At 42.4% G+C, this 576,716-nt stretch overlaps 6 protein-coding genes and 2 long non-coding RNA genes across 21 annotated transcripts; 4 read left to right on the forward strand and 4 right to left on the reverse strand.

Annotated features, from left to right (window-relative positions):
• Positions 1–357: 357 nt before the first annotated feature.
• Positions 358–45,241, reverse strand: CACNG4 (calcium voltage-gated channel auxiliary subunit gamma 4). The gene is made up of 4 exons (XM_026099115.2): positions 44,906–45,241; positions 12,110–12,193; positions 6,093–6,233; positions 358–4,802 (listed from the first exon to the last, which is right to left on the reverse strand). The coding sequence occupies exons 1-4, from the start codon at positions 45,126–45,128 to the stop codon at positions 4,264–4,266; spliced, it is 987 nt and encodes a 328-aa protein (XP_025954900.2). The 5' UTR covers positions 45,129–45,241; the 3' UTR covers positions 358–4,263.
• A 31,504-nt stretch (positions 45,242–76,745) lies between these two features.
• Positions 76,746–98,462, reverse strand: CACNG5 (calcium voltage-gated channel auxiliary subunit gamma 5). 4 transcript variants are annotated; one of them, XM_064522753.1, is made up of 10 exons: positions 98,307–98,462; positions 96,937–97,111; positions 92,529–92,674; positions 91,785–92,015; positions 90,372–90,455; positions 82,636–82,871; positions 81,408–81,494; positions 80,532–80,672; positions 79,134–79,279; positions 76,746–78,801 (listed from the first exon to the last, which is right to left on the reverse strand). In XM_064522753.1, the coding sequence occupies exons 6-10, from the start codon at positions 82,841–82,843 to the stop codon at positions 78,544–78,546; spliced, it is 840 nt and encodes a 279-aa protein (XP_064378823.1). In that variant the 5' UTR covers positions 82,844–82,871; positions 90,372–90,455; positions 91,785–92,015; positions 92,529–92,674; positions 96,937–97,111; positions 98,307–98,462; the 3' UTR covers positions 76,746–78,543. The 4 variants fall into 4 exon arrangements, with proteins under 4 accessions (XP_064378823.1, XP_064378824.1, XP_064378825.1 ...); XM_064522754.1 differs by lacking the exon at positions 92,529–92,674; XM_064522755.1 differs by lacking the exons at positions 96,937–97,111; positions 98,307–98,462 and adding an exon at positions 94,032–96,753.
• Positions 98,463–106,307: 7,845 nt separating this feature from the next.
• PRKCA (protein kinase C alpha) lies at positions 106,308–268,873 on the reverse strand. Its single transcript, XM_064522756.1, has 17 exons — positions 268,448–268,873; positions 265,170–265,201; positions 206,161–206,243; positions 166,882–166,993; positions 166,061–166,189; positions 154,960–155,116; positions 154,711–154,845; positions 153,847–153,943; positions 134,395–134,538; positions 133,473–133,646; positions 130,717–130,808; positions 129,359–129,421; positions 128,689–128,827; positions 123,020–123,100; positions 121,205–121,312; positions 118,977–119,117; positions 106,308–113,893 (listed from the first exon to the last, which is right to left on the reverse strand). The coding sequence occupies exons 1-17, from the start codon at positions 268,618–268,620 to the stop codon at positions 113,729–113,731; spliced, it is 2,025 nt and encodes a 674-aa protein (XP_064378826.1). The 5' UTR covers positions 268,621–268,873; the 3' UTR covers positions 106,308–113,728.
• A 2,281-nt stretch (positions 268,874–271,154) lies between these two features.
• On the forward strand, positions 271,155–278,559 carry LOC112982452 (uncharacterized). Its single transcript, XR_003258983.2, has 4 exons — positions 271,155–271,303; positions 275,303–275,427; positions 278,053–278,127; positions 278,467–278,559. It is a non-coding gene; the product is annotated as an uncharacterized LOC112982452 (long non-coding RNA).
• A 4,359-nt stretch (positions 278,560–282,918) lies between these two features.
• On the forward strand, positions 282,919–291,300 carry APOH (apolipoprotein H). Its single transcript, XM_026099156.2, has 8 exons — positions 282,919–283,075; positions 284,243–284,419; positions 285,284–285,380; positions 287,630–287,706; positions 288,302–288,490; positions 289,063–289,242; positions 289,942–290,139; positions 291,015–291,300. The coding sequence occupies exons 1-8, from the start codon at positions 283,012–283,014 to the stop codon at positions 291,083–291,085; spliced, it is 1,053 nt and encodes a 350-aa protein (XP_025954941.1). The 5' UTR covers positions 282,919–283,011; the 3' UTR covers positions 291,086–291,300.
• Positions 291,301–295,114: 3,814 nt separating this feature from the next.
• CEP112 (centrosomal protein 112) lies at positions 295,115–477,346 on the forward strand. 9 transcript variants are annotated; one of them, XM_064522758.1, is made up of 27 exons: positions 295,115–295,315; positions 296,368–296,488; positions 298,225–298,415; positions 299,217–299,383; positions 304,853–304,949; positions 307,372–307,446; positions 319,965–320,012; positions 320,162–320,239; positions 333,047–333,133; positions 336,032–336,131; positions 337,337–337,455; positions 339,911–340,054; positions 341,891–342,045; positions 342,369–342,498; positions 343,521–343,613; positions 344,615–344,674; positions 348,838–348,917; positions 367,603–367,738; positions 372,355–372,462; positions 382,962–383,144; positions 411,422–411,652; positions 427,452–427,514; positions 431,342–431,491; positions 457,207–457,296; positions 472,925–473,026; positions 475,446–475,510; positions 476,910–477,346. In XM_064522758.1, exons 2-27 carry the CDS (start codon positions 296,389–296,391, stop codon positions 476,911–476,913), a joined length of 2,856 nt encoding a protein of 951 aa, XP_064378828.1. In that variant the 5' UTR covers positions 295,115–295,315; positions 296,368–296,388; the 3' UTR covers positions 476,914–477,346. The 9 variants fall into 9 exon arrangements, with proteins under 9 accessions (XP_064378828.1, XP_064378827.1, XP_064378831.1 ...); XM_064522757.1 differs by having other exon boundaries at positions 295,115–295,279; XM_064522759.1 differs by lacking the exon at positions 295,115–295,315 and adding an exon at positions 295,420–295,535.
• On the reverse strand, positions 433,490–453,338 carry LOC112982484 (uncharacterized). Of its 2 annotated transcripts, none has more exons than XR_010392183.1 (3): positions 453,019–453,338; positions 442,875–442,969; positions 433,490–436,048 (listed from the first exon to the last, which is right to left on the reverse strand). It is a non-coding gene; the product is annotated as an uncharacterized LOC112982484 (long non-coding RNA). The 2 variants fall into 2 exon arrangements; XR_003258987.2 differs by lacking the exon at positions 433,490–436,048 and adding an exon at positions 436,238–436,939.
• Positions 477,347–502,911: 25,565 nt separating the features above from the next.
• AXIN2 (axin 2) lies at positions 502,912–528,248 on the forward strand. Of its 2 annotated transcripts, none has more exons than XM_064522765.1 (11): positions 502,912–503,167; positions 504,132–505,058; positions 511,108–511,248; positions 515,894–515,996; positions 517,995–518,135; positions 518,359–518,870; positions 519,085–519,267; positions 519,552–519,782; positions 520,641–520,736; positions 522,043–522,210; positions 526,500–528,248. In XM_064522765.1, the coding sequence occupies exons 2-11, from the start codon at positions 504,235–504,237 to the stop codon at positions 526,624–526,626; spliced, it is 2,526 nt and encodes an 841-aa protein (XP_064378835.1). In that variant the 5' UTR covers positions 502,912–503,167; positions 504,132–504,234; the 3' UTR covers positions 526,627–528,248. The 2 variants fall into 2 exon arrangements, with proteins under 2 accessions (XP_064378835.1, XP_064378836.1); XM_064522766.1 differs by having other exon boundaries at positions 519,088–519,267.
• The last annotated feature ends 48,468 nt before the right edge of the window (positions 528,249–576,716 follow it).

Consider the following 576,716-nt stretch of genomic DNA (forward strand, 5'->3'; position numbering starts at 1 on the left):
AACTATGTGGCATGTTAGCACGTCATCACAACTGCCACATTGCTTTCCAGTGAAACGGTCACAAATGAGCATTTCCTTTGTGGGCTGGGTTTAAGCTCGAAAAGCTTTCAGAAACCAGGAAGCTTTTCCATTAGTTTCCTACCCAAATGCCTGGAAATGTTGTGAAGATACTTTGTCTTGGAGATTCTTGGTCTGTGGGATACCACAAGAATATATTTTTCTCTCATATCCTGGCTTCCGATAACATTCCCAGCTGCAATCAAAATAGGTAGAAAAGCGAAAGAATAAACACAGAAATCTCAGCTCAGAGAATCTGGAAGTTAAAATCTATATACCTTTTTCCACACAAAAAAAGAATACATTTAAAATGGTTTATTTAAAAATTAAGGATTAAGTACATTATACACACTTGTGATTATACTGGTAGAACTGAAGCACAGTGGAAATAGCATTTTAGAACTGCAGACAGAAATGTAACCTCAAGGGACATGGTATATTAGCCCTTGTGGAAATGTGATACATAAAGAAAGAAAAGGAAATATAAAAATAGTTTATTGTTAGAAACATGGGCATATGAAGCAATTTCTCATTTTACTACTATTCTTTATAAGAAACCAGGAAGAGAGAGCTTACAATACACCTGAAACTTTGTTTCTCAGCAAATCAAATCTGATCCAATAGCATTTCTTTTTAGGTCTGCTATTATAGAGAATTATAGTATATTATAAGATAATATCAAAAGACGGATTACTGTTAATGATATGATGATGATATCTGTGGGCCTTATTCAGAAAGTGGGGCTAATTCGTATTAGATGCTGTCCAGAGAGGAACAAAGAGATGTGGAGGAACAGATGATTTTTGTTTTTAACTATCACTGTGTGGTTTCAAAGTCCAAGAATAATGTAATTTATTTCAGATAGACTATCCACAGAGAAAGACACTGTTCATGTGTAGGAATGCAAATTTTTCAGTTTTGTCAGAATCAAAGTTTTCCACAGGAAAAGACTGATTTTTGGAGGAGTTTTTTCACTGGAAATCTCAAATGAAACTACATTTTTTGCTTTGGTTGAACAAAACAGTGCACTGTAATTTGACAAAGACCATGACTTACGGAGCTTTAAATCACAGTCTCTCATTCTCCTACAGAGAGACCAAAGTCCAGGTCCCTGTTATCTCCTAGTGCCTTTGTTCCCTGTCCAGACTGTGTATCGCACCATGAAGAACAGTTCCCTGCTTAATTCGATTTTTCAAATGTGCCTATTCAAGAATGAGCAAATGCTCTGGCTCAGACCGAAGCAGGGCAATGTGTCCGTATCTCAACATCTTGCACTCGGAGAGCAGAGAGCTGGGGAAATCAGAACAAACTCTAGGGGAAGAGGATCTGAACGAAAACGGCCGCGTGGTCAGCTGGCTCAGCAGCTAAGAGGAACAGCCTAAAACATTTGGTAAGAAGTTTTGCGGACGTAGTGTAAAAGTATTGTCCAAACGTCCCCCACATGCCTCTGCAGGTCTGACCAGTGCTTTAGAGTAGCCTCAGACTTTGGCTGGAATCAGATTGTTGGTTTTAAACACATTTGCTGGAAAATGATGATTAAAAGACAAAACCAAAGAGCAAACCAAACCTCACACTGTCACCTTTCAGTTCAATGTACATGAGTTTAAAAGACAGCCTACATCTAACTCCTGGTTTTAAAGGGAATGATTTTATTCTTAATTACAGTAAACACAGATGAGGACTTATTTCTAACTATTAGTTTATTAACACAGTGGGAAACAAATAGTTTTGGGAAATTGCACTTGAAAAATACATTGACTATAATTAGATGTAAATTAATTAGCACTTAGTATGACACACTAATGAGACAGAAGGTTTTTTCAATTGCAAACTTCTACTTCTATCATAGCTAATCAAAGTATTTTAATATTACGAAGTCTCAAAAAGTAGGAAATAATTTATTGTTTCAAAGCATAAAGATTTTTTGTAAAAAAAACCTTTTGTCAAGAACTTTAATAATTTTAGAACTTTTTTATGTTGTCCTAGCTGAAAAGCAGGTAAAAAAAAGTTTTCTTGTCTGCCTCTTTTTTCAATTTTTTTAAAAACCTTGTGTAATACCTTTCTGCCTACTGTCTTGATATAGGAAGTAGCACAACCTTATCCACCTTTAAATAATTCCCATCACTCCATTTATTTTAGCTCTCAGAATTCAGAGGTTTGAAAAAGGATCCCAGCAGAGTTTTAACCTGAATGGAAATTCTTAAACAGGGATGAAAGCTCCAGTCCACCTTCATTCGATTGCTTGCCCTAATAATGATGTGTCTACCTGCTAGGCTGAAGGCTAAACAGAGCATAGATGTGACTAGGAGAAGACTTTCTTTTAAAATTGAGAACTGAGTCTTGGTTCTTTCAGGGAGAGAGGCCTAAGCAGGATTTGCTAGGGGTTTTTTTCAACTTGCCTTTTGGGATGTTAAGGCAGCTCCTGCAGGGTTTCACTGGAGGACTTCGTTCCACTAGCTGAAAGCCTTGTATCCAAAATATCAGAGTCACTGACAGTGTGGGCATTAAGTATAAATTAAAAGATTAAAGAGGTTTTAACAATTTGGCTGAGGTCTCCCACCATCAGTGAATCAATCTTTCCAAATCATGTTTTTTTCTTGTCACCACTTCTTTAGTCTTCTGGTATGAAAGATTTTTCAGGGCAAAGAAGACCTGGTATGTTCAAAGGAATCTAAAGGAATTAGCTGCTCCTCTCTCATTGCACCTAATTCATCCGGGGGCACCTAATTCTCGTAAGGCTTGGTCGAGCGGTCACTGAAAGCAAAGGGACGGCTATCAGAGTAAATTACTTTTGAATCAGACCCTTGAGCTTTGAGAATCCAAGCCTAAATGTAAAAATAAAAGTAGAAATTTAAAAGAAAAAAAATTCAGACCTTTTTAGAAACCTTGTACAGAAGCAAAATGGGTACAAATTAGCCCCCCGCCCTTACATGATGCATAGAGTTTTTTGTGGGCTCTCTGCACATAAGTAGATTCATCATTACAAAATAAATTAAATTAGGTTGAACCATCGTTTCCATCTAAAAGCAACTATACCTTGCACCATGCGGCACTTATTCATAATAAAAAGAGTTTAATAAATATCTCATAAACGGTGATTATTTTTTGTTCTAGTTTAAAAAATACAAAGTTGTCATCCATTATGTTAACGCTCAGTTCCCATTGCTGCAGGAAGATTTGCTAGTCCAAACATATTAGCTTTTCATTTTCTTACACACATTGCTTAGATATCTTAGTTTCCTTTAGCGTTAGTGTTGCACTTGTGAAGCAGGAAGGAAAACAGGAATGCAATCGCATGGAACCAGCGGTTTCACCCGCGCTGGCCACCCCGGCCCAGCTCTGCTTCTTGCTCTCGCAATAAGTAGTCTATAGGGGCCTGCTCCTGACAGCACTCAGCACCTTGCAGGATCAGGCACTAGGGCTAGTCGTAATGAGAATTCAAGTTTTCTAAATGTTAGGCAAGAAATGATATTTGCAATATGCTCAAGTCCCACCTACTTTCATCCTTCCCTTTCTGGGTGTTTTCAGATGCACCCACCCTCTTTCCCCCCCCTTCATCTGCATTGCCTGGAGGGACGCCTTACACCCACTGCACATGGCTATGCCTAAGAGCAGAAGGAGAAGACTCCCTGAAGACTGCCCCATCAGGGAGTCATGTAACACTCAGTACATGGGTGCCCTACAGTTTCAGTAGCACAGGCCAATTTCAGCCATATTTTTCTTTTCTTTCTCTTTTCTTTTTTTAAAGAGGCAAAGCTTCTCCTGTGTCAAAGGAAAGTGGATCACTTGAGGAGTAGTTCATATTCATCCTTGGGCTTGGTTATAAATTACATTTGCAAGTTTATAGTATGGGATCTCAATTTTAGAAAAAAAAGGCATACAGCAATTCTTCTGTAATCCTTTAAAACACACCGGTGGCAAGTCTTTCGCAGTTTCACTGAGACATTGTACACACTACAAAAGTGCAGGAACATGAACTGCCTTCATCTCGTGACACCAAGAACTGAAAGAAACAAACTCCAAATAGCTTCGAAAAAAGCTATGAGCATGTAATATCTTTTGTAGGTCCAGAGGATCTCCACTTGCTACTTCAACACATGCCACAATTAAAGAGGTGAGAGGGTATTTTAACATTGCTCCTTCTCTTTCATGACAGATCCATTATGTTTTGATATCTCTTCAAAAAGCATAAGGAAGCAAGGTATTTCAAACAGGTGTCGTTCTCCTGTTGACCATGTTGACATGGAGTCCTTCCTTAAACTCCTTCTGAAGGAAGTTATGAACCTGCAGAAAGCTGGCTTCTTGGTCTGCATTGTAGCTGGCAGCAGTTGTAACCTTCAAGGGCTCTCTGGAAAGAGTGTACATGGAAATTTCGTTCATGGGAATGGTACTTGCTATCTTCATGCCAACCGGAGAAATGTCTCTAGAAGGGGAAGGTTCTGTAGATCGAGAACTGGATCTGGACCTCCGCCTCCTGTATCTATAACTTGGCATCCTCGCATAAGGAGAACTGGAAGAAGTCTTAAGGAATTCCCTCTTGGTCTTAAACCGCAGCTCTTTGTTCTTCTCAATATAAATGTTCACAGCCAGAACGCCTATGGTTTCAGCCACGATAAAAGACAAGGCTCCAAAATAAAAAGACCAACCATAGTTGTAATGGTTCTTTTTGTCCTCATCTCGCTTGTCGCTTGGGTCACCTGCATTGCTTGATATGTAGACAATGATCCCTATGATATTACTTAGTCCTGGAGAGAGAAACATAGATCAGTTATGTGGCTGGGAAGGCAAAAGTCAAACTATGTCGCTTTCTGGACCTGAATGGTTCTAAAATGATGACCAGGAAATGTAATTCAATTTATTTATTCTTTCATTTAGCTAAAGATTTAATTTATTTATTGAAAATAAAAAAGCAGGCCCACATCTGAACACCAGCCGTGTCCTTATACACATGGTCACAGTGGTTTGCGGTTGCCTGCAAAGATCCCAAAGGATTCAGCAGAGCAGGATCTGTCCCTGTCCCTTTGTTGCCATGGTGGGAAAGAAGTCGCAAATGGGAACTTGCTAAAATTGTTAGTGGGGTTCTAACATTCAGAATAATAATAAAAATACATTTTGAGCTCAGGGCTATGGCTGTTCACCTTGATCAACATAAGTTCTCTTTTACCCTCCTGACTTTTCATCTGAATGCAGCGTGCTTAATCTGGGCTTTGGGGAAAGGTATTAACAATGTGGCTGACTCTCCGAGATGTTTCTAGTGTGAAAAACATGCTCACATATCACAGGTGAAATTTTTCTCCCATCATATAGGAGAAAAAAAAAGCCCTGGCTGTAGGAGGCACCTGATTCAGTTTTTAATACCTTTTAGGTAGTGTAAAAACTGCATGTTACCTACCCTAACTTCCTGAAATTTTATTTCCAGGAAAGCTAAAAGCTTTTCTAGAATTTGCTTATTTTATAGCTTCAAAAACATATCTTTATCTTAAGAAATTTGCCTACTGTGACATTGCTAGGGCCCTCAATCCAGGTTAGAGTACAGGGAGAGAAATACCAACAAGCTTTTCAATGGGAAACATAAGCTTGAAGCTTTGCATCAGGTCTGAATGCTAAATATGACTTGCTTGCCTCGCGCTTGCTTTCATCAGGAGCGAGTAAGGCAAACAGCAGTTCCTCCTTTGGATATAAACATATTGGTGGCATAAACATATCAACAGTGTAAAGCTGTTTACAGGATTCAGTGATGCCAACCTGCAATAAAAAAGCACTGAAGGAATTTAAACTGTGGGAAGGAAATTCAAGAAACAGAAGCAGCCTGGGACATGAGGTAGCACCTTTCTCCCGTGCCTCTCAAATGGGCTCAGAGCACTAGTTGTCACTAAGAGCTTTTAGAAAGCCTGGCCTTGCTGTGGCCCAGATAGGTAATTCCGGGTGGCCTTGCTGCGGGAGGAACCGCTGCTCTGCCAAGCCTTGGCTGCACTTTTGCATTTTCAATTTAGCAAGGCAGCGCTTCTCAGGACTCGATTTCAGGGAGAACATACCTGCTGCAACAAAAAGAATCCCAGCGCTGAGAATAATGTTGTTTTTGCTGTTGTAAATCCTTCCTGCTCCAACACAAAGTCCTCCCAGCAGCAGTAATATTGTGCTTAGGATGGGGAACACGCTGGAGGCACGGACAATGCCTGGAGGGGACATAAGAAGAGAAACAAGACAGATAATAATCATTTCAGATGCCTCCTCAGGTGCTAGTGTGGGGATTACAAGGCAAATTCTCCAAAGGTAACCCTTGGCTTTTGCTGGCATTATCGCTGGGTCTGCATTTATGGGCAGCTTTTTAGAGCCAAGGCTGCGAAGGGGTAGTTAATGTGATAGGGACAAAGCAGCTGTGGCCGTACTCGCTTCTTGTTTGAGAGGCTTAAATCTGTGGTGCTTTCTCCTAGGAGGCCTGGCGTTACCACCGCAATCGGACGCCACATTTCTGACAAAGCACGAGCGAGAGGGCAGCGCGCGTCGTCACGCCGGGAGCCGCGCTGAAAAATTCAGGAGGTGACCCTGAACCATGCAGTGCTTTGGGGACGGCTTTAGCAGATGGGGATATGCACAAGGTGAGCAAATTGTAGCTTATAAAGTCTAGCATTCATGTTACCGGCTAGCACAGCTAATAGTGCTTTTTCTCTCATTGAATATTAAGGATATTGAGAGCTCTAGGATTTCTGCGGAAGACATTTTAACAAGTGTATCTCAGATGTTTGTGTTCAGTTTCCTGACAGCTAAGTGGAATCATTTAAAATTCTGTATGTTTCAGGCCATTCGTCAACATGGACTATAAAATCCCTGAAAAAAAAAATCAAAATACTACTTCAAGCCAGTTTTCGAAACTGGGTCACGAACAGGCTAAGAAGCAATCAAAAGGGAAGCGGAAAGGAGGAAATGAAAGGATGGAGGAAAAATAGGCAGAAGAGAGAAAATGTGTTGTAAAAGCAAACGGGGTAAACTTGGTAGTTCCTGCAAGGAATATCGAGGAACAAAGTTATATTGTTATATTTATGGAGAGGATTCTTTGCAGAAGGGGAGATAAAATGCAGAACACCGTCGTGGAAAACCAGGCTTGCCCCAAAAACCGAGGGGGCAGGTGGGTGGGAGGGAGGAAGGTGGTGCTGGGGATGCTGCAGGGTGCTGGAGGCAGAAGCTCGTCCCCAGCGATGCCTCGGTGGGGGAAGCACCCCGGGACATGCGGAGGGCAGGTGACCCCCAGGGCCGAGAGCACGGAGAGCAGAAAACTGCCATCTGGCCCAATTTGCTGATACGGAGCCGTTAATGGCACAGTCTCTCCTGGGTGCCGTCTTCCTGTGCGACAGGCACAGCGAGCGGTGCCTGCTTCTCACGGAGAAATGGCCAGATGTTATAGCTGATGTTTTCTCATTTTACTTTCGATGGCAGTGGTTTCCCCAGTTTAGTGGATTGCTTTCTAACCCAGCTATTTACCAGAGCTCGGCCCGATTCCTTCGGTAACTGGGGGCAAAACACCCACGGATTGCAAGAGGGACAGGAGTGGGCATTTAATAACAGCATTGCACCCAGGCCCCATCAGGCTGGTGTAAACACACAAAAAAAGCCAGTCCTTGCTGAGAAGCCTTTGCTTGTATTGATCTGCTACAGGGAGAAAAGCACGTCTCCTGCCATAGCTGGTAACTTTGCTACATGGGTCCCTTTGCAGATGGGGCGTTTTCGAAGCAGCTCTAAAATCGATTCAAACAATCTGGTGCATTACTATTCAGGCAGTGTCTTGCAATAATTGGCAAGTCCAAGTAACGAGGGTGCAAGGTCACTAATCAAAGCAGGGCGAGTGCTGAGAGAGCATTCTGTTGTCCTGGGTATAACCCAGCATGAGCGCCAAGAAGTAACGGTGCCTTGACTCTTGGGTCGGGTTTTAGAGATAGTTTTTAGGAAAAGATTCAGCCTTCCACTCTGAGGATATTACATTTGTGCACTCAGACACTAAGACACCCCAAATCACTGGCTGCTTATTAGTGACCCGAAAAAGCAGCACAGGCTTAAAAACCAGAGTGGCCTAGCCTTCTGTTTTTTGTTTTTTATATTTCATATTCATGCTGTTTATAATGGTTTCAATTAAATTAAAAAGCTTTCCTAAAATGCTTTGGTGGTGTTATTAGAAGGAACTTGCTAGACATGCCAAATACACAGTGCCGGTTGTTCTACTTCTAGTAATAAACTCCAGAGATAATTTTTCTTTATTAGGTAATTAATGTGAAGAGAGACAAAACATATGGTATTGTCCTCCCATACAACAGTGTGGGGCTTTTTCCTAAAATGGGTACTTTTAGTTCAGGAATGTAAAAGGAAGCTCATATGTAACATGTAGAATTTACATATGTCTCCTGATACTGGTAATAAAATGACAGCATATCAAAAAATATTAAGAGACTCTGGTTTCTGCTTTCTCCCCTACTTTTTTTTCTTGTTTACCATCCTGTCTGTTTGCATAGACTGTTGTGCACCACGATCTATTCTGACACCTCCTTTCGCGAAGAAACTGCAGCGTGCTGTGCTGCTCCTCCCCACGGGACTGAGCGCTCCGGCTTTCTGCTCTGGCTTTTATTCTCTTCTGCAAGGCAGAAGGTAAGCACGGTCGTACGGGCTGGGCTTTTAAAACATGGATGCTACAGAGCACCGGGAAGAGGTGCACAGAACTGTAGAGATGCACACGAAACCCGGGGTCCTGCTCCTCCTCTTTACGGCTGTACTTCTGTGCCACACCAGACCCCCAATGTCCTCACACAACTCTTGGGGCTCTGAGTGAGCAATGGCAAGAAGAGCAGCTTAAATCTTACGTACCACAAAGGGAGATAGACACATGCTTCGATGTGGTGCTGCATAGGGACAGCTTAATTTCTGTGCGGTTGCAGAAATGCGGGAGAGAGGAGCCCCTGCCCCACGCCGTGTGTGTGCACGGGGGGTAGGTGGCAGCCCCCGGGCTGGGATGGCTTTCTGTGCATGCAGCCTGCGGGGGGGTAATAGCTCTGCCCCTTGCGGGGCTCTGTACAGACACGTGAAGGGGATTTTTTTAAAGATACACGTGGAGTGGGGTGTGTTGTCATCGGGGAAGACTGACTAGAAGGGGTCTTGTTTAAGCTTCTTTGCACATATTAGCAGTCACTGTGGCTGTCATTCGCTTGATTTTCCAGGAAGGAGCCTGAATGACAAATGGGAAAATCCAGACTCTTGCTCCCACCCTGACCAAAGCCCCCTAAAATCATTTTTTCACTGATTTCAATAGGGTTTGAACCACAGCTTGATTCTACTAACACTCTGTAACATTTACATTTAGCTGATGTCCATATTAGATTGGTAATTGTGGAGCAGGCTGGAACGTCGAAAACGCTGCTCTTTCAGGAGCACAACAGGCACAAAATGCGGCTGTGGTGCCCTCCCCTCCACAGGTCAGAATCTGCCTGCACAGAAACTACAGCTTTTCCCTTTGCCTGACTTAGACGAAAAATGATAAGGGCTACCCCCAACACATCCCTTCAAAAGACTTGTGCCAAGAAATGGGTAAAAAGCATGATAGATGATATGGAGAGAGCAGATTGCCAAGGTGTTGCAGAGAGGGCAAAAATGGGGAGCAGCGTCTCAGATCTCCTTTTAAACAGGTTGAAAACACTCAATGTTTGTGTCTAGCTAGACAGTCGTTCGGTTCCCATTACAGATGTGTATGAGCTCTTTACTGCTGGAGTTAGAGACACAACCTTTCAGTAATCTCTGCTGTCAGCTGCATGCATTTTAAGTAGAACTGTGTTTTTTCTTGTAAAAGTTAAAGAAGGAGAGTCCTGTTTTCTATACAGACTATGAGAGGATAAGCTACCCTTTGTGGTGGGGAGCAGCTGAATTCTGATTTTGCAGAACTCATAAAGGCTTGGACCAACTTATTTTTCAGGTCTGGACTTAGTCACTTTTGAAAACAGGGTTTAGGATCATGAGTCACAAGGATACTTACAAACGATTTACCCCCGGCACTTAGATAGCACAAATCTCTTGTCTTACTGAGGAGCTGTACACTGTTTTCCCCAGTTTTCCATTTTCTCCAAATAAAGAAGGCATAATACACTTTTATCAAGATCCTGCTTAATTGCTCTTTCATTTACTAATGATATTTCTTTCCTAAAGCTGACTTGGTATCAATTTAACATTAGTTCCAAGGCTTTGCATGAAAGATAAATGCAGCCATGCTCACACTCTGCTATTTTGCCTTAGACTGAGCGCTGAAATCATGTCACACAAGCACTATGACTGATCTAAATTGACAAGAGTAAAGATGAAAAAATATCTAGGTTTTCTGGTAACTATACCTTTCTAAGAGATTTTTTTTCTTTCTGTCTTAGCAAACAGAAGCTGTTTCCCAGAAATGAGCAGAAGGACAGAGTGGTTTCCTAAGTGTTTTTTCAGGTAATTAATAGGAGCATAATTAAAGAGCATTTCGACTTGCTGTATACATGAGCCAGCAGCCTCATTCATTGCTCCCTGAAGCTTTCCCAACACTTTGTGAGCTGCAGTTTCTTTCCCTTGTAAAGGGCATTTCTTTTAGCTTTGGTGGTCAGCTCTTTCGTACAAAAGCAACAACTAGGTAAGGAATCCATTGTGGAAGGGGAAATCTAACTCAAATTTGGCAGGTTTCATGAAGTTTTACACTCAGGTTCTAAGATTTTGTATGAACTGAATGAACAGTCATCAGGAGGAAAAAGAAACAATCAATCACCCTTATTTGAAGGGTCAGGCTGGTAGCTGACATGGTGTGAGGTCTGACACACCACTGCAGAGCAGCAATGGCCAACTGTCCATGCAGGGGAAATCATAACCCACATTCATGCCGAAACCTTGCTGCTACCTGCAGGAATCTCAGCTTCCTTCCCAAAAAGCAGTAATTTCACTGCATGGGAAGGTAGCTCAGCAGCTGCAAAGGATGAGGCTTGTTTCTCCTCCAAAGTGATGCACTTCAGCTCCCTCTTGGAGGAAGATGGCCAAAGTTTCTGGTCTCCTTCCATGGTTTCCCCTTAAAATAGCAATCATCACTAATCTCCACAGGGTGTTGGCAGCCTGGGTGGGTTAATGTGCATTATAAGGTGCAGTAGCGAGCATGGATTATTTCGGTAGGCAGGGACATGCTGCTTTCTTGGTGGGAGGGCCTCACTCTGCTTAGCCCCAGCTGAAGCAGGGTGTGATGGAAAAAAATAGTGAGAACAAGAGTATCCACTGTGCATTTTTACTTCTGCAATTGCAAGCACCAGCAGGCAGTTAGCTGGGCTGTCAGCAGGAACTTGGAGCATTTCATGTATTCAGGGAAGACATGGCCAGTTCACATGCCTGGCCCCTATAGGGGAAGGGAGACTGGAGAACATGATACAACTTTCGTAAGAGGCATAAGAGGCTCTGCAAAGAAGAAGGGCATAATCTGTCCATTGTGGCCATAGTGGATAGGACAAGAAGTAATACATTTAAATTGCCTAAAGGTTGGGTTTAAGCATTCCTAATGGGCTGGTTAGTGCTGGGAGTCTCTGTCCTTGGACCAGATAAATGTCCCTCGGAGATGACAAGGATAGCTGACACGGCCTTGGAGGAGGGGATTATACTAGAAGATTCCTTGATGCACCCTCCCAGAAATTTAGGCTTCACTGCCTGTTATTAACTCACTCCTCACACTCCTTTTTGATACACTAATCAGATAAATATTCTCTCTGTAAAATATTCTCTATGATCAATGATCTGGGAATGATAGTTGTAGGGTTTTTTTGGAAAATTTCCATATATGTTTTAGAGGATGGGCACCAGAATCGTGTGAGTTTCCCTGACTGAAGAAAGGATCATGGCTTGTGTTGTCTGTAGTCCAAACTGGATCTACATTATCACTGCTCTTTGCACCCGGTTTGGGCTGCTGTCTTGTAATGAGTAAGACTTGGGTTTGACTTTACAGAAGAGATACCCAGGAAAGTCTCTCTGTCTACCTCTGTTAAGCCTGTGTATTAGGTATTACTTTTCAACTTACGGAGAAGATATTCTGAGCTGTCATGGTCATAGTCATTGTCTTCAGGGAAATGGTTGATTCGGAAGCAATGTCCTTTGTAGATTCCTAAATGAAAACAAAGCAAACATAATACATACATAACAGAACCATATAAATGAGCTTCTGCTAGCTCTCCTTCATTTCCTTTTCCTCCCAGGTTGTTTACGTAAATTATTCTCCTGTAGGGTTGGTCACCAATTTTTTTATGCCATCAAGAAACCACCTCTTAGGTCATGAATCTTAGGCAGTTTGGATGGAAGCCTCTCCCTAGGGAGGGAGAGCCAGGACTCCTGGATTCTTTTTCTTAACAGTGCCACTAATACCATTGTCTTCAGTTTTTTCTCTCTCTGTGCTTTACTTTATCAGTATCGTGCTTATCTCACAAGGTTACTGAGTTTGCAAAGCTGTGCTTTTTGTTCCTACAGTGACTGTTGCTATGGGTCCCTGCTCTGTGGATGGGGCTCCTGGATGTTACTACGGTAAACCTGAGTGACTATATAGTGCTTAACATCCCTCCTTTCTCATTCCCAGCGAAGTGTTGGGTTCCCTTATTGGAGCTGGTGAATGTTGTGCTGTTTGAGGCTTCTTCCATTACTCTCCAGGTTTGGAAAACAAGTCCATAAATATCTTCTTGCTCTAATTTAAACCCATAAGTCCCCCTCAAGGTTGGTTCAGTTTTTAATGGGCATATTTGTTCAGTTAACCAGAAGCTTGTGCAGTAAGTCAGGGCGCAAGCAAAGCCTGGGTGCCAGCCGGGACACATTGGTACCCTTACAGAAACACTGCATTTCTCATTATACATCTTCCACTTTCTCCACTGCTACATCCTCCTCTCTATTCTATCTTCCATCTCTCTCTGCAATTCTTCCTTTTCACCTCCTCTTTTTGTTCAGTTTCTCTTATATTGAAGCTGAACACAACAACGTTCGGGAAGCTGAATGCTACCTCTACCTCAAGGGGTGACACCAGAATCGGTTAGATGAGACCCTCACCCGACTGAACAGTTTGAGGTTCAGCACATTGTCGATCTGGGTAAAGGCTTACATTAATATTCTGTATTATATTATATCATGATTATACATAGCCACATCTAGTCTTAGCTGCAATGCGATAGCTGAGACCACTGTTGCACAGCGAGCTACACGGGGACACAAGGATTTTTCCCCAGAGAGCTTTCTGTGGGAGCGAAGCCCTGAGGTGTGATTCTGCCTTGATGCTTTCATTATTCATTAACCAGTGCTTTCGTGCTCAGGAACATATATCACCCAGGATGAGCTCTCTTCTGCACAGGAGTATTTGGTGCTTACAGTTCTAGCTGACAGAAGGATTTAAAAATCATCAGTTAATACTACTTTAACAGAAGCACAGCTGCAGTCTGTAGGATATAGCTGTGGATTTATTTTACTATCTATTACCATTGATTACAAAGATCTTCTCAGAAGCATTCGTAATCCAGAAGATTTCAATTGCGCCCAGTGAGTGTCAACTACAGGTCTGCTACTACAGTGCATTTAATTCTCCCAGTAAATGATGTATCTACTCTAATTATGATAACAGCTCAGGCTTTCTCTGCACAGCATTTCAAAGACTGTGAAAAACAAGCAAGTGGCTCTTGTAGCATGTGGAAATGACACACCTGTACTGTCTGCAAGGCAGATAAGAGCACTTAAGCTGGGAACTGGTGCTGCTAAGCATATTTGCCCCAGCAGTCCTTTGTTTGCCATCAGCTGCTTTGTTGTTCCTTATGGCTCTGCAGCAGGGCAATCCAAAATGCAGATTTTAAAGATTCCAGCGCTTATTTTTATGGCAGTTCATACAATGAAAGTAAATCTCTCCCAGCATAACTGGGCCTCTGAGACTGGGGTGGTCATTTCTTTGGACCTCTTCATCGTGGTGTGCCAATTTAAAGGAACTATAGAGTATCATTTTTTTCCCTCCTATTCATTAAAGAAAAATCTAAAGAGTTTTCTTAACCTAATTTCCTGTGGAAATGGACTTTTCAATGACACTGTGCTTGTGTGGATATAGGTGGGGCAGGCTGTCAGTCTGTATGGCCTTCTCCAATAACATTTAAGGTAGTTGGCTGATTTTATCACAATTTGATAGAAAAATAGAAGTATAACAGCTAACTGAGATCTCACAAATTTCATGAAAACATCCAGTTGCAAAAAGGAGAGAGGGCTCTCCACCTAAGACTGCTTTGCAAACTTGCACATTATTAGATATCAGAGCACGGGCATGGACAAGAGCCCAAATAAATGTCCCACTTCCAGAAAACCAATTAAGAGACGAAAAGCGCAAGGCTGAAATGTTCCCCAAGCCTCTTGTGTTTGCAGTACTGACGGATCAATGGATGGTTTTGGTTTCTGTAAAATAACCTTGTGTTATTAGACTCCTGAATGAAATGGGCCCCTTAGCAAAACTTTTTCTTCCGATGAGGCCATGAAGCCAGGAGCCCTTCCGCTGGAGGACTGAACAGATCAGCAGGACAGCATGGGACTCTGATAGCAGGGTCCAGGCTTTTCCTGTCTTTTGGCTAAAGACCTTAATTTCCAGGTGCTTTATACCTGGAGCCTTTCACATGAACGTATACTATCAAGTCTACATGAAAGTATGCTATCAAGTCTAGTAGATGTGAAAAGAGAGGATAATTAGAAATAGCCCCAGCTGAAAATTTGAGAGAAGCTCAAGACTCCCTTTCTGCTTCCAGTTTTTAGGGGTAATGAGACTGGCCATTCTGGCCAACTTTTTACAGAGATAGCAAATGGCTGTGAAATGCGGACCTGTATCAAAGACTGGGAATCCAAAATTTTCTTCCAAATATTTTTCCTGTGGTTCAGGTCATGGATATTGGTTCAGGGTCATCTCTAGCATTTATGGCTTTTAATAGCTAATAACAGCAACAGACTGGATAATTTTCTTTCATAAACTTAACAGGTGCTGTATAACTCAGTGGCAGCTTATTGAAATGTCAGCGAAGCTTGAAGTTGCTATCAAGAGCTCTAGTGATCTACTGGGCTGAGGTCTCTGTCGATCCACAATGTATCAAAAATAAAGTTTTGCTAGGAAAAGTAACACACACCTTTTTCCATATAGATGAACTTTGAAACTCAGATTTGGGAAAAATGAAGACTAGCTAGGCTGGAAGCTATTCAAGGAGTGCTTGGCTATGAAAGCATCCCTTTGCTTACCAGCCTACAGCAAACAACACCAAAACAGAGCTTTGGTAAAATACCCAGCTCCATGCCATAGCATGTAAAGTAATAGAAAAGGGATAAAAGCCATGAGATACAGGAGGTGACAGAAAAGGGAATGCCTCTTATTAGCATTCAATAACAAATATTCTCCAGGATCTGCCCAAGGCCAGCAGTCCTTAAAGCTCTTCTGAAAGGCTCCAGGCTGTGTACAGATGTGGCTACTGCTCCACGCTCAGGAAAGGCCCCCGTGGACCCACCACATCAGGGCATGATGTGGAAGAGATTTTTTTCGTTGTTTGAGTACGGCGGTAGTCCCTTATACAGTTCGGAGAGGAAGATGGAATATTTAACTTCTACTTCTGTATACACTAGAGAGAGATAAATAAACTGCAATCACTGCCTAACAGATACTAAAATATTGAAAAGCACTTCTGGATACCTCAGGAGAGTAAGATCTAATATCCCAATGAGATGCCATAAGTACTACTCCTTTTTTTGAATGATTACTTGTATGTTTTAAATGTCTTTAGAAATGCAAATACTAAAATGCATTTTTCCCCATAATAATTTCATTTTGAATTTTGAGCAAGGACTTCAGGATTTAGGTTAGTGATAATGAAGAGGCAAATTTGCTAATGTGGTGCTGATATTGTGAGAAAATAAATTGTTCTGTTGGTCACCATGCTCTTGGTTGGTACTTAGAAACTAAAAATGGTTTGTTAGTCTGTGCTTTCCTCTGTCTGAGTTCAAACCTGTCACCTGCAAGGTTAGCACTTCCCAACCTCACTAAGTGTTGTTCAGATAACTATAATTAGAGTGTGACATACTCAGATAATGTGGTAAGGGGAGGAATGTAGTGGCTAAGTCAACAGTAAGCTTTGTTTTTGGGTTTGAGGTATGAAAGAACATAGGGTTTTCAACAGTAAATCAGGTTAGTGATCCCAGCTTCTGGTGACATGCCACCTCCTCCTCGCTCTTGCTCAGATAATCCTTTAATAATCATACCTGTCCCCCTAGCAGGATTGTTGACTGTGGCTATATTTTGTGACCAGTGAGAACGGGTTAATGCTGTAGGATACAAGTTCTGCTAAACCCTGTTTGTGAACATGCATTATGCAAGTATATCATTTCTGGCCAGACCATCAGGCCATTTCTTTCCAACAGCTATTTCCCATGGTTAGTATTTATCAGTGACAGCGTTCCCCGATGCACTGGAAGCGTTTTCACAAATGTTTTCAGCACTGGAAGATAAGAGCCCTTCAATGTTTGATAATATTTTTCAAGGCAAGCCTTACTTTTGTTTCCTCCCTCCTCCCCGTAATACTGCAAAATACATACAACAAGATCTTTCCATAACATTAGTGTTCTGTTGTCATTTAAAATAGGTTTCCACCATGCAAGATGCTAGCAGCTTTACAGCAGAGGACCTTGTCTGCGGGGTACTTCTGTCAATAGCAATTTTTGTCTGTCTGCTCTGAGCATGAGCTTACAGAAGGCGATATTTGATAGCAGTGGGAGACACATAAGGATAGATGGTTCTAGCTGCTCTCCCTCATTCCCCATCAACAGCTTCTGCAGAGCTACTGCTCGATTAACTGTTTCACCTACCAGCCTTCTCTCCTGCCCTCACTGGTGAGACTATGCAGCAAAATGCCAGTTTTCGAACTCGTTTGAGAAGCCTTTCTTGTTTTCTCACGGGGTGCTAAACATTCGCTACCTCCTTGGATCCCCAACCAACACAACACAGTCTTGCACTGAACAGCTACAGATACTCAGTGCACACATGTGCACACTACTTATAGAGTTAAGCAAAGTTTTCTCTGTAGGGGCGTCTGTGCATGGAGTGAATGCTATGAATGTCAGCTTCGGCAGCGCTCCCACGGCTGCACCCATTACCTGCAGGTAGGTAAATACCTGAACAGTGTTCTGGCCTAAAATCACGCTGACCAGCTGGTTTCTTTTTGGCAGATGTGGGTCTTCTGGGAAGATTTGAAGATAAATAAGGAACAGATTTTTAAAGGTCATTTTACAGCATGTCCAGATACAAGAGATACAAGTTGTGAGGACCTGACAGTATATTAAAAATAAGGCAATTAGTAAGGAAACAGGGGAGAGTGAGCCCACTGCTTCTGTGTGCTGCATCTATTCTGTTATTGAATTCTGTGCTTCAGCTCTGGAGCAAAGCAGGAGCATGATTTGTTGCCAGCACTTGAATGCCTGACTGTTTAAATGACAACTTTGCTGAATTTATCAGCACCGAGAAGACTGACTAATAGATAACATCACAGACAACAAGAGAAGTGCTGCATTCAGAGAAGGGCTGTTTTAACAGAAGCTGCCTGAACACGGTGGCCATCTAACCAAACCCATATGCGGACTGAATTTCCTTAATGGCAGAGTTTTGCATTTCCCTTTGACAAAAATGAAGCATCTCTATTTATAGTGAGTGAGAGTGTGTCAGAGCTGGACTCTGTCGGGGGAGCAGAGAAACGGTTATATATTTTTTTCCTTAGGAAGATTTCTCTGCTGACAAGTTCTGAAATCTTCTGCAGTATGATTTGAGCTATAGTGAGCAAAGGAGATCAGACATGCCAAAAAATGTTTCTCTCCACAAAATTCATAGTGCAGTCTATGTGTACACTGTGTTCTTGTCTTTGTTTTTTCACCAGTAAAATTACACTATCTCAGTGGATTGACACAACAGCAAATGAAGCCACTAACGTAACTTTTTTCCCCTTCATTCTTCTTGTCATAAAATAACGTTTGAAAAGAGGAATGGGTGATGTGCCTACCATCCACGTTTACTTCCAAAATTTGCTATATGGTGCTGATGGTCAAGTGCAGGGTACTGCGGTTCTGAAGTCGGCACTCGGACCACAGGGAACAGAATTAGATTTTTTTTCTCTAACTTGGCACTTTCTACATTAATTTGTCCAGAGTTCAATTACTTCTTTCCTGCTGAGAATTTCATAGACCGGTACTTAAGTTGCTCAGACAAGCACAGATCCTGCGAGCCTCTCCTAGAAGATTTCTAATGGTGTCATTACGGAGGAAATCATGCACTATTGGATGCAGGCGGTGCGTAAAACACACCGCATGCGAATTTGCTACCCCACATTGCTGCTGTAACGCTGCCTTCATTGTCGAGGCGAGCGGAGCCAGCAGAGCAAGAAACCTCGGGAGGTTAAGTACACATTTATCGGGTGTCTGGCTTTGAGAGCAGTTTGGCTGTTGCGAGATCTTTGTGAAGCTTGAAACTTCACCGTATAGATTGTTTTTGGAAGTCACTGCTGAGACAGACGCTGTCTGACACCCCTTGAGTCCTGACAGTCAGGCAAATTTTTGCCATATGACAGTGTGTTCGCATTTTTGTTCCATCCTGAGAGTCAGTTCGATGAAGTGCACTGCTCGTGCATGGGGTTGTTGTCATACCCCTAGGTATGAACGCTTAGGAAACGCTTAGGATGGCGAAAGATTAGGAGCACGGTCCCATAACCGTGAACTAGCAAGGTACCATACGTGAGCTGACCAGCAGTAGCTGTGCACGCCATACTCGGACTGCAACAAATTCAACTCAGCTGAGTCTTTAAAGGATTTTTATCCCGAATCTTAACCATCTTTCTCTACAAATGCCAGGACAGAGGAAAGATAATACTGTATTTATCCTCCTAAAGTCCTGCCTTTCTTCTTCTGTCTTTCATTCCACAACTTTGAGAAGTCTCTTATTTCTAATAGGAAGGGATACAACTGCTTGCTTTAAAGGAGCAGAGCTGCGGGCCAGATTCTGGTTTCAATTGTGTGGGTTCAAATCTGGTCCCACCCAGTCACAGTGACACCAGCAGCTGGTCTTCTCCCTTTGTTTGCTCTCACTCTACCTCCTGGACAAAAAAAGAAAAAAAATCCTTATTTTAAAAAGTTGAAATGTATGAAATTTGCCCCACTTTCTTCTGTAGGAACTGTCAGCTCTTAGAAACCCTTTGGGTTCTTCTTTTGATCTATTTTCAATTGTCTGGTGGGCAAAGTAAAACTCCTCCTCAAGTCTCTTATTTTCTTATCTTCTGCTGCGACAAGACTTTCCCCCTTCCGCAGTCCCCTCTCTCCCTGCACTGCCTGCAGACCCCTGGCCGCCTCGTGCTTTTCATCCGTCCCCTTGGTGCCAAGTGAATAATTACCAGCCGCTTTTGACTCCTGTTCCGTCTTGCTCCTCTTTAAAGGTCTGAGATGCAAAACACCTTCCTGGTGCGTTTAACACCTCGCTGGGGCTCTGACTCCGCGGCGGAGCCCGACGCACCGCGCTCCTGCCGCACACGCGGGGCGCAGCTGTCAGCTTCGCCCAGCCCACGCGGTTGCAAATTAGCTGATGTTGGCAGGGGACTGTGCTCTGCTTTTACACAGGCCTTTATTCTTAGCTGTCTCCGTTCCCCTCCAGTCTGGCAAAAGCACGCTTTCTCTAGGAACAGTTCTCAGTTTAGCTTGTCATCGACATGCTCAGTCCCACCAGCTTGATCCTCCAATTAACCTTACTCCACTTTTTCTCTTATCTTCTTATACCAATTAATGCTCCCATCTGTATTTATCATCCACTTTGTATGAGAGAAAAGGCTGTTTTATACCACCGTTCTCAAGTATTTATTGTAGGACATTATAGTCTTTCACCAACTCGTCTGCACTTTGATAGGGTCTGATCTTGTTTCCTTTTACTGTGTGCACTGTCTCCTTGCTGCTCCTCTATAAAGTCTATCTGAACCCCTGTTTGCTGGACTAGCTCCCAGCTTCTCCTGCCCCGTGTCCCTGGCCCACAGCATTAAAGGCATGTTGCTATATTCCTTGCATTACTTTTTTCTATAGCGTAGAGCTCGCACGCCGCATTTCTGCAGAGCTGTCTCCGCTGACTTGAGTGCTGATTTCACAGCCATAAATAGCCACCGGCGAGGTTCCTGCTTGGGCAGTTTGACCTTCATGTCACTGACCCACCCTTTTCTCTTCTACTGCTCTTGAATTTCCCGTGGCTCAGATATGACATCTTAACTGACCTCCACCAGACATCTATGGACACTCGCCATCGTCCCAGGAGCTTGGCCAGGTAGGAGAAGGAGATACGTAGCCCATCTGGGTGTTGCAGTCTGCTGTTGAATGCTGACTTCTAGTTCTGGCGTGAACTATTTTACTCATCAAGCAAATTTTACTTTGTCATTCAGCAATTCAGGACGTAACACCCTGAATACTTGTGTGTATACAGCCTATTAAAGCATATCCAAATTGTCAATTACTTGCACCAGAAGGCATTCGGGGAAGTGCCTACAGCGGCTCAGTTAGTTTTCATTCACATGGGTATATGCAGGATCAGCAGCCGATCTTCTGTTTTCGGCTGGGCGAATATCATCAAAGATGTTGTGCATTTGTGTTTCTGTGTAAGAACCGAACAGATGCAGGAAAGATGCCTTGCCAAAAACTTCCTTAAAACACTATGACGGCCTTTTGTTCCATATAAGGTTTTATTTGAGACCTTGAGTCATGTTAGAAAATCCATGGCAGTGGAGCTCATTTCCTGAAGATTCACCTCACCTGCACATGTGGGAGCTAATAAAGCACATCACAGCGTCTGGCTGCTGTCCTTTAAATTCTCTTCAGTCATTACACAACTGCTGCCAAAAGTACTAAGTGTCCTTGTGCCACCACAGTGAATATCAATATTATCAGGGAAATGTAGGACAGCAGCAAAGGAGATAAGATTTGATTGTACGTTATACTTTGTTTTCAGCCACTTATTTTCCATTTATTTTCCATTTCCATTTTCCAAGTGTACTGTAGCCACTGCTCAGGCATCGCCAGTCGTCCCTTTGGGCTTTGCTGACAGCCTTCTTACAGCTATCTGCAATTTGCTCCTTATTAACAATATCCTCTTGTGCTTATTCTTGGATGTCAAATTTGGGGAAATTTGGGGGATTCTGTGGCTTATTTTAATCTTTGTTGCCTCTTTTTACTGAACATATTGAGGGAATGAATCTGTGTTTTCTAAGAAGAAGCACTGACGTACTTCCAGCCCTGATGTTCGGTTTGCATTTTGTAAATCGTTTGCACGGGGAAACAGGGGCAATTCCTCACCCTGAGTACGTCTTGTGATTTGTGGGCAATGTTGGTTGCATTGCTTGAGGAACTTTTCAAAATCAGAGCTAAGTTAGCCCTGAGACGTAAAGCATTCCCATGCCTGGCTGAATCCCAAGAGACTGTCAACATTTCTAGCTGTCGTGGGGTTGTTAACTCACTTTTCTGTGTGTGCTTTTCTATATACCACAATGGCCCACACTTTCTGTATTCTGCCTTCACACTTCATCTCATCCTGCATCTCGTGGCATTCCTTTATCCCGGCAGCCCAGAAGTTTGTCTCACCACTCATTTCCATATTTTGCTCCTCTGCAGCTTTGCCAAAGCTCTTTCTGTTCATATAAGCTCGCATAATCGTTCTCTTTCTTTTAAAATGTTAGAGCTTTTTAGTTGGGTTTTCTACCTTAGCTAAAATTGGTCTCACACTTGAATAGTTAGTTTTGGATTCACAGGTGAACATCTTCATCTGTCATAGCTTCAAACTGAAAGCCAGTCTCCAGAGAGTTTCCTGCTCTTCGTTACATTCTGGTCCAAAAATGCCTTAATTTAACGAGGTACTTAGTACCCAACAGTGCTTTTGGCACAATGTGTCTCAGACTAACGTGTTATTCATGACAACTGTAACCACACAGCTGGACCACCTTAGAGAGCAACGGGAAATAAGCAGTGGTGGCCCATATGCTAGCTAGGATTCAGATGGAGGTTGATTTGGACCAAAACCCACTGTTTTTCCAACATTCATGACCCTGGCATACATTCACCAATACTAAGACTGCTCCTTCAGGCAGACTGCTGCCAGTCCATCAATCATTACAAGAGGGATGAAATGCCAAACTTTACGGGATGCAACTTTGAGAACAGATAGTCATTTTGTCTGAAGAAGTGTTCATATGCTGCAAAATGACAAATTGTGTTTATTTTCACATTGTCAAACTGTGCTTTTGTTCCTGTGCTGGCACAATTGGAATCAAGTTTCCCTTAAGGGATAGTTTGGTTTTTATCCATCTGGTTTCCCTTACTTCAGTAAGTCATCAGTTCTCCCTCATTAACATGGTGATCAACCAGGACTTGATGGGTTCACCTCTTATGATCGCAGCATGTCTATAAAGCCTATATCATGGCTCATCACTACCTGGGGAAGAAATTTAAGGAAATGGACATTAATGTCTCTTCAGAGTCCCTAGTGGTTTTATAATTTAAGATGTAGACATGAGCACATCTGGGGAATGGAGACTGTTCTTGAACTAATGTTCTTGAAACACACCCAGCATAATGTGTGATGCTGTGATCCCTGTATCTTCTACCACCTCAGCTTTCCTACACATCCATCCTTGAACTATTGTCTTCTCACTCTTAATTTCTGCTTTTAGACTCTCTTCAATCTTCATTTTTAAGGTTCCTGAAATGCCTTCATTTCAAACAGGCAGGATAGCTGTGGTTTGCAATTGCCATATAGCAGTCTGGAATTTAAGAAACAGCCCTCCAGGATGAGGAGCCCTGTAGCCCTTGGGGATGTTTGTGGCAGCATGCAAAGAACACACGACATCTTCTACAACAGACTAAGCAAGAACCTCCAGAGCTAGTCAGTAGAAAAAATGGCTCATATTACTGATACTCCTTGTGTGATCTCTCAACGTAGCAGAAGCTTACAAGGCACCATGTAATAATTTCTCTGCATAAAACAAATTATTGTCTGCTCTAATAGCAATGAACATCTCTAACCTGACATCTAGGACTGAGCTCTTTCTTCACAAACCTTCTTTTGGTTTTTATCTGCTCAGCTCCCTGTGCAGGTCAGTCATGCACCCCCAAGTTTTTCTCATGAAAAAAGAGAGGAGTTAGATTGGAGAGCTGTGATATAGGAGCTCAGTAGTTAACCGATAATATACAGGATATTTGGACACTGGGAATCATGTCGAATTTCCATGTCTCTTCAATTCATGTTGATCCATCACAGGATGATGGCATTTAAAGAAAAATGGACTGGATATTGAAGAAGCAATAGGGAAATTTCACTCCATAAATCATTTTAATTGAAGGAAATGCTTGCAATACGTCTGGCTTCATAACGCAGTGACCTTGAGTTGGGTCTGCACTCATTCTGGAGCATGTCTTCCTCATTCCTATGCCAGCTTGTTGGGTTATACATAGAAGAAAAATCTCTAGAGATTGATCATGCACAATCAGTGATGCAGGACTGAACCAGGACAGATGACAACAGGGAATCCAAAGGTTAGGAGAAAGGGGGTGTAATTGGCAGACCCTGAGGATGGCTGAATTGGGGAAATGCAAGTCAAGTTTCAAAGCCATCTGCACAATGTATTAGCACAAAGGACAATCCACTAAGAGAGATTACAGCAATGCCTCCAAGAGACTGTGCTGTCTAGCAGACTACTCAGGGCTGATAACCAACCCTGTGATGACATAACTGGGCGTCTGGCTACAAAGAATAGGTTCCAGTGTGAAAAAATAAAAGGCAGAAAAATGTTTCTGCAAGAAAATATAAAGGAAAAGTGACGGACTTCAGCTGGAACCAGAGTTACTACTGTTCCAGTTAACTGCTGATTAGCTGTAGCCCATGCAGCCCCTCAGGTGCCGTTCCCAGCGGGCAGAAGACCTGCGCTGGAGGCTGGTTGCAGAAGGAGGGAGTCTCCTGCGCCGGGGGCGTTCAGAGCTGGCGCGGGACCGATGGGGAGCCCCGGAGCCCGGGACAGTCCCGGCCCCGGCCCCGGCTGGGCAGCAGGAGGGGGCAGCAGGGGAGGTCGGTGGCAAATGGCACAGCGGATGGGGCGTGCTGCTCGCTAGGGAGGGACTTTGAGAGTGGGAAGACGACAATTAGCAGCTCTGGGGGAGGAAGAGAGAGGGAGCGAGTTGAAAAAGGAGGAGGAAAAGGAGCGCTTCAAGGCAGAGGGGGAAGGAAACTGGAGGTGGTTCACAGGGGAGGAGGGAAGGAAACATGGAAGAAGGTGGGAGGGAGAGAGCGAGCTGAGGAGGAAGAGCTGGGGAGGGTGGGCCGTGGGTGGCCGCGGGGAGGAGAGCGCTGCGAGAGGCTGGGGAGGAGAAAGGGAGCCTGACAGATTGGCAGTGCCTGTGGAGACGGGCACCAGATGGCTACGCCGGGTCTCTGCCGAGCATCCGTCTTTGCTTTCCCTGCACTCGCATCCCCGCTCCGCTCCGTGTGCGCAGGCTCCTCTCCCGTACCGGGAAAGAGTCAGTGCTAGTACTAACGACAGCAGGCAAGGCGATGGATAAAGCAGCTGCCTGATGAAAATTAAGAGCCTGACACTTATCATCCCCAGATTGATTTAAATAGCTGAAGTTAACAAATGAATTAATACATCGAAAGGGAGACAGCTACCAAATAGCTCTGCTTAAATGAACACAAGCAGAGGAGATTTCATCTGGATCCCACACCTGAAACTTTCTATTTTCTAATGCAAACTAAACAGTGACAAATAAAAATGAGACTGCAAAAGCAGCATGAGCTCTTTAAGCTTTAATTATTCATCAGAACTGTTTTCTTCTCTACTGAGATTCAGAGCAACACATTTAAGCAGGTTACGCTAAGGTTTATGGAAGATGTAACTTGCTTGTTACACCGGCTAATAAATACAACTAAGCACAATGGTCCGACAGTATTTGTAGAAATAGCATTTGGGAGAATGTGTTTAATGAATCAGAAGTGCCTAATCTATTCAGTCTTGAAAAGCAAAGCATATCATGCAAAATTACAGTGCACTAAAGCACAGACGCATAAATATTTTATTGATGGATTCTGAGGTTACTTTCTTCCCTCTGTCGGTATTTCAGAATTGCATTTTTACTACGAAATGTCCCTACCTGCAGGAGGGAAGGACAATGCTGGTGGAAGCTTTGGGCAACCCAGTCTGTGATCTCAATCCTGCATTGAAATAGCGCATCTCAGCGCCCCAGTCCTTTTCAGCACCACACGTCTCCCATTGCAACCAAAAAGGCTTCCTGCTTTTTGCCGGCATAGGATGGTGGGGCAGTGACAGGAGAGGTCAACGGCTGGGGGAAGACATCCCCAAGCAATTTTCCTTTTGCTGGGAAGACATAAGGAAAGGTAGGTCCCCATGTGCCTGGCTGCTGAGCTGGTTATGCCACCGACTGCCTCCCACACCCTCCTCTTCAAGCCTCTGTCTCCCCAGCACCTTACAAGCATTGCATTTCCATCAGCAGGCACCTGTGTGGGGTAGATGGGTCGTGCTTACACATTACAGGGGGTTTGTGGCTTGTCCTACATCTCACAGGGCGACTCTTCAATCACCCTTGGTGGTTGCAGCGCGGCACCTGCGCGGCTCGGCGGCTGGCCTTCTGCAACGCTCGGCATCGCAGGCACCGTCTTTCCTCCCGGGTTGTGAAAGCAGGAGAGGGCCAGGTTGCTGACACTGGGAGCGACCTCCGGACAGGCCAGCTTGTGCAGCACCGCCAGAGCTGCCTACCTGGGACCGCTGCCATGCAGAAGGAGAGATTTACAGCACCTTTCCCCTCCAGGCACTTTATCTGGCGTGATACAGCGCTTGCAGTGCCTCTCGCATTTCCAGGTATTGCAAACCCCCTGTCTTGCGCAGAAGCTGGAGCGGGGGCCGGTGCTGAGCCCCGCGGCCGCCCGCGCCGGAGCAGCCGCCCGCCCTGTGCCCCGCGACTGTCCTGGCAGCCGGGCTGCCTGGTGCAGGCAGCGGAAGGGCAGCTTTCCAAAATCCCGCTTCTCTTAACGGGGCCACATTCTGCTACTTACTCAATCTTTACAACTCAGTGAGATGCTGCCAATATATTTTTGCCAAGGAGCTGAGGCAAAAATATGTCTCCTCTTCCCACTCCGTCAGCCTGTGAAAAATCTCAGTCGTGTGCAAAGCGGCCCCGTGTATTTGTGCGTATCGGGGCAGCGGGGAATAAGAGTTTCTGCTAATTTCTTCTCCAACTGAAAATCTGCCTTGTAGCGAGGAAGCGCTGTTTTTACCGTGTATAAATTTGGGTAGAAAAGCTTTGTGCTGTGCAGAAATGGGAGTTCATGCAGGGGACAGGCTGGAGCTCTGCTCCCCGTAAGCAAAGCCTTTAACTGCTCTGCGTCTCGGGTTCTCCTCTGTGCAATGGAGGCAACGATGGCTTAGACAGCATTTGGAGATTTACGGCTTGAAAAGCCCTATATTAGCAAAGTTGCTTATTAATGGACAAGGAAAAGAAGCACAATCCTTCTAAGGTGAGGATCTCCCTGTTTAAAAAGTGCTTGAAACTCCCCAAGGGCCAGAGAAACTCCAGGTGTTTAATGTGTTAACTTGAATTATCTGTTAATTAAATAAGACTCCCCCATGCAGCCCTGGGCTGGGATTCCAGCTCTGCTCTGAACGGGCTGGGTACTTGGTGCAGAGCGGGTGCGGTGTTTTTTTTTTTAAAGCTTCACAGCAACTTTGCAAACTACATGTTCCAAAAAGGTGTATTTCTCTCTCTTGCTTTCCCTAGACCTTGCATGACTTCAAGACATGAAATGTTAATGAAAGTTTGCCAGGCTTCCAGGTCTCTGAAATGGAAGTTAAAAATCCTGCACCATAGGATGGCTCTAAAAATATTCAGGCATGTCGAAATATCAGGCGGTTCCAACAGCTCTCTTGCACACAATGCCACAGATGCATCAGGCCTTTAGCTCCTAAACATTAGCTGTTAAGAAAGTTTTCCTAGTGATCACAAATCCCTAATACTCTGCAGACGGGGTTCATTAGGTTATGCACCTGCACATAGCTACCGGAGAGTGAGGATCTGCTGGTGTCATTTAACTTCAACCTTTTTATCCTTTCTGTCCCGCAGCCTCTCTCCTGTGCCGCTGTCCTGAGGATTCCCAAGGTGATGAACATCCCCAGGATGAACGTGGCCCGAAACACCAGCCCTGCAGGTTTTCAGACGCGCGCTGAGGCCTGACACCATCCCGCCCAGCATCGGGGCCTAGCTCCTGGGTCCTGCTCTTCGGCGTCTTTTACTGCCCGGGGACGCAGGGGTTCTGCTTGTACGGTGGTTTCTGCTTTTTAGGCATGACGACACCTAAGTCCCGCTGTGAATCTGGTCCTAAGAGCTCCTGAACGGCAGAGTCACGTTGTCACGCGACGTGAACGCGTTTCTGCTTGCAGGCTACACGTGCCCCAAGCAACCCGAACTTCAGCTTCCCGCTAACTGGCAAATTACTCAATATGCCAGGTGTAACTGCATTGACTGCTGAAGGGTTCCTGAAGAAATACAGTTGTCTCCTTGCAGTTTTAAGGTGTTTTTTTCTAAGAGTGTTCTGGGAGCTGGTTTTCCAGTATCGCAGACACCTTCTGCGCCGAGAAGCGCAACGCACATTCTCCCCGTGAAACAAATGAGGCTCCCGAATGCGATGATTTGGATCGTGACTTCGAGCACAATCTTGAATAAGAAGCGGTGTCTAAAACGTTCCCATCACCGGAGAAGCCACTGGAGGCTTTGTGACTCAGAGCACCTCTGAGTCATGCATCACGATGCTCCCGGCTCTCGGGGGACAGCAGCTTGCTGCTAGCCTGTATCCGCCATGGATTACGGCTTTCCCTCCCGGGCTTAGCCATTAGCGAGGTGTTCGGACCCCAAAACCCTGGACATCCCGTCGATCTGTGTCAATGGAAGGAAACCGCATGCAAAGAACGTGACCTTATCCTGCAGCACCAGATCTAAGGGCTGGATTTTTGGCTCAGGTGTGTGCAAAAAGTTTATTATTCCCAGTAATGGGCAGGCTGCCTGGCCACACTCTAGCCCTATGTAAGTACATTATGAGTCAGACTCAGATTGCTATTTTTGAGCTAGCGAGTAGAAATAATTCATGCACATGTGAGTTAAAATTCTGCTTAAAAATTACTCTGTCTTTGAAGGTTAAAACTTGTGAGATTTATAGTATTTGCTATCGAGTTTCATTTTACTAGGTTTTTTCCAGCTGTTACTGTAAGCATAGACCCTCATCCTGCAAGCCTTTCTGCACTCTAAGGATCTTCTCTCATGCAAATATCTCCATTTCTAGAGCTGGTAGAACCAGTTGCATACGTAAGTTTTATGAAGACTTTGCGCCTTACACCGGACCAAAGTCTTGCGCCAAACACTGAGATGCATGATATTTCTTAAGCAAAAGCTCAAGCAATAAACCTTCTTCTTTTAGGGATTTTTGAAACCAATTTCTGAATATTGAATTAATTTGTCTGCCAGTATGAACTGAGGTTTTGGAAAGGTAAAAGGTGCAGGCTTGCGTGTGTTAGCTTTGTGAGCAAAAGCACAAAAAGAAAACACTTTTTCATCAATATGAGCTTCTGTAAATTGTATTCTATTCTTAGGAGAGAAAACATAATGTAAAAAAAAAATCTAATAATTTAAACCTTTTGCAGGAAAAGAGGCAGAAGCAATGGGAACCTCTGAAATGATAAATGTATGAATTTATTCCACTGCCACTGTGGGGTTTTAAATTAGTTTTATTTTTCTTTTATTTCTTGTTGTTGACAAGTTGGATCCCGTTGCTATCCAGTTGTAATGCTTAGAGATAAGAAAATCTTGAAGGTCAAAAATGCTGCTCTTCGTTATTCCTGTGTAAGGTAATCTTACTGTGTTTGTGGCAACGCGGAGCGATCTCACGTCACTGTGGGTACCTGAATCGTGCCAAAGTAATGGCAAAATCCACCATTCCCATCCCCTCCCTTTAAGTTGTTGCAATGAAAAAAATAGGCATCTGTAAGAAAAGCTTCACGTATGACGCAAATGTTGGCCTGGAGGAAATAAAGACAGTGCATTGCGCTGGTGGTCTCACATACAGCCCCCCACCACCACTCACGGGTGATGAACTAGTCTGTAGTTGACTCTGTTACCAACGAGCATTTTGCCACTAACGCTCCAAAATGCAGACGGAGGCGAACGTAGGGGTGGGTGTTACAACGTCTACGCGCAGACGCGGCTTTCCTTGACAGTTTTGTAACATCCAAAAGAAAGAAAAGAGAATGAAGAGGAAGCAAAGCGTACAGGCCTTGATCGCGACAGGCCCCCAGCTCTTTGACTGCCAGCTTTTCGCTGTGCTACAGCATGAAACCATGGGTCTCCGCTAAATCATGCTCTGAGTAACCGTGGATGGATCACGTACGTGCAAGACCTGGAACAAGAGTTTCTCGCGGCTGACAGCACAGTTGTGGATCAAGACATGCCTTTTCCTTATTGCTGGGAGGGGCTGAAGTCTGAAGTTGGGTCTCTGTGTTGAAAGTCTTAATGCAATCTTGTTTTAAGAGAAAAAAAAAAAAAAAACCCCACACAACAAGAAAAGAGTACTATCCAGGAATGGGATCGAGTAGTGCAAGCTGCCCGTTTTTCCGATAGCAGGATTTCCTTTTTACTAAAACACCTCTGACTCCAGCAGTATGTGTCAACCAGCTAAACCAGAGATTTCAGCTACAAGGTTTGGACCTGTGTTTTCTGGGAACAGGACCGTAGAGGGGAAATAGGGGGAACCAGCTTGTCCGTACCGCCTTGCTGTGGCAGCAGGACTGTCTTTGCACTTCACTGTCGTACAACCAATTGTCAGACTAAGATCCTTTCTTTTACATAGTCGGGGGCTTAATTCAGCCTGGAATAAACGGGCAGTTAACAATGGGCCAAACTCAGCTTGGATGTTGCTCTAGTTAATTAGGAAGAGCCGCATCAGGGCTAAAATTGACACCCAGCGTTGAAGTGACTGCCTTTAGAGGCAGGGAAGAAAACCCTTGCTTAGCTCACTGCATCCAGCTCTTCAAATGCAAATTAACCTGTCAACATCTGCATGTAGCCACAAAGAGTAGCTGCAACAAGGAGCTCTAAACATCCAAAAGGAGGTCTGAAAATGTTTCCTTCCAAATAGCTATTTTCTAAAATAATTTCTAGTAAATAAGAATACATTTGAAGTGGTAAACTGAGCATCTGCTACATGAAACGAATGGAGGACAGCATGTGAAAAGAAACATATGTCAAGTGTGCACTTCAGATGCATTGACTACTTGCCTCCAAAAAAGTGAATTTAACCAGACTTGCAGCAAACACGGAGCAGAAATTACCTCTGCAGCCACAAGAGCAGCCCTGAATAACTGTAAAAATTAAGCTCAGCCATACCTTTTCCTCCCCGTAGTTGGAGAGAACAGTTCCCTGTATTTAGCTGATTCATGGAGTCTTTTGCTGCGAGAAGCCCTCGGCATGCCAAGCCCAGATGGCTTTTGTTTGGAGCAAACACTGTCTCCTTACTAGTGCATTAGCAGAGCTAACCAAGGCACTGCTGGAGCCAAATCATACCAGATCTGGTTCATAGGAGAGACGATACAAAAAATACCCCTGTGCTTTTCTAGAGGATCTTGTATGCCAGCGACGTCCTTGCTGTGATGGATTCGGCAACGCGTAGAGCAGGAAATGAGCTCCATCGCTGGAAGGGAATTGCTTGTGAATCAATTCCTTTCCCGAATACACTGCAGCTCAGGTAAATTGTATTTCAGTATTTTGTTTAGCTCGTTATCCTCAGACAAGACGTTTATTGACTTAAGTGAAGATCTTACTTACGTAACAAGTACAGAATAAGGCTCCTTTAGCATGAAAGAGAAGGAAAGGTTGGATTTCAGATCTAAAAGCGCAACTTTTCTTTACGAGAAAGGAATATTTTGCTCTTGCTTTCGGCGTGAGCCGGCCATAAGACAAGGCGATAGCTCTGCCCACCTTCTGATCGTCTCTTCTCTGTTGGGGGACTAATCTCCCACGAAGCCGGGTACCCAGTACCGACTGCCAGCCCGCGGAGGCCCGGCTTCGTTGCAGGCAGGCAGCTCTGGCCTCGGGTGCAGGCACCTCCTAAGCCTTTCTCACTGAAACGAAAACAAGCCGCCAGCGGCTTCCGTGGCTGCTACAACACTGCTGTGCTGTAGTGTGATTAAAGAGGAGTGAAAATCCCATCCCCATACGCAGCAGCTCGACACTGGAGCAAGCTCGGGCCAGCGCTGTCGCTCATCTGCGGGCGTTCGGCCTGCACCAGGACTGGGAAAATAGTAAAGATCTTAGACTCGGGTGACAGCGTCAGGCTGTGGCCTTTCCGCCCTGGCGTAACTTGGCATCGGTACTAACAACTACAAAGCGAGGGACGGGCAGAGCAGACGAAAGAGAAAATCCTCTAGAAAACACAAGAACCTGCCAGACACAACTGCCGGTCCCTGAGACAACTTCCGAAATCAGATGCCCTCCCGCCCCTTATCAGTGGCTTCTCCTCTTTGCTCGCTTTAAGCTTCAGTACTTCTTCCCTGACGGGCGAAGTGCAATTACCGCAGCGAGCCGCCCCCGCGCTCGCAGCCGGGTGAACTGCCAGGGCGCAGCGGGGGCTTTAATCCCCTCGGCCCGCGACGCGGCACGGCGAGCGCTATCGAGCCCGCGTCCACCATGGCAACAGCCCGGGGCCTCCAGGAATGAGCTTTCCGCCGTGCCCCTGGGCCTGGCTTCGACATCTTCCTTGTTCCGCAGCCAAAGACATAAATAAAATTCCAAGGGTCGCGTAAAGGCAGGAAACGCTGTAGAAAAGGGCTGCCCGATAGTTAATTTAGGAAGGGAGATAGCATTAAAAGCGTATGAACGTGGCTGCATATTGATGCTGTATAAATATTTAAAGGGATGCCTCGTCTAAGGGCAGCATTCCAAGCTACACCTAAAATAACGCGCGCGAATGGAAATTAAAAGAATATTTCACCATTCAGATCTGTTTAAGCTGCCTTTGAAATGTGTGGGGTTTTTTTGTTTTTTTGTTTTACCCCAGCCACTGAACATTAGTATGAGAAAAGATATCAGACAAAATTCATTTTTGGTGTAATTCTACCCAAGTCAGCAGACTTCAACTGAAGATGATTTTTTCTGGCCTTTTAAATAGAGTGTAATTTTCTCCGTGGGTAGTTATTAAATGCTGTCGAGAGGGAGATTGCGGCTGCTGTTGGAAAGGCATTCGGGAGAGGTCATTCTATCCCATGTGAATAACACCAGTGAAAAAAACGGGAGGTTTGCAGTTTTTACAAGTCGAAAAGTCCCTTAGGGCTCTAACTACACCACACATCGCTGCCTGACCCAAAGCTAAGAGCACACGTCTATTCTGAGTTAAGATATTCCAGCTTGACAGCCACTCCTACATTACACGAATTCTCCCTTTAGAAATCTCTTAAAGCACTGGAGGGGGCATTGCAGAAGATGTCCATCGGGACGTTTGGTCCCATCTCCATCAGGGAGGACGTATTCCCCGAGTGTAATCTGGGAGTCTCAGCTGCTCTACGTTGACATTTTGGACCTGGCTAGGGTTTGTACCCCGTTCACCAGCCGTCCTAAGCACTAGTCGAGAGACACGTTCCCTACCCTCCCTTCGGACTCCGTGATTGCTGGGGTCCCGTCTGCACGTGGGCCATCAGGAAGGGTGCGGGGAGCGCCCAGCCTAGTGCTGCAGGCACACCTTCATGACACGACAGACGTTTTCAGGCTGAGGACGTTTTAGACTGAAAGGTTCCCAATTTCTTGGCATAGAAGCACCCCGAGATCACTGCACGGGAGGGTGTCACTGCTGCCCAGCAGCAGGATGGCCAGGCGACACCTCCTCTCCAAAGGGAACTCAAGGATCTGGATCCTAGGTGGATGGCAGTGCCCCTGGCATGGAGCTGAGCCCGGTACCCAAACTGAGGAGCAGGAGCCAAGACACAGCGCCGTGCTTAACCCTACTCTAGGGTAACGTAGGCAGGTCTCCACCCAGCCCAAAGTTCTCCAGACTTGCTCTTTCAAGGCACCTGAGCTTTCTTCTCACCACTGTCCAGCCCAGTACTCCAGCTTGCCCTGGCAGGAATCAGCAGCTCCATTTTTAGGCAGTGCAGCACCTCACTTTGTCTGGATCTCGCCAGACGTAAATCCAAATCTTGGCTAAATGTTGGGGCCAAACTCAGAGAACTGTTTGACCATTTTACAAAAAGCCTAACTAGAAGAGAGAAGACTCATGGGATGAAAACAGGGGAACACACGAGAGCTCATAATTAACATAACATGCCACAGATGAAATTAAAATGTAAATTAGTATCTCTAAACAAAGTGGTTAAGCTCAATCCTTTGGGACAGTTAAACATGAAATGGGCAAAGGCTGTATCAGAGGATCTGTTCGTACACTTGTAGCACTTTGCGCTAGATTGTAGGTATTTTCCTTCTCCGGCAGCCACAACGCCGAGCTCCAGGAAAGGATGTGTCTGTGCGATGCAGCGCAGCTCAGCAATAATTACCCGTTGTGCCGGGTGATGAGCTGCCCTTTTGGTTCTTCAGTAGCCCATGCACCTGGACTTGAACGAACACCGAAGAATATGCACAGAAAACATTTTTATGTAAGAGGAGGTGAACATCGCTAAAAATCAGAGAGCCTTTGTATGGCATGCCAAACTGCTGAAGCGAAAAAATGTCTTCAGTGAAAGGGCTCAGATGTGAGCATGTTTCAGTGCACAGCTCCAGGAAAAACTCTGATAATAAATGTGAGCTTGTTATCGTTGCTTTTCAGTGGGAAGTAAAGCCGGAAGCAGGGTCGTGCCGGCTAATTGAAGCTTACATTTTCATTCAAGCACTGCATTTTAATTATAAACTGGTGACACAAGTGTCACTTAGTTCTTATCCTGTTTTAAGTGCGCGTATATATAAAAATATTTTCAGTTATTAATTTATTCTTGTGATCATGTTCATTATCCTATATTATGTCTACCAGGCACGTGTCTAATAACATGTTTGATACATGCTAATTCTTATGCCTCTTTTAATACAGGGCTTACACACACATTTGAGGCTGAACAGCGTGCCAGTTGGCCACCAAACCAGGTGCACATTAATGCTATAAAATCAGCATCAGTGACAGCGTACCCATATTCTGGCCAGCTGCAACCACTTGCACAGCCCTCCCAGGGCAGAGTATTCATGCCAGGAAAAGGGGTAACCGGTGGGAACTGCTGCATTCGAAGATGTAACCCATAGACCTGGACAACGAGGTCTTGGCTTCCCAGGTCTGGGCCCCGATTGAGAAGCCCCCGTTCGTCCTCTGCATAACCTCTGCATCCGAGCAGCTCCTCTGCTTCTGCAAGGTCAAGCACGTGTTGACTCCTCGCAGGACGAAGGCCCGGGGTAAGATTTAGAATTCAGGTGGAAAATTTCTGGCCCGTATTTCCTTCTCTGCAGGGTTTTACTGCTGCGTCCCAAGACTGTCTCCAGCTAGAACGCTGACATTTTTATACAGAAATGTAAATAAAATGAGTAAAAGGTCATTGGGAATTGGCTACCAAGAGACACAAAAAGTCATTAAAATCAGAACAAGACTACAAATAAAAACGAGGGGAATATTCCTAGGAAACAAGTTATGAGGGTAATCTCTTTCAAAACCATTGAATGGAATGAGGTAGCTATTTTTTTTTCCTCTTAATTTACTATCCACCTATAAAGTGGATTCTATTTCACTAGCGCTATCATAGTGGGACATTGCAAATGAATCGTTTGACTGGCTATAATTAGAAGTTATACTCTGAATGCAGCAGCTTGTATTACTCTTAAATACTATATACTTGATTCCAGAGCTTGCACCTTTAAGGATCTCAAAGCATCTCCAAAACTGTCTGCATTTGCCGGTGCTGAAGTCAAGGACAGCAATATAGCAAAATGTGCACAGCGAAGGAGAAATGCTCACCAGCCACTGAAGAAAACCTTCGGTCTACTGAGAAGAACCACAGGACGTTTAATGTCATGATTAGCAGATAGAGGCATAGTCTCAGACAAATATTCTGGAAACACCTAAGTAACTCAGAAAAACAAATTCTCTTGGCTCCCAATGCAACATAAGCTTCAAAGACATAAATCATTTCTGGAAATACATTTAGAGTTCACAAACCCCACTCTGAAAAGATCACCCATCATCTCAAAGGATCTTTTGTTGACGGGCATCAATGTCTTTTAGCAGTAAACAGAGCTAGGCGGATGCGCGCCAGCACTGATCCAAATCCAGGCTGGTCACATCCAAGCAGCGCTAAGGCCAAGGCCAATAAACTCAGCCTCTCGCCAGGTTTTTTAGCCGGCTGCATATACGTGGAGTGGCGTTTGGATGGGGACTGATGTGTCCTACCAGGCGGTTGGAAGTATGAGCTTGGGTCTGTCTGCAAAGAGACACCCCAAAGTCTTGCAACGGCAACAACTCGCTCTGCTGCCTGTCTGCAGGATAAGGTTGAGCACCTAACTGGCTAGGATCAGAAACCACAGTTTTTACGAAGACATTTCCAAACTGCTACTTAGATCCCTGAGCTGGTTTATCATATCCAGGGTAGCTCTGCTTGATACTGACATTTTCCAGCAGTTCTCATAATAAAACCCAATTTCAATTCTTTATATTGTTGTCAAGCTCTTACTGTACAGAACAGACAGTTGCAAGCTGGATGGATGGGTGTCAAGTTGGCAGATGGGAGCAGGGGAGTTTAAGTTTGGGAGGAAACGGAAGAGTCTAGGAGCACAAGACCACTCTCCCTCTACATCTTGCAATAGAAACCAAATTTCTGAAGTTTGGGGATTTCATGATTGCCAACAAATAACACACAGGCAGTGTTTCCTATTCTCCATCAACAGAGACATATTCCGACAATAACAGTTATTTTAGGCAATATTTTGGGCTATTTACAGGGTTTCAACCCTGTTCATGAGTTATGGGTATAAGTGTAACGCCGCATAATGCAAATTTCTGTTTCACCAGTTTGCTAAAAACAAACAAACATGCAAAGAAACCAACTCTAGCCAAATTTGCATTTAAAAAGTATGTAAGTATGCAAAAGAACATTGTTATGGTTTACCTCAGACTAGATGATCCACTGGGCAAAGACAATTAAAGCACACTATTGCCATTAGCGAATGATGTACAGGGGAATATTACTAACCTTCATGTCTGGCTACCTTCGAAAACTCAGTCTAAACAATTGCAAGGTCTTTCAGCTCCAACGAGTCTGCTATCTCATTAGCCTGTGGGTATCTCAATGCTGGGAGCTGAGCTTTAAAAAAAATACCGTGGCGATTCTTACAAAGAATTATCCACAGTGTGTTGATAATAGCAATCACTGATATTCAGTGAGCCATAAGAAAGATATATGCAGCTGTAAGATAGGTATATGCAATAAGTTGTATTTGAGATTTGATTACATTTAGGCAATGTACCTCTGGCATTATTCTATTTCAAGTTATAATTGTGACATGTCATGGTTTCTATTTAATGCCTTACAGCAACAATACATAAACTATGCCTCTGGGAAGCAAATAAGACACAACAACAACCCCAGAGCTATTGAATACTGTATTTGTGGACAAGATAAAATGTTCAATCATCCATATTCTATCCCAAATTGTATCATTTAAAATGTATAAATGGGAGAAAACTGATCTGAGACCTCTGGTAGAAAATTGGCAGTGACTTAAAAACAGTTATTAACTAAATCTGAAAAAAAGTTGGAACATAAATGAGGATGGTAACTCCTCACTGAACTGGGTACCTCTTCCCGTTGAATGGGAGATGCTTGTTGCTTCTGAGCATCTCTGAAACATTTGGCATTATCAAGCTAATGGGATTGGCTAAGCGAGATGCTTTCAAAGGGCATAACTGAATGGCACAATTCCAAAACAGCAATTAAAAGGAGGAATGCTTGAAAAAGAACAATGAAGAGGTTAATTTGTATCAGGGCCTGGCAATCTGCACAGGAAACACTATAATTGCATGTAGCACTTCTCTTTTGGCCACCTCTGCTTCTCTTTTGTCCACCTCTCCCTATCACGACAGCATGTTTATAATCCGTTGTCCCTATATATATGAAGTGAATGATAGATATGAAGACGAAAAGTGACTCATTTCTGCTGAAGAAGAATTTACAGTACTCTTTGCAAAATAAACAGGAGCCCAGATAAACACACAAGAAACAAAGTAAAACGGATAGGAGAAAGAGAGCACAAGTCTCTCATCCTTTGACAAGTGTATGGTTATATATTTTTGGATGGCAGGAGGGCACAGAGATGCTTGAGAGTTAAGAGGAGAAATAAAAAACCCTGGATTTCTACCTGGGGCAGTACCTACCAGTTTTCTAAAGAAAGCCTCTTGCATAGTGTTGAAAAGGTAATTTAGAAGGTACCTTTTTAACAGAAGGGAAGTTATAATGTTTCAGGGCGGGAGGAAAAGGGAATGAGACCAAAGATGTTCAGACTACAACATACCATGAGAAGGAAGAGGAAGAAGGGCTGGACTATCTGCCAGGCTAAATCAAGGACAGCTTCGACGATTTGACGGAATTTGACCCACAGCATGCAACAACTGGCAAGAAGGCCCCCAGATGTGAAGGGAGATGGAGCTAAAGTCTGCCTAGGCCAGGCCATCCATCCTGCAGGCAGTTTGCCCTGAGGCTTGCTATTTCGAGAGATTAGAGAGGCCACATATCATTAATATTATAATAAATCCCAAGATAGAAGAAGTCAGAGTCTCACAGTTTGCTCTGGTCCCCAGCACCTCTTTTGCCATGCGCCCTCCCACACATGGCAAAAATATGCATTTACACATGCAGAACATCTTTCTGAAAGGCAAAAATATAAACCAAAGCCCAGGGAAAAGCCACCTTCCACTCTAAAACTCTTAGGGTAAAATGAACAGATCTACCTCAGGAATGCAGACGAACAAATAAAAGGAGTAACCATCTGGAAAGAGAAGAGAGAAGACAAAATGCACTGTAATTTAACTGATCAAAATACGCCGAAGAACTCAGACACCTTAGTGCAAGGCAGAAAGTACAGAGAAGCCCTGCATGGCACTAGAGCTGTCTACCGAAAACATCCTTTTGTTCTGAAGTCATAAATGTGTATCACTCTCACAGACATATGGGCAGTTGTGCATTTATCCTGTTTATTTTACTACTCCTTTGCATCCTGCCTTGCCATCTGTTGGGAAGAATTTGGATGCTGAACCATAAGACAGCAATATAATAAATACCAGTAAACAGAAATCTAAATTGACGATAACCACAAAGTAATGATTTGAAGCAGGACCAGTTTTTCAGTACAACAACAATGTTGGAAAGTACGATTTATTCCATGAGACGATTCTTGGCTCAGAAAAGAAGGACTAGCAGGAAAAGGTCCAGTGGAAGGGACAGATCTATGATCCCTTCACTTATATTGGCTTCATATTGGCATAATTCCACTGACTTCCTAGAAAGCAGTTTAAATTTATGGGAGTGGAGAATCAGACTTAATCCTGTCCCTCAAGGAAAACATGCTTAAATACAAAATTTTATAAAACATAAGCAAAATGCTTCAAAAACAGTTAAACTCGTGTTCATACAAGTTAACTGAGCTGGGCAGTCCTATTGCTGCGTCCCAGTTTCTCCACATTTTCTTTTCCCTTTTATTATTACTACAGAGGAAAGCAGATGGGAAGGAAGCACAGTTATCCCCGCTGTTCAGGGACAGAAAGATAAAGGAACTTGCCCAACATCACGCGGGAAATCTAGCAAAGCCCAGACCTACAGCCCGTCCTCCTCCATCTCCACCTCCATCTCCATCGTGAGATGCAGAAGTCACCGCTCCGCTCCGACCCACCAAACCACACAGACCCCTGCTGAATAGCTGCACGCTTAGCAGTATTACACCAGACTTCACATTACACCTTCACATTACATTTTGGGTCAAAAGAATTAACAAGGGACGTGAACACACTGGCCTCACCTGATTTTTCCCCTGTTATCGTTCTGTTTCCGTAAAGGTGCACATGGCTCCGAATGAGGGCACCAGCCACGCGCTCCTCCTCCTCTAACCTTTAAGGGTGGCTCACGTGTGCTGCACCTGGCAAGGCTCTGGCCAAAGTTAGGGGCTCGACAGCATGAGCTGAGCAGAGCTCGCGCAGACTAGCAGAGAAGGTGAGACATAACTACTGTGCTGAAATTTTACACTAACGAAAATACCTCGTCGTATTTGCCTGCTTTACTGCGGAGAGGGTGAGAAGGCAGGGCAAGCCCTGAAGAGGTGCAACGGCTACCAGCTCCTGCCGGTATCTAAAAAAGGCCATAAAAGGTGCAGCAGAGGGGTCAGCCAGACGAGGCCGTGGCAGCTGGAAGGAGCCCAAGGGCTGCATTACTTCACGAAGGTCACTTAGGACCCCAAAATGTGACACAGAGTACCACAAATGCCATCTGCCAACCATCCACAATACGCAGTACGACTACATACAGAATAAAAAGTTACTACAGCCCAGCCCAGCCACAGCTATCCTACTTGTATAACCCATCGCATCCTCGACTCCTGCCACATGACATTTGTGAAACACTTAGGTAAAATGAGTATTATCCACATTATATCTTGCGCAGACGAAAAAGCTTTACAGCTGGATTACAAATACGCTTTCATTGGTCTATAGCCTTCAGGGAGTATCAGTAATGCACCGAACGTCTCTGGGTTCCAAGTTTTGCGCTGGGATATCTGACATGCTGAGAGCCATGGAGGGGGGAAAAAACCCAGCATATGCAGCCTGATGGCTCCCTACTGGCTATACAGTAGATCAAGTTCAAGAGAGCAAATTAATTCATTAAAGCAACATATATTCAGTCAATTAGCTTCAGATCCATGTTTCATATAACATCACAGGAAGAATGGATGCTTTGTTAAATCAATACAGTCATTGCAGAGCCTCTGTTAGGAGCATTCAAAGAGGTGCATTTACGAGATCCACGCTTTTTTTAGAAGAGAATAGATCTATCTCTTAGCCCACCTTATGCTGACAGCTCCCCCAACACAAAAATTCTTGATATTTTAAAATATGCTACGTAGTGGACATGATTTTGAACGCTGCTTCCCTAAAGGTTGCTCCAACCTCAGAACCTCTGTCTGGCAAACAGAATGCTCCAGAAAGGAAAATAAAGCTAAAAAGGCTGTCAAAAATCACTCCCCCAGCTTCTGACAAAACCCCACTGCTCCAAACACCGACACAAAGACGACGTCTGAGCTGCGAGCATTGCACTGAGCAGCGATCAGTACAGCACCAGCACTTTCGCAACAGCACGTGTTTCACAAGCGAAATGGAGATGGGAAAGAAGGTATGGAAAGACAACGAAAACACGGGCTGAATTTCAGGAAAGTCTTTCTCAAATGTGTTTGAATTTCTTTTGAAAGATTTGTGGATAAGAGTTCACCCTTCAGGGCCTACGATACACACACAAGATATATATATCTTATCCAAGAAATAGGTTATGGCAGTCACAGAATGAGTTTTTCCTAGCAGAGACGCTTGTTTGTGTATTCTCCGCATGCAGCTACCTCGTTCATAGCGCAAACCCAGGCTCACATGCCTGTAAAGACCGAGATGACCTACTGCCTCGTCTTCTAATCCACCTCCTTGCACCAGTGGATATAATCTCCAAGGCAGGCCATGCCTCATATTAAAGTGATAAAACATTTGCTGTTAAGCAAACAAAAATTTGGCAACAGCATTTGAAAAGTCTGCATTGTATTTAGCTTATTACAAATAGCGGTGGTGCTAGGACTTCGTAGCATTGCTCCAAGAATACTAAAGAATACTCATTCTTTTTGGAATTTGCAGCACTGATGGATGGCAGCCTTCTTTTATTTGCTTGCCTCAAACATTTGTATAAGCATTTTTATTTTGTTTTCAAAAGTATCCATGGAAGCAGAGCATGCGCATGCCGCGATACCCATGTTTGCGCGCATTCATCCAAGCCAGGAGACTTGCGAATAATTGTGCAAATGTGCATTTGTGCAAGTTTTTGAGTCATAAATCATTTACTCCGTCCTTCCTCCCGATGAGAAATGTTTCGGTTACCCAGTCAGGAAGGACAAATGGTGCCACGTGAATTAAATAACCACCTGCACCACTTGCAAAGTAATCGACAAACAGGGAATATTGAAAGCAGCAGACACAACAGGTTCAAAGGGATTCGTATGCTGAAGTGTTTAATAAAATACTCTTTGAATAAATTTAAACCGCAAGTACATTGCTTGATTTCATACTGGTGTCACAGGGCCTGCAGAGCTCTCCGTTGTGAGCAGCCCTATTAACTTCAGCATGGTTGTTCTTGAAGACGAAGCAGTTTCAGTGGATAAAGTGGTGTTTTAAAAATTACTTTTTTTTAGGTAAATATTTGGCACATCTGTTTAACAGCAGTTTCTCCTTAGGAGTAAGATTCTGTAAGGCTTACAGAGCTGGACATTTACCATCTACATTACTGCACATTTACCCTGGGAACGGGGGCTGCTAAAAAGTTACAGTGGCTAATCTGTCTTTATCAGGTTAGTCTGAGCACAGGGGACTATTCCTAAGAGCACTATTCTCTGCAAGACTCTGCTCTTCGGCCCCTTGACGCCGATCCGCAGCGAGGGACGACGACCACAGCCCGGCTGTGGACGCGGGACATCACAGCTGCCACTTGAAACGGGGCCGATTTGCTCTTTCTATTGCTCTGCCTTTTCAAGCGAGGCCGGGACGGCTGCGTGCACCGGGACGTCACGAGAAACTTCTCACGCGTCTCGTGGTACTTTGGTTTTAGCTGCCAGAACCGCAGGCGCCGTGGATCCGCCGTGGCCCCCAGACCACAGCAGCCCTCGCCGGAGGCTCCGGGCCACCGCGGCCCCGGCACAGAGGCACGACCCAGCAGCACCTGCCTCTGGTACGGGCACATCCACCCGCAGCTTGCTTCAAGCTGTCTGCTCCCTAAGGCAATCGCCTTAGAGCGAGGCTTTAAACTGCTGTTTAAAACCACCTAAGACCCAAGGAGCCGCCCACCTCCACCTTGACAGACACCGGGATTCTGCGGGCGAGCGCTTGACTGATGTGTCATTAATGCTGCTTCTGGAGTGACTAAGCTCCATAGTAGTATTGACTAGTAGTACCGAAACACGGTTTCGTCCCCAAGATAACCGCAGCCCCAAACAAAGAGAATATGCTGGATCCTTAACTGTCTCACTCCAGTTATCATTGCAGTGCTAATTGGTCGTAAAGCGTTACCTCCAAGAAGAAAACCAGGAAAACACTGAGAAATGCCTAATAATTCACTCAGGAAGCCTCCCTTTGCCATCCTGTTCCAGCAGATTTGTTTGAAATCTTGGAATCTGGGGATACCGAACAGGTGACGTCTCAAAATCAAGAATAATGATTTTTATTGATATACTTTAGAAACATTTCAATGGAAAATTTCAGCTGACCTGAAATTTACTCAGTGCAATGCTTTATTCATGTCGATGGCAATTTAAGAGGCTGCTCAAGAAATTTCCAGCTTTTGCACATTTGCGTCTTAGGTCTGTCTGTTTTGAGATAAGAGTTAAGACCGTAACAATAAATGAAGTAGGCTTTTATAATTACTATGCCAAACCACAGAAAGAGTTCTAAAAATAGGTTTCAAGCCAGACTATTAAAACTGTATATAAAAATTTGTAACTCGAATTATTTTCTTGCTGTATATCTCACCAGAGTGGCAAGTATTACGGTGTGGTTTCATTAAAAGAACCATCCATTCAGGATGACTGACATTCGGAACAAACAGGGGGTTGTTTTTTTAAATTTTCTCCTAGAAATGATTTCATTATTTGATAAAACAAAGCAACCTTTCAGTGTTGAAATCAAAGTGCCAGGATATGGTTTAAAGCATTAGTATTTTCATGTGTCTACATATTTTATTTTATAAAGACAGAGCACACCGAAAATTTAAGAATGTAGTTTCTTTTTCTCATATCCGTGAATGAGGACAGTTTTCTCAAATCATTCCTTCTTAGCATATATTCGACAAACAACTTTAAAATTTTTAACGTGAATTTTGAGGCGACCCAGCTGCTGAGCCGCAGCTGCTTGGCGGTCGCACGCACGCTTCGTGCTCCCCGACCTGATGGAGGTTCAAGTCCCACCGCACACAACTGCTATGTGCAACTTCTCCACAAATACCGGCTGGAAAGACTTTACTGACATCTTTCTTTTTTATATATGTATAAAGTTCTGCCCTAAGCCCAGCTGAAATTCAGGGAAAAATTCCACCAGTTCTAGTTAAAGCTGAACCGTGTGAGATTCCTAGGAGACCAAGCAGAAAACCCGACTTTGTGAAACTTGGGGATTTCTCCTAGGTCCGACAGGCCTAGTCTAGCAGAACATGCTCAGCAACTCCTGGAGGACGCAAACTAAACACTGAGGACAGAGCCTGGAGACACCAGAACAAGCCTAGCCCAGACCACGAGATTCGGTCCGAGCGGAGGACGCTCAGCATCTCCCAGGAAACTCCGCAGCCGTCAAAAATCAACCTACATTTTCCAGGTGCCATAAAAAGCCCTGACCAAGAGTTAGGTTTCCTTTAGGAGTTATAAAGCTAAGCATCACTCCTGCCAGGAAACCTCCCATTTCAGCAGTCCTTTCTCTCTCTTTCTGTCTAAAAATATTTTCTCGTCCGACAGCCGTTCTGTGCACGCATACTACCACTTGGTAGCAAACACGGTATTTTAAGGGAAAGAGCGCTGTTACGCTGTAGCCTTAAATTGTTAGGAAGAAGACAAGATCTGAAGAGACGTGAGGACGCGGTGCTTCTAGGATACCACAGCCTTTTCTGGAGAGAGGAAAAACACCCAGCTCGGGGTGCAAACGCCGGTCCCCGAACCGCAGCCGGGCTCGCCGGGGCCGAGCTGCCTGTCGGCTGGACCAGCCCGGAGACCGGGGTCGCCAAGTTCAGGTGCACCAAGTCGCGATGACGGAATCAGGGGCACTGAGGATGCTCCGCCGAGGGCAGCAGTGTGGGGGAAAAAGGGGGGGGAACATATTTCCCCCCCCCCCCAGCCGAGCAGCAGCTCAGCAGGCGGCTTTCCTCGGGCTCTGCCTTGCAGCCGGCACCGCGGAGCCTCCGCACCGGCGCTGAGGGAGCGGCAGAGGTTGCGGCCCTGCGCGCCGCGCTGCCAGATGTTGCCGCCCCGCGCGCGCGCGCGCTGCCAGATGTTGCCGCCGCCCGGGGCTCGCTGCACCGCTGCCCCAGCCCCGGCCCCGCGCGTCGCCGCTCCCCGCCCGGGGTCCGGCCGCCCTCGGACACCGGAGCCGGCGCCTCTCCGCCCCACCGGCTCCGCTCCGCGGCGGGGGAACGCGGGCCGCCCCGCACCGCGCTCGAGCGGCCCCGGAGCCTCCGGCACCCCCCGCGCCCCGGGGCCCCGGCCGGGCTCGGCAGCCCGCGGTCCGGTTCCCATAGCAATGCCGGAGATGCCGGTTGCCACGGCAACACCATCCTCCTCCTCCTCCTCCTCCTCCTCCTCCTCCTCGCCGGCCGTGCCGGAGCCGCGGCACCGGCTGCGGCGGGCTGCGCTCCCCTCCGCTCCGCTCCGCTCCCCTCCGCTCCCCTCCGCTCCCCCCGGCGCGGCGCGGCCAAGTTTCCCCGCCCGGCGCCGCCGCGGCCGGTACCTTCGAGGCAGCAGATGCGCCAGAGCCCCGAGTGCGTGAGGTCGCCCCGCGCCCGCCGCGGCGGCCCCTGCGCCTCGTCGGCCGTGAGGTTGGTGCCGTTGCAGATGTGGGCGCTGGAGTAGAGCCAGTAGTCGGTGCCGATGGCGATGGCCATGAGGCTGAAGGCGGCGAAGGCGCCCACCGTGGTCAGCAGCATCTGGACGCCGCGGTCACACCACACCATGGTGCTTCATAGTCCCCCCGCGCGGGCGCGGGGGCCGCAACGACACCGCCCGGCCGCGCCGCCGCCGCCGCCCGCGGGAGGGAGCCGAGTCACGGGGCGGGGGGCGGAGGCGGGGGGGGGGGGGTTCCGCCGCCGCCGCCGCCGCCGCCGCCGCCGCGGGGCCGGGCTCCGCCGCCGGCCGCGCCCCGCTCCGCCCCGCGCCGCCCCCGCGCAGCCTCCGCGCCGCCACCTGTTGGCGCAGCGGCAGCGCGCGGAGCCCGGCGCCGCGGTGCCCCAGGGGTTGCGGGCGGAGAACGGGGGGGGGTCCGCCCCCGCCGCCCCCCCCCCCAGCGCCCCCGGCCCTTCGCCCAGGCCGCCGCCGAGCCCCCCGCGGGCGCTGCGCGGGTCCGTCGCGCCTTGGTGCTGCCGCGCGGGCACGTGCGCCCGAGCGCGGGTGCCAGGGACGGGGGGGCCCCGGGGGTGTCCGCGCCGTCACCGCTCCGTGGAGGTCCAGCCGTCACCCCCCCCCCCCCGCAGCCTTACGCGGTGGTTCCTTATGGAAGAAGGCTGTGGGCGAGGATTCGGTCTGCTGGGCTTCTTTTGTTTGGGAAGAGAGGGAGAGGAACCAGCACCTTGGGAATATTTCCTGATGGAAAACCATCCGCGTTGTGGCCGCGCTCTCCCTTCCTTCCACCCCGGCTCCCACCACCGCGCGGTAACGAGTCGGCCGTGCGCGGCCTCGTCTGAGTGACGAGCCAGACGAACGGGAACCTGGCTGATCTGCGCCCGCGTTGGCGCGGCCCGAGCGCGGCAGCTCACCGCGACTGCGGGCGTGAAATCGGCAGTGGGAGGACAAGAGCTGCCAACCTGGAGAAAGGCAGCCTTCTCCCCGCCGGCGCAGGCAGGGCTGCAGGCGCTCTGCCGGCTCCGTTGCTCGGCATCCCAACGCAGACGCCCGCTTCGCTTGCTGGTCCTTTTCCTAAAAACAATGAGAGCAAAAAAAGCAAATGCAAATTAAAAGCTGATCTGTATTCCACAAAAACCTTGGCTTCTGCACGGTGCTCGGACCTGAAGCCTGTAAACACAGAAGCGTCCCAAAGTTGGATGCTAGATTTAAGTATATAAATTCTGCTTTACTTTTCAGTTGTAGCTTATAGATCCAGCAGCGCCTCTGCAAAATCACCCTCTAAATTAATGTCTCCATTAGGGATGGAGGAATGAAGCCAGGTAAACGCTAAAGCAGAGTGAAGCCTCATTCAGGAAAACTGAATTGAGCATTTAAGTTTAATGAGGTTCAACAAACTTCTCATTTAAAATATATGTTTGTACCTCTGGGCTTTGGGGGTTTGGACAGAGTGGGAAAATGAGCTACTGAAACAGCAGGAGAGAAGCTATTTCCATAGGTTTTTAAACCTATCGAGTCTTCATTAATATTATTTATTTGCATTACTGGGTTGCCTCGGAGAGCTGCTCGCGGGCCGGCGTTGCGCAGCGAGCGCGGGGGAACGCGTCGGGCGAGCCGCAGCCGGGGCAGCCGTCCCGCGTGGCGCGGACACGGCCTCTTCCAGTGCTCCCAGTCCGGACGCGCAACAGGAGGAGCAGAGAGGCGAGGTGAGGCCGGCGGTTCGTGCAGCCGGTGTCCTCGGGCGCGCGGAGCACAGCAGCCGCAGGCACCCCGCTCCCACGGCCCCGGGACGGGAAGCCCTGCGGCACCTCTCCCGCTTAGCCCGATGGTGCAAGACCGCAGCTGGTGCATTAACAGGGTTCACTAATAAAATCCCACGTCCAAAACCCCACATTTAATATCCTCCCCCCACCTCCACCCCCCCGGGATTTTGCAGGGAAAACAGCCGTTTCTGCTGGTCTGTGAGAAACAACTCGGACTCACAAAGGGTTACAGAGAAGCATCCAAGGCAGACAATCATTTTCTGCCCAAGCTCTCTTTTTTAGTTTAAAAACGTTCTCTATTCTTTTGAAATGCATGAAGTAGATTGTGGGAGAGCTAATGTTATATTCCACTACTGAAAGCTGGTGGAGTATTTTACATTGATGTCTGGCTCTAGTGATTTTCTAAGGATTTTGAATTCATTAAATTCAACCATTGAATAATCTGCATTCGTGGCGGAAGGAAGGCAAAAGTGCTTATGCTCCTCAATAGCAAAAAAGCATGTAGTCTTTTCTTAAGTGCAAAAGCTGTCTGACCCATTATATGTAGTAAGGTTGCCCATTAGGAAACCTTTGATTTGTGGACTCGCTTATGATACAGCCTTATAATATTGTCATTGACTTTAGCAATAAAACAGCCTTTGCAGGGTGTTTTGCACTGCAGTAGCATCCCACATCCGCAATCAGAATTAAGACCCGATTGTTCAGAGCTCTGACCAGATACAGAGGCTCACAGCAATCGGAGGAGAGCGCCTGCATCTTTACGCTCTGATTTAGCGTGCCAGACTATGCAAGGCAAGGGCAGGTGTCCAAAGCCTTTTTTTTCTTTCTTTCTTTTTTTTTTTTTTAAAACCCACACACTGGAGAAGCAGAAACTCGAAACGGAATTGTTTCGATTCCTTGATGTTGCTGTTCAAAGCTTTAAATGTAATCCTGTGCCTGATCATTTTATTTCTGAACTGAATAATGATGGTTACTTTGGAGATAAAACTTTGGTTTCAGCTGAATTTAGTCAGAGCTGTCACTAACAGAGTCTTGCCCCAGAGACACCACCGGTATCAGGAGAATAGCAAGAACTGCAAGATTTTACCATTTAGGATTGCTGCTTCTGTTGTTTAGTGTCAAATGCATTGACACAGCATTTACTTTTGCATTAAGCTTTTTTTCAATCTAACATCTAGAAAAATATCAGTAGAATTTTGCTAGAAGAAACTGTTGGAAATTGTTCAAGAAAAATTCAAGAAAGTTCTTTCTCAGAATGAAAATAATCAATTAAATGGAGCTTTTGATGCAGACACAGTCTAACCAGCATCAAAGCCTCAAATAGCTATTTCATTCTCCCTCGTCCTTTCTCAGTTTCTTAGCTCTATGCATGTGAGAATGAGTTTTAACATCTAGGAATGTCCTGAAGCTATAAGTACATCAGTATAATTGACTGTTGTCATCTCCTATGGGTCTTGATATCTTTCCTATCTAATTTGATGCTAATAGTAGGAAATAAATCATCCTTAATCATTTCATTCAGATTATGCTGCATATGAAGAACCAGAGAAGTATTTTGTATAGTTTATGCAGCGTCAGATGGCTTCCTCTTCACACAGAGTGACAGTGGGATTCAGTTCAACTTAAAATTTTAGCAGTAGAGCTTCACAGGTACAGAGATCTCCGATCTGAGCACGAAACCTCGCAGGCATAAGGAACATGGCAGAAGGTATCAGTTGTGTCACAGGTTGTATGCAAGTAGGAGGAATATTAAGGTTATTTATGAAACACTATTCTCCTGTGCTTTGGTTCAAATCATGGCAGTGTGCTACCTACTGCATTATGCTAGCAGACCTTTGTGAAGCTGGGTCCAAATGACCTGCCAAGCTCACAGAGAAAGTCTGTGGCAAAACAAAGGCTGAACTTGCTTCTCCCGAGGCCCAGTACAACGCCTGACCCACAGACCCCTCTCTCTATTCCTTGTATCATTATTCATCATGTATTTTAAGGATGTTGTGTCTTTCATCTCGGAGGACCCAGCTCTGCTTGGAGGATCCACTGCTGCTAGCCTGGAAAGCTTGGCAGAGAAGTCACCACCAGATTTCACAGCAGCTTAGTCTAGAAAAAGGTGAACGTGAATGATGTGTTCGAGGAGTTAAAAGGCAGAATTTCTGCTTTTGTCCCATAAAAGCTCATCTGAAGTCTGCATGACTGGTTTCAGATCGTCCTTCAGAGCTGAAGAAACCGTCACCTTAAAGGAAAAATATTGTCATGCACTTGCCATTTGATGGGCACCAGTTTGGCCTTGATTCTATTACTCCTTTCAATATATTAAATATTCTTTGGCTTAGTCATGGGAAGCAAAGCAACACAACTGCTTTCTAATAAATAAAATGTGCTCAGAATCAACTCTGAAGCTTTCAAGATAACTCCATTTCAAGCTTGCCAAGAAGCCAGATGCTGCTATTGGAAAAGTAGCTGCCATGGTTTGTCATCTGAGCCTAGAAATTGATATCCAAGAATGATACGATGAGACAGACTTGATGACAGCCCTGCTCTTTCTATAAATAATTTGAAGAAAACATTTTTCTTTTCAAAAAAAGTGAAAGATGTCTCTGCTAGAGACTTGCACAGCAAACCAGAAAATTAAAAAGGATAGACATGCTGTGTTTGAATAGGGCCATCAAAAGAAGACACAATATACACAATTTATATAAAAATATACAGAATTCCATATTTTACACTGGATTGGCTATGTTTTTCCCACGATACCTATAGTTATGAAAGTCATCATCTTTTTGACGATGAAGAAATGGCATATTATTCATTTGATCATGTCAAATGTCAAAGCAAATTACCAATGCTTATCCTTCAAATACTCATCCTTCCTGGTAAGATATTAAATATCAGCAGAATTCACTTTCAGCTACAGAATGAACTAATATTGCCCACATCTCACAAATCTAAAGTTCACTGCGCCTGTTATCCATCATGCAAGTTCATCTCTCAAGTCCTACCTCTTGTCCATGTACAGTACTAAAGCCTGGAAAATTCATTACAGTGTTAAATGTCACATTAAGGCTTTTCTGGAGTATGAGTTAAAACTGTGGCTGGGATTTGCTCGTGAGATGTTCAGAGAGGAACTAAAAAGGGACCAGGAGAAAGAACAAGGGGTTAATAGGACTAGAGCCTTAATTTTGCAGTGTATTTCAAAGGACTTAGAGACGCGGTGTCCTGATGAGACGCTACGGGAAGTTTCTCGCACAACAGACCCGCGTGAAGCGCGGTGAAAAGCTCATTATCTTTCTGACGACGGAGAAATGGATGCGCTGACGGAGGTTTAACCCAGACAGGGCACTACTGGAACGAGCTGCGTTCATTCTCCGGGCAACGTCCAGAGGGAAATGGGAATGACTGGTTGTCCTTCCTTGGGAATACACTGGAATACGGTACGCTGAGGAAGGAAAAACCTGCCTTTTGGGCTTTGCATTCACCCATGCTCAGCTGGCTCTGCGCAATATTTATGCACCTGTAAACACCCCAGCAACAGCCTATTTATACTATACAAATAAACACACGCGCAGATACTCCACACAAACGCACACGAGCTTCAGACAGATGAAAAGATGAAATAGGAGGCGGGATGCCATCGTGATTGATTACACCTCTGAGGTGCCGCTTAGAGCACGCGTGTGCGTCCGCACACCCCGCTGATCACTGCCAGGACTCCAGAGAACCGATTTCTAATCACTTCGCACACAAAGAAACATTAGCGTCTGTAACGTCCAAAAAAAAAAAAAGAAAAAAAATCCCGTTCCGAACAAATGTTCCTTCTCCTCGGACCTAAGGGAGAGCGCGCGGTAGCAGAGCACAGCGCAGAACAGCACGGCGCAGCTTGCTGAAGTCACACGAAGTGTAAAATGAGGCAATCTGTCGGAGAGCTTATTGTCTCCGAAAACAATGCATCACCGGGCAGCCAGCGGACGGAGGAGAACGACTCCCGACCGATGAAAAGGAAATTGCTTGCTGCACTTAGATTGCGTTCTAACCTGAAAAGAAGGTCTTCAGAGGAAACACGTTAGAAGGCAGATTAAGAGCGACAGATTTTTAGGATAAGTCTTAAATATTTAGATCAATCATGATAACATTCCACACCAAATTTATCTCCTAATCTGCCTAAAGTACCTTCCTGAGATCAAGATCGACATCTGAGTAATTCTGAGTTGATAATACAGCATTTGAGCAGGAATTCTGCTGCCCAGTAAAAGCATTTTCTTATTAGAATTTCAGCCAACTATTCCTCGGAGATGTGTTCTCCAGGGAAGACGCTCCTGCAGCTCACTTTGAGAAGTTTATAAACGCTCCGTCTATTAAGAAAGGAAATTGGAAGGTAAAATTAAAGCTAGCTGTTATTTCTAAGAGGTTAATGATCAAACAAACATCCAAAAGAACAAGGCTTATCTGATCTTCCCTGTGCTCCAGTTCCTCTACTTCTGCAAAAGAGACCAGGAAACCCTTTGAGATCAACCTGCCGCAGCATCAGGAGCCGCAGTCTCTGGTGTTGAGACCACGTTACCAAGAATGGTCTGCACGTTCACACCACGCGTTCAATGTTTGTTGACTGCATGCTACAAAAAATCAAAAAAAAAAAAAAAAACCAAACATAACAAAAAACTGCTAGTGGCAAGAATAAATGAAATTCTTCGAATCTTGAGAGCGCTGGATTAACGTTTTCTTTGAAGGAGAAGAAAAGGAAAGTGGAAGAAGGTATGCATGACTTACCAAGTCAAACCACACTCTGCCCCAAACTCCGTAACCTATGGATCCAAAGAGCTGTGTTTTCCACGGAGTCTCATTCTGGAGAGAGAATTCACACAGATAATCAAAGTGCTACCGCGATACTCCTAACTCCACAGGACGGAGATCATCAAGTCGAGAGGCTTTGAACCTCTCTCAGTGAAGGGCTTCTCATTTCATTACTCTTCTCCATATTCAGTGCAATTAGTTTTTCAGAGAGCGAGACTAGCCAGTAAGGGAGGGACAGCAGGTGAAAACACAAGTGGAAGTTTTGCCGTTGTCTTCAGCAGGAAGAGCAGCACGCCTTTAAAAACACTCCTACTTCATGAGCTCATTAAGATGGACTAAAGGCTTTGACTCTTCCAGCAACTTTTGCTTTCAATTCTAAATTCTGGCTGTTCTGGCTGATTTCAGTAAAAAGCTAAGTTGACAAGTGTTTTGATGCTTGTCAGTGCTGCAACCTCTTACTCTTTGGGAGACTCGCAGCAGTCAGACTTGCAGCACTGGACCCAAAGGTTGCCTATGAAACTATCGATAGCCTTCAGCACAGAAGAAAATTGAATCAACTTGAATCACCGGGTTGAACAGAACGAAGGTTCACGTATGCTGATAGAAAGAGACTGTGAGCAAGAGAAGCTGAAACACGCTGTCGTACCCAGAGTCGTAAAACAAAGATATGCAACAAATCGAAGACCTTCTGGTACCGGGGAAAGCCTACGAGAGAGAACAGGGATGCAGCTGGTCAGAATATGATCACACAATTAGCCCAATTTTTCTTGACAATTCTTGCTAGACTAAAAACGATTTATGTTACCCAGGTCCTACAAATTGCAATTCTAGTGCCATTATGTATAGTCTGCATACCTAATACCTCCCTGCTCAAATAGATGTGGCGTCCTTCACCATAACGTTTTGCTGCCTGCTCTAAGCAGCTGCCGCATCCTACGCCCGAGCCGGGTGCACTTCCCTGTGCAGGGGGTTGTCAGCCCCCTTGCAGAACACCTAGGCCTCAATTAGCAAAGCTGTTTAGGCTCCTAGTCCTTAAGGACAGGGAGCCTAAACAGGACCCGGGCACTTAAGCACCTCTGTAGTTCTGACCCCTTAAGATCATGGGGTAGTATGGATATGCAATATACTTAATGATGTGTAAGCAATTAAATGCAGAAAAAACTAAACCATTATGAGTCTCCTGGATAAGGAAAACATAGTGCAAGAAGTCTGCGTATTAGTATTCTGATTTTGTCCGAATTTCACTTTATACATACATTCTGAGTTATGGAAAGGATTTTTTTTCTTTTTGCACAATTTATTCCTTTATGAACAGAGTAAACAGCATTAACTTTGAGTTCTGTGTGTTTGAACGCATCAGTCTTTTTATTTATAGTATAATGATGAATAAAAGATACTTTCGATAGTTGACTTGCTGCCTCATAAATATACTGTTTTACTTAACGGAGTCTTGGGGGAAGCAGCAGAGCCTAGACACTAGGAAGAGGAGCGTGGTATAATGCCTAGAGAAACAGATACGGAAGATGCACCTCATCCCCTCTTAGGGAAGATGTGCAGGGAGCAGCAGAAGCCCTTTAAGTTTGCTATTTTGCGATAGCAGCAACGAGGAGGAGAGGAGGACCAGCAGCAGCACTAGCGACAAGACCCTGACACGCTTTTTACAGGAGCTCTAGGTATGGCCAGCAGAACCCCACACCACCTTGCCGTATACGTTTTAGCCAAACCATCATTCATGCTATGACTTTTTAAAGCTACGTTGGCACCTCTGTGAAGTGTTTTGTTTAGGCCGTGTAATTGGTAAGTGGGATATTGATTTTATCTCTCCTCACGCCTCAGCTGCTGCCCGTCCACTTAAGGCCAGGCACGCACATTCGGCACGCGCCTATCCCATGGCGAAACCGTGAAGTAAACTCTGGGACAAAGACAGTATCTTCCATTAACAGAAGTTTCTGGTGCCCCCCTGCTCTTCCAAGGAGCCAGTGGTGCCCGATGTAGGGCAGAACTTGAGGGGACCCAACTGGCCCAGCAAGGGCCGCGTGTCCCGCCGATGCCGAGCCCGACGCCGAGCAGCTCCGCAACGGAAGCGGCACCAAGTTCAAGCCACGTGGTGACCATTTGTTCACATCTTCTGGGCGGCAGCACCTACACGTTACATTTAAGTGCTTCTACCCTGGCGATGTGGATGTGAATTCTTTTGACAAACTGCTCTACCGTAGGCCTTCAGCGGCAATCTCTAAATGTAGAAAGATTAGTAAGAGGAAGCTAGAGCAGCCAGTCCATCCCAAATATGAAGCAAATCAAAATAATGCAGAAGGAAAACGCCAAGCTGCCTGCAGCTGAAGTTGTCAGCAGATAAACTGGAGACACCTTGGAAGAATAAGCAGATCACAAACCAAAACGCCGTTCTCCGTTAGCCCCCAGGAACCTCTTTTCAGAAAAATGATTAGCGCAGGTAGGAAACCTCTGCACAAATTCACGCAGAGAACTGCGGTTGGAGCAGACAACGCCAAACACAACATGCTGCTGAAGTGAGAAAGTCTTCTGCTGCCGAGCCCCCGCTTTAGCTTCCTCTTCCCGGGCGGTGAAGGCACCGGCGCCCGGCACGGGTGAGCCGGGAGATGCCTGCAGAAGCGCACGGCCGCGGTTGCTGCTGCTCCGGCACGTCGACGCTCTCCAGGGCTTTTGAAGAGCACTCGGGAAAGGGGAGCTTCTGCCTGCCAGCACAAGTGTCATCAGCCTGAGAAGAGAGCTTTTGGAGAGAGACGACAAACTGCAGCAGCAGGAGCTGGGACAAGCCTTGACAAAATATTTAACATGGAGAAAAAGAGAGCTTGCCAATTGCTGGAGTCTTCCTAATTCAGGTTATTAGATCGTTACTGCCACTACTATTAAAAAGAGACTGTTTTCTCAGCGATCTACACGAAGAAGGGATGGAATACACCTACAGGTTTCCAATGTGCTTTTAATTTTACTAATGGAGAGGAAAACCTTCCTCTCATGAGACTCGGTGAAATAATTATTTATCTCAATTAACAAAATAAGTAAAGTGCTACTTATTTTGTGAGCTATCCAGTAAATATACACCTAGGAAATTCCCTAGATAAATCTCTAGATATTGTTTTAGGTTCATCACATGCACGTTGATCCAACTAGATTTTTTTTTTTTTAAACTTATCTATGGGGAAACGATAAAAATAAGGCTGAATTTTCAGAAAAACTAGAAGTGATTAGCTTTCCACTGAGCTCCACATAGCAATGGTATTCTGTGAATAATTCTATTATAATTTACTTAGTGGAATGAGAAAATAACAATAGCTATTCTGGTTGAGAGTTTAAATAACCTCTTTTTTAGTAGCAGACACCCATTACAAGGTCGACATCTACTGTCATACATCACAGTTAGGCTCATTAAAATTGTCACGTTAAAATCTTTAAAAAGAGAGAAAAAACCATGCTTTCAACTGGGTGATTTTGTTTTGTTTTGGCAGGAAGCAACTACTTTCCTTGAAATTTGTGCATGTTCTTAGAAGACCTTGGAAACCCAAAATATGAACATCTGATCTTTCCCCCACCCCATCCACCAAAAATGCCCTTTTTGGCATTACTTAGGTGAATCTTATCAGATCATAGCAAATAAAAGTTTGGGGTTTTGCCAGAATTTTAACCTTTTCCACAGGAAGTCATTCCAACCAGACCAGTATTAATACAACAGTTTCTAGATAGCAAAGAAAAAAATACAGTGTCTTAACTGAAAAAGCTGCCAGATGTTGACTTCTTACCCATAACTGCGATGCTGCTAACGTCTCTATAAAAAGGAGCATTCCAGTCTTACAAGCGTTAAAATGGAAAATAAATAGAAGTGGTGAATACGGCACGCCGCAGATTACACGCGGCGGATCAGAAATTCAAATCCCCTCTCGGAGGGACCATTCCAGGGGTAATGGGAAGATGCACAAGCTTTTCAATCTCCCGAATCATTCCCTCGCGGAGCGTCGTAAAGGCAGACGAACCAAACGGGGCGGCATGGGCGGAAAGGAGTATTTAATGGGTATTGGCTGATGCAAGACTCTCGCGTACGCTCGGAGCTGCGGGCTTGCAGAAGAAAGTGCCAGAAGCCCTTCCGATTGGAAACGAGCTCATTACGTGTTGCGGATTTTCTTGTTGTTTCGATGAGCCACGCTGTTTTATTTACGACGCTTTGCGTGGTTTTGCAGCCTTACAGAGGTGGGAACCGCGGAGCTGCGAAGGACCCAGCAATGCCAACCGGGGGTTTTAAGCCTAGCAAATACCTCGGTAGACCTCAGGTTTTTGGTAACAGGCAAGTGGTCCAATGCAGACCCCCATGGTGACCTTTTAAAGGACACTAAAATACTGCACGCAGAGGGAACTGAGGGTACCCAGGGCATTTGCTGCTCTGTGAGAGCAGACCAACACCGTGTGGGGTGGCAGCTATTGTGCCATCGCGGGTGGGTTGTGGCTACAGGACCCAGTGGCCCCCTCCACCTTTGGGTGAGCAGGAGGCTGAAGACAGGAGGTTTCGGTTACTAAATGCCTAAGCAAAGATAGTTTCAGTATTATACAGAAATCGCCTTGCTGAGAGTGGCAGGAGAGCCATTCCCAGGCCAAGGAGTCACCTCTGTGCCGAGTGCGCACACGCACCGGGGCTTGCAGCAGCGGGGCACCGGCCTTCCCCGCTCCGGGCGCGCGCTCAGCGCTTCCTCCAGGATCAGCCCCATCCAGGACGGAGAGCAAACAGCATCCTGCTTCACTGGAGGAGGAAGGAGATTTTAGTCATTTGCTAAAAGCTCAATTAGCAATGTTGTAATTGCAACAGTTGAGATAGCCAGAAAATACATTCGATATTTCACTTTTTCTCCCTGCAGCTTTTAAGAAGCTTTTTCCTCAGTGGGGGAGAGAACTAGCAATGCCTTCAATGGCAGAATGAAATTCAAAGCCCAGATCTTTCTGCTTCTTCCTTTAAGCCATTCTATTCCCCTTTGTGTTCTTCCTGCTTACACACATCTGTCTTCTTCAAAGCTTAACCATCTCTGACACACCTGACCTTTCCATTAGAGTGCAACGCTAGATGTGAAGGAAAAAACCTTTACCTACAGTAATTCTTTGTTTTGCTAGTCCCACGCCTGGAAATTTTCCTGCTGTAGGAAGTAAAATGGTGAGCAACCTCTTATGAAAATGGAGCTGTCATCCCTCCGCGTGGAAATAACAGTTTATCTTTATTTTGCCAAATAGACACAACTGTTGGTTATTAGAGTTTTTTAAAAACGCTACAAGAAGAATTAATACAATATTGTCTCAGAAATATCAAGAGTTCAGAACTTAGTCTGACAAGACCTAGGAGATCTTAGATATTCTGTTAAACTTTGTGGTGGTTATGTTCTGTTAATGCCGGAGATCTATTTAAAGAATCAATTAAAGCTTTTTTCCATATTCAATTAATAACTGTTACACCTATTCAACAGCCATTACTCTGATCAGGCCCATTAAATTCATGTGAGTGAGGATAGTTTCAGGTACCCACACATGCAAAACTCCTTCACTTTTATCCAGAAGGTCTGATGAACTCACTGTGTTAGATCAGCACACTGCTGTATTTTTGGCTGGAATTTATGCCAGCACCCTCTCCGCAGCTTGGTGGATAAGGCTGTATTTTGCACACAATAGAGCACATACAGCTCTGATTCAGAAGTTTTCAAGAATAATTTCTATGGAAACTTATTCCACAGATGGAGAGAATTTAAGGCTGAGGGGAATTACTGCTAATAGAGTCTGACCTCAGCAGGCTCCAACGCAGGCTAGCGTTTCACTCGGTAATATTTGCATCAAGCCCATATCTCGTAGCTGTGCTAGAACATATCAATTCATCATTTAAAGAAATCCCTACACCCATTAGTAAATTATTTTAATGGTTAATTATTATGAGCGTAAGAAGGATGTGGTTATCCCCAGCGTGGGTCTCCACAGGCGCCGGCAGCCCGTGGACTCACCACCGCTTTACGGGGGTACCAAGGCCACCTCCGCTCACACTGTCACCCCATGGCTGGTCTTCCTGGCTTCGGATGAGGAGGCTACGCAACCCCAGGAGCCGGTGCCAGGCGCTGCGCCGTTGCTAAGCGAGTTGCTAAGTAAATTTGTCAATACCAATTAATCCTGGAGGCTACTCCTCCGACACACGACCACGGCCAGGACGTTCTGCAACCGCAACGTGATTAATGACCCGACTCCAGCGTCGGAAGCGACCGGCGCTTCCGCTCCGTGCTGCCAACGTGGACGGAAAGCCACGGCGCGAGCCCGTCCCTGCCGGGTGGGGGTCTGCAGCCGTCCGCAGCAGCTGGACGACCAAGGATAAGCAACAACACCCGGAGCTGCTCTGTACACCTAAAATATTTTTCTTTGACAGAATACAATGAGAAATGTAGATCAATTTATAATTTTGTTATTATTTACTGCAATTTCTCTAACTGAGGAGTGGCCTTTCCAGCACGGGGGTTAGCTGGGAAGGAAGAGAAGCATTTGCCATTCAAGTTTCTCAAAGAAACCCCAATAGTTTGATTCACTTCTCCTCCCACCCCAGTTTATTTTCCATCTCAAAGAAATGAAAATTATTAGTTAGCTGAATTTCAAATTCATTCTTTTATGGGTGAATAATGCTTATTTTTCAACTGGCATTTTGTCTCCTCTGCACCCTCAGCTCTCCCACCCACCCCACCATCTTTCCCCATCTTTCTTCCTCATGGGGTTAAGCTTGGTTTTCAGGTTAGCGGAAAACATCTGAGGGCCGTTACCGCTCCAGGGCCTAGCGGGCACCTCAGTTCAGGCTGTCGGAGGTGAAGCCTGCCTTTCTCCAGCGGTATTCCCAGGAAAGCAGCAGTGTGCCACAGCCTCCACCGCCAAAACCAACCATCCTTACCCTCTGGGTTCACGCCACGGGCACAGCACCAATAGCTGTAGCCGAGGAGCAAGATGTGGCCAGTAAAATGATGCAAGACTAAGTGAAATAATGCAGAAAGGGGAAAAAACCTACAAACATTCATATTAATCTGGGGAGCCTTTTTTTTTTTTTTTTAATTGAGTGGAGGGTTCTTTTTCAAGGGTTTTGCCAATGATTAAAACAAAAGGTAAACCCAAAAGCCCTACCCAAAAGCTTTTTGTTCTGGAGGCAGGAGGTTAGGAGAGTAATGTCAGATCCCACAAGCAATTTGCAGAGCTCTCCTCCAAGCACAGTCTGGCACTTAACTCCCTGCCTCGCTTAAAACATCATCTCTGTTCCTGGATAACCCCCAAACCCACGGTGACTAATGAATAAGAAAACAACGAGGTTGTTGTTTCACTTCCCATTTCCAACACTCACTCTGCATTAGCTTCCATCATTTCACACGGCGCTTGATGTAACGCGATGTGGCAGAACATCCCCTGATCCAGAAGCGAACCCTGATGCGGTGCAGGATGGATGCCTCGCACTGAAACTGCTCCCTCCTCGTGTTTACCACCAGAAAGTGTGGATCAAAGGTAGTGACAGGCTGTTAAATAAATAGAAGCAATATTTATGCGTTGTTTTTCTACAGCTTGCATTCTTTTTATGCAGCTCTCTGAGCAGAGTGTCTTGTTGACAAATATATAAACTCCATTACCAATTAATGATTTTAGCCCTCTGTCTAATACTCTCTTTACTCCCCAGTGCCAGCTGTACACATTAGCCTGGGTAACAGTCAGAGATAATTGTATTTTGTTTATTTGTTTTTGGGAGCAGTGGTATTCTCTGACAGGCAAATCCTAGTCCTTCGCAGAGATGCGACTCTGCTTTCAAATTTAGTCTGCCATGAGGAGAGCTGGAGAAACACACGCTGCATTCGCTCAAGGTAGAACTTCACCCCTCTTTCGTGCTTATTTTTTCCTCCCTCCCAGAAAAAGGCACTTTTCCTAGCACCTAGGGTGTTTGGCAGACCTCGCGCTCCTCAGAGCAGGATCTCTGCAGACTCTTTATTTGTTTAGTCCCTATCTAAAGCCCCTCTCTTATTACATACTGCAGTCTAAAGCAAGACCTCTTTCTTTATACTACGTGTCAGGCCCAGCACACTGTACAAACGGTCAGGATCACACATATCGGAATGGTCTCAGGGTACAAATACATGCTTGAAGAACTATTTCACTAGTAGTGTTTTCAATAGTGGTCATTAACTTTTGGGTACCTGAAATCGTGAGGCAGCTGAAGAGGCTCAGTTTTTGAGGACCGAGTGCCCTGGCCCTTCGCAAGCAGGAAACTCAGAAGTCAGACACCCTTACGATCCAGGTAAATTAATGCCTGGTGCCCTGCAAGCCCTGTGTGGAAGAAAAACATTGGATTAACACTGTAAGCGCAGGCAGAGGCGGCACCACATGAACACATTAACAAGGCTGCAAAATAAAGCAAGGGGGAAGCTTCCTACAGCCCCTGCTTTCTGCTAGCGGAGACAGAGTCTTTCCGAACAGCCGTGACCATCCTACGTGTTAACTGAGGAGACACGAGACACAGTTGGCAAGGCACATTAGCGTCTTCCGCTCTGATAATTAGTTTAGTGAAAAATTATTACATTATCGGTTTGGTTTCACTGGAGACCAATTGCAGTCTTAAAGGAGAAGGGGAAAAAAAGCTCACATTAGGTGCTTTTAATAAGACAATAAACTTAATAGTGTTCCCAAACAAGGTTTAAAAACCATTCAGCACATGACTAATTAGCACAAATCAGGTTGGAGGCCAAATGCATTATTTAGTAATGGAATTAAATTTGCTTAGAAAGAAAAAAAGTCCATTAAAATCCACAGAATGTGCAAGTGTCAAGGCAATATACATAAAACATACAATAGAAGTGCTAACATTGCACTAGAATGTGGTTCAGGTTTTAGCAAATGTGCCCCAAATAGCATGGTCAATGCTGGAGATCTACTTCAGCTATGTAGGGAAGAAAAAAGTCATAGCAAAGCCATACTGTACAGCAGGTGTTCATCTAGCAGATGGGCTGAAATCAGTTATCGGCACTGATTGCTGTACTATCGGTTAAGAAGTCCAAAATCTTCCAAGTTACCCTCAGATTGTCCATGTTTGCATCTGAAAGTGTCACTGGAGATGGTTTTCCCATTACAGAGCTATGGGGAAACCCTTCTACAAGACCAACTTGTTTCCTGGAATGTGACACTAAACTATTTTCTTACAGGCTGTATTTTTCTTAGCATCGTAGATACCTATCATCTGGCTAAAATATCTGTTAGTACAAAAGATTCAGGAAAAAAAATAGACTAGGCTTAGCAGCCTCCAGCAAAGCTAAGAGAATGCACTTGACAAAACTTGCGCTATGTAATGAAATTCCTAGGAAGTCATTCAATATTTAAAAACTAGGACAAATTGTGCTGTAAGAAGCAGAATACGTAAACATGGCAAGGAGCTTCATCTTAAGTTCTGGCTTCAGAAGGGTTCCTGCCAGCTGTGAGTGGTGCAAGCGAAACCCATGCCCACCAGCACAAGGACTCACCTGGCTCTGTATAAGGCTATATAGAAACGTCCCTCAACCAGACCCACGTGTAGGATGTTCTCTGGCAGGAGGTGGGGGGATCTGCTGCTCACAGACCACAGAGCACAGTGGTAGAGGAGAAATCCCATCTGTGTCCTTGGTGACCGGCTTGCTTGTTAGTACATTCGGGCTCTTTGTTATATGGCAGTTTCTTTAGAGATGACACGGATTTCAGTGCCAGACTACCAGCTCACGAACACACTAGTGATTTGCCAGTTCACCCTGGGGTAATCCGCTGCATGCTGCGACGCATGTGCCATCCCCGTCTCCGTAGTACAAATGGGACTCCAGCAATTGTCGTAATAGTCAGCCAGCAAACGAAAAAGAAAATAAAAGCAAGAAACAAGGCAGGTCACTCGGCTCCAAGGCTGGCGTTTCAGGGGAGAAGAAAGGAGGGCTGGTCTCTGGTGTAGGAGTACCAGGCTTTCCAAATCAGCCCCATGCACCTCTCAGCCTTGTGGCATCTCTCATAAATGTGCCGCTCCGGGGCTACCTGAGACTCACTTTTTCTTTGCAAACCAGCAGCAGGCGTGGGAGCTAGAATGAGGCGTCTGGCTCTCCCAAAGCTTTGCAGGCTCCCAAGATGAATACTTGCTGCAGGGCGAGTTAGGTTTCCAGGATCTGGACATACGACTTGCTGCCTCTCCTGGGTAGCAGAGCCGATTTCCCCAGCGAAGCAGGGATATTGACTTGCTTTCACCCGCTTTGCTTTCCATCCCTACACAGACAGCAGAGGAGGAAGGGTTAAGACATTACCTGGCGATCAGGAGCAGCTCTCCCCGTGGGCATGCACTTTGCTCACCTGGGGGATGCTGCCTGCACAAAACGTACGTGCAAAACGGAGAATGGCTCTGCCCTGATACCGAACTCCAGCAATACTGAGCTCAGGTCAGGCCGTCAGCCCCTTATTTGCAACCTGCAGTCAGTCATACTAATTCATCACCTCACTGGGGCTCAGAGGTGCGGTCCCAGCACCGCACAGACGGCCAAGCAATAGCAGCCTGGTTTCACCACCTCTGCATGCCCCGAGCAGGAACCACACGTGCCGGAGGCAGCAGGAAGGAAGCCTTCATCTGCTCTCTGCCCCTTCTTTCCCTGCTCCGAGCCTCCTTGGCCGCACGCGGGAGGGAACCGTAATGCCCTCCCGCAGCGCCGGGAGCTCCCCAGGTCTCGTCCCCGGGACGGGACGGGCCCAGCGCTGGGGGCAAGTCGGCGCGGCTGGAGACACTGCTGCCTTGGCTGCTGCTTGGGCTGCCGGGCTTCCTCCCCGCGTCCTGCTGCCACGGCGGACGGGAAAGGGCTCATTTCCATGAGGAGCTTTGCTCGAACAAGGGTTGAATAGAGAACAGGCAGGAGCTCTGCTGAGAGTGTTTTGCTCCAAGTTCGCAGCCACGCATCTAGGACAGGGATCTTTTATTGTAAGGTCTGAATAAAGTCTACGCACAGAGCAGCCTGACAGTCCTGAAAGAAGCCAGCGATCTCAGGAAAATGGGTTTGTAGGTGACACAAAGCTCTCTAGCAGCTTCACTCCAAGGCCTCCGTGCCTCTTACTGTTTTCAAAACCTCTTTTCTCCTCGGGGGTCACAAAGGAGGCTGCGTTTCCTGGAACGCATCTTTGGCGAGGTTTGGGACTCGAGGAAAGCCACGACATCAGCCAAGGCCCTGCCACGACCGCTTGTAAAACCAGGGATATCAGCTCTCCGCAGCGAGTTAATCCTCTTTTCAGCAGCCCTTCGGGAGCAGCATGGGAACCGCTGGGGCTGGCAAGCAGCTGTGGGTGATCCCAGAGGAACCAGGGCCATGGAAGCATTGCACCGAAGGAGCCGGTCCGACTCTTCTACCAGCCAGCTTGTTTAAACAGGGCCTTGGATATTGGACTGGAAGCGAGTTTGCAGTCTGAAAAACATTTCTGCATGAAGTGCTTCTGCACCCCTTTTCCCTGAAAGTTGCTGCAATGGCTTCAAGCAGACATCACTTAGCTAACGACTGCTGCACACCGGAACAACCGGAGTATTTAACTGGGGAGAAAGTTAGACATTTCACCATCATCTTTAGTAAAACACAGAAACCTGTGAAGGATTACCGAGATATTATTGCCAACTTCAATTGAAATGGGACATTACTTGCCTCATTAATTTTTCAGAGGTGTTTGAATGCACTATGGCAAAAATGTTACTCAGAAACAAATTCAGGTAGAAGAAAGAACAAGTTTCATTAAATAATGAACACGCACCACACTAAGTCATCCTGAGAGTCAGCCCAATAGTGTCAAAGACAAAAAACCCTGGTGTTCTACTTACAAGGCAAAATTACCTATTCATTTAGGGAAAAGTAATCATGCCCAGTTAGACACACCAGACAAGCATATGAAAAGAAAAACGGCTTTGAAGCAGCTCCTGATAGCAAGCCTAGACAGCTTGAGAAGAAAACTCTGCAAGCCAGGTCTCTTGCTCTCCCTCTTTTTTCCTTTCTAAAGTATACATTAAGAAGTCCATTAAAGCAGCGGTGTGAATTGGCAATTCTATTCTTCTTGTTGCATAACATTTTTGAATCTTTAAAGGAACGTTAATGCAATACAGCTCATTTTCCCAGTATCCACCCACCTTAGTGGAAAACAAGTCCCAGCTGAAAGCATTCCTTATAAACTGGATATCAGCAGGGAATTGAGTAGAAGATACACCCTGACTGCTGCCCAGTTTGGCTCCAGATCTGGAGCCAGGAATTAGTCTCTTGGGATTAGCTCTGTCTGGAGGGCAGGGCTTTGAGACAATCCCACCATTTGGCGATGGGCAACCATGCAGCTTGACAACTAGGTGAAAACTTAGATTCCCAACTGCAACACGAGCTTTGCTGCAGCAGAAGATATATAGTGGAATTAGAAGTGTGGTTTATGCACTGAGGAAACCACCACCCACCTGGTTACAGTATTTGAGAGCTGAAAGAACTCATTAGTATCTTTAATCAAAGTATTTCTCACCAGGACTGTAATTATTTTCCATGGGCCACATCCTCCACCCTGCTCCTGACCTGTGCAGTTTGGTCTTCAGCTCTTCCTCCATGTGCAGTGAGCTAAACATCCTCACCAGACACACATTTGATTACCTTCTTAGGAAGGAGCAAGCTTAAAAATAAATAAAACAAATAAAATCCCCCAAAGGCAAAAAATTCCTCCACCCTCCCCCAAAACAACCCCCCCCCAAACTACCACACACAACTCCCAGAGCTCTCCTGCTCCCCAGGCCAAGCCCCATTACCCCAACATCAAAAGCACCTTTTCTGGGTGATGGCAGGAGCACAGGAGCTTGGTCCTTGAAGCCAGCAGCAAGCAGCTTCCCTCTCACTTCAGGGGGGAATTGAATTAAATTAATTTTCCACACAATAACCCCCTGCCCCCCCACCAGGCCCACCCACACAGGGACAGAGGTCCAGTGTGCCCAGACCAACCCCACCAGCCAAGACCTCAGGACACACCACTCACCAGCCCTATTTATTTATTTTTTTCCCCAAAAGAAGAAGGTAAGTTTAACCGTGTAGCCTCAAAATCACAGCCCCCACCAGCCCCCCCCAACTGCCTGCAACAGGAGGCCAGAGCCAAGGCCCACAGCCGCTTCACTGAGAAGAACCAGGCTTTCAAACAAGGGGGGAGGGATTATTTGGGAGAAATTTCTGTGAAAAAGCACCAGCACTAAACCACAGAAACAACAACCTACCACAACAACCCATCAAGCCAAAGCCCTCACAGCTCCCACCACACAGGTGCTTTATATCCCCTCTTGCCCCAGCACCTTTTAAAGGGGACAAAACCCACCAGAGCCATTAAAAATAAATAAATAAATAAATAAATAAATAAAAATTAAATAAATAAATTTAAAAAAAGCAAATCCCACTGCATCATTTCTGGGGGTGGTGGCCCCGCAGCCCATGCAGGCCCTGGTGCAGGGCATCACGCTGACACCGCTAACGAGGCTGCTTCGTTAGTGGCCGGGTGCCCCAGGGCCCTGTGCTGGCGACGTGGCAGCAACGTGTCCTCTGCTACGTAAAAAGGCAAAACCGGGAGCCTTGGCCCCACGGACCCGCAGAGAAGAGGTTTCTTCTCTCCCGCGCTAGGAAATTACGCTGTGCGGTACAGAGGGGTTGCAAAAAATAAAGGTGTTTTCCCCATTAGAAACCTGACTGTTGCAAGGGCGCTTCAGGGTAAGTCGCACTGCTGTGTTTTCAGGTGTGTAATCAACCCCTGCATGAGTGCGTTAGGAGAAGAAAACAATCACGGAGGGAAACTGTCCAAACGGAAAGGCTTTGCTGCGTGCCCCAGGGGAAAGCAGCATCTCCCAAACTCTGGAGGAGCACCAGGGAAGCCCGCGCCGCTCGCACAAGCCCCAGGGGAAAGCAGCATCTCCCAAACTCTGGAGGAGCACCAGGGAAGCCCGCGCCGCTCGCACAAGCTCCAGGGGAAAGCAGCATCTCCCAAACTCTGGAGGAGCACCAGGGAAGCCCGCGCCGCTCGCACAAGCCCCAGGGGAAAGCAGCATCTCCCAAACTTTGGAGGAGCACCAGGGAAGCCCGCGCCGCTCGCACAAGCTCCAGGGGAAAGCAGCATCTCCCAAACGCTGGAGGAGCACCAGGGAAGCCCGTGCCGCTCGCACAAGCTCCAGGGGAAATCAGCATCTCCCAAACTTTGGAGGAGCACCAGGGAAGCCCGCGCCGCTCGCACAAGCTCCAGGGGAAATCAGCATCTCCCAAACTTTGGAGGAGCACCAGGGAAGCCCGCGCCGCTCGCACAAGCTCGCCTGCCACCTTCTGTTCCTGCAAGGCTATAACTTGCCTCCGGAGTCCTTTCCCCCTGCTCCTTTGTGCCCGTGCGGAGGTCCGCTGGCTGGGGACCGAGCAGAGGCGATTTGCCGCCTAGATGCTGGTTCCCGTCTCCCAAACCCCCTCCTACGCCCGAGCCAGCGGCGCAACTACAGCGAGGAAGGACGTTAAGCGGCAAAGGCATTTGCATTTCAGTGATTTAGGGACAGAACCGGACGGGCACACGATGGGTGTCGGGGCTGTGGCTTCGAGCACACGTACTGGGAGGCATTTTACCCCGGGGATGGTGGATGATGGAGGCAATTTCCATCCACAGAGGGCCCAGGCGGGTTCTGCATTACGCCCGTTGCAAGGCAATGCAAAACGACAGCTGCGTGCGGCTGCACGGCTAGAAACCCGCGTGCCCCGAGCCACACTGATGAATCACAACGTTATCTTCATGATGGGCTTCGTTAAGCGGGCAGATACTCCAAACGAGCGCACACGGGAATGCTGTTTCACCTTTGCCGGTGGGATGCAAGCTTTAGAGAAGGAAGATGGGTCTGCAGAGCTTATCCTCCGGGGAGCGAGCCCGTGGGAGCGGATGCAGGCGGAGGAAGATGAAAACAGAGTGGCATTTGCTGCGTCCTCAGACTTGTCACTGAAGGATAATTGAGAAAAATAATCAAGAACAACGACTGTTGAACAATGGCAGCAAATTGGGTTGATACTCCAAATGGTCCTCAATTACTCTGTAGAAATGCTAATTGCAATAGTTCCTTTCCACGACTCAGTCAGCACAAATCTCAAAACCCGGAGACAGTTTTTCTTTTTTGGCAAGCCATCTGTCAAGCTAATACATCTTGTTGCTGAGAGCTGATGCCTGGTTTCTCCTTTGTCACCATTACAAAGAGAAAGTGCCATGCGTCTCCCAACCCAAACCCAAGTCTCCGCCACGGCACATGATTTCCGCACAGCAAACAGCAGCGTGCCCGATAGCCCGAGACCTGCCGCGTGCTGCTAAGCGGTGGAAGGGGGTTACCAATAGCCAGGTGCCATCCTGGAGCAGGGCTGTGCGTATTGCAAAGTTGCTCTAAAAAGGAGTAGAAAATAGGGCCATCAGCTGATTTTTCTCTTTCCTGGGGATTGATTTATCCTGATACACGCGGTTGGATATCAAGATGCATTAATGATTCATTCCCTTTAATAATACAAGCAGATAATGGATTCAGTTCCATGAGATAGGCTCGTTTAATAAAATCATTTTCATTTGTTTTCTTTTCAAAATAATAAAAAGAAAACTCAAGGGGATCCCAGGTCTCTGCACTTCCTCGCAAACACCCTCCGAGCTCTCCCCTCTGGGCCTCGGCGAGTCGTGCTCTGCAGAAGAGCCGCGAGGTACGTCCCGCGGGCCCCATCCTGCTGCTGGAGCCGCGAGGATGTGCCCACCAGGTCGTCGGACATGACGGAGGAACTTTCTGTCCCGTCTCCCCTGCCTCCAAGCTTTTCCAGACAAGTTGGCCGGGTCATTTCCTTGTCCCAAGCTTTAAGCCAGTGGAACACATCTTTCGCTAGCCAGTGTTGCGGCCTGCGTGATGCAAAACAGGTTTCGTTAGGGCAATATTTATTTTTAAGGGCGTCAGTTCTGTACACGCCGAGGTATTCGATTCATATCAACAAAAATCCACGTGCTGTGTGTGGATATATCCCCAAGGTAGCTCCAGAGGCTGCGCAAATCAAAGTTCGGCTGCCAGAAATCACACTGAGGAGGTGACACATCTCTTTGCCCAGAATAAAAACTGCTCCATTATATGAAAAAAAGCACTTGTCCCTGGAGCTATCTACCCAGCGAAGAACAGGCCATTCCCTTTGGCAGGTTCTTTCTCCTTTTGGGCTTTTCCTCCCATTCTGCTCCCCTGTATCCAACACCATACAGACCAAGTATCCTGAATGTCTAAGCGAGCAAAGGCAGAAGTACGGCACCCTTTCTCCTGAATGTCATAAAAACAGTTATTCTACAAAGCAGAAAGTCTGGGTACGCTGGAGTCTTCAGTAATCGCATATGACAAAATCTGGCAGCTGGAGTCTGGCACCTGCAATCAGGATGTCATCAAGGATTTCCCGCTGGACCATGTCCCCGTAGCTACTGAGGAGTAAAAAATTCAGAACAGAATCAATTATTCAGCTCTCAAATGCCCTCCCTGGTGCGTGGGGTAGGAGAGGTGGGAAGACGTGCTGGAGCTGAAGCAGCACGTGAAGTGGATCCTTAGGCTTGCAGGCATGTTTTTACCTGGATATTTGCTGCTACATTTTTGCCTCTGTTTTTCAGAAAGTTCCTGGTCATCTTTTCCACCACCCCGAGGCAGGACACACTGCTCTCCCCACTATCTCCTGCTCTGCCACGCTGGTTTAACTGGTGCTTTTGCTTCTGTGTTTTCCACTTTAAGGTGCTGCATTTCCTCCGTCACGGTACTACTTAGGTAGCGCTTTAGAGGTCCTTCATTCTGCCCTAAGACCTTTCATGTAACAGTCCCATTCACAGCATGTCTGGTAAGAATTCACGACTTTCAGCTGGTCTCTTTCCACCCTGGTTTCCTAAGAGAAGGGGGGTTATGCTATCACCCTGCAGGGCTGATTCTCTGTGAGTTTGTGTACGTGCAACTTCGTGTGAGTGCTGGTTGATCGGTCTTAAAACGGAGCAGGAGCATCTGCTAGAGATTCGCTGTGATGTGTTCACAGTCCAGGGCAAAGCCGGACACACTGCAGGAGCGGTGACCGGTCTCAGCACTACGTACCCCCTCCTTCGGTCAGTGCTTGGTCCCCAAAACGATAACAGACTTCTCGTGACATAAATCTCGGGTGGGAACTGCTCTGTTATCGATAGCAGGTCTTGCACAGATCTTTCATATTCAACTTCAACTATTAGAAGAAAGTGCTTTCTGCAGGAGGGGCTTTTCAAACTTTTCAAATAAAATCCGGCTGAATGCCAGCTTAAGGCATCTCATCAGCCGATTCTCAGAAAGCCCTTGCGAAGCTACATCGTGTTCCCGCATCCCTAGAAATTCCCGCTGGGGTACGCAAAGGAGATCGCCGCCGGCAGCCGCTGCCCTCGTCCCGGCACGCGGGGCATCCCGGAGCCCCTTCTCGCCCGGGGTCCTGCTCCACGTCGCTGGAGAGGAGGAAAATCATTTCAGAGTGTCTAAGCACATCTCCAGCCTTCGCCGGCTGCTGTTTCGCCCTCGGTGCAGGAGAGGGTGCCACGAAACAAGCGCTGGCTCTGAGCCCGACGAGCGGAAAATGGGAGTCCCAGCTCTTCAAAGAGTCATTTTCTGCTAAGGTACGGAAGGAAAAAAAAGTCTGCCTGTAACGAAGTGTTTTAGCGTTCCCATAACGAGCAGCTCAGTGCGGCACCTGCTCTGTGCAACCTGTTCTGCAATATTTTTAACTCAAAAAAGGAAGGTAAAAGTGTTTGTAAAACCGTATTTCAAATCATTTCGCTTTCCTCTCTTCTGTCTGGAATTAATGATGAACTTTACAACCGGTTGTTTCCTCCATAAGGGAAGAGCAGATTGGGGTTCTCAGGCAGCTGCTGTTTAACTACCAGTTCCCTGACTGGGCAAACTGGGGCTCCAGGGGCTGCAAAGAGGGATTTGGCACGTCACCTGCCCCAAGGGCCCCCTGGTCACGCTGCCACTGGGGCGTCCTGCCGTCCTGGATCACCCAGGAGTTTTGCCACCACGCTTAGGTGCTCAGTATCCAAGTGCCCCGATGCAGCTTGTGTGCTGCAGCCTTCGTGCTCTGCAGCCGGAGGAGGAGGAGGAGGAGGAGGAGGAGTTTTGCCACCTTGCACTGCACCTCCCCATGCGGGACAAGATCCTGGGCGCCAGCAAGGAACCCTTTGGGGTGCTGAGGCCGTGGAAAGGGCCTGGGGATGCCAACGTGCTCAAACAGGCCCTGACCATTGCAAGGTTTAATTATTACCCCGAGCTGAATTAAACCTAATTTGTTTTCAGACATCTTTCCTGACATCTTACCATAAAAGAAAAGCCCCAAACCAACAGAGAACCTCAAGCAAATGCGACAGGCTGATAGATCTGTCTCCACAGCGCTTCAAGCATTTAGTCTTCCAAACATCTTGTTTTCTGTACTGCTCCGGCACGGGAAGAGAGGGACAGCTGCCTTTCACTGGCTGTAAAAGGCTGTTGTTAACAGAAAGAATAATTCTACCCTCAAAAAGGGGAGGGGAAAAAAAAGAGATAATCAAACAAATCAAAAACCCAGCCCATGAAAGTTAAACGAAGTCACCGAGGACAGAGCAGGTCCTAACACCTGGCTGAAGAGAGGCAATAGGGAGTTTCTGCCTTGGCGTTAGCAGGCTCATCCCAGCCGCCGCTGCAATCCGCAGCCCCCGAGACAGCCCCGGTGTCCCGCCGGCGGCCGGTTCGGAAAGCAGCCCCAGTTATCACCGCACTCGGTAACCCACAGGCCCGCGCCGGGGAGCCGACGTCTTGCTAAGAGCAACCCAGTGCTAATTACCATGCGGGCCAAGAGAAACAGTCACTCTCCAGAAAAACGTTATTAATTATTCTTACGCATGCCGAGGGCAGCATGTTTCATCCAAAGTTCCCGACGCAGCAACGCGCCAATCAGCAATATCATCTCTGTTTCATAAACAGGGACACGGAGACAGCCCAGTGATGGGCTTGCAGGCTCCGTTTCCCATCTGGTCTAATTTGCCCCAAATATATTATTGGACCTATTTAAAGTGTCGATGTTGCTCCTGAACACGCTCGCACACCCACGTGCTCTCACCTGCTGCCTACGCCCTGGCAGAGGGGCCGGCCAGCAGCTTTGCCCTCGTCCTTCAATGCCTTATTTCCCCCTCTCGCATGAAGCGAAATTCCTGGCTTGCTCAAGAGCCCTTTTGGGAACAAAAATTGGTAACACAAGCTTGGAAAAATGCAAATATGCCAGAAGTGATAGAGGGTGAAAAAATTAAAAAAAAAAAAGAAAGGAAAAAGAAAAAGAAAAGAAAAAGCCCCCAGGAGTGTGTAGGTGGCAGTGTTATAATCTCAGGCTGTCATCAGTTTAACGTTATTAAACAACTTCTTAAAATAGCAGCCATAATTATTCCTATACAAAGCTCAATCTGGAGAGTTTTAAGTGCTTTGGTTTCTCTCCTCCTTCAGTCTGCTTTACTGGTCCCGGTGCTCATCAGCGCCAGACTGACAGCGCTTTCCTGAGCGAAACACCACGTTTTGCTCCCCTTCGCGGAGGTTTCGGGGCGGCTGGAGCGGTTGGGGGGGCCGGGCTGCAGGGCTCATCCAGCCACGGAGGCTGTCAAAATTGTTAACATCGGGCTGGAGGAACCGGACGGAGGTGAGCTGCTGACCCACAGAAAGAACAGCAGCCCTGGAAAAATAAAGACAAAAAAATCCCCCCCTGCAACTGTTTTGCAGGTGCTTTGGGCCCCCCCGTCTGTGGGCAGAGCAGACGGGGAAAGCGCCTGCCCAACAGCTATGCTTTGCCCCCCAGGTAGCCCGGGAATCATCCCCCGCTCCTCGCCCAGCTGCGCTAGGCTTGTATCTCTTGACATGAGCGTGGTTTTTGTTGCATTTTTAATTGTAAAAATGAATTTACATGAATAAAATACGGCTCACTTGAGGATATGACCTACTTTTTATGGAAAGATAAAACAACCTTAGGTTTATATTTTCACTGCATTTGTTTCAACTCTTCTACGCCAGCCAGAGATGTTGAAGCAGATCAATAGGAAACCCACGACTGCCAGGTTGCTTTTTTTCTGTAAATAATGACATTCTGATGGAAACAAATGCAAGCTGCTACATCTTGATGGAGCCTTTAACCTTCAGATGTGGCAGAGCAGTTTTGACAGTGTGTAATTTATATTGAACAAGGTAATTTGATGAGGGTTTAAATGCGTTCTCTCTTGTACTGCAAGAGAGACCTCCTCTGCTTTTCTAAATTACCAATAGTAACACTAAATAATAGATATTCCTATTGTCCTGGACCAATGCAGGTCATTCCGAAATCCATAAAGTGCTCCAAGAACCTGCAGTTCTGGGGTGCATGGGAAGCGGTGGCCAGGGTGCTGCTGCGCCCGTCGAGCCTCGCGCCTCTGCTCCAGGCGAGATAAAATGCAGGAGTTAGTTGGCTGCAACGTGTTACAGTGTTCTGGCTCCAGCTCTCCTCCCTCATTGCTGCGGCCCCGCTGGAAGCGCCTGCAGCCCTTTAACAAGCTCACGTATTTTTTTGCATTTCTCCCTTCACTACCTGGCTGGAAGAGAATAGTCCTTATCGCACAGAGGACAGTCTCCTTGCACAGCGTTTCTCCTTCGATAACTGGCATGACGGGAACACTGTTAATAATTCCTCCCATTTCCTCGCATTTACGAGGATATTTTCTTCGGATAAAGGATGGAGTGAAATTCTCCGCACGTTGTTCCCCCATGCTCAGCTTATCCTCGGTCACTTAGAGCAGCCTTTGATGATTCTGGCTGGGGAAAAATTAAGCCAGTATTAAAGCCCACATTCTGCACCCAGCTATGCTTATCCCAAATGCCATTTACTTATTAAATATAAAGAAACAAGCAGAATCTGACCCTTACTGATATGACAACATGTCACACTTAAGACACCAATTTCCTTGCTCATGTGTGTGACACCAATAGCTTCAGAAACATCCCATTTCCCCCACCGAAATCAGATCAAGCTCTCCTCCAGATAAGCTGAATGACATTTCGGTACTTACTCAAATTAACTCTTACTAATTAAATCACACCTTCCTGCTTTCTCCACCGATTCTTCCCCCTCGCGTTGCGGCAGGCGGCTGGCGTGTGTCAAAACGCGGGGCGGATATGAGGCTCTCGAGGTTACATTTTCTTGAATTGACACCTCATTAAAGAAATTATCATGATGGCAAAATAAGACATTTATGGGCACCTGTCCCTGCTCTCCCCTCATCTGTGCACTTCACTTCTTCTATTACAGAAGCCCAGTATGAGGGGCCTTGAAGCATATACATTAGGACGGCTCTTGTTGAGCAGAGCACTTAGTGTGGGCTTAATTCTGGTACCGACACAGATCCTGCTGGAGCCCAAGGAGCCACAACTTTGCTGATTAGGAACAGAGAACCCAACCGCAGGGCTGGGGATTTGTCTAGATGCCCTTTTACAGCTGCTTGACTGCAGTTAGGCCTGGTTAGGGTAATAAGGGCTTTGTTCCAGAACGATCAATTTAAGCAAAAAATCAAATAAGCCTGGCCCGAACTGACGTGGTGGCTCGTACAGCCCTCTGAACAGGCGTAACTACATCAGCCGAGGTTTACACCGCTGCAAGTCCGAGTGTGCGCAAGTCAAACACCTTTTCTGCACCCTGCTCACACATGGTTTTCCTCTTAGAAAAATGAACTCACGCTGCCCTAACATTAAAGATTAAAAGCAGCTGCATCTCATTGCAGCCAAAAGATTTATCGGGCGCTCGCGTCAAGAATGATGGCTTATTGGGGAATAACCTTGAACGCTGGCACCGCGTATTTCCAAGGCATATTAATCACCGTTTATGTGTGAATAATTTTGCTTTCACTGGAAAGGGAGAGCAAGGTGAGGTTTAGGGATTTCTGAGGTGGTTTGATTAAAAACGCCAGACCGAGCCTGGTGAACGCTGCGCTACAAATCACTTGGAGCTCGAGAGCAGCCAGTTAGAGCCGACATATTCTTTAAATACAGCCCCTGGGATAGGAGCCTGGCAACACAGTCAAGTGGGGCTAGTCTTTTGATCGAAATGCTGCTTTCCTATATTAGAAATAAGGAGAAAAAGAAAAAAGAAGGAAAAAGAAAGCATGTTTCTTTTCTTACAAAATTCATTAGAAGAAAGTGAATTGGTCAGAGACTCAGAAAAGACAAACTGGTGTGAAAACAGGCAAGAAAGAGAGGAGGGGAGGAGGCTTATACGGTGATACCTGCTCTGATCTACCGCCGAGATTGCCGCCAGGCCGCCAGACGGGAGCACTGGGAGCATCCGCCTGCGGCACGGCTGGCTGCGAGCCCTGCTGCCCAGAGGCCGGGGCGATGGGCACCCTCACACCACACACATGATAGCACCCTTGCTAAAACGCAACTCTTGACTGCTGCAGATCAAAGGCCGTCCCGAGTGACTTTTTTTCCTCCTTAAACAGCTGTATCCAGGGGCCTGCTTTACCATTAAGGATATGCATGCCCCAAGGAATTCACCACAGCCATCGCCAGCCCTGCTGCAACCGCTGGCCACGGAGGCCACACAACGCAAAATATCAGATATACAAAAACCTCCCAGACGGATAAAGCGAAGAGGCAGCCTCTCCCTTTCCGTAAGCTACTGTAGCCATGGGAACAGTTTGCAATTTGGGAATGGTCTGCAATCTGAAATCCTCACGACGGCGATAGGTAGAAACCCCACGGCGCGCTCAGGAAAGGTCGGATGAGTAACGCGCACCTCAAGCGCGCAGGACTGGTGCCGGCAGCAGCGGGAGCCGCTCGCAGCCGGCGGTGCTGGGGACCACTCTGCCCCCGCCACGGGCTCTGCCATGCACCAGCCGGCTGCGGTTCAGCTCGTTTGCAGAAAGAAAAAATAAAGTAGTGCTGTGGTTCTCAGGGCAGTAGAGATTACTGAACAGCTCAGCCCATGCAACAAGGGACTCTGCAGCAGGGAAGAGAAAAACCCACCAGAAGGCCCTAAAAACAGATGAGGAAAGTGGGGAGGAAATGGTGTTTCTTATAGGTAGGCGTGAATGTTAGTCTTTCACGGGCAGTGAACCTAGAAAAAAAAAATCTCAGGTGGAAAGAAAGAAAAAACAAAAAAACCCTCACAACTAATTCTCATTAGTGGAGGAATATTTCCTGCGGGTGAACATTTTGCCTGCGTACAAAGCGCTCCTCACCGCTGAAGGGCTGCCATCCGCACGGCTAACAAGTGAACGGCGTGGAAGAATAAGCTTATTTAATGTCTTAGCATACCTTGAATAGCCCATAGGGTCTGACATGTCAGGGAAAATTAATATACAGCCCCAGCAAAGAGTATTAATAAGGCAACATAAAGACTTTCAAGCCTTCTAGAGACCACTGAGCTGCATGCAACGAGCCCGTGATGGCTTTGCACCCGGCCGCAGTGAGCTGCTGCTGAGGCCCCGCTGCCGAGCGGCTGCCGCCCCGCGGGCATCGCTGCCTCGCTTTCCCTCCCCGGTGCGGAGGGCCTGCAGCAAGGGACGCGTGAGGACAGCCAGGTCTCCAGAGGGCTGCAGCCCCCGTTTTGGCTGTGGCCACGTTGGGAAGGGCTGGAGCCAGGGGCTGCCCCAGGCTCCTTTGGCCTGACTGCTCTCTGCTGACCCTCGGTGCCTCCACGTTCAATAAGGTTTCCCGGGATGCTCCTACCTGGCGAGTTGAGCCACCCCCCTTTCCATGACGCCTGGACCCCACTGCAGTTTGGGATCACCTGCTGGAACAGATGCTCAGGGGTTCCCTGGGAACGACTCCGAGCTCCACTTCGTGACCAGGCTCCTCAGGATCTTCTCAGGCTGGAGTTGCAATCGCCTCCCACGTGCTGTTTTTTCAGTTACCGTCTATCCCTCCCCGTGTCATGAACTCCATATGTCACCCAGCCTGCTGAGCTGCATTGCTGAATGTTGAGTGGGAGGCTGATGGCAGGTGAAAGAAAAAGCTTTAGCCTGGTGTAGTATTTAGAAGTGTCAGCGAGCACAGTGAAATTTAGGTATATATCAGGCAGCTTTGAACTTTTTTAACCCTTACTCCCAGTAATTTGCTCTAAGCGTTATAGTTCAAGTGCATGTGGATGTGTGCACCAAGGGTCCCAACACCAACTACTCATTCATGCAAAACGTGAGATATTCTGCTTGTAAGAGTGCAAACAATTTTCTACGTAGTGTTGTCCAAGCAATTATCTTTCTAACAGCCGGCAGAGAGGCCTGACGTCCCATTTGAGGTGCACGAATGGAGCTGGGGAGTTTAAGGCTTTAAATCTTGTAGGCATTAAACCTCTACCTTTCAGCAGTCCTGCACTTACGGAGGGTTGTGCTCCCTGAGTAAACGTGTGAACTCCTGGTCTCACAAATGGAGCCACATGACGATGAGCTCTCCTGTGAATTAGAATAATTTAGTTTTCTAATTTGTCCCTAGACTCTGCTAAATCTGCTGGGGGCTTGAGAAAGGCGTGAAGTTTTCTTTGTCTTCTGTTTATGCGGGCAAGTATTTAAGTTATAAAACAAAAAATTCTGTATCTAAACAGCACAAAGGAAAATTCCACCCTGGGATGGAGATGTCTTAGGTGGCACAGGATAAACTGCACTGAACAGCTCCTCCATGCTAGAGACCACAGCCATGTGGGACAACCCTCATGGTTTTTTGAGCATCAAAATTATTCTGGTTCTTGGCAATACCCAAGGTCTCCCTTCCAAGAGTAACTCCAAGAAGACAAGAGGAAGATGCAAAGGCAACGGCTTTGAGCCACCAAAACCACTAACATCAAACTAGGTCGAAACAATCCTTCCTAGCAGGATTGCAAACCCCCCACTCAGCATGCCGGCTGGAGCCTGGCTGGCTGCTGCGGAAGGGCTGGTAGCTGGCTGTAAACTCCTGTAAGGCCAAAAGCTCTTGAGGTCACATTTCGGGATCCACTGGCTGATTTTAACCAATGTCAGCCCTGCTAGGACACCATTTGCATGACACTGGACAGGGAGTTCGGAGCCCGTGAATTAAAAGGCTGGGCTTTACCTTTAGCTGGGGTGAACAGATGAAGAACAACAAGTCTGAACACCGGACGGTATGGCTGTTTTTTCTTTAATGCTTGACCATTCCTAGAAGCTGACCTACGTACAAACTGTCTTTTAGAATGAGAAACAGATGCTTGAGGGAAATACAAAAATTACAGGTAAATACAACTGTACGTACAAAAAAGATGCCCTAGTTTTAAAACTTAGCAAATTAAGGAGTAAATGACACTAAATATACATTACTTTCCTTATTTGAAGGAACTGGACAAGAAATAATCTTGTACGAGAGTCGTCTGGCATATACACATATAGTGAGGTCCCATATGACCCTGTGGCGTCACAGTCAACACAGATAGCGGGTGCTGCTCCAGGACTTGGACCCTAGTTTGGAGTAGTTAATAAATAATAAACAAATAATAATGAAGCAGCACAACATTCATTACATATTATGTTACAAATGAGGTCAAAAGTGCATATATTCTATTTGTTTAAATTACAATAAGATGAAACAAGCCCAAGTGTACCAAGAATCCTGGAGGGTTTTGTTTTGCACAAATGACAATTTCAAAAAGGTTTGAAGTAACAGGAACAGAAATAAAAGAACAAAAGCTTTTTGACAAAGCTTTCTTCTGCAAGGTGACGAGCCTGCACTTTCCAAACGAGTGCATGAGGGAGCATTACCTTTTTGTTCCCCAATCTTCATTTACAATTAGATTGATACTCGCACCCCGGCAGCTTTTGGTCCTCTAAGACCAAAATGCATCATATGAAATATTTAAAATTAAAAACTCAAAACAGAAAAAAAGTAGTATGAAATGCAACTAAAATACCATATTCTGCAAAAATAATATATGAGCCAATTACTTTGCTACAGTGGACTAGCTTCATTAATTTCAGCTATGCCACTTTAAACCAGTTTGGGATCTTGGCTTTAAATAATTTGCACTTCTGTCTGGGCCATACTCAGGTAGCCGTAATTCCACCTAACTCCTATGCCTAGGATTTCCAATGGGAAGCTTTTAGGTAGTTTTCAGCTGCACTGAAATTCTCCCAGTTGCTCTTCAGACCTCCAGACTATCGGACTATGGAGTAAGTCTGGGTGTCTGAATCACCCCGAACAGTAAAGGCATCCCTGGGCTGAGGTGCACGGGGGTCTAACTTGCAATGTTTAAGGAACAGTTTGCAAATGGCCCTAGAGAAACAACAACCTAACTCTCTCTCATTGAGAACTAGTTGAGCTAGTTCCTGTTACTGCCTGATTAAAAGTAATACCCAGCAAAGAGAGATATCAATCAGTAAATAACAAATCAAGTTATAATTTCTATTTTTCTAATGGTGACTGTTACTTGTAAATTTACACAAATTCTGTAGTCCAACTCGCCTTTAGGACAGTAAATCTATGATTAAAGGATACAACCAATCAAATGCACAAACTTTTGCAGCCTACCTAAACCAAAAAATACACTTTCTTCTTGTTCTTTGTTCTATTTGATTATCTTTTCTCTACTATCGAGCCCAGCCCTGGATTTATTCCACATGCAGAAGTACCGCTTGCTCAACGGCACGTTGTGTGTGTGTGGAAGAGCTGAAAGAACAGGGCTTCAGAGAGACTTTAGCTTTACGGGGAAGAATTAAAAAAAAAAAAAAAAAAGGAAAAAGAAAAAAAGAAAGGAAAATATCCCAATTGTCTTGGTTATATTATCAGTTACATAACCAATTTCTACTGTTATATTTATGATTCTATAAATAGAGAATTGCCCTGAAAGAGTGGCCTACAAAATGACAAACGGAGTCAGGACACCGCAACTGTGCCCTCTTCATCGCAGGGAGGTGAGGAGGCGTGTGGCGCTCAGCACGGGGACGAGGACATCTGGTCGTATTCGGGGCACTTGAGCAGGGCTGGGTAGTTACTGTTCATCTGCAGGGATGCCTCGCTGGAGATGTCCGAAGGGCTGCGTCCACGCACCCACGCATCCGGGTGCAAGAACTGCCCGGAGTAATCGGAGCAGTTGCTCAGACGGGGACGGTAGAAGCTGGGGTGAGGGCGGTAAATGTCCTCGGCAGTGTATCTTTTCATGAACAAGTAGACGGACATCACGCCGGCGCTCTGGAGAGGAGAGAGAGACAGGACACCTAGGCAAGCCCTTTCTCTTCCCTATGCTCCTGGGACCCTACAATAAATACTGTGGACAACATCTCCTCCTCCTTTTGATTCAAGCACTCGTCAGATGATCGGCCCCATGAGCGCTCCAGGCTTGGGTTTCTCTGTCACCTCACAACATGTGCCTCCCACCATGCTATATATTGCTCATCTGACCTCAGGGTCTGCCTTTAAAACCCATCACTGTCCTCTTTCTGCTTACAGCCTCTAGTGCCCAGCACCTGAGAATAGAATACGCTCATTACAGGCATGTCACAGAGCTCACAGCTGGCCAGTACCTCCGTGAGAAGGAAAGAGATAGCAGAGAAAGCAAATGACCATCCGTATTTGTAATTGAAGAAAGATTCAGAGTCCTTGGTCCTGTTCAGCATCTCGTCATTAATGCTGGAGATGTACAGAACCAGCCCCACCACCAGCGACAGACCTGAGGAGACACGAGGGAGAAAGGCAGCAGGAAACGCGTTAGGTGCAAAGAGGTTCATGAAGCACCTCCTTAAGACAAAACTTGCAGGTGAAACCGCAAACAGGCAGGCTGCGCTTGAAATGCCTGGGGAAACAGGCTGCTCCCTACTGAACTAAGCCAGGGCATTTAAATCATTTCAGTCGAACCATTATGTTCTTAAGCAAGTTCCTCTGAACTGTGCATGGTGTAGGAGCCTGCTTCAAAGCTCAGCTGTCACAGCTATTTGTTTAACGCTATGATAACACCATGAATAAAACATTCACTTGTCTGATGCAGACATATCCTGGCTGATTATTTTGAGGTTTCAGATCTCTCCTGTGACCGACTTACCGTGAGAAGTGTCCTCTCCCCACCCTGCACTCACAGGAGCTGCTCCTGGGGGAATAACTGCGGGGGCTTTTCCTCCTGCCTCCCTGCGGCACGGCTGCCTCGGGTGAGTCTTGCTGGCAGGCAAGCACTGGTAACCGCAAACCAGCGCAGCTGGGGGTCACGTCTGGAGCCCCCCAGGCACCAGCTCAAGTGAGCAGCCGAGACAGTGGGCAACGAGAGCGCTGAAAAGTATCAAAATGAACGTCCCCTATGGTCAAGAATTTGCTGCTTCTTTCTAATTAGATATAGCACGCAGGATGTGATATTAATATTGATTTTTGTTTTGTCCAGCAGGGCTTGCATCCCTGAGGTCAGTGCTCACCAGCCTGTCACATCTGCTAGCCCCGGTCGCCTCATCGTGGTGCCCGGGTAGGGGCAGGCACTTCAGCTTGGGGGAAAGAAGATTTTGAGAAATGCCTAAGTACCCTCCCCCCCTCCAAAAACAGTCCAAAAGAGAAACATTTTCACATGAATGGCCCCAAACTCACAATGCCATTTTTTCGGTATTGCTGGCAGCCTCCTCCCCGTGTGCCATTACATTGCTGCTCTCAGTGGCGAATTCTGCCTATAAAACTACTGCGTGAACCTGGCTCAGATTTCGGTTGTGCCATGTGGGCTATTTTACCTGTGGCACCAGTTTTACCTGTGGACTAGATTAAATTGAAACATAATATTCATATTCATAATATATTCACGTTCATGAATTATAATATTTAAAAATATATAGTTCATGGCAAACAGTCAAATGATTGGGGTTTCACGACCCTCCACCAGGCCACAGAAAAGCTTGCGGTAAAACCTGACAGACGCATGATCAAGGGGAATTTTTGCTGACAAAACTCACCAGACAGGATGAAGAATATTCCAGACACGAAGGCGAGTATGGTCCTGTGAGGCCGAATGTGGCCGATGTTGCTCAGTATAAAACCAATGAACATGAAAAAGAGGCTGACCAAAGGGAAAGGGGTAGCAGAACGAATCATCTCTGGTTGGGAAAGGAGCAGAAGAAAGTGCAATAGGTTAATCCTGCCCCTGGCTGGACGGATGGCTCCACCTTGTCCCTCCTCGCTCCCGCTCCTCCTGCATGGCCCCCGGCCCTTGCAAGGGTCCCCCTCTCCTCAGGCATCTTTGCTAACCAGGCGGCTGAAGCAGCAATTCGGCGGAAACATCCGTTCATGTTTGTATTTCCGAGGGTTTCCATGTGGAGCATTACACAGGGGGAAAAAAACCCCACCCATCAGAACCTGTGTTTTTCTCCAGTATCGCTGCAAAATTGTTTACTCAAGACTTTTACTTATTAAATCAAAAATGACTACAGAATTTATAGTCAGAGCTGTGATGCTCCATCTTTAACTCATCCCACTGGGTAATGTGTAAAATTGACCGCTGCAGAAGAAATACTGCTGCAAATTACTGAGAGGAGAATATAAAGCCAAATGCTTCCATAAACCTAAAGCGCTGAACAGGCTGTGAAAGGAAATTGTACTGTTTACAGCCTCTGCGAGCTTCCTGCCATTAGAAAAAGATGCACCCAAAAATTTAGGAGCACATCAGATGATTCACACAGTAAAAGACATGGTTGCATCCTGGTGTGGCAGCACCCCCAGTGAAGCAGGAGTGTCCTCAGCGAGGACACAGAGGGGATTTCTTAGGGGGGTCCCTAGTGACCCGTTGTGCTTTGCAGGCTGCAAAGAATAGGACCCCGCAAAACATCACCTACTCAGGACATTGATTGTCGATTCAGACGTCAGCTGGACGTTCATGGGCATGACGTATTCTATAGTGAAGCACCGGCCACGCTCTTCACCTGCAGGAAAGAGAGACTGATTCAAGCCTGCAGTTTAGTTGCAGTTTTTTATTTGGGGGTGTGTTTGTGAAAAACGTCTTTAAAATTAATTTCAGTGCATGCATAAAAGCAATTTTGCTCTTTCGTGCTGCTTCTATCTTGAGTGTTAGTATCTGGTGCTGAAGAATGTATCTGTTAACTACAATCTCACTGAGAGATCAGCTTCCTGCCTTTCAAAATGTCCCTGCTGAAAGAGCGATAGCTGGCTGAACAGACGCGAAGGAGGCCAGCGTTTTGCTCAGAAACATATCAGCTCTATCAGTACAGTGCTGGTCATTCAGTGCATTTTTGTGGGAATACTGAAGAAGAAAAATAACAGGTTCCAAGATGGGAACAGCAGGTAAAATCCTCATTCTCAAACTGCTCTTTCCAATGAATTTAGCACGAGCAATTGCTCCTTCAAATCAGAGAGCTCCAAATCTCACTGTGCTTGCTGGGGTCTCTCAGGACTGTACAACGGTAAGGTGGCTAGCGAGTGGTGGGGTGACAGGCCCTTTCCATGTGGGACAGATATTTAACATGTGACACAGAACGTGGGATTACAAAAAAAGGATTCCCTGAAACACAAAAGCACAAACTCGGAAGCCAGAAGATTTAAGGTCATATCAGGAGAGGTCTCAGTCCCTCTCTCCTAGGGCTTTTTCAAAGCAGTGTTTCAAACTTGACAACACTTTGAAACTGTCAGTGCGAAATCCCCATTTATATGGGTTTTGTTAAACTTTCTCCCCTCGGCCAAATCGCTTCATCAAAATCAGCATGAACAGAGGAAACATTTCAGCTGACCTGAATCTAAATTTTCCAGGGACAAAAACATTTGGTGCCAGTGCCCAAGGGGGACCACGGGTCCTGGCCCATGGAGGCAGCTCCGGCAGGGGCCACAGCGGCAGGAAGGAACCAGACTCATGCCTGCACATGAAGCAAAACATATCCATTTGACTGATGAAGCCAGCACGGGGCAGTTACATGCCTTGCCAGTGGCTGGGCGGGAGTCTGGAAGCACAGTTGGGCCCAGCCTCTAAAAACCCTGTCTGCCCGTGCCCTTTTCTGCAGAAAACACGACAAAAACCTCAGCAGTGAGAACTTCTCCATAGGAAGGTCATACCTGCCAAAAAGCAGACCCTCCAGAGCCCCGAGTGCAGCGACATCTTGATCTCCGTCGTCTGGTTTTGGGGCTGGACGGTGCCTTCCTCCAGGTAGAGCCAGTAGTCGGTGCTGACGGAGATGCCGAGGAGGCCCAGGCCGCAGACGGCGAAGACGCTGCTGAGCAGGGTGAGAGCCTTCCTGCCGCACGTGCTCATGCCGAGGCGCATGGGGGGCCGCGGCGCCAGGACGGGGTGGCTGGGGAGCACAGGGGACAGCAGCTCAGCGGCCACTGCCGGCTGCACCTCAACTATTCGCAACTTTGCTTTCTTGAGGAAACGCCAGCGTCAAAAGCTTTGCCTCCCCCCCGCAATTGCTTATTTAGGTCAAGCTGAAATAAGCCATTAAAAAAATCACAGCATGCCCTGACAGATGGAGAATTTGAACCAAATCCTACCTGACTGCCGCCCTGCTTCGGCCAAGCGCTCACGGACTTGCTGAACGTGCTGCAGAGCACGTGAGAGCCAGCCCTGGAGACACAGAGACGCGTCCTGGCCGCCGAGCCGTTTATCTGCTCTGCTTTCATTTGCTTTATGTGAATGCCTACTGCTCCATCCAAATCCAATACTTCGTCTAGCTAAGGATTTAGCCAGCCAGCTAACCTCAGTATCTGGCTTCCTCAGCGTCCTTTAGCATCTAACGCTCGGGTGAGGTCAGCAGCGCCAGCGGTATCTCCTTGCTACAGGAGGGCACCGAGGTATGAGGACGCCGAGCTCCCAGATCTGCAGAAACATGCAGGCACCAGCAGGCAGCAAGCACCAAAACGTTTTCGATGCAGGCGGTGACATGCCCACAGCTACGCAGACCCCTGAGTTTCCCAGACGTGAAACCAGTGCTGTAACTGGGGCTGGGGAGCTATGGCTAGGGGACGACTGCGATACGCTCGTCCCACTCGCCACAGCTCTTGTCATCGGCACCTCCCACATGGTGCTGCCTTCTTGCACTTCTAGGATAAGAGACAGGACGAGAGGCAACGGGCACAAACTGAAACACAGGAACTTCCATCCGAACGTGAGGAAAAACTTCTTTACCGTGAGGGGGACAGAGCACTGGAACAGGCTGCCCAGAGAGGTTGGGGAGTCTCCTTCTCCGGAGATATTCAGAACCTGCCTGGGTGCGATCCTGTGCAATGTGCTCTGGGTGACCCTCCTTGAGCAGGGGGCTTGGACTAGATGGTCTCCAGAGGTCCCTTCCAACCTCAACCCTTCTGTGATTCTGTGATACATTTACCCATGGGAAGTTCTCAGTTATTAAGACATTCCTGTTTTTCCAAAAGCATGCTACATTTATACATACTAAATGACATCAGCAAGCAAATGAAAGGGGAGCAGCCTGTGACACACTGGTCTCCCTTTCTTGCTCTTTCTTGCGCTTGCTGGAGCACAGCCACGCTGGGCTGCAAGCACCAGCATCAGCTGAACACAGGAACTAAACTGGTCCAACCTGAGCTAGTACTTCAGTGGGAGACTGGGGAATGTGGGCCAAAGAGCTGCGGTCAGGCTCTAGGCAAATATTATAGACGGAAATGCAAAAACACCCTCACACCCCATGTTGATTATGGATGGAACTTCTTTTGTTTTTCTCTTTCATTATTGCTAATTTGTAGAAGCTAGCAGTTCTGCAGTCTGCTAGCAGACTGATAAAGTCTTACCAGAAATCACAATTCTAGTGCAGCAGGGAAAAAGAACAACTAATACGGGGGGAAAAAATGTCATGGAAATGACAGATGAGAGGAATAAGAGCAAGAAGAACAAGATATGAGAGAGATGGGGTGTTCTGATGAGTGGGAATGAGGCAGATAGCTCTGTTGACTGCTTTTATAAAGACGGTATGAATCACAGATAAATGCCATATCATGTATATATTCCAAGGTACATTTTGCTGTTGTTCAGCATTGCAGACAATGAGGGGAAAAAAATATTCCTGCTAGACAACAAAGCTACCAAATTTAACACAGTAGCAGCAAGATGTATCTTCCTTGGCCTTCTTTTTAAATTACACAGACCTTGTTCATGCTGTGTGAAGTTTCAAGGGACAAGAAATGGGAGATGACGGAGGACTGGGCTCCAAGCATGACACAATATTTAGCTACTGTGGCAAACTGTGTGATAAGGAAGGCAGAATCATCCTAAACAAACAGATGTAATGACTTCGTTTCATTTTAAACATCTATTCCCAAAATAATGACAGATAAACATTAGAGGGGTGGCACATACGTCACACATCCCTCTGGATGTCAGCTTATGAACTTACACAGGAATAACTCCATCATGTCTATATTCACATCCTGTATTTGTTATTTCAGCACATGCTGGTGAACGGGCACTTTGGAATAAAGGTTTTGCTTCTGGTATTGCTGCAGTGAAAGATGATGAGATTTAGCAGTTAGATCAGGGAATGTGACTCCTGCCTGGTCCAGATGACTGGGCCTTGCTGTTCTGGAATGTTTCTGGGGGGACACAGATTTTTTTCTTCCACCTCTGATGCAAATATATTAATACTTGCTTACAGAGACTCTCAGAGATGCCAAAAATCCTCATAGTGTGCACTTCTACACTTGAAAGCCTCCAAAGCAAAACTTCCACCATAGTTTCCTCATGATTAATATAAGCAGATGATACTCTGATAGTTATTTCTTGCCACTGAACAGCTTGCAATTCAAGCTCTTTCAAAGGAGCTCTCTTCTCTTGCAATGTACATCCCTGAGATACCTATAAAACCAATGCATGCAACTAAGCTCCCCTACAGTCCTATCTTAGAATGATCTTACAGCAGGTTTCATACAAGAATAATATGAGGGAAACATGTAGTTACTGCAGAGTCCAAATAACTGCATTTACTGAACAGATGCAACACACAAAGCCTATCTGCACCTTCATCTTGCTGCTCTGCGTAGAGTCAGAGATAAAAGGCAGTGAATGCTACCAGAAGACTCGCAAATTATTTAGAGAGACACACACACACATGCACACACTTCTTATCCCATACTACACTGAGTACAAAGCAGTCAAGTACATCTTGCTAGGAAGCAGATGTACTTGCACCTTCCAATGCTGCAACAGCTATGACTTCTCTTCCATATGAGATTAAGGATTTGGCTCTTCCTATTTTCACACTGAGCGGAGTTTTCGCAGAAGGTACCGACCTACAGGGAAAGGAGTGCTGTCACTTACAGACAGCCCAAGCAAATGCTCCAGCTCATGCTGCTGCAAGCTTTACACTGCTGGCTTTGCTAGGGAGTGTTATTTTTATGTTTTTATTTAATGGTTCCTTCAGGTCAAGAAAACCAGGACATTAGGTATTCCCAGCAGTGATTGGGCGTATTTGCGTTCTGTCCACAGAGGGGGGATAGGAAAGAGAGGGTGCTGTTCTCAGGCAAGTGCAGGGTAGAGGGTGAAACAGGACCATGGGTGCTCCTATTTACCTAGGAGCATCAGTCACCATGTGAGATTATCATGTCTAAGCCAGGTACACGCTGCTGAGAGGATGAATAGCAAGACACACAGAAGATATTCCCCAATTTTTTTTTTTTTTTTTTTTTTTTTAGGAATTGTTAGGCAGCAGCTAAAGAGTGGTAGTAAGCTAAAGTAAGCTGAAGAGTGGTAGTTACAAGGCAGAGAAGCACCTCCAAAGGCAGCGCTATATTTTGACAGTCCAGTAACAATGCTGAATTGTTTTAATATGTGGGAAGGGAATAAAATCATATTTACCTTTACAGAGAACATGCTGTTTCCCAGCCCTTTAAAGATCCCCTTCGATCCTGCAACATGACCAGGCAAAGCACAGATCCTCTGACTCATCAGTTCCTCCCCCTAACCCACTCAGCCATATTTTCTGTTGCCACAACTAAATGAACAGTGTTTACTACAGAACATTTCATCTCTGTTGGCATTTCGGTGCCAAAACGGTAAAAGGAGCTCAAATCAATTCTTGGCTCATGTATCATCAACAAAATTCTTTACTGCACATTTTTTGTTAATAAGGAGCCAAAAATCAACGTAGGGAGTATGCAAAAGTCCAGATAAAGCCATTCAGCAGGAAATAGCTAAGCATGTGATTCCCTGTGGTCTGTTGTTTGTCAACACCCAGGGCTTAGAAAAATATCCTGGTTTGGCATAATTTATATTGGTCACTGGGGCAACTCTAGCAGCAGGAAAAAAAGGGGTCAGGCATCAAAATCACACCTTCCAGTTGTCTCATTTCTTTTCTCTCTCACACTTTAATTTCCATGTAATCACTTATTACTGCTGTGCTGGAAAATAAAATCCAGTCTGACAAAGCGGGGGACGGGGATGCAGGGAAGATGCACAGCAGCTACTCAGAACAAAGCTTTTCTGAAGTCCAGTGCCTTAAGAATCAGCAGGGCTACTAAGAGAAAGAGTTTTCAAGGACATAAACAGGAGTTGGCTTGATTTACAGCAGAGATTTAGCCCCCAGTAAACGTTATAAATTGTGTTATGCTTCATACAGCTAAAAAAGTGAGGCTGTCCGGTTTCCAACAGTATCTGTATGACAAATTAAACAAATATAGCCCCAAAGAATTCCAAGAAATAGGACCTTAGAACTGTTCCTGTTCCTTCAATCACACCGTGCCTTTTGGTAGCAGTCCAGGGAATAATAAAGGCAGTTTGCAATGTAATCTGCAGTCCTCATAATGAATTTCTTTTTGTCTCAGAGCCATAGCTCTGACGGGAATTGTACATGCACCTCTCTAGGACCGACATGTTCAGAAACTGAAATGAATATTGGCCTTGCTACCAAGCCAGTTCACCCAGATCCAGGAGTGACTTAGAGTCTGCGCTCACTGCTCCACGGTCACAACAAGAAAGTACTATCCTGGTCTGATTTTTGAGCCCACACCTCCGTGACCTAACGCAGAGCACAAGCCGCTGCTCCAGGCTGTGTGGACGGGCTGTGAAAAATAAATGTGTCACTGGCGGAGCAGGATGAGTTGTATCAATATATCACAGCTCCCGAGCTGTGGGAAACAACATTCCTTTTTACCCAGTGTAAGAGTAGAAAGAGCAGGGCTAAGCCAAACAGAGGAGGCAGCTATTGATTTTTGTGTTGCTAGAGCACCACTGCCAATTTCCTGACGTTTGCGATGAGGGGAAGCACAGCCAAGGTTATCAGAGCAGACGGGAGGGAACGTTTCATTTGTGGAGGGCTGCTGGGATCCAGAACAAACGCCGCGGCCTGCCTCTGCGATTTTGAAAGCACGGTCCCTGCTGCAAAGCGAAGGCACAAGCAAATCACAGCTGAGCCACGGAACTGAGGCAGTGGAAGAGACTAGGGAGAACATAAAGAAAGAGAAATGACAAACGGTGAAAAGGGGATATGAAACCTACTGAGCAAAATATCAGAGGTACAAAGAGCATCAGGGAACTGGGTAAGAGCCAGCGAATGCAAGAAGAGAGAACGAGCTGTGATGGAGCTAAACTGAAAGGATGAGTTCCCACTAAGCTACGACAAAAAAATTGGGCTAGCTAAAAATAAAGGGCCTTCAAGCAGCACGATTGCTTTCTCAGGACAATGCAGGCCACATGTGTGGGCAAAAATAGATAGGTCAAGGAGAGCAGCTCTTTCAGAAGTAAACTTTCTTAGCTGTGAGGGTTTGGGCAACAGGACCAGGCCCTGGGGCTCGCTGGAGGCCGTGCCCCAATTTGTTAGTGTGCTTTAAGGGTGAGGACACCCCTTTACACAGTGCAACGCCAAGCTGACCCCCACTTGGGCTAATCGGGACAACTACGGACCATAGCTACACTGTGACAGCTGGTTTTCAGGTGCACCGCACACCTGCAACGCAGCAAGAGCCAGAGATCCTCAAAATTTCTGCAAATCCAGCCTGTGCAAAGGGGAGGGAAGGGTTAGGTATTTCGCATCCTGAAGAGAGTAACACCTCAAAGCCTGGAATTGGGCAACCAGACCCAGCTTGGCTCAGGGAGGCTAAAAAACCATGAGACGCGGGAAGTGGGTCGGAGCCCAGCAGCCTGCTGAGGCTGATGGACAGCGAGGAGCCAACGCTGCCAGGACACGAAGAGCAGCTCAGCCCTCTGCCACACGCACACGGGCTCTCCGAGCGAGCGTCACGTGCCCGTTGAACTGAATGGCTGCCGTTACAGTCACTAATAACCAAAATGAGATAGCAAGACCAGCACGAAATGGAATAGCCACTACCACTGAGCTTAAGAAGCACCCAACAGGAGCAAACGCTTTGCTACTGGAACAGGCTGTGCAAGACGAAGCTTTCTGGCCAGTCAGTGTCAGCTTTGCTCTGACTCTCTGACTAATGCTCCATTGATTTATAGAGAGGTTTTTATCTCAAAGGATCTTGGCGTGAGGGGGCATGCAGCAACACCACTTTATCTGCAGCTGGGAATACGCAGCTCAGCGCAAGTGAGGATGAGGGGAAGATCTTATGTGAAGTGTCCACAACTCCATCTGTAGACCCTGGAAGCTGCAGATGGCCAGAAGCAACTCTGCAAATCCAGCCTCAAAAACTCAGTGATTTGGAAAGCTGTGTAAAATATTTTTGATGCTGGAGTTACTGCTCGGGAAGCAAAGAAAAAGTGTATTACAGGCAGGAAAAAACCCCAGCATGCAACTGCCCTTTTTCCGTACAATAACTGAAGGAAAGTCAGGATGGCTGAAGAGGAAAGCAACGTCTCCCTGAACTCTAACAGAAAGGGAAACGGAGGAAGACCGAATGGAGAGATCTGCCCTATGCCACGTGGCTATAGTGGCCGGTTCATCCAAGTCCTGGTGGGAACAACGTGCCCACGAGCCCTGTCCGGGCCGCGGGGCCCCACAAGGACACATTTTCCATGGGAAGATGGAAATACATACAGCAGCATTACAGAGCTGCGTTAATGCCACAGAGAAATTCCTCAGTTCAGTTTCTGAGAGAGAAATTATATACTGGAAAAATTAAGTATAAAAATAAATCTTTTTGATGTGGAGGAGGTTTAGCCTGATACTAAGAAATGAAACGGTCTATATCATAGCCATTTGAACAAGACCTAGTAACTGCTGCTACCAGCAGCCATAAACTTCAAAGGAATCAATACAGAACTTGAAATCTTCCCGCTGGCTGCTAACAGCAGCTCTGTACTGCAAGGCCAACACAAAAACTAGCATTATAGGCATTAGGGAAACAGCAGCACTGAGTCAGTCAAGAACACCAGGCTTGCAGGCTCTCGAGAGAGAGTTTTTTTTTTTTAAATATAAGGCTAGTTGTGAATCATTTAAACCTAAATTAAGCAACAGCAATGATAATCCTATTAATTTCTTTCTGGTGATCAGACACAAGAAGCAGTCAGAATTATTCCACCTGGAAAATAATTAGAAGAAACAATGTGTGACCGGAGCACTGTAATGTTCACCAGTAACACATTTAACGCGTGGGATTACTTAGTATTTTTCTTTTAAACTTGACACTCAACTTCTTTGAGAAATTCCCCTTTTCCCTCACACTTCCCATGCTTCATTTCTTGTCCAAGTTATTTTTTTTCATGCTTGATCAAAATCAGTCATTTTACTGCAATGCAAGAACAAAGAAAATTCTGTATGGAAAGCATCATATTTTTCTGTGGAATCCCCAGAGTACTCAGCGAACTCCCCAAGGCTGATCCATGGCTGCTCTCCCCTCTCGTCCTTACCATGCCTCGGCCCTTTTGCTGCACGCTACTCAAAACTTGCCTTTTTTGTCTGGTCTAGGTTTGCAAGAGTGGTTGTGTCACGGAGGAACCAAGCACATCTTCAGCTGCAGATTGCAAGGCATTGCTGCTCCATTACAGGTGCAAGAACAAAGTACAGGGAGAGAAAATGATATTTCCAAGGTCAAAGGAGCAGCAATTTCGATTTATTTCCCAACCCCAGTCCTTCAGCCAGACCCTTTCAGGAAAGGGATGCCCCCGTCATGCAGTCCACCCCACTGCAGCCACCGAAAGGACAGGCTCCGGTCCAGCTTTTGATAACACCAGCAACCTCTAACAAGTAAAATAATCAGCTGAACCGAACCAAACAACTGATGACCGCGTTCCAGCTCACAGTCTCCAGCACAGCTCATGCACATACAACTAGTGCTCACTCACATGGTCTTTCTGGATCCACAAATATCCCCCCCAAAACCTCTTGTTAAACATATCTTTCCTACTGATCAAGTGTCTCATTGCTGCTTGGCGCTTCAAGGCTCTTACCTCTTTTAACCCCAGCTGAAGTAATGCTTTGGCAATCAGAAAACCTGCGATGCTCACTTTGAAGGTCAACAAACCTGGGTTCTGGCAGACTGACCAAGAGGCAAGTTTTGCAGCGCAAAAATCGCCTCAGTCAAAGCCCTGGCTGCTGGCTGCTTCCAGGAGGAGCCGGGAGGGGGGCAGTCGCCGGCGTACGAAGGGCCCAGACTGCGTGAGACCACCGGACCGCAGGAGACCACCGGGACCGCACGAGGCTGCCCAGCCTCAGCTCTCCACCTCTGAGCGACTAATGCGAGGGGTACACCGGGCTGGGAGAACAGGCGACAGGCTGATGGCAGGCAGGCCATCACATCCACACTCCAACAGACTGTAACGCTGCGGTTTTGCAAAAAAGCATGATGCAAAATGCATTTCTCAAGAGGGAAGAAGCAGCTAAAGTCTTGAGCTCACAATACTGCCCATGCACATGAAGTCCAGTTCTCCAGATATAAAATACATATACATTCAAAATTTACATCATCAACAGGGTGAGACTTTTGCTTTGTGCAGTCCTTTCCCAATGCCCTTTCACCCTCTGTGTGTAAAGCAGACGTCTGATATTCATCTACATGCAATATGCTAGACTGTTCCCAGTAAGGGACGTGACTCAAACTGCAGGTTTTAATATACTACCAAGAGCTACAAAGGAAGAATAACAGGAAATATTAAGCACTGTAAAGCAAATCAGCTGGGAGCTTTGCTATAAGATCTGCAGAAATCTCACTGCTCTGTGCTATGCAAAATGGTGCTTCCCCATTAACCTCTGTACGCTGTAATTTACTGGCTGCACTTTACAGCCTAAATACATAAACCCCAGTAACCCAATGATCCAGTGACCCTCTTCTGGCTTCAGCGTAGTGTGCCGCCCTCGGCTCACCTTGTCTGACGCACATGAAACTGGTGAAATCCCAGCAGCACGGATAAATGAAGGCAACTTAACCTCCCTGAATATGCAGGAACTGGAGGAAAGCAGAAGAGCAGCTGGCTCAGTAGCAGATATGCATCCAGATCACATCGGGACTGAGTCTGGTTTGGTCTAGCGGAACATTAGATCTTCAACAGTTGCTTTTTGTTCACTTCCAAATGCTGTTTAAGATGGCACAAAGTCCTGCAATGGTTTGAATTCTGTTATATATTGAAAAGGGGAAAATAAATCTCTTCTTTGCATACTGACAGCTTTTCAAGGTCTCTATGTCCTTCCTGCAGCAGGGCAGGACATAATGTGACTGAAGATCCCAGACACCTTTTCCGTATCTGGCCATGCAGGATATTTAGGTTGTTTTAAACTGATGTGGCTATGAACAGAAACCACATATGCAGTGTAAGCCTTTCCCTCAGTCCCGCAGGAGCCATGAATTATGAACACCAATGCAAGAAATTTCTCTGGGCTATAAACTTTTACTGCTACAGAAGGTCTAAGAACAAGCCCCAGTTACACGCCCTGGTTTCAGAAGATGTAACTGCTATTGTGAGGATGTTCAACGGAAAGGACTCATCTCTTTGCCAGCACCGTTTCCTTCTTTTTCCTTTAATGCTCAATGCATGACAGCTCAAGTTAAATTAAGCAGTGTTGGGAGGAAAAAAATAGCATCAAGAGCCAGTTAAAAATACTCCACCTCACCCTTCTCTCCAGCTTTGCATGTCCCCTGCAGCACACGAACCCCAGGCACCCGCGCAACGGGACGCAGGGAGGGTCCTCCGTGTCCACCAGAAGAGCTCTCCTCCCGCTCAGCGCTTTGGTGGAGCTCTTCTTGGAAGTGCTGACAGCTGTAGTATTTTTATGAATACGTGTGATAAATGACAGAAAGCAAGAAATCCCCTGAACACTGTTTTTGCCTCTGAACAACAAATCCTGCAGACTAACAGCACACTGTGCAGTCTGCATGTGTGCAGATCGCGGCCCGGGAGGCCTTTAACCACTCTGCGCTATTAAAGACAATTGCTAGCATGGAGCAGATGCCTTGTTATTCAGCGAAGAGAAGATTGCCTTCCCCTTCCCCACTTAGAAGCCAGCTTTACTGCAAGGCCGCTGAGTACCGCAACAATGGCATATTGAAACTGGAGAAGGGCTGTATTACCCACACTTCAGACAAGCATCTAAACAACTCAAGGGTCATTAGCTGCTTCCATTACAACGAAATGGCCAAATCCAACCGCTCTCTCTCTTGGCTTTGCTTAAGCAGCTTGGGACACAGCTTCTAACCTCACAAGAACGTTGCCTTTGTGCATAAGCTCTTGAGATCTGCCACTGAGCATCCACAGAAGCTTGGGCTGATCTTTGCTTTACGGCACTTGTTAGCTTTAATAGTCAGGACATGTGATTTTAAAGCATATAACAAGCATTTTTCACTGCATTTTTGAGATACTAAACTTTGTATTGCCCAAGATTTTAGCAAGACTCATTGCCAGTTCAAGGATTTAACTGTTAATATCCCAGCAGATGGGATAGGAAAAAACCATGCACAATGTACAACAGACTGTTGCTATTCCCAAGGAATCCAGCAATTTAAAAGAGCATGGCTTAGCCTTCTGCCTGCCTGCACTGACCCTCTTCCCTTTTTGAGCCCCTCCAAACTTTCCTCTGCTTGATTTACATACAGAGTAAGTTCTCTGGAGCCCAGACTGACTGTTCAGCCACTGATACAGTAAGACCCGGCCAGGTCCTTTGCAAACAGCGGGCAACAAAGATTGAAACCCTGCAAGTTCCCATGCCTCCAAGCGATCCCCACACAAGCCGTCTAGGACTTGAACAGGAGCAGCGCAGCTTTCTGCCGAGCCCAGCACGACCTCCTGAGCACATCCGTTCCCCTGCTCAGCATGGGAAGTGTGGCCGCATCCTGGAAAAGTCTGCAGAGAGGAGGTAAAGAGTCTACCTGGCCTCACACCTTCTTCATCCTTCCCCCAGGCTGGCACCAATGATGAACCCTGGCCTGAGCATAGTGTTCTTTACCTATGCTCTTCTCCTATTCATGCGGTCCCTTTACAGCATCGCTTGTTCCTGCAGCAACCACCCAACAGCACCTCTCCTACCGCTTATATAATAACCTGATGTTTTCTGCTCTGTTTGGTTGGTAAGATGTTTTACAGTAAGAACATACTATTAGTCAGAACATATGACACTGACCCAGAGATACTGCTTTCCTCTTCAGCCATCCCGGCTTTCCTTCAGTTATTGTATGGAAAAAAAGGGCAGTTTCGTGCTGATTTCTTTCCTGCCTCTGGTACACCTTTTCCATGCTTTAGGAGAGATCTGCTGCTTCCAAAGCAGTAACTCCAGCATGAAAAATATTTTACACAGCTCTCCAAATCACCTAGTTCTTGAGGCTGGATTTGTGGAGTTGCTTCTGGCCGTCTGCAGCATCCGGGATCTCCCAACAGTATCCAAGCGAAACAGTCATTTTCTATCAGATGCGAAGTCAGTGCACCCCTGAATGTCACCGGAGAGACACAAGCACTGAGCCTCCCTGCCAGCAAGAATTAGGGGAAAGGAGACACAGAGGCAGGAGATGGGAACCTGGTAATGGCAAGGAATGAAAGCGGAGCCACAGCTCAGTTCAGGTATTTTGACAATGTCACAGACTGGGCTTTCTGTCTCTGTAAAAGAAATGGCATACACCTACACTCAGTGAGGCTCATCCGAAGGTTAAAGAGCACAGAGGAAGAAAGAGCAGCAGCCAGTCCTACCACAGTTGCTGATACAGCTTTACCCAGACCCCACCGAAGTGCTGGGAAGATCTCGCAGCTCATGGGCTTTGAGCCATGACTTTAGCTGTGGCACAAACAGCATGCTCGCGGCCCGTCCCACTGTGAGAGCGAGCGCAGAGGGTGCAACAAGATCTCCTATTTCGCCTCGTGCCTCAGCCAGTCCTCCCGCAGCACCTGCTTGCCTCTCCTTCCGATCCTCACGTGCACCCGCAGTCGTCTCTCCCCCGGCTCTGGTATACGACAGTGGTTGACTTCAGCATTGCCTCAGGTAGGTCCCGGATAGTCAAAAATTATCTCTTCCCAAGATGAATAATATCTCAATCTCTGAGCTGCTAATCCTTACAAACAGATGACTTAATTTTTGCGTGGGACAGCATCCAGTGGCTTTGTCCTGAAAAATGAAAGACTAGAAAAACTTTCTACATGAATGGATAAGCAATGGTTGATGTTTCTGGCTTTTTTTCCCCTCTCTGTTTACTATATCTCTGCTTGGTGAAGCTTCAACTACTCTTAGTCCAAGACGTGCCTGTATAAACCATCTGTTTTCCTGCTTAGGTTGACATTATGGTATTAACTACTTCTGCTGAGTTTGGGTTCTGCTTTACACCATTTAATAACTGGAATCAGGGGGACACAGGTGCTTGTCTGGGAGACCTGCTGCAATCCCATGCTCCGGCCCCCTCTGCAGCACACAGTACACCGCACTTCTCAGAGGGGAGTGAGGGGCCACAGGTATTCACAGCCAGAGCTGGTGCAGAGAAAAGGGAAACCTCTTTTAATCAAACATTTAATGTCTCCTGAGAAGAAAAGAAATCTGGGGCACGGTGCTGCTCACTTGTAGGGCTGCAAAAGTGAGTGAGGACCTTCCTGTTCTCCACTGCGACCCTGACAGATCTGAGCCTCTGATCCCTGCGGAAGGGGGTGTCACCCAGGAGCACTGGACATGCACTGAATGGGAAAATGAATTATCTGCAAGTTGTCTTGGGTCAGTGGGTGCCATCTGCTATACGCTCAAAAAATCCCCCGTCAGTGCAGCTGTAAGCACCACTCCAGCGAGGTTTTTCACTGACGAGCAATGATGCCTCCCTCAGTAACGAAGGAAAAGCTGGAAGTCCCATCTTGCAAAGGGACTGGACACAAACTCCATTGATCTGTAGTATCACATTTTCCAAGTTTGATGACGCATTACTGTGGTCCTATGATAAATCCCATTTTCTCAGTAAGTATTTTAGTATAAACGTCAGAAGTATGTGGCTGTACAACAATAGAATTGGTGTAAGTGACTGTGATTCCAAATCCTGGTTTTAGAGCGCAATTGGAAGCCAAGCCCTGACGACATGCAGTGAGATTAAGACTCCCAGGTAACTTTTTGAAACTAGGACCTATACTCACTTACCTAGTTATTTTAAAAGTGCAACCTTAAACCCAAAGCTTTAAGTCTTCCCAGTTTGACACAAGAAGAAACTGCTGGCGCTCACTCTGAACACTTGCATAGATCCTAGCTTGCTGATCCAGTTAAACTCTCTGTAGGATTGTGCATCATTTCCCTTTCTTATCTTATTCCCTTCCCTCTCCAGAACTGAAGCTGAAGTTGCAAATGTTGTGGTACGGACTCTGCCAGATGGGGATTCATTCAGCTCAATGAATATATTCAACAGCTACAATAACGCAACAAGAAATTGGAGAATTAAACATAGAGAAACACTTCTGTCTCCCGGACACCGCGCTTTACAGCTGCACATCAGCCCCCGCAGGGCCGAGCGCGGGGTGCTCAGGGAGTGGGCTCATTCCTTCCGCCGCTCCGCTGTCGACCCCCCGGGGAGCCCCTGCTCGGGAAGACGTCCTCCCCCCGCAGCGGGGGTCCACGAGAGGAAGCGGGCTTTGCAGAGCGGGCCGGCCCCACAGAGCACGCGGTAGCTGTGGGAAAGCTGCTCTCTGGGTCCCAACCAAGGCTAAGGAGCGACAGCGGAGCGCCACAGCTCAAAGCGAGTCTCCTGCTGTCTGTTTTCTCACATGGCTCAAGACGTGACAGACTGAAACGGTCCCCCTAAAACACAGCAGCACGTCAGCCTCCGAGGGGAGCCCAAGCATACAGCACTTGGGAAATCAGAAGGCAACTGAGACGAACAAGGCTAATGCGGCAATGCTCCTCCGGCAAAGCCGTCTGCCCAGGGTCGGACCAGCAGCGCCCTCTGCTACCTTCACAGTTGGAACTCAAAATACCCTTTTTTTAGCATTCTTGCTGAAATAGGGCTACTTCCAGTGAATGCAACTCCCTCGCTGCCCTGCCCCAAAGGCTTACCTGCGCCATGCAGCCCACCTACCTCGGGGAGTGCCTCCTCTTCCTCGCCTCCTCCGCCTCCGAGTTCAGGGAGTTTGCAGGGAACGGCAGTGCCACGGGTGGGACCAGGGCGCTGGCCACTCCGGACGGGCCTCCTGCTCCTCGGCCGACACCGGCTCCGGGCGCGGGGTGACAACACCCCTACGACTGCTTTGCGCCTGCAAGATGCAATGGTAAAAGCTGCAAAGAAGCATCACGCTTGAGGGGCTGATAAAGTTTTGCAAAATGCCGAGCAATTAATCAACAGCCAAACTGCGTGTCAGAAATCCTCCCAGCCCGCTGCCGCGGTGGCTGAAATAACACATTTCGTGTTTCACCACCTCTCAGAGGATGTGAAGAACTAGTGTGTGCAGAAGTGAAGGCAGGCGCCACGTCGCCGTTCACTTGTTCATATGGCAACACATGATCCAGCTTTTTTATTTATTTATTTATTTTACTTCATTTAACAACCAGGTCAGGTCTTTCCCATATTGCCTCTCTTGAATTCACACTACCCTCTCTAAGAGATTTACTACGCTGGAAGACATCAGCAGCCCCTTACTTCCCATGGATTTTGTATTTTGTGAAAAATGCACTTCCTTCTCCCAGCTCAACGTGCAAGAGCCGCTGGTGAGGACGGGGATGCTCACGGTGCCAGAGACACGGCCTGCTGCGGTTTTGATCGGCTTCGCCAAGAAAAGGCCCTGGGACGAAGGGTTCAACGTGCAGTTTACCATGTGCCAGAGGCAGCCCCGGGCTGTCGGAGCTCGTGTCGCTCCACCTGTGCTGGCAGAGCGGTGGCAATACGGCCGGCCAGGACATGCACACCTCCCGGGTTAACGCAAACCAGCTGGGTTAACACAAACTGGCCAAGTTAACACAGACCGGCCTCGTTAATGCAAACTGGCTGGACCATGCAAACTGCCCGGGTTAACAAAAACCAGCTGGGACACGCAAACCGGCCAAGTTAACGCAAACCGGCCAAGTTAATGCAAACCGGCCAAGTTAACGCAAACCGGCCAGGACACACGAGCCAGCCGGGTTAACGCAAACCGGCCAGGTTAATGCCAACCTGACGCGTTAACACAAACCGGCTGGGACGCTCAAACCAGCTGGGTTAACACAGACTGGCCAGGACACGCAAACCGGCCAGGTTAACGCAAACCGCCCAGGTTAACGCACCCCCCTGCGAGGGGCCCGGCCTCGCCGCGCAGCTCCGCCGGCCCCGCCAGGGCACAGCTCAGCGCCGGGCTCCCGCACCCGCCGCGCGGAGCCGCCAGCGAAAGCCCCCGGCCGCCGCCCCGCGCCGGCCCCAACCGCCCCGAACCGCCCCGAACCGCCCCGCGCCGGCCGCCGCCGCCCCGCCGCACTCACCGGGCGCCGCCGCCGCGACGCGGCCGCTGCCTCGGGGACGCGGCGCGGAGGGTCGGGGGAGCCCGGCAGGCGAGGGCATCGCCCGGCGGGGACAGCCCACTGCCGCCATCCCTCCCTCCCTGCCTTCTCCGCGCCCCTTCCCTCCCTCCCGCCCCCCTCTCCGCCCCCCGGCCCGCCTCCCTGCCGCCCTCCCCCTTCCCTCCCTCCCTCCCGCCCTCCCTGCGCGGCGGCGGCGGCCGCTGCCCCCGGGAGCAGCCGGGCAGAGCCAGGGCTGAGGCGAGGGGGACGGAGCGGCTCCCTAACCGCTGCCGTGCGGTTCAGCCGAAACACGCAGAAGATGAGAGCGGAGCCAGGGACGGGGGCGCAGCTGCGCCGGGTGCTGCTGGGTCGCTCCTCGGGTGCGGGGGGAGGAGAAGAGGTCAGGAGCGACGGGGCTCCCGGAGCGCAAGCGGCTCCCCCAGGCCGGGAAGACGTTGCCCCAGCGGCAGGGCCACCGCCAAGGCTGCCTGCAGCAGCTTGCGGCCGCAGCCCGCAAAGCTGGGATTTGTATTGCGATTCCTGCAGCGAGGGCTCGTTCTTCGAGCGGGCTTTGCCCGTCCCAGGCCGCGTCTCCCCTCGCTCCTCGCGCAAAGGCCAGGGCGTGCGGTCGAACAGCGGCAAGCGGTGCCGGACAGCGGGTGGTGGCGGTCGTGGCTGGCACTGCCGGGGCTCCCCAGCAGGGAAGTAGCAAGAGCAATTCCTCAGTTACTGGACAAGAGCAAGCGACTGGGCGGAGTCCAAAAAATCCAGTCTGCAATAAATACTGGATCACACTTTGTGCACACCTTTAGCCACGCATTGTCTTTACCCCCAAAATGCTTCACCGATTCCCAGTGTTTGGTCTAAGAAGTGCCAGCATCTCTGCCCGAGATGTCTTCGGTTAGCAGAACTCGAATATCCCGCACTGATAGTTCAAAATAAGCGGAGACACCAGATGTGGAGGAGGTGCTGGTCGGATGCCTTGTCTGAAGTCGGAGCCATGCGCTCTGGCTTGCTGAGCTCCGTTTTGGTTTACAGCAGTACTAAAAGGCGATGCAGGTGTGTGAGCTTTTATTTTTGCAGCCGTGGGGTGGTGGAGCCTAGCACGGGACACCGCCAGCGAGACCCAGGCGGGTGGAAACCTGCCTCCCGGTTGGGCCGCAGCTGGCAGCCGCAGCACACGGGGTTGTTTGTCATTTGCAGGGCTGTGCCTGCATGTTCTTCCACACAAAATTACAGTGAAACTTGAATTGCAGCAAATTGTTTGTTTTCCTGAGCTAGTATCTCAGACCCCAAAGGAAGAATTGCCTGGCATTGCAAAGATGCGTCTTTCAGCACATCCTTCCTTGCAGGTGGATGTGTCAAAACAAACCTAAAATGTATTTAACCTCCCTCAAACACTGCTCATTTGCATCAAGAACTAAAAGGGGCAAATCCATCCGGTGATGGACAGCAAGGAGAGAGCAGGGGTTCAGTCGGCAGCGTGGGATTAGCACTGGGAAGGGGCAAAAAGGCAACGCTCTCCGGTGGCCCCTGTCCCCCGCCACCACCAAGGCGGAGGCTTTCTGGGGTGGAGCTCACCTTCAGTACATCACCAGTACGGTCAAAAAGCTGCAACAGGCAGGTTACACCTAGATTTGCATCATGTTTCCATCATGGCTACAGTAGTTTAATCTAGTAGTTGGCTGAAGTTCATCATTTTTATTATCTCTGTATTACTAAAAAAAAAAAAAGAAAACCAGACCAGATCTTCATTTGTCTCCAGAACGGCAATCTGCCGTACTAGCTGCCTACATACTGCGCAGGATTATTTGACTCCACCATGAAGAAGTGCTGTGGTGTGTACAGACAGTGACATAATTAACCATTACAGTGTAAGAGGCCCCCAGCAGCCATGCATATAATCAATTAGAAATACACATTTTGGGCTTCGCTCCTTCTCTCTCCGTTTTTATTTTCCGCGCAAATGTGTTTAAGCTAAAAGAAAACGCCAGGGTGGATTTTACACTGCCGCTCGTCTCGTGCAGCAGCTTCCGCCATTGCAAAGCGCCTTCGCGCTGGCGCCGGCAGCGTCTCCGCTCCGCTCCCCGCAGGCCCGGGGGCAGAGGGCGCGGGCAGGGCTCCGAGCCGGGCCGGTCGGGCCGTGCGACGCTGCTCACGCGCCCTGCGCTGCCGATGCTGGCGGAGCTCCACGGCCACGCGAGGAGTCGTTCGTGAACGCGCCCCGAGCGAGCCGAGCGCCTCGCCGGGAGCGTGCCGGCACGGACTCTTCCCAACGTCGTGGTGCTGAGCTCCAGATGTCGGCCCTGGAGCCTCCCTGTGATGTCTCCCGAGAGCTCGGCAAGCCCCAGCCCGCAGGAGCGCGGCCGAGTTTTCCTGTCTTCTTTCCTTCCCCGTCACAGCAGCCTCCCTGCCAGTTACAAAAACAGTGAGGACAGAATCGACGGGAGCCCTTTCCCCCAGGCAGGGGGTCAGAGCAGCAGGCCCCGGCAGTGGCTGGCACCCTGCATCTCCTCTGCATCCCTGCTGCCCTCCCGAATTTTGGGCAGTGCTTTGCCAGTCCCTGCATCAGCTGTGTGTTTGCTTTATCACCGCCTGGTGCCATCTCAGCGTTTCCAGGGCCGTCTCGCTGACCTCCACGCTCGTGACGCTCCTGCTTTCACTGCCCCCTCCCTGCCGCGCTCCCCCCGGGCAGGTGAGGCTCTTCCCCTGCAGCCACACGCGGGGCTGATGGAGCCGGGGGGGATTTTGCAGCTTGCGTAGCATCAAGCAGCTGTGAATATCTCTGCAGGGTTAAGTTTGCCTCGGCAGGAGCACCTCTGCCAACCCTCGCACCCGTGGAGCAGCGCTTCGTACCGCATTGAAACCAGCCTGAAAGTGTGAAATTTCACAGACGTCGGAGCTGGTGTCCTTTGCCGTGGGCCCAGAGGCAGAACAGTGAGCGGGGATTTAAGCTTTGATAATGGCCCAGACTAACAGCAATTCTTCATAGCGGCTCTGGCCGGGCTGCTAACGGCAGCAGCGGAGCAGTGAGGCACCGCGCGCTGCCGTGTCCCGTAGCGGGGTGCGTTAGTGGGAGGGGTTTTAAAACCCCAGGAGGGGTTTTAACCTGTGTAAGAAAAAACGAACATCTCTCAGCAGAAATAAAAAAAATGGGTGTTGAACCTTTTATTTAATGCAATGGATAAAGACACTTTCTGCAGTAGGGAAGAGGTAGGTACCTGAGGGCTGCCAAAATACCTCAAAGAGCTGCCATGATGAACCTCTCTGCAGCAGGGATCGTCCGTGAGCGTCCCTTACGGCCGGGGGGCTGCGGCGGGTGCGTTCGGCCGCTCTGTGCCATGCTGCAGCGTTGCCCGCGCACCCGAGCCGAAAACCAAAGGCCTTTCCCAAATAAAAGAGGGCACCTGGGGCTGTGGGACGGCTGCTGAAACGAGGGTGCGGAGCGGGCAGCGGCTGGCTGCGTGCTGTGCGTTCAGCAGCCCCTGCAGTGCTCTGTAGCAGAAGACACGAGGGCAGGAAGACGGGGGATTTAAATGGACGCAAAGCTCTTGTTTCTGCTAGCCGGTTCTGACTGCATTGCAGATTACCCAGGCGTGGTAACACGGGTGCCTCGGAGGGCCCTCCTCCTCCTCCTCACAAGGGTTTGATTCATGCAGGTGACATCCTGGGGGAACCCTTTTCCCGGTCTGCTTTTCTTTGCCGGCAGAGGTAACCTTGAAGGCACTTAGGCCGTTACACGGTGAACGTGCCTGATCCTGCCGACCTGACCAACATACTGATGGGCACAGCATTTATAGGCGACCACAGGTCTGTCTCCCCCCTGCTCCCGCTCGTTTGCTCCCTGCTCGATTACTCAGAGGGTCTTAGGAAGGAGAAGTCTGTACCAGCAGAAAATATCCTAGTATAGCGCTTGCAGGTAGATGCAATGAACTGGCAAAGCAACGACGAAGCTCCTGCAGCTCGTGTAGGAGGTGACTGATGCTCCATGCCAGCTGCCTCGGCACTAGCTATTTTTTGACATTTTGCAGGCAGCATGGCAGAGGTAAGGTTTGGGGAGCAGCCGGAGCCGGAGGCGGCAAGCCGCAGCCGTCGCGCGGCGGGGACACGCTGCCTGAGGGGCTCTTCGGGGCCACCAAGGGATTAACTTCCCCGAGCTGCTGGATCCTGAAGCGAAGCCCAGCCTGCTCTTTCTCTTTGCACATCACTGCCTCGAGCCTCTGCTCAGCCCCTGGCAGCGGCTCAGGAGGAAGTGCAAGGAGAGGTGCAACGTTATTTTTATCTCTGCACCCACATGCTGTGTGAAAGCTTCAAAAAAAAGCGCAGAGCCTTTCAGAGACGGCCTCACCGGAAGGCTCTGACTCACGGAATAACAAAAGCGCACGTGTGAACGGAAGTTATATACTTTATTTAAAATAAAACACACTCTGCCATCATATGGGTTCTAAATTGAGCTAATGAAAGCCGAGGAAGCGCCAATTAAGGATTTGCGCCCTGGCAGCTCCGTGAATTGCTTCTTTCAGCTGGTGAAAGCTTGTGCCCCGCTGCCGGCGCCAGCCCACGCGGCCCGTGCAGCCCCACGCGGGACAGCGGGGAGCTCTGAGAGGGGATTAAGCGCCCGGGACCCACTGCCATGCCGTGCGGGTGGGCAGGACCCCGCCACGAAAAAAACCTGGCATTCAGGTTGCTCTCACTGTTACCGTTTTCTCTTAATGCTGAAACGAACTCAACGGGGAGGGCTGGGAACCGGGGTTTGGTTTCCTCGCCTTCTGCGGGGGCTAAGGGCAGGACGAGCCGGTGAGCGCGGGCTCCCCTCGGCACCCTCCAGCGCTGAGCACCGCTTCGGTCTGCGTGTGCTGCCGAGAAACGGGCTGCTTGCAGCATGAAAAATGACTCTGGCCACAGCAATCAGATTTAAAAGGTCATGTTTTGGACAGCAGTTTAGATGACATTAATTATTAAAGCTTCATAACACTTGTGTTAAGGGTAATAGTTTTCCATGTGATTTATACAGCACTGAAATTCATTACCAATCTTTTAATGATGTTAGGTTCAATGAGGCACAAAAACGCTCAATGACTTATCTCAAAAGGCCTAGGAACAGATCCAAGGAGCCTCTGGATGTGCTCATCGGCGGCCTGAGCCCTTTCCTTCCTTCTGCCCTTGCACTCGTTGCCTGTTGCTTTTATAAACATTTCTGATGGATTTTTCCTGAAATTTCACCTAATCAGTGTCTCAGACACGGCTGCACTCGTATGAGGAACGAATCAGTCCTGGTAAAAGACTGTTTCTGGAGGTGTCACTGAAAACGCTGAAGCTTTAATGAATCTGAATATAGCTTGAAGAGTGTTTTATGTGGGGTGTGTTTTATAACACACACAAGAGAGCGAGGCCGGGGTGGAAAACCGTAACGTGGGTGAGGACAAAACCGTCGATCGCGCAGAAATGGCGAGCACCGGAAAGCCCTCCTGTTTCCCAGCGCCGCCGGAGCAGCTCGATCGCGGCCTCCTTGGCGGGGAGCGCGGGGGCCGGGGCTGGGCCGGCAACCCCCGGCACCCCCGAGCCACCTCGCCTCTGCGTCTCCCTCTCCATCTCAGTCTGGATTCCTGGCAGTTTGCTATGATTTTTTTTAGCAGACTCCGTTTTTTCTGTTCAACCTGATGCGGGAAGCATCAGCTGGTGTGCACAGCCTGCGAAGACCCACCTCCTTTCAAAAATAGTCTTAATGGGAAGTTTGCAGTAAACCAAAGACTTGCTGGTTAACACCGCCCGTCTGTCCTTCACGTCAAGCGGCAGAGACAGGCCCTCCGTTGCGGGTGTTGTAAGGTACAGCCACACCTGTCAAACACTTCAAACGACACTAAAAAGCCCACCACCAGCACAGCAAACAGCCGTACCTCCATTTTCTCTTCAGAGCAGCTGAATTTTTTTGCTCCGGGCTGAGCTTTTGTGCTGTGAGAGGGGGTCTGATCCCGCAGAGGGAGGTGGGACTCGTGGCAGGCGAGTGACTCACAGGCTGTGCAGCCCAGGCGGCAGGGACGGAGCTGGCTGATGTCTGCGGCCGCGTCAGGTGAGAATAGGGTTTAAAACACTTCTGAGCAACTTCCATCCCGTTTTTTTTTTTTTTCCTCACTCAGGTATTGCACTTGAAATTGGTTTGGGTTTTTTTTCCCCCTTCATCAGCCTGTGCGACAACATCTCCTTTAGGTGGCCCGTCGGGAGCTGAGTCAGGGACCGGGAATGAACGCTGGAAGCGGCAGCTGGTGCCTGACACCGTCATCCCTGCAGCGAACGCGGCAGATCCCTTGAGACGGAGATGGCGTTGACTCACTTCCCAATGAGAGCTGCCGTATTTTACCTTCCTCCTTTGGGAAAAGCAGAAAAAAAAGCAACAACCCCACCCTTGCAGGTAGCTGCGGTGGGCCTGGACTCAGAGCGGGCTGTTCGCCCCGTTGGCTCCCCCGTTTCTCTGGGTTTTGTCGCGCTTTGGGAAGGCGACAGGTTCATGACACCGTCTGGGAAGACATTCCTGGTCGAAGGCTTCCTGCTCTCCCCCTCGCCGATTTGCCTGCGCTTTGCCGTGCGCGGGGTCGGCTTTCCGCAGGCTCATCCGGCCAAGCGAGCCGCAGCCAGGGCTGCCTGCACCCGGGCGCCTGGGGGCTGTAATTACCTGCCGGTAATTAACGCAACCATCGTTTCGTGTACCCTGGGTGTTCTCGGAGGAGGTGATTGTGTTTGCTGCTCAGGTACCAGTTCTGTAAAAATACCCTGAGCTTTCTAAGCCGAACACCCAGCTCCCTCGAGAGCGGGAGCGGCGGGCACGCTTCGTGCGGGAGGCAGGAGGAACGCCTGGCCGCGGCGGGACCGGCGCTTAGAGGCTTGGACTCTGAAATCTTGTTTTCAAGATTAGGAAGCCCATCCCGCCTCGGGCAGGCCGAAGCGCTCGGCCTCAACGCCGAAGCGGCCTCGGCCCCGCGCGGTTGCCCAGGCCTGCTGCTCGCACACCCGCCTTCCCCGGCGGCCTGAAAATGCTGCCTCCTCGAATAAACAGTTACGAATTTCAGCCAGTCCTTTGGGCAAATTTAGCCAGATTTTTCTGCAAATTAAAACAACCCAAGTAATGAATTAGCATGAGATTCAATGCATTTTGGAGAGCAGCAGAATGTGTCTGTCCAGATGTCACAATATTTGTACATCGCTTTCGGGGTTTTGCAAACAGATCTACAGCAGGCGAAACGAGGAGCAGGGGAGCCCGGGCTAGGGGAGGCACTGTCCTCATCTAGGAGTGATAAAAGAGGTGTTTCAGAGCAAAACCAGGCCCCTGACCATCCATATTTATCAGAAAACAAAGCCTCTTCCCCAGCAGAAGTGGCGGAAGGCAGAATGCCAAATCGGAATATAAGCTTCCCTGTCGGAAACCGCAAGCAGCCGAGCTTGCAATGAAAGAAAACGCTGTTTGACTGAAACCGCTCCTCTAGTGTGAAAACTGGGCCTGCCTGATGTTTCTGAAACTTTCCCTCCAAGTTTTGCAGGTGTCTGGATTTCCTCAGCCTCCCCAGTGTGGCGGGGTTTCGGGGAAGGGAGGCTGCCCTCGGCCCTTTGCAGCAGCCGGGGCTGAGTTTGGCACTCATCAAAACCTTTCTTTAAAGGAATGCACAGGGAATGTCTTCCAGGAATGATTCCACACCTAATCTTCTTTGTATAATTACATAGCTTGCCATAGGTTTGCAGATTGATCTTACATACAAATCTTTTCCCCCATTAAGCATCTTTTTCTCACACTTTATCAACAGGAATTAAAAAAGACCCAGGTTAAAACTCCATGTGCAACCACTTGAAATCGGGGAGAAGCGAGGTCTGGGCTTGGGCCATCTCTGCGGCAACCTCAGGAGCCTCAAAGCCGGGGAAGTGCCGCCCCGTCGCTGCCTCTGCGGGTGCGTTTTGACATGACGTTTCCTAAAGCCACACCAAACTCCCACAAAGTAATGATCAGTGTTTTTATTCATACACACTTGCTTGGAAACTACAATTAATATTTAACAAAAGCATTTCATGCAAACAGAGATTGAAGATATTGAGAATTAAGAAAAAAACCAATGCAGTAATTTATACATCAGTCTTGCCCGCTGTATTTCCAATGGTTTTTTGAAAAGTGAATGGCCTTTCCACATTTTCTGGTAGCATCTTGCAGATAAATGATAAGAAAATAATGTTCTCCTCTTCATAAATACAAAACTGAAGTCTTAAAATCATATTCAAAAGTATGAACGAGTTCAAGGTGGTATTACTCCTTGTTTGAGAAAAGATAAAACTAACATAACATACAACAATTTTAAATGTTTCAGGTGTATTCTGTATTATCTTGCAAAATCACATTTTGGGAATTGCACTAAAACTTTTTAAGAGAGGCAACAGAGTACTTCATTTTGTTAAAATTATTTTTCTTGCATTAATAGTACTTGAAAGACTAAATGAAATGCTTTGTGGGGAATAATCCACAGATTCAGTCTGTACCATCATGGCAAGAGTGTGTGTTTCTGCCCCAAGTCAGCAAGTTCCCTTGACCTCTGTGGGATTTGAGGTGGTGCTGCTTAAAGGTAAGACAAACTTACATGCTTTGCTAAACGGGAATGGACTCAGGCACATACTTAGTATTTTGCTGCACTGGGGCTTATAGGCTTAGTGCTGCCAGACGCCGGCACCCCCAGGCTTGGTTCAGTGAAGCAGTCAAGCACATACGAGCCCGAAGCGTTCAGCGGTTCCACTGAATTCCTTCAAAGGCCAAGACCAGAGCGCTCCCGCCTCTGGAAGGACTGAGCCATCACCTAACTGAAGTAAGTAATATTGCCTCTGAGTAACTGGTGCACTGATTCAACCAGTTCTTAGGAAGAGGTTGATAAAGATCAACCCTAATTTTACTTTTTATTAAAATGTTTCTTTCACCTATGTATGACTATAAAAAGAACGTAACATTCGCTGCAGATTTTCCAATATATCCTGCAGGAAGGAACAGATGCTTGGCCAGATCTGCTTCCATTGGAAACAGGGTCTGCAGACGGCTCCCATCCCCAGCCTGCGCGGATGCGGACCGCAGCCAGCAGCAGAAGGGCCCATGTTTGGTAGCTGCAGCACGGTGCTGCTCTCTGACAGCTCGACTTACTACCAGCAAGTCAGCGAGGCTTCCCTGTTAAAACCAGCTGGCGATCCAGTACTGTAACTGCAATGGAAGCAGGTTAGGGCCAATTCTCGGTTTTTATTATTATTACTCTTCCTGCACTTCACTGTTTAAAATTATTAATAGTCTGTTGATTTTTTTGGTCAACCAACATCAACAGAAGAAAAAAACATAGCTTCTATGGTGATTTTCTGTTACACTTGAATTACGGTGTCACACATAAGCAAAAGAAAAGATGAAGATAAATGACACAGGAATAAGAGAAAACTATCCACTGAATAAAATTGTCATGGATGGACCAGCTGCATAAAGAATATCACTTGTCCTTTAAAAGAAGTCAGTATAAACATTACTAAAAAACAGCTGTATTGACTTTGTTTAGCTATAGGGAATCACACCCTACAAGAATCAATTCTGCTAAGACTTCCATTTACATGGAGTTCCTTAATTGCACATAGAAATCTCAGTAATTGGAAAAGAGGTAAGAGCATCTGACCTCTACACAATCAGCAAGCACCACTTCACACTGCGACCTGGCTCCAGTTATCAAAAGCTAAGCTGTACTCCAGATTCTGTAAGAATGGTTTAAATGGTTTCAGTAGAATTACTAAAGTTATATAAAAAAGTAGAAATACCATGGTATATCCAGTAACACCATGTGAGTTGAATAAGCTGATTTAATATTAAAAATTATAATAATACTTACACAACACTTTTCAGGTTAAAAGTGCATTAGAAACATTAACTAAGAAGTCCTCACACCTCCTTGTGAGGTAAGTAGGTAAGTAAGTATTATTATCCCCATTTTACAGATGAGGTAACTGAGGCAGAGAGATTAAGTAACTTGCCCAGGGCCACTGAGGGCGTCAGTGGCAAGTCTGGGATCCGAGCCCGCACTGTCCGCTCCCAGGCCTGTGCTCCGAGCGCTGGAGCAACCCTCCCTCTCTCGCAGGGTTTTCCTATGCACAGGAGGGCTTTAGTGCATGCTTATTATTCATTATAAGGCTATTTAATTACCGATCATTACTGGCACAGTTATTGGTTGGTATGAAATCATACATGTTTATGGAGTCAGTTCTTATTTAACCCTTCATTTAACTATTTCAGATCACATCTAAGAGTATGGCGCTGAGGAAAAAAGTGCTTTAGCTTTTATACTTCTTTTACTACTTTGTAGCTCAGTGTCTGCCTATGGAACAGCACACAGATAACACATTTCCTACAGCTGACACTCAGACTTATAAAGAAACAAAACCTACGGACAATAATTTATGCTAATGACTAAAAGAACTCAAAATCACATTAAATGTTTCCAGGAGTTCTGTGGCAGCTCAGAAAGCCTACTGTAAACGCAACACTGTAAGTATTCCTTCTACTAATATCAAAGACTTACTATTCGTTTTTCCAATGATTTTGTTTAATAAGGAGGATCTTCTTCCTCTGCTCACTGTGTGCATCTCCTACATTTAACTGGGATTACACCTGGATGCACTGAATGAGAAAATACATATTGCAAGCGGTGTAGTTCAATCCTGCACCTTGGACACGCTATTTTTGCTGCGAGAAAACAAGTTCCTCTCTTGCTTGCCCTTGTTAATTTTACAAGAGCTCAGCGTTATGCAGTTGAATTCACCCTGAAAGACAGGACAGATTGCAAAGGCAACTTTTATACACGATGAGTTTCTTTTAAACTAACAGCTGATTTCCAGAACAACTTTGAGATTGCAAAAGAAAATTCAATTATACTTCAGTAAAGTATGAAGGACCAGAAAGCAAAATTGCATTTCTCCTCCAAATTGGGTTAAGTTGGAGTATTTTGTTATAGGAATGTACTCTCTGCTCCTCATGCACGTGCAATCCTCGTTTAGAGCAACGAGACTAGGCAGCAGGTAACGGGCTGCACTGTAACCCCTGCTCGCTTCCCAGCTCCCACGGCCCGCTGTGGCGACCCGAGCGGGGATAAACGCTCCCAAAATTGTGCCCTGATAATGAATCATTGTGCCTAGGAACCAGTTAAGTCTCATTTAATCCATGAAAACGGTGGGGAAGTTGTAAGTGTCCTTTTAACTGTCCTTATATGTGTCCTTTGCAGGAAACAGACCCACTCCATTAAAAGAAAGGAAAGAAATTATGGATTGCACAGCTCACTTTGTAACGCAGCTGTCCTTTTATTTCAGCCTGGGAAACAGAAGAGCTTTCTCTCTACAAAGTGAGAGGAGTTTCTAACAAATCATGAAATGACACATCACTTGTATCTTAAAAACAACACAGCAAGTAGCTTAAAAGAAAAGCAGTATTGAGAAGGGTTTGGGGGGGTTGTTTTTAAAATTTGAGGGAAACCAGAACACTGTTTAATTCCACAAGATCTTAGGTTAGCTATATGAATACAAAACTTTTTCTAAACAATTCAAATCCTAAATCTAAACTTTTAGCAAACTGTTTAAGTCCTCTTGAGTGTTTGTTTCCCCCCAAGTCAGTTAGTACAAATGCACTGACACCTAAAATTTTTGAGCATCATCTCTGCATCCCGATAGCTGCAGAGGTGCCAGGTGCTTGGTTCTGCTTTGGAAGGGAAGGGAGTGCACTCATGAGCCAAAAGCACTTCAGACTTGAGCGTATGTGGGATGGTACAACACAGTTCCCTAAACTTTCATCCCAGCTTCAGTGCAAAATAATTTTCAATTTTACTTTTAGCAATCTTTGTAAAACTGTGGGTGTTAGGATTACTGTTGCTATTGAACATAACTGAAAGAAAAGCAGTTCCAATGCCTCCTTCTCTGTTAAGAAATGTTCTCTAGAAAGCCAGATCTGTGAAAAATCTTATATAGGTAACTTCTGTATTACAAAATTACGAACATGCTTGCTGGATACTTAAGGATTTACTTGCTACTATACATTTCTGCGCGATAAACAAACCACCAGTGCACTTCTGAATTCTCTTTAAAGGGCTGGTCCAAGTGGCAGCGGTCACATGCAAGCTAGTGCGTTAGGCAAAGAGTAACGCAAATATTCACTCCCATTTGACCTGCTTTATGCAATCTTGTCTTGTTCTTGCAGGATCAATGAGTTCACAGTACCTTTTAGTAAGCCTTACACACACCTACAGAAGAAGACATGAGATGTCCCAAGCACAGGAATTTGAGGTAACAATATTAAAGAGCGATTCCTGCCTCGACCTTAGAAAACCCGCAGAACAAACACAAGTGCCGAAGAGCTAATTGTGAGAAGTAGCCACAGAACGAGCAGCTCTGTTCAGACGTCAGACCAGCTCTTTAACGTTACGCGCCAGTATGAACAGTACAGCCTGTTCCAGGTGCGTCAACACCAACCACCTAGAACTGGACTTTGCTTTACAATTCCTATCTCATCATCAGAACCAGAAGGGCTCGTGCCACCTGCCCGCTTTCTCTCCTGCTTCCTTCAGGATTGGTTTAGCTCTACCCCAGACTTACTTCTGAAACTCGTGCTCTGCTGTTTCTCCCTGCATTTTCCTTTTCAAAAGTCTCCACTTCACATTCTTAAAACACATATAATGCCTTTAAGATTTACTTACTAACTTGAGAGCCCCTTATTTATTAAAAATCTGAGCCTAAGTAATCTGTAGAATCTATTATATCCTATAGTATGATACCCTGATATTCCTAAACTATGGCAGGCTAGTAATATTTAGAAAAAGGTAAAAAGTCATGAAATGCTGTACACGTCCACATGCTTTATGGTGAATACCCACAACTTTAAAGGTATATAATATACAAACAAGAAAAGTAACTCCCAGACTTGGCTGATATTTGACACAGACTTTTTAAAAATTTTACCCCTAAAATTTTTTAAAAAATTTTGAGTTGTTTATTTAGGCAACAATATGAGTACTTGCTTGTTGGTAAACACGCCTTATAAGCAATTGTGTTTTTCTCATGCCCTAGAACGGTCTGTTTTATTCCTACGAACCTGCACTAAAATCGGATCACTCTGACCCACGGAGATGCTCCTGACGCAGAGCCGTGGCTGCAACAGGACTATCGCTGGGTGAAAGTCAAACCTCTGGAGTGTTGCAAATCACAGGTCCTATGCACCAAAAATATGGCTTCTGAGGGCGCTGCAGGTGCGAAAGCGCTGCACGGCCGCCGTGAGCACCCAAAGGCAGTCCCCCCGCGGCCACGGCGGTCGCTCCCGTGAGCCAGCACCGCTCGCGTGACCGCGACTTCGCAGGATGGGACCTTCCTAACAGAATCTTTGGCACAGGTTCGATGTTTTATTATAACAAAAGGTGTTTAGAAAGTAGCCCCTCCCCCCTGGTTACAGATTCTAGTACAAATTTAAGTCTTTTATGGCAAATATCTTACTTGGAATATGTTTACATGCTGGAAAGACTGCAATCAGTCTGCATGCAGCAACAGAGACGTCATGCTTCTGGCATTGCCATGCACATTGGACAGACAAGAAGTGCCCGTGGCCGCTAACATTAACAAGGCAGAAGGGAAAGAAAAGGAAAATGCACTGACTACTATTTTACATGCTGTAACAAAACCAAAATATGCACAAAAATATTTACTGGTATTTGAATTAGTATCTTCTGGTAAGTTGTAAGAGGAAGTATCAAACTTTTTAAAAGTGATAGGAGAGGAGAAGACTGCGTTGATTACAGGGTTCGTCATTGCAAATAAAGTCTATTTCCTTCTCTGTAAGCAATAAGCAGATGTGAAATGATAGCCTAATTGAAACTTGTATAAAACCTGCAGGTAGCAATTATTGTTTAAAAGTAGATCTACAGTTAAAAAAACCAGATTATACCATAAGCCATTAACAATATCCAAAAACTAAAATAAAAACCAAAACAATAGCAATAAAACATTTAGCTAAACTAAATAATAATATCATTCAGAACAAGAACTTTCACAAATAAAGCACAATTTGTTTTATAAAATTTTTATAATACTCTTTATGCTTGATACGATTATGTCAATAATATAGATCTGCTTATTATTAACCCTTATTATTAAGAGTTATTACTAAACATGCAAAATTCATTGCATGAAGCATATGTAAAATGTATTAAATTCCCTTCTATCAGTAAAACAACTGTTAGGTGCTTCTTCTTTCAGGCTTCATTATTCAACAGCCCCAAGTGTTCTAAATTAAAATTGATTATTTTAGGACTAATTCTCACCTGATTTTCATGAGTTATTCTGGAGAAATCAGGAAGTCACTTGGGGCTGCATTTTTTGTTAATTTGCTATATATAATGCCTTCTTTTGTTTGCTGCCCTATATTTGCAGCCTATAAATAAAACCATGTAAATAAGATTTAAGAGTTTACAGTTTTGTTTTACATTCCAGGTTAACAAATTTCATAGTAAAATATTGGTATTAGTAGAACTGGTTAACAGTAAACTTGAGGAGTGGTGTAAATTAAATTAACTGAACAAACAATGGCACCCTGGATCACAGAATAATCTCATGGAGATTAAAATTCACAAAAATATTATTATAATTATTACTATTATTATTATTAAAGACAAAATTTCACCCTTGAGTTTATCATGTGCTACTTAGCAAAGATCCTAGTGATCTGGCCACTGCTGAAGTTAGTTTAAATTTGGTGTTGCTTACAGGATTAGGTGTTGCCTCAGGGGCTACCTTGATTTTTTTCCCCCTCACCGCCACCTCCACCCACGGGCTTGTTCCTGTCGTATTTTTAAGCAGCTACTTCCAGCGCTTTTTCGCAATGCCCTCTCCTCACCAGTGACGCCTCCGCTGCGGTCGCTTGTGCTCTTGCTCTCTCGAAGTCCCCGGGAAGACCGGGAGGAGCAGCGCTCCCTCCGGGCCCCGCGCTCCTATCTCACGGCATCCGTGTTTAAGGACTAAATATTCAAGGTGGTGGGGTTTTTTTTTTAGATCAATGTTATATTATTTCTAACATAGTAGAGTGGAAAAGGGAGTAAAAGGATAGTGGAAGTTACAAAAATACATAACGTACCAAAAAAGGGTAAACTTTAGACGAGTCAGTGGTGACTTCTAGCAGAATAACTGGGCACTGTATACTACTTTATCTCCCGTTAACACAACATCTCAGTTGCAAAGCCGAAATCCTGAATTAGTGGCCTTTCCCCCATCTTAGGCTTCCTAACCCCACAATTTTCAGGCCCAAACGGAATCAACAAGGCAAAGGCCTAAAAATTCTAGGGTTAAGGACCGTTCCCCATTGTGCAATTTGTTCCTATGTTGCTGTTTCATGCTACATTTTGTAAAAGGGGGTGTACAAACTGGGGGTTGACATAAGAGAATCCTTCGAAATCCGTTTGGTCTATGTTAGCGATGACCAGCTGATCCGGAGGGGTTAACACTGGCTGTCCTCGCGTGAAGAATTTATCGAAGTTCTCAGCACCTTTGCCACACTGTAAGAGAAAAAGAAAAAAAAGGCTGAAAAAAATCAGCAATACATCAGCAGTTTGATCTTTCTGCAAATTTCTCAGCATAAATGTACGATTTCCCCCCATTTTTTACAAATATTTAGGACACTGTCTTCTTTTCTGAGATTTTAACAAAAAGAAGTCAAGCAAACACCGAAATTCTAATACATGAATTCGGATGAAAAGCTGAGTCGGATTATTTTCCATCCATCAGCTTGAGGTAAGAAGGTAAAGAGGCTTCGCTGTTCAGAGCTACTGAGATAAAGAAATGAGACAATGTTTTTATGGACATGTATTGGCAAGGAATACTTTATCTGTCAAACTGTTTGATCCTTCTGAATACCTTTAGTTGCAAAATTAACTGTTTGAGTTAACTTTGTTTCCTTCACAATCCACACAAAGTTTAACATAATTCATTTATATGCTTTGATTCTTCACTGTGTAAGCATATACAACTCCCATTAATCCATAAACTTTAACAGAGCTACACTGGCCTAACATTAACATAGGAGAGCAACGAGGCAGGTTTTATTAATGGAAATATTTTGTGTCCTAAAAATACAAGCTAAAGTGGCATATAATGCTTGGAAGATTATGAACAGGTTGATATATATATGCATATGTGCACAAGTATGTGTGTATATAATCATTATTATTGAAATTATAACACATTATAATGCAATTGTCAATTCCCAAATCCATCCAACGCTTAGTTCCTTGGGACGCTTATTCCAGATTGCACTTCAGTCCCACTCGGAATTAAGGGAAACAAAATAAAATCGTGTGGGGCATGGAAAAGCTGGGTCGCCTCGCAGATAGCGTCAGTGTAGGAAGTTGTAAGCACGGCTGGACAGTTTTATACGTTTGGAGTGGAGGCACTGGGACAAAATCGACCCTCTGGAGAAAGCCAGGCACAGGAAAGAGCAGCGCAGTCCTCGGCACGCTTGTGGGAACGTGGATCCACAGGCAGGCGCGGGCATCGCTGCCGACCGCCCTCCACACATTATCCCGGGGCTGTGCGGGAACAGCGGTGCCAGGATCCCTGCCTTCGGAAGCTAATCCTGCTGTAACCCCCAGGCCACCACGCAGTCTCCCTGATGTCCACCACCTCCACACAGTGATAAGGGAGTTGCTCCTCTTGGCTCAGGAGCTAAACCACCAAATTTCCAGCAAGGCCCAGTTGCCCAGCCAGGGAGGAACCCGGGGCAGGGAACGCATCCTGGTGATGGGTCCACGACACAGCACGTGCTATCACTCGTTTCTTCCTTTCTTTCTTGTCTTAAGAGACATGTCATCTCATGGAGCCCAGCTGAGAAGTGTGGCTACATACAGAGCTACACGCTGAACACAAGTCATTCAGAACGTAAAACAGAAGAAACCAGGTTTGCAAGAAGGATAGTTTGAGTAATGCAGAAAACACTTGAAAGGCAGGAAAGTATGATTAGAGGCAAGTAAAAAAAGGATGAAGGTGGGAGCAGAACAAAATTAGCTTGGGTAGAAAGAGTGCGTATTTGGGGAAACCTGATCCTTGAATATTAGGGAAAGGTCTAAAGGAAAAATCTATTTATTTCAAAACTATCTGCTATAATAGATCATAGAACAAAGTGTGATTATACGATAAAGGCGGTGAATGTTTCTTCCCATTGTACGTGACTCTTCCCTCTCTATCCATCTCTAAAGGATAGCTGCCCTGTTAAACATTCGTGTTAGCGAACAGGTCTGCAGTCAGATTTAAAGGGCAACGTTGCATTACGCTACTATCTTCAGACCTAGAGGATAACTCGGTAAGGGCAGAAGATGGCTGGTAGAAAAGGCCAATATTAACCATTGATTTTTATGAACTAATTTAACACGAACAAGAAAGGGGGATTTATAGGAGAAAAACCGAAGAGGGCCCATTAAGGGAATTCAGGTGGTGAGATGGGTGTAGCTCATAGGCTATCTTAAAAACAGCTCAGTTAAAGTTTCCAGTCTTGTTGCAAAGCACCTGGCATATTCTGCATTTGGACACGCCATCCAATGTGAGCTGCAACGAACTTTTGCTGCCTTGGGCACGAGTTGTTTTATACTTCAATGAAAAAGGCATGCTCGGGTCTGCGACCGCGGCGCTCACGAAAGGCCACTTGTTCAGTGTTGGAAAACACAAGCAGAGGGACACTCCAACGGGTTAAAGGCTAATGTTAGTTTGCTTTTGTCACCCAGGGTGCTCACCGGATACCTTGCTGCCCACTGAAGCCAATGCATTTTGGTACCGAACCTCTGGAGAACAAGAACGGACAGAGTTGAACTTTGACATAGGGTAAAACTCTTCATCGTTCGAATGAAAGTTGATGTATTTCCAAATTAACAGTCAAATTTGTTTAGAGGCAATACAGTCAATTCAAAGCAGCAACGAAAGGGGTATTTTTACTGGGAAGACTTCTTACTAAAAAGATGTTTTACAAACATGTCTCATGCTTCCACAAAATTATGCCCAGGTTGTTTTTTTCTGCAAGTGGAAGCTCAAATGAGCCATATACGAAAACCACAGTGTTTGACTCCATTAGATCTCACTCCTGCTTACAGCAGTAGAGCTGAAAAATAGCTCCTGTGAAATATAGGGATTTTTCATGTGAACGTAATCATTTATCAATAATTTTGCATCTTCAGTTATGTATTTTTCTTCATTTTAACATTGTTATTGTGAGTGTTAATGCAGTATTAAAGCAAAACTGAAAATAGGTGACTCCTACAATTCTTACACTTACAAATACGAGTAAAATGACCTTTTTACAAGATAAGCAATCAATGGCTATAGCCTGTGAAATGTCAATCTGGAAGGGAACAGGTTATTTATAGAGCATTTGTGCTTTATTTGTTGTGAAAGATGTGTCTCAGATTGTGAACTTTTAAGCAAATTGCATGCAAATCTCTTTTAATAGTTTATTGTGTAATGTCCTTATTAGCACGCTACTGCTTGGCCAGTACGGTGTATGTACTCAGCACCTTCTACGCGTCAAGCTGAATACTGCGGTGTGCAGATTGCACAGTGTAAGGCCAAACACCATCTTTAACTCAACAATGTAACTTGTAACTGTAAGTACAGTTTTGCAAGTATTTCCACACTAAAAATCTGAAACGAACTGTTTAGCTGTTGTTTGTAGCACGTAAGATACCCCACAACACTGGCTCTATACCACAGAAGGTAACTCTTGGTAAAATTTTCCATATCTAACTTAGGTGTTTATATGCTCCTAAGATTAATAAAGCATTTGAGATAGTTAAACCTAGGTGGAAGTTAAAGTACTTAGATACCTCATGCTTAAGTCCACTGGGACTTAAGGATTAGTCCTGCAGCAACATACTCCCTAGAGCAGATACACCTACCAAGCTTTTCTGAAAGAAAACAAACCAAACCCAATAGCTATGTCCACCTCTACAAACAGATTACTGTTCTTGTGCTTTTTGCTTTCAAAAATCGATATAAATAAAATCAACAATCACAATATGTTGCTAAACTAGTTATACAAAGGGTATGAAAATATCAGGCTTGGGTTTTAAACGATTTTTGTTTGAGAAAGTTAGGCCTCATCCGAATGCTTGGACTCCCTTAGCATATTTTATTAGCAGCCTGTATAAACAAAACAAGTCATGATTAGCCACAGCGAACCAGCGCAGCTGTTCTGCGTGGGGGCCATAATGTGCAATCAAAGGTGTTATGATGGATCCAGGCTATATTTCAAGCTTTTAGTATCTGTGTGCTGATGTCACTTTTAAGCACTCATAAATAATAAAATTTACAGCTGAGAAGGTAGATGTGCTTTACTATCAGCTTTAATTTTGCCACAAAAAGTATGCAATGAAAATTTTACATAAAACATTGTGTAAAGAAGTGCAGCTCTCCTGAGTGACAGCTCTTGGGAAAGGCCAGCTGAGGTAACATTATCATCTACGTTTCTCTATGTATTTATACAGTCTTGTGCACAAAATTCATACCATATGAAAAGGCTGAATTTCTGTAGCACAAAACCCTCTTCTTGGTACACATCCCCCCTCTTGTTGATGTTAACAAGAGTCATCTGTACACAAAAAGCAATGAATATATTCTGCCAGTGGGTAGTGTCCTCCCTCTGTTCATTAATTTGCGATACCACTCTACCATGTCTGCATCGATAAATAAATGAGTGCACAGACCAGTGCCTCTACACCTGCAATATTACAGCTTTGCAGTTGAAGCAAAAAAAGCCTTATAGCAGAAAGATTCAGTGCTAGGGCATAACAATTTGCAGCTGCTCCTGAAGCTTTTATTCTTCCATCCAAATATTTTTCTTTGCATGTCCATAAAGTATGGTACATGCTGAAAGCAACTCTGTATCAACAAGGACAGTTCTTCAAATTATCTTATACAAACAGTTCTCGCGGTAAGGGCATCTTTTCACTTGTTTGGATTTCTAAAATATTCCTATGGATACATATGTGCAAAAGACTAATAAACATTAAAAACAAATCAGATTGAATTGCAGGAGGTGTAAGTGCCACTGCAGGAAATTGTATGTATCTTTTCTTTGAAAATGGATGGAGAAAAAAAATCTGTATTTTTCCTGCAAGCTCAGCAGATTGGGGTTCTTTCACTCTAAGACGGGAAATAGAAAACCCTTGTGCAATGTAGTGCACCGTGGAGGAAATCTACCCTAGTAATTTAAACACCATTAGTAGTCATCTACTAAAGGTAGATGACATCTACACTGTGCAGAGGAGACAGCTGGAAACTTAATTTGTTATGTGCCCGAGGTGGTTGACGAGAATATGCCGTTCTTCCCCGCGCTCAGCGCCTTACGCAGTGCATCGATGCCCGCTCAGGAGGCACAACACAGCGAGGCATTTTGACAAGGAGCAAACTACCCCGGGTTGTGCTACCCATTGCAAAAGCATTAATGGATTTACAGACTGGCCTGCCATAATCAAAATGCCTGATTTTAGAAGTGTCCCGGATCTGCAGCACCACCAAGCCAGCTTTAATCTCACCCCACGGAAAAGCCTGACTGCAGACAACACACACAGCCGGGGGAATATTTTGCACCTCACTCACCACTTTAGGCTTGAAAGGTGGCTGAATCTCTCTGTTTTCCAGCTTCTCCCAGTCAATTCTCCTGAAGAAAGCATGTTCCCTGATGTCTCTTTCACCTTCAAGGCCGCAGCCAAGGCGTTTTGCAGGATGTTTAGTCATTAGCTATCAAGGAAGAAAACACCAAATGAGTAAGTGTAACGCTGCAGCGACAGCGTGACAGACCTTGCCACAGATTGCAAAGTTACTGTTCCTCTCCTTGAGATGCAAATTGGTAATAAAATTGTTATGAAAAGCTAAAATTCTTTTTTTGAAGACTAATTTTATTGTTTGATCACTGCATGTCAGCCGCAAAAGCAGAGGCTGCCCTGCGGCGGTCTTCTCCTCAGGCAAAGGCGATGGCGTTCGCGTGCCGCACACGCGGGGCTCACCCTGCTCTGCTGCAGACCCGCTCCTGCACTTCACCTTTGGTCTCCAGTTCAGTCTCACACATCTCCAGAGCAGCTTCTGCCCTGTCTCTACAATCAATTCTACTGTCAATCTACAATCAATTAAACTTAGTAAATTCCATTATACTAAAGCTGTATGAAGTACAACCTTCCTTTAATCTTTCTGGGCATGTTCAGGACATCTCATTACAGAGCCTACAATTTCTTGGCACCCAGCTGACAATATCTAATCTGCGTTTCCTCTCTCGCATCCTTAAAGCCATCATGGTCAGTACTAAACCCAGCTGCATAGATAAAGCCCACTTGGAGGGGGAAAAAAAAGGAGCATCTGCATTGCATACTTTGAAGCAGTCACGAGCTCCCTAATTAACGAGCTCCTCAGAGTATCGGCTGTCAATTGCTATCTGCATTAGGAACTGAGTAATGTAGCCTTCAGCTCTCTGTTCCAGCATTGTGGGGACTTTTCAAAGCTCTCTTACATGTTATACAAGATTTATATGTTGTTAGGAGTGATACCTTAACACATCTTTTTAAAAGCTTGGCTGTACTGCTTTAGTCTCTTAGCCTCCCTCCAAATGTTCAGTTGATGACATTCCAAGTTTGAAACTAAAATAAAAAAGATTGCTAAGCAGATGGGAGGAAGTAGATAGTGCACTGGGATAGGACCACATCGGTCTTCAATTTAATAACAACTCTGGCTAATTTTGTTAACTTTTCTAAAACACTTGCTTTGACAGCAGGTGATACAGGAAAGCATGAATAATGGTTCTAGCAGTATTAATTGCGTTCCAGACTTACTGTGTTTGCCAAAACCAGCAAACTGTGAATCAGTGGAATAGCAGGGTCTATATATGGTATATATAGGGTGTATATATATGGAATATATGGTTTTCACAACAAAGCATACAATCTGTGTGTACATTACAAAAATATATCACGTTTCATTTTTGTTGGCCAGAACCAGCATGGGGATTACATTGGGATAAACTCCAAAATTAGAGTGATCTTGTCTTTTGTTGGTCTAAATAGCTTTTTCTTGACGATTTTTCTTTAAAGGATTAATACCCAGGTTATGCACAATACTTCTACACAGCTGCAAGCAAAAGCAAGAAAGTAAACACCAACATAATTGATGCTGTAAGTGCACTGATATTTTCTCACCGTAAGACATCAAAGTAATACTTTATAGATCGTGTTTTGGAAAAGCTGCAGAACCGAGATACTCCAGGGATTCATATAGAGTATGGATTCTTTTTTTCTGAGCTAATCCCCTGAAGTCAAATCTATTCTATTCCTTGAAAAAAAACTAAATTAACTTAGAATCAGAGATGAATTTTAGGTCACACAGGTTACAACTGGGTGAGGGTTTCCCCACAATTTCCATGTGTTTACACTGAAGATTTTCACATAGCTTCATCTTTGCCTACATTATAAAATGATTTTTATTAACTATTTTAGCCTGCTACCACGATGAGGCACACAGGCAGGGCTCTGGCCTGCAGCCCGTTCGCTTGAGTGTCTAGGATCTGGTGTGCTGAGAAATCTCGTCACACCATCACCCTGCTTCCAAATTCTGCTTTAGATTTGGCGGCCTCTGATTCTGGCACTTGTTCCTACCGTAAAACAAGCATGCCAAAGAGGGAACAGTTAAATACTTATCCGTGACAAGAAATGATGACCGCCGTATCACAACATAGCTTAATACAGCCTGACAGAAGTTGCACTTAGAAATATTACGTCCGACATGTTTTGCCAAAAAGATTACCAAAAAGAAACCTTGTGATGAAAAAACATCTTTCTCACCCCCTTGCAGATAGAGACAGCTTCTTTGGACAGCGATTTTGGATAGGAAACATTATGCTCCATTATGGACTGGAAAAGTTCATCTTCGTCTTCTCCATCAAATGGAGGCTGTTAAAAATAAATTGCAGGTGAATTACCATTATTATTCTTTAATTCTCCACTTTTTATGCAATGGCATGATAACACTTCGGCCATCTCGGGTCAGGGCAAAGGTCCGTCTAGCCCAGCAACCTGCCTCCAGCAGCAGGCAATCACGGATGCCCACGAGGACGGGAACGCAGCAGTGGAACCTGCCCACTATCCCAGCAATGCCAAATTTCCAGCCACCGGCAGCTTGGGGGTCTTAGCTCAGGGTTTAGCAGTCTTTCACAGAAACTGAGGAGCAAAGTCCACTTCTGTCCTCACCAGGGCAGCCAGGTTAATGAAAAGTGTGCAGGATTATCTTTAATGAGTTTATGATATTTTTTAACTCGCTTTTAAAGTTACTGTGCACCAGACAGCCAAATATACTTAAAATGGTAAAGTTTGGGGATTGTAACTTTCAGTGATCTTGTAATAAGGTATATCCATTCCTCATGTAATCCCAGTTAAGCTCCAGTTCGTTTTATAAGACATGGCTGTGGACACTGCTTCTGTGAAGGGGGGGCTGTGTTACAAGAAAGGGCTGTACTTTATCTCTAAATACAGGTGATGAGCAGAGTGCCCCGGGTAAATTCCCAGGATATCACGTATGGGACTGTTTAAGTCCCTAAGCTATTGGTAAATCTCATTTTCGCAAAAGCACACAGATGCCTAATATTTGCAGCATACACTGTAAATTTTAACAACTTCAATTGCTAAAAACCTTTAAAAAGTCAAATTCAATTTAGTAGAGAAACTATTACACACATTCGTTAAAAATGTATATTTTAAGCTTCGTTTGAAATGCATGCTTCTAGCTAGCACTCATTGCAAGCCACTTGCATAAATCTTCCTCAGCTCAAGACAGTAATAGAATTCCTTAAAGTTGGGTGATTTAGTTCAACACAGCGTTGCTTTTCTATTTCAGTGACTCAGAGAGCAGCATCTCATTAACCGTGCAGAAAAAGGGGGCTGTAACTGAGTGTATTTCAAGTCGCAAGACCCATACTTTACCCCTAGGACGTACGATACAAAAAGTGTATTCTGGTGATTTAACTGCAATGCAGAGTATATAAACAGTCTTATTATATCCTGTGGTTTCAAACAACTGAATGGTATTTCTCCCCTTTGACATGCATTTTCCTGTTGAAGGGTCTCCCATTCAATTTTGAAGATGGCTATTTGTATTATTATTTCAGAATAAAGAAGCCACACTCAAAAGCAGTGCCTGATTGTGGGGGTGCACTATAAAGAGCTTATAGCCGAAATATATTCTCAGTGGAGGCAGAGACAGTCAAGGGCACACAGAGATAATATTAGCAGGAAAGGCCACAAGCTTGTCCCCTGCGGCTCTAGCGCTTTAGCAAGCTTTCTGCGGCCGTCACAGCAAAGCTGGCTTTCAGCAGGGGATGCAGAAGAGGGCAGGAGCGGAGCTCTGCAGACGCCCCTGGGGAGCCCGAGCAGCGGGGCACGCGGCAGGTAGGCAGGGGATGGACTCACTGAGAGAGAAGTCAACCTCAGCATGGGGCAAGAGACTCGCCGTAGAGGGCATTAGGCCATGAGTCCTCTTGAATACGAGCAAAAGCAGCTTGTATGTGATGTTTGGAGAAATGGGAAAGGTGAGATAATTGCAACGCTGGGCTTTGAAACAGAGTACGTTGTGCGAGACAGGAGCAGCAACGCCGCGGCTCTTACCTGACCAGCTAACATCTCATAGAGCAGCACTCCGTACGCCCACCAATCCACCGACTTCCCATAGGGCTGGTAAGCAATAATCTGGGTAATCACAAAAAAAACCCAATGTTAACTGAGATCCAGTCTTGTGACACATGAGATAAATTCTGACCTACAAACATATTTGCTTGCAAAGGCCCAGAAAGCCAATATTGCAACCCTCGCTCCAGCTGGTCATTGACTGGATGTCAGTGAGGTTTCCGCATGGCACAGGACATTTCTCCCAGAGTTTTACGGGGGGATTTACAACGCACGTGCAGCTTATTAGGATTAGTAACTGGAGCTACAGCAGAGGAGGCACCCAGCTTCCACTGGTTTCAGTGGGAGTTGGACCGTTCTGCAAGCGTTCGTATACACCCACCGGCATCTTTTGCTACCCAGTATCTTGGGAAATTTGGCTCTTGGGAAATCTAGGGTTGTACATTTGAGGGCAAAGAAGGAAGTACAGCAGCACAATGTAGAAGACAAGGCAAAAGCCTTACCCATTTGTGTCAAAACTTCGAATCATGAGACTTGCTTAATTTAGAGATTATCAATAATTAAGAGTTCTTTTCAATATTTATGTTTTTGTCCTACTCTGAAAGGAACCAAAATTTAAGAGAAGAGCAAAGCCCTGAAAATCTTAGTTGTATTTTCCCAAGTTACATTACTAAGCTACTCTTAGTATGAAACGAGATACCAGCTACACTGAAAAGAAAGGGGTTTCTGCTGTTCAGACTAATAGAAATGTCAAGCATTTTGCATCCTCTGGGTTCACGTCTGACTCGGATACAGGCACGAACTGAACGCTGCCGCAGTGAGGGGCTGCACGGGCAACCAGCCCGCGAGTGCCCTCGCGCTGCACCTCCCGTAACCGAGGCCTCTTCAGGGATCAGCGCTCATTTATGGGAGAGGGGCAGCGGGTGTGCTGAAAGCAGTCTGGAGGAAGTTTTCTGTCATTTTTCCTCTCAATAAATGAACGCGGTGATGCTGCCTGGGCTGGCAGAGATGCGGGCCGGGCTGCCGTCTCCCCTCACGCTGGGGAAGGCGGTGTCCGAGCATCTGCAAGTTCTTCACGGGGACGATAACAGCGCGTGAATTAAAAGGTACCGTAGTATTTCTTAGCACAGAATTTCAAAATCGATCACACTTCAACATGTATCACATAACCGGAGGCAGCAGCAAGTTTCGCAGGGGAAAGGTCCTACAGAAAGGCAATCTTCACTCACTGTCTTTTAGCAGTAATCACAGATATTTGGCTTTATACTAGTATTTAGGACACTCATTTCATATTACAGCAGTTGATGTACTTGGTTACTCTGCCTGTAATTATTATTCACCAGTAAGTTCCCAGAGGTCCCTTTGGAGTTAACGCTGCTACTTTAAAGACCAAACGCTTTCAAAATTTTGTCCAGAAAAAAGACACACAGAAAATGTTAAAGCACTTCATTCTCATCCCTTCCCCACGGTCCCTCCTCGCCCTATAGGAAGGCACGTTTTCATCAAAAAAGAAATGGATGTTTTTCAGAAGGTCATTAAATGGTAAGGGTACATTTGGTACAGTCAGTGCACTTCCATGTGAGTGGTCACTGCAGGAACAATTTACTTCAATTAGCAAATGAGAAAAAGATTCGTAACGCCAGGAGAGACAAGGCTGCCACGAAGCCCACACCGCAGCTCTCCAGCTGGCAAACGTCTGTCTGGGAGGCGACAATGCACTTCCCTTCCTATTCCGAAAGAGTTTGACGGGAGGATTAAGGAGAGGAAATCTTTTTAATATGATAATGCAATGTCATAAAATGAAAGCCGTAACAAAGCACCGACTTAATGATACTGTTTGTTTAACCAGCAACAGGCAGGCCGAGATTGGGCTGCTCTCGAAATAGCATCCTCATCAGCAAATGCAATCTGCCCCAATTAAATCTGCCTTTGTGGGAGAATATCAAGCAGAATCAGCGAGAGAAACAGAATTAACATGAACAAAGCTCCTGCATTTAACCTAACATATGGTCAGACTTAGGAGAACGTTGTAAAAACGCTGCCCTGTGTCACTGGCTGCAATGTTTATGTGATGCCACGTGTCAACATCAAGGGAAGAGAGCGACAAGGGGCCCGATGCCTGCTCCCACGGGGCGACCGGTCACACGACGCCCGCGCGGGATTTCGGAAATACGTGTGGACATCAAGCCCCACCGGCAGTGCTAGGGTCCCGCTTCGGAAAAGTCCCCCTGGAAATGCAATGAACCGTTTTCGCCGAACCTCTCACAACGCAGGAAAAGGTGGTACTTTGCTTTCAACGCATGCTTCTGAACGCTATCAGGTTGTTCCTTTAATCCTGATTAAATCTGTCCGTGTGACCAGCAGAGCGGGCAGTTGATGGGACCCTTCCCTTCCCCTCCACATCACGAATTCACACGATTGCCTTTTTCATCTCCTTTTGCATTTCAAATCCCCACTTTGCCCACCTATAGCTGTATTTTTAGAGCTCTGCCTTTTTGGATTCTGCGGCTCGGAGCGATCAGGAGGAGCTCGGAGGAGCTTCTCGCGTCCAGCCAACCTGGCAGAGGAATGCTGATCGCTGCTTCTCTTTTTTCATTTTGCCTCCAAGGAAGGCACAGTTCAGAGCAGGACACAGAGATTAATACTAGCAATTTGTAGGAAAGTTTAGATCATTGCAGCTTGGAGCTGGTGGCCGGTTGGGATGAAAGGATTATATCCCAGAGGCAAGAGACAAAGTCCTTCATGAGCATATCTTATGTCTACTGAAAAAGTTAAAACACAGTTATTAAAAGAAATAAATATAACTGGCATAAGAAACACTCAAAGGTGCACTTTCCAAACCTTTGTAATATCTACAGCCTTCCATAATCGTGGCAAATGTAAGGTTAGAATTAAGGCTTTGAGGAGACTAGACGGAGGGGAAGGGAAAGGAGGTTTTGATGTGAATTCTTCCGACACTCAGTGTTCGCGCAGCCGCGAGCTGCTGCCGCTGGGTTCGGTGCTGTGCCGCGGGGAGCAGCCTGCGCCAGCAGATCCGCTGCCAGGGATCCTCCGGGCATCCAGCCCCTCCGGCTCCCTGGACTGGCCAAGGAGATGCAAAGTATTAACCGATTTCAAGGATATTATACCGCTAGGACCGTAAATACTTATGTCCAAGTTCAGCACCCCAATGAATATTCCTTACTAGCTACTCGCTCCCTCCATGGGACAGATGTGGTCAAGCCCGCGGTGCCACCGGCTTAACCTCTGTGCCCTGCTCAAATACCATACGACAGGAAAAAAAGGTAATTCCAGTGTGTTATACACCTAAGCAATAAAAAATGCTAACTTTTACATTAAGGAAGGAAAGCAATATTTTACAGTGTTGCTGATCCAGAACTGTGGTTGTGCCCGGAGGTGGCTGCGAAGGAGATCTGGTGGGAGCGGGGACGGCGAGGCTCCTCCACACCCTGCCATACTCCCCATTTCCCTAACACTTGGCAAAAGAGCTAATTCTCTGTTTTTGAGAAACAGAGTTTTTTTGTTGTTTTTGCCGTTTTTTGCCATGTTGTTTTTGCCAGGACTACTCTATTCTAGGTCCTTTACTCACAATCAGCTCCTTTACCCCCACGCAGCAGGGACCGGTGCCATGCAAGCGCCTCCTCCTTATAATCTATTACAAATTCGAGCCCACAAAAATATGCTGAAACACTCCTTCAGGCAAAACATGTTCCTTACTCTGAAGTTTATCATACAGCCTAATTTAGTAATTCGTCAGTCACAGTAATGTCTTCAGAAACTAAAGCAAATCATCCGTCTAAATAAAAGAAAATCTGTCTGTAAGATAATATAAACAAAGACTAATTTCCTCCCGGTTACCAAATGTTTCGGTAAAAGGTTTATTTCTTTCCATGAAATTTCCAAATAAAGTGAGATAAATCATTCCAGCACTGACCCACACTGACCATTCTGGGCACTGAGGACACAATCTTGGATGTGCAGTGGCACAAGCCTATTGCCACAGAAAGCTCACTTTTTAATTTGTTCTAATGGCCTCATTTAGGTTTTGACAGGGAAAAACGCAATATTGCCCTGGGTGTGCTGATATCCTGTTGCAAGCAACAGCAATTTGTGAAAAACGCAGGCTCTTTTAATATGCAATATTTCATTCTGGAAAGCATGAATTAGCAACCGAAAAAAAAAACCCTATTTTTCATTCCAGTTTCACAGAGATGACAAAATTCGCCTCAGACACTAATTTGCCTGTCCAGGTATAAATCTCCTATATTCCAACACGCACTCGGCTCCAGCCGGAAGCGTTCCAGGTGGAGATGCCTCTCGCCCAGCGCTGCGCGAAACACGGCACCTCTCGGATAAGCATCCAGCCTCTTGCACTCAAGCGGCAGCCAAGCGAACCAAGACGCTTGAAAGCTCGGTATACACAAACACCAAATTTCAATACTTATATATCTGTATCATTGCCAGACAACCACATGCTCTTATTTTTCATGTTTTATACCTAAACTATTGAAATACAAAATATAAATCATATCCAGACAAAAAATCCTAACTCTAAGCTCCTATTTCTTGATCAGAGTGATTTCAAGACAACTGTTTCTCATAATCAAATGTACATTTTGGACACACCACCATTAGGCTTGTGTTTGAATCTTATTTTCAGTATTTTGGTTGTTTGAATGCAGGACAGGTGAATGCACTGAGAAGCATATGTTTGCAGCCTCAAGAATGTGGCTACAATTGGGTGAAAGAAGTTTATTTTGAAAGAAATGTAGATTGTAGTTGTTTTGGATGTTATTTTTGTGTGAAATTTTCCTGATTTTGAATTAACGTGGGGCCCTAACTGGTGTGAGAAGCAAGATACTGCTTGAGGAGTTACTTGTTTGGGGTATTGGTAAGTCACAGAAGACTCAGGTGAAATTATGGATTTATTATGTCAAGTCCTGATCTTATAGCTTAGTTTAGGCTTTCAATGATTGGAGCTTTCATAATATCAAAAGCAGTAGCTCATGAAAACTGTGCACCACTTCTAAGGTATGGCCTGGAAAAGCCTACAGTAGTTCTGCAGGGAAGCTGGTGAAAAACTTCAAGGCCTGATTAGTCCCTTCTGAAAAATCAATGACAGACTTGTCATTTCCAGAAAATGCTGCATAATCCTGTATATATACATGTATATGTATACATGTATATACGGCTGTGTGAACCCGTAGAGAGATGCATTAAAGAAGCTATGTTTCCTCCCAATAACCAGTATCTTTGCCGACCTCATCAACAACCTCAGCAACAGCTGTTAACGCTCTCCGACTTCACAAATGAAAGCACAAAGCCTTGTACATTAATGCTTCCAGGTTATAAATGTGAAATCACAAGGTGGTGATCCTGTTTATTTAGTCTTTTGCTAGTACGAACAAAACTTTAAAATTTGATCTCATAAAAAAGTTTTTCAATCAGCTAGATATTCTTTAAAATAGAGCAGTATTACTGATAATACTGTATTAATTCGCAAATGTATTTAATATACCTGTGGAAGCACAAATGGTACCATCCACAAAGCATCCAGGTTTACAGCTATCAAAATTTGGTGGGGGCATGAAACGTGTATTGACAATTTTCATCTGAGAGACTACATGGTTCTTGAAAAGGTCCATATTTACCTCTGGCGCAATGTAGTCTGGAGTGCCGCAGAAGGTCCTGGTTGTTACTCCATCCAACATATGTTCTTTGCACATTCCAAAATCAGCAATTTTAATGTGTCCTTCTGAATCCAACATCACATTGTCTAATTTCAGATCTCTATGAAGAATCACAGTAATTTAATGTTAATGTTTAGGATCAAAGCAGGGCCAACTTATCTCCTTCCGAGTGTGGGTGAGGAACCTGCGCAGCTCTTTGGGGGGTGCACATGCACTGCAGCCTGCAGCCTGCAGGGACCCCAGCACCTCCCTGCAGCCACGGGAGTTCCTAAGAATGACCACGAGCCCTGAAACTGGAGAATTAATGAGGAGATGGCAGTATACGAATACAAGCACACTGACATCAAGATTCGGAACATGTATAATTATAAAGAGTGACGCATGAATGCACAAGATAATGTTTTACAATTTCAGGAGCTTTCAGTCAAGTACGGCAGAGCACGGACACCAGGAGAGCAGCTCAGTAAAGCAGTGGATGTGGTTTACACTGCATCAACAACACAACAAAAAAAACACGACAACAATTGCTTTTTATAAAACGTTTTTATAGATGCTCTGAAAAGTCAAGGAAATTGATCCTTTTAGGACTTCAAAAATAGTTTAGCAATGACCTGCATCAGATTATACTCACCTATAAATAATCCCTCTATTATGGAGAAAGAATAGCCCAACGGAGATCTCAGCTGCATAGAACCTGCATGAAAAAAATAACCATCAGATTTCTTATTTGACAAAATATTTTAGGAGTGCATCATGGCACAGAATGATAACATTAGCGTATAAAATTTACGTTATAGACAGATGGCATAAAAGACACCTTACTGCAATTTGACTCTAACAGATACATTTCATTTAGAGTATTTGATGATAAAATAATGCAGAAAATACAGTGGAAATTCCTCCCTAGACCAGAAAAACCTTGGTGCAGCTGGAGCATAGCATGTTTACTGCACTGATCTGACTGTGGCTGGATAGGTCATTATCTTTAATCACGTATCAATACTGAATTCATGATGCAGCTCAATTTACATTGCAGTTCATATGGTATTAAATCATTTATAGAAATAGTATTCCTTTATACGGTCTGTTAATGGATTAATTACATAAACCTAATTAAAATTACTACCATATAAAATATAATTGCTGGATGTAGTTAAAGGATATATAATATTGATGGATGTTTGAAGCCAGCTACTGTGGAGCTGTGCAAATTATAAGCAAGAAGATTACTCAAAGACACAATTAATTTTTAGCCTAGCAGAAGGAAAAGGAAAGCTTAGCTCTGACACTGGGGATCAGAGCTGTCCATGAACGCGTGCTCTGCAATATCTGCCACCGGCAGGAGTTGTCACAGAGCATCTTAGTTGCCAATGGATCTGCGGCAAGTTACACTAGCTAGTAATCAAAAGTGTTCTCGCATGAGCTAATTTTTATTTAGCACTTGCTGAAATTTTTTTTTACACCACAAATATTTACAGTTAGAAGCCCTCTCATTTAAACAAGCTGTATATGATTATTTAGGAAAATGAGAAATTATTTTATCTCGTATAAACTACAATTTATATTGTAATGCTGAGTCTATTTCTACTGTCTTTCCCTGTAACACTACTTCAGACTGAAATGTTCTACCCACTTTTTTTAGAAGCACTTTAAAAAGCAACACAAGAGCACCAAGTAACATTTTAAAATTCCTCTGGCCTCGTTTAAGTTCTTATCACTTTTAAAGCATGCATTGCATAGATTTGTTCTTGCTGTATTTTTTTTTTTAAACAAAAAGGCTTAGCTACCTTTGTCATATGTTTGCAAACAATGTTTTCAAAATAAACGTCAGCTTTTGGGTCTTAAAAAAACACAACCAAAAAAGTCAGCTTGGACTTCAGTTTTAACCTAGGAAGATTCTACTAGTTAGTGTGATCAAGAAATCTAATCCTCTTCCAGTGTAAGATTAAGATGATGACACGATTTAAATATGTAACGGTAAACACTCACACTGCTTGTGGCTCCTTAAATTTTCCTACTTGCTGAATGTGATACATGAGATCACCACCATTCACATACTCCATAACAAAATACAGGCGGTCCTAGGAGAAAGCATTAAAGAAGCACATGAATACATTAGACGTAATATTACATATGCATTCATCAGCAAAAAAGTCACTGTTATACTATTAGAAAGCTTTTAAGATTATTGGGATTGGTTGTACATTCTGGCAAAACCGGTAGGTCAGGAAATGGAAGTGAAATGTTTTGTAAAGCCTGCAAGAGCAAAAGCCTGGCGAGGGCTGTCTAGGTTGGCCAATTTTCGCGAAGCAGCTTTGCATATTATTTGTCTACAGTGTTCCCAGAATTGTTCATATACAGTCCTGTCTGAAAAATCCCTCTCTCTCAAAATAAATGTGAAAAAAATTTAAAGATGGTTGAAAATTCTTGCCTTGAGGCCACTTCCAATCCTTCAAGTTTTACTTAGGAAGATGGACATATTTTTTGATTATTAAAAGAAGGCAATAAGAAAAGTATTGATAGGGTTTACAAAAATAACAGATTACGAGTCTTAAACTTTGTAAACTCCAGTTTTCAGATGGCAAAAACTGAGCTGTTCCAAGTGACTTAAGTAAAAAGACACCATCTACACTCTGCAAACAACTTGCATCTTTTATTTAAGTGGCTGATTTTGGATGCCTAATTTGAAAAATCTGGTGGGCAACATTATGGTAAGCTTATTTTCTGCAGTTATAATACAATCCAGATAGCGTACAAGATGCATTACTAGTCTTTCCAATTACAGAAGACACATTTTTGGCTTCCTCTCAATTGCCTTTATTTATTTTGGCTAGGATCATTATCCTGAAGTATATTTCAATAAAGTTCTGCTCCAGTCTTCAGATGGCAGAGAGACTCATTACTAAGATGCTTTAGTTTAACCTCTCCTCCCTCTCCTTCCTTCGGGAGCATTGATTGGAAAAACAAAAAAAGTCTCTAATCATCCAGTAACTAAGATTGCAGAACATTTACATAAATTTAAATGCTGTGATTTCAACAGACCAGCCATGGGCAAAATGATTAATTGGCTGGATCACAACTATAAAGTTTAATTTTTCTATGAATTGTCTATTATAAAATAATTGATGGCAACAGAAGCGTGGAAGGAAAAAGAGCAGCTAAAAAACATTAACGAAAATTCGTCAAGTTTTTCTATAGCCACACAGTTGATGCCTTTTCTTCTCTTTCTCATCCAATTTCTCATTTTTATAGCTAATACTAATCCTCCAGAATGTTTCACAGCGCCAAGTGCAAATTACTGAACACTTAGAAAAACACAAAGTAAATGAGGCAAAGGTGTCTGTTAATAATTCATCTGTATGTGAACATCCAAAAAAATTATTAATGTGAATACAGGAAACACTAGATGTTTGTACTTTAAGATTTTACATTTAAAGGAAGTTGCTGCCCAAAAGAAAGATTAAACAAAGTGTTTTTTCCTTTACTGATGACACTAATTTTTTGTTATTATTAACGAAGTTATATAAAAATATACATAATTGGAGGGAGATGGGAGGGAGAAGCCTGTTTCTTATTAGAAGCTCTCACTTTATTAGAGTAATCTTCACATTGTAAGTAGAGGCAGGAAAAATATTTTAGAAAGCAAAAAATTTCCAAGTGCATTAGTTCCCGCATTCATGTTTTATTGCGATTCATTATGTCCTCAAATCTCTCGCATTCAGGCCATTTTCTGTTCAGGGATTTGCAGCCATCATACGGAGTTTGAAAATGCCTCTACCAGCACAACCCTCTTGAAACGGTCACAGGATGGCGTGCTTTATTTGTGGAATATTACAATGTTATTACTTCAAATGAACTGCCTGCCGGTTTTTCTTTGATTAAAAAAAGTATTAACAATTCAATAGGTAAGATAAATGGAATAGTAATAACTGGAAAAACAGCAACATATATCTTCTCGCTAGCCCTCAGCTACAACTCTTCATTTCTGGGTTTTGTCATCAGATGATGACAAAGGTGAGACAAGAAGAGCCTTGCTTTCTTGTGAGTAAAGAGCTACAGGTATCTTGGAACATTAGGAGACAGTTTGCAAGTGTCTGCACGTTCACACCAAAACCCCAAAGCACCCTGAGAACCACCTGCCTCCCACGGAGCTTTCCACGTGACCGAAAATATGGTTGAACTGCATCGTCCAGGCAAGGACACTGCCGGGGACTGTGAGATTCCTCAGGCAGGCAGTCTCTGAGCAATTGCAATAATACGGGGAAACGTCCATTTCACGTATTTATGGGGAAGGAAATGCTTTCCGCCTTGCCAGGGGTGCCAGAAAACTAAATTAAATCCATCAGTGTTGATTCATGACTAATCACCTCATTATATAATAAGAGCCATTAAGACTTTACAAATGCTACCCTCAAATCCTTAAAGGTATTTAGGAACCTCTGGGAGTCTGGGCCTAAGGCTCTGAGTTAGCAAAGCACATTTATTATTAAATATATGATTTATCACATTGGCCTGCTTGAATCGCTGTATGAAGAAAAATCTTTAAACCTAAGGTTTTAGGTTTAAAATGTAAGCATGTTTAATGGCTAAAGACAATTGCATAGGTTATCTCCTTCACTGTTTCCTATGTGCAGAAGCCCTATGATATATAGGTCGGATAATAATAAATGCTACTGAAATGGTAAAATCCACAACGATATAGTATGGAAAACATCAAGGCGGCAAGAAAGACAGAGCTCACGTACAACTGTTTGGAAACAAGAGTGAAGCTGTGTTAGAAAAGGTGGCTTATCCTGCAGCGCTAGGACTCGTTTTTCAACCATTGTACATTCAACATCGTCATCCTGGATCACCACGTCTTTTTTCAGTATTTTGACTGCATAGAGCTCCTCCGTCCCCTTCCTGTCTGCCAGCATCACCTGCACAAAGACAAACAGTGAAAATCCTCCTAGCTGCCAGGGAAGGAAGGTGACTCACATGCCCAAGGACTGGTACAAATGGCAACCCAGCTTTTCCTTTTATCGGTACAGGCTAACTTGATCGAAGCTCCAAAAATATCGTTACTCACCCGTTGCAATGAGCTGTACCAGTCATCTCAAACAGAAGCTTCCCTGTGAGACCTGGGCCAGCCCCTGGGAATCGCAGGCATATTGCCCAAGGGCTGATAAAATGCTAAGCCCCAGGTGAGTTCTTCAATAAAGGGCACTTTACAACACAACTGGTTGTTAAAACAGGCGGAAAAATAGCAGTCCTTTCTTTTGACTAACAGATTTCGAATCAGCTTTTTCCCAATATCCAATCTCACCAACAACGGTGGCTTCTGGAACTGGGAGAGTGACCTAGGCAGTGACACCAAAACCCTAGATTTAAGTTACTTGAAACTGCCTAGAAGTGAGGATGTGAAAGTCAGAAACTGCTTTTTACATCCTGCGAGCGATGCGGAGCGGTGTCCCCCAGCAGAGCACCCGTCCCAACCGCAGTCTGCTAGCTGCTGGGCCCCCCCCCCACTCTGCCTTGCAGAAAAACCCTCCCTCAAAACCGCACATCCTCTTCACGCTGAATTTTGCTTCTTCCAACGAGCATCATTCATGCATTGCTTCCCAAGGAAAAAATAAAAAACAGAAAAAAGAAGGAAACGCGAGTGGAACACTCATCCCGAATTCTTACTTTTCCAAAGCTCCCCTTCCCGAGGACCATGAGGAAGTTGAAATCTGTCAGCTTCACCCTGTCCAGGTTGTTGGACGGCACGCTTGACACCCTGTCTTCTGTTGGAGTAATGACTTTGTTACCGGCCGGCCCCAGTTTGGCTTTCTGAAGAACACACACACACACACGGACACACACAGAAACAGGGCGGTAAGAAGAGCGGCCGGTTTCTCAGCGGAGCGGAGCATCGGGGGAACGTTACGGCTGTGGGTGACCGTATCGGAGGCGGCATTCGCAGGAGAAAGGCTGCATAACAAACTTTGCAGACACAAGTTCAGAGACTCATTCCAACAATACTTTTGACAGTGTTGAGTGAATTAAAGTGGACAACTGTGTTCGTGTGTAACCAGATAAAAGCGGATATGCTTATCTGGTTAGCAGAGCAAAACCAAAGCAAAAACCAAAGCCAAAAAAAAAACAAATCACTTATTTTCATGCCAACAGCAGGCTTATCTGGTGTTTTTGTTTTGAAATACAAGAAGTGCTCTTTAAAAATGTCATGCTATAATCTACATGGTACTTCAGGAAATAAACAGTATCTTCAATACATTCTCTTTTAAAATGTTATATATAAAGTCAGTCTGCATAGCAAGAGTTAGGAAATCTCTGACATGCATTAGGAAAAACAACCTCCATTAAAATAAAAACAACATATGGGAATTAATGCAGATGAATATGGCCACTTTCAAACTAGCATTACAATCAACTTTGATTTTCAATCAAGCGTTGATCTGGAGAAGGGAGGAAGGGAAATATTACATACAAAAGTTCTGTCTTGGCAAGACAGTCTGGTTTGCAGAAGGTTGCAACAGTCTCAGTATTTCATACAAGACACCACATAATTGCTCAAGTAAGTTGCATTTCAAATCTCAAAGTTAACAGAAGAGAAAAAAGTAAGACTCACCGAAAGATAATGCAGGCTACAATGTAATATCCCTTTTTTTCCTCAAACTTATCCCATAATATCAGCAGAAGCAAAGCCAAGGTTTAATAGTAGCATTACTTTGGGATATAAGTGCTTTTTCCCAAATATCTATTACATTGGCCTGGCAAATAATCTCTCATATGTTTAATTTGCTTTGTGCCTTTGACATATGCTTGACATTTAAAGATAAGTGCTTTTCTCGCTACAACGCAAAAGGACAGTAGTTGCGTATTATCATCATTTTACAGATAAAAAATTAAAGTATAGAAACTAAAGTTTAGTCAAAATCACCTTAAAAGCTTGGCCTAGAATACTCCTTTGGCAGCTCCACTGGAGGCTGGAAGATAAAATCTTTTCTCTCCCTTGGCAAGTTTAAAAACTGCAGACTGCAAGGGACTGCTTGATCCACGGGGATACGAATTTTGACTGTTTTGATTATTTTTTTGTTTGTAACTCAGCTTAAAACATGGCATTTCTTCCATTGCTCTTATCACGTGCTCGGATGGAAGCAGCTCTCGGCGATGCCAGCCAGGATCGCGTCCCGCACAGGACGTCGGGACGAGGCCGCTCTGTGGGGCCCGGACCCGCGGCAGACCCCGCCGCCGGCACAGACCCCCGTGTCCTCGGGGCGCGCGAGGCTGGCGCAAAGCTCCCTTCCCGGCCACGGCGCCGGACTGGGCCTTACGCGAAACAAGAAACCCGAAAACCTGACTTTGTACCAGAAGAGGAGAAGGTTTAACCAAGCGGCTTCTCTGGTCATGCCTGTGATTTTCTCGCGTACTGGGTCTCAGATAAAAGCTCACGGTCTTGCTATGCAAGAAGTGATCTCAATATTGACCTTTCCACCAAGTAAGGGAGATTCCAATCAGACATCAGATGGACAATGCTAGTTTTCCTTTATACTATACTATATATATTACTATATATATTATTATGTATACTATGTTACTGTGCTTTTATACTTTAAACCCCACTGGGTAGGTGGTTGGCAGTGTTTCAAAAATACATCACTCGAAACCACAAATGGATGCGGTTCCAAGGCGTTTTCTGGTCCTTCGGGTGCAAGTCAGCATCGGGCACAGGGAGCCACACGCAGCGGGGCGCGCGGAGGCCGGGCGAGCGGGGGGCCGCTCTGCCACCGAGGGCCGCGGCCGTGCGCGGGCGGCTGTGCCCTCTGCCGGCTGCCGGTGCGGAGACACCGGCCTGGCGCCGTGCAAAGCGCCTGGAGGGTGAAACCGCCAGGATCAGGAGGCGGCATCTTAACCTGATACTTAAGACCAAGCCAAGGCCTCGCTGCGCCTTCCCAAGGGAGCGTTTAGATTCAATGAGCCACGGAGACATGCTCCTCCTGCTTCTATCTCTTTTTTAACAGAAGTGCCTCTCATTTTCAGAATCTTGTTTTCCAAGTAGTTGCTATGAAGGACTGTTCTGCTTCTGTATTTGTATAGCGTAGGCGATGGCTAGACCAGGCATGAGTTACCCAGACTGCCCTTGAGACGCGGGGAGCCGGCCATCCTGCTCACCCCATCGCCATGCCTGGCTACGCTGGGCTCCTCCGGGCCCCGGGAAGGGCTCTGGCAGCGACATGACAATGAAGGCACGCGGCCCCGTCGGCACGGCCTGACGCCCCCACCGAAACTGCGATAACCGCGTCCCAGGCTGCCGACCCCTCGCTGATGAGCACGTTCCTCACCTGAACGCCTCTGACTGCTTTTTGGCTAAAGCTGCGAGGGAAAGTACAGCGTAAATCTCAAAGCTGGTAAAGAAGTACCAGGAGAAAAATAAGGAAACGATAATCGTCCCAAAGGAAGTATTTCACAGGTGATGCACTGAGCACCTCCCACGTCACTCCTGCAGTGTGCTTCAGCGACGGCTGAGTGCTCTGTCTTCTCTCAGCACCAGTCACAAAAGTTTCCAGAGCTACTGGAAAAAGATTAAGCTATTTGCACAGAGGCAAAATGGAGCAATCGTGTTGAAGACATTACAGATGCTAACGGCACCATGAAGTTTTGGATGGGACAGTAAGACCTCGTTGGAAAATAAGCCCTGAAAGATCCAGTACCTTTTACCTGCTCTCAAGAATTAACTACTGTGTGTGTATATATATACACACACATATATATATATACATATTATTCATTTCATCCTTAAGTATAAACCTAAACCAAAACATCTCTTACAAGCTTGAAGCTTGAGGGATGCTTCTATACCCAGCAGAACTTTGTGACTCATCCTTAATAATGCTTCATGTTGATGTACTAAAGGAAAGCCTTAAACTTTGCTTTTTTCAATAAAAGCACAGCTCTGATTTTGTCAACAGCTATGTCAGGAGCTTCTTGGCAAAGCTAAAGGTTATCTGCACAACTCTGGCTTCCCTTGCAATGGCTGCTACAGACAACCTAGCAACTTCTTCAGTGCGGTGAATGACAATTGCCGCAGAATCAGTAAATACTGTTGAACTGAGTCGGAAGAGGCAATGGGTCATTTATTACAGAATAAATGGAATCATCCCTTATTGCCCCCTCGTGGTAATTTCAAAACTACAAACTCTGTAATCGCAGGTGAGAAACACTAATGAGCATTACGAAACGGTTTTGATGAAGGACCGTCTTGCTCAGTCAGACGATACACGGCCAATTTCTTTGGCAAAAACTGAAAGCCTTCCTTTTCTTAAAGCTGCAGATTTTAAGTATTGTGACACTTACCCTCCTCCTGTCCAAAAAAAGGGTATGCAGATCTTAGGATCAGTAAAAATAAGATAACTTAAAACTGAAAAAAAAGATAACTGAAAACATTTTTGCCTCCAAAATACACTAGGTGCTCTTAACCCCCAATAGGCTACGTCCCAGAAGCCGACTGCTCCTCTGCGAATCCGGTGCGCAAGGACTTTGAACAAAAAAGGAGCAAAAGGATTGCATGGTAGCATTCCCCAGATATTTATTTCTAATGCTACAGTCGAGTGTCTTGAACTTCCAACTCAAAAACTTTGTCAGAGGAGGAAAATTCAACCCAGAATAAGGGGAAGACAGGAGAACTATTCAGAAACTCAACTAATGATTTCTGGTTATGACTAAAGGATTAGGCAAGTCACTTATGTTTCTTTAAATTCTGAAACTATTTTATGTGAAACATCAGAAAGTCCACGAAGTGAACACACGTTGTGCCTTATTTGCTTACAGGTTAAGTAAAGATTTGGGAAAAGCGCATCCCAAAATGTTTAAGGAAATTTAAGAGCTGGCTGGAATTCACTTCAGCATCTAGGTATGACTTTAACTCACCCTCTAGTTGAGTATTTTGTTGGAAAAGCCCATTGGAATTGTTGATTATACACAATGTGATGACTATACACTTATAAATTTTCTTTACATACAGAAAGAATGAGCAAATCTCAGAACCTAGAGCTCTGCAAAAGCTGGCCTAGTTATAATTCTCATTTAAAAAAAAAATCTATTACGCTATTGTATTGGTTTCTGGAGCCAATATACAGAATCAAAATGTTTTTGAGTATTAATCCATACAGAGATACAGTTATATGGACCCATTTATGAGACCCAGACTTCTCTAATTACACACTGTAATATGTACTACATATTTTTGTACTCTTCAAAGAATATTCATTGTGTTAATTAGATTACTGCTTACAAGAGAAGGATAATTGTTGCTAATAATTTTACATTAGAGGTACAACCAATCAAATAATTGCTCTTTCCTTATATCAGCAGTATTTGCTGATGTTCACATTTTTTGATATTAGCTTCCACAAGTAATCACACAGCTATAGCATAAAGAGGTAATCAAGTAATTACACTGATTCCAAAAGCTATTTATACAGATACATAAAAATATACAACCTACATATATCCCTTGAAAAATAAAAATTACCTACTTCTAAATGATTCTAAACAATTTGTGTTATTTTATCTGGAAATGACTCATTTACTTTGTTAGGGCCACTCAAGTCCATAAGACCTCTGCTTTTGCAGCCACATACTGCGGGAAGCTCGCTCGCCTCTGCACCTGCTAACAACACTTGCAGATGAAGTCCTGGAAGATTTTTAACCCCTGTGAAGCAAATCAGATTCATGCATGTGCATATAGATTAAGAAATTTCAAAAGATTACTGCAAATTGCACTCTATAGCATAAAATTGAATTGCTTCTCTCAATCCAGAAATGTTAATTTCTTGCTCCAATACAGATGGGAAATAATTTGCTGATAAGATACTTTGCTAGAAAAAACACACTTCCCCAGCTTTTTGCATACCTTAAGCTGCAGGGGCATTGGTCTTTTTCATGTAAGCTATAATTTTTATCTCATACTTCAGATGGGGAATGACAAATGAAAATTGTTGCTAGAATAGAGTCAAGAGACTGTAGAGGAGCACAATAAAAATAAATAGACTAAAGAAAATATTACACTACTGATGCCTTTTAATTTGCATAAATGAGGTGTAAAAGCACTCAGCATTACTCTGACTGTTACCTTTGCACCCCAGGATCGGCCGTGGTGAATAGCTTTACTGCTTATTAGAAGGGAAGAAAATCTGCGGGAGGCCTCTGCTCCGTGAAGGCCAGCTCGAGCGCTTGGGATGCTCCCTGCACCGGCCTCGAGCTCCTGCTCCCCGCAGACAGTGCTGCCAAACGGTGCCCAGAGCTTCGGGATCTTGTACCGGCCCATCGTGCCCTCTTCAAGCTCTGGTCTTACAAACAACCCGAGAAACCTATTTCCTCGGGTTTGTTTTCTAAACAAACCCAAGGCAGGTATCTTGATGGGAGCAGACTGGTTTTCTTACAGTTGGATATGGCTAGAAAAAGGAATGATATGGCCAAAAGCTTCCCGGGAGAGGAAAACCTGACCGGAGGAAGAAGCAGCTAACCAGAAACAGCCCACTGGTTGCTATCTTAGTGGAAGGCACATTCAGTAGAAAGCAGTTCTAATACAGTTACTAAAATACTCTGTACCATCTTCTGACCTATTCATCCTTACAGCATCCTATGCATCACATTTCAAAGCATTTTATACATTATATACAGTAGGGTTTTGTACAATATCAGGAATGTCACAGCTTGCTTAAATTTGCCCACTTTTCGACTCCCTCAATATACTGTACACTATTTTTATGTCTTCTACAATGAAGAACTACTTTGGTTTTAAGAAAGACAGTATTCTGCCTCTTCCTAGCATGACTAAAGTTGCAAGTAGCAGAATCCTGCTTGAATCCACCCATTTTTATTTACTGACATTAAAACTTGCTGACATTAACCATGGCATTCCAGACACTGGATTCATTTTAAATTTACATTTGGACAGCTCGGATTAATATCTCTGATAAAAAAAACAATACTGTCACAACAAAGCCAGCTTGCAGCAAACAAACCAGGGAAATAGCATGTTAAAGATAAATTAGTCTGTGCTGGTAGCAGAAGAGTTAATCTTAAAAGAAAACAAGACATGCACATCATCTTACTTCCTTTGGTTTGGACGCACCTTATCTCGGCCAGTTCTTTTACCCTGAAAAAGGGTAAAAGGTGAGACACACCTTTTTACCATAGGTGAGACACACTTTATATATTCAGCCCAATATCCTAAATGCGTTTCTTTATGGAATGTTATAAAACAAAAATTATAGCAAGTTACACTGTGTTATACTGGAGAGTTTTATGGACTTCTGTATGTGTTTTTTTGAAAAAGGTATCTCAGGCTTTCAATTGTTTTTCAAAAATGTAAGTGTAATAACTGTCCTTTTAATTATATATATAAAAAATGGCCTTCTCCAAAACCTAATAGGTAAGTGTGAAGGAAAGAAGAAAAGGAAGTGATTTAGGGGATACTAGTCCCTCATTGCACCCAATTTTGAACTGCAGTAAATGTGCTTTTTGAGTCTTTTTAGAACTTTTTAAATACCTTCTGTTTTTTACTGTGAAGACAATTTAACAGAACAAAACAAGAAACATGAACCTTGCTTTTTTCTGCCTTCTAGGAAATATCTATATCTATATCTATCTATATATATCTATAGTCCAGAAATATAGGAATTACACAGCAAAACCATGAAATCAGTCATTTTTCCCATTAGCAGATAAGGAAATAAAACCGGTGAAGAACGCGACAAAACGCACACGGTTTGCATTCCTGCCCTCAATCTGTGCGGAGCAACACGCGACGTGGTTATTGCACTCGCGCGTTAACACCTGGCCTCTCCCTCCCTCCCCAGCTCTTCCCCGCTGCTGGTTGCACCATTTAGCTGCAAAAACTGGACTCTGAAACTGCCTGGCCTCCTGCCACCCCGTCCATCCTCCGGCACAACCGCACACAGGAAAAACCCACATCGTTTCCCACGAGAAGTTGTTGGAAGTGCCGCAGGCCCGTGCACCAGGGACACGCGGCTCCCTGGGGAACGTCCTTCTCCGCTGCCCAGGCAGGGTCCCCTGGGCAAGCTCAGAGATGCCCGGTGGGGAGATCCATCGCTTGCACATTGTCAAGAGCAGAAAAAGGCAAATGCGAAAATATTTTACAACAACGGCACGCTCACGGGCAGAGGTGCGTGCATGTACCATGCACATGACCCGTTAGTAGCGGCACATTTCTTGGCACACGTTGCCTGTGATTTATTGGCTCGGCTGGCACGTCCCAGGAACGAAACCCATCACTTTGCTCCTCACAGCGGAGCCTCCCCGAGCCCGACATCCCCGCTTCGCGCTGAAGCCCAGCGCTGTCTCGCTTCTCCCCTGGCCGATTCCACCCAGCCCAGCTTGCTCTGCCCGTGCAGTCGCACGCGGCTACAAACAGCAAATGAATAATGTAACAGCAGAGAGCAGCGCTGCCTCCAGTCTCCGTTAGAAAAAATCACCATTTGGATGGGAAGGAGGGTCGGAGGTCTATGGACCAGCAGAGCAGGCTAGCTGCAGGCCCCATGGGGGGCCCAAGACTCTTCTCAAGTTGGGCAGAGGAACCCTTCCACGGCCCGATGCCTCTGCGAAGCCCTGCCTGCATTGACCTCCCAATAAATTGGGGCAAACTGGCATCTCGCCCTGGTATTTCCTCCATCCAGCCCCTTCGGAGGCTGAGCCACCCCGAGCTCAGCCCGAGCAGCCGCGTCCCACTCGGGATGCTGGCCCCGCTGCCCGGCTCGCTCACCGCGACGCTCACAACATCTCCTTCTCCCACGGCAGCAACACCCAAGTTTCACCCTACAGCCCAGGTTTCCACTGCAAGAGCGAGGTAACGCTCAGCTACGGCCGCCTTTACCTGGCCTCTGCGCAAGACGGGCCGGACCAGCTCAGCGCTTCCAGCACTGGCAGACCAGGGAAACTCCTGCCAGGCGGAAAAAAGGAGAAACTGAAGTAATTTGTCAGTCTCGAGGAAGGACAGAAAGCTTGAGCCGGTTTTCGAGCCCTGCCAGCTCAGCGGGGATTCGGCTCGACCCAACAGGCCGAGCCATTAGCGAACCCTTAATAAAATAAACAAATCCAATAAATTTCAAGTCAAAATCTGCGGGGAAAAACCTGTTCACTGCAACACTCTTCATCACTGTGGCAGCTTGTTTCTTATATTATTGCATTTCCAATTCCATGTAATTACAGCTGCTGTGAAGAACTATCAATTTCCTAATTTATATGACTTAATTATCAGGACGCTGATAATTCGAAACGAGAAGAGTATTTTTAAGCCCCAGCAAGACCTAACACTTTACCACACTGAGTTTGCAGCTTAATACCATAACCCAACGCCAGCTTTAATTCATTAGCAGTGAGTTGCGTAGCCATGGAAACGGGAGAGGAGAGATGGAGTCGGAGCGCAGCCGGAGGGGCCCGAAGCGCCCAGCAGCCCCCGGCGCAGCGCGGACGGCCCAGGCGCCTCCCTGCCCGTATTCAAAAAATGAAGTAAAATGTCCTGTAATAACACCCACTTGGCTCCAAACTGCAAACACAAAAGTCCTTCCAGACAAAGGTAAGGTAAATAGCTAAAAAAAAACCTCTTTTCATTGCTGTTGGCAGTAAAAAAGGCACAAAGGAAAATAGGATGTTTCACATAAATATAAATGGGGAGGGTGGTGAAACTCTGAGAATTAAGTATGGGCTATTTTATTTGGCTTTAGTATTACTTTCCTCTCATTTCCTCCCCTATTCCCTGAAACTTCTGTCATATGTACCCTTTTAGTTAGCAATAGTACACTTAGTTACAGGACTTGCATGAAAAAAAATTTGTGCCACGCGCAAAAAGCGTTAAAAATGGCTTTTTGCTGAAAGCAGAGGAAAGCCGGGCTCGCGGCTGCCCAGGACTCACGGGACAGCTTTCCTTAGCGATGCCCAGCTCTCCATGGAGGCCCACTCGCCCACCTGCCCTATCACACGGCCACAAACGGCTAAATATTTGGATTGGGGGAAAAAAAAAAAAGATCAGTGCCAGTTAATAAAGGGGTTGTGTGAAAAACTTATTCCTGAATGTTATCAAAATATCTAAATATATACATACAAGCCATTTGTGTTATCTCATTCCTTTCAGGACTGTTCCAAAAGACAGCTTTTACTTTATTTGGTATTTTTGTATTCTTTACTGCCCCCGTGTGGCTTATAACCAAGAGGAAAAAATTATTTTCTCAAGCTCGATGTGATATTAAATACATAATGTCTATTTAGGATATAGGCAATAAAAGAATAGTAAGGGGGAGTGAAGTAGTTTAATATATTGCACAGCATCTGAACAGGGCTGCTAATTTTGGGAGGGAGTTAACGTCACGTGCACTACTTCTGAAATTTATTTTACTTTTTCCTTGTTGTCTAGAAGTCAAAACCATATAAAGAGGTTGAGTAAATGATTTCTAAAATATCCCCCAATTTTCTGGGCTTAATATAAAGGTAGGTATAGCAAATGTACATAATAGAGCCAAATGCTTATGTTCCATGTGCAAAGGCACATATCAATCCTAAAAATATGGGTTTCGGGGGACATCACCCTGGACGACGGACCTCTCACTGTGAGCACTGAAGTCCAGGAAGGGAAGAGTTTGCAGTTACCCACTTGGCACTGTCAACATGTTTAATCTGTTTAATAATCTTGTAGCCACCTGAGTCTACTTTGTTTCCTGCCTTTATTGCCAAACACTCCATCCCCTGCGACAGAGAAGTGGCTAATTAGATGAAACGTAATTAAAGTGGCTGCCTAGGAACAATATTCAGGAATTCTTGCAGAAATCTCCTGTGAAAGTGGTAGTAAAAGAAGTAAATATAATTATACTACTGGGTTTACCATCAATACTAGAGCAGCAAATCCCTGCATGTCAGTGAGCTGCTTTTATATATACTCCTCCACTTTTTATTTGTGCAAATTGTTGCTAATTTGCAATAACAAAAAATATAGGGTGTAGCGTTTGCTTTAAGCATAAAACTTATCACTATTAGGCATTTCCAATATGCACAAAATACAAAACTGCTTTCTAAAATAACGCTGAAAGACTTCAGTTCTACCTGATCTATGTGCAAATCCTGGGATCCCTTCACACACCACAGGCATGAGAAGCTGCAGATTGGGACTGGTTTTAAAACACTGGGATTCTGTATCCAGGTGTTAACATGCAAAGCAATTGCTTAACACACACAGACAAACACGCACGCACACACAGAGAAACACAAAGATGAATGCGTTTTCTGCATGATGTTGTCAAAATAAAAACCTGTTTAAATATACATGTTGCTGAGGGGAGCAGCATAATGCACATTTCCTAAGCTGCTTTTAAGATTCTCCCCAGTATCTGATAATTTTCTAAACAGAAAGATTTATGCTGACAGACCTGCTCCACAGCATTCTCAAATTTCTTATGATTTTCTGAAATGGTGTTTGTACATTTTATTTATTACCAGAAGTGCTACATTATCCGCAGGAACACAGCCTTCCTCGTTCATCTGCTCCTGCTGTTTCCTTTCAACTCCAATCTCGTAAACTTGGGAACGCAGCCTCCCCAGCAGTCCCACATAAACTGATTACTTACAAAATTATTTGCAAAGACATGCTAGCGTCAGTGGTGATTAGCTCGCAGGATGCAGCATGCAGCGACGCTCCTGAGCCCGGGTTAGTGATGCTAAGTCACTGTCGGCAGCGAGCACAACAGGGCTTCGTAATAATGTAGAGAGAAAAGAAAGGCAGCAATCAAGGAAGTATTTTCTTCCATGAAAAACTGTAATTCTTGAGTCTCATCTTGGCATCGGAACAGAGCTCCAACTTTAAGGGAACTTAGGGCCACAATTCACAAGGACTGAGGATGAATTTTGCCTATGAAGCAGGAGCTGTATTCCATGGTTCAGCTCTTTTTTTTAGGTGGAGTTATCTGATGACAACAAAAATGGACCGAGGACTTTTGTCCCCGTGCTAGCTGTCTATACTTCTAACTCTGAAAATATATTTACAGCTTAGAGCAGTGCAATTCAAGGTCCAGGTTTCACCCGTTCAGTGACAATACATTTCAGATGCTACTTTGTATTTATCCCAGATACCTTATCTCAGGTAGCTTTTGTTATATGTCTGCCTGATGTGTAAAGAGGCTTCGTAATACCCTGTTGCTGAGATTTACGACTTGTTTTTCTATCGTGCTTGCACACTGGTAAGGTGGGTACTAATTGCAATTATTGCAAAATAAGTAGTCTAATGCATACATAAAACTGCATAACTGAACTCTATCTGTAGAAACTGAAACTCTATCTGTAGACTGTTCTGGACAAAATGGTATAAAAAATATTTAAACAAAGATGCTTTTAACATCCTTGAGTTAAACAAGTTCCAATGAAACCAGCAAGTAATTCTATTTTCAAACAAGAAGAGGTGTAAATCATAGTGAAAGGATAGCCCTCTTCCGTAGGTGCTTTTCTGAGGTAAAAACAGTAGATAAGTGATCAAGGTTAAGAAAAAGTCACTGATTGCATAACAAATCCCATGATTATTGCACTAGGAAATATTTAGCAATGAAAAATGATCTTATTCTCCTTTTTTGGGGTACAGCATTAAATTTGGTAAATTCATGCATTAATAACATGGACACCTTTTCAAAAAAAAATGTTGATTTTTAAATGCAGTATTTTAAGTTCTGGGCTATAACATTTACACTGCCCTCAAACAACATAAACAGTAAAAATACTACTCTAATATAATGGCCCTAATAACCTTAGATATATTCTTAAAACAGTTTACAGCACAGGAGTTTCAAATTTTTTTGGCCAAAAATGTAACTTAACCAATGTATGAGACTGAAAGTACGATTTATGTCAGTAATCTTTGCCCTAATAAAGCGAGAACATTTGTCAGAGGTACACTACATGCAAATTAAAAGTCGCAATATATATTCTCAATGCTTATATTTCTCTTTTATGGAAATAATTGAGTGAGGTAGAGTGTTAGTGAACTAATTAAAATGGAAAGTAAATAGGTGAATTAGTGTTTCAGGTATCAAAGCAACTGTGCATACGGGTAATACACCCTATGGTATAGTATAGCCCAGTTTACATATACAAGTATATGCATGTAGTATATTATACCATAATACATGCATGCTATGCATTACACAAGTTTATCTATTTAAATATACAGTGGACATAAGTATTATCTGATCCGCAGAACTTGTGTACAAGTCGACAAGTGTCTTCAACTCAAGGATGCACTATTCCCGTTCTCCATGAGAAGGCAGCACTCATTTCACTCGGCCCTTGACAAGGGAAGGCCCGCTGCATCTGCTGAGGGTCGGCGGCCACTTTTTTGTAAGTAAACTTTCAATCCTGGGAATACTTTGCCGCAAATTACAACAGATGCTTCCTTCGAATTATTTTTATCCGTTTAAACAAGCTTTAACTAGGGAATAAAACAAGTGCATCCTTAAAGCATGGTGAGAATGAAGTTGAGCTTAATACACTTCAAACATTCATAGAGAAGGTTTTGTGAAGAGAGACATGTACGAGAGCACTAAGGAGAAAACTACCTTGAGGCAGTGGGCATTTACAGGACAGCCCTGGAAGAGACAGGAGAGGGAGAAAAACTGCTTCGTTAGTAAAGGGCTTGCAAAGCACAGCAACGACAATTAATAGCAGAAGAAAAGCAAAGACATAGCAGCGACAACACAGAAATGGATACACCCCCTCTGCGCAGAAAAACGGAGAAAAAGCAACCCTGGCATTAACCACTCCACCAACGAGGTGCACAGCATAGCAGAGCACAGGGCAGTACTGGGCTTCCCAGCGTCTGCCATGCAATTCTCACCTCAATCTCGTACATACGCACGTTTCATGCATGAAACGATCCTAACGTCATTAAACCACTGGAATGCATGAAGCCACACGTATGTATAAATGCTGGTGGGCTGGGGTTGCAACGGCAAATGAATACTGCAGCTGTGTGACAAACAAGGTCTTTTCTGCCTTAAGTGTTGAGACATGCATTTAAACTTTATCTATATAGGGGATGAGGAAATACCTGTTATCAACAGGATTTTCAACTTACTTTCTTCATCTTTTATCACAATGCATGTACTGAGAAGAATCTCATAGAGAAACGAGCTCCAAGCTCCTAAGAACTGGGATCTAAAAAGTGCATCATCTGGTTAAGGATCTGCAAATTCTCTAGCTTCAAACATGGTGAGTGGATGGGAAACCTCCAGATAACTGCATATGGGAATTTCCCATGCCAAACTATAGTATAAAACAGATGGACTCATCTAACAGCACTTCTATAAAGCTGCAAAGTATTCCCTAATGATTAAATATGCACAATGTAAAAATAGGAATGAGTGCCACAGTCAAAAAAAGCAGCTCTTCTTTTTATATCTCTCTATACATAAAAAGTGTGGATTGATGTGCCAGTGATATTCTGGCTGGTCACGGCTTCAGTATAGCTTAGTGGCTGCTTCCTGAAAACTGAATTTAATCTTTTCTTTCAGAATGTGAAGTGTCAGCAACACTGCTTCTCTTTTCCATGTTACCTTTGCTGAACTGCCTAAAAACACAGTTACTGCTTCAAAATGGGAACCCACACCTGCTAGATAGAGATATGCTAGAGAACAACTTCTGTTTTTGATTTCAAAAAACAAAGAGTAAACTAACTGCAGTACGACAGCTTCGGGGCAAACGCACAGGCATCCTTCACAGGCTTAAAAGAAATGGCTCCTTTGCAGGACTTTGCACAGACACCAGAAGAACGTACTCACAAATAAGCAAAATCACAAGCTCCTCCTCAATATTTTTGAATGAAAGTATCATATTTAACTAGGGACCTCACTGGGCTCTTAAGGAGCTACTGAGAGAATCCCCGGGGTCTTCTGCTGTGGTCCGGCCAGGTAACCTGGCACAGTCACGCAGCCTCCAGCCTGGCATTAAAACTGTGTCATGGCTTTTGATTAAAGAAAGAAAATGTCCTTTTGACTTAAAACTGCTGTGAACATCAGAAAAACACCTGACTATTGCAGACAGTACCAGCCTTTTTAATAAAGCAAACAGAAACGGCCTTAAAAAAATAAAACTAAAGGGAGCGTTAAAGATCTAAGAAGTGCAGTAACTGCTGTGAAACAAATTGAAACGTTTTACTGATGTTTGGAAGAGAATGATAAACAAATGAATGAGGTTTCTTTGCCATTAAAATATAACAACATTAAAACTGATCGGAAAGCTTGAATTGTGACTCAAAGCCTGCAGAAATCTTCAAATACTGCTTAAAGCCAGCTGGACTGCCGTGAAGACAGGCCTGGCTGTGTAAATAAACACTGGCTCTGCGTGCAACAGATACACATGCAGGCTGATACCGTACTTATTCATAAGTCCGTGTCTGCACATTCACACTTACTCCGGGATTAACACACAAGTCTGGTCAAGCAAAGCGCTGCCCTGCCTTCTGGAGGAGTTTGGCATCACATCATCAACAGAAATATCTGCAGCTCCTGCGTCACTGCAGAGGTTCAAGGTATTTATAACCAAGCCGGAAGGCCAAGCGCCACATTGTCCCCGCGCTTATGATTAAAATGGCAAGATGTTTTATAAGACATTTTCTTTAGGATGATAATAACAGTTATATTTAGAAGCACTAAGATGTCATAAGTACTCAACCAAAACGTCACCACCAACTGTACATTTCCCATTTTCTCATACAAACTCTACACTGTTCTGAACTCTGGTTCCTCCCTCCTTACGTTTCAATCTGCTCCGTGTGCAGGAGGAGAAGGCAGGTCTGGCTTTGCGGTGGTGTCCATCAGGAATGCCAGCGGCACAAAGCAGCTGCGAAAGTAACTCCCGTCCCGCGAACCAGGGAAGAGCCGCAACGACAGCACCGGGAGCGGAGCCCGACGAGTGGACAGCCCTGGGACCCAGTGCAAAGCCGCGGTGCTTCACCCCGCCGCTGACGTACCCCTTAGCACCAAAACAGCCAGAAGGCAGCTGGACAACAATAAACAAGAGCTGCTCTTGGATGGTTTATCCAGTACCTGAATTAATCTCAGAAAGTGGAAACTGGAAAGGTCACATACCACCGGTAAGACCTCCTCCCCACGGCACTATGGACCTGGCCCACAATGTCAACAGGCAGATGAAGATAGTATCCGCTTTTCCTGATGCTGACCAGGGACTATTTTGCAGAAAAAGAACTTTTCAGAATAATTTTGTCCTATTATTGCAGAGCGATTTACTCATATTCCCCTAATTAAACGGAATGGTACCAAACTAAGAGGCGCGAGAAGCCACGGCCTCTGTTCATCTATGGTCAGAAGCATCGCAGGCAGCAACGGCAGCAAACTGCTCTCCGCACCTCCAACAACACACCTCAACCCTTACGGAGAGGACCAGGAGCAGCAGATTATAGGAACCTGCGGCAACCTTGCGCTCAGCTGAAATTTCCAGCAGTCCATGGATATTTGGATATCTGTTCCCGAGGAAAGAGGGTTGGCTGCCACCTCCCAGGGCCCATGTGAACGTGCCACGGGGCTGCCGTGGGGCCTGCGGGACACAACGCTGAGACCTGTCCAGCAAACTTGGGGAATGACTTTGTTCTACTTAAAACCCACAGCGGGAGCAGGGACTACGCTGAAGGACACAATCAGAACAAAAGAAAACAGAGGGACTGTTATGTATCTTCTGCAGAGATGCCTTAAAATGAGGATTATATGGGCAGTAACCTATTCTCTCTTACTAATTTTTATTTGTTTGGATCACTTCAATTACCAAAGCTTACTGTAGAGACTCTGATTGCTTACACTTACTGTAAAATGGTATATCACTTAATAAACCTTATATGTGGTGAATGTTTCCACGTGTAAGGCTTATTTTTACTGTGTTCTTTTTAATTAAAAAAATCAGTGATATGGGCGATGACATCTGCTTCATATTTAAGAACATTCCCTGTGGTGGTGAAATGAAAAGAAGGGGGCAGACAAAATAACCCTCATATTTTTAAACCAATATTATTCTATCATTATTTTAAGGTGATATTATAGGTATCAAGAAGTGCTTTATTAAGCAGCACAAACAATTACAAGAAACCGGGCTTGAAAAAACTGAAAAGAGACTCCTACAATAGAAGTTTCAGAATTTCCATGTTTCCTTTTCCCAAATAGAAAGCAAAACAATGTCATAAATGGCACAAATATATTACCGCTCCAATTATAAGCAGAGATTATAAATGAAATAGGGTTGCATCATTTGAATCTCTCTTCCGCTTTTTTCTTCGACTAGCAAAATACTGTAACAGGCAAATACGTATATAACAAATACTGCATATTGTAGTTAAAAGACTCGCTAGTTTGTGTTGGTAGAGCCACCTGGGACTGTCACCAGTTGCCATGGCAGCCTGGGCACGAACAATTAAGGAGCAGCTACAATTATTCTGTATATGCCTGTGGAGGAAGGAGTTTCGTTTCGAGATGGCCATAAATAATGCCATTCCAGAGAGAAAATTCACAACCAAAGGTTAAAACAAAATGAAAAACAGTGACAGATTTTATGCTGCCTCCACTTCCTAGCAGAGTGTATTTTTATCTCTAAATACTAATAATGATGTATCATCTATAAATCACTGAAGAGAGATTTGACTATGCTGCTAAGTGAGCAGATAACTCATTTCTGGTTCATAACTTTTAGTGATAGGTGAGACACCCCCCCCCCCCCATATGTAGATTTATTAAGTGGATACCTGCTGTATGGAAAATACTCCACTACACCAATCAACAATATATCTTCTTTTATATATAGTGTACAACACTATATAGACAATATATAGACAGTATAGACTGTCACAATATAAAAACCAAAGCTAACTCATGACTTTTGAAGGACAACTCCTTATAGTAAAAACTAAAAATACTTGGCAAAGTCACTGCGTGATTCTATCAACGAAGCCACTGTCCTCTAACTCCTCTCTCCCTTTTCCAAATTTGGTCCCATTTGTTGGATGGCACCAACCACGCTATGTTCAGAACAGTAAGCTGCAGAGCCTCAAATGCACCATGCTGAAGCTGAACTAATTAGACTGTGAGACAGACTAATTATTTTTGAGACAGAGCTGGCCCTCTGCAAAACTGCTGTTTCTGGGACTCAGTCCAGTGGCTTTCTGCGATGCAGCCCCACAGGATTTCTTTTCATTGCAGAACACAGATAAATCCTAACTATTCATTCTGCAACCCATGTATTTACAGTAGGTTCAAGATAAAAACCAAGAGATTATAGATTCAATACACAAACATACTGCATACAATTATGGACGCTTTAAAACAGATATCTTTTGTGATAAATAACCAAGCCTGCGAAAGAGATAAAATTTAAATAAAATAATGTTTAAAAAGATATGTGCCAAAGATGTGTTCACCAAATAATTTCGATTTAAGTTCAGGCCTTCTTCTCTTGTTTGAACTGTAACTTTGGAAATATCTGCCTATTATATGAAGGCCCAATATAGCTGATTTGCAGGCAGGTGAACGCGATGCAAAGGAATACTGGCTTCCTCCAGCTGGGACATTAGCACACACAATAATGAATGTGCCCTTTTTCCTTTTATTTTGGCACTCGTCTTTGTGCTGTCTCTGTCCTGAGAAGAAAAAGCTAGATTTCTGTAACTAGGTTACTAACACTAACGTATACATAGCCACTCACTTCCAAACTCTGCCCTTTGCACAGAGATGTGTAAGGGGTGAAAAAAATTGCTTTTAATGTTATTCATTCTAGGGAGGATAAAAAGTAAACATGATCTTGAATAGAAAATGACCTAGTGCAGCAAAATAAAATCACACTGGTCAGATCACAATTGTAAAGAAAGGAAAATGAAATGGAGATTAAAATACTTCTCAAATGTATAACAAAAACCATAGTTCATGCTGCAGACAAAAATATGGTAGCTGATCCAAATGTGTTCAGAAGAAATTGATGCACCTTTTCTTTTTCCTTCTTGAAAGTTGAACATATGCCGTTTTTCCTCACTTTCTTGGGTTAACCCATCTTTTATAATAACAATGTAGAATTCTGCCTGATGGTGAACATAAAAAATTGCCATTTCAGGTTGAAAGGAACAGGCTTACGTGTTTGCATACGCACAATAGGTACATTAATTACTTTCTGGATAAACAGCTAGACTAAAGTTGTAAGTGACTAGGAAAAAGAAAACACAATATTGTAGATTGGAATATTTCAAATTCAATTTCAATACTGCATATAAGGCTGGAAATAATTCTCAAGTCAAAAGAGCTGGACCCAGTGGAGCCATTAGCAAAACACCTCCAAGCCATACCTTTCTTGTTGCTGGGTTTAATGGACAGCAAGTATTTTGCTGTAATACCATCTGCAGTTGTCAGAAGAGGCAGAGTTGCTGGCTAAGTGTGTTCGTTAAGTCATAACTCCTTGCATGGTACAGAGAGCCCATGCTTGGGGCTACCAACCATTGCAATTTGCGTCACAGAAGGCAAGACGACTCTGCTGAAAGTATTGTTTTTCCTCAGTGGTTCTTTCCTGTACCTAACCAGCAATACCACTTTTCCTGAAACTTCTGTACCCATATTACAGATTTCAGAATTTCAGGTAACAAACTTCTAAAAAACTTTATAGTTCTAAATAATCAATAGATAACTTTGTAATTATTTTCCCTAAAGAGTCTGTTCAGTTTGAAATAAATATTTTAAGTATTAAAATGCTGCTATTTCTGACAACATCATTCTTCATTAGAGATACTAAAGATAATGGCTGACAGATTTTGACATAAGTGTTAAAAAACACACTGCAATTATTACATATATGTGACATGAAGTATTTTACAACACCAACTTGAGTGTTATAACACAGAGCAGCTGAACTGTGAGATACATGATACCACTACTGAATTAAACCACTTGGTTCGATCTTCAAAACATCAAAAGGAACATACTACAGTCACAGGCAAAAGAAGTCATCACTCTCTAATGTATAACTTTTTAATAGGCATTTTTATATAACAAAAGGAAAAATGAATGCAACATATGGCTGTACCCATTTATGTTTAAGCCTCACCTCAAACTTCTGTCTGAGCTCTGCATTTCCATCTTCATCAGCGTCTGGAATCGGAACGTTGTAATATTCGCCTTCCTCTTGATTCAGCAGTTTATACCTGTGGAACATTTGAGGAACATGGTGCTTTTTCATGTTTATTCCCTTTAGGTTTAAAAATTGACCTAGTTGCTTGTGTGTGGTCTGTATCAATGTGAGAGGTATCTAAAGAACTGTTTCCAAAGATCTACAGCAAACTCGAAAATAGAACATACTGCACCTAACATTAGATCTTTAATCTCAACTATTTGTCAAGGCACCTTCTGCAGTTAATGGAAAGGGAAATATCCATCCATCTATTCTATGAGATGATGGAGGAGTCAACCCTGAAGGTGCCTATGAAGCCCTAGACAATTATCTTCAATGAGACACACACTTTCGGGTAAGGTGTGATGAATTCTACCCCTAGGTTGGGCTCTAACAGTATATTACATGCAGAGCAGACAACAAGACAGCATTTTATCAAATCGGTTCCTCCATACTTTGAATTTGCATACATAACGTGATATGCTTAGTACTAAATATATCATATTCAAGATCAAAACAATATTCGTATCACAAGACTACACAAATAGAATTGAGCTTGCTGCAACTCCCAGCTGTAGCAGAAGTTTCATGCACACAACGCAAGGAAGCATTCCTTTTATTACCCCTCCTTGTTACTTATACTCCATGTTCTCCAGTTTTAGTTGCATTTTCAGTGAATTTATAGCATATGAGGTATAGGAAAAAGCTACAAAAAAGTAGGTTATGTTAAAGAAAATACTGTTTTTAAACTCATTCTTTGTGTGACACATTCTCTCCCTCTTTCTCTTCAGAAATTCTTACCATCCACTGGCTGGCATTTTCATAAGCTCTGACACCCCAAATGACAGAGATCCCATGAAATCATTTCTGGTTGTTCGGTCCCAGTCCCAGACCTCTACAGATAACCGTCGATCTTTGTCTGTAGGTTTTAATTTACTAAAAAAAAAAAGGGGGGGGGGTGGAAGAAATAGAGGAGTTTTTAATGCAAAATTCAAATAAATCATTCCATACATAAAACGTGTTACAGTAAAAGGGGTTAGCCAGACTTACAATGTAAATGACTCATTCCAGTGTGGATTCAGAGTAGAACGGATGGTTTTTGTTTTTTGTTTACTTTCATTCTTAGGATCTGGGATGAGTTTCAGTTTAACATAAGGATCTGAAAGTCCATTTGGATCCATGGGAATTAGGTTTTTTGCTTCTCGCACTGTCAATACAAAACACACAGCTGATTTGTATAGGATTACAAATGACCATTTACAAAGTAGTATCACATCAAACCAGAGTTATTGAAACGTGTTGGATGATAAAACAAATAAGATGTGAAGTCCACTTGTTAGCTGGTGTGGATGAAAGCAGTTGTACTGTGAAGTTGCACTTAGCGATATTTTTAAGAACACTAGAGAGAAACAAGAGAAGGTGGCAATCTATAACTCCTGTGCAGCTTTGAAGTAGCTCTTTTTCTGCAATGGGATGATTAAGAGTCCAAATCCACCTGGGTAAGTTTGCAAGCAAGTAGCTATTCTTTGTGGTTTTATTTACTCATCGATTTTAAGTTGTACAACTGCAGGACTATCACCCAAATAGTCTAAGGGTGATAGTCAGATCACAATGGATTACAAAAGATAGGTTACTCTATACAATATATCATTGGAAGATATCTAACACTAAACTTCCCCCACGTTCACTGTTCATTAGCTGCTAGACGGAACCACTGTAAGCGTTATGTCATGACAGCAACCTCAGTAAAAGTGCACAGAAGACAGGTTTAACTTGGGCTTCACAAAAATGCTAATATAGCCTCTAATTTTACAATGTCAAAAGAGGGCACAAACTGAGTTAATATATCTCATGTCACATTTATCGGGGGCTTGGTGACTTGCAGGTTTCAATCTAGCTAGAATTACAGCAGCAGCTGCAGGACTTCATTTACAAGTTCAGGAGTCACCGCAGAGGAGCAGAGTATTTTAATGGATGAAGAAATACAGTATTTCCTCCCCCTTGTAAAGGACTGGCATAACACCCATGTAACATTTATACGGCATGTCAGGTTTTATTCTGTGTTAATGGCATTCAGGCCTCAGCTTCTGCTGAACCTCAAAAAACAGGTGACCTTCACTCGTGCTGTGAAACACTGTCCCACCCGAATCTGTCATGTTGTGACGAACTCCAGTTAACGCTGATCAACTTGTAGACATGGAACAGATTCAGAGCTTATAATTGGGGATCTCAAAATACACTGCGCTGGGAGCAGTAATCCTCTAAGCCTCATTTGCTCAGAAAATAGCTTTCACTTGGGAATTCCCTTGTGAGATTTGTATTTTAAGATTAAAATTTTCCTGGAAGGAAAATCTCAAGAAGCTTTTGGTGTGATATAGTTCACAGGATTCGAAGGAAGGCCAGCGTTTTAGAAGCAGTCACTAGAGATATGATCCTGGAATGACAGTGTACTCAGCTACCGTTTTCACAATTTCGACTTCAGAGATGTATTTTTTTCATTTATCAAGCTAACTGAAGAAATCTGAAAGGAAATTTAAGAAATGTCAATCTTTAAATCACCTGATATTTCTTGCAAGAAAACATCTCCCACAAATATTTGAACTTTAGAGTCACTGAAGAACACAATCAGAACTAATGCAAAAGAAAAGAAAAGTTGTCAGGATCTTCAACAGATAGTTACTGCTCGTTCAGGGTACTTACTCTCTGTATCCTACAGTAAACAGAGACGTTTCAAAATAATTAATGATCTTTCCTCCCTCTCTCCCAAATTTGAATGGCATTTCCAGATGATAAACACAACTTATAGACCTTCCCAGGATTTCAACCTTTGATTTCCTGGCTTGCAGGATGAATGGCATCCAGGCCACACAGATATTTTCAAGTGCACTGTTTATTCTCATTATTTATTGAATAAGAGGACAGTTTTTGGGCAGCAGTCAAATGACTTGCAAAGCAGCTGAAGAACATCTTTTCAGAACGCCCTTTGTTTTCCCTCTAGAAATAAAGGCGTGATTGTGGTGGACCGAGAACTGCACACTACTGCTTCTGTAAGACAGAAGAAGATAGACAAGAAATCGAAAGCCCAGCACAGATATTACTGTGCTTTCCGTAAGGACAGAGACATGAAGAATTGTTGAGTGTTGACAGTACCTGCAATATAACAGAGCATTGGAGGTGACTTACGAAATCAAATACTGCTTCTGTTCCAGCTCACACTCACTAGGTGTATTTGCCCGTTGCATGTGACTAGCTCCGGGCTTATGTTTTTCTTTTACAAGATGGGTAGAGCGTTTTAGTGCTCATAATGCTTGCGGTCTTCCAAATGACAAAACTGCTAAACAGTGTTTCAGTGCAGATCTCCTGCACTGCCGCAGAAGACACCTCAGTTCAAACTCTTTGAACTAGTTTCTTTAATGAGAGAATATTAGCTAGGGAAGAACAAGCTGGAAGGGGGAAACACCACACCTAACAGGTGTCTTTCTAGTAGTAATATCTGAAACAGTTGTAGAAAGCAGCTCGAATATCTGAATTCAAGCTACTTATTTGGAGCATATTACATGATGTGTATTTGCCAAGATAATTCTCACACCTAACAGATACCCTGCTGTAAATTAATTATTGAAAACAGATCAGGGCTGGAAAGGAATGACATTATTTTGAACCAACAGTTAATTGTTTAAGCCATTTTTCCTGATTTTCCATTCTTAAAAATGAGAGAAAGAAAGTGGTTATGGACTAAAATTTTAATATAAAATATAATTTGATGGACTAAATTACATTCCTCAAAAACAGGCGGGAAAAAACATTTCCCTTTTCAATCCCTGAAGAAATAAACCAATACTAAAATTTAGCACACTGTAAATGATCTTCAAATACTTCTGAGGAATTAAAATTAAGATTAAATAAATAAGTTTAGTTAAATATTGTACAACCCCAAAAGGGCTATGCACCATCAAGTAAGTAAAGGATGAAGTGACATCCTTCCATGCAAACTGTGCTCTCCTCCTCTTAGCGCACATTAATTTTTTTTTGTCCTTGTGTACATGGTGCTTATGACTGCACTGCTTGGTTCAGCACGAGCTACTCCCTCAAAACCCAGGCCTTTCAGAGAAACTAAATTGCAATTTTTATTTCTATGCTCCAGCTTGACATAAGTGAGGAGTCGAATTGCCTACATGTTCTACACCTTCCCAGAAACACACACCAGGAAGCTTTTCATTAAAATTCCTTGAATAAAATTGCTAAGTTTTAATATGGTGTCCTCACACTAATCCTTTGTATTTAAATTCTACCTAGGGATGCTCGGTGTGAAACCAAGCAGGTTTTGCAGAAATTGGTTTCTTGGATGCAGCAGCGTTCTCCGCGGCTCGGAGCCGGAGGGCTCCCCAGGGGAAGCCGAGACTGCAGAGCCTCGGTGCAAGCTGCGCTTCCCGCAAACGGCACCGACGCTGACAGCAGCAGGACCTGGCAGCGTGTGTAAGACTACTTCTCTCTTTTGCAGCGAACAGAATAAGAAAAAAGCCCTCTAAATACAAAAAAGAGAAGCTCAGAGATGAATCGGGAAGGAAAGATGCAATATATACTAAACACAGGTTGCTAAAGAAAAAAAAGTCATTATCTCACTCCTCGTTTTAAGATATCTGGTCCATTTATATTTTTGTCTGTGTAATTAGTACCCTCAGACATCTTTTTCCAACTGATGTCACACTTCTTTTCTTGAGGAAACGGCATGATGATACTTGTGCAGAGCAGAGCTTACAAAGAATTACCAGCTTAGTGGCCCACCTCCTTGGCGGCATCCTATTTTTAACAAGGCAGGTCAGGTTTCTACGAGAAGGCTGACAGGAAGAAAACCTTCCCCTCCCCATCAGAGGTGCTATCTTGTGCATGTGGCTGAAACAGAGTAAGTTAAATCAAAAATAACTCGAGGAAAATAAATTTACTTACTGCGGCTGAATTCTGTTATAGCTGTCATCCATCAGACTAGCCCGACAGTATTATTAATTTGGATTAGTAATTATTACACCTTTCACTCATCAATTAGGAGTGATATGAAAGATCACACGTTGCTTTATAATTATTTGCTCGTTCAACTCAACACCATGGCAGAGCCGTTATCCCTATTTATAGAAGGTTGAAGTGAGGGACACTTTTGCGTCATTTGGAGAGAAACCTTGGACAGAAACCTGGAATATCGCTCACCAGTTTTCTGTCATAACCGTGGTGCTCAAGAGTGACTTCTGCACCAACCAAAGGAGCTGCGGTGAGCTCCATCTCCTAACGTTTTGTCCAGGTTAGACTCTTAACAGGCCCTGAGGCTGCGCAGAGGCAAAGGCAGCGCAGGGAATTACATACAGAAGTTTCTAACAAACCCAGCCTTGCCCATGTTTTCTTTCTAACATGGAAATCATCAGAATGCCATAGGGAAGAAAATATAGCATCTTCCACCTCAACATTAATGAAGAAGAGATCATACCTACCTATCCAGCAGAAAATGAAGACTATTTTATAAACGTTCTATCTAATTACGTGCTAGTTGTACTACAGCAGTATCCAGAAGCCATGTCTAAAATTGGGATGCCCACTTTTCCAGAAATAGGATAAAGACATACGCAAATACAGAGCTGTTTCTTAGGTACTCATACTTTAAATAAATATCTAAATAAGGGAGAGTGGGATGGCAGAGATCGACCAACATTTTCTATAAAGAGATGAAATTCAGGTACATAAAATTCTGAGGAATTGCCCAGAGTGTGGGTGACAAAACCCTAACATCTCCTCAAGGGAATTTACGGTCACAGGCTGCAAAGCCTATGCAGATAGAGATTTATAACTTCTTGTGATATCAGCAATGAAATGTAGTCATGGGAATGCGTAAATGTTTCTGTTCCTATAGCAGGGCAGAGTTATTCACAGCACAAGCTCGCTCAGTTCCTTTTCAAGTGAGTCACAGCTACCTTTTTCCTGAATTCCCAAATATTGATAACATAATCCCAGCAACCGCTCTTGCCAATCTTCTGCTCCCTCCAGGCAACTTAGGTGAGCAGAAATCTCTCAACAGCATGTGAATAGCTGCTTTTAAAAGAAGCTTCAAATCTCACATAGTTTTGTCTGGCAAGTTACCTGGCGAAATGAAAGAAAAGGGGAGAGCACTGCTAGCTCTAATACACAGTTCACTCTTCCCGTAATAATGTGCTAGCAAAGAAGAGCAAAATTAATTACTGAGTTCAAAATAATTTGCACATAAGCTTGTTAGCACCTCCGCTTCCTGGACAAATGTTATCCCATCCTCGTCGTTCCTCCCTGGGAAGAATCTGGCAGGAGCCCAGGGACAGGCCGAGTTCCCGGGGCGTTCAGAGAGACGCACGGGACCCGGGCGGCCCCGCCAAGTGCCTTCCCCCCTGAATTTCTAATTTCTATACAGTTTTCAGTCACTAAAAGGCTTTCTGGTATGAAACTTTCCTCTATTCCGCACCTATTCCCCCACTTAACTAAACTTTCTTTTAATATCCCTCGTGAGACCATTGCCTACTCATTACTCCCGATTTCCTGAATCCTGAAAGATGGTAACATAATGAATGGGGAATATTAGAAAGCCTGAATTTCACAGGTGATTAACACACAAGAAACTGATGAGTGATTAATTTTACTCCCAGAACAAGATGAAAAATGAACTAACATTTCATGGTACTTTATGCTTCTGTCTTTTATTAAGATATTCTCTCTTACTAATAAAAAATGTCCCATCATCTCTAATACTTAAGTAGTACTTGTGCCTGCAATAGCTTCACTGCTTTAATTTTCAACTGGAAATCTTACAGGAGCAACTGTGTTTTACTTTTAGAATACACTATTAAAAATTACTTAATAAAACATGAGTTTTAACACAAAAATTGGGTCTTTTGCTGCATGAAATCATCTGAAAAGGGAATCTGACTTAAATTTCTAATTCTGATCTTTTTATATTTTGTTACAAACATGAAGTTTTTTTTTAATATAAATGCAGGTAGTGATTTAGGAAAAACTAATGTGTCTTTTGAGCACTATGCATTGCCTATTTCTTCACGGTAAGCACGAAGAAAGCAAATTTAATGAAACGGGAAGCATTCAGTTGCTATAGGGGAGATTGGAGGTTTGTTAAAGGCGCAGCGCTCTCTGCAATGAACACAGCAACCCTGCAGGTTCTGCGAATGCCAGAAAAGACAGAAGATATTAGTAAGTGAGATAAAACATGCAATTCATATTCTCTGTGACATTAAAAATGCCTCCCACATGCCAGTAATTCTTTGGGACTGCGTTATAGTTAGTTGGTACTAAAAGCTGGTCAAATAGCCAGAATATTCATGTGTTCACTTTTAAAATCAGTTGCAGAATAATATGAAATTAATGCTAATGAAGAATGACACCAATAGTGACCTAGACAAACATAAATAAAATTATTAAAGTATTTGTGTGCTTTAGGAAGCAATTTTTATGAGAATCTAGGAATTTGGCAAAATTCCCCAGGCTGTCTCCCCAGCCTGTCTGGGCAGAGGCGGTTAAGCCCAGCTTTCCTATAGCAAGCAGTGTGACAAAACATTAATATGCAGCGCCATAGGGTGGCTCAACATAAGACATTCATAAATAATTTGAAAAACGTACAGCGGGGAGCCCAGAGCTCCTAGTGAGACTGTTGCTGATAGCCTGTTATGTGCTCCCAACTTCAGCAAAGATCACCGTGAGCTTTCCTTTTAAGTAACAGAAGCGCCACAGAAGAATAAAAAGAGATTTCCCGCATTCGCTGTAACTAAGAAAAAAAACAAAAAATTGAACACTCTGGGCTGTAAAGCTTTTTTTTTTTTTTTAATTAATGAGAAGTTTATGTAACAGTGGGGAGCATTAGATGACAGCAAGTCACTAACACCCTGCCTCTAAATTAGTGCCTGTGTCAGAAGGGCAGTTCTTTATTGTCAGCTGCTGTCAAATGCAACTCCGAGCAACTGCTAGGTCACAGCTCAGAATCCCAGTAATGTGGCAGCTTTTCATATGTCACTGCACCAGATGGGGTTATTTTGTCACAAAGGTTATTGTTTACTCAGTATAAAAATAATCCAAAAAAAAAAAAAAAAAAGCAAAATTGCAATTCAGCCACCTACAAATTCACTCAGAAGAGCCCCAAATTAATTATAAGATGGGTCAACAAATACACGTACAAGAGTGACAAAATTTTACTGCACATCAAGAGAAAATACAGTGCAAAAAGCAGAGGGACTAAGAGTAGCAGGAACTGCTTAATTGTGTTTAAAAGCAAAATCCCCAAGTCAATCAACCTATCAAAAGGGCACCAATTCAAGAGAGTCCTCATAAAAAGAGAAGTACCAAGCTGATTTACTTTAAGTGCAATAAATAATTAATATCCAATGCAAGTCTCAGGCTAGTAGGTATACAATAAACTGTTAATATTTAAGAATTGCAACACTGAATGCAGTATATCGACTAGCACTGTGAAGATGGTGGAGTTTTGGCAAAGCATACCAACACAAAACTCTTACTGATCTACGAAAAAGTGTCACAGTGTGTCTCACATTTGCGCACAAAAGACTGTATGCCCACTTTTAAGTTTCCAGATTGAAGATCCCAGCTAAAATTAAATTCCCAACTAGAATTAAGTATATTTACCTACAGGACTGAATCATTTCCTCCATTACTGCAATGCAAAAAATTAAATAATCTGACTGAACCAACTCCATCTGGCAGTATTCTGCCTTGCCTCTTTCATAGTATTGGCTGGGGGAAAAAAACCCAGTATGATTTACAATATTTTATTGGGAAAGCAGTTAGTAAATGTACACATACTCTGGCTTTTATTTGACACAAAAGCCACCAGAAAACCCTCAAAGCGATCACACAAAAATACCCAACTTGCAACACCCTAACGGTGTCCACCCAGACGACTATTTCTTGCCACAGTCATTGAGTGTGCTGCATCCGCGGCTCTCCTGATCGAAGCCCGAACGGCTGGGTTGCCCGTCTAAGGTATTTATCAGGCGATGCCAGCCAGTTCAAGTGCCATGTCCACATTTAGCAGCACAAAGAGTAGCGTGCAATCGCGGCTATCTACGGGAAGAATAAGCGCTCAGTGGGAACCAATTAGCGACCAAACAGGATGCGGAGCAGAGACGTGGAGGAACCCAGCCGAAGGAGCTCGACTCCTACAGCGTCACTCCTTTGAAAAAGATTCAGGCAAAGGCTCACACCAAACAGCTAGCCATTTATCAACTATTTTTACTGCTGGTCCTGAGCATCCTGGAGATCTAATTCACCTCCAGTTCTGAATCTCAAGGCATCATATTTGGCATCTCTGGGGAACTGTATTTTCTAAGACAGGTTTTGTCAATATAAATCTCAGAAACAATGCTGTACTAGTTAGAAATTTTTACATAGCAATATGTCCACAAAGTAACTAATAACTGCTAATTTCCTTTCCAGCTAAACATGCACAAAAGGTATCTGAAAATCCACCTGGTCTGGGATTAGTCTGTATACTATTTTTCACTGAAATGAAAAACGCTTACATTAAGGGCAACTGTCATTTTTATTTAAAATAATTTTCTGAAAGCTTAGAAATGCTGCAGCACCATGACTATTATACACATAACAAGGATATAGCAAACATTTTTCTTGCTGTCCAGAAACCTACTTAACTACAGGATGGAAATGCTTTATTATAAACACACAAACAATGCTGTTTGCCTAGTGCACTCACACTAAAGCAGCTTATAAAGAAAACCTGGAAAAGATCTGTAACAATTTTACCATAGCCACATCTTAGGAAAAAGCTTTTCAAATAAAATTAGGAAATAAAAAAAATTTATATGTTTAATTGTTTTATAGTGCCTTGGTACCACAAAGACTTGTGATCAATGTTTTTGTCCCTAGAAGGATGACGAACCTGCTGAATTATCAGAAAATAAGTAGATGTTATTTGCCAAATTCTATGCATTATGCCAGAAAGTTTAAGCTATATTTAAGAACCTTTCTGCAAAATGGCCTAGAATAATGCAAATATTTAATTTTGTCACTTGGATGATTTTCAAATTAGTTCTCTCTCATGGTACAATTACTTTTAGAGCCTGCATCACCATCTCTGCAATGCTTCACTACTTAGTGAAAGGAACATTCTCTTAATGACAGCACCTTGGACAAATTTACCCCTCCTACGTCAAGAGGAAGCAATTTGAAAAGTTAGCTACAATTAAGTATCACTTGAGATCTGTTCTGATCCTTTATAGCTGCACATTATCATACCTGTCCCTCTCAGTGCGTTTCTACAGCTTGACAGGAGAACATGGAGGCACTCTGCCTCGGAGATAACGGAGCCATGGGAGACGCAGGTGGCAGGGACGGGAAGGAAGTCTGGTGGTTTTATCAGCTGTGAAAACTCAGCGTGACGGTACGACTTCCTTTATGGTGACTACAAGTGGTATGACATTTAGTGTGATTTATTCAGTATCCAAGAAGTGTGCAAGTAGAAGGAATATTATTGTTTTGGTGTATTAGGGGTTCTAGCAATGCTGAAGCAATACAATAAAGTCCAGCATTCCCAGGTTACCTACGACTGCATCAAGAAACAAAGAGAGAAGTTGAGACGGTCTAAGAAACCTCCTACTTTGTCCTGCTGTACCTTTGCCCTCAAATTTAATTCCCTATTGCAATGCCAAACAGGCAAATATAACAGCATCATACCCTGTACTTGTTTCATAGTGGACATTTTAAAATCAGCTTCTTACAAGTACTAATTTTAAAGATGTATTAAGTATTGCCTTTAAGTTCCCTTCACTGAAGAAGAGGTCACCTGGGACAATACATTAACTCTGAAGTAAAAGCTCTTGATAAATTTATTGTGTTTTATGACCATCTTCTGCTGTGTTTCCTAAACTATACCACACTCACTTTGTTTTTAAATTACTACAGCATCTTTTAAAAATTTCTTCAAAGTTCTGAGCCATCACAAATTAGGACTCTTCTGGAATTTAGATTTGTTTTACAGACTTACCTCTACCTGTAAAAAACATGATCAAAAATTTCTGTTATTCCTTCCCTTATTTCAACTCTGTCCATCCTAATTCCTGCCCTGTGATCTCCCTTTGAGCAAACATACAGTAATCTGATTGGCACAGGACATTTTGTGTATTTGCGTCCAATTGAAAGGAAAAATCAACAATAAAGTTCGTTACCGACTTGCAGACGCTTCAGATACCAGATTATCAGTTGACCCCAGTTACGATAAAAAGCTTTTACAGGACAAATAAAACCTATTCTATAAATACACATTCTTAAGCGGATCCTAAGTGATAAATTCCACTCTCTGATCCTGCACAAGGAAGTTCCATTGCAGTTGAGCAACATATTACGTTAGAGGGACAAAATAGTCCTTCAACCTGAAAAAAAGATTTTCTGAGCGGCATGCACTGCAACTGCAGACTTGGGATGGGTGGGAGGGAGGAGTGTGTGTGTGTGTGTGTATGCCAGGCTGTGTGCCTGTGTTGGGGTGTGTGCGCACACGCACAACCAAAGCTTACTCATAAATCCTGAGATTTATGAGGAAACGAACTGCCGCCCTCTTTCCTTCCTCCCTCTCTCTCCTCCCTACCTTGGTAACCACTGCGTTCCTTTAGCCTTGCAGAATGTGATGATTTATTTTTAATTTTATAATATGTTGGGAGTAATCCTTGGGACTGAATCCAAGTTGCCTTTGTGTATTAAATACTGTGAAATGCAGGAAATGACTCCCTACTTGATGGAAGTATTGGGGTATTTCTTGTGTTTTGAACATGATGGCTAACTTTGTGAGGCATTTAGCTATTCTCCTGTGCTGCTTGCTACAAGAAAAATTGACTGCATAGAGATTTTCTAGTTACCAGTCTCGAGCATTTCAAGTTATTAGTACAGTTTTCATTCTTGTATTTATTTCTAACACGTGTATCCTTCAGAATGCCAATTAATATGGCATTTCTTGATTCAGGGAGATATTGAATGAAATCCTAACACTACTGAAGACAAACACTCTGTCATGGGCTTCAATGCACAAGATACAAATCAATGTACAGAAATCCCTGGTGCATATTAAATATTTCAAAAAACTTGCAAACTTCCAAAATGAGTTATTTACCTGTTACTTCCAGTTTGTCCCCAGTGACTTCAGCTTTCAGATAAATCCTTCCTCTTTTCTCTGTGTGATCCATCCCACAGAGGCTTGGGACATTTATTACGCATTGCTTATGAACATTCATATCACAAGCTGGGGACAGAAAAATGGTTCAGACAACCATGAGAAACCAACGATATGATTACACTGCAAATACTGAGCAAAGGGAAAGTTAGGATTACACTGCATAGCTGTTGGCAAGACTAAGATTATAACTGTTTTTTTTTTTTTTAAACTGACCAACATGGATCATTTCCATCTTAACATATATTTTGTAGACAGTGGATGATGAAACAGTGAATCTACTTCAGAAACCTAAAGCTATCATTAATGCAATGCAAGACAAAGAAAGGGAAAATGCTCATGGAAAAAAGACTTGATGGGAACATGACTAAGACAACAGGATACTAGTGCTTAAACTGATTATAAGATTTTCTAGCAGGAGACTTCCAGGACAAATGAAATGCACATAAAATACTGGACTTTGGCTAGCAACTGAACTGCAATTTCAGTCTTCAACAGTGCATTTGTCTGCCCACTCCCAAACCAGCCTTCCTCGGCACCTGCACACCTCAGGCTCACGACACCTCTTTCGCAGTAACGGAGGTGATCAGCATTAGCACTGAACGCATTTGCTTTAGTACTAAAATACCTATTGGACATATATGGTATTACAGAGAACTGCCATTTGAAATGGTCTTTTCCACAGAAAAGAGGTAAGAAGTCGTTACCCTGCGTTTCCACTTAGTTTCTAAAATGCCATTTGGTAACACAGAAAGACTTACTGTCACATTTCATCCCTTGGTGTATGAGCCCGTACAGCAGAGACCCGCAGTGGTCGCAAAACGTTGGGCTGCCATACGTGTGGATCTTAAACTTGTGCTTGCTTCTGGGGTCCTAAAGGAGAAGCAGAGAGAGATTCTCAAGTCACGATAAATAAAACCGGCATACCTTTAATATAGTACTGTAAATACCGAATACTTTTTAAGTTGGCAACCTGCTCTATGGAAGAATCCAGTGCAGCACGAAGCGGCCCGGCACCCTCTTCCCCCCGTCGGACGGTGCCACCGCCGCTCCGAGCTATCGGCCACGTCTGCAGCGTTTGGCACCTATTTACCTTTGCTTTGGCGTTGCCAGCACGAACATGTCAGTTCAGCAAACACAGGCTTCTTTGTGCCATCCAGCTACATTTAAACTTTAATTTATTGATTGTACAGTAAGTACAGTGATAGGACTCATCCTGTGGCTAATGTGTCCTTACTGTCTATTTACTTATAAACCAGGCCTAACTACAGCGTGTTATCAGCCACCGTTCTGAAACAACAACGCGAAGCACAGGAGAAGAGCAGGGTGTAACAGCTTGCTGCGGGACTCATCTGAATTACAGTAAAACGACTGCAAAATCAGGGGATCCCCTTGAAAAGTTGCCCATTTTCCAGCTCTGCTATTGTAAGCCAAAGTGAACCATTTCTAACTGGGCATGTAGTAAATGTTTTACAGAGGCTGCTACTCCTGTCCAAGTTTCCAACACAGAAATTTATAGCAAGGACATTTTAGGGCCACCAGTAGCTTGGAAAATTTGGGACCAGCGAAACGGCATACACCCAAATCGCTTAAAACATGCTGTGGTGCTGCCAAACCCGGCTGCTCTGCCCGCAGCGGTGGAGGCCCCTTCTACAACCCGGGAATATCGATGGGAAAGGCCAAAGCCACGGCGCGAGCGCTCCCCTGCCCCGGCCACTAGATTGCTGTGGACACCATGCACGTTTTGAGATCCTTTAGGACTAACTGAGCCCTAACTACACTGTTTAATGCAGATTTAGGAAACACCATTTACCTCTGTATTTCAGTCAAAACTATCAGTACACTCCCAATCTTCATCAAAAATTGGGAAGAGCTAAAATTCTTCCTTATTGGAGAAATGCGCTGGAGTCTGAAATCAGTTATTGCCAACGTTTTCTCTTTTTTTTCCCCTCGGTTTTTAGGCCCCATACACTGACAGAAAGGCCACAGAAATTACGAAACGCCAGCTCTTTCATACGTTAATACATCCTCCACCAGAGCACAATGGTGAAACGAAGACTCCAAAAGTTTTCTTCTGTTTATGTTTTCTATTGGTATTGATATACCTTTACATTAGAGAAGACTTATCAAACTGCCATCAAACATAAACTAAATTTTCAACTAAAATCACACGTACCAATAAAACTTTTAAGAAGAATCAAAAGCAAAGCATGAGGCATCGGATAAAATGGAAAACCTGCTAACTCTTCAAAAATAAAAAAGCCCCTCTAGTATAAGTGCTTTAGCAATAAATTTGAATAGAAATTCGGGAACTCTTAATAGTAATGTGAATGGAAACATGACTATGAGAAGGCAAAAACTTACCTTCAAAACTTAGTATTTTAATATATTATAGTTTGTGGAGAGCTTTTTTGTCCTTTTTGTATCAGCAAGCATTTTTAGTGAATTTTTTGTATTCACTGCAAGTTCTACAATGAATCTGTAACCAGCAGTTTTCACCGCACAGACCTGACCAACATGCTGCCCAAGGTAACCAGTGCAGACTTCTGATGAAGGATTCAGATGGACGCTGTGGTTCAGCAGCTCTGTTTATTATACAGCCTGAAATATGAAACGCCAACTGCCCAACAACCACGTTTATTTTGCAAACACAGTACACCTACGTGGAAGGCCGTTCGAACGGCCCCGGAGAGCATCCGCTGCGTTACTCACCAGAGATGCAGCCAGTGGCTCTTCTGGAGCGGGGTCATGGGAACGTTGCGTTGCTCAAAGGTTATCTGATGGATAGGGGCTGACCATGCCCTCCAAACAACATAAGATATATTTTCAAAGCTAACTGTTCATTAATTTCTTTTTGTTTGGAAGATGTAAGGGAACTTGCTGCCTTATAAATACATACACTTAAACATTATTTTCCTAAGCACATCTGTTGCTAAGAAGGACAAAACCCACAGCTTCCAAGAATGACACTGAATAAACAGACTTCTAAAGTTGCCTTTAACGTCTGACATAAGTGGTATTTATGACTATAAAGTAATGATATAGAGGGGAAAGAACTACAAGAATTTATTATAGTGAACGTCTAATAGACTCCATTGAACCTGTGTATTATACTGAAATTATATAACAAACACGACCAAATAATTCCATTCCAATCAATGCAATATACATGGTAATTAAGTTAAGCAGGGGTGTGTGCTGGCTTAAAAATGTTTTGACATTTAAGGACAACTACTCCACACTTACCACAAATCAGCACTACACGAGCAAAGGCCTACTCCTGCACTTAACTGTGCGACTACAGAGTAATCGTAAAAGCATTTGTATAAAACAACGAAATAAAGACGTCCACATAAACAAACAAATCAAGTCGGCTCAAACTTTGAAGTTGGCCCTGCAGGGGTCAACATACATAATTTCAATCATCATTGACTTATAATAAACAAGTTTTCCATCAACATGTGAAAATGCCCACTGTATTATTTTTAAAATGAACAATTCAATATGAATTAGACCATTTTAAAGAACAGCAAGTGTGTTCTTACTATTATTATTTATTATTCTAAATGCACACAAGAAGCTACCTCCTGCTGGCACAACATAAAAAAGTAAGAGAACAAAGAAAACCAGTATCAAAACTCCTGCTGAAATGGAAACTCTGCATATAGGAAATTAGATTATTTTTTTGGTTTCTTCATCAGAAGCAAATATAAGAACCTCAGAATCATTTAAAAGCTAACAAATAAAAAACCCCAAAATTCCATCAAAAGCAGAAATCTAAAGAATGGAAATGGGTTGTAAGGTACAGCAAGCACACAAGCTATCTATTTTAGGGGGTGAGATAAGGCAGGCAGGCCACCATAATTTTAGCAATTAATATACTCTAGGAAGATCACTGATGTAATGACTTCCTCTGTACTAGAATAGTTTAGTTTTTGATTAAATGGGTGAGACTTGAAAATTTCGCGACAACCACCGCAGGACCGTTCCTTCTCGTCGGTGACTCGTCTGCGCTCACCAGACAACCGTGGAGGCTGCAGTCCCAACGACGCCTGGGCTTCTCCCAGCCCCGCTTCCAGGAGCTCCAGGATTATAGGCTTTGCTCTCGTTTCACATCCTCCGTATGAATGAACATGAGCAAATGGCACTTGGCCAATGTTTTAACTGTACCAACAGCGCTTACTTTGGGAGCCACAGAAGTGAAGGGTCATTGCGGGCCCGGAAGGCAAACTTCATGGAAACAAACCCTGCACGTAACGAGATGCTCTCTCATGACACAGTTGGCCAAATCCTAAGGATAAAAACCAGCTCGAAGGCAGATTTTAGCTAGGTTTTTGTACGGTGTTTAGGTCCTTGGTAATCAAGCTGGGCAGGTAGCGGGAGACATGCAGGTATACGAACCCTCGGGTGGGAGAAGAGGTGCAAGGGAAGAGCACGGCTTCGCTGCCGGGCACCCTGTCCCCGACCGCGGTGACGGGCACGCGCCGTCCTGCGCCCAGGGGTTAGTCTCCTGGTACTACTCCTATGTTCCCTGGCATCTTTAAGCAAAACATTCAATACTGTTTATAAAACAGGAGGCATGACATTTAGTGGTATTCTAATTACTCTGCTGGTTCGCTAAAGAGGAAGTTAAAAGAATCAGCATGATGTATCTTTAAGCCCTGACAGCTCAAGTATCTTAAAAGAAAAAGCCTTAATTGCTGAAATACATTAAAAGAAAGTATTAACAAAACATCTTTTCTAAAAGGCCTTATCCAAAGACACCGAATAGCTAAAAATAGAGCTAAAAAATACTGGACAAGTCAAGAAACCGCTTTTAAGAATGTATAATGTCAAATAATTACTAATTTGCAAGCAAGCCTGGCGATGTATAAAACAAGCTAAGAAATCTCTATGCATCTTTCACAGATGATAAACCTGTTATTCCTATACTTCATGCGGGCTTCTCATGCAGTGAGAACTCCCCTTGAATCTACAGTTTACACTTTAATTATAATTATATGAATACTTCTTATATTGTAGGTACTAGATACTACTTGCATTATTAAAAGCAATTACCACTTATTAGCATATTAATACAGTATAATACCTACCAATGTTAAGTAAGGATTATGTACAGATATTGAGAGAATAATATTGTCTTTTTTCTGCATTTTTCAGTTAGAGGTAAACTACTGAGATGGGTGCTCACTGGGTATGTTGGCTAGTAACTGAAGTACAAGATGGAAGACAGTCCTGACTGCAGGACTTGCACTCTTTAAGCCTCATTTTATGGAGGGAACCAAGAAATAAACTAAAAACAATTATAATAATACCCAAATGTCATTATCTTGCAAGTTTTTAGAAACATTGACCAAACCCCAAAAAACCTCCCTCGTAAGTACTCTTATTCGGGAAAGAAACCGCTGTAAATTTTCTTCGACTATCTGCCTCTGATGGACGCAGGCGTTCCGGGAGCCCGGCAGCCCTGCTGGCAGCCGCACCTCCTAGTAAACACGGGAGCCGTGCCAGCAGCGGCCGAGGAGCTGCCAAAGAATGGCTGCTATTTGCAGGAGAACTGAACTTTGCACCAAACTTGGCATACGTTAATTGTGAACCTCTACAGGGAAAACCCACTTCTGCTTCCAAAACCCATCAAAAGTACAGAGGGGGAAAGCGGCAGCGGGGAAGCAGTCGTGCGGTACGTGTTCATCGGCGAGGGGCGACACACGACGTTACAGTCTATGCTATTTTCAGGCTGGAAAGTGGATTTTCTGCTATTATTAAGACAATTCCACATTTTTATGAGTACAGCTGGATGGGATACAGTATAATTAAATCGGAAAGGAAGCTCTGGGCAATCAAGTTTCATAGGTATTTAAGTATTTGCCTTTGAAACACCTTTGAAAGCGGCAGAACGTTAGCCAGCGCTCTGCAAGCCGACCTATTAACATGATAGGCCAGGATTTCAGAGCCTTTAATGGCACAGATGGTGCAGAAGGCCCGTAGGGAGGAACGATATTTGCACACAGAGGTCTGAAAACCAAAATCCTGCTCATTCATCCCAGGGACGAGCGCGCTGTGCCACGACAACGCTGGGCATACTGACCAACGGGCCAGTGGTGTGAACGGGCTCGCACTGTGTGGACTTACAGAAAGAAACCCGAGATTTGAGCAGAAGCCTGTAAAACAGGCATGAAGGCGGCTGCAGAGCGACTTCCCCAGGCAGGCGGCTTCCCGCCCGCGCCAACGCGCTGCTTCGCTCAGCGGGGCCGAGGCAGAGGAAGGCTTGCGCTCGCAGCCCAGCAGAGGGAGGCAGACGAACGCAGAGGTGCAGCACCCAACTGCACATTCTTAAATCCCTGCGCTTTCACTGAACTACATTTTGCCCCCCGTAGCACAATTGCCACCATTTCTGACTTTTTTCTTTGCTTTGCAAAAATGAATGCGTTTCCTTTACCGAACGGCAACCACTGCAAGGAGCCTCCTGTAAGAAATCGCTCCGTAGCTTCTTCTGGATCAAAGACGGCGTGTGGAATAATTGAAAGCGCATGGTTAACCAGCAGCAAGGCGTCCAGCTGTGCTTTAACACACTACAAAACAGCTTATGAGTATTTTATTTCGGAATTCTTTCTAAAAGCTCCCTTTTGATTAGAATTTTATTCCCATTGATAGCAACACTGAATCTACTATAATTTTGAAGTCATTAAACCATCACATTGCTTTTAAGTATAAAACGTACAAAACCCACCTCGTGTGAGGCTTGCATCAGTGGGCATTTTCTATACAAAGCAGCATTATATTATTACTTGTTCGAGTACTTTCATTGTACCTGACTGAGAGCATCGATAACTGTGTCACGAGAACTGCGCATCTGAGCTCAAAACCTCGGAAATGGCACCGCTGCGGTCTCTAACTCAGCGTCTTCTAGGTGATACGGCCACAGCTTGTGAGGTGCTGGCAAGCAGTTTAGATCAGTGCCGCAGCAGATCTGTCAGTGCCGGCTCCTGTGCTGCACTAGCTATCAAGGTGGGGGAAAAAAATGACTGTTTTCAGTCATTAACACCAACACACACACGGTAATTAGGCCTGAGGCAGCGTTCAAGCTTTAAAATATTTTTAAAACTGCCTATGCTTGGTGAACATTTTTTTCCATGGCTGAACTGTTATTTTTGTGCTGAGAAGCAGAATATGCAAAAATGCAAGGGTAAAAATACTTAGTGACAGTGCAAATTATATTCTGCATGACATAAAGCATTTAAAGTTTTGAGTTCTGCATCAGTACAGCAGACTACCTGCAAGGCCACACGGCATGTCGGGGCCTGCAGCACAAGGGCCTTCTTGGGTAAACCGAGAAATGAACCCCGGCCTTCCAGGTCCCAGCTCCATGACGCAGCCACAGGACTGTTCTCCACCTACAACTGGACTCTTAAAAATATATGTATTTACTAGTTGAAATGTCTAAAGGAAAAGCAAGCTTAAAGGGTCCCAAACTACTAACTTACACGAAAGAAAAAATAATTTCTGAACTCCTGAAAACCTCAGAATCATAAACTGAGATATCAACTAGTTGAATTTCCAATGAAAACAGAAGAGGAGACAATATATTAAAGAAGTGCAAAAATATATACACAACAAATTGTGAGAGATAAGAGATCAGTGTTCCTCCTAACAACCAGAAACGCCCAGAAAGCCTAGCAGGTCTTTTTCCCCACATCAATACACAACCCTTAAACACTCCCTACTGCGAGAGAAACACCAACTTCTATGTATTCGATATCACAAACTGCTGTCCCTCTCCAAACTTCAGCTATGGATCATAAGCTGCTCTGTCCTGGCAGGTCAGTGAAACCACTGCAATCTGTACTGAATATATTTTACTTAAAGCACCTTTAACTTTCCCATGCAAAATACCAAGTTAATAAAACACATCACAGAAAAATTTATGAAACTAAATCCCATGTACATCCTCCTATACTGTTCTAGGCAAAACTTCCATTTTATCTAGGGAAGTCTTCAGATCCTAGCTTTTCCAAATACCTCACAGAACAGCGACTGCCACCTCTAAGCCCATACCCGTTTAAGTGACTTTATGCGCTTCGCTGTTTATCTTCCTGCTGAGATAACAAGAACAGCAGCCGGCCAGCGCTGCAACCTGAGAAAGCAGCTCCCGGCCAGGTGGGTCGGGGGGGTCAAGGAGCCAGATGCTTCTAGCAGAAATAACTGCCCATGCTGAAAACGTGTCTTGTACCATCGCAGTCCAGAAGCAGGAAAACGCTCTCCTGCTGACATGGAATTCCCTGTACGTTTTCCTGCCTCTTGTCCTGCGTCACTGGGCACCACCACCGAGATTGGGCCCCGTCTCCCTTACTCTCCCCATCGGGTGTTTATACACACTGATCAGATGCCCTGCAGTCGTCTTCTCCGGGCTGAGCAGTCCCAGCTCTCCCAGCCTCTCCTCCCATGACAGATGCTCCAGGCCCTTCACCATCTCCATAGCCCTTCGCTGGACTCATTCCCACACGTCCATGCCTCCTGCACTGGGGAGCCCAGGGCTGCTGAGGTGGCCTCCGAGTGTCCATCTCCTCCCTCGACCTGCCGGCAACGCTTGGCCTTCTGCAGCCCACGATGCCGCTGGCCTGCGTCACCGCACCGCTGGCTCATGGTCAACTTGGTCACCAGGATGCCCAGAGCTGCTTCCCATGAGGTTGGCACCCATCCTGTGCTGGAGCAGAGCGTTCTCCGGGGTGGTGGTGGGCATCCTTCCACAGCTGGATGCCAGGCTACCGAGCACGCCTTCCAGTAGCAGAGAAAGAGGGCAATGATGTAACTGGGCTTTCTTATTTTGTAAAAAATTACAGAACAGTTTAAGGTGAGAAAATACAAAATAATTTTAAAAAAGCCTCAAAACCAAATTGCGACATTTTATTCTAATAAACTCCATTAATTCACAAGTGAGTGAGTATGTAAGTTCCTTTTAATAGGACACATGAATTAGAATATGTTGAAACTTTTTTAGCATTATTATTTTTATGGATCTCAACCTCCAGCCAGATTCCACGCTAACACGCAACCAACTCCTTCCAGGAATTCCGCCTCTAAGAAGAATTAGGAGCTTCACTATTCGCAGTGACTTTAGGATATGGCTTAAAGGAAGCATTAATTCCTTTGGTATCTCAGAAATGGGAATCCTCTCACTTACCATGATGCCCATAACATACTAGAGGGCATTATGGAGAGATAAGAAGACCAAGATAAAGCAAAACTACAGATAATAGCAAAACATATGTAAATTAGGCTTTCAAACTGTACAACGAGAATGCAGTGGAGAAAAGGCAGACTCTGCGATGATGGATTTCGGAGATAAGAGGGGAAGGAGCGTGCTGAGCTGACACACAGCATGTCCACAGCACGGCCAGTGCCTCCACCGATGCAGGGGTTGGCATCGTGGTCATAAATGGAGACCGAGTCTCACTTTCTGTAGCAGAAAAGTCCTTCATGATAAGAAACTGCACCCCAGCTGAAAGTAACAATAAAAAAACCCTTTCCCGTAACGCTATTAGGACCACTTCTCTTTTGTATTAATCTGCAGAGATTGAAGAAGGTGGCCATATTAAAGTTACACTAACACAGAAAATCCATCTTTAATTAGGATTGGCAATTATCAACAAATATCTATTTCCTTCTCTACGCTTGTGCAGAGGAGAACTTGACCGCAGTTCAAAAATGACTCTGAGGCAGATTTTTGGGTCCCCTCCTGGAATGCACACTAAATTATTATTTTTAATTAAAAGAAACAGGTGGTCATTGAATCAACTGATTTTGATTGCTGCCTTTTGTTCATGTTCTCCTTGTGTAGAATAGGACTGATTGAGTTGGCAAATGGAGAAAGCGGACCAGCATGACTGTACTCACAGGGATTTATAATTTCCTAATTACTATAAAGACAGTTAAATTTGGAAGGGACTCAGTGTTTACTGGCTATTTTTTGCTCATTCTTTTTTAATGAAGAAACTGCAGTATAATTACAGAAAATGCATAAACAAAAGATCCTGTCGGAAACTGATTCATGACTAGAAACAGATGAAGCAAGAATTTATTTCAGACACATCTCGACAGGATATTACAACGTATAAATCTTCTCAATAAAGAAAGTGAATTTAAAACTTAGTTATAAACATGATAACATGTCTTATGAAGCTAGTTCTCTTTTTATTTTGAGAGGTTTTAAGCAGAGGTCATAGGAAGGTCTAGGGATGTCAGGAATCCGGACTCAAAAGGGGCATGGGAAGGACAGAGGCACAGCTCTATGGGCCTTGCTTAAAAACTAATTTGTTAGTTTTATTATTAGTTTTCTTAACTAACTTATTTGTTGAACAGACACCCTTTTCAACACAGGGTATCCTTCACACCTTGAAGAAGTTTTACAATATATAGTTTAACATTAATCAGAGGGATGTAGTAACTGAAGCATAGCTTCCCACTACATAAAGGGGCACTGCTACTCCTTGCTTGGTACAACATGCTGAATTGTTTCTTGTCACAAGTTATGCTGCAGTTTCTTTTTCTTTCCAAGGGAGCTGAAATGCAATTAGGAGTAGTGCATCATTAACATGATGAAGGATTTAATATCAGTAAGTTATGCTGTCATTGTCATTTGACTGTGGGACGTGAGGTTGTACTTCAGCTATTTTATAGTGTTTAATATATTTATACACAATAAGTTCCCATCAGTCTTTTTTTAAATTTCATCACCAGCCAACTTGCTGAGGCTAGAGATTATATAATTAAAAAAAGTATATTCTCCACTATCCTCAGCTGGATCCCATATCCAGCTGGATCTCATTCATTTAAACAGAAGATGAAATGAGATAAAGGCTGGAAACCAAGCAATCTGAAATCCCCTGGTGTCTCTGCAAAAGCAGTGACCCGGAGCGCGGCGGTGTCAGGTCAAACAGTTCAACATCTGCTGAGGCTCGCAGGCCCTTCACGCAGGCAAGTAACGCACGTTCACCCATGAAAAAATCAGAATCGACATAGGCAAGAATGGGAATGCTACCAAACTCTCTTTCAGATGCCATCATCTGTAGGTTGAGATTATATTAAGACTTAGCGAAGCATCTTTGTGACCCCAAACTTTTTGACTGCTGACAACAAAAATGATGACAAAAATCCACTTTATTTTTAAAACCAAACCTGCCCTCAGTTACTCCTGTCTAATCTGGTTAGATACATTTTGATTTAAGGTCTTAACAGCTATTAAGTCATAGATTTGAGCAGATAAACATGAGCTGATTTGTCAAAAAGTATCAGAGTGCTGTAGCAGCAAGGCTAAGAGCAGCGCTAATGAATGCAGCTCTCTAAGCTTCACCTCTAAGCAACTTTGAATATGCAAAGCACTGAGAAACAACTGGTTTACATTTCCCACACCTCTTCGCATTGCAGAACACTATTTGCCCCTTTAAAATGGTGAACGCTACTGGAAGAGAGCACCTTACATGTTTGCACTAAAACCTTACCCGCTTATTTACCGAGCACCTTCACCTCCCACAGCGGCATCTGCGCACTGCAGCGCTTCCAAGTAAAGACAGACATTTATACGTCTGGCTGTATTGCTACCAAACAGGAAGACTTAATATCCATATACATCAACATATGGTTCAGAATCTAAAGCCAAAACCACCAACTTCAGCTCTGATTTGTTTGTGGAAACTGAATACTGCAGCAGCAGGATTTACTCCGAACAGGGAAAAGAAAACCCAAAGAGAAGTTTGTCTGCTCCAGGGTATTGCACGTGCTAGAGCTCTGCACATCTGTTTCACCTTTACGTCAGGTTAAGTACTGATACATTTTTCAGCATTTTTTTAAACAAACCTCCCTATAATCTGAAATTGCTGTTTCAACAGTAGATTTTTCTTTTTTTAAATGCACTTTGATCTTCTGGAAAGGCAGGGAGGATGCTGCCATCCTAGAGCCGGGTTTCTGCTGCTCCAGGGAACCCGCCTGCCCGCGCTGCAGCTGCAGCCAGCCCAGGCTCTCCAGACAGGACAGGTGCTAGTCTTCTCAAAATGTTTCTCCTCTAAACACTTTGTCTTTGCTTTTAATGTTAGATAGTTCTAAGAAGGCTGTTTTGATCATCGGGAAGGGTATTCGCACCATTGACTTTAGGCATCTTTACAGCAAGAGGCAGATTCCTTTCCTGTGTTTCTCAGAGGCCCTTCGGAAGAGCTTTTTCTGTATTATCCGCCGAGTTACAGCGTGTTGAAGCGTCTAATATAAGTGCTTACTCCTCCTCTCTGTGTCCCACTCTCGACAAACCCCCAAATCCCCAAACCGCTAACGCAGCCAGCGCTGCAGTCCGGGGCTCGCTCTCAGGAGCATCGCCCTAGCGCAGCGGCCAGGATGGGGCTCGGCAGCTGGGGAAAGCCGGGGAGAGGAGCAAAATCAATGCGGCAAAACAGCCCTGCACCCATGACAAGTGCCGCAGTATAACAACTTTGTATTTATCATCACCTGATCCAGGTACCTATGTCACAGTTCGACAGCTCACTGACATGCAGGGCCAAGAGTATACTTGCATTTTTGTAAAGAAAGATGTAATATTCCTTTTCTAACACCCACATTTAAAAAAAATGACATAAATGCTAACAAACACATTTAAAAATTCCCTTGGCTGCAGAACACCTGGGGGAGACGCACACAAAACAGAGCAAAGCGGGGCTTTGACTAGATGGTTTCTGCATTATCAACCTAACTTTCTCATTGCTAGGAAACACTGGGCTATACCCAGCCTTGCGCTCGCGGCCCCACTTCATCCTCTCCTCATGGTCTATTCTAAACCATCCCCGCAGCTCCCTCGGAGGCCGCCGGCTCCGGCTGCTCCCCGCCAGGCGGGCAGCGGCTCCGGGGCCTTTCGGGAGCGACGCGCCCCTTCGCTCCCGCGCACCGGCAAAGCTCTGCTGACGGCGCCCAAAAGCGGCAACGGCGACTTCGGGAAAGCCGGCAAAGTTTTCAGGCCAGCATTAGTCAGTGTTTCATGACTAAACAGCTTCACTGTACAATCTTTCAATGAGTCACAAAAATCCTGGTGTGGGGGGCGTCCTCGTGTTCCTAATTTGATAAATTTTCACAGACAGAAATGACTTTGAAATAGCCAAGGAAATTGTCTTCAAAGTTCCTCACTGAATAATTCATATTTGCCTGATATTTTATACATTGGTTAATCACAAAAAAGGGCAGAAATGATGGTAGAATATGCATAATTAAAACATACCGTCTCAGTTTTGCTCTTTGTCTTAGCTCTGTCTTTTCGAGAGGACGGAGTCGATGCCTGTAAACAAGTGGCAGACATTTCGTAACAAGGGCAAAATTTTGTTCTCCGGAGGCAAAATCCTACAGAATAACTGTGCACACAAATGCTATTAGGGAGGGAAGAATATGATTCAAGCACGTGCTTGTCTCAAAATCTACACCTAAGTATGAAAATACTGCTTACAAGAAACCATAGCCAGAATCATATCATAGTGGATACTAACGCCCAGAGTCCTTCAATAGTATTTTATATTGTATGACCACTGAAACAGTATTTATGCCTTGAACAGATGTTTTTCCCTATGTCTAAATAACCCTTCTTCAGAAAAGTAATTCAAGCACACTGAATTTTGCAGAACAAGGAATATCGGAACATTAGACTACTTAGCATTACAGAGCATTTGGGGTATTTGCTATAGCAAAGTCACTATCTTCTCTTTGGATAATCTCAATAATCCTACCTCTGACTAAAGCAAAACAAAAAAAAATGCAGACAGGCCACGAGGACTGACTGTACAAGCCACCCAGACAGCAGCTTCTGGATGCAAATCGTGACCTTACAACACCAGAGATCACAGCTGAGCGTCTTTTCCACAACACTTCTCTGTACCAGTGCAGCAACTATGATTTTTTAGCTGATTAAAATTTCAGAAAAAACAACAAAACTTTAAGAAAAGACTAACTGTGCACAATAAACTCCTAAAAGAACAGAAGTTGAAACATTAGGATTACTAAAAGCAATTCTGAAAGGCCTTACAGTGCACTAACTTGCTAAAAAATAACTTATAAAATCACAGGTATAATACACAGACGTTAGTACAAAACTAAGCAACTCCTCAGACTTCCAAAATCTCTATTTCCTCCAAGCTGCCCTTCACAGGGAGCTCCTAAAGGCTCAACGAGTCGCAGCTGCTCCATAGTGTTAGTCAAAGTACTTACAGCATTTAATGATGAATAGTAATATAATCTATTAATATTTAATATCAGGCAATTAACTCTGCATTATTCAAAGCACAAAGAAAACCTAAGGAAAGAGAAAGACTTCTCCAAGCCATTTAATAACACGGGAACACGCTCCAGCCAGACACTCTGAACACGCTCATCCATAAACTATCCCACGGACAAAAGTTTTGGTAATGACCGTCTCCTCGGCTCCTCGCTGAGCGCGAGCGTTTTCCTCGGGGTGTTAATGGCAGGGGAGCCGCACCGAAGCGCTCCAAGGCAGGAATGCGAGCTCAGACTCCAGCTCGTTACTTCTCGGAAACCACTTTGGAGTGACGAGAGCGTTCCCCAGGCAAGGCCCCGGTCGGGAAGATTTCACAGCTCTAGCAAGTGCTCCAGCGTGGGCGACTCGTACGCTACCAACCTCTACAAATACCATATCCTCCGTGTAACCAAGAGCATCAACAAGCCACGGGCAAATGATGCTGAGGATACCAAATCCCGTCAGCTCTACCTCTTCTTGCATTTATACATCCTCGCACCCTTACAAATAAGATTCTCTGCAAATATTTCTCTTACCTCCTTGTTTGACATGAAATCTCCCAGCCAGTGCAAACTAACAGTGTCTTCATATTTGAACTGTTGCTACATGTCTGTCGTGCATCATTTTTAAAGTTCACTGTCTTGAGTGCTACTAGTTCGATTTTTAAGTGTATATATCCAAAAGCAACAGCTAAAAAAGGTGACAAATAAATAAATTGTTCTTCGCATTCTCTTAACGGATGAGAAAATGTTGCACCATTTTGACCCTACTCTGATGTTACAAAATTCAGTCTAAAATCAGGATTCCCAGCAATGATGTACAACAGTCATTAAGTCACCAACACGTTAACAGAGAACAAGCCCGGGGGCTGGACATGCATCTACCTTGCCCCACTTGGACCATTTGCACCGTTTGGACGTGGTCTTTTGCTGGCAACTCCGCTGACCGATGTTATGGTTGGGGAAATCAATAGCCTGGAAAGAACTTCAGTCATACTCATAAAGCGTATTACGATGCCGTGTTTCGTCACTGATTATAAAGAATGCATCTATGAAAACTGCCTGGCATGGATGCAGCAGAGTGAGTGCGTTTTTCCTCATCTGCAAGTAGTGCGGTGCTTTAAAAAGAAGGAGAAAAGAAACTATTCTTTCTCTATAATCCCAGTATGTAAACCACCATAGGTTTTTTCTAGTGCTCTTAGCTAAGCCTTTGTAAGGCCACATCAAAAGCGATTATTAAAATTAAGCCCAGTACAAATGGAATTGCACAATATTAACCCTACTGAAAAGAGAGTCCGACATTACAAACACACTGAAGACCAACATGAGCAGCAAGGAAAGGGAAAAAAAATCTTGGAAAACCAGTTTTGCTAGCACCAGTTATGTGGTGGGCCTGTAGAAACACATGAAAATTATTTTTTTCAGTAAGATATACAGCCTTCCTTCTGCAGTGGGCTATTCCATCTTGAGGGCAATTTAGATATTCATAACCTATCAGCAAGAACCTGGAAGAAATTAATTTTTTTTTTAATAGAAGACAAAACAAAATATAAAAATTTGAGAAATAATCATAACAGACTATCTCAATGGCAGGACACAGAACAACTTAAATGTAAAGTAAATATTTATAAACTAGGCAGCCAGAAATTACATTGTGTCTCCAGAAGTCCTTAGGAAATGTCACTTCAGCCTGGAAAGCTTCTCCTCACCATTAAATGAAACAACAGACAAGGAGACATTAATAGACTTTCTCCAGATGAACTTTTACATTTAAAAGAAAACAAATGGTTTCAGATAACACTTTTACATTGTACATATATAAATTATTAGATAGCAATATAAAGCAATTAGCAAGCAGCTGCTTAAGACAGTAACATAAATGCTTCTGGCCGTTTACATTCGGGAAAAATACGTCTCTTACGTTGGGTTTCTTTGGGCAGTTCGATTGCTTTCTAGCAAAAAGAAGTGAACTGAAGAATTTCAGATTTACACTAGATGCTTTATCTATTCAAAAAACAAAAAAATGTTCTGCATCAAGTAGACATGGTATTTTTCTGCCTATTATTTCAACGTATTGTCCTTTAACTGTATGCTTTGCACAACACGGCTACAATTATGATGCAAAATGCCCCATAACCATGCTGCTCCAGGAATATCAGTAACTATCACTTGACAACACACCGGTAAGCTCCAGGAAAGGGAGGGGGCTGCACCCCCAGGCACCAAACCCCATCCAGCTCCGCGGTCCTAGCCCGATCCACTGCAGAGTCAGCAAATTCCTGCAGCAGTCATGTAAATAAAAACCCAATTCCCGGTATAAAAAGAAAATATCTTATTTTGGATGTAATCAACACCTTAATCTCTGTCCCGTATACTGCAGGTACCCATTGCTTCCAGACCATGCTAAATGCTAACTGCACTCAGATTTTAGCTACATTGCCAGTTTCTGAAATTTACGGTCAGCTATAATGGACGGTAATGGTCGGCTATAACGGATAATGACAAAACACTTGTCCGCTATAGAAGAGTCAGCCTTAACAGGTGCTTTTGAAATTTGATACATATTTCATGCCAAAGCAGGCAGTTGTCTCTCCATATATCACCCTGCAGCTCAATCCCAGAGAAACAAATTGTGCGGGACTTAACGTGTAACAGGGTAAACCTCAGTTCAACCATCAGACACAAATCATTACGTTAATGATCATTACATTATACAATCTATAAACTACGATGTAATGCAATGATTTTTCGTGCGCCCCGTGATTAACACTGGGAGCCAGCTGCACTGCAGTGTCAAAGTTACTGAAAATGAAGTGTTCAGCTGGTTTCTGCAAGCGTGTTGACAAGCAACAAGAAGCCACTCTGGGGAGATCTTCTGATTCTACGAAGTTATCAGACCATTTGTAATATCCTTTCCTGGACATATTACAAGACAGACAAGCTGCAAAGGAGATCAAGTTCATAAGATAAATTAGAAAGAACTTTTAATTTTTATCTCAGAATTACCAGCAATACCTCCGAACGCAGGTTTCGCCGTCGCGGCGAGGAGCCCCCCGTCCTGCCCCCGGCGGGACAACCCCGCCGCGCGCGGGCAAGGCAAAGAGAGGCCGCGCTGCTTGCACGGCGAGGGGTTCGGCACTGCACGCAAAGGGAAACCAAACCCACTTTCCAGGCTAGGTGTATTTTTTTCTGCACGTACACCAGTTATTTCCACGCCTTGCAGACAGCACGCTCACCACAACGAACATGTGGCATTGCCACAGCTTGAACCCGATTAACCAGCGTGCCCCCGGGTTACGAAGAGCAGGGCAAAACAACCCCAAATCCCCAAACTCAGAGTTGATCACTGACTGGTAAAAGCGGGCATAAATTTCTATAAAAATACATTATTTAAGAAATAATGAATGAAAAAGAAAAACAACAGTAGTACAGGTTCAAACAAAAATGGAGTTTCCTAACAATTTTCAATTAATACATTTATTTTGGGAAAATGAGCTTAAATGAAAACAAACTACAGACCAGTAGAACACGACTGTACCTTAGAAACCATCAAAATGAAAAGCTGCCAGAAATTTTGGAACTTCTTTTGAAGCTGAGAAATCTGTTGAAAGACTTCTTTCCTATGCTTTCCTCTTTGCTCAGTTATTTTGAGCACAATAGTGAGTTAAAAAATGCCACATCAGCTCTAGAATACCCTCATGCTACCCAGGGCAGTTCAGTGATCAAATGAACAGACAACTTCCAAATTTGTTTTTTCAAAAAAAATCCACCAAACCCTCACTGCCTATAACCCTAAAATGCCAATGTTTCTACATTAATTAAAACAGAGATCTGCAAATCTGAATAAGCAACTTCACTTGCTCAACAGATTTGCGCCTGAAGTACACCAGCATAAAGACAGTTCAGTCGAAGGGAATTTAAACATGGATTTGATGCAAAACCTGCTTCAGCGGTATGAACATTGAAAAAAACCTATTTTTACCCTGAAACAGTCTAGAACAAAAGACCTGAAAATATAATGCATTTTTACTTTTTTTCCCCACGATTTAATTTTTTTTAAATATACCTAACTGTTTCACACTTTGGCTATGTGCCATTAACAGCATGTAAAATCATCTTAACAGGTCACAGTGCAAAGCTATATTTTATAAGCAGACAGATAGATAGAAAAAAATATAACTACTACTTTTATTTAGAGGAATAAGAACTGGGGATACATGATTATCTTAGTGAACAGGGATAGCGATCAGAGTCTGTGACAATCTGGCAAGCAAAAAAATTACCTGAAACTTCACTTTCATAAGGTCAGAGATCTTTATGAGAATCTAAAATCCAAGATCCATGGATTGGTTTAAAAATGATTAGAGCATTTCCCCAGTATACTGCAAAAACTGACCACAAAACCTATACAAATATTGCTATTATTTAGACTCAGACCTTATAAATCAACCGCTAAACTAAATAAGCCTACAATGATTCCAAAGATCAGCAAGCTGTCAGGTAAAGTCAAATTAAGCTTGCAGTAAACTCTAAAACACACAGTTACGAGATAAAAAGCTGCAATAATAATGTGTTGAATTTTTACAAAATTGTATTATATTGCCTAAAGTAAACATATTTTTAAACAGGATTACAACAAATGTGTGTCTATCAAGCATATGCTTTTCTAGGGAGTTAATTCACTGTTCTGGGGAGCACAATTACTATCAGTCCCAAGTTCACACGTTTGCTCTGAATTCATTCACTGCTTTACACCCCTGCCCACCGTTTCTGCCGGTACCTCTGTGCCGGGATCATCAATCACAGCGTTAGAGATTGGCACCTCTCTCCTCTCACTCACCGCTTTCCATTCTCCTCCAGCACTTAGCATCATTAATTCATCACGTCTCCTTCCATTCAACTCCCACAGCTGCTTTAAATATGACAGAGCAAGTTCTTGTTCGATTATTTTTATTTTTTACCTATTTTGTGTCAGGCACAACAAACGAGGGTACTCTGCAAGAGGAAGACAACATTAAAAGAAGGGCTTTTATCATAGCTCAATAAAAGTTCAAGTCCTCCAGGTAGAAGGGACTTCAACTTATACAGAACTTGAATTTATACAGGATTTTTATTCGCAATGCAGCTGCTGCCAAAGCGGCTCCCGCATTTTCCATACACAGCAGCAGGCAGGTTCACCTCCCTGAGTTGTTTGCCTCCTCTATTTGTAAAGCTTATATGAAAATATTTACACATGATTTATTACCACAACAGTAATATTTTTATCTAAAAGATCTTCACAAAAAGAGTAAATTTGGAGCCTATCAGCCAACTGATAGTCCAAAATACAGCGTCCTACAGGAAACTGCACAGCTCCCTTCAGCACAAGCCACTTAACTGATTAGCTGCTGCCAGACACGGGGAAGGTCCTTCTTGCGGAGTCATCTGCACAGTCTCAAAGGTCACAGCAGACCCGGGCTTTGACGTGCCGAGGCAGAGTCCCCACACGCGGGCTCTGCTGGCACACGCCCTGCCTTGACGATTTTCCAGGAACCTGCTGTTCTAGAACCCAAATGTCCTGAGACAGTAACATATAGCAAGCTTTGATTTTATAGTGCACAGAAAAAGTAATATATTTTCCACAAAAATTTTAGCCCCCAAAGTATTAAATATATGAAGTAAAGGCAATATGTTGTATGTCTAGCGACACCTCTACTTTTGTTCCACCTGCATCCTTTAGGATGAGGAATGCCGAGTCCCCAGAAAAAGTTTCTTTCCCAGAAACGAAGAGCAGATCCAAAAGACATGCTCAGATCCTCTGCCGATCAAGGAAGGTCTGAGCTGGGCTCAGCACAAAGCCGCCGCTTCCGCACGCGCTGGGGACGGCAGCCACCCACCGGCAGCCCCGGCAGCACTCGCGGAGCTTCCCGAAGGAGCCGGGACCGCCGGACCGGCAGTGACTGCATCGGGCAGATCAGGAGAACGTGCCTTGATTCAGAACTAAACCCCAACTTACTTTATTTTTTTTCAGATTCACCTAGGTCTTTCCCCGATAAAACTACGTATCATTCATTTAACACACTTAAATAACAGTTTATTTTCAGTCTGCCTTGACACTGTATTATCTTAAAAACAACAGGATAAAATTCCCACGTCTGTCTAATCAAAGACACTGTGAATCAGGTCGGTACTTTTTAATCAAAGCTTCCTCTGTGAAGAGGAGAAATGTTTGAATACACAGACTGAAATAATGTCTGAAATATGAATACTGAATGTTTCTTAACTAAGATTACATGCTTAAAAACCTCCTCCCAAGAGAGTAATATATACAATTATAACTGTCTGTATGTATGGTGCAGGTTAGAAAATGAACAATGACAAAAGTCATAGATGAAGAACACTACATGAAAGTATTAATTACTCTAGGGTTGAAGAAAAAGAAACATTTCATGTTAAGTCTTTACCCTAAAGCTTTCTATAATGCTCCCTGATAAAACATACATTTGTGTTCGGATACTCTTGGTTCAGCTATCATGCCCACGGCATCACGAAACGAGCCATGTAGAATGAGTCGTAACGGTGATTTATGTTTGAAACTGCAGGTTAGAATGGCAATACCTATTAAAAAATGTAACTACAACTCCAAGAGGCTCGTAGCCGTATTGAGAGACTGAATGTATGATAATTATTACAGAAAGAAGCTGACAAAGAAATAAAGAACAGAGATAGGAGACAATAAAATTAAAGCAAGAAAATTGGAGATGTCACACCGTAATTAAACACTGTGGTATGACAAGAGCAGCTTTCTAAGCTCTCCGTGTTACGCTGCTGTGTACGTACAGCGCATGCAGTGAAGTTACCGGAGATGGATTAGGCAGAGCTGGCATCAGCGTGCTGCTTCCCCATGCGGTGAGAGGGATCTCAAAATGACTTCCACAGTTCTGTAGACGTTTGGAGATATTGATGCTCCTTTAAGGTAAAAAGGTTGAGATCCCTGTTATGGATCTGAGAAGGTCAAGTCAGACTGGAGCAGTGATTTGTCCAAGCACACAGAACTAGGAAAAAAAACCTCAAAACACAAAAAATCCCGGGTCCCTCCAAACTATGCTTTAGCAAGCAGAAAAAAGAAACTTTTTCTAATGAGTAGAACGGGTGCCACATGCCTATGAAATCAGTATGCTGACAATCAGATATCACCATTGTTTGGGCCTCATGAATCCTGAAGCAGAGACATCTGCTTCCAAATCTCCAGGGTTTTGAATTATTTTTAAACTCTGAACAAAGAACACTTAGTTCCACATACTTCCAGTTTCACAGCTGGGTTATTTTAAGTAGGCAAAAAACTCACTGGAATATAACTTTCTTATTTTAAAATATTTTAGCTTAAAGTTAATAATCCGTCCCTTGAGAATTCAGAACATCTTAGAACACTTCTTTTAAATATTCAGTATCTTTCGCAGCTTTATGGCCTTGAAATAAATGCCCGAAATATCACACTATAGTAATTTACCCAAATGCAGCTCTCATTAAGGAAGAGATTCAGCTTCTTCTTGATAAGAAAACCTGTTCTCTCCATCTTCAATTCCTCTCCTCTAAAAAGCAAAAACCCTATCCCCCATGAGCATTTCCTGAGCATGAAGAGCAAATGCCATCTATTTTCGCAGTGCTTTGCGAAGGCAGAGAGCTGCGTGCACACACGCCCTGCGAGACCAGGGGTTAGGAGAACCAGGTGCCTGGTTCACCGTAAAACCTAGGCAGAACTCACATTCTGCGTCTTGCTAATCTTTAAAATGTCTGTGTTAAGAGGTCCGTATCTCGCAGGCACATGGGGAGACCTGATGATTGCGGCGTGCCTTGAAGCCTTCTGCAAGGTGCTGCAGGAGGGCAGAGCATCGCGCTAACATCTCCTCCTGCCCCTCGGCAGCCAGCCCCGGCAACGCTGACAGTCACGCCAAGACGGAGCACCGGGAACCCCGTGGCACAAAATCAGACAACCGAATTTAGTACCGGTGGGAAAATAATGAGGAGAAACAGGTGGACAGATTAAACGATTGCAGGTAGCAGGAAGAAACATGCAGCAAGCTCAACAAAATCCATGCTAAATATTAAAAGCCTGCTTTTGCATTTGCTACTGTTTCATTACTGACTTGAAGATTGTTTCTAGATGCTTAATGAATTCAAAATCAATTTACCCACAGTAGCATCTAGCTTTAGTAAATTTTCATCCTACCTATTGACAAATAAATTACATTTTCCTCTTTATTGCACGATGATGAATTTTGTTGCTAAATCTCAAACTTCAATTCAAAGTACTTAACAGATACTCCATCAGCCTTCACCAAGCCACCCAAACAGCCAGCAAAAATTACCACTCGTCTTTCCCGTTGCTCTGTATCACAAGCAAATATTTCCTCTTTTCTGCAAAATAATTCAGTTTCTTTCAAAATGTTATTAAGTATGTTTTGAAAATGTGGAGTACTCTTCTACAGCCCCAGCATGACTGGATGTGGTCTCAGAGGACGTTGGAGATGCGGCAGGTTTCTGCAAGGTTGGGCCAGCGAATTGTCCCACAGGAAAACCCAACGCGATAAAGCAGCACAGCTCAGAAGTGCTCTAGCTTCAGCCACACTGCTGAAGGCTTGCTTTGCTCCGAGATGGCGTTCTAGGTCACCTTCTACTGGACATTTCTTTACAATAAATTAATTTGGAGAACAAAACCTGGGTGTGTATATCACTGCCTTTTCCCTTTTGCTGAGAAGGAAGAAACACACTAACATAGTAAAAAAAGAGACTTCAAGAAATCAGGAGTCAAATCTAACAGGGCCGTAATGCTTCTTTATATCTCTTCTCAAACATACTTGGTTATATACCGACCAAAAAAAGAAAAAAGAAAAAAAGCCAAACAGAAAGCCTTACCTTTTAATCTAATCCATTAAATTAAGAATTTATTTTTTTAACTCACTCTTTGGTATGAGCAACGAACAATGTAATTAGCAGAATCTCAAAAAATTCCTTCTTGTTGCCAGGACCTTTGCAGACGGCTGTGTTTTACAAGGAAGGCTGCATGGTAGCTCTAAAGGCTGCTAACAGTCAAACAGATCAGTATGGCAAAATGACTTTATCGTCTGAAGGAAAGGTAGCTGACTGCTCAAAACTTCTGCCAGCTAGTTAATGCAGACCCGCTGGCAACATCTTCTGCAGACACTACTTCCAGCAAGAAAGGAAACAGCATCCATAAGCTTGCAGAAGGGAAAGCGGTGGGTTTGTATTAAAGAGGAGCTCCTGATCAGGCCAATGCGAGAGGAGAAGAAGGGCTCATCGCCCAATGCGAGAGGAGAAGAAGGGCTCAGAAATGTGAGAGGAGAAGAAGGGCTCAGAAAAGTAATAAAATACCAAGCTACAATATTAGAGGCATAAATAACTGATCAAAGATAGCAAGCAAACACTGAACTGACCTTAAGGAACATACCATTGATGTCCAGTTAGGTAAACTGCTTTAAGAATACTAAAAGTAGCAGAATTAAAAGTCAGAGTTTACTTTAATATAGACAAGAACAAAATTACCGCCTAAGACTGCCAGTGGATGCAGGACATAACATAAAAACCTACTAGCAGTCGTTGCGCTTCACCAATTTTATCTTTTGCTATCTATTGAATAAAACAGGACTAAATTTCTTTAATAAAGCTCTTAAACAGGGCTAAAGTTTAAGAAGCTACCTAAAGTACAGATATAAGAGAATAATTCAATGCTATTAATCCTCATTAAAAAAGTTGTGTAGGACACACAAAAATACTAAAAGCGGATTTTTAATTTCTTCTTATTTGAAGTATTAAGTATGGAACATTTGTCAAGTCATCCTACATTTAGCATTGCATCTGTTTATCTGCTAGTTAAGTAAAATATTAGGATTATTTTTATCTGTATTAATAGCACTCCTCTTTATTGTTTGCAGAGCAACAGCAACTGGCCTTTTCACAGCCAGAGTTAGACCCCCACTCCCTCAAAGAGCTCCTCAGACCTGCTCCTGAGCATCAGCAAAACATCAGCAAGAGAGGAACTATGAAGCATCACGCTTAGCTCAGTGCGAACCACGCCAAAGGCCAGATCTAACAGAGATACCAAAGGAAGGCAAAACGGTCCCGGCAGAAGCTCCAGGAGAGGCACACAGAAAGGGGAAAGGGGAAGAACAGGCACAGAACAAGAAAATGAAGGCTGGTTAAAAAATAAGTAAATAAATAAAAATAAAAGGACATAGAAGAGTAAAAGCTGAGGAAGAATGCAAACTAAAGGAGAGAGTAATGAAGCGTATCAAACTCCGCTTAGTAGTCAAGGAAGACAAATCTTGATACACAGACCTCGTTAGAGAGTTTTATTAGATCTCCAGAGGAGCGAACATGCAGAATCCCGGAGTAGAAGGTACCTTTGAACTAGGCACGAGGAACCTGATAAACTGAGGAGGTACTGAATCTAGAGGCAAAGGAGAGAAAGGAGCTGTGAAGATACCGAGCTGAAACTACAACAGCAATTTAGGGTAGCACACACAAACACAAAAATCAAATGCAACATAATGTACACCCGAAAACCAGCCATAAGCCAATTTCTCATTGAGAAATTTCAGTTCACGGGCACAGGGAAGAGCAACATCAGTGACTGCACCGGCACGGCGGGGGCTCCAGCCTCCCCTGCTCCTCTTCCTCCCGGATGCTCGGACCCGGCCATGAAGGAAGAGCACAGCCGTGCTCTCCCACGTGCACCCAGCGCCCCGTCCCCGCGAGCCTGGGTCCCACCTCTACGTTGTCATCACCTGTATCCTAACGCTGCTGGTATGTCTACTTGCATTTGATTTAACTTCCAGTTTGCACTGGGGTTCGTGGTTTATTTTGTTTTGTAAATTCTCGGTTTTATTCGACCGTATCTTTCCTGCATCAGCCGAACAAAGTGTTCATTTTCTCCACTCTGCTTTTTCAAACTGACTCTTAATATTAAAGTTCTTTTTATTTTTTTCATGGAGAGATGGTCAATCAAATATTAGCTACAGGAAGATAAGATAGCTAACACAGTGAATAACTTAAGGGTGGAAAAATATACATTTTTACTTAATTTTAGGTATGTAGAGACTGGCATATTTTTCCACCACTTTTTCAAGAAGACAGTAAGTCTTCTCTCAAGAGATGACAATTCATCCTCAAGGCACTGTACAGAGTATCGAGGAGTATTAAGGAGGTCAGTCTGTTCAATTCATCGTAATGACACCAGACACAGACAGTATACGTGTTAGTTTAGCTGGCTGTATATGAAGAACATCTCAACATAAGGAATGTCAGTCAAGGGTAAATCACTAAATAGCAGTATATACTTGAAAACACAGAAAGCCCAAAGCCCTGCTGGACACCCTGGAACTCCAGCGCAACGTCCCTGTCCGTCAAAGGATCAAAAGATCAGGCGCGTGGGAAAGGAGGAAAGCCTTCGCAAGCAGGTAACGTCTAGCAGCTTCAGAAAAGAAGCGTCCAGCCGCCTCACTCTTTCTGGGGAAGCACAGCAAATACCACCATCAGGACACGCTGCAAATGAGACAAAAATCAACGGGTTTCAAAACGGAAGGCTGCAACTTAAGTGAAAGTGGTGTTATAACCCCACGCCTCAAAGAAACCCGTGTGGGACAGGAGCGGGTCTTGGCAGAAAGGTATTTATCACAAAAGCAAGGCTGATTCTTTTATCACAGAGACGTAATATCAGAAGGCACAGTACTGTACCACTATATTACAATTAAATAGATTATCCTACCCATCCTTTAAGGAGATCTAATTATGAAATATCATTAGCAAAGACTTAATTCAATTCTTCCTTTGTTTTTTGATTACTGCCTATTAGTTTTCTCTCTTTATTGACAGACTTCACTTTTAAGATGTTATCTTTTAAGTTAGAATAACATTAACATACTCTTCCTTTAAAAAAAGAACTGGCTATGCTTACATGGCTCTGCACTGGGATGAGGATGTTAGAGAAATCCAGGTAAAACTAGGTTTTTCCTAATCCCCCCCCCCTTTTATTATTCTAGCATGTTCTTTAACCAACAGCTTCCTACCACTGGCCTTATTTACATCTCCACCCCTCTTTAATCGCCATGAAGAAAAGTTACGGGAAAGCTGCACGAAGGGTATCTGCATCCAGTTGGGTATCAAGAAAGACAACAGAGCCTCTGCTCGTTACAACTAGATTAACACTAACGAAATAAAAATACATTTCAACTGGTTTTATTATGCCAGACAGAATATGCAGCTCACTACAGAACTTGGTTTAGTATACATAGCCTGCCTCAATTTATACCTTGTTTTATACCTACGGTGTCGCTTCATATTCCATTTCCTACCAACCGAACTATAAATGTTCACACGTTTTTAGGTGGCAAACGCCACGATTAGTGCAATAGCGGAGTGTGTTGCATTAGCCAGCATGGGAACGGCATCCCGCGGCCAACAAAGCCGGAGCGGTCCTGCCTAAGGGTTCAGAGAAGATGCATTAAACACTTCTACATAATTGACATTTTCCAAAGCATTTTGACTTTATAGAGGCAACACAGTACGTTTTGTGCCTTTTTCATTTTCATTATAGTTGTAATCTTACCTAGTCTTTATTTTTGTGTTAAAGAAACAGTTTCAATACCAACTTTGTGAATCAAGCACACTTCATTAGGCACTGAAAAGACTCCCACCGACTCAGATGAAAATTTTGTACTAATGTTAGAAATGCCTAGAAACCCACTGTTTCCAAGACTTTTTTCTAAATTTGCCTTTATTGTCAAGATTTGCTAAGCAGTACTTTGCATTCAATACATTTTACAAAACTTAACTGTTAGCCTGTTCAGTTCAGAGCAGCTTTCACTTACGTACATAAACTTCTCTTGAAAATTTTAAAAATAGGTGATTTCTTCAAAATTGGTATGCCGAGCCATATTACCTGCAGTACTGAGTTTCTTCCATGCAGATATCACTGTTACTGTAATGCTTTTAAAATATATATGTATTATAAATATCATATATGGACATAATGTTGTTTATGCACAAACAGGTATGCAACTGTATAAGCAAAAGCATACATAGTCACACACTCCCAAATTAGGCATTTATGATTTACGTGCCTAAATTTCAAAAGGACCAAGTGCCTACTGCAGCTCCTGTTGGTTCTGCCGACAAACACAAACACTAATAGGCACAGTGAAGCACTAATAAAACACATGCTATCTGTGTGTATATGTCAGATGTGTGTGCATGAATGAGGGAGTTAATACTATCTATAGGGTAGGGCATAAATTTTGCCCGCAGTCCTTCACTCAAAAAAATTTCCTCTGTTAAAGATTTTTTGATGTGTGACATTCTCGGAAGACAAAAAAATCTTTTAATTATTAAGGAGGTACTTCATTTTCAAATGTGATCTTTTTGTACCACAACTTCAGGAAGTGTTTAATTTTTGGAAGCCTGTATTGATTAAGATACATTGATCTTTTCTTGCAGTGACTAATAACCAAAATTCTTGGAGCGCATCCCAACAGTATTGGCAAAACAAGCCGTAATGAAAGTGAATAGATGGACTGTATGGTGACAGGAGTAGGTAGATTAAAAAATAAAATGTAGTGTAAAGAAAGGTAATGAGAAAAAAAATTAAAATAGTACTTTTCACTCACTCATTTCAAAACTACTTGAAAATACACTTTTATTACAGTAGCCATTTCTGGACTATTATGTCATTAAAGTGACTTAATTTAGGCATACGATGCATCGTGCCCGAGTAGTTCAGGTATACCTTCTGCCACAGAAGCAGCCTCCTCAACCTGAAGGTTTTATCGCTGCCAAACACAAAGGACTAGGAAATAGTTTCCTCTGAGCTTGCACGATGGGGAACAGCCGCACCTTCTAGCGCGAGAGCAAGGCCCTCGCTCGGGATGTTCGAACTGAACATTTTCTACCCCTCTCTTTTTAAGCCCTTCCAGCAAATAAAAAAAAAAATGACATTTTACTCTCCATTTTGCCTCTACGTGGTATGTTTCTAAATTAAGCACATTAAATATAAAACCGTTGGTGCAATTTGGACTGAAGTCTGCCACGTTCCCGAATGGCCAATTGCGCTCTTGGCGCAGGAGGGTACAAACGACAGATGTTAAACAAAACTCAGAGGGATCATACACATCCCCTACAAGTCCCACCACTGCTTTAGCAGCTACTCCATTTCTCACTGTCCCTCTCTCTTTTTTGCTTCTGCCTCGATGCCACGCGTGTGCTCTGCTTCCCCTTGGGCAGCCCGGGGGCCAGACCCACGGGGCAGCTGCTGGCAGAGCCCCAGCGGATGCCGGCACCACGCGACGCAACGCGGTCGTCTCGCTTCGTCTGCTCGCCGTTACTGAGCCAGCCGCCAGCTCGCGCCTGCCAGCTGCGTGCTCGCCCGCAATTCTTCTTCAAATTCAGATCTTATTACAAGTTTCTGCCTTTTCTTCACTGCTTTAACTCTTCTTTCCTCTTTTATATCAAATAGTATTCACACGGGTGGAGCTATTCTATCATTCTGAAGAACGAGTGAAAATGAAACCCGACACAGGGCTGACTTCATTAAATCACAAGGTGAAGAACTGAATTTCACTTAGTAGAACAAAGTCAGCAAGACAAAATGAACAAACTTGGAGGACTACCATTTAAGTCTCTGCTACTTCACATTCTGATTTGTTCTAATTAAGTGAAAGAAAAAGGTTTTGAATATGTTAAAAAAGCAAGACTTACACCCTATACAGTCAATCTTGAGGAATAGGATTTTAGGCTTCCAGATTTAACAATACAACATGACTCATTTATTCTTAAGTAGGTCAGTCTGTAGGTACTAAAATAGACCTTGAAAAATAAAGGTGTATTTGAACTAAGGAAGGATTTCATAGAGCTATTTATAAGAAGAGATAGCCAGCTCTTCCCGTTGCATGCTGGAATTCTAGGGCTCAAGGTACCTCTAATTAAATTCATTCTTTTTCTCAGGAAGACTACACTAATTTGGGATAAGCCTAGATTTGAAGTGATTCTAGAACACCTATGACAATGAAACAAATAATCCTCTTTGCAAAAATTAGACACACACATACACACACATATATGTAATGCCTAGGTAATGTACGTCTCTCGTGTTCTTATATGCCTGTCTGTCCACAGCTCCTTCACTGCAGAAAGGTTGCTTTTTAGCCTGGTTTTTGGACAAGGTATATAAGAATCTTTACAAATCACTATTTAGACAAGTAACATGGTAAAAGTAATCATTCACTTACATTCATTACAGTCCCTGCTCAGTCAAACATTAACGATTCAGACATTGCTCTTCATTTCAAGAAATCACACTATGCCATAGCATCTGCTTGCTACTTTCCAAGTTGTCGTATTACTGAAGCACATTTGAACTAATGTGATCATGCACATTTTTTACACTTGACAAGGATGCCACCAGAAGTAAGAACTACCAAAAAAAAAAAAAAAAAAAAAAAAAGTGGTGCCACACTTCTATAAAGAAGTGACAGTAACTTCTTTAATAATGTGGTAAAAGTGTTGTGCTGTGTTACTTATACATAGCATTTTCCTTGGACTCTTGTCCTGCTTGCTTTCAAGGCTCCTAAAGTCAGACTTACGAACAGTAATCCTTTGCAAAGCACCTGTAGAACCATACATCAGGAACATGGGAAGCACAAAAAACAGAGCTAGAATGTTTTCAAAAGGTTTCCTCCTTTCTATATAAGATGATAATATTAAAATTTAATAAAAATTATTAATTGAAGCAATAGACATAAAACAGATAAATGTGGATCCCATTTTTTAATAGATTTTCTTCTTTGAAACTACGAAACAGTGAAAGATCCATTATAAAAGAAGGCTTGTCTAAACATAGAGATCAGGAGATTTCATTTTCAAGAAGTATCGGAGTATTAACATCTTAGATGCAACTGCACTTATTCCACACTTTTCCCACTAGTGTTGGTGACAAGCGGTACAGATGGCACACTACAGCCATTCCACGAGAAAAAAAAACCAAGAAAAAAGCTTTTTTTCTTCTTCTTTTTTATATGATCTGATCCAATCTCTTGCAACTCAAGGATAAAGAGAAGAATAAAACTGACCACAGGGACTGCCAACATGCAATGCTACCAATCCTTTTCGCAGAATTCACACACTCCCAGTTAGTTGCTTTATTACCATAAAATTTTCTTTTTGGTGGCTAATTGTAAAACAGGAAAAGATATTTACAGACCAAGGATATATTATTTCCCATCTCAGTATAACTTCCCTAAAAAGGAATAAAACTCTAAGATTCAAATTTTTTTTAACAGTAGTTTCACAAAAAACACTTTAAAAATTGTATTTCTCTTAGTAAGCCTAGGATTGAGACTTCTATTTGCTTTTACAAATTCTTAATGTCAATGAAGTTGGTCATCTCCTATTATTCTGCCAGTCTCCCAGTACCAACAGATACCATAATAACCAGGTTCCATAAAACTACTTTTTTTTTCTTTTTCAGAAAAAAATGAATTCTGAAATGCTTAAAGTAGTCAAAGCTATGCATATTCTTTTTGTAACTATTTTTATAGAGGCTTTTATCTCCGTTCTGGTCCATTCTTTGCTGGTCTGATGCTCCTGTTGCCATAGAAACAGACCTGAAGGTAGCTTTGTTAAAGATTACAACAGTTTTCCTGACACACAGAAATTTCTTTCATGCAGTTCATGTAGTTCAGCAGGTACCCTTCTCATGGGCACAAAAAGAAAAAAAAGAAAAAAAAGAAACTCTCTTACATCTATGAAGTTCTCATTAGCAGAACTTCGCATTTGCTTTTAGCTCATGAGCTCAGCCTATGGTCACGGGTATATCAAGGGTTAAGTTCCATTAACCCTTCATTACATTATGTGGTTCACACTATTCTTATATATTTGCAAGGGCACAGCTGAAATCAAATTGTGAAAGGAATCACGACAACTGGCATAATGGCAGAGAGATGTTTGTCAGTGCAGATAACGTGCTGTAAGTTTAGCATCCCTTGACACGAACTTTTGTTCGATCATTATAAAAATCTGACGAATTATAGACATGAGAAAATATTTTGTGACATACTGATATCACACAATACATGTTCCCTGATATCGAGACAAACCTCATTTTTTACAAAAGCCTCAAGAAAGTTTGTGAGCCATCCAGATCTCTTAAGACTGTCACCTCCCTAATGGACAGCTACAATTAAGAGGAATGAAAAGGGTAACCAGAGCATGCCTAATAACAAAGCTAAACTGTTTTTTCTTTTTTTTAAATGGGAAACTACCCAAATGCTTTACCAGAAGCAGTTAGTTAGATGGAGCTCTGCAAATGGAAAAGGATGGTAGGTGCTCTCTTGCCGGCCAGGCTCTGTCGTTACCTCTGCTTCATCCTCTGTTTTTCTTTTTTCTCCCTCTTCCCTCCCTCTAGCCCAGGGTCAAAATACCTTGATAAAAGTAACTTGCTCTCTCCTACAAAGTTGCTCTTTTTACCCCAACCTCACAGGTGGTACCTAGAATTATGTGATTTATATTAAGAAACAGAGGCTATATCAATTTAATTCCGTGATCGTTACCAAATTTCTCAGTGCACCGCAGGAAGTAGCTATCACTAACGCACCAAGATAGGTATGCTCCCTGGTGACACACTCCACAATTATTTGTAGCATATGGGATCTACAGAGCATTTCAAAATTAGCCCACTCATTTTATTCCAAATTAAGATTTCATCTAATTTTGGTGGAAGAACTGCCACCTCAAAAACAGACAGTGCTAAAAATGTTGGCATTCTGCAAGATTTCCTCAGTGGTCTGCAACTGCGTATGTTCCTCGTAGCTAATAAGTTCAGTCTGCCATAATCAGACTCTTTTTTTAAACTCATGATTGCGGGAGTGGAACCTGATAGAAAAGCCTATGGTACATTTTACACCTGACGCCTCATATAAAAAAGAGCAGATTATCATTAAGCATTAAGCTTTCTTCCCCTTCTTTCCCCTTTAAACCCTAATATCATGTGTGATATTTACATACTGTTTAAAGGTTGACATAACTAACTTTTGTCAAGGGAAAGTGTGAAAGGACTGGGAAATAATTAAATTCAACTTAAATTGCACAACTAAATATAGTCCAACAATTGCATGGGGAAAATACAGGCTATTGTGAAAATGTCAACTTCAATTTGGGGAATCTGAAAAAGTTTTGATTCTGAATTTAGCATCCAGCAGATTGCTTAATCAGCTGTAATTATTGACATTAAAATTGCAACCTTTTCAAGAAGATTTCTTTCTCCTACTACAAGTAACTTTGCTGAGAGCTCTTGCTTTATAATATCACTGTCTAATAATTATTCTTAAAGGCTAATGCTTCTTATGAAAATCACCAATATTTTTAGATTCATCATTTACAGAAATTTCCTATCTCTTCTAATAGTAATATATTGTCTCCATTTAACTATTAATTCTTAGAAGTATCACCTGTGTTATACTGTGCATCACAGCAAAAGCCTAGAATATAAAAACAAACTCTAATTTTTCATGATGCATTCTTTCAGCACATTTTAATTCTTCAGGGTTGAAAAATAAAAAAATCTACTTTATAAATAAAAGGCCTTCAAAGCTATGAACTTGCAAATCTCAAACTGTGACAAAGAATGAGTTAAACTGCATGTCCAGTGTCTCAAGGGTAGGTTTTATAAACTGAAAGACTAAAAGGGTTACAAGAGAAGACTTAAGAAAACGGGACTTCGGAGTCATTGCCTTTGCCCTGTCAGTCACCCACCACCTATTTCCTACAAACGGGGGGTGTTTAAGGAGAGGATTCGTCCAGCACCGTAATCAAAATTCTTCCTGTTTCTGGCAGATGGACAGACCATAAGAAAGTCAGTTGTCTACGTAATTTCTGGGATTGCTTTGTGGGGCTGCAGGGGGATTATACATAGTTATAAGAGCTCCTGAGCCTGCTCCTTTGTAATTTAACTCTATTTTTCTTGAGGATCATTCACTCTAGCTTCAAAGCGATTTTAATTGCTATCCCTAAATTAAAGCACAGGCTTTCTTTTAGAAGTACAAGTGGATTCTCAGCAGAAGCTACACTCTGGGTCCAACCATGCTCCACGTTCGGGGATGCAGATCGACCCGGGCGGCCCGCGAGGCAGCTGCCAGCTACGCGAAGGCAGGCGCTCACGTGAGCCGTGGCTGAACCCCTCCGTTAGCAGAGCTGACGCCCTCCCGCGCACACGCACCTATCCGACCGAGCAGGAAATGCGCTGTGCACGGGCACTGAGCAGGGCAAACGCCGCCGGGCAGGCGAGGAGGAGGTTTTGCGCACAGGCAGTGCTGCCAGCGGAGGAGGAACAGACGGTGGGGAGGGTGACATATGGCTGGTTTCTATGCCATGGGATCAGGAGAGGGAGGTGGGAAAACACCGCTTGGATCCCGAAGTACCTGCAGGAGCAGGGCAATGCCAGGGCACAGGGGACGCCGGCCCGGTTCAGAGCACCTGCCTGCAGGACGAAGAGCGGCCGGGGGGCTGCCGGGGCACCAGGGACTGCACGTACCACCGTCCTGCCCAGGCCTTTTCCTCCTTTCCCTCTCCTCTAAAAGGAGCCTTACCTCGGAAACAAGCCCGCCTGAACTGACGTTACGCAGCCGATACACCCGAGCACCCGCGTTGCGTAACGCGCCTTTACAACCGTGCACGGTACCCTTCTACGGCAACTTAAAAAAAAGAAAGAAAAGTTAGATGAGCAAGTTCTTCCTTCAGATGATTTTCAGACCTCTGAGGTCAAAACATTAAGCATATTCCCCAGTAGCACAAAACCTTTTATTTCTGCATGAACTACTTCAGATGTCCTGCAGATATTCAGGAGTCGGGGCTGTCACAACACATAAAATACTTTAGCAAGAAAAATATTCTTCCTGTCCTGTAAGATTTGTTTAAAAAGCGCCTACTGCAAAGAGTGTGATTCTATTTATTTTGGTAATCTACAACTAGCTAATTGGGCATGGGGAGTCGGAGTATGGAGAGGAATATCATATTTTCACAAGAGTATGTTTGGACTGTAATTGTTTTATAATAAGAATATTATTTACTCTCCCATCTAATAATGCCTCTTGCAAACAAAACCATCATGATTAATAATTTTCTAATTAGAAAAAAATACATAGGCACACACACATTTGGTTGGTGTCTCAATTTATAAATATACACAGGGAAACGGAACCCGTGAATTGCGGTTTCATATCACACCGGTGGAAGAAAGGAGAAGTCTGCAGACCCGCTGCAGAGGCTGCTCCGTGGCAGAGGCAACCGAAGCTGCCGGGAGGAAAGGGACAAGGCTCCAGGGGACGAGGCCAGGCGAACACACAGACCTCAGCACAGCACGTGTGTGTTTTACTTCTAATGTTTTGCTTTGAGTAATTTTCGTGTCGCCAGGGTGTAACCCACAGGGTGGAGGGACTCGCGGTGCAGAGCAGGTCTTGGTTTCGGTCAGGAGGACTGGCCGGGCACGAGATGTTTGCTAACAGCTAAAGACAAAGTTTTAAAAGCCACTGTCCCCCCAGCAGGGACTATAAACAATTCTTGAAGAAACACAAGCTATAACATTTTTCTACCTTTTGCATGTAATTTATCTTCTTTGTTACAACCCACAATGAGCCGTCAGTAAATGTATCGTTCTTTTGGAATCGCTTCAGACCATTCACACACACTTGCCTTTAGCAAAGCATTTTTGCTCCTCTGGCAAGCGATAAACTTTGCTGTTTGCCAGATTTGCCTGCCTTTGTGCATCTTTGTCGATAAGGTGAGCAGAGTTTTATTTTAATTAAAAAGAAAATATTTCTAATACAAGTTTCCCTATTATCCAAAATTCAGATTATAGCAAGAATGAAAATGTTGCTAGTGGTTGTAATAATTAGCACTGACACTTGTTTGTTGTTCAAGTCACTGATGATGTCAAACAGAGACGACTGTTGCATTTCGGTGTAAAAGCAATCAAATGGTTAAAAGCAAATCGGATGTACCCTGCTGCTGCGTTTGATTATCCTTAGAAAAACTGCTGCAAATCCTTCCGATTAGAATCCCTTTTCTAACTAGTTGTACACGAAGTCTTAATACTACGCTTCATACTACCATTTCTTTTCATCAGGGTTTTTTTTTCTTCTCCAACCCCAGTAAAGCAACTGTCTTATTTCACTCTAAAACTTGGAAATACTTTGGCATTCTGGAGCCAGTCTCCTACCACTAAATGAATAAAAAGGAAGATTTTGGCATTACCAGGAACTGAACAGAAAGAAAAACACAGTCAAGATGACTAAACAGTTCAGGATAGCCCCATTGCAGTCATTTACTCCAGTTTAACTATTTACCCTAAAGAGGTGTGACTCAAGGAAGAAGATCCTGCAGGTGATTTATACCACAGCCGCAGCTATTGACCCGAAGAGCCCGGCCGTCAGCACTGCCCTAAGCCTAAGGCCAAACCCAAGCCCGTCGCTGTCCTCCTGGAGTTTGGGATTCACTTACAAATCATTCCCGTCCCACTTGGCCCCCAGCACAGGAATATTTGAGGCTGAATTTTTTCTCTTCCCAACTCTAAAACCACAGGACGGAAAGTGTGACCCATCCTGCCTCTCCCCAAGGGCTGACCAAGGTGCAGGATACCTACTGCCCCGTTTACAGTCGTGTCCTAACCTCCCAGAAAAGGAACCTTCATTTCTTCAGAGACAAAATTGCTACACCACTATTTTTAGCGTGATATAGATCACGGGGCTTTTATACAGCTCAGGAGTCAAAGTTTATTAAGAATTTAGCTACCTGGCAGGCAAGAAAGGTTGCAAACAAGAGAAGCCCTGTGGATAGCACAGCCTGAAATGCCTCATTTTCTGAATGACTGTCTTCAAAAGCCCAGGAATTAAACATTAATTTTTGACTGTCTGCAACTATCTAGTAACTGAACAATTTTTTTTTTTGCAACTGTCAAATATACTTAGAGAAATTATTAAAACAGCCAGTGGAATTTCCTCTTTTTGCAAAGAGCTTTGAAAATCACTTATCTATGCGATTCAAGAGATCTCTCTGAACATAATTCATTTCAAAGCTATCCTATTCTCTCTTTCAAAAAAGCATTATTTGAAAGATGCACTTAGATCTCGCTCTTTAGTTACATGTACACATTTAGCTGCCACGGAGGTCAGAATAATGCTTCTAAAGCCAAGCTTTTTCCCCTCTCAGAGGCTTCCTAGCCGACTAATAAACCGCACCGTTCCTAAACTCTGCCCATCCCTTGAGGCACGCAGCGTGAACACCACGCTACCTTGCCGCCAGAGCAATCTATAAATAAGACCTGGCCATCCTGTCCTAGATACCTCAGGGCTCGGCAGGGAGGGCTGTGAATACCCACCCGCAGGAGCTGCCTGTGGGAAGTCGCACCCCGCGGACGGGCTGGGAAAGGGAATTTGGTCTGGGAGCGCGAGCGCTCTGTGCAGCCCGGATGCTCACCCTGACGGACACGGGCTGCAAGGCACCTAGCTGGCTGTCAGACTTTGGAGTCTCCTTACTACGGAAAACAAGTTTAACTGATAATTGTTCCCATAAAGTAGTCTAATATATGTTAAGAGTACAGTGCATTTTTTGGGGTTTTTTTTGGAAGGCAGAATAATACTGCCTAAAAGGCAAGGATGCCAGCACACGGCTTGCAGGAATTTGGTATTCAAAGCAGTTCCCTAGCAGACTTCTGCTCTTCTTTGATTCTGACACACTGGCTCCTCACTATTCTCCCTAGTAACATCCCATAGTACTTCTAATATGTAAATTGCTGTCTCTCATACTAAATGTTTGTCTCTTGAGAAAGCTTACAGAAAAAATACATGACCAAGAAATGTCTCAATGCAAAACGTTGGGAATTTGCTCACCTGAACAGAATACAAAGATGATGCATTCATATATATAGATAGGTTTGTTTCTCTCTCTTTCTAACCAAACATATACTAAAAAATTAGAGAAAGAGAGACAAAAAACTGCAAAGTGTATGTAATAATGCTCTGCGAACTTTCATTCTGTTAATGGCACTACAGCTGTCCTCACAAATCACAAAGTCTACATCATGCAAAGACCCTGGAGAATTTGAGTACGCAAATTAATTGTGCACTTGCATAACCTGCCAGTTGTTTATAAAAGTGCTTTTTATTTTTCATATTTAAAAGTCTGCTACATAGTATGAGAACCTTTACAGCACATTATATTTCAGAACTAAGCTTATACTAACTTGGATATTAATAGGATACTAGATTATAAAAGGGTAGACATTGAAGTCAGACAAACATTTCAGTAAATTAAAGTGTAACATTCTACAATCCTCTTTGTTTAATAGGACCTGCTAATGTAACACAATTTTAATAAAACACATTTATTTCCTGTACTGCTTTTAATCCTTAAAGCTCAATTTTTGAGCTACCATTTCTGTGTAAATATTGAAAATGATCATTTGGTAACCCAAATACTAAAACAAGGCATTAGGCTGATTTATTTAATCACCGAGGCAAAAACAAAACAAAAAAATAAATGAAGAATGCAGTCAGCAATATCAAAGACTATTAAAAAATGGCTACATAACGGATTTTATAATAAAGAGATTCTCTATAAAATTAAATGATCTCGCATACAAATGTGTGTTCTCATTTATGCACTTTACAAAAAGCAAACAAAAAAACTCCTGCACAATCTAGTTAAAAAGAAAACCTGAAACACATTTGTGTCAAACCATTCATTATAGATACAGACAACCTAGCCACAAGTGTCACCACTCAAATTCTCAATCAACAGTACTTTTTGTTAACAACCGATTTGCATAATTGAGCATTAATATAAAACTAGATTTAATTGTTTATTCTACTTGGCTTTTAGGACTGACCAAAACAAATCACCGATTTATTACTTGTAGGTATCCACTGCATTTTAGAGTACGATTAATTAAGCAGACTTCTAATAAGTCTTATTATATAATTATGCATAGGCTCTGCCCAAACCTGAAGAAATCCCCGACATCCACCCAATAACTCTACCCAAGTGTAAGGCGCCTTCCTCGTGCATTGGGGCACCATCGCCCTGCCACACAAGCAAAACAGCACTCCCCTCTCAGCACAGAGGCACCTATTTTTTAAATGCAACTGTACCGCGCAATTCAGGCAGGCACCTCAATGCCATCCAGCAGCATCCAAATTAACCGGCATACTTGGACTACACCTGAAGTCACCTGGACCAGAACAAAAACCAGCAGCTGTAGTTACTTGCTTTTAGAAACGGGGTTTAGGGAGAGAGTAGGTGCCACCACCTCTGTTTTCTGACCATCAGGGACCTGAACTCCAGGCTTCCTGCAGCCCAGGGCAGCTCACGTCCGCAGCTTCCAGACTCCAAGAGACTGCTCTCACCATCGCGCCGTTCCCACAGGGCTAACCTCCTCGCCTCCCTTCAAAACTCGAAGATCTCAGGAACTTCCACAGAAGGAAGGGTGCAAAGAACAATTTGGGGTTCTTGTTCCCACCTTCAAGATTGTTTTATAGTAGAGAGTCTTTTGATAAATCACCGTGAGCAAAAACACGATGGAGACGCGTTAGGAGTACTCCTAACTTAAGCATTTGTCCTATATACCTGAATTTTGATGGTATGAAATGCATTTCACTTCAATAAATAAACTGTTCTTAAAGTACTTCCAGTTCTTAGATATTTCCTCATTCTTAAAATTAACAAAACTTTTTAAACATCTCAAATTTTCCAAAACTCTCAACACTTTGCCCATATATTGTTCATTGATCTCATAAATTGTTTTAAGATGCTAGACATGAAAAGCTTATCAGAACCTAGTAAGAAAAGTCTTCTGGTGGATTTCATCAGAGGAGATAATAGCCTACAATCTAGAGCATGAATACGTCAAAAGAAACAAAACAGTGCAGCTTAGACAAAGGACACTTGGAATGTATTGTTCCCATAAGCAGATGTTAAATTACTTCACTGTAAAGAGGAATTTATAAATCCCAGATAAATGTTATTTCTGTTTGAATAAACAAGATAAGTTTATTATTTCAGCAGGGCGGCATAAAATTCTTGAACATATGTCTTACTCTGAAGGCAGATGTATTGAAAGTAAATATCTGTTATTGACCAAAAACACTATGTATATATAAAAGTACTGATAGAACAGGATAGCATGGGTGTATCCCGACTGGTATGTTAGCTCAAGCATCAATAAAATCCATGTTTCAAAATCCTATCTCAGATAAGCCAACTGGCTCAATTTTAAATCATTATCTAACTGGAGCTATAGATCCTTGTGCACACAGAGGACATGGGCTAGGGTCAACTCTGAAGTTATACCTTGAGACAAGATGAATACAAAAACAAGCTCAGAAAACAAATAAACATAAAGACCCCCAGCCTTTCCTGAGCATGTTAATATCAAACACAATTGACAGAAGGTAAACAAAAACAAAGCACTGACTTCCTGCTGGATACACATCTCAGCACTGTTACCGTGATCTTGCTCACACTCTCATCAGCAGTTACTCTTCTTACCAAAACAGATCTTCAAAGCCCATAAATCTTCAATATTCACTCCAGAACCGTTAAAAACTGCTAGCACTACAAATATTTATCATAAAGAACCTACCGACATTGTTTTCAATCCATTTTTACAGTTAGGTATAGCAACACAAAACTATTCTTAAAAGCAGTATATCAAATGCCAATGCACTCACATCAGTGTCAGGTCCCTTGTCAGCCCCAGGACATGAGAAGGTAACGAATTCATGGCATCTCTTATGAACCACAAAACAGCAAACTGTAAGAAAAGAGAAAAAAAACACAATAGCGTAAGTTTAGTTTTCTTCTATTGAAAGGAATATAATTACACAGGAAACACACTAATGGCCAAAGAGTTCACCCATAGGTCCACAAAGGAAAGCAACGCTAAGTGCTGAAGAGAGGCACGCCCAAGAAAGTCAGACATCAAATAAACAATATAATTAAAGAGGAAAGGGAAGAGAAAGTTGAGAAAAGCACACACATTTAAAAATCAAAAGAATCCATAACGATGATGTTTTTAATGTTTAAGACAGCCCCTAGCGTTAAAATACCGTGAGGGATGAGCAATTCTGCGAAGCCGATTTCCTGGCTCCAGAGGTCATATGGGCCCCCAAAACCACAAAAAAAGAAGAGTTTGCTTAAGTGAACTTACTCTGAGAAACAGGTATTTTAGCTTTTCACCCTCACTACAGGTTCATTCTGTGTCTTAAACTTATGTGGGATGTTTCACAACTGGACAGGCAATCTCGTCTGGAATTGCACAATCTGCAACACACTTTTTCTGCCTCAGTCTTTAAAAATTTCCCAATCAGCAGAGTACATGAATGGCTTCTAGGAAGATTGCTTCAACAATTTTTACACCAAAGAATCCAATATTTCCTCAAATTTATCCACATTTTGACAAAACAGAACAATTCTAGATTTAAGCTTGTGAAAATCTGGAAATAAACATCTCGCTATCAAGCAGTGTTTTGCAACGAGTCAGGAAATTACAATGAAACAATTCTAAAGTAATTCACAATTTCTTTATAGGTAATACATTCCCTGAGCACTTTTTTGTGTTTCCAGGTAATAAAAATACAGTATTTTAAAGGAGACTTTAAAGAATAAAATAGATATTAATTGATTTGCAATTACAAACACTGAATTTGCTTAACTTCAATGGAAATTGAGCAAGTTCCCTCAATTTTTCAAAACAGTTCATTTTATGAGGAGTCTTTAGCACTTTTCTTTCTCATTTATAATGTGTCTATACAAATTCCTGTCACTTCGGGAAAACAAGGACTGAGAAAGATGTTATCAAGCGCCTCTTCACGTCACTGCAGCATTCAGTCCTGCATCCCCTGTCGTGCTGCACTGCTCTGCTTTACGCCCTTACGCTGCCTGGCTGGCTTTAAAACGTCTCCCTCATCACCTTCACATCTTCAGCTATTTCCCACCATCGCTCCCTGCAGTAATGGTTTCCAACGCTTCCTATTTCTGATGTGGCATATGTTTATTATTTGGGCAAATGGTGCAAAATGGGCTTTGCCTCACTGATTTCAGTTCAGCTTTGCTGACTTGACACGAGCCAAAGTTCTGGCTCAATGCATGCTGCCCACTTGCTAGTCTAGTTTGTAAATCTGTCTAAATCCTAATGAATCCTACAATTATCATTTGGATGGTTTGTTTCTACTGATGGAAAGATCACTGAGTAGCAATTACTATTAATAATTACTTGCAGCTGAGAAACATTTCAGTCCCAAATTGTATTTTTGCTTCCAAACTTTCCACTCTATAAGACAATAGCCTGATTTATGTTTGCAGGAGTAAATCATACGAAGAAAAATAATTTTAACTTCTTTTTCCTGAAGGACGTAACTAATTACTTTTGTATACAGTAGTCACATATTTTCAAAATACTACAAGATAACCTATGCCAAAGATCTGAAAAATACCTCTGAAAGGTTGCAGAATGGATCTGCTTTATTGATGTCCTTCTCCCAGACTGAGATCCTACACAGGCGAGTCCAGTTCTGCCTCTGTTCAGCAATAATGCATTTTACAGAAATTCTACATGCTTTGGCATCTATTTTGGGTAACATTTATGTAGTCATATCCTATCTCCGAGTTGAATGAATTTCTTAATATGAAATTAGGAAATGAATTTCTTAATAATGAGGGGCTCTCAACTATAGACAACGTTGACCATGATTTTAATACCAATATATAAAATAAATGCCAAGATAGGGAAAACACCACCATAGTTTGCAATAGCCCTTTCTATTCTACGCCTATGAACTTTAGCTACTAGCTTGAGAGAAAACTGCTAACCACACTACAATGAAAACTCCAAATCAGCTGCCAAAATATATAAAACACACAGCTTCTGTTCTTTTGGACTTAAGTAAACTACACCTACAAAACCCCTTATTAAGACTTAAATTATTCAGAGGGACCACCAAACTTTGCCCAGTTTACCAGCAGACAGACGGCCGCGTACACCCCGACGCTGCCCTCCCGGCCTGACGGGCAGGCTGGAGGCCTGGGACAGCACAATCCTCCCAGGCAAAACGCGCCGCCTCCCGCGCTTCAGTCCTCAAACTCCTTTCCCAACAGCTTGCTCCATCTGAACTACAAGAAATCATTCCAGAGCGTTAATCTGCTTTCACAAAAACCCCACTTGCTACCAGGAAAGTATGGTATTTTCTTCTGCGTGTGCTGCGCTCTTAAGATAATGAAGCACGGAAAATATCCTTTGTATGGCTGGAAGGATTTATTTTATTTCAGTTTGTTTTCCAGTCAGATCATACTTTGCTTGTCCATTGGGAAATTAAAAAAATATACATGCCTTCTCCTTAAAAAATAGTGAAAGTCTCGATTTTACTACCTTCATTTCCTGCTTATACTTGTCATGGGTTACCCACCTCCACAGAACTTTTGGGTAACTAATTCAAAAGCCTCAGCACTGTCTCACCTTTTGAGAATATTCAAGTGAAAAATAAATAATTTGACATAAACATAAAGACAATGGAACGGACAACTCTCAGGGAACTGAGAATTAGCAATCTAGCAGCAAATCTAGCAGCAAAAGGACAAGGGCGAGCTAAAACACTGCCAGTAGCAGTCATTTACAAATTTTAAATGTAATGTTCAGATTTTCATTTTCAAATCCAGTATTAGGCCATTAGAACATATTTTAAAAGCTTTAATTTTGTCTTAATTTCACAAAATAATACGTAGCTATATGATTTATAGTAAAAAGGCACTCAGTTCAGATAAGTGGAAACAAAATGTTTGCCTAAAATAGCATGACATTTCTACAGATTAACGAAGAAAAGGAACTTTTCACTTGTTACTTGTTTTTGCAAAGATGCTAATAGTTTCACATCACTTCTCGCAGCTGTTAAGAAGTCATATTATGTTCATCACTTTCCTGTAATGAAAGTTATATTATGCTACTTTTGCAGAGACTGCCAAGGAAATTTGTTGCTCTACATTCCAACGACAGCGTAAGCAGAAGAGAGCTGGCACGCGTTATGCACAGCAGCTTGAGAGCAAACGGCATCACCAGGCTGACAGTTAAAAAGAAAATTATCGTGGTATTTTCGTGTTTTGACAGCGCGATCCTGATCTGCGGTATATATAACGTGGCTGTGAACTTCCAGCTTTTGCGGCTCTGGATTGCCGGAGCCGCACGGGTCCCCCGGGGCCTCCCGGCAGCACCGCCGCCAAAGCGACGGCACAAAATCACCGCGAAGTCGCGGGGCTGGGGCACCCCTGCGTTCTCCAAATAAACAGGCCCAAGATGCGCTGCAAGATTTGTGCATTTATGATAAATAAGCGAGGGCGACTCACTCTAACCAAGGGTTTTCTATCAGTTCCCAGTACTGAGAAAAACATGCTATGAAAAAAACACACAAATTGTGATCAATCACTTATAGTTACAATGCACTGCTGTAAATTTTAAACTGTTTTCTCAATTACTTGACATATGATGGTTATCAGCATGATACATTGAGAGCTATCTGCTAAAAATACTGTTACTAGTAGGTTTCGTATGACAGAAATGAAGTATTACAACAATAAATACAGAAGCAATCTCCTCTATTAGATGATCTATAAAGGCGGAACGCGATTGTGAAGCCCCAGTCACCCACACATCATTCAGCCGTATGTCTGAAGAGCTCTGCAGCCACGAGCATGCCAAACAACTAGGGGTAAAAATATCAAGACAAAAGTCATATACTTTAGAATTTGGCATTATTTACAGAAGCCTAACAGATGTTTCAGAAACTAATTTTACACTCCCACTTTAGGGAGAAAGATACCAGCTTAGAGAAGGCTTTCCAGCAGAAATGAGTGCCTCCACTACACCATCAATTTATTCAGTAAAACAATCTAAGCAGCAAGCCTAAAGCATGGAGAGAGTATATTAAAAAACTGCATATATAATAAGTCTATAATAAACGCAGCATTTTCTAAGCGAGTTTAACCAAATTGCCAGTTACTCGCTTTAGAGAAACCAGTGAGCTTTTTCAAGTCATCTTTGATTCATTTCTACAACAGTCAAGACTATTCTCCCATCTCAAATTATAAATTGATAAGGTCTTAAGGACAATAAAAATCTTATATTAGCTTCCCATCTCAAAGACCTTAAAGCTGCCCTGACTGGCAGAACGCAATCAGCTGCCCGGCTTTCACGACGGGAGCTCTACGGACATGCACCCGCCTGCCAGAGCCGTCTCTAGGTTTTGAGCTTTGATCCCTTCACAGCAAAAGGCAGAAGAGGCCTCAGTGACGGCAATAGGGAAATCAGTCTGTGGGCACTCAACATTTGTTAGGTTTTTTGCTTTTACCGTCTAACTGAACAAGGATCGATTCCGAATTGCACTAAGAAGTTACAATAGAAGTATCAGGAGCGCAGCCTCCCTGCCGGCACTGCCCTGGAGCACCTGGAGGACCGCCGGGGCCTCCCGCAACGCGGAGCACTGCGCGGTTTTGTGTTCCTGGTTTACATGGCCGCATGTTCGGGGAGGCCACCGCATTTCCCCAGGGGACACGCACTGCCAGCTGACTTTTTCTTGCGTTTTCTGCACACCACCGAGCAATGAATGAACCTGTCACGTGGCATGTATTAGCTTATTCTAAGATTTAATACAGCAATTAAATTAAACTGAAATAGGATACTATTACAAAATAGAAAATTCATTTAAACATTAACTACATTTGTTATTTAAATAGATAGCACCATTTAAATAAATTTACTAGGAATAGATTATGGTCAGGAACAGGGAATATTTACAGAGCGAGATGAGTAACAATTAAGAAATACAGCAACAGTTCTCTGCCTCCTGTTCTGAATATGATATTATGGTTATGTTTAAGAAAAAAAGCATTACTTCGGTTCTATTTAATTTAAATGAGGCTGCGCATTATAAATCAAATGCACAAGCCATAAGTGACATCTTTGAATGTTATTAACGTACTGAATCCACAGGGGAATTTAAAAATTGCATTACCCTAACTTTTTCAACATATATAATTTATAACACGCCAGCTAATTTTCCTGCCAATGTTTCCAGCCCATCTAGAAGAGAGGGCTATCTCAAGAGAGCACCCAGGCTAATGCTGAGAACTCACACGGTCTTTCTGCTTCTCATTTATGACTTTCTTACTTAAAACAGCCCAGCAAGATACAGCCTGTTCCACGATAACATAGTTAAGAAAAAGAGCTCTCTCCCTCCATCACCTTAACCTGTTACTAAGCTTCTTAATGCTCTTTTGTAACAGCGCGGGGTCACGCAGCACCTTCAGGGTAAGAGGATTCACCAGGTCAGCACAGAGCCCTGTCCGCTATGGTCTGAACTTTTATGTCGTAACTGTGAACTTCAGTATCAAAAGGACCCATTTACTCTCAGCAGAAAAGAGGAACGAAGAAGTCTGTGGGAGGGGGTTGGGGGGGGAAAGGGATTTAAGTCTCTTTGGTGGTCCTGAACACCTTATTCCTGTACTATAACCAAATTAACAATGTCATTTCTACTAAAATACAAACTACCACTCAGGAAGCAAAGAGGAATAGTTAATACTTCTTCAGACAGCAGGAAGGAGAAAATACACATTAGTACGGCCTAAGAAACTGGAGTAAGTCCATCTAATCCACAGAGTGTCACACACTGCTTGCTTCATGGATTATCTTTATTTCCAGTGCAGTTTCTGCAGTCCTCAAACTGTCTTCCTAGGGCAGCATCAAGAACCTGCCTTGAAGTCAAGAATACAGACTATATGAAATCAATACCGACAAATCAGGGCTGGCCCCTACTTCCAAGGCTCAGGAGTGTTGAGGTCCTGGTTTGCACACCCTCAGATCCGCACATCTCGCCTTGCGGCACAGATCCTCTCTTCCCACTTTTGTCAAGTTCAGCCAGGCTAAATAAACAGGGGAGAGGAGAGAAGATCTGCTCTACATACTCCAAAATTTTTAAGAGAAAGTAATGGTTAACCGCAACAATTATCTTATTTATGTGAAAGGATTATATAGATCGTCTGAACAGTCTTAACTCAGGTCATTAACTCCTTTACGCTAAGTATAAAGCAGACGGGCTTGGCCAGGGAGCCGGCTTTGCAAGCCCTACAGCCATGTGTACAGTCGGCATGCCTGGGAGAGGACACGCATCTTTTCATTTACCCAAACAACTTCAGTGGGCCGGGTATGACAAAAAAACAAAGAAAAACTGCCCAGGTTGCTCCTGCCATTGAAAAATTCTTAAATTCAGACAGTTGGACTGCTGAATCATATGCTGCTTTAGAAGAAATAAAAATCCGTATCTTCCAAAACACACTAAATCAGTGAAGAGGGACTAGAAACAAAGCGGCAGCAAGGAAGAGCAAATACATCATTCCTCAAGACAAAACGAAAGACAAGAGTCAGTTCTGGCATTCATAGAGTTGAGTTTTCATAGGGAACTCATGAAAAACCAGTGAATGGTCAGGTGAAGTCCCCGTCTCAGAGCAGGGAAATTTGTCTCCATTGGCTCAGTGTAATTATAAAAGAAAAACATGATTAATTGTTGGAAAACCTAACTGATAACAGTATCACAGTTCGAGGGAAAGCTGGCTTAAAAAAATTTCTGCTTAAATATGAAAGGGACTGGATACCAAATAAAGGACAAACCATTACAGACACTGAACACAAAGACAGTTTGGAAAAACACAACACAATGCAGTACAGTGTAATAAAATAAGAAATATATACCTGCAGTTACATATGTAACATGTTTCAAAAACATGTTTGGATATACTAAAATAGCATGCTGTGTGCCCCAGAGTAATGCCCTGGAGCTTGCAGAGATTTGGCAGTTCTGCCCTCTGCTACAAACAAAACAAACCACATTACTGTTTTTTCCTAAAATTGTAGAACAAGCAATGCTTATAAAGCTGAGGAAGGCTTTCAAAATATTTAAGCTTTTAAGTATATAATATGAAGTACTGAAGTCTGCTAGTTAACTGCACATTTTCTGAACAGAGAACCCGGTATCTATGCAGAGTCCTAGCTAAAATTTCGTTAGCCTATGAACCTTGCTCCTTGAGGTGTCCCGTTTTATAAATGACTAACACCCCAGAAGTCCTCTATCGCAGCGTGCTGAAAGAGCTAGCTCAAGAATTCGTAACAGCAAAGACCACAACCCGCAATAGCGGACATTTTGTACCATTTTTGTAGTTTGAATGTGCCGTAGTTTAAACATTTGCTCATCCCAGCACCCCAGAGGCCAGTACTGGAAGGCCCCGGGGGGCTGTGGCAGGCCGCTCCGCGCCGGGGGGGCAGCAGCCCGCAGCGAGGAGCAGTGGGAGAGCGGAGCGACGGGCAAGCCTGCCGACGCTGCCGGGAACGCTGCGCTCCAGCTCCGCATCCGCAGCCCGAGCCGAGCCTCGGAAAAGGGTTGTCTTAAAGAAGCAGCTGTCCCGAGTTTGCTGCGTTACCAAATGTAAAACTAAAGGGCTGCAAAAGTGAGCGGTTCAAAGCAGCGCCAGGCTGTGCCTATTTTAAGACGGGATGAAATGAGAGGATACAACATGAAGCTCTCTAGAGCGCAGCTGCTTGATTTGGCTTTATTTTGTAATAAAGCTGCCGTTTGGGGAGGCTCCTTGCAGGGATCAAACAAAAGCAAACAGCTTTGGAGAAGTCATGGTAACCACCTCTACCAGCACCGACCACGGTCTCACTGAACCCCGTCCACATCCTTCTGCATGAGAAGGGAAGCGGTTCCTCAACAAGTAAATCTTCACTGAAACCACGAGCAACGAGAACGGCCTTCCTCTTCCAAGGACCGGTGCCATCGCACATCGCGCTCTTCCAAACCTTCTGCCTCCTCCCACCAAGCGCAGCAAGAGCTGAACAGAGCCCAGAGCTGGGTTTGCCATGGGCAGGGCTCTTCCTCGCTGCTGGCCAAGCCTAAGGCTTCACTGCTCACTCGTGAGCGGCCTAACACACCAAAGACACGTCCGAAAGATGCATGGGACTCCCCAGCTTTTCATCTCATGTTAAATCACCCACATGGTCAATTCGCCACAGGCTGCACCGCTCTTCAAAGTAATGTGGAAACCGGCTCGCAATTTGAAGCATGCAAAACTGCTGAAATACAGAAGATGTGCTAGCACAGCTGTAGGGTTTCTAGAAACACTTCAGAATATTTCAGCAGTAATTGTATAGCTTGTTTTCTCAATACTTTACCTAATAGTTCAATGTCAAGCTAGTTCGATGGTATCAAGCTACTCATGGCTGTAAACCAAAAGACTTGTTTCCTTTAGTGTGATTTATAATGGACACAAACATAAAAAGTACAAAGCCAGAACTGAATGCCAAGATCTGAATGTTACGTATTTTAGTATATTTTGAATTTAAGTCTATTTTTTCAGCTGTGTTTGAGAAATCTTATATCTAACAAAATTAATGAACTTTACTTGCCAGGAAACACAGGCCACACATTAATGCCAATATTGCCAGAAAACCCCCAGTATTTATTTCACTTCAGGATGTAAACAAGTGAAGCCAAAATGACACGGAACAAGCTGTTGGACACGCGAACAGAACCATATACTAGGTACTTAACTACTAGAAATAAACCACTTGTAATACCTCTTTCGACGTAATCCTAATAGGAAAAATAATTCCCAGTTACTAATGTAACAAGGATAACAGTCCGATTCCACATTTACTTATATGGATGAATATCATTAAAAAGATATTATCCTTTGACATTAACTTTCAGATGATCATGATTCCAGAACAGTGTAATAGGGCTTCAAAATTATTAGAGCAAAATACTTACACCTTGCACCTTTATTCTAAAAGCAGCAGAGCACTTCATTTTAAAGGGGGAAAGATTAATCCCACAAAGTAAATGTTATTGCAGCATTTATGGGCTATTTAATGTTTACACCTGACATAAAATTACATAAATTCAAGTACGAAGAAAGCCATGATACTGATCCACAGAAACACCAACCCAGACACGCTTCCTCCTCTTCAGTCCAATTTCATTTGCTCTTTCTAGCTCTTTTCATTTTGGGCAGAGTCTAAATCAAAAAGGTAATTAGAAAGCTTCTTAAATCTTCTGATGACAAACTCACCTTACATTGCTTAATGATCACCATTATCTCTATAGGAATTAAATTTGCTATCTAAATGTGCTTTAAACTCCAAAAATTAGCTCATCCCTACTTGCAAGATTAATCAGTTCTGTGGCCCATTCTATGGCATATTCTGTGCTAAAATGCAGGTATTAAAAATAAAAGATATTAATCTAGTTATATGGCAAAATCAGTAGCGAGTGAACATTACACGATGTTATATTTCATTAAATCTTGGTCATGCTGCATCACTCTGCTTGAGTGGAGAGATTCAGCTAGACCAATTAATCTGTAGGAACATCTTGACAAAGATCCAGTTGCTGAAGGGAGTATGTCTTGTTATAGCAGAAGACTTAGTAAACACATCTTCATTTTGGAATCAATCAGTCATGAATTTGCTACAGGACTTTCAGCAAACTGCTTTATCAATTTGTGTTTTGTTGTTTTTATTAAGAGGGGGATGAATTAAGAGAAGAGGCTTAATTTCATTTTACATGTCTAAAATGCCAAAAAAAAAAGTATTTGGCCTGAAAGGCACAAACAATTGAAAAGCATTATTTAGTCTCTTGCTGGTGCCAAAACAAATCATTTAGATATAATGAAATTGTCAGTATTCATTATACTACTGTATTTGCAAAGCAATATTTAGTACCTTTAGTTGAGATATCTCCAAATTAACATGCTGATTATTACGAAAACAGGCATTCCCATTTCATACTGGATTGCAATAATTACTAAGATTCAGATACAATAATTTATTCAATGTTAGCTCTAATATGACAGTTTCCTTTGCCTTAACACAAAATAGACATAATGTTACATTTAGGCTAATTTATAAGTTACAGTTATAAGTTAAAATAATGGTCCAATCCACCAACAGAAGGGAAGATATTAAAGGCATGTTAACACTGCCAGCTGCAGTGTGCCACAGACTATGAAGAACCAGGATGGGCAGCAAAAGTGGACAGCCACAGTAACATGGACTTCACCGTAAAATGACATACTCTGCTAAAGCAAGTGCATTCGAAAGCCCTCCAGCCAAAGGAGGATAACCAGAATGCTTTACAGAGACCTTCCCAAGGGCCCACGAGAAGAAGCAAGGGTAAGAGTAGTGAAGGGGATGCATGTTGGGAGAGCGCGTCACACATCAGCAGCTCAGGCTGGTCTCCCCACCTCTTCTCCCCAGGTCTTCGGACCACCACAACCTCAAGGTCAGAGCACCAGCAGCCCTCGCCGTGCTGCCCGGAGGCCCGCAGAATATCCGTTCCAAGAAAGCCCAGATTTTATGGCAATAATTATTCTTTGCCTCTCTCAACCTACGTAAAGTGTGACTTGAATAGCAAAAAGTATTTTAAAATAAAAAGGTTCCAAAGATATGCCTGAAATTTTCAGGGGAGCCAAAGCAAAATGAGGAATTTCAGCTCCCTTCAGGCATGAGGAAAACTGATAAAGCCAACTGATAATCACTTTAGAGACTTTTCTCAAAGGATTCAGGCTGGGATTTCTGATTCTAATCATCCACTCTGTTTCAGCAGTGAACATTGTATTACATCAAGAAACTGATGCTGTTTTGTTCATTTGTTTAAGATTTTTCCTGTTACTGTTTTTCTGTACTTTTTGATATTATGCAACAGATGCTCAATATTTGTTGCAAGTCTTATCCAATTAACTACATCTTATTAAAGGGTCATCTGCTATAAACTTCAAAATCACTTTCCTACTCTCATCAGTCACTGAAAACATAGCTTCGTCTCAAAATAACAGCAACTTCTCTGAGAGAAAAACAACACAAAAAAACTCCTCTGCATTAGACAAATTATGGTTAGAAAGTTATTGCCAAAGTCATTTAAAGCACGTAAGACAAACAAATTACACTGCTAAGGAAATTCATCCTTCTCCTATTGGCGGAACATTTTTTTCCTCAGTGTATTTGAATGGTAAATTAATTACTCATAACAAGCAGATTCATTTCTTATGTTTGGTAGTCATCAAAATGGCACAGTTCAGACATAGGTTACAGCACTTCACTCCAAAGAGCAAAAGTGGTAATCACAGAAGCTACCTGCAGGTTCAGGGGTAGATAGCATAAAGATAAAAAATGAAACCATAGAAACACATCCTTTGATTATGAAAGAATTATTTACATTCACAGTAAAACAATTAAAGAAAAATATTCTTCTAAAGAAAGAAGAAGGTTGAGATGGGAGATGTGCAGGACGAACACCAGTTCCGTAACAGTCAACAGTCACTGTAGCTTTTAAAATTTGAGCATCCATTCAGGAAGATTAAACAAATTACACCCAGCAGTCTCCTAATGCAGTGCTATGAGCTCATGTAAAGCCCTTCCTAGTTTGCATATGTTGGTTCCCAGGGCTTTGCTAGCTCAAACATTTCTGCTCTTTAGGGAACACTACATCACCATGCAAAACTGACATAGAGATGATTTCCTAAGTCATGGTTAAATGACCACTTTAATCTGACATGTGGCACACTGCTTTCAAAAAGGGTGGTCCTGTCTGCTTGCTTCCATGTCTTAACATTCATGCAGCCAAGATTTTCTTTTTTTTTTTTTTTGGCAAGGTTAGTTTTTAGCTGGACCGGTTCCCTGAACTAGCTCAACGCGCATGAAAATGAATGTTCATGTAGCACAAAAAGAGAATGAAAGATCTCAGTAGCAGCCTAGATATATGCTAGATTTATCCTAGATAAAACTGCCAGGTAATCGTGACCTAAGTGAATGCTGGAACTCAATCCATTTCGCATGCTGAAGTCAATGAGCCGAGCAGCTTTCCTCCCATCTCAATTTGTCTAGATGGCTTATAAAGATTTCAAAACATTTTTCAAGAGCAGAGAAGATTCCTCCAGTTTGAACTTCATTTTGAAATGTTCACCAAAATTAAGCCTAAATTTGAGTTCTTAGAAAGCATAGTGGCTGTTCTCATTACCACTGTCTACACACACTACGTCATAGGGAACCTTGACTATTAATACATTGACAATGGCATACAAAGATTTCCGCCTGTATTATCTTGAAATATCTGTGCAGTTTTTCTTGGCCCACTAAAGCAGAAATATATACAGTATTTCTTAGTTTATGAGCAGTTTTCTCATGATATGGAAAGGTAAGGACTGTTTTCTATCCCATGCATTTACTAAAAGCAATATATTCACCTAAGTAATAAGCTAGGCATAAACAGCATAGACATTCATCTCAGAGTATTGCTTAGAACAGGCCAAGAATTTTCAAGTATCAAAAAGGAACTGGAATTCAAGAAGCCATTGATCAAAGAAGGGAGAGGGAGAGCAGGGGTGAAGGAAAGGGCTAGAAAAGGTAAAGCACGTTCTGCCAAAGCTTTGACATTCCAGCTCACTGCTACCCACTTTCCTGTGAAACACCCACGAAGGGCCTACAGTCCAAAACTGCTGTAAATTAATGTCTGCAATTACTGCCTTTTCAGACCATTTTTCTTCAAGGTTTTACCATACGACGCATTAACACTTCTAAAGTGATGATGGAGAACACCAAAAAAACTAAAGCTTTCCATGAGTGCACCTGAAAATCTGCAGCTTGATAAGGAAAACAAGAACCAAAAATCAAAGCCAAGAACTTGAGTTTGCAGTTGACAGTTTTTAAAAGCACAGATAACTAGCACATAAGAAATTTCTGTATTTTTCACGTATGTTAAAAAACATTAAGAAAAACCCCAAGCCTTTTCTTTTGAAGTTTAAAGGTTTTCTCACAGAAACAATCACTATTTTCCCCCACTAACCTAACTGTCCCCCTTCTTACATACAGTAGAACAATGCTATTAAACCTTTTCCTAATATGCATTTGATATCATTATAAATTAGTCTTTTACAGTCTCCACAACACTTATGTATAGCCGGGATACTGTATTAGTCAAAAAAAAAAAAAAAAAAAAAAAAAAAAAAAAAAAAAAAGCCACTAAAAATATTAGTAGATCTACCAGCTCTAAAAGACAAGTTATTGCTAGAGGCAGAGTATAGATCACCGCACTAGGTACCTGGGCAAGCCAAACTAGGCCTATTTTATTTTTCCCCAGGAAGGAGAAAGTGTCATTAGGCTCTCTACTTAACCCTAGCACTCTTCTAACATTCCAGTGAGCTGGAAAAACCCCCAGACGCCGAGTCTGGCATCCAGCCCCGCACTGACATCTGGGAGCAGTTAGTCGCTCGCTCCCTAACGCACGAGACGGAGCCGCGCTCTGCTGCGCCGGCCCAGCGCAACGGCGGGCTCCCGCCGGGTGCCCCCTTCCCGCGTCGCCCCAACCCAGGCACGCAGCCGCGTGCACGCAGCCGCAGAACGGACAATGCAAGAACACACAGAAAAACACAGCAAAGCAACATACACGGACAAGACAGAGTAGTTTCCAGGAGTGCATACACTGACATCCGTACTAAAGCACTTTAACAGGACAAGACTTCTTTGCAGTGCTGTCAAGCCCACGCAGTGCTGATGGAAAGCAGGGAGAACCGCGAACAGATAACACCACTTCCAGGTTTATTCAAGGGAGTACACAACCCAGCACGTCTACGGCAAGTCGTCCCACTTAAATACTTTCTCCAGCCCTACGATCTATGTTTATGCATCTCCTACTTCCTGAGCCAGGCCTAATCCAGACATTCAATGTTGTCTTAAGTTCTAAACGACCGAAGTCTGTACTCTGTAATGTTTCCTCTTAGACCTTGGTTTGGGGACAAAGATTATTCCACAGCGAGTCTGGAGCAAGTTTTAAAAACAAAAAACAAAGAAACAAAAAAACCCCAAAACAACCCACCAGCACATTTTCACTTGCAAGATTTGGATTTAAAGTCTTTATACTCAATAGCCTGAATAATGTAGTTTTATATAATACAGCTCATTCATTACATCTCACCCACACTTCTCAAATACTATTTAATATTTCTGATTGTGCATATTCCTTGACTGCAGCCAAAAATAGTTTTTATTTCAATCATTGTATGCCTTTTTAATGCTGCACACTGCAGGGTGCTTAAAACCCTTCAGAAATTGAGTAAAATAATGCAACAGAACTGTAAGAAAGCAAGTGATTTATGTAAAATTGCACGTTCTCTCTGTAAACAATGCGAAACCTTTACAGAAGTACATGGAAAATAACAAATTCCAGTGGACTCCAACTAGTATGAGAACAGATTAATTCTAAATGAATTATGTTGAAGCAGTATAATAAAAGTAGAGCTAACTTCAGGCTCTGAAGTTTGAAAAATTGAATCCTAAATACAATACAGTATAATACATCAACAAACTACCATATAAGAAATCAAACTTTCAATAATACCTAAATGCAACATAAATTTTCAATGTGGCAGGAACTTTGCTTTAAAGCTGTAATGATTAACTTGCAAATAAGACACTCTGAAATTCAATGTAGGTGTTAAAATGGGACTAAACTCTCTCTTATATAAATGGTCAGGAGAGAGAGAGAGAGGGTGAAGTGTTCACAAAGCACTCCAGCTACAGTCTCTCCATACAGATCTCCATAAAGATTCTTTTGCAAATTAGTTTCTTCATTAGTTAGGGCAAAAACATCTCCCCAGGCTTGGATGGCAGACCTACAACAACTGAACTCTATATGGTTTCACTCTGCAGCAAAAATTCTCCGGTAACACAGGCTGTTTGCACTCAATGGGCAGGAAACCAAGCTAAGCAACATCAACCTGCAAAGTTCTCCACTAACAAAAGGGTCATTGGATTGCAGTTTCACATATGCTTCACGCAGGCATAAACCAGCACCATTGCTTAAAATGTTTCTGCTACCTGCCCCACTCTCCAGGTGTTTATTTCTGCCCTTGGACTAACTTAAGAATTATATGTAAAACAAGAGCCTTCAAACATGGTTTCATAGCAGACTGAGCTGATCTAAATCAGCATTACCACTGCCACTGTTCTCTGTCCTGTGTTCCCAAACCCAAGATCACCCCCTTTTTGTGACATTACTGGTGCTTTTTTCTATTACATGCTGATGTAGCAAAAAGACTTACTGCAAAAAAAGGTTCTGTGTGCAGACAGTTAGCCAGGCAGCCGCATGGACTGCAGCTGCAGAGCAAGATGGGGCAGGACCACCACATTTCTGACTTGGAGCAGTTTTCCTGAGTTGTGGAATAGCACTGGAGTCTGCAGCAAGACAGGTCCAGCTTCTTCACAACTCAGATCAGACAGCAAGGAAAATCCCAGTTTTAGGGTTTGTCCCATTTCCCCAGCCATCTGCTGCTCCCTTATTTTAACAATATATACAATAATAAAGCAGCAGATTTTGCACTGAAATATTGTTAAATTCTAAGAAGAAACACAAAGACTGTCTCTGAGCTACATTAAATATGACTGGTGAGACAATTGCTACAATTGAGATACCAATCAATGCATTTGTTCTGCAACTCACAAACTGGATAGAACTTGTTAAAAACAGACTTATGAAAGTGACTCAGAATTTGGAACAAACTGAGGATAAGCAACAAAAAAGAAAAAATAACATGTTCTATTATTTTAAAAAATGTCCAGGGCTGACAAGATGCATTGATCCTGCTGAGGATAGAGCCCTGGTTTCTTTATTTCAATACCTTTTTATTTCTTGCTCTGGCTTCACTGCCTTATAGCACAACTACAGAATAAAGAGGAGTTTTTAGATTTTCTTTTCCTTCTTTCTGGACACACTTCTGCTAAGTGTCAGCTGACACTAATAATAATAACAATAAAAGTATTACCAAGTATTACTGTAATCAGGAATGTATAGTTAATTTCCATAACATATAATGGAACCTCATTCTAACAACAGAATTTTGTATTCCTGTATAATTGAGTTTTGAAGAGATATTATTTCATAACTGCTTTAAGCTTTTGTGAAAATCTCACAAAAATATTGCAAGTTTTTATTTTAAAATATTAGATTTAAAATATAGTGCGAACAGTATAAAATTTAAAATATAGTGCAAACTGATGTTTCATGGATATTTGTGAGGGAAAACAAAAGATCATATTAATGTTTTAGAGGTACATAATTTTTTAGTATGGATTTTACATCCATTCACAGGGACATTAACTGAGTAAAACCATTAACAAATGCAAGGAGTTTCACAAGTTCAATTGAGTTAATTAGTCATATTTCAGCTTTAAATGACTCTCTGCTCTAAAGAAAGAGATTATGTCTTCCTGCTTTATTACCCAACTGGCATTTAAGTCAATCTACTAAAGTTTATCTGCTTCAATGGAAGCTCAAAATAACCCATTAAAGGAATATGCAGATCTCTGAGCCTTTTTTTAATACATTAATCTAATAAGAACATATTACATTACTAAGAAACTGTGGCTGAATCTGTTATTCAGCTCTTTAGTTCTTTCATAATTTCACTTTTGCCATCTTGAGTAAGATAAACCAATGGCAAGATGTTTATAGTAACTTCAGGTTATGATACAGGTTGCTGAAAACAAACATTTATTCCAACTAATAATTATAATGTTTAGTACAGTAAGGAAGGCATTTTGAGGAACATAACACATCCTGAATTGTTTCTTGCAGAGCAGAAGGGAACATGGCTGCTCCTGAAAAACCACTGCTGTACCTACTTAAGAGCTCTCTTCCATACTAAAAAGCTGCATGAAAAGGCTACCAACTTCCCAAAATCCTAACAGCAAAGATGAACTGCCTTTCAGCTATACACAGCTGCATCATGAAACTCATTTAGTAATGCTATTAACAGATTTGATAAAGATAAATATAAATAATAAAATATTAAACATAAATACAAAGCACATTTAACATAAGGCATATGGAAGAATATTGATTAGACCAGGGACTACTGAAATAAGACTTGCCTGCTGTGGTTTTGTTCCCTTCAAAAGAGACAGTAAATTGCAGAACGTTATGGAGACACAAAAAAGGACGCTGATATTTATTCATTAGTGACAAACAAGGTAGTGTGAATTTCCTAGAATGGTTAATAAAAGCAAGCAACGCTTTTCTTCCAGAGATCTGTATCTTTAAAAAACTCTATGTGGATCAAAATACTGGCTCTTTTACACTTAATGTCATCTAATTAATCATTCAATATAAGCAGGACACTAAAAAAGAACTTTATTAAAAAATTAACATAAATAATTGAGACTTTATCTTTAGCATTAATTGCTTTAAAGTTTTGGACTAAGATGCAACCAATGAACTTCCATTATACTTGTGGTGTACTGATAACAGCAGGCACATGCGTCCTGATATAGACTGATGCATATTTTAGCTTTTTTCATGAGCTTTTGTATGATACAGATTGGTCTCCTATGCTTTACACTGGCCTCTTCATCTCTGGATCTTACATGTGAGGCTTTGTTAAATAGTTTTTAAAACTGCCTGCAGCAAAAGAAGGAAAAAATTAAGCTTCATGCCACCTTTTTAAAGTGAAAAAATATTCCTTCTTCAGGACAGTTATTCTATTTGATACAAGAATTATTAAAACCTCAGCATACCCAAATGACTGTCAGCTTTTTTAGTAAGTATCTCCTCTCAGACATATTTTGGTCATGTAAATTCCATTTTCAGTAAACCTGTGCATGATCATCTTTCTGTTAGTGAGGAATTTACCATAAAGTTTGTTCACATGATGGCTTTCATTTACATAGTGCTTATATTGATGCTAATATCCCCGGTTTCCTCCAAATAAGTCAGTAGAGACCATCTGGTTGTTAAATTAATGGACATGACCATTCATACAAAAATCCAGACCTTCCCTCACTTTTGTTGAGCAGCCCATCACTTCTGGATTTTCCTCTCGCTTTAACTTTTCATTGTACACACAAAACTTATCCTTCTTCCTGACTGAGGTATCGTGATTCATCGAGTTACAGTGTGAGGGGTGATTATCTTGGGTTTCCTGATTATTACAGGTTTATAAATGAACACCCGTGGGATTCATCTCACCTACATGTTTAGACAGTCAGCATTCATACCTGTTTGAGCTTGTTGCTTTAAAGCCGATGGATGGAAATAGGCACCTCTTTTAAAAGAAGTGCTTTATCTCTTCCTAATGTGAATGCCTGCATCATAAGGAAAGGTCTCCTATTAGAAAAGGGGGATACTACTCTATTAAACATATGCTTTCAGATGATATTAATCACCCCTCAGGAGAGCCCATTTCACTCCATGGGCTATAAAGACATCTCTCTCACAGTTTAAAATATACAGTGCAGGCATTTAAATGAGAATGAATTAAGCTCATATATGTTGGCTAAAGTAAAATGAGGTTTAAAATAATGGGATAATCTATGCATGCGTTATGCTTAGAGCAAGCTACTGCTGCTTGGCTGAAGCTGGCAGGTCTTGCTGGGGTGCCCGAGCATGCTGCATCAAATAACAAAAATTCCCTGTGCAACTGTGACCAAACGGGAACAAATGCATTGCTTTTAGTTTCCACTAGTAGGACACTTACGGAAGATTTCTTTCTTGTGTCTTTGTGCATAGTGAGTGCTTAGACTTTTGATCATGCCAGCTTTTTTGTCTGACAGCATATGCAGTAAATGTAGCAAAAACTCACTCAGGACCAAGTAGCATCTGTTTAAGGACTGGCAAACCGAAGTCCCCCAATAAATAGAGCACTTTGACTTTCATCATTTTCAGTTCATTCCTTCACATTTTGGACCAATTTCTGGGCATGTTATGCAAAGGATAGGAAAGAATGAAATGATGAAGGAATAGATGCAAATTCTCTAGTGGCTGTTAGCGTGTCTAGACTCATTCATTGACCTAGAGAAAAGGCAAGTAAGATTTCTATCTGACAGGAAAAATGTGCTTTAACTTTTATTGGCTGCAAACTTTCTGCCATTACGTTTCATAACTGAAACTGAAATGCTTACAGTCCTTATCAGCATTCAGGATTTTTATGGTATAGAAAAGTTTAATTGGTAACTTTCCAATTTGTCTAATTTCACAAATGATTTTTTGGTGGCAAAACAGGCCGTGCTCTGACAGCATGCTTTGCATAGAAATGCCAACATGAAAAAGAAATGGGCTCGGAGATTGGGATACAGCTTTTGCTGGTATTTTTTTTTTCAAGCAGACAATTAACACATATTCTCTTTGTATGGCCTGCCAAATGCTTACATGTAGCCAGTTGCTACAAGGCTTAGTAATGTAATTTTTAGATTAATTAGTAAAGAATTTGAATCTCAAGGTAAAAATCTGTGTTCATATGATAGGTCTTAGTTTGCGGCAGGGAATCTGTCCCTCAAATGATGCAATGCATTGGATAGATGCATCATTTCATGATTTTATGATTAAAAGAGCCTAAGAGGCTTTTGGACAGTGTGCTGCATCAAATTTACACTGCTGCGTCAGTGAGCACTAAAAGCCAAAAAGTATTAGTAGATGTAGCAGATTTAAGCAAGGATGCATTTCACTGATTACTTCCTGTTAATGAATTTTGTTCTAATCATTTAAAATGCTAATGTATTATTTGTATCAAGAACGCAATAAAGAGCTATGGTATACAGTGTATACCACAGGCCACCTTTGGAATACTTCCACGGCTGTGGAATTTCCAGAGTCTGACTAACAGGTTTTGGTATAAAAGGAACATCACATCTAATTGAAACAGTAATTGAAGGTTATTTTTACAAAAACAAAAAATATACAGGTTTCCAAATTAAAAAAGAACTTTACCACTGCAATGACTGAGCAACGCAGGCAGAATTACCCTGTACCACCTGGGATGGATGGACAGCTCACCTTAGTTTACGATGTAGAAAATCACAGTGGTTATTATTCTGCCTCTGTGCTTTCTTTGTGGAGCAGAGTGACTTTGTCGGCAGAAAATTCTTCAGATGCTTGATCCAGTGAAAGTATCTCAGGACTTTATGGGCCCATTCTGATGTATATATAGACGCACAGAAATGCAACAAAACAGTATCCCAAAGCAGTACTGTAATAAGAATTTGAAATAAGCCATGTTTTATAAAATAGATTTTTTTTTTCCTCCTCAACTTAATACACTTGATCATTACTTTTTTTTTTCCCCTCTTTAAAATACTATTTCTATTCTGCTCAAAACACGTGTGCCTTCAAGGACAATATATTCACTGAATGAATGTTTCATTCATGGCCTTTGACAGTCTGAAAAAAAAAGACTTTTACTGTAGAATATATAGTTGCATATTTTCCTTCACCAGAGTCCCATAATAAAGAATACTCATTCAAATTACTTTATACTTTTCCAGGAAGTTATCTAACGATTATAATCCTTCAGCTCTTCATGTTTTAATTTTTCCCTTACCATCTTCTCAAGAGCATATTCAATACTAAATGAGCAAATCCTTTTTTTGGTGCAACGGATCACAACGTCTCTAGTAAGAGTGAAGCTACGAAAAGATTACACCAGTAGAGGGTCTACATCTAGAAGTAGATCTACTTTGTTTGGATTGTTCGGATAGTTTGCTTATCCGCTGAATAGGATCTTGTGTCCTAAACTGAATCCTGAAACTGTTAGGATAAACTCTGAACTTAATTTTCTGCTGTAATAACTGAGTCTTAAGGATGATTCAAGGTAAATATAAACAAATAAAGGGCTGTAACTGGAACTTTAGAAGCCTTCCTTGTGGTTTTTGGAGGAGTTGATGAATATCATTTTAATGAGACAGTCTAAATCATGTCACACAATAAATTTCAAGGGTTCTGCGACAGCCGTATCCTGCTATTGATCTATCTGTAGGCAGAATTTTCATCGACTTCAGTAAAATGCCAGTTGGCAGGAAAAGGTTCATAAATAGCAAATATTACAGTCAGTTTTTACATAGTATATAGCAAAGAAGTCAAGTTATCATGGGAATCTGCTTAAATAAGTCAAGTGTCTTGGTCTGGGTTCAATTAAAATCTTATTTAAAAAAATATATTTACAGTATAAGTAATAATAAATAATAAGTAAAGCATTTTTAAGTAATTATAAGTATTGAACATAATGGTCACAAAGCCATCACTTAACAGAGGAAGTTAAAAGGTATTTCTAAAACGTGGGTGAGTTTTGTTAGGTCAGGGGAGAAGACTACTGTCCCCTCTCTCACCTTGTGATGTTTTGTAGCACTGCAGTAGGAGGAGGAAAAATACAGTTTGGTGCTTATTTGCATACAGCAGACTACACATGTGGGTTGAATTTTAAAATGACAGAGAAACATTTGAAGCAATGGACATTTCTGCTGAGTTGAGCAGACAGATTCCAGTGGTGTGCCACTTTCATCATTAGTTTAGTACAATATGTGAAGTTGCTGTGACAGGTACAACCATGAAAGACAAATAAAAGCTTCTTGAGCTGAGAGTCCCTTATCATCCAAGAAATGCCTTGAGGAAAGTCGGAGAAGTTTCATAAAATTTTGTTTTATTTTCTTTAGAAGCTTGGAGTTTCAAAATTATGCTATTACTCAAAAGATAATAAATGACCTTTTCTATTACACACATTGCAATACTTTAGAGAAGTAACATTTAAACGTCCTGAAATATCAAAAGCATTTGAGGGCAAAAGCCCTCACGCAGACTTTGGAAACTTGGTATTTCCTGCAAAACTATCTGGAAACAAATAACTTCGGTGCTAAGCACTTTTTCCTCACTCCGACCCTTTTTTAAAAAAATATTTATTAATAAGAAGCTCCAACTGATGATCATGCCTAATTTTTAAAATGAAGTAATACTGGTGGTATGCAACATGTGACACTTCCAAAGTAGACTCTGCGTATTGTAACAGTCCTTGCATTTTTTCTTTAGTCCTTTGACATTGTGTCCTATCTTTCCTCTTCATACATTTGATTTTTTCTATATGTAGGTTGTGGTCTGCTAATACCAACCAACTTTTGATATATTTTGTTCTCTGCTGAATTGCAGTACTGTGCTGCTGTGGTACGGCAAGAAAAAAGGTAAGTTGCCTTCTGACAGTGGCAGAAAGGCTTGTTTGCTTCTGAAGATGTAGCTGTTGAAACTGGAATCAAATTACAGTAAGACTGTCTCTGAAAATGGAGAAGACAGTGCAAATATGCTTGGAGGAAACTTTTTCTAGCTTGGACTTAAGAAATTTAAACATGTATTTTGGTATCAGATTATCTTAATTCAGGAAAAACGTGGACATATAGTGAGATCTGACATTGCACTACTCTAACTGAATATTTTCCAAGCTACACTTAACAACATGGTAACTTGCAAATGGTTTTATAAATATTAGTTAACATTTTTTTGCCCTTATTGGAAATGTGCATTTAAGAATTAAAGTAAAATTCTCATGGTTTGTTAATGAGTTGTAGCAGTCAATTTGAAGACTCTGAATCTTTTAGTTTAGCACTTGTGAGGACCCTAATTTTCTTTCTGTTTTTGCATTTAATGTTTGAATCCAAGGCCCTTAGAAGTTGCTAGGTGACTGAACAGAGAAAATCTAACCAAATAAGAAAAGCACTGTTTGAAGATGAACTGAAAAGCAAAGCAACCACTATTTGTTCACCGCACTGCTGCTTTAGCCTGAATAAAGATAGCTTCAAACTAAACCAGAAGTGTTTATTCGAAAACTAAATTCCTTCTTTACTTCTTTTTTGGCATAGCCTTTGAAGGACCTAACTAAAAAGTGAAAACACAGTATTAAGGGATTGGAGAACTTGCACATATGTAAGTCAGTTTCTTATAAAAAGAATCATTTTAAATTATGCTGTCCTGAAAACCTATGTATGCAATTACTTGCCAACATGCAACTCATTTTGCATGCGAGCTCAAGCATACCACTTCTGACATGTATTCTCCTCATTTGTGTATTTAATAACCTCATTTGTGTTTAATAACCTCACCCTAGCTAAATTAGATTGTGAGGAAAATCAAGACACAGACAGACAACTAGAGAATAGAAATCTGTAAAACAAAGTAGGGAGATGCGTCAGGGACCTGGTGGTTGCAGATCGCCCTCAGAATCACCTCTGTGGTCTTGCTCATGGGCAGGGCAGCACGATTTGGCTTGCTGTCCTCCGCTTCAGGCAGAAGACTCCTCAGGACACAGAAAAAGGACCACAAGTATTACGATAACTTCTAGATCCTTTGGCGAGGTGATGCACAAACCATCTAAAGCACTGCTCTACCACGTCAAGTAACAGGACACTTCAGGGGAGAAGAGAAAAAAGAAGTGACAACCTTGGTAACAGCAGTGCTGTACACACAAACCCAACTTTTTATGGTCCGACCTTTAATTCCACACACACAAAGAAACACTCTTCGCATGTTTCTATGAAGCTTTCGACCAAAAATTTCTCCAGAAAACTTCAACACCTTGGACTAAACTTTATTTTTAGCTGCAGACAGACCTGAGACACATTTCTTAAGCTCTTTTGTACTTAAAACAAACATTTATAAAACATTGTTACATGTTAAAATGATATTTTACACCTTTCAGATACCAATCTTGATTTCAATCTAAGATGGGGTTCAAACACAGACATTCAGACACTTCTTAGATATGCTAAAACTTGAAACGCCATTCTGAAATAATACGAAATAGTTCCCCACAAGAGCGCATTTCAAATGTTTGTGAGGCTTAACCTCTCATCTTCAATTGCTTTTGTTGTCATGCCACCCTTTGTTTCCAAGGTAGCAGGAGCAAATAGGAACGAGCACCGAGCCACGAGCCAATCTTCGGCGTTTTGTAGGGACTTGCATTATTCCTCTAACTCCAATCTGTTCTTTTGTCCAAAAATACCAGAGCTGAGTTCACATAATACTGGGATACAAAAGTCTCCAAAAAGTAACGGAATGCATTTCAACCTTTCCTAGACGTTAGCTAAACCAAAGTCAGTGAATTAGAGGAATAAAATCAAAACCGAAAGAGTTACAGAACTAATGGCTCAAAATTTACAAAGACTAATATTGTGAAAAGTTCCATATGGGAAACCACTTATGTTCTCCAGCCTTCAGAAAGTTCAGTGGCGACAGCCCTAAAAACGCGATTCACTGTATAAATCGCGCTGCTTCGCCCAATGCTCTGAGACATCGCTCGCATCTGAATGCTCCTCACTGGCACAGGCTCTGCTGATTCCTGCCAGCTTCGAACCACCAACCCACTAGCTCTACATACGACAAAGAAAACTGGGGCAAACATTCAAATTTGACAGCTTGCTGAAGAAGGGCAGAGGAAATCAATTAAAAGAGATAGGCAAATATCTTCTCCTCCTCCTCCTCTTCGATCATTAGGAAGAGCCATGCCACACTGCACATTATGGCAACTGCCACGGTTAGTCAGCTGGCACCAAAAAGCAAGGCTGAAAGGTTACTGCAAATAACACTCCTGACCCTGCCTAGAGAGACTACTTTAAACAAAAACAAAATGTTAATACAGCCCTAATTTGTCTGCCAACAGTGTTCAGTCCTTTTGAGACTGGAACTTGGAGAAAGAAAGTCTTGTGCAGGGAGGCAGACAAACAACAGGACTGCAAGCATACAGTCACTCGGTTTCACTATGAAGTGAGTAGATTGAAAAGTTTAAATTTTAATTCATCTTGCACATAGCCTTTAAAAACTCTGCAGCAAGCAAAACAGTGCAGAGATATCTCCAAATATTTTACATTTCTATCTAAAGATGTTAACCTTTGTGCAGACTGGAAACAACGCAAATCAACATTCATTTAGCATATCAAGTCTGAATCTAAAAAGAAAAGGCATTATCAGGAACAGGGAGGAGGGGAGAGAGGGAGGAGAAAAATGTGCTGATTTCTGCACACTACACACAACAGAGAAATGTCTCCAGATTCCTGCCTTCACGCAGAGCTGCAGATGGGGGTACGCGAGCCTGTGCAAGAACTGATCTCAGTTCCACCTGTCTGATAGATATGACAGTACTTAATCAAAATAGCCATATATGGCAAAACGTAAAATATTCAGTTTCTGGACACCAAATACTTCAGAAGAGCAAGCTTAAAAGCAGTCAAGTGTATTTTGTTTTGAATTTTTTCATTTGTTTTACTGTCCGTATACACTAATGCACAGTGACAAAAACAGAGCAACTCTAACAGAGCCCCACTCCAAAATTCTCAGGCAGGAGTGCCGTTCTCAATCGGATCCTCATTTGCCTAAAGACATAACACACCTAATACCATAACCTTGTCCAGTCTATTCTTATTACTTTGTCCACCGGCTGGTTGGAAGCAGGAACTACCCCCTCCTCGTGTTAGCATAAGGGCCAAGACTCAAAGAATAGACTCCTACGAAGTTCAACGGTAACACGCAGTGATTGCAGCGACTGGATCTCAGACCAGGACAGTCTCCAAACAAAGTCACTGTCTTCCCCATTCCCAGATCCAATTAAAAAGTTGCCCTTCATTACTTCTAAAACTGTTTTTCCCAGTTTATCTAACTGGATGCCCCTCACCCCTTGACACATCTTCCATCTGACACTATCTCCATCTTTCCCACAATGCTCTCATTGGTGGGAAATAATTGTCTTTCCTAAAATTTCCATAGCGAACTGCCTTATATTCTCTATGTCCTTTCACAACATGATTTAAAACACATTTCTCACTTCCCTTTTTCCTCCCTAATTAGATTTATAACTGAAAAGTTTTATTTAAAAAATTGTTTCTTGTAGTATTATTTCCTTTCCTATATTTAACTGTGAAAAGTTTGACATACTGCTTGAAAAACATGATGCACAATTAAGTTATTCTGTGTAATGATGTAATACCTTCAAGTTTCCTCTGAAACCAGAAACATTACTAAAAATACCCAACTTTTCCATGTATATGCAGTATTTACCTAAATTTATTTTGTATGTGGTTTTGCAGAATTGTACAGGCTGAAATGATAACCACTATTCCCCACTTTTAGTCAAAATATTTAGTTTGTGTTGCCTCGAAAACCAGAATCACTCAACACTAAATAAAGCCACTTCGATAAAATCAGAATATTAATTTTGACTTTTCACATTAATATGGACAATCCCAACAGCACATGCTTTGCTTAATACTAACAAGAAATCCTAAGTAAGTCTGTTTAAAATATTCAAATAAGGTTTTGTTAGATATTTACTTAGAGCTGGAACATATGACTGGCTTAGCTTTACCAAACTACCTAATTAGCCATCTGCTTCTGGAAATTTTTAAATATATGTATTATATAGTTATACAGAAGGGTACTTTATCTTCCCATGTATTCTTCTCTATTCATATGAAAGTGCGTGACCAAGGAAGTCTCTGTTAAACAGAAACATATTCCAGAGACAAAAAACTCTGCCCTGGTTTGATACCACACCAAAATAAAGCAGCATATATGTGGCTGCTGTGAAAACAGACACGAACATCCCAAATAATTTGCAAATATTTCTTGAAAGCCAGGAAGTAATATCAGAACTGCAGCAATGCACAGTCTTTTGCTCAATAAAAAATGTCCACATGCCATGGCCTACTGCTTTCACTCAACCTTGCACTATAACACTTACCTACTTCTTTGGATTCTCGCTCTCAACACAAGAGACCCAGAGCACTTGGGATACAAGGAAGGGTAAAGCACTCTAACTAAATGCAGTCAATCAATATATGTGTTATCTTAAATATTTTCTACATCCCCCTCCCCCCCCATTTTTTTTTAGTACTAGCAGTATTTAGAGGAGCAAAGACTCTTATCTAAAACCTGAAGTTTCTCTTTCCATTTTGCTGCTTACTGATCTCTTAACCAGCAAAGAACCACTAGAGCTCAGCTAAACCAGCATGACAATCCTAATGCTATTAAGTAGACAATCCAATTAAGCCATTTCCAAGTAGTGTTTGTCATTAAAGAGAGCTGTAAGTGAACAGCAAGCGTATCCATATCTGAAACTCAGTAATGTGAATTTTCTAGAAATAGTTCTGCCAAGGCTTTTAGCTTGAGATAGTAAGAAACAAGAGGATGTAATTTCAGAATATTCATATTTTTAATGCTGAGGAGTATTTGTACTCCATGATAAATACATTTTCTTGATTTACACAATGCACTTTGGTCACAATCAACATGCAGAAAGAATTTGCTGACAATTATACATGTAACTTGCTTTGCCAAAATTCTATTAACATGTTTAATGCCAACAAATATCATCCTCTAGTAATCCCAGTTCCAATGCTAGCTTCAAATACATTTCCAGTAGTTATATTTCCACACAGATCATGACAGTTTCTACTCTGCTTCCTAAGAATACTGGGGTTTTAGATTTATACTTTCAAAAATGAAACCAAAAGAAATAGGCTTTTCTGAGCTACTAATCTGATGATGGACTCAAAGTTTATCACTGCAGAGAACAGCAGAAGCCACACCAACATGTATTTTTAAAATAAAATACTTTTGTATCTAGAGTTGCTTATATGTAATAAAAGAGAAAGGGAGGAACTGGAAGGAGAAGAGACATGCAAACATGCACAAAGCCATCTGCTAAGCAATGGGGTAACCATTTCTTCTTTACTAATTAATCCTATAAAGGTCAGTTCAAATGTACTAAAAGAGAAACCATCCAAGAGCAAGTTTAACTATTGATGGACTGATCAGCTGATATAGCTAGTGATTAATAGCTAATAATTATGCTAATAAATTCAATGTGTAGTAATAAATTAATATTAAAACATGTTAAAAATGAATAGAGACATAGTTATTGAGCTCATTATAAATTTCCCACACAAGGAGGACACAAGAAGGAACTATTCCTTCCAAACTAAGCAAAGACACAAAACTGGTGCTCACCTAGGATAAGTAATTCTGTGTGACATGATCTGGCAAATACAAGCCTATTCCAATTGCAAGGAGCATACAGAAACCAAAGTAGAACTAAAAGTAAAGAGAAGGCAAGTCAGATGACAAAGTGGATAGTAACACTTCTCCTTGCTATGTGTCAGTGGAAATCTCAGTGTATAGCCATTAGTGATGCTTGTTTTGAGAATGCAGTATTTTCCTTAATGCTAACTCTATGCACATGGGAAAGTTCATTGTTTCAAAAAAGTTCCTGGGTCAAAAATCAAAAGTGTTAAAAGTGGTTGGCTTACAAAAGCTATAAATTGAAAAGACCAACCAGGCCACTGCACTAAAAAAATAACTGTCACACTTTAACAGATATCTACATCTAAGTGTTGCATACCATGTCAAACAATTAAGAAGGCCACTTCATTTTGTCTTAAGTCAGCTCAGTACTTACGGGTAATTTGTGCAAATTACTTATATTCATTGCTGAACAAACTAATAAAGAGTTGAGGAAGAAAATGGAGAAAAGAATTTCATTCTGTCAACTAAAAACACCAGAGAAATTTTCCTATAAATAAATAAATAAATAAAAATAATTTAAATCACAGATAGATCTTCAACATCAAGACAGAAAGACACAAAAATTGTCTTAAGTGCCTCCTACCTGGAAAATGTGAACAATAGTTTCATTATTTATCATTTCTGTTAATTTTAGCTGCAATATATTGCTTCAAGTTTGTATTCAAGAGATAGAATGAATGTGCATCTAGTTTCAAGGAAAAAAACCATTTTGCAAATGCAGTCTTTATTGACTACTTACGTCACTGAAAATCTCAACCGATACGGTGCAATATGAAAGACAGATGAGTGGTTTCAATGAAGGTATTCAGAAAAAGGTAAGAAAGAGGGAAGAACAAGTGATTTAACAAAATCTTGACACATCTCCAAGAAACAAACACACACACACAAAGTCGGTCTTGTTTTCAAAGTGCATCTGCAAATTCCACAGTTCCTTGGGGGCAAAAGAGTGGACAACTGAAAAAAGTTTTAATCGTGAATCTATATTTTTTAATGGATCCAAAGACAGTATCTCTACTGAGAATATTTTGAGCCCAAATATTAAGCCATGAGTCAGCTGGCTTACTAGTAGCTAGCTCCTTTGTCTTCTGTAACTCATGCATTGTAGGAAAGATAAATTATGCTCCTGAATACAAGGACTTCTGCGCCCTGGAACAGTAATCACAGAACTGAAATCTAGTGTATGGTTAAACAGCTGAAAGGAATGTTTTCATAACACAGTATGAGAAATGCTGTATATAAAAACAGTCTGGAGAAATATGGGCGCAGCTGTAAAAGCAGCTTACAGAGTTTATATTGTATTTTAAAATGAAACAGCAACCCTAAATCTCCAGTTTATCTCAATATGCCAGTTATAATATTTTTTGTTCAACTTTATAGAAAACAATGATAGCTAATGTAAAAAGAAACGCTACCATACCCTTCTTCATGGGTATAATATAGAAAGACTAGAGGGAATCTTTGCCCGAAATTTTCAAATAATCAAATTCTCAGGATAAACCAAGTTTGATAGTTTTAATACAATTCTGACAATATGTGATAGTTTGCTTACATTATCTCCTAGGGAATATTTTCTTTTGTATGAAAAATGCAGTAGTTTTCAGCTAGCTCCCACTGTTTAATTTCTATCAGAAACAACTAACTGAAGGGTATCATGCTCTTCTCAACAGCTCAGTAAAATTTAATCATTGGGCCAACATAAAAGAAAAAAAATCCTCAGACTGCACTCAGACTAAGAGTGCAACAAAAGCAAGGCTGGGGGGGGGGGGAAGACACATGTTCCTCAAAGTCACACAAAGCTCTGCTGATAAACATTTCAACATTTCAATATATGGCTCAAAGGAAGACTAATAAAATAATAAATACTTTTAAAAGAAAAAAATATGAAAATGTCAGGGAAAGTAAAGAGAATGTGAGGAATTTAAATGAGCTTCTGAAGTTGTTTTTGTAGATAAAGAAACAGGATTAGGAATTAACATGCATCTCTCCAACTTTTTTTTTTTTTCCCCCTTCTTCTAGGAAACACAATATTGGTCATTTGCTTGATTCAGGTCTGTAGAGGTAATGAATCTTGCACATGATTTCCTCAAGGGTAAACCCTGTATTTTTGCACACCCCCAAGGAAAAGGGCAATACAAAGGACTGAAAGAGATGAACTTCCTCCATGCTATGAAGCAGCAGGAGAACATATATCTGTATCCAGAACTAACTTCTATAGTTCAACCCATAGTACCATCAAAAACTCTCACTATCAACATACTTTTTCTGAACGAGAAATATGAGGATAAGATTTGGGCCAGTCTCTGCCAGCCAGACAAGACAGCACCGGTTGTGCACAAATTGCAACAAGGGAAATTCCAACTAGATATTAGGAAAAATATTTTCATGATGAAGGTGGTCTGACACTGGAAGAGAGAAGGCCCTTTGTGCAGAGAGGCTGTGGAAGCTCTCACCTTGGAGATATTCGAGACTGACTGCATGTCACCCTGAGCAACTGATCTCACTTCAAAGTTGGATCTAAGCTGCATCTAAGAGGTTGGCCCTGCTCTGAGTAGGGGGCCAGATCAGAGGTCCTTCCCACTTCATTTATTCTGTGGTTCTCTTCCATAATCACAGTTTCATGGAAAAGTGAAAGGTAGGGAATAAAAACAGTTTACTCTCAAAATACTCTGCAGCTTTAAAGTAGAGTGATTCAAAAGGTCAGGTTATTAGTTGGGGAAAGGAAAGAAAAAAATGTCATGTTCTACTTTCATTACCGCCCACTGCAACTTTACAGTTGACTGATATTCACAAAGAATCTGAAGAGTCAGGCAGAAGTTTCATCTTGAGCTTCTGCTGATGGCAGCGCTGCCATATACTTGCTTATCTATTAGAGAAGATGGCAATAGCACAATAACACATTTCAGTGGTATTCTTAGATAAGATATTTTTTGTCAAGTTTAAGCAAGGTTTCTTATCTCTGAAATCAGAATCATTTGCTTTCATAGCCACATTTCTGAGTTTATTAAGTATTCAATTTTTTTGTAAGTACTTACCATTACTGTTAAATACACAATTGGTCCATATTAGCATTGCCAATGTTAGTGTTACAAAATCTCTGAAAGTGTCAGAAAAAACTACCGGCTGAACGCACTCAGGACCTCCTATTGCTGCAGCTGATTTCAAGGCAGTACCAGCAGCAGTGCTGCGGGTACACCGTCTCCTGCATGCCTGCGAGAAGCTGCACGTCGATAGCACTCCACGCAGCAAGGTCAGGGACCACTAGCATGGAGCCTGACTGGTCTTTGGGAAGCAATACTGATCAAGTAACACGAAAATGCTGTATTTTGTCCTCAAGGTTCACCTCAGTTTTAACTTTTTAATTTCTGCTGTTAGCGAATACTTGGGTAACATGTTGCCCACAAGCCACAAAACGGGGCTCGCTCTCCTACGGAGGTTCTTACCCCAGGGAGCTGCTATAAACAGTCACACACTCAGCACGTACAAGAACTGCCAGAACTTAAAAGTAAAAATATCCTCATAGCATGATCACTCTGTTTTGACCAACTGCTTAAAAAGGCAGCTTCTTCTGTGAACTTAGCTCCTGCAGGACAAGGCAATGATACTGCAACATCAATGTAGGCAACAACCAAGGGAGGGGTTTATTCTTGGTTTTTATTCATTATATTCTCAGCTTTTATTCATTATTCTCAACTTTTTATTCATTACAACTTATGTTTTATTAACATTGATTTAAAAAAAGCCATTAACACATTACTTCCTGTATTACTGATCTCTCAACTAAGCCCGGCATGGCCTGAGGCAGTTTTCAAAGGTGGCAAGCAACAGAACGGCACTGTGGGTTTCTTAGCATGCTTTCCATCACCTTTACCACAACATTTACACTTAAAAGATACTGTAAGATGCAAACACACACATCTGTAATTCAGGCATAACAAAACATAAAAACACTCATAAGACTGTCAGATATACCCATAAGGTTGCGTACCATATTCTTGACAAGAGGAATATGTATTAAAAAAAGACAGCAATTGTTTTCTTTTAAAGCAAATAGAAAAATGGCTTGTAATTAGGAAAAAAGAGTACACATGAGAAATATGAGCACCCCAGTGTTTCCAGTCATCCCTGCCTTTATCTTCAGAAAAAAGTATTCATTGTTCTCTATACAGCAAAAGCTATATTACAGCAGATTAATACATATGAAGAGTGTAAATATTACCATGACCGTTTGTGATAATTCTGCTGCGAAGGAACCTGAGCAAAACACTCCTTAGGACACACCTAAATGACTGCAACTCACTCTGCTGCCAGCTTTAAACTAGTAAGCTCAGTACTACCAGGTGTTTTTGCTGCAGTAGAGAGTAACTCAGCAGGAGTCGCAGAGCCTACCTGGGAGGCAGGCTAAATACTTGGACCCGTAGCCGCGCTGCACCCAGTGAGACCACGACTCTACCGACAGCAGTGGTTTAAACATCTTCTATCATCTGAAGTCACTGCAATACACCTCCTACAGCTCAAGGAAGACTGGCTGCAACTGCTTGCATACATTCCTAACTCCTGGCATAAGAGCAATCCCATGTGAGAACGGGACTATTCATGTGCCTGCTGTTTGGCATATACCAAACGAGTTTGCTACATCACAGGCACAGTGTTCAGTATCTTGCAGACTTGAGAACAGCATCAGGTATTGGGGAACCCATGAGAAGCTCTGTAATTTGAATAAAACAAAAAAAGCAGATGTCCTGGAAGTCAAAAAGAAGTCAGTTAACTTAGTGGGATAGGACAGTTTCCACTAAAAAGATTTCCGTTGAGAAAAAAGGTGACAGATGATGGAAAACCAACATCATGAAATGCACCTTGATGTTAACCTGCACTACACAAACTACCTATGTGTCTTTTCAAATGTCATCAAGACTTCTCCCACTTTGAGTGCTGTTGTTTGGCCAAAAGTGTTTGGATTCAGGTCTTTCTGTTATTTAAGTTCTTCTCCAAACAATGAAAAACAGTTAGTTCAAATAAAATACTTTCACTTTATTTCAACGGTTTGAAAAGCCAGTGATCCTAATGCTATACTTCTCAATTCAAACAAGCATGGCAATGATCAAAAGAAAAAATGCTGAGTCTGAGAACTGACAATGTTTCTCAGAAAAGTCAAACATCGGAAGTGAAATCTGCACCGAGGTACTCAACACCCATTTTAGACAGGCGATGCAATCTGAAATGATGATAGACGACCAACTACTCAAGGAACTAATGACTGCAAAACACGAAAGCCAGCCTTTTAGAATTGTATTTGATCATATAAATTTTTCCAACTAGCTTATGATTAGTAATTATTTCAAGCTTGAAATGCAACCATGATTAATTACAATATGCATGGCTTAAAGAGTGAAACAACCGTACTCTATCTGTAGTGTTTATCTACAGTATATTTTCTTATTTTGAAAGAAATCCAGACTTTTTTCAGCTCTTTTTTCAAACACTAAAGAAACCACACACACAAAAAAAGATCATTTAACATGTTTGAATCCTATTACACAGCCTTTGAAGTTTGAAACACAAATGGTTCAAAATGTATTAGTTCTTATTTTCTGTTTAACTAATAATGATTTCTTTCTGTATTACTAACAGAGCCTGAAATTAAAATGGATTTTTAGTTGAGCTCCTGTAAATACACTAGTGTCATCATCGATACCAGCCTCGCTCTAGGAACAAGATTTGTTTTGCTATCCGTGACACGGAGGCAAGCTGCTTATAAAAGCACCACACATATTCCCATGAGTCCCACAAAACAGAACCAAACATTAAGATGAAATAAAGCTTTAGATCCTCTAGGACTTCTCTCACTAGGCTTATAAACCTAAAACTAGGTCAAATACGGAGTCAGAACTACACTTCTGCTACCAAACACAATGGGTTAAGAGTGCAAGTAGAGTTAAAGCCTCACATAGGTAGAATCTCTTTCTCTCTCAAATACCTTAAGTACAGTGCGAGTATTCAGAAAAACTTGCACAATGGAAAACCTTAGCATGTTTATCAAAACACGTGCCACACTGCAGTTCTACTAAAAATTACTGCAAAATTTTTCATTACTTTCAGACAGCTTTAGCGCAGGTAAATACAGTGGCATGCCTAAAGTTAACTGTGTAAGGTATATAATTTATAAACTTAGTATAAGAAAACACTCATCATCGAGATAGTTAAGCAGGCACTTCCCGAGACCTTGCTTTCAGTGAAGCAGAGGATACAGCGTAACTCCTTTTCAAATACTATATAATCTGAGCATCTTACAACAGAACACAGGTTTGTTATTGCCTCTTTCACATATCCAATGGATGGGAACGTGCACATCTCTCTAAATGCAGAGTTCTTTAAAAAAAAAAAATTCTTAAGTTTCCTTGAAACAAGTTACAATGGAAATAAGATGGGGGGGGAGCTCTGGCAAACTACTTAAATCCTATGTATATTTTTAGCACAAAGAAGAGAGTTTTATACAACCACTCTCATCCCCCTCACCCCCCCCTCCCCCAAACATCATTTAGGAATGAGAGCATTCCCTTCTTTATACCTAGGGGACGTATCCTTTTAGGTCTATCTGGCAAAAGAAAATGAAAGGACTGAAATAAATTTAGAAGGAAAACATCAAAACAGAATAAAGGAGCATGCTGTATTCTAACGAATGTAAGAAAAAAAATTCAAATATGGACTTTCAACACCTTCTCTACATGATACTACAGTTGCTGAAGAGACCACAGTTTACAGAGTTATGCCCATAATTGGCCTTCTACCAATTAAGGAAAATACTTATTTTGCTTAGAAGATGTGAAAGACATCAGTAAGGAGACTGATAAATGCAGCTTCTACCTGTCTATAAAACTTAAATTCTCTTAGTAACCAGCATAATTGTTCCAGAAAAGGTCTATATAGCAATACAACAACGAAAGAACAAAAGATAAAATTATTACAAAATGAGAAAGGTTTATCACAAAACAGAACATAGAGTAAACATTCTAAAAACATGCAGATCGACTGGCACTGCTCCTAACAGCCTGGTTTGAAAAATTCAATCTAGGACACACCTCCTTACTCAAAAAGAAGTTGATTAGGTTAATGCAAGGATAGCTGCACAGCTCTTAAGAACATATCCTTTGAAAGCATGTTATAAAATGAAACATTTCACAGGGGCCGACTATTTTACCAATAATGTCTAACATTCTCCATCAAACTAAGCAGTTTATCATAGGATTACAAGAAGATTACTGAAATGCATCATATAAAAAAAAACGCAAAACAAATTTTGACAGTGTCAGGTTGTAAGGAGGAAAAGCGTATGAGACCTGGTAAAAACCTTAGAGCCTTTTTACACATGCTTCACTCTTCATATCACCAGTTTTCTATTATATTTTCACTAACATAATCTAACATAATTTACATACATTATAATCATAGGATTTTAGTTTCAATTAATTTTTCTATCTCATAGTATCAGCACTTACTAGCTCAATATAAGCTTATTAGCTGAATAATAGCAAAACCCTGCTTAATTAAGAACAGAGGACTAAAACGAACCTCCAGGGTAACCGAATCCAGTTCCTTGCTACTACTGGCAATCACGACACAGTTCTGTTCAGAAGGTCATCTTAAAATCCCTCCATTACTTGGTCTGCTAATTTCTTTGGAAAGCTACTCCAGGACAACTTTTTGATAGTCAGAAAATCTGCAGTTTTCAACCTAAATTATCAACAACAATACATAGCTACTTGTCCTCAGATTAGCACAAGATCACTGTCATGAATAAGTACTTCTGAGATAAAAACGCCACTAGCAGCATCATAAGTGAAAAAGAAAAAAGTACAGCATGATAGAAACAAATATATCGGTGCTGAAATAACAGACCGCCTGTTACTGTACTGCAGCAGTCTTCAAGCAATTGATGAAAAAAATCTGTATCTCTATACAACAATAAGAAAGGTGAAAAGTAAAATATTACATTGTTTTCAATGGTTTCTAGCTTTCAGAAAAAAACTTCTTTACTAGAAGTATCCTTCAGAACAGTGCCCTAGACAAAGATCAGTTATAAAAAGAAAAAACACCATGAAAGAAAATTTAGATCACTTGTGATGCATCTGCTTATGCTATATGCTATTGGTTATCAGAATAGGAATTAAAATAAATATTTTTATTTCCATTTCTCCTACATTTCCTAAATTCATAAACTGGCACAATAGTGCCATATAAGCCTAATTAAGTTTGAAAAAAAAAATCTGATTTTACTGACAGGACTGAAGTATAGACAACAGAAAAAAACTTCTTATGACTGTTACAGGCTGTAACATTCTAAATGGCTAAAGATGGTTTATTTTTGTTAAACCTGGATCAGTTTATCAATACATTTCAACACAAGGTTGAACAAAAAGTGCTACCTGCATAATCAAGAACGGGATATAATAGCCTGGGATAAAAGTAAGTGGTAGTAGTGTCAGGAAGGGGGCTTTTTTGCTCCTGAAATTTTTGCTGAAAAGAAAGAAGATAAAACACAAACTGTGGCCTAAATTATACTTTTTAATCACTTATAATCAATTTATTTTGTTTGTAAATTGTCAGATGCTCCTAAAGTTTTACTAGCTATTTAACTATTTGAAAAAGTCATCATCTTCCTTAGTACCCTTGTTTCTTGCATTCTAAATCAATAAAAATAATTTTGTTCACTAAGTTCATGTCAGTCAGTCTTGGCTAAATGAAGGTGGCTAGCTAAAATCTGAAAACAGACACATGTTGCATAATTGAACCATTTTTCCTATGAGGGTGTCACTCATGGCCAAAACCTTCTCACATGAATCACAAGTATGACTAGAACTTGACCTTGAGAGTCTTGAAAGACAATTTTGATAGAGTAAATCTGTGAGCTTTCCGCCATGTAATACACATTTAGAGTGCAGCACATATCATTCATTTAAAATAACTAAAGGCTAATAAGCTCCTCATAAAAAAAAAATGCAAAGTTTTTTAGATGTCAGAATCCAGTGAAAAATCTGGAGTATTATCCGAGAGACCGAAGGTGTTGTGACACTGCCAAGGAGCTCAGAATAAACATAGTTACAAGAACTTTTGTATTGCATATGTAGGCAGCATATGCAGAATATTTCCTTGGAAAACTCTCCATTTAGGGTGCAGTCAACATTGGCTGGTTGAAGTACCTTACTTTGACCGTGTGCTTTCATAAACAAATTACTGAATACTCCAATATATGCACGTAATGAAAGTGGTCACAAAAACATACACTTTCCCCTCATTTAAATTCATGCTTTTTTAAATACCAAAAACACTGTCACAAACTTCAGTTTCATGCACTCTCCCGTTCAAGTCTTCCTGTATTAAATGCTGGTGTAGATTTTCACATACATTTAACAGGGAAAACAACAAAGACGATAATTAAGTTTTCCAATTTAACACTGCTTTAGTCTTCTTACATCATTTATTTAAAGATATTAATAGAGGCCCTAAAAATAAGCATCATGCTGAACAGCCAGGAGAGATACCTAATACGCAACAAAATGCGGTCAAGAAGATGAGTACAACAGCTATTATTAGCAAGAATAAAATTTTCTTTTACATAGTAAACTAAATAATTTTGAGGAAAAATTAAATGTCTGAAAGCAAAGAACATCGATATTTTACGATTTGCTAGCATCTGGGGGTGTACCTTACCTCCCTGTCACCCCACATTCGAACAGGAGAACACTATAACTGGCAACAAGAAAAAGCGGACATGAGGACTATCAAGTGGCAGTATTAAAACCGTACACCCTAGAGAACGTATAAAGTTCAATAAAATATTTAACAATTTACAACAACCAGCCCCTCTAGAGTGTTAACAGGAGTGAAAACAAGATGTTTTAAATAATCTTTTTGATTACTTTGACAGTTTCGTAGAAGAACCAGGTAGTCCTGTAAAGCAATCCAGAGAAACTTCTGACAAGAAGGAAGTACAAAATGACACATGCGATTAATGCATGCTGAGAGCTATCTGCACGCAAACAAACATTGCAAGTCCCAAGGAAAGATTATCTGGTACCAAGATGAGGCTGGCAGTACCAACAGTCCTTGGTTAATTATTTCTGAAGAGTAATAATTAATGTCTGGGGGAAGTGGAGTGGTTTACTCCAGATCTTCCTGTGCAAGACATTCAAAATCTTACCACTTAAAAGAGGAAGTATTTTTTCCTCAGTAGAGATATCCTACAGGGAAAAGTGAGAAATTCTGCTTAAATGGCTCTAAAGTGGCCATCCACAAAACGTTTCAAGTATTCTCTTTAAACAGGGGAAACAAGATGGGTCATAAGTAAAAATCTTAAAAATGAACGTTATATCTGGAGAGCATTCTTAGAAGAACAGCAAGGCAGCTGAGGACTGTGCTTATACTCGTGGGCTGCTTGAACTGCCATAAGCAGTCCTAAGAAGCGATGCCTTCTCACCGCGGCCTGCCGTGCCCCAGGCAGGTTTCGGTACCCCCAGCAGTGCCACCCGCAGAGGGAGGTCCAGCGTAGACTACGCTGCCAAAGAGCGGTGGAGCTTCGCAGCCAGGTTCTCCGGCTTGTGTCGGATGCTGCGCTGCCAGCGCTACACTGATACCTATACGTGAACTTCCCGCATAAGGTCAAATTTAACTGCAGTTACACAAGCTGCAATCACAACAAGAAACGCAGCACTTACATGCTGCTGCCTCTCCCAGCCTCAGCTCTCCACTGCGAAACAGAAATAACAGCATGTCATCAACAGTACTTGAAGGAATTCATAAATTTTGGGGTGTTTTCATATCACATGATTTTTTTATTATAATCAAGTGCTTCAGATATATACAGCACATATGGCATCTAAAGTTGCATCTATTTAAAATTCTGAAGGCAACAATTAGGTAGCAGAGATTATACAGCAAGAGACTGCTCTCACTCAGATGAATAACGTAACACGCTGGCTGCAGTGAAGGCACGTTAAACTCAGACCATGTTTCCAAGTAGTTTCAAGTGCCCTACGAAGATTGCCAGAGTTTTCATACATTGCGTATCACAAAAGTTACTTTTCCTTATAAGATGTCAGCAAATAGAAGCCTGTAATTTCACAATACAGGGGGTCGGGGTTGCTCAGTTATTTTTAACCCACATCAGCTGACTGTTGCAGCTCAGAGGGCGATTTGCTGGGAGTAATAAAAGAAAATGAATCTGCTTACAAAGTCTCCTGGGAAAAGATGAAAGCCAAATGGAACTTCATTTTAAATTGATTTCTAATTATAACATTAAAATTAGAATTAGAATTAAATTGCTATACTTAACATTAAAAAAAAATCAAATCAGGATACATTTCTAAAATATTTTTGTTTATGCTCCAATGACTACTGCTGGCAAAGCAAAATAACAGAATCTGAAGATCCTGAAGTTACTAATCGCATTTTTATGCAAGTATTATTATACAAGGCTCTAATGAAATAAAATAGCACAAACTGCTTTTCCCTCATTTCTAATACATAGAGTACCAGTAAGTGAAAAAAGCTCTTGCTAAAGACTCAACAGAACTAAAAATAAATATTTCCCTCTAAATAAAACTTACACTGTGAAAAAGCAGTGAGATAAAAATTGAATTTGTTCAATAGATGGAAAAAAACATGCTGTGGAAGTTCTTATTTCTCAAAATTTTTAAAAGTTTGACATTCAAACACTTCTAAAAACACAGAAGACCTATAGCAAAGTGTAAAGCCAGCTCTCCCTGCGCTCCAGGATAGAGGATGCCCAGACAGGTTCCCAGCTCTCCTGTTTATGTCCTTCCTCCTCTGCCAAGGCTCCTCCTCTTCTCTCTTCCCCGTTTCCTGTTTCTTATTTTCTTTTCCTACCTTTTCACATGACTAAATATTACGATGACATGAAATCAGGGCAGGCAGACTCTGCCAGGCACAAATCCCTTCCAGAAAAGAGAATCAGCCCACACAAGTTTCAGCCCAGGCGTTGAAACTACTTGGGCTGCTGCTGCTCCGGCGCCAGGGCAGGGCAAGCGGAGCCCTTCCCGGCTAACCCTGCGCCCGGCTAACCCTGCGCCCGGCTCCAGCAGAGCCTGGCGGGGAGGCAGCCTTGCAGGCAGCCACCCGGCCCCCTAAGCTCAGGGGTGAACTCTCCCTCCAGCTCAAGAAACCACTAAACTAGAAAGGGTCAGACTCAACTGGGGTCAAAGGAGGAACTGCACTGCTCGGTGAGGACAAAAAAAAAAAAAAATAAGTTCCAGGATGAAAGGAGCTTTGTCTGCAAGAGCAAACCGTTGCAGAGGTGAGAGGGTTTATCGCTAGGTTATATGCGGTATTTTTCAGTACAACTCTCTCCTTTCTTTCATTCCGTACGCTTCAAATAAGGAAACATCCCAGAGATGGTGAGAGCATGCTGAATTCCGTTGCTATCTGCAGAAATTAGTTTCTATAAATAGTTTTTCCAGGCTTTTTAAGACGCAGCTGTACCAAGTTTCCATTAGAAAGAGAATCAAAATTGCCAAGGCATCGATTTATTGCATCATTATCTATGCCACAAAGGTTGTGACAGTAATCTCCCACCACCCTCCTGTTTGGTGAGGACACATTGGCTACACACTGTAACCCTATCATCTTTAAGGATGGAACACCATCTGTGACAATCTTCTAAAATGCTTCCTCTTTATAAACAGACTCCAGCCCCGATAACAAGATTCTGCTACCAAGACGGGATAAAATTTTGCTATGTTAATCATGACCCAGAACAATTACATGCTCCAGAAGGATCCTAAATTTCAGAAATATAGTACAAATAACACTACGACCTTAAAATATGTTCACCACTTTAGCCCTTGCACATAACCTTTCAGCTACAAACACTGATTTAACAGAACCAGGGTAGCGGACACTATGTATCCATGATAATATGAGAAATTCTCAGATCTGGTATGGATTTCCTAAGCTAAATCCTCTACTAGACTAAAGCAGAAAGAAGTAGTGCACTGACTTTCCAACCTAAAAACATAAAATCTTTTAAAACCATGAAATCAGAATTTAAATTCACACCTGTCAAGCAAGTGATAAACGACAATACTGGAGCAGTGGCAAGCTTGGGTCTGGCAGAGGCAGGGTCGCCGCAGCTTACAGAAACCGATCACAGACCTGAATTAGTGCCAGCTCAATGGATGAGCTCAGGAACAGATTACTCTGTAGCAGGCAGCCATTGAGAACAAGATGCATTATACCATTTGTTCTCATTTAAGCAAGCTTTGAGTCATGTAGCATCCTATAAAAGGAAAGAAAATGTTTAAAAGAGAATAAGCTTCTCTATCAGAAAACTAAATGAGAGAGTAAGATACCATAACTCATTCTTCAGGTAAGGTAAACAAATTATAAGAATAATTCCTCAGTGAAAACCAAAATGAACTGAAGCTGCTTCTAGACAATGACCTCTTCCATTACATTTTGCTTGCAAAACCATGACAACTCCCCTCCCCCCAAAAAACAACCGTATTCTGCAGAATAGAGCAAGGGGAAACATAAGAGAAGCTCTAGTCAAGCAACACTGCACAGGCTGCTGTATCACTGTTTTGAGCTGCATTGTTCTGTTCTTACACTGACTCATCCCTTTAATCTTCAAATTCTTTAGGACAAGGATTTTTGTAAAGCACAAATATATCTTTGCAAAAGACCTTGTAAAACAGTGTTCCTAAAAAAATATGTAACAGACAGGAAATATATATATATTTGTCTTATGCCCTTGTTTCTGACACAAACTCTTTGATCCCAGCACTGCTAACTATCTCCATTTTACAGGTGGAAAAAACATGAATCTAACAAGCAGGTCAATAAGATTCAATGCAATTACATTTTAAAAGATTTTGAGGCCTGAATCAATGATGGAAATGCAAAGTGTTACTCTTTAATGGCACCATACAGAAAACAGACATGTTTAGTTTGCAGAGGACCAGAAGTATGTTATGACGTGTAAGTGCACATGTGAAAAGAACGCCCAAGAGCATGCATACACATGCAATAAGCAAAACCTAGAACATCTGCATCTCTGACAAACTGCTGCTGTTTAAACATATCAGTAACACATAGGTAAAAAGTTGTGTTATCAGAGATCTTGGTATCTTCTCAAGAGATAGTATGCGGGGGGGGGGGGGGTGTTTTTGTTTTTTTACCCTAAAGGAAAATACTATCTCCACAAATAGCTCTTTTCATAAAAACAATCTGGACACATATGGTTAAAAAATATACTGGTGTGGTACATTTTGCTACAAAGAGTTAAGAGTTTCTCATCAACACAAAAAACATTTTGGACACAGCTGTTTTAACAAAGTCAAGCAAGCTTTGACATTTTAAGTTGTTCAATAGGATCTTTGTGTAAACTGCTCTCACAAGATAACCGACCCAGGAAGATACAGAGAGAAGTTTCCACATCCCAACTCAACTCGAGAGCAATTCACATTTTAAACAGAGCAGTGACTAATTTTAGAACTATTATACAGATACAAAACTTGTTAAATAACAACCAGTGCTCTATCCCTCCTAAAACCAAAGTCCAATTTATGCATTAGCAAAAATGTTTTCTATTTTTAGCCTGTGAAATTTGAAGGATTCATTACCAAGAGTGCTGAAAGAAGCTGACGCTTTATCCTGTGTTAACAGGAAAGAGAGAGCTCATTACCGTCCTTCAGGGCTCCCACTTCCAGTGCCACATCAGGGCCTTGCATGGCTTTGGTAGTGTCATTGCCACTGTGCCCTGAGGACACCGGTGAGCAAGGCTCGTGGCACTTGTGCAGAGACAGCACGAGGCTGTGAGGAAGGGGAAAGACAGCGGGCACTTGCATCCAGGCTGCCTGATAAGCAACTTTAGATTTAGGGTGTGCTGCTATAAAACATGGTAGGAACTAAATTTTTAAGAGTAGTCATGTTGCCTTGAAAACCATCCTCATGGCAACATGGATTATGCCATAAAAATAGGTTAATAAGATATCAAAGTTGAGGGTTAAGCAAACATCTAAGGGTTGACTCATAGTCTTAATGAATGCCAAAATTAAGACCATGTTTCTTCAAAAATAAAGCGGTGACATATCTATTTAAGTCGAGACTCTGGAGACTCAAGAACTCAGCAATTATAAGCAACTAAAACTGCAAACTCACTCTTGGAAGGCTACATACACATTTTAGACTACTGCCCATTGGCTTGCACACAGGCGGACTTGAAAACAGACAGAAAACCTGCACAAACTACAGAATTTACTATGGTAGAAGTCAGGGGAACAAAACGGTTGGAGAGATGCCACATGAACACAGCTCCAAGGAGGCCGGCTCGGATTTCTGAGCAGAACGCATTCGCAGGAACACACTTCGCTGCTTGGCACAGCTGTCACTAAAGCCGCTCCCCATTCTCGCAACGCTATTCCCATCCTATCTCACAAAGGACTTAAACATATTTCCAACAGATGTGTTTTGCACTCCACTAATTTAGTGATATTTCCTGATGACTGGTTAACACAAAAGCTCTAGCTGGTTGATCCAAAGATTACATCTGCTACCCTGCATCCCACCATCAGGTCAGAATGAATTGCTAGCTGCAGAAAGAGATACCACAGAAGAATAAATGAGTCTCTCCTTTTAGCTTCATCCTAGACATAAATAATTTGCCCATGCAAAAAGAACTAGAATTAAGAAATCCATATTTTCAAAATACAGATTTAAACAAACAAAATACAGATTTAAACAAACAAAATACAGATTTAAACAAACAAAAAATCTTTAAAAGTTTTATCAGTATTACAGATTGCACAACAGAAAAGAATACTGCATTACCTTTTGATCATTTTCGTAGGCAAGACAATACTCTCTCCCCTCACCTTTTCTTCTACCCTGTCATCTTTTTCACTTTATTAACTGCATACAGCAAAATAACCCAAATGGAAGAAATTGCTCTCCTCGAGACTCAGGAGTAACTACAGTCAGAACTTGATTGAGGGAGCGAGTTTCTCCTATGAGGAAACACATGCCCATAACCTTCACCTCATCTTTCCTTACATCCAGCAAAACAATAGAACAGGAAAGAGTTGCATATGAAGTGATTACATTTAACTGTCTAGAACATTTGCTGCTCCATTGGTAACTATATTCTAAAATGGGAAAGGAAAAAAAAAATCTTGATATCATTTAGGTATTACGCAGGATAGGTGAAATACCCCATTCCAGGACACATCACAGTCTGTCTCTTCAAATTGCACTGAGCAGAGGTATTCAGGAAGATGCATGCACTGAGCACAACAGCAACACTAGGAAGACAGCAGCACAACTCACGGTATCACTGTAGCAAGCCTATCCTGTAAAGGTTGGGTTTCACACCTTGATTATTGACAGTTGAACTCCTAAAACCAGTATAAATTTCATACACTGTGTTTATATATTGTATATGCAGAGGGAATGAAACCATTCTGTGAATTACCTAGGAAGTCAGGGTTGCATCTTCCCCCTGTTGCTGAACCACTGCTAGGAGAGAGGGGTGTACAATGGAAACCTGTCGTGCACGGCCTGCAAGCTGGCTGCCCTCTCCCGATGAGGTCACTTGGCGACGGACTTTTGGAAAATTTTGAGGAATTCACTGTTTAGGGAGTGAGGGAGGCTGCAGACAGACAACACAGTGGGCAGTACAAGATAATTTGGTGCTTAAAATCCCCCCTAAATAATAATTCGCAAACGCTTTTTACTTTGCATTCATTCTGAGCTAACTGCTTGATAAAATACAAAGCTCTGTTGGCTTTGCTCTTCAGTATGTATTATATCCAATGCAACTTTTAGGTGGCATTTATAGCTCCGTCCTTACACAGAGTCACAACTAGCATAATTTAAATTATATCAACTACTTAGGTGACAAAATATTTTGATGTAAAATTTTAAGAGGTATTATCATCCTATTAAAATTTCAATACTGAGTTCAAGCAAATAATTTCCACTTCGGAAAAATATATATGGAAAGTAATAGGAAAATCTGCACATATCAGTGCACCTAATGTCTCCTTATGTTGCTAAACTTTCGATTACAAGGACACCTCACTTTACTATATGCTAATGCAGAATTCTGCACAACACAAGGCTTCAGTTACTTCAGAGGACCTCTGCACTGCAAACAAAAATAGATACGAAAGCCTATGCTGTTAATCACAGATTATGGTCAGATCCCAATAGTTGTTCCACGTAGAACAACAAAGTAGACGATCTATGGATGTCGATACTGATTTACTTCTACAAAGCAGCCTGCAAGATCCAGGGTCTAAAATAGTAAGAGAAACATTTATTAGCTCAACATGAATGCGATCCTGCACTCTCATATAGAGTCTCGCTGACTTCAGAACTGATATGAATTATGTTTTGGAAGTTCTGGAAATAAATCAGTTACATCGTCCTCTGACCAACCTCATTTCCATTCTTCACACTTCATGTTTGAGGGTTCTAAAATTAACACTGCTGATTTTATTACCTTCTCCCTCTTCTTTTTGCCAGGTTAGATGTCGAATGATCCATGTCTGATGCTGTCCTTTTAATTATTACAATAGAAGCTTAAATTAAAGACGATACCCCCCCACACACACACACGCACCCCTCTTCAAAGCAAGGCTTAATAAAACTTAGGCAATGGTAAGAATTCTGAAGGGCAATATTTGCATAAATTGGAAAGAAGCCAAGAAAGAGCAAGATATATTAAAAATTAAATCCTACAATAAGTGTATAGTAGTTCCAATGTGATGATTTAAATTACCAGATAAGCTCCAAGGGTAGCATTTAGGACACCATTTAAATTTATCACACATTTGTCAATGCTCTTTGCAGAAAGCCTGTTCATAAATACATGCATAAACCCCACTAGACTCCCCCAGCACTTTAATGATATAAGGTGAAGTCCTTTCCCCCACACCATCTTCAGCTACACATTTACTTAAATAATCAATACACCAAAATGATGATGTTCCCATAAACTCATGGCCTTACATCAATGAATTTTTTCACTAAATGTCTTCTAACAAAGTCACTGAAGTCTCAGCTACTGTCAGTCATATTAACCTAACCACCTACATTTTATTATTCTCTTGTAGGGATTCAAAAGCACTTAAGACGACAGTAATAGTAACGAGCCTTGGGACTTCCATGTCCCATTTTGCCTGTTATGGTGACTGGGTTCTTTAAAAACTGTATTTGCAGAGTATGTGATTATAAATAAGCACAACATCAGCACAGAGCCAGAGAGAAGTTTAAGGCACCAGCAGGAAGCAGAAGAATCTGAAGTCAAAAACCTTCTGCAGAGGCAAGGAAAGGGAAGCAGCAGCGACAAAGGCTTTGTCTTCCCTTCCCAATATAGAAGTGTCTCTATTATCAAATATTTTACAATGTTCTCATTACATTTTCTATTTTATTAACAAAAAAAGATCGGTACCCAGACAAGGCACACGGAGCAAAAGTCAAGCCGATGTGCTCCATTATATCTGTCCCAGATAGGAAAGCAGTGGGTGGGCTCCCAGAGATACTCTGTTCAAAGGACTTCCAAGAGTACCCCTGAAACGGATCCACTTTTTTTTATTTCCACCAAAACAAAGAAACCATGTAAAACATTTGCTCGGATGGAAAGAAGATGAAGAAAATGCCGAAACATGAATAAAATACAGCCTTTAAATATTCATAACCTAATGTCTTAATATTCTAAAATCAAAACTACACCTGACCTTGTATCTGCATTAATAATATACAAACTGAAATTCTGTTTTTGCAAAATCTTGCAGTCAAGCAGACCCATGCTGAAGCTTAATAAAATGAACAGAACTTTATACAAGCACGAAAACTAAACCATTTTTCATTATACAGCATCAGGACACTGAAGCAAAACTTAAGTTTTGCAGAAATCTTAGAAGTATGTTTTACTGACTTCTATGTCAACAAGGGCAGGCATCAGTTTTTACAGCCTCCATGATTTGTCATGCACCTGGATACCTAAGGCAGAACAAAACACTTAAAGTACCCCTCAGAGAAACAGCTGGCCATAGCATATAGAAAACCAGAGAGTAAAATCAGCTAATATTACAGCGTGCCGTGCAGTTGGCATAACGATTTTATGATCTTTTAAGAAACAATAGCATTTCTAAAAAAATGCATAAAACATCCGCTTGCATTTTAAAATCCTTATCAGCAACAACACTGCTTTTCAATGCTCCTTTTATAGACAAAGCAGGGAAATTGCTGCACAGGTAAGTCAGAAATTAATACTAAAGAAACTATACTACTTGTACCAACACGCAGCTGAGATTTAGACAAGTAAACAGCAACACAAAGAAATAAAGTACAATGAAAAAACAAGACCTTTTTGCCTACTGAAATATTTGGATAGGAATGGAATTTTCATGAGGCTTCATTAAACAAAATATACTCTTTTTCCCCAGGGTCTTCAGACTGTCTATTCCTCATTTACAATAGATGTGTTATTTTCTCATGGACATATTTTATAATGAAGACACCACAAGAAACAGCTGAAATAACCTGCAATTCTAGATTATTACCTTTATTGAGTTTTAAAGGCTCATACTTGAGGATGTCCTACTAACATCAAAATGAATTCTTTGCAATATCTAGGTATTAAAGTATTTGAAAAAGAATATAAGCAAAAAGGTTTTCTCCCTTTTTACTATTCTCTTGCAACATTTATTTCAACAATGGCCCTATATACATACAAAAGAACCGAAAATTATTCATGCATAGGCAGATAAAAGTTGCCTTCTGCTATGTTCACATCCACTTGTATTAACAGAGAAGTTTCATCGTATAAAAATATATCCAACAGATGTAATATGTAGAAGCCAAAGACAAGAAATGAAGATATAAAACTGACACACTTGGAATGCTCTCAAATTTAATTCATTTAAAGTATAAGTTAGCAAACAAGGTTAGAGCAATCCAAAATCTGACTAATTTTAGGACACATCACAAATTCAATCAATTTACCTGTCATGATAGAAAAGCTTGAAAAAATTATATAAACCTTTATATTCAGTTCTGGTGCATTAGTCTATTTCTGTATTTAGTGTAACATGATTATTTTTAACATTTCCTCTAATTCAAAAAAAAAAAATCAGGAAATTGTTAGGCTGAAATTATTCATTTTCACAGAATCACAGAAGGGTTGAGGTTGGAAGGGATCCCTGGAGATCATCTAGTCCAAGCCCCCTGTTCAAGCACAGTCACCTAGAGCATGTTGCACAGGATCGTGTCCAGGTGACTTTTAAGTAACTCCAAAGATGGAGACTCCACAACCTCTCTGAGCAACATGTTCCATTTTTTTAAATTTAAAATATATATATATAATAGAAAAACACCACAGACTACAACAGGAGAAAAATCAAGATGACCAGAATCTGTCATCAACTAACAGAATGTCATCTTCAGACACAAAGATTACCTGTGAATGAAATGGGTATATGGCACCCATTAAAAACTTTCAGAACAGGAACACCTCCAGTGCAAGCCTACCTGTCATCCACATACCACTGAACATATCAATAAAACAAACAAACCGACCCCCTCAAACTCCCTACCTCTTGGAGCCACTGAACAGCTACGAGCAATATGCTAGGTTCTCAGGGACAACCTATGGGAAGGAGATTCCTTCATTCCTCTTAAAATCCTATCACCTCAACATCTGCGTCCTGGTCACTAGATGTAGACCATCCCTTTTACTCTACATGGTGGGATGGGGGTGAAGAGGGAGGCAGAGATCCCCCCCCATACAAGGCACTGAGATGCTTGGTAGAGAAAAGCACCAGAAAACAGGAGACAAAAAACCTCTATATAAGGAAAAACTTTTGCAAGTGTCCCTGAAACACAGTGAAGTCACGAACAACAGAACAGTGCAAAAAGCTCAAGTTATCCACAATAAACTTCCTACAATACCTACAGATGTAATGTAAAAATTAAACTTTCCACCAAAAAAACCAATGAAACAGACTTAGATTATGAATCCATATGAATGCCATCATCCAGAACTTTGTTTTTATACAGAAAAAGTGAAAATGCACCCAACATACACATATTTCTAGAAACATTTTAAGTCTAAAGGTTTTAATCATTATTCCTGACTTGGCCTTCAGTCCAAATTGGAATTTTTAAAGCCAGAAGACTGCTTACATAAGCTTTCTCTGAAATAACAAAACACAAAAACACACGACTTGCAAAATCAGATTTAGGTCCTGTTTAATTTATGTGTCAGTATTACAGCAGCGAGTACAATGATATGTGTACAACCAAACACAGAGTAAGTACAAATAACTAAGAGATTTTAGACACATCTGCTGTCACAAAATAACAACTTTCTTAGAAGTCTTTTAGGACAAACAGTCATTTGTCACAATAGGTTCCTGCAATCTGCATTTGTCTACTTTTTAAATAAATGAAGCTTTATATTGGGCATATCACCTGGTGTGCAAAAAATGAAGAACCAGTTCAAGCACTGGGTAACACTTCTTCACTCAGGGAACAAGCGTGTTTCAAAAGAACATGCCATGCAAATGCACACAGTATGATACAGAAGCAGGAAGAATGAAACTGCAAAGATGTATTTTAGCTAGCAAAAAGCAGTTATAAGGGAGAATTATTTTGCACTTCACACAAAGATTGCTCCAGCCTACCGGTAGAGAAAGTCGTACAAATGCAGATCATGATTAATAACACTGAAGTCTTAGGAAATGAGAAAAATCTTAGGAAAAACCAACACACTAAAACACTAACATACATGAAAGGTTTCCGCACGATAAGCCTTCATTCTGCACCCTTGACTAAACAGGAAGACTCCAAACCTTTTAACAATAATATGACCAATTTCCTGAGGACAACAATATTCCAAAGTGGATTTTGGCTGATGTGTTGATTAGTGAAAAACAAAATAAAAACCCAATATAAGCTAAAAGTTAAGAAGTTGAAAGGAGAAGATATATTATTCTTCCAGCTCATCCTAAGATATGAATAATGTTTGTTTACTAAGGAACTAACTATACCTTTAGCACACATTCCAGAGAAGTTTAAGATACTATTATTTTAAATGAAAATGAGGAGTGAAATATTTGTGTTTTGAAAGACAGTTACGCTGTGAATAAAGTTCGGCCCTCTTCAAAATGAAAATTTCATCCCTCAGTCTGAAGCTAGTAGGTATTTTCCTACGTCTTTAGTACTATAAAAATACATAAAATACTTAATACGCTTTTCTTGAGTCATTATTTGATTTCTGGTTTTAACATGTATAGGTAGAGACATTTGTGTACAGAGATAAGATCATTAGTTTTGGAACCCAAGCATACAGAACCCCAATTCCTAAACATCTGATTTACATAAATTTAAAATTTTAAAGTGGTTAATTAAATTGATACCAATATTCATACCAATAGTCACTATTCACTACTCTGTCATTTTAATGATAATTTGGAGGAAAAAAATTCTAATTTTCAGAAATAAAATCCTCAAAATTTTGCTCCAAAATAAAGATTCCAACTTCCAAATGCAGCTAGAAGCTTCACTTATTTATATGCAAACACATCTAAGAGAGAAAATAATAGGGGCTTTATAAAATTCTTTTGATAGGAGACAAAGAAATGGGGTGATGGGCTGCACCTCTATCTTAAAATTAAATTTTGTTTCTTGAAGATGGGTAGCAACAAACAAGAAGAATGAATACAAGCAGTTTGGCAATGATTAAATGAGGTAAATTATGCCTTGGAAGCACCATACAAACTGGCTGTATAGATCACTCTCCATTCACAGTCCTGTTTCTGAGAGTGTCAAGCAATCTACACAAGTGATTGCAAATGAAGAACAAATATTTTTCTAAATCTATACTGGCTGGCATATAAAGAAAAGTATTAATTACAATTTTGCAACTTTATTTTTAAAAATAGGAAGTAGCAATTTAAGAGAGCAATAATGACCTTATTTTGGTATTTCTGGAAAAACTTGCATTATTAGTTCAAAAAATGCGTTACAGCATCTATCTACACTGGAAAAAAATTGTATGACACCTACTGTGTTTTAAACAACAGAGGACAAGAAAAAATAATAGTTCCAGCAAACTTTTAAAATTGTAGGGACATAATCTAGATTTATAATAAAGCACATTTGACAAAAGTATTTCACTAACAGAAACAGCAACAGGAAAATTAAAAATCTATATTAAGTGACTAGAAGACTCAAAAAAGGCACAAGCATTCTGCAGTACCTCACAGCCCACCTTATATAATTACAGAAGGGAACCAAAAAACTCAGTAACTTTATGTAAATTGGATTATAATTAAAATAAACAACACTGAAATCCACAGAAAGATACATACGCATATGTTAGGTTGCCTAACTTACAAAGTAGCTGTTATGAATCATATTTATGGAAAGCAGTGTTCCTAAATAGCTGCAACTGAAATATTAACAGTTGATAACTAACCCACAAGCACTTGTGACCTCTACAAGACTTCCACAGCACTACTGAAATCAAGGAGGAACTCTAATTTTCAGCATATACAAGAATTTTACCTTAAAGCCTGGTTCTAATTCTTTATACCCAATAGCTTCATTCACTCTTGAATTTTATGCTTTCGACTGCAGAGGTAAAAACTGGGGAATTGAGCTGTAAAGTATTTATTAAATTACTCATTATTTTTACCTTTCACCCTCCAAAGAAACAACCCACAGAAATCCCCAGAAGAATTAAGTCTCAGTGCATCCCAACAGGGAAATCTGTTTTCTTCATCTTTACTCCATTTTTCTGCAACTTTCCTTCTAACGTTTCATTAAATTCATCTCATGGTACATGTCATTTACATCTGCAAAAAACTTGTACAAAATTTACACCAGCGTGGCTGAATATCAGCAGCTGATACAGCATTCTGTTGCACTATTACACCAAAGCACAAAGAAAAATAAAGAATGTGCCAAACTTTATGTTGTCCAGGACTCAAACTAGTTTAGCTGTCAGCTCTGAATGAGCTATCACTCCCACATGCTTAATTAGAATCTGAAGAGCTTCACGGAATCACATCCAGGGCAATGGAACAGTCAGTTCCTTTTAACTGGAAAAACTGCTGGGGTAGCTAACTGATTCAAGTAAACAAAACAAAACTTAACATCTTACGAGTGTGGGAAGGGTGAAAATGGCTCTGCTTCTGAAATATAATTCAATAAAAAAAACCCTTTTGCTGCAAGATGAAATGTAATTATGTTCCAGTTTTGATGAGCACAATTTGGAAAAGAAAAATTCTAGAAAAAACAAGTACAACGGCATACTTCCCTATTTTATTTATTTCCCATGTTCCACTGCAAGTCGATTGGATGTTTAGTGAATTAGGTATTGTGCACCTATTCCTATTTGATTTATAGAAATTTTTTTGTGGTGCACATCACCGCAGTGACAGAGCACTTCACAAACACAAATACACTATCTTGCCTCTTCTGACAAGGGTGCTGTGTTATCCCTTGTGGAGAGCAGTGATGCCCAGGGAGGACAGATCCCTCACCTGCACAGAAAACACTTGCTGAATGCATAACCTTTACGCCTACGCTAGCAAGCAATGCTCCACCAGGAACGGATCCGTGGGGAAAACAGTGCTGAGAACTAGACGCTCACACTATCCACACTGCAGCGGGTTTATTCTGGACTAGCTCATGTATCTTTCAAAACTCAACAGCAGAGACAGGACCAGAACCTAGATTTACAGTGCATCAGTCCCTGAACAGGACCTTCATCTCCTCGCAGTGCAGGAGGTTAGGTTGCAAGCAGAAGGAAAGGGACAGCAAAAGGAGGGAAAGAATAAATAAATAAAGGCTGGCTGCAAGACAAACGCACAACAAAGCATCTTATCTTCATACTTACAACCTGTATGTCAGATTACCTGCACCTCATCAGTATTGCTGTCCTTTGAAAAGGAGTCCAGAGATACGCTATTAGGCTTAGGGGCAAAAGGGCCACTGGAAAAGACAGCTGGCTGGAGGAGCCCTGGAAACTGCTACCTGCACGCAGGGAGCATTTACACCCCCAGGCATCCGGGGGAGCGCTGCTGTTCTCGGCCTTTGTTTCTGAACAGATGCCTCTAAATTATATGCATGAAAATATATTAAAAAGTCAACTGCTTTAAGAATTCCTATGTTAAGTTTCTGTCTCAGAGGACTTCATGCAGATCTTTTAAGTTACGCAACAACAGCCACAGACTCTTAATGACTTCCATGGAATTCATTTCTCAGTCTCAGGCTGAACAGAAATGTTAGTTAATGTAAACCGTAGCACATGACTAGTAACTGATATAGAAAGCACATAAGGAAAAGCACATACACCATCCAAACTGTGGCCTGTGATATCCAACCTTTCCAGAAAAAAAATGATGACACAAGAAAACCAGTTTTGGCATGAAGAAGGGAGCTTATTTTATATTTTCTCTACCCCTCGGCAGTAACATTTCCAAGTAAGGAAAACAGAAAATATTTCTATGAAAAGCAGCACAGCGATGTAGTATCCCTTTTTTTTTCTTTTTTTTTTTTTGTTACAAAGAAAAATGAATATACAGTGCAATAAACAAGCAGAAACTGTTTGCAGGGGAAAAATCAAACATCAGAATGGAAAACTGCCAACTAAGGCTTCATCCCTATATAATGAAGATTCTGTTACTTCCTCTACAAACATGTTATAACAGAACTGAGAATTAATAAAAACCGCACATGTAAACCAGGTCAAAGGTGTTCAGAGGTTTCACTGGTTCAAATGCTCAGATCACAAATATAACAATAAAAATTAGTTTTCTTACCGCCTCTCTAAAGGGATCGTCTATTCAATATTTTTAATGAAAATGGATGATTTAAAAACAAACAAACAAAAAAAAAAACAAGGGAATAAGTGGTGGGAGTTTCTTGTTGGGGGGGAGGTTATTTTGGTTTTTGTTGTAGAAGACAGGCCAAGGACCATATGAAAGACAGGAAAAAAAAGTGATAGTTTAATATGCAATTGTTATCATACATGCAGTTACAATATTTGAAGGACAGTGGAAAAAAAAGTAATATCCAATCATTTCTTAATTATATTCTGATTTTATTGAACTAATTATGACAGACTAACTAGCCTGCAACCTCTTGTGTTAGAAGCTATGCCTAGAACATACAAGCTGTTCCAAAGAGGTTACCGTATCTAGTTAAGATAAAATTTAACATTCAGAAAAAATGTACTGAAAATAAATTGAGGGAATGAAGATAGGGAAAAAAAATGCAGCAGGAAAAACAAAGGTTACACAGATCAGCTAGAAATAATATGCTGTTTTAATTGATTTCCCCAATTTTTATTTATGTAAATTACAAGATACACATGAAAACCTTGTTTAGCTGATTATTGTCTTTCCAGTGAATAACTACTAATTTTGACCATTTGTGAGAGAATTAATAGTGGGCCTTTGATCAGGAACAAGGACTGGTCACATGTATACTACTGTAACTAAAAAACATTTTCACCTCAAGGAACTTACTGACCCTTCAGTTTCAAACTTAGAATAATTGCAAAATGTATGTGCATACATGTACTTCTACAAACATCCTTCACATCCCACTGAATCACTATTTCTTGCTCTCTGTTCACCAAAAAAATACTTCTCTTAGAAATAAAACGGAAACAAAAACAAGCAACTCAAAGAGAGTATAACATTCAACATCAACAGAAAGATAAAGCCAAAAACTTAACTTAAAAGCTTGCTTGATTTAATGTCTGCTTTCTTAAAAGAAGAACTTTCATACTGTGGCAGTCTCAAAAAAATGTTTAAAATTATCCTATTTTTCACATTCTTCTTGCAGTATTTCCAGGTGCATGTTAGAAAAAAAGCTTTCAGTGTCACAGACAGCTTGTTGTCCTCCTTGACAATGTAAGAAAAACAAAGCCATAACTCACAAAATAATCTTACCATCATGTTTTCACTATCACAAAGAAAAATCAACAGAAAAACAATATAGCAGAATAAGAACTCCTGTTTCAAAAGCACAGTATTTTAGAGTAGTCTATGTTTATAGAAATCTACAATGAAACATACATTTCAACAAATAGCAACAACAACAAAACGCTTCCTAATAACAGGATTCAGTAAAAATATATTCCTAGGAGACAGTTAATCCCTCCGAACTTGTACTTTCAACTTCATTTTCAGATTCACACATTACCAAAGACAGGCACAGAACTTTTTCCACAGACACTTCTTGACCGCAAACCCTCTCTAAAGAACATATTCCCAACCACACCATAAAATAACAAAATTCTACAACTGCTGCATGGAGTAATGTATAGCAACGTATAGCTATAAGCTTAAGTGGCAATTCTGAGCATCTGCTTGCTGGTATATTCTGCAGCTACTCACATTAGGATACATACATTAAGACAGACCAGCAATTTAGGACATAGTCTTTCGATAAGCATTTGCACAGTAATAACGCAACGGTGCTCTGAATCTCTGCAGCATTAAGGGATTAAAAGCAATACCAAAGATTAATTTATGTCTTTTCTAAATTTATAGGGATCCTATATTATTAGAACAAGCACACAAAAAAAAGTTTTGCAGAGATTTCTAATTAAATTTTAAAAAGTGTTTCTCTTTGACTCTAAAAACTCATTTAAACATGCTCCTGTAATACTGAAGCTGAACACTACAGCAGAAACATGGGCATGGAAATCAGAAAAAGAAAACAGTTACATACAATTGAAAATACATTCCAAGGCTCAAAGAAAATCTAATAGAAAAAAAAGTATTAATGGTAAAAAGATCATTAGAACGTAACGTTGTTTTAATTTAAATAAAATTTAAATATTAAATAAAAAATTGCTCTTGCGAGGATGTAACTTAAAAATAAAACTTGTACTACATTTTGTGCGAGACTTTCTTCTAAAAAAATTTTTTAAATGTATAAGCATACACTGTGCTTGCTGCAACAGTTAATACCGCATAAACATTAAGCTAGGACTTTTGTTTTATTCATAAATTACTAGCACAAAAATTCATAGAATAGTTGCAGTTTCTTGGAGCTGAAACATCATTTGAGTTTGATGCGTCACTATTATGGACCTTTCCTCTTCCCTTTGGTAACTAAGGCCAGAAGAATTTAAAACAACTTTGGCAATACTAAAATCACCCAACTCTTCAACCTGCCTGACACTGAGTTTCTGTCTAGCAGGAGATTTTACAACACTCTTGAAAACAAAGCTGAAAAACAGTTTCTTATAATGGAAACTCTGACAGACCACAAACTATAGTTATACTAGGAGCTGTCACTATCATATTCTTTCCTTTCCCTCATGTCATACTGAAATTTCCATTATGTTCTTCATTTGTCATTCTCTTCTGTAAAGACAGTCACTTAATTAAAAAACTGAGGGTTTTTTTCCATCCTACCTTCTAGTTTCATACAATTCTTCTAATTCTTCATACTCTTACTGATTTTGATCGTTATATATGTCTTTCTAGCTTTAGCTCCAAGAGTCTGCTACCTGTACTCCATTTCTCACATTTTCTAAGAGGTAAAAAAGAACTCAGAGAGAGAAGTGTCACACTGTAATAAAGTTTTTTGTGACTTTTTAAATGAAAGTTCAGAAAGCTAAACTGAAAATTTTTGATTCAGCTGCTTTTCTTTATCACAGAAGTTTAATTTTTGAAGACTATTTTGCCAAGAGTATGAACGCCCTTGGATTTTGATTACAGCAAAAAAAAAAAAAAAAAAAAAAAAAAACTCTCAAACTTATTAGTTCACTGACAACAACATTCTGCAAACTACCACAAAACTGAGAACTCAGAACAGCCATATTTCTTACAGAATTTGTCTGTATAAGAATGCAGACAAAATGCTGAAGTACAATACAGTCTTCATCAAAGAGGCAATGCAGAATCTTGCTTGGCTACAGACAAAAGGCAGGTTTGAACATATTTAGATTCCATAAAAATATCACTTCTGAAGTACTGCAGTATTAAAAAAAAAAAGGGGGGGGGGGCAAGCTTCTCTCTTTCTTACATTCTTGCTAACATTCATGTATGGCTGGAGGTCAATGTTTGGAGGAAAGACCAAATTCAAACTTTTACCTAGCTTGACAAAGATTAGTCCTCATCAGGCAAAACCATTCTTAGCTAACTAAAATAATCTGATAGTAGAAGGAATTCCAGCCACAGAAGAAAAAATACTGGAAACAGACTGCTATATTGAATCCCATCTGTGGCTCAGATCAGTGGATTGTGTCCAATATAGGCCACTAGCTGCCTGACTGGAAGACAGAAGAAAGTCAACATTGGAGCTGCATTTAAATTATAGTTATCCTCTGTAAATTTTGTAAATTTGACAATTATTTTCTGTATATCAATGGAATTCTCTAACAAACATCTCAATAATTCCTTAACTAGAGACCAACTATCCTGAATGGACAGCAGGAAATGCTACTCCGTTACTGACTGAAGACTACAGATTGACCTATAGCATGGCTCTGGATGCAATGAGTAGCAGAAAACTAGAGGATATCTACAGAATTTAATATTAACATCTAGGGACATAGAGGCAGTTGTATATAAGATTTATGGTAAGACCATGGATGCATTAGAAATGTCTCACAGTCCTTCATGAAGGACTACTTGAGGAAAGAAAAATACTTATTACAACAACTTTAAAGGGCATCATCCTTTTACATTCAGTTTCTCAGAGGTATAATTTCAAAGAAGTATCAGCTAACATCAACTTTCACAAAAATACCACAGAAGACAATTTCACTTACTAACAAATAAAAGCAATATTCAGGAGAGTTAAATGTGCTCTAAACCATTAGCAAGCAACCATTAAAAAAAATGTAATGAAAGAAACTACCAAAAGGCTAGCTAATGAGTACACAAGGTACACCAGCAGGTCAAATGAAAGGAAAGAAGGTGGGGGAAGAGAAAGGGACAAGAAAAAGCCTCATCACAATTAGGTAAACATATGACAGGGAAAAAAAATAACAATAGCTGAGTGGGATTATTTTATGATTAAATGCTAAATAAAGATAAAACTTTGGCAATAGTACAGAATATGCGAGAACATAGCATATCATGCCCTGGTTTTCCTGCAAATAGCTGTCTTCCACTATATCAGCTTTCAATTTCTAACAGTTAATAGAATTTATTAAATCAGTGAGCTATTAGGTGGTTTTGTATGTGTTTTTTCTGTAATTGAACATTACATAACACAGAAAAACGCTGCCTGTCCTAAAATGTAGTTCAAACCAAAGGTCCTCCTAAATGTACAATGTATAAAGATTAAAAACAGGGAGTTTGGGTTATGAAAGGAAGCCATATGACTAAAAAGTGAATCCATTTTCCAAAACGCCCACACAGACAAGAGCTTCTGATGTGAAAAACGGTCTGTGCAAAATCTAAATTGCAACAGATTATTTTCATGAAAAGTTAGAAGCTGCACTGTATGCAGATTATATGACATTTAATGTGAGAAGACTTCTGAAAAAAAAGACCATAATCTTGTAATTTTTAAGAGATGAACGATTATTTGATTGATCAATAAATACCAACAGTTATTTAATTAAATAATTGTCTTCACTTAAAATTTACATAGGGAGAGATACTTGCTTAGCTGCTCCAGGCTTAATTGTTTCCATCTTGCTGCAGGCTTCAGTTTTAGCTACCTTTCAAGTAAGATGCAACAGTGTGCTAACCAACAAACCATTTCTGGCTTACCTTGGCACTGAAATCCTTGTTTCCCAAATCCCCTGCATAAAAAAGAAAAGAAAAAAATCTGTCTTAATATGTTTAGTGATCATTTCTTCTCATTAATGTAGTATAAAATAAAAATAGCTTCATATTAAATTACTTTAGATTTTACTAAGACGGCAACAGATTTAAAAATATACAACACAGAACAGCCCACCCTTTTCATAGCAGAGAACAATAGCTGTCACCAGCTATGTAATTTCAGCTTCTGGCAACAATTTTTTTATTATTATTATTTCACAAGCTATTTTGGATCTACAATTAACATCATCTGTGATTACTGCATAATATTTCAACTCAGTGCATGCCACATGTATACTTAACAGCAATATAAAACATTCCAAGTTCTAGAAAAGGCCTATAAAACAAATCAAACAGTTTCTAAACCAAATGTTAGTGATGCTTACTGATACTGTTATGCATCTCAGCTAGATACCAGCAGTCCATTGTATGGAAAGTGGGAAGGTTAAAGGTTTTGCTTGTTTCAATATAAATTATAACAAAGGGCCACTAACTTAAAACAAACTTAATTTCCATAACAAACTATAAATATGCACATAATATTTTACCTACGAATACAGTGGTACACAAGCGTTCTACATGCTATCCAGAGTTCAAACACATACTACGCCTCTGGCAAAATGCCATATTGTTGCCTTATTTATTTACTTTTAAACATTCAGCACTCTTTCCTCAAAAATAAATGTTTTGAGTATCCAACTTATAAACATTTCTCTGTATCTTCCCTCTTTATAGCAGATTTTTCATCTGGACAGTTGGAGTTACTTATTCTAAGAGACTAAAAAACCAAAACCAAGTGCAGAAGCCATGAAACTGAAATACGGAGTTTGTTGTAGTGTAATAAACATACACCATTTTCCCTTTTTTTTTTTTTTTTTCTCCTTCTCTCTTTTTTTTTGGGGGGGGGAGGTAGAGACTGGAGAAAACCTTTGGTACACAGTTAATTCAGATGAAAACTCACATTATACAACATTATTTTTGTAAACTTCTACTCAAAAGTCTCTACCTACTGTTGTTATAAATAGGCCTAAACTAAGATATCCAAAAGAAATATAAAACTGTGCGCTTACTTGGCAGCATATGCGACTATACTACAATGTCATTTTATTGTTCTCATGTCTCGTCTTCACAAAGGTAAAAAGCATATACTGAAAGCGTGCAAATGAGATTGTAAAACCAGGAAGGCTGACAGCAGAACTAAGAACATGAAATAGGCTTTAGATAGTTTTTTTGTCCTTTCAAATGCACTAATTTGTAAAGAAAATCCCTCTAATATTTACTGAAAGCGCAGCCATTCTTCAGCGTTTGAGCTGAATTCATACACTAACCAACTGCGGTCCAGTTAGTCTATTCCACACGCCAGTCAGTTCCAAGGTATTTTGGTAAAATTTCCCCACTTCTCCCCCCCCCCCCCCCCAAAAAAATCAAGATTTCAGAAATGAAGCAGACAGGTGAAAGTTGTTTAAAAAAATAAAGGGGCAGTAAGTTATTTTGGTAAACATTACCTGGTTAAGTATAATCTAGAAACAAAAAAAGTCTATTTGCATAGAGATTACGGTCTGTTGAAAGGTCGCATTTACTATTCTTTACACCGTAGAAGGCATGTTAATAGTCACGCATCATTTTGGAAATAGACATATCTTGAATAAGCATCTTAGGGCATAAAGAATGCTTCACCTAACTTCCAACGAGGAAATGAAACAGAAGTTTTGGAGCTGTCACATGCTGTTTTGAAGAATGTTAAGAGCTTCCTAGACTTTAGCAAGAAAGAACAAAAGACCAGAACTACTCTTGCCACCTGTCAACTACAGGATATCCTTTCACTTTCAAATACATCCTGTGATCAGGTGCCTTTTCTCACCACAGCAGTTGCTTTGGTTTTTTTTAATTGTGTTAGTTATCTGCACAAACACGGGCTGACAATGACCCTGCAGCATTCTTTCACACCTCCCAATTCCCTCTGTTTTGGAATAATTTTGAAGCAGTTTCCAAAGGTCTGCCGCTTTTACAACACTGAACTTTGTGACTATTTTCTTTCAAATAGGAAAAATTATAAACAAAACAAAACATTGAAAGAAGTTGGCTGACTTCTCCTGCAGTCCACCCATCTCAGCTTTCCTTTCACTCAAACCCCTTACCCTCAATCATTTCTTAAATCTTAATCATTTCTGGAGCACACAGATTCTCCAGCACGCGAGCTGAGGAAAACACGAGAAGGCAGGCCAAGGTCTGTGCCCAGGGACACCAACGCTTGCGGGAAGAGCCAGACCTCCGCCCGCAAACGCAGAGCCAGCTGGGCGCATCCCTCTCTGGATCCTTCCACAAAGTTGGCTAAAACGAACCACAGGTCTCGATCGCAGCAGGGAAACCTGCGAGGAAACCCTCGGCGCCTTCGGGAGCAGGGCAACGCTGACGACTAAGCCTCATCTCTTCCTAGGTAAAAGGAAGCACAAGGTTGTTTTCGCCACGTGCTAGCGAAGGGACAAGCCATTCACCTGGACCCAAGCGTGCGGCCCGCCGGGGTTGCCTCACCCGGCAGAGGCACCAGCGGGACTTCGCACACCCGCTCCCGCCGCGGGAGAGGGAAGGTCTGAGGCAGAGCCGGGCAGGACGATCGCGCCGGAGCAGCAGCGCGGCCCGGCCTGCAGCGGAGCCGCGATCCTGCCCAGGGGAGGGCACGGCAGGATCCCGGAGGCACCTTTTTTTTTTTCCTTCCCTTCCCAAGAGCTTCGTAACGCGGGTGTCGGTAGGAAGCGCCTCTCCCCCTTCCTCCCTAGCAGGAACCAATCTCTCAGAAAAATAAAATCTCTTTCCTAAACGCGAGGACCCAGCCGCAGCGCCAGCGCGCTCCCCACCTCCCCGCCCGCCCCGGGCAGCGAGGGGAAACGGGCAGAAGTTGGAGGCAGCGCTCAAGTTGCGCCGCGGCCGGGCCGGGCAGGTGCCCCGCTCCCGGCGGCCCGGCCCCGCGGCCAGGGGGGCGTCCCCGGGCGACGGGGGGGCTTCGCGCGCGGACGCCGGGCAAGAAAGCGGCGGGGGGGGGGGAACCTCCCCCCCGCGCTACGGCATCGGGGCAGCCCGGGGGCTCCGGGCCCCGCCGCGCTCCACAGACAGGGCGCAACCAACCCCCGCCCCGGGACTCGCCCGCCGGCTGCGGCGGGGCGGCAGCGCGCAGGTAGCGGCGGCCCGCGGGGGTGGGGGTGGGGGGGGCGGCGGGGGCGCCTCACCAGATGAAGTCGGTGCAGTGGCTGCAGAAGGTGGGCTGCTTGAAGAAGCGCGCGATGAATTTGTGCTCCTTCACCTCGTGCACGTTCTTCTGCCTCAGGGCCCCCTTGCGAGCGAAGCGCCGCGCCGCGTCCGGGGCCGCGCCGGGCTCGGAGCCCGGGAACACGTCGGCCATAGCACCCTCCTCTCCACCCCCCTGCCGGCAGACGGGCCGCGCCGGGAGTCGCCGCCCCGACGTCCGCCCCGTCCGGCAGCCGCCGAGTCTCTGGCAACGGCGGCGCTGGGCGCTGCCTCCCGCTCCCGCGCCTGACGTCGGAGCGGCGCGTAGGGAGCGGGAGGAGGATCCCGGCCCCGGGCCCGCGCCGGCCGCTCCGCCCGCCAGGCCGCCGAGCCCCCGGGCGCGGGCGGGGCCGGCCCGGTGGGGCCGCGGGGCCGCGCCCGCCGGGGGGAGCTCGCGCGCCGGGGGGCGGGGGCGAAGCGGGGGGGCCGGGCCGGGCCGGAGCACCTGGCGCCTCTCGTCAGCCGGCCCCCGCCTCGCGCACGCTCGCGGCGCACACGCGGCCGCCGGTGCCTGCACGCGCGCACACACCAGCGGCCCGCACACGCACCAACGGCTGCCTCCGCTCTCCCTCACAGGCGCGCGCGCGCACACACACACACACACACACACACACACACACACACACACACACACACACACACACCCCGGCTCCCTCCGCTCTCCCTCACACGCGCACACACACACACACACACACACACACACACACACACACACACCGGCTCCCTCCGCTCTCCCTCACACGCGCGCACACACACACGGCAACCAGCTCCCTACACACACACACACACCGGCTCCCTCCGCTCTCCCTCACACGCGCACACACGCACACACACACACACACACACACACACACACCGGCTCCCTCCGCTCTCCCTCACACAAACACACACACAGACTAACCAGCTCCCTTCTCTCTGTCTCTCTCTCTCTCACGCGCACACACACACACACACCAGCTCCTTTCACACACGTGCACACACACACACACACACACACACAAAAAGGGCAGCTGGCTCCTTTCACACACCCACACACACACACAGAGTAACCGGCTCTTCTTTCTCTCACACGTGCGCGTGCGCGCGCACACACACACACACACACACACACTACAGCCATCTCCCTTCACACACACACACCAGCTCCTTTCACACACGCGCACAGTGCAGCTGCCCTCCTCACCCGCACACACGCACTATTTCCTCAGTGTTGGCTGTGGAAGCGGCCACCCCCGGGGGCCCTACCAGGGCCCCAGCAGAGAGCAGCTGTCCTGGGGCCCGCACTGCTGCAGGCCGGGCACCACCATGGGACACCAACCCTGGGGTACCACCGTGGGGCACCACCATGGGACACCCACCATGGGACACGAACCCTGGGGCACCACCATGGGGCACCACCATGGGACACCCACCCCGGGGCACCCACCCTCGCAGCCCTGGAGCAGCAGCCATGGGGTGACCCACGGCACAGCCCCAGCCCAGCAGCGCGCACCCGCAGCTGCCTGCCTTCCACCTTCGCTCGCCCCAGCGGCTGTCAGGTGCCACGTGCAGCCCCATCCCCGCCGGCGCACAGCCAACCCGCACCTGGCTGGTGGCAGCTACCTGCGCAGCGCGCGCTTCCGGCGCCTGCCCGAGTACGCACGCTACTCCATCACCACAACAAACGCAGGTGTCGCCCAGACGCTCTCCTTTCCCCTTCCTGCCACCCGCAAACCAACAGCGTACATGCGAATGCTGTCTGAGGCCTCGCTAAACAAACGTACCTCACACAGTGTGCACCGGATACACAGCAAATACATGAGCAGAGGGGCCTCAGTGTCTTGCCCCCGCTGCAATGTGCCATATATATTTATCATACAACACCAGTATCCTCAACAAAGTGAAAAACACACAAGTCTTTTTCACTAATTAATGCATCATATCATACATACACAAAAGACTTTTACCATGTTTTCATGCAGCGTATTCCCAATGCAACCAAGTATTCTATAACATAACAAAACCATCCAACTTCTTTTATTCATGTGACACGTAAAATGTTCACAAGTCCCTGGACATAGAAACATTGTCTGCATACAGCATGCAAACATCATCTCATACAGCAATTTGTGCAGCTTCTCCGTACCTCCAGGAAAACAGAGCGTAAAGCACAGCTGCGTGTACATCGAAACACAATACATGCGTTCCACAATTTTGTTTATAAATTTTACTCCCACGGTTACAAATTTTCACATATGGGTAATGGGTGCATAATAAAAGTTCCTCCACCGCAATATACGTACATACTCTTTAGGCTGCCTCTTTAGGCACATGTAATACCTTTTGTTTCACAAGAAAGAAAGAAGGCTAATTAATTCAAATTAAGTCTTATTTGCTGATGGAAAAAATTGTGCACACGGGTATTTACCACAGAACAGAAATAACTTGTTACGCATGTTATCTTGTCCGTAATTTTAAAACCTGGGTTTCTGGATGCAGCCTGGCTGAACTGATATGTCTGTGACATTACCTCAAATAACTCTTCCAGAAAATGTTGGATTGAAATGTGGGCACCCAACTATATCATTCATTTAGATCAGCACTCTGCAGTTCTTCTGAAATATCCCTTATCTCTGCTCTTTTTGCTCTTGTTTAGACTTTCGCAAACCTGCAGAGTCATTTTGGATTCCGGTTTCTTGAGCCTGACTCCGGTCAAGATTCATTCGCCAGAGCACCTCCTGGTGTCGCAGCCCCCCGCTTCCAACACCTACTGGTTATCCCAAGGAAAAGCCAAACCACACCGGTACTGACACTACAAGGTAATCTTGAGATCACTTTACTCTGTCTTTGTAAAGCAATCATTTTATCTAGTACCATCATAACGATTTGTACATTGTGAATAAACACATCAGGCAAGAGAAAAAAAGCCTTTATCTGTGCATAACAACGCTCCCAAAAGAGATAAAACATTTTTCCTTATTGCACGTAATATACAGCTTCCCTTATTACCATATTTTATATACATACCACTTACAAAATGCTTTCTCCCCATCTTGTAGATAATATTTCATCTTGAAATTTCAAGATTTGCCATTATGACCAGGATCCTCTTACAATGATAGTATGGAGGGATACTATGGTCCGTTCACCAGATGCTTTTAGTATATGCTGTCCTAATATCAGCATCCTCTTGCTGAGAGGCTTTTAATTGCTTGACATTCATTTTTAGTACTCTACATTCAAACTCTATGGGTGATACAGGAACTCATGCTCCTGCAAATTATTGGAAGAAAGATGTCTGCTATCGCTTCCTGAGTGCACACATTCCCATCAGCAACCCATGCCTTGCTCTTCTGCTTCGGGTAGTGTTTGCAATTTGTTTCTGACTCAGGCCATCTGGACGAGGAGTCAGCATTATCGTTGTTTGTGTTCAGGCATATACGTGGTTATTAAATCAGAGTACCAGTTTTTCCAATCTCCTGGCAAATAGCTCCAGAATTCCTGACTCCAAAGCATCGTTTTATCGGGTCTTCTGGTAACAAATTTACTCCCGTGTGAATATTTGGATAATGTCCAACAGAGCTCATCTCTGCCAGAAGTTCCCATTGGAGAGTGTACGAGTTTTTCTCTGAAGAACTTAGGTTATTGCTGTAGTAAGCACAACTGTCTCAAGTCCTTCTGCCTTTGTGTCAGTTCCCTCCTAGGTCTGTAAGTACAAGCACCCATGTCCATTGTGAAAGAGGTTTCAAATTGCTCAGAGTCACTTTGCTGCCTATGGAATGGTTTCTCTCTTTACTCATCTGTTGGATCAGCCTAAATCATTTTTGGATGAAAAAGCAATCAAAAAAGTGTCTCTTTTCCTAAACAAAAAGTGTCTGGACTGTTCTGTCCCTAATTAAGTGCTCTGTGCTGTGTTAGATCATCTCAAAGACAAAGCCAAGGAGAACTCCTTAGTCTCCTTCTTTGGCAGTCGCTGCTCTCTATTTTATTATTTCCTACTTGTAAGAAATTTTCGGCAAGCAGGGATCAGTTCCTGCTCTGAGACCTATAAGGAAGTTCACAACCTAGTTTCTCCTTAAATTTCAAAGCAAATTACAACCACTTCCTTTTCTAGAGAGTACCAGAACAAGTAGCTGTTTCCCGAACCCCTGTTAGGGAGGATGACTTGATCACTGTAAACCAGTTGTCTACAAATTATTTGCTTCGTCTGGTCTTATCTTTCAAAGGAATTTCCACACAGTCAGTTTATGAGACATTTCTGTTGGCAAGTATTGTGGAACTATAAGCCATAATTAAATCAAAATCAAAATTTCCCTGACTATCCAGGCTTCACAGACAAATTTTAGAGGCCGGGTTTTCCAAATTGCTTTTTCCACACATTTGTTTCTTTCTACCTTTATTTGAAATCAGTTGTAGAGTTTTGTTTTGGAGTTCTTTTTCACAAGTCTGATTGCTATGTCATGTCCGCTAGTTATTAATTCTGAGAAAAGGTCTGCTACTCCTATGTATTCCAGATCCTATTACACATTCATCGGCAAAATTCTGTTTATTGTTCTCATCCAGATGCTTTGGCAACAATGAACCCTAAATGCTTCAAAAAATTAGAAATAGATAGGATGTGTATTTGTGCGCGTGTTTGTGTGTATGTGCATGCTTGTATCTGTGTGGTGAGGAGGTAGAAATATTCTGTATTTTTCTGTATCTCTGTTTCTATATGTGTACATCTGGGTCTGTACATCTGTATCTCTGTCTCTGTGTAACAGCACTGATTCTCTTCTCTGCTTCTTTCCTCAAAGTTACTCACATTGCAGGTTGGATCATTACTGGATACATCACTGGATCATTAGAGAGATTTTATTATTGAATTATTCCAGGCAACAGACAGCTTGTTTACATATGCTAGTACTAATGTGAATTTTGAATGTATGCATCAAAACACAGTCAGAAAAAAGACTAAATACTGAAAAAATCTTATGAAGGATGAAACCTGATAGAAAAAATATTTCTGAAAAAATATGGACAAAAATGGTCTATCTTAAAAACTGTTCATTTGCCAGGGATGAAATTGCCATTCACCGGTACGTTCTAATCAGCAAAATCCCACTTCCCTCTTCTCCCTGTAAATTATGCCATTATTTCATCTTGTGTTCCTCCAAAGTGGTGCAAAATATATATTTCATACAGGTAGCTCATAGCTGCTCTCCATAGAATTGGAAATAAATGGCTAATGATATATAAAATGTTGAAAGTAAAATTTATTATTAGTTTTTTATATCAATGTTGTCATCAGAATCCTGAGTGACAACCTATTGTTTTCTTTTTTCATATCTAAGGTGTATTAGAAGCATACTAAAATATCTCCTAGTTATACAGCTGAACATCAGAGCTTGATGCTGTTATATACTGAAATGTGATGGGAGTCCTTTGGGATGTATCATGGGTTTTTGTCTCTTTGTAGACTGTATAGATAAACATTTCTGCCTCAGCTGGAATATTTGCTATCATTGTTATTTTGCAGATTTTGTCCTTCCTACCAGCAATCACTCTGGAAAATTTTGAATTACACTTCCAAAAAATAGTTCACATTCTTTTGAGTGCATCGGAACAATTCTCTTATGTAAGCCAATTTTCAGTCTTCAACTGTACACACAAGAAAGGCAGAAAGACTCAGACTTTAAAAGAACCAAACAAAGCAGTCACAACAATGTGGAAAAGAACAAACCTCTCTTGTACCAACTAAACAAGAGTGCCTCTATTATTTATTTAGACAAACATGGCAGACAGGTTTAAAAGAAACGAAGTAGTTGGTTCTGCATTGGACAATCGACCCCTGGATTCCTTGCCCAGAAAAACCAAAGGACAACGTTGGGGCAGGAGGCCCCTGGGTTCAGGGGAGACGGAGCCTTTTGAAGGGACAGACGTTGGATGTTTCTAAACAGACAGACCACAGCTGGCTCAAAAAATTCCCTGCACTAAAAATGGTCAGAAACTGAGAAATTATTATGAGGAAGTATCATATATGCTCGCCCTGTTCTCACTTTGCTTAGGCACGCATCTGTGGTTGCTGTTAGAGACAACATATTGGGTTAGATTGGCCCTACCTGAACCAGTGCCACAACTGTACCACCACCACTTTTCACTGCTGAAAAGCTTACGAAAAATTATCTTGGAAAGCCTGTATTTTTTTCCAGTAATTTTGGAGCAAAATTGTAAACTATACATATAGGGTTTTAATTCTTAGTTAAAAAGAATATTGGCTGGTGTGTGTATGCAGTCCCTTGAAGATTAAAATATCAAAACCACGTTAGGAAAGCTGAGTCACTACACTGTTGTGAAGCCCTTTCCTGATAGACTGCTCTAAACTCCAGTGTGCTTTTCTGGCACTACACTGGGACAGAGAGTAAATTATTTTATACCACTTGATTGCTGGAAAACATCTGCCTTGGAATATCTTGAATTATATGAATGCCTAGCATCAGATGAGCTCATGATATACCAGAACAATACTTACAGTTTATTTATACTACCTCTGGGCCATGTGATCTAATCTTGCTGACATCAACGTCAAAGAGAAATTTCCCACTACATTCCATGTGAAATGTGCAGTATATTTTATTTACCACATTCACGCAAATCTTCTATTGAAAGGGGTGATACTTTTCCAAGAGTAAACTGAGCAGAACTTTGCCACATGAAAATAAGGTGTAAACAGATGTTATATAAATTGTAGTTAAAATTACTATTTTTGGCAGCTGAATATTGTTTATCACAGATATAAGAAATTTTAACTTGTATGTCTCCTTTTGTTTATTCTACAGAGTAAATGCATGAGAGGAAAACAAAATCATAGCAGCTGGAATATACTGGATATGCTCTTCTTTTTCTGTGCCACCATTATATTATGGCATGCTTATGTAGAGAAAGCAGGATACCGTTGCCAATGGTATGATTCCCAATTTTACCATGTCTGTCTGTACTCTACACAAGTGTTTATACTTATGGAAACACTAATAATTGAAATGACAAGAGTTTGGCTGGACAAACACAACTTTAAAATATTTGTTTGATTTAGAAGAACTGAGAAGAGAAAACATTCATGCACAAAACACAGGCCGACATTAATTTCAAAAAGTTCTTTTAAAAAGCTAAGTGTCAGTTAACCAAAAAATAAAGTGTGGAAGGACCTCGCTGCCTTGATGGCATAACTCTAGAAAGGATTCTGTTTGTTAGCATTTATCATTCATTGAGTTTCCTCACCAAAATTTTCATTTTGCAAAAATCAGAAACTGTCCTTTAAAAACAGTAGAGACTATTTTTGGTCTTTTAATCCAGTATTGTGGATTAAAGACTGAAAAGATTAGCAGACTAATACATATCATAACAAGGGAACATCTCTTTAGGTTGCATTAAGTATGTCGCATGCTACCGTTCAGTTTCAGAGGGTATGGTGACCTTAATAGCCCCAAATTGCTATTTGTAAGAAAATAAAACACTACAGATGCTCTTTCAACATGAATTATATTTTAAAATAGTCCTGTTCCAGAAAACATCATTTTAAAATCAGACATCTTATCCACAATGCTGCTAAGGAAAAAAACAGGGCATCCCATATCCAAGTGGCAGGATTTTGTTCCAGATGTATTATATCCTGTTTGTGAGATAAGAGCTAGCCGGCTAGCTTTCTTTAAAAAGCTTTGGAACGGTGGTAAAGCCAAGTTGAACAGTGTAGTATCACTCAACCTGAATATGTTCTGATGACCATAGAAAATACAGTGATCTTCTTTTTAATCATCACATGCCTAGCTGACATTAGGTAGAAAAATTAGATTGTTTCTGGAAATGCAAAGGAAAATGAAATAAAGTCAGTGGCAGACATACATACACATGCTTTCTGCATATTTTCACCTTGCATCATAAATATTGTGTGCTTCCTAGAGTTCACAACCTATTCTTTCCAAAACACCCGGACTCCTTCTCTTTTCAAAATTTAAATTTGCAAGAATGTCATTGATATCAGTCCTGGCAATGTCAGAACTACTGCTTATTTTTTTTCATTCTGTTGCCAAAAAGCTGACAACATCTTAGTATCTCCATGTGCAATGAATAAAGGGAATCAGTCTATAGGACATGAGCTATATTCCTCTGAATTTTTTGCATAATATTACAAAGTAAATGCAAAACTACAATAAAAAGGTGGCTAGATGATAAGGCAGGTTACAACACCACAATCAAAATTTTTAGAGATATTAGTATGCACATGTAGAGATTGTCAAAGTAGCTGAGTGGCCTTCTGGAAATCAAAATAGGTAGCTACATTTTCCAAAGAACTCAGTATGTCAAAAGTTTACTTTAAATAGAGTGGGCACTTTTGAAAGCATGGCCTTCATTTAGTTGCTAAATAGAATTTAGGCCTTTCTGAAAATCTGATTCCAGTTATTGATACCGACCACTGCTTCCTCTTAGAAAGGCTTCATCTTGGATTTATTGCTGGAGATTAGAGGCTGTCACAAAGTGAAATTAGTTTATTGATATCTTCATACTCTCTAATGGTCCACACTATAAAAGTTCCATACTTCTTGGTGCAATATGAGTCTGTTAACAGGATCCAGACACAGAATAATGTGATGCCATGAGCATCAGAAATGGGCCGCATTGACAGAGGTGTATGGGGAGGCTTAAATAGTAGCGTGATTTTCTAACAAAATGTCTAGCTCAAGACAAAGACTATCACAGTAGTCCTAAGCTCACCCAATTAGTTTAAACATTCAAATACACTTTTAAAAATCAGCTTGTAAAAGTCACTGACCTTCCCTCTGGATCCAATGTTTTGTGACGTTTTCAGCTCTGAGACTTTGCAGTCTTGTCAGTCAAGAGTAAAGTAGGGAATTTCAGCTTTTGGAGTAAATTTGCTCCATATATATGAGGAAACATGTATGAGGAAAATTATTGTCCACTATTTGTGTTGATTAATAAAGATTTGGGACAAATCCCTGATCTGTAATTTTGTTAATTGCATATAAATTGATTTAAATCAGGTATAAAAACAGTGATGAAATCCCATAAAAAAGCCCAGAACGAAGCCAATAAAAAGACTTTGGCTGGCTTGAGAAGGTTTTGGTTTAGGCCATAAGGGAGATCAGTATCCACTTTTTGATTACACTGTACAGAGCACAGGAGCTGAAATACAAAGAAGGTAGATTTATTCATCTGGAACACTCTGGACTTATGCCCAGAAAGAATTTAACAGATAATATCCATGAGTTAATAGAGATCATAGGATCTATCTAGATTGAAGCTGTCGATATATTAGGTGATAGCAGTGGAAGCTTCTGACACAGCCAAAAAGCATTGATTCTAGCCTGCTTTTAGACACGTACTTTTCAGTGAAGTTTTTAATGTGGATGAATATATCAAACAGCTTCTTGATTATTGATCCTCTTATCCATCATCTGAGAAAACTAAAGAATAGCAGTAAATAAATCTGGTGTCAGCTGGGCTTTCTGGTAGTATTATGGCGATGTGCCAAGTGAAGCTAAAACAATTTAAAAGTGCTCTTACTTACCCGCAGAGCTCCTTTTCCAGGAGGGATAGAGTCATTCCAGGACAAAAACTAGCAAGGATTGCTCCGCTGGATCGCAAAGTGGTAAAATGCTAATGACATTTTTGATGTACTGAACAGGTAAAGTGCATTCCTACAGCACTGTTTTTTCCTTGGAGAACTTGCATCAGATCCTGACCAAGTCTGAACTCTCTCTAGCTTGTAAACAAGAAGACAACCTGAGGCAGTATGTCTATACATATATATGAATATACATACAGGGCCAGATGCTGCTCTGATTGAAATCAGTGGTATTTATCCTGCTGGCTTAATAGCAAGCAGGAAAATAATGATGAAAACCTTGTCACAAGCTTGATGGGAGAAGAGGGGCTGTTTGGTTTGGGCTTGGAGAGCATGATACCTTTTCTAGCCTCTTACTTTCAGTTACGGTGGCTGATTGGCTCCTTCCTTGAATGAAACCTGTGTGTGCACACCTGCACTGAGGGAGAGGCAATCCACCAAGAAGGCAATGAAGGTGGGAAGGTCTGTGGCATCATGCTATGCTTTTACTATGCTGGTCTGTCTCAAAAAGAAATGTCCCTTGCAGATCTGTTCACTGCAGATTCAAAGCCTCATAGAGAATAATTTTTCCCCAAGGCTTCATAATTTAGTATTCCTGATGAAGAAATATAAAACAGGATTTTTACACAGAATTTTGATGAATATGTATCAGAGGAACAGACTGTTTTACAATATTTGGGTCACAGTACAACTGTGAGTGAGAGATTCTCTGGATTTCAGTGCAGGAAATGAGAAGGCGGAGAGGAGGAAGTGGCTTTAAAATGCTCTCTGGTTTTGTATATTATGAGTTTAATGTATGTGAAAACTAAAAAATCTTCATGCCTCTGTGAGAGAGTTTAGGCCTGATATCACCTGGAAAATTTGTCAGTGCCAGTCTTTTAACACTTGAGGTTAATAGAAGATGGATATTCTAATACTGCACTTTCAGTAAACTGGTAAATGCTTGAAGTGATTTAAGGCCTAGGACTGAAATTATAATTTACACCATCATAATTCTAGAATTATTTCACTAACTTCAGCAAAACCATTCTGCAACATCAGCGGTAACTAGAAGTGGTGTTTGCCCCTAAAATATGCTGGTGAGTGAAAATAATCTATTTAAGAATTATATAGACAGTGTTTACTTTGTTATGTCATTGAGACCTGACAGTCAGTATCAGTTGCTGTATGTTTACTGTCAACATTTCTGAAGATATGAAACATAAACTTTCACTGGAAAATAATTCTATCAATCAGATGGATTTTGGCTTCTGTCTGGCTAAATATGCTGCTGATAATGAATGTATAAATCTAAATGATCTATGCAGCTCTATATTAAATATTAGATGCAACTAATATTTAGGAAGCGGGAACAGTCTCAGCTTGTACACAACTGAATGCAGTTGTTTTTCTTTAAGATTGAAAATGACTCAGTTTACCTTCTCCCTTTTTGTTCATGATCTCTTCAGTGCAGTGGAGCACTCGCTTAAGTATCAGACATATTCTGTGGGGGTGATAAAAATTTTTGTGCAGTACGCAAATGAACTCTCAACAAATATTAATTGAACTGTCTTGGCCATATGAAGGGCAATGATTGGACCTATAAATTAACCACTGCTGCCACACAGGAACACAGATACATCCATTAGTCATCTGACCATCATCTCTTCATCTGCTGGAGAGAAAAATGGGGGTACACATGAAAAGCTAGTGACTGCTGTGGGAAACAAAGGGGACAGAGTGAAAGAAGCTTGAATCAGAATCTTATTCTTGCAGGAAAAGGATGAGATTGTTGGTCTGAGCACAGTCCCACATGCAGCTTCTATGCCAGAGAGAGTGCCTCTGCAGGGGATGCTGGCACATAAGGAATGTATTTAGGCCTCTCGAACGTTTTGCCTCAGTATCCTTAATCAGTACATTTCTGTTGATGTGAACAGCATCTGCATTTTGAACTGACTGTGCTGTGTTGTGCATTTCTTGCTTGAACAACACCCAGAAAGGCTTGAGAACGGTGGAGCTCCTGGGAGTAACAGACCCAGCACTCATAGTCCAGGACAGACTGCCCGAAAGTCTGTGGCAGGATCAGAGGCATGGCATACCCTACAGTGTCATTAAAACGACACCATCAGCAGAAGCAGAGAGGCAGACTGACAGAAGGATGTAAGGTCAGGCTCATTAGCTGGCGGAACTGGCACCTCGCAGTGACCTGACCTCTAGTCTCTGTCTAGTTCCTGCAGACTTTCTGCATAACTTCTCTAAGAGAGACCGATTCCTGTCCCAGCAGCTTCAAAAGTCTTTGACCAGATTCTTATATCTTGCCTTGTGATTATTACAATGTCTTTTCCTCTTGTCTTGGGAGGACCAGTGACTCCCTGGTATCAATGAAGAATACTGCTGCAGACACCATTTTTCATCATTTTTCTTTTAGTGTCCCTCTACTATTTTTTTCTTCTCTGTCACATGACATATGTTTTGTCTCCACTTTTAAGGCCTTTTCTAGCTTACCCTCTCTCTCTCTCTCTTACTCCTTACTGAACCTGCTTTGATCAGCCAGTAATGCCAGTCTCCATCTTTTAATTGCTACCTTTTTCAATATGTGCCTTTAATCTCTGCTGTGCTGCCCTTCATGTTTTGGTCTGGGCAACATAGCCTCTGCTAAGCTGACATCTCTCCTGCATATTCTCCTTAAAGGTCATGCTAGCACAAAAACTGATAAGGGTTAGGCTGCTGTGATACCGATACTTTCACACAAGATGCTAGCCAATATTGTCTCAACATGTGCTTGTAGTCCTGTCTCTGATTACAGCTAGCATTTCTCCCTTAGAGTATAATACTATCTGTGGTAGAGACCTTCAGTCTGCTCTGGATTTATACAGTCACTAGCAAAATGAAGTTCTGCATCATGATAGGGTTTCTAGGAGCTATAATAATAAATAAATAACACACAAAGTTATTCATATGCTTAAGGAGTGGGTTGGATTTGATGGGAAATTAGATGACATATATAATTGCATACTATCACCAAATGCAGAAAGAATTAGATTGGTTTGCTGATGCTCTGCCAGGATGAACCCATACAATAATAATCACATCCTCTCCAGTTACTGGAAAAGATAGTTATTTGCAACATACTTCTTATTGCTGAAAAATAGTTTTCAATTGGAATCACAATATTGGCAGTTATTATGCAGTCGTGTAAAACGCATACCTAAACATTTTTCTTTCAGTTTCATAGAAATTATTCAGTTTTACTTCCAATTTAAAAAATAGTAAAGTTATCATGCACAACAGATATTCAAAAACTAAGGAAGAAACATTAATGTGCCCATTATTCAACACGGATTTTCTATTATGTCTTTTTTCTTAAAGTAGTAGAGAAAACCTTTCTGTTCAAGTATACGTCTGTATTGTACATGGTAGAGTACATTGTGCCATCTGGTGATCTCAGTGAGAAATGCTCATATGGTCAATGTTGAAATAGATGAAATTGCACCTATCTATTCCTGTGCTATTTTAAACATAGACAAGAAAGTAATCAAGATAGCTGGCAGATCTAAGGAAGGATTTAAACCAGAGTCAAGAAGTCTCATTACAGCACTGTGGTGTGCTGGGAAGGGAAAGGACATTTATGAAATTTTGTGAAGAAAGAAGAGGAAGAAGCAGGCTGTGGCAAATGGAAAAATAAATGGACGTAAATACAGAAAGCAGAAAGTCAAATTTTGCTGCTGATTTAGCAATTGCACTTTGCCCTTTGGCACTGTGTATTTGGTAAATATTTTGAGCAAGACATTCACAGCCATTTCTTTCTGAGAACTAGCACATTCCTAATTGTTTCATGTTGTGACTAAAATTTGTGTTTTAAATGTAAAAGGGAAAAGCCTTATAGAACAAAAAAATAAAAAAAAAATTAAGATCATAGCAGTAAGAGTTTGACATAACCTAGCTTCTCATTTGAGCTTCAAATGTCCCTCACTCCCCCTCACAGGCTGTGAGTCAGCAGGGAAGGAGGATACTTAGATTAGAAACACCAAACTGTGGAACAATGATTACACAAATGTTATTTTGGTTGCACTTGAGATGTTCCTGCAGTTAAAATCTGCTAAATTAGGAGAACTGCAGCGATCAGAAGCTTTGCTGATGTATATTAGTGTAGCTTTGGCTTGACGACCCCAAATCCCAGAGTCAAAACAAATGTTTTTACCACCTGAAAAAGTGATTTAAGTTTGAACCCTTACCACAAATAAGCACAGTGAAGAATCATTATTTCAGTTTTCCTACAGCACTGGTATTATGAGCCCTATGTCTACTACTTTTAGGTATCTTTCATTAGAAAGATGCCTGCTGACAATGTAAGTCAGACAAAATAGGCCCATGAAGCCTAAAGCTTCAGGCCAGATCATCATCTAGTGTAAACTGGAGTGACATTGGTATTATCACTGGAGGAATATGACAGTACCAATGTCATTCCATCACCAATCATTTTGCCTCAAAAAATTTTGTGATAACTCTTGGGACTGTTTGGTACATGGAAACATACAAGCTCAAGTGATAAACAAAAGCTTCTCTGTGATAGCTCCATCATTTGATCCACTATCTTTTTCCAAACATCCGCATCCGCTAAAAAAAGCGGAGAAAATGTTTTTTTAAAAAACAACAGTCCCAACAGGAGATGCTCTGCAGAAACAACCAGAGAGGAGACATTTTCAGCAAAGATTGCTGTTTGAATTCCTGCATTATGTACAAATCTAACATGTGATGATTATTTCATCCTTTATTAGGAGCAACACAAGGAACCTTTTATCTTCTGTTTACTGGGATTGGAATAAATACAAAGAGTTAATATGTAACTATCCTTTTGTGGATGCCTTTATTTTTAAGAGAGGAACCACTGAACTGAGGGTCATTTGGGAAGCTTGTGGACTGGCAGCAATGTATTCCCCGGCACTGTCTGTGTGCCTGCTTGCTCTGACCCACTGTGCTCTTGCAGGAAGAGGTAAGCGTCTTTGACTTTCTAATAGCAGATAGTATCCTGAAGTGTGAACGAGGGAATCTGGAGAATGCAACAGTGTTTAGAAGCCTTTAGACTATTCTGGTCAAACATTTTGCAATTTCTCTGAAGCCTGTTTCCTCCCTTTTTCCATTCCATTCTTTCCTCTGTCTCTTCCTATAGTGAGGTGAATCATTCAAGTGGAGGAAAAGAGAAGAAATATTGCTGTAACCAGAAGCTGTGGAAACCAGGCTGACTGCATGCCGGGGGTACCTGGCGTGTGTCAGGCATTGCCCTCACTCTGTGCCTCTGTCCCAGCCTCCCTCTTCCACCTCGCTTTTCCCCCGCGCTGCAGGGACTGCCTAGCCCCGCTCCTGCTCACCTTCCTCCTCCTCTTCCCGCATGCCAAGGGCTCTCTGCATCCCTTCATGTACTCTCTCCCACTCGGCTATCTTGTTTTCCAGTCAGTTATGGGCTTTGCATTCCCAGCCCTCTCCCCACAAATGCCGTGGGAACGTCTGCTCTTCTCCTTTGCAGGAGGGCAGTCTGCTCCCTCCACTCCTCCCTCACTGTGCTCCTTTTCTCACTCTCTCGGTGACAAGTTATTCGTGCTGTCAACATCTTAGAAGTGTTTTGGGACCTGAATTGTCTAACTCCACAGAGCCTTTGTTCCACTCAACAGGAAAACTGGGGTGGAGGAGAAAGGATGAGCTTGGAAATGGAAAAAAAAAGAGATACTTTATGAAATAAGAAAAATGAAAAGCTCATTTCAGGCTAACTCCAACATACTAACTCGAACTGAAATGAAATGCTTTAGTTTGTTTTTGAGTCCCCCATACCCTCTTTTTCCTAAAATCATTTGCCATAATTGACCCACTTTGAAGAATACCTGTGTTAATCCTTTTTATAGCAAATGTACCTTTCAGTAAAAAAAAATTGACACACAATCTAACTGGGGCTGTTGATAGAGCTGCCACGAAGGAGAGGAAGAAAACATTTCTTGCTGACTAAAGCTTATTGCGGCCATCAGTTGACTATAGATTACGGAAGGACGGTTTAATTCAGGGTAAGAACATACCGCAGCCAATTATAGTAAAGAAACCTGTGCTTCCATTTTAGAAATAGCAACAACAACAACAACTTTCTGCCCAATTTTCTTCTCCTTTCTTCCAGTCTGTCCCAGGCCACCAGAAGTGCTGTTTGCGACAATTGATGTCAACAAAAGTGTGTACGAGGTGGGGGAGGAAATTGAGTACACCTGCAGGCCTGGCTTTGTCCCCAACAGCGGCCAGAGGAAGTACACCTGCCTCCCGACTGGCAGGTGGCCTCTCAACACTCTGCTCTGCCTACGTGAGTAAAATAAAGTAAATCCTCTTCCTAGGTTTTACGTCATCTTGCCGATGTACCGTGCGTTGGTCTGAAAAAGTACAGCGTATAGTCGATGTGATGAAGCCATTATTAAACGGATATACTTTTGTTCTCTGAGTGCTTTTTCCTTGTATTTATGAGTTTTCTATCTAAAAGCAAATGCAGAAGCCATTTTGCTCCCTGAGTAGCTGCTGCCTCCTGAAAAGGGGCTGTGTGCTTTGCTGGGTTTTGGGTCCTTTACTTTTCTTTTTGTCTTTATTACTTCTCTGACTCAAAACTGGTAAAAAGAGTAGCATTCTCTATTTATTAAAGGATTCATCTATTTAAAATACTGGAATTGGCTGTAATTTATCTGTTTTGTTCTGAAAACCAAAAGTTGTCAGAAGCTGGTTGCAGGTAAGCAGAAGGGCAAGTAACAGGGGAAGGATTGCTCCGTTCATGTCCCACGTCTTCCTTAAGCCTTGCTGCCTGGAGAGCAATGGTGGTTGGACCCAGCCCAGACAAACCAGACTCTGACTCAGCCCAGCAGTGCTCACGTTCTCCTGCCGTATACTGGCTGATAACACCGGCCTTGATTGTAACAGGCATTGTTCATTTTTACCATGTCATTACATAGGGGTTCTTTTCCTCCGACAGTCAATTATTAAAAATGATTTAATCACCAAAATTTGAAGCTATCTGTAATATATTTTGATGGAAATATAAAATAGCTAGACTTATGAAATCTGGGATAGAGGAGTGGAGAACCTTGAAGGATACCAGGACCCCTTTATGACAAACTGTTTCCATTATCCTAACTTCATGCCTCATGAAATAATATTATCCTTTGTTATCTTTAATTGACAGCGAAAAGATGTCCCAATCCTGGGCCCTTGCAGCATGGAAAAATTGATTTTACAGACCTCAAGTATCAGAGTTCTATAAGTTTTTCATGTGAACCAGGGTAAGCTCTCCCTTCCTCACGCTGTTAAATAAATAACCTAAATCACACTATTACGTTCTAGGATCACCAGCTGGACTATTGCAAGCCAGGGAACATAGAAATCAGTATATTAAAATCCAGATATTAAAAATGACATATCCTGTCATCCTGCTCTACCCTGTGCAGTCTTCACTATAACTTCCTGGGGTTTTGCCACTCCAAAGCAATGTCTTACAGACATGGAATCCATCAAAATAGCATAGATTTTATGCAAAGATTTATTCTGGACCACTTTCCCCTGCTTTTTAAATCCTCTTATTACATCATGAGATGAAATCCTCCAGCACAGAGAGGATAATCTCCATCTAAGTTATGCTGCTAGGCTCTGGAGGCTGAAAATTTTGCTTCTGTGTCTTTCCAAGCTCAGTAAATGAAAACGTGAGGTTAATCCCAATTTGGTCCCTAGAGCAAATACACTTTTACTCAGAGCTGCTTGCTAGTTTTAGAAATGAGGATGTATTTAAAGAAATATAGTTATGGTAAATGCGGGGAGATATTTGACAGTCCCCCATGCAGTGGGACAGAAGGTAGTATTTTGGTCAGCTATTTTCAGTTTTGGAATGCTGTATGGTAGCCATTAATACTGGAAAAGACCCGCAAAGGCAAATTATGTAGTTGAAAAAAATATATAGCTATTAAAAGCTAACCATAGAAATATTTTGACAAAACTTACTTAACTGAAACACTGACATGCAAATAGGTAACCATAATTCAAGTAACATGTTTCTGAATACAGTGGTCTGATATGTAAACACAATGGTTGCATTAACTGTGTTAGGAGGGCCTGGTGAAAATATGGCTTACAATAATCAGTATACAACCCAGGCTGCATGATTACATTATAAGTATGCCATTAGTGCACTTAATACATACAGTATTTTTATTATTTACATAGCTTCACATGCTGTATGTAACATTTTCAAAATGCATGCTGAGGAAGGATCCCATCTTGAACAGCATAATGGTTCAGGATATTGAAAAAGAAGAGGGCTCAGTCAGCATCAGGGATAGAAATAGTGATTCAGTGGTGAATTAGACTGTATCTATGAGAAAAAAGGAAGTTTTGAAGAGAGGTTTGTAGGAGGACAGGAAAACTATTCCTGCAAGCAGCGTAATGGCATGAGAATGTCATGGCATTGGGACAGAGTGAAACAGAAGACCACAGAGATGACAGGATTTTGCAGAACTGATCTGTAAAGATGAGGGGAGGCAATGAGAATTTGCATTTCTGTAAATACAGACAAGAACTTGTATATACACCCCCACCCACCATGACAATATGACAACATAAAGGCATGTGATTTTTTAGATGACAAATGTAAAGCTATCTGGACTAGTGTCAGACAGCAGATGATTCCTTCATTTGTTATTCTACTAGGATATTTAATTGGGAAACAGTATTTACTTGGAAGGTTATGGGTGATACAGGCTGGAATTCACTGAACTGTCAGCAGCCTCAGTTGCCCCCTTCCCCTGAGAAACAGCAGGAAGATAAGAAATAAATAAATGTGACATTAAATGTAGCAATGAGACTTGACTTGATTTAATTTTACTAATGATGATTTACTGGTTTCCAGCTGTGTGATATTCAAATGATGAGCATTTCATTAAAATTCAATGTAAGTGCTAATAATAATAAAAGTATGGAGGACTAGAGAGAAGCATTTAGAGGGAGTGCATATGGATATTAAATTGGGCTATCTGGCATTACAATAAAATAATTCACCTCAGTAACTTTAGTTCTTGAGAGTGCTGAGCTCTTTACAAATAGATCAATACTAATTGCCATAAACAACTAGGAACTCCTCCCAAGAAACCATAAAATGAATATTAGTGATCACAGATCAATGCTCACTACTTACATGTATCCATAGTATTAATCAATCATACAAATTAATACATATAGCAATGTAACATAATAAAAATAAAAAATATAAGATATAAAGTATATAGTTGAAAATTGGAGACATCTTGTTGTATCAGGCATTCTTTCTGGAAATTTGAAATACCAGAATATTAACAATTTTTCATGTTTGAATCTAAACTTCCCTTGAGGTTATTAAGTGCTACAAATAAAAAAGGATTTCATAACTGGGTTCCTGTTAAGTCTGCTTATAAGAAATAGTAATCTTTCATGCAGAAAACAGCTCGATTTTTCTCCATGTAAAGGTTCATTAAGCTTTGAGATAACCAGGTCTTTTTGTTTTCAGTTACACTCTTGTTGGGACAAGGACAAGCCAATGCATGGCAGATGGAAAGTGGAGTGGAAGTCTGCCACAGTGTCAACGTATGTATTCAAGTACTAAAGAACTACACTACCCGTATTCTTATTACAGAAAGACTCCTTTACATTGCTTGGAAATACATTTATTCAAGGGCTCTCCTACAGTGTGGTGCAAAAAAGGATAGGAAAAATGAAGCAGCAGCTTATATGTTCAGTTTTAGATGTGTGGATTGTTTCTAGAGAAGTGCAGTTTAATGGTCTGTGCAATAGGCCAGGATCAGGGATGCTGTTTACAGTTGAAGGTAAGATGCTTACCCACTCAACTTCATTTTCCCTATATGTAAAAAGAGAATACTGACATGCCTTAGCAATTTTTATGTATGTTTTTGCTATAATCTGCCCTGCACAAACTCTTTACTAAAAAAGCAGTATGCTGCTTTTGTATGTTGTCTGGAAAATATTGCAAAAATCATGAATTAAATACTCTAAGGCCTCTGAGACTTTTAAAGAGTTTTTTTATTTATTTTTGTAGCTGCACTTACGTAAGGTGCTGTGCAGGTTAATCTGGTTATAAGCATGTTGCTCTGTGTGATACTCCACCACAAAAGAACAATTCAATCTTTAAGATCTGATTTTTAGAAATGCTGTGCTTTCCTAGCTGTGACTTGTGCACCTCCCTCGCTTTCTGAATTTGGAGTCCTTTCATACCATCGTCTGAAACCCGGAAATGTTTTTACTTTCCTGGACACAATTACTTTTGAATGTCTACCACCTCTTGCACTTATTGGAAATGAAACAGCTACCTGCATGGACAATGGAGACTGGAGTGACATTCCAGAATGCAGGTGTAAGTAACTTATTTTATCAACATTTAAATATTCCTAGAATTGTATATATAAAATCATATGAATGAAATTATTATTGCAAACGTTCAGTAGAATTATTTTGAAAGTCAGAATCATGAATGAAAGGTGATTGCTGACAATGTCTGCATGATTGCATGCAACATGGTGTTGACAAAATATTTGCTGCAGGGATAAAGGTTATACAAATAAGACCAGTTAAACTTAATTCACAGTGTGGAATCAGAGCCTGACCTCTACAGTGCTCTGAACATTTTATTCTACTAACTGTTATGATCAACCTAAGAATTAGAGATCCTTACCCTAAGTCCAGAGAACTTCACTAGCTTCAGTGAAATTATGCCATGTTTAAATAATTTTTGTGAATAACCACAGATTGCAATTCAGAACAAGTAACATTTATTTATGCTGTTTTTTTAAACATTGCTTCCTTTGACTATGTTTTGCTGTGCAGGAGGCTGCAATGAACAAGAATGGAAGTTTTATGTGTTTTTCAAAGTATATAATGTGTCTTTTAAAACTGCAAAATTGATAAAGCTTTGTTTTTGTACCACAGCTGTCACATGTCCCACTCCAACAGGAATAGAAAATGGATTCATAAATTTTGCTGTTCGTAGAATATATCATTACAATGAAAGTGTCAGCTTTGGCTGCCAACCCAGCTACGTGCTGGATGGACCTAAGGAATCCCGATGTGAAAAGACAGGAAACTGGTCCATAAAGCCAACTTGCAAAGGTATACACATACAATTTGCTAGCAGCCATGTATCAAATTGACGTTTTCTAAAACACTGACTCTCTGATGAGCTATTACACCTTTGTGAAAGAGTTGGCCATTTCAAAAGAAAACTGAAAGATTAAACATTGTACTCTCAAGGCTCTGATAATCTAAAAGGACTCCCAACATCGAGCACTGTATAAATGATACATCTGAATTGTCTTCAGTAATCATCCACTTAAATGTATTATGTCTGAATATTCCCTTGCCTCTCCATCATTAATTTAATTATTTAATTTAGTATAATTATAAATTTTACTGAGGTTGGATCTTCACCAAAAACTTTTGATACTATATCAACATTACTTAGGGGTGTGAATTTCTTCAATATTTTCATACCAGCAAGAGTACTAGGCATAAAGAGTAATAAATCATTGTAAAAATGTTTTGGCCTGTATAGCTTATTTTGTCTGTGAAGCAGGTATAATTTGTATCAACACATGTAATATCTGTTGCTTTGCTAATATAGCTAAGTTCACAGGTTGCTTAAGTGCTATTAGATAGCTAAGACTCTGTATACTGAAAGTCCATTTACTGAATATGTGTGGGACACATCATTTTTCAAATGTCACTTGCGCATATTTCTGACAGGATGTAGTTTTCAAAGTGGAGCTCTAATTATCCAGAAATGTTATTTATAACTGGATTGTTTTCCAGGACCATGTAAGATACCAGCTAAGAAAGCCGTAGTATTATACAATGGTGAGAAGAAAACAGTTCAGAAAGACCTTAAGGAAGGAATACAGCATGGCGAAACTATTTCCTTCTACTGCAAGAATAAAGAAAAATCCTGTGCCTACACCGTACCTGTTCAGTGTGTGGATGGCAATCTTACTCTCCCTTCATGTTTCAAAGGTATGAACTAGGTTACGTTCAAAACAGCTTCCTGTCCAGTGTGTGGGGCAATGCCATAACTCAACTTCAAGACATATTTGGCTGGCTAATGAATCTGGCTTGCACTACAGTTGATGGGTTTTTAAGAAGAAATGGCCTGGGATATGGAGAGAATACATAGCAATACTTTTCCCTAATACATCAAAGCCCTGTTCTAATCCCTGTTCTGTTCTTAGGCAGTGTTATTTAGAGGTGGTATAGCCCAAACAAAATGCCATATGTAAAGTGTTCCAGGTTTCATGAATCTTTGGATTAGCTTCTTCTATGAGGGAAAAAAAGAAGGTTGCAGCCTCGAGAACCAGACATACTGCATTTACATTCCGGTGCCGTATTCCCATGTTATGCTGACTGGTAACAAACTGGTTCTGATTTGGACCAACAGCATCAAAAAGCAACAGATGGCTTTAGTGAGGGATGGTTGCTGAAGGCAGTGGTCTGCAGGCACACAGGCTTTTAAATAGAAATACCTTAAACAAGTATTTCTATTTAAAAAATAGAATAAATACAGAAGTTTGTTTGCAAGAGGAAATGCTTTGCATTTGTTTTATCAAGTTTCCTTGCACAGAATACTCCTCTTTGAATTTTACTTTCATTTGTATATGAAGGAAAAAAACACAGACGATCCATGGTGAAAGCATCCTGTTTCATATTTTGCTTGGCATCTGATGGATGTAGCTTTCACTAGAATAGAAACTAAAATAGTATATTTCTTCTGGCTCTTCTGCAATGGTGTGAAAATTCACTTGTTCCATAGCATGGTCCATGTGATGCATTGTCTTCAGCTGTCATACATTTAAAAAATTTAACTCAAGTTCTTAACTTCTTCTTTTCAATAGAACGTGGATTCTTTTCATCTCTTGTGAAGAAGGACCCATCAGACATGACACCATGTGAAGATCAAACATGAATTACAAAAGCAATACAGTACTAAATGTTTGCCTTACTGAGACAAACATTACATATGAAAAACTTCTATAGTCCTGTGACTGTAAATTTCCAGCAAATTCAGGAATCTCTGAGGACACAGTCTCAACTGATTTCCCTGCCACCACTCTTACCAGTCTCTTTCACAAGCTACGACAAATTACTTCAGCTACTAACTTTCCTCTCATTCTCTTTTCTCTGCCTTCTCCAGAACACCTGCAATCCTACTTCTCTTTCCATATTTCCCAGATTTATGTAACTATAAATGATTGTCTCAATAGCAACCCCTTTACAATAAAGAATTTTTCAGCCAAGAATAGTGTGTTCTTATTTAATATCACCTAGTCATCAGTCAAATCCTTTAGCTCTTACCTGATTTATATAGCAAAGCCTTCACCGTTAGTAATTAGCTTGGTTCTCATTCCATTACCTCTCCCCTGTGATTAGGGAGTGGGCCTTTAATTATAGACAGACATGGGACCATCAATCTCCGATTTTCCAGAATTTACTTGAGTAGAAAGACTGAGATTTCCAAATGAATTTAGAAGAAGCTAAGTACTGAACGATCATTTAAATGTCAATAGCATCAAAGGATTCTTCTACACTTTTCTTAACATCTTCTACATTTAATAAAATTGCATGTTTTTGTGATTCCAGGTTCATGTGAAATTGTCTAGACTTATTTGGTTTTAAACAAGTTAATTTTTAACACTGTTTAAATATTACACAATGTACCTGATTCCTTTTTAAAGAACAAGAACTGTACACCATTGAGCAACAATAATGATTTCAGGTCATTAAGTAGCTTTGAAGTAAACTCTATTTTTCACTGAGTTTATGATACAGGTAGACCATTGGTATGATCTACTGTGGCAATTTTTATGGTTATTTCTGTATTTCCATTCAGAAAAAATACTTATAATTTCAGTATACTAGAAAGTGATAGCAGAATACCTCTGCCACATGTATAATGAATTGTGATGAGTCATATATGGTTTCCTTTGCAGTTTAAAAGCCTTATCTGTGATTAAAAGCAAAAGTAAACTACACTGTAGGCAAACTAATCTAGAACTTTTTAAAAGGCATTTTAAAATTTTTTTTAACATTAATACTAAGATAAAACTAGACTTGTAAGATGTTACAGACACCATTAAAAATCTTTGAACATACAGACTCTTATTAGCTTTTATTTTTCAAGGTTGCACATGCATATTTTAACAGTATTGCGGAAGTCACTCCTCATACTTCTAAGGAGATATTGAGGCAGCTATAATGATGCATTTAATGCTTTGTACTTAGCAGCAGTATGATTTTCTAATGGACAGATGGACAGACAAATTTACACTAGCAACTGAAGAGGAATTTTTGTTGGTACAGTTTGCACCGTGTTTTGGTTCCTAACATGTCTAAATAAGATCCTTGAATGACTTTTGACTTACAGGCCAAAATATTCATAACCACCTTTAACACACACATACAATCACCTGGTAGGAACCTACCTGTTTGGAAATATAGTCTGAATGTTGTGTGGATAATTCTTTGGGATCTGGATGTTCAGGACATTAGCAGTGATACCAAATGCAGTTTAATATTAACTTGTCTTTCACAGCAAAACGGTGAAGTTGGAATAAGTTAAGTTGGCATGCACTGCCACATGAATGCTACTTTCACCTGAAATGATTTGTATATTGCACAAAAACAGTTGCCCTGGGAACAATCTGATTTTTCTAAGCAACGCCAGCAAGTTTTAAGTTTTCCCAGTTCTACTTACTTATACAGTGGGATAACAACTAATCACATCTGCTGGCCCTGCTTCCTAGCTGGATATGCAGTATTTGAATACTTGAAAGAATCACCCTTAGGAGTCAATGTTCATATGCTGCATTTATTATCTAGTCTCCTCAAGCAAGAAGAGGGGGAAAAAAAATTGTGACCTGATAAGTCTTTGAAGTAGTGAAGTGTTTGTGAATCACAACTTTTCAGACATGAAAGGTTTGCTTAGAAGGTCTGAAAAATAATGTATTGCAACTAGAGGTGTTCCAAAGGCTTGTATGAGTGAGCGAAACCTGTCACTTTCTTTTAGACAACTGAAAGAATGCCTTAAGCTGTGCTTATGTTACTTGTGGGAACCTGCTGAGACAGTTACAGAGATAAGAGAACATGGTGAAATGAGATGAAAAAAAAAGTACTGAACGTGTTTTACTTAAATGAACACATTTTTACAATTCAAATTGGGAATTTGTTCTGTGTTCTGTTTGAGATATTTATGTATTCCACGACTGTGTATCTAGCACGATTTCCTCTGAGGGTCAGTACACATCAGTGCTCACCAACCTGTCCAGGCTGCAGCTTTGGCTGGAGACAAGACCACAGTCATTGCTTGAACCTTTAGTTTTTCTTTCTTTTTGGACAGAAGTTATGCAATTGTCAAAGCAATGAGGCATTGTTCAACTTCGCTAGTCGCTCTGCTCTAAACCGGTAAGCAGACCCAGAACCCAGGCAATCCACAGACACATACCAATGAATAAAAATGTACAAAAAGTTGACTTAGGAATTTCTCTTTTCAACTGTCAGAAAAAACATGTTTGCACTGATGAACAGAAATGCAAACTGCACCATGTTACCCTGCCAATATGCTTACATTCTGCTCTTAAAAAACTTAATTAGAAAAAGTCATGTTGTTAATAGGACCATTCAGCCTTGCATATTCTACAGAACCCACCAACAAAAATGCAAAGTCTTGCCTCCATCCTGTGACTTGGACCGACTTGGACAAATCAATTTCACGATTACAAAATTCCCATGACAAATCTGGGTAACTGAGATGGTGATTTAGAGATAAAAAGTTCAGCAGTTTCAGTTATATGAGCAAGTCAGTCACCCAGTAGTCTTACTGTGTTGCGAGAAACTCTGCTATTTTAAAACAAATTAAAAGTGGTCAAACCTCCAAAAATACTTAAAATGAAAATTATTTTAAATTTGGAATTGATAATAAATAAGCTTTGTAATCTAGTCATGAAATTTGACCATGGATAAAATACTCCATCTCGGTAGTTTTTGCACAGCTTCTAGGCAAATGCTGACTTGAGCAGTGAGACGCAATTTATGTAGGCAACTGCTGTAGCTGTCATCGCTGTCACTGAATGAGTCTCAATGCAGAATCAGTGCTGCCGAAGACTAGCAGAGGAATCAAAGAAAACCACCAGTTTCTGACAGTACTTCTAAGAAATTCTTGTTTGATGTGTAAGTGCATGTGAATCAAGCCGAGACGCATTGAGCAGTTCACTCATTTGAGATAAAAGCCCTTTAGAGGCTGTGCACACAGTACAGGCCAATGACAGATTTTGAGGAAAGAGAAATAATTAAGAGAGTTGGAGAGGTCACAGAAGTTTCATTCGGGATCATAAACATACACAGTTATTTCACCGACTCGAGAAGAGACTAAGGAACTGAAAGGACTGGTAGATTCCTCTACTTCTTTTGGATTAACGGATGGTTTTCCTGAAATGGCTCCAAAACAAGAAGTATAGTCTCTCTCTTTTCTTCACAAGGGTCGGACACACACATAGGAAGTTTTCTATTCCAGAATACCCCCTCCTACTTCCCATCTGAGGCAGAGCTTCCCAGTGAAAGACGAGCAACACTGAGCACCCTAAATATTTAAAGTGAATCGAAAAACTGATCAATTATCTACAAGGATATATCGGAACCAGTTTTACTCTGAAATCTTCAGAAATTGCCGTTAAAATTGGCTCTGAAATTATGCCATCTGCACTGGCACTTTCTGAATCTGCTCGTGTTTCTGGCATCCCCTAGGAATCCGCAAAACCACTGCTGAGCCCCCGCCGGGGCTAACGCTGCCCTCACCGACCCTCTGCTTCTGACTGGCAAATTTGTTTTGTTTCGCCCAGTTTGGGCCGCGGCCGGGGCCTGAGCCTGGGCCTGGGCCTGGGCCTGGCCGCGGTGCTGCCCGCGTCGCCTGGCAACGGGCGCGGCGGGGCGGGGCGCGGCGGGCGGAACCGGAAGCGCGCGGGCGGCGCGGCCGGAGCGCGGGGCCGCCGGGAGGCGGGTGGGGCCGGTTTGAACCGTTGGCCGCTCGGCGCGGGGCAGCGGCTGAGCGGGGCGGCCCGGCGCCGCCCTCGGCGCCTCTCTCGGCGCCCGGGCCGCGGAGAGCGAGGTAACGGCGGCGGCGGGGGCGGCCTCCCCCGGCCCGGTGGGCGCAGAAACGCTGCGAACTCCCTATAGCCGCGGGTTGGCGGGGGGGGAGCCATTAGCTTTACTAAGGGGCGCAGAGCGGGTCAGGGCGCAGCCGGTGCGGCCGGCGAGTTAGGCAGCTGCGTAGTGGAGCCGCACACGAGCACCTGAAGGGGAAGGAATAAGAAAATTACTGTTTTTGCCCCGCAGGAAACGTTAGTCGCGGTCAGAGGCAGGAGGTAGGTGGTGCGCGATGCGCTGCCTGGCTTTGGCCTCTCAGGAGGAGATGCTGACAGCTGGGGCAGGCGGAGGAGGCCTTGGTGTGGGAAAGATGTGTGCAAGAGAATTGGCGTTATTAATGTTAAATTGGTTAACTTTCGCGTTGTTTATTAACCTAAAATGGTTTTGCTAGGCTGTCTGTTGTGTTGAAGTATATGTGTGTTTATGGGGCTGATGCTTCTCGCAGAGGAATGTGCTAATTGCAAGCTAAAATATATGAAAGAGGTGCATCTTCTAGCTAGGAAATTAATGAGAGGATTTGGGAGAAACACCTCTTGTTTGACTGTTTTTTCAATGCTCTTTGGTTTAAAAAACGATGATGGTACTGTTTGTGTTCATTGTGCCACTTTTAACTCAGAAGTGCCTCTGATATTTTTCTTCCTTTTTCTTCCTTCTGTAAAAAAAAATATTAATTTTAATTTTAAACTAATTCTAAGGAAGAAAAACTACCATTCTGAATGAATGCAGATACCAAAGATGGGACACATTGATTTAGGTGTCTTCATGTACAAGTTGTGTGTAACAGAATACATTTTTCTGTGCTTGGATTCCCCCCCCCCCCCCCCCCTTGAATGAGCGTTTCAAATCTGAACAGGCACACTGTCACAGAAAATCCATATTGAAGATCTGTTGTGTGCAAAAAATCATTATTTTTGTGTGAATTAATCATAATGAGATACTTCTTCCTTATTTTCTATATAGTTCTGAAGCATGTCTTTGCATGGCCAAGGAGGATAGAGACTAACGTTCAGTGGTCTTTTATCTCTTCTGCTTCAAATATGAATTTTGCAGGTTACTTTGTGAGCTTCCAAAATGAGCGGTGAAGAGGAAATATGGGAAAAACTAGACACAGAGTTTGATCACTGTATTGTAGACATGAAGCCACATGTTCTGAAACTGCAGCATAGGTCAGGTAAATATGCTAAAATGTGCATGCAAATAAACACTAATAACAAAATTCTCAGTTATGGTATAGACTAACAATTATTGTCAGTATTTGTAACGCTTGTTAAACTAGATACTTAATGTCTAATGTTAGGCATAGTTCTGAGGGGGGTTCTGTACAACTTCTAAAACTGATTTGGTGTGGTGTTTTTTTTAGGTTCTGATATTATTTGAGCTTATCTGTCTTATGTAAATGTGCTTTTGCAAAAATATTAATTTCTGTTTTTTTTCATTAATTCGGTAGAAAATGAAAGCTTCTGAAAGGCACTGTTTTTGAGATTGAACCATTTGCAAAATTGCAGGGTTTTTTTTAAGGACAAAGTTTGGCTCTGAAACTTGTGACAACATAAGTGTCAATAAATGCTATTTTCTAAGTCTAGAGATTAGAAACAAGCTGCATAATATTAAAGGCATGTAATCCACGAATTAAGGACCTTGCTCTGTAAACATTTAATCCTATGAGTAGTCTCATCTATAATAGTGATGCTCGTGTACAAAGGTATTTCTAAAATGAATGAGGATATATTGTGTGATTAAAATATGAACGCTCATGCAAACTGTATCTTGTAGTTAAAGACATCATCTTGCAGTGAGTTGACAGCCTTCAGTTCCTAATGACTTGTAGGAGTTCAGCATTCTTGGTGACTTGTGGGTTCTCTAATTATTAGAGGGAGATTTTCATATAACTTCAGATCAGCATCTATAATCAGATTACTGTTAATATAACAGTTACTTTTAAGCTTGGAAGATGAATGTGACTCTATGGAAAATATTTCTGGATGACAGCAATTTGAAGTATTGTTATAGATTTGTTTTTAATCCAGGTATTTAACTTTTTCTTTACATTGGTACAGTCATTTGGTTTTCCTTAACACTTGGCAGCAAACACTTAGTGATTTTTTTTTTAATGGACTTAAAAATCACTTTTTATAAATAGACATTATTAATAGCCTTAGCATACATGAGCCTTGCCGTAGGTTATTGCCAGTATTCCTGAGTTAGTGGCACATCTGACACCTTATCTGGCCTCCTTGAAAGCACTGGGGACACTTCATTTTTTTGGGAATGGATCCAATGGCTGTCTTCCCTTTATACGAGGCATGGAGGACACAGACAGAACAACATGAAAGCTGTTTTATTTCAGGGCTTTTTTTTTTTTTTTTTTTCCTGCCAGACTTCTTAAGTCGTGTGAAACCTGCAGATGCTATTTCCTAGAAGCCAAAACTTTCAGAAACCAGTTAGCTGTATCAGAGTCTTTTCTTAATCACTGATTACTGATTTTGATTCCTCAAGGAAAAATGATTTAATTCTTCCACTAAGCTACAAAGTGGCACACAATGAAGTGTGTGTTACAGTATTTGCATGTTTAATGCAAAAGTTTTCTCAAAAAATTACATGAGGAATTATATACATCTCTTAATACTTTGTTTCTAAATTATCATAATTGTTACAAGCAGACTTTCCAAAATAATTGTATTTAAGTCATATGCATATTTAGTTCTGTTGAATTAAATATGTGATTTTGGTTTATAAAAACACCCTATGACAAAAAAAGGAACCCCAAAAGCAATGTTTTGCTTTACCCTTCTTAGTAGAAGGAAAGCCTTATCTACGGAAATGATAACTTGTAATGACTTGTGATGGCTTCTTACCTGTTCTATTTTCTCTGAAAAATAATGATAAAATGTTTTATTTTGTTTTTAGAACGTCAGAGATGTGCGCTGTGGATTAAAAAACTATGTGAACCTTCAGGAGCAGGTACAGGAGTTGTGGGGAGGAAGAATCGGAACTTATATGCAAAACTTTTGCTGCATATGCTGAAACGAGGTGTACTAGAAGGTCCTTTTACTCATAAACCAGAACCAGGAATACTGAAAACTTTACCTTCATACATGGTGAGTGTAATTTCTTTACCTTCATACATGGTGAGTGTAATTTCTTTAGAAGACAAGCTGCTTAAATATATTCTGAGAATTTGACTTGGTATAAATGTGTGAAACTCAGTTCTGAGTGAATTGAGTAGAACTGCATATGGTAAATACTGGCATTTATTTTGTTTTGTGTATCTTGTAACTGGTGTTGGGAAAAAAATTTCTTTGTGCAAAACCTTTTATATGAGACAATGGCTTATAAAAATAGGTGTTCTGAGGGAGAAGAAAAACGATTTTAGTCTATCTCTTTGAAAGGATATAATAAAAGAATTTTGAGGCTAAACTGTGTCTTGATCAGCAGATTATGTGTGTGAAAGGAAAGTGAATGTATTTAACTGATGTGAACTTTAGTAGTCTGCCATTCTGGCTTTTGCTACAAGCTCCAGCTATTTAAAATCCAGGAAGGAAAAGATAACAGGATTTCGCATAGATATTGTTAATCTTGTTTGTTTTCTGAAGATCTGAATATACTGTGGTAAACACCGACATCAGCTTTAGTGAAATAGCACAGGACCAGTTCTAACTTGTGCCAGGACTACCAATTTTGAAAGAAGTAGAGGAAAACAGTTATACTTTTGCTTGTTGTACAAGCAAGTTTCCTTGTGTAGGCAAGGCCATATTTGCACACTTCCATTGACTTTGTTGGAAAAAGAATTGCAATCTTTATACTATTGATATGCCAGCAATAAATGACACTTAATAGTACAAAGAATATACTAGTGTAAATATACTCTAGTGTTGATTCTGTATTTGTTTTAATTATAGTCAATTTATTTTGATGAACCGAATTCAACAAGAGTGCGGAGTAGCAGCCCAGACTGTTTACCTGACTGGGTAATGGGAGAACTAGGAAAAAGTGAGTCTAAGCTTGAAGAATCATGGAAGATGTCTTCTAAAGAGGAATCACCTTTAGCAGCACCACTTACATATGGGTAAGATCCTGTATTTGACTTCATTGGGTATTTGTTTTGTGTTTGATTTGTGTTTGATTTGGTAAGCTCTATTTGTACGTTTGAGTTTGTATGTATTAGTTTATTACACTCCTTCATGGATTCATCTCAAGCATAGTATTTGTACTTTATATACAGAAACTTTGGTAATAGCTTCTACCTTAATAGTGACTTTTTAACTGTTTTGTTCTTATTTGTTTCCTCTGTTATGTCTTCTCCTGTTGCTTCTGTAATCCTTCTTCCATGTCCCATAGTTCTGTCCTCTTCCCCTTCCTCTTGCTCTCCTTCCCCTTTCAGTTAGACAGACGCTCTACATGAAAACTTGTTAGAGCAAACTGATAGTTTGACAAACAGCAGTGACTGAAAAGAAGGCTTTAAAATGGTTTGAACTGATGATTACCACGAGGATACTCATGATTTGGCCAGAGAGCCTCTTTGCTAATGTAAGACTAACCTCTCTCCGCTTTTTTGTCTCATGCTTGTCTTTTGTCATGGTAATACTATATCTTCTGTATACCTTTAAAGTAGATAATAGTTGCTGTTCTGACATTCTGAATATTAAATAAGCTGATGTACTCTGTTTATGTTCTTCAGATATCAGATGTTGTGGTGGCAAAGCACAATAATCATAAGGCAAGAGACAATTTATACAAAATTACTTTGTCTGTGCTTCCCTCTTCCATTTAAATGTGGACAGGCAGGAAGGAAGAAGTGATGTGATGAAAGACTGTGCAGGTGCCAAAGGTTCTCAGGCCAGATTTAAAAAAAAAAAAACTAGATTAAAACTGTTTAGATGCAACTGTCCCCATGGAGTAGTTGTGCTATGCTGATATATGGAAGCTGGAAAGCAAAATTAACTAGTGAAGCTGAGGTGGACTAATAGTCACTGTTTCTACGTGGTTCAAAATAAATGGGACACACAGTAAGGCAATGACAAAAATTACAGAGAGAGCCAATATGTAATATGAAAAAAAAAGTTGCAACTTTATAAAACTCTCCTCTAGATCTCTTAGTATGTGAACCATATTTTGAAATATTTTTTGTGCATCTTAGTATCATATCTAGTCTTAGATATTTTCTGTTGTTGGAACAATTGAAAGATGTTTATGCAGCATCTGCAGAGGTAGTTGAAAATTGAAACTCGAGTGAACTCCTGTTTTTGTTCATTTCTGTTGGATGTTTTGCTCTAAATGTAAATGCACCCATATTATTCATAGTGATTACATTTTCAGAATCAGTGAGTATACATGTTGTACTTTTCACAAGTGATTATCATTGATTTAGGTAATGCTTTAGTCACATTAGTTTTGATATATACTTCACACGTTAAGATTATGCCTCCTTCTGTCATGATGCTGAGCCTTTCATTTTTAAATTGTCCAGCTGTGGATTGGGTAGATGACAGATAGGCACTCTTCCAAGTTACTTGGCATTGATACCGAGTATCTTGAAACTTTTGCTACTATGTACCCATTAACTATGTGTGATTCTAACAGTCATTTTAAAAGTTGCTGATAGAATTGATGGATATCCTGTTTCCAAATCCTGTAACATTTAATAGAGAGGGGACTTTTCATTGCATACACTAAAATGCTCTGGAATGGACCCCTGTTTTTGATAGTAGACCTGTGTTTTAGGTAGAAGAAAGCTGGAGGATGCTTGGAATTGCCAGCTATGTTGCCATATTATTACTTTAGACTTGGTAATATGGAGGACTGTTCGGAAGAACTGTCTAAATAGTCTGTGTCGAAAATGTAAGTTTGACCAATCACAGTTTATAGCCCCATTAATATAAGAAAGTTGTTTGCCTTAGAAGTGCTCTTTGAGACCTGAGCTAAATCCGCGTTAGTGCTATGGCATGTCAAGATATACCTAGCATGGATCTGGTCGGACTGTCTTGGCTCCTGGGAGTAGCATCATCATGTTAAAGTGACACTCCGGGGCTAATAGCGGAGAGTTGTGCTACTGCAGTTTTATTGCTTCTAATACCCAATCTAGCCTATTGATATCTCTACAGGGCCACATTTGTGGCATAAAAATACACCTAATTCTTCCGAATTATACTGTCAGCTGGGATGTTATTTGAGTAGCGTGTGAGGCGGTGTGCTCTTCCCTCTGTATCCGACTCGTGCTTGTCCCCTTATGTGGAGTTCAGCCTACTACCTGTCTTCTATTCTTTACCATTTTTTTTCCCGTCTCTTCTCTACCTGGAAGATAGAGTAAAATTAGACTCTTCATCCCTTTCCATATCTGAACCTAAAATTCAGGTTGGTCAGGCAAAGTTCCCTAAGATGGGGGTGGTGGTGGTGTGGAATAGAGAAACTTGATTTCATTTATTTTTTTTGGTCCTGTGGGACTGTAGCAATAACACTGGTGATTAACAGGTGTTTCCCAGGGCTGTGGTAAATTCTTCGCAGACCTGTGTTGCCTATACTGTCATACCAGGAGAAGCAAGTGGATGTGCTAGAATATGTTATTGGCTTAAAGAAATCTGGAAGTGAAACCTATGGACATAGGCATGCATCTACTAATGGGTACTCAGACAGAGAACATAGCCGTGTCTAAGCAAATTTGGATTTGTGTTGGTAATCAGAAATTCTGATAGCTCTGTGGATTGTATAAATCTTCATAGAAATAAGAAACTACCTTAAATTGGTAAATTATGCAGGCGGAAATATTTAATGTAAATATTTCAGCTGTTATGGTTCATGGAAATAGCTTATTTAATACTTATTTAAATGTTTGTATATTAAAATATTGTCTGTATTCATTATAGAGATCATGACTTTATATTTTTGAACAAACTGTCAGTGCTTAGTAAACATTAAAATTACATTGAGATTTTCTGTAATTTGCAGTTTGTGGAGAGAGCCAGCAGATGGTGATCTTGTTGCATTAGACTTGTCTGTGTACTTGAGAATGTGAATCGAGAAAGCTGTGCCCAAAGACGTATGATATATTTTAGTTTGAGAATTTTGAATTCTATCCATGAGTCAATCCTTACAGAGAGACTACAGCATTTTCTCAAGGCAAAACAGATAATGTCAGTGAGAGATGTTTATGAATAATTTTTTGATGTTTATTTAATTCAAGATTCTCTTTTTTAAAAGAAACAGACTAGTGAAGAACTTTTGTTCACAGTTATTTTATCTTGCAGTATGCATATAGCTATGTATGAAGATTTTTGCTCTTTCATAAGAAGTTGTTTTTCTGGCTAAATAAAAAGTAAATATTCAAATCTTACTTATTTACAATCCAGCTTGCAAATAAGACTGAGCGAGCTTGGTACTGGAAAGGTACATCTTCATTTTGAGACATGGGAGAATGGGTTTTGATAACATAGGTCTGAACAGAAATCTGGCCTTTCTGACTGTATAGGAAAATTCTGCTGTATGTTTATAGTGATACAGATTATGCTTTAAGAGTGTTATTAAAGGTTAGCGTGTGACTATGTTGTTCCAGGAGGAACCAGCGAGTTTCCCTTACTTTGTTCTTAGTAGGAAATTATTTACTAATCTCCTTTATTAGCAGCAAATTGCTTCCTTCTCCTATGCTAGTTCAATGTTTTGTCTGAAGCAGGAGGTCACGAGCACCAGGGCTGGTGTGAAGACTCTGACCGTTCTCTGCACAGCTGCCATGGCATAAAAAGAAATAATCTTATGTAACATGTTGTGATATCTGAGGCCTGACTCATGTTAATGGAAGGCTGGGAAAGGGAGTAAATGTGCAGTATATGGTGATGGTTGTGGCCCATCCTCGGCAGTGTTTTCAGAATCTCTGTTTTTAGGATTGAGTAATGTGACTTTCTTTAAAATCCTCTTCAAAATAGAAAATGTAGAACTAAAAATATGCCTGGACTTTCTCCCCTTTTCCAACTTAGAGACATTAAACCCAACCCACAGAAATTATCTATAGAGTTTACTGATATTCCTTAATCTCATAATGATAGGAGCATGAATTCTGTGTGTTTGGTTTTTTTTTTTGATTCTTGTTTTTTTTAGTTTCAAACAACTGGAACTTTATTTAGTTGTTAGATAACCTGAATATTGTTCAGGAAAGACATCTGTGATAAAGTGCAAATTTGCCAGCAGGTAATGATTTGTCTCCTTTTATTAAAATTAATTTTGTGCAAAATAAAATCTTGCTAAGATATGCTTGATATGGAATGCTAAAGGCATTTTATTTCTTTTGATCTTTTTACCCTTTAGTTTTTGCTTATCTAAACCATTTACTGCTTTGTAATCTTTATTATGCACCCACAGATATTTTTGCTATTTATAGGTGCTAGAATGAAAGGGATGCTCGCAGGTGGTATGTTTTACTGTCCCCTGTGGTTTCGATGAAAGCTGGGGCAGTGTGCTTCACGAAAAGTTTGTGTGTGCTTGTCTTCCTAGAAGTGACTGGTTTATATTGTACATCCAACAGTTGTCTTTCTCTTCATAAACACTTACTTTGTCTCAGTGTCTTTTGGCCTAACTTATAGTTTAATTTTTTTGCTGGCTGGAAAGAATGCAAGGTATTTTAGTAGTCTGACTTGATCTTAATAATATATAGCTATTTGTAGGAAGACGAATTGACTAACGAGAGATTTTAATTGTGAATGTGACACTGGAGAATATGCTGAGGGATGTTTTACTTCCTTTTTGCATGTTTTGCTCTATCTACCTATATAATAAAATTTATAATTTTTGTTTTGTTTTGTTCCAGGCTGTTTTTCTTTTCTTTCACTGTTTTGTAGTTGAGAAAGGTCCGTTGACATGCAGCTAATATAGCCTTTATGACATGTTACTTTAACGTGTTACTCTCTACCTTGGCCTTTTAAATCATTGCTTTTTTGTTGAACTGTATGTGATGTTCTTGCCCTTGTCTTCAGGTTTGTATGTTATATAGTCTCTTCTTCATCTAGCCTCATCTCTTTTGGTATTTCCCAAACTCTTCTCCCCTATATTCTTCCATATCTTTATATATATCTATGTATCTTCTTTGAATCACCAGACTTTATCCTATGCTGTCTCATGGGTTTAGCAATATTGCTTCAAAAATGTTCTCCCAAATCAGCCCTCTCACTTTAGATCTCTTCTAAAATCTGCTGGAAGTTGTTGGGTGATGTAACACCTGAGAGAGGCAGAGAACACCTGTTGATATACCGTGATGCACATGACTCTTCCTGTATCTGTTTTGCGTGGTGGTTTTTTTTTTTTTTTTTTTTTTTTTTAAACAAAGCATTTAAGACTTTTATTCACCTTTTTCTTCTAACATGCTTTTAATAAGAAATCTGCGGAAACATTATTTCTCCGTTTTTCTTATTCCTGCTATTTTTGACCTTTAAATCTTGACAATTATTTTCTTTTGAATCTTCTTTTAAAAGATCTTTTAAAATTAAGATCCAGTATACACTGCAAGCTGCCGAAAATGAATTTTTCTTTCTGCTTACTCTTTTTGTAACAACAGGGAAAGATTCAAGTACAATGGGATGCTAACATTAAGGTCACATTCTATGAGTCCTCCTCACCAGAAGGATGAAGATAACCCATCCACACCACTGTCTGTAAGATGCTTCTCCTTTTTGTAGTAAAACTTGTTCTAGTTTCAATGAATTGTTTTGATATATCCCCATAAAACTGTTATTTCTAATTGCATGAGTCATGATCTCTGTGTATGAATGTAGACATTTAGGAAAAAGTAATAGGAAGGACTGAAGCTCATCAAAATCTGCCCTCTGCAGGTGCAGGGGAAAGGAATTTCATGTAGGATACTCTTAATTCATCCTAATGGTTGACCTCTCTTTATTGCATTGCAAAGTTAGTCTGGCGCATTGTTTTGCCCAGACTTGGCAAACTGACTGTGTCGACATCATCTTGTATTTTGCAATAGTAGATTAAAGAAAGCTGCATAGCTGTTTTTGGCTCTGTTTAATGATAGTTGACCTCTGAAAGAATGAATTTTGGACAGTTTATTTTATCCTCTATAAAACTTTCCACAATTAGGATTATGGCTGATTGAAGGAGACTAAATAGGCTTCATATAAAACCCTTTTAGTCCAAAATATTTAATGTTATTGTATGTATAACACAGTTCTCAGGAATAATTGTTAGTTTTAAATGCTTGTAGTTATCAGCAAGGATGCTGTTTCCCTTCATGAATGTGTTCTCTAGCCTTGTGGAGTCCAGTCTTCAGCGCTGGAAAGGCCTGTCTCCTGTAGTCCCTTCACCCTAGTTCATGCGTCTGCAATAGGTCTCAATTCTCCATGAAGCACTGGGTTTGCACTTGTGTCTGTTGCAGTTCTGCCCACACTGTGCCTTGATTGCATCGGAGGAACAGTTTAGCAAGACTGCAGCTGGGAGTGGGCTGTTGACACCAGAGCAATTCATACAGACTGTTCTTACTCTTCTTTACTGGACACAATTGAGAACTCGCTGGGAAATGAAGTGCAGATGCTTGTCCTTGGAAGCTTGTTTCTGGCCTCCAGCTTTCCAAGGAAACTTGTGTCCTGCCATGCACTGGGGTAGAGAACTGCCAAGGGCAGATGGTCTATCATGGCAGGCTACAAATGGCCTGTGGGCAAAAGTTGAATGTCTCTGCTCTAGGGTCAGGTTGTTATACTCGTATATGATTGTACTTTAAAAAAAATGAGATACCATAATTTAAAAAAAAAAACAAAAAAACAAAAAAAAAACCAAAGACAGGCCAGCCATATTTATTGAACTTCTCTTTATCGGCTTTCTGTTTGGTTTTTCCTGATGTAAAGAAATATTTCATATTGAATGGTTACTGTGAAGAAAAGGGTGGCCATGAGTTGACATCTGGAATTGGATCTTTATAGATTTTTCTGTTTGTCTGCTCTTTTTATTTATTTTATTCATTCTTGGCTCTGCCACAGGCTTCCAGGGCAATGTTAGACAATTCATTGCACTTCACTGTTCTTCAGTTCCATGTACTGTATTTTACTGTGATTACAGCTTTAAAAGGGACTTGAAGTGAAATAATATTCTTCAGCTTTGCCAAACAGTTTGAACATTTGGCTGGCTGAAACAAATAGCATCTTGTTCTGTTGTTAGTGACACACAGATGTTCTGTCACAATTGAGGCCCAGGTAGAGAAACAGGGAGTCTGTTAAGAAACATTAAGAAGTGCCTCAACCAATTGTTAACTGAAGTCAAAACTCCATTTGCTGTATGTTCATAATGAATGATCATATTAAAAAAACTAAGAGGTGCTTGCATGCCAACACGTAAACTTCTTGCTAACAAAACTTAATGAGAGAAAGTAATTCATGCTTCTATGTGCTATTTTTCTAACTAATGTAGTATTTCAGTTAAATAAATTAAGGAAAACTTTCTGTGCCAGTTCTCATATTTGATACACTAAATACAACCAGTAGCTAATGTTATACTAAAGGAAAAAATTATTGTAAAAGACAGAACCCTGAGCAACATTATCCACCACTCGTTACTGAATGTTAAAAATCTTTGTGCAGAGAGAACTGCCTTAAGCTCTGCACTGTAACTCTCTGCCATGCTGCAGGGTTTTTTTGTTTGTTTTTTTTTTCCCCCCTCTTCTCTTTCCTATTTTGAGGCTGATCAGCTGACGGGTGAATTCTGGATTAGTCCCCCCAGATGTACTGCAGAGATGGCTAGGCCTTACTCACTTGTGGAATAAGTACCTTCTCTGAAGAATGGAGTATTTTGATCTTGTTTGGTGAACTGGCCCTTTGTAAAGGAGGCAACTGCTTTGGAAGTGATAAATAAAGAAAAAATAAAGTGAGGCAGCAAAGTAATATATCCTTCTCTGAACTCCTTCCTAGCACTGAATCCTACTGGTAACTGAGTTATCTAAATTAAAGCTAGCTCAGGTATCATGACGCTATTAGGAAGTGCAGTGTAGGCATGGTTCAATTCTACAGAAAAGCTTTTTTACACTATGTCTCTATCAGCTCTTCTGATATTTTGTTTGACTTTTTTATATTCCAGGAACATCATCATAAAAAAAACACTTCTTTGGATGACAGTGACCTCGAAGCTCGTCTCAATAGTTGGAATCTTGGGGTAAAATAAGCAGATTATATTATTTATTGGCTTGAAATGAAAACTGCATAGTAATGTAGCTTACATCTCTGAATTTAGTCAACAAAATTTTGTGTAGATATCAATCTTTTAGAAATGAAATGATGAAACTTGGAAAGGTTAATTATAAATGTCATCTCAAGAAGAAAATGTTAAAATGCCTCATTTTTAAGCAATAACATTTTATGTGTTCGATACAGCTACTGATGATAAAAATACCCGATGGTCAAAACCTAACATCTTGCTCTGGTAGAAATCCAGACTTTTTCTGGTAAAATTGATAACATTACTCTGAATTTATGCTACTATAAATGAAAGCAGTTTGGCCTTCTATATTTCTTTAGGAGTATAAAATTTGTAACCCATCAGTGAAACTCAACATTTTTTGCTGGACTTTGCCTCCTTTTGGAAGTGTTCAAAAGGCTTTTCAGTATGTTAACCTCTACCCTTCCCTTTTAAAAGAGTGGAATCCAAACCCTTTAGAATCTGAGATTCTAAGACTAGAATCCTTAGACCACATCTCAGACTCTTCCATGTGGAAAGAATACTGTATCTTTGCGAATTGCTTGCACTGAGGAAAGAATATGCCTTTGTGGAAGATTCAGTGGTGCTTTGGTCTATGTTCTTGTTTGGCCTTGGCTTTAGAATACATTTGTGAATACTGTACTCTTGCTGTAATGCTGGATGATGCTGAGATTTGTCCTGACTCGGATGTATCATAACTAAAATATCTAAAAGAGAACCTGCGATGGCGAACGGAATCAGAAGGTGTTATTTTTTGGACAATTTTATGGTTTCAAAGCTAGTATTTATTGGATCTCAGCAATAATGTATAAGAGGTCTCCCCAGAGTTTCCTGTGTTTATTGTTAGGACTTCAATGTGTATTAAAAACTTCAGACACTGTGATAACACTTTTGTAAACTCCGATCTCTATTTTCAAGCTGTCATCTATCCTTAGGGTATGAACACGTCCTCTATATTTTTGGCATGGTGTAAAATAAGTGTGTTACAGTAAGTCAGTAAATATGTTTTTGTAAGGAGAGATGAATCATTGCTTCCTAAGATTGACTGGTATCTGTGTTAATCTTTTCTGATGTTTATGTATACAAATTTAATATGTGAGGCTTGATGTTTTTTTTTTTTGGTGTTGATCCTGAGCAGTTAATCAAATATTTTGGACCTAGACAAATTTAAATTTCATTTTAATTTAAGGCTACTTTCACAATGAGACTTTGCTCCCATGATTGTATTTTCTGTGGTATTAGTCCCTGACAGTTCTAAGGTTCTAGTGAAGTTCCTTCTCTTTATAGTCATATTCTGTTATATTTTTCTGTTGTATTGTTTTGTTTTTTACCCTATCACCTGTGCCACCAAATCCTTATCCTATTTGATTAGGATTATTACCCTTGTAAGCATTCAATGTTAAGATTACTTTTTTTCCCCATTTTCCTCCTTATTTTCCGTTTATCCTCATGGAATCAAAAACTTAGTTATGTGTTTTGGAGAGAGGGAAAAGCCCATTAAGTGTAGCTGTCGTTAATATTTTGAAGGAAATTCTAGGCTTTGTTTGGATTATAATGTTTTGGAATTAATACACAAATCCATATTGTTAACCTTGCTGAAGAGAAGAAGAGAAGAGTCATTTGTAACTATATCCACTACTTGTATGGTCAGGATTTTAGGTGACTAACCACTTTGACAAAATGGATAGCTTTAAGGGATTTTTGTGAAGAGCCATGGGCCCGCTCTCTGAAGATCAAGCCACTTTAAGTGCTCCCTTACTGGGAACAGGAAAAAAAAAGTGCTATACTCCAGATCAGTAGTTGCTTTTAAAACTGTTGGATTTCATAAGCATGTAGCCACATAGTTCAGTTAACTTGGAATTTTCAAGCACTACAAAGAATTATGTAAATCTATAGGACATTTAACACTCATGATATCATTAAATATGTCACTTATTCTCCAAGATTTTCCTTCCATCACCAATGAAACTTCATTATAAGTCATTTAGTTTTCTGAGAAATATTTACTGTATAATTAAGAAAAATATTTTGTAGACATTGTATTTTCCTCACCAGAAAGAAGAAAAATTCGAGCTGATGGACTGTGTATACTTAGACTGAAAGTAAATAGTAGAAGATAATATTGAGCTAATTTTTTTTAATAACAATACTTAAATAAGTGATTTTAACCCTGGGTGATGACTGTTAATTTTTTTAAGTTCTAAATCTATAATTGAGGTGGGAGAGGGCAACAGAGGGCAGCTGAAGTTAGGGATGAGAGCTAGTTTTGAATGAAATACTTTCAGCTTTGCTTTTAAAAACCACATTTTCAAACAGACTAGAAAAATGTTGTTCTTTTAATCAATGACCAAATAATCCTTATTATTCCTACACTTTGGCTAGCACAGAGGGATATGACAGTATTTAAAAATCTTCACCATGGCACTCAATGTTTTGCTTTGATGGCCCAGTTCTCTTCAGTAAAAACTTAAATGGTAGGAGAGAATGTTAACTGTTTTGTGTCCTGCTTGGTGTTTCTCTTAATGCTTTGGTGCCTGTTACCATTCTAAATGCAAACTGCACACTTGCTTCCTTCTGAGGGAGGAATCATCTTGACCTTGGGACGATGCAGAAGCTGCCTGACTGCTTTCTCCAAACTGAAAGTGGGGATCAGTGAAAATATTAGTCTGTATGTGTTTGAGTGTTCCTCGAAGCTGCTTGGCTTTTATACAGTAATACAGGATCTATTTCTAGCCCTTTCAGACTTTAAGAAGAATGTATTTTTGAGGATTTGTGATTTTGTAAATTGAATTTGTATCTCCCCAAATCTTTTTGTTAGTAGTCAACTGCAGTTCATGAGTGTTGTGCAAGTGACTGAAATAGGTGTGCAAGCAGTCACTTGCAGATTTGGGGTATTTGGGTTGTATGAATACCTAGATTATATAAGCAGATAGCTATAACACCTTGAACTCTTAAAGTTTGGCTTCAAGGGGAAACTTGCTCATGGCCATTTTACAAATTGTTCCAATTAATGTTAACAAAGAATCTCTTTATATCCATCATTTTTTATATCGGCATTAATCTGCATTCTTCCTTATCTCTAATTTTATTTGTTTTGTATTTCTTTTTCAAATTGAAATTCCAGATTGCAATCATGTTGGATTAATAATGGAGGGTTATTAAACTACAGTGATCCTCTACTGATATGGGAGCTCTCTTGGATAACAAATTGGCTACTGTGACAAGTAAATCAGTTCTTTGAGTCTCTTCTCCAGGGATGGTAGTTAAACAAGTCACTAGTGAGAGACTTTGATCACCTGATAAGGCTTGTTAGGAGTTACCTGACAGAGAGGATCTGAGGTTGTAAAAGAGAGGTCTCCACGCGGCTGCTGTTGAGCAGTGTTTCCCTGCTATGGCTTGTGGCCTCCAACGGGTTCTTAGAGGGTCAGGAAGTTTAAAGTGGAGTTTCATAATTAAATGTAAGAATATGCAATTTAATTATTAAAAATTTTGCTGACTAAATGATGCCAGCACTTCAGGCTCTGTTAAGGCTGGAGTGTAAGATGTGACTGCTATTGTAAGTATTTACATTAGTGTGGGAACATCTAACTATCTTTAATTGCTGTCCACATTTGCAGGCAGTTTGAGAAGCTTTATTTACATGAGATCCCACCTCAGGAGTCAGGGGAGACTTTATCTTTGAAAGGAGATGGTACATTCAAGAAGGAGGTGAGGCAGAAGATCCTTAGCCAAAAAGATACTTCAGTAGTGGTGGAAAGTTAAGAAAGGAAATACACAGAAGGTCTTACACACCTTGGACTGCCTAATATAAAGAATAGTTGCTTTTAAATGCTTTTCAATTTATTTATTTATTTTGTTCTTGAGTTGTGACTGGTGTCTCAAGGAATAAATGTTGAATCAGGGTTGGTGGTCTGGCAAAGAATGTGTACTTCTGCAGGTTTATCTTGCTGGGATGGGGACAGAATGGGCCCTGGGAATTTAGGATGTGTATAATGTCAGGTCCTACATCCCTGCAGGGTAAATAGATCGTCTGTGCAAATCTACTAATGGAAGGGGGGCATAGACTTTATTAATAGAGATTATGGAGAGTAAGTGAGAAAAAACTATTATTGGTGTACAGGATCAGGGCTTCTGTTGCTTCTGTTGTATAGTGTCTGCAAATGGGGGGAAGAAAAAACATTTGAAAATCACTGGGATAAGAGTCAGATGTAGTTCCAAAATATTTTATGTAGGCTTTAGAGTAACTTAAAAACATAGAGAAGCAGACAGGAGGTGTTACACTTAGGAATATAATGATTTTTTTTTTTTATGATGGGGAACATGCAATCCCTATTTCTGAAGGGTTGACTCACATTTTGGACAGTATTTTTGAAACACTAAACATTCAAAATATCTTTGAAATTTTTTATTTATTTTGAAATGTGAACTTACCTTTTATTACAGGTGTAGGTTTAACATACAGAATATGATTCATACTAGAGGAAAGGACTTGCTGGGTATACTACAAATGGTGGTTAGTGTGCAAAAAAAGTGGATAATGGCATAAATTCATGCTCACGTTTGTCCTGCAGGACTGTTGTATGGACTTTGATATACCTGACTACCCTGAAGTTATAAAATACTGTAGAGGTGCTAAATACCTACAGCTGTATGAAAGGAAAAGCATTGTATATATGCCATCTAATTGCAGGCTGGCAGCAGAGGAGGAGGGCGGGAACCTTGGTTAAGCACAGATGACCTTTTTCTCCATCTGCTCTTATATGTTAGAACATATTTACATCTCAACACATATAGATTAGCATATGCATTCCAATAATGATGTGGCATACTGCAAAGGATGTTGCACCCATCGAAAAATTTTATCTTTGAGTGAGGCAGGTCCCTTCTGTTGCTCTGTGGTGGTTATTTAGGTAGAATAAGAGATTCCAAGGAACATAAAATTGAATAAATAAAGGGTAGTTAGTGTTCTGTCTAATATTTGACACTTGCATGTTAAGGGGATTAAAGTAAAAAAATAACAGCTGGTTATGAATGATATGAATGATTAACTCATGTACTCTAGGTGCCTCTTATTTTGATGGCATCATTTGATATGTGGGATGGTACATGTGATTAAAATATATTGTATTATTACTGAATCTGTAAACTTGCCTTTGTATGAACTTTGAAGATTCTTGTGAAGTTTCTTTAATTCATTATTGAGGGGAAAAATGGGGACTTGTATAAGGAACTGATCTTTCAATTTCTGCACTGTTTTTAAAAAGATTCTTGAAAAAAGACACACATTAGGCTATTCAGTCTGCTTATGCTAGAGTGTTTTCTCTAATAGGCTCGTTCTTCAAATATATCCCCTTAAGATATATCCAGAAATCAGTAATACTCTGTGATACTTAAGTGGAGGGAAAAATGTTTAAATGCTTGCAGTGGGGCAGTTGTTGGGGCATCTGTGCAAACTTTTATATATAGAAAAGAAGTAAAGCAGCAAAATCAGTAGTTTCTTGATGCTGGCCATGCATTTTGGCTTGCAACTGAAGCTGGAGTAGGCATGAAGCGGCTGGAAACTTCCCAGAGCAACCAAAGATATTTGCTGTGGTGTATATTTCCTATTTTAACTTCTGATTTAGCTGGAGTTATATTGATAGCAAAGGCTTTTTAATACTTGAAAAAAAGCAATTCTTAATGCTTGGCCTTCATTCTAGAAAATTAACTCTAGTATTTCTCTAACAGTTGTATTTACTGGTGGTATAGCAGCCATGTATAACATGGGAGTTGTATGTGTTTCTACAGATTCAGGAGTGGTAATAGTATTGTGCGCAGCTGTGAAGAGCAGTGCTTAACCTAGTGAACTGATAGAACAGCTAACCAATAGCTTTGATTTGAGCACAAACTAAGAAGAGATCTTCCTCATAACAAGATTCTGGGCCACTTATGGCTTTATAAATCATTAAAATTTTGCACCTAAAAGTGAATAGAAGGCAAGAAAGAAGAATAGAATATTGGTTTGTTTTCAGAAATTTGCCTAGGTAAAGATCTAAGTTGTGTGTGTTTCAACTTCTTTGAACATACTTCTAAAACCAGCATTTTGCATTAATCTAACATGAAGCTAAGGATGGTGATCATTGGGCAAGAAAGCTAGATTCCTGTCTGAGGCATGTTTATGACAAAGCAAGTGGGCCTGAAGATGATTTTTCCCTTGAAAGTTAGGGAGCTAATCTTATTTCAAGTGAGTATGTATGGAGAATATATTTATATTTAAGAAGCTGTGAAAACCTAGGTAGGGGCTCTATATGAAGTTTAGACAAGCTCAGGACCATCCAGCTGTGAGTTGCTGCTAAGCCTTTGCAGTTCCAGTATAGGCTTGTCTGGATTATAACGATCAGTTAAAAACTTTTTTTTACCCTTATCTTTTGTGCTTCTACTTCTATGAAGAATAGGATACTCACAAATATATTAATATTTTTCTTGTAGAATATGACTGTTGCATTACTTTACTTGCTGATATTGTTGCTTCTTGGGAGTAATAAAAGACATTTTCCATTTGCCTGGCAGCCTTCCCGATTATCTGTAGCAAACGTTTTATTGTTCAAGTTCTTTAGATTCTAGTCATGCTTGAATAAATGTGAAAAAAGTTGAGTTTTGATTGTGATAAGTTTGCCTTTCATACACGGAATACTAATATAAGCTAATTTTAAATACATTATAAAAATGTATTTTTCTCAGCCCTTGTTGACTCTTATCTAAACTGATGGGGGACTCTCCTTGATTAAGTGCTCATGCCTTGAAGTTGCATTTGTAATGTAGAAAAGAACAAATCCTTTTGTACAGCTGTTTGAAGGGAAAAGTTTCTCAGACATGAGTTTAGACAAATTCAAATAGTCTGTAGTTATGCTGTAGTTGCTTTGAACTTGCTTTGTCACTCTTTAGCCATTTTAGAGTATATTCTAAATCTTTCAGATTTCATCTTTTTTAACAGCTGTGAATAACCTGTATGTTATTGCCAATTTAGTACACTTCATGAATGGGACATCCTCTAGTAGCTGCTTAACAAACACAAATTTTCAAATAGGAAATTGAAGTTATGTGGAGGAATAACAGTTAATTAATCCTCTGCATCTTCTTACCTGAACTGCCTGTATTATTTTCATGGTGCTTCTGATGGGCCGTTTCGTATGTCACTGAATTGTGGCCAATTTTATTTGTAACAAAGAAACTCTTTAACATCCCAGGAAATTCAGCACTACAGTTTGGGTAGAAAGCATACAAAGAGATTGTAGCCTGGGGAAATAGCACAGGGGTTTTTAATCAGGGAGAATATAATTTTTCTGTATTGGAATTTAGCCAGGACGAGAGAGTTACTATAAGTTTTACCAGAAGTAATGTGGTATCTTCATTACTGAAGAACTTAGACATTTCATGTCTTGCCCAGAAAAATTCATCATGGGAAAGGTTATCCCCTAATAAAGGCTTAAGAGGACTTATGCCAAATAAATTCCCTGGTCAGTGGCTTGCATTGCATTTTCCTTACTTGGAGAAATTAAGTATAACACAGAGTTAAAGTAGATGCAAGTACAGAGAACTCTTGGGTGGCTGCAGCAACAGGGTACCATATGCTTGTTTGGTGTACTTGACTCACGTTTTCCTGCATCTTTCCAGTCTCATTAAGCTCAACCATTGCTGTACAGACCATTTGATTATCTTTTGTTTGGTTTCTTAGTCTGTCTGCTTACTGTAAACATACCTACTGTATATGTTGTGGTGTTGGAGGGCAGCAACGCTGTAAAAACTTTCCCACAGTGAACTCCAAGTGGTGTTGTGAGTTCAAAAAATAAATTCAGCTTCCATGCTGACAAACAATCTTCGTATGCTTTAAAGTCCTTCCACTCAGACTGCAGAAGCAGCATAAAAAGTGAACTTCCCTGCAAATTATGATGTTAGATAAGAATGTCCTTACTCAAATTTCCTGAAGCTACTCAGCAGTTATTTCTGTAGGGAACATGCTGGCTGGCTGGGTTTGTTAGATTAAAGTAAGAACTTAGGGCAAGGTTCAGTTTAGTTGTGTACCATTTCAAAATCTTAAGTGTTCTTAACTCTTTCATGTGTGTTTTTCCATCCTTGTTTTGAAAACAATCCCATTTTGTCTTTGAAGAAGCTTACAGGGGGAATGTGCAAAAAGCCTGCTGATCCAAATGTTTTTTTTTCCTGAGTCTTAGTATATACAACGTACCTTCTGACTCGGTTTCTGAACTGTAATAAGCTACAGTTGTGTATTAGTGAAGTTAAGTCTACATTGATAAACATCTTTTGAAAAACAAAATGTGACTTTGGAAGGAGTAGGACGAGGCTGGAACACTAACATAGCCATTGCTGTGATATTTACTGTGTCGAAAGAGGACAACCTTTGGTATAACGTTCTGGTTTATAACTGGTATGAAGCCTGTATACTGGTTTCAGCCTGCGAGTGAAACATAGCTGACATCCTGAGGATGAGTCTTGTGGAAGTATTCAGTGCTCAAGGTTGCCCTTTTTTTGCACTGTCCTGGCTTTTGGGGGAAAACATTGGAGAGCATGTTTCCCATAATGCTTGGTGTATGACTTATGGGAAGAATCGAGTCTTTGGTTCCTATTTGCATCCATGCTTAAGGAGAAGAAGAAAGCCCAGGCGCTTCTCGTGTTCGTGGTAGCACTGTACATGTGTGTTGCACTGGTCAAAGATTTTCCTCACAGCCCGGGTTTTAATGGCTTCCTGGTGTGCTTGGGGGAAGTCTTCTATTGATAAAGAAATAGGCTTGTAGGTAGTATAACCTAGTGTATTAAAATCTGTAGAAATATTTTAATAAATGATGATGTATGTAGTGCATGTATGTAGCGAGTAAAATGTGAGGTGTGTCTTCTATGGATTGTAGACAGATGGGCTGTCTGTACATAATGTGGATGGCCTTTATCGGTCAGTAAAACAGTGATTTCTAGGATCAAAATGTTTGTTTCAATGCTTCTCTCACTGCTTGCATTGGTAGCTTTAAATTGTATATGCAATTTTTTCCATTATAGGTGTTGTTAAAATAAATAGATATTGAAAATGTTGAAGTTAAAAATTATGGCCAATTTAACTCAAATGAAGTTTTTGTGTGTGCTGTGTTTTTATGCTGGATTTTTGTCTTTCCTTTCTGAGTTCATGAGAAATAGGCATATTTTCATAAAGGAGATTATTTCTATTCAGTATTTATTTTCTCTTTATTGGGATCTGATTCTCCATAGCTTTCCCACCACCAAGATTTATTAGTTTGAGGACTCGAGTGGTAGAAGGTGACAGTGACAGCCCTCACAAATCGAAACATGATTTGTTGTCTGACTAAGAAATAGAACAGGAGAATCCAAAATCTCTTCTACAAAGAAATTTGAAATGTCATTTTTATTAAGAAGCGGTATTTACAAATTAGAGTTCAATTCTAGTTCAAATAAAGATGTCTTTCATGATGACATTTATTTGGTTCATAGTCTTAAAAAAGCATCATGTGATTTACTGTTCTTCTTGTGGCAGCCCTTCAGTTTCATACATATGTATTTTGATTCATCTTTGACCTTTTGGTTATTATTTTTAAATTTGCATGTTTCTCATAAATACAAGCTTTTTTCTTTTTTGGGGCATTCTTTACTGTGATATTGTGTCTTTAATGTGGTATAATTTTGAGAACAAGAAGTTTTGCAGAAGATCAGCATGAAAAGAATGAATGTTGAGACATTAAATGTTTACAGATCAGTTTAAGTGGATATAATCCACAACAAGTAACAAAGTGGGAACATTTAACTTCAAAGCACATATGGCTGCTGTTACAAAATCAAAAAATGCTAGACTTAGACCATAGAAAGTATTAGAGCCACATTTTGCTGCGTTTTCGTAAACAAAAAGGATATACCTTAGCTATTAAGATTGGTTTTGAAATGATGACTGTAAACAGCTTAATTTCAGATAAAAATTATTCTAAATATTTACAATTAATTTAAATACTTTATCTTTAAAAAGAAAAAGTTAAAAGATCAAATTCATTTTGAATGAGAGAAGGTTTTTGGAAAATAATTTTGCCTTTGAAATTTGGTCCTGCAGCCTCAGCTTTCTCAAAATTCCTCTTGATATTGATGAAAACTAAAACTTTGAATGTTTGAGATTAGTTGCTGTTCAATATTATAGGGAGCCAGAGTATGGGTTTACCTAGAACTAGACTTCTGGAAAGCCTTCCTTTCAACGCTGGATGTCTGTTTAGGTGATGGTTTGGTGTGTGTAGGGATGGGAAAGTAAGCTAAGTCAGTCAGAAGGAAGAACTCTGTGCTACTAAAGGTAGAGAATTTCAGATATAAAGTACTGTGATAGGTGCAAAAGTTTAGGACAGGCGAAAGCTAATTCTCCTAAATTTTCTCTTCTAAAATTTCTATACTTTTTATTTCCATCTCTCCCTTGTTTCTTTCACTGTTCACTTTGTTCTGCGGAACTTGTGCTTCATGATGTTCTTGCTTTTGTATCTCTTTCCTCACTGGTTTCCTCTTGTTTTCTGTGTCCAAAATCCAAAATAATTATTTCTTTTACAGCAGGTGCATATAGGATTCCTTTATTTATTGATGTCTCTCCATGTTTTTTGCCATGCCAAACGTACAACTAGGATGCTTTATGTGGAAAAAGGTTTAATGTGTCTATTTTAGTAAATTCATTGAAGATGAATGGAAAAAGGTTATTCCTCAATTTATTGTTCATCTTAAACATTCAACTACATCATTAAAAATAGTAGATAATACCATTCATTGTAGCTGCATTTATGTGTTTAAATATGATAATATCTATGACTACTTCTGGGTGAAATACGATGACTCTTCAACAGCACATAAAAATCCTATATAACCTTTTAGGACAGGAAATGAATATACTGTATCAAATTGAAATTTCAGAGAGATTAGACCTCATTTTCACTTATAATTTAAACACACAAATGTATTGGTGCTGAAAAAAGTGCAAGCATTTTTGGTACGTTTGCCATGCCTCATAGATCAATTTTATCTTTTCTTAAAAAAAAAAAAAAAAAAAAGGAAAAAGTTGTAAGATGTGTATTGCAATTATGTTCCTATTCCAAATCTCACTGCCACATTTTATAAGATTATACCCTTGAAAGCTTTTCTTGGGTGTCATGCATTCTGAGTGATGTGATGTTCAAGTCTCGTCGCCCGAGAACATTAAGAAGATGTAGCTGTCTGATAGAGGAAGTGGGTTATGAACAATGTTTTGTATTCAGTTCTTAAAAACAGGGATTGAAAGAGCTGCTTTAATTATACAGTGCTGTTAATGAATTATTTCCTTATGCCCTTTCTTGATGAGTTACAAATGTGGATCTAGTTTCAATATACTCAAACACAACTTTGCAAAAACACTAGGTTAGAATCACTGTAATCAATAAATTTATTTTAGCTTTACACTGATTTAAATGAACTAAATCTGGTATTTTTTGTATAAGCTATACACTTATCTGCCTAATTCTTGTAAAACATGGATAGATTGAATTTGTGCAACCATAAAGGTTTGAAAAACTTGCAAATGTTTTGTCTGTAACTTGCACCAAACTGCAGCTAGTTTTAAAAAAGTCAATTAAGTAAATCCTACTTTAACTGCTGTTTTGTAGACTATTGTCTGAGCAATTTCAAAGTTGTCATATTTTGATATTAAGATAAATCATTTAAAATCTCAGGACCTCAACTAAAAATGTGTGCTTTTTCCAGCCTTAAAATATGTATTGCAAAATTTTAACAGATTCTTTGAGGGAAGAAAGTTCAAGAGTTTTTCTTGAATGTGTTATTTTGATTTTCATTTTGAAGTCACTTCTGTAGGCTGGGATTTTTTTCTTTAATTTTGAAGTTTATTTCCAGGGTTCAGTTATTTTGATGCATTTACATCAAAAATAATTTTCATAATTTTGTACCTTGTTGAGTAGGTCATGTCCAACAAAATCTTTTTTGAAGACTTTCTATTTTTATAATTTGCAAAAGATTGCAGTATGTTACTAGAGTTTGAAATCTGATGAATGTTTTTGTTAAAGTTCATTGAAATATTCTAAAGGAGAAAGAATTTTGCCCATGGGAATTCATTGGCTTTTTTCTTCTAGGCTAGAGCCATGGTACGCTTTGTATCTAGAGACAGTACTGTGTTGATTACTTGTAGATTAAGTGTGTTTAATAGATTACCGTATTTGCTAGTGAAAAGCAGATCTAGAACTGGTATGTACATCTGAATGCATGTTAAGTCTGTTCTACTGTTGTCCTTTTTAATGATAGGGTGTTTGTGTTAATACACCCTCTTTGAAACAGATTACGTGCCACGCACGTGTTCATTATTGCAAACATTTTTGAATATTTGGAGATAGATAATTATTTTTTGCAAGAAAAAATAAGATATTGATGTTATGATTATTGATGTCTCATTGTAACATCTTATTTTTCAGCTAGAAAATCCAAGATATTTGCGGGAAAAACCTATGCCAGTGTCTTTGGTAGGTATTTATATTCCCTTGGTATCTTAGAAGGGCAAAGAAATATGATTAATTCATACACGTACACATATATATATATATTTGTTTAGAAATGATTTTACTTAAAGATGCTGCTTTGAACTTAAAATCTGTTTTTTCTCTTTCAATAGACGACGCCCAAAATGGGCTTAGGAAAAAATAGCACTTTTCGTGATGAACAGACACTATTTCGAATGCATGAAAAAGAGGTAAGATGTTATTTAGTCCTTTAAAAAGGAAAAAAAGTTACAGTAAAATTAGTAATTAGTGTCCTCTTTAAGAGGTGGTTATTCACAAAGCAATTTATCATAGCAGAAAATCTCACGTAAGAGAACTTTCCTTGAAGTGATACGTTTTCCATTAAATACTTTAATGTCTTTGCAATTAATTAGGAAATAAAAAAGACATTCTGAACTGTCCTAAAGTTGCTTTCAAAGACACTTTAGAAGACAACTTTAATTGAGATAGAAAACTGGATAAATTTGGTTTGCAGATAATTTAATGAGGGAATGCTGATATGTTGATATGAATGTTGATAGCTGGCAGTGTAATTTGATACTTAAACAAGCGTCAAGAAATGCTACTCACACAATAGACATGCATCTCACTATCTCTGCCATGTTCTAATATTGACTGTTCCTTTGTATTGACTGTATTCAAACCACCAATGCCTCAGGATGAGGCAAGGCAGGGTTTCATAAGATGTGAAAATAGACCAAAAACAAATAAATTACGAGCACAATGTTGTCATTTAAATAATATTTTGAAATTAAACAAACAGGAATGCATGCCAGCGAGCTACACAAAATGGTTCTCTAGTTCTGTGGAAAAATCCTGTAAACCACACAGTAAAAATTCAGTACTTTTTGCTCATGGTACCGTACTGTGGACTAGTTTAAACTTGAAAAGTTAAAGTATTTCACAATCACCATGTGTGTGCTATTAACTGGAAAAATTAAATGTGTTTTCATCTTTTTTCATGTGAAGCTCAATTAAGAATAAGGTCTTTTCATTTATAGAATGGAAATGTAAGAAGTGAAAAGTAGTGCTGTGCAAAAGAAGTTTTTCTAAATGTTTAACTGTTTTCAACTTTTTTGTAGTAATACAGGAGAACATAAGGTTTTTTAAAAAAAAAAAAACAAAAAAAACAAAAAAACCCTTTAGCTCTTTGTTCATAAACTATCGCTGCACCTGTTTTGCCTGTGTAATGCTAAACACGTGGCCATTTGCAATGATAACCACATCATAGCTTTAGGAAAATGTGAGTATCATCAGGCAGTGGCATTTGGTCGTATTTTCCCCAAATTCTTCTGACATGGATTAAACCATTTGGGAAACTGTCATTACCAAAATATTCTGGGCTCAAACAAGAAAGATGCAACAAAACAGGAATATACCAGTTTTCAGCATTACGGAAAAACAGAACAGATGGCGGAAATGGCATATCTTGCTAAATAGGAAAAAGCCTCCCTTTGAACTTCACCTTGGGTCATTCAGAGTGCTACCCAGTACACCATGGAGTGGAGGAGGGGAAAAAGTGAAGTTCTTATTTGTGATTTTTCAAAAAAACCCAAACCCAACACCATTGCTAAGATACGGTTTTGAATTTTTCTGAGTAAAAAACAAGTTTAGCTACTGAATGTCAATAATGTGCATGTGTGTTTTAACCTCAGACAAGTAGTTTACGTGATATAATAAGTCATTTTAGAAGTTTTGATATTTCTTTAAGGAATCTTTGTTTCTTAATTTTTCATTTTGTAGTTCTTAGGTTTTTTAGGATTTTTATCAATTTTCCCTTGTTTTATTTCTGTAAATAAAGATCCTGCTGTATCTAGACTCAAAAAATGAAGTCTAAATCTGAAGCAAGAATTTTTGAAGATGTTTTCTGTTTTCATTCTTCAGATTTGAAGGTTATAATAGCACCAAGAGTAAATCAGTTCTGAGCTATATACCAACTTTGTATGTGTGTACCAACTGTATACCAAGAAGTCTTTGGCTTTTGGAGTGCAGATGCCTTTCCAGCCTCTTGTATACTAATGCAATCTGTCCGAAACTGTCTTTCCTAAAATCAGCTGGAGTAGTATTTAGTGCAGTGCAACTGGAGGGAGAGGTAATCCTGGAGAATGCAATGGATGATGTCCAAGAGAATATAGAATACCTGCAGGATGACTTGCACTGATCCCTCCTGTGGAAGCAGGACTGATGATGACAGAGTAGGTGCTGAGGGAAGAAGAGAGAAGAGGAGCATAGTGGGAGATTACTTAGAGTATAGAGAATTGAAAAAAGACATCTTTCTTCCCCTTTCCCTCCCTTTTTTAAACCTATTTGGAGCCTTTATCTTTAATCATTTTTGTATTTTTGTTGAATGGTCACTCCTGTTTGTTGCATGACACAAATTTTGTTTGTAAACTCATCGAGCCATGTGTATAACTTTACTGCACCAAAATGTGTTGGGATCTAGTGATATTTCTGCATCTAGATAAAATCAGCATGCTGCAATGATAATGTTATAGTTCAGTCTTGGGCTGGCTACAAGTGTCCTGAATTTGAGGTGTGGAAAGCAGCAGATTTACTCTGCTTGCTCATCTGGTGGGAGATTGTAACTTGTAATGACGAGAATTGCATAAGGGCTGTGATACGGCTCTTCCCTAGTATGGACCATGCATAGGATGTAGAGCAAAGAGAATAGAGGGAGCAAAGTAAGTTATGGAAACTGGGAGCAAGAGTGAATACTGTTGGTTACCATAGAAAAGAAGAGTTTCAGAAAGGAAGAAACAAGAAAACACTTGAAGATAAAACATGTACAGCTGTAATCAGGAGACAGGCATGCTGAGCAGGAATGAGGCAAAAGGATCAGATTATGGAAGGTGGTTTAATGGCAGTGAGATTGACTAATCTCAACAGCAGACTAACCTCGTTTTCTCCTTTCAGTAGGTTTATGAAGGGGTCAGTGAGCATCATCCTTTTTTATGCTTTTGATTTTTCCTCTTAATTCCTTTCTTCTATGGGAAAGTATTTAAATATATGAATTAGACACTTAATGCGTACCAGATTAAGAACAATAAATAAAACTAATATGGAGACAATATTCTAAAAGACTCTTGCAATTAGCTTCGGCTTTTGACAATGTAAAATTAACGTTATTGTACTTGGAGCCACATCATGGATTTGATATTTTCCCCTCATTGAAAACAGATATTTTGGTCATGTTTTCCAAGAATGGTAACAATCTATTGGTATTGTTTTTCTGAATATTGTAATGAAACAAAATATGTGTGTGTGTATATGTGTTCATGTGCGTGTATGTTACTCTCTAGAGTTTAAATGTACACAGTAGATAGGTACAGATATGTATGTATATGGAGCTGAGGGAGTTGAATATAGCTGAAGAAGGAACCTGAAAGGTACCAAGTCTATCAGAGTATGTTTGGAGATGAATATTGTTAAATAATTAATTTTGGTAATAAAACTAAGCCACAGAAGGGGTTGAACTTCTGTAATATGTTTGAGGGTAGATTTTGGGAAAGTATCTAACTGTGTGATGTGAAAGATCTACTACTGTTCAAAAGCTGAAAGAAAGAAAGAATTGGAGATCATCGTCCCAGTCATCATTTTATCCAAGATATTTCCATTAACTTTGTTTTCCTCCTAGAAAGTCAATAAGGTTTGCCATTTAAACTGATGTGAAGACTGAGCTTTCATCACAAATTACAGAGGAGTTTATTAGAGTTCATGTTAATGTGCATTCGTTTCTAAAGAAACCTCACTGATATCAAAGGTCAGTGCAGAGGATTAAATTTGGTAGGCGAACATTAGTAGAACAAGGAACTGTATCACACAATGAAGGACAACGATAACCTTGTATCATATACTGATTGGAATTCAAAAAATAGGCCTAATTAGTGGACTTATCTGAAGTCTTCTGCTTTTTTCTGTAAGTGCTTGCAGTGCTAATCATTTTTTTACTCAAATAGTTTTACCAGCTTTCATTTTTTTATTTGCAAGTTGTTTTAAATTTTTCTTTTTTCCCCTCAATGCATATGCTGACTTGAGTATAAATAAATTCTTTTTTTTTTTGGGGGGGTGCTGTCTAACAAACAAATAGTGTAAATTCAAAGATCTCTTCTCACAAAGTAATTCAGATTGGTTCAGTAAATTAGCTTAACTAAAAGTGTATACATTTTGCAAGGAGGAGGCCCGAATTGCAATTGGAGTTTATGGATAGTTGCACTGGAAACACTGAGAAAGAACAGAGAAACAGTTTGGGGACATAGACCAATGTTTATAGATGGTCATCCTTTTCAGCATTTCTGTAGTTTGGTCCCATTCAGGATGTCATGGACTAGTGATCCTATTTATGCTTTTTAAACTCAGCAATGTTTACCAATAGTAGGAGGAGAGTGTTTTTATGGACTTTCTGAACACTTCTGAGTTGCAAAGGCATCTGTAGGTGGACCCCAAACTTGAATCTTACAATAATTGGAGCTTCGTGGAGGTCCATGGTCAGCTGGAGCATCATGTGATGGGAATTATCTTTTTTGTTCCCTTTGTTTTTTACTTCCATTTCTCTTGTTTTACTGTTCCCCTTTCATCTTGGGCCTTCCTGTTCATCCAGAACTGTTTTAAGTTGTGCTGCTTTTTATAAGCTTCTTGCTATTTTCAGAGTGGTAAAAGTCATTAGTTTTTAAATCTGGTGGATATTCTTTTTAAAATTTAAGAATGTATGTTGAATTCTGTTCACACAAGTGAAGGCCATAAGATCATAACGAATTTGACCCATGCTTTATCTAGTATCTTATCTCCCGTAGTGACTGGCTTCAGAGGAAAGTGCAGAAAAATGCAAAAAGGCAGATGTGACATAATTATTCCCTTCATCTTGTTTTTCATTTTTCTATAACTTTTGACTGTTCTTGTGATATCTGGGTTCTGAAAATACTGTTTCTTTTTCTTCCATTAAAAAATATTGCGAGCAGTGAGTATTGTGATTTTGGATATTCTCTGGTTCATGTAAATTTTCTTCATCTGCAAACCTGGTGTTCCTATTTTGAATGCATTATCTGATCATACTGGGAATTCAGTTGTAAACTGTGACTCTTGCTGCCTAGTTATCCATGTTTAAAAATGCAGCAATCCTGACTTCTGTTAACATGATTCCCAGCTGATTAATGTCCTGTTCCTGAGAACATATGCAAGTTGTCCGTTGTCCTCAGTATGAGGACATCTCATCCTGTCGTCTTTGATAATGCTTCAGAATATAATGTAATAAAACCAAAACGTTACTTTATTGCTAGACTGACGTGAGAGTCATAATGTGTGCCAGGACGAGCCATGTTTTCACAAACTGCCTTGTGACTTATAATTACTGATACTAATTGGTCTGGTCATGGAGATATGTGTATTTATTTATTTTTTAGCAATAGTTTGTGACCTGTGTCTTTAATTATTGCACATATGTGCTGGAGACATTGAGAAAGATCAAAGAGGTAGGTTAGCAATTCAGACTGGTATTTTAACCAATAGGATGTCCAGATGGTTGTCGAGCAGCTGGGAATTAATCTTTTGCTGCATGATTAATCTGTACCTCAAAGTGAGTGTGTCTCTTTTTTCTTGTTTTTTTATTTTTTTAATTTTATTTTACATATATAGATCCTGTTTTTTAATAGAGAAAAGACATTGAACAGAAAAAGTAGGTATTATACACTAATATTGCCACATTTTACGATTGTGAAATAAAGGTAGCAGTAGTTCTAATGACTATTTTAGGAGATCCTGAAATTAATAAATTAATGAAATAAAATATTGGCTCAGGAGCTGACAATATATAACATACTAGAAAATAAGAAATAACATGGAAAAAAGTTTAAGTTTTGTCTGTATTTGATTCTGTGTATGCTGTGTGTTCTGTGTATACTTATTTCACTGGTCTCAGCACTATGTGGATTTAATTGTAAGAACTTTTCAGGTAGTGTCTAGTATTTTATTACGCTTTGATCTTTACTAACTCCCTTTTGAAATCAGTATGATTCCACTTGTTCACAGGGTTCAACTGGGTTCAGTTTTCAGTGCTGGCACTTGAAGATAGTTTGCATTTGTTGTATATAACTGTGTCTAATAACTTAAGTTGCTGCTGTATATGAGCTTTGACAATTTCTAACAAGAGTTCAAGCTTTTTTGGTACTTCACTGATGTCGGGGAGTCTCTACTGCAAGTGGTGGATTTACGAATAGAAGGGGGACAGTTATCACTCCAAATAAAGCTTTTAAGTAGTATGATGTGCTGTGAGGCTAATATGCATGTTATGTTAGCTTTATATTAAAAAAAAATCAATTAGAATAAAAATATCATTTCAAGTTACTACATTTGATTGGGGTACAAAGCTCTATGCTGTTCTCTCCATGCCTGCCACCCTCAAGCTGGAAATCTGTGAAAAATGTATTGTTCTCTTTTTGAAAGAAGCTAACGATATTTAGAAGTAAGAACAATTATCCATTCAATTATTTAATACACACTTTTTGTATACAGAAAATGTTCAGTGCTATCTAAAAACATGTCAGATACTTTTCTTGAGGAAAAAACAGGCATGTTTTGAGTTAGGAAACAGCCTTTCATTTTTTGTGGCTGTAAAAGTGGGGCAATTTAATTAAGTGGATATCTAGGTTCTCTTTTAAAAATGCCCTGCAAAAAATACTATAAATGGATGTAGTTGCTGTAGAGTTTCCTAGTGTAAAGATTTGGACAAGGTTAGATATATAGAGAGAAGTATAAACATTTGTTAGGTCAAATAATATAGTTGAGAGGAAAGAGAAGACTAACTTTCACACTCACGATCTGCCGATAGGGCAGGAGTGTTGGTATCTCAAACCCTTTTCTGGTTTTTCTCCGCTTTCCCCATTTTTCTTTTCTCCAGATACATCAGTCCTGTATCAAAATAGGTTATCTTCTCTATAGATCTTATGTTATAAATATGGGCTTAAATGGGGAAATACTAATTTGTGTGTGTATTCTTGTTTTTGTCAGTTTGGAAATAAAATTTTAGGAGAAAAATGTAAACATTCAGAACTCTTTCTAAAGGGAATTTAAAGCTTAAGTTTTCTAGAGGAAATATGGTATCATTAAATTAAAAGTGAGTTAATACGAAAGAAGAGTTGCATACCAAATGCAAAACTTCAATTAAAAAAAAATACAGCAAAGTTCTTCCCCATTTTTTTCCCTCTAATTCAGTCTCTAATCTTGCCAGACTTTCTCATTTGATGTAAACTGCATGTTGTCCAGATCATAGATGTCTGTAGATGGACCTTTGAGTCTGGACAAAACACAGTGGCTTTAAAGGGTCTTTTTTACATTCTGATTTCTGTCTCGGTTGTTTCACTTGCTAATTATTGCTTTTCTTTTAATTTGTGTCTGGTTTATTGAGACTGTAAGCTCTTTGCAGCAGAGACTTCTCAAGACATTTTTTGCACATTAGACATTACATCAAATATAACTATGGCATTTAGTGCTATATAAAAGTTCTTCCATGTCAGATCTGTCTTTTTTTTTTTTTTTTTTTTTTTTTTTTTTTTTTAAGTATTGGGACTTCTTGATCTGTTATCCTTCAGAAAGGACACCAGATACCTAAAAAACTTAAGCAAACAGCACAGGCTGAAGGTATTATTTAACTCTTCCACAGAATAACTTTTCCTCCACTTTTGCTCAAGGCCTGAAGAAGAGTAAACTCTCATGCACATTGTGCTCCTAGAACACCATCTGCACTTGCAAAGAAAGCAAATGTTTTTGCACTTTAAGCTAAGCCAGTGCTGTGGTCATATTTGATAATTTGGTCATGACATGCACATTTCACTTTGTAAAAGCAGAAGGTCAGTGCATCTTCTCTCCTAATGTAATAGGCCTTTATTAGTCCTGAAGATTTTTCAGCTTCTGGTTGTTGCTAGAAAACAATATGATCAGCACATTCATACGCTTGTGAAAGGTGCCTATTTCTGTAGGCATGTTATACCTTTTCATCCTTCCCCCTTTCTTTTCATACTCTCATGCATTTTTCTCCCCACTTAAAAACACTTCAAGTATAGATATGAATATCAGTCTCTGAAATTGTTTGCTTAAGTGGGTAGAAGCTGCTCACTAAATATAAAATGTGATAATATATATATATATGTGACAAGTATGCTGGCTACAGACATGAGTATGAAGAAGCAGGAAATGAGCAGTGTCTCTTCTGTTCACATACTGTAAACTCAACAAGTTTAAAAGCAGAGGGATCAACTTTTTCAGCAGTTCAATTTTGAAAATGAAAGAGTAGTTCCAATATGGATAAATCTTATACTTGCTGTATAAATTTCTGTTCAAATAAATTCTTATAAACCAAGTGTTAACTTGTTTCCTTTTTCTTTTATCCAGTGATTTTCTTATAGGTGTTTAGCTAGTTATTCTACCCTGGTGTTAGTTTTGTATCAGAATGAGTGTGATAATACTTGTTATACTGTTGGAAAATAAGCTTTGGACTGCTCTTAGTGCTATGAAACTAACTTTAGATTAATAACTTTATTATGTTGCAAATATTAAGAGTTCATTAAATATTCTAATTGTGCTTGTTAGTGTTGTGTGGAAAATGTTCTCTTTTCCCCTATTTTTTCCTTTTCCACTATAAGTTTTTAAGATGTGTAATTAGTGTATGTACAAATGTGTGTGCATATATTACATATGTATATAAATATGTATATGTAAGCCTATTAAAATATATTTGTGATGGCTAGGAAAAATAGGAATTTTTTGCAAGGGTACTTCAATAGAAGTTGTCCTACCCTCTCAAAATAGTAACAGTCTTTTCCTATAGAATCATGGAGAAAATGGTTTTCTATGGTTTCTGAAATACAAGTGCTTCTGAAATACATGGACTCTTCAACCTACAAAACTTTAAAACTTTTTACATTGTGGCGTAATAGAAAGCTATGGGAGTCTGATTCCTGGTCTGGTTTTGTGGAGAGAGGATTCAAACACAGTTTTAATTTATCTATAACTTAAAGCTATACTTTCCTGCTATTCATTGAGTAAACCATTACAATGTGTTGCGTAGAGAAATGGAATTGTCAATTGCTCTAAATGTTAACAATATTAATATGTTATAGCTAGTCTTAAAAATATTTGAGGGTACAATATAAGGTATAAAAATAACACAATAAAAAGAGGTATTGTGTTAGTTATGATGTGAGATACACTACTACAAATTACTTTTGTCTGAAGTCGTCCTTTCTGTCTGTAATAAATCTTGGATGTTTTACAAATACAGTATCTCCCACCTCGGCCTGTGAAATATATAGATTAAAACACCGCATAAAGTATTCATATTTATTTTTTAACCCCTATGCTAAAATAGAGTAAACACGATTCAGTAGAAAGTTTTCGCTTTTTTTTAAGAAATGTTTTTCTTCCATGAAAATATCAAAGCACTGTGAACTGATTTCTTTTAGCAGCTGCATAACACCAAGACAAATAAGTTTTGCCGTATGCTATAAGATATACAAGTCATTGTTCTACATTGTTAGGTCTTACTTTGAAGTTCTCATTTACTGTTTACATCCTTCTCCCCCTTCCTCCCTCCCTCCCCCGTATATTCATCGACTTAGAAAAAATCTGGCAAGCAAACGTGTACCATTTTGTCAAATATCCCCCGAAAATCTCTGGTGGCTGTTAAACCTTCACGATGCCACCTCTGGCCTAAGGGGGGGCGCGGTAATGAAGACAAGTGAGCGGTGATCAGTGGTTCAAAGTTATCTCTGAACTACAGCCTCAGATTACTGTTGTGAGTTTGCTTACTGATTTACTTTTAAACCAAGTATTTAAATAGATCAAAATGCTTGTATTCTTTCTACAAATTTTTGTAGTGACAAGAGGAATATTTATTTTATGAGGGGAAAAATGTGGTATCATCTTTATTTTGCCATAGATCTATGGCAGCTGAAGATTATACTTCACCGGTTTTATTTTGACAGTTATTTAAATTTTATACCAAACCAGTGCCATTAAAATATAGGACAGTGGTGTGATGAAAAGCTATTTTTGAGGTAACAGTTTCTCCTCCCCCCCCTTCTCTCTTTTTTTAATTAGGAAGAAAGTGTGACCAGGCACTTAAAAGCTGCTCTCTTGATCCCACCCTCCATGGCTTTAAATAACAGGGACAGCACAGATGTTTGACATCAGTAATGTTTACATGGCCTTAGGGTTTAATTGCCTCATACTCTTTGTAAGGAGGATAAACAATGACAGAAATCCAAAGGAATGATGGTCAGGCTACAGCAATGGCTGCATTTCATGCATAGTTGCAAACTTTTTAGCTATAGCTGAATATCTATAAAGCTATGTTTTTTGTTTCTTTTTTTTGTCTCAGTGATAAAATGTCAAATCTTTTCTCAGCTGCTTGATAATAAAAGGCATATTGGTAGTAAAACGATAATGGGATACTGGCAATAGAGTGTATTACAATTAATGAGCATCAGGACAATTAATTGCTTCTTCTAACAAGTTGAATGACTTTGGGGATTTTTTTTTTTTAAGCATTCAAAAAAATTAATCTGTTTGTCTTGTTACTACAGTGCTTCTTTAAGAGATGACTTCTCTATCTTGGACACAATTTTCAGATTTAATTTGTTTTGTTTACAACTAATTGTCCTGAGACAAAGCTGACAATCCTTTTTGGAAAATAGTCCCCAAATTTGTGAAATTTTAAAGGAGATTATGTTGGAATCAATGCAATGAATATAAAGTGAACTAAAATTGATGGAACTAGTGCAAGTGAAAGAACGTTTTTAAGTGAAAGATTAATGACAAGAAGTGGGAGCCAACTCCAACTACAGAGACTTCTGCTGTCAACCTGTGGGAAAACAGCCACGTATCTGAGAACAGCCAACATCGCTTTAAAAATCTGTGTCCAAATTTAATATGAGACAAGTCTTGGTTTGATTTGTTTTCATGTTCTTTCAACCTACAGAATAATAAAAGTCTAGCCCAGATCTCAGCTGATGCAAAATGCCAGGGATTAACTTATATCAGCTTAGACATCCTCACTTTGTTAATGACTAAAATGTATGTGTTTGTGTGGATCTAATGGCTGTGCTATACAATGGCTGTGCATCAGGAGTTCATCCACTTGTAATGCAATTCAAGGAGATTGGAGGCTCTTTCGTGTTCGGTTTGTAGTAATTGCGTTTCTGTAAGAACTTCATGTTTACTTAGAAAATGTTCAGAGACTGTCTATCTAGAAGTGGATTACTGTGCTGTTTTTTAAATTGGCATTTATTTATCATGTGGTAGTAAGATTTTCTTTTCTAATGTCACTTTGCTGGAGGGACATAAGCATGTATTTTCTTATATACATTTGCATATATTTTATGTACAGATCGTGCATTTTTATCATTATGCTTATTTTAGAACTGTGGAAGAGATAGCTGTAAGATGAGAATATGTTCCTTTTTCTTTGGATTAATTGTCAGCCCAACCTTTTTTTGCGTGGTTGTTTACAGGAGGCTATGTGCCCACCTAATCTTGGGAGATAGGTAGCCTCTTTATATGTGGTATAAGCAGGCATATTCTTTGGGTATCACTGGATACCCAGAAGTCGAACATGTATACTGCTCTTGCTTCTCCTCTTTCCAGCTGTTGACAAGTCTTCTGAATTTACTGCACTGAGTTTTGCACTTTCTAGTTGTCTTGTTTTTTGTAGCTCACATTTAAAAAAAGTTTAAAATAATTCTGCAAGTTACAATGAACTGATATATAGCATAAATTAATCGTAGAATTAATCATTTGATGTATGTTTATTCTTTATTTTAGATAAATATTCATGCTTGAATGACTGCATTTGATAAATCAAAGTAGTAAAAATCAATATACAATAAATAATGCTTATTGGTTCCTTTTAAAGTTTGTCTGTTGAGAAGATGAAAAGTCAGGTTTTTAGTTGAGCTAAACTTTGGAAAACTGAAAATAGCCGAGTGATGCCTGGAGTTCAGTGTCCAGCTACAAGGAGATGGATCTGAGCACCGCTGGCTCTTAGAACATCCTGAAAGCAAATACCTTTTTGTCTGTCTGTCTGTGACAGACCACTTAAGGACATCTTCTGGTGTGATGTCACACTTAAATGATTTCTGCCCGTCCTCCCTAAAGTAAGGGAGGTCATTAAGATCACTCATTAAGATGCTTGAGAAGCTTTTTTGTCTGCTTTGCTTTCTGAACAGGAGAAATGATTAATTGTAGAAGTGCAATAGTCTACATCTGAACCAAAGGCAGCATTTTTGCTTTTTAGAAAACTCTGAGAAACAGGAAAATACATTTTGTTTTGGCAGAGTCCTGAAAATACTCTTTAAAGATATAGCGAAATTATGCGAGAGACTAAAAATACTTTTTAAGATGACAAATGTGACTAAGTGATAAATGGTAATGTGTTGCTGTATTAAGGAAAGGTTTTAAGTACACTACCTTCAACAAAAACAGGCAGAAGCAGGAAATGTACTCCAGCAATCTAATTCAGCAGTTAGGCTCCATTATAAGGAGCCTTCAAAAGGAAATGTGCTTATTATGTGAGATCTCTGAATAATAGAAAACAAAAATAAACACTAATGTGGACTACAGGACATTCTTTGTGTAAATGTAACACCTGCCTAAAGATTAAAAGCATGCTTACCATTCTTGGTATATTAACATAAATATTAACAATTTAATTTGTAAGTGTTTATTTAAATAAAAGAGTGTTTTTTTTTTTTCTGGGCAGTAGCAGTTGTTTTTATTGCCAGCTAAAGCCTTACAAATGTATTTTCTGGCTAAATATTTTAGGCTGAGGTTTTTGTGACAGTTTTATCAAATAAATATGAAAGCACTGAGAAACTGGATATCTTTTTTAATCGAAATTATTTGTTAGTGACTTCCCGTTGCCTTCTCAAAGACATAATAAATTAAACTTATTTAAAGGACATTATTGTAATTTAGTCTTTAACTTGCATGTTGGTTTGATTTTGCTTTTAAAGCTGGACATGAAAATCAAAATAGTGGAAGCTAAATTTCATGAGGAAAAGCTTAAATTACAACAGAAGCATGATACTGATGTTCAAAAGGTAAGAACTGTTTGTAATTTTTTTTTTTTCCTCTAAGGGAAAGACAGTATGTAAAACAAACTGATAGAGAATCAGATTGTAATAAATAATTCAAAGTGGTACTCGTTTCTTTAACTTCACCATTTTTAATTAATCTTGCTTTAAAGCAAGATTGTAGGTAGCAGTTTGCATTAGCAGATAAGAATGTGGAATCTTCCATGATTACATGAACTTAGGAAGGGAAAAATGTTTGCAAAATCAAGTGAAAATACAAGGTGATTTTTGCTTTTGTTTTAACAAGACCACCTATTTTACAACCTAAAAACTTCTATGGAATCATTTGATGATGAAATTGCAAGTCTTTTCTTTTCTTTTTTCCAACTGTTATTCTTTGCATTTTCTCCATAAAAGTTTAATTGTTTTAAGTTATTTTTGTGCACATTTATCTATTATTCTGTCTTTAAAAAAGTCTGTGAGTTAATCACGTGTTCTTACCAATACAGCAGTAATGCTTGCTTTTGTGTCCCCCTTTTTGATGCTGTATCTTAAAGGATAGGCTGTTTTGTAAACAGTTCTTTGTTATTGTATTGTTAAAGCTTTATATTACTTCTAAGTCTTCACTGCAATAAAATGACACCGGATATACTTGCTTTGGGCTAAGTTGCATTTGTCCTTATTGTATTGCAAAACACCATGTTTGTAATTATTACAAAAAGGCTGTCAAATACCATACTGTTACTTGTAATAGTGGGTTTAAAAATGTGGGGCCAAATTCTGTGAGATACTAAGGGTCTTCTGAAATGTCCTAATTGGCTTTAATTTCCATGAATTTAATGGAAGTTAAATGCTCAGCGCCAAGATCCTGATGACTTATCCTACTGTAAGCTTTGCATTGCGGAGCGCCTTGATTTTTGTTTCTTAAAACTGAGTCACAGACCTGGAGGATGTTAGCTGACACAACACTATGACACATCAAAGCCTCCTGGAAAGGATGTTAATATTTGGTCAGGTGCATATTTGGCTCATCTGTTCTCCAAGCCCGCAAGCATAGCTAGTGAGCAAAGATGAGAGTCTAAAGGAAACAGCTTTGTGAGAAGAAGGAATAGTTTAAATGCTTTCTCATCCCTTTGGTTGTAATCCTTTCCTAACTGATGGTAGGATTTAATCTTTTGAAGTCATTTTATAACGTGGGATATTTTAGAAAAGGTTGAATAGTGTCATATTAATCTTTAAAGACAAAAACCATTTAATGTAGATGGAGTAATATTGTTTTAAGATGAAAGCTTCTGTTTGAGAGATTTGGGGCACTGCTATAAAACTTCTGTGAACTTAATGTTTATCTTAAAAATAAAGTTTAAATTAAAATAATATCTCAGTGTGCAACTATTCAACTATATATAAAAGATATCAATATGAAAATCACTGCTGTTTGGAATAGTAGTGTTATGAAACTTCTAAACTCTTCTAGGGTATTAGCTTAACTTTTCTGTATTGGGCAGACTCACTGTTGCATTTACAAGTTTAAAAGCAAAGAAAAATACCCCCCCCCCACCTGAAACTCCCCTTCAATCTTTTTAAGATAATAGTGTAAGTAACATCACTCAGTTGAGGTGACTGTGCAAAGAAAAGGATATTGTTCTGGTTTCATGGATTTTATTAGTAATCTTGTGATTTGAATAGAGAAAGTGCAGTTAAGTTCCTATATTCTGTCATAGCTGCTGTGGCTATGCTGCGGCACCTTTTTATGACTTCCATCCCCAAACAGTGCTTTTCTACGGAGTCCGGATTCATTTAGTGAAGATAAGGGATAACATGAGCAGAAGCAGTGCAAAGCAGGAAAGTCAGGTTCTATGGCAGTCTGCAGAAAAAGCCAATGATGATGATTCATCTTGCAGAGTTAGTGCTAGATATGATAGCTCATAAAGTTAGCTATTTTGATAATCGGAGTACAAAGATAAAATCTAACTAAAATCAAAATATTGTAATGTAAATTGAGATGTAAAAAGTTACAGGGATAGGTTAGAAATCTCATAGATATGAAAAACTTCAATTTATGTAATGTCTCTGTCTAAGAGGTGTAAAACTTTGAAAGTTGAATCATAAATAATACCTGAATCATTAATTCCTATTCTGTACCTTTTGGTAAAGCTGAACAGAGGAAGTTCTTAACTAAGTTTTATAGATGTTTATGGGTTTTCTGGTAAGTGTCAAGAAGAATACGATAGGACACAGAATGGAAGCTTGAAAGGATCATCTTAAATCCTCAGAGTAATTGGAAGGATATTATTATTATTTAAAGAGAGGACCAGAATCAAAATTTAGACTATTGGTTCTGAGTTGCACAGAAGACTCTTGGTAGGAATATTCAGAATGTTTCTTTTAAGTAAGGTATACATCCTGAGTACCTGCATTTGAAAGGATGGATTTCATGTATGTCTCAGCAAAGAAACTGTAAATCTCCTTCACTCTTTTAGTAGGCTTTTTCCTCTTCATTTTCTGAAATCCCATGAGATTAACTGAACATTTAACAGTCAGATCATCTTTCAAAACTTTTGCATATCTAAATACTTTCTGTGACCAATAAAGAAATATTGAGTGCTTCTGAAGATCATTCTTCAGATTCCCTTCCTTTGTATAATGTTTTCCTCTAAGACTTTTCCATTTTTTCTGTTACAATAAGAATATTACATTAAACTGGAATTTCTACCACTCAGGGTCATGTACTACTACCTACTTTTGTCTACTTGCTACTGTCTGCTTTTTTTAGCTGTGAAAATTTTACATTTCGTCATTTAGTCCTGTGAAATCTAAGTACTTCTTGAAGGCAGCTCCTTTGACAGATACCACTCTGTATTATTTTATGCACTGGTTGTGGTTTCTTTTTTTTAGTGGTTAAAGTATTTTGAATTTTCACTACAGATTTTGGATAGAAAGAATAATGAGATAGAGGTTTTGAAGACCCTCTACAAAACCAAGCAAAATGAAGCTGAGGAAACTATTAGAAAACTGGAGAAAAAAGGTGATTTTTACCTTCACGGTTGTTCTTTCTGTATGGCAATATTGTACTGCATCATGCTTGTGACTGAGCCATCTTTTTCTTCTAGGTGCACGTGTACCTTTTTCTTCTTGTGTTTTCAAGTTGCATGTAATGTCTTGCCCTAATTTTTCCTTCAGACTTTATAGAGGCTTGTCTGGCTGTCTTTACTCTCCAGTGTCTGCACTGTTGATTGGAAAGTTTGGTTTAATCTTGCAAAGTTTAATAGTAATAGGTTTTATGAGAGCCACAGAAAAATTGTTGGTATCAAAGTATTTTAACCACTTATTTCAAACTTTTTGGACTCTCTGGTTTGGCGTTAATTTATTTATACATTCGGTACATTTTAATCAAATCTTAATGTATTATTTATTTAGGACTATTGGGTCAAGAGATTTCAAACGAGGAGTAGTCTTGAATACGTCATAAGTACAAAACTTGGCATATCTGGGTGTGGCTTGTCAATAGTTTTTGAATATGTTTCTTTTAGAATTTCTTGGAGTATATTTACTCCACAGGCTAAAGCACAATGTAAAATAGATACACAAGCTTAGTAACCTGGTTACTAAAAAGGAGGGAGTTCCATGTAAATTGGTGTTCCCAGCTCCTTGGCAAAGTAAATTAAGCTATAAGGAATGTGCTTCTGTTGGTAGCGTGGTGGTTGTGCTCGCCTGGAGCAGGTAGCCTTATATTTCGGTCACCTCAACGGCTGTCAGATACTGGAAATCATTGGTCACTTGTGGAAAGTGAATATGTTCCTGCTTTGTTTTCCACAAAACTTGTCAGTCTCAATTCTTGATGCTTTCAGTTGCAATTCAAAGTGGGGCACTTAATTTTCTTGAATATTTGGGGGCATTCGACCTTGATGAGAACATTTTGTGATGCTCACAAAATCACGTTAAAAATGCCTGTTTTCTGTAGGCTCTACATAATTCTGTAGATACGTATTTATTGTGAAAATAATAAAACCATGAAATATTACAGAAATTACCTTGTGCTAGTTTAGTGGTGCAGAATTTAAGTGCTAATTTTTAAAGAAGTGCCTACATTAGGTATTTTTAAGAGCAGAAAAACATCATAAAGCAGAGCCATTTGGAAAACCGATGTAGTCTGATTGTATCTGTTGGCAACACTGAAAAAATCCCTATAGTACCTCTTGAATGGTTGCTTATTTCCCCATTTTTTGACAGTTCAGACCCTTGTTCGTGAGTCACAAGTTGTCAGAGAAGCAAAGGAAAAGCAGATTGTGGAGTTAAAGAAGATGTGTGAGCAAAGCGCTGATTCTTTGAACAACGAGTGGGAGAAAAGGGTAATGAATGATACTTGTTTTGTTTGAAAGGCTCCTACAGTGTGTATCTAGGATAATACATTTTGTCATTTAAAAAAGAAATAAAAGGAATGTTACATTTAGTGCTATTTTGCTGTATTGATTTTACTTATTTCTAGAGTGATCTTGGCAGGTTCTTTTGGCTGCCTCTTTTGCGTACCCGCACCCCGCTGCTCGCCCAAGAAGCTATTCCTGGGGTTCACCTGGTCCTCTCGGCAAGTCTCTTCATTTGTTAGGGAAATGTTTATTTCTGGTTGACCTGACATGGAATTTTAATCTCAGTAAACCTGCTGCTACCTGCTGCCACAGTGGTTTCTTTGAACTATTATTTTTGGATTGGATCATGAATTCTTCAGTGTATTTTTATTTATTGTTAGACTCAAAAGAGCAGCAAAGCAGAGTGGAGCATGTTTCTTGCAATACGGCTTTGGCTTTGCCCAGAGTGTTGTCTGTATTTGCCTCCTCTACCCCTCAGGAGAGGGAGGGTCACAACAAGGGCAAAAACATCCCTCGTAGATGAAGTATGCTGTCTAGCTTAATATTTTTGCCATCCTGCATCTAGAAGTGATGTTACTTTTTATTCTTGTCTTGTGAGAGAGAAATCATCAATCACGTTCTTTTTACAGAAGACCTTGAGGCGGCAGGGTTAGCTTTTTGATTTTAGAAAAGCGTTATTTTCAGCCTGAGGTCATCCCATTTGTTCTGTGTAGTTACCTAGCGGGTGAGGTTCCTACAGCCGTCACTGTCATCGGTGATGCCAGCATGCAAACAAGAAGCCAAATAAAGATGCTAATATTAATTTAAGTTTAGTGAAATTATAGAAGTGAAATTGGAGCATCCATCTCATGGAAAAAGATGGATAGTCAGAGGTATAAAGGAAATATAAGTTGACAGTAAAATATTTTTATAATTTTATATATCACCTTTCTTTTGAGTGTTTTTCTTTTAAATAGATGTTGGTTATTTTAATAGCTACTGCTAACAGTCATGCTAACGTTATTGTAGTCTGTGTGGAAGGTGGAGACATTCACAGAATTTCTAGTTTATTTTGATGTACAATGGAAGATGCTGTGATGTAAATAGTGTGAATCCAAACAGTTGTGTGGTATAAGTTGCAATGATATTTTAAAATATGAAATAGTTAGAATTTCTTTTATGACCTTCACCCCCCCCCCATGCATGTAGAAACAGCAATGTTTTTCTTTTTTCTGTTTTTAATCGAGAAAGCCTCCAGACTGCTATGTAATAATTCTCTGATTTACCTCTGGTAATGAAACTTGAGCCAGTGATAATATATTAGCAGCTTTCAGCACTATGGTGTTCCATGCGTTGTTTAGATACTAAGTTTTTTGATAACTGCTACAAAGACCATTGTATAATTGCTATCCATAGATCTTATGCACCTGCAGATTAAGAAAAAAATCCAGATTATTTTTAAAAGCACCTCAAATTCAGCAAAGCTTCTGAACACAAAAATATATACACAATACTTAAATTTTGTTTTCATTCTTAGTTCTGATGAAAATTCTTATATTAAGTTGCTGCATGCTGTTAAATTCTATGAAATAATGGTGCAGATTCACAGACAGCTCCATAAATTTGCATGATAGAAAATATTTGATCAGGCAGTAGGCAGAGTGAGTAATAACTTTCTCCTAGTCTGTAAGGTGGAGAGAGAATCTGTATTTGTGTAAATTATGCTGTTTTAACAGTATGCTTGGAATGATGCTTTCAGTTTCCATTGCCACTTTCTCCTTCAGCCATTACTCTAAACAAAATGCATTTGTTAGAAACTTGGGTGATATGCAAGAGCTGTTATGTGGTCAACACACCATGCAAGTTTTGTGTGTTAGTTTATCATCACACTAGTATTATTGTATAAAATTCAGATTTGTATCTCCTTAACTAGGTAGTGATACCGCTGGCACTGAGAATTGAAATCAAGGGCTAGTAATGATGCACGTAATCCTCTAATTAGATAAATAGATAGTCAAGGTTCTCTGGCTTTTTATAAATTGAGATGCTGGTGAATGGGTAACGTGGGCATCTTGAGAGAGTATTAGTGTTTCTGTAATAGAAATTCATTAATTTTATATGATAGTCATTGATGTTTAGTTTAAATATGTAATCTACCAGAGAATGGCAAAAATACATAGGCTTTGTTAGCCTTCTGTAAGGTAGAAGGGTAAGTTATGTCCTCTGTTTTTGAAATTACCACTTCCTAGAGTCAGAACAAACTTACTAAATGAGAAAATGGTATGGTTTTGTTCTAGAGCACAGAATGTGGCCTACATTTGTCAGTTATTTTTATTTTTTTACATATATATATACACACACACACACACACACACACACACACACACACACACACACACACACCCCTTATAAATGCTAGTTTTATGGTATTAAGTATTTTTGTAATATTCTTGTGATACAGCTTCACAATGCTGTGGCTGAAATGGAAAAGGAGAAGTTTAATATTCAGAAGAAACACACAGAAAACATTCAAGAACTGCTTGAGGACACCAATGTTCGTCTTAGCAAAATGGAGGAAGAATACTTGGAACAGATAAAGTCAACTGTATGTTTTTTGATGAATGTTTAATTCCCTTTATTTCCAGAGGTACCCTTTCTAGTGTTTATGCATGTTGGATGTCAAATTGAAGTTGTGCCTACCTAAAGTCCTAGTATTCTTTTTATTCCCACACTTTTTGTCCTGTATTTGAGTGATGGCCTCATAGGCAGAAACTCACTTGTGATGGCCGCTGATTTGACAAATAGAAACAAATTCTTCCCTGATCACAGAATTGCATGGAAAACCTCACATCAAGTAGAAGCCTTTGTGTTGCAAAGGTACACAAAATCTCAGGAGTAGGTGTAGTGTCAGATACGAAGTAGTTTGCTGTGTAAATTGTAGAAAAGCAAGCAACTGTTAATAAAAATGAAAAAGTCTCCTTAATAAAACATCCCATTCTTTTTATCAGTATGAGACATGAAGAGAACTGAATGAGTGAAAGGACAGTGTCAAATAAACTTTATTCTCTTATTAATGAATGTTGAATTTAGAAATTAGCATTCAGATCATGTCATAGGTACCGGTAAATACAGAGAAAAATGGACACAGTCTGTCAGCAAGATTGAATTTAAGAACCATCAAAACTAGACAGATCTTGCTGAGCAGCTTCTGATTTAATAATTAAACAAGGTAGAGTTCAAGGCAGGGCTTAAGATGAAAGACTAGACTGTCACTGAAAATTAGGGTTTTTCCCTCTCTCTCTCCCTCTTTCTTTCTGTTGTTTTTGGTATTTCAGAGTTCTTTCCTTGTTCAGAGTTTTGCACTGTCAAGAATGCTATTGGAGCTAGCAAATAAAATTCACTGGACGATTAACTAGTATTATTGAATTGATAAGTAGGGTTTTTTTGTCCATTGAGCAAGTACTAATTTCCTGGGAGGAAAAAATTAGGATACGTAGGGCTAGTTACGAAGCCCGCGTGGTTTGTCATTAATAATTACAAAATGCGAAAGCAACAGTGTATTGCTAAATTGAAAAACATGCTATGATTTATTAAAGCATTGTGAGATCTTAGCTGTAGCATTAGAAACATAGTAAATCTGTCCTCTCCCATTTTCAGCCATCTCTGATCTCCGTCCCTAGCAGTAATGTTTCAGCTTCATGTAAAAGAATATATAAGGGCAGAGGTAGGAGGGAATGTGGACCCTCTGTCCTAATGATTGCCTGGATTTGGGCCATTGACTCAAGGTTTGGTTAGTCAAATTATTCCAAACTGAAATGAGGTCTACTGAGAGCAGTGAACTGTGTGTACAGTAAATAATATTAAATATTGTAGAATTACCCTAAAATCCTACAAAGTGACACACAAACTGACTTTTTCAATGAAACCCCTCATCTGAAAGTTAACACTCTTCTTATTTGCTTCTTACCCAATTGCCACGTAGAATTTTCCTGTTGTATACTTTGCAAGACTGACCGACTATAGTAAAACATGTTTTCATAAATAATAATGTTACATAGTAAGGAATATGTCGTACATGCAGACAGCATTTTCATTTTCTAGTATTTTAGTCTGTATTTCATGATATTGGTGCTTAATGTCTGTCCTTCCTACTTTAAAAGATTTATACTTCAGAAATGAGTTGCAAATGAAAGCACGCTACTTTGGGGGGGGGGGTTAGACATGCACATTTTGAAGGTTGTGTGGTTCTTCCTTTTTTTTTTTTTTTTTTTTTTCCTCAATACAACATAGAATCTACTGTCATGATTGATCACAGCTTTGCTATTGTAACTCTTGTGTCTCTGGACCACCAAAGAACCTTGTTGCTCTAGGCTACTGAGTAACTACAGGGGTGTATGCTAATTTATTCTGGTGGTTTCTTAACAATGACCTATTCTTTTAGAACCAGATGGTCAAAGAACTGGAGGCTCGTGTCCAGCAGTTGACTGTTGAGGCTGAAAATAGTAATTTGCAGCGTCAAAAATTATCTCAAGAAAAGATTGATGCAGAGCAATGTTACCAGGCAATATGCTCTGAACTTCAGGAAGTGAAAGCAAGGTAATTAAATAGTGGTTGCTGCTTTTAACTTTGAAGAATATGGAATTTCCAAAACCAAACAATACTCATTTTATTTCAAGAACCCAGTGAATGGTAAGTGGCTTTAGCAAGCTGTCATGAAAATGTACTAATGCAAAAACTGGTTTTGGAACTGACCAATATGTCGCAAGTATATTATCTTTCCATTGTTTAAATACACTTCATTCCATTACAGTGAGCACATGGAACAGTTAGACTTGCCTACTCTGTAGAATTGATACAAAACAGGTAAAATGCCAAAATATGAAAGCAATTTCCATATTCTGTTTGCTTACTACTTGTAGGCACAGCTCACTTCAGAAAGACAGGGACCGTATTATACAAGAATATGAGGAGAACATTCAGCAACTACAAAGTAAATATGATGTTGATATAAATTTTATAAAACAGGAACATGCTCTCTCTGCAGCTAAGGTATGTTTCCATGTATAATAAGCATAAAAATGCTTGCTTGCTAGTTGTTTATTTTTGAACTGGTCTCTTCAGCATTATAAATGTAATGCATGTGAATAAATCCAGGGAACTGTTCAGTTGCCTAGGTTGTTCATGTGCATAACTTTAAAAAATTGTGATTTAAGTTTTCATGTCCAAATTTGATTGAAAAATTGACTGAAGTTGACTGAGAATTTGGGGGAGGAGGGTTATTTGTATGTATACATAGAGGTGGTATTTGCATGGCTAGTTCAGCTAAGGCTCAATTAATATGCTCATTGTGTTTGTGTTGCTGTAAATGTTCAGGGTGCCAAAGAACCTCAGCATGCTTAAAGACTTAGTGCTTTCATAAGGCATCTTCAACAGATTATTTCTGGAAAAAATATCTTCCCTCATGCATTCGAAGACATATTTTCTTGTCTGTCTTTTGTATGGAAAACTGTCGTGTATTTATGTATTTAAAAAGTTATTTTAAATTCCATAAACATAAATTTCCCCAAAATGCAATAAATCCAATTTTGTACACAAATATCTATGTTGATATGTTGTGCATGCTCTGGCAGATACATATATGTTATATATTTCATACCATTTTGAAGTTAACTAACTGTAGAAAAGGTTCATGTTTTAAATACTCTCTGCTAATCCTTAGAACCCTGAATAAATGGAATCTTTTGTATTTATTTAGTGAAATTCTGGGGGCTTTGATACTTACTCCATTTTCTTGATATTTTCCTTTCTTTCAACTGTTAGTGTCAAGGTGATGTGGAGTTTTGGTTTTTTATTAGTTATTTTACTGTGGTTTTGTTTACATTTTTAAGTTGAGCAAAGTAACAGAAGTGAAATAGCTGGAGCTGGGAACTGATCGATTTTCTTTCCAAGTTGATTATTTTTGCCAGTTTCCAGTCAACTTTGGAAGGTAAATTTAAAAAGGTAAAAGTTGTATCTGTAGAACTAATGCAGAATGTAAGAAAAAAATTCCTTCTTCTATTAAATCCCTACAGGCATCTAATGTGATTGAAGAATTAGAACATAATGTGTCTCTGTTAAAACAACAGTTACAAGAATCAGAACATCAAAGGCAGCAACAGCTGAGGGTAAGCCCTGATTTTTTTTCTTATTTATTTTTAAGAAACTTTTTTCAATGTTTAGATAGCCAAACTAATGTACATATAGATACGTATTGTATCTAAGGTTGAATAAAAAGTATGATTAAAAGAGATCATTTAAGTATGATTAAAAGAGATCATTTTATGGGTAAGAACAGAATTTTTACAGGAACTTTTTGACTATTTGTCTTAAATGATATGTTAAACCAGGAGAAACATGTATCAATGGGTTATAGGGAACCATATTAAAAAATTGAAAAGGTCTTTTTGCTTTCTTAAACAGCATACATTCTTAAGTAAGCTTCAATATTGTATTTATTTCTGTTGCTTTTTAACAGTTCAGTTCATTATTCCATCTTCTCATAGACATATAAATTAATCTTTCTATCTTAGGATAATGACTACATTTCTTCATGTATCAATCCTATTTGAGTTTTAGCATCTACTTGTCCTCCTTTCTCTTTCAATATACAGTTTATATAGTGCAGAATAGCATTTTAATAGGTCAGGAGAGCTAGTTGCTTTTGCTCTTTAGAAGTGCTGAACCATGCCTTTTGGGCTAGTTTTTGTTATGCGTGGATATTTTTGCTGTTGGTTAGACTTTGGTTTTTTTTTTTTTTTTTTTTTTTTTTGGTAAGTCAAGGAGAGACTTCCTCTTCTGCATGACTTAAAGTCCAATAGTATTCCTCCCATCTTGAGCTTCTGAGCAAGGAGCTAAAATCTGTAATTCATCCTATGACTTCTTATCTCTATTTAGAAGCCTTTTTGAGCTAATGAAATAGTAAAGATAAAGTGGTGTCTTTTCCATAATTTAAATAATAGATAAACGTTGATTAAAGAAAGAATTTTTTAATGATGAGACAAAGTGGATTTTGAATTCTTACGGACTATGCTGTATTATAGCAAAATAAGTGGGTGCATTTAATGACTGCCTTGAAATGAAAGAAAAACGTGATTTGTCTGTTTAAAATACACATCTCTATTTGCAGGATCAGGACTACAAGTTTCAACAGGACAAACTTCACTTGGAGCGTGTGTATGAAAAACAGGTACTGTGTTAATGTAAAATGTTATCCACATTTCCAAGTTTGTTGTATGCAGCCACTATGTTGTTTAAATTCTGAAGCCCTCCCCCACAATAAATTTTGAGCAGACTAAGGATATGCAAATAATGAAATCTAACACCCACTGTGAAAATGATCAGCTTTTAAACAAGGATAAACAAGGATAAAATATTTAGCAAAAGTGTAGTATCAGTAGCTTGAAACATGGTAATGCATGCCCTTTAATTCACTTTGAGTGGAATTAATTCCAGCTAAGAAGATGCAGTACTTCCAGTGCTCTTACTGTAAATTTTTTTTCATTATTTTGTCTCTTTTGTGGGCAGCTATTGAGGTTGTAAAAGAAAAATGGCAGTGACAGAGGCTGGATATGGAACAACTGTTCACTGTGTCTCAGTGCAAGAAGTGGGAGGCCTTAAGTGAAACTAGCAGATGGCAGTTTCAAAACAAACTTTTTCACACAATATATGGTGAATCTGTGGAGGTCTGCCGTAGGATACTGTGGAATCTAAACATTTCACATGGGCTGGAAAAATAATTGGACAAATTCAAGGAAGATTGGCTTAGGCTATTTAAGTAGGGAGGTAATACTTCTGCTTCCAGATAACTATAGTTTGTGATTGTGGAGGCTGGGAGAGCGTACCAACACAGCATCGCTGTGTGCTTGTCCTCTTCTTACGCTCTCTTGCTGGCATCTGATGCTAACTGCTATTACAGCAAAGATACTATTGAGTAAGATAAACCGAAATGAGCCTGACCTGTTGCCAATGTTCATATGTTCTTCCATACTTTCTCCCAATATATCTTTATTCCATACTTTTCTGCGATTTGAATGTGTTCTCTATATATTGTTGACATGCATTGCTTTCACATCAGAAAATTAAATTAAAAAAATGTAGTTCTTAGCAGGAGCAGTTTATTGTAAAGCGCTCTGCAAATACTGTCCTTTCCTTTAAACTTTAAGCATCAATAGATTTCAAATTAAAGTTAATTTTTAATGGTATATGTTCAGCTCGTGCAGTGTTTAATAAGAGTGTGTATTAGATGCTTTCTTAATGGAAAGAATGTGTTTTTTCAAACGTCATTTTCAAATGTGGCAACTTTATAGCATAAAATGATGAATTGCAAACACAGCTACTAGTCATTTACTAAGAGCAATTGAAACATGGATTTTAGTGGGTTTTTGATTTGAGTTAGTTCCTTCTGCTGACTTGATTTTAAATACTTTTTTCATTACAAGATATGTTTTGGTTTAACCTAGGCTTCATTTGTCTTTTTACCAGACTGAGTTATAGTTGGTTTTGACTGTTGTCCTCAAGAAGGGCCTAGGACTGGAATAGTACTGCAGGTCAGAATAAAAGCATATCAGCAAAATTTGGATATCTTTTGGCTACTGAGGTACAGTGAATGTTGGTTTATTGGAGCAAATCAGCTCTTCTGAGAGCTGATATGCACAGATTAAATGTGGCTGGTAATGCTCCCAGGCACTAAGTCCACGTGGTGTGGAATGGCCCACGTCTACACGAGTAAAACTTCTTATTCTGCACAGCAAGGTGGTTGCATCCATGTCACCTTTTTGAAGGGGTGCCTGTCCTGTGCTAATGCTGAACAAGTTTTGAGGAATGCTACTTCGCATTGGCTAAAGGATATCAGCAATCACTCTATTTAGTAAGCGCAGACATTCAAGTTCCAGTGCTCAGAAACTAGTATGAACATAGTCTGAGCGTCTGAACTGAGGATAGCTCTGAAAATGTATTACCTTTACATAAATAGCTCGAGATGAGTAATTATATCAGTGTGATGTTTGGGTAGACTGCAAAACTGATCTAAAAAGCCAGACGACTTGCCAAACCTTAGAATACTTTAGAGAGATGAGCTGCTGAGTACCTTTCTGATCTTCTCTGTGTGGTTTAGATCTGCTTTAGTTCAGTGATTCTGTTACTCTGCTGTCCGAATGGCATGGTGAAGAGCTTAGAAAGATGATGTTGCATATTGTATAGTGGAAATAATTGATTGTTTCAAATGAGAGGGGACTCTGGAGAACTGCAAGTTGTTTAGTCAAGGGAATCGCAGGGTCTGTAATGCAGGATTGTCTGCAGACTGGGGAGAAATTGTGCTGTGAACAGAACCGTGTTCTCCAAGAAAGACATTATTGCACAAATATTATGTTCTACACAATGCTGTTCAAAAATTTTGGAAGTTATTTGTCACCTCTGTCTTGTTGACAATGCTTAATGATAGTTTAATTTCAAAGAGTTGTTTTTTGATGTCTTGTGTTGTCTGTGGCTTTAGTTTAAAGGTTTTTGATAAAGGAATGAGTTTGACATACTCAATAAAATTCTGCATGGTTTTTTTGACTACATCATAGCCCTTCTTTTTACAAGGGGTTAAATCTTTCAGTTTCTTTTTAATAGTATAATTCAGGTCTTAGCTGGTGTATATGAAGGTCAACATATGTATTCAAGTTTCTTACTATAATTATTTGATATTAACAATGCATCTGGTTGGAATCACTATTTCTTATGCTGTTCAAATTTTTAACAGTCTCTCTCATTTCTCTGGTATTTCAAGATTTTCTATTACAACCTCAAGCTAAAAAGAGAGAGGGGCTGCCATTATTGAGGGAATATTTCATTTGACTCCTATAATAAAATGAAACTCATTTCAGCAGGCATGTAACTGTGTATTGGTAAAAACAAAAAACCTTTGTTTTCGGTAGATAACTATAGCAGTTTGCATATTCAGAAATTTTGATTCAACTGTGTGCTTTGAAAATAAAATCTTTGAGAGCAGAGGAGTAAATACATGCGAGTGATCTATTGCTATAAATCCATAAAATAGTATGGATTGGCCCATAAAATACTAAAAAGGAGCTTGCCTTCAAGTGAGGGAATAATGAATTCCGTGGAGCAATCTGTTCCCTTAAGTACCTTCCCATTATCTCATAATCTTTATTGGTCTACAGTGGCTATTCCCTACTAGGATATTTAAACATCAAACAAATAATAGGTAGTAACCCTAAATGTCACTGTTTGATTAAATGTGCTTATCTGCTGAATCAGGAACCAGTTAGGCTAAATGGTTTTACAAGCAGAGGAAACACCTGCTTTTTACAAATAGTCTACTGCTTGTTTTCCAAACATTCAGCTAAGGCTAAGCACAGTGACAGTTTATTACTGAGCGCCATTTCTGAGCCAGCTGCTAAATATATTTTACTTTATCAGGATTGGTAATACCATCTTTCTATGCTGATGGACAGTCCTTCAGTTTTGAGGCTGTTTCAAACCAACTCATTAATCATGCTACCATGTAGTTAACAGTCATATGGAGCTGTTTACGCATGAGAATCTCTAAATTGTTTTTTCGTTGGCGGTATAAATATCTTGTGCTGTATTTGGTTAGTTATAAAATTAAAATAGCTAAGATGCTGTTTTATTTTAGACTTGAGTGTTCTTTTTCTGGGCGTAAGTTAGTTGTACGCTTATACAAGAGTATCATACCCCAGCATTTACAAACAATGTTTTTAATGTCTACATGCAAAATGGAAAAATGAAAAGTTTTCATATAATGATTCAACCACTTTATTTTTATCTTGGTGGATAGGGAGTTTTTTGGTTGTAATTCACTTTTTCTCAGAAAATTTGCTTTTCTTAGGAGTATCCACCCTCAGTTGGTTAATGTTTGAGTATGTATTATTCTCAAGTAATCTTATTCATTATCGTTATATTTGGTAATTTTTTTGTTTAAAAGAAATGATAAAAAGTAGTTATCTTTGAATTTGTATTCACAAATTGGTAAGTAGGAATTCTGCATCATAAAGCGATACAGAAATACGCTTAAAATAATGACATGTATTTTTGTCTTTTAATACAATTACCGATATTTCTTTGTTGTATAGAATAATACTCATTTTGAGAAGAAGCAAAATAACTCTATTGACCATATTCCCATACTTCATCTGTCTGTTAATGTTTGTTCTTGCATTTTTTCTTGCATTCTATATGACTTTAGAAACATCATACACATTGTGGTCTTTGTTAATGCAAAATAAATATTTAAAGTAAATAGTCTTTATAATTCAAAATAACAGTAATTTGTTTCATCAAACTTTGTTTTAGCTATAATGTAGTATTTTTTCCTTCAAATGGTAGATTCATGGCATCCGGAATGATCTTGATAAAGAAAGAGGGGATGCTCAAAAGAAAATTCGCAAACTGGAAGAGACTTTGAAGTAAGTGGCAAATGCAGCAGTTGTTGAAGCATCCCCAAGTTTTTAGCCAAACTTAGTAAATAGACATATGCTTTGTGTTGTCTAACAGCCCTCCTAGAGATTGTCTGGGAAACCTTTCAATTATAAAGACATATTTTCAGGGTTTTATTCAGCCATAAAAATTAAAAAAGCAAAGCAAAAACCATGCCACCAAAGTTGGTCAGCTTTCAAGTGGCAGAACTGTAAGGGAATGGAAGTTAGTGATTTTTCAAGTGTTTTTTTTCCTGTCAAGTGAACTAAACCAGCTTCAATTTGGAGTGGATATGTAGTACACAGGTAATGAAGTCTAGTTGCTTTGGAGTATTTAAAGGGATGGATAAAACTGAAAGATCTAATCTAAGGGTCTAATACAGTGGTGTGTTGTGCATATACTGTACAAATTCCTGTTCAGTACTTAGGATATTCATTTAGGTTCAGGAGAAGCCAGGAGGGGGACAAGTCTTTTTTTTTTTTTTTTTTTCCTCAGGTATATCATTTACATTTCAAGCTTGATTTTGATCTCAGAAATTATATTTGAATTGATTAGGTCTATCATATGATATCTGTGAATTTTTTAAATCCCAATCCCAAAACTAATGTGGATTTTTTCCTTGTCATTGTTACTGTACTTTCTTGTGTGCATATCTTTTTGTAGTGTAAGTGGCTAAAACATCTGTAAGCCTTTGCAATATCTGAATCAAAGCAAAGGAGGGAAAGCATATGGGTGTGCCATGAAAATTCAATATCATGCAAATATTTCAGCGCAGATATTTGGGGGGGTATGTGATGGTGCTATGCTCTTGGGATAGAAATTTTGGATTTTCATTTCTCAGAACTGCGTCCCATTAAGAACTCTCCTTATTCACTAACGCGAGCCTTACATCAGTGTCTAAAGAACATAAATTGTGTTGACAAAGTTGGTGAATGCATAGATACAGTATGCTTGGAGGAAATTAAAAAACACCCCCCCCCCCAAAAAAAAAAAAAAAATCTTGGGAGGGTACTTCTCTCCCCACAACCGATGCTTAGGCAATTCTGTTCAAGAGTTGAAAGGGAGTCATGTAGGACTTCACTGAGTCTTGATGAGCAGCATGTGTTTACTTGAGGGTATTGCTGCTGATTGAGAATGCTTTCTTTCCTTAGAGTTCTGCTTTCCAGAAGACTCTGGGATTTAAACGGAAGAAATGGACAATAGGGAATGATATATTGCCTGAGAATCTGATCTCCAAACACTTGGCTCTGCAAAATAGTGCTTTTATAAATTTCAGCAGCGGGACTGCTTTGTTAGACCACGCCAGTGGCAGATACTTAACAATACAAAGTAAATTTATCTAATACAAAGTGTGCAGAGACTGGTTAATTTTATGACATATTATGAGCCATTATTAAAGCATCTCAAACTGTTTCCCTTTGCTGGTTAATCTTATTGATAGCTGTCTTAGTGACATAAACAGGAGATGGATAAATCTGACAACTTATTAAATTGGGTACCCCAAACCCATTAATTTTCTTAAAAATGCAATTTTTCAAATATAGCTGGAATTCAGCGAATTGGTGTGCAGCAAACTTGAGACACTTTTCATGAGCTTGAAACAGCTTTTTTTGCCAACCTTGTACTTGAAAAACTAATCAGGATGCCACAGGTTTGATACTTTCTGAGCAGAGGAGTGGTTTACATACAGCAGATGCACATATGACAAGATTAACTCTCTTTTGTTTTCCTCCTTCCATTTTTGATTATGTAAAATATTTCCTTATCTTTAGCCTATTTAAATTCAAAGTTATAGAAATAATTTCTAATAAAAACAGAATATTCTGAAACAAACTGAAGTTATTTGCTAAAACAACTCAGTTAAATGTTACAATATATCTTATCTAGACTGATAGACGCATTGCGAAGATGCTTTTAGTCAATAAAAGTCACAGGACTGAAGTCTATATTCCTTTATTTCTAAAATCTCCTAGGTATTTGGCATCAACAGAAACTGTTTTATATCATTACAGATATTAATAACTATAGCTTTTAGTCTCCAGATTTTTTTATGCTGTATATCTTTTTGTAGTTTTAGAGAGATTGCATTCCCTTAATATTATCAACTAAACTTAATCTTTTAGTATTTCAACATCTTACTCATTGATAGTGTAGTTCTCCTATCTTCCATGGCTTTCAAATGAGGTGTCAGTTTGCGGTTACTTTACGTTGAGGATGCTTCATGAAAGGCGTCTGGATTTACAGTGCACTGGTTGCTCAGAACTTGCTCCCCGCGTGGGTGCTCTTCCCGCAGGGTAAGCGTGGTGGTGCTCCACTGCAGTCGAGTGTTCATGAAGTGGGTCAGCGTGCTGTAGATTTTGAGCTTTGTAGTTAACAGCACTGTACTGAGAAGCTATGCAGATAGCTTAGGAGGTCCTAACTTATTTCAGATATTCCCTGGCATTAAACATAGGTTTAATGTTAGGGTTAGAGTAAGGGTTTGAAAGATAAGAGTTTTCAAGAGCCCACTTTACTGCTAGGTGCTTCAGGGCCCACAAAGCTAAGATGGTGTTGGAAGAGGCCAGTGCCAACCTTCTGTTTTGGATGGATGGGTCCTTTGGCTAAAACTGAAGGTGGGTCAGCCTCTGGGGACCTAGGAGCCCTGTAGATGATTTATTACTGGTTCCATAAGCTTAAGGAGTTGTTGGTAAAGGTTAACAGTAGCTGATGATTTTATTGTAAGAATGGGTCCCTGCCTATAGTTATGTTAGAGTTGACATTTGAGAGTCTACAGATTTGGGAATCTAGTTTCAACCCCCCATGGCTTGCTGGATGCTGCAGGTTTAGAAAAAGGCTACCACTGATGGAGGCCAGTGCAGGCTTTGTCTCATACTGCTGGGACTGGACAGATGGTTGTGGTTAGGATTGGGGTTAGGATTGGTGCATGACAGTTTAAAGGTATATCTAGACTACTTCCACTACAGCACATATTCCACTACAGAATATACCTATTCTAGGTTTTGCAAAGTGTCTTAGATTGGGGCTTGTCTTCTGATGCAAGCTATTCATGTTGCAAAGACTTTCCCCAGGTCACCTTTGTGTGTGCCTGTGTCACGCTGTTTCTGAGTGTCTAGGCAACTTTTTGTGGGGTTGTGGATTTTGTTTTATTTATTTATTTTATTCAGGGTGTCTGAAATAACATGAAGATTGTGTCAGAGACCTCCAGAATGAGACATTATAACATAGTAAGGATATGTGGTGCATGTCCTTGACTGTTCGCAGCATGAGGATATTTGGGAGGCCTGCTCCCAAAGTGTTGAAGGATTGCGTAGGATGGAGGAAGCCACCCATTCTTATGATTTTGGTCATACTACCTGTGTGGTAGTGCTCTGCGGTACCCTATTCCCATAACTGCACCCAATTTTTTGTCGGGGAGAGCTAGCTGGTTCTCTAAAGGAAACAGGGGAGCAAATGAATTTACATGTAATATTGAATTGGACCTTGCAATTAAGTTATGTAGTATAGATTCATCAGTACTCTTTGAATCAATATGAAGTAGGTCGCTTAATTCTCAATCAAATGTTGGTACAGAGTAGTTAGCATGTTGTAAATTCTCAGTTAACTGAAATTAATCTTTTGAGAAGCAGTATTCATAAATGAAAACTTTGTCATGACTATTTATAATATTAAACTCATATGCACTCTGCTACACATAATGGCATTTCATGCTCTCTTAATTTAAAATGGAATATATATTTTAATTTTTGAAACTGCTTACTGTTTGATGATAGTTATACTACAGTACTTTCGGTTGTTTTACAGCTGTGATTTGGGGTTAATTTTAAGACAAACAGTAATTATTTTGTCATTGAATAGAAATAGAAATTGGCTTTCATTCTTATTTTTGTCTGAATGGAGACAGAAATGCTCCTAAAGATTGAAAAATACTTTACTTGCAGAAGTATAGTACCCTATTCTAAGACCAGCATATACTCTGCAGGCCTGTTTTTTCAGATTTCGATGCCGGTACAAAACCTCTGGTCTGTTAGCTCACATGAAAGGCTGTCCATAAGCTTTATCCTTTGAAACTGAATGAGCCACTAAAAATTGTTGATAAGAAGATATTTTTGGTATGAGAAGTAGTAATGTTCCTGATGGTCTTGTCAGCCTTTATTCCAAGAGGAAGCGATAGCAGCTATAGAACATACAAATCGGAGATCTAAATGGCTTATTACATGTATTTTGGCAGATTCACTGCTTTGGCATCAGTATGTTTCTGATCAAAGATGCGTCAGTGCATAGGAGTGATAAGAGCAGACTCACTGCGTGCCCAGTGTAGGAGAACTGCTAATCCTGCAGAGCTTACTTTCTGGAAGCCAAGCTGTTTATTCACTGCCAGTGTATCTGGACAATATTAAGATTTTTATATGTATGTGTTTACATATGATATGTTTGTGTGCAAACAGTAAGTAATAAGCAGTAGCAGTTTTGTAAGTTTTAGAGAAATGGATGTCTTCCTTATGTTTTTTTCCCATTATCACAAAAATGAGTCCTGTAGGCAGCTTCTGGTTATTAATAGGAATTAGCAACCTTTTATGTGAAATGCTTTATTTTGTTGTATTTCTTTGACTATTTGCAGAATAAAATTAAGTAATTACAAGCTAAGCCAGGCAGACACAGTAAGCCTTTTTAAAACAACCTTATCTTCCTTGAGATGGATGAAAATATAGTTCACCATCTTCAAATAGAAACTATGTCTTGTGGGACTGTAGCTCAGAACCCAGTAGGTACATCAGTGATTTCTCATAAACCACTTTGATCTGAATGCACTTTGATTCTGCAATGGCCACAGGATTATATCTTGAGTAGCGAGTCAGCTGCAAACACACAGAAAGGGAAGCGGTTAGGCATTTCAGTGATTTCCCCCTTTACCCCCCAGTGGTGTGACAGCAGACACTGTTATTGCTGTTTCCAGCATATCCACATAGATGCATAATGAAAGTGATTTGAGACAGCATGTGGAATAGTAAAATTCACATTTCTAAAAGTATAATTTACTTCAAATAAATAGATGGTATTTCCAGAGTTTTAATACTGAATAGGAGTTTATATAGTTTATGCAAGTTCCTTTTTTCTGAAGTTTACGGTGGAAATCTTTGTCAGAAATAAATCTTTTGCACAAGAATTGCTGTAATACTCATGACCATTGTTAGTGATTTGTACATATAAATTTCATATTTAGCGTAGGCAATACATGTCACAGCTATTGCCTAATAGCAAAAAAAGACTGCAAGAAGTACTCGAAGGATTTTTCTAGAATATCATTTAAACTGCATTTATATAATAGCAATCTACTCTGTAAAAGCTTCTGTCTAATTACTTGGGGGGAAAGGTTGTTTCTCTAATCCCTTTAGTTCGGTTGCATGAAATATGTCATGAGAGTGGGTTACTTATAGGCTAAGTCTCTGCTTCTTACCCCTTTTATTTTAAGTAGAAGAGTAGGAAATAAGAGGTATAGTTATAATATGATTTGTCACATTCCAGACTCACTTGAATACAACAGATGGGGAAAAAAATGTATATCCATTTGTTGCTAAAGAAATTACTTAGAGAGGGAAAAAAATGATCTTACTGACCACACAGCAGTACTGTCTAGGGTAGTTCTTGAGAAGATCTTGTGCTCTGTGAAATTTGGACACCTATTTATTAAAAATATTTACCTTGCCTCTGCTGGTATAGTAACATCTGATCCATAGGGAGGTATTTCCCATTTTATTGAAGAATGGGAATGAGGAAGCCTAGAGACATTTAGGGAGATGAAAACAGACATGATCTTGATGTGATTCAAAAATAAAGCCAGGACTTGGATGTTAAAGGCTAACAGCCTATCTTTTTCACTATTTACTCTTATTTCTATTCCAGTGATCATCTTTAAAGCAGCTTTGCTGCATTTGAGTAATATTACCAATATTACTGCTGTAGTAGTACTGCAGGTAGGGGATTTATGAACTTTCCTGAAGACTTAACAGATTGTCCCCCCCCCCCCCCCCAGATAAATAATTGTATAAAAATGTTTATTATTATAATGGAAATGTTCAGATTGGACTGTACTATTTATCATTTGCAGATACTTGTACCAAGTTTCAAGTGTTAAATATTTATGCTCCCTTCAGTTTGAAGCTGCTGTGCACATCTTCAGCTGTGAAGACTCTTGCTGTGTCTTAAGTAGCAGACAATAGTAAATAGCTGTCTCAATTAGTAAACAAAAACTCTGAAGTTATATCCAAATTGCTTTTATAAAAAGATGTGACATTCTGAACTGTTAATGCTTTTGTCTGTTTGGTGCATGAATCACAAGTATTAAATGATTTCTTTTCAACAGAAGGTGTACTAAATCATGACCTCCGACATTAGCTCTCAAAACAAAGAACAAGATGAGCTCTAGCCCTCTGACTACAAAATCATTTGAGGACATATTGAAAGTAGTAGTGTCTTAAAATATATATCCTTTCATTTTACTGTTTCTCTTGGTTCTAAAATAGCATTGTAACTACAGACAACTACCATCCTAGCCATTGCAGATATTTCTGAAAGAATTATGGCAGTAATTTCATGAAGCAGTAGTGGAAGTGTTTGTTCAATAGGGGTCTTGCAGGCAATAAGAACATGTTACATTAATGATTTAAATAGTCACAGTTTAATGTTAGGGTAGTAGTCTTAGCAATGACCTTGAAGGCTTTGCATAAGAAGTATTTTAGTTCAGTACCAGTTATTATTTACAGTCAGCAGAAGTGCATGTAGTCTAAGGTTGCCATCAGTTATTTACTCATAAACAGAGGAACTTAGACTGTTGTTGCTTAAGACCAGAGAAAAGAATGAGGTCGCATAGAAAGAGCAGAACGGCCACGTGCGTTACTGTTATTATTTATACACTCCATCAGTGTATGAGGTACAACTGCCAGCTTAATCTTCATCAAGGTGGATATCAGGTGTATAATGGAAAACATCTGCTTTTACAAAATTTACCTTGAAGTCCATTTGTATATAATTAGTAATAATATATTTTTAACTAAAGATGGCAGTAAAAAATAGGGTAGATTTGACTGCATAAGTAAACAGAGTTCATTTTAGGTATAATTTTTTTAAAGTGTGAACACAGCCTATATTTAGACCATCTCAATGTTAATGTAATCTTTGGTTTTGCCACTTCTGTTCTGGAATCCATAATACCGTTATGTCCGTGTAGGTACGTAAAGTTTGTCCATCTTGAGAAGGCATTTGTATAATAAGTTGTAAGCATATGTAAGAGATGATTGTTAGCTTTTTATCATCTTTCTTCCTAACTTCTCAACATCTGTCACCTGCATGGAAATGCAAACTTCTTGCTGCTGACAGTTTCTCAGAGTGGTGGTGGTGATGATTCTTATATACTGGAAATAATTATGGGATCTCATTTAATTCTTTTGCATGTCTCATGCACAAATTAATATTTTCGTTATGCTACTAAAACATAGCTTTCCTGAATTCTTACTCTTCTAACCTGTAGGAAACAAGCTTTCTTTAAGAAATGGAAGGAAATGTTACCCCTACAGGTGCATGCAGGCATTTAAATTTAACACAGAACTGTCAAGGAATACGTGCGCATAATCTGCAGTTAAATGCTTCATGACGTGCTTCGTCTCAATTTTTGCCATTTTTTTTTAAACCTGCTTAGGGGGCCAAATCTCAGCACTTTGCAAGTGGTGATGATACAGAGCAAATGTTTAGCAGCTGGTTTATTGAAAGTCACTCAATAAAATTGTTTGTTTACATAAGAAACTAGCAACACCTCTCTTCTCCATTGCTTCTCTACTTCTCTTTTGAACTTGTTTAAAACTATTCTGGGGAGGAGAGAGGGATTAAAGTTTCCAGAAAGTAACAAGCCATTCCTATCTATTAGTAGATCTGTATTTTTACAACAGTTAAAAACATGCACATACAGTTTTCACAGTATTTTGTGGTCTGTTTTAGATGATAGGCCAAAATTTTTCAGGCAAAATCTTTTCAATCAAAGGCATGGTATGAAGATGGAGCATGGCTGTGGAAGTTCAATAAAAATAAAGAAATAATAGAGAAATAATAAAGATAGAAATAAATAATAATTTCTTTTTCCATATATACTTGTGTACATGTACTTGTTTTCATTGGAAATCATTGACATGAGATTCAAAGAAAAGAATAAGGTTTCTTTCCAAGGATGGGGCCATAGTTTTGCTGCATAGTACTTTTAAAAGACTTCTGTTACTTCATTAATTTTCCTTATTCCAAATGTGATAGCTGTGTCTATTCTTTATGCCTCCACATGCCGATGCTTGAATCTACTATTTCTAGTGACTTTCTGTCAAGTGTGGTTTGATGTTACTGATGTATACGTTCAATTTTCATGCATGGCACAGTTATTAGTGCTACAAGGTTTTGTCTTGTAGAAAGTATCTAATTAAAAAAGAGCTGCCAGTCTTAGCGTTCTTGCCTCACCAGTGGCTAGTTTGGTGGGCCTGATGTTCATCTTTCACCATTAGCTGTTTGCTGTTCAAGTCCTTTGCACTAAATTGGGGCAGCAGTACTGAAGCAGAGCACATTCCATGTTCTTTCGAGCATGGATTCTGCTGACGTCGGAGTGTTTTCTTGTAATCACTGAAATTCAGAGATATTCTAAAAGTGAGACCAATAAGATTCATAGCTGAAAACGCTTGATTGAATGGCCTTTATGCCACAAAGGTAAAATTTGTTTCATGTAAAAAGAGAAGGCCAAGATGTTGTTTGGTTTGAAAGGTTCTTTTTGCTTTGATCAGGATACACAAAGATGTATCGCACTTTAGTACCAGAAGTTTTATGCATGGGTCTCTTACCCCTGGAGATTACTGAACTCTTGCAAAACTCCACTGTCTTTACACAGTTTTTCTTCTTTTGTATTATCTTAACAGGAACAATGTAAAAGAAAGAAAAGTACATAAATCTTAGAGAAATAGATGGCATACATAATGCTTCTAAGCTAAAAAAGAAGGAAGCAGATGAAGGCAAGGATAAATAAAAATGTGAAGATAAATGACAGAAGGAGATAGAATAAATAACTAAATGAAATTATATTTACTGCTATGTAGGCTGCAGCTGAATAATTTTGCATGTACTGGACAATGGACATGGACAATACTGTCGTGTTGGAGCCTAGCATGTAAAAAAAGTTAAAATTGGACTTTCAAAATATAAACAGATTATAATTTTAAGTTAATTATGAATTACAGTGGATCTTGAGAATTTATGACACCAGCCACTTTAAGAACTTTATTTCTGAATGAATTCTTCTTCAAAAACACTGTTCCGTAGATATTTCATTTCTTGTAGTGGTAAATGCCGTTTCACACAGAAAAATACGACCTCATTATAATCATTGATAAGATGATAAATACATGGAGTAGTAGCGTTAACCTCAAGTGGTTATTTTTCTTCCCTGTTGCTGTAAGTCGAATCCAGTTTCTGAATAATTACTTATTTCTAGGATAGTTGCCTAAGTGTAGCTGCTTTCCTGTAGTTAATTCCATTTTCCCTTGAAAATGAAGTATTTGTGTTTGTTTAGAGGACTTCTTGTAGGAATGGAAAAGCTATTACTATTTTTAAAGCAGGAAATAATTAAAGAAATATGCGAAGGCATTGTCTTTAATTCCAAATGTGGCAATAAAGAACATTAAGAGTCTGTACTCATGTTTGTGGTGTTCATCGTTCTCTTTTATTAAAAAATATTTAGTGTTCTCTTGTTACTACAGTTGCAATATAATGAAAAAAGCAAACCTTGTGATTTAAAACCGGTGGTGGTGGTAAGTGGATATACTATTGGATATAATTTTATTCTTTAAGGTTTTTTCTTTCTTTCCTTTTTTCCCCTTTAAGAGTCAGTGGAAAACCAGCCAGCTGTTCTCCACTTGGTGCTCTGCTTGAGCATCTGCAACCTTTTAGAGCAGAAGCAGTCAAAGTTTCCAGCATATTGTAAACATTCCTTTAGCTCCAGTGAACATGCTGACATAACCCTCGCTCTAGGGGGCACAACGTAAAGTATGAACAGGGGCCAAAAAAATGCGGTAGCTTTATTTAATGGTCTCACTTAAAAGAAAAAATAAAGTGTTCTATTAACTATTTACAGCCTTTCATTTTCTTTCACCAGTTTCTCTGGAGACCTACTGGTGATAATGAAATATGTATTTAAAGAAAAGCTCCAGTTGTACAAAAAAAAAATTAACTGTCAGTTTTTAATCCTTGTCTATATACAGCAGTTTGTCCCTAGACATGGTTATAGAGATATCGTATGACAACTTTTTAATGATAACAATTACAAAAGTACATCAATATTTAGTGGTATGAAATGAAAAGTATTGCCTTGTGATGTGAACAGCTTCAGTGTATGATGTGCTGTAACACTTAGATTAACTGCTGTAAACTGCTGTCGTAATAATTAAGGTCGTTAAGTGCTATAGATTCTGACCTCACTTAATGAAAATACAAATAATTAACACAAATATCAGAATAATTCCCTGAATGTTCTGAAAGGCTTACCTTTGATATTAACATATCTTTTAAATTCAGTGCATTATATTTCAAGACCACAACAAAACAGTGCTGAAAACATTGATGAAATGAGAAGAGCCTTCAGCTGGCCAAAGAAAATGATATGATTTAATTCAATTACTGATCTTTAATAAGCATAAAATGTTTCAGGCTATCACCTTTTTAGGTCATTTAAAAACTATTTACAAAAATAGTGCAGAGGAGGACTTTGACTCCTTGTCTTTTTTTGTTGTTGCTACGTAATTATATTTATGAAAGTTATACTTAAGTGACACAAAGAAGGAAGAATTTGATGAGCTAGATAAGACACTTAACCATTCCTCGGTCTTGAGTTGTCCATTACAACACCAATATTATTATTCCGAATCTTCAAGTACAGTGATTTTTAACCACAAAAAGTTTCCAAAAATATGTGCAATGAATGAATACTGTATTCTTGCACTTCCCTGTACATGTGAATGGTATGCTTGTGTTTTGGTTTCTTTATTTCCTCATTCAAAACTAGTATTTGATGTTGTAGCCATGATTTTCTAAGGATATAAAAGAAACAAGATTTGTGGGAAATAATATTTAGGTCAGGTAGCATGTAAGGAAGAAAAACAGGCTTTTTGATCCAGGGCATTTTCATCAGTGCAGACCTCTTTGAAATGATAAACCTGGCATACTTTAAGCTGAAGGAGTTAGTTTGGATGTTTCGTTTAGAATTGTGTATTGGAAAAATAATGTTTCAAAAGAAAAAAACAAAACAGTCTTTGACATCTTCTTTGACTTGCCAGCCACCCTTGGAACTGTTACTCTTTACATCTTGGCTACTATTTTGTTAATGATAATGACCGCTTTTGCCTGGTTCTCCTCCTCGGTAATCTTTTCCATAGTTTGTCTTTCAGAGGATTTATTTCATTCACTCTCCAGCTTTCTGCAGCACACCACTGTTCTCTGTTCCCTCTCTTTTCCTTCTCCATGCCTTTCTCTGGGTAATCTCATGAATCTATTTACTATCTGTGCTGCTGACTCTCTGGTCCACCTTTTAATTCCCGTCTTGTCTCCTTTCATCTAAACAGTTATCTACACCTGCTTCTCTAGTTCTCCACTCCCTCTTCTCCCTCTTGAAGTTTAGAGGTCACCTCAGCATGTAAAAGCCATGACCATTTATCTCTGTTCTTATCCTCCTTTCTTGATAACTGAGTCTCTGTTGGCTGTCATCTATGTGGTATACCTAAATCTTATAGATAATTTTTTGCAAAGTTTAGCTAAATTATTCTTTACCTTTCTCTTTCCCACCACATTTACACTTATCCAGGCTTTTAACCAACATCTTATTCATCCCTTTATGGTTGCTGTTCTTATTCTGTTTGCACAGCACCTAGCACAACAGTACCCTGAGATGATTATAATGAGAAATAGTTATAATAGTTATTGTTGTGTTTAACCAATGTCTAGTTAATTTGTGAGCCATTCATTTTGACTATAATGTATTGTTGTCTGTATTTTATATGTGTGATATTATGCACATGGAATATTTACTGCAAATTCAGTAATGGCTTTAAGTAGAGGTTTAGTTTAAAGTTATCTTGTGATTTATTTAAAACATAAGGATATAGTTTAAAACAATAATTGTATTGTAAATATCGCTCATTCTAACAGCTTATTTGAAGGAATGCAGGCCAGCTTTTTGATGTTAACATCTCAAATTATGCAAACTGTAAACAATTTTTAAGTGTATTCCTGCTTTTTCTCATACGGACAAGCTCATCTTATACTTAAAATCAGGGAATAAAAGATAAAATTGTTCTCCTCTTTATATTTTTGGCTTTATTTCTTTGAAATGATGAAACAAGTTAGAATGCTTTCTAACAACTTCGAAATATTAAAGTGCCCAGGGACAGGATAGGGATGATGTTTTGAAGGCAATAAATATTTCAGCTTCACATTTCAGTCTTTCTTCTTGGTTCCTTTGATCTGGCTTTGGTTTAGTTATCATTCCGCTTGAATGACTTCACACTGTCTTTCTTCCTCTCCCCACCAAAAAGAAGTGTTCTGCACATATTCCATATGTTTGGGCTCGCTCATTGTGAGAGGAGCCATAGTTTTTCCTCATTGTTTGCTGCTAATAACTGCCTTTCAGTGAGATACTTTAACCACAGCTAAGATAGATGCATTTAGGCCTCATATATAATTTGCATAAAATACTGTTAAGTAGCTATCACGTTTATTAAAGTAGTAGAGCATGAGAAGTAAAATTGTTTTTGTGTATTTCAGAGAACTCTTCTTACTACTGTAGCATTTTCTTTTCTTACAATAAACTGTAAGATGGTAACCCCTTCTTTCTAAAAATATATGGTTCTTCAGGCCTTAACATTTATGTAGCTGAAAAAGCGTTCATTCTAAAAATTAAATTGGAGAGACTGGTCTGTAGGGTATTTTTAGTGGTTTTCCCACCCAGCTGTGAAATAGTGGCAGTCACAGACCTTGCAGCTGACTATAAATCAATACAGTGCTGCATCCGTGTGCAGCCCTGTTAATGCCGGGGGAATTCCCCAGGAGATGCCCCCTCTCACAGATCGGGTATTAGGATCATGTATTCACTTGTAATATATAAGATTTTGTATATGAAAACTGGGTGCCTGCTCATTGTATCTTATAGACAAGATACTGAGGCAGATTTTTCCTGAGGTTTTTCTTTTGAATGGGATGATTGCATGTGTTTTGATGAAGGTAACTTTTTAGCTACGGAGTGTGCTTTGCTTTATATTGTCTAGCTAGTTCTCCTTTGTGAACTTGTTTTAACATGGTTTTTTATTTTTTAATCTAAGCATGCTTTGTGAGCCGTAATAGCTGATCTTGTTTTAACACAGATCGATAAAATACTAGGCTTTTTATTTCTTGTTTCAACACAAAAAGCAAAGTTGGAAAGAAATCTAGCAGGAACCTTCTTCAGTTGCCTCCCTGAAGGTGCAGTGGTTACAAATTTGGTGGACAGTGAAACAACTTTTCCTCATAAGAATGAATATTTTGGGGTTTGGGGGGGGGAAGGAATGGGCAAAGAGGTGTGTGCAAGACATGCACAGAATTTAAATACCTAGGGACAGTATATATGTCATGCAGGATCATCAGGATAATGAGTTGGAGGAGAGAGTGCCTTTTCAGAGCAGATCACCGTGCCAAAAGATCTCAGCTTCGGCAGGGAGCCTGAATGCCCCACCATTCCTCTGCTTTTCCATGTCCCAGCCTTGACTGATCTGACTGGTCTGGATTCAGTGAGGAAAATGATGACAGTGATGAAAAGGTAACTCTTAAAAAGGGGCAGTATCCCAAAGCCCTGCCATTTAGATATCCTTTTAGTGCTTTTCAGTGCTCGACGAGAAACAGTGACACTGAAACAAAACAAGAGATCGCTTCCAAACTATTTTTGCTGTAGGAAAGCTCTAGGAATGAGGCATATTTTAAATGCAACTTTTGAAATATTCTTAATGCATAAACTGTTAAATATTTAATTGCGAAATATAGCTGTTAAATATTTACCAGCAAACTGAAGTTTACTTTAGTTTTTTAATAGGAGAGACACTTTAAACTTGCAGAATACTTGTACTGAAAAGAACAGCATGTTATTGTGCAACTTTGTTGTGATTCCAGTGTTATAAATTATATTTTTCTCCTCGTGTATTGCAAGGGTGGCTCTTACTGTTTTTTTGTTCCTTCTTTTAAAAATTCAATTTAATGCTGGCATGTGAAACTTATATTAGCTTTCCTCCACACCAAGAAGCAGCCAGTGGTGGAGTGTGCTTGTCAGTAGATACGTGTAGCTGCGTGGTAGCTGGTGTTGGAGGACTAGCTTGTAGGTTTTAACACAGTGTGAAGAAGAGCGTCATGCCTGTAATTCTCTGCCCCAGAAGTAGTCCCTCCAAAATGTGACTCTGTTATCATACCTCTGAGTAACGATGCCTCATCAAATCTTCCTATTTCCTGGGAAAACTAATTAGTGATGTCATCATATCATCATTAATTATTACACCAAGAATCCTCTGGGCTATCTTGACCATGGATTAGATGTTCCCCTTCTAATCTCCAACCGTTCTGCTCCAAAGTGATGGGAAACAGGTAAGTACCATTGACTTTTATCTACAGGCATAAACCCAGAGTCATGTTAACCTGTGCTGGATTTCGTTCAGCAGAATCGAACCTCAGGGCATTGCTGTAGCAGGCAGGATGCAGCGTATAGAGAAATGTGCTCGTTGCTTTCTGGAGAAAACAGAGTATTTAGCCCTATGCATTTGTGAATTTCACCATTTTAATATTCGATATTTCCTGTTCTTTGTTATACTTGCCACTAAGTTTCAGAAACTTACTTGGTGATAAAATGCATCCTTATCAAAGAAATTCCTTGCTCCCCTACTCAGGCTTCACTGAACTGTAGCTGCACCAGTTTATTTGGACACTGTAAGTGGATTTTCACTGCTGCCAGAAGTATTTGAAAACCTGGCAAAGAATTTGCATATTCAGGAATAAAAGACTGGTCTTATTTTTATAAGAACACAATCAGGATTTTCATGATCTAGTAATTTTCCATATTGCTGAAAACCCCTCTAACCGACGTGCAGTGTGCTTGTGTTGGGATTTGGTAATGGGGTGTGAAACTAGTTGTTCGCAGGAGTTGTACATGTGTATCTCCTGGAGGTACACGCTTTGCGCGTGTGGGTGTTCATATATGTTCTAAAATGCTCTGATTTTTGAGGAGTCTGTGTACCGGGCTGGGTGCGTTTCTGCTCTCGTTTGCCTTTAGTCACCTGTTGCTTTCTCCCAAGGGATGGGGAGAAGCCTCTGGCCTGGAGAGCCCTACAAAAATATTGCTGCTTCATACTGCATTTGGAGGAACATCTTGAGCTTATTTAACCTCTTCTGTAAATCACTGGATTGCCCTGTGTTTCATTAACTTGACTAGCAACGCTGTAGCGTCTTGCTGTGTTTAGTTGTTACCTCTTGGAAGATGTTTTGGGCAACAAAGAAAATACTTGCGATTAAGCATGAAGAAGAAGTATTTAAGATGTTTATATTTTTCCATTTATCAGTACACTTCAGAGTGCTGCTTTCTGAAATTGCAATTCTGGACTTCACAGTCAACTTTCCCTGAGATGGTTTGTGCTGTGTAAGATTGCTAATTCTCTGGTCGTATCCTTTAGAAACTGAAACAAGAGGAATTTGCAGCTTTTTAAATTGGGGCCAAAGAGTAAATTCACCCTATTTTTATATTCATGCCGGCTCAGCTTTAGGGGATTTAAGTGATGTAATTGTATTGTATTCGGCCCCACAACTAGTCCAACTGAAAAAAATAATCTTCAAAGTGAATATTTCAGTTCTTCATGCAAGGCACATTGCTCAGTGTCTTGGGGAGGGAAAAAAAAAGAAAGTAAAGCTTTTCTTATATTTGTGAACCACAGTCCATTGTTGAATGTGTTTTCTAAGCTTCTGTATAAATCTCAAGCGCATAGAAAGTAGCCAGAGCCAGCTCCCACATCCACACATGAAGTCTTATTCCTGGTGGTAATGAGATGGTATATCTATGCATGGGATTAAGTCTTTAAAAGAATAAAGGTGCATAAAATCAGATTCCTGAAGGTTTACCTCATAATATGAAGGGGGAAGGAAAAAAAAAAAAAAGAAAAAAAAAAAGAAAAACACCGCTTGGGAAGAAGAAGACACGTACGTTGGGAAGCCCGCTCTTGCTGTCCAGACTGCCATCTTGTCCTCGCTGTTGTGTTGTGATTTGTTGTTTCACGCTGAGTAGATGGAAAATGGTTTTGCAGGGTCTCTTGGCGCTTTTCAGTGCAGATATGTTGGATTAAGCTTTGGGTTTCGCTTTAGTTTCTAATCCAGAGTGGAAGCATTAAATCTGTTCTGTGGGAAGGGAGAACGGTCACCCCGAGCCCAGAGCTGGATACGGGCCGCTGGGGGCAGATGCCGGGGCTCCCTGTCGCGGTGGCTCCTCCGAGGCAGAGCACGAGCATCGCTCCGCGGCCCGGGGTCCGGCCGGCCTCCCCTCGTCGGTGGATGTCCGGGGGCAGTTGAGGCGAGTGCCTTGGCCGCTAGATCTGATGCATAACCACCTCCTCCGGTGCTCCGTATCTTTCTTGGCTTTTGGAGCTTTCTCAACGTATACGTTCTGAGACATGTCTGAGGATATTTATACTTGCAAGTTTGGTATTTTGGATCCTCTGTCATAGAAATTTAAATCCTAAATGGTCTTTATGCCAGTTGAATTTACACAGAGAAATCCGTATGTTAATTGTCTTGGTTTTTTTTGCTATGTGACTTTTATTGGCTCATAAATGAATGGAGAATGTGGTATCTTAGATTAACATACAGATAGGTTTCCTAACTCAAAGGCGGTTAGAAAATGAAATTGCTGTGGCAGTAGAAACAAAGAGCACTTGCACAGCGTGATGCAGAGAGTGATGGCGGAGTGCTTTGGTGGGTGATGGGCCCTCTCTGACAAGTTTGAACAAAGTGTTTAGAAAGACGCACTTCTCTACGAGCAGCAGAACAGAAAAACCCCGAAGAATTAACCCCAAAGTGTGACACAGGATTTTGTTTTGTTTTGGTCCAGTTTCTCTTGGATAAGAACTTTCCTGAAAAACGTCAGTCTCCTTAGGTCTGTGTTACCCCAGGAGATGTAAATAGGGCGCTAAAATCAAGTAATTTTTCCAAATATACATGAAGAGAAAAACATAAAAGTAAACAGCAGCGTTGCTTAGTTGTTGCTCGTCACATTTCTTGGATCTGTTTGCTAACGGAGTTGCCCTTCTATACCCCGCTGCCAGCGGATGCTTTGGGAAGCTCCGGGGTCGCATCCTGCATCCCGTGGCCGCAGTGTGGCACGAAAACCGCGGCGGTGGCAAACGCCCTCGCGGCTGGCTCGGCAGCTGCCGGGCCCGCGGGGAGAGCTCGCTCTGTGCTGCGATAGCCCGCTGCGTGCTGGATGAATTGGCTGGTCTTTTCCATCTCTTATGTGTCATGTTCTTTGTTTTATATGGAAATAATTTCTGTCAAAATGGGAAATTTATCGTGAGGTACTTCCTCTGCCTGTAAAATAAAAATGTCAGCCGCAGGTCTGTTTCACTCTCTCTTCTGTTACCAAGAGTTGGTGGAGCCAACTTTGTCTGTTGATACTGCCGTTGAGTTCCCTCGTGTTTCAGCGTGGAGTCATGAAACTCCTTCTGCGAACTGACCTCTGATGCTAGAAACGTGGAGTAAAAAGCTTGCAGCGTTTTCTGATTGTCTTCTATGTGAAAAATCGCATAAAAATTTCTTAAATATTTACAAGTTATCAGAATTTTTTGTCTGACTTTTGTCAATATGGCGAGTGTCGGTTTTTTATATCTGTGTGTGTGTGAATGTATGCACGTGTTATACATATATTAATATTGATACTAGGATGTGTTAAGAAGCCAAAAGCAATTTTTATATGTGTATGGACTTCAATATGTCACACAGTATAGGTTTTTAATATGCACTATCTTTGCATGAACTCCTGAAAATTTAACACATGCCGTTACTTTAAAGGCTGAATGGCTATTGCAGCATTATGGGCTTCTAATAGATGGAGAAGGTACCGCATGTCATGCGTAACGCCGCTTTGCATTGAGATATATGTCAAGTGGTGAATAATTCTGCTTCTTGTCTGAGTACCGGTGGCATTGGGATATTTTTTTCTGTTTTATTGGAACAGCACCAGTGTAATAAAGAGAATTCTTCTTTTAAATTTTAGTGGGACAGCATGCTTTTAAAGGTGAGATTAAAAAAGAAGGTTAAAAAGGGGTAGTAAACCACTGGAGTCATTGCAGACTTTGAAGAAGGAGCTTTTTGCCGTAAGATACGGATACTGTGTTTAGGCTTGCTAAATTCAATCAGAGAAAGTGAAAATAACTCGAGACTTCTATTCCCCTCTTCAAAGTATTGCTAAGGGAAGTTTGGCAGAAGCTGGGACAGGAAATTGAAATCTGAATACTATTTTAAACTGATAGGGTTAAAGGCCTTTCTTTTACACTGGCACACTTGTTCTTTTATTTGATACTTGAACTCTGAAAATTTTCTGTGACTTTCTAGGGAGAAGGAGGAGCAGCTGACTCGGGTGACAGAGGTACAGAGGCTGCAGGCCCAGCAGGCAGATGCTGCCCTGGAGGAGTTTAAGCGGCAGGTGGAGCTGAACTCAGAAAAAGTCTATGCTGAAATGAAACAGCAGGTGAGGAGGTCACAATGCCAGCCTTTCTCAAACTCTGTCGCAGTAGGATAGCATATTCTGATCTTATAATGCCAGAAACATGCTTCACTTGCTAGTGCTACATCAAAATCTTTCACAATGTAGTGTCTTTTGCTCGCAAGTCAAAAAGGGATGTTAGCGGCCGTTTCATCTTTCTAACAAAGGCAGGATTGTCATTGTTATAAAGATATCTGCAGTTATCTTCCTGATTAGGGATTTTTCAGGAGTGAGAGTATAAAGTGTTAGTTTATACACCCCAATGGAACGATGCTGATAATTTTCCACTTCGGTTTGTGGCTCTCCCTGCTCTTTTTGGAACAACTCTGCCTTCCACTAATGAGGTCGGTAATCAGTGCGAGCATAAACAGGGGCAGACCCGATGCGGCTGCTGTCATTCATGTTCCAGTGACAGTAAAATCCATTTTTCTTCCCCTGAAAATTAGTAACAATAATTAGGAATAAAGATTTCAGTGTGTTCAACTCCTTATGGAAGAAACAATAGTTAAACCGTTGTCCAAAGGATTTTAGAAATACAGCATGATGACTGAAATGAGGAACGAGGCAGACAGGTGACCAAAAAGAAGGATAGAGAAGGGAATATTTTCTTAATTTGTTCACGAGGTCAAAATCGCTATATGTATCTCAAGCTAGTAGTTCTACCTGACCATTTACTCAATTTTACACTCGCCTTTCGTAACCAAATCTAATTGTTGCCAGTAGGATGCTGTAATCTGATATTGTAATGAACATCTAGGGATACTGATAGTGTGGTACTATTTAAAAAAAGAAAAAAACTTGAGTCACAAAGCTTCTCTCTACCCTTTACTGAAGAGTTGGGAATAGAAACAGCAGCAGATGTGATCTTGTCCCATTTGCTATTACTGAACATCAGTAGAACTCTCTGAAATAGTGTTTGTGTTTTAATATCCTTAGGAATGAAAAAGGTTGGAATATATATGGAAGATATATTTTATGGGCACAATAGTGGAAAATGAACTAAATGAAAATAATGACAGATATTTGAAACACAAGCATGAGATGTTTAAAACAGTTTTTTTTCTTTTTCTCCTTGGAATTATTAACTTTAAGTTTGTAGTAATGATGAAACACAAACCAGAAGTTGGTTGGTGGGAAACAAAGCTACTATGCTTGAAATTTCTTTAGAAGAATAAAATATTTTGTCTTGTTTGTAATTAAGCAAATTCTTTTTTCATTCTTGCAGTCTTGCCTTTTTTCCAAATTCTTCAGCAAAAGTGAGGAATGTAGGGCATTACTGATATTTTTAAGACCCGTGCATACAGCAAATAATAGAATTTGGAAGTAACAAAGCAAGAACAAGCTTGCAAAGCAACTCTTGTTTTGCAGACTAGACCCATGAGGGCAATAGAACAAATCCTCCTATTTTGAAGTCAGTTTCCTACATCCTATACTGTGAGACTTTTCTCCAGCTTCCTCTAGATGACTTAAAATAATATTTTATTTCTGCTCCAAAAGGGATGTAGTCTCATTTTTGAAAGACTGACAATGATTTCATAACAACAACAAAAAAAATTGCACAGAAGAATTTGGAAAAATTACAAACTCAATTGTCATGTAAAAATTACTGTAAACTTCCCTTGAGAATATTGCTGTGTTCTGGGAAATTCTGAGGATAAATTTTGCTGTACTCTGAGAATCAGCTGTGGAGTTTTTTTATATGGACTTGTATGCTAAAAAATAGAAATAGTAAATAATATGTGACCGAACAGATTGTTCGTTCTTCATACTTTATTTATCCCTCAAGCCAGATTAATACTCCATATGAGAATGGAAGTAACATTAAATAATGAGAAAAGAGATTGCTTTGTGACTATTAAAAAAAAAAACATATCATGGTACAAGATTTTGTTAGGAAATATCTGGTATAACAAAATTTCTGTTAATATATAATTTAACCCTGATTTTCCTGATAATACTTTGGAAAGAGACCTCTGTGGTCATCTTTTGTTAACAGTTGATCCCTCTCGCCTTGCTGTTTTCCTTTGGGCTTTTGGAATTAGCAGCTTTGATGATAAGAGGTACCTAGAGCTCCTGAAGAACTGGGTGTGGAGAAGGGCTGAAAATAGAGCATAGACTCCCCTTGCATGAGATCTGGCGCATGGACCTCTGTGGTCCCTTGGAGAGAATGATGCCGAAAAGGACTCTGATTGATTGGTGCACAAAGGACTCTGACAAATAATTCCCCTCTCCTGACACTTTGTGTGTAGTAGTACTTCTTAATCTATTAGGCATGCAAAAGCAATCCACTTGTGAAAATCTTGCAGAACTTTATCTGCGACTGGTTGTGTCAAACCTACGTATAATGATGAGTAGTTTTCAATACAGCTACTCGGAGTGTAGTACTATCCAGTACAGGTCTAAAAATTAGATCTTTCCAAAACTGAAAAGACTGAGTGAAGTCAAACTGTGTCTAACTAGATCATACCTTTGCTAATATTAAGAATACTTCACAATTTAATATCAAAATTATTTCATGTTTATAGTTTATCAGCTAAGGTGCTCTGAATCCATGAAAAATGTTTAACCTGTGGTTTGTAATCCATGACTTCCAAGTGCTCTTATGGAGAAATTCAGAACAGAGGTCTTAATCCCAAGTGGTATTTCCACTTCTGATACCCTCCGACTTCTGGCAGTCTCAATATTGTTTCTAGAAAAAATGTTGTAGGACATAACAGACTACTGTTCTACAGTAAACAAGGTTCAAGGAAGTGCAACAAAGGAACAGTACCGAAGCTGTCTTCATTGCTTTGTCCTTTCTCATTCTTCTTTATACGCATACTCTTTTTAGATAAGTCACCTATTACATGAGATGATAAAATATTGGAAAATTCTGTTTTTTGTAGTTAGAGGGAATGTTCTACTTGACGCAAAATACTGTAGTAGCTATAGCAACACTGTATTCTGAACTACGCTATAAATATTAAGCTTCTGAAACCATCTCTTTGTGATTAAGTTAATTATGGAGATCAGTAGAATGGGGTCTGGCATTTTCAGGTCTTGTAATCAATATTTGATTCATTAGTTTGGCTCTGTGATATTTTGTGCCATCTGCTTCCTATGTTGTCAAGCTTGTTATTAAGAGTCACCTGATGCCCATCGATGGATGACCAGTACATTTTTAACTGTAAGAGCTGTTTAATTTGCCAATAGTAACTAGCAAAAAGAGAAACAATACATAGAAGATATCGTGGTACTTGGGCTCTCGTGTATCTTGGTCTGGCAAATAATGACCAGGAACCTTCATTGCATTTATAGGAAATATATGAATTTGATCTAATGATTAAAGCACAAAGCCTGTAGAGTTAAAGCATCTTTGCATGTTTTGTTTCACTTTTTAAAATGCTTTTATTCTCTTAAAAAATAACTGTTTAATGAAGTAATAAGATTTTTTATTGTGCTTTGAGCTAAGGAAAATATGACTATGGAGCTGCAACTCATGGAGTTGGGAGAAATTGTTCATAAAAATATTCATAGAATTCCCTTTTTTTAATAGCAGATAGCAGACAGCAGACATAAGGTTCATGATCTACTGGAAGGTCCTTGATGACTTGTTGCCCTCTGTCCTGCACTTTTCCCCCCTTTCTCCCTGGATAACAACTCCTAGTCTTGCATCTTCCTCTCTTCCTGCAGCATTTTCCAATAAAATGCTTTTCCCACTGAGTCTTGCCTTTTCTCCTTGTTATCTGGCTTAGAAGTGATGGCCAGGCTGATTGGCAAAGACATCTGTAGAAGACAGAGCACTCCCTTAGGCCAAATAGGATTTTGGCTTGTGGTTCAGGAATTTATTGTGTTTCTTCTTTTGGTGCAGCAGATGGACTTGTGGCAGCAGCGAGGCTCTTGACAGCTACGCTCTTTTTCCTTCTCTGTCTTTTCAGGGTGATAGTTTATTTGCTGCTTGTGTTGGGACCTAGATCTGAAAGTTATTGATGAGTGTGCCGTGCAGGTCAGTGCTGCATATATGTTCCTATGGAAACATGCCTGATGTGCAGCTAACGGTTGTGCTTTTGATACAACAGCCTTTGTTAATTGGGTTATGAAACTGCTTCCTTGATGCTGTATGCTGGAATCTGTGGGACTCATTATTCATGGGCGATGACTCTCTGCAGAGAACTTTACTTGCAGCCAAATAATTTTCTTTCAGGTTATTTTACTGATTTAATGTAAATTTACTTTAAATGTGTAGTTTGTGCATTGACTCACACAGTGCTTTCTTCGAATTTCCACAGGCAATGTGTTTTTAAATGAAATAGATTTGAGTCTTAAGTATGTCTGGAAAAAAATATCCAGTTAATTTTGATATTCACCACTGTCAAGTGAAAATATAAGCCAATACTTTGTAATGAGCAGTGTGATATAGGTGATAAGTATATCTGTAAGTAACTAATGATCTTGTATTTACTGAATATTCATTTTCACACCATATAAATAATACTTAATTATTATTATTCTCAGTGAGTTATGTTCAGGTCTTTGGTTAGCAAACAACTGTAAAAATGTCAGAATGTTTGAAGCTATGCATTTTTAAAAAAATTAAGTATTCCCTTTCTTTTACCATGTAGATGGAAAAGGTAGAAGCAGATCTAAGCAGATCAAAATCTCTCCGGGAAAAGCAATCCAAAGAATTCTCATGGCAATTGGATGAGCTCAAGCAAAGATATGAGCAACAGGTCAGTTTGCTGCTTTGGGTGGAGGGGAGGAGTGACATTTTCTCATGCAGATGTAGGTCAGTTCCTGTGTCAGTCTTAATCCTGTTCTCCCTCTGTGTATTGCTCCTCTTCCCTTTCTGCATACCTATAAACTCGGTCTTTACAGAGTGAGGGGGGGGGAGTCTAAATAGGAAATATTTTTGTTTCCTCCCTGCAAGCTGTTGTACATCTGACTGTTCCAAATGGTTTCCCAGGCTTACAGGTGACAACACCTATTTTTATAATGACCAGATAAAATCATTTAGTGACATTATCTGTTTTTCTTCTTGTTAAGAGACAGACAGCGTTTTATTCTTTTTATCATTTTAAATATGGGGAGTGTTTCTATGTCTGCTTGTTTTGGCCCACTGATACTGAATTTTTCTTTTTTTTTTCTTTTTTTTTTAATTGCAATTGCAGAGTTGGGAAATACTCAGGAAACATTTGAGTGGAAACAAACTTTAGTTCGGTAGTGTTGCTAAGTGTAGAGGGGGGGGAAACAGAAATAGAAGCAGGCAAATTATTGCATGATATAGGCAAGAGAGCTGCGCAGCTGAAACGGCCCATCAAATCCTCGCCGTAAGGTACTGCTTTCTTGTGGAAACTTAAAGCAGTGTCTCTTTGGTAACACCTGTTAAAGGGCTGACAATTTTTCTTGATCACTTTCTGAAGGACAGCAATGATATGGTTAGTTTGTAAGCTTAAAGTTAGCTCTTATCGGTGTTTTTGAGTTGATAGAAGTTTACATTTCCACGAGGGAAATGTGGTTTCATTTCCTGTCCAAGTTTATCTTCCATGCTGGTGAGAGGATGAAATACTGCAGGCAGCTTATGATACAAGGCGTGCTTTGCTCCGTCTGGAGGTGTCTTTTCAAGTAACTAAGAAACAGGAGGGATCACAAGATGCTGAGAGAGATCGTATCCCGTGCTTGGGAGGAGCAACAGTGTGTTTCATGCATGGAGCTCCAGTTAAATTGGGATTGGAGCGAGTTTATTGGTTCAGATCAGCATTTCCTTTATCCTCACTCAGAGTTGTCACCATGACTAATTGCGACATTACGTGACGATCTGCAGAAAGCTGTCCCATGTAATAGTGAGGTCCATCTACATGGGCACTGTATTTTCCCGGGGGATGTTATTTCTGGTCCTTACTTTTAATGATTCAGGAACAGTCCAGGTTGCGGAGTTGTGGGGGATCTTGTTTTGTGGGTTTTTGTGTTGCACATGAACGAATTTCTCAAAAGAACAGGAAAACTTCCACTTCTGTGCTGTAATTTAGTAGAATCTCTAGAATAAAGGGTAGAAATCACAAACGCACTCACTGCTATAGAATCATGGGAATGGGTTTTCTTCAAATTATTTACTCATGTAAAAGGCACTGCAATAACTCCTTGCATTAACGGCCAGAAAGCTGGATGTGTCAATGTAAGGACATACAAGAAGGACGGAAGGCAAGAAGTACCAGGATTAGTTGGGCGTCTACGTTAAGGTGTAACTTTTTAATGTGATCTTATATTCACATTGTTTTAGTGTTATGGATGGTTCACTTTTTTCTTTACACTTCTCATGATTTGTGGTGTATCTTTAAAGTCCCGAGTAAGCCAGCATTTATGCAAAGATTTTTTTCCTAGTTTTAGAAACATGATCTATAGTGATAAAAACTAATCTGCAGTTTGTCAGAAATTAAATGGATGTCATGACGTTTCTTTTTCTAGCAACAGACGATAATTTTTTTTCTTTCAGCGTAGCCTGGTAAGAAATATAAAGGCATAAATATACTCTTTGGCCAAATGCCGACCTTATTTTGTGCATTAAAAGAAAATGACAATGACTAATAGAGCAATGGTTTGTGTTTTATTTTTGTTTTTTTCCCCCGTACCATTATGCCTCTTGAACAGAAATATCCTGTATTATTTTTGTTTGTATTTAGACTATTCTTTAAAAGCTTGCAAGCATGAAGAATCTGTGACCCTTACTATAGACTTTAATGGATTGTCATTGGAAACTAATCTTTTTGCCTTGTCCTTCCTACAACGTAAGGCTATTTCAGTACAACCACAAAGTGGTATGAACTCTGTTCTTCCACTCTTAAAATTTCCTTTCAATTGGGAGAGAAGTTCCAACTTCTGTATCTCTGTGTTACTCTGTTGCTGTTTCAGAAATTTTATACTATTTTTAAAGCAGACTTTTCCTTGCCTTGTTTTACGGTGTATTTCTTTGGTTACTACTTTGGGATTAGTAGACTGATTTAGACAAACTGTTTAAGCAGTAAATTAGAAGAGGAAGTGCATTTCAGCGTGGCCCTGGTGGACTTCTGGTCAGGAGAGAGACACGCAGCTAAAAACTGGATGCTTCCGTTATCTCAGAAGTGTAATAATTGCTTTGCAATGTTCTGCCTCCTGTGTCTGAATGGTGTTATGAAATGGAATTCATATATAAAGAGAAGGAAAATTGACCTTCAAATATGTCTGCATGGATGGGAATGGCAAGTGGCTGAGGTATCACTGACAACCTACGGGAGACTTCAGTTGTCCATAAATTTAATCGAGTTGATAATGAAGAGCCAAATGAAGTAGTGTGTTATCCGATCCAGACTCGAGCATTTTGAAGGTGTAGGAACTTGAGGGCTGTGGACTTGTGTGTGTGCTTTATGTGAATGGTTGTCTGTGCTTCGCAGCGCTCTCTTTGAATGCTGATTTCAAAGAGATGACTACTGTGAATGTTGGGTATAGGTATGAAAGGCTGATGTGCCTGTAGATTAGATACAGTGATACAACCTAACATTGTCATATTTTGATTTTCCTTTAAAAAAAACTTACACCCCCCCCAAACCATGGCAGTTCCTATTATATTAACTTTTCAACTTCATTTGAACTTGTTAGTGAAGCAAAGAAGAAATTTTGCAATCTTGCAGTATTTGGTTTCAGCTGTCACATGTCACTCTGGGTTTCAGCTTCATCTGATTCAGTGTCACTGTCTTTTGAAGTATCCACTGAGAACACTCTCAGAAACTGGTGCTTTTTTTTTCTTTAAATATACTTTAACTCAACTTTGTTCTACTTGCAGCTGTTAGATTTGAAAGTATATTTTGAAGGAAAAAAAATAACTCCAGCAGCCCCACGGTCCCTATCTGCTGGGAGCAGCTGCTTTCGGCACTTCAAAGCTGGTGGACACCACAGCGAAGGCCTCAGCCTTTCCTGCCTTTGAAATGGTCGCAGGATCTATAGGCAGGCTTTATGGCACCATCAGCACAGGAAAAAAGGTTGTTTGGTTTTTTTGTTCCCTTCTCCCTCCCCCCCCCCTTTTTTTTTAAATGTTCCAATTACATTCTATTTAGTTCAAAATACCTGGGAAGTGTTTCTGCTGAAATCATTTTCCATAAGCCTGGGCAAGTAATCTCAGCCTGGTGCTATTTAGCCAGTCTTTGGAGTTTTGTGTAGAAACCTATTTCCATCCATTTTACACATGCATATATATTTATTTAGAGATGCAAGACTGGAAAGAGAGTCAAAGTCTATGAAGCTTTTTTTGTAAGGAGAATGTGCTGTGAGAATAAATGTTGATGCAGGATGGTGCTATTTACAGAGTTATGGACATGCTTTTTAATTTATAAATCTCTCCTTTTGTTCCATTTTTTTCTTTAACTGTGTTTATTCCCTTCTACAATAATCATTATTCATGCTTGCCTAGCAAAGTGAAAAGCTAGGAAAAGTACTACCTGATAGTTGAAGAATCTCCCCACATCGCAGGAAATCCCTTCATGCGACATTTATTGTTAGGTCCTGACTTCTACAAAACTTGTAAAGGAATAATTAGGGTTGTCATCTTGTTGTGTTTAGTTATTTCAGCGGATCAGGAGTGCTAGAGAGGCAAGTTCTGCAGCACAGGCCACATGGAAGGGGTCAGCTGGGGGGATGGAGAGCTCAGGAGAGTTTGTGGCTCTTCAAGAGCCCACGTTCCTTAGTACCTTCTGCTTTAACAGTGGCCACTGTGCCCTCCTAAGTAGGAAGGTGAGAGGAGAAGACACTTCCCCTACGTTGGAGGTGTTGAGCTCACAGTCCTATTGTCATTTTTGGCATATTACTTTTAGCTTAACTGGTCTTCCAGCTGGTCTTCCTGTCTTCAAAACTGCTATAAGCATTGCTAGTCATATCACAATAAATGGTTGCTGTATCTACACATTAAACTCTGATTCCAGTTTCATGCTTAAGTCTTCAGAGAGATTTAATGCGTTGTGTTAATAGAGATAAGCTTAGTGTTTAGACTTCTTTGCACCCTGTACCTTTTCACTGTTGTGAGTTCCTGCCACCACACTTATATTCTAGCATTACCTCTGGCCTCGTTCTTCTTTTTCTATTTCTTCTAGCTTTTTTTGACTGATGTATTACCCGCTCAACAGTGGAGAAAGCATTTGCGAAGACCTGATAAATATGCTATTCCTGAAATAGGCTAGTGTTGCAGCCGTTTCTTAGTGGTACTTTAAACACTCCAGGTATATTCAGAGATTTATAATCTGTTTTTTAGTGCCAGTTTAGTCGTAAGGATACTGTCTCTGTAAAAAGCTTTGTTCTTCTCCTTTGTTTTTAGTCTAAGATAATTGAAATACAGTCTGTTCTTGTATGGAGGCCAAATGAGCACGTTAGCAGAGGCTCTAAATTTTTCATGTCATCAGCAACAAGCTGCATAAATTCATTTAATAAATTAATCCAAGATGCATAAATGTTTCCTTTGAACCATCCTAACACACAGATGAATGCCATTTGCTCAGAATATCTGAGGAATAGTTTCTTCAATCATCAGCGTTGACTTTTCGCTTCATTATATAGCTAAAACTCACAAATGGGAAGAGGATATGAATTTAAGCTTCTAGTAAAGAGCAGGTGAAAGTCTTCTAGCTGTGCCATGCCTGTTTACAGAATTGTTAGCCAGACAGATGGGTATTTATTCCGTTTCCTTCAGGCATCGAACTAATACATGATGCAGAGTTAAAAGCCTGAGCTCCCTGTATAGTCAACAGAATCAGCTTTGGGGGAAGAGGGAGGGAAGAGATGTGATTCCAGGAACGTGAATCGATACCTGAAGTAAATAGCAAGTCAGCCTGTGAATTTCTGTGAAGTCAATTCTCAGCGTTCAAAGAAGGTCCTTGGATAAACTCTGCATCCCTAAACAAAGCACATGTACGGTCAATTCTGTACCTGAGCCTGCCACAAACAGGCATTTGCAAATATTATTTTGCAAGAACTATTTCTGTTTGCAGACTGCGTTGGCTTTCTCAGGGCAGGTAGGCTGGGGAGAGGAGTGTGTGACTTCTTGACTTTCACCGCAGCACTAAGTGTAATTTAATCAAGGGGGTTTGCAACTTCAGTTCCAATATGTTGGTGATTTAAAAACAGCTTTAGCAAATTTATGTATGCCAGAATGATTGGGAAGATAGAGGGGACTGATGTGACGTTTGCACTGCCCATAACTTAAAACTGTCAAAATTCTGGAAGGTCTCTGTAAATCAAAATTCATGGATCAGGTATATCCTTTTAAAAGACTGCTCAGGTATGTTGTTGTAGAGAGGAGGATAAATCAAATTAGTTTGGCCAAAGAACAGCTTGTGTCTTTCATAGAATTTGTTGCAGTTCTTGGTTTGCTGTTGAAGTGGTTACTGCGAGTTGATTAGGAGGTAAAGTATGACAGAAAACAGTCATGCCAATTAAAATATTGCAGCCTGCAATGAAACATAAAGTAAAATGCATTCATCATGCACGTATGTTACCATCGAGGCAACAAATACATGTAGGGTAACGTGGTTCTGCTGGGTTGTTTTGGTCACTGTCCCATTTGCCTTGGCTTGTTGCAGTCCTTTTATTTTGTGAGTTCTTCCAGTGTTCCAAATGACAGAAAAACCTCAAAAAAGTGTACTTAAAAAAAAAAAAAAACTTAAAAAAAAAAAGTGTGTATATATATATATTTACTGCGAAAGAGTTTGGATGTGCTCCATTGCTTTGCACTGAAGAGTCCTCTTTTCTGCCCCAAGTTATACTGAGCCAGAGATGAGCATGATTAATACTCGGTCTCAAGTCTGTGATATCAGATTACTTTTAAAAGCAGTATATTTGCAGAGATGGGTCATCCCCATATCCTCATGGAATGCACACATGTATTTATAGGCTTAGGAGACAGAAAATACTAGATTTTGCCAGAGTTGCCATTTGGGGATAGTGCAGGTCAGAGGGTAAAGCTGGTTTTGAGTGGAATAACAATAATGAAGACACCTGATTTACAAACTGAGGAATGGAAAATGAAATCTCTGGTCACATGTTTGAAAACATGCCTAAATGTTTACAAGACAGAACACCTGCAAAAGAGGTGTGCTGTAGCCTTGCTGTTTGGGTGAGCTCTAGTTCAGTTCTTTGGCATGACATGTATAGCTTACTGGTGGCTTCTCTAGCCCTAGGAAATTCAGACGTGACAAAAGAGTGCCAATAAAGTCATCCTACCATATAAGCCCATATTTTATATAGGTGTTGCTTATAATATTTCTGGAATTGTGGACATAAATTTACATGAATTTTCATACTGTGGTGTCAAATATTTATTGTAGCAGCTACATTTTTCAAAGAGGTAGTGAGCTAACTAATTTCCTGTCCCTCCTTTAGGGACTATAAAAAGATTTTCAAAGGCATACTTGTTCTTGAGAACAGGTCTAAATTGTTCTAAAATCGAAAAGCCCAAACTTAGTGTGTGATATAAAAGCAAAAATGTATAGTAGAAGGTCTTGTCTATATTAGGGACTTTGCAAAGGTATTTGCTAATGTTGATTATACTGCAAGTATTTAGCTTTTGAAAATATCTTCTGCAATCAGCAGGTTATTTACTGTAGGTCTTTGTTCTTCAGACATACAAACTGAACCGGTGCTAACTACAGTAGGACTTCGGTTTAAGTCCTTATTGGATTAACTCTCATCTTAACAGGTTGTTCTAAAGTACCCCTGGATTTAGGGTAATTAAGTCTGCCTGTATTAGAAGGCTACCTTTGATAAGTAGCTGTTGTTGTCAGTGTCCTGTATTGATGTGTAAATCATCATGAACTACATTGCCCCATTTTGCATGGCAGCTTGCGCGCGCGCGTGTGTGTATTTATGCTAGTGAATAGCAAAAGACTGTCACATGTCTTGGATTAATCTTTTTAAGTGTTTTCCCAAGACTTTTCTCTTCTCTCTTTCCCTCCCCTTCTCCATAAGAGTAAGGAAAGATTGTTATATTTCAGTTTAAAGCAGAGACTTAAAAATAAAGGGCAAAACTCTGGTGCGACTCTAGTGAGGCAGCTGTTGGCCGTTGCCTTGAATATGGTCCTGCCATACTGGGGTGGGGGGGATTGAAAACTGAAGAATCCAAGTAGTGGAGATCATAAATTTAGAATATTTGTGTTACATGGTAATAACAGTGTGTGCCAAAAAGAATAGCTGTATGAGGTCAGGCAGACTGTCCTACTTGGTTAGTATCCTGTCTCCAGGCGTGGCCTGGGACGGTGACCAGAGAGAATAAGAGAATCCCATCTTTGGGAGCGAAAGCGAGGAAACATCTAAGCCACAATGAATATGATTTGATTACGGTGATGGGGCACACACTATTTAACGAATGTATCTTTTCAGTGTTGCCCCTATTTCCCTTTGTGAAGATGTTGTTGCTTGTCTGTCTGAAACATGTAGCACCTAAAACTGTCTTGTAGACACACATATGTAGCATCTGAGTGGACATTTTAATGTAATCTTATGAAGTGCTAAGTATATAGTGTTAGATGTAGAAAGATCTCAACACAGATATTTTTAAAGAAGGTGATTGTGTTGCATCGTTCATAGAGGCATGCGCTGCCTCAAAGAGACGAGACAGAAAAACGTACTGATTTATGACGAATTAATATAGTTTCCATGCAGCTTAATGCAATGAAGAAGACAGATTGTTGCTCTAAAGCAGCATGGTGTTTCTCTGTTGTGTTGGCATAGATTAAATTTTATTCCTTAAAAAAACAAAATACAAGAATGAGAGAGGGAGGAGCGGGCGTGAGTGCAGTAGCGCTTGGCAGCAAGTCGTAGGAGAGCAGCAGGTTCAATGAATGTTCACCAATGGACTCAAATAGCTACTCAATCTCTTCACGCTATAGTGAAGTGTACAAGAAAGTACATTTTGTTGCTTACAAACACGTAGAGATTGTTAATGTTTATTAGGGAGGATGGGCTTCCTAGGAGCTTGAACTTTAGGGAAGAAAACAGTCTAGTCCCCCTCCTTTCTAGCCTCTCCTGTCTTTCCACCTCTGTTCCCTGCCAGAAGTATCTTAAAAAAAACAAAACAAAACAAAAACATTATGATGGGAAGTAGTTTGCTTTAAGTGATGATTTTTTTCCTCAGTGAATTTGCCTTTTATAAAATGTCTCACTTCAAATTTTCATCGTTTCGTTACCACGTAACGCATCGTGGAGTGGTGGCCCTAGTGCACAAACTGGGAATGTTCCCTTTTAGCTCTTCCTCCTTTTAAATTCAAAGACTTGATGTTTGTAATGTAAATGTTGTAAATGAAGAGCTTACTAAATAAAATTTTAATTACTTTGCCTAAATTGGTGAGGTATACATGTATCCTGTAGTAGCTGGAAGAAGCAGGATCTGTCCCTTGCCCCTTTCCAGCATACATCCTCTGCCTATTACCGTTTCTTCTCTTCAATTAAAAGAAAGTAAAAGCCTAAATAATTGAAGTTTCCCACAATGAACAATCTTACCCCCAGACTTTGGGGTGCATGCCGCTGAAAATCCAGTAATAATTACAAAAAAACAATTGACTGAAAAGGCCTCTCTTGCTGGCATGATTTCTTTTTAATCCACTGTGATTTATGTAAAACTGCAAAATATTTTTCTAGAATTCAAGCAAGGCTCTTATTATTTTAGGGAGCAAGAATACTTTCATTTAGACGCAATCAGGACGCTGAGAACATTTGAAAAGAAACCCGTATGTACACAAACCTTGGGCAAAAACCTCACTTAAAGAACCTTGTGTAATGATACCAGGTCCAGTATGGATAAAATATGCATACTGGGGGGTTTAACTCCTTCAGGGATTTCACACCCTGTGTTAATGAGCTCTTTAGTATTATTAAATTATGTATATATGTTAAACAGGGGAGTATTGCTCCTGTTTGACTTGTTTCCTTTTTGGAAATATGCTCCGGGACCTATCGCAGAACCGTAGAGCAGGGGACGTATTTTAATTTTAAATTCTGAGTATGGTAATCGGTAGTTTAAGGGAATGCGTTGCTGGGTTTTTTTTTCCTTTTGCCTCGATTTTTAAACCAAAAATCACGAAACAGCTAATGTAAATGCAGAGGGCATGTTTTCAGAATCGACTGCTACAGCTTTAAGATAAGGTGCCCGGGCGCCCTGCTCGCACACACCCGAGCGATGTGGAGCAGGCGCCTACCGGGAGCCGCTTTTTTTTTTTGAAGACGGATTCTCACGCTGAAAATAACCCACCATATTCTCGATAACGGCGGGGTGGTTTTTTTCTTCCCCTCCTTCCTCCCCTCCCCGAAATCCACCAAAACTGAAGAAAAATCCAAGTGACTGTTGCTAGCAGCTGTGTGGCCTGGCGTTCAGTGGGGAAGCTGGCTTCCTGCAGTCCCTATTCATCACCTGCTTCAAAGGCAGCGGCCGCCTATAGAGCGCGGGCCAGGTAGGGTGCCATTGTGCGCAGCCTGGGAGGATTAGTATCAAAGCTGCGGCGCCCAGGCCCTTGGTCTCGGGCTGCCATTCAGGCTGCCGGGGAGAGGCTCGGGCCGGCCAAGGTCACAGCATCCCGTGTGGTGCGCACTGGGAAAGGACCCGGAGAATAGAGCGCTTTTTATGAAATCGTGGCGCAAGCTTGCGGCACAGCAGGTGCCCTTCTGGAGCACATACATCTGTTTATGTTGGGATACCGTAGCTGACAACGGCATAATGCAGCTTTGTTTTTTATAATTTTTTTTTTTTTTTTAAAAAAAGCAACTGTATACGCGATAACGATGAATATTGAAATAAGAGCTTTTATTTGGGAAATCATAAAGAAATCTTTAAAAGGTTTGATTGCTGCTGGGGGGGTTGTGTGTGTATACTTAAGCAGAGAGCAGACTGACTATTAACCATTTAGAAACCTTAACACTGATTAGCAACAGCAGGATACGTGAGGCGCGTACACAGAATGCGACAATGCAATTTTCCTTAACGCTCCGACGTTTGTACCAACAATTTGGTTAAGGATGCGCTGGATTTGCTTAAGTTGTCTTCGCCGTTGAAATTGTCCAAAGGAATTCTGTCATGCCAAAGGTGGCTTTTAAAAGGTGAGGTAAGAGTGACGTAAAAATAAAATTGCCAACTAGGTGAAATTAAGGGGAAAATTAAGCTGTAGACGAGTTGTCATGACGACAAGGATGTTCTATTGATGAACTGTACTCCTCGCTGCCCAATCAGATGGTGGAGCTGAAGCTGGAGCATGAACAGGAGAAGACGCACCTATTCCAGCAGCACAACACAGAGAAGGATTGCCTGGTCCGAGATCATGAACGGGAAATTGAGAAACTGGAAAAGCAGCTTCGTGCTGCCATGACGGAGCACGAGAATAAAACTCAAGAATGCCGGAAACGCGACGCACAGGTAACAATCAATGATGCTTGGAAAGCGTATGCTGATTAAAAAATGGGGACAATTAGTGTTTCCTGTTTTCCAGCCCGGTTGATAATGCACGCTGTTTGATCATTTGCGCAAGTGACATATAAACGTGATTTTGTTTTTTCTTTTTTTCTTCTTTTTTTCTTTTCCGCTTCCCCCCCTCCCTCCCTGCTGCTGAATAGGGCTTTAACTGCAAAAACCACAGGTAGCCAGATTAAAAATCCCATGGTGCGCTATAACTCGGCCTATTTATAATCTTGTCTCATTTTCTTTCATGATGGATTTGTTTAAGAAAAAAGGTATCTGTTCTTCTCCCCCCCCAGCCCTCACACGCACCCCCTCCTTCTCTCCTTCCTGGGCAAATCCATATGAATTATATCTGCTTCATTCGTATGTGTGTTTTTGTTTTAAATCTCTGCAGGTAACTCGCAAATGGCTTTATTTCTTTTTTTTGTCTTTCTGTTTCAGTTTTATATTCTAGATTTGTATTGTGTGTTTGACTCACGTATGTCAGATACGTTATAAGATTATTTGGATTTGGGGTTGCTTACCACCAGGTTTATTTTCCTGCACACACGCACCCCTCCCATCCTCCATCTCTGTGGTCACTGTTGGAAGCCATTTGGCAGAATAACCCCCAGCTGAGGTAGCATTTGACTCTTCAAACTTCTGGATGAAATGTGCACTGTCAGCATGGAAAATGATCTTTATTAGTTTTCAGTTCAAAAAAAAAAAAATCTTACTGCGTTTTTTCAATATATTTTGTAAGGATGGCATGGTGTATTTTCCTAAGAGCCTATGTTAAAAAGGCCTGCAATAGCAACACTTAAAAATTTAAGGTGATTTCATAGTTTAAAGAGTATTCAGCAAATAATTTTTACTAATCAGCATTAGAATTACATATCATACACGGATTATTCTATACCAAAACTGGACATTTTGGTAAGGCATCTTTAACTACATATGTTTTCCGCGCACCACCACCTTCCCTACATGATGCAAGACTCTGGCATTAAGACATTTTCACTTTACTTCCCTGTAGATTAGACAGCCTGCCTCTTTTACTGAGAACTATAATGTAGCTAAATGGAACTGAGGATTTAATTTTTTAAATATTTTTGTTTACCTTTGGAGGACTCGGGCTCTATCAAAATCTGCCTTAAGAAAATCAATTGGAAAACAAACCGCTTGTTGGGGGAGGATGGGGGATATATTGCAGAACCAGGACATATTTATCCATTTCCACCATTACAGTTTTCCAAGGAAAATGAGAGAGACTTTTGTGAGAGCGCTTGGGAAGAGGATATTCAGGTGGCTTCTGAAGAATTAAACCTTGCCCTTTGTTCTTAATTTTACTGTAAGAACGAACAATGAGTTAAAGGGACTGTTTTTATCTTTAGATTTTTTTTTCCTTTGGCCTAAGGAAGGTGTACCTTAACTATGTAGCTATTTGCAAGTGTCTTTTCGAAGTTGTATCTTCCTCTCGCCTACGTGCCAGATGTTGTGTTTGTCTGCATACAAAAGGAGATAAGCATTTGTATTATTTGAGATAAAAAACGATTTTAATTACGTAGAATTGTTCTGTATACACACTATCATTCGTTACAGTTATTGTGTTGTTTTGTATAACACTGAATGTAGACATAATGGGAATCTCTGAAGGAAATTCGGAGGATATTGGAGATGTCCTGTAAGTTTATCTATCTATTTAATTCCGTCGTGTGCCATTTCTGGCAAAGATTGGAGCACAAAGTTTGGGAGTGCTTTCTATTTACAGCGTTGGGATATGTAGTGCTACTACAGCTGCTATGTAAAGCATGGGAAATCATCCCAGCTATTATGAAAATCTGAATAGCAAAAACTTTGGCCTTTTACAGGGCTTTTCTTTCTACTTTGAATATTCCTGTACAGTCAATTGGGTGTTGCTGCCATGAGAACGACATGTAAATCAGGGAAGAAAATACATTTGCTGCTGACTAGAAGAGCTCTAGTTAATTTAACTTTTAATAAGAATCCATCTGCTTTCAAGGATACTTTGATTTATTTTCCAAAGCAAAAAAAAAAAAAGAAAAAAGAAAAAAATTCTTAGTTCCTTTATCTGCATTAGAATTCATTTTTGCCTTTGCAGTGAGCTTAGCAGGCAATACCAGTGCATCCGACAGAATTATGGCACATTTTTAATAACATTCTTAAGCTTTGCATATGCTTTCCAAAATGCATGTTTTGGAAATCTAATGGGACTAATGGCCAATGTCTTTTAGGAAATATTCAGTCTCTCTCTGTTTATGTAGAGGTAGCTTTTGAAAAAACTGTTAAAACTGAATCACGTTTGACAATAGTAATTTTTAGGACTTCTTTCTATTACAGTGAAGAAGCTTTCAGACCATAGAAGAGGCCATTTTGCTTTGCTAAATGACAAGTAGGATTGTTGGGTATTTCATATAATTTAAATACTCAGCATTAATCACATACAAGTAATTCGTTTTGCTGTGAAGAACCTGTCCGTTCAATGTTTGGATGATATGAAAGCACTGATATTATATGTATTTACTGGTATTCTTCTTTAAATTGTTTTCCATATGAAGAGAGTAGTGAATGTTTAAAATACACATTTTTACTATACCACCAAAGATGGCTGTGGCTGAGTGCTACAGAACAATTTATTATGCTGTTAATGAAAAGAGTTGCGTGTGCATTTTTTTTTTAATTGCATATCTAAGGTCTCTACATGCACGTAGGTCTTCAGCTATTGTAAAAGATAGTATACAAAACCTTTACATGCTTTTCAAATATGAATGTATTTATTAACACTTTACTCAGAGCTGAAGTATAAACTTTAAGATGTCAGTACATTGCTAGATTTTAAATAAGGATAAAATAATGTGTCTAGTTCTTTGCAATGTAAGTTGAATATATTTTCAGCTAAAGGAACTTTAGCAGATCACCTTTTGTATTGCTGATCAATCTGTGCATAACAGCTATATTCCACTTGAGCTCTTGGGTTTATCTATTTCTAGGAGGCTTGCTTTGATTTTTTTTTTCTTTTCCTCCTCTCTTCCCCCTCCACCTAAGGTTGTAATGCTTGGGGAGGAGTAAATTGACATGTAGGTCAATAAAAGTCAAAGCAGTACAAAGGCTTTTATACCATGCTGTGTTCTTGCAGGTTTTTAAATGCTATACATTTTCTATGAACTGTCATAATATTGTTACTGTTTAAATAATAGTTAATAATACAGGAGTTGTTTTAAATCACTACTTCTGTTTTAATTTAGATTTTGGATATTATCTGGATGTTCTTTAAGAACATTTTAAAGCTATAGCTTGATGGGCCTTTCTTTCCCCATCTCTTCAGTGCATATATTATTTCACCAAACAGTGGATTCATTGTGTGATAGAGAACTTCCTTTTGTTTTAATGAAAACGGGCACGGTACTGAATTTCAGATTTTTCTAAAGCAAGACTTCTGATTGCTGAGAATAATGTATCTGGTTTGTTTCTGTGAAATAAGATAGCAAGGTTAGGAAATTTGGATAACTGCAGCCAGCGAGGCTGTGGTAGGTGTGCTGGTTGTGCCCCTGTGCTTTATCCTGGGAATGTCACTCCTTTCCCGGCAGCTGACGTGTGTCCCGGACCAGCCGAAGGATTGTCGTGCTCCAGCTGCTCCACAGAGCTAGCTCGTTTGCACGCTTGTTGTTTGACCGTTGACCTTTGGGTAAGAAGAGGAGAAATGTACCTCTCAACATCAAATATAGTGCTTTACCCTAAAGCAGGAGGAAAGACGTTTCCATGAGGAAACTGAATTCTTTTTCCAAGTTGTGTTACAAGGTAATTGGTAAGTCCACTATTTTCGTCCGTTCACAACTGGGTCAAGAATAACTCACACTGAGGCAGAGTTTGTCAGTTTTTGTCACTGATGTCACAGTATTTAGTGTTAACATATACTGTTTATGGTCTCAGATAGTAGGCTGCTTTAAGAAAAGGTTGCTGATGTTCAGGGGTGTCCTAAGGCTCTAGATAATCCATTACCGGTTAGAAAAAGAAAACATCAGTCGGTTCTCAAGCTGGGCAGAGGCACACCTTGAGAATGAAAGCTGTCATAAAAAGGGAATGGGCCGGAGTTGGTGAGAACAGTTAATAAGGTATCTTCCCTTTGGCCTAAGTATGTGTTCCCATTTTTCCTGTCTTGCTTTTTGCACTTCCCATAACCATCTGTGCCCTTACCATCCCATTTTGTTTTACCTTCTCATCTACAAATTTGCAGCCCTTCCCTGGGGCCTGCTGTATGGAGCATCCCCTCACTTTTTTTCTGGGACTCTCTCTTTCTTTAAAAATGTGCTTCTTTGCACTTGTATCCCGTGATCTTTCTGCAATTGTTGCTTTGTACTTTGTTTTGTTTGAATTAATTATGAGCTGTTTGAGCCTGTTGAGTTAATAAAAAGTAATGATTATTTCCATTACAGTCAATCTTTGGTACATTTATGGTTCTGTATAGATAATGTTCGTATCAACTCGAGGGGGAACAGAAGAGACGTATCTTGCCTCCACGTATAGTCAGTCTGAAATGGTACCGTACTAATGCGTTTCTCTGGAGATCTTGTATCAAGTATGAACAAGAGAAAATACAGAAAATGTCTTAAATGGAAATATTTCTATGCTTGTTTAGTAAGGATCTATGCTTGTTTAGTAAGGACCATTAAAATACAACACATGCACAATTTCTATCTGTGTGTATAAATAACATTGCTATAACAGTAACTCTTCAGTACTGTACTAATATAGGAGCTATGTGAGAGCTTTTGTTTTACGATGGAAACTTTCTCAAGCTTTGATTTGTGAAGCACCAGTTGTTAATGTACGGTCACCTCTTTTACTTTGGGTAATCGTTTGGATATACCCTAGGGCTCGTTTCCACAGGGATATTCTCCCAGGGTCCAGGGAACCGGTTTGCGTGACTCTGTGTGGAGGGTACAGACACATGTAGCCTGTGCAACATCCAAACGTTGATGGTGCTACTGAAAGGACTATGTACTATTTTGAGTGAATAAGTTCTATGACTCATTTTTTCTTTGACTTCTCTTTTTTTCTCTCAAGAGAAGATGTCTTTGAAATGAAACAAAAATGTATTGTTTGCTATGCAGGCTTTGTCTGCAGACAGTCTAAATCATGGAGTTGCAATCGAAATGTTTGTTTGTTATATTTCCCTTGGAGAGTAGCTTTTGGGCTGACAGTCAGATTTTTGTAGACAGACAGCAGTTCCCTTTTAGTCTTTTCTAAACAAAAGCTTTTGGCTATGTCATAGTATGTTTGTTTACCACCAATTAATCCAGAATAATGAACATGACTGTTAATGTAAAATATTTAAATTGCCAAATATTTGTTGTAGCACGTGCATGTTTTCTCTTGGTTTTTATTCATTGTAGGCTGACTCAGGGTTGGGATGAATCCCACTGACAAGGAATATCTACTAAAATCAAGGATGTGATGATGGGTCCTGTAGAGATACCCAAACTGGGCTCTAAACTAGTAGCAACGTAGCTGTGAAGTTTAGGGTTCACTGAAACCACCAAACCCACAAGTATCCTGGAGAAATGATTAAATAATGTCCTCTACTGGGCTCCAGTAATCACCAGGGCTAGTTTTAGCTATATTTGAGTAAATGTAGAAGCGCTGCGGAAAGAATTTGGGTGGCAGAATAGACATAATCATAGAGAGAAGAGGAAAAAATGAGCCTCTGATCTGAAGCTTAAGTTTACAGAGCTCTGATTCAGGGATTAAGCATTCCTGTCAAAGTGAGGGTGCTGGTCTTCTGTGTGTCCTTCCTCTCCTCAGCTCAGATGAAGCCACCTTGCCACATATGTTCTTCTGCATCAACCACTCTGCTTCTGGTCCCCACTTCTAAGCTGCTGCTTCTGTTTGAGATGCCTTTCAAAAGACTGTTCAACAAGCTATAAACATCTGCTGCTTCCTCATTTAATGGAACCATCAAAGTGTTCTCATGCTTTAATGGGTGATCATCTATGATCTCATCCACGTTTTTGCTTGACTTTTTTTTTTTTTTAACACAATATGACTGAAATTAGATAGTGAGGAATTCAGTGTAGGAGCTGTGAAGTTACTTGCTTCTGTATCCTTTTATACATCAGGCTGTTCAATACTGAAATATTTTCTAAAGACATTTTTGAAAGCCATAAATAATGGTGCATAAATTTATCATTTACTGATTAAAAATGTTAAGTTAGCTTGGTGCAGAACTGACATTTTGTGCTCTGTCTACAGTGTATGTAAAAGAGAAAGCAGTTGCCATAGAAACTAGCTCATCACATAAAATGTACTCTAGTCTGAGATGGAGTTCTCTTCAGCAAAATGGACTTTCTGTTTATACAATTTGAAATCAGATATTTATGGTAGTTATTAGGCTGTAATCAACATTTCTTATTATTTTGGGGGTTTACTTTTAAATATTGGCAGCTGAAAAGGTAGAGTATACAATTTCAGTTGAGAGAGGGGACAAAGTGTACATCATATAGCAGCACTTTTATATTATACCAGTACTCCCTGTTTAGGAAAAAGTGATCATCTTCTGCATAGAAATTAATTAGTGTAGAATAACTTCTCTAAAAAATGAGTTCAGTCTTATTCATCAGCTGGGGAAAGGATCTTTGTATATGTCACTATTTAGTACAGCCACACCAGGTGTGGCTTTGCATATAAGATTGTGTGCGTCAGTTGGAATGAATGATTAACAACAATAGAATATAAGCTATACATGGCATGAAATGATATAAAAGTTATGTAAAGAAATACTAAGGTAATAAATGGTCAAGTACACCAGTAAACACAAAACAGGTGATAGTAACTGCAGTATCTGAGATGGTTTTATAATGTGATTTCTAAGTGGAGAGGCAAAAATACTGTGTTACTATGCAGAAATTATCAAATTATGATAAAAGCTCTTGATTTTGGTATAAAAGGAGCACTTCCTATTTGAAGTTCAGTTTATGGCAAGGTCAGACTTTAAAGTTGCTTATGGATATTATTTGCAAATGCAGGACTCTCTTTCTCTTTTGAATGTAGTTTCTTTGATATTGTTCCAAATATCACTAACCTTGATGTTTGGCAAGTGTTTGCTGTATAGAGAAGTGGTTGCTTCCTGATAAATAGTTTTTTAAATTCTTCATTAGTTTTTTCTAGTTCTTTTGAAAATTGCTTTTTAGAGCTAGCTTCTGATTTGCTTAAGGGAGATGTCAGATAGAAGGAATTTGACAATCTCCTCCTCATCCACAGAACAAGTACAGCAGTATGGGAAACGGCAGTGAAATCTCCTTCAAACATCTCACTGAATGGTTGAAGGGACTTCCTCTTATGTGAGATCATGATTCTCGCTGAATTCTTTTCAGTGCATCATAGAATAATTTAGGTTGGAAGGACCTCTGGAAAACATCTGAGCCAGCTTTCTGCTTGAAGTGGGTCTGACTTCAAAATTAATCTGGTTGCTCAGAGCCTGGTCCAGCTGGGTTTTGAAAATCTGCAAGGAGGTAGATTTCTCAGCCTCTCTAGGCAGCCTGTTCCAGTGCTTAACTACTCCATTGTGAATTTTTTTTCCTTTATATGCAACTGGAATTTCTGTTGTTGCAAGTTGCATCCATAGCCTCTTGTTCTTTCACTGTACACCTTCAAGAAAAGTCTGTCTCCATCTTTTCTGTAATTCCTCTTTACAGACAGCTGAAGACAGCAGTTAGACCCCTCCTTAACCTTCTGTTCTCCAGGCTGAGCAAACCTTGGTTGTTGAACTTCATGAAGATTCTGGTGGCACATTCTTCCAGTTTGCTGAGTCTGAGGTCCCAGTGAATGGTAACTCTGCTTTCCCACATACTGACCATTTGCCCCCAAAAGACGACATCCGCAATGTTGTGAAGGGTTCATCATGTCCTGTTAAGTAGTTCATTGATGGAGATGTTAAGCAGTATCAATGTCAGCATTGACCCTTCAGAAATGCCACTTCTAACTCGTTGCCTGTTAGACTTTGAGCTGTTGACTCCTACTCTTTGAATGCCATGGTCCAGTGAGTTCTTCACTCACTTTGTAGTCCACCCATTCAATGCATGTCTTTTCAGTTTGACTGTGCAGATGCTGTAAGAGTCTGTGTCAAAACCCGTGCTAAAGTCAAGGTCACAAACATCAGCTGTTCTCCCCTTGTCCACCGAGTCAGCCATTTCTTTATAGAAGACAATTGGATTGGTCAAGCATGATTTGCTCTTGGTATGTTCATGTTGGCTGCACTCAGTGACCTTTTTATCCTTTGTGTGCCTGGAAATTACTTCTGTGGGGTCTTGCTCCGTAATTTTTCCAGCAACTGAGGTTAGGCTGTCTCATCTGTGACTGCCAACTGAGCTACTTAACACAGATTAAGCAGTAAAATTTTTTAGGATGTGATTTTCCTCTTGTCCATTAGGACCTGGACAAAGATTAGCCCAAGTCAATTTAGTGTCTCGTCCTTAGGGCAGCAGATGTTAATTCCATTCACTCATTGCCACCATAAATCAAGTTCTGACTGGTAGTCTAGCCGTTAAATGATTTATTTGATAGGAGAGATTTTATGATCCATTCAGTTCCTCAATTCAAAGGTATTATAAATACCAAATGAAAGAATGAAACACCAGGAGAGAAATTGTGACAATCTGTAGTTTGGAATGTTAACACCACTTGTTTTGGCAGTATTACTGGCCTTAAAACAATAGGATCCATATGAATGCTAATTTTCTCTATTTTGAGTAATAAATACAGCATCTTTATGGTTTAAGTAATAATATTACTCAACACCACTACAGGGTCCAGCAGACAGTTTCATGATGAGGTAATAAATAGCAATTCTAGAGATATGATTATTTGTATTTTTCTTTTATGTGGTTTATGATGGGGGAAGGAGGAATTGCGAAGCCAATGAAACGCCTTGCCCTCTCCTGTAACTGACATAGTTTGGCTGGAGATATGTCAGCTGAGAAATATGAGACCATCCATAAAGCTCCGCACACTCCCACATTAAAGTATTACAGAGAAACCTTCAAGTGGAAAACCAGTAACAAATTGCAGCTGAAACGCTTATGGCATACTCTGCTGTCTTGGGCTCCCTACTGTTCATCTGCTTATTCTTTGGTATATTGCTTTAGTCGGGAACAAAAATGGAAGACACCTCTGTTTTTCTGCTATTTCCTGGACAGGAGCTGTGCGGGGGGGGGACCGAAATCCCGTAATCGGTTATCTATGTGTCTGAAGACGACACTGCTGGCACAGATACCAGTCTGAGTTGATCATGAATCATCTTTGCAGCTGTATCTGTGGCTGCAGTACCACTTTAGTCTCAGAGCCTGCCCCAGATGCTAGGAGGTCTCCTAACCCTCTGGCCGCAAGACAGCCTGGGCTCTGTCCCTGGAGCGCTGCCATGGGCCTTCACCCTTCCCCGCCGTAGGGGCAGGTCGCCTGCTACCGGAGCTCGGGCTCAAGGGGCGTGATGCCGTACGCAGCGGAGGCTGGCTTTTGTCCCCCGCCGATTCCCAGCGGTGGACATCAAACGTACGCCCACGGATGGACAGAACGGTTGAGGTTGGAAGGGACCCCGGGGATCAGCTAGTCCGACCTCCTGCTCCTGTAGGGCCACCTAGGGCAGGTTGCCTGGAGGAGCCCCTTGACTGGACGCGATGGGAAGTGCACACCGAAGAAATGGGGCAGCTCAGTGCAGTGGGAACGAGCTTGTTCGGAGTCGTCATGGGAGCCGGGCAGCCGCTGGCAGCGCGTCCCGGACGGCCCTGCTGTGCCTGCCTCGTGTGGGAGGCAGCTGTGAGGGGCCATGCGCCATCACTGCCTTCGCTGAACTGCAGCGCCGCGAAAACCCGCACCGGCTGCCCGGGCAGAGCCTGGGAGGGCCCACGCCACCTCTTACGTTGCTCCACGTTTCCTGATCCCTTTCGTTGCCTCCTGTCCTCGTTTGCTGCCGGCTTGTGTTTCGGCTTTCCCTCCCGCGCAGTCGGGGCAGGGTTTGGGGTGCTGCGGGGGGGAATTGGGGGTAGGGGACGCTTCGCCTGCCCTCGGCCAGGGGTCTTTGGGCTAGGCAGGGGTGTTCAAGCTTGCAGAATCGTATATACCCTTTTTGCAAGTCTTTTTTTTCTCTTGGAAGCCTTTCTTTTTTAAAAAAAAGATAACAAATGGTGCTGAAGAAAATGCATTATTTTAAAATACTGTGGATATTTCCAACGTGAAGTCAGACAGCAGAGCTGCGCCTTGGTCCAGTCACCTTTGAAGAAATGGCTGTCATCTTACGTTAGTAAATACTGTTTCTTTATTTTGAAAGAGTGGCACAGACTGACAGTGATTTAAGGTCTTTAGCATTGATTTCATGAGAAAAAATATTCTTCACAGTATGACTTTAAAGTAGACTTTTTTCCTCCCAATTACTGTACATGTTGGCAGCAAATTAGCTTTGAGGGACTATCGTGCACATCAGAGCTCTGTTGCTGTATTGGGGAGTCATTTTTGGATCTGTTAGCTCCGTCAGGCCCGTGACTGACGCTGTGCGTGTCTTCAGGTGCTGCGGATTTGAAAGACTTTTTTGACAGGGAAGGTGATGTGGAAAAAAAGAAAAACCCAAAGTACAAGAAGTGATTGACAAAGTGATGATATCATCAGATGTTCAAAGGCTTCGCAAATTGAAGCTTATTAGGCTGACATTTTGTCTTCCATTCAGCACTAATTGGAATCATGCCTGGTTGCATGACGCGGGAGATATTTAATACCTGAGTGTTTACCATGACAAAATGACAGAAATCGATGTCAAGGATACCGTGGATTTCTGTTTAATGGAGAAAACAATATATTTCAAACTAAAATTACATACCTCATAGTAATTTGTATTCATATTTATGAAAGCCCTCCTGAAATACTGCAAATGAGGGAACTTTTTTTTGGACCCTAAAATATTGGCCTGATTGCAAATATTCCATTTTAAGCTTTTAAAGGAGTTCTTCAGCGTTTATAAAAACAACACTGATTTAGTTAAACAAACAAATAGGGAGGGAAAAATAAAAACAAACAAAACCCCCCGACAGTGTTTTTACTTGCAACGGATCTGAGGACGCCATGATGAGTGAGCTCCAGTCTTTTGTCCTGGTGATCGAATGCTTTTCAAGTTCTCTCTGACAGCTTGAATTCTTTTGTACTCTGTGCGTTCTGGTGTATTGGCATCTGTAAAACGAACTAAGGAAACAGAGAGAGGAAAGAGTGATTTTGGAAAGGCAGCCACTGCAAATGCACAGTATGTCGGAATATTTGAAAATAGATATGTTCTTCTGCTTTATTTGAGATTGTTAGGGATTTCCAAGCATGAGCTGCCTGCCCTTTTCGGAGGGGCGTATGCATGCTGTCTGGGATAACGTATTACCTGCACGCTAGTTCATGTCTTCATCTTGAACCTTACAAAGTTGAATATAGGTCTTCAGTTAAACCTCTAATATAAAGTAAAAATAATATTTATTCAGCAGCTGCTGAATAAACGACCTGCTGTTAGTTTAAATCATTACCCAAATTGCCTTTTGTAATGAAATACAGACTGATCATTGCAAAGTAATATTAAAAAAAAAAAAAAAAAAAAAAAAAAAAAAAACACAAATCAAACCAGTGTGGGTGCTTATAGGAATCACTGGTCATAGGCAACTGATAGAGCTGCCTGTTTGTTGCTGTGATCTGCAGTGATCCTGTGACTAATAAGATGTTGACAACCAGTAGCTTCGGGACAGAGGGTAATTATTTGTATTGCTGGAATCCTTATAGGGATCTGAGTCTCCACTGTGTTAGTAAAAATATAACAACAGACAATTCCTGTCCCAGTATGCTTATACCATAAATGTGCTTCTAGGATACTGGAAGTGGATGCAACCAGCAGATGGTTGAGGACCCATGATAAACAGTGAAAAGTTAATCAGTAGATTGGCATGGTTTGAGTAATAAAGCACTAGACGTAGCACATGAGCTGCTTCCCTCAAGTGGCTCTACTAATGACACAGTTAAAATGCCTTTCCATGATGTCTGTAGCATGAAAAGACACCTGAAGTACACTGGATATTTGCCATATCTGCAGTTGTTGCTGTTATCGTGGTTTCTTATGTGACTAATTAAAAAAAGGAAAGTCTTTAATTTTAGATGGGAGACAAACACATAAAGAACATGTTTGTTATAAGTTTGAGATCCCTTATAGTAACTTACATGCTTAAATAAATGCTAGCTGTTTGATCTATTCAAACTAGATTTAATAACAGCTGACTAATCCTAATAAAATTATGCATTGTTGATCTTGCAGAAAAAGCATTCTTACAGAATAATTTGTTATTGTAACTTGTACAGAATTTTACAGCTACTGATCTGTTGGGTGTGAGTGTTGGGGAGAAGGATGGAGCAGGAACAGGATCCAAGCTATCAATTTGCCATTGGCATTAGAGAAAATACTAGCTTTCCTTTAAAGTCAGTTAGGTGGGGTGTGTACGTGTGTATGTGTATTATTGCCCTCTAATGGATAGACTCTGAATGGCTGCTATCCTAGCTAATATCATTTATTTTCTAGGTTAGGTGGTGAAAGTATATGATGTAAGGTTTGTAGACTGAGGTTTCAGATCTTGATAAGATTCATGATAAAGTATTCTAGTGATGCATAATAGATTATTTTATTTAAACAGCAAAACTAAACCTTATCTTTAAGTTAACTTTAAAATGTCTGCATGAGAAGGCAGGCTGCAGTTTAATTGGAAATTAGATTTACAATTGCTTGTACTTTTTAATCATTCCCTTCTGCATGTTCCTTATAGCAGAGTCCTAACACAGCTGCATTTTTTCCTAGCAAGAATCTGTTTTCATTCAATAAATAACTTTGGGAGAACTAAACTTCAGAATTCTTCCCAGTTTCTTCTCTCTGCAGCTGCAGACTTGTCATTTTCAGTATTTCCAGTGCTTGCTTTTGCAGTTAGATAACTGTACATTGTTTTGAATATGTTCTTCTATATATATGTGTCTGTGGCTAGCAGCTTTCTTCAGATCAGATTGTAGTGAGTATCCAACAGTCATCTTCCTTCCCTCTGGGAGGTTTGTAACAGTAGTCATAGGCAGCATGGTTGTTATAAAGAGGTTTCTGATCGATACAGGTTGTTACCATGCAAACACTCATATTTATGAAATAGTCTAAATGTTCTGGTAAAACCAGTGACTGATTTGATGAGTATCATAGAGCTTTGCCTCAGATACCTCTGTGCAATAAGTTTTAGCTGAGTCCATCGTATTCTTTCATTCTATTCATTCTATTTCTTTCATTCGTATTCATTCTATTACTTTAAGATCTAATTAATAAGCTGAATCTGGGCTGGAAGAGCAGAAGGAAGAGTACGGTCATTACAGGGGAATTTGATTAATGTATTTTCCTATTGAATTACTTCTGTAAGGTGTGATAGGCTGCAATGCATGCAGTACTGGCTTTTCCTGTCCTTCTTGAGGGCCGAGGTGAAGCCGGGTACTCACACCCGCTTGGCTTCGCAGGCACGCTCTTGAAAAAGACGTTGTAGTGATCTGACAGCTTATTCCTGGGAGCAAAAGAAATTTTTCCTGGGTTTTGTGCTACTATAGTTCACGTTCATGGTGAAAATAGAATAATTTTATGTAAGTCGCAAAGATGAAGGATATTGCAGCAGCATCTTCTCAATCCAAAATGGAGACTTTATCTGCATTCATAAATATTTCTGTTTTTCTTCTGAACATGATGTTTCCTAACAATATGGTTTTTTTCCCCTAGAAAACTTGTTTTCCACTGGCAAACAACAGCTGCCAAAGTACTGTATTGTTTAGGATAAATTAAGGAATTTTTCAAAATGTTATTTTGATTTGATGTGACTTTGTTCGTCGGTTAATTATGAAAGCTCTGATTGTTTAGTGCACAAGAGGGGTATAATGCATTACGCAGTCACATGCTCGCTTAATGCATGCAGATTGTGATGGCAGTAGTAATAGCACCATTAAAGAACAAAAGGTAGCAACACATAGTAGCTCTGTATCTGGCCAATCCCTTCAAATTACCATAAATATTTGAGCAATCTGAATAGTTTTGGACTCTGTAGTAAAGCTTTCCTGTTCTTATCTGGCACTGAAGGAATGTGGAATAAAATATTCATTTAACCAAGTATAAAAATATGTATGCTATGCAGTTATAATCATGTGTCATTAATCAGAAAATACTGCAGAAACTCTGACAAATTAAAAACACAAGGATGTGTCTGCAAGGGCTTTTTCAGTCATTAAAAAGCTGCTTCACCTCTCAGGCAAACTATTTAATGGCAACTTCTTGCTCAGTGTACTGACATCTTCAAAGGCTCTGACATCTGTCGGCCTTTGAACTACCATTAAAAAATATTATCCCATTTCCATTCTTTTATGCCCATTTTTTTAATTATAGCCCTTCTTTCAAGTTAGGAACATGGTTGGTTTAAATGATGCTGTCCTTTCGTTTTCAGCCACCCAGCTGCGGTTTGAATAAATTGATGTAGAATCAAAGGCGGGACTTTAAAGGGAAAAGGTTTGATGGACTTGGACTCCGAACCAGATGAGGTTTTATGATGAAAAGGGTTTAATCCCAGCACAGGCATCGCTTCTATCAGTCGAGCAGTACAAAGCGATTCATATATATAGGTTCACGAGAAATGATCTATTTTTTTTTTTTTTTTTAAACAGCACAGATCTCTTCAGGACTTGCAAATGTGGCATTAGCTAATATTCAGAGAGCTGATTTCCTTTCATCCACCAGAAGCTTATGATTATAGTACAGTTCTCGAATTGGAAATGAGAGCTGCAACACAGATTTAAAGCTACGCTGTCTGATTTGTATTCAATATACATGTCACTGCGGGACAAGCTAGTCTAGGCCGAGCTGGTTCAATAAAGAGAAAAACAGTTTCAGCATCTGAAATTCTGAGAGGGGAAGGAAAAGGTACCAATTAATTATTACCTGCCCTACCTGAGTATTGTGTCGGATAGTTATCGGATTAGTATCATTTCTAAAGTAGTGCAGACAAACACTTGTGATAGCATTTCTTTGGCATCCTTTGCATCAGAGGTTGAGAGAAAATATGTAGCATTAATCAGTAATGGCCTTCACTTTAGTCATTTATATGGAAGGCAATGTATTTTTTCTGTATGTGACTTTCAAGGAAGTTTATCTGAGACAATCTTGTTATTCCTTTATAGTGGTAGCCTTCATTAATGCACTAATTATGCACGCATATAGAGAAATCTGAAATCTCTCAAAGCATCAGATGCCATTTTCCAAAAATACCACCTCATGGTATCCAAGAAATCTCTCTCTAATAGTTCCCGCTCTTCATGCTTCATGTTAATAGAAATGTGATGTATAGTCGTGATTTCTTTCTTTGGAATACTCAGATTGGTAGTGTTCTTCATAACACTTTCTGGGAAAGCAAAAGCAGTAGATTTCAAAAGTCTGCAGATGATGTCCTCTTAACAGTGTGTACTTCAACGTTGTACAGAAAAGAGGCAGTTTCATTTGGTGCTCTGCCCCCAGTCAACAGTTTCTCATTAAAGCATTCCCCACAACGCTCATTTCTTAATGCAATTTTGAGGCTTTTTTTTTTAGGCTTATTAAATATACACATGGACTTCCATAAATGGATATATTTATTGGATTATTTTATATTTTACTGATATTTCATAGAATTTGCACACTTAGTATGTATTTAAAATAAATACAAAAGATATATTTAATATTTCTTAAAAGTATAGTAGATTAGAAAAAGTTCCGTAGAAAAGTCTATAGTATAAGAAATTCCTGCTCCAGGATGCAATGACCTGTTTGTGATTCAGAAATGAAAGTGGCATCAGCTGAGTTCAAGGACAAACTAAGAAGGATGAAATGGATAGAGATCAATGTAAAGGTGCCAGAGGAAGATACTGAGCAAAAAATACTCTCGATTCCAAGAAAAAGTTATGTACACAGTTTTCATTTATGTTTGTACAGATCATCCTGTGATTGATCTTGTCTTTCTGAAGTAATAGTCGTAGCATGATGCTTCCAAAAGGTCTCTGAACTTGGAGGAGCCACTGTTGAGCTGATGGGAGAAGTGCAGCTAACACTTGAGGATGAAGGGCCAGAGAGGGAGGCCAGAAACGGTTTCAGTTCTTTGTGTGTGCACAAAGTACTTTTGAGGTATCATCAACTGATGCCTTTTGCACTAATGTCTAGGTTGGAGTAAAGACTTCCTTGTCTGGGACGTTCATCCTTGGATGTGGCAAATTTAGCTGTTTGAGATAAGGATTGATACTAAAAGTTGTCAGCTAGGATGTTTCTTCAAATTATGACTTGATTTCAAAAAGGAGAGAGTCAAAAGCTGCTCTTGCGTATATAATTTTGCATCTTATGTGCGTGAGTAGCTAACATACAAATAGGAATTTAATACAACTCGTTGCTTAACAGAAGTACTGCAGCTGTTTTTGCTGCCTTGCAGAAATGAGGGTTTTTGAAAGTTAGAAGCTGATTATTTCTTTTAAGTTTAAACCTGTAAACCCTGCAACTCTTATTTCTGAAGCTGCTGGATTTCAAGATTTCTGCCCACGTGTATCACCATTCATGAGACCCAGAATGAGGACTTCATGCTTGGTTAAAGACTGTCATCTTCAATATAGCAGCATGACATCAGTAAAGAGAGAGTTTCCTGGTGTATTAGGTTCTTTAGTAGAGCAGAATAGTGCACACAGACCAGTGCATTTAAGTCATCTTCAGTCATCAAGCAAGGTAGTCTCTACATTATACTCCTTAGCTTGCTGCCTGTAATTATGCAGGAGTTTCAAAAAATTCATCTTTTTCCAATCTATTAACAGTCAAGGCAGAACTTGGACAGTATCAGAAGCTGTAATTTAAGTCAATGGTTAGCTATTGGGTTTGTAAAGTCTTCAGTCCTTCTAGTATTCCTCAAATCCTTCAACTGTCTGTTGAGATAGTCATGGAAGATGATTTAAACAGGAGTTAGTGTCCAAATTTTGCATTTCTACAAGTATTAACTTCAGAAATTGAAAATGGGAGATAGTTTATGTAGTCTCCTATGAAAAGGAAGGGGAGGTAATTCTTTCAGAAACCTTTATTGGCAAGGAGAGAGAAATAAAGGGTACCTAAGCCTGACTAATACTTTCTCTTTGGGTTGATGTTAAGAATTTTGATATGTCTGACTCTTGCCTCTTCTCCACTGGCTCTTTGGTTTTCACTCTTACAGCCTCAATTAAATTACTTGTTCTAACATAGCTACCAAATTCTGATTGTGGGAATTTAATGTTAAGAACAGAAAGAATGTTTTGAAGGGCCTTTATGAATTTGCACTTATGCGTGGGCCTCTTTCTGCTGGGGAAGTGGAATCGGTGCTAGGCTGGGAGAGATCCTGTCCGAGTTCTTAATAACTGCACGCAGAAGCACACTGTGGGGGCTGCTTGTTCATCAGGATGGTTTTGAACATGATGAAAGCAGTTAGAGTATACAAAAATGTAAGCCTCCATAATAAACATATTACTTATGCTTTGTAGCTGATTGGGGGACTGGAGCATTTCCCGTATGAGGAGGGGCTGAGAGAGCTGGGCCTGTTTAGCCTGGAGAAGTCTGAGAGGGGATCCTACCTATGTACACAAATATCTTAAGGGAGGATGTAAAGAGGACGGGGCCAGACACTTTTCAGTGGTGCCCAGCAACAGGACAAGAGGCAGCGGACACAAACTGAAACACAGGAACTTCCATCTGAACGTGAGGAAAAACTTCTTTACCGTGAGGGGGACAGAGCACTGGAACAGGCTGCCCAGAGAGGTTGTGGAGTCTCCTTCTCCGGAGATATTCAGAACCTGCCTGGATGCGATCCTGTGCAATGTGCTCTGGGTGACCCTCCTTGAGCAGGGGGCTTGGACTAGATGATCTCCAGAGGTCCCTTCCAACCTCAACCCTTCTGTGATTCTGTGTATTGTCTTATGTTTGTCCGGTCAAGTTTTGCACTCAATGCCATTTCTGTTGGAGTTACCATAAAATTCCTATGAGATATGTGGGGTGGTATTTACAGAATGCTCTGAACACGTGTTTAAAGCAGTAATTTAAACAAATGCATCTGAAAGAGAGAGATGTCAGTGGCACTTTTCTGTTTACTTTCAGTAATGCTTTTTCATTAGCTGACAGGGAGAAGACAGATTTCTCCTAGACGATACAGCCTGTACCTCCTTTGGGAACAAAACAGAAATCATATTAGAAATATGTTTAATTTTGCTGCCTCATAGAGATGAACGTCTGTAGTAATCCTTAAATCTGTAATACATCATGTCCGCATTTAAATCAGAATTACATGTTGTTCAGGAAATGCTAAATGCTTTCAAATTTAATACATGGAAATTTGAATGCAAATATTTTTTAAAAGCTTTGATTTAGAGTATTTCTGTGTCCAGCTTCCCCTATCAAATTGATGGGTACTTCTTCCCAGTCTGCTGCAAAGATCTAGCCTCTGTTCCTGTCTTGTATTGCAAGAATGTCCTATCCTTCCTTAAACGACAGTAGCTTTTCTTCACTTTCAGCACAAGCTTTGTTCCAATGTTATTTCTGAACTGAACAAATCTTTAACTTTCTTCAGAAAGGATTAATTTCCTTTCATATCCTGACATTAGGAAAAAATAAAGCTTTTTTTTTTTCCTAAAGGAAAACCAGGACGACCAAACATGCAAATGTTTGGTGTAATTTACTTTAGTCGTCATTTTGGGATAAGTTGTTACAGTTTCTATGACATACCAAACTTGGTATTGGATATAGTATTTTTAATCTGCTTTGTATTTTATCTATATTCTGTTCTCAAAAATGTTTTCAGAAAGACATAAGGAAGCATCTTCCATCTAGTCATTTCCACTGAAGTCTATTAGTAGAGCCTTGATCAAATCAAGGCAACAAAACAAATTTTGTTTGTACAAACAAATAAAATTGTAAACATTTCTTTCAACAGATAAAAGAAAGAGAGTACTGTCTGTTTTCATTGCTGACTCACTATTTTAAAGGAAATAAAGAAAATCAAGTCAAATAGTATGAAACTGATCTGGAAGTTCTCTTCCAGGCAAGAGGGCCAATTTTTTTCTAGATTTAGAACTGTTAATTATGTAATTTAATTGCATTTATCTCAGTTTCAACTTGGTAAGTAATCCTTTCCCTCGCAAGTGTGCCTTATTATTTAGTTCCAGTCTCATCTCTTCCCCATGCAGGCTTGATGTTCTTCCATTTGACGAAAACCCCTCTTATTAGGAAGGCAGGGACAATAGCCAACCTATATGAAGTTCTGCTTTCTAGCTGCTGTTAACTAAATTAGAATCAAGTGTACTTATGTAAATTAAGAAGTCAAAATAAGCTCTGTTAATTTTAAGCTCTTTGTGGAGATGTTCAAATGGATGTCTGATTTCCTTTCTCTCTTTCTCTTCCTTCTTTTTAAAAGCCCAGTAGTTTGTAGCTTAAATCCCATTGACGTGTACTGTGATTTAGGCAGCTAACTGGCTGCTTTAGAAGTCCAGATCTATTCCTGTGCACTTCTGTTGGGAAAAAAAGATCAAAATTTATATCTTTGCTTGATGCCACATGTCACAGCAGATCTTGACAATCTGCTGCCCCTTTCTCAAATGTAGTTGTAGATGTAGAAAGGAGAATGTTGCCACTGTTTTAATGCAACTTTTGATACCTCTGCCTTGCATATTTCTTTTCAGCCTTCAGAAATATGTGGCAAAGTTAATGAACAGTCTGGAGTTTAAATTACCTACAAGAATGTTGTATAAGCATGTTTTTCTGTAAGAATGACATGGATAGGTTCTTTTTTTTTTTTTTTTTTTTTTTTTTTTTTTTGTGCAGAAGGTAACTTCTCTTTATTGTCCTTCATGAGTCAACAGTTCTGTCATGTTTCAGGAAAATTTGTAAGTTGTAGAGCAAGAGTAGACAAGATACGACAAGGGCATTACTAAGAAATAAAATCCAAGCCCATATATCCAATCTTAAGTGGTGCTGGACACTTCTTGGGATGGTGTTAAGTGCAGGAGATGAAAAAAAAATGAAGTGGACCATAGTTTGAACATGAAGAAAAGAGCAAAAATTTGCCTACAGCTAACACTGAACAGGTATGGTGGTGTTAAAGCTACCCCTGCCCCCAAATAACACCCTAGTAGAATATAAAATAACCTTGTTTATTTTGAATATACTTTTATCAGATTCACAAATGTTAGATATTCTTCAGAGCATGCACAATATTAAAGAAGTCTTAAGTAAAGGATTTTACAGAGGAAGTTTGATGTTTAAAAGCAGCTTAATGCTGTTAAAATTAATAGAAGAAATATGTAACTTAGCAGCTCAACACCTTATTTTGCAAGTTCAAGTGGAAGTTTTCAGAAGAGATGTCGGAGGTACATTTGCGAAGGTGAGAAAAGCCAGGATGGTGCTGAGATGTAGTTATACCTTTGCATTAGCCCTGTAATACGGGGATTCAGATACACACAGCTGAACAGCAAACGTTTTACAATTAGTATTCTGGTGGCCATCTGTACTACTCTTACCTACATTTTTTTGACACCAAACATTCATCTGTTCGAATCTAGAGAACAGCTGCTCTTTGTATGCTGTGCTGGGTAGTGAATATAACTTTGGTTTACGAACACTTGATCTATGAACGTATTAATAACTTCATCCCATCACTGAAATGTGCTCCTATATAAGATAAAGATGTCCTCTATTTAACAAGTTGTGCAACATTATGAACAGACTTCTTTTCCACAAAAATGAGGAAACAAGTATACATGTTATTGGATATTTATGTAATATTTCATGAATCTCTTTCTGTTTTGGAGTTTTACCTTTGCTGATACTTTAGTGCTTCCTGGAAGCTGTAGACTAGTGACCAGGGTTAATCATGCCATCGTTAGCGGCAGTGCTAGCAGAGCTCCTCTGCTTCGCTGAGTGGCTCCTGAAGAACCAGTCCCGCAGTAGCTCCTGGTTTTTGAAAACACTCTTAGCAGAAACCTATCTCGTGCTCATTGAACTGTTGCTCATTTTCACTTCATTTCACACCCTCTTATTTATCTGCTCTCTTAATTACCATTTTTATGGGCCTATGTGTTCTTACCCAAAGGCATTTAAACTTGACAGTGTAATAGATTGTGCTGTGAAAGTAAATAGCTGTTTATTACTTATCCCTGTTAATTTGTGCTCTGCCACATCATTACCCATGTGATAATGTGCATGACATTTGCGGAGTAGTTTTCCTTGCAGATCGATGCGTTTCTCACTTGGCATTTGACATTACTTCTTGAGGGGGAAAAAAAGACAGCAAGAATATTTTAAAACTTTCTCCGGTAGTAAAAGAATAATTGCAGAAAGCTCACCAACATTAGCCAGCAAACTCACCAACCTTAGCCATTATTCTGCAGGTATGTGTTAAAACCTTGCATATTTTGCCTTGAAATTGCTGTATTGATTCTGTTTTCCTCTCCCATCCTGTTCGTTCTTATCAGTCACTACCCAAATAGAGTTTTCTTTTTCCTTGCAGTTTTGTTGATTGCCTGGGGTTGATACTCAGAGATGTCTCCTAAAGACTCAGCTCTTTATACCTTGTGATAGGATCCCTATGAAGCTTCTTGCTGCTTACTATTTGGTAGGATATTTAAAATATAGTCTTTCATATACTGCTATGTTCCCAAGCTTATTTTCTACCTATATATCCAAGGATTCATAATATTGACAAATAGTGATTTTAACAGTCACAGGAAGAAGCAGATAAGAAGTTCTTAGCATATTTTAATTGAAGTTGCCATATTATTGAAAATCTTTTTAGTATAGTTGATTAAAATGGAGTTGAATGAGTCAATTATAAAACTGTATTTAGAAGATGGCATTAAGACTACTTAAGTTACTAAATGTTAATGACTGTTGCTAATTCAAAATTGTTTTAAAGTGTCAGTTTGGATTTGCTATCCCTTCAGACACAGAGCGTAGCTCCAGCAGCAAGGTTCCTGCGCGCAGCCCTGCTGCAGACCTTTTGTGTCACTGTCACCTTCCCAAGCAGCCCCAGATTTAGCTGCTGAACCGGCCAATTGACATGCCGCCGGCAGGGAGACGAGCAGGTACCGAGACGTGTATCGGCACGGCGCATTGTGGACAAAAATGCCATTAAATGCCGGTTGGATCAGAGAGCTGCAAAGATCCTCCCTTAGATACTGCTCATAGTTGCCTAACTCTCTTATCTCTTAAATGTGAAAGTCATGGGACTGGCTGCTTAAAACCAGAAATCAGGTGCAAGACCAGCTGTTGTGACTTACTGAAAGTGCAGTAGTAAGACTTGCTAATGTAAACCAATTTTCATTTTAAACACAAACCAACATTAAATGTCTTTGAAGTTCTTACAGTTTTACTTTTTTTCTTAGCTTAGAGCTGCAGACAAATAGTATTTGTTTACTTTTTTAGAGTTCTTTTATGTTAGAAACGTTGCTTATTCTTGTGATGGGGAGAAACTTGTCTCATTTGTTTATCAGCACTTTATAAAGCTGTGCTTATTAGTAAGAAAGTTGAAGTCATTTGGACTCCCATTTTCAACTAATGCTCTGTTCTCAGGTATTTAGTGATAAATATGTCACCAGCTGCTGTGCTGCCTGGGAGAGGGTATTTTGCTCACCTCTCCAGCCACGCTGGACTGAGCTTGTGCAGTAAGAGTGTCATTGGCACCACTGAATCAGGTTTTTCTTACTTTGTTCCTTGTTTTCCTTTTAATTCTTCTTCATCATCAAAGTCAGATTTGTTTTTATTGCAGACTTCCTTTCCCTTGACTGGGCTGATCTTTCATAAATAAGCCACTGTCCAATAACAAATGCTCCAAATACCTCATCCATCTCTCTCCCATCAAGCCAGCATAGCAAGAAACAAATCTCCCTTTTAGAAGACTACAGCTGATGATTTAGCACGGCGTACTGTTATAATATTCATTAATTTTAATGTTCTTCCAGGTGAGAAAATGCTGAGCAGGTATTGGCATGCAGAGGCAGAAGCTGCATGTCGATGGTTCACATAGGGTAGTAGCTTATGGACTAACGTTTTGGTTTATAGTCCTAGAAAGGATCATTGTGCTCACCTATGCTGAGTTCACGTGGGAAGTAAGTCAGTGGAACTGCTCAGAATTTTTTAATGTTACAAGCAAAGTTAAGCGCAGTGGATTGAGAGCTAGGCAGCAGTCTCCCACTGAAGGCGAGTTAGCCCCATGCAGAGTACTTCTGAAACTCTCGATCTGAAGGGTTATCACGATCCACTCAAGAAACGCAGTAGTTTTCAAAAGTGACGCATTAGTTCAGTGCCTTGAGTGTAGAGCAATGAAGTCTTATTGCAACCTCATCTGTTGGGAGGTATTAGTCACTTGCTTACTGTAAGTGCAACTGAAGCATCACCTAAATCACTTTAAATCTGAGCCTCTGGGAATACTTTAAGAGTGGATTTTATCTTAACTCTGCATTTCCTTGTTTCTGTGGGTTTAAAATGCCCTCAACACTATTTGAAATTAAATATGGGGATGGGGTGAATGTGGTTTAGTGTGAATATATTGAAAGAGAGAATGGAATATATGAATTCTGTCCCTGGGAATATAAAATAGTCAGTCATGCTCCAGTCTCTTCCTTAGAGATGGATCCAAATAAATGCTTCATGTGGTTGCAGTAGGAGCTCCTGAAAAACGAAGGGAATATACTTTTTCTGGTTGGACTGTTAGTCATTCAGTCCATTTTTCATCTCCATTGCATGTCACTGTAGCAGTTTGAGACTTCAGCAGTAGATTTCAATTTAAACTTTTTGCCAGCTTTATATCTTGTTATGCAATTTACTTCTTAAAATTAAGAGCACATGTTTTCCTTCCAAATAACATGCACTACATTTTATTGGTGTTTTAAATAGGCCAGACTGAGTGAACAACCTTCTTTCTTTTTTTCTTTCAAGTCTATTTTCTCCCTACAGGCAAATTGCTGTGGGCTTATGACCCACCCTTTTTATGACACTATTTCAGCACAGATATTCTTAGTTATTCTAAGTTACTCCTTTGAAACAGAAATAGAAATCTCCATCTTGGCTAGTCGTTTCTTCAGCTGTATGACTGTGATATGTGCATATGCGTACATGCAAGTATACCATGTAAATCCATATGAAATCTCTGCCCTGTAACATACTTTATGTACTTGTATTTTTGTTCATCTGGGATATTCTCTAAGCTAGTGTTTTCTTCCTGTTTGTTTTCCTTTATGCTGATTAGCAGTCATTTTACAAAATAGCTTCTTGTTTGGGTTATGCTGCTATGGTATGGCCATACCATGGAATTACTATGAACTTCAGTCTTCTTTGTAAAAAAGACCCCTGTAAAATTTTTCATTTACTCATACCTATACAACTGAAATCGTAGTAAGTAGCAATAACACTGTAGACCTGTTATATGCTGTGAAGTCTTCTTTTTTTAATGTGTAAGCCTTTTATTTAGCAGATAATTAGTTCAGGTGGAGTGTCTAAGACTGGTGTTTCTCACAGTAGTTCTTATATGCGGGTTTTTGCTGGGACCATGCAAACAGTTTGGTAGACATGGTTCAAAAACCTAGGTTTGAGCTGTTAGAAAAAAATAACAAATTAATACTGATAAACAGGGTTCAGTTCTACAAACAAAAAGAAAACAACATGCTTTCAGATCTCAGGCATGAGGAGTGAGATTTTATCATTGTATCTTTATTTTTTTTCTAGTATTGTTAAGGAAGGCCAGTTGCTCTTAAGTTTTATATTTCACAGACTTTTCACAGCTGAGAAATATGTCATCTTAGGCTTTTTCTGCTAATGCTAATTCGCCCACATTTAAGTCTAATAGTAGTCTATTAAACCTGGCATCTGGAATAGCAGAATCTTAGTGATGGAAAGTTTGGGATTCATTTCCTTCAATAGTTTTAAGATATCCATGTCACATAAAGTTGTCTTATCCAGCAAGTTGTTCGCTTGTAAGCTACTTTTGCCAGTGACTTTGTTTATGGAAAAAAAAATCTGGCTGTGAGAACTAGACTTATTTTAAAGTAATTGGGGATCACAGACACAGTTCTTGTCAATGTAAGCTTTTTCCAGTCAGTTTGGAGAGATTAGATGTCTCTTAACATCATCTTACTAGCAGTGAAGTTGCTCCAAAAGGACTCCTTTAATCATATTAGTTTCGCTGCCATCACCCCGTCTTCAGAGTCTTTCTTCTTTCCTAATGGAACCAAATCGGGTTTTGCCATCTAGTAGGTCCAACATTAATACTGCTTTGCATATTAATTATTGCTACTTTGCTTGTACCGTTCAGCCTACTGTCTTTTGGCTCCCTGTTTAAAATCTGAATCTTTAGAATCACCATGTGCCACTAGAAAATGTTATGTTGTGCTATTAAATTTTCTCATGCTCTTGTATCAGAATTCTTGAACATAGAATGAAGCAAAGCAGGAAGAAAAAACAGTTGACTCAGGATTTCACCCGGTCTCCGTTTTGGCTTGTGATATGATTTATGAATGAATTTTCTTTGCATTCTAGGAGGTTTTCTTGGTTCCTAATCCTAAATGTTTTGTCAAACCTTTTAGGAATCTTTTGAGGGATGAAATATCTTAAACTTCCACTTTGGGGGTGAGGGGGAGGAAGTTCAAGAAAGTATTTTGTTTAAAAAAAAAAAAAAAAAAAGAAAAAGTGGTGGTGGAGGGGGATTTGGCTTTCAAAAAGAGCTTTTGCCCTTTGGAAGATAACTGTTACTATTCCAGGCAGGACTTGCATTGGAAGGGCTATTAAAAAAAACAAATGCTGTAAATGTCACTTGAGAGCTCAGAGCACATCACCCTAGCATTAGCAGAAAAGCCCGAAGGCGACATGCTTCTGAGTTGTGAAAAGTCCATAAGATATAAAACTTAAAATAAAATATACTGCATGTTATTTAGAAATTATTGCCATTATCTTCATCAAAGTAATATTTCCTTAGTTAAATAAAAGCCAGTTACTCTAACACTTAGTTATGACCTTGAGGTAAAGCTATTTCCAGAAGAATTATAAAAGTATGTAGTAGATGATATACTAAAATGTAATTTACCTTTTAGCCTGTATACAGATCTATTTAAAAATTAAGCGTGTGTAGAGAAAGGAACAGGAAAGGAAGAAAAGGATGTAGTGCAGATTACACTATATGGAGCATATGTTTGAAATAATGCTGATATAGCTAAAGTATGTGGCCTGTGTTGTACTTTCGTATACAAATGACGTGCTCATCTCTGCACATACCCAGAAATTTACCTTTGACGTGCTGGGGAGTAATGCCCATGAGTAATTAAGAAAGCATGGAAAGATAAAGCAAGTCTTTGATAAGTTTCTGAGGTGGTTAATATTTTATTATTTAATATGTGTTTTAGCTGTGATAGTCTAAGGACACAGTTGAAGGTTTGAAGGGAGACATCATCCTGGCTTTTGTAACACCATATAGTTCAAATAATTTGAAAAAATAGGCAAGCTTTCAACCCTCAATTTTCTCTCTCAGATCACTGTATTTATCATAACAATCTATCTTGGTATATTCATATTCTAGGCAATATTTCTGATGTCATCCACTTCCCAACTTTGGTCAGAAATGAATATTTCATTTTTCAAAGATATGTCATAAATCTCAGACATGGCAAATAAATAGTTCAGCTGAATACAGATGCTATAGTAAAAATGTCTGAAGAAGAAAAACAGGAGTTAGAGAGATCAGCTCAGAGCTCTAGGAGCGCCAATGGGACTTTAAAAAATACAGTAATTTTAAAGCAGATTTTCTTATGAAACTTGTAGTAAACTTGAGCTGAATCCCCTACCATGTGTGGTAGGGCATCGGTTTGTCACCTCGCTGTTATCGCATCCTTTATGAGTTCCAGGGAACTGCCAAGTTACTTGGGAGACGGGGAGAAAAAGGGGAAGGAAGGAAGTTATAGAGATACTGTGTTGTATTCTTTTTCAGAACTATATTTATGAATTAAAACATCAGTGTTTGCAAGGTCAGTATATTGCAGGTAGCTATGAGGATGACAGTTTTACTTCACAGATGCAGAATGCACTTGTACTTCATTTAAGAAGCTGCAAAAGAAATGCAGTTAGAAATTTAAGTAATGCAAGCGTAAATCTGAAGTAATGCGTACTTTACTGCTGCTATAGAGTAACGACGTATGTTCTGTGTACTTCAAGGATAACCCATTTTCCCATAACAGATTTACAGCGTATAACTTCCACTCTTCACACTTTTAAGTCAGTCCTGGCTTCCCACCTGGCAGGGAGATGGCTTCCTGCTGCACTGCTGTGGCACTGTTGTCCCTGCGTCCCTGTGTCCCCTTGCAGCTCACAGTATTTTGCTGCCAAGGATCGAAGGGTGACCTGTAAGTACATCAGAGACCTGTGAATTCTGCAGTCTGTGTCATTAGCTATACTGAATTCACGGAGTCTGAAGAGTTCTGCATCTACCCACGTCATCTGTTCATGTCCTTTCCTAAAGTGCTCTGCTTTCTTCACCTGATGGACTTGGGTTCATTCCTTGTGCACATCAGCCTCACGAGGAAGCACGGTATATGATCTGTAACAATGAGTGATGAATGACTGATTATATACTGATATCCCCATTAAAAGGTGGCAGATCATTTCTTGAGGAACAAAAACAGCTGCGAGCATCATACGTAGTTTGTAGTGTGTGTTTTTAAGTCATGTAATATTTGCTTGCTCATATGCTGCATCTGGGGTCATTGCGAAGGCAGTGAAGAGGAGGTGAAATTTTAGCTTCTCCCCTCTTCATTCAGATCCCTCCTGCCTAACTGAGCTGTAATTTTATGCATGAGTATGGAAGAAAATGCAAAGGCAGAAGACTGGGGAAGGAATGAAGAAGTGTTGCAAAATGAAAGTGATTACAGGTGCAAACCTAAATTTCTTCATATGCTGCCTCCTCAGAAAAAGTAAACTCCTTGCTCCATCCATGCTTTGGGCAGGAGGGAGCCACATTCATCTGCGTGTAGGAAGAAGAGGACAAGAGGAAGAAAAGAGGTGAAGGAGAGGGATAGAGAATCCTCTTTTCACCCTAACTAAAAGCCTGTCTGAGGAAATCAAGGGGCTTTTTAATTATTTATTTTTTTACCTTATTTGTTCTTCATTTCAGGTTATCTGTGATATGGAGACCCAAGTGCACAAGCTGAGGGAAGAGCTTATGCAGGTGAATGCTCAGCGGAAGCAGCAGCTGGTGGAGCTGAGCCTTCTGCGGGAAGAAGAAAAGCAGAGGGCAGCTCGAGAGCACGAGGCAGCAGTGCATAAGCTTAAAGCAGAGGCAGAAAAAATGGCATTAGACCTGAAGAAGTTACATGCTGCAGAAACAGAGAAGGCCTTGGAAAAGGTAAGAGATTCACCTGGCGTGCGTCTCATGGCGTGGTAAAAGGGGAGCAATCATCCAAAAAGTCACATAAATTAAGTTTTATTAAGGAAAAATGTTCAGGGGTCACTTGAGTTTAAAAAACAAAGCAGCATGCTGGAGATCTGACATTGGATGCCACAATCACTGCGTGAGTATGGAAAATGTTGTGGTCCTATAATGAAAGACTACTTGTATTTGAACGTGTAATGGTAGTGATTGCTGGTGTAGCTGGTTTGTGAGAGCGCTGCTGCGGCAGCACCCTTGAGCTGAACAGAGCCAAACAAGTGGGCAGTACTCGGTAGTGGAAGTGATCTTAAATCCAGATGATTTCAAAGGCAAACTTGGCCAAGGACTAGGCTAATCACTCTTTCATTGAAATAGGTAGACCAGAAAGGGGAGGTTCTGCCTAAATCAGCTTCTTTCCCCTCCCTCTATCAAAAAGAGGAAAGGCCCTTTAGGGGAAAAAAGTTCAGGCTAAAACCCCAAGCAAAATAGGTCTGGTTACTAGCAATGGTTGGTCTACTCTTGCTTGCTTGTGTGTATTGATTGAAGCACTGTGTGAAATGTTTGAAAATAAAATCAGCGTTTCAGGTGCCTCTAGGCCTCTGTCCCCGTTCTGTTCGGCCGGGTCTGTGTTAGCCCATTGCGGCACTGACGCTGCCTCCTCAAACCAGCTGCTGAGAATTGCCCTGTACAGGCTTCACAAATTCAAGTATTTTGCCACATTAGAGATGTTGGGAACTATAACATGTTAGCTTTATTTCAAAACCTAAGCTTAAAAACATACTTAATATTTATGGTAAACTCTGCATTTCTGTAAGCATATACTTGTTTAAGAATCTTTTGCATGTATTAATGTAATAAAGGGTACATTTTATTGCAAAGTGATGTATAGTGGCACAAATTAACACTATGCATGTGCTGTTTGAGCGCCTTTGTGGATCTGACATTTCATTTACCTGCGTCAGGTTCTTGGTCTGTAATTTTAAACAGCATTTGGAGGATTATGTTGGAAATCAGCCAGCCTGAAGCCATTAAAATGGCTGTGATCAACAATTCAGAATCTTTTCTGAATGTAAGGAAAGCTCTGCTTGGCATAATTATTTAAAGCCAAGGTCACAGAAAGTATTTAAACCTTTGAAATTCATCATTAAAGGATTAATTTTAACTCAGGAAGACATTGTCATTTTTGCTTAAAAATGGAATTTGAATCTCAATTCTTTTCTTTCTTTGATCTTTTTTTACATGTGTAGTATAGCAAAAGAAAAGTTAACTTCTTTACATCCTCAAATTAAAGTTACAAATAATCCTTCATAGGAAAATATCTTTAATAGTCTTGAACTGTCATTTCTGTCAGGAATATTCTTTTTTAAAATTTGTTGTTTTTTCTATTTTTCCAAATAAAAGTACTGATTTTAAGCTGTATTAACAGCTATTGAAAATTATGTATATATATCTTTTTTATTTAGCTTCCTTTATTTTTATCTCTAATCAGAAGAGCACATGTTGAGTAAAGAACAAGAACAGAAATTTCTTTGTTGGAAAGTCTTCACTTCTATCTTCCAAAAGAAGAGCTGTGGAAAGTGGCCACAAAGTCCAAAAGTCAAAGTAGCTTAGAGGGCAAGCTCCATCTGAAGCTCAAAAGTAACAGTTTAAGCTAAATTAGTTGAAATCATGATCCTATTAAAGTCCACAGAACTTTGAAGGAGATTTTATCTGGGAAAAGAAAAAGCACCTTAATTGCAGCACGAATCTTGAAATTTGTTTTTAAAAGTCTTTTTGTTTTCCTAGTAAATCTTGTTACTTTGAAATTTAGCATAAATGGCAGAAAATTTGTCTTAAATTAAGATGGTTGGTTTTGCCACCTCTGTAAAGTTTGCTTAAAAATCCAATGGGCAGCTGAATTTTGCTGTTTAGTTGTAAGCATGCGACTTTCCAGATTTCCTGAAGGTCAGCCCATTCCCGAGTGAAGGATCTTCCTCCTCTGTGGCCTGTTTTTTGAGTAGTATTGATTTCTGTGTGTATTGCTTCATGTGACTATGGATTGTTGTTCGCTTGAACGTGACGAAATAGAAAAAATTGACTAAAACTTTTGAAAAGAAAAAGTTGAAATAGAAGTTAATAGGAGGAGACACAGGATCCCAGCAGTTTTCCCTTCCCATAACCCTGCTGTGGCAGGGATGGGAGGAAGGAGAGTGAGGGGAAGAGATTAAGGGAGCGAGTCGCATTGGAAGTGCTCACGAGCTTGAGCGGGTGGGATGCTCCGCTCTAAAGCGTGGGGGCCTTGTGGGGAGAAGCTGAGCTGACGCTTTTGCTCTTTTTTAAGTATATTATGAAATTCTTTGACTCTTCACACAAGACTTCAACTTTTCTTTAGTTTGCCCAATTCTTCATGTCAATTCTATGCGTGATCATGAAAATATTTATATAAATATAGAAGAGTTGACTAAAAAACCCAATAGATATAATCTGTTTCACTGGGGTCTTTATTTTTCTGTTGCTTAAAATCTTGTATGTTTTCAACTTCTAAGACAGCACATTGACTATTGTCATACCATTTTATCTGATTCATTCTGTTTGTGATTTCAGTATATAATGCCAGCAGGTTACACAATAAAAGTCGTGCAGTAATGTTTTTGAAGCTGTGATTCTAAAAGCATATATTTCGTGACAGTTACTGCGTCCTGCAATCAGTAGGGAATGATAAATGGGAGTGGTTAGCAGGTTGCCAAATGACACTGGGTAACCCACACCATACGAAAAATAAACATGTCATCTGTTATTGTGGAAACAATAATAAAGGGAAAACTCCTTAATTTTCCAGTGACCCCTCTGTCGCAGGCATTATTTTCACTTAAGCTTCACTTCCTTAAAAAATGAGCTACAGCTGACCAAAATACATTAGTATGTAGATGCATAGGAACTTTTGCAGGCGAGTCACTGGTGGCTCTGAGATGTCTTTGTGCTGGCGGAGGGGAAGAAGGGGATCTCCTGACCTGCAAGCAGCACCCAGCAAACCCAGGGCTCGTGCCCTGAGCTCTTGCTCATGTGGTCTCTAGACACAAGGTGCACCCTTGCCCTCTCCCCGCTTCTAATTTGTCTCCGTACTTGGCCAGTGTTGCAAGTTTTGTGAGAGATTTGCATCCTAAGCCTTGCTTTTGGTTAGATCAGGTTCCACCAGCTGATCTCACGTGATCACCTTATTGCTCACCTTGTACACTGGAACGCACAACCACCTTAACGGTTAAGGACAGCAAGCATTAATATCCTTATGGTCAGAGAAGCCATGCTGGACACAAATCAGACAAAAACCTCAAGACTGTAGCATGGAGAGTTTGAAACGATACTTATCGTGTTCTTATGACTTCGATACTTTCATAATATCTGTTATCAGTCCCTAACACAAAAATGACTTGAAAAATTCTCCAAATTATTTCTTTTATATTAATTAAGGAGTCTTAAATATCATTTCAGAGGAACAGTTGCGTTCAATTGTAGGATTTTGATTTTCTTCTAAGGCTTTTATAGATTTAATTTGCTTGCAGTTCTTGATATAAAGTGATTAGAGTATTATATGATGGTAATTTTTTATTCCAAGTTGTACCTCATTATGATGAAATGAAACCTACACTGTTTAAGAAATAAACATAGTATGCATACTACTGTGTTTAGGCTCTGCTAATGACTAATTGCAGCAGCAGGGTGGCAGGTGTGTTATAGGTTGCATCAAGAGCACTTATGGCACGGGTGCCAACCAGCCAGGTGTGACATACTGCGCAAAGCTTATGCGTATTTTCAGGTTTGCCAGAAATTTCTGAAAGAAAGCGACAAACTGCATTTCTAAGTGCGTGCAGATGTGAAGCTTGGCTAACGTAACTGTTTGTAACATTCATCTGTGGTATTTTCCTGGCAAGGGAAGCGAGCATTCGGAAAGCACGACCCTCCCAGAGCAGTAGACGTGCTAGCAGCGCTCGGAGGAAGCAACCTGGGAACGCGGCAGCTAGCTCATGAGAAAGCTCCGTCTTTGAGCCGCGTGCAGGAGTCCGCTGGAGCGGGAGAGAGAGGATTTTTCTCTGTCTGAATACTTTTCAACATTTAGCTCTTTTATTGACTTCTTTTCTATCCTTAAATAGAGGTTTTTGACTCATCCTGCTAAATCTTTTTGCAGGTTCCAAGAACATCTAATTCTTTTTCAGTACTGCTTTTCTTGTGGAGAAGTAATTTACATTTTTGTGTATTGACTGTACTTAACGCACATATTTGCTTACAGGATGAAATTGTAGTCAAAAAGAGGAGAGCCAAACATTTAGTCGTTAGACTGCAATTCTTCTGATTTCCACAGCTTTGTGGAACAGTTCATTTTGGAGACGTGGGAACCCAAGGCAGTGTGCAACCTGGACAGAGTAGTGCACATTGCTCATGTAGGTTTTAATGATGTAGCAGTTAGTGGTACTCTAAGATTTCTGTTATTTTAAAAAAAATTTGGCAGTTGCAGTGTTTTGTAGTCTAAAGTTGGTAAAATCACTCCACCTACGTCTGATAGAGTTCCACTTAAAAGTAAAATGCCCAGGAAGTTCAAAATTAAGGCTAAAATTTGAAAGAATATAAATGAGATATGAGTGCTGTACTCTGTCTCTAAGTGACCAATTCCCTAATAAACAAACTATTCTACTGTAATTATTTTGTAATATGATGTTTCTGTAACAAGGGCTTTTTCACAAGCCTGTAGATGGTGTCCCATAACTTAATGCTTAATTTCTGCTCACGTACATTTTGCAAATAGGGTACGGAAATGTGCCCTACAGACAGTTTCAGTCCTTGCTTAATAGTCAAGCTTTGTGACGCCGCCTCGTTCACTACCAGGTGCAGCTGGAGGATGCGCTCCAGCCGGACATGCTCACTGGGCATACTTCCCTCTTGCTGACGTGGAAATATCTTTAGTTCACAGTATCTATGCTGGCACTATTGTCAATACTCATACGGATGATATTTTGTTCAGCACTAGCACAGAAATAGAAGATGAAGAGAAAGAATATGACATCTTCAAAGATCTGAGAGATACTCTAAGAGACAGTTAACAGTATTCAGTTTCTTCTAAGTAGTTACGTTGCTTCTGCTCATAAGGAATAATCATTCTTCATTGCGTGCTTTGCATTAACTTACATTGGTGCATGCAGTCTCTCGAGCTGTTTTTCCTCTAACTATATGTTTCATTAACTACCAAAAATGGTTCCATCTTTGTATCTGAGATATTCTGGGACTTGGACATCTCTGCTGCAACTCTGTAGGTTCCTGCTTAGGCTTTTTAGCATGATGGAGTCTTTGATCTGGGTGACACCTTTCACTTCATTAACTTGAACACTAGTAGCCATAGTATGGATAGCTTCATTTATATGAGCGCCCAGACAAACTGTTTTCACACTCTTTGCAGTGATACCCTGGTTATTTACAGGGGGGCAAATAGGTCAACTATGAAATGTGTATGTGTATACTTCCCAAGTATAATGATATCATTAAATAGGTATCTAATTATAATGTAGGCTTATGTTTTTCTCCTGGCTGAAGGCATCTCCACTAGTTTTCAGATATGCGCCATTTTTGAGGCTGAAATTTTAAAATGTTCTGTATTATATAGATGCTTTTGCTTAGGCCTGTTCTGTTTGTCATAGCTATGGATAATCTAAAGAGTTTGTACTTCTTACCAAGAGGACTTGGATATTCCCCTATTCTCTTGACTATTTTTTCACTATTATCTGACAACTATTACATCTGTTACAGGACCTCTGCTCTACTGTTCCCGAATAGTAATAGTTTTGTTATAATTCTGTTGCAGTGTCTGTATATATTTGCTTACATTTGGCTTTTGAGCAATTCTAACACATTGTGTTAGTGATCCATCAACTAATATTACTGAGAATGATCATGGTGTTTTGGCTTTGTTGGAGAAATTCTGCCAGAAACCTGAAAGACCAAGAAAAAAAGAAATGTATTTCAAAAAGGAAAAGGATCTGTATAGCAAAGTTAGTCTGTTGGCACAAGACGTGCCGATTATTTAATCTGTCTTTATAGTACTTTTACAGAGCACAAAAGACAGCAGCTCTTGCAATAAAATTTCCCTCGCAGATGAGGGAGAAAACCAATTTCCTCTCTCGTGTGTCGCCTTTTGCCCTGCTCCCTTTTCCTCCCAAAGAAAAGAAAAGAGAAAGAAAGATGAGAGTGGACCAGGAATGCAGTCGCAGGAATTGCATCATCCCATAGGGGAGCTGTTTGGAGGAGTCTTCAATCAGCAGAGCCAAACACGAAGAAAAACACTGTAGAATAATCTCCCAGAGATATTGCACTCAAATGAGACTAAATAAAATGCATGTCCCTCTCCCTAGTGGCGGTGCTTCAAAGCAATAGACTCAGTTATTCACACACAGATTTACTACACTACTACCTCCTTAAAAAAAAAAAGAAAGAAAGAAAGAAAGAAAACCTCGGAAAAGCAAAGAGAAAACAACAGAAAACTTTTCTGCCCATTAGTTGTGTATATAAACCTGGCTCAAGAGGTAACCAAGAGTAATTGATATAAATGTCACTGTAGAAAAATATATGCACCCATGAAAATGAGGCTCGCTATTTAACATTTTCATTAATAATTTGAAGGTGAGATCAGATAGCATTTTATTTGCATTCACATGAGGTACTTTGTGCTAACAGATATTCACAGTTTTTTTTGTCTCCGGTGTTTTTTGCTAAGTGTGTTTCAAACACCACTTCTTATTTAGGTTATGCATGTGAAGTTGTTCCACCTGGGAGCTCTCTGCTTTTACCTACTTCTGTAACTTCCATGCCTGTGGAATTTAGTGAGACAGTGACGGATTGCAGCCGTTATTATATATTCATAAGATCAAGGCTTTCAAAATCACGAAGGTGGTGGATGAGGTGAATGCAGGACTGTTATTTACTGGGACAAGACTTGGGGGTAGTTGTTGGAACTAACAGGAGATGGATTGAGCAAGGTGCTTCCTTACGCAGCGGGTAGCGAGTGCACTTCTTGCATTTGTTGCCTTTGGAGGTTGTGGAGGCAGGTAGTACCAGCAGGTTCAAAATGGAATTAATTCTTTTTTCTATTAAAACATGGATGTAATATTATATTAATAATATATTACATATAATATTAAAACGTATTATGGACAGCAGGTCCATAAATAGTTCCTAAAAGGACTAGGCGGGGATTACTACTATTTTTGGCTTTTTGTTAAAATAGGTAAATTAGAAGAATACCAGTTGCTTATCTTTTCTTCCAGGGTATGTTAGCTCCTTTAAAACATTAGGAAAAACATTGGCTTTTCTCCAGGGTAGTAGCTGATTGTAATGTGAGTTTGTTTTTTTTTTTTTAAAAAAAAAAACAAAACAAAAAACAGCTCAGCCAGTTCATTCTTAAACTCTTTCCGATTTCTGGAAGGAATACCACCTGCTCTGGGGGCCTGGGTGGAGCTGAGGGACCAGATCCCCTGCGTGGTACCTTGCTGCTGGAGCCTTGCACCTGCGGCGATCGCTGCTGCTTTCAGCCCTTGCTTGCATTTATGCAATCAGGCTGGGGATAATCGACCATCTTTTAGACATGACAACAGTACCTGGAATTAGTAAATACTGAGTGGAAATTTCTCCTGCATCCCATGCCGAGAGCTCCGTGCTCCTGCTCTTCTTGCAAGTGTCTTTGGTAATGCATCGCTTGTGCAATGACTTCCACGAGTTCTCCACACCTGAGAGCGCAAGCAAAGCAAAATCCTTCTGTGGAATATGTCCGTGGTATCCCTGCTGGCGTCACTATTTCTTTGGAAACCTACATTTTTCCACTATAGTTTTATTTTAGAAAACGTGTTTGTTTATTAATGCCACAAACTAATATAAAACCCGTTTACTGAATGTTTAAAATTAGGCATAATTTGAAGTTATTGTTTACACTTACTTGCAATTTCTTCATATCTTTATAGTACAGAAATGTTGCAGGTGGCTTTTTTCTTTTCTTTTCTTTTTTCTTTTTTGGAGGGGAAGGAGTGTTTGGGAAATAGGAAAGGAGTAAAATGATGTTATTAGTTCTTTAAAGTCTTTAATGTGAAAAAACAAAAGTGTTCAAAATGACTCGCTTACAGCTGCAGAACATGTCATGGAATAAAACCCACCTTCATTAAATGGGTGAGAAAGAATTATAATTGTTTTGAAGTTCTTATGATCAGTCTGCATATGCTTCATTGTAATGTGATACTAAAGTGCCTCAATTATGATTTGTATATTTTGGTGCCAGAAGGTTTTTTTCTTATGCTAAATTACTAAGTTCTGTCAGCTGCTGGGCTGTCATATAGAGATACAGTAAATCACATTATATTTTGTCATGGATTACACAGAGCAATAAATTTGGGAATAGAGATCAAAGTAGTTTCACAATCACATCTGAGTGTAGGAGGGGTGCTTAACTTGTAGAAAATCTGATTTAGGTGAAACTGTTGCAGTTCTTGTATGAATTTGAAATGAATTTGGGTGTTCGGTTGAAAATGAATAAGGTACAAATCCCCAAAAGAGTTCTCCAGTATTTAGTTCAGAGGAGTTAATTCTGACCTACAGCTGCAGAACAGAGAACAGATAAATAATTAAACATTGAGGACGTGAAGAGTCGCCCAGTGTCTTATTTATGTTTCTAACCGCTTTCGCGATTGAGCAATATATTCCATTCTCTTTTTAACGGGGACTTTGCTGGCCTCGTGCGTGGTCAGGCAGCGGTGCGGTAATGCTCTCTGGCTTGGGGAGGCTGTGGTGTTCTCTTTGGGAAGCTTTGTTGTATTTAAAACTACAAAAAGTAATCCAGCATAATCTCGCTAAGGAACACTGATTACTTCAGATCACAGACTGGTTGGGGGATTTTGTCTTAGTTTGTAAGTTTGTCTTTCCAGCTGTAGAAGCTTAACCGTTGTTGGGCGCTCATCTTGTGGTGTAGCTGGCTGATACCAAGTCTGTCCTTTGCTTTTCAGTTTTCATTCTGTTTAAAAAAGACTTTCTCTCAAAACGATATGTGCTTAGGGTTTTTTTTTAATGTTATCTTCCTAACATTTGTTTGTTATTGCTACAAAATTCAGCTTAAAACAGCAACAGAGAATCTAAAAAAGAAAAATCACAGTCTGATCTCTTTAATACAGACTCTTGAAATGACTATAGTCTCTCCTTGGCAAGAATCAAGGGGCATGAACTTAGCCAAAATAAAATGGGAAGATGAATGGGTCTCTGAGTTCCTGATAGAAGTGTGTATTGTAAAGCTTATGTTAAGTAGCCTTTAACTGAGTCCAGTCATAGATCAATGTCACCTCTTGGTAGTGTTTCCTTCTGTTTTTTGTCACGAGTTGCAAAATGAGGCTCACACAATAATATTTTTGTATCTAAACCTGTTTGTATTTTAGGTCAAATCATGTGGTTGTTTTTAGATAAGGTGCTTGGCTCTCTCCAGCATTGAAGAGAAGTCAATATTAGTGAAGTTGGGAAATTAACTTCTTGGAAACCATGATTAATGTCACTGGTGGGTAATGTTTTGAATCATACGATTGCATCTCACACTGAAGAAAGAAGTTCCCCCTCCATTCTCCTTTGTGCCATGGTATTTTAGAAGTAAGCAGAAGATCATAAAGATATTCAGTAATTCCACTGGGGTGACGCTAAAAATTAGGTACTAGTGTAAGGATTGTGTAACTCTGTCATCAGATACCAGGTGCAGTTGGAATCTCATAGAAGAATTCCTGGAAGAGTTAAATGGCAATATTTAATCGTTTATGAATCCTAATCATTTTCAGAATGATTAGAAATGCTCAATTGGTTCAAATAATTTCTTCAGACAAAAGAGGACTGGAAATAAGGCACAAATTGCACTAGCAATTTTTCAGTAGGCTCCCATTAAGTATAAAATTGCAATACATCGCAGAAAGGCAATTCTCTGTACAGGTAGAGTGTCAAATTCATTTCTATTCATTCTTGTTTTTTTCCCAATGAAAAATGCTTAGCACATGAATGAGGATTTTTTTTCCCTAAAGATGTATGTTAGAAAAAAAAAAAAGAGGATTTATAGACCTACAAAAGTGGAATGTAAAGTAGAATATTAATAGGATTTGTGGGTATGACAGATTGGGATTTCTATCATTCATTTTCAAAGCCCTTGAAGTCATTTGGTACTTGACTAATTATTCTGTTAACATAATTTTGGGTATTGAGCAATTTTTAATAGTCTTTTGGTGGCTCAAATTACATATTTGAACGGGTATGCTATTTCCAGTCTTACACAGCGATTCGGCTTTCCTGCGTTGTCTGCTTGGCGGGGAGAGCAGCAGAAAGAAAGAGGGTATTGGCGCAGCAAGTCCTCTGCTATCCTTCGTAGAGGCACGTAAGGAAAATATGTTTCTGGCTTTGAGGTTGAAATGAAGTTTTTGTACAATCAGATGAACTTAAAAGGTGATCTGTTAATCTCTGAAGTTTTAACAGATACTGTACAGAGTGTTCTAACATACTTAATAACAAAAATTGCTACGGTTAGCCGTTCTCAAGGTCATTTTCTTTTGACGTCTGTCAAATTACACAATCTTGTATTTTGGTACAAAGCATAATGCTGTCAAACTTAAATAGAAATATACCAGAATGTGGAGTGGTGTGTTGTTTTTTAAGGTAAATGGGCCCCATTTACATTAGTTCTTTGATGTTAAATTCTTTGCTGCACATCAGAGAGCAGTTGCTTCTTCCCCGGAGCAAGTTTTCTTTCTTCTTCTTCCTCCACCCTTTGATTTTTTTTCCTTCTTTTTTCTTTTTTCTTTTTTCTCTTTTAGTTTGCTTACACTTTTATCTAACTAATTATGGAGGATCAGCTTATGTATGGCCATCATTTAGCTAGTTGCAGGCATTTTGAAAAATGATTATTTCATGGCTAGTACCCTAAACAGTTTTCTTAAATCTGCTGCTCTGTTAGTGAATATGGGGGTATATATGCCCCTGTAGTAAATGAGTTATGCTTGTGAGTCATCTGTATTGGTGAGATTGCAATCAAATTAAAATGCCACTGAAATCAGTCAGCAAACTGATTCACATATAGAGGAACAGGATTTCGCCATGCATCCTTAAATATCACAGAACTATCTGTATTTGCGTTGCAGTGTTCATATTAATTTTGTAGCATAATTAAAATCATATTGAGAATTACCATTCCAAAGCGGAAAGATTTGCACTGATTCATACTCTTCTAAGATTAGCAGCTGCATTTTTGATAAACATTCAAGATGCTCAGAAAAGAGCAGAAAAGCTGCACGTCCTTCACTGATGTCAATGAAAGACAAAGCTGTTTTTGTGCCTGCAAACCTCGTGCTGTATCTGGAGAGCTAGTGGCAGGGCTGGAGATGTGCACGCAGACAGTGAGCCCGCGAGGGAGGTGACCCGCTGGAGCACACGTGCCCCAGCACGAGCGGTGGCTGAGCCCCTGGCCAGGCTTTCCCCGGCCGCCTGGGACGCTGCTGTCTGGCAAGGGGGTTGCAAACACACTGCGTGCACAGGCACATTTGGGTGCTCTTACAACTTCAGTGTAGACCTCGCTGTGGATTCTTTTGCCAAAGTCCTCAGCAGTTGGAAAGATATCATCATGCCATACTCCCCATTAAATATATATATATATTTATATATCTAGAGTGTGTGTGTGTGTATATATATATATATATTTGATAGATCCAGCTTGAGAATTAGTTGGGTGTAGGATGGTCCTTCTGTGACTTGGGAGTTCTTATTGCCCTTTCCCAATTCACTTAAGATATCCTGTGTTCAGAGTCCTGTCTTTCCCCATTTCCCTTAGCCACTTCTGCTGTGGGCACAGGAGCCAGTAGGATCCGGGCTCAAAATCTGTCGGGATGTAGCCATGATTTACTCTTCTTAGAGCAGAGGGAGTTTTCCTGAGGTGAAAGAAGTTTAGGCTTTCTCATTGGAAATTTTCATTTACACGTGCATTTTGCTCCTTGAATCATTCACAGAAATCCTTTAAGCAATTTTTTGTTAGGTCAGGCTTCAGCACTGGGTTGTTGACTGTAATTAGTAAGTAAAAAATTCTAGTTCCATTGACTGGAACTCAATGGAACTAGAAGTTAGTCGTCTCTTTTACCTTATATCATATACCTTAAAAATAGCACATGAAACTTTGTAATTCTGGCATAACATGGTATGTTTTTTGGAGTATGGTCCCATTGTGGTCAATCCTTTTTGCTCCTTTATTCTTAGTAATACTGTTCTATTTCATTAAAGTAAAAAATGAAAATCAGGTTGTGTTAGAACAGCATCCATGAGTTCAGATACTGCATCTTTAGTGCTAATATCGTTTTTAATTTTTACACCAAATGTTTTGTTGAAGCTGGTGTAGTTTTGCTCAGCAGCCACAATGTGATGCTTTAAGGCGTGTTATAGAATCGTAGTTGCTTTTTAAAACCAGTTAACTGTAACAAGGACATAATCTCCTTTTTAATGCAGAAGTTGTCACTCTAATAAAATAACTGCATGTAAAATTGTCATAATCAAATAATTTTAGCTAAAATTTGTATTAACTATGTGAAACTAAAGTTGTTAATTTTTGATTCAGTAGGATTCCTCAATGGCTTATCCAATTTAAACCTTTTTTATTGTAAAAATGGATATTACAACTGATGCTTCTGACAAGTTTTTGCCAAGTGAATTTCTACAGCTACCTACAGCACACAGAAAACTCGTTGAAGACCATTAACTCCGTTTGCAGTGCTGCCCATTGCTGTAAAAAGTGTTAGACTTTAATGAATGCTGCCTGACCCTCCACATGTTCACCTTCCAGTTGGATTCTCATTCCTTATTGTTTCGGAAATAGCATGTAACCTGAAAGTGAGGGAATGCCCTCAAAGTAACGCAGGAGCAGCTTGTGCTTCACACAGCGCATGATGTGAGCTGCCTGTTGGAAGAGTTTCACCCGGTTGTGAAAGAAGCCAGGAAAGTGATGCTTGTGTGCAGCAGTCTGGTTTTAACCTTCTCCTTTGTCAAAAGGGATGTAATAAAAGTCCTCAGCTGTGTTCACTGTATGCAGCTACGCGTATTTACTTTGCAGTAAGTCTTTCCTTACAAAAAGAACGAAGGAAAAAGGCTTTTCTTGTGTAGCAGTGCTCCACGTGCCCCCAGAGAGTAGGTTTATGCCTCCCTGGGCTGCAAAGCAACAGCCTGTAGTGAAGAGGTGTTATATAAGTTGAGTCGCAGGTTTTGAGAAGAGAGAGGTTTTGTGTTTCTGTGGTAAAAGATGATAATGGAAAAGAGGTCCTGTGCCTTAGCGTGAATGAGAACTTTTCGGCTGACCACCATGATATAACTTGCAGAAGTTGCCTTCTGCCGAGTGTCACAAGCGCAGTCTGTGCACCTCATGCTGATGCAGGACCTGCACGGTGTTGTAGGTCTAGGGACAAGAGGCCAAGTCAGCAGATATCCATAGCTTTTAGTGACGCAGCTTTAGGCACCCACTTCTAGGCAGCTCTAAATGTGCATTTGAGGTCTCTGGGGGAGTTCTGGAACGGTGCTTCTAAAAATCAGACCCCTGCAATGAGGATGTTTGGGACTGCACGTAAATGCAAGAGTTTGGAGTTTCTGGATGACTTGGAAACAACTTACAAATATTTTGCTAATTGTAATTTGTTAAAGGCATTGTAAAATAAAATGCTGTCATTGCCTTTAAATAGACTCATAGAATATACTTTAAGTTTGCCCTCAGTTAGGAATAAAACACTGTAATTCAGCATATCTTTCTTTTGGATCACTTCTGTCGTGTCTAGCAGAGGTTGCCCTGGTTCTCCTCAATGTGAATTAACAAGTTCTAATTTGTTTATGAAAGTTATGGGTGTGTTTTTATTATTTATTGGGATTTCTTCTGTGGGTTCAAGAGGTTATAAAGCTGCTTCTATGAAAGATGAAGACTTTTACCCCAGGCAAGTTGAGTGAAAGCAGCTGTAACGTGATCTTCTTTGCAGTGCCTTGCTAACTAGTATCTCTCCCTTTCTGGGAGTAACAGTAATTTAAGCTATTACTGTAATTTATTTTTCACTTTTTCCTACGGATAAACAGTCGGTTTCAGTCACTTTACGATAAGCAGTGTTGGTAAAAAGTCATCTGAAACCAGATGACAGTACAGTGGGAAGAGTGTTGATATGGGGCAGCCAGAGTACAAAAAGCTGTGCAGCGTGCACAGAGCTGTCTGGTGTAAACACGTCTGTGTTGCTGCTCCTTTTTTATTTATGCGGTCGGTCAGTATGCCCTTGCAGTGCCTGTGCCTCACTTTCTATGACAGATGTAGGAAAAGTGGAATTTAAGTCATCTAGTACTGCAGAATTCTTGTATATGCCGTTTTAAAGCAATATTTAGTGCCATTATCTCTGTTTATAATTTAAAAAAATCACACATACTTGAAAATCATGCACACATTTGATAATTGGTTTTGATTAACTTTTTTAGAATTCTTCTTACCAGCAAACACATGAAATACGGGCACCTCCGTGTGCTTCATAATCTTGGAATTTGAAGGGATTCAAGATTGTAAACTGCAGTATCATGTAAACTTCAAGATTATTTTTAACAGGCTATAATATATTAAGCTGCACCATATATCACTGCAGGGATTGTATGCGATGATCCTGTTCCATCGCGCTTTCTCGTGGTGCTTTGCAAACACTGTCTGCAACTTTAAACTCCTGGGAAGGCGCGTGTGTTTGTGTGCTGGCCATGAAACTAAGGAGGACAGATCAAAGATTTTAGCATGAGGTCAGATAGATTTTGAAAACTTAATCAGCTTAAATTTGCTTCAGGACTCAGCGTCATAATATTCTGTCCCCCTGAGACAAATATTTTTCTTAGGCACCTGTCCTCAAATTTTAGACCCAAGAGCACGAGGCTGCTTAGCAGTTCATCTGAGGACAGCGATTTGAGGCAGGTCTACCAGGGTGACACAGCGGCACTTGAGAAGAAAAGTACAAGTCAGGATTGTCCCGAATTTGAATTAAAAGTAGTATTTGAGGGGAAAAACCTTAAGAGCTATGGTTTCTGAGAATTGCAGATGTATTTGCTTACTAGATATCACTATGACAAAGCAGCCTTGTTTTCCATTTGTTTTATTCCTTATCTTTGAGTTATGAAAAAAAGTTAGAAGGAAAGAGCTGTAAGTCAAGGAGAACACAGTTGGTTCAGCAGCTTGTTGGGTTCGATTATCGCTTTAATAGCAATCTTGCAAAAAAAAAAACCCCGAAACTGGACAAAAGGAGGTTGCAGACAGCCGGCCGACATGTGAAACGCTGTCGTTTGTGTCGCATTGCGCCCTTGCAGCCTGGGCTGGCGCTTGGGACCTTTTTCATTCCTTTTTCCCTCTTTTAGAAATGAAGTCACCCTGATAAACGTGTGTGTGTGTGTGTGTGTTTTCCCCCCCCCAACTCACACACTCACACACACTTTTTTTTTTTTTTAATCCACAGAAGTCTTTATGTTTTTCTAATAATTGGCAGCAGAGGTACAGTTTCTCCCCTCTTTTAAGCGATGAATAGTTGGCCCCAGATCAAAGGCAAGCCCTTGTGGTTTCTTGGCCGCCGCAGAAGGGCGTTGGGACTGGCGGGGAGCCCAGCCGCGCGGCGATAGGCATGTAGATGAGGTGCCAAGCAGAGGGCTCCGTGGCAGAGTGTCTGTACATGTTCCTCATCTGCGCTAATCGGGTTTCCTTTTGTGCGTGCGTGTCTTGCAGGCGAGCGGCCGGCTGAAGCAGATGGAGAAGGAGTGCGGTCAGAAGCTGGCCAAGTCCTCGCAGGTAGGCAACCAGGCAGCAGCCCCGCGCCGCCTCGTTGGCTTTGGAAACTTCACGACAAGTGTAATTGCTTCTGCTCTTGAGTGTGGTTTTTTACGGGCGAGAGAAGCAATGACCGTTTCTCAAGTCAAATACGCGGTGTTCCTTGCAGATTTTAACCGTTAAAAAATTACACAAAGTTAAACCGACTAGAAAAAATGGTTCCCTTTCTCATCTGCTGAGAGCCGAAGAGGACTGAGCCCTACGCCGGTCGGTGGGAAGCGGAGCAAAGCCGGCCCCGCGCAGGCCGTGCCAAGCCGGACGCCTTGGCCAAGGCGGAGCGGCTGCGCAGTCGTCGCCCGCGGCGCGAGGTGGGGTTTGCCCAGAGCAGCACCGAAACGGCGCTTATCCTTGATCCCAGCCGAGGCAGCGGTTTTGCTGAACGCTGACCCAGCGTGTACCTAGCCGCAAACAACGTTTTTCAGCACGTCAGTGGCCTGAAAGGGCTTTTGACTTGAGTTTTTGCTCTTTAGGGTAGTCTTGTGAACATGGAAGAGGAAAATGTGGGCTGAATTTACATTTATGGTGAAAAGTGATGAGACAGGATGGTTTTTAAGTATTTCAGCTTTCATTTTGATTGACATATAGCACGGGAATGTGGAAAGTGATGAGGATGCAATCAGAAGTTAAGCTTTTAATAGTGAGGAAATTGCCACAAGGTTTTATGTGGAGGTGTCATTCCTCTCATTCCTCATAACCACGGCATAATACCTCCCGTTTACTTGCAAAACATGTTTTCATCAGGAGTAATAGTTTGACGCTCTTAAAAATCAATTAAAACTTTATGTAAAGAATGTTTTAGAGGCCTGCAGACTAGGTAGATGTGATCAGTGACACAGTGACACACGATTGCAAACTTTACTGTTTTACAAACACATGAAATATTTTAAAACTCTTGATTTCAACTTTGGAGAAATATCTTTGAGTCTTATTCTCTGTAAAATTGTCCAAAATTATAGCTTTACTTAATTCAGCGAAATTTCATTGGATATTAAATTTTTCATGGTACCTTTTTTGAGATTGCATTTATCAGAACCATTGGTAAATAAGTTTTTGCATTACATTTCTAATAATTAACACATCTTTTCTATATACTTACTTACATATAGCGAGGCTGTGGAATCTCCACCCTTGGCGATATCCAAACCCGCCTGGACACGGCCCCGAGTAACTTGCTCTAGTTGACCCTGCTTTGAGCTGGTCCCTTCCAGCCTCAGTGGTTCCCCGTTTCTGTGGTGCATCGAGGATAATGCTCTCCTCAATGCCTTCCTGGTCAGTTGTTGGGAGCCTTTGTTAAACTTCTTTTTTGATCAAAAAGTTGTAAAAAATAAACCTATTCTTTGTCTTGCCATCTGAACCTGAATAGGAGAAAATTAGTAAAATCCCCAAAGTAACGTTTAATGCATGTCAGCCCTTGAGGCTGAAATCGTTTTCATTGCTAACTCTATTTTATTTTTTGTCATTGTTATTTTATACTGTTTACGTGCCCAGTAACTCTAATGAAAAGTCCGGCTCCATATGCCAGACATAGTTTACTGTTGGAACAAAAATGGATTCTTGGTCTAGTCGTTAAAGACAGATGGAGCAACTGAAGCAATTCTGAATTTGTAAACAACAGGGTGAGGAAATTGCTGTAATTGTTACAGGGGGAGCACCTAGGTAATACAATACAAGGTAGTAAACATTCAACCTGAATGGCATAATAAACTTTGTCAGACTGAAAGTTACTGGCCTGTGGAGCAGTCTCAAAATGGAAAATTTTTGAGACGTGTATTTTTTTTAAACTAGACACTGCCCTAGCTAATTTACTGTTCTCCTCATGGAGGAGAGATGGACCAAATGACCCAAACTGGCATTTCTCTGCGCTTTCTGTGGCAGACACAGCACACACATCATATGGCATGGTTATTTGGCTCAGTGGAGGAGTTTCACCCTGAAGTCTGAATTTCTTTACTTTTGTGGGTTTGAATCAAATCCCTAATGTTACTTGAACATAGTTTTTTGTAGTGTAGTATTAATAATAGGTCGTTTGCAACTTTTCTTGTGGTCATGTTGCTGACAACATCAGTCTAATCTTACTCTCTGTGGCCTCCTGGAACATTCACTTTTAACACCCACACAGAGAAGATATTTCAAGAAATTTTCTCTGAAGTTTATACAAAGTAAACAGTTTCCTTCTCTGAGAAGTGCTGCACAAAGCAGATCTTTCTCCATCAATGCATGTTAAAATTTCCTTAAATGCCTTTCAGAGCTTCTGTGTTAGTCCAGGGTCTTAACTCAGTAAAAGCCATATGTGATACTAACAGGTTTATTATTTTTGTTATCTCTAAAAAACCTGGCGAAATGGAACATACACGACATGATATAGGCTTGCATGAGTTCAAATTGCTTTCTTATCTTAATGAGTATAATTTATGTGATCCATCTCTTTCTCCCACCTGCTCACTGTATGTGTTACCATCATTTAACACACTCAGTAAAGCCTCGTTTGTGCAAATTGTCTCGTGTAAATGATCTGAATTGCAAAGCAGGTGATACAGCTGAATTCTGCCTACAGTTCCACCTATTCAGCTAATCTCTAAAGTTTGGCCCATTGATCTCATTAGGAACAGATAGCATTCCTTTCGATTGGTATATTACCCTTTTTAATATGTATTTGTTTTTAGTAAAGAAATACGGAAATTTCCATGTAGGCTTTACTCATAATCTATGTTACTTTCTAGTTTTCAGGACTAGTGAAATACAGGGAAATAAATTTATACTGCAGAGTTTTAATCAGTCCTCTTCCCTTTCCCAGTGATTCTAATGCCTCCACTTTTAAAATAGTTCATATAATGTTAGTTGTATCTAAATTTGGGGTTTTTTTTCCTAAATAACTGTGGCTTCAGTATAGTTAAATTTTTTGATAAGAGTGAGGAGGCCTTGCAAATATACAGGTCTGAGCGCTCTGGGAGTCACTCTCTGAATTGCCTTGTGCTTAAGTGTTTCAGAATTAGACTATATTGTACTGCTACAGCAGCTTAACCTTAAACTTGAATATATACATTAAAGCCAGTATGTCTGCTTTCTAACCTGACATTAAGCACACGTTTAAGTGCTTTGCTAGGTGATGACTTACATGTCAGCATAAAATTCTATAAATATGCCTGAAGGAGCTGGTTTAGTTATGACTTTCTTCAGTGATTAAAAAAAAAAAAAAAAGAAAAAGAAAAAGATGAAACGAGTAGATTTCAACAAATCATGAGTGACTCATGTAAAAGGTCTCGTTTAAGGGCACCGGCCATTGAATCAGGTCCCCACTGTATTGCTAAGCAGAATATATTTCTTTCAGTGGCTTAGACATTTTGCTACCAAGGTTAACATTTCAGCTATGCATGTAAATTGGAGCTTTTTCTTCTCTGCAGTATCAAGCTATAGTGTGTCATGCTAAAAAATGAATACCACAATCGCTATGTAAATTTGCAATAGTTATTTCACTGTAGTGGAAAACTGGAAACATCCTATATTTTGAAGATCACAGATGTGCTTTGTTCTCATGAGTAAATATTTTGGAATGTTATAGTGGAAACCTCTTCCAAATATTTTGTGTTCAGCAGTTTTTGCCATTCGCAGCCTTCCTATATCCCTTTGCTCTGTGTGGAATTTCATGCTTGCTAGTGTGTAATATGTTAATTTAAAATATTTAGTTTGCACAGCGGAGTTTGCCAACTCCATCCTTATACCAAGCATAAAAACATGCAAAATACATGCCACTTACTGGAGAGAGATTTAGCATGCTGTTTTCTTTTTAGATCATAGCTGAACTTAAGACAACCATTTCCTCTCTGACAGAGGAGAACAGCCGGCAGCAGCTTGCCGCAGAACAGCGGCTCCAGGAAGTTGTACAAAAGTTTGAAGATAAGAAGCAGCAGCTGATTAGAGATAATGACAGAGCAATCAAGGTAATCTGGGGATTTTAGTCACTGATGCTACTACCTGTTTTAGTGTAATTAAAAGTTTTGCAGCGGGCAGATGAATGCAGGTAGCGTTCGTGTTTGCACAGCCCTCACTAATTCCAGTCGCTGGACCTCGACTTTGATGTCTCCGATGACTCAGTCTGTCTTTCCTCTAGCTGAGCGTATGCCCGCATGAAAATGTTCAGTTTTTGGCAAGTCTTAATCCATTCACTTCAGTCAAATCTGTGAAACTTTCTCTCTCTTTTATTATTAACTCCGGTATTTTAACGTATTCTCAGCACCTTTATATAGTGCCTTAGATAAAAAGGTGAAAAACAGGAGATCAGAGTTGCACCGCCAGTCAGCAGTATCCCACTGACTTTGGTCTGGATTTCACAAGGAGAGCTCAACTTTCATGTTTAAGGCCACAATGAAGCAAAGTAGGTTCTTAAGTTCCACTGAAAACTATATGCAAAGTCTCTGCTAAATATGCATGGAATACAGTATTTGTTCTCTGTAACATTTTTTCATTATGCTTTTACATATTTTATTATCATAGTTACATTCTTTGGCCTTTTTTTAAAGGAAGCTTTAAGAAGTGGCTAGTTTTAAACGCATGGAGACTAAGTGCTCCATGCTGCTCTGGCACCTTGATTCAAAGGGGCTATAGAGAATCCTGCCTGCAGAAGGAAGCAAAATTGGTATTTTTTTAAACATTTTTCCTTTCAGAGAAGTAAAGAACAATGGAAGACTTCTGAAACTCTGTAATCTGTTAGGGTTGACAACCAAAACCCTTCATTAAAAGTTGTGTAGAAGAAGGAAATTCCTTTTTTCTTAGTAAAGATATTTGCTAGTGCAAAACAAAGAATTGTGCTGTTAAATCTAGAAACATATGAATAAAAGGGATTCCTTCCATGTTTATAACTTTTTGTGCTAAAAAGAAACTATGGGAGTTTTTTCAGGTTGGAACTAACTAATGTTCAGTTATAGTACAGTTAATATTATCCTCTATATTTGAATAATTTGCATAATGAAATTAGGTTGACGTTACTATCTTGTCTGCAGAGTGTTCTTTTCCCTTTTCTCATGTCATTTAATGATACTTTTGCTACAGAAAAAAGCCTGTCTTTACTTGCGTGTGTTTACTGAGGAACAGAACTTTTTCTGATTGTTCTTTAGTCTCTTCTATCAAAGGTATAAGCATGTAAATCTTCACTATAATCTGTTATCCACATTCAATCACTAGAGGTAGTTTTTATTACCTCTTGGCTCTTCATATAAAACATAGTTAAATCACATTGCTTTAGGAGCACAGGGTCTTTTTTTGGCCACTTAATAAAATGTACTAGTGGTAGTTCTCCACCTTTCCAGTGGTTGTTTAGGTATGCAGAGACCTGTGACTGTGCAACAGTCTTTCCTGTAGTCAGAAATATGTTGACATTCAACAGTTATCACACGTTACACCTTCTTGAGTTATATATCTGAAAAACCCGTCAGACTGTTTACTAGCGTTTTTCTTAGGACCTGATGCGTGTGCTACTGTGGAATTTATGGATTCACTGAACTAAACTGCATTCAGTGGAAGTAATTCAGTTGGTAACAACAGTTTTTGAATGCTGTTTTTCTGAGGTTTTTGCACTTCAAAATGTAATGAAACAAACGTAAAACCCAAGGGGAGTTCTGCACAATGTTTCTGAGCAGTGTCCCAGCAAGATTTTAGCAACTCGTGCTGCGAGTGTGTTTTGTAAGACTTGGTCAGCTTGGGAAAGAAATTCCAGGAGATGTTATGCTTGGAGTTCTTGAACGTTTAGTATCGTTAATATTGTGCTTTACAAAATCTCCCTTTGAAACCACTGAATTAATGGAAATGTACGGAAAGCTGGATATCTAAACAGAAAATTCTTAGCAGGGAAAAGTGCTGTATGTATTTCTAGAAGCAGAAAGAGGTTTTTAATTATTGATCACTTAGTATTTAAAAACCACACATTCTTCTAGACAAGCATATGCATAAATGCTTTGCTCTTTATTAGCCTGGGGAAAAAAGTTTGTTCTTGGTGAAAATGGAATCCTGGATGTCCTGGAGATGGGTAACAACATCTAACGCAGGGTAAGGTGAAGACCTTGGGAGGTGATTAAAGAAACATCCTAAAGACAAAGCAATTCTTAATATAAGCTTTTGAGAAGGCTTAATATAATATAAGCCTTTGGAAAGACTGTTGTCAAAAATTGCTAAATATAACATTGATTTAAACTAACATTGAGGATCAGATTGCAATTTCCTTTGTATTGCATTGGGTGACTTCCTGTAAGAGACCTTCCAATTACTATTTCCTTTCAAAGGCAAAATACATTTTTACAGAAGCCAACTGGCTCTCAGAGAAGTTTTATGTTTAGTCAATAAAGTGATATGCAGATGTGGATGCCATAATGCATGATTTTGATATTAATTCAAATTCCTGGCTCTCTTTTATAGTTAAAAACGTCTAAGTTGTTATTATTTCATAATTGTATCTATCCCCATAATCTTGACTTTTTTTAATCATATCTCAAGCATTAGTGAAAAATAAATAAATGCAACTTTTAAGAATGTTTTGTTTCTTATGACAACCAGAAAAACAATCCAAGCAACCCTTTTTGGTTCCAGATGGCCTGAGTTTGGGTCAGTTTGAGAGGAATGCCTGAAGTACTTGGCACTGTGCATTCCACTGAGAGTTGTCTGGCCTAAGGCCAATTGAGGCTTGTGCAGTCAGAGTCATGGAATCAAGATAAAACTTTTGATCGTCAAATTCCTTTCTTGTGACTTACAAGGTAACCGTTTTGATTCCATCATATTACAGTGTCTAATACCAAATATCTAAGTAGAAGGAGCCTGACAAGGTGTTGAACAACTGCGTGACTACTGTCACTGCCTTTTTGCTGCTGTGAAGTTTGACTCTTTGAACTGTGCTGGCGTTGGGAGCCATCCCGTCAGCACAGCTCGCTCTTCGGTACTGTGTAGATATCTTTGCTTTGAATTTACCCAGACTTCCACTTTTTGGAGTGTGGTACAAGGACACTGCGTGGGGCAAATCCAGCAACGCTCACCTGGTCTCTGTGCCGTGCCTCTCCTGTAACGTGCTTATGCATCAAAGATTAGGACCCATTGGTTTAGACCGTAGGATTAGAAGCTGAGAGCAAAATTATATTAATGTCCTACAGATGCTTGGAAAAGCTGCTTAAATCACTGTATCTGTTAACCCTTTTGAGATGCTTTAGACCGAGATTTCAGAAGGCATCTTTTGGAAGGGTGTTGGGTGCTGGACACTTGAGAATGTCTATGCAGAAGCTACGTTAGCGATTGAAGTGTCATGTAAACTAGGCTAAATTTAACTAGCTAAATTTAAACTAGCTGTCTCGCATCCTGATAATGATCTAGCCACAAAAACCTGAACAGAGTATTTACCTAGCTTTTCTGATGCTTTTGGGCAGTGGTTACTGAGTCTGGATTTGCATGGCTGGACTCAGCACTAGAATAAAGTTGCTGCATTGTAGAAATATCTTAAGGCCATTTATGAAATCCCAGCCTCAATCTTTTATGAAATCCTTTGGGCTCCTTGGATTGAAAGTGCTGTGAAACCGCGAAATATTTTCAGAGCATTTTAATGTAGAAGTTGATGCTCAAGTGGGGACTCCACATCAAAAAGTAGACTCTGAAAAGAAGTGGATGATGGAGAGCCCACAGTGACAAACACACAACAGAAGAGGGAGAAAATAATGCATTTTTTGCAAGAGGAACCCCCTTTGTTGTTTTGTTTCATATTACAGATTCTAGGCTTCTGTTACATCCCCCTCATTAACACCAAAATTTCATTAACAAGACATGATTTGAAGATGACATTCTTCAACACTTTGTGAGTCAGCCAGATTAAGGCCAGACTAATTCTGTTAATAAATGGGACTTGGAAGATTTCTAGGAAAGAATGTCATACAGTAATGCTTCCCTTGGTGAGAAAAATTTTGAAACAGTCATTTTTCTTTGTTTCAAAATGTTAGGGGGGAATCCAAAGTGTATTTTTTAAGCCAGAACAGAACAAGGGAGAACAACTTCTGATTGTAAAGTTGTGTAGACCAACGTGGACGTTGAATATCCCCAAACATCATATATTTCTTAGATGCTGCCGTATCTTGGAGCAAGAAAGTAATTTCCTCTACGCAAAGGTTAGACTGAGGGCTTATCAACACAGTGAAATTTCCCAATACAACGATAACGAAATACATACTCAAGTATAACTCTAGCAGAGTAAGTCCTTGCGTGGGCTACTCTATTTCCTTTTCTTCTGGAATACTGTTCCCACGTGGAGGTTACACTGATATTGCTGTATTTTAGTATGCCGTGCTGGCACATTTCCCCATAGAGAGGGTGCGTGGTCTCTTGGACTCGGTGCCCGGCGATCCAGTCTCGGGGGAGCCTGTGGCTCCGGGGCTGCTTGCGTCGTCCTCCGGCAGGATTGCATGCTTGGCTGCATGCCCTTCTTTTTTTATTTGCATAATCCCCTTCCCTTGCCCTTTCATGTTTGGTTCCTGCTAAAAGTAAAACAAATTATTTTAAACTTTGGGATGTTTAAAGCATTCAGAATATTTCTTTAAGGGCACCTGATAGCTTTGTTTCCAGAAAGTAGTTGTCAAAATATACCGGTGGTATTTACAAACATCTATAAAATGTAGTATATCAGAAAAACTGTTTTCAAAATTTTGTGAACAAGCCAATTTTGCTTTCAGTTATATTTTATTATCAACCGTGTTTATTAGCAAATTCCACCTGTAATTACAAATAATATTTTGTATTAAAAGAAAAAGCATGGCAGAGATGTGGAAACATTAACTGAGTTACTGTCCTCCTGCAGAACCATTTAGTCTATTGTCCTTGAAATACCTTTTGGACTGCCACCACTGTACTCTGCAGTAGCTGATGTCATTTTTATTAGTAGATAAATAATGAAAATTTGTCTTAAAAGTCCCAACGAAAGATAGCTCTGAGTGTGTTAGCTGTCTTATTAATGATCATGAAGGGAAATGTGCCACTTCGGAGAGTGTAAAACCTAAACTGCCCTGATGAAGAGTAAAGAAAAGGAGCGTTTTTGGTCCCATCTTACATACAGGACACTGGAGCACAGCGCCTTGACTTTGCCCAAGGTCTGTGGCAAAGCTGGAGGTGACCTCTGCACTCCTGAGCTCCAGCTCAATGTGTCAGTCGTCCGTGCATCGGTCCTTCCTGGGAGAACAGTTTCTGGATCCAAACAGTACTGAAACTGCAGAGCTCTGTATTGTTGGAGTGATTTTGGGTAGGAGATGGCCCACTGTTAGTGCCTCACCTACCAAGGAAACCTGCAGTCTTGCCAGAGCCTTTGAGAAAGGTGGTTCTTCATCCAGGTCTGCTCTTCACCTTTTTGTTAAGCCTGCCAACAAGGTTCCAAGCTGTGGCAAATAAGGTGGGAAGAATTTAGCTTTTCAGCATTCTTTGAAGTGGTATGTATTTAAAGCGGCAAGACTATAATTACTTGCTATTCAGAAGGCTGTGACCATGTGTCACTGATTGCACTGAGAGTGTTAATTAAGAAAAAAACCCTGAAAGCTTAGCATAAGCCAAAAACGAAAACCTAAAACTTCATGTAACTAAATGAAGATATGGATTTTTTTTTTTTAATCAGGTTAGTCTTGAGTTGCTCTCTTCTCCAGCATAAACTGATGCAGTAGGGTTAATCTAGATAATCTAGACTGCTGTTGGATATCTGCATGATGAACTTTCCTGGTTTTGGGCCAGTAAGACCCTTATTATTTGTAAGCATTTTTATTTGTAAGTTTTATTGTAATTTTTATTTTATTTTAGTTGAACTTTTTTTTTTTTTTGAACTAACACTCTCCTATAAAAAGGAGGTCAACATTTCACTGTTGAAGTTCACACTGACTCATGTCTTATATGACACCTGGTAGGAATATGTGTTACTGTTTGGAATGGGTCTGTGGCCATGGCCATGCCAAATTCGGTCAGTCACTGAAGATCTTCTGAGATGTCTGTGTCACAAAAGTCTCTAGAAGCATCGCAAATCTATCTGAAAGCTTTTGTGGCTAAACATTACCATGGCAAACCATTTGGGATGGTGAAATATAGAGTTATAGGGAACTATCCTGATGTTAAATACATGTAGTCATTTTTCAAGGAACTCTATTTCTTTGTTTCTGACTTCAGTCTATAATAATACTAATAACTCTGTAATGTCTCTTATTAGCGGGAAATTACAAGGCACCAACATATAAAATTTTGTACTTTAGCATTGTAAAATAGTCATAAAAGTTTACCAGGCAAATCATGTTATCTTGCTCATTAATTCCTGTGTTCTGCCTGACCAACAAAGAAAGTTATGTGTTCCCAAAGGGTAGGTGAATGACATTTGCAAGGCTTTTATGGTTTTACTTTCTCTTTTACCTGGGGACCAAATTCTGAAGTACCTGTTTTTCACAGTCTTTGTTTATATGAATCCTAGTTTCACTCAAATTCAGCCTGTAAGAGAAATTGAGGATTTAGCCCCAAGTTTATTAACTGCTGCACATATTGTGTCCTCTTGATTCCATTACATGGGTATCTTTGAACAGCTCTATTGACACAGTCATTGTGAATGATAATAAAAATAGACTTGCTTTCATGTTAACATTAGTTTGTTAAACACAATTACTAATAGCAACCAAAATTGATTTTAAAAAGTCCTCTCTCCTTTTCGTGATCGTATCTCTTTTTCTGTTGCCACAGAAATTATTTCATTGTATGAAGCATAGTACCTTCACTTCAGAATTACAGGGTTTCAGATGTTTAGCCAATCAGGCAGTCGGAGTGGCTGAGCATCTGTAAGTACTTTATAATATCTTTGACATGCTTTGTGAGACAAAGAATTGAGTCATCTTTTTTTCCTGCAGCAAGCTTTGCACTCTGGCATTTTTCTTGACTTTTCATGTCTCAACACATTGAAGAACTTACCATGGCCAACAGCAAAATCATACTTACAAGCTTTATAAAAGACTAGAAACAGTGCTTGCCTAGTCTCTGAACTGCAGACCAGTTTTATCCGGCAGGTTTAAAAGTCTGTATTTTTACTTTTTCCTACATGATCATTGTTGCTCTCAGTGTTTTGCTTTCCCGGCAGAAGGTGCTTTGCTGCATGACCCCTTCTTTATTCTTTCCAAGCCTTAAAAGGGGTACCACAGTACATCTACCAGTCTCAAAATTATGGATTTAAAGATTCCATAAATGCAAAACAAAATATAGAATCTTACGTAGTTAATCCAGCAGTTTCTCTTAATGAGTTGGATTACAGTAATTTTGCACTGGAAAAATGGCGGAAGAGAATTAAAAACAAGCCCTGAAGTTCACTGCTTTTAACTGACAAAACTAAAATGATAATAGTGAATGGAGCCCTAAGCTATTAGAAGGACATAGAGAAGACTGCCTACTAATGGCTGTTAAATAATACTGACATAAGCCTACGCAGCTAATAAAGGAGGGCAGAGGATGTTTTTAACTGTGATATAAGAAAATGGAAATGAGCTTTTTAAAGGCTGCTGCGATGGTGACAGTTTACCATACTGCTGCATATCAAAGACACTTTACTCTCTGAAAGAGCACAAGGACTTTTACGAGGAGGAGAAAGTTGTGTTTGGAGAGACAGAATAGGGGAGATACCCTGAAGTTACCAGACAGACTGCCTGGGAGGAAGAGCCTGTGCTCAAAAGCCTGGGACTTTAATAGGGAAAAAAAAATAAAAACAAGTGTCTAATGTCCTCCAAACACAGGGCATCTGTAAAACAGTCTGTGCATGGGACTCTGTAGGCTTTCCAAGGGCTGTGCTTTGTTCCGGCTCCAATAACTTCCTGGAACCCAGCCTTCCTCCCGCTCGCGCTGGAACAGCCTTGACTTCAGGGCTTCTCCAGCAGTGTAGGTGGAAACACAATATGTGCGAACTATATATTCAACCAACAAAAGATTCCCGGAGCAAATGACATCTTCAAAGCAAATCTTCCGTAGTCCACAAACATTTATTACTCTGTAGTAAAGATTTTAAAGCCTGGTGCAGTAATACAAGTTAGGGGGTTTGGCAAATAATGATTGGGGATGTGGACCTGCTCTACTTATCAACATGTATTTCCCTAAGACATCTTTCTTATGGTGTGGCTCATCCCAGGAGTGAGATGAAATAGCACCAGATTACATTGGCTTATTCTAGCTTGCCTGCACAATTTCCAGTATTTGTGTAAACATTTTTTGCAAAGCTGTATCTTCTAATATAGGTTGTTGTGCTTTCTGTACTAATCGTGGTGCTGGCTGCTCCAAGGATACCAGCAGGGAGAGTCACCTACGATTTCAGCTTTATACATTAAAGTGCTCCTGCCAAAATTAGTATTGACTTTAGAAATATTCAGATTCCATTTAGCTTTTTCTTCTGGCTTTCCAGCTTTACATGCAACTCTGAAACGCAAATAGATCTAGCATGAAGAGCAGGAAATATAAAGCTAATATCAGAGCAGGCATTTTTGTGTGTGTGAAGGTCTCATGAATATTGTCAGAACATTTTTAAAAAATGACTAGCAAATACTTTTGAATGGCAGATTACAGTGAAATAGAAATAACTTTGTTAAAGTTAGTATTTTTTTTCATAATACTAGGCTTTTTTCTTTTTAGGAGTAGCAGTAGAAAGCTGGTGAGTCTGATACCTCTACAGGATAACTAGTTACCAATATTTAAAGACAGGGTAGTAGTAGAATCAAGTGGTCAGTAGCATTCTTACCACTTCTGGAAGCTAATGCCTCTATTTTTTATAAATATAGTGTTATTTTCCATACAAAAGGAAAATACCTACTGTTTCCTTAGCATTAAAGGATGAGTTACTAAGAAATACTGAAGGAAAGCAGCCAAAGCTACCCCATTTCTGCCACTTTCTTGCATCAGTGGAGTTGAGAATAAAGGAACTTTCCAAGGTACAGTACTGTACTTGAAAAGCAAAAAAGTATGCGAGGACTTTTATCTGTGTATTCAGTAGATCAGATGGCAAACTCCCCCAGACAGCCTAGCAGGGGAGCCAGCTTCTGCTTTTCTGAGTAAGCCCTGAGTGGTGTGCAACAGCACCAAGCACAACATCAAAAGATAGACGTATGTTTTGAATGTAAAGTTCAGGGTTTTAAGAACATCTTTCTAATTAGCACAAATGAAATATTTGCAAGTTCTGGCGCTGACTTTTGCACAGTTTTGTGCTCAATGGAAGGGGTGATTTCATCTCTCTGTGTAAGAGGTGAGATGGACAAATACTGTCACCAGAATGTGATGACTCTGTTGCTTGATATAAATGTATCCTATTTCCGCCTGTCATCACTCGCTCTGCTCTGCCCAGTTAGAAAATGTGAGAGGTAGCATTTAGCCGATTTTTTTTTCTTGAAGAACCAAATAATTTTAATTGAATGTTATTATCAGCCAGCTTTTGTGGTTTGTGATGGTTTCAGAATGAAGCAGTTCATCTAGTTAAAGAATGTCTAGGCACTAGTATAATAAGCTCAGTAAATTTTAGGATACGGCCGTCCTAAGGGAAATCGGTTTGGCTTGCCTTTCGATGGATATTTCTTTTACTGTAAGCAGCTAAATTAGCACTAAAGTCCAGAAATGGAAAAAATTCTATTCCTGTATATCATATTTTGCCTCTTTTCCATGAAAATTTATATTATGAACATTTTTGTTTATGCCTGGTACCCCTTTATGCCTTGCAGTTTAACAAAACTTTTTCTATGTGTTCATATAGTAGAAGGGTATATAAGAAGATCAAATAGTCCTATAGTTCTATAAATAATAAAATTATTCTTCGAGCCTTTTGCACGTGGATTCTGCACTTAATGTGCATATTCCATCTTGCATTCGAGTTTGGGATGCTTTCACTGGAAGTGGTTTATCGTTACTGATTCATGCACCAGCTAGGCTGTGTTGATTCTCTTCAGTGGTGAACAGGATTCAATTTATTTTTCAGAGAAAGCCTTGTTTTCAAGTATTTAATGTTTTGATCCTTTAAAACATGCATAGAGAAAGCTGGGGACTCGAGGCTGAAGCTTTTTCTTAAGCTCTTTCTTCTGTGCAGGCATCGATAGATTTGTATTTTCACGTCTTCAAAAAGCCTGAGGTCCTCCACTGGGAGAGCAATTCATGGAGTGAAAAGTGCTCACCGGTTTTCTTCTTTGGGGGTCTGTCATTGCTAAATTTATTCTTAGGACACTGAAATGAGTGTTGTATGCAGGACAAAATTTAGGACTCTAAATGAGTTGCTTTACAGCAGTCCCCTTCACAACTGCTATAGGAGAGAGGACTGGAAGAGCAGTGAAGCAGAGGTCAGTCAAGCACCACAAAAACCTTTATCCTCTGATACAAACATTTTTTAAATTCTTCTGTTACTAAAACTGTGTCTCTGCTTATTTTTAGTGCAGGCTTTCACAGCGTTGAAGTCAAGAACTTCAGCTAAGTCAATACGTTAATTAATCTGAAGCCAAATCTTTCTGCGTTGATGCATGTTCATATGTGCATCTATTCCACTGGTACAATAAAAACAGTTATCTGCAGAAGTAGTGGTGAAAGTACCTGTCAGAACAGCTTTCACCAGCTTGGTCAACCAAGCATGAGACCCAAAATTTGTATTTCTAATGTTGCATATGTCTCCTACATTTGGCACCTCAAGAGAAATACATCTTCAGTGAAAAACCCAGGTTGCCAGTTACAAAGAATTCATTAAGATCTGCTGAAGTTCAAAGCAAAGAGGCCAGTTCCTCGCAGGTCAGGGCAGCTCTCTGTATGGTTCCTTCTTTGCCTCCAGCAGGAGGTTATCTCCAGAACCTGTTTATTTTTCTGCCAGGGTTGTTGGCAGGTGAAGAGAGTCACACCAGATCACCTCACAAGTGTTTTTATGCTGGAAACCCATGCCCTGAATATGCCATTTTCCTGGCCCAGCATACCGTGAGATCATGGGTTTCAAACCTATCCGTGTGGGCCTTAGAACATAAAACATTCAATGCACCTTTCATTTCCTTTCTTGAGACCTGTCATAAAGTCACCAGCTCAGTTTTTCACTGGTTTTGCTCTCCTGTGCTTTAGAACCTCTCAAAGGATTAATGCCTGTTGCATGGAGAGGAAGAGGAGCATCATGTCCTGAAAAACTGTGACCGTTGGATCATTTGTGAATCAAAACCAAATGACTTGAAGTCCTTCTAGAACCAGTTTAGGATAAAACAAAACAGTCCCATTTCCTGGGAAAGAAAAAATTAGGACATATCAATACTTAAGCTTCATGCAGCTGTACAGTGATTTCAGGAAGCATAGAAGTGGATGTCTTACCAAATGGGCAGCAGTCCTAGTCCAGATTCATCTAGCTTCTGGAGATTCACTGTTTCAGGAGTGCAGCATCGTAGCTTTCATTAAAAAGATGTTATCTGTATTAGAACCATGGAAAAGGTGTTAAAACCTGAAGCACTGTCATGTTTTTCTGTGCGTTTTGTACATGGCTGCTGAGGGAATTGTATATGGGTCTGCCATGCTCCAACTTGGCTCCTTTTCTTCCTGTGGGCAGTCTGATTCCCTTCGCTATGCAGCATCCACCCTTCCCACCAGTAAAATCCCTAAACTTGAAGAGATGCATGGAAGAGGATGTGCTTATTTAGAGAGGGATGGTGCCCGCAGGTGACTGTCCTATCTGCTCCACGCATGCCAAAAGCCTCCCGGCGCTGTCTGTGCTGGTGCCGTGTTCCAAGTTCATTGTGTAAGAGAGGGTGAAAGTACAAGCAAGAGAAAACCAAACATGAAAAGTGAGTTTGTTTGCTTACTAATAGGCTTGGGAGAGGAAGAATTAAAGTGTATAAATAAAAATCCAGGCTAGCAGATGTTAGATGCCTGCAGGAAGGACTGCATAGTTTGGACCAAGCCAGATTCTGCAGTTGGCTTGAAGGAGAAATCTGAGTTCTACCTGGCTTCAGAAAAAGTGTCGTCTTTTTTGTATAGGGCTATATTTAAATTCATTATATTGTTGTTTCCAATGTTAATGTAGTTCATACCTTTTACACTTTTGCACTTGTAGTTCAGCAGGGTAAAACAGCAGTTACTGAAGACTATGTAAAAATTTGAGTCCTATGAGTGGGCTGTGATGTCTGCTTACCTGGAACCACCTCTGACCACAGCTGTGTTCTAAGCAGCCACGGGCACCTCATATATGATATGTTTTCTTATTCCTGCCAGAATAACATTTACATTTGTGTACATGTTGAAAACAAGAAGAACACAGGAAAACATGAAGTGGGCAAAGAATACAGTGAGGTCTGAGTTGTTGCTCTTAATGTTTACGCTTCCCTTAAGTGTTGTCTTCAGTACATTTTACGTGCTGCTTTTTCCTTTCCAGTGTCCTCTACTAGGTCTCTTCTCCTTCCTACATCCTATAAAATGTGCATTGGTACTGTGGTGAATTCATTTGCCAGCACACATCTCTAATGATCCAACACTTCATGGCTTCTGTGCCGCCTGCTTTAACTTGCCGTTTGTGTAACCTGCCTCTGCAGAGGACAAGCTTATTTGTGCTTCCTTATCAGATCCTAAAACTAGATCAAGATTTATGCTGCTTAAACAGTACTAGAGTTTTTAGTTCTTTCACTGTACATTGTTTTTCCTTCAGTTTTTCCTCATTTATGACGAGGAGAAATTTTCTAGTGTGCAGGAAGCAGTGGGAAAGCCCTGCTTCGTGCTGTGCCGGTCTAATGAGAGAAGGTTAGTGTGGAACTGCACAAATGAGAAACTGGTGGGGCCTTAGAACTTGATCTGTTTTCTGTTATTTTTAATGCTTTTGCATTTTAAAAATGTCATCTGTGTAAGAATATTTGGAACTACTTACATATTTAAAAAAAAAAAAAAAAAAGGGAGAGAAGATGAAAAGAGGCTGCCTTCCTTTTAGATGTGCCAAACAGGTTTGGCAGTCGTTCACTTAACATTGATCAAGCGTTGCTGAGACGTTCTAACTCTTGTAGCATTTTCTATCTGCATAGAAATGGTCTAATCAAGCATTTCTGAAACCAGAAGACATTGATCTGGGACATTTTTCTTGTTCGGGGCACTTTGAGTGATGATTTCAGTATGTTGGAAGTATTGGAATTCGACACTAATCCTTCAGAGGCTTGAAAGTCCTATAGGAGATAAACTGCAAAGATTGTCTTAGGGCTCAGGTAAACAGAACTGGCCGTGCCGGCTCAAACCAAAGGTCCATCTGGCTCAGTTTTCTGGAACATGGTATCTGATAACAGATGCCCAGGAAGAAGTATAAGAACAGGCTGAAGACTTAATGACATTTCCTCAGTATTTTCTGCCATCCTCCAGCAAGTTACAGTTAGGAGAGTCCCTGAGCCAGAGGTGATGTCTGCATTTAATAGTCTTTGATGGACTTTTATTCCATGGTTGCCTTTTGAACCCTTGCTGCCTTAGCACCCACAATGCTCTGAGGCCACAGCTGCACTGTGTGTTGTTGTACTCCTAGTTTCACGTCATACTCCTAGTTTTGAAAACAAGCAGCCATTCCCCGTTCATTTTCTGTGAAGTGCTTACACTTGTATGATCTCCTTCCTTAGGACTCTTCAGCCTAGATAAGAGGTTTCTTGTGTGTTCAGTCCTTTATGCGGGAGTTGTTCCCTGTTGCTCTTGCTGTGCTGGTTCTGGGTCTGGTGCATCTTTTTGAGATGGTGGGAACTGGAAATACATACAGTGTTCAAGGTGAAAGCACTACGGTGGCTTAACATTTTCCTCTAGTCCAATACAGTTACTATTGAGAATATTTTTATACTATACTGATATGTTTTTCAAATTCAGCTCCAGAAGTGGCTTTCATCCATTTGTAGTCATCCCTCCTTTTCAATATCTTTCTATTATTTTTGTTCCATAATATCAGACAGTCTCCTTGTGCATACCTAAAAGTAGTTAAATTATACTTGGCAATACATAGAGATATCGTGGGTTGGAGCAGCAGAGTTTAGAAGATCAGGCAGATGAAGGCATGCATGTCGCAACCAGACTGGATCTTTGTTTTCTATGTTATCTATATATTTATAACTATTGACTAGTTCCTTTCTTATAGGGGAAAAATAGCCCTACTAGTATCAAAAAAAAATAAATGGAACTTGGTCTTAAAAATATGAAAGATAGGTAGAATTAAAAATGGCCAAAGTAAATCCAGGTCTGCTTCTGGCCACTTGAGGAGTAAAGGCCAGTAGAGACTCCAGAGGTGCCTGTAGAGAGCGAGGGAGTAATGTGGAAAGGTACCGCTTCTAACATACCTTTGGGCTTTCTTAATCCTTTCATCCTTTATCCTTTCATCTCTGTTTTCCTTGTAAATTGCTTTTCAGCCAGGCACGGGGGCAGCAAGTAGACCGTACAATCTTTAGCCCATCAGCAATGTAATGCAAGCCACATTTCTACCTGTAAGTGGCATTGATGCTAAAGCTACTCGCTGCGTTATTGGGAGGTGACAGAATGGACCTCTGGGAGTACTTTAACTGCCTTGTCATAAGGCTCGGGGAATTCCTGGAAAGGAAAAGCAGAGGGATATCTTGCGGATGCTAGTGAGGTTCACAAGTAGGTCAACAAAACCTGCCTAGTGGCACCAGAGTCTCCCCTCGTACCTGCCTATTTCCACACAGGAGTTTTCTGCAACTACAGAAAGATCAGCTAGCTGAATTAGCACAGTCTTCAGCCATCGTTGAGCTCAAAACCAGCTCAAAAAAAGCTTACCAGAAAAAGCAAAACTCCACTGAAATCAGATGTTTTGTCACAACTGTGATAAGAGCTCTCAACATCCCCAGAAAGAATATATTTGAGACGCAGCAATAGCTTTGGCAAGTGTTCTTTCCCCGCTCTCATCCTTTTCCTAGTTTTCCTGCATATAAATTACACCTAATTTTTATCTATATTTGTGAAATTATCAGCATCAAAAGATCAAATGTAGGGTTTCTCTTTTAAGTACAGCCAAGCCGTTGCTTATGGCAGTGATCCTTGCATCAATGATCTCTACCAACCGAGCCTCTCGGCTTGATCTTACCCGAGCTCGCTTTACGGGGGCACAGAGCTAGCTGAAAATTTGCAGGCCAAAATTCTTCCGAAACGCGTCAGACATCAGTGGCACGAGCAGCCTGGTGTGGGTCTGACCAGTCTCGTGCCTGATGTGCACGGGGACGCTCTTCACCCTTGGGAATGTGTGAATCTGCTTCATCTGCCTCTTTAGAAGTTTTACAGCTTCTGCACTGATAGTCCGTTAAAGTGTTTAAAAGATACGGCAGTTCAAGTTATAGAGAACTGGTATTTGGACAAGCCATTAAAACAGAAGATACAGATGACTGCCTTTCTATATGTATAGAATACAAACCAAATGTCTATTTTAGACAGTTGCTTTTAAGGGAAGTGTGGCCAGTAAATTTAAGCCACACAAGTTCACAATATTTAATTAATGATTCCAGTTCAGCAAAAGGATTACTTTAGACCTAAAGGAATAGAATGGCGGATATTCCCAGAAATGAGTTATGCAGGAATTAGCTTTTTATTCAAAATACAGCTATACTCTATCAGAGAGGTTCATATAAGTTGTGGAGCTTTACACTGTTCTTTGCTATGTATGTATCTATGCATCTATCTAAAATATTTTGCATTAGTATTCTAGAGCTCTAAAATGGGAGGAAAAACTTCTGAACAAGCTGAAATAGATCTTTGCCATGTCTAATCTTTAAAATTTATGAATTTAAGATTTTAGAAATGTCTAGAAATGTTGGCATTATGACCGCAAGCATCTCTGCTGTGATGACATATGATTAATTGGAGCAGAACATCCTGGGGTGAAGTTCTGATCGATCATGTTAGGAGGGCTTTAAAAAAGTATGAAGTCAATACTCTATAAAACAGATACTTGAAAACAGTTTTCATTTTCCTCAGGCTACTGAGATTAGAGTCTCGTAATCTGTTTGACCAGCTGCAGAGGATGTTCTTTTTCATTTTTTCTTTTTAAGTAAATGAGCTTCATCTCAACGTGATTTAAAAAAAAAATCAAACTTCAAAAATGCTCAGTTTTCACACATTTATTTAAATAGGAGCAATTGTATTATCGCATCTTGTTGCAAATGTAATTGGGTTGGAGGTCATTAAAGACTTTGAATGAAAGAATTTCTAAGTTTCCAAGTGTGCATCCTTCACTGTCAAGAATCATCCCGTTTCTGGCTTACAGGCATACTTTTAGAAGATACTACTTTGCTGCCTCTCACATCTTGCATGCACCGAATGTGCAGGCGCTGTTGAATCAAGCTAGCTCTTGTTCAGTTCAAAAAGCGGTGCTTTGCCTTGTGAGTTCAGATTGTTGATTAAGGTTCTTGTGAAAGAGGTATAAAGACATTATTAGATTTCTTTATTTGTGTGCATGTAAGAAAATATGTGTTTTTTATCCAAAAAGGACTACTTCTCCTGCAATGGGGGGAATTCAAGCATTTCTTCAAGCAATACTGTGGAGTCTGCTGGTGCGTTGCACAAAATACATTGTTTTCTTTTATTCGTACTGGGAATCGGATTAGCCTATTGATTGGAAATATCTGAGCCTTTCATATTTACTTTTAAAAGGAGCATAGCAAAATAAGATGTTTCGCAAAGCCTATTAGAAGTGTTTATATTACTCGGTCTTCATGCGTCTGTGACAAGGAATGTGTTTTAAGAAGACATTTGTAGTGCAGCACGGGTCCACTGAAGCTGCCGATTGCCGTCTCCAGGTGTAAAGTTTCAGCACACCCACTTAAAGTGGCAGTTTGGTGATAAACTGATTTTGGAATCAAGCCCCCGGCAGTGAGAAGATTGCCTTGCTCAGCAAGTGATTGATAAATATGCTTTATCGTGAGTCAGATGCTCTCAAAAGCGTTGCGGGAAATCCTGATGGAGCCCCTGATGTTTGTTTTTTCAGAACTGTTAGCAAGTTTACAGCAGGTAGCAAAACAGATGTTTTACTAGTTAATTTGTATTCCCAATAGCAGTTTTTCACGAGCACAGCATATCCAACGGTGTAGACATTCTTACAACACAGCATCAAAAATTAAAGAAGTTGTCTGAAATCTTGAAGCTGACTTCAGGTCTTCACGGAAAACCTACTATGAGGATGGCAGACTCCTTGCGGTTTCCATTGCTTGTGAAGTGTTTAATAAAAAGCAAATTAGGAAACGAAAATTGTCTCGCGGATCAATCGGGCGTAACAGTTATGCCTGTTCAACATTATCTTTCAGCATGTCAGACATTAACCTCATTGGGAGTGTTTTATTTTGTATAATAGTCTTGAAATCAAACTGAAAGGTTGACTTAAAATACCTAATGTGTGTGCTTTGAGGTTGATAACAAACTCTGCAGTTCAAGTTTTAATAACTCAGGGGGAGCTAAGAAACTTCAAAAGGTTGTGTGATAAATGTTTTTGACAATGCGTCAGCTAAACATTAGACAGAATCGTGGTAAATCCTCTCCTTCTAAGTGGTTTAAAATGGAAGTTTTGAACTTTTCCTTCATACGTGTATGCTCCAGATGTCATGGTATCTTTGGGTTTAAAAGATTCGTTTTATCTAGAATATGAGGCATTGGTGTTTCTGTCTACACCTCAGAGAGTGAAAGGGGGAGACAGTTCAGTAGTTCTCTCCTTTTAGGAGAAGAATGTGTTCCCATGGGTGCCCTTGACCGTGAAACCCATGGAGGCTGGAGGAGAGGAAAAGCTAGTTTTAAAGCATGTTACCAAAATACTGTAGGTTAATATTAGAGTAAATCTTCTGAGTTGACAAGCTTTCAGAATGACTTCATCCCCATGACCCTAAAACTTTCTGGTATTAGAAAAAACAATGCTTCCACATGGCAACTGCTTGCAGCTTTTTGTGGTTCATTGAGAAAAATAGATGAAAGCAAGTTTATTACTACTCTTTGAACCTCGCCTCCCTCCCCCTCTCCTATCACCTGTGCCACTACAAAAACAAAGTGAAAACAGTTCCTTCCTTTGCTCCCCCTGAAAAAATGCCTGACTTTACAATGTATATTGCTGTTTTGTTTGAATTTTTATCTTTTCAGGACTTACGCTGCTTTATTGCATCCTTTGCATTTCAAATAGATTCAATTTATAGGGCACTGCTGTGAAGCCCCAGCTCAGCGAAATGCTTAGGCCCTCACCTGCTTTTAAGCCCGTGAATAGCTCCGCAGCTACTGTCAGTATGTTTTCCTGAATCCATGGCTATGTACTTTGCAGAAAATGGTCCAAAAGCTTTGGTCAGCTAAATCAGGGATTTACAGAAAATGCCCCAAACACTCCCATTGATATCTTAGAAGAATATCAGGAAGAAAGGAGAAGAAAATATGCATGTGGACAGTCTTCACAGCCCGCAAGGTATCTCCTGGAGACACCAGTTCTTCACATTTCCAGGTGAAGTCTGATGAACTAACGTTAATGGACTGCTCAGCAACTAATGCTGATGATCTGCTCAGGAGCCAAAGTATCTAATACACCGCCGATCAGTCCCTTACATGTGGTTTTTGTAAAGTGAAAAGAGCGTAGCATTAGCTCCTACCCCACTGAAAAAAATGCTTGAATATGTTTCTTTTCTGTCAAATGACCTACTTGCAAAATTTTTCACTGCTGCTAGAGAGACTTAGTTTTGCTCCTTGACTCAAATTATTCCCGTCCTTCCTGAGCCCTTCCTTTCTTCGCATGCTGCCTGGAGGGCAGAAGTTCTTGTGTTTCCCCATGGCATCTCCTGCAGGCACGTTTTAGAAGCAATGCAGACCGCCTCCAAAGGAGCCCTGCTTGGACTTGCCTAAGTGTGCAAAATCTACAGCTTGGGCTAGCTTTGCAAGATCTCTGATCCCATTTTGAAATATCAGCAAAGTGGGCCAGATTTTGAAATTTGTTCAGTACATGGATGTTCACATTATTCTAGGTGGGAATTGAGGAATTCTTTGCTCTCTTGAAAGTTACCCCTTTTATCTGATTCCTGACCAAAGAAACTTTTTTCATAATGGTAACAGAAAATGGAGAGCTAACTGTTTTAGTAACATGTTTAAAGAGATATTTAAACTTGCATTTCCTTTTCCTGTTGTAATTAGTGTTCCCTATTCATGAAATAGTGCCTAGGGGCTAGCATCGTATATTGGGCAGGAAGATTCCCAGGTTCTTTCTGCAGTTTTGTCAGTGCCTGGTAGGACACTGGACAAATCAGACTTCCCACCCATATATAGTTATTAGCAACTTCATGCAGGTGATGAGGTTTAGATGATGGTAAAAGGCTAGGAGGTCACTGGAAGGAAAGTGTTCAAGAAATGTAAAATATTGCTTAAGGTGTTTTAATTTCTATTCCTCAGGAGCAATAAAAGAGAGGTTTTCTGTACAGTCATAGTAGTAATTATAACGTTACCTGTAAGGTGGAAGAATAATTTCAATTACTAAACATCATATCTATTTTCTGTAGAAAATAATAGAGATATTTTATTTTTCTGTTGCAGTAATGTTGGCCCTTGCATATAGGTTGTGGAAAACTTTGTTTGCAAAAACCAAAGCTATTGTTTTAACAAAAACCACAGAAATTTTGCCTTGCCTATTGAATCAGTAGCATAATGAGTAGTGGAGCAATAGTTCAACATCAAAGGAGACTTTTTGGATATATAGTGTGTTGCAACAACAGCGAAAAAGTTCCCACCAGAAAGGAATTTTGCCGTATGTGAACAGCAAACATATGTATTAGGTTAAAACTGTAAGATTTCCTTTGCTTTACACCAAAACCAAGAGAGAACTTGAGTACAGAGGTTTTCAGAGAGTCATGGGTTGGAACGTAGAACAGAAGACGACCGATGTCCAAGGTATGGTGGTGGTGCCAGTGGGCAAGATCAGAAAGCATGGATTATGCACCAGCAGTTTGGCTCAAATATCAGTATGTTGCTTCCAAAAAAATACACTTTATTTTTGCTCTGGCTGGTGGGAGTTACATCAGTGATCCTTGTAGATATATTTTCCCAGTTTATTTTTAGTAGTAATAAACTTAGACATGTTTACTGATCCCCATAAAGCATTTTAACAAAAATAACAATCACTTTTTAAAAGTGCGAGTAGGGAATAGTTGGAGAATAAAAACCTGTGATTAATTTTGATGGGATACTTGGTTTGCTGTTTGTGTTTGATTCTGTAAATTGTGAGACCATCTCCTGCAAAGGGTAAGTTTGTGCCCTGTCCTCAGGCATCCTCTACTTGCAGCTTCATGGAGAGATAAAAGTACTCAAGATTGAATGTTTCTTTGACATAATTTTAAAGCTTTCTCCAGTTATATTTGTGGAATAAAAATTGTTTTCATTTTTGTTAATGTTCACACAGATTTTCTTTAAACTTGCAGAGCGAGGTTTTCTTCACGTGATGGGGGAAGAGAAAACACATCAATGGATGTAATTTGAATTTAGGAGACACTTAAAGCGGGAGGGGGGCCTGTATTCAGAATTACTGTTGGCACATGTTTTGAGGATGTAAAGTGGAAGCCTTCTTCTGTGGGCATTAGTAAGGAGATAATTAAAACTGCAGTAGGTAATTATGGTAGCTTTTATTACTGCATCTTTCATTAACTAATTATATTAATTTAGTAATGTTTGAAAAATTCTTTGAAGATGAAAAGTGCTAGCTATTATTACCTTTTATTACTAGTATTACTCTGCACTGGTCATAAATATTGAGGTCTCCTCTTGATACTGGTGCATGTCTGTGGATGCTGAGTCGGTCTTACAGCCAATAAAAATTACACGTGCATCAAAAAAAAGAATATGCCAGTATGTGGCATAATCTGATCATGAGGATTAATGACTTTCCTGTTAACACTTGGGGTTTTAGCGTTTTTAGAAGACTTTCCTTTCCTAGTACACATCTCCTCAACTCTCACTACCCCAGAGATCAATATAGCGGGTTCACGGTGGTCCCAGACCTGCCGTTGCTTCTGATGGGGCAGGAATCAAGCTCCAGCTACGCTCGGGAGCTCACCAAAAGTAGGAAATTATTTGAGTTTGAAGGAGAAGAAATATCACAATTTCATAAACACGATGTTTTCATATAGTGATTGATATCAAGTATTTCAAAACAATAATGATTCCTGTTTATTTAGTTCTTCCAGAACTGAATTTTCTTTCAGGGAATCTGACACTTTTTAAAAACGTCCTGTGGTTAAAGGATAATCAAATCAGTTTTCACATTTAGAGACTAAATCCTTCATATATTCCCATTTCATACTTGTTCATGTGCTTCTTAAAATCTTTTTCTTACCAGCTTTTAGTTGATTTAAATTAAGCTGTGTAACTAATGCCAAACATTTATTCCTGCCCTGAAATGGATTTTGCAATACTGGCATCGTACCTCTTCGTCTCGCTCTGGCTCCTTGTCAAAACTATACTCTTTACAAGTTAAGGGGGAAAAAAAAAAAAAAAAGCCTACCTGGAAATGTGGTTCGGCTGTTCCTCTCCCTCCACGTCGCACAGTGCTGGTGCGTCAGCCGGCCCCGGGGCTGCCGGGGGCTCGCCGCGGTCCACGAGCTCGGCCGCGCGGGCTCCGAGCCATCGCGCTTCTCCACCATCAGCCTCATGTCTCTCGGTGTCAGATGTGACCAAAACATTTACGATACAATTTTATTTTAGGAGCCTTTCCATTTTTATAAATAAATCCAATGAATGTGCTTTTTATACAGCTGTAATTCACCCACATTGTTGCAGTAGAGCTTATTATCTCATTTACATTTTTAAGTGCTTTTCAAAGTGTAGGATATCTGGGCTGGAAAGCAAAACATTTCATTTCTTTGTTCTCAGGCCAACACAAAGCACTTCCAAGGTCAGGTATGGTGTAGACTTTCAACAGCAAACATGTTTACATGGCATTTGAAAGCTGGTTTAACTGAAAAAAAAATACTGTCTTTATAACAGTGATGTAAGTCAGCTTAGCAAAGCTGAGAGGAGGGGATTAATTTTGTACTTTGAAAAATTTAACTTAGTAAGTTCAGCTTTGTTTTCCGTTCGGGGAAAAAAAAAGCCTCTGATAGCCAAAAGTTGGCCTGCATTTTTTTTTTTTTTTACTCTCCTTTTAGCTTTTTTCTTTTTTACTATCTTTTTTTTTCATCCCAGCAGTTATTAAACAGGCATGTTGTTATTCTGTGGGTAGAATCTGACACTTTGAAGCCATAGAACTGCATTTCTAAAAAAAGAAAAAAAACCTCAAAAAACAAAACAAAAAACTTGTTTAATTTTACAAAAGGGCTGTTCTGTGGTGTACCTAGGGTAAGTTATCTGCTGTTTTTAAGAGTATGCTGTGTGACAAAAGCTTATCTGTCAGATACAGAAAAAGATATGATGGTTTTGGGTACCTGAAGAAATAGATATCAGAGCATTCAGGCTCTGACCACTGAAGATGAAGTTTTTATGACAATAGCGAGGATTTTCGGTGTGACCTTCAGAAGGGTGCAGTGCTCACGACATCTTTCATGACTCCTCCTAGAACACTGAAATCGCGGGCAACAAAATTGCTTATTTCTAATTGCCGCTTTCAGAGATAACCTTATGCACGAATCTGCAGCAACCATGAGATTTTAATGTTACTTTTTCGGCATGGCTTTGATCAAGTGCTGACCTTTTCATTTTTTGTCCACGTGGTGATAGGAAAGCTGGAATACCCATATGAACTCTCTGAGTCACTTGTAGGCTGCCCTTTATACCCAAACCTAGATTCTGCGAAGCGGCGAGAGTTGGTTTGCCCTCTGCTTGTCTAGGTTTATCATCAATAGTCAAAACTGTGAAGTCCGACAGAGAAGTTAGTGTTATTTCTGCCATCGTACCAACAACCAGTTATGATGTGGTTGGAAGTCTGTAAACTCATACAGTATATGCTATTTTGGATGACTGATGAATGGATAGCTGTAAGACTTGGTGGTTTGTTACAGATATGCACTATAACAAAAAAATTGTTTCTAAATTGTATTAGTTCAAGATATTGTCTGCTGTTTTAATGCAACAAAACATGTGTTGAGCACTGACAAATGCTGTCTAGAGTAGATGGACCTAGCAAAGACTGTGTGTCATCCAAACCTCCCAGGTAAATTACCTGAAGAAACAAATCACAAACCCTCAGATTTAGGAGAACCTCTCATTTTATGTTGTGCAAAATACACTCGCCTGTTGTAGGAAAGGAAAGTCAAAATGGAGAAATTAGGGAAGGAAATAGCACCAGACCAATTCTGCTCTCTGTCACCAAGTGGTTGCTCACTTTAGCAGGAGCTCTTTGAGATCCCGTTCTGCGTTCGGTACTTGCAGAGTTTCGTGATAGAATGTGATGTAAGTGTGTTCTCTGAGTTAGAAGTATACATATAGACCCCTATATATAAATGTATATTTTATTACTCTTGACCATCTTCAGGATCACGTGAAGGAGTGAAACTTGCTCTTGAGGAAAAGTGTTAGGGCCTTGCAGGAAGGAATCCGCTTTGGACGCGAGGCTGTCGGTATAGCGAGGGTTCCTCCCTCCTCGTTTTTCACCGTGCCAGGCTATCTTAACTGTATAAACTGATCACGTGGAAATAGCAGGAGAAGACGGCTCACGCTTTGTAGTTTATCTGGAATGTGCTCCGTAGATGTTCCTGAGAGTTGTTCTCCAGTGGTTTTGCCTGTACACTTTGAAGTTGGGGCAAGACTCTTGTCAAATAATTGGGTCTTCCGTGACCTTTGTGATGTGTGGAAAGGCCCCGGTCGTTCTGTATCACGTTTCTACAATTGCGTGACCTGATCGTTTTAGGTTTTAAATCAAGATAGGCTTGTTTGTGTTTTAAGTTACCATATTAGATGTACAAAAAGCAAACAAAAAGCCTACAATTCACACATATGTTTCATTATATTAATGCTAATTAAAGGTACTGCAAAACTTTTTGAGTGTAGAAGACTGGGGATATGTTCAAAGACTGGATTTCAATGTTTCTCAGCAGCAGTGAGCATGAAAGTCCCTGGGCAGATCTGAAGTTCATGCTTGGGTCTGGTTAAATTTTTTGGCATCAGAACATGTAATAGTCTTATAGCTATAAGACTTTAAAGTTAATGCCTGGCATCACTTCAAAACAATGTGCAAGATCTATCATAAGTAGTCCTCTTATCTTATCTCCATAGCAATTTTATCCTGTAAATGATTTGAGAGTACAGTATTTCAGTGCTGTGGAAAAGAGCAACGTTTTTTTTTCTGTTAAATCTTTGTACTGTGAGTACTTTTAATGATCCTGATTTATGTATGGGTATTCTACTTTGAGGAAGCAAATGATAACCGTATCACATGTTCTGAAAAATGCATTAAGAAAATATGGGCTTGCTGGTCTCTCCTTTGCAGCAAGCTCTGCAGAAGTTCTCTGTGCAGCTCAATTTTTAAAAAAGCTGCGCTGGGGCACCTTCTGGGTCACTTATAGCATATATCTAGTCTAAGTCTCTACTGTGGCCTAGTCCTGACTCTGCTCTACACTTTTCAGCTAGTGGGTAGCTATGCCTTAATTTCCTGGCATATGAAATATAACTCAAAATACTCCCCGCACGCTGCCCCGGCTGCCTCTGTGTTGGTGTCAGTCCAACGTACTCATTGTGCACTTTGCTTCAAGTCCGTGCTTGCAGTTAACAATGCCTTTATTCAAGCTGACAACATAAGTAAGCTTTTAGTAAGTGTGTAAGTGAATGTTAAGTGTGTATTCAAACATTCAACAATGCCTAGGAAACTTTAAAAAAAAACCTTTGAAACTTTGTATTGTTTGTTTGGTGCGTATCTCTTAGGAGTAGCAGAGACTATCAGCTCCTTGGGGCATGGCTGTTCTTTTGTTAAGCATATGACAAAAAGATCAAGGCTCTGAGGGGCAGCCGTAGTAAAAATAAATATACAAGAGGAGCAATAATGACAAAATAAATTTGTCAATGCATTTTATGAGCTTGGTTTAAAAGTGATTATTTCTGAACTAAATAAAGATTGGATAGTTGTGGTAAAGTTACACGAGCATAATATCCCTTTTATTTATTGCCGTTTTTACTTCATTTGTACGTCACATGCTAGATGTTACCGCAGGGAAGGAAGGGAGCTCCTCATCTCCGAGAGCTTCCGATTGAAATAACAGGGAGTACATTGTCACTGCGAATCCCAGACATGGTTTTCCAGAGGATGCTTCTGCTGATTTAGAGGAAAAGCTATTGGTACAGCGCGAAAGTGCTCCTAAGAAGCACAGATTGCACAAAGAAACTGATAACAAAAATCTGAGACAGAACTTGCAACGTTTCCATTTCACTTTCAGTCTTTGAGGGTATTTATTACATTTTTAGTATGACTACGTGAAAGCTATGATAGGATAGAACTCAGCATTTAACTATATTATTTAATGCAATTTGACAACTCCTGCTTAATCAATGATCCTACCTATGCAGAATCATTTTATCAATGAGGGTGGCAAAATTGGGCCTGTTGCTTCTTAGCAGCTCTCATGAATTGCTAAAAGCCCCTGTAGCTGAGGAGTTGGACTGATATTGCACTGTTTTCTTACTGAACCTACTGAACCACATTAACTGTGAGCTTTTCTGTCGTCCTGTGTTTCTCATGTGTTTGCATCCATTGGTATTGTTTCAGGCCTTACAAGATGAGATGGAAAGTTATCGCAATCAGGTGCGGTCTGCAGAAAAGAAGCTGCAACACAGAGAGCTGGAGACCCAGGAGCAGGTACCTGGCGCTGGCCCCCTACTTCTCTTCCCTTGGGCAAGGGGGGGTCAATGTTTAAAAATGATATCTTGCTTCAAAGCAAAAGCACATATTTTCCTCCAAAATTTTCAGCTAGCTTTCTTTTCTGTTTTTCTTAATAAAAGAGAATTAAACTGTCTGAACCCTACGGGCAAATACTTATCTCATGCTCTCTATTTTGGGTTGGTATTTCAACTATTCTAGCTGTTAAATGTTGCATTTATTTTCAAGTGACTGTACTGTTTTAATAGAGTGTTTGGGGACTACTCTAACCTGTCCTTTAACGTCTTGTATTAAGAGGATTACAATTGGACAATAACTGAGCTAAACATAATCTTTTTTGCTGATCTTAAGCATTCATTGTCCTAGCATGTTGTCCATAAACAGTTCCATATGATTAATATTGCTAAAATTATTCTGGACACTTTCAGTGAAATCAGAGATTCAGTTTGCTTCAAGCAAATTCATGCAGGTAATTTACAGACTGGTATTGAAATGGGAAGCGAATGGTCTGCATTTAAACCAAATTTAAATTGAAACATTCAGGAAAACACAGAGGTCGTGGGTATCTGCATCACATACAGACCTACAGATCTCCAATACAAATGAGTTTGTGCACCACTTCAGAACTTATTTGATGCTGATCGAACAGTTTCCACAACTGTTTTCTTAATCCAAACTTGAAAAAATAGTAATATGGGGTGGTTGTAGAAGAGTAATCATGCATTTAAAATATCTTTGCCTAGTAGTTGTTCCCTGCTTGCGAATGGGAACCCTCATTGACCTTCAGTGTTTACCTTCATGTATTTCCTCTCTGTAAAGTTAGTGATTTGCTATTCTTCTCTTTTCTCCCCTCTATCTCCCAAATCTAGAGGTTGGGTCGGGCTTATCAGGGCTGCAACACTTGTGGCATCTGAGAAATTTGGCGTAACCAGTGCCTGGCCTACAAGTGTTGCATTGCAGCTTCAGTCTCCTAGAAAAGAGCAGGAAAATTCGATGTCTAGCGGCACACTTGTCCCACGCAGGGAATAGCACTGGGCTGCACACTGTGACAGTCCTATTCCAGGTCTCTTATTTCTGTTATTTTTTTCTTTGTTCTTTGCCACTGCCTTTCTGCCTTTATTTTCTGATCCTTTTTGAGAGGGGATCCTGAAGGAAGAACAAAAAATAGCTGTCTGGAACACGAAAGGGAAAGGCAAGAGCTCTAGGGAGCACAGGATGATCCCCCTTTTCTGCCTCAAAGCTCTCGCCTTACGTTAATACCCTGTCCATGCTAAAATACTGAAGGACTAGCTCAGCTGGGGAATGTACCCTTCTCCAGTATATGTGGATCCAAAATGTTATTTAAATCACGCTACACCAGCCAGCTTAGAGCTTTTCTGGCAAGGTAGAAATACATTAGCAGATTTATGGTAATGCTGATGTATGAGTTAGTCAACTGTCTTGTCTCTTCCATTCATATATTGAGAATTTCTGAATAGGCTGGATCCATTGAGGATGCTGGTGTTTTGGTGGCTTTGCTTTTTTGCACAGAAAAACATTTTTGAAAGTTGTTAGCGAGTCTTCTCTGTGACTGGTTAATCCATTAGTTATGCTTATCTCTCTGGAATAAAAATACAAAAATGTGTGCTTTGACACACTTCCAGTTACTATGTCTTGGCCAGACTACCTGTAAACATGTTCGTCAAGCATTAAGAGTAGCTAACATCTAATCAGCTGATTAGGTAGCTGGAATATTTAAGGCAGCTACTTAGAACTTGCTTTCTGCTTTTACCAAATATTGTCTGGTAGAGAATTGCATAAAACATCAAAATTTATGTTGGCGCTATTACAAAGGCCACTTTTCTGAGCTTTTACATGTCTATAAATAAGGAGGAGAGAGGGTTAAACAGCTTCTGTTTTTCATTAAAAGGAAAAATCTTGTGTTTTGATTCTATAACAACAACAAACAAATGAATGAGACATGAAAAAACATTTTGTTGTGCTTTTAATTAAAAATAAAAAGCTGTTTCTCGTTATGGCTTGTTGGGTGGTATCGTAGTGCTCCATGTTTGTCTCTTTTTGGTGCAATGTCTTTATGACTCTTCAGTCTCCAAGAGTGACTGATGGATTCATGAAGCTTAACTCTTTGTTAGTAATAAGCCTTCGGTGGTTGTGCAGAATTAACCTTTCTTTATTATAATTATCCAGACAGAGTCTACTTATTGACACAAACCATCCCAGAAATAAAAGGGGGAAGTAAAGTATGTTAGGAGGACTGTGATGCCAAAGCAGTGAGATGTCTAGAGCTGAGTGTGGCCTTCCAGGTCAGCTGGTGCTTTTGTGAAGCTTTTTTGTTCCAGTTTTTCATGCTACTGTATGGACTCGTTTTTACTTCTGTTAACCTTTGTGGTCCTCTTTACAGTGTGAGGAGGTAGAATCACCTTATATTTGTGGGTTTTTTTCAGTGATAGAGGTCGTTGATGATACTGCGGTATGGCAAAGTTACACAAATGACATGTTCCAATCTAGATTAACATACATTTGTCAAAAGCAATTATCATTCATTATGTTTTCAATACCTTTATCTTAAAGTCCCCAGGAACTTCTCCCCCTTTGAATAACCTAACTAATTTTATCTTTTCCATAAAGGTTGTCCTGTCTCTGCTCAGCTGGTTTTCTAGGGCATTGCTGTGTGTGCTCGGTAATATTACTCCCAGACTGGTATCTCAGAAATGTGTGTATGATCTTTCTTCATGTCGAACACTGAATGTTTCATTCAAAAGTGAGGTGTCTGACTTCTTAAGATGTGTAATTGTATTCATGGAAAGCGGCAAACTAGAAATAGGTATAGCATAACTCACATTGGGTTGCTTGATAGATAGTCCAAGACAGTTAAAGCAATCTCTGGAGGTTCCTGGAAAATCTAGGTACATCCAAACCATTTCCTTGTAAATCAGTGCTAAAGTTTCTTGTATCTCAGTAGTATGTAAATCTGGGAACTAGCTTCCCATGAGCTAATCCAGTTTTGATTATGTTCCTGTATTGTATACTCTTATACTGTAGCATTTGGTTGTCTCCAGTAAATGCATGGGTCTAATGCAAGAAATCTTTCATTCTAGCAGAAATGTTTCCCATTCCTGAACCATACCGCTTCTTGCAGTTGTCCCTCTTAATTAAAAAATCTAAGTTGCTAATGCAGCAGACCTGACATCCTACGACGTGTGTGTGTGTGTGTAATTAAATACTATGCGTGTCAGTTAAACATATGCTTTAATGAATATGTGCAAGAAATTTGGCTGAATTGGAACCTGTCTAAAAATTAATGGTAGCTATCTTGTTCTTGCTTAATTACCTAGATTTCTTTAGAATACATTATTTCATTTTTAGTTCCTTTTTGTAAGGGTAATCAGCACAACTCAAAATATTAAAAAAGCTCCAAGAACCTCTATTGTGATAATCACATGCAAGAATTTTTTCAGAATGTGGATTGAGTAGCTTTTTCATTCCTGATTCTAATGTTTTTAAATATAGAGGCGAATTGGGTATGATGTAAAATTTATAATTGGGAGTAATAGAGGAAAAAAAGTCCCTCTTATGTTCGCAAACAATGGAAGTAACATCACTAACGGTATTTAAACCATAAGAATACTCCTCTAAGCAGTCATGTCACAAATAGAGCCTTAAAGGAGGGAGATTTTGTGAAGACAGAAAATCAATTATGTTCAATTCATGAATATTACTGAGGAAATGAAGGAGAATACCAATATAGATTTCCAACCCTTTAATTTCTTTTTTCTCAAATAGATTATAAAAAAGGAGAAAGGACTTATCTGAGTAAGGATGTTGTAGAAGCATTTGGAATAAAATGGAGCAGCTTATTTTGTTAAGTGGATTTCACTCCAGTGTTCAAATGAAAACAGGAGCGATAATTGCAAGAGAGCTATGATTCAATAGCATTCAGTGAGTTTTCTTTTTTTAATGTTTTTTATTCTGACTTGCTCAATTTTTTATGACTGCTGGATATTTACCACATTCAGCCTAACTTACTGTTTCCATGCCAACTAAATATATTTGTTCTCAGACGACTGCTGTGATGCATCATTCTCAAATTTTAGTTGCTATGTAGCATAGCAAACTTTTAACATTTGCCACACCTTAGTCTTCATGGGAATAGTGCTCCTGTCTGCAGATTTGTGGAGCTATGAGTAAAGAATCAGTAAGACTGAGGTGACCAAAATATGCCTGTGTCTAGAGCATGCGCCCCAAATTGTTCTTGATACAATGAAGGCTGGAAGGCTTGAGTAATATTATCCCTGTTGTTTAGGGCATTTGGCTGATAGTTCTTCTCAGACTCATTTTTAAAGATATCCAGACTTTTGAAAATAAATGTAGTCAGATAAATTCACATAAAATCTTTGCCTTAACTTCCATTATTCTGGACTGCTTTTATAATTGCACTGTGGCTGTTATCACAAGTTTGATGAATGGCTATACATGCTCTGGAAAATCACGTGGAGGCAGCGGGATTTCCATCATCTAGACGTTGGTGAAACGACGCAGGAAGTTTGCTTCAAAACCAGGCTCTTTTCTGTTACACGAGGACTTTTAGCTCAGGTGTCTCAGATAATCGCAAAAGCTGTGCTGTGCTTCTGGGACCCATGCCTTGAATTCTCATGGTCAAAACTTGACCCTGGAATTTGCAGGCTTTCTCAGAGAGTTATCTTTGTCAGCACATGTCAGAGTAATCTAGAATCAGGATAATAAGCTCTAGGTTAGGTATTTAAAAATAAAACCTTTGCTTTCTGGCCAGCGGCAGGTGAGGAGCACTCTAGACAGTCTTTGTTTTCCAGAACTGACGAGCACTTTGGAGACTGCGGAACAAATAGCGAGCATCCGCTGGAGGTAGTGACGAAACTCTGCCATTTGCTCTGCTTGCTTCAGCCCACTCTGTTGAACCTCTTCCAAAATTTTCCCCTAGAGACCCATTTCTGCTCCCACAGAAATGGGAAGCTTAGTCTACATTTGAATGATCTTAACCGCAGAAGTGATTCATAGTGAGAAAGCCTTGCCTTGTTGCTGGCTACAAACCAGCCGATTAACCACTTGGGCAAGCTGCCCTGTGATCGGGACCTTGCAGGCTCTGTTGCAACGGTGAAGAAAGTGAGAATCGTAAGGAAGTTTCCTTTGTGACTGTCAAGGACAGCAACACCAAAGGCTGTCACATTAAAATCGTGCCTGCACTTTCTGTATGTGATCAGTGCCTAATGGAGAGGCTGGCTTTAAAAAGCACTTGCTTTTCTTCAGCTCTGCATGGCTCGGAGGAAGGAGGAGGGTGGCTCCCTGCCATGCTGCTGTGCATGCTTTCCAGCCAGTGCTCTGCCGACGTCCCAAACCCTGGGGTCAGGAGGCTACTGCACGCTGCAGCCGTTTTCCTTCCATGAAGCATTTCTAACATTATCATTAAGAAATTTATACATCTAGTGAAAAGTGTGAGAGAGAGCAGCCAGAATAGCATAGCTCCCCCCGCCGCAGGCTGACATCTGAAAATCTGCCAATTTAATGTCTGGAGAGCGCACAACAGAAAATTTATTTTCTGACTACTTATGGTGAGCAAATTTAAAGTTTAAAATATTTTCATTGAAAAGAAGATAAGAGGTTGGAGGACCCCATAAAAACAGTGAAGATGCACGTAACGTGAGAGAGCATGCTGGTCTGTCTGTTTGATATATGCAGAGCAAGGCATCCATTCCTTGGTTTGTCTTTCTCACTTGGGACTTCCAGATAGAGGCTGTTGAGGAGACAATCAGGCCGATATCTTTGTAAGGGACCTTTCATGGATGAACAGAGAGATAAATAAGCCTATATGTGGACGAAAATGTTGACTAACGTGAAATGGGTGCTGGCATTATTTGGAGCTCGATTCTACCACCTCTAAGTTGGTTAGTGTCTTACTGTGCAAGTAATTCCATTGATACACTCGTGAATCACTTTGATGTAATAATGCCCCCCAATTTTTAATTAAGACCAAGATTGTTACAATAGTAACCATATAACTTTGTATTCGACATGTTCTATAATATATTTTGTATAACATCTTCTTTAACAGCCTGTCATGAAAGGAATGCAGAATTGAGTAGAATATAGTAAATTCTACTGCATAAAATGAAGTTTCAGAGTAACAGAAGGAGGAAGAAGCTGAGATTCAAGCACAGAAAAACAGATATTCAGGTGGGATTTGAAAGGAGTTGGAAATCAATGGAGTTGAAAGTTAGCAGGAGCTCCATATGGCAGGAACTGCGGGAGAGAAGGTTCTCGCACCAACGGCGAAACCGTCAAAGGGAACAGAGGGAGACGATGCTGTACGTGTGGAAGCCAATGATCAAATGTTAACTTGGGTAATCAGACACAACTGGAGAATGCACAAATAAGTATGTACTTAATAGAGCTGAAAGAATTACTGTAACGAAGTAACCAGCTGGAAAAAGAAAGGAAGACAGAAATTAGAGTGCAAATAGTTGAAAGGAAGAAGAGAATTTTTACTGAAAAAAGAGTCGAAGCATATGCTGGCATGCAGGAATTAGAAAGGATTTTAAAATGTCGGTTTTCTACCTCTACTTCTTAGGTATTAGTGAATGAGAAAGAAAGCCTTCTTTTAAGAGAGCAGTGCATCATTTTGGAGTGTCTGTGGTTTGTTTGCATATTATCAATTAAGGGAGTTGTGTTCTTTCAGAAGCGTGCATGGACTAGTATAAAGTAGGGCTACAAGGGACAACAGTGCTGGTATTTAATGCAGGGAACTAAAAGAGGAGAAATGGCAATGTGTGCAGGAACCAGCTGAATGACAGAAGAGAAGAGCAGAGACACCTCACCCCCAGGCAGGCTCTCGGTGAGGCAAAGCCAGTTAGTGACTTGTCCCATTCATTTTTTTCGAAATGATGAGATGCCTGGATGGAGCTAAAAAGGACTGAAAAAGGCCAACTTTATGCTGTTCTTTAACATCATTTATTGTGAAGTATTATTTTGTTTGTAGCTTAGTAAATACCAAACGCCCTCTGTAAGGAGCACGTAGAGGAGGTATAGCCGTGGCTGTTGCCTGCACTAACTGGGCTCCAAGTTGAGAGGACTCCAGACTTGCCAGCTGTGAAGCTCTGTAAATCTTGCAGCTTCTTTTCCAATTTAGATGCTGGTTAAAGTTTTGTTCTTGAAAGAGAGGAAATGGCGAAAACAGAAGTAGCTTCTGATTATCATCTACAAAGATTTGCTTCTTCACACAGTGGGAACACATTGAGCTTAATCGTGCACGTTGCTGAGCGTTGTCAATCCTCGTGGTCGTTGGTGAGCGCTCGGCACCTCTGAGGATCAGACGCTGAGATCTTAACGTGCTGAACCGTGCCACAGTGGAAGGGATTATATAGAAGGTAACACATGCTGGAATATAAAACTGAAATACAGGAATGCGTTCCAGTGGTGGTGTCAGAGATGCTCGTAGCTTGATTTCAGACTAGTTATCTTGATGACCTATTAGAATTTCTCTGCCATTGACAGAACCATAAATTAATAGCATGTGTCTTTAGATTTGGCCCAGCAGTGCTGGTGGGTTACTGGGCTGGTTCAGATTTTATTCTTACACTGCAGGTCAGCATGTGTAAGGTGTGTTTGGAGGCTTTTTCCTCCCAGCCCGAGGAGGGGAACACCACTGACTGCGTAGTAACGACCTCTCAGGCCAACGAAGAACAGCACTGACAAGAGCCGAAGGAAATACTGCTCCGGCACAAAGATGGCATCGGTGATGAGTCACTCAGAAAGAGGGATAAAGAAATCAGGGATCCTGAAAATCCCAAGCGGAACAATAGCGGAGCCCTTAGGAGGGGGAGGCTGAGAGAACGGCGAGAATTTTCTAGCCACAGCGTTCCTCGTTGCTCGATGGCATTGGCAGTGAAAGCTTTGATCCCTGTCCACCTCACGTAATCCCAAGAATGCTGTTCTTGCCATATGCAGCCCATGGGGTTTTTTTAAAAAAGTTTTGCCTGACTTCCCTTCCTTTGCAGTTATGAATTATATGGACTCTTATTGCCTCACTACAAATAAAGGATTTTCCAGGTGGGAGATCTTGGTTAAGAGAAAAAAAGATATCGAAATACAAACCACTGAAGTACTAAGGTCTCTTGGACGCATGTCGAAAAAAGCTGACTTAGAGCAGAAAGCTCAGACCGTGTCGCGAGCAGCTCTGCGTAACCGCAGGTCCCTGGGGGTTCGTGATACAGCAAGGCAGAAATGTTTTGGATGCTCAGCTGGTTTACTAGCTAAAGACAGGAGAACAAAGAGGACAGCTGTGCCACCAATTTGTGTTTTCTTGGGACTGTCAGGACAGGGTAGGTTCTCCAGCGGTGCTTTCTCAGCGGAGAGCAACACGGTGTACACTTGACAAAATAACTCGCTCAGCTGATCTTGCTCGGTTGCTCTTTTCAGCTGAGCCAAATCCATGCAATTTATAGCGCTCGTTACTTTTTTAAGAACTTGAGAACGTTTGTATCAAATTGCATTACATTTCTTTAAATCTGTAATGACCGTATTTCAACACGCGTTTCGCAACACAAGTAGAAACTCCCACTCCCTGGAAGGCAAGCAGATGTGGACTGAAAAGCAGTGAGTGCCCGTCTTTGAGTATGTTGTAAAAGGACAAACGATCAGGCCTTGCTCTTCATCGAAAGATTTGATTCATCTTTCGATTTTCATTTGAAAAAAATGATGCAGCAGATTTCAAGCTCGCATCAAATATTTTGAATAGTCTGTTACAACAGAAGCATGAGGTTATCAGAGAGATCTGCACCTTAAGGAAATTGCGGGTTTGGGTAATTTGGTCCCCTGGTCGAGGCGCTTGCCCAGCATCCCCACGGCCGGCGGACCGGCGGAGAAGGGGCCGGTGGGCTCGGGGCTCTCTGGGAGCGGAGCGGTCACCGCGGAGTGCTCAGGAATGCTGCGGAGCCGAGGAGGAGTCACTGCAGTTAGGGAGGACACGGACAAGCTGGGATTAATCATCCGTTCGACATCCTCCGGGTTGGTGTGTGGATTTTCCGTTTCGTTTTGTTTTCCTTTGTTTTAGCTGGGATGGCATCGTAGTCGTTTGTCCTTTGCTTGCCCTCTTCCAAGTGCATGCAAAGCGTTCCTTCAGCAGTCGTCCCGTCACCTATGCAAAGCCGACCTGTGCAGCATTATCGTCATCCTCATTTAGAGAGGATGAGGCTTTAGTCTGAGATTAAATGATCTGCCTACGGCTGAAGGAGTTATTTTTACCTTTTTGGTACCCTGACCTGTCCTCAGATTAATCGCAACAGTTTTCACATCTTCTCACAGAGATGTGTGCTGTGGAACAGATGCATGCCATCTTTTAAGAGACTTTGCTTTTAAACAGCATTATAACATCTTTTTAAGCCACATACCATTGTTTAAATAATTCAGGAAAGGATTTGAGAGAGACGGGAAATTACTTATCTCATCTTACTCCCTTGAAATGTGGAGAAAATTCAATAATAATTAGAAGATCTTAATTATGCCTTTTGGTCACTATCCTCATATTTTATGGCACACTTGTAATTACTATGCTTCACAAGTATTACAGGCAGAAATTAAGATACTAAAAAACCATAAAACCTTAGTTAAGTGAAGTGAACTGCCTTGTGATTCTTATCTGACATAAACAAAATGTTAACTTCATGCCCTCCAAGAAAAGTTTTTGTATTTTTTTAGGAACTGGAACAGCTCTTCTGTGGTCCCTTCATTTGCTTTGGCATTGCGTACTCCAGTGTTTTATTTGCATTTTCCTTATGCTCCTCTGGTTTGAATCAAGTAATTTACAGTTGGGAGATCTGGCGAAGATTGCATTTGTCTTTGGTTTTTTAGTGGATTAAAAGGGGATTTTGCACAATCCTGAGTTCCCAGGGCTGGTGCGCTCTGGATGATAAACTCAGACTGAGGGAGCTCTTGGAAGATGGACAGGGAGAGTTGGCCATCGGCAGTCCGTAAGACGTGGTCGTGGCTGTAGGAGCAGGCTAGAGAGAAGCAGAATATCCTCTGCTTCACAGGCTATGCTTAGCACGTGCACTAAAACATATCAGGTCATCCTGAAGATGAAGTATTTCTCCTGGATGTGCTGAGGTGGTTTCTTTCCAAAGGGAAGGAGATGGACTCCAGTGCAGCCGGGTGCTGCTGGGACTGGTGTTCCTGGTCCGTCCCGTGTCCCTGCCTCTAACCCGTTCCACACAAACATGCTTCTGACACTTCTATAAAAAAGCAGTAACACGGTATCTCTGCAACCCTCTCTCAGCTGGGCTCGCTCTACTTGAAGGCTCCTTGAAGTAGTAAAATAGAAATTTGCCTGATGGCTTGGCCTGGAAAGCTGTTTTGGAGGTTTCTCTGCTGAGGGTCCAAAACAAACTCTTACCTCTTTCGAGATTGACTGATGACCGACTACAACAGGACCTCATTATAGCCTGCCATTATAACCTTCCTGCCTTCTGTGTAGTTAGTGAATGGTTTGTCTCATCGGTTTCTAACTCACCATGCGACTAACCCACGTGTGGCAACCTCAGCTTTCGGTTGTTTCTGCTGACACCGAAGATGATTAATGGTAAAACTGTAAACCTCCTATGCTAGCCACCAACCTGAATAAACAAAGACCAATGTGGCAGCTTAATATTAAAACCTATAAAACCTTCCTGGGGGTTCCTGAATTAAATCAACTCACCAAAACGGGGGGAAAAAAAGAAATCATTCTCAGGACTGAAGAAATACGAACACAATGGTAAATGAAATAGAGCTATCCTCATCCAGCAGACTAAAGCCCTCCTGAGGGCTGAAGAATTGCAATTTTAAACATCTCTCAAGGGTACAAGAGGAGACGCAGTATTTGTGGATCCTAGGGAGGCTGCTTGAGGCTATAAAAGAACAAAAACGCCTTTAAGGCAAAAAAAAAAAAAAAAAAGAAAAGAAAAAAGTCCCTGCAGACATACCTTTCATTGGTCAAAAATAAATGTTAAAAAATAAAAACCTTCCCCCATGAAAATTAGTATATATTAGCCCACTATATGTTATTTTTCAGTTATAAGAAGTAATTTAGATTTTTGCTATGAACTATTTTAATCTCCTGGGTCAATAAACCTTGATAGTAACTTCAGCCAAAAATATCAGCATGTTGTTTATCATAATATGACAGGAAACAGCTGGGACCTTATTTTCATCTTATTGTGATGCAATTATTAATGAGCACAGTTGAAAGTAGCATATCTTCGAAAAGTTGCCTTAGCAAACAAACAAGCTGCAGTTGTATCCCGAAGATCAGTTTTCACTGCAAGAAAGTGTGTATGTCTCCTCTCTGAGTAAGAAATCGGCCCCAAGCAATGCTTCGGCTGCCAGGGGTTGTTTCTCATTTTCTCTCTCTTTTTCCAGCCAACACAGTAATAAGTATCTGTACTCTAAAGCACAGTATGTATTTCATCCTGACTTTCCAAAAAGCACCTTCATTAAAAGGGAATAATCCTCTTGCCGGTTTGCAGAGTTAATAGCAAATGTAACGGCGTTGCGAAAGCAGGTATTTAGAGGACACTTGCAGATTAAACTAGAAAAAACAGTGGCCAGGTTGAAAGAAGACTGTTGCACAATTAGATGTAATTATTGCACTCACCGAGCCGTATTAAAGTTTTTGGTTAATTTAGAATGAGACTTACTTGACTTTTCTTTAGGAAAAGTTATAATGAGGGGCTGCGATGCCCGCTCTTGCTGCGTGCCCGGCACCGGAGGAAGCCCAAGGGCTCTGCGGTCAAGGCGCGGTTGCAGCGTGTTAGTTATGCTGGACGTCACCACCGCGTCCCTGCCCGCCACCCGCGTCGGCGCCCGCCGACCCCTTTGCAGCCTTCGCGCGCGTGGGTGAATTTCTCTGCCACTTCATTATCTCTTGCTTGGAGATTAGATACGTATTCATATCATCCAGATCCTCTTATTTGCGGAATACCTCTTTATTTTCCAAAGTTGAAAAAATAAAAACGTTTTGCTGTTCTAGCTGCCTGCTTCTGCTCCTATCTCACCAAGAACAAACGCAACACATGTTGAATTAACTGAAATGTATGTTTCTGCTGCATCAAGGTCCCCACCCAAATAAACTGTTGGCTTAAAAAATATTTATGCTGGCAAAGTACCTATGCATAACTTTGTAAGCCTTTATACTAATAGTAGCATAAATTTATCAGAGTAACTTAAAAAAATGTAAAACATAAATTTTGATCACTGATGCGTATATAGGCAGAGTTCAAACAAGGTTTCCTGTCTCACCATTTTTTTCCTGTTATTTCTTTATATGTGCATAGTGGCATCACTTAATTGCAGCTCACAAGGAAAGCCTCTAATTGCCTATTTGCATAGAGATTTGGAGATTTCTTCTGCATGTTGGAATGACTCATAGACAGTATTTTCCTTAAGTTTCATCAGATTGTTTTATTTTTTTTTGTATTGATAATTGTACTATGCATAATGCATATCTTGGCATGACCTGCTCTTTGCAAAAGATGGTAATTGGCCCATCTTTCAGTAAACTTTGTGTTTAGTTGCCATGTGTTGTCATGTGTTTAGTTGCACGTGCACACGTCGCAAGCTGGAACTTACAGCTCATGGCTGCTGCTTCTTCAAACGTAAGCCTGAGTTTTTGATTTGTGGTCACAATGGTAGATTTAAGCAACTTTGTAACTGAAATATAACTAGCACAAAATGGTGTTGGTGTGTAAATGCATTGGAAGGAAGACTCAATTTGAAGGTTTAACATTATTTTATAAGTTAATCCAATATTGAGTCCCTTTTATATTTTATTTACATATTCAGCTACCAACCCAGAAGAATACCTAAGTGCTTGTTTAGTTTGAATTATGTGATTAATCCTCTTCCAACAGGATTAGTTAAGTCCAATAGGAATAGTTAAGTACAGATGTAAGACCCTGATTTAGTAAAGTAATAAAATGTCCAAGTAGTCCTGTGAGATTCAGTGGACAAAGCCGAATGAGAATCTCGGTACTTTTTCTGGGTCAAGATTCACCAAATACAGTCACACTGGGGAGATGTGAACCACAAACCTACTTCTAGTATCTTGACATAACACCGCTTTGTAACAGTCCTATTTACTCAACATCTGTTGAATAAGATTATGGACTAAAAAGTCCTTTAGAAGTAACTGTTTTTGTGCAAACGTCTGACCTTGTAACATGCCTAAAATACCGGAACCTATTTGTTGAAAGTCCCATAAGCCGTAACATAAAATGAGCTAACATGCTGTCTACTTTTTACTTGCAAATTACAAATACATGAGGCTGCACGTGATATTTCAGCTTGGAATGCAGCAACGTTCAAACATTTTGTTTAGTCTGTCCGTTTGTCGCTTCCTCCGCTGCAAACAGGAATGTGTTCTAGATCTCTGAGGTCTGCTTTCCTAATCACCGCAACCGGAGTGCGTGCTGCGCTTTGCCTGGTGTCGATTCTTCCTTTTGTATTCCTATATACTTTAAAGCAGAAGACAGGAATTAGATCCCTCCCTTAGACTTCCCTCCTCCAGACCTTCTGCTCTTCTTTGTTAAATTGCTTTGCAAGCTTTTCCGCTTAGGTGAGTGAAGACAAGTGTCCAGCTTATGGCAGAAGAGTTAATTGTCTGATGATAATATTACTAGCTTATGTGAATGGAATGAACAATATCTTCCTGTTAGTCAGATAGCCTTGTCCAGTTATGTGCAAGAAGATTTCAAGCACCGACACACAGCAAGGTCACCTACGATGTTCTCATCAGTAGCTTGACAAGCACAAGCACGAGGAAGTCCACAGTGCTGTGCTACACTCAAGCATCTACAGCAGATGTGTAGGGGCCCGTGTCTGTACGGAAGGGTGGAGGTTTTTAGATATTTGTTTTCCAGGATCATTATAGTCCTATGATTGACAGAGAGTTTCTGCTGCCTTTCCAAGATGCGAGCCTAGATTTTGGATATTTCTTACGACTTGCTCCAGCGTGGAGCAGGGTACAGTGGGCTGGTCTGGGCATGGAGGGCTCCAAGTGATTTTAGTCCCTTGTTGGTTTGGGGCAGTGGATTGTTTAGGTCATCAGTAAGGTGGAAAAGTTAAGTATGCAAATAATTAGAAAATGATTACTGTGGTTGATAAACTCTAAGTATAATTAACGTCAAAGTACATAGCACAGCAAAAAATGGACTTTTTTCAAAGGTACTAAAGATGCTGCAATATATATGTGTCAGAAATGCCAGCTGAGATACTTTAAATCCCCTTCACCTTGACCTTTCACCTTTAAACTTTTTTTTTGAAAACTTTGAAACAATTCTTTCCTCCTTCTCTGAGCAATTTCCTGCTGAAATTGCAAAAATAAAGGTTCTGATGCAGTGCCAGTTGAAGACAATAGGAGCATTACTGTTCACTTACTGAATATTGAATAATACCTCTAAATGTCTGTTGAATATTTATGTGCTTATGGATTGTTTCCTGATATGGACTGGATGTCCTGAGCACCTTTCAGGATTGTCTCCTACATGACAGCTTGTTGGCTGAAACGACTGATCTCTTCCATTTCTGTGTTCCTATAGTTTGTGTCTAGTTACAGTAGAGGCAAAACTTTCTACTGATATTTTTAAGCATCCTCTGGGAAGAAGTGCTCAGACGGTAATGTTGTCCTGCTAGACATTCTCATTGATATGCAAGGGGATCACACGCTAATCTATGGGAGATTCCGAAAGACATCCCAAACTTAAGCATTCAAAAGAGCTGAAAGCCCCACCAGGCTTTTGGGCTTACTGTACAAAAGGATGTAAAGGTCAAACAGAGAGCAATAGCGTGTGGGACCGGGTGGAGAGTGAAACGCTCTGTCTAGAAGTCTTTTCACAAGGAAGATTTTATTTCTACTCAAGTTAGTACCTTCAGTGCTTAGATAGAAAACTAGTGGATTAACTATTTTGACTTCAGTTCACTAAGAATGACTGAATCATGATCTGTGAAAAAGAGCAAGAAACAACGTGTAGATTTTGGGTATAATAACTTTTAGGCAGGTTTTCAAATGCTTGTGTGAATATTGACAAGCCGTTAAACCATTTGACTGTATCAATGAGCAAGTGTCATTAATAGCCTCAGAATGAAGTCCAAGAAGACACAAACTGTAATGAAAAATAGTTGCACCATGAATTTTAAAAAGCTTTAAAAGCACCTTGAAGTTGAGAAATTTTGTAGATATCTTGGAAAACACAGTAATTCACCTTGTTTAAGGGAGTGACGAGCAAAACATCACCCTCCTGATGTGGTTCAGATCCCACCAAAGTCAAAAAGAAAACTTGTGCTAACTAGGAGAGCTGCTGAAGAACAAGTTGCAAAGTTTACATCTCTGTAAATGTTCTATTGAGATAGGTTTATAAATGATTAGATCTGTATTGCTCTGCCTTTCTTCATTCACACAAAGCCTCTTCCTTTCTCTCTGCCACTACGTAGTCTTACCCAAATTTGTGTTTTCTTGAGGCTCCAAATTGGGAAGAAGAAGCAACAAAGTTACTCTCCTGCCTCTAAGACTAGCCGCCTGTATTTTAATTTTTCTGTTCTGTTTCAGATGACCCAAATACGACAAGAATATGAAACCAAACTCAAAGGTTTGATGCCAGCATCTTTGAGACAGGAACTTGAAGACACCATTGTATCTTTAAAATCTCAGGTAAATTTGTATTATTTATCTCCAGTTTTTTGGACTGGATTACAAGCATTTCTTATAGATGAGGAAGTATGACTGTCTAAAATTTGGCCAAAATACTGAACTGGTCTCAAAAATAAATTGTGGCAGCACTCTCATGCTTCTCAGTCATCCTTCACCAGGATTTTTTCCCCCAATTCTCTTATCTTGAGAGCTACCATATTATATCTTTTGATCCCAGATTTTGCTTCAGTTGCCTGTTGAAAGTAGAAAATAATGCTGTATTCAATATTAGTCTTTTTCACAACTTTTTCAAGATAGCATACAGTTAACTCTCATCTTTATTACTCTGTTTCTCCAGAAGGAATTAAAGGATGCACGTAAGGGGTTCAGAAGAGAGCGAGAAATCATTTTGTTTTCTTTGCAGCCTGTATAATGAAGCAAATGGGATATTTCTTTTAAGATAGTAGTCCAAATTATTGTATTTCTTCCAAGTTTTCCTTTATAAAGAGAAGAATGTGGATTTAATAGATCCAGTAAGGCTTTTTCTTTAATATTGCAAAACACTGGCTCATCTATAACAACAGAGAATCAATATTACCTATATGGCATAGACTCTAAAACTGGCTAATAGAAATATCAAAACATTATTGTGAATAGGGAACTATTAATTACTCGGCTATGTTTCTAGTATATGATCCCAAAAGAAGTTATTTGACACTGCCCTAGTCAGTATGTTAGGAGTTCAAAGAAAACATAATGTTGTCATTGCCCGAACTTGCAGAGACATGAAGGTATGAGGAAGGGTAAATAACAGTAAATAGGAGTGACCACAGATGTAGAATAATCTGTATTTTATGATAAATTAGTCCAAATAAAACACTGTGAGTGTTCACAAATGGCCTAATGCAGGACTGTGCATTTAAACATGTTAAGAAGGACTCAAACTCTGTCTTGGGAAGAAGGGAAGAAACAAGAACAAGATGTGGAAATCGCAGTGGCTAATAGCAGCTGGCCATGAGCTCTGAGAAAAGCAGAAGCCCTGAGGACACGACACGCCGGTTTAGGCTTGATACCAACACACACCTTAAACGAATTTTCAGGACTGTTTTTTAAGCTATTATAGATCTACATGCTCTCCATTTTTCTTTTTTATGCAATCTCTCCCTATGGAGAAGATTGTAATTTAATGTATTTGCTGGTTTTTTGTTGGTTTTTTTTTTTCACAATGCATAGAGCTTTTTTGCAGTGTTTTTGCTATGCATGAGAAGTTTCCCCTGGCAAAATTTGCCTTTAACAGAAATAGAAAATTTACGTAAGAGAAAGTTTCATATTCCTACGTGCTAGTAGCAACACAACTTAAACATTGTGGTTGTAGACATGCTGTTTCACATGTCAAGGAATCCCTGATGGAAGTGATGCTCTTTCTCATTTAAATAGTTGTGGGAAATAAAGAGTTAAGGTTCTACTGGGGAAATCTATTTCCAGTTGATAGCAAAAAGCTATTTTTAAAGTGTGGTTGACTGCTAACACTGTTGGGTAGAGAGCATTCCACTGGGGCTAGTACAGGGATACCGCACCTCCGAAGGGGTTAAAAAATAATAGGCTGTGATATCCACCTGCAGGGCTTCTCTGAGCATCAGGAGCATTTCAAAAGAGTAAGAGTAACGACACACACTAAAAAGTGGGTGTTATCCCAGAAATACATAGCTGCTGGCAGTACTTCCCGCGGTAGGCTGTAGTCGCAGGCTGCTCGCTAAGCAGGGCTCTGCTCTCCAGCACAGGTGTCCTGGCCTTCGAAAATTGTTGAAATTCCTGTTTGCGAACATCAGACAAGACGGGCGATGGAATCTGTGCACCTGTCAGGGTTATTTATTGTCGGAGGAGGAGGAAGAGCACAGGCTGGGTAAAAGCGCCAAGCAGGGATAAAAATAAACAAAAAGGAAAATACTTTATGCTTGGGCAAAGTTTTCCAAAATGCTGCTAAATATAAAGTACGCTGCCTAATTGTCTGCTCTTGGTGAGCTGTCCACAAGTGGCTGCACCGTATTAATACACATTAATTTTCATACGCTCCAAGGACAGGTGAGTGTGTTCATCACAGAAGTGCGGGAAGCAAAGAACTGCCTTTATATTGGATTTGAGAGTAGAGCTTGGGTTCCCAAACTGTTGTATAATCCATGTGTTAGCACAAGTTGAAGTTAAAAACCATCTTGACTACCTACAGCCTCAAAAGAGTAGATAGTGCGCAGCCAGGTACGCTGACCAGGGAAGCCACACCAGCAACGGTCCATCACGCACTGCAGTTAATTCTAGTACTCAGCCAAGCTGTTACTGCGTTTTATTTAGGCAGCATAGACCAGAAAGTCACCGGATATGAAATCAGTACAAAATTACTAATTAGGATTTTGTACACCGTTCTCACGTGGGGTGTGTTTTGTAGGTAACTATTCTGCAGAAGAGAGCAGCGGTCCTGCAGGAAGAACTGAACGCCTACCGCACGAGAAGGTACGTGTCTTTGATCTGCTCGTACCGTTTCACACCTCTGCATCCCAGTTTTTGAAGTTTTACAGCTTAATTAAAACACTCAAACATGGTAGCAGTTTTAAAAGATCCTTATTTCCAGTAAACAAGCGTCTGAGAGTTTTCCCAGTGCTTAGTCAGTACTGTGAGAGCAAGATTAGAGAACTCGCAGGTGCATTACAAGTCTGGGCTTTGCCTCTGCGTTCATGATGAGACAGTGGCTCAGTGCACAGCTGCAGCTCTGCGGTGATGCCACCTCCTTTTAAGACAGAAAACAATGATGCAATGCGTAATATTCCAGATCACATCTTCAAAGTACCGGATCTTCATGAGCCTGAGCTTTTTTCCAAACGTTTACACCCTCCAATATGAATTATGGCAAGTGCTGCAGCAATAAAAAGACTTGCCATGCCTTTAGAATAAGTGATTCACAAGGATGGATGAGTAAAAGGAAACTTCTTAGTAAAATCACTCAGTCTTTTAATAATTATACATTTCATTGATACTTTCATATCTCACAGGAGGATTTCTGCAAATGATAATGTGTGCTTCTAGAAATAATGTAAAAATGTGTTAAAAAAAAGGTAAAAATCTGTAAAAATGTTAACAGTGTGAAAGTTGCCTGAAAATATTAATCTTAAAATTTTTGTTAACATGAATTATCTAACGCTAATTGGAAGATGAAAGTGTAACAGATTCTCATGCCGTAGCTTCTTGGTGATGTGCCCAGTGTAGGTGACTTTGCCAGATAACTACAAAGCTTGAACTTAGTCTCCAAAATCTTTCCAGTAAGAGCAATGGCATTACAAAGGGATGCATTTTATCTCAGAGTTTTCTGACTTAGTGTCTGCACAACTAGGAAAATAGATACCTAAATAACTGTGTGACGTTCAATCAGGCCCGGGGGGGCAGGTGGCCAAAAGCTGAGCGCGGGAGGAGTTGCGCGCGTGTCCCGACAGCGGGGACGGGCCAAGCACCGAGCGAGCGTGGGAGATCCCCAGCATCTCTCCCACCGATGCTGCGAGCTTGCAGACCCGGAGCAGGTTTTGTGCTACTTCTGTCCAGAGAAAATTTCCCTCAGACCAGATCTTCTCCCAAGATTGCATTGACACTGAATTTTTAGTGTTTACCTGATCCTCTTTCGCTGAAATGCTGCGTTTATTTTGCTGACGCTGGACGGTTCTTCAGTGAAGCACTAGCTTAAACACACGTATGGGGCTGTGGCTGCAGGTCGAACGTAGCTGCCCAGAGCTCTCGCCCCGGGACACGTGTGCTCTGGGACACATGGCACAGGACCAGTTCAGGCCAACCCTGCTTTCAGCCTGTTGTATTTTTTCTAGGAAGAGTAATAAGTTATAACTAACGAGACTCTCTTAATTTTCAGGTAGCTGCTGGAGCTGCTGGATTTCTTCGGTTGTCAGATGGACTGCTTTGAATAGGTTTGAAGATTTGGCTCTTGTAAATTAAAATGTAAAGATCAGTGGCTGTTTTGTTAGCACATAAAATGTAATTAAGTTCATGAAAACACATCCATTGCTCGTGCCAGCATTTTTTTAGTTGTATCTTCCTTCCATTATTCTTTATCATTATCTTATTACAGACTTACACTTTTGATATATTGTGTTTGACTCTGTGCTGTTTGCTTACTGAAAGAAAAGATTTCCTCTGCTAATATTTTTGTTATTACTTCCTCATACCATTCTATTCACTTTTATACATGAAAAATCACATTTTTCTATTATTATTGTCCAAGATATTTTAACATATTTTGACATTGTTTTGTGTCCATGTGTTTACATAATATTAAAATATTATTTTGTACTATTTTGTTTTGACATTATTGAACTGCTTGGGCATTTCACTCACTTGAACAGCTACAGTGCATATGAGAGGTTTTGTATGGCTTTTATTTTTTAACTTGGAAAATATTCGATGCTGTATTTCAGGGAAAAATCTTGTAGTGAGAATGAAAACACCATAATGACAATTGCAGCCACCGTTTCCAGTTAAGAGCGTATAAATGCACCAGTTGGGTTATGTGCAGCAGTCACAGGAAAGAGCCCTTCGTCATTGCTGATAGCGCAGTTATGTGCGTTACTGGAAGAGAGTCAGAGCTGATACGGCCGTGGTTCTGCACACGCTCACGCACACGTGCGCTAACTCTCTTGACGTGAACAATCCTGTTCAATCTAAGCAGATTCCTAAGGTTTTGCAGACGACGAGGTACAAGAAGCGATTGAAAGCTGAAGGACCTGGCTGGGTCATGCTCCCCTTAGCTCCTGTTGCCTCGCGGGCCTGGGCTGACTTATCTCCTGGCCATCCGTGAACAGGAGTGCACATTCGTACGTTTGTAGTCTGTGAATTTAGATAGGCTGAACACAAGAATAGCTTCTTTCTCCTAAGCATCATCCCGACGGCCACCCTCGTATCACAGCACGGTTAACGGCCTGAGTGCTTGAGAGGGGGCCAAGAACTCGCATCTTGGGCATCCGGCTGCGGCACTGATGGCAGGAGCGATGCCACGGGGATGGCCGCACGTCCATCCTCACCCCGGGGGCCCGCGCTCCTGCCCGAGCAGGATCTGGGAGGACAGGCGTGCTGCGGGGGTGAGTACCAGCGCCGCGACCGCCCGCTCGAGGGGCAGGGTGGCCCACCCGGCGCGGACACCGAGCCGGGAGCTCTGGGACAGGCTGGGTTGGATCCCAGTCAGTCTGGCCTGGGCCTGGGCAGGGTTTCCACCTTCCTTGAATCACTAAGTGACTCTTCTAATTACAGATAAGGGTTTGTCGTGGCTCCGATAAGCGAGGAAGTGCTGCAGCAGGTGCCACAAAGCCTTGCCTGGGGCACTGGGGAGTTGGAGGAGGAGGAATTTGTTAGGATACGTTTGGTTAATTGTGGGCAGTAAAATTAAATGTATTTGCTCAGAGAGGAGCGCAGCAACAGTGGTTCAGGTCTTCAGAGGGAGCATCAGGAGCGCGCGGGGCTGCAGGTGCCGTGCGCTGTGATTTACCTGCCGGACCTTGCTGTGAGTCTAAATCGCAGCCGTTGTTGCGGTGAAATCTCTCTCCTCGTGCACATATGAAATAAGGGGGTTTTGGTTCTTGCGTTCGGCTGGCGTTTCTGCGTGCTGTCCTGCTGGTTCTAGTGCTTTTGAAAGCGGTGAGGGGGGTACGTCCAAAACCGAACCCGCACGGCCCGTCCTGGACGCGGCTCCTCGAGCAGACTGGTTGGATTCAGGCCCGAATTTCATCCTGCTTGATCGGGGTGGGTTGCTGATGCCGCTGACGATCAAAAAGCAGATTGAGAAAAGTGGATCTTTGTCCGGCTGGGAGTTTTAAAGCCCGGGAAGCTCTCTGCAATGTTAAATACGGTGTGAGGCCAATTTTGAAGGTTCTATAAACCCGATAAAATAAATTCTTGATTCATCAAGGGTTTTTATTTGTCATTGTTTTTAACATTTCTTTGATCATTTCTTGTAACGAGTGGGAGTTCAAGTCTTAATTGCAAGGTTAGAAGTGCTTTCATGTATGTAACTTGCTCCCTGCCTCTGCTCTCACCTGCCGGGTGGAGAATTGTCGGCTCCCAGTAGTTGCTTTCACTGCCTATAAAGCAAGCACTAGCAGAATATGGTTAGAGCTGTATTTGTATGCTCTTGTATAACATTATTTTACTGATTTTTGCTATGTGAAAGGTGCTTGTTCAACTCCGTGTAAAAGCACACAAGAAAGAGGCATCACGACATAACATTTTTCACCAGTATCAAAGGAGGTTACCCTTATCAAGGTGCAACGTGGTTTCGCTGCCACTCACAGTTCTTGTGTTACATGTAACAAATATGCTTATTTCTCTGGCAGTCAGAAGAAAAGGGATCCAACCTCCCTGCTTCTTCCAGCCCTCTGCTTTGTGCTGCAACAGTGCTTTAATTGTAGTGGTGGTGGGGGCGGCACGGCGGCTACTCCTGTTACTTGCCCGTTCCTCTGCAAACCGGGGCTTCAACCTGAGAAGGGATTTTGCTGCACAGAAAAGATTTTATTGCGACTAGAAGAAAATATTTGCAATTGCTATAATATCCTATAGCATTAACCATGCATTGAATTTTCAGAAGAACATGCACAGCTTTGATTCTAATGACAAGCAGTCTTCATAGAGAGTGTATATGGGATCTGATTTTTTTAATTATCATAAAGTGCTGCGAGTCCTTCCCAAATCACAAAATGTACCGGAGACACTGCACACTACTGAATTATACTTGGTCTTGTTCTGAGGGTACAAAGGAAAAGTAAGACATCAGATATTGTATGAAAAAGTTTCAGAACACAAGGTCATTTTAATTCAGACTTTTTTTCCAAGGAACTATCTTTTCTCAGCTTTGATATTTTGCTCGGAAAGGTCATTTCTTTTAAGCCTTTGTCATTAAAGAAGGCTTGTTCTTTAAAGTGCATTATCAAAGATTGCAGAAATTGCAAGTTACTGAAACTAAAATGCATGATCAATTTTAAGTCTGCCAACTAAAGCCCACTTAAAATTAGATCTGCTCTTGTGCTGGTGGCTTCTTTGATAAAGGCAGTAGAAGATATGCAGTTGGTCAATTCAAACCAAGAAAGGAGGGTAATTAAATAAAACTTTTCCTCCCCAAATTAGAAATTATTTTTGTGGAAAGGCATTGAAAGAACTGAATAAGGATCTGATCCTGCAAAATCTGTCTTGTGAGAAGGAAAGAGAGTGAGTGAGTGAGTGTGTGTGTTTTGTGTTTGGGAACAGTCTGTAACACTTTTTCATAGCAATTATGCAGCTCTCTTTCATGTTATTTGAGAATTTTGTAAAAATGGAAATAAGTTAAGCCCCTGGCCAAAACATTGTTTATCTGCCATTTGCTACCATGATCTCTCCTTCGTAGACAAACATTTGAACAGAAAAGAGTGAAGAGCTTGTGCAGTGCCCTTGCTCCGCGATTCATGAGTCGACCACCTTCCCTTATTTCTGCTCGTACCGGCTTTGTCCCGCAAACCTGCACGGCTGGATACTGGTCGTTAACTGCTTTCCTTGCTTCAAGGGATCATTTGGAGAAGAGAAGTTTTCTTTCCTTTCCTGGTGGAATTCCTCATGCTGTTGCTAGCAACGTTGAACTTTAAATTTCATTTAACCAAAATTGTCGGTGTAGGCGAAGAGAAGCTGAGGTGGAGAGAAGAGCTGGCAGGAAGCCTCCGCTGTTTCCGTGTACAACCATTAGCATACCAGTCTCCACCAGTCTCCACCAGTGCCGCTGATACAGCGTTGGGCACATCTTAATCACTGTGACTGGTCTGAAAGACCTGCCGTCCGGCTCTTATCACCACGGCTCCGCTGGAAACCATCAGGACCTACGCCAGCGGAGGAAGGGATTTGTGCACAGCCAGGGCCAATGCCTTCTTTAGAGAAACCCAAGAAGCTGTTGGTGTCCCAGTGTTTGCAATCTCACAAGCCCGCGTATGGCTAACATGAAAGGCGGCATTTGCAGAAGAGCCTTGGAAAGGTGGACATCCAGCTTAGCTTCATACTAGACAGGGTTTAGAGCTGGGACCTCCTTTGAGAAGCTCTCTAGAACAATTTTATATGCGGAGCTGGGGCCCATCTGTAACTCGGCTTGTTTTATTTCACGTGCTCCAGAATCGTGTAGCTTAGTGGGAAGGGAGACGTGTGCGTTGCACATGTCAGCATGTGCATCGAACTTAGTATTTAGGACTGAAAACAGGCAAATACGTGTGTGTGCTTGTAGAAAGAGTGAAGTAAAGGAATCCCTTTATCTCAGCTCAGCAGCCGAGTTAGGATACAGTACTTCCAAGTTAATAACATCTATTCGGCAGATCTGTGCTCCGGGGGTCTTGCACCTCTCCCGTGTCAAGCCTGATAGTAGGGTTTAAAAACAGTCAGATTTGGCCATCCTTTCAAAGAAGGCCTAATTCTGTGGTCGTCTTACTCAAGCCAAACTAATGCTGAAGTTAACTTTGTCTGATTTTGCCCAGAGAAAGGCTTCAAGGACTTTAATAAAAGTCTGGCGCTGGAGTCGTAAGAAGCCTGTCAGTCCGATCGATGCTGCGCTGGAGCAGAGGCGCTGCATAATGCTGTCTTTGTCTCTCCTCCGAGGATCAGTGCCGCGGTGACTCGAGCTCCTGGAGGGAGCAAGACCTGTTTAATGAGATTTAGTTAATTTATCCTTTAAAAAGTACAAGGCAAGAAAAAGAGTTTTGAAGGCAGGGGCTGTTAAAGTAACCCCTACTCTTTTTCTTTTGGTTACTTTTTCTTTCCTCTCCACTACTAGTTTAACAGCAGTTTATCCTAATAATATAAATGACAAATCAAATGCGCCAGGGTATAGTAGGTGAGCGCTAACACACACGGTAAGCATCTCCGTGCGTTGGGGTACCCGAGAGCCTCCGCTGAGGCAGACGTCGGGTACTGCAGCTCCAGGGACGTGGCTGGGCAATCCAGGGAGTTTGCCTCCTTCCGGAGCAAGTATTTTTAGAAAGGGATTACTCAGAAAAGGCTCTTTCTCTTTAAATTCAGGCCCTACCTAAAGCTCTGTAAATGTTTATACAGTCAAGCTCTCATTCTGCATCTAGGGGTGGTGGAAAAACAGGCCTAAGGAAGCGAGTGACTCCAGATGGCTCTCGTGAACAGTCCGAGCCCGCGTGTTTGTAAGGCTGCGTTTAATTGTGCTCAGGAATGATGTTACGTCTTCCGAGACTTATCGACACTTGCTTGTCATCTTCGTGTTTGTCCATTGCTGCTGGATGAGGTCATTGGCTGACTAATTTCAGGATAGATCTGAATCTAAAATGAAAACTCCGAATGAAAGCTCTGATTTTAATCAGTTCTTCCTCCCCTCTCCCTCATCTTCCCCGGGCTGCCGAAGATGAGTTGGTGCTTTTGGAGGGCTCCTTTGGAGGCAAGCACAGCGCTGCATTTAGGGACGGGAGCTGGCCCTGTTTCTCGCTGTGCGGTACCCCCCGCGATGCCCGTGCCACGCGGTGTGAACCACTGCCGACGGTGCCAACAGGCTCTTCGGAAGAGGCAGTGAAGCTGTTTGTAGAGCTCGGCTGGATGAAACCTCAAAGCGCCGACTCGGCTGCGTGTGTAATTGATGCTCCCGGTCCGTAGAGGGTATCTCGAACGCTTTACGCAGTGTTTCCATTTGGCCTCACTGACAACATGAAAACACTTGTTGAGCCCGCAAAGCCTTCCCCACCTTGCGTCAGCCCGGGCGCTGATGGTGCTTGCGCCCCGGCACGTCCTCCATGGAAACCTCCGGCCCGTGGTGCCCGCTGCCCGAGCCAGCTCGCCTTCGTGCTCGTCTCGGCCGTGACCGGCCTTGCCCCAGAGCTGCTGGGCAGAAGCTGGAGGCAGCAGCAGGAGACACTTCCCTTACTGCTTTTACCTGTTTGCTTTCTTCGAGAAAAATTCAGAGCTCAAATAGCAGAGCAGAAGAGCAGGTGGGGCTGGGGGAAGATGCTCTGATAAAACGGAGTGAGGAAACTGGAACTGCCTTTCTCCAGTCCTCTACTCGATCACTCATTTAGCCTGCTGCCCGAGATTCGTTTATCTGCCAGGGCGCCTGCCTCGGACTTGGAGAAACCTGGCTTCAGTTTGCTGTCCTGCCGCAGAGCTAGTCACGCTGGCTATAACACAAAACTCCTAAGGCAGTCAGATACCTGAAACATATTACGTTCATAAATTCCAGACTGGCACCATATGAAATTCAAATACCTCTCAGCTGTAAATGTGTTAAAGCTAACGCCCGTAGCTGCGTATTGCAGCAAAATCCGCCCTTCCGCAGGGCCTGAGCCCCGACCCGGGCAAGTCCCCCGAACCCTTGTTTACGGAGGGCACGGGGCCGTTACAGCCCCGCGAACCTGCTTAGCCTTGATTTAGCTGCTGGGCATCATCCAGACCTCACCGAGGGCATGGATCTCCAGCAGACCAACCGTTTAAAGGCTGCATTTACTGTTAATTACTGCTCCGAATGTATCCGACTATTACAGCTGGAATTGTGAGTGCGGAGGGGATGCATAGGCTCCCGTAGTCCAAAAAATTTTTCCCCTCTTTTATAAAGTAGCGTGGGCAGCACAGTTAAAGGCACTTATGGAAATAATTCTAGTCCTGAGATGAGGTGCGTGAGTTTATCCACACTCCATACATATTTCAAATCTAAGTGGAAATAACACAAAGTCACATGCTTTGCACTAGGAATTGGAAAAACATCTTCTGTTTTATTAGATACTAGGTCAGTGAAGGCAATTTGCTCTGACAGAGCAAAATCACTCAGCAGACTGTAATTCTTCTTAAAGTGTGGCGGGGGGGAGCCTACCACCAATGTGGAGACAGGGAGTCCTGCAGAGCTAATGATTTATTGGGAATCTGAAGTTGCCAAAATATTAGATGAAAAGCTCCACCCAGGTTTCAATGTAACGAGGCGATAAAACGATCAACAAGGGGGATGCAGCCCTGGCTCCAGAAGAGAGGCACTAGCTCATTAGCAGGTAATTCTCTCCCTTTTCTTAAAATCCTGTTTCTCAAAGTGCACGCTGCAAGGCTGTGAGCTCCTGGGAAGGTGGACTGCTTTTGGTACAGCCTGGCACTGCTGTCAAAAGCCTCATGAAACCCCCCAAAAAGGTGATTCTGAAGTTCCAGCCTTTCTTCTGGTTGTGCAGTCTGCACGGTGTAGCAAAAACACCTGGAGAAACCAAACGAAGCAACCACATTTTCAAGCAGAGGATTCTCACCTTAGCAGAGAAAAGGAGTGCAAAGATGTTTCTAATGCAGCCGTTTCATGGCTAAAGGGATCCAATTTTGTCACAGTATTTGCTGTCCTCTTGTTTAAACTTTTCCTGCCTTTACAACTGCAAAGCTGGGCCTAATCCAAACCCTTTAAACTCAAAGGGAAACTTGCAGTCGATTGAAGTTGGCTCTGGATCAAGCCCTGCGTGTCAGCTCGTTCTGGAGGACCACCTAGGTCGGTGCCAGCTCCCGCTCCCGGAGGGTTATGGCAAGCAGGGGATTCAGCAGCTGCTCTGCTTAGGAAACCCAGCGCCTGCTCGCGCGGGGGGCTCTAACTAGTGGAGGCAACCGACCCCTCCGGACGCGGCCGGGGAGCCCGCGTGGTGCCGGTCCTCGCACTGCGGAGCTGGGCTAGTTTTCAGCTCTGATCCTGCGCAGTCTCCCTCGCTGCTCGCTGGGTTCCTCTTCTCCTGGCACATGAACATCCAACTCTTCTGTAAGATTCGTTTTCCGGTGCGTGGGGTGGACCCGTCCCTCAGGCTGGAGGCAGACGCAGGAACGCACGCACCCGTTTCACTGCCCTGGGCACGCGGAAAGGCCGCCCGTTAGCGGATCCACCAAAGCAAGCGTAAAGCAAGTAACGAGAAAGCTCTACGGTGAAATCACACGCAGCAGTCCTCCCTGGCCTGCTGTCCGTGTGTCTGTCTGGTCAGCCCAGGTCCTCGTGCCGGTACAGCAGCACCCCGGCCGCAGCCGGTACCAGCACAGCTCCCCGCTGCTGAAGCGTTTGTAGAGAAAGAGGGGCTGCAACTCCTGCTGTCCCGGGCACGGAGACAGGGCACGGGATGCCTGCGCTTGCCCGGTGTCACCGCGCTGGGATCGACAGTCTCCCACCTTCCAGCAGCAGCAAACGCCCGGAGCAGCCGGCCGGAGGAGCATCTCTTGGCAGCCCCGTTCCCGCGATTCGGGGCTCCCACGACCTACGCAGGGGTCCTGGGGACCCCTTAACGCCTCTTTTCAGACCGTCGACATGGCTGTTCCTGCAGGCTCTATAGGTGCCATAAACCCCTCCGGTAGCCAGTTGTGCTATGGTTTAAAATATAAATACTGGGTGCATTAAAAGGAAAAACAACCGGGCAGCTGCAGAGAGGCCCCGGTTGCAGTAAGGGAGCCGGGGCTGCAGCCCACACCCCACCGCAGCAGCGACGGGGCCGAGCGCTTGTGCGTTACGGACCAAAAGTAGCAGGACAAACTAGCCAGCTCCCAACGGGGCACTTCCCACCTGAACCTTTGGCCCTAATTCAATAAGGAACATGTGCAAACACTTAACCTTAAGCCTGTGCTTAAGCCCAGGCCCATCTACATGCTTAAGCGCTCTGATGAATGGGGACCTTTTGGGGGCTTCGAAGCTGCATCCAGATGCAATGGCTGGCCTTGGCCTCTAGTACGGATTAAGCCTGAGGGTGGCTTATGCCCTCAAAACATCTTCCTCAAAGTTGAGGAAATCCTTCTCTAAATAATAGCGTTCTTCCTCTCCATATCTCCTGCCTGCCTGAAACCTCCTCCACCGCTGGGCAGTGGCAGGGAGGCTCGTGCGAACATCTGGGCTGCCCAGGATGGCTGAAGATCTTCTGCGGGAGCCCAGGGAAGTTTGTATGGATGGAAGTAGCTTCTCGGGGGATGGACTTGTGCTTTGGTAGTGTGTTGTTGTACCCCCGTGCTTTGCTGTTATCTTCTCAGGATTTCCTTTGCAGAGGAAGATGAGTTCTTTGCTCTGGTTAAGTCTCCAGAATATGCGTATTTTTGACAAATATCGGTGCTGTTTATATGAAACCTATAAACAAAGGGGATGAGAGCTGCATGATGGAGGAGAGGCTGAAGGCCCCTCTGCCTCCGAGCACAGTTATTACAGTGCTGTGGTTTTGGCCAGATAGTCCTTGTAAGGAACAGGGTGAGAAATGCCAGGCTTAAGCTGAAATCTTATTTTGAAATTCATGTGACCACTGGGAGCCTTCGGGTTGATATGTGCAGAGCTGCGCGGATCTACAGAGCTTTATTCCTCTTTTTCTTGTGGCAGTCGTCTCCGAGTAAATACACACATGCTCGCAGGAGCGCTAAGCTGTGAAATAGCTGCATGGGGGCTAGAAACTCGTATTTAGAGATTTAAGACCAAAAGGGGCACAGTAACGGCCTAGGGACACCATTCCTAGAACTTTCCTGAGTTAATTCTCCGCTTCAAATCCAGTGGGTCTGTCTGAGATAGGACATTTCTTTAAAAAAAAAAAATCTACTTAGAAAAATAACTGCTACTCAAATATTATCAAAATTCTCTTCTACATTCCTACTGACCGCGATCAGATCCTCTCTGATGAAACTTTTTGATAAGCAGAACAGAGCAAGCTCCTTCAATCTCTCACAATGGGTTATAAATTCCTACCTTTTAGTCATTTCCATGGTTTTTTTTTCTAAAATCTCATGAAAAATAACTTCAGGTTCATTTGCTAGGACACTATTAAATAGACTGGCATTAATTATAATGCGTTCTTTTAATTCTTTACGTATTGAGTATCAGTCTTTCTTTCATCTCTTGGAGATAAACTCGAGGCTTAGGTCAGCAACAACGTGGAACATGTCATGTATCTTTGAACATTGACACGACTCAGCTCTCTTCCACAGTCCTCCAGACCCGGTGACGAGGATGCTCCACCAAGCGTGACACTGGTCTGCAAAGCTGCTTGGCCAACTTTTCAAAAGTCTTAAGCAGCTTTGCTGATGTTAATATGTTTTACCCTAGGATATTTAATTGTTTAACATATTCTTTTGTTATCTTTTGCAATAGGAAGTTTTCATCTTCATTTTAATAGATTGTCAGGCTTTTCCCCAAATATAGAATAGAAATATTAGGTTAATATTTTTGACTCTTCACCAGGACAAAAAAAAGTTTTTTTTCAGCAATTAATGAACACCAGAAGTCAGGGGACAAATTATAAACAAAGCTGAAGGACATCATAGTAAATTCTTTAGCTAGCAGAACTGAAGACAATTCAAAGGACAGTTGTTACTAAGAAAATGTTTTGATGGAAAATGATTTTGCATGATATTTATCCAACATGAGGTTGAAATGACTGCTGGAGCTCTGCCGCGGCATGAGCAATGCTTTGGCGGTGCCTCCTTAGCGCGGGTGCTAAATCTGGCCCGGTTGGGCGCTGCGTGGAAGAGCCTGCGAGGGGTGACGTGGTCTAGCTGGTATCAGCCTGCCAAGTAACGAGGAGCTCGTACAGGGTCTGGAGCCAGATTTGATGCCTCCTCTGGCTGTGGCCTGGGTGGTGGGATGTCTCGCGGATCCATACGGATGCTCCTGACCTCCGAGGGCTCTGAAGCTCCATGCGGCTCCTGAGGACGCTGGGGAGGGTCAAAGCTCTTCCTCCCTCCCTTCCCTCCCCAACCAAAGGAGATCTGCTCAACGCCACCAGGACCAAAGCAGTGGCGAGGTCTTAGAGGGAGCAGCTCCAGGTGGCTGGTCCACAGTGTCTGCTCACCCGGGCAGCGCCAACACGATGGCTTTGACCTGCTCCGTCCCGGCAGCTTTGTCCCCGCTGGGCCCGGCTCAGTGTCCAGGTGCCGCCCAACATGGACTTGGTGGCTCCCCGCCGGCAGGAGACCGTTGTCCTCGCCGCACCAGGAGCCGTGGTGGGGCCGGCTGCCCCGGGAAGGTCTGCCGCTCGCGGGAAAGCGCCCAGCGTCCCAAGCGATGCTTTCCTTGCTGCGAGGCTAAACCTCTGCTCTCCCTTACGGGCAGGAATAGCTCTGTTGAGTTTGATATTTCATTTTATTTTTTTGGCCTCATTTTGTATCACCGTCGTGCAGAGGGAAGATGGTGCAGGGGCTTTCTGTGATACCTGTCTGACGCTAATCCGTGGTGTGAAACTGCGCGATGGCCGAGGAGGACAACTCGTGCGTCCCTGCAGACGGGAAGGTGCAATAGGGCAGGAGACCTGGCCCGGTCCTGCCCCGGCGGTGCCGCTCTCGGCGCTTCGCTGGCGGATGTTGGACTTTGGTGCCCGGTGCGACGCCGGCACCATCCCGCAGCACCGGGTCCCTCAGCCTCGAACACCAGCTCCCTTGGGGCAAGCGCCGAGCAGGCCCTTTCCAGCCAGAAACACGGCGATTTATCTATTTACCTCTTTATTTCCCAATCTCCGCCCCGTGTCCCCAGGGCTGAGGGCCGGGAGCGATCTCCTGCCGTGGCAGCAGCTAAATTCCTGGATGGTCCCTGCTGCAGGAACAGGGACCGGGGCACCGCGGCCCCTCGGCGCGCGGCCGGGACGCTGCACGGGGCCGGGAGCTGCAAGGTGGGCTGCGTTTCTGCTCCTGCCCCGCATCTCCAAGGAGGGTTTTCACTTTCTGAGAAGGATGTCACCCACTGAGCTATTCACAGCAGTTAAATGAGAAAAGGGGTTAATAAAATACATGCTGGAAAAAAGAAAATAAGATTAGAGGGGCTGATGTTTTGGCTGTGAGGCCTTCTGCGGGCTGTGGGGGCGGAGGGGAAGGAACAAGATTATTGTTTTCTTTTCTCTGGCTCAAAGAACTTCATGGCCAGAATGGCACCGCTAATCCAATTTTCTTTCTAACAAGTATTTTATCAACACCTCTCTTTTTTTCCTCCCCTCTCTTCTCCTTCCCCCAGTCTTTGCATTGACGTATCCTTCGCTGCACACTCAAAATCAGAGTTTGGGCTCTCCGGTGCCTCGGCGCTGCAGAAGTGTTAACAAGGGCCGCGTGCGAGTGTAGAGACCCCCTGAAAATGTGGATGTGCGTCTGCCTCTCCCATACCCGCACACAAAATCACGCAAACCTGCAGAGCTGCTGCTTTTTTGGGCACCTGGTTTCTCTTGCCAACCCCGGGGAAGTATCTTTTACAGCGAGCTCAGCGCTGCTTGGCAGAGGATCAGATAGCAGCTCCCCGGAAAGCAAACAGCCGGCTTTCCGAGGGAGCAAATATTTCGCAACGTGTTACTTCACTGTTATTTATTGGGAACATATTTTCCCCTTTTATCCAGGGATTCGCCGGCTCTGCAGAGCGGCAGAGCCTGGCGACGGCCTCGGCCCTGCCTCTCCTCCGCCCCGGCCCCGCCGCCGGGAGAGCAGCCCACCGCCCCCAGCGCCGGGGTCGTCCCCTCCCTGCCTCCCGCGCCAGCCTCCCCGCCGGCGGAGCAGGATTCTTCCCGGAGCCTGGGATTACCCGCTGCTCTTTAAGGGAGAGGGACACCCGAGAAGGGAGATTCGGTTCGAGCATCTCGCCCGAGCAGCAGTGTCTTGTGTCAGAGCAGGTTGAAACGGGGACAGGCGGCCCGGTACGCGGACGGCACCGTTCCCTGGGGGCTCGTAATAAAATGTTTATTATCTGCCGTATGTTGCTATAGAGCGGATAAACCAGGGCAGCCGCGGCTCCCCGGCAGTTGTCCTGGCCGAGCGGTGCCCTTGGCCCGGCCGTCGGCGCCGTGGGGCAGATGCTCCTGCGCGGGAAGGAGCCGTCGCGGCTCCGGAGCCATCGGACTCCGGTGACTTTTTTTGCATTGGTACTGCAACCCCATTTGGAAGGACAAGAGAGGTGCCTGCTCCCGCGCTGCCGGCCTCGGGGCCGTGGGGGAGCAGAGACGCTGGGGCAGGGGCGAAGGCAGCCAAGGGCAGCACCGGTGTCTGTGGGAACCTCCTGCAAACCGGAGAAGGAAGCAGAGGCGAGGTGCAGCTCTGTCTGCAGAGCAAGGGCCTGGGAGGGAAGAAAAGGAGCATGGAGGTCCGTCCCTCTTCCTTCATTGCCTTCTCACGTTACCTGTGTCTTGCTGGAGAGTTCAGGTGTTGATAATTGGCCAAACACCAGAGCAGCTGGAGCCAGGGTGAGCACGGCTCAGACCAGGTGTCTGCTGAGCCCCATGGCCAACGTGGCCTGCATGGCCTCGCCGCCTCTCGCCAGGGGTTTGCTTGGCCATTAATTAGGCTAGAGGTCCTCTTGGTCCTGCTGGGTTCGTGCATGAAAGGGCTCTGGAGGGAGAGGAGCAATTACCCACAGTGGTCCTCCGGGCTCGGTGCAAGAGGAAGCCATCTCGGGGTGTTCCCTTTCGTTCCTAATGCTTCTTGGCACGCGCCTTCGCTAGCAAACCAGACCGTGTTAGAACATGACTGTGCTTCAGCGTATTAATTACGAGGATGATTAAGATAGGTCAGCAGTTAAGGGTAGGCAGGCACAGTCATGTTTCACGCAACGTCAGAGGATCAGATTTAATCCTGCGATTCCAGCAAGATTCACTGGGGACCAGACAGAATAATTATGACCAACTGAATTTTTTTTTAATCAAATTGGGATTTTGATGGAAAATTGAGCTTTCTGCGAAACAGGAGTTCCTAATTCCTGCATTTTTTTTCCTCATTGCAAAGCTGAAGCTCTAAGCCAAGCACTCTGTGGAAAACCAGAACGTGTCAGTTCTGCAACGCAGCCGTGACCCTCCACGGATGTTGTTGTGCGAGATGCCTAATGCCGGCCTTTCCCACCACACGTGAGCTGCTCGGCTGGGTCACGCTTTGCACGTCCGAGGACGAAGCCTGGCCCTCCGTGGGAGATGCAGTCCAAGCAGAAAGCCTGGCTTAGGGAAAGAGCAGAGCACGAGACAGAGAGGCTGCAGCTCCTGTTAGACGCTATGTTGTATTGCAATTAGGAAAACATATATATATACAAAATATATATATTAATTTGGTTGCAATGTGTTTCAGGACCTTTCTTTTTAAAAGCAAGGTTGGTTTTCAGTGGGAAACCCTTCCTGCCGCTCCTTTTTCCACCGGTTTGAAGCACAAAGTAGGACCGAACATCTCCATTGCTCTGCACAGCCCAGCGGGACGGCGTTAACCAGCAAACGCCCGCTGGGCCACGGCGGCTCCTGGATCGGGGATTTCTGGGGCGCCTGAGCCCCGCGGTCCCGCAGGGAGGCCCTGCTCCAGCCTGGCTTTCCCCAAAATGGGCTGCCCGGACCCCTCTGCCCTCCAGAGCCGCCCCGACGCTTTCACAGACCGGCTCCTTCGCATCCCGCGCAGGTTGTCATTAGCGTTTCTCAACCCACGAACCCTTATTAGCGACGGGGACGAGTGGGAGCTTTGAATGAACATGGAACCCAGCCAGGAAAAGTTCCTTTCCTGGAAAAAACGTAATGAAAGCAATAATGGTCGGCTCCGTGAGCAATGCCCGCCTAGGACGATTGCTGTCTTTAGGCTACCTTAATTACGAAACGGCGTTCCCAGCCCGAGGCTTCACGGCCTCGGTGCCTTTACTCCCTCTCTTGAGCAATATTTTATTGCTATTGTCTTGAACCCATTTCTTATTCAGGTGAGAGCATCTGAAAGTTGTGTGAAAGGTCTGCTTGTTTTCTATTATATTGGCACCGATTTATCGTATTGTTTTTCTTTTTTTTTTGTCAGTATCTCAAAGCCTAAAGCTGGGATTATCTGAAGGATTATAGGAGAATTAGGCACCCAAAGCCAATCAATTTGCACTGTGATTTAGCCATGCGAATTTGGAGCTGGAGACTTTGCTCTGCGTTCAGAGGGCTCCGGGTCCCCGTCTCTCCTTGCACCTCCTGAGCACGTCTGAGGCGGTGCTCGGAGAGGGGGAGCGCCACTAGAAGTTACCCTCAATTTCGATAATTAAGCACCGGTTTAATTTTAGAGTAATGATAATTGTCAACGTTTTTCCAACCCAAGCGCCTCAAATCGGACACGGAGGCGGTGGCGGCAGCTCGATGGTCGCAGCGCTGTGCCCCGGCCCTCGCCGCGCTGCTCAGGCGCCCGCGTCGCCCCTCTGCCCCCGACTTCAGCACCCTGTGGTCGGCAGCTGAGGATGAAAAATAATAATAAAAAAAATTGGCCACAAGTATCACACCGATTTTCCTCCGAGGGAGCGAAAGTGGAGGTTGCACCCGCGCTCTCCCCACCCCACATCGCTGCTTTTGCTTTATTTCTACCCGTGATTTGGAAACTGCCGGGGCCCCTCGCTCCCCTCCCCCTTTTAGTCCCTTTCTTCCCTTCTTTTCCCCCCCCCTTTTTTTGCAAGATCATATCGCGGAGCTCGGTGTCCCTCGCAGCCCCTCGCAGCCCCCAGCCAGCCGTTAAGGGCACATTCACACCTATTTTCCCTGCCTTGTCTCCCCTTTATTCTTATGAAGCTCTCATTGATTATTGCCCTTAAATTCCTCAGTCCGGTCATAGATAAAAGGATAACCACTTCAAAGCGAAGTGTTAAGAGTTTAACCTCCAGCTAAAAGAGTGGACAACAAGGTAATTGAGGGTAATAACTGATCACAGACCTACTTTCAAAGGCACATGCAAGCCTCACTTTCAGATGGCTTTAATTTTATTAACATTTGTAGCAGCTCTAGATGCTTTTGAATCATTACAAACTTCAAAGCTGGAAGGTAACACTCCAAATGGAGAACCTGACACCGGGTTTTTTGTTCAGACCCACATCATATTGATAGGCTCTGTTGCAAGCATGTAACATCTCTCCTCAAACTCTAAAACCTAGATGAAAAAAATATTGCCAATAGAGAAGATCAAAGCCTGAACCTCCTTTTGAATAATCCAAAAGAAGTCAAAACAGAAAACAACACGGAAAAAAAAAATGTACCTAGATTATTCCGACTCTCTTTATCCGTATTTAAACTTTTCTCCGGCGGTGCATAATTCTCCTTGAGCTTTAGCTGCTCTTTGGCTAACCGTTGGCCGCTCTTCGGGCACTTGGAGCTGGCCTTTTTGCTCTCCTTGTAAAAGAAGACATTTAAAACTTGGGCTGGCCTAAGAATTTGGAAATAGCATATAAAGGAGCAGCCCAGCCCCGGCTGGGAGGTGAGCCACGTGAGGTAAGCACCAAGAAACACATTTATAAACCCAGACCATATGGAGTAGAGACAAAATATATATATATATAAAAACAGAGAATCCTCCCATCTCTAACCTGTTATTTACAGGAAAAAGAGTCATCTGTAGAAGTCGAGGCTTTTTTACAGATGGAGTCGGTGTCGTCATGCCTGTCACAGGGGGAGGTGGCCCTGGTGGCCCCGGCTGGGTTTGGGTGTCGGGCCGGCGTCGCCCCTCGTGCACCGCCCCGCTTGCACCCGCGCAGCTGCGCACGGCTGGATCAGCCCGAGGAATTGATCCGGGTTAAAAATAGCCGTTTTCTTTGTCCGTTTTTCGTGTGGGGGAGGGTTATTTTTAACCGGGTGCGTCCCCTGAGCTAATGCTGGAAGCATTCGCCGGGAAGGGGGTGGCTGCTGCCGCCGAGACGCGGCCCGGCACCCTCCGCGGAGGGGCCGCAGCCGCCGGGGCCACGGCCGGGCTCCCCGCAGCACCGAGCGGCCAGCGAAGACCCTCCTGGCTGCTGCGGCCTCGGGAAGGTCAGCAGCAGGAGAAGAAAAAAAATCTGATTTTTTTTGTGTTTCCTACTGGTTTATAGTGGTGCAGGCCAGGCTTCATACTGGTGTAATCCAACCCTCCGTGGGTGGGAAGCGCGGTGGCTTTCCTGGCCATGTGGAAGGGCTCAGGGCTGGTGAACCCGGGGATCCGGCCCACGAGGTTTTGTGGTTTCACCTCCAGCCCCGCATCGCGCATCGCTGTTTGCCGTGGTGCCTGCTGCCAGGTACATCACATCGGGGTCTCACTGTCTGTGTTCACTTCGACAGCAGACGTGAACATGTATAAACTGGTGGAAACGACATACTTTTAAATATATGAAGTCGCTTGGTTTTCAGCTTGCACCGATGCTACGTTCTTTATGAACTGGACTCAGTGTAACGTGAGCGGCTCTCCAGGTTCCCGTGTTAGGTGTGAGCTTGTGCAATGGCAGGACAACGGTATATTGGCTAAATCTGCAGAATTTGGGTTATTGTCTAAAGTTCTGTCTGGAATAGTAAGTGGTTACGCGAATGGAAGAGACGTTTCGTGGCATTGCTCTCATTTCATGTAACCCCAAAGACTAAACATATGGGGCGTAAGTGGCACGTGCATGGGGCGTCTGGGTCTTCTCCATCATTGGAAAGTTGCATTTCCATAATGCCATTTCCAAGCAAAACCTTTCACGCATGAGTAAGGCAATAGGAGTGGTCTCCTTTCAGTCTGCAAGGGACTCGTGTGCCTCGTGCAGAAACTCTCGTTTATGTTAATGGGAGCGATGTGTGCAGACAGATGAAAACAGACCCGGAAATGGATCACTAAGAAAATCCTCAGAACCAATTTTCTTGCAATACTGCAGCAGTGTAGTTGTCCTGCGACCCTCATGACCTGACCACGCATCACCTCTACGAGCCTTTCGGCTCTTGCTGCTTGCTAGCAGCTTATAGAGGTTCCCTCGGGTAGAAACATTCATTTTGCAAAATAAACTCATCTCGAGAAGCAGCAGCTGGGTCTTCGGAGGTGACAGCAACCTTCTGCTCCCCTCAGTGCTCCCGGCCATGGCCATCACCACCGAGCCGTCGCTAATGAGCTGATCTGCGTGCTTCATTAGAAGACTTTGCAGGGGGACGTGGGGCGCGTGGGAGGACTGTGTTGGCCTTTTCCAGTATAATAATAGCATGGTAGGAAGTACGCTGGTCTCCAGAGGACCCTCCTGGGAAGGGGACCCTCAGGCAACCCTTTCCCATGAACCAGAAGGGCTCTTGGAGGAAGCGGCAGGGGCATTTGCAGGGTTGGAGGGGAGGGTCCTGTCAAACAGCGGCGACTCCTAAGATCTTTAGATTCTGCTCCGATGAGCTGCTTCTCCATGCTCATCCTGACAGACCTGGGTGCTACAAAACCTGGGGTGTTGTCGGTGGTGATGTGGAAGGGCAGGATGATGCTTCCAAGATAAAGGCTTGCCGGAGTCCCCATGCCTTCGCCGACTGCGGCAGGGAAGACATGGCCGTCTCATATCCGTTCAGTTCCTCCTGATTTTCAGTAACGTAACCCAGCCCCCCAGTTGCTTATGGGGAGAAAGAAATACACTGCGTAAATGATTTCCAGGCTTCTGCTACAGCACTAGAAATCATAACTATCAAAAGGAGAAAAGATTAAAATAATATTTTTTAATGGTCTCTCTCACAGCATGATGATTTCTACTAAAAAGAAAAATCAATAATGACTCTAAAGCAAAGATATGTCCAAACAGCCATTTTGGGGTCCTGTGTGGAAGGAGCTTGACTTCACGCTTCCCGAGCTTCCCCCACGTTTAATGGAAAGGTGAAACCAAGATGCCGATATTAATTATTTAACCTCTCTTGAAAGGCTTATAGCGGAGGTTACCCCAGCCGAAGAAAACACCTTCTCATACAATCAATAGGGAAGATACCATCCGCTGAAAAAAATAAATGCAGAAATTAGATAAATTGGGAGAGGGAGGGTGGAGGGGGCAGCGCAACCTGACACTGGATAAACCGGTACCAAAAATTTGCATTTAATTCCCTCGGGCAGGGAGGGACGGACAGGCCCGGTGCTGCAACGTCCAGGCAGAACTGTGCCACGTACCGGCGCCGCGTTTCTCCGGGAGCAGGACGCGCCCGCGCTGGTAGTTGCGTTGCTGGACGTCGCTGCCCCTCTGAAGGCCAAGAGCTGGCCGTCGGGTGTATGTCATGCCGCAAAGGTACAGTGACTTATTCCTGGTCTTAGGTCTAGAAATTCCTGTAAAGAAAGAAAAAGCAAAATGTTACAGTGCCAAAAAGTCTGGCTACGTAAAAGCCAAGATCAGTAGAGACTCACAGGAAAGATGGACAGCTGCCCAGTGACGAGGGTCAGGTCTCCAGGATGAATCCTGTCACCTGCAGCCCCATTCAGGCTCTTCCTTAGGCTCAAGGAAATGACGCAGGTTTAGCACTCAGCCTGCCTTCATTGACCGGCCAGCGGTGGGTTTTGTGAAGGAGAAATCAAAGCAAGCGGCATTTGTTGTCTTCTGGGGAACGTGCCCGTTTCCCCGGGCTCTGGAAGTCCCGTGCCCGGGGGAGGTGAGCAGCAGACCCAGCTCCCGCTTTGCTCCCCGCCGGGGCAGACCCAGGGCCGGCAGTCTCATCCCATCCTTTTTAAGGCAGCCTGCCCGTGCGAAGCCTTTATGTCCTCAAAATCCACAGCAGCTGGATTTTGAGAGGTCCTGAGAGCCTGGGCTTTCTCCTGATGGAAGGTTCAAGGGATCCTCAGGGATCCCCCGTGCCAAGCTCAGGCTCACAGAGTGTCTTACATAGCATCTTTCAGCAGTACAGTATCTTTTTATATCAGGAAACTTGTCTTCTGAAAACATGATTCTCCCTTGTTTCTATTTATTTACCGGTTCTTCATTTTTGTTTTTAGAACTGGCCATCCATGGTTTCCTCTTTTAACTAAAAAGCCTGTCTTCTGGTTCCCCGTGGTTGCTGCCCCTCCATGTGACACCCCCCGGGGATGTTCTCCTCGGTGGTGCTTCCAGCATCGACGCCTCTCAGATCAGGGACTTCGTTGCCCAACGGTTTGCGTGCAGGGAGCTCCAGTGACCTCACGGGCCAGGTCTGCAGCTGAGGACCCAGGCGACCCCCAGCAATGGGGGCACGAGCCTTCCCTCCGGTCTGCTCCTCACACATGGAAATGCAACCACTTCAAAAGAAAAAAAAGTGTCTTTTGCTGTCTCAGGCCTGGTCCTGTTGGAGAGAGGCAGGCTGGCGGGATCAGGCAGGCTCCAGCTCCTGAAAGCACAGCGAGGGACGGCGTCTTAGACCTTTCATATCCTCCCCGACAATAAGAATTGAGTTGACAGGCAGAAACAAACCAAAACAGGTATAATTTTAGGGTGTTCAGCTCTCAGAGTGCACCTAGAAGTGACTCTGCATAAAGATTTTTTTTTTTGTTTGTGGAAGTGAGGAGTTTTATTTGACTTAGTGATCCAAAAGCTTCCCACTAGCCAGGAAAGCCCATTCACACTCCACCGTTGTCTCCCTTCTCCCGCTTTTTCCATCAGCATCACCTTCTGGGGTTGTGCGGATCGGGCTATCCGGGGTCCCGCTGCCGGCATGGGGGGACCCGGCCGTGCCGAGGGCCGGCTGAGCAAGCACGGGAAGGGTTAAACTTCATGCCGCAGCTGCAAAGCCCAATTTCTTTATTTCCTGTTAATGACATTATTGCCTACATAAAACCATTGAAACATGTTTCTTTCATTTGTTTAATTTCAAATTCTGAGCACACTAGCTGGAAACTATGTTTAATAGTTAAACTCAAAACATTTGGATTTCCTTTCCTCGCTGAGATTCTCGGTGAGTACGCTTCATACTTAGTTGAGTTTTTAAGCAACCATTTTTACATAGCGATAGAAGCCAGCCAGAAAACAGAAAGGATTATATTGCAGAACCAAATCACATCAGTTCAGCCTAGTAACACATCATATATTTCACTTCCTCCGTAGTCGTGCCCAGATACCATCAGCCCCTACTCGTTACCAAGCTGGCCACGTTCTCTCCTCGAGGAGCGTCCAGCCTTCGCCGAGCCAGAGCCAGCGAGTTCAGCTTTCTCCACGCACACATAGGAACGACTGCCCTTAACACGCATGGAAAATACGTTCCTGTTTCCATGACCACATAGGATGGAATCCACCTTGGCCGCCCTGGCACGGCGTCCCGCTCCCTCCGGGGCCTTCTCCCGCGTCCTCCCGCGGAGACTCCCCGGCCGGCTGGGGCTGCCGGTCCGGGGCTCGGCTAGGTCGGGCGCGGTGGGCAGGGGCGGAGGAGAAAGCCTGGGTGCCCCGGTCGCGAGACGAGCGCGCGTGGAAGGAGCTGAGACGTCTCGAATCGGAAGGGAAGTCCCTGAATCTGCACCCGTTGGGCAGGTGATTCCCGAGAAGCGTCTGTTGGTGCTTTTAGCAAAGTACCAGAAGAAACTCTGCAAGACGCGGGGGATGTAGCCCTCGCCGGGGGACGAGCCGTAACGGCGTGAAGCTCCGCTGCCCGCGTGGTGGTCTGCCCGAGAGGCGCCCTGCAAGCGCTCGCGGGATGAGCGGATGGGGAACCGAGCGAACGCTGAGCTTCGAACCGCTCTGGATCCAGCTTCTCCTGCATCGGACGCTGTGCTGCCCGCGAGGAGCTCGGCGGTTACGGTTGGACAGCACCGAGCACGGCTGTGTGCAACGGCCCGAGAGGTTGCACCCCTTATTCCCATCGCAGCGGCGGGTCTCCAGGCGAGTGGCTGCTCACCAGCAGCGTTGCAGAGCTGCTCTCCCACCGGCGACGTGAACGACGAGAAGCGAGCAGATAAAGTGATGGCTGACTGCGTAAGTGAGGGAGGCATGTGTGGAAAAAATAAGTCTTGAAAAGTTGGTCATAAATGTCCCCCCCTTTCACCCCCACCCTCTTTTCAATCACTATTCCACGCAGGTGAAGGAAGCAGTGCAAAAATGTTAATAGACAGCAAAGTGCTTATGTGTGTTTTATCAGCTCTCATAGACCATTTAATGCCGATACGGTGCCCCTTTTAAGTCTGGAAAATCTGGCCAAGCGTGTGCAGATAGCAGGGAGGGCGCCGAACAAAACATCAAGGAAAGAAGTCTGTAGGGGGGAATGGAAATGTTAAAAGGATTATAGGAAGAGAAAATGTATCAGACTTATCTGGCAAGACTCGGTAACAAAAGTACATTGGTTTATGAAATGAATTTCAAATCCCGTAAAACTAATTGTGTGTTTTCTTATTTTTGAGCATCTCCGGCAGTGTTTTTTCCTCTGCTGCAAAAGCATCTCTGCTTGCGGCCAATATTCTGTGCTTAAAGTATATAGAGAGATTATACAAAAGATCAGTTTTATACCTCTTAAACTAATGACGATAACTACTTTATAAAAAAAAAGAAAGAAAAGGGAAGAACTTCAAAGGTTCACGTGTGGGTTGCAAACCTCTCGTGTCTTCTGTGCACAGGGCCTTCCTCCCATTTTGATCACGACCGTTCCCAGCACTTCTGCTGAAACCCTTGTGAGCCTTTGATCTCGTTATCAGCGACGCGGCCCCCAGCGAGACCGCCCCGGCTCCCTGAGCGCGTGACCGCGCGCGCTGCTGCTTCGGCTCGGGTGGTGGCACGGGTCCCGCCGGGGACCCCGAGGCGCTCGGCCCTCGGGCGCTGCGCGTTTCGCAGAGGCGGGGAGGGCGAGCGGCCCCGGGATGGACAGGAGGGAGCTCCAGGGGCTCCGTTATCTTTCCTCCTCATTTTCCACCTGCGTCTTCACGCTCCTACCTTAGTTTTAATAGAAGGAGCGCTGCTGAGTTGCATTAGTACGATTAGCGTTAATGGACGCCACGCTGGGGCCTGGGTGGCATGTCTTGGCCGTGCCGCTGGTTTGGTGTCCATCCGTGAGGAGGCACCTCCCCACGCCTCAGCATCTCCCACGCGCGCTGGAGGACGCGGGCTCTGCTCTTCCCCTAAAGGACTTGCGGTTCGTGAACGGCACAGGGCCAGATCGTGGCTCCTGGCACCACCACTGCTTCTACGAAACAGCCTGCGGGGGAGGAACCGGGAGGCGACGGGATCGGCCAAGCGGTCCTGGCGCAGGGGGACCCGGCAGCAAGGGTGGCCCAAGCGCCTCGCTCAGCCGTGCTGAGAGGACTCCGCCAAGGCGACATGACAGCGTTTAGGTCTCCCAGCTCGACTGTGCCCATAAATAACCGCAGCCGGGAGAGCCGGACGGAGCAGCCCCGGCGTCGCCTTCAGAGCCTTAGCGTTGCCGGCACTCGGCCGAGCTTTCTGCAGGGAGACAGCAACCTGGAGACATCTCTTCTGGAGCAAGGCACCAGAGAAGTAATGGCCCTGTGGGCCCTTTTCACATCTTTTTTTCTCCACCTGCTCCAAAAAAGCTCTCACACAAAAAAAAAAAAAAAAAAAAATCCAAACTTTTCTCTTTATTACGTTGCTTCACTGTGCACTGATTCTTTTCATCTAAAATTATTCTGTTTTGGTGCCGCAGTATGACTTCAAGTCTCTTTGCCCTGGCTGTAGATGTGATGCAGAGCAGTATTCAGCAAGGAGGGGACGTGTTTGGCCTTTGCCGTGCATGGCGAAGGGCATTAGGTGACTGCTTTAAAGAGCATTTTGCTGTCATTTTCTGATGCCTTTACTCAATTATTATCTAAAATACAGAAGGGCTAAAAAATAAAATATAAATAGTTAATTTTCCTTCTCTTCAGCCTGGGAATTCAGATTCAAGCTTAGACTGGAAAATCAGAAGAAAATTCAAAGATACTCCACTTTCTTGATGACTTTAGCTCCTACCCGAACGCAGAGGTTCCCTGCGGATCTACGAACAAGGACTTCCAGAAATGGATAAAGATGAAGAAAACCGTGGAGGACCTTCTCATGCCTGCCTAGTTCATTGGCTTCCTTCCACAAGATCCCGGCGTACGGCAGCGCGCGAATCCATCCCGTTGACAGAAGAAGAGCGTTGCCCTGGTGGGACGTGCAGAGAATGAGCCGGGGCCACTGCAGTTTTCGGGAGGCCGGAGTGCTCCACGCACATTTACCGACAGAGGTATGTCCCCGGGGCTTGTCCTCCTCTGATCCTGTCCCCTGAGCACCCACTTCTGGTGACCATCAAGCCGGGCTGGTGGGCGCCTTGGGTGGGCTGCTCGTAGGCTCGTGGGACCCCAGGTAGTCCAGCAGAAGAGGGAGCCTGGCCCAGTGGAGAAGTTCAAGGATTTCAGCCTCCATTACAGAGGCTTGAGTTTCTGTGCTGGAGTAGCAAGCGGGAGAGCGAGCAAGCCTTTGGTGCCCACAGCTCTGCCTCAAAGCACGGGGAGGGTGTAAGTGCCGGGAAGGGATCAGTCAAAGTCTGGTGGCAGAAGGTGGCTGTCCTGGTCGGAGGTGTCCTCGCCAAGCCCTGCGGGCATGGGCTGGTCGTTTGCCCTGGAAAGGGTCGTTTTGTGTCATTCAGGAGCATCTGCCCTAGTGGCACGTTGGTCCCCGGCACTAGCAGCAGTGAAAATACTGATAATTCTCACAATCTGTAGCTGCTTGTTGCGCCGAGAAGTGGCTTTTACTGCTCAGCATTCAGGATGCTGGGAGGTGTGGAAAAAGTTTGCTGTCCTTGTGCAATGGTGGATGTTTCCAGGCCTGAAAAATGTCTCACTGGGTAGCAGCAATAAATCCACCTCCGTGTTATTTCGTATTATTAGCCCAGGTTGTCCAGTATGGGCATTTATTGGTATGTACGGGTCAGCTAGCTGCTGCGCGAGGCTCTGATGCATCCAGCCGCCCCGGAGCTGATGGAATAGCTGCTTCCAAGGGTGCCGTGCCCAGGGCCACCGCCACGTGCGGCCCTCGGCGTCGCGCCTGTGACCTGCGTGGTGACGGTGCTCGGAGCCGGGCCGGGAGGACGGGAAGAGGCAGGACGGTCTCGAGCTCATGCCGGGGGCACTGGGTGCCCCTGGGGGCTCGCGGGCTGGGGGAGACGGGCTGGCGGCAGAGACTGATGACGGGCTGCGCTTGGCGTTTGCGTTTCCCCAGGAATGTCATATGGGATGTTCAGGTGCCAAAAAATGGAAGGTGCCGTGCGAGAGGCATTGCCGTGTGTGCTGCCTGCCCTGCCCTGCCTGCATTGCCCAGGGGGACGCGGGGACGCGGGTGGCGCGGTGGCCCGGTGCACGGGATGCCACGCTCACGCGTCGCGGGGCCGCGGTGGGCTTGCACGACCGGGCAGCGGCCAGGCCCCCGCGCCCAGCCTCGGACAGGAGGTGCCTCCGATCCGCAGTGCAGGTTTGGGGGCCAACCTCTAATGAAAACATTTTGTACGAAGCTAAAAAAAAATATATTCCGTGTCTGTTTAATATTTAACAGATTGGGGGGGGGGGGATGTGAACACAACTGCGTTTTGCTGATGTGCCAGCTGTATTGCAATCAGATCCTGCTTAATTAGTATGCAGAGCGAAAACATGCCGTCGGTTTATTTATTAAAAAAAAAGGGGAGGATTGGGGGGGGGGGAGCCCGCCCCCATTTTCTCCGTGACACGAAAACTTTTCGGGAAGTTTTCCTGCCCGGGAGCCCCCCCGCAGCCCTGCAGTACTGCAGGCGGCCGGCGGCAGCGCGGGGCAGCGCGGAGCGGCGCGGAGCGGCGGCGCCTTTAAGCGGCGGCGGCGTCGCGGCCGTCGGGGCGGCGGATCAGTGGCTCCCGCCGAGCCCCCGCCCGGGGGCGGCGGCTCCCATCGCTTCCCTTTGATAAGGTCCTGGCAACTCCGTAGAGCCTCTCCGGGATGCCAAGGGGGGGGGGTGGAAAAAAAAAATCCTCCGGGTCTTAAAGCGCCAATGCTTTTTTTTTTTTTTAATCATATATATTTTTTGCATTTTCCTCCCAAAGCGCGGAAACGCTCCGCGCCCCGCCGCCCGGGCTGCGCGGGGAGGGCCGGGGGCGGCGCCGCGGGGAGGGCAGCGCTGCTTTCCCCCCCCCCCCCCCTTGCACTATTTTTCTTTTTTTTTTTCTTTTTTTCCCTGCTTTTTGCGGGCGCCGGCGCTACCGCCCTTGCAGGACCGCTGCGCCGGGCCGCGCTTTGATGCGCGCAGCGCTGGCGGGGAGAGCCCGGGGGGCGGGGGAGGGGCGGGGGGAGGGGAGGAGGAGGAGGAGGGACCAGCGCTTTTGTATTTAAAATAAATAAAATAAATAACTAGGGGAGGGAGAGGAGGGAGGCGCGGATCGCAGTGGGCTCCTTCCCTCGCAGCCTCCCCCCCCCTCCCGATGCTCTCCGATGCGGTTGCACCGCCGGGGAGGAGGAGGAGGAGGAGGAGGAGGAAGAAGAAGGACAGCTAGGGGCGCGGGGGGAGCGGTGCCAGCCTGCGCGCTGCCGGCGGCGGGGAGCGGCGGGGCCGCGGGCGCGCAGCGAGCTCCGGCTCCGCGGTGAGTGGCAACTTCGGGGGCCGCGGGCCGCGCTGCCGCCGGGGGGTTGCGCTGGGGGTCCGGGTTTTTTTTCCCCCCTTTTTGGGGTGATTCCGTGGCCGGGCGGCCCGCGGCGGCGGGGGCAGTTGTTGGCCAGGACCCGCCGGAGCCAAGTCGCTCCGGACTTTCTTCTCCCCCTTCCTCTCGCCCAGCTCCATCGCCGACCTCTCTCCTCGCAGCCCGTCGCCATTTCTGGAGCAGGTTTTTTTTATTATTATTATTTATTTTCGGGCTTCTGCCCTGGCGGGCGGCAGGATCGCCCCGCGGGGGCTCGGCGCCGCGGCCCCCCCGCTCCCCGCCGCTCGCTGCTTAATTAATATTATTATGATTTTTTTTCTTTTTTTTTTTTTTTTTGGAGCCGGGTCTGATGCCTGCGCGGGGGCGGCGGGCGCAGGGGGCCCGGCCCGGGATGCCCCCCGCGGCCAGGTACGGCGCGGCCCGGCTGCCCTGCGCGGCCCCGGGGGCCAACCCCCCCCCCCCCGCGCGGCGCCCCCCCCGCTTTTGGCGATTTTCGCCCCAAAACGCGGCGGGCGCTGCCTGGGGGGGGGGGGGGACCGGCCGCGACCTGCGGGCGCTCCCCGCGCAGCGGGGCGGGGGGGGGGGGGGGCAGCGGCCAGCGCGGGGCCGGCGGCGGCGGGGGCTGCGCGGCAGCGGGTGGGAAGCGGCCGCGCAGGCGGGGGGGGGGGGCGCGGAAAGTGCGCGGGGAGTTGAGAGGAGCGGAGCCGGTGCTGGCGATTAGCGCCGCAGATAGAGCCGCGCTCCCTTCCTTTCTTTCTCCCTCCTCCTCCTCCTCCTTTTTTTTTTTTTTTTTTTTTTTTTTGCCCGTGAAGAGTTGAAAAGCCTGTTTACTTTTTGCCTTTGATGTTGGGAGGATCTGGTTTTGATTAGATCAATACTCCCTTTTTTCTCCCCCCCCCCTCTCCAGCGAGGAGGCTCACAGGATCCCCTGCTGACTCCAGCGGCGGCGAGCAGAGGCGCGCAGGCAGCCGGCGGAGCGGCGGCCCCGCGCCCGCGGGGGCTGCGCAGCCATGAGCAGCGCCGTGCTCCTCGCCCACCTCCCGGACCCCGGCAGCAGCTTCAGGGAGGACGCCCCGCGGCCGCCGGTGCCCGGGGAGGAGGGGGAGACGCCATGCCCGCAGCCCTGCGGCTCGTTCCTGCTGAAAAGCCAAAGCTTCCAGGCCGTGCCGGTGCCTGCCGCCCCGAGGAGGAACGAGAACGGGCTCGGGGAGCCGGAGGGCAGCGCGTCCCCGGACTCCCCCCTGGCCAGATGGACCAAGTCCTTGCATTCCTTGCTGGGAGATCAGGATGGTGCCTATCTTTTTCGGACCTTCCTGGAAAGGGAAAAATGTGTGGATACCTTAGACTTCTGGTTTGCCTGCAATGGCTTCAGGCAGATGGACCTTAAGGATACCAAAACTTTAAGAGTAGCCAAAGCTATATACAAAAGGTACATTGAGAACAACAGCATTGTCTCCAAGCAGCTCAAGCCTGCGACCAAGACCTACATAAGGGATAGCATCAAGAAGCAGCAGATCGATTCTATAATGTTTGACCAGGCACAGACTGAGATTCAGACTGTGATGGAGGAAAATGCTTACCAGATGTTTTTAACTTCTGATATATACCTCGAATATGTAAGGAGTGGAGGAGAGAATCCCGCTTACATCAACAGCAACGGACTGGGGAGCTTAAAAGTTGTCTGTGGCTATCTCCCAACCTTGAATGAAGAAGAGGAATGGAGCTGCGCGGACTTTAAGAACAAAATCTTGCCTTCAGTGGTTGGACTATCCAGCAAGACGTTGAGGGTTACAGCGAATGTCAGAGCCACGGAAACGATAGAGAATGGATACAGGTAAGCGAACTGGTGGAAACTGTGCTGTGTTTTAACTTGGAGCACTTTGGGACTGTGTGGGAAAGGCTGGTTGAGTGGCGTGCTGTTAAACTAGGAAACCAGCAGCAGATGCAAGGAAGTCTAGCCTTGTTTTGGCATAGCTAACATGGATCCTTCCCTGAGCGTTGAGACATGCCCCGAGTGTGGTGTTTGGGGGTGTTGGCTGCTTTTTTCCCCCCTCCGTACAGAGGAAAACAGGATTCTGTGCTCTTAAGCCCTATTGGCTCTTTCAGTTCTCTTGTACATCAAAAACTTGGTAGCAACTATGTCCTCCGGACATGCGTTAATTATTGGTTCAACTTCCAGACCTATTAAGTACAGTAGTAGAGTGGCTCATACAGGCGTATGAATAATGTAACCTGCCAGTTCACCAGCTCCACCATCAACCAGCCTTTAAAGAAGTCGGTTATGTGGGAAGCAATTGTGTGGTCGTGGAGCAGGAAATGTGTGCACTTACTGCATTAAACTGGGCGACTTGCACAAAATCTGCTTGTACTTTGACTGCGTTTGTGTGATGTACAACCTTGCTCGTCACAGTTGCGCTGGGTATCATGTCAAAGCCATTTAGAGTGGTTTTGAGCCAGTGTATGCAGGAACATACTTAAAGTCAAGTGCTTAAGGTGATACAGGCATTGCAGGTATAACGTAACAGTCGGTCTCTGGTGGTCTCCTGGTGGTACCCAAAGTTAAACTCGCTGAGATGTGCTTCTGTGTCTAAAGCCAGGCTGAGCGTGCAGTGTTCGCTGAGCGATAGCGGAGCCAGCGTTCGCGTTATGGCCCTGGCTGGGGAGCCTTCTGCGTCCCTGCGCCCTTCCCTTTTGTCGTAGGTGTTGATGGAAAGGTGGGATGAGGGTGAAGAAAGTGAGAACCCTCTTGATACGGAAGGGGGATGGGAGAGAGAGTCTGATGAGCGAATGATGAGTTGTATAATCCTCTGAAAATGTATTCTTTCCTCTCCCCACCCTTGCCATAAATGTGGATGGTTGGATCAGGGCTGAGAGGAGAGGGCTCTGCTGGCAGTTGTATGCTCTTCTCTGCTAGAAGAGGAGTTTGGGTTTTGGTGTGGTAAGTGTCTGACATCTAGTTTACAAGAATTTGAGAGCGTGTCTGTGATTCAGGGACATCAAAGGGCACCAGGCTCCTCTCCGGGTTGCACCCTGCCTCAGAGGAGGGTTTGCTGGAGTGCGTCTCTCCTTCCCTGCCCCGCGGAGAGGTCCCAGCTGTGCAGGGCTGTGGTGGCAGGGACCGAGGGACCAGTCCCCCTCCTGTTTACACAGACTTGGGAGAGCTCTGCTTAACTGCAAGGGTGTTGCTGTGAGTCTCAGTGGGATGAGTCTGGTCCGTTCCCTCAGCTTTGTGAGTGGTGGGGGAAGGTGGTGAGCGCGGGCGCGGGGACAGGACGAGGGGCCGGCTTCGTCCCAGCCCAGCTGTGGCCTCTGGTGCTCTCCCACTGGGGGAGTTTGCAGGATGGAGGTGCTAATTGGCAGCTGGTTTGTGGCGGACTTGGGTTTCGTGATCCTCATCTCGTGCATGAATGTTGTTACCGTCTCTGCATCTGCTGTTCTCCAGAACCTGACTTGAACTGCTGCCCTTCGCTTGCTTTCCAGGAGGGAAATGTTTGATGCTTTTATCTTTTAGTCTTTGTTGGTATTCAGTGCTGGAAGGGCTTGGCTGTAATGTTCTACCAGTGCTTCAGGCCCTTGTGAAAACCCACATGCTCCTTGTCCATGAGAGCTCTCACAGAACTGTGGCTGCTTGCCTGATTAGTGCTCCCTTTTCCTTGTTCTTTTTTTTCCTTTTCTTTCTTTTTTTCTTTTTTCTTTTTTTTTTTTTTGGTCTGGGGATTAATGCAGCTTGTTCCTCACATGTCAGATCTACCCTCCCAGGACATTAGGTGGTGCATTTTGCTTTGATCACCTTCTCTTGAATTTCCAGGAGCTTTTGCACTGAGATCTCTTGGCCCCATGGAGAGCAAAGAGAAGGAAGTCAAGTTGAGAGATTCTTCTCAGCCTTTCCCTGAGCTGTCCGTTTTTGAAGCCACTTGTGCATGCATGTGCTAGAAGCTGATGAGCATATGGCTGGGTTGTCTCTCATCACTCAGCATTTAGGATTGTGTTTAGGATTGGAGCTGAAGCTTGACACAAAGTCTTTCCTGGTGAGTGGCCAAACCACACCTCCATCCTAGCATGTGCGATGGAGTTAAAGATTTTTTGCCCTCACTCAGTGCTTCATGTTTTTGAAGCCCCGTGCAGGCTGTTTGCATTTGCTTCACTAGGTTCCAGCTTGATTAGAACAGCAAAAGTTGGGAGCGCTGGGCTGAGTGCACCTGATCTGGGAGCTAAGCAGTCTCAGGCCAGCCCAGTGTTTGGACGGGAGACCACCTGGAAATCCCAGGGCATGGAGTCACGGCCAAAAACTTGGCAAACTGGAGACCACAGAAACCATACAAGCTGAAAGACTTTGTTTGGCCCCAGCACCAGTAATGGACAGGAACAGTAAAATGAAAACACAGTGTTCGAGCCTAGCTGAAAAAAAGGCGTGTGCATACAAATTGGTGGTTATATATTTGAAGTCCTAATGCAAGAAATATTTTGAATTTTGGCTTCTCCCTCGTCCTTCCAAGCTGCTCCCCTCCCCTCTGTGTTGTGGTGCGGTAAAACTGGCCGCCCCGAACTGCTGAGTGTGTTGGACCTGGCCTCACTGTCCTGGAATCCCAACTATTATTTATATGCGGTTCTAAATTTATCATGCACAAGTTTGTGTACACAGAGCCGCGCTCCTTCCTTTGCCGTGCCGCCGCGGAGTGTGTTTTTGTTCAGTCCAAGGTGGACTCATCTGCCTCCCATTAAGTGCTCTGTTCCAACATCAGTGGGCCTGGCCTTGCTTTGGGAGGGCTGGGGCTTGCAGATGGCCTTCTGCCGGCTCCAAGTGCTTCCTGGCCTTTGAAAGAACCCGCCGGTGGAGCTCGTTTTGTGTGAAGTTATTGGAACCAAGTTTGGCTTCAATTATCAAAGTAAATGATGCCATTGTAAAGCTATGCTCGAAGCAGTGTTCTACAATTAGAGCATGGAAGCTGTGATTAACATAGTTTTGTTAAAATATACTTTTTTTTTCAGGTTTGTGCATGTGTTTTTCTTTTTTTTTTTTCTTCTTCTTTTCTTGGTCTTTAAACCAGTGATTGCCCAGTGATGTTTGTCCCAAGAAAATATTTAATGAGATTCAGTTTTTGCCTCAAAATGCTCCTTGCAGATTTCCTTTCCCCTTTGTATAAATCTGTGGTTTGAACTGCCAGAGTGCTTTTATTTCTAAGAAGTGGAGTTTGACAATTAAAAAAAAAAAAAAAAAAGCAAGCTCTGGCATTGCACTGCTATAATAGGGGATACAAACAAGAGCCCCCTGAAATTTTCATGGCATTGTAATACCTCTGATATGCCCATTGCCTAACATAGCATGTAGAGAGCTACATGCTGTGTGTCATCGCATCAAGATAAGAATAGTCTGAGAAACATCAGACATTCTCCTTGAAGCTCCGGAGCAACTGCTACCTGACAGCTGAAAACACTTTGCATATTGAGTTTGAAGATTTTGTGTGTGTGTGTGTGCATGTGCTTGTGTGCAGGAGCTGTGGCAGGAGACCACCTCTTTCCACTGGAATTTAAAACCCTTGCAGGCAACTTGATGCATCTGGGTGCAATTACTGGCATAAGGTGGTCAAATTAAAAACAAAACAAAACAAAAAAAACCCATAGTGAAGCTTCCCCCACCAGTTTTCTTAAAATACGTGGGGACTTGTGGATGGCACTGTCTTGAAGATGGGGTCAGGTGGCTTATTTTAAATATATATAAACTTTTTTTTTTCTTGGTCAGTGAAGTTTTAGTGAGTAAACCAGTGCTGCAGCCCCGTATCTGATGGGGCAGATGAGTGAGTTCTGGCCACTTTCTCTAGTGACGTGGTGTGAAGGGCTGGATCTGGACACACCTCTCCCTCCCCGCTGCTCGTAGGGACCTGCTGCCTCCGCCCCCGCCTGCCCAGCAGTCCTTGCCGCTGCCGTAGCCCCACCAAGCAGCCGGCCTGCATGCCGGTAAAGGCAAGATCCATGGTGCCCCGGGAGCAGGCGGTGGTGCTGGAGGACCTGCAGCACGAGGAGGACCTGCAGCACGAGGAGGACCTGCACCGAGGAGGACCTGCACCGAGGAGCACCTCCTGGTCCTGGGCTTTGGGCTCAAGACCTGAGGCAGTTTCAGATAAAATGCTTAAAAGAGCTGCATCCCTTCCCCCATCTGCCCCAAACCCGACCAAAACCAAAGTGCTGCTTGGACCTTACATCCCTCTGATTAAGATTAGAAGACTGCATGTATTTAGGAGAACTTTTTTTTCCCCCCCTAGCAGGATAACTTAGCTTTCACCCACATGTGGAATTAATTTATCTTCTAAAGATTTAACTTCTTTCCTGTGGCATTCCTGACTATCTTTTTTTTTTTTTCCCCCCATCAATCTCTACTTTTTAACGTCTTGATCTTCCCGTCTGAAACGCCTCGGCCTGCTTTGAGACAGCCCGTCGTCCCAGCCGCACCGAGCTACCTGCGCGGCATGGGCAGCCCCGCCGCTGCCTGGCTGTCGGCCTCTGCTGCTGGAGAGGCCCGTCTTCTCCCCCAGCACTTCCCCTCCTTTCTTTCCTTTTTTTGTTTTTTTCCCTCCACTTAAGCCTTTGCAAAGACTGGTGTTTTTTCCCCTTGCGAGTGGAAGGGAGGGATGCACCGGGGTGGCTCGCTGTTCGCTGGAGAGCTGAGCCGGGGCGGCGGTGGAGGTCGGAGCGGGTGCCGGAGGCAGGCGAGACAACGGCTGGGAGATAGCGGGCACTGGGGACGGTCGCTCGCCGTCACGCCGCTGGGCTCCTCACTTGGGTCAAGCCCATCCCATCCAGCCGGGGCGGGCGGTTCAAAAGCCCATCAGAGCATTCCCGCAGCCCCCAAGTTGGGGGGAAGCAGCCCTAATTATTAAAACCAGCAGCTCTTATCAGATGACAAGGCTGTTGGCTTTGATATACAAACTGGGAGGCTTAACCACCCCGTCTTCCCCTCGCCCGGGCACGAAATATGCACCTTAGCACGCAGCTTTCCAGCTGCGTAATCCCCTTATCGCACCCCCGAGAGACGCGTATTGCTCTGGCTGCGATTTCCCGCGGCCCCCGGGGGTGCGAGCAGTGCCCGTCACTGCACATCGCCGTCACCTCCCCTCCTTGCAGTGCCACCCACCGCACGTCACGCCGCTCCTGCCTTCGCGTCCCCCATCCTCCCTTCCCCCATCCTAACTCAAAAGCTAAAAAAAACCTCTCCAGATGGAACAAGTAGTAGGCTCTCCTAAAAACTGGGCCTGTTTATTTTGTGTTTTGGTGATACTAGAAGAATGGCACCCACCTTTGGGAAGCCAAGCCTGAAATAGCCAATTTAAGCTTTGCCAGTGCTCGCGCGCACTGATGGTCCTGCTCCAGCAGTTTCAGGCAGCTCTCTTGTTTGGGGCAACACAGATACAGTAACTTTTTTCCCAAGGGGGCCCTAACTCCTGTCTTCAGAGTAGACTTAAGCTTTTATTAGCTGGTGCCTTGATGGCTTTCAGTGGGACTTGAGCTATGAACTTCTTGATCTTGTGCCTGCTGATATCAACAGTATAACTCCTGCTGGCCTCGGTGGTGCTACATCAAGCTTGAAGGACCAAGTTTTCAAAGGTATCAAAGCACCTGGAGGTGCTTCCTGGGATTTTCTGGAGTGTGCTTCCAATGCCAAAAGCAGTCTCTTTCAAGTTGGACTTAGGGAGCTTTTGGACAGAACATGGTCTAGTCACCACGAGCTGTTCGTGGGCTCCTGGACCTTGGCAATGGATGGTTGCTTTTGCAGGGTCTGAGCAGCCAGTTTGTGGTTCTCCTAAGGAAAGTGCTGCTGTTAAACCTGTGTGACTTTTCTCTAGCTCAAGAATGACTGATAACGAGGTTCCTGTTTTGCTTGTCCCTAGGTCCTTCAAGAGGAACGATCCTGTTAACCCATACCATGTGAACTCTGGCTATGTTTTTGCCCCAGCAACTAGTGCAAACGATAGTGAAATATCTAGCGATGCCCTGACTGACGATTCCATGTCGATGACGGACAGCAGCGTGTAAGTATCGCGTGTTGGCCGAGTCCTTTCGAAACGCGCCATCTGCAAATTAACTGTGCTGGTGAACGGTGGTGACTTGCCGGAGTGATGGCTCCCGGGTTGTCACTCCACTTCTGCTCTCCACTGCCTAGTGGTCTGCTGAAACTGAGGTCTGAACCTGAACTGAGAGGTGCATCATGGTCTTTGAGGACTGCTGGTAGCCATGGAGATGTGGGGTGGAATGAGGTGATGAATCCCTCTGTGGCCATTTCACAACTGCAGCTGAGCCAGCTTGTTTTCCCCTAAGCTGATAGCGATGCCTGCCTAACCCGAGGAGTGTGTCTCTGTGCCTTTTGTCTTAAGGCCAGGCTTCCTCAACTATTTATCAGTCATCAAAGAGGAGATTACTTCCTGTAGGAAGTGCTTTCTGTAATTAAGGTTCATCATTAATGTCAGAACGTACATTAATAGGGCTAGTGACCTGAAGGAGCAAATAGCTGCTCATCTCATGTGGCTGGGGCAGTCTTCAAAGGATCGTTTGAGTGGCACTGCGTGGAGCAGGTCTGAGTGTTTTCAGAGCCTAGGGATGAGGGATGGTTTTGTGGCTGCACCTAGGACTTGCAGGATCTGCGTTTTCCTCCTGACTCTGCTGAAGAGTGTGAGACTTTGAATGAGCCATTTGACCATTCTTCCTCCCCTGTAGGAGAGAAGTAGTACTTCTGTGTCTGGGCGTTGAAGGGATAGTAAGACTCACTTTGTACCCTTAAGGACCATTTTCTTCAGCTGGATAGAAGGCAGATGTTTCCATTTCCATGTCATGATCTTCACTTGCATATGAGTCCTCCAGTAAAGCCAACCCCTCTGATAGACAGCGTGCTGTATCCAAGTGAAACTTCAGTGTCTCTGTCAGCTGTGTATAGTGATTACTGTCCATTCTCCAAAAGATTTGTGTTCTGGATTTTTAAAGTCAACAGTGCTGTATGATGATGCACAATGGAAAACAGGATTTAAAAAAAATCCTGGATGCATAAACAAAAGCTTTTTTTTTAATGCACATGTGTGTTTTGAACTGATATTACAGGAAAAAAAAAAAAGTTTGTTGTCCCACCAGATTCCCTTATTGAACAATATTGGCATTAAATAAAAGAGCTGAATCATAGGGTGACTTCTTTATTTCTTCTTACTGGCTCTGGTTGTATGTGATCATGTGTCAACAGAGCATTCATTGGGTTAGTCATTTCTGGACCAGTGTAGGGTCACTTGGGATTCACAGGGCTAGGATTATACCCTCTCTTCACAGCAATGCCAATTGTAGGCCTTATACAGATGAGAGCACTGAGTGAGAAATAAAGTGCATGGTGGATGAAAGGCTTAACTGAATCGCTTTCAGCCTATTGTTAGTCTAGGGGAGCTTAGAGGGGATAAGAGGGTAGCAGGCCGCTTTGAAATTTGCTTGAACAAGTGAATAGGAGCTCCCCATAAAGCAGCGCATGAAAGGAGCCTGCCTGTTTTTTCCTGCCGGAACAATAGCCCGTGCAGGCTGTGAGAGTTTGGGGAAGCTTGGCTGATTAAACTGCTGGGAGCTCCGGGCCGGGGCGCCGGGGCGGGGGCGCGGGGGGCTTCCGCGGCACGCAGCGGGTTTGCATTTTGCAGCCCCGGCGGAGGAGGGCTTCCCGCTGCAAGCCGAGCCGGTTCCCCCGCGGCTTCGGGCTTCCCGAGAGCCGGGCCGGGAGCAGCCGGGCCGCTCCGGGGTGTTGGTGTTTTGAAAGTGGGAGAGGTGAATTGGCAGTTCTCGAGGGCTCAGCTAAAGTTAAGGCTGATGTAAAACTTCCTTCACAGAAACGAGGAGCTAGTGCCAAGATTGCAGTAAAACGTTTGGGATTAGCATCCTTTTCGGGAACCTGAGTCCGCTGGTTTCTGAAGGCCCTGGAAACACTTTGGGGGCACAGATCCTCCGCACTTTCACAAACTGTGTCAGGGTGCACTTCTGCCTGCGAGTTTTTACCACTCTTTTAACAGAGGACACTTTTTTTTCCTCTTTCTTCCGTGCAAATGCAAATTAGTTCTTTTGGCTTAAATTGGTATCAACTGAAGAGGAAAAACTTGTTCTGGAAAGTCCGTCAGAGCAGTGCAGTGAGTTTTTTTTTAAATAAACCTAAATCTGAACTGCACTGGAATCATGAGAGGTCTCCAAACAATGCACGATCTGCCTTTTTTATTATAAATGCTAGGGATCAGTTTGTGTGTATGTATTTTGTAATAGCCACAAAGCATCATGCAAATTTATATTTCCATTTCTTGATTGGGGGGGGGGGGAGAGGAAAGGGGATTTTTTTTTTTATTTGCTTATATCTTATTTATGGATTTACTTTGGACACAGGGGAATGCTGCTGAGCAAACTTCAAATATTACCTTATCTTACAAACCAGGCTTTTGATGTTGGCAAGATCAGAGGCTTGTTTCAGAGCCGTTGCCAAATGAAGATGGGAGTGAATGCATATGCGCATGAGTCTGATATTTCAAAGCAGCAGTAAAACTACATTCAGGTTAGGTCAGGCACATCTGAGTCAAAAGGCTAAGATAATTGGCTCAGCTTAAATGGCAGCTGACTGGAGAGAAGACTTCAAACTCGTGTTTCCCCCAGAAACAGATTGGCTTAGCACCAGCCTGGTTAGCTGAAATGTTTATAATTAAACTCTACTGTTTAGTGCCTAAACTCTGTAGCTCTTCAGCCCACAGCTTTTGGTAGCCAAGAAAGGGAGCGCAAATGTCCGCCGCGGGAGAAGGGGGAGAGGTTGGGCTGAAGCGCCCTACCGAGCCAGGCCGCCCCTCCACTCCACCGCTGCCGGGCCCCACCATTTTATCCTAAAGGCGCTTTCTCCTTGCCTATATTAGCGTCATCTTTTCTTTTTTTCCCCTCCCTAATGTCTCTTCTCGTTGTACGGCGCCTGGCAGTAAACTCCAGCCCCGTCTGTCCGTCCCTCCGCCATAGCTGAGCACCCGCTTCTTGCCCCTTCCCCCTGCTCGCGGCCTGGCGTCGACCATTTTCCCTTGCTTTACGTGGAAGGCCCAGGCTCAGGAGCAGGCAGCAAGCTGGCTCTCCTGGTCCCTCCTCGCTCTCCGGCCTGGCTTTCCCAGTCGCTCCTGCCGCCGGCCTTGGGCCTCCAGCTCCCTCAGAGCCCCGAACTCAGCGCATTTCGTGGGCCGGGCGGCTGCCGGGGCGGTGGGCACGTGCCGGGCCTGCTTCCCCCACCATGCAGGGCGATGAGCGGTCGTTAGCCCAATTAGTGCCTGTGACATGGGGCCGGTTCGGGACCCACGGCGGGAGGAGGCCGCTGTGCGCGTTGGGGCATCCGGCGCTTTTTCTGGTGCGCTCTCTTTTATCACCAAGGTTTTTTTCTGAGTTTATTAAAAGTAGATTGTTCTGGTTGTTCACTGTGGGCTTCGCGGCTCGGTTTGGCTTATTGAAGCCATCACTCTTTAATGGCAGCTGAAAGCTAGGCCGAGACCTTCGCAAAGGCCCGAGGCAGGCTTGGAGCGCCAAGCGCAGGGATCTGCTCCTCCGCCCCGAGAGGAAGGACCGGGCGTCTCCTGGGAGTCGCTCCCTCACGGGTTGTCTCCAGCTCTATGTCCAAAAGTCGGGCACGCGCGTGTCCACGTGGCCGTGGGACGTGCCGTGCAGGCACGCTGTGGGATAGTGTCTTCTCTGGCAGCAGCCCGGGGTGAGCAGGGCCTGCTCTTTCCAGTCAGCCTTTGCTGGCGTCCTGCTGCCCCGGAAAGGATGGGAGCTGTTTTCTCCACTCAGGAGATGAGTAAGATGTGGGGGCAGATGGATAAAAGGGACTGGACCGGAGATCAAGGTTATTCAGCCGGTCTGAGAGAAGGGGAGGAATTAGACACTCAGAATTTCCAGGCATGCTCTTCTGGTTGTCCCCACTGTCTGCAGAAGGCCCTTTAATCCTAGCAAAGGTAATTTTTTTGCCTGGCTGGATGAAAACAGGCGGCGTTGCCTCAAGCGTGGTGCACCATGTGCTTTTTCTCACCTGTGCGCCCTACCTGGGTTGTTCTCATGGCTTCCTCGCGAGGAGCCGACGTGGCCGAGGGGAGAAGCATCGCACCCCTGAGGGCATGGCCCGGGTTTGCTCGCAGCTCGCGGCGGCCTGCCTGCGCTAGCCAGCCTGGGGCAGGAGAAACCTCTCGGATCTGGAGTAGTGCTGGAGAGGGGGAACCATGTGTAGCCATCCATCTTCAGCCTCTTCCTTCTTGCTTCCATCCTGCTGGCATCCCGTGCGGTGTTTTAGAGCTAGAAGAAAGTTGCGACCTCAAAGAGCTTCAGTCAGTGGTGATGAGCACAAGTGTAAAGAGCAGATGGGGAAACCTCACATTGGAAGGTCCTTTCTGCAAGATGCTTCAGAAGTGAGGCTAATGGGATCTTCTGGGTGTCCTCCCATGGTGGCATTGCCTTCGGCTTGCTTTTCGGCCTTTACTTAGCTACTGCTGATCCGTTTGTATGGTGGGCCTGTAGTGTGCTTAGGTGATGTTAGAGAAGCGGCTTGATGAGAACCTGAGATGATTGAAAGCAAACCAATAACCTGGGCTCTGCGGCGCTGTGGTTTGCGCTCCGAGACCCGCGTGTCCTGCTGACGGTGCCTCTCTCTCGTGCCAGGGATGGGATCCCTCCGTACAGACTCGGGAGCAAGAAGCAGCTCCAGAGGGAAATGCATCGGAGCGTCAAGGCCAACGGTCAAGTTTCTCTACCTCATTTTCCGGTGAGTACCCACGCTAGCTAGCTGCAGGGTCGGGGTTTGGCCATACGCAAGGGCCTGTGCTGGACCCTGAAGCGGTGAGGGATGTATGGGACACGCTGACCTGGGGAATTAGTGCAGGTGGAAAGGAGCGGGAGGGAAGTGTTTGCGGTGTTTGCCATGTCTTCACCGTGAACGCACCGCTTGCACTTGCCTCTTTGCAAAAAGACCTCTTTACGCAGCGTCACACTCGGTCATTCCCTGCGAGCTGGGTGCTAATTAGGGGTTTTCCGAGGCACCGGATTTGGCCTCCGGCTCGGTATTCAAGGCGGGATGCCCCAGTTGGCCGGCCATGGGGCGGGAGCCTGCAGCTGCCCATGCTGGAGCTGGGTCCCAGGGTGACGGATGCCACCTCAACGGCTCTCCTGCGCCCGGGGGACGCGGGGTCTGCCGCGTATGCCTTGCTCCAGGGCTCCAAAAGCACACCGGTTGGAAGTTGGCAGGAAATAGGATCTACTGGCCTCCCAAAAGAGAAGCATTTGTAGGAAATAGGTGCCTTCAAAACTTTCTGTCCCCTCTGAGGGGACCCAGGTCACAGAGCCGCCTTGCTCGTGAAAATTAACTCACCGACTCGCTAATTCAGGTGACTTGCAGAGTGCTGATTCCTGCAGCGAATAAACTGTTCACACAGACAAGTAAAAACTTATCTTGTCTTGAGATTAATGTGCTAAAATTCCTCTTTCTGCTGTCTTAAGCAGTGAGAAATCATAGATGATATTTCTGGTGTGTGTGGGGGGGGCGTTGGTTTGTGTGGTTTTTCTTTTTGTTTTTTTTTCCCCCTCTTCCATAAAGAAAGTTCTATAGCCTGAGCTTGTAAATTAGATTATTTTGTCCCAGGGCGTGCAAATCGACTTTCTCTGTAAGGCAGTGCTTTGATCAGGGACTGAATAGAGCCAGCTTGTGTAAGAGTGACAATTTCCAGCAGAGTGGCCTTTTTCTACCCTCACATCATTTCTGGAGCTAAGTGGTTGCCGGAGAGAGGCCCCACCTCATCTGGTGGGTAGTATGTGAAAGAGTTGGCAGTTCAGCTTTCTGCTTTCAAAAAAAATTTAAAAAAAAAGGGAGGGAGAGGGAAAGTAGGGGTGAGGGCGAGAGGAGCGGGGTGTGTTTGGGGGGAGATGACAGGAAGGAGGGGAGGATGCTGGTGGGTGGGTTCTTTTTCCTTCTTTTTTTTTTTTTTCCTTTTTCCCCTTTTCCCTACCATGTTTGCTGCTTTTGGCAGAAATTCTCGTTTTGCCTTTTTATATTCTGCACTTGATTTGGAGATGTTCCCTTTTTCCCTTGATAGATCTGCTCGAGGCAGCCAAGCTCAGCAGTGTACCACTGCTAGCCTGCAGCAGCTTTCTTCATTTTCTGTACAAAGAGATTGGGGGGGGGTGGGGGGGGGGGAGATCTAGGACACTGTTGAGACAACACTACCTCAAAGGTGCCCAGTGTGTAGCCAGGAAATAAATTACCAGCACTTCTCTGATCTGCAACCGTTTGACTTCTTCTTTTTTTTTTTTTTCTCCCTTTCCCTTTTTCTCCCCCATCTTATTTTTTTTAATTTCCAACTCCTTTCTGTTTATACTCACTTTATTCCTTGAGTTAAAGTCTCTCCCTCCCACCTCAGAGGGTTTTTTTTTTTTTTTTGATGTTTGACAACAGTCTTTGAAGATTTTCTACTTCAGAGTAGCTACTGATGGGCTGGTTGTACTACAGAGAGAACAAGCGGGGTTCCTCAGAGTGCGACCAACTGCTCCTGCCGAAGGCAAACGCTAGTGGGGAGGATGTCGCTCCATGAGGCCGCGGCGCTAGCTCATAAAAATCCAGAGCAGCCCATGCCTGGTCGCGGTCGGCTTTTCATCCAAACATGGAGACACAACAAGCGTAGCGGGGCCAGAAATGCCGCTCCGGCTCAGCGCCGGCGACTCGCCCTGCCCGCTAAGCATGGCTTGTCCCTTTTGTCCCCGCTCTGTGTAGAGAACCCACCGTCTCCCCAAGGAGATGACCCCGGTGGAGCCGGCCACCTTCGCTGCCGAACTCATTTCCCGGCTGGAAAAGCTGAAACAGGAGCAAGAAACCATGGACAGCCTGGAGGAGAGGCTGCAGCAAATCAAAGAGGTAGGAGGCTTAACCCGCGCGGAGCCGGGGCCGGGGGCTGCCATGGTGGCCCGGGGCTGCCGGCACTCGATGCCCGGCAGGGACACGATTTCCATTCTCGAAGCCGAGCGTCTTGCACGCCGCCTCGGGATGGCTCCTGCTGCTAGGCGGGAGGGACGGTTGGGAGCCCCCGGGAGAGGTCCCACGCTCCGGTGGGTATTCCATGTTGGTGCTTCACCCCCAGGATGAAGAGAAGGAGGGACCGGAGCTGCTGGCCAGCGTGCAGGCCGGTCGGGAGGCGGCGAACCCCCAGCACCAGCAGCACCCGCTCTCGCTCCTGCCCGCCGGCAGCTACGAGGAGGACCCGCAGGCCATCCTGGACGAGCACCTCTCCCGCGTGCTGAAGACCCCCGGCTGCCAGTCCCCCGGCATGGGCCGGCACAGCCCCCGCGCCCGCTCCCCCGACCGCCTGCCCGGGGGCAAGCTGCTGCCCGGCGCACCCTCGCCGGCCGCCTGCGCCCTCCTCGGCAAGGGCTTCGTCACCAAGCAGACGACCAAGCACGTGCACCACCACTACATCCACCATCACACCATGCCCAAGACGAAGGAGCAGATCGAGGCGGAGGCGGCGCAGCGGGCGCAGTGCTGCTGCCCGGCAGGCAGTGACTACTACTGCTATTCAAAATGCAAGAGCCACGCGAAAGGCGTGGAGCAGCACGGACCAGCACCCCCTCTCCCTCCGCTGGAGCCTTTCGGGTAAGTCACCAGCACTTCTCCGTTGGGCCCACCCATAATTGCTCACGCTTGCTCCCTCGGTGGGATTAATCGGGGAAAACCACGTGGCGTTCACACGACGGCCCAGGCGGCGAAGGTCGAGGTCGGGCTTGGCGTGGGGCAACGCGGGACTCGCATGCGGCGGTGCAAGGGATTAACCGTGCCCGTGTGCATGCCCCCTTCTCTCTCCCCCCAGCAGGACGGGCACGCTGGCCAAGCGGAGCGGCAGAGGAGCGGAGAGCGTGGCCCTGCCGGCGGGCGAAGGAGGGCTGCCCGCCGCCCCGGGGCTGCAGCTGCCCGCCGGCGAGGCGGACCGGGCGCAGAACGTCTGGCAGTGGATGCTGGAGAGCGAGAGACAAAATAAGCACAAGCCCCATAGGTAAATACGCAGCTGTCTACAGCAATATAGCTCCCGGTAAATATTTATATATTACATGGGCTGTCTATTTTTACAATCGCTAAAAACAAATGAGACTCTTTGCTCCTCCGGTTTAATATAAAAGCTGTTCCGCAGAACCAGAAAAACCACAAAAATGTCATGTTTTTGGCAATAAACCTCCTTTCATGTTATGACAGACTTTTGAGAGGGAGCGAGCAGAATAGGAGCTGCTATTAAAGTCATATTTTCCAGCTTTTCTAACCCGGCTTCTTCCCCTCCCCAAGCACACAAAGCACAAAGAAGGCCTACAGCTCCGACTTCGCCAAAGGGGCCCCCAGCGAGCGCCCCAGCCGCCACCACCTGTGGGGGACCAGCAGCCACCCGCGCGGGGTGCAGCCAGCCCACCCCTTCGTCCAGGACCCGGCCATGCCTCCGCTCACCCCTCCCAACACCCTCGCGCAGCTGGAGGAAGCCTGTCGCCGGCTAGCAGAAGTCTCCAAGCCTCAGAAACAACGGTAATGACCAAAAAATAGAGGAATGGCAGGGTGGGGATGGGAGAGCAGCTGCAGCTCCCCACCGATGGGCTGGGCGCTGGGTGCCTCGGTCCTTTGCTGGGCTCGGGATGCAGTTAGTGGCGTGGGGGTCTGCATCTGCAGCAACGTGGGTTCCTGCATCTGCAGCAATGCAGGTTCCTGCAATAACACAGGTTTCTGCAACAACGGGTTTCTGCAGCTGCAGCGATGGGGGTTTCTGCAGCAATGCAGGTTTCTGCATCTGCAGCAGCGCGGGTTTCTGCAGCAGCCTTTGCTGAGGCTATTTGCCAGGCGTAGCTTGTGCTCTTGGTCTCCCAGAGCATGCACTGGAGGCCGGGCAGGTGACTTAGCCAGGTTATAGCAGGCAAAGGTGAACGTGTGGATGTTGTCCTGCTCTCCAGCGTAGGTAGGGGTTGGGATCAGTGATGGGGCTGGACAGTAGGGACGAATGACAGCACAGCTTGGCGGAGCCCCAAGGATGAACTTCCTTATTCCAACCCCACCCTACCCCGGCACAAATAGTTTGAATCCTAGACTATTACTTCCACTCTTTTGATGGCTGTAATTTGCCCATTTTTCCTCTGGGACGAACTCCAGCTACATACCAAGTGGAGAATTGGACTGGTTATCATTCATTTGGGTATGGAAGGATAAATTAGCCCACAGCATTTTTAATTCTTCCTTTGATTGTTTACAGCATGTGAGGGTTGATACAAAGAGCGAACTTAATGACCCACAGGAGACTTCAATTAAGAAGACTGTATTTCAACAATTTTTTAAAAAAAATCTTTTTTTTTTTATTTCCCTCTTCCCCACTTGCCCCCCTCCTCCTGTCTTCAGATGTTCAACCTCAAATCAGCAGAGGGATCGAAACCACTCCACTGCTGTTCAGGGGGGGAACACCCCTTTTTGCAATGCAAGTCTAACGACAGAAGAGTAAGTATTGCATATGCATAAAAGGATTGGGAAACATGTCTCTGTGTGTATATATATATATATATATATATATATAATAATTGTATTTTCATTAAATGGACTGTGCTTTGGAAAGAGAGGAAATTTTTTGTATCTGAAGTTTAGTCTTTCAAACATTCTTCTTAAAGACAGAACAAAACATTTTCAAATCTTGTCTCTGGTTCTTTTTAACTTGCATTCCTGTAAAGTGGACAAAGATTGGATTAGTCTAATTACAGGATGGTTCTTTTAACAAGAAATCTGCTACAGAGAGGTCTAAAATGGCCTAAATAATTAAAGTTTTCTTTCTTACCCTCTTCATCTTAAGCAATGAGTAATGTTTGAAGTCCAGACTGAGCCACCTGACTAGAGCCTTTCATTTTTAATTGGTTGACCTTAAGTCCACCAGCTGTCTTTGCTAGCAGCTTTTTTTCTGAAGCCACTCTACAAAGACTTAGAACAAATTAGGAAGACTAAATTACTGCGGACTAACACTTTGTGACCTTTTGACATGCCAAGTGTATGTTGCCTCAGAAGCAGTTGTAGATTTGGCTACATGGCATTCACTAGAGCATTGCCATTTTGCTGCGTAATATTGTTTTAATTATTCTTTCAGAAGTGTTCCTTATTTCGAATGACACGATCCAGTTAATTTTATCCTCATTGCTCACAGGTAAAAATAATGCTACCTGTGTACTTCAGGTGAATAGTCTTGCAGCGGTTTTGCTTTGTTAGTTGTTGCTAGGTGCAGGTAGTTTTGTGCATGAGAAGGAATTAAGCTTGTCATCCTCTCTCAGCTGGTTTGTATGAATGCAGATGAAACAAGTCCTTTAAAATCAGACGTGTACAATACTTTGGCTTGGCCTGTGGTGAGAGCCCTCTGCACACTCATTCGCGTCTCCGCTCTGCCATCGCCTTGCTGGCTGATTTTTCAGCAAGTTTTCTACCCTCCACCCCTCAGTTCTCCCATCTGTAAAATGGGAAGAATTCGCTCCTGCCCACATGCACCCTGAGGCTCGGCGCTTTGTGATGCTAATAGTGCTACCATCAAAGTGACCAGGAGCTGTTGTCCTAGACCAGCATCCCACAGGGCTGAGTGCTGTACAAGCACAGAATGACAAATTCGCTTCAAGTACGGGAATATCTGACTCTCGGGTCACACCCACGGTATTTCTGACTAGTGCTGTATGTGGCAGAAACACTGTTCGATTGAGTGCTGTGAAACTACTTGTTCTCAAATGGAAAAATAGAATTTTTGTATGTGTTTTTTTTTTTTTTTCGGTTTCAGTCACAAAGAGCCAAAGAAACTCCCAGTTGTTCACACCTCTCAGTCTAGTGAGTTGGTTGTCACCTATTTTTTTTGTGGAGAAGAAATTCCCTACCGGAGGATGTTAAAGGCCCAGAGCCTGACACTTGGGCACTTTAAAGAGCAGCTGAGCAAAAAGGGAAATTATAGGTAAGAATCTTTGTGGTTTGTTTGTTTGTTTTTTTCTTTTATGTATTGAATAAGACAAAAGAATCAACAGGTATTTCTGCAAATTTACCCACAGTAATACATACACATTGCATTTTGGAGATTGGCTGTAGTATTTTTATTCTAGTCCCACTCAAACCAAGAGCAACTTGGAGCTGGGCAAGGGGGATTAAGCTGCTCTCATGGGGCGGTGAACTTAGCTGATGGGTTGTCTCCTCTCCCCGCTGCCTCCTCCTCCTCCTCTTCCTCCCCCAAGTGTGCAAACCGGTGGACTTCGTGTTGCACCTGCCGTCCAAAAAGCTGAAGGCCAAGAAAAGCTGGGGTGGCCTCGCTGTGAATGCATGGAGTGGTGGGATGGGTTATGAGGTTCAGTTTCCAGACTGGGGTCAGCGTTCATACTGGTACTGGCATCCCGCTAGTCTTTGGCTAGTCCTTGAATTTTTTCACATTTGTAAAATGGGCGTAAGTGACACGTCTGTCTCAACAGCTGCCAGGCGTTTGAATAGTGTCGCCATAAACATGGTAAGCGAAAGGTTGGGATGTTGCATTTGAGCCTAGATGTGGCTGAGATGCAGCAAGTTCACTCCTAGCTCTTCAAAAGCCTTTTCTCTTTGTTAGGGAAAAACTCTGCCCTGCAGGGAATATTCCACTGAGTGATACCAAGTTCCTCTTTAGAAACACCAACAAACCTTGCATGTCTGGTTTCCAGGGCCCAGCTCCCAGTTTATCCAGTTTGCTCCTTCCTTGCTGCTCCTCTTCCCATGGCAGTATCTTGCTCGTTGGTTATTTTTGCTGTACTTCCCTGGGGGGGTTTGGGCACTGGCGGATTTACAGCGCATACAAGTCGTAAAGAGCTGTCTGCCACTTCTCTCTAAAGAGTTAGCGGGGTGGGGGATATCCAGCTTGAAGTTTTGAATTTGCACTGAGTCTGGCCATCCTTCAGAGCCAGCAGGCATGCCTTGTAGCTGGCAGCCTCTGATTTACCCTCCAAACAAACAGCCATTCTGCTGGTATTAATGTGTAATTAATTTCCAGCTGTTGCTCCATCACCGAGTTGTCCCTGGCTTTGGCAAGTCCGTCTATGCAGATGGGGAGAAAGTCGCCCAAGGAAGCTTTCAGGCTGGGGGAGGCTGAGCTGGTGCCTGTCAGTGCTGTCGCGTGGTGGGGCCGGGGCTGAGCTCCTGCCATCCTTCCCAAAACGAGCTTTGCAGCCCGCCCAGCTGCCATCAGATGGCAGCAACCTGCCGGGACCCCCAACCTGGAGGCTCTCCAGCGGAGGTTCCCGTGCTTCTTGCACCGCTGGGCCGTTTTGCAGCTTGTAAAGCCTTTCCCAGACCACCGCGCACCTCCTCAGACTACAAATTGAAAACACTGCCTGATGCCGTCTCATGGCCCAATTGCAGACCAGTTTCCCTGGCCTCAGTACGGTTTGGAAACCGCTGCTCGGCTGCTACTCCCTTCCCCGTGGCTTTGTAGTACCCCCCCAAAACCATCCTTTTTTTTTTCCCCGTTTGGTTTCTGTGACATTGCTCAGGTGATGCCCGAGTGCCAGAACAGGCTACTAAAACCTCTGTGGCCTGAAAGCCCCTCCAGGTGCAATTATTTGTGCCTTGTCAGACTGTAATTACTTTAGAAAATGTTTTTAAGTGACTGACAAGGATGAAACAATGTTTTGCTTAGATCTCACCCCTTTACACCTGGGTAAAGACAATACAGAAATTTATAAAAGGAACTTGGGTACGTGCCCAGTATTTTATCTTGCGCAGACACAAGGTGAAACTAATTACACAAATGTGTGTACCTCCAGGGAATCATTTTGATCTAAGCTTTGACTTTTGGCTGGACTTTGAGTGAAACTGCGGGTGACCTTCAGGGAAGAGGGCCGCAGCGCCCGGAGTAGCGTGTGTTACGGGGAGGCACTAACTAGGCTGCTTTGGTCACATCTGGCATTGATTTCTTTTTAAGGCACATTTAATAAGCATGGCTTTGAAGCCTTTGCCTTTCATTTAATGCACAAAGACATGCAGAAATGCTCGACTCTCAAAATTCTTCATTGATTGAATCAGTTTGTACCGTGGGTACCTTGGGCTCTGCTCTTGCTCCTCTCCACCGCCAAAGTCACGCGTCCGGCCAGGCAGCAGGGTGGGTGCGGAGAAATTTGTGTTTGGCCTCTTCTCCCCCCACCCTGAAAAGAAGGAATTAAGCAGTGATTTAATACTGATGGTGCTAACAAAAAACAAACATACACACACACAAAAAAACTGGGTGGTGTCGGGTAATCTGAACATGGCAGTAGTTCAAAACGGAGCTGTAACACCAGGCCTGCTCCACTCTATTGGTGCCAGATGTCCAAAAAAGAAAGAAAGAAAAAAAAAAAAGCAAAAAAAAAAAAAAAGCAAAAAGCAAAGCTTGCCACATAAAATGTGTTTCAATGGAAAGCCCATTTCTGAGCAAATAAGAGCAGTGACTTGTTTGAAGATGTTGTGGGGGAGGATTTTTGCTTTGCCTCCTCTTTTTTTTCCCTCTCGCTCCCCTTTTCTCTGTGAAATAAGGTTGTAATTATGTAAAAGGTCATAGCGTGTTTTCTCAAATAAAAAGTTTGGTAAACACGGCCAGCGTCCGGGCTTGCGGAGGAAGTCGTGGGGAAGCGCGGCCGTTATCTGGCGCGGGGGGAGGCGGACGGAGGGGCTGGTGCCGCTGGCGGGTGCCGGGGCCTCGACCCGCGGCCGGGGGAGCCGGGCCGGTGCCGCCAACGCGCCCGGGACCGGCTTAAATAAGATGTTTTCCTTGCTGAACCATTAAAGACACAACATGTGTCAGTTCAGCTTGGAAGGGCTTTACAAAAATAAATACTAACCCTACCTTGCCTAAATGTAGCTGCTGCAAGCTCTTTGAGTAAAAAAGCCAGCTTTTATCCCCCCCCTGCACCAATAATTTTAACTTACCTGGAAAATAAATAGGTTTGAAAGCCATCCTTACTGGGTATTTTAAAAATGTGTAAGAGAAAAGTCACTGCTTAAAAAAAAACCAAACTCTAAGAAGACCCTGCCATGTTTCTGTTTTATTTTGGTTTTTGTTTTTTGCTTTCTTTTTTAGTTTTAATAGTAAAACCGAGCTTCGTTTGCTCTCCTTACACATCCTAGTAAAAATTGCAGCCCCCCCTTCACCTAGCAAACATCTGCCAGCCCCTGCTGTCGTAACCACAGAGGAGGGATGTGGGAGGGGTTTTTTTATTATTATTACTATTATTATTATTTTTTATTATTATTATTATTATTATTATTCTCTTTTTTTTGTGAGCCCCTGGCTGAGGCTTTTCCCAGTGCTGGCAGCACGGGTGCACGGGAGCAGGCAGGCCGGGGAGCAGCCCTTCGGCCCGGATGCCCTTCGTCTGTGCACGTGCAATTAAGCAGCCTTAGATGGGGGAACTGCTCAAAAAGGGATAAAAAGGCCCCTCGAATCCAGAGCTGAAGGGGCTGGTTTGGGGCATAGTGGGGTCCCCGGCCTTGGACACGGGAAGGGCTGGGGCGCATCGTGTCCTGGGAGCGGTGGCTTGGCGCAGGTGTTGCTGGCTAGAGCAGGGCTGCCCTTTGCATGCGACTGCTAGGAAGCTATTTTTATATATATATATATATATATATATATATATATATAAAAATATACGCACACACACACACACACATATATATATATATATATACACACACACACACACACACACAGACACACACACACACATATATATATATAAAATATGCGGGGTAGGGGCCTTACTGTTTCTAGTGCGAAGCACCCGGGTCTTCAGCAGGAGCATCACAGAGTCTCGCTTTGCAAGAAGCCAGTACGATTTGCTTTTAATCCGTCCGCGTTTCTAAAACACCTCTCCTGTTAATAACAGTTGCTAATTTTAATGTTGGGCTTCAGATTTGAAACAAGAAAAAAAACCCAACAACACATGAAAGAAACAAGGTGGGAAAAGAGAGAGAGAGAGAAGGAGATGGAGGGGAACCTTAAGGATGCTTGGCTTTCAAATTGCATTTATTTATTTATTTTTAACTAACTAAGGTATTTGACCAAAAAAATCACCATGCTTTCTAGTTTTCCCTGCTGCTGAGGATAGCCCGTGCCCCGGGGAGGCTCTGGCGGTGCGGGACCGGCCCAGCTCCGCGCGGGCGGCAGGGAGCTGCCTCCCAGCAGAGACACCTTGCAAATGCTGCGGGCTCTCCTTTACCTTCTGATTTTAACCCGTATTTCAATTCTTCTTCCTGCAGATACTACTTCAAAAAAGCAAGTGATGAGTTTGACTGTGGAGCAGTGTTTGAAGAAATTTGGGAAGACGAAACAATCCTGCCCATGTACGAAGGAAGGATTCTTGGGAAAGTGGAAAGGATTGATTGATGGCATCGGTGTTACTTAAGAAAATTTAAGCTAGCAAAGTCTCTGGACACACAACAGTAGTGATAACAAGGAAAAAAAAACTCTGAAGGAAAGTTTTGAACCAATGAAGAAAAAAAAAAAAGTGAAGTCTATGAAGACTTTGCTGAATTAGCCTTAGAGGGAAAAAATGGCATTTATTATTCATGAGTTGGGTACTGAGATAAAAACCCTGAACTATTTATTAAAAACATGACCACTGTTGGCTATTGGAGATGCAGACCGTGTTTGAGAGACTTCCATACATAATATATGATTTCCTGGGGATCTGAAATCTATGGACTAAGAGAAACTGTGTATAGCTTACCTTAACAGTAATCCTTATTGATATTTATTGAACACTCTGTTTTCCCTTAAGTCCAGTTTTTGGATATGCTGCTTTAACAATGGAGAAGAGAGAGGGGCTGGGAAGTGGGGCGATGGGAGCAAGGCGTATTTTATTTTTTTATGTTGTTCCCCCTAGCTGAAATGGAGGGTTTGGCTCTGAGTGCATTCACAACTTTTTTGAAGGGGGAGGAGGGACGGAACGACGTCGCGCCCAGCATTTCTCCAAGTGAAGAGAAAACTTCTCTAAAGAAATAATAATAAAAACCGAAATAAAAATATTGTCCTACCATTCATCTAGAGACCGGTGCATTTTAATCTATGCTGCTCTAATTTGAAATAAAGGTCTTAAGCGTTAAATACCTTAGATGCAATATGCCAGCGGCAATGCGTTGTCCTGCCCGGGGCTTCTCGTGGCGAGGCGTTTGATGCCGCGTCGCGTCCAGCGCCCATCTCGGCCGAGGCAGGCTGTAGCGATCCCAAGCCTAGGAGAGCTGTGAAAGAAACCATCTCGTTCCCGTTTCCGTATTTAACACACCCAAAGGACACACTGCAAAAGCCAGGTTCAAAACCCATGTGTATGCCACAGAGCTAGCTAATTTTTTAGCCATTTGATGTTAGCACAACTTATATTTAAATGACATTTTAACTATGATGGGGCATAGTTGTGGAGCGTGCGATTCATTGTGTGATTTTTTTTTTTTAATTGTTATTTTTTTGCCTTACCCTCACAACACCCCTGGGAGCCGATGGGCAGCGTCAGCGAAGGCTCTCGGTGATGCTTTGGGAAGCCGCGTGCACGTGCTAGGGCAGAGCAACCCTTCCCCAGAAAGCCCTTGCGTTTCTACAGTTGGGTTTCGTGTTGATTAAGTTAATCTGTGCATTCTGTTTGCCATTGCTACTTTGTATGAGTCTGTATATATTGTAGAAAATGTATGGTGAAAATATTAATACACTATCTCTAGTGTTTTTAAAATTTAATCAGTACAGTACCTGTGCCTGCATGGTGTTACTAGGCCATGCGTCGCCCTATATTCAGGGTTCAAGCTTTCCCTTGTTTGTTTAAGGGGTTTATGTATAAATATATTTTATGCCTTTTATTACAAGTCCTGTACTCATGACTTTTGCCATGGCATTTTGTTCTACTTATACTGTAAATTATGCATTATAAAGAGTTTCATTTAAAAAAAAATTACTTGGTACAATAATTATTGTAATTAAGAGATGTAGCCTTTATTAAAATTTTATATTTTTCAAATTAACATTGTCTGACTTGTTTCCCCCCCCTGCCCCACCAGTGACTTAGGTTTCTTCCCACGTGAGCTGGTAGCTCACCCTGCTCGCGATACCTGCGACCTCCCTCCCAGGCGGGAGCGATTCCTGCGGTGAGCAGGTTGCACCTGGGGTAGGTAAGACCAAGGTTGCCTCCGTACTTCAGTGCAGTAATATATCCATTATAGCTCACTCAGGTAACTCTCAGTGCAGTAATATATCAATTATAGCTCACTCAGGTAACTCTCCAATGCAAGTTTAGTGCAGACTTACCACCCAGCCTGCAACACAAAGCCTACCTGATGGTGAGGAAGGGCCAGCAGATCACACTGGACTTTCCTGCTCTAGCTGTAAAATGGGATAATAAATCCAGGGTGTCATTTTCAGAGCGACCTGGTGGTCCGTGGAGCTCTGCTGAAGGTGGTGGTGCTTCTGTGCCGTCACTGTTGGCCATGAGGTCTGGTGTCCATCACACCCTTACCCAGGTGTAGCTGAGCTTGCTAGTGGCACAACTGCTTCCAGCTGCCAGATATCTCCCTTAATAGCCCACATAACCTGTTTTAAGCAAATACTAACTTTTTAAAACCTGGGCTAATCCGGCTGCCTTTGAGGGACATGAATTTAGGAGAGGTTTGATGCAAGCAGGCCTGGGGAGCCACCTCCATGGGCCTTTCCTCTCTTTGGTACTCACGGTACAAAACCTATTTTATAGCTGAATGAGCTTAATTTGTTCCTGAGGGAAGTTGCCCATTCCAGGGCTGGATTTGTCTCCCAGCTGCCGCCCAGACCTTCCACGGCTCCAGCAAGCAACCCTGGGAAAGCAATTGTGGAAACGCTTTTGGTCTCGCGTGCTGGTAACCAAAGCCAGCCTCTTTTCTTCTGCTAGCCCAATGACACCGACGACTCTTTTCTTTTTTTTCCTCCACCCTATTTTTTTTCTATGAGGTTTTAAATTATCTGGGTTATTTTGTGTGTATGAGAAGACTTCATTTAAAACATCAGTAAAACTTCTATCAAAGGGCTCAACTTCACACCGAGTACACAGAGCCCAGAACTGAATCCTCCAGTTCAAAAAAGAGGAAGCTGCAGGCAGTTTTACACATTCAAATGGATGGTGTCTTGTTTTAAAAACCATCTGAAGTTCATGGGGTTCATCTTAATTGATAAGCTGGACATAACGGATGGGTGTAGGGGGACTTCAACAACATAAGGGAAGAAAGATTTTCTTTTCCCCTTTTTTTTCTTTTTCTTTTTTTTTTTAAAGTCTACCATCAAAGGTTAGGAACTTAGCACTACATAGTAGTATTATTTTTCTTCTGCTATTAAAATGAATCACACTGTGCCTAATTCTTCTCGGGAAGATGAATGCGTTTGAGGCAGCTTGAAGCCATTCAGCGCCTCCCGCGCCTTTGCATCCTTCCATCAATGCTCCCAAATACTCACCTCTGTTTTTTGGATGTCTGTAGAAACAAAATATAAAATGGCTTCAAATGCATGGCAGGCTGTTTAGCGGAGATGAAAGGGTATTTGAATAGTCTTTTAAAAATGAATGAAAAGTGAATACTCTCTTCTGTTTCAATTATAAGTGGGACATGGAGATTGTTAGACACCACCTTAATATGACGCTTTGAACATGTGCCGCTACCTTCCGCGGTTCAGAAACGTTTTGTTTTTAGCCTATCGCGGGCTGAAGGTCTTGATTACAGTTCGGTCCTGTTAGCTATTAAATGGGAAGTCAGCATGAGGAAAATTGTACTGTTACAACTTAAGAAGCGTAATTTCAAACTGGTCTTTTTTTCTTTTTTTTGAAGGGTGGAGGAGATTGGGGAGTGAGAAGGTCTTATTTTGACATAAGTGGCTCTGTTCGTGGTTTAGCTCGAGTTTCCCGGGAGCCGGTGCAAGCAGAGCCGCGCGCCCTCCTTCCCCGGGGCGGTGGGGGCTCCCCGCCGTGAAACCCCATGGAGACCCACTCCTCCTCCTCCTCCTCCTCTTCCTCCTCCTCCTCCTCCTCTTCCTCCTCCCGGCATCTCCCAAGCCTCCGTGCGGAGGCAACCGGCTTCACCGTCATGGTCAAGGGTCCCCAGCCGAATTTTCCTTGCATTTGCACTACGGCATGCCATAAACGTGCAAACTCTCTTTTAAATTAAGTGAACGTTACGCCGTCTTTAGCCTTCAGGCAGCGCTGAACCCGCCATAGCGAGCGGGGAGCAAAATTCGGGCCATCAGACGGAGGCGACGGCGTAATTTAAGGCAATTTTGGCCAACCCGCGTTGGCCTTCTTGTCTCTCACAAGAGCATCTATTTTTAGGGCAGAAAGCCCACTAAGTCCTGCCTTCCCGAATCCGGTGCCTCGCCTGGTAAGACGTGACAGGTGGGGGTTTGTTCGTTTTTTTGTTAAACGAGAGCAGCCGGCCGCCCCCGAGCCCCCGCCGGGGAGGTTTCGGCTCTGCCGGGAGCCGCGAGAGCCCGTCGGGGCCGGGAGCAGCGGCTTTGCACGGAGCGGCCGCGCACGGAGCCAGGATCCCACGGGAAAGGGGCCGGGAGGGAGCGGCGGGCGGCCAGGCGGGGGTTAAAGCCGGCAGCGTGTCGTTGCCATGCCAAACCACGCAAAACACGGCGTTTTGCATGGCGATTCAAACGCCCCCGGATCAAAGCGGCGCTGCAGGAAGGAAGGGCCAATTTGGGTTGGAAGCGGAGGAAACTTTCTCAGCTAACTTCTGGGAAGCCCAACCCGCCGGTCGCAGAGGGCTCCGGTGGGAAAGGTGGCTCGGCGGGAGGCTGCAGCCAGCCCCAAAACGGGCGCCCGGGACCCAGCGCCGGCACCCGACCCCCCAGCCGGCGCCCCGGGCCCTCGGGGACCTCGCGGGGCTGAACCCGCTCCTGGCCCGGTGGGGCGGCCTCTGGCCCGTAACGCGGCATTTGATGAAGTGGCCAAAATACCATTTCCAACTTTTTCTTCCTCGCTGTTTATTCCAAAGCAAACAAACAAATGCAATAAAAAAAAAAAAAAAAACAGCTTGAGAGTTTAGCTTTGCTAATTTATGACCATCTGCTCTGTCCCTTCTCGTTAAGGACTCGCTGCCCGGAGCCTGGCCGTGCCGGGGGAGGACGGAGGAGTCCTGCGGGACCTACCTGCCCCGTGCAACACGTTGCAGACCGGGGAGGAAGGCACTCCTCCCTCATCCCAGCAGCACGTAGCGCTTTTGTGTTTCGAGGCTTTGTAGCTTTGCAATGCCTCTAAAAACCCTTGCAACTGTCCAACATGGGGCGTTTAATTACCAGGTGAAAGAGTGGGTTTTTTTAGACTCCATTTAATTATTTGATTGCACAGTAACCAAGGAGTGCGAGAGGGCTGTAGCCAGAAGGCACTTCAAAGCAGCGCCTTGATGTTTCTTAGTGGGCATTAATGGTTTCTGAAGGCAGGAGATTGTTTAAAAAAAAATATTAAAACCCTCCTCATGATCCCGCCAGCAATCTCAAAAAAATGCATAAACACTGGAATCCTCTGCCAGGGAGGAAAAAAAGAGTTCAAAGGGATCTGAGAGTTTTCATGTAAAGTTTGGAGTTTAAGGCGTGACTGTTGGCTGCGGAGCCCCACTGTTTGAACTCTTGTTTATTAAAAACAGTTTCCCAGCATTTCGCAGGGTTCAGAAAGACAACAGCGAAGTGCAGCCTTTTTCACAGCGCAGCTTTTAAAGGCTCCATTGATTTCTACCTACACGTTTCATCTTTTTTTTCTTTTTTTTGGATCAAATTCTGAAGTTTAGCGCAATCTCCGAGAGGAGGCTGGGCTGGGTACCAGGGGCAGAGAACTGCTCTGGGATGAGGGTTTTACTTCGTTTCTTAACGTACCTCTGCGCAGTTTGCTGGGGGCTCCTCGGTGGCCCGGGAGCGGGGACAGAGCAGCGCTGGGCTGGGGGGGGACAGCTGGCCCCGAGCTGGCTCTTGGCTGTGGCCAGCAGCCCTGCAGCCCCGGGGGAGGACAAGCTCTCACTCGCTGGAGGAGAGGGGATGGTTGTGTCTCGGGGTGGGAAACGGTCTTCCAAGCTGCCTCGTCTGGGCGCCCATCTCATTTTTGGTGAGCCACCACCATAGCGGGAACCGTCCCGCTCTCCTTTTCGTGTCTCTCCTTTCCGATGCTCCCGCCAGCCTCGTCTGCTTGAAAACCCCATCTTTTAGTGTCAGGGATTTTAATCCAGCAAAGGTACGAACCAAAGCGGGTGAAGGGAGCCCGCGGGGGGCTGCAACCTGGCCGTGCTGCAGAAGAGGTGGCCCGGGGCAGGGACACGCGGGAGCGCCGGGAAAACCCGGTGCCATCCTGGGAAAAAAGCCCACAGCCGGACGTCCACCCGGAGAGGAGCGGAGACCACCCGGCCCCGAGCCGCCCCAACCCGGCCTTTGGCGGCAGAGCCGACCCTCCGTCCCGCGGGGCCAGGAGGCGGCTGCAAAGCCGCGTTGAGGGCAGAAGTAAAGCAAACGCGAAATAAAGCAAACGCGAAATAAAGCAAACGCGAAATAAAGCAAACGCGAAATAAAGCAAACGCGAGCATCCGCTGCACAGGTAGCCAAGGGCCAGCTCCTCCCGCGCCCGCGCAAGGACGGGTCGTGCACCTCAAAGCTACGGAGATAGACGGGGCATTAAATACTGCAGGGAAAGAAACCAAAGGGGGAAAAAAAACCGCATAAATCTGCAAAGCAAGGAGGGATAGATGCTACATTTCTTGCTCGAATGAGCTAGTGGCAGAGTAACGCCGCTGCCTCGCCGTGCCCGACCACCAAACCCAGCGACAGCAACGGCACTGAGGTTCCTCCCCTGCCGTCCCCACTTGCAGCAAAAATATCCTCTTTCCAAACTCCGGGGACTCAGGGAAAATATGAACTTAATTTTGGGTTCTGTTTTCCTTGAATCGGCGCAGTTCCAGTAAAATCAGATTAAAATACCTCCAGTTCCTGATGTTTGGGGATATTTAAAGTCAGATCAAAGCGCTTCTAACCAGTCCTTTTGGTAGCATGTTTGATGAGAAACACAGGTGCACTAATATATTAAGCTAGCAGCCGGGCTGATTTAAATGCTGCCTTGCAGTTCTGCTGCCGATCCCCCTAAACATCAGCTGGGCAGGGGGCGTGCGGGGAATGGATGGATGATGTTTTAATACAAGACTACTATTTTTTTTTCTTTTTCTGGATGCAATTCGAGCCACTTCATTTTCTGCATTAAAAGTTTAACTTGTTTTTTTTTGCTTTAATAGCTACAGGAGAAAGAGGCTGTCAGACAGCAGAGATCCACAGGAAGGTGGAGGGTAAAGTGATTTGCAGCCCCGAATGTTTCAGGCATAAGATGCTGGCTGCACTCGTGCTTGCAAAGGACCGGCCACGAGCTGGTGCAGGCCCTGGCCGTGAGCAGAGATGCACCGCGCCGTCCCTGACCTGCAGGCAAATTTTGCTTGGATGCTGCTGGAATTGGCCGGCTCCGGCGGCCCCGCGGGGATAAATCCTGCCGCGCGGGTCCGTGCGGTGCAGAACCGGGCTCGGGGCGGGAGCCGATCGGCTCCTGCTACCTGTGTATTGGGGAAGATCGACCTGCTTCTTGGAGAGGGTTCGACCCCGTCTGCTGCGGAGCGATGCGACCCGGCGGTTTGGCCCCGGCGGGACAGCGCAGCGAGCTGCGCGGAGCCTTCTCTGCTGGGAGCCTTCGCGTTTTATTGCGTGCAATTAAAATGCAGATGAGTAACCCAGCAAAGTAGGAAAAACCTCCTTATAAAAATGCCCCAGTGAAACAAAACTGTCAAAACAGAAAAGGAAAAAAAAAAAAAAACGAAAAGCAAGCATTGCTTTCTCTCTTTCAAAAAAAGAAGAAGAATCGTGGCAGTGTGAACATGCTCGTCGCTACCAACACACGCGCTGCTGCCCGGCTCTGCCCGAGGTGGCAGCACCCTGCGCGCCCCGGCTCCCGCCAGCCCGGCATCGCCAGCGGCGTACGGCTTCGTACGGCCATCGAACCTCTGATACCCCCCAAAGCGATATTAACGGCCTCCTTTGAGCGTCTCCTTTCGCTCTCGCTCTTCCAACAACTTTTTGAAGATTCCCATTCTCCCGGTCCCCCGTCCCTTCCTGCGGGCACGGGACCGACCCCGGCTTTCCCGGGCCCCCGCAGGGGTTTCCAGCTTCTCCCTACCCGCCGTGGGGCCGAGGCACGGCAGGACAACGGGGTTTGTCCATCTCCCTTCTTCCACTGCTCAAAAGCCTTTGCTCCAGGCAGAGCCTTCTCCAGAGCCCGGGATCTCTTTATTGCAATTTATGAGTTTTTTTCCCTAATTACGCAATCCCTTTCCATCAGGCCACCTTTGATCGCGGTTGGCCCTGGAGAGAAGCCATCCCGCCCGGATGGACTGAGCGGAGGAGAAGACAGACACCGCGACCTGCCCGGGACCGCTAAGGAAGCAGGCGGCAAGAGCGAGACCTGAGCGCCGGCATCGGTCAGCTCCGGTGAAGCCGCGGGATGAGCGGGCGAGCGGGATTCCAGACGGGAAACCGTCGGACCGGGGAGCGCTTCCTGCGAAACGCGGCCACGAGGCCACCGCGGAGGGCGGCTCTTCTCGGTGCCACTCCGATTATCTGCCCTGTTGTCGCCCGTAAAGGATGCTGCGAAGTTAATGATCCAGCCGTGGAATTTTAAATAGCTGCTTCATGACTAGCAACATGTGCTCCGGATCAGCGCGAGCCTGTATTTACATATTTCCCATGATAAGTCAACATATGGTTCTTGTTTGGGATGCAGAGTCGCTCTCTTCTCCTTATTACTATCATCCCCCCAGCCCCTTCCACAATCAGGGTGGAAAAACCTTTCCTTATAAATACCGTTAGCAGAAGCACGGTACAAGTGAGAGGCCGTTAGGGCAACCAGGAACCTCCTGGTTGCTTTAAGTGGATTCCCACTAAACCGCGAGCGACGAGGGGCTGGCGGCAGCGCTCGTGGGATGCCCCGGGTCGGCTCTCGCCGCCGCGATCCCGGGGCGCGGGAAGGGCTGTCCCAGCCCTTGGTCCCTTTCCCTCCCCGCCTCCAAGCACGGGTTAATGGCTGGCTACAAACGTCCGAACTGCTCTCCCGTGGCACATCTGGAATCCCAGAAATTAGCGTTTTCCGAGCTCCGGCCCAGTATTCCCCACGCTCGGCGCCCCGGCACGCTCTCACGACTCAGTCCCGGCACTTCGGCTGTTTCCCTTGGGAGATTATCCCATGGAGACGGGTCCTGGCCACCACGAACTTCTTCCTCCAACTCAGTCGCATAGATTATTTCCGTTATTTAATCTTATTATTCCCTCCCGAACCGGCTGAAACAATTCCCGTCCTCCCCGGGTACTCGCACTCTGCGCGCACTCGCAGACGGACGCCGCGTCCCACCCCAGCCATCCGCTTGCGGTGCTCCCTAGGTGCCCGGAGGACGGATGCTCCCGGCGAGACGCGGCTCGGCAGCCCTCGCCCCGCCGCCCGCCGCGTTACAGCATAACCGCTATCGCCGGGAAAACCTGCCGCGGTCCCGGCGCGAGGATGCAAAGCGCGTGCGCGCGTGTCGGCACGGGCGGGCTGCTCCCCAGCGAGACGCCTGCCCGGTGAAAGCGCTTGGGCAAGGAGAAGGGGCTGGAAGAGCCGCGGTGGGCGAGCGGATGCACGCCGAGCCCAGGGCCGGTGCCGCAGGCGGCAGAGCAGGGGCCGCACGCTCCCATTTTGAACTTTCAGAAATATTCAGCAACTCAAAAAAAAAAAAAAAAACCATTAAACTCTGAAAAATATAACTGGTTCACCTGTCTGCAGAGGAACGCATGAAATTATTACCATTACGACTATTTGTGTTTCTTACAACAGACCTCGGAAGAGCCACGGGCAGGACGTCGTGGTCGGCACCATGCAAGGTTCCCTCGGCCATGGCCTTGCACAGCCAAGCAAGGGAGATGCACCTAAGGCTTTACATAATTCTAACTTTTTTTTTGCTTAACTGATATTTTAGCTTGCTTAAAGTGCTAGCGGCAAGCGAAGATGGAGACTTTCTGACCAGGCTACGCTGCGTATAGCTGTCAGCACGTCTTCCTCTCCCAGGCTGCAGATTCCCATCCGATCGCTGGCCTTGCAAACGTGCATATTTTCCTTTGTGTGTTGGTTTGAATCCATACAAAATACCAGATAAATTTCCTTTGAAGCAAGTGGGAAAGCAGTATGGCAGCAAGCCTAGGTAGGTATTGCGTTACTTTCTGTAATTCATATTTTCCTCTAATGAGAGGCTTGCAAGTAAGATATTCCTCCAGTCGCTCTTCAAGTCAGACAGGTCTAGCGACGAGCGCAGCAGACAGGTACGTGTAATCTAGGGATGGCTTTGAACCAGCTCCCAGGACACGAGCACTCTTGAACTTTAGAAGTATTCAGATCCAAACCCGGATCTGCGCTTTGTGGTTGACCATCTATCCCACTCCCCCACCACATTACGTATATATTTTTTTTCAACAAGGACCCGAATCAAAACACGAGATGTTAACAACTTTCAGCTTCAAGGCGAGCGTCGGCAGCTCAGCTTTCTGGCGTACATTTGTAAAAGTGAGAGGGTTTACACAAATGGGCTTAGTATATCGGTTTTAGCATTTTCCAGAAACTATGACTCCATCTTGCAGATTGCCCCAACTCAAACACAGTTATAAAATAAAACAAAATAAAAATAGAGGAATACGGTGGGAACGTGTGGCACAACAGCTTGGGCGATTCCTGCTCCAGGGCTCTCCGTCAGATCCCTTCTTGTGCTAGAATCAGCCCGGTTTCCTCTCAACGCTTGGGACATCCTTCACCAAGAGGCTGGAGGCAAGACAGAGACCCCGAACAGTCACAGGATTCACTGACGTTGGCTTGATACCTTGCTGGGAAAATCAGAATTTCACTGAATTTATCAGGAGGTTTTCGGGCCAGGAGGGAGCATAATAAAGATGCAGTCAGACTTCAAGCCAAAGAGGTTCCCCAAATGCGGGCCAGTAACTTGCAGTTCTCGGATGAGAACAATTCTTTTAATCTTTTAATGGCATTTGAAGTTAAGGACTCTACGGAGCGATCGCGGACACCTCGGCCAGGCGCTGCCTGCTTGGCTACGCTTGGCTGTGCTGGCCGCACGGTGCGTTTCTGCTCCTCGGCTTGCAAATAGTCTGCCCTGACAATTTCTATGAATTAAAACAATTAGTTCCCATGAATTCATCACGGACGCAACTTTGAAGTTCCCTTTTTGCGAGCATCGGGGTCATTAGAAGTAATTCGCTGCAGTAACCGCGGCAAGGGAGTCAGGATGTAGAAGTGCAAGTACAACCAAATATTAAAGGTGTAATTTGTAAACCTGACAATCAACTTCGAAGAAAATGTCCCACAGCATCACTTGTGATGTTTTCGAGTGCATATACATTACAAGAGCGGGCAATGAGATCGCTAAAATCTTTTGTGTCTTTTATCTCTAAAATTACATTTTCAATAGGCTTTGAAAAATACAGGACCTTACACTCATTTTCTCTCTCAACAGGAGATGCACCCACGAAACTAAAAGCTCTCCTTGGCCCCCAAGCTAAGTTTGGTGGCTCTTGCAACCTGGAAAGCTAGTCTGTATTAGCAGGAAAAAAAAAATCTCTTGGAAGGGGAACTTTTCCTTCTTTTGAAGTCAGAATGGATTTGCAAGGGTCTTATGCGATGAGGGGACAGTTTTAAGCGGAGGGGATATGTGTATAATTTTAGCCATGTAAATAGTCCTTTGCAGCCTGGGAATCTTCACACTTTCCAAGGCTTTAAGAAGTTGGCACTGCACACTTGTTAAAATCAGTTTAACCACTTGCCAAGAGGTTTAAAGAAAGATGACACCTATTTTGCATGAATAGTAATATTACTCTGATGAATTTAGTTATACTAATGGGAGAGCTTAAAGAATATGCTCCTGCCCATGGTGGATTTTTTAAGGCAAATAATAAGGTTCTGGAGGGTGTAACCTAAAATAGACATTTCATAAAAGATTCATCCTTGAACAAAAATGTCATGAAAGCATGAAATGAAAAATAGACGACAATCAGAATTCTTCTTGAAGTGCTTTGTAGTAATTATTTTTAAAAATCCTCACAAAAGACTCCTTTCAATTGCTGAATAGCAAGTGAGGTCTGTATGGTTCAAGGCCAAATAATTTCTGCAATGGAAAAAACAGCTTCAGTTCTTCAGTTCTGATGTAAGGTATTTTAAATGGGCACGAGTCCCCATTATTGCTTTCTTTTCCCAGCTTCTGCGGGACATGAATTATCCACAGATAAACCCCCTGCTCCTCAGAGTGATGACCAACACCATTTACTTCTGCAATGCCGCTGGTTTCACGGTGACGCCAAGTATCACGGCATTCGTAGAAGGGGTCGGTGGGTTTGTGGATGGGGCGTGAGACTTCTCCTCGCCGCTCCGATCCTGCTGGTGGACGGAGTCTGCTCCTGGGTGACCTATGATGAGCTGCGTTGGGAGCGCTGGGCTCTTTCCCCTCACCTACCTCCTCTGTGTCCCTTGTGACCCACAGACCCCACGACCAGCTCTTCGCTCTTCTAACACGTTGCTGGAGGGTGAGGGGGGGACACGGAGAAGTGGAAGCGCTCCTTTTCCAGCTCTTGTCCTTGTGGAGGGGGCTGTGAAAGTGGCACCTCCCCAGCTCGGGAGAGGGACGTGATGGAGAAAGGCAGGACCAGCAGAGAGAGTTCAGAGCAAGGAAGTGGTTGCTGGACACCGCTATGGTGTGAGCACGTTGCCACCACCACCCCATTACAGATCTGCTCTAGATGGAGAGGTTTTCCTGCGACGGAGCTGCACTTCTGAGCCAGTCAGGTCGCAGATAAAGTCTGGAAGGCATCAGCAGCCTGAGTAGCAGCCGGGATTCATCCCGCATGGAAGCGATAAGGCTGATCTGCAGTCCCCAAGAGGCAGGTACGCACGGCTTTCCAACCTCGAGTCCTAGCGACGGCCCACACGGAAGCGGGGGGAGCGATACGTGCGCAAGATAACGCGCCGGTTGTTCCGCAAGCTCAACTACCGACTGATCCCGCTGCTCTTCCTCTTGGAAACAGGCCCAGTGCTGCCTGCCAGGGCTTTTGTAATGATGCCCGAGTAGATCAGGATCAGTCCGTAGGCCACTGGCGTGCAGGCAAGTGCTCGCTAGTACCTCGACATGCAGGATCCTGCTCGATGGAGAATGACCAAGAAGTGGAGAACGAGCCAGGCCAGGCTGCTGACAGATCTTCCACCCAATCCCTTCTTATACCCTCGGGCTGTTTCACACTGTCTGAGCTCACGTTGTTTTCCTAGCTTCATTTTCCCTTATGTCTCGTTCAGGAAGAGGCATTTCCCGAGTTGCCAAAATCCAGCTCTGCTCAGCTCTCGGGTGCTGGCTGAGGCCTCTCCACTGAGGTCGGTCAGCGTAACCGACTGCTTCGGGCACAGCAGCACGTCGGGGGAGCTGGTTGAGGTCCCTCTGCTCCCAAAGCAAGCCTGGAGCGGCTTCACCATGCCCGGTTGCACCAGAGTCCACGCAACCACGATAGCTCCTTCAAAGCAGCGCTTTCTCACCAACTTCTCGCTTTTTGGGCCATCTCTAGGGTGGGCACCAGGACATCTGCGGAAATGGCATGCTCCGAGTTGGCGGCAGCTGCCGCAGTGCCTCCCACAGCCAACTCTGCTGCACAGCCGAGTCCTTCCCCCGCGGCCCCTGGAGCAGGCCATCATCTTCCTCTGCGGCCCCTGGAGCAGGCCATCATCCTCCCCCGCGGCCCCTGGAGCAGGCCATCATCTTCCTCTGCGGCCCCTGGAGCAGGCCATCATCTTCCCCCGCGGCCCCTGGAGCAGGCCATCATCTTCCTCTGCGGCCCCTGGAGCAGACCATCTTCCCCCATGGCCCCTGGAGCAGACCATCATCTTCCCATGCACCCTCCCTCGGCCGCCGACCTCACCATCGCTCTCCCGCGCTGCTTCTCGTTTTCTGGCACGAGGGATGCCCGTGTCGAGTTTCGTGCTCCTTGGGATGGCTTTGCCCCAGCCATGATTTCCCCGCTCTTTGGCGGAGGACGAGAGCCAAAAGCCCATCCCCGGCACAGCGGGTTTCCGGGCCAAGCCTGCCCGCTTCCCCTCCGCCTTGGGATCGCTCGGCAGCACCGGCTCGACCCGCGGGGCAGAGAGGAGCCGGCGGGGGAGGACGAAGGGCTGACAGTGTTTATCGCACGGATAAATGTTGGTGTTTTTAACGCATGCGGCTCCGCTCCCAGGCGACGCCGTGCCGTGCGCCCCGGCAGAGCCACCCTCGTGCACCGCCGTCCCCAAGCCCCGACGACAGAGCATCCTTCTCCGATCGAACAGTAGCGACTTGTTCGCAGCCCCGTACCAGGCAGTAAAATGCCACGTTTTCAAGTGTTTGAGTTGGGGCTTAGCTAAACAAAACTCGCTTTCTAAGGAAGACCAAGGGCTTCCCACAAGCCCTACGCGTTGTGTCCCCGGGTCGGCCCCGCTCTCCCGCCGTCCTTTCCCCCGCTCTGTTCTTGGTTATCCCGTTTGCCCCTTTTGGCAATTCTCATTTCGCACTGAAAATCCTCCTGGTCCTTCTTAAATCTAGGGCTGACCCGCGTTTAAGACTGCCGTGTTTGAAGCAGAACCTATTCCCCACCCCGTAGCCCCACCAGAAGATTTTAATTTTAAACTAACTGCTGTGCTTTGTTTCCAAATGCTTTATTTAAAATTGCTTCAATGTGTAGCTTTCCGAAACGTTATTTTCCCTTTTCTGAGGCTTTTCTGGCTTTGGATTTTTCCCTCCTGATTTTTAGAACTTCTCTTTCTTCTTTTTCTGAGGAAATATTACCCTCAAACCCAGCTCTCCTGCGTGCTGCCCCCGGACTCCACGCAGATGTGCAGCCTCACGCTGCCTCGGTTTGCAGAGGTGTAAAATCCCATGGAACATCATTTCCCTGCCTCAAAGAAGTATAACGAAACTTAATTAACTAATGCCTACCAAGGGATCTTCTGTCCTAAGGTGGACAACCTATATGGAAAACGCATTTCTAGGAGCTCATCGTAAGCACTTCAAGATGAGGAATAGGGGGGAAGCATTCATTTTTTATATTTTTTTCCCCCCACCAAGCTCCCACCAGGAGAGAGGGCAATCAAACCCGGCATGGGATGCTGGAGCTGCTTACGGCATCCCTGCGGAAACAGGGACTGGCCAAAATCGGCCAAGGGGCAGAAGCTGCCCCGTGCCCAGGCACCTCGCGCCCGTGTCCCGCAGCTAAACCGAGCAACGGGAGCTGCTGAAGGAGAAGCAGCAGGGTCACTGTCACCCCTTGGCATGCAGGAAACCACTGATGCACGATAACCATCGCTTTCTTAAAAGCCTGAAGGGGTTTGATTTGCTCTCCGGGCTCCGAGCCATCAGGTTTCCCAGGCTGGAGCTTTGCTCCGCGCGGGGCCCCGCCGAGCGCAATGCCTGCTCCCGGCCCTCACCAGCAGCGGAAAGAGCCGGCAGCCGCAGGCCACTCCGGCTCGGCTCGCCGGGAGGAACGTCAGCAGCGGCAAGAGTCTGCCGCTGGAGTAGCTGCACATCCTTTGCACGCTGGTGTTTTCTTTCTTGTTACCTCCCTCTGACTCTGATGATTTAAGCAAGGTCTGGGCCACCGCGCTCCCGGGCTCGCACACCGGGAAGCCGCATGGGAGAGCCCGGGAAACGCCCGCTTCCCTGAGCCAGACAAGCACGTCCCCGCTGACTCGGGATCACCCGAACTGCAAATATCTGCGGTGCGCTGCTTATTGCTACGTGCTGCAGGTGCATCGCAAAGCCTTGCTGCAGTATTTATGAAACGGTTTGCATGCCTGTACTAGACTGACGCGTTTGGAGAAGTCACAAACAAATCACCTTTTCAAGGGGAATTTAAAGCTGTTTTGCAGCACTGTGTTCTCCAACAGCCCCATTGCTTTTAGGGGAGAAACAGTCAAAGTTCACGTCCTGCAAGTGCATTTACTGCTCCCGTGCTACCATCGGCAGCAGCAGTGTCATCTCCTCGGCTGGAACAGGTCGAGGTCCCTCCTCATCACAGTACTACGTCCCTCCATCCTTTTCATAAGCTCCAGTTTCGAACTAGCTTGTATTTCTCCTGCGTGGCTCTCTTTGGAAGGCAGTTTCAGGACCTCGCTCCTCTAACGGCTACAGACACCTTCTACCTTTCGCCTTGCACTTGCAAAACAGGCGCGTACGTTTTCCCTCCCGATTACCCAGCGTTCGCGGGGGTGTTTCGTGGCAATGACAGGCAGTGTGCCAATGCCTGGGATGAGCTGTGCTCTCCAAACACATCCTAACCTCTCCCTATGGACTGTCCCTCTGCCTCCTCTTCCAACCTGCCTTTTCCTCATTTTACTGCTCTGCCCCCAACTCTGCTCTTCCTTTCGGTCCCTGCCGAGCCCGGTGCAGACTCAGGGATGCTCTGCTGGTTTTCAGCCAGCTCCACATCTCCAGTTATGAGCTCCACGGATGGGCTCAAGTGGCAACAAGCAATCTCAGCGCGCGGCTCCAAACACAACATGAGCCTCGCTGGGAAGTTAGAGCTAGCAAGAAGCTCTTAAAAAGGCACTTAAAAGGCATAATGCAAACTTCAAACAGTCACCATGGGGATAAAATTTTCGAGTGGCAGTTCATACTGTCAAATGTTAACATATGATACTGTTTATTGGCTTCCATTGGCTACCTGCAGCACGTCACCCATCATGCTAATGGCTGGCCTGTTATTAACCATGCATTTCATGGTCATTAACTTGAGTTCAGCAAGTCACAGATGACTTTATTAGGCATGACTTTGATAATCACCATTTTAATTGCACAAGCTGTCCTCTATGCCCACCCTGAACGCAAGCTATTTTTAAGTCGGAGTAACATTTTCCCTTCTACTGGGCGGCTCAGCATGCTTCACATGGGGCACTTTGCCAGCAAAGGAAACTAAAGAAAATAACTCAGGTTAAGAGCTTGCCTGTTTCTGGGCTGCGCTGAGGTACAAGCCACATCTGATAAGCAACTTGGCAGAAGTGAGACCATGAGAACCGCATTTTGCCCAAGGTTTTAAAACCGGAGCCCAACGCCATCAGCTTTCGCAAAGCAGGAAAAAAGCTTTTTCCCAAGCGGTTACGTAGCAGGTGGCTGCGCTGGCCCTGCAGAGGCCACGCGGGCAGCTCGGACCAGGACCGGGTGCCACCGCAGCCTTGCTGAAGCATGAGGTCCTCAATAGTCAGCACATGGACTTCAGTGGGAGCTAGATGTCCCGGGTGCAGAGCATCATGTCCTGGCATTAGCTCCATCGACAGAGCAGGGCTGGTCCCATAACATGCCACCAAGGAGCGAGAGGGTCCCTCCCCCTAGTCCATGCACTCTTTGACCTAAATGTCAAAGCCGCTGACCTTTTTCGACCTGGCTTTCAGTGCAAAAGGGTGAGCTTGTAGTGGAAAACACCCCCAGCACTGCACCCTCATTCTTGGTCTTGAGTGGAGCCGGTCTAATTTGCTTTGAGTTTCAAAGTTACAAAAAAACAAACCAAAAAACCTTGAAAAAAAATTAGTTCGGAAAGTTAGTATTTTTTGCTGCAACACTGTGACCAGCCGCAGCATACGATTTTTATGAGCTTCATATTTATCTACTTTTTCTTACACTTCAAAATATCAACTCGACGGGATTGCACACCAAGGTCGGCTGTGCGACCGGCATGGACAAATTCGTTTCTGCAGGAACCGCGTTAAAGCGCGTTCACACCCTCAGGGCACGCAAACGCGGGGTTACCCCGCTGCGGCTGACAAGCCCCTGACACCATCCGCAGCTCGCAAAAAACTCCCAGCAACCACAGTACAGCCTTCCCAGGGCAACGGATCTTTCCACAGGTAGGGGAAGTTTTCATGGATATTCTCCAGGACTGCAGGCTCAGATCACTCATTCAATCAAAGACACATCATTTTTGCATTTTATGCATACACCCCTTCTGATTACTTTTATTGCACAGTTTAAAAGCATAATAGAGCATATGATAAATAATTGTGTTTGTTCCACACACATGAAGGGCTTTAACTTGCAGCTTATACTTAGTAATAACTGTCAGATTATGTGTTAATAAAACATTCAATCACTGTAGCATGGTGTCAGGATACATATTTTTATAACCTAATGCTCTTTAAGTTTTCATGTCATGTGAACTGTAGTATACAGTAGCAATGAACAGCCGTTCCTATTCCCTTTGGATTGTACAGATGTTTTGTGCTCCCAAAGAATATCCTAAGAGTTGTACACTCTTACTATGTGTCTATTATAACGTTATTAGCCACACTCCTAATTAATCCTCAGGAATTCCAGGCATTTTTCATTTCGTTCTTAGCAAAGGAAAGGAAAGGAAAAAAAAGAAGTGCCTTAACAACTATTTGCTTCATAGAGTTCATAAATGAGCCCATCACCCTATACCAGAACTGCTATAATTTTATCGGAATGAAAACCATTCTCTTTGATCTCCTCCAGTTCTTAAATCCAGCAGTTGTGTATTCAAACATCAATGGAAATGTGGTTTCAAGCTTCCTCTTTCATTATCTTTCTCAAAGATAAAAAAGAGCAAAAGAAAAAAAAGTTCTGAGCTTTAGAGATGAGGCAATATTTTTACAGTAATTTCTTTATCTGATTTCATCCTGTTTACAGAAGCTGCTGTTTGGAAGATTTCCCCCCCACCACCACCATTTTCGAGATGGCTTTTCTTTAAATAAACGTATATTAAAAAAATAGAACAGACAACAGAGTCGGCTTCCTGCTTGCTCTTTATTGTAAAGGAGATAAGGTTGCTAAATGCCGTAATATCTAACTTTGGTTCGGTGCGTGACCTACATGGATCAAGATGGAGATTTAATGATTAAACTTAACTCCTTTATCTCCAGTGGGGAGGGGAAGGAAAGAGTATCCAAACAAGCTACTTATGTTCTGGCATGAGAGAATTGCAGTTCAACACAATAATTAACTCTCCGACACATTCCTGCAAGGCTGCAGATGCCGTTAGCAGCTCTGAAACGTCCCCTCCGTGTCACAACCCAGCGCCCGGCGCAGCAGCCAAAACAAGCACGCGCTCCGGAGAGGATTTGGGTTGGCAAAATGCATTTCAGCCCTTCTCAGCCGATTCGCACAGACCACAGGTGCGTTTCAGGGCTCCCGTGCCGCTGATAGACAAATTTAGGAGCAAGTTCAATTAAAACAGAACAGGTCCTTGATCTATCAAACCTGCAAAAGCATTTTAATCCCTTCCGTCCAAGACCCTGGACTCCAGTCTTCCTGCTAACTCCTTGCTGTGCTCAGAGCAGCTCTTAAAACCTTGATCTCTCACACCCAGATAACAAAATCCATTTAGTGGTGTTTCACATCCAGCCTCTGAGAAAAAACTAAGGAAAGACATAACCCTCTAGATAGCTTCCAGGCTGGTCTTCCTGCATCCTATCTAACCCATTGCACGTGGATCCTAAAAATCTTGAAGGCATCTGCTCCAGTACAAACTTCAAAAGGCCTAGCACTTCAGTTTTGATGGGTAGTAAAAGCTACACGTACTCATGCATGAAATCCTTGTGCAAAAACACCAGCAATGCCTCCTAAAACCATGCAGACTTGAAGTCCAACCTGAGGTCACCACAGGGCCTGCTGAGGTTTGCGAGTACGTAGAGCAAACTTTAGAGCTGCATCAAGTGGACACTGGCAAAAGTTTACAGTTTTTTCATGAAAGCCATGTGACATGTAGCAAGCTTAATGAAACTTGTTCTTAGCATTATTTCAAAGCTCCAGGGCTGCTATCAGCCACGTGAATCAAAGAAGCAGGCTGTATCTGCACGGCTCCCTCTGGAAACAGAAAGCACCAGCCATCAGCTCCAGCTTCTGCAACACCCAGAAAACCAGCAAGCTCCCAGCTGCTTCCAACACCAACAATCTCAGAACTGCCCCAAGAGCAGAATTCACTCTCCACTCTGACGGTAACAAAATTCCTTAAAAAAAACAGAAGAAATTCAGAAACTTACCTCCCGAAATCCCAGCCGAGCTGCAGGACCAGCTATTTCAGGTGCCAGAGGAGTGTCCCTGCCGGGGCTACGAGAGGAGCCCCAGCAACACGGCACTACCTGCCCAGCTGGGAGCACTCACCTTAATTAATGACCCCACATGGAGCTGAGAGAAGCGTTTCTGCCCCCTCCTCCTCCTCCCGAAGTATTAGCAGAAAAATGTGGCTGCCCTTAGTGCAAAGGGGTTGCTCAGTACTAAGAGGGTCACGAGAAAGCTGGTTTTGCCCTGCCACCTCCTCTTCCACCAGAGCATGGTGGGAAGAGCAGTTGGACTTGCCATATGCTCTTAGGTGGCTCTTCTGTTTGCAGATAAGCAGTATGGATGAAGACTGAAGTCAATTTTATCACTTTACAGAACCTTTTTTTCCATCTTAACGGCCTTCCTATGTTCCTCCTCTGCCCTTTGACCACAAAATGGTATGATAGCCATGAAGCCTGACTATAAAACTGAACGCTAGCTGAATGATCTAGGCCATTTCTGGTTAAAAGTGCTGCAAGAAAGCAGCCTGCAAAGGCAAGGCTCACCCTTTTGTCAGGAAAGAGGGATTTCTGCCAGGAATTCGATGAATGCTCATCACAGTCAGGAGCTGAGCTGCTTCCAAAAGATGCTCTTTAGTACGAGCAGAGATCCTGCCGTGGCAGCTCTCAGTCCCTTCTTCAATGACGTTATGTTGGCCTCTTCATTGCTTGGTATTAGATCATTGTCTTGCTTGTTAATCAAGCACTGGAAAGTTTGTAGCTTCAGATTCCTGCGGACAACCATCACAGCGTGACATTTCAGTGCTAAGGAATCAATTAGCCAGTGATGGGAAATTTCTGAGTTCAGCGGAAAAAAAAAAAAAAACAGAGGGGACACAAACCTGCCGGTTAGCCTTATTGACCCTACCTCTTCCTAAAGAACCGTGAGGAAGAAAGGCGATGTAGGGCGAGAGCCTGGATGGAGAGATGCTCTAAGAAGCTAACGCTGTCTTGGGCTGAGGGATGGGCAGTTATGAGGATGCCCAAGTCAAAATTCAGGGACATCTAGTTTCAGAGTCATATATGAAGTAGCATGAAGTGTCCTGGTGTTTGCGGACATTTGGTCTTGAAGCCGATTCCGTTTCTAAACTTTGTTATTCAGGTTCTTAAAAACTGAAGTGTGAAGCATTTAACGGAGAAGATCCAGAAGAACGTCGATTTTTCCAGCCTTGTGGAAAGAAAATGAGAAATCCTTCCATGTTGCCACGTGCACCGTGTTGCTTGTCACACTGATAGATTGGGGACATTGCATGAAATAAAATAGAAAACAATTAAACTACACATGACTCAGGGAGGGGGTAGGTTTACTTTGCAGGGATTTGCATCAACATTTTCTTTGGCTTCACTCCAGGCAGCTCAGCACCCCTTTGAGTCACTTAAACAAACCTAACTTTGAAAGCAAAACTCTGTCAGAACGGAGTTTCCCCCAGCTTCGCGTTAGCGCCGTGGGAATGGTAAATCGTACATGAGCTGCTGCAAAGGTCACCGGTCTTCTCTGAGGCTCTCTGCTCCTTGCACACACGTGAAAAAATACGTAGCAATCTTCGTGTTGTTTTTAAGCTTCGTGATGAAGATTCAGCGCAGCCCCGCACGATCGAATGCCAAGCTTTCTGGACAGGGCTGTAATGGAGCGATAAAGCTCAGCTCCGTCTTCTCATGTTTGCCGTTTAAAGGAGATAGATAGTCAGAGCAGGGATGTGGTTCAGCACATTCTAGGAAAAGGGCGTAGGAGGGTGTTGGGTCCAGATGTGACCCGCGTTGCCTGACATTGAGCAGTCCGTGGATGAGCTAGGGCCTGACTTCAACCTCGCTGGTGACACAAGTTTTGGTGCACAGATAATAGCAACCGGGTGCACATTAAAAAACAGCTATAGGTTTGTTCCAGCAGATAGTTATGATTTGTCTATTTTATGGCAAGGTTTGCAAGTGTAGAGCAAACTTTTTGTTCCATAAATTTCAGCGCAAGCTGCTAGCTTTCACAAATAACAATATTTTGGGCCTTGCGATTATTTTATTTAGAGCTATTTTGCAATTAACCTCGGCCCTAAAAGCCTTTCTGTTTCGATGAGGTTATTTTCATATGGTGCAAGTTGGAAGGGGGCTGTGACAGCTACACATATGTATTATAATCATATCTGAGCCATTTTTGTTCTTCATCTGTTTAATGTCATCTGCGCTGCCAAAGTAGCTAAGCTCCTTCAGGGCGAAACTGCGTAATGGGAACTGACTTTCCTGATTTACTGTCTCTGTGTGCAGCTCTGCGAGTCAGGCACTGCTGGAGCAGTCTGAGAGCTCTCCTGTCCCCGTTACTCAGTTACCACTACTTTTATAACTGCATGTTAACCTTCTGATAACCATTAACTGCTATCGGTTGTTGCACGTGTACAGCAGTCTCTGTAGCTGTTAAATTTAGAGACTGAACTAAACTGGAATTTTTGAATTAAAATCCAGACCTGGATTTACCCAGTGCTTTGGAAGGGCTGTAAGGCCACAAACATTAAGGTCTCAGTTGGAAAGTAATGGGGGTGAAGAAGAGCTTGCACGGAGGCAGGTCCTTCCTCGCGGTCCCTTTCCTCGGGACGGACGGGCTGCCGGTGCTGAGAGCGCGGTGCTAGACGGACGCTGCTCTCAGATGCCGCTGCTCCGAGCTGAGCTGTGCTAGTTTGGATCCCTTTTACACATGTGTGATCAAGCTGTGGATGTGGATTTAGCTCCAACCTCCTGGAAAAAATGTATGGGGTGTGTGTGTGTATGTGTGTGTGTGTGTGTGTGTGGAGGGGGAGTTTGTGTCATGTGTTCTGCTTTAGCCTTTTTGGTTGTCAATTAATAAACAAATGTAATAATCTGTCTCCAGAAGTGCCTACGCCCGAAGTCACAAGCAATGGACAGCAAGAGGCCAGGGTTACGGGATGCTGGTGCCTTGCAACAGATGTGTCTCCTCTTGCTTTTCTGGTTCGTGCAACCATCCAGAAACTTGCTTCATCCTGAAGCTGCTTGGGGAGAAAAGCTCTGGAGCAGAGTTGGGGAAATTTTAACTCTGTCTCCTGCCCGGTTTGGAAGAGCGGCGTCAGCCACCACGGGCCCCGCGAGCTCCTCCTGGTCACCGCTGCGTTCCCAGCCCTCCTGTGCTGCCGAGAGGCCACGGACAACGTGCTGTCATGCTTCAAAACCAGGTCACGGAAATCCATTCCTTAGGTCCTTCTCATTTCCCTCCATGTTCCCTGAGTGCATACAACCACTTAATGAACTAGAGCTGTAATTGAAGCAATTATGTTAACGCAGAGGCATATGCAGGTTTTAGCACCCTCACAGAGGGGCTCTTAGTGATTTGCTTAATGCTTTGAATTAGAGCGGCTAATATGACAGATCGATAAGACATTTGACAGCTTCTGTTTAGGTAGGGATGTTTGGTACCCAGAAAATGAGCCAAAGACGTGTGGAAGAAGCAGCCTCAACAGGAAGCAGCGTTACCGAGTCAAAACTATAACCCAGGGCATTGTATCAAATTAAAATGATTTTATTTTCTCCCTCTTCAATAGGGAGTTCTTCCTCCTTCACCTCCCAGTGTGAATGTGGATGTATGAGTAATGAACAGCAATGGGAAAGGAAATGCAGGCAAACCACACAACGATTTACTGGGGCTTTAGCAAAATATTATCATTCTTAATGTTTGTCGGCATGTGGCAATTTTCTTTGAACCAGGGATAGTTTAAATTCCTTCTTGCTTTGAAGACTTAATTTTCTCCCATAAAGATTATGGAGACAGTCTTGGATAATTTTAGGACTTAGGCACACTATTTGCTGAGCTCAGGCATGTTCTGGACCATGTATATTTTACTTGCCACCTGCCAACTAGTGTTCACATTTTCCCAAAGTCTGGAGGTCACGGACAAATCCTGAGCAAAGGCATTCGCTATGGCCCTGATCCTCTATTTGGATGAGCACGGCCTGAACCCCCTGCGTGCTCACAGACCTGGATTCAGGGACTCAACCAGCTTGTTAATAATGTTTCCAGGCTCAACGAAAATCCCAACCTTGCAAACAGGGACACGTGCAAGTACGTTTGCAGCCAGCCATGTGCCCAACACACGCACACGCGACTGGGCATCTGTCTTGTCGTGTGCTGACAGCGTTCAGTGCCCACGTTACTGGCGTGATTAGATGTGCCCATCACAGAGCTGGATATTTATAGAAAACATCTATTTATAGAAACATCTATTTTGCATAGATGTTAACTCTTGTCAATGGGACCGTGCACCTGCTTAAATATAGGTCTGTCCATAAGCACCTTGCTGAATTAGGGCCTCTGTGAAGAGAAAAGCAGTCCTGGGGGCAGAGAAGCCTTCTGAGCACTGCACAGTGCTTGCGTGGGTCTCCTACGGAGTGACGCTCATCCCACGCCCGTGATGCAAAACCCCTCCGAGCTCAGTGCGCGGGGGTTTGCAGCGAGCTGGATGTGAACCCCAAGAAGTGCCTCAGCTATGCTGCATTCAGGTAGGCCGGGGCTTCACCCGCCCGCTCATGCTGTCAATGCAGAGTGGACAAGAAACGTTCAGAGGTGGCATGGGAAATCACCGTGCTCCAGCCCTGGAGACTGTTACCTAGATGAAGATAGGGATGAGGCTTGAAGAAGGCATGTCGGTGTAAAATGTACAGCTCTTTGGTTAGCAGAGGAACATGCTGGGAAGAACTAATTGATGAAACCTGAAGCAGACATTCAAAATAAACCCTGCAGATGTAGCAGTCATTGCATAGACTTTCTGAAGGACTGTTGTGCCCACGTTTGTGTTCCAGAAAAAGTGTCTGCAGAGGGTTAAGCAGAAAGAGATTGTTGGCTTTATTTCCACACATTCCCTTGCCCTGACTTAACTTCCTGGGGAAGATGAGTGCCCAGAAATAAACTATCATAACCACTGAGCGAAATTGCCAAGGGGGTGGTGAAGTGTCCAGCTCTAGTGTCTTCAAATCAAGACTGGTCTCCTCCTTTGAAGATATGCTTTTGCCAAGCACAAGTTGTACCTTACTCAGACACCAGTTATTCGACTTGATATGGATGAAATTTAATGGCCCATGAAATAAAGGTCAGCAGAAAAAGATTATTGAATGGTTTCTTCTGGCTTCAAGTATATGAATCTGTGAAAGGTTGGCAATTCGTACCAACTGTCACGGTGTTTTTCACGGTATCCTTTGATAATGGGATTAGGAAGTACCAATATTAGTTCAAATAAGCTGCTAAAAAGTATCTGACATTTGGTCATTACTAGCCTTGAGTCACTATTGATTTGTGCCTGCACTGGAGCGGGTAATCCAGCGCAGCGAACACGCGGCAGGAGCTGCAGGTCGATGCTGGCTCCGGCTGAAGGGATGCTACCCGGTGCTACCCTCTTCTGCGCTTGCGATGGAAGCCGAAGGCATGCTGGGTTATACTTAATGAGAAGCAAGTCCTGTGTTTTTTGGGGTTTTTTTTGTTTTTAAATAGATTATTTTGCCAAACACTTTGGCAGCGTTCTCATTTCTCGAAACAGAGGAATCACCATTTCACTTCTGAAGCATTTACTATTGGCAGAGCCTGCCCTTCATGGAACAGCATTCCTGAAGCATGAATTTTTCATGGGGCTGGTTCTGGGGTCATTACTTATGGCTGAGTTTCCGTGGCCAATAGCTAGATTTTTGTGACTATCAGCACTTCTTTGGTAATTTAAATTTTACTTGAAAAGAAAAAGAAGCAAACCAAGCCTGAATGGGTACAACCAAGGTCTTGCATTCTTACAAATACCATGATAAGAGTATATTGGTGCACAACAATACTTTGAAATATTTGAGAGAGCAACAGCAGGAAACATATACACATGTATATGTATAAAACTAGCATTTTGTGAAGCATGTGGGAAGGAGAACATTTGGCAGTCAGCACATTTCTTACCGGCTGTATTAAGTGCACCCAAGGGTGAATTTTTTATTTTTGGGGGATTTTTCTTTAGAACTACCCCCTATGGTGCTTTGGATTTACGGACACGAAAAATAACAACAAGCTTTACAAACATTCAAGTCACAAAACAGCCGTTGATACAGTGGCTTTCAGGAGCCGGCCCAGCCCCTGCGTTTGAGCCGCTCTCGTTGCCCGTGCCAGCCTCTTCCTCACCGACCAACGTTGTCTCTCACCCGGGGAAAATTAGTCCCAAAGAGATCTCGTCTAAAAGCAGCCAGGCCTGCCTGGTCTGTATGGATAGGACAGGCAGTCTGAGCACTTTTTGTGCTGCTTTTCAGGAGCCATCCGGGCTATAGGGACAGCTGATCCATACTGCTGGCTGGGAGCTTACCCCGCTTTCTCCCCTTGCAAGAGATGGTTATGCCTGAACTTCTGAGACTAGACCTCACGTTTAATGTGAAGTGTCTTCTGTGTACGAAACCCAGTTTGAAGCATCCCAGGGTTTGGTTAGCATAGAAGTCTTTGATAAAATATTTGAAATATGTTTAGCTCATTGACAGTATCAGTTTTGCTAGAGACAACAACTTGGATAAAGCTTTTATTTGGAGAAATTTCTCAGCTCCATCTTTGCTCCCCAACCAGAATAACTGATAAGTCAGGAATATGAAAGACTAAATTCACATCCCAAACAAGTGCTTTGCCCCTGTTATTAAGAGGGTAGGTGCTGCAAGTCTGTCCAGTTAGAATAATTCCACTTTTTAGAAGTTATCAAGCAGTCAGTTTTTCAGGAATCTGATCTTCTGGCCCGAATGGCAAGGAATCAGCCTCAAAATGAGGGGGAAGATCTGCGGGTTTTGTCCTACAGCAGGATGATCATATTGTAATTTTCTCCTTTTTTTTTTCACCCCGATAAGACAGGAGAACTGTTTCCCTTACAGCTGCTGTCTGGATTTTCAGGGGAGCTGAACACCAGCTGCCTTCACGAACTTTGGCTGCAGTGCTAAGCGCTGTCGTGAAAGCCAAGCTCTGGGTGCTGCTGACTGAACGCAGAGAAGCAGCACCCAAAATAAGCGTCAGCTCTTCCACACGTGAGCATCAGCTCTGCGCCCCTCAGCTCACAGCGCCCCGGAGCTCCTCCCTGACCGCTGATGGGAGATGCAGCCGCGCGTCTGCGGCGTCAGCGGAGCTACTCCTGATGGACAAGCCAGGGAAGTGCCAAGCCTGGAGTGTCATGAAAGCATCCAGTTTGGCTCCTTCAGACTTGCCTCGTTACCAGCCCAGGCTCAGGCTACGCTTTCTCTCTGTTGCTCATTTCCAGCGTATTTTGCCTTCCTTTCAGCTAGTCGATGGCCTGGTCCAGCCTTATCCAGGCTTCGGGTCCTCCTCCCCTCCCTGCATCACACAAACCATCGCTGTCCGGGACGCGCACCCCTGCCGAGGCAGCAAGGTCCGTTCGAGGCTTGCAGAAGTGACCCTGAGGTCTTCCCCACTTCTGCTGCATTTGCTCATTTCCCTCTCAGCTCTCTTTCTATTGCTTTCCAAATTAAGGCGCACAGGAAACCAGAGCAGTTTCTGATCTCTCCTCCACCTAAAAAATTAGAACATCAAAACCAGTTTTACCAGCAATAAATGAAGCTACTTTGAAAAGTGAGGCAAAGGGATCTATCTGGAGTCAGTAAGACATTGTTAGGATCTCTTTGATCGGGAGCCTTAAATGAAAATTATCAAATGGCGCTTTAAAACATACACCCTTTTGTTTGATTAGCCTGCTGCAGATAACCTTTATTAAACCTGATCTAAAATTACAGCCATGCACTGGTGGTTCTTTGATGCCTTGGCTGTTTCATTTCCTGTTTATACTATGATACACGTTGCACTAGGAGATAAAGCACTTCTGAAGGATATTAAGACATGAAAGTCCCTTGGCTATTTGCTGGCACTGTTTTGATGTTTTCTTGCTCTCTAGAAATTAGCATATCCTTTTCAAAGACTGCCTCTGATGAGAGTAATCCTTTGCCATGATGTATTTGCTAAAAGTCATAAATGATAGTATATTGTGTAAAGAAATGACACATAAAAGGGACGATGCTAGATTATTGATAATGAGGCAACTTGTGCAACTCTGCTTTTGGCTTTTATAAAACACATTTTTGACACCATAAATACATTGAGCTTATATTAATGAGGATTTAATACTTCTGAGATTTTAGAAACTTGCTTAGAACAACTTTTCAAAAGAAGGTTTTTTTGGGAAGTTTAATGTTTTCACTAATTTTGATAAGATAGTCTGTTAAGCACGTTTTGCTGCCTTCATAATGAGGAGTGATGGAAAGGTTTTTAGCTTGGCTTTGCCAGAATTAAACTGTGCTGGAATATTTATTTTATTAATTTTTATAGTATCTATTGCCAGAGAAACTAGGTGGCTTAATTATAGAAATTTGCAACAACATGTTACCTTTCCAAAAAAAAAGAACTTTAACACACATAAAAGCAAAACATAAGGATCTGATATCTAGAAGGTGTAAATAAGTATTGCTTCATTAAAGCTTTGAAGTGACATTGATTTACATCGCCGAAAGATCTATCTCCTGTTGTCGCTAACAAATGACCTGAGCATTTTCACAGAAGAGAAAGCCATGCTGGATGACTTAGAAAATATGGACCAGGGTGTTGGGATGACAGAAGGATTAGGAGGAGCAATAAGGGCTTTGAGATCTTATCCAGCCTCTTTTCAAAGTGACTTTTCCAGGACTTTTCAAAGCGCTTTGGATGACATCGTCGAAGTTAGACCCCTGTAAGCCCATTCCTGTAGCTGCATGCAAACCGTCATATTACTTACCGCGTTTCGTTTCCACAGGCACGCTTCCAACGTGCTCACTGGCCAGAGCGGGGGCATTACCAGAAAACCTGGAGCCTGATGCGGTGCCATGGGTCAGGCACGTTGGCATTGCAGTCACTTGAGTGGAGTGGAGCGTCCTGTGGATTTACACTTTGTTTTACTGCCGACAGAGGCAGAGAGCTGAATTTTGCATTTTTCAAACCGGGTCACCTAAGTTGAGGATGTGTGTAACACACCTGCGGATGAGGATCTTGGCAACTAAATGAGCAATCAGAACTTGCGGAGACTTTGAATACCTGAAATCATCCTTCTAAAAATCCAACCCTTTATCTACATGCCTTTATGTGCAATTGAGGGCTCACTTAAGACATCCCAGGTTGATAATCTTGCCCTAAGGAGCTGAAGAACTCCTCCGATATCCTCCGAAAGCAACGGAACGATTGGCTGTGGGTGGCTGCTCCTGACGAGCCCTGAAGGCAATAAAGGTCACAGCCAACCTGACAACACAGGTACAAGCCCTGCTGTGACCAGAATTTTTCCCAGTGTTTTTTCAGTGGGCTCTAGCACAGATCATTCAGAGCTGCAGCCATGCTAATCAGCGCAGGGCACTCACCACTCCCGTCTTCATCTCTGTGCAACTCAAAATCTTCGTAGGAACTGGATTTTTATTAGTTTAGGTAGACGGCAGAGGTGGATGAAGGGAGAAAGGAGCAATTGGAAGGGTAGAGACAAATTATAACTCCAGTGATGAAAGCCACCTTGACTGCAGTGAGGCAAAGAAATTGCCAAGATGATTGTCAGTTGAGCATGTATTAAGCAAATCTCTCTCCTTCCTTCCAGCTAGGTCTCCAGTGGAATTGTCTTCTCCTACAATTTCCTGGATTGGAAGTGTATAGAGTGACAAAATCACTACTTTTTCTAACAACTTCAAAAAATCACAAACAGTTGACAATTCAAGAGAAAAAGACTTTTTAAAACTTGATAGTTTTCTTCTATATCCTTATCAGAAAGTCTTTGAACCTCACTCTTGGAAAGCAAAGACATGAAGAAGGTGCTGGGGAAGGGATTTATGCATGGGCACCTGCTGTTTTTCCTGGAAGCCGTGCCAGAGAGCATTTAGTATCTAGCCCATAAGAAATGTTGATTATCAAGACTTCTTTCTGCAGGGCCTTTGCTCGTTGGCCTACATGCCATCCAGTAACAGGATTTGCATGACTCCAGCCAGCTGCTTGGAGACGATGTCCTATTATAGTGCTTTACCATATGTCATCCAGTATTCATGGCAACAAGCATGACTCATAAGATCAGCTTACCCATATGTGAGGATTTCTGCAAATTTGGGGTGATTTAACCCAAAGTAATGCATGCAAGGCGCATGCTGAGCTCATATTCCAACCAAAAAAAAAAAAAGGGGGGGGTAAAGAAAAGCAACAAGCAGAACGCACGCTACATCCCCAAAGCCAAAGGACTTGGTTTCTCTCGGAGATCCTTGACAGATTCCTGAAGTTGTCCTGTGAACCTCCTATCATCCACAAGGGTCCATCAGTCCAAGCCGGGGGAACCACGCGCAGCTCTGGAATTCATCACTGCCCGGCTCGGCCAGCGCGAGAGGCGGCTCGGAGCGAGCCGAGACACTCCTTGCAGCAACGGCCGTCTTCCAAGCGCCTCGCAGGCTGGCCAGGCCGGGAAAGACCGGCCAAACGTGATTGCTTGCCAGGATGTCACAAGACTGGTGAGTCATTTGAGGATCACAAAGTGTTGTTCTCGTCATGGAGCTTAATAACAGTAGGTGTCAAGGTAAAAGCACCTGCAAATGAGACGGTGCACAGCTTTACAGCCTTGCAATAACGCTGCTGGGCAACTAATACTCACAGGTCTCTGCATTCGGTTTGTCCGTGTTCGGTCTTGTCCTCTCCGGCAGCTTTGGTCATGGCTGCAAGGACGGGTTGTTTGCAGGACAGTGCTGCCAAGACTCCGGTATCCAGTCAGATAACTTCTGCTGCTTGAAGTGCTTGATGCGTCTCACGCGTAACAGAGGCCAGCGAGCAAGGACAGCTTCACTGCCCGCATGCTCTGCAGCGGAACCGCCGTAGCCTGGGCTGCAGCACTGAGCTGTGCGCCGGGTCCGGCAGGCGCAGCAGGGACCCGGCTGAAATTCCCGGTCCGGATGGAGACATCTCTGCAAGGAGACTGCTGAGCATCCACCCCCACGGCCTCGCTGTGAGGATCCCGCAGGACACCCAGGCAGCCCAGTTTGGCTCCCAGGTGGGAACCACTAGAGCACCTGCTCCCAGTTTTCAGTCTCCGAGCCCTTAGCGTTGCTTTCAACGGCGCGAGGAAGAGGATGCCATGTTTACCGCAGTCACTGGACGTCCCTTCTCCGCCTATCAGCTGTTCAGCTATACTCTGACTCCAAAGTGTCCGATCTCGCTGTCCACCCAGCAGGTCTCTACACCGTGGCTTTGGAGACCTCGGGCTTTCCCAGGTCTCTCACACTCCTTCAGCTCCTCTTCAAGTCCCACCTTTGCCACCTGGGTCCCTGTTTGTCTGCTTCCCCTGGAAACTATCAGCCTTCCCCTTCGTGCTCTGTCATCTTACAGCCTTCTCTGCTCAGGTTTTAGTTCTCCTCCTCCGGGCTGACAATTCACAGGTCTCTCTGCCAGTCTAGCTACCGCTTTCACTCCCGGTCTCGTGCTGAGTGTCCCATTGCCGACTGCATGTCTACAGGACAAAACTCCCCCTCTCTTCTGTCAGCAAATTCCTCCATCCTCCCTATCCTACTGGTTTATAGCTTCAGTGAGATTTGTCTTGTCTTTCTCAGCATAAAAGTAACTCACTTAAGCACTACCGGTTTTTTCTCTACGCCGCCACCCATTCGGGAAGTTCATAAACAGCAACAACTCTCCCCAAATAACACCCGCTCCAAACCCTTGCCAGCTCAGGTGTCTCGGTGAGGACATCTGCTCACCTGCAGATCTGCTCGCCCGCTTGCTGCAGCTGAGGCTGCCGTGCCGCTCCTGCCCGGCGTGCGCGGCCGGGCTGCCGGGAGCAGCCAGGATCCGTCACTGGCCGTGAGCCGGCAGGTTCACCCCAAAAGGTGCAATCCCCGGGGAGTTCCTCCCCTCCAAACACACCCTCGCGCTCACACCCTCCGCTCTCTTTGTCCATCTCAGAGCATCGTTGCCATTTAATGCTCTCAGAGGTGCTAAGCTGATAATCATCCACCTCAGCTACGCCGCACACTCGCTCGGGCACGCTGGTAATGAAAACAGAAAGCGTAAAGATATCCCCTTCCCAAGGTAATGGAAAACCTGCGCGAAGATTGACGTTGGAAACGAGATAGGCGGCCTGAGAGGCCAAATAAAAAGGAGTAACATCTGGTTCCGTTTTTCCTTGTGAAATTATCTCACACTGACCAAGCAGTACCTTCTCTGAAGTGTATAAACGTTGAAGACACCCACACATGGTTGTTATCAAATGGTATTGTGCAAAATTAAATTGGCTACTTTATGGTGAAATGGAGAAGGAAAGCAGGCATTTCAAACATATGCGTGTCTCTCAGCGAGGTCTGGAAGCGATCACGATGCAAGGATGGCTACTTTAAAATATCTACAAATAGTTAGGGCCATTCTGCGAGATGAATAAGCTGGGCCTGAATTTAATAAAGTTATCAAGGCCATAATAACACAGGGGCCAGAGCCTGAAACTAATAAGTGGTTTGGTGAGCATGAGATAGTTCATGTGTGCAAAGCATTCCTCTGGAGCTGACTTGCAAAGGTAAAATCCCGTGCCAAATCCCACTAACTTCACCAAGATGTGCTGAACGTCTGCCCCTCGGCGAGGCTTAGCCAGCCTGACCGGAGGGGACATGCAGCACGTTTTTGTCTAAAGGCTAGTCACAAGCTTGCAGTGTCCCTCACTGCAGGGACACACCACACATCTCTAAAGGAAAAGCATGGTTTTCTTGGATTCCTCGCCGGAGCTCTATTCGCAGAGCCGTACAGCCTCTGCAAGACTTGCGTTTGGTTAAACCCACCTTCCCAGCAGAGCTGCAAACCCGGGCGAAGGGTGAAGCAACGAGCCTACGTACTCCAGCAAGGCTGTTCTTTTTTTTTTTAATTTCAGATTCAGAAACAGAGAAGTGCAGAAGTAGCGCTGAAGCTGGCTGCAGGGAATGCAATTCCCGTTCCTTTGAAAATTCTTGTTCTGCCGGTTTGGAGCTTTGTTCAGCGTTTCGCTTCACAGCCGGTACCATGGGGCTGCACTTTCTCAAGATGTTGACTGTGCGCAACGCAGGGAGAAAAAGGAGCAGATTTCCTCCAGCTTGGATTTACCTGGGGAGCGATTCACTTCCCGAGATCCTAATCGGAAACCGCTTCTTTCCCTGTTTCGCCAACAGCCTCTGGCATATGCAGGGATGGATTGCAAATCTCTTCGTATCGGTGGGGCTAACCAGGTAGCGGGGGAGAAAGAGACTCGTTTTGGCTCCCAATATTAAGAATCAAGTTTATGATGATCACAGCTATGTACCAGCATCGGCCTGCGCATTGCAGTCTACCCGGAAAACCATGGCATTTATGTAAAAACTAGTTAGAGGCAGAATTTACTCACATATCACCAGTTTCACCTTGTGAACTGGGTCTAGCTGAACTTCTAGAAATATGTTGAAGCTGCTTCTGATGTAATTAACCTTCAAACTCGCCACTGCAGCTCTGTGCAGATAGGAGAGGCAGCCACAGACGTGTCCTCAGGAGGGAACGGTTGCTGACAACGCTTGCAAATTGCCTTGGGAAACGTAGCCCCAAGTTTCAATGGAAATGCAGTAAAGAAAAACTCAAAAAGCAAACTACAAGCTTCTCTCCCAGATTTCCTTTCCCTTTCATGGCACAAATTAGAGAATACAAATTTAGTGGAATTGCAGGCATCTAAGAATAGCTTTGATTTTCCTAAATATTTACAATTCTGTTTTATGTACATCGTCAGAAAAAGAGCAAGGAAATACAAAATGTAAATCTTTAAATGAACCTGAATACCAAGGAGACTTTACATATCTACTTGTAACAAATGGGATGTTGCAGCTAAATCTCAAACGGGGGAATCAGAGAGCCTCAATAGCCGTGGATGCATGGAATATGATCAGACACGGGATGTCTTGTATAGGAGCCTCATTTCCCCTCCCTCCCCGGTTAAGAAAACTGTTGTGGCTTCTTGTAGATTTTGACGCCTACCCTTCGGTTTGGTTTCGTGGCTCCCAGAGCAGGAATCCTGTCTCCATTTCAGAGAACAGTAACAACATGCTGAGCTAGAGGCCAAAATTGTACTGCTGTACCAGCAGACGGGCGGAGGGGCCACCGCCTCTGCTCCTGGGTGCAGAAAGTCTAGCATTTGTGACGGTCATGCGAGGTTTAATGAATCCAGAAGCCAGGGATCTGAAAGCACCTTCAGACACGGACGATTTACAAGAATTCTGGAGAACTTGTTGGGAATCTTTGATAAAATATAGCATTTACAACATGGATGTTGTTCTCTGTTGTAAAGCAATGCCGAGTGAAAAGTCGAATTTGGGAGAAGATACTAGCCCTTTCCTCAGCAGGACAGCCCTGATGGAGCAGAAAGCATTAAAAAAGCAATTTAAATAACACAATGCTCAGGAAGCACCTAATTTTACTACCAGCTGGGTGTTAAATTAATTGTGTGCAAGCTGAATGTGACACACGATGGAAAAGTCAGGCTTTAAAGTGTACGTACTTTTCTAAGAGTGATTTTGCTTCTTGGTTGAAAGGAGCAACTATATGTCATGGAAAGAGTCAGGTGATCAGCAGAATGATATCATGATGGATGGGCACGCGGCATGCTTGCCTGGAAATGCTCCATTGCTGGAGGTCAGGAGCAGGTTACGACTCTCCGGCGCTGAGTTACGAGCGTGTGTTCCCATCGGTTTGGATGCAGAAGTTCCCCTCCGGAGCGGGGAAGAAGGCTGCCTACGGATGGGTGGACTGATGACTCACTTGTCTCTGCAGACCGAGGAAACTCGTCTTAGTGAAATTTTGGAATACCGCAGCGGCTGATAAGTGTTACCACTCCCATTTTCCCAGTAGGTAAACTGAGATCAGAGAGGCTTTTTGACTTGCCCAAGGTCATGCATTAAATCAGTGGCAGAGCCAGAAACAAGACCTAAAAGACCCCACTTCCTTTCATTGCCACAGTGTTTTCAATTGCAGATGCTGAAACAGGCCTGTTGCTCTAAAAGAACCCATTAGCGGTCTGCAAAACTTGTATCAACCTCGAGAGAGATCAAATAGCCCTGTGGTGAAAACGTAGCTACGAACAGCTGCTTGCTAACCGGTTTTTAGGCTGCGATTCTTTGGTAGCATCATTCCTGGTTCCCGCTGAACACTCTCTTAATTTAGATTAATGGATCTGTTCTGCAGAGCAAGAAACTTTCACTTACAGATAAGCAAGTTCCATACTTGTTCAAAACAGCCAGAAACGTTATTTATTCCAAATTTACAGCTTAAAGCTAACAGCATTTAAGGCCCCTCCTTGCTTACTCCTTCCATTTTTTTCTTTTTTTTGGTCAGGATCTCGTTCTGGAAATACCCCAGATTGTAATAGTTTTACTTGTACTGCATTACTTGGCTTTGTTCATCTACTGATGAAGTGCCAGCCCCGAAGTACTGCCAGATGCAAGTAGGCATCCTATAGCACTGAAGAAAACTTTAGTAAGATGATTTATGGGTCAAGTCGCAGCAGAAGTGTTTTGAACAGCCAGGAGGTCTCTGCCCAAAGGAGCCTTCAGCTGAAAGGGCAAGCAGGGTCTGATCCACGGGCCAGGTCAAAATGCAGGGAGGAAGCTGGAGCTCGGGCTGGACCTGCTCTGGCCACGGCTCCGGCCAAGAGGCTGAGCAAACTAGCAGCAGGGAACCTTCAGGAGGACCCGGCCATTTCAGTCCACGTGTCTTGTGCTTGGGGTGAAGGTCTGGGGTTATTCAGATTCTCCAGCAAGTCCATCATGCAGCATGGAGCAATGACATGGCCCAGGACCAGGGGAAATCCAGCCAGTGTTACTCCTCCTTCAGACAACAGTTTCCTTCCAACCCATTTGAAGTCCAAATTAAGACTAGTTCAATTCTCAGGCCCAGGTTCACTACCAAGATCTGAGTCTTGATGAGGCTTGATGAACGTTTTAACTAACTTGGCCCAAATCCCAAGTTCATAACATAACACGAATCCAAGCACTTTCATGTGGTCTGAGGTTTTGTAAAGAAAGGCTCACTTGGCCCTCGAGTTTGCTTTGGGTTTGGCTGTGTCTCCTGGGTCACTTCAGCCTGCTAGGCCCGAGGTGGGACAGGCCCAAGCCCTGCCTTCGGTTGCGACCATTGGTGAGAAATCAGCGTTTGTCTTCACAGATTGTGGGGAGGCAAGAAAAGAGTTGGCTATTGACAGCAGGAACTCTTTGCAGGCTACACAGCCATTCTTTGCATGCTGTGCCAGGAACTAAACCCTGTGACCGCTTTTTGCAAACAGAGCACACCTCTGTAACAACGGTGTTTTAACAAGCAGGTCATCTTGCATGCTCTTCTGAGTCTGAAATTATTTCAGCAGTCTATCCCTAACTAGCGCCTTGGTAAGGTTATGACCTAACGTATTATTTCTTCAAAAATCTCACTGCGAGTGTTTTCTCTCATTATCTTCCCTTGCACCGATTTCAATGGATTAGGTGCAATATCGTAGTGAGGAAGAAGGGACTTTTTTCCCTGGGTAACCATGATGGACAGCAAGCGAAAGGGCAAGTGAAGTCCTTCGAGGTACTTCTGCGTGTCACCATAGCAGCATGCCAACTTGCTGACCAGTAATTAACTTGGTTGAAGTCTGGCTCAGCAGATCAGACTACAAAGGCATGCATTTTTGAGGAACTTCTTTCTTGCAGCATATATAAGAAGCCTTCCTAGGAAGATTGCTTAAGTCCCTCCTGTGATCTCACACAGTGGAGCTAAAAAGTAGATTAAGAAAAGTAATAAGCTAAAAGAAAAAAAACACAGTGCTTTGCTCATTTATTTTATATATTAAGAAGAACACTGACCTTTGAGATCTCTTTTTTCCCTAGTATTCATGGTGATGAATAGAATGTATTCTGACTTTAAATGAAACAGAGCACTTTGAAAAGACAGAAAATTAGCAACATATGGGCCAAAGGACCCAAAGAGATGAGAAAAAAGAAGGGGGAAGAAAATGACTGAAAGAAAGTTTCAGATGTCGCTGTGATCTTGCAGCAGAATATTTTAATGTTACTGTTATTAGAGGAGGTCAGGGCCCCCTTGGACATCCACCTTGCATCACACGTGATGAGGTCTTTCTGGGTGCAATGCAAAGCAGATATTACACGCCTGTTGCTGCAGATCCTCTTTGCCCTTACGGACTGGCTGATGCCGCGGAGGGAAAGGACAGCAGAATTTCACAGACAAGGATATCTTTCTCTTCCATATTTCCTCGCTGCTGTGAACTCAAAATGTTCGATAGTGCAAGATACGATCTTGCTTGCCAGACTTCATGGCAGCCTTGAATTCCTTTGATTGCGGTGACACGACCCCGCTCTTGCAGGGACGCAGAGAGGCAGAATCAGGCTCTTTGGTGCTGATCCTCAGGCTTGTCTCTGCTCTGCCCAGGCTCCCCAAGAGAAGGGAGGCAAAATGACTTGCACGTTGCCTCTGGGCTTCCCTGAACACCTGCCCAGCGCAGAACAGCCTTGAGCTTACTGCAAGTTTCCCCAACAAGCGGCCGTGCCAAAGCATACCCAAAATTGCAAAGCTGTCCTCCTCGCTGGCCACCACCAGCACCCAGAGTTGCCTTTTCCACAACCAAGCACCTCCTTTTGCCCTTTTCCTGGCTCTGAGTGGGAAAGCCCTGGGAAAGCGTCAGCTGTCTGTCCAGGCTGCACCCGTAACCTGCAGCAGAGAGTTTTCTTCAGACTCGCCATTGCATTGGCGCATGCATCGTCTTATTTTTATGAAATAAATTTAATAACAATAAAAATGTTCATGTTATCATTTATATTCCTACTGTAACTTTTCCTTAACATGCTCTTTTGTTTGGAAACTCCCTTGGATTTTGCTCTAAATTACACCTGATCGAGTGCCATTTCTAAAGGGGAAGGAGGTGCACGTGGTAAGGGCTGGGTGGTAAAAACAGTTTATTCCGTAGACAAACACCAATTATCTGAGCCTTTTTGATGGATGGGAATCTTCTTCAAATCAAGAGTTAGCTAAAGTGGGAGTCGAAGTATCAAAGTGTCCCCAGCTAACTTTGTGTAATCATTTAAGTGTCTTATTAACCGAGTCAATATTCTTAATTAAATTCACAAATACTCCAATTTTAATTAAGGTCTGATGCGAGCCAACCAGAGCACGAAAACTTGGAGTCAGGGCTCCCAGCTCCACCAGTGACTCTTTCGCAGCACGTGTGGTGAGAAACGTCACGTGCTGATGTGCAGCATCTCCAACCGAGGGGTGATTAGAGCAGATGCAACGGACCTGGCCGCTGCTCTCTATGCTACAGCGACGCTAGGAAGTGCCACATTTATACATCGTGCAGCTAGCTCCGAGAGACAAAGTGGTGTTTTTTCTCAAGCGAAACCAAATCTGGGTAAAATTAACATTCTGTCCTGCTAGTATATTTAGTCCAGATCCAAGTCTGCTCATTTTTTTCCACTCTATCTCTGTCATTTTAGCTCATTCGTCTCTCGCTTAAAAAAATAAGTAAAAAAAAGTTCTCTGCTGATGCACAAGCATGAAAATTGTTCTGTGCTCCCTGCAACACCAGTGAGTCTAGGAACCCTCCACACATCCTGTAGGATATATTACATGACTGTACTTAGATATTTGCACAGACCTGTTACCAGTTTGTTTTTTCCCCCATGTCTTGGACTGTCTAGTTAACTCTGGGGCTTTGCTTTTGCATAAGATGCACAAATGTTTCTCAAAAAGCTTTTTGCAAATACTACTGCCTCCTTCCAAAGCAGAACATGCTTCAATCAGCAGCAGCGTTGAAAGCAATGAAGAGTACAGAAGCTTGCGACAGAAGTCCTCTATCCTCCAGCTCTTGCAGGAACAGTGTAAATCCCTTTTGCATCAGCTGTGACCCAGTTTGAGCAGGGACAGGAGAGCCGTAATGGTCCCTGGCTTCTCTGCTAGGCTGCCACTCCGCGTACGGCCGTTTATTGCTCATGGATTATGGAAATCCTTCAGCAAATGGGCTCTCTGGGCAACTCCGCATCCCGGGCATTTTTCAAAGAGGAAGCCGAAGTCTTAGGATGTGGCTTGAAATGATGGCTGCCAGACCTAGAGAAGGTTCTTCAAACCTTTAGGAAGTTTTGATCTGCAGCCTAAGGAAATCGGGCCCTAGGTCTGACCACAAAGCAGCCTCCTAAGCCTGCTGCTGAGCTCTACGGCTGCCTCAGCAAGGGCAGCCTGCAAACCTCGCCCGCGCGGCGGGTAGACACCTCACTCGCAGGCGGCAGAGGAAGCAAATGAGCTGGTCCCGACTCTTCCCGCAGTCCAGCTTACGTAACCTCACGCAGCAGATCTGCAGCTAATGGCCACGATTTTCCTCTGGGGCACAGATGCATAATTAGACCGCTGTTATTTTCACCCTACCTGTTCTCTACCCGTTTCTCCCCTGCCTGTTGGGTCTTGCCTTGGAGGCCAGAAGGGCTTTGGGAGAGCGAGCGCCCAAGCCCAGCGGTGCCCTCATCCGGCTGAGGCTCCCATGGGATAAACGCCCATGGCAAATATCCGTCCTCATCTTCAGCAGGCACCACCAGTGACAGCAGGCACAAAGAAGAGGTGTTTCCGGACAGCACCACGGCCGAGCTGGGCTCGCCCCACCGACGCCGTTCTTCACCTGGGCAGTTGGCTGCTTTCTCCTTCGCTACGAACTCACCCTAGGCCTCTCCGTTCCGTGCTGTGCAGCACATGGAGCACGTAGCCCTAAGAGCAAAGTCCTCCGATAATGATTTTTTTAGGGTCCGATAAATTCTGCCCCTTTCTTCGCCTACGGGCATCTAAGGAAGCAGGTCGCCGAGAGCAGAGCTGCCAGGCGCTGCCAGCCGCGCGAGGGGCACAGCACTGGGTGCTAACGGCTGCTGGCTATGATTTTAAAGTGACATCATTAGTGTATTTTTCCAACTGGATCTTTCAAAATTCACTATTGTGGCTCCTGCCACTGATTTTGCTTGAAGAGATAAGACTAGTTTTTGGCTAATGGCCAGCTTAACTGTTGACAGAGCCTTACAGTTCAGCTCTGAGCTGCAGGATTCTTCTTTCAGCATAAAGGGTCCTTTTCAGTTTACAGACACAAATACACGAATAAAGGCATATTTCATGCGTGATGTCTAAGTGTATCAATCAGATAACTGAAACTGGTGTGCGTGTGGAGAAATGCCTGACGTAATATAACTCGTACAAAGAAGAACGGCGCTTTCATTAATCCCGCGCATGGAATGTCACTTGTACACTAACAAGTGTTTCAGCAAGAACTTGAAAAAACAAATGAAGCCATCATTTTCAAATACTCGGCAACCTCCCGAATTACAAGAACAAGTCAGCACACAGCAATCATGGAGAGAAAGAGAGTCCCGGATTTCGCAAGTTTTTAAAGAAATAACTAGAAAAGGCAAAGCGGGTATTTGTAAATCATGCTGGTGTGTCCAATAGAGGAAACAAAACCGGTTCACACTACATGCCTCTTTTCTGGGGGAAGGAGAAAGTCATTGTTTGCTATATTCTGTAAAAAATAAGATCCTGAGGTTTGCAATGTGCCACAATCCTCATGCAAATAGTCATCTGTATTGCGAGTACAGAAGTGACTTGCTGACTCCTGCCAGGATTAAGAATCTCCTACTTTCAGATCTTGCCTCCTGTTGAGACTTCCAGCTCATCTGTAATACGAAGACTGACTCTTCCATCGTGTCCTTGTAGCCCAGAGAACATTTTGTAATTGAAATGCGGTGTGGCATGCTCGCACAAACACTAGCAGTGGATTCACATGGCAAAATTCCGTTCTGGATGTACGTTTAAATGCCCCAAAGTCTGGTAAGTTTGGATTTACTAAAAAGCGCTACATTAAAATTAAATGAAAGATTTTATTTGAACCAAAGAAAGGAAATTACACTTCAGCAGAAATTCCATCATCAAAAATTCCTGCACCGTGCCTCAGTATTTTGGCACCTACAGAATGGTAAATACCACTCTGCACTCTTTGGACATCTCCACAGCCTCTTAAGTGCCTTTTCTGTAGGCACAAGATGATGGGTTAATACTATTTTTTCACCTTTGACCGAGAAAAATTTTCTTGTCTTTGAAAATGAAAGACAGACTCTTAAGATTACTTTCATGTCAATTTTTCTCATTTATCACAGGTATGTATAAGGTGCCTATCTCAAGGATATCCAAGTGCCAGGTTTTTTCTCTTGGTATGTTCTTTGATTTTTTTTTAAAAAGGTAATTTCATACCAAGAAAATGAAGTTTTCATTTTAAAAAGTATTAAAAGAACAGTTGTAAAAAAGGAGGAAACATCTCTCCAGGGATAACATGAAAACGGTATCTGCTTTACAGCTGTTAAAGTCTATTCCAGCAATTCCTTAAACGTGGTGTTGAACCACTGATGGTCCATGACATACTTGCTAGACTTCCATAGAGATCTTGGCCTTATTCCTTGTTCTCAGGTCCTAAACTTCTGAAGAAACAGCTCAGAAATACCCGTGACTCTTCTCTAATGCGGCTTTTTCAGCTCAGGCAGCTGCTGGCATTGGCAGAGGGGAGACTCAGTCATGAGGGGCAGGAAGGGAGTCCTGGGCGCTTGCAAATGGTAAGGGATGAGCCTGTAAGCTAATTAGTCAGAACTTCAGATCCAATGAAATAAATGGCTGTAATGGAAGATGCACCTCTAGATAAGCAGTTGTCCACAGAGAAGGCTGCAGGTTAGGCTTAGAAAACATAGCTCTGGCCATCAAAAACATCCTTGTCGCTCTTAGTGCTGGACTTTGCTTGCAATTGAAGTGAGCCAGGTCCTGAGGTAAAGCTGGGCAGTTAGGAAAGGGTTAACTTTCCAAAAATAAAATAAAATAAAATAAAATAATAGTGCTGTGTCAAAGGTAGTGCCACGATAGCAATCCATAATAGTGACCCTGGTGATCAAAAAGATATGCCGGGGCTTTGGGAGGAATAAAGCTGGTTTCAACAACTCCATCTTGCACGTTGAGAATATCTCAGTGACTTTTATGCCGTTGAGAGGGGAGTTGAAGGCAGCAGAGTCTACCCCTCTCTTCCAGCCTTTCCGCGGGGCTGGTAGAGCATCTCAGACCGAGCACGGCCTGACCCAGCGTTTACTGGTGCCCGCCACTGGTGTCTGTGGGTGCCGGGTTAGGCACCAGGGTCATCAAGCCTCACCTCTCCCTCGGGCTCCGATTTTGATCACCTGCACGTAAAGAACGGTGTTTCTAGCCAAGATCCTCCTGTATAAAGATTTAGCTGAAACCCCGTATGGCGCATACGAACATCCTAGACACATAGTCCTGGAGCAGGCTCTCCAACAGCAACACAACGACGGACCTTCGGCGGCCGGGCGTCGTGGTGCTGCTGCCGCTTGGACCCTCCCCGTTTGGGGACGGACGCCCTCGCTCAGCCTTCGCCGGGGCCTCGCCGCCCTTCGCCGTTCACACGCGCGTGCCTGCGTGCACCCCAGCCATCGCCGCTGCGTCCGGGAGCGCGTGGACCCGGATCGAGCCGAAACACCAGCGCCGAGCCGACGTCCTCTCTGCAGACGGGACCCCGGCCGTGCCACCTCGTCGGGCTCTGCCGGGCAGAACGGCGCAATCGGAGAGGACCCTGCCCCCTTCAAAGGGAGACGTTAGCAATTACGCTGAGCTAATTGCATCCTGATGAGAGCACGGACTCCACTATTCCATCCTGGTTCACGTTTTCATATCTAAGTTCTGTTTATTTAAAGTAAACACCCTCAAATTATTATTTTTTTAAAAAATGAAAGATGCTTGCAATTTCATTTCCAGGGATACATGTTCATTAGAGATAAGGTGATTTAAAAAAATCATTTTATACTGCTAATTGTAAGCAGAAAACAATAAGCTCCCCATGAAAAATGCACAAATAATGCACCGTACAGTCCTCTAAAGCTAGAAGTTCAATAATTGCTTTTTTGATAAAATGTTTTCAACTTCTTAATACTATTTTTATAGCTGGAAATCTCACTTGCAGACAATGGACTGGAAACTCGCATTCCCTGCATGCTTTACACAAATAACGCATTCGCAATTGAAAGCAATGGAAGAATCGTTCCTGCCTTGTGGGTATTATATTTTTAATCTACCAATAAGTTTGGTTTTTCTTTCATTTTTTAGTTTAACATAAAGTAATTCCGAACTGTAAGCCACGACTGACCTAACTACTTATTAAAAATGCTAATATGCTTTTGTGCTTTGATGTCTAGCGAACAATAAAAGGGAGAGAGTTACTCTGGGACACTGTAATCCTTTATTTGTCACTAAGTTATGACACCCAGCAGAGCTGTGTGACAGTCCAAATCAATCATCCCCCGTGCACTGCAGGCCTTCGCTGCCTCCTGCAGAGTCTATGCAGTTTAATTAGCTTTTTTTCACACTAGCATAATGTACATCTGCAGCTTCAGCAAGAAAAAGAAATGGAGGATAGTTCACTGGGATACGGTGCCTTAAAAAAAAAAGTTCATATAAAAAAAAGTCTGAAAGAAGAAACATCACAATCCTTTGTAGTTTACTTCAGAGGAGTTTGCGGTAGAATCTACAGGACTGGGTACTCTATATTGTTAAATGTAGATTTTTTTTTTTTTAACCTAATAAAGGCCTTTTCAGCTAAAATCTCAGATGGCATTTAAAGCCTTGTTCTTTTCTAATGGTCCCTATCTTTTATACCTTTTTCTTGTGGTTGATCATGCCGTAGCTCATTATCTGTCCCTCTTCCCCTCCCCACCGCGGATTGATGCAATAGGATTTCCAAGCCGATATTTGCCGATGGGGGATTAGGGCCCCCGTCTCCGGCGGGTGTGAAGTGCGGTAGCTCCCCGGACCTCGCTCGGGATGGAAGTTGATGAAACTCCGTTCGCTCGCACCAGCACAACGGCCGTGGCCAGAGCGCATTCGTTCTGGCATTCGTCTGGGGGGGGGTCTGCGGTCAATAAATACTCCCTGCAATTAGCCGAAACGCAACCCCGCAGGAGCGTGGTTTGAGAAGGGTGGACGCTGTTTGAGTCGCGCGGGATCCACCGGGCTCTCCGTGCCAGACACCAAACGATGTTAAAGGACAGAAGCTCTTCAGACAACTGGGGCTGTGTCGTCCCAAGAAAACGTTCCTGGCTTTGTGATGTTGGTGGTGTGACGCAACGGTGCGTTCAAGCACATAAAAGTGACTCAGGTGCTGTCTTATTTTTAAAGTGTAATATCCTTTTGCAGTCATTCCAGCTGGTGTGATAGATTGTAGAAGTCAATGCTATCTGATTTTTATTTATCCTTCCTACCCTGTGTGTGCCATGATGAAGTTTAAAGGCACACACGGTCGTTCCTTACGCCCTTCCTCCGAGCGGGAGCACAAAGGAGGCACCTGCAGAACACAGCAGCTCCTTTATTCAAGTGATCGATCGCGTTACTAGAGGCTTGTCACCCTTAATACCCTTCCAACAGAGAATTGCATCTGAGCAGATGATGGGTTGGGTTCAAACGGGAACATTAGGAAAGAGCAACCACTTCCCGCTGCCCGGTTCCCAGAAGACACGCCGAAGTGGAAGTGCCTCCAACGGCTCTGGGTGGAGGTGGCCAAGGTGCAGCAGTGCAGACCGTTACAAAGGATGGAAAGCGGTCACAGACGTTTATCAGTCTTTTGATTTTTAAGCAGAACCACTGTCAAATAACACCGCAATTTGCTTAAGATCTGCTAGGACTCCTTCCATTCACCATCGCCTTACTTCTCAAAGCGCAGACCTGCTCCATCAGTTCTTAGGACTAATGATAGTACAAGAGCAGTGGTCAGAGCTACTGTCAAATCTCCGTCCCTTTTAAAGCTGTACCTTAAATTTTCCTTTAAGCAGCACCTCTCTCTAATCCTCCAGTGCAAAAATACTTTATCCTCTTGTGGGAATTATATGTATTTCTCAGTTCAAAGGAGTATAAAATATAAATGTACTTCTGTACAATTCAGCATTAATAAGAATAAATAGCTGGTGTACGGCGCCTTTTCATCTTTAGACTTCGAGTTGCTTAAGCATTTAGAGACTACAGTTGGCATTTCTTACTGTGATTCTTGTTGGCCTAATGCTATTATTGAAAATACTTTTATCCTAGGCCTTGACTGAGGTAATTCCTTTGAAAAAATCCTATTCCACACTTGCACTAGCAATTCTTCAATGTTTTTCCCTTTTAAAAGAGATAATTCATTAAGACTGAAATATGCTGTCTTAATGTAATTCCGGTTTTGTTCTTTGGATTTGGTGGACGCAGGCAGTGGGCTTCTTGCTGCATTTTGAAGTAATCAAAATAAGCCAAGCGAGCACGCGCAGGGGCGAGTTACCCCTTTGCGAAGAGCAGCCAAGGCTGCACGTGAGCCACTCCGAGGGGGAGCCCTGCCTCGCCAAGACGAGCACGAGAGCGAGACGTCTGTGTTCAGGTATGCTCTCAGAAACACAGCCCACCACGGTCTGCAACCAGAAAGCGGCGTATGGACTTTTTCTGCCCTTTTTCCACATAGCAAATGCTTTCCGCTGATACTTCATTAGCCAATGACTTTCTCCCGGCCCCTGTGCCCGCAGCTCTGCCTCCCCGCTCCTCTTCCCTCGGAGAGCCTAAGGCGTTTTCTTTTCATCTCCACCTCCTTCCTTCCCGGCCGGAGGACAAGCCTCACCTCAAAACACCTTCCAAGACAGGCATCGCAGGGAGCCGAGGAACATCGCTTGATTAGAGGAAAGGAAGAAGAGTCAGATGAAGCCTCACTCCTTCCTCTTTCTTATGTCCTGTTAGAGGGAAGCTTTGGGGGATGAGGAGAAGCAAGAGTTTTAATGCTCCTTTATAAGAGACTTCTGACACTGGAAAATGATTTTTCCTTGTAATTCAGCAGGTCGCACATTAAAGTAAAATCATGCCAGAACAAGTAACAGCAAAATCGTTTGTGAGCCACCTGACACCCTGCCTGGTGCAGGGAAACCTTGGCTTTGGTGAAGAACAACCCGAAAAAGAGGCAGCACGGTGGTTCTGGGAAGAGGCAGAAGCAACTGATTCTCCCGTAGAGAAGATCAGGGGAGGCGGTGGTAGGAAGCGTTGTGCAGGCAGCACCGCGATGCAGTGAAGACGAGTCGTAGTGTCTACCCTCTTCTGCTGCACCATCATCCTTTTCAGGGAGATCCAAAACTGAGGGTTTTGTACATTAGGGCTCCGACCGGCGAGCTCCGCAGACGCTTTGTGCTCCATTACTGCCCACTTCTCTCCTGCTCTGCTTGTGCTGGAGGCGATTTCTCCCGCAGCGGGTGGAATCAAAGGCTTGTCCTGATGCTCCAGCTCAGTCTGGTAGGAAACCTACCTTGCTCGCCCATCTAGGGGACTCTGCTGGGTTTCCCCTCGAGTGCTTAAGGTGCTGGCACAGCTCGGCTCCGCGAGGGAGGGCACAGAGAGCAGGGGAAGTGGAGGCATGACAACATTTTTAACAACCCCAGCAGGATTTGCTAGAATTCATCTGCTAGACCCTTAGTCAGACAAAAAAGGGTCAGTCAGGTCTGTCCACGCGGCCGGGTGGTGGCCTCCAGCAAACCCAAGACCTGCTGTTCCGGCGAGGATGCATCAGAGGGGTCCCACCCCGCTCTGATTTTGTAGCTTCCAGTTTGCTGACACTGGAAAGGCATCAGAGAAGATAGGAGGGTGCTTATGCACAGACTTCTATCAGTGGGGAGGCCCGTCTTCAAAGCTTTGATTTTACCAGGTGCTGGCATCCCTTCTGAGAGCCAGCGTTGCCTGGGGGGATTCCGTCTCCAAGCCTTCACATCACAGGAAGGGGAGCCCTGCTTTGAAGAGTCTCACCAGCGATGGGCCAAACCTCCTATTTGCATTTCATTTTTGGCTGCGTGAAGCTTGCTCATTGGCACCAGCCAAGCATTTTGCAATCTGTTTAAAGCAACAAGGCGCAGAGTTTGCTGACACAGCTCAACGCCACGACATGCACACGTGCATCCAACTGAGAAAGTCACCAACAGTTTAGGCAGGTGTGGATGGGTGAATTAGAGTTAGAACAAAGCAGTGGTGCGTTTGGAGTATGCCTATCAAGTTGCAACAAGCAAAACTTAACGGCATGTACTTCCAGAGATTGTAGTTGGCAGTTGGTTTCACTCCTAAAATGAAACCATGAACAGAATTTAAGGCTGAACTCATTTTAAGGCTACCTTGTCTGAATCGCTTTGCTGCTGATCCTGTGAACTGGTGCCACACTGGACTCTGGCAGAGTTTCCACTGGATCCTCAGCACTTCCAACGGGACCTGCCTGGTCAGGGAGCAGCGTCTCGCAATATTTCAGAAGTAGGAAAGGCATTGCCAGAGGCGGCTTAATCTTGTCTTTAACTTCAGCTTTGTCCAACTAAGAGTTTCTTTAATTTCCTAAAGGTTCCTAGAACATAGGGCAGTGCTGACATAATCAAAGCAGCTGAGACTTCTGGCTCAGACACCATCTTTGACCTTTCTCTGGCTCTTTTTCTCCATGTTACTTACTTTTCAGTGGCATTGTAGAGCTTCACCCTCTAGTGTCTGAGGAGCAGTTTGGAAGGCATTTAAGAAATCAAGGTCATTACACACTACCTTTCCTGTTGCAAGCCCTTGCATGATGCACAGAGGATTATTAGGCCCTTTGGTGTAAACAAACCTAAGAGATGTTCTTTGCAATGCTTGTAACCAGAACAAAGCTCTTTGCGTTGCTAAACCTCTAACATAAGAGAGACTCAGGAAAAGCCTATTTGCCATGCATAATGCAAGAAAGATTCCTGAATAAGCCAAGACAGAAGATCTATGTTGGGAAAGTACAGAGGTGGGACTGCTGACTTCCTTTTTATAAGTATCCCCAGATTGCCCAAGTCTCGATTCAGCTGGTAAAAAGAACCCGTAGCTGCTATTCCTCCCTGCTCTGCTCTCTGCCCATGCAGGACCAGGACTACGATGCAAAGAATTTCGTTGCATGTTCAGAAAATACCTCGTGCACTTGGTGATCCCCTAGTGCCCAGAAGCAGGTGGATATAAAATAGGGGTTCCCAGGGAGACAGAGATTTACACAGCATCTTTAACACATCAAGAAACCACTTTGAACTGCAAGTGACTTGGGTTCTGCTCCAGAACAGATTTTTTCAGTTAGTCCAGGCTCCGAGCCAAGGACTTGGTTCAGGTCAGCATACTCGGCAAGGGGGCTAGAGTCGGATCAGCTTCCCACGGAGCAGCCGGGAAGACAGTTCCTCCAGACTCCAGAGCACAGCTGCTGTGCCGGCAGGATTTTAGGAACTTTCTAGCCCTACTGGGCAGTCTCGCGTCTCCCTCACAGCCCCCTTCGTGCCCACTGCAAGAACAGGTTGCAAGCAGTAAAGAGGTACGAAGCAGAGCCCCTTCTGCCCTGCTTCCCCCTTTTTTTTTTTTTAATTATTAACCTTGAACTCCTAAGCATGGTTCTGCCGTACGGGACCCTCTAGGAGACTGCTGGTAGGTGCAGGACCGGGCTGCAGGTGGGATATGGCTGACAAATCGTTTGCAGAGCACGCTGCTTTCTCCATCACACATGCGGCAATCAAAGCCCCGTGCACAAAGGCCCGGCGCGCGGCTGGGGTTTTACCTGGCGGGTCTGAAAGGGCAGCTCTCGCTTCTTTGTTTAAATGCTGGCCCATTTGTTGACTTGGAGGCACCCACTCCTTAGTCACGGCAGCGGCCGTGAAGTCGTATACCGCTCTAATGAGCGTCCCTTCAGTAACCATTGCCCTGATTTTTGATACCTGGAGAGAAAATGCACCAGCTAGGGAAGAATTTATCAAAAACACGCCACTGACTAGACATCAGAGGGAACCTCAAAGGGACAGTGAACTAGAACAAAGTACAAAAACATTTACAGAAGTGCTACGCTGAAAAAAAGGGAAAGAAAAAAAACTGTACTAACAACAGTAACAAGGTCAGCTATAAAACCGGAATTAAAAGGCACTGCTGGGGAAAAGACGACGACTCAAAAAAGCACCAAGAACTAAGAACACAGCTTGCCAATCAGATCTGTACAGATTCCCCTTGATATCTCCCCACTAACAGGCTTTCCTGCAGGACAAGTAAAAAGTTTAAGCGAGCGGCTCTGGGAAGGTGGGTGAGAAACAGCGGAGCAGCAGTCACAGCTTTTAACACAGATCTGCGGGTCCTGAATCAGTGGGATTTCTCCGAGGAGCTGGGCCGCTCGGCAGCAGCCACGAGCGCAGCACCACAGCAGACCCCAGTTAGACCCGTTTTGCAGCTGGAATCTGCTCAGACATCCACACCTGGGCGGACTCACTAGTGCCCTCCAGCTGCTCTCGGCACCTGAAATCAGTGCAGTTTACATCAGTGCAAATAAAGGAAGGTCTGGCCCTGAGATTTCCCAAAGCAGAGGCTAAAATCAGGATCGGTTGAAATCGTGCAAGAAAAGCATTTCCCGGTGAAAAGGGGCTTTCCTGCTTCACAGTACAGGAAGAATTCTACTTTCTGTTGAGACTTTCAACCCATTTGTGGGAACGTGGAAGTTTTCAGCATTCCTCCAACGCAGCCACGTGCTTTTTATGCAGCAGGGCCGTTGCATCGCAGCCCTCTGCTTCCTTCCCACTGCGTACGTGTTCATTCAGGCTCCTGTGCCTCCATTTGAAGGGGGACCGCTTTCCTCCCCGCCAGCCTCGGCACTGACATCCAAACAACAGGCAAGTTGCATGGCTGGTTTTGATGGAAATGAGGTTATATCCCATACCAAAAGAAGAAAATCAGCTTGAAATCTTCATGCCGAGTTTCCCAGTTCCCCCATTGCCATGGAAGGCGAAGGCTTTTCCTACCGTATCCTGGTACTAAATCAGGAGTATCCTGGGCACAGATGATGCAGCGTTTTTGAGAGCCAGCCAAGCCTTACTGCTAGGAGCTGGGCTCTGGCTTCCTGATTTGAGCCCCTTTAGCTACACACGAGCACAGAAACTGGAAGACGGCGGGCTGAAAGTCCGCCAGATGCAATGGGCCCTTCCATCTTTCAAGTCTTAAGGATGCCCCATTGCATCCCGGCAGCATGTCACGCTTGGGGTGGGGACAGGTGCCTGAGCAGGGGTGGCAGGAGCAGGTGCTGGGTGCCCTGGGGACCTCCCCTGGCCTCCGCACGCTGCACCAGCAGGCACGCGTCTCCCATGGGCCTGGCCGTACCCGCGCAGATCTGCATGCCCCGAGGGGTCCAAAATGACGCCGGGGCACCGACTTGCTCCCTAGACAACACGGAGCTGGAAA

This window comes from Dromaius novaehollandiae, chromosome 18 (assembly GCF_036370855.1).
Source record: "Dromaius novaehollandiae isolate bDroNov1 chromosome 18, bDroNov1.hap1, whole genome shotgun sequence".
Taxonomy (NCBI): Eukaryota; Metazoa; Chordata; class Aves; order Casuariiformes; family Dromaiidae; genus Dromaius; species Dromaius novaehollandiae.

Bases quoted from the DNA above. Each gene is read 5' to 3' on its own strand.
- CACNG4 (XM_026099115.2), bottom strand. From the start codon at position 45,128: ATGGTGTGGTGTGACCGCGGCGTCCAGATGCTGCTGACCACGGTGGGC. The intron at 12,194-44,905 runs GTACCGGCCGCG...GTTTTCATTTAG, and splicing joins GCGCATCTGCTGCCTCGAAG to GAATCTACAAAGGACATTGC. The intron at 6,234-12,109 runs GTAAGTTGAAAA...TGTCCCCTCCAG, and splicing joins CAGCTCAGAATATCTTCTCC to GCATTGTCCGTGCCTCCAGC.
- CEP112 (XM_064522758.1), top strand. From the start codon at position 296,389: ATGAGCGGTGAAGAGGAAATATGGGAAAAACTAGACACAGAGTTTGAT. The intron at 333,134-336,031 runs GTAAGAACTGTT...TTTTCACTACAG, and splicing joins ATGATACTGATGTTCAAAAG to ATTTTGGATAGAAAGAATAA. The intron at 457,297-472,924 runs GTACCTGGCGCT...GTTCTGTTTCAG, and splicing joins AGCTGGAGACCCAGGAGCAG to ATGACCCAAATACGACAAGA.
- AXIN2 (XM_064522765.1), top strand. From the start codon at position 504,235: ATGAGCAGCGCCGTGCTCCTCGCCCACCTCCCGGACCCCGGCAGCAGC. The intron at 505,059-511,107 runs GTAAGCGAACTG...GCTTGTCCCTAG, and splicing joins ACGATAGAGAATGGATACAG to GTCCTTCAAGAGGAACGATC. The intron at 515,997-517,994 runs GTGAGTACCCAC...CGCTCTGTGTAG, and splicing joins TTTCTCTACCTCATTTTCCG to AGAACCCACCGTCTCCCCAA.
- APOH (XM_026099156.2), top strand. From the start codon at position 283,012: ATGTATTCCCCGGCACTGTCTGTGTGCCTGCTTGCTCTGACCCACTGT. The intron at 288,491-289,062 runs GTAAGTAACTTA...TTTGTACCACAG, and splicing joins TGACATTCCAGAATGCAGGT to CTGTCACATGTCCCACTCCA. The intron at 290,140-291,014 runs GTATGAACTAGG...TCTTTTCAATAG, and splicing joins TCTCCCTTCATGTTTCAAAG to AACGTGGATTCTTTTCATCT.
- PRKCA (XM_064522756.1), bottom strand. From the start codon at position 268,620: ATGGCCGACGTGTTCCCGGGCTCCGAGCCCGGCGCGGCCCCGGACGCG. The intron at 206,244-265,169 runs GTAAGCCAGAAA...CTTTTCTTACAG, and splicing joins ACAAGGATTTCAGTGCCAAG to TTTGCTGTTTTGTGGTTCAT. The intron at 130,809-133,472 runs GTACGTGAGCTC...GCTTTCTCCTAG, and splicing joins ACTCTTGTTTCCAAACAGTT to GACCGCCTGTATTTTGTTAT.
- CACNG5 (XM_064522752.1), bottom strand. From the start codon at position 82,843: ATGCGCCTCGGCATGAGCACGTGCGGCAGGAAGGCTCTCACCCTGCTC. The intron at 81,495-82,635 runs GTATGACCTTCC...TCTTTCCTGCAG, and splicing joins GAGGGTCTGCTTTTTGGCAG to GTGAAGAGCGTGGCCGGTGC. The intron at 80,673-81,407 runs GTAGGTGATGTT...TTTCCCAACCAG, and splicing joins ATCGACAATCAATGTCCTGA to AGATGATTCGTTCTGCTACC.